Genomic DNA, 486,179 nt, shown 5'->3' with positions numbered 1-486,179 from the left:
TTCCAGGATTTCCCCTTACCCATTTGAAATTTGTTCTCATTTTTTAAAACCCAGTGTTGTATGATAGATTTTATTATAAGAATATAATAAAAATCTTCTATTGGGTGCTTACTATATACTTGGCACCTATATAAGAACTTGGCTTACATTATCTTATCATATTTAAACCTAGGTATATGAGGTAGATTTTATTGTCACCATTTTATATATAAGAAAACTGAGGCTAAAAGAGGCTAAGAAACTTGCCCAAGATTATATAAAATACAAGTGTCAGAGCCAAGTTTCAAATTCAGGTTGAATGCCCAAAACCTGTGCGCTTAATCAGTATTTTATCTTGTCTTTAGTTTTATTGTTGTTGATGTTGTTGACTACTCAAAAATTTTCATTGCATTGGATTTTATTTTTTAAATTGCCTTATTCTTGATAAGTTCTAAATTTTAGTTTTTCTAAATTAAGAAATTATGATTAAACTAACACCATAAATCTTTATATATTCTATTATATTCATTTTAAAGTTTAATGAATTTTTAAGTATCCAATATGTTGCACTTTTGAATTCCTTTTAAAATGTGAATCTAATGTAATAAATTAATTTCTTTTCTCAGCCTGATTTTATTTTCTTTATTTTAAAGTATATGTTTGTGTGTGTGTGTGTGTCTATGTTACCCAATAAAATGCTAATGTATTTGAACTCTATTCCTTGTATTTTGAGGATCTCAAAGAGATTTAAAATCCTTACCTTTCTATCCTCTCTTCCTTTTTTCCCTGATCATAAGTCATGACTGTCCAATCAGTCATGAGTACAACAAAACATTCCTTCCTGTGTGAAAATAATTTTAGAATACAAACCATACGCAGGTCACTAATTACAGGTGTAGTGACTAGGCCTCGAATCCATTTCTGTCCATCATTTTTAGTTAGAATATCTAAAGTACAGGAGGCATTCAATAAATAGTTTTAAACAAATAAAACTTTCTTGAACTGGAAAAAAAATAAAATTCTTACCTCAGCTATTAGAACGTGGTCTTTGGAGGTTAATTTCACCAGCCTCTTGTGATATAAAAAAAGTGAGCAATCAAATATTAAGGCTGCTAAAGATTTGCCGACGTTAATAGTAGGCACTCAGTGTGACAGGCAACCAGTCCCTCAAGTCTGATATCATTTATTGAAAGCTTGCACTGCACCAAGGAACTGTGCATGCTTTACATGTATTATGAATTCTTGCAAGACTGCAGTATAGCTATCAATCTGATTTTCAAAGATGAGAAACTAAGGAAGATCAAAGTGTCTTTAGCTGAAAATATCAAAGAGCACCATCAAACTGGCTGAAATTCTTTAGAATTCTTTGCCCACAGATCTAGAAGTCCAGAGATAAGGTAAGTAAGAACTTTAGTTCTGCCTCTATATCCCTGAGAAAGTCTTAATCCAGTTTACCTCTGTGTGTTGATTTCATGCTAAGACTGAGAGTACAAAAGCAGTACATTCAGGCCTCATTTATATACGCCTGTACATATTCAAAGAAGAGGAGAAAGTAACTTCTTGACAATATCTCAGAAGGATGAAGAACTTTCCCCTATGCCTCAGCAAACTTTTCCTTGTTTCTCTCTGTGACTGGTCCCCCAGTGGAGTCATTGGGGTGGGTCCCCACAGAAGCCAGGTGTAACCATTATGGTGAGGGCAAAAATATTCAAATTGGTCACATGTACATTCCTGAACTAATCATTGGTAAAGGGAATAAAAGGAATATGGAGTTAACCTTTAAAATTAGTCCTGGATGTCAGAGGAATGGTGGTATGAGAGATCCCCTTGGTCTCTCCCCTCTGAAATGTCAACAAGTTCACCAACTATAATTCAACAAAGAATTCCCTGCTCAATACAGAGGCATGTCTGAGAGACCTGCTAATTGAAACATCTTAAGGTGGGCAACTTGGAATAAATGTGGAGACAAGAAGAGAGGAGAGCACAGTCAGCCTGCAGATGCAGTCCTGCAGCTGGGAGCTTGTGGCCTAGAGAGGGGGAGCAGGCACTTCCTTTAGCCGGGAGGAGCAGAGAGCTGTGGGGCTCAGTCCAGCAGGGTGATGTAAGCAAACAGTGTCTGAGCCAGTAGACACCTGAGAGAGCACGCGGTTCTGCCCTATGGCTCTCTACTGTTCAGCGGGGGGTGGTGTTTTAGACAAAGAAAGGCAACCACAGAGCCCCACCACCTCTTGAACTCCCAAAACTAGCCTCCTGTTGCCCTTGGAGTCAGGTGGAGGACCTATTATCAGTAAACCAATAGTTATTGTAGTAGAACTGCTGTTTCTCTCTGTGACGGATCCACAGGTGGAGTGCTTGGGGTGGGACCCCACAGAAGTCAGGAATAACCATCATGGTGAGGACAAAAAATATTAAATCATGATCAAGGGGCATAAGGATGGTTCAATATACCCAAATCAATCAATGTGAGATACCACATTAACAAAAGAAAGGATAACAACCATATGATCTTATCAGTAGATGCAGAAAAAGCATTTGAGAAGATACAACATCTATTTATGATTAAAACTCAATAAAATAGGAATAGAAGAAAAGTATCTCAACATAATAAAGGCCATATATGATAAACCTTCAGCTAATATACTCAATGGTGAAAAACTAAAAGCCTTCCTCTAAGATCAGGAACAAGACAAGGATGTCCACTCTCACACCTCTTATTCAACAAAGTGCTGAAAACCCTAGCCAGAGCACTAAGGCAAGAGAAAGAAATAAAGGCATCCAAATAGGGAAGAAAGAAGTAAAACTGTCACTTTTTTGTGGATGACATGATTCTGTATACAGAAAACCCTTAACCTAAACATTCCACCAAAAACTATTAGAAAGGATAAACAAATACAGTTAAGTTGCAGGATACAAAAATCAATGTGCAAAAATGCATTGCCTTCCTATATATTGACAACAAAACTTCAGAAAAATAAATTTAAAAAAACAATTTTTTTTGCAATTGAAACCAAAAGAATAAAATACCTACAAATGAACTTAACAAAGAACATGAAAGACCTATATACTGAAAATTACAAAACATTATTAAAAGAGATTGAAAAAGACACAACAAAATGGAAAAAATATCCCTTGTTCATGGATTGGAAGAACCAACATACTTAAAATGGCCATATTACCCAAAGCAATATACAGATTTAATGTAATCCCCATCAAAATCCCAATATCATTTTTTAAAGAAATAGAACAAGAAATCATCAGATTCGTATGGAACCACACACACATACAAAACCTCGAATAGCCAAAGCAATCCTGAGTAAAAAATAAAGAAGCTGGCGGTATCACATTACCTGACTTCAAATTATACTATGGAGCTACAATGATCAAAACAGCATGGTATTGGCAGAGAAACAGACACATACTAGTAGATCATTGGAACAGAATAGAGAGCCCAGCTATAAAACCACATGTATATGGCAGATAATTTTCAACAAAGGAGCCAGAAACACACAGTGGAGTAAAGATATTCTCTTCAATAAACGGTGCTAGGAAAACTGGAAAGCCACATGCAAAAGAAGGCAATTGGAGTATAGTTTGTCCCCATGTACAAAAATTAATTCAAAATAGATCAAAGACCTAAATATAAGACCTGAAACAATAAGTTACATAGAAGAAAATATAGGTACCAAACTTATGGACCTTGGTCGTAGAGAACATTTTATGAACTTGACCCAAAGGCAAAGGAAGTAAAGGCAAAAATAAATGAATGGAACTATATCAAACTGAAGAGCTTCTGCACAGCAAAAGAAACTGACAACAAAACAAGAAGGCAGCTAACCAGATGGGAGATGATATTTGCAAACAGTAATGCTGACAAAGGTTTAATTTCCAAAGTATGTAAAGAACTCATAAGCTCAACACCATAAAATGTCAAAAAGTCGGCAGAAGATCTGCAAATACACTTCTCCCCAGAAGACATACAAATAGCCAATAGATATATGAAAAGATGTTCAACCTCACTGGTAATTAGGTAAATGCAAATCAAATCTACAAGGAGATACCACCTCACACCTGTTAGAGTGGCCATTATCAACAAGACAAGCAACAACAAGTGATGGAGAGGTTGTGGAAGAAAGGGAACCCTCATTCACTGCTGGTGGAAATGTAGACTGGTACAACCCCTATGGAAAGCAGTCTGATGATTCCTCAAAAAAATTAAAAATAGAGCTACCATAAAACCTAACAATCCCTCTCTTGGGTATATACCTGAAAAAGTCAAAAATATACCTCTATGTTCATTGCAGCATTATTCACAGTGGCCAAGACATGGAAATAACCAAAGTGTCCTGCGATAGAGAACTGGATAATGATGTGGTACATATACACAATGGAGTACTACATGGCCATAAGAAAGAATGAAATAGCACCATTAGCAGCAACATGGATGGGCCTTGAGAACATTATGCTGAATGACTTAAGTCAGTCAGAAAAAACTAAGAACCATATGATTTCACTCATGTGTGGAATATAAAACTGAAACTTGTGAACACAAAACAGCAGTGTGGTGGTTGCCAGAGGAAAGAGGTTGGGGCAAAAGGAGTCCTAATATGTGGAGATGGGAGAAAATTTGACTTTGGGTGGTGGGTACATGGTGCAATATAGAGATCTTGCAACATAGAAACCAACCTGAAACCTATATGGCCATATTAACCAATGTTACCCCAATAAATTTAATACAAAAAAGGAAACTAACTAACTATAATAAATAAATAAATAAATAAATAAATAAATAGCATAAACTTGAAAAAAAAAATTAGTCCTGTTCCTGCGGGGAAGGCCTGGGGAGGGGAAGAGAATGGGGTGAAGGGGTCAATTGGGTGTAAAATGGGGACATGTAATACTTTCAACAATAATGATAAATAAAAATAAAGAAATACATAAATAAATAAAATTAATCCTAGTCTGGGATACATGGGCATCAAGGGGAACAGTGTGTACCTGAACAAATTTAGAGCTCTGTTGATGTTACACAGGCATCTAACTATACTTGCTACAACCAGTTTTACCTGTGTCACTCATCTACTAAGTGACTGAACTAGAGTTTGAGCCCAAGTAGTCCTGACTCCAAATTCCATGGTCTTTTAAGCCCTGAAGCTTCTTAGTATGCCATCCTGATCATGGAGAAAATGTGCTATGTGACATTTACACTTTTTCCTTGAAATTAATTACTATACATTAAATGCATTCACTCCAGAAGCAATTCTTACATGAATGATACCCTTTGAATTTTCAATTTGGGCACTGATCTCTCTTCTGTGTTAATCGAAATGTAATATGTGGGACCCAGTACTCTTATTTGTTTTACTTGTAAGACAGTGCCTTGGTTAATTTCCATCAAATATGTGGAATGAAATGTTTGCTCAGGTGCAAAGTCTTAGCAATAGCTATTAAGACTTTACCATAGAGTACGCTTTCTGGGTTTACTTGTCTTTGGGTAAATACAGTGATATTTTAACAACTTTGTATAAAGAAACCAATGCTGATGGCTTTCCAAATGGCAGCCTTCTCATTGGATATTTACCCAAGTTGCTCTTCTATGAATCATGCAGATTCCTATATATTAGCAGCACTAGAGTACGTAGATCTATTCATAGATGAATTGTTGATCCTTTAGTGTACTGTGAAGAGAATGCATCCTTCCATACTGCATCATTAAAGTAATAGTTTATTGAAAAACAAAAAAAGGAAAAATAAAGTAATAGTTCATTAAAAGTTGATTATCCTATATAATAAAGAGGTGATATGCAAATTGACCATCTTGTGTGACTCCAACACACAAGATGGTACCCTCATGTGGACACAAGATGGCCACCACAAGATGGCTGGCAAGGGAGGGCAGTTGGGGGTGATCGGGCCAGCAGGGGAGCAGTTAGGCATCGATCAGGCTGACAGGGGAGTGGTTAGGTGGTGATCAGGCTGGCAGGCAGGCAAGATGTTGGGAACCAGCAGTCCTGGATTGAGAGGGATGTCCCAGATTTGAGAGGGTGCAGGCTGGGCTGAGGGAACCCCCCACACTCCCCCCGCCCACGTGTATGAGCGTGCACCAGGCCTCTAGTTAATAATAATATGTCCTGGTTATTCTAGTCTAGTTTATCCTCTTTCATTCTCAGAAGTGCTCAGTTTTAATGGTAACATATGTGGTCACCAGGTTATTTGAAATTAGAATTTCATAAACACAATTTAGTGGGGCTGTGTCACATAATTTCATCAAAAGTTTGAAGTTATGGTTTTAAAAACTCTTAGCCAGAGATATAATATTTCCACCACTCTGAGATTCAAGAGAACAGTGGTACCTGGTTTCACTGGAGTGTAAAGTTCATGAGAATTCTTTGGATTTTGAATGTTTTTTGTCTCCAGAGTGAATGGACTTTGTTTTCTGAATGTGCAGCTCTCTAGAAAAAGTACATAGTTAGAGGGCTATGTGGTCTGTTCCAGGACTTTTCAGGCCATTCTAATACCAGCTTTCTTTGAAGGCTGTAAATATACTTAATGTCCTTTCTTTCCTATGCTAAGAAATGTGGATAGATGTACCTGTCCACAGAATATCTTCATAGGCTAATATGTTCAGTGTTTTAAAGGCTGGGAAACCTATCATTTTCATTGTTTTAACATTTAAGTACTATCAGTTTGTCAAAATATTTATAAGTAGATTTAAAGTTAGACTGAAGTTGCTAGAGTAGTTATAGCTCTCATGAGGATGCAAAAAGCAATCCACTGTGTGAAAAATAGCATCTGATTTTATTCTAACACTGGTATTGCTTACCCAAGAGGAGGTGTTGATACTTATTTTCTTTGTAGATAAAATATTTCTCCCACCACCATGACAGTGATAACAGTAAATGGCTTCATTGTCTATAAATGCCAAAGAATTAACATTTTTACTGCATCTAGAAAAACTTAAGGAAACATTAATTTGCTTCCTGTTTTTTTGTCTGTCTTCTCTGTGTGTTTTTTTTTAACTACTAAAAATTCCAGAGTTCCTACATACATTTTAACGTCTCATGAATTCCCAATGCATTCAGTTTTATTTAATAAACTAGAGGCCTGGTGCATGAAATTCGTGCATGGGGGCGGCGTCCCTCAGCCCAGCCTGCACTCTCTCCAATCTGGGACCCCTAAATTGGGTTCGGGCCTAAACTAGGATGGGGCCTAAATAGACAGTCGGACATCCCTCTCACAATCCAGGACTGCTGGCTCCCAACTGCTCGCCTGCCTGCCTGCCTGATTGCCCCTAAACCACCACCCTGCCAGCCTTATTGATACCTAACTGCCTTCCCCTGCTGGTCCAGTCATTCCTAACTCCCCTCCCCTGCCAGCCATCTTGTGGCGGCCATCTTGTGTCCACATGGGGGTGGCCATCTTGTGCGTTGGGGTGATGGTCAATTTGCATATTACTCTTTTATTAGATAGGATATCTTTGGATGAATATACACTTCAATAATACCCTGCTATATAATGTTTGCATTTACAAAAATTGAATATCATTGAGCACTAAGAGTCATTTAATAAAGATGATACCAGCATATTTTGTTATCATAGTGTATCTCATGTAGGTACTAAGCTACTTCTAATTGGTCAAAACTGAAATGTGTAATTAAGCATCAGTAGAAAATAATTTTAAAGATTTATGGTAAACTATCACCAACTTTTCTGAGTTATTATTTCACTGAATTTTCTGAGATTGTTACCAGTGTTATTCTCATTTAATAGATGAGAATATTGGGGTTTCAAAACACAAGTACCTTGAACTAGATTATATAGCTGATAAGTGGAAGATTGGAGAACCTATATTCTTAAACTTTTTTCTTTTTAAATATGTAAACTTACAGAAAATTAGCAAGATTAGTATAATAAATACTTCATATACTCCTGTGCATAGAATCAACTATTTATTTGAAGGTAAAGTGAGGATATCATGATCCTTTATTCTAAATCAGCATGTATGTTCTAATAAAAGGTCATTCTCTTACATAAGCACAGTATAATTAGTAATGGATTTCAGAGAGCAAATTTCCTTCCTAACCAATATTATGATTGTCTCCCCACTTTAGATGAGGAACGTTATTGTTACTTATGTATATGACCTTTGAGTCAGTGCATTGATTTGCTTCCTGAGAATAATGTTTTCTAGTTTTCGCTGTACTTTGACATATTTGTAGTTAAGCAGTGAGTTTTATTTTCATTAGTCAGTAACTTCAGTCTGAAACTGTTCACAAAATTCTTCTTATTATAACTGATTATTAGCCAGCTTTTAAATACCCTATATAACCTCTGGTTGCAAATTAGGAAACTGAGTAAGAGATGAGAGTCAGCAGGTTTCCTCTTCCACAATATTATTCAATCAAGTTACTGTAGCGAATCAAACAAAACAGAACCCTTGGGTCTTCAAAAGTCTCTGACTTCTGTTCCAATGCCCTAAGAAAACGGTAAAGTTGGTCATCTTGTCATGGGCTTCCTGAGGGTTATGACTAAAGACTGGGAGGTTTTGTGGTTCCCCCATCTTTCACTCCTCTACCAGCGGAACAGTGAGCCTGCTTTGAGTATTTCCTTGAGCAGGGAACTCTGAAGGTCCTATGGCATGCATCCTAAGGATGTTTTCCTTTCCTCTCCATTCCATGTGTTGGAACCAATGAATTCTGAACCTCATTTCCATTTTCTGTGTTGAGCCAGCACTTTGTGATCTCTCAGCATTGGCACTGTGGCCAGGCCAGGCACAAAGCTCAACCCAGCCCCCACATTATTCCATCACAAATGATGAATGTTATTTTTAAGTCAAGCTTCTCAGTAGATATACACTAAAATTAGACACATGGAGGTATGACTTGTCACTTCCTGAGATAAATGGGATTGCAAAGCACCTTTGTTTAATAATGAGCAGTGTGCAGTGGCATTGCTGACACCAAACGTAACATCTGTCTTGCCTCAGACACTTCAGATAAGGTAGATTTCTGAGGAGACAGTGATATTCCAACTTTATTTTCCGTATATCCAAGGCCTCATAGCGTAAATCTGTCATATTCTGTTTCCAATGTTTTCACCCTGTATCAGATCCACTGAATTTATGAGCATGACTCCGTCCCTCTGCATAACAGTCTGTCAGGTCCCAACAAAGGTCCCCAGATGCATGTTCTTAGAGGCTTCCTTGTCCTCATCTCTAAAGCTTTTTACTTTATTAAAAAGAAATCAACAAACCAGTGGAGAGTGTTTTGTTCAGGATTGAAAACAAACAAACATGCGAAAAAAAAGAGGACATTTTTGAAGCAAAATAGCACTTCAAATAATTTTAGATACAGCTAATTATTTCTTCAAGTGGCCTTAAAAACTTTGGAAGTGGATAGCTCTGAACTATAAATATTTTTTTCAACATTAAATAATTTAAGAGCTCAGATTAATTCAAATTTCATGAACTATTGGAACTATAATAAGAAATCACATATTGTTACTGCTAAATTTGTCTTAATATGAAATATATGATATTGATTTTTGCCAAATAACCATACATAGTTCAACTCATTGGATTTCACAATAAGGAAATTCTTTTAGAAAGCTGCCTTTGATTGTTATAACATTTTTCTTTATTTCTTTCCAGCTTGACTTCTGAATTGTGTTGAGGCTTTGGTTCTCAAATGTGATTGATAGAAAACCAATGTTAATATCTAGCATTCTGTTTTATATGAAAACTAATGCCCCTTTCATTAAATCTCCTAAAATGAATATAATGTCTATTATGTGGTTCCTAGGGAGACAAATATGGGACAGTCTGCCTTTAAGGAACCAAGAGTCTAAGAAGAAGACGAGCATGTTAAAAAAATATAATATAATGCAGTGATCTAATCAGATATAAATGCCTGCAAAGCTATAGGAATACAGAAGAGGTGCCCTAACTATGCCTGGTTGCAGGTTGGTAGATAAAGATTTTACCATCCATTTAAAGGAAGATTCTGAGTACTAGTCAGGGATTCTAGACTCTTGCCAAACTTAATTTCATTACTTTAATACCTATTAGCTGCATGAGTATTACTGATCTTTTCAAAATGAATTAGTTTAAAGCCTACTCCTCAAGCAAAGAGAGCCTCTGCTATAGGTTTTACTTTTTAAAAAATTTTTGTCCTTTCCCTTTATGACTCTCTGTTTCCTCATCTTTAATATGGGATTAATAAAAGTCAGTACTGCCATATGTGGCTTTGGAATCTGTGCACTCACAGCTCCAAGAGGCACCATTTACATACATTATTACATGAGTGGCACCCCCTGGAGTTGTGCAGTCATTAACAGTACCTACCCATAAGGCTTTGGGGAAGATTAAATGATTCATGTAAAATGGTAAACACAGTGTTCAGTATATAAGGATTCAATACATACAGCCATTGCTATCATAATCATCATTATCATCATCATCAACATCTCACATACATTCCTTTTGTATTTTCTTAAATGTGCATTACAGATGCGTCAATGAGAAAAATCCTAAAAGTGAATGATATGCAAATGTAACTTCTAACTAAATAAAGTCAATATGATATATTTAAAGAGACTTCTCTGCAATTATATTTATATTTCAATTAATCAAGACAATATACTGTAAAGTGTCTTATACCTTTTTTTTTCTTGTGGTAAATAAATTATTGTCTTTTATTTTTTATTTTTGAGTGGAGGAATTTTAGTAAGTACCTTGCATTTCTCCTACATTATTTTTGTTGCAGTGTAATTGACCCTATCATAGCAACTTCTTATAGGTTTCAGAAACCTAAACTTGAATTGTTATTTTTTCAAAATAAGTCAATAGTAACTGGCTTCTAAGATATGTTAAAGTGGAGTTTTAAAATATTAATTAATATTTGAAAGTGGCAAAATTAATGCATTTGTGTTTGCTTTTAAAGTATAAATCTAGTGTTATTTCAGTGGTTTTGCTTGGTGCTTAAATCCTTGAAGAGCTATAAAAATCCATTTGGTTCATTATTGGCCATTTCTTTAGAACTCAATATCTATTATTGATACTCTAGTATTTATGTTTCATAATAATAATAATAATAATATAGTTTTGTGCCTTCACTCATGTAAATTCTAAAAGAGTATTTGTCTAATAGATTTCTTCAGATATTTAATTTCATGGACTATTGCTAAGTAGAATATGCATACTCTCTTATTATTTGCATTTCAAGAAATTTTTGACATGCAGCACAATCACTTTGATCAGCAAATTATACCAAACATTTAAATGAATTAAAAATATTAGGCATGTGATGTAGGGTAAGGCAAGCAAGCATAACCAACAAACCTCAAGATATGCAATGTTTCAAACAATATTGATGTTCATTTCTAATTTTTGTAAAGTAAATAATAGATAAGCAACTCAGTACCAAGTAGAAATGATAAGACTCTGACTCTTTGCTTTTTGTGTTCTGCCATCTTCAACACATGATTTCTAAATTTTGCCATCCACATCTACCCACTAGACGGGAACAAACATGGAGTGCAGGTTTGAGTGCTCTTTAGAGACCAGATCTGAATATGGTGCCCAACACTTCTATTCACATGTCACTGGCAGAGTCACACGGCCACACATACTACACAGAAAGGTAAGAAAAGTCATCTATTTGTGTAGGAAGGAGAAAGAACAGGTTTGGGTGAGCAGCTGGAAATATCTTGAAATTAGACATCTTTTTTGCACACTTTTCCTCCACATATACAATACACACACTCTCTCCCCAAAGGCGGACAACCCAAAATACCATCCAGGTCCTGAATCAACCTCAAAGACCAGAGTCTCTGGTTAATGAGCGATCTTCTCCATCAGGCCTAGCTACATGCGGCTCTTGTCATTTTGAAGATCTACGAATTAACCCTTTGAGTGCCAACCAATATCCTAGGAACTATGCTAAAATTGCCAAAGCATTTTTGCTGATTTTATAGCAGTTTAGGAAAAGAATTATGAATCGTAAGTAAATGAAGTTACATATTCAAAAACTTAAGGAAACCTTTACTACATTGACATATTTAGCAATGTCATCATCACTAATAAAAGCAGACTTAGAACTGGACGCCATTTAGAAGCTTTGATAGAGCTCCCGGCACTTTTGGCGAAAGGGGTTAAAGGGCCAGTTATCTGCACCTCTTGCCCTCATGGTCAGGAAAACCACAGTAAATAATCTGTAAGAGAAAAGAGAAGCATGAGACACATAGGACAGTCACTATTCCAACACAATGATGAGATCCTATGGGGACTGGGCAGGCAGAGTGAGGTCCTTTTCTTTGAAAGACATGAATTTTATGTTAGTCTCTGATGCATCTTGTTGGAGAATTCCCCTGTTAATGACTCTAGCATGGCCTTCTCGGAGGTTTTTCCTCATCCAATTTCCTTCCACAATTATATACGCGTGTCTGTGTGTGTGTGTGTGTGTGTGTGTGTGTGTCCCTCTTCGGAGGGTATATAGTCTACTTCCTAGTTGTGTAAATTTGGGAGACTAAGGAATGTTTTAAGGAGTGAACAGTCAAAGGCATTTCTCTTATTCTAGGTTCATGACTTCTCTGGTAATGTGATTCCTTCAAAATCTTAAGAAGACTCTGAAATTTTTTTATTTCTAGTTGATTTTTTATGCTACTATCAAAGTCCATGTTTTTTCCTCAATATAGTCAACAAGACTAATTTTTTGGCTTCCTCTCTTGCCTCTTTCTCTTCACTTATTTTTTGGTTGCCTCACAGCCAGGCGAAGCAGGTACAGCAGCCTAGAAGGCTGGAAAGTCTTGGTAGTCTGAACCAAACAGTTGGCCAAGCTGACACTGTAACTACTTAGAGAGCAGACCAAGTGCTACTGAAACTCTAGCTCTGAGGCAAAAACTTGGAACACAGAATATTAGGAATGTTAATTAGTTGTTATCATATTTAGCGAAGTATCGCAAGGAAGAGATGGCTGGTTTGAGGCAGAGATGATTGAAGAGAATAGATGGAGACAATGAATCTGGTGACTGGAAAGATGGGAAAGGCCTTGCTTTGGAACCCTTGTGATGAAATAAGAGCAATTTTTTTTCTAAGGTTGCCACTGGCCAAACATTATGATTTTATAGTATTAAGTGCTGCTGCGAACCACTTAGTTTTAGTTGAAACTTTAGTATTCATAAATATTACTTGTAATTATCAGCTTATTTACTGATTGCATAAATGGAATAAGCATGTAATGAAATCTAATGTAATCTTCATTAGATGCTATTCAATTGTCCTTATTATAATAGTTATCTGACTTCAATAAGTGATGAAAATGTATTATCTTCATCTATAAATACACATGCGCAAGCACACACACACACACACACACACACACGCATTTACACATTCACAAGCAGCCACTCGCATAGACACACACATGCACCCAAATAAGAGTCTTGTGACCCATTAACAATGCTACTGAGAAAGACATTACAGAAACTTCATGTCTGCGTTACTAAAAAAAGCATGTTAGCATAAATTATAACAATTGTGTTTTCTGCCAATTTACTGTTTTTCTCTATTAACTGAACATACTTTAAATCTCTAATTTTTGTCTTTATTGCAAGTGTATTCCCATTTTATTCTGAGAAAAGTGACATAATAATAATAGTCACCATTTATTGAATGCAACTGAGCTAACATTTTACTTGTATCGTTTAACTTTCTTAATTTCTCTCATATACATACTATTATTTCTCTAGTAGTCATGGTTATTTTGATTTCTATCAACAGGAAATACACTTTAAACTATCTAAAAACAAACAAAAGAGGAGATTGACTAAAGTTTACTATCTTGCTAAAGAGCAATTTGGTCTCTTGTGTGGTTTATGCCAAGAAATGGAAAGTCATTGGGAACCACGACAGCCACTTCAGTCATTGCTCCCATTTTCTGAACCAGCTTGATTTTTATCTCTACATCTGACTCTTAGTTTCCTTTCACTTTGCTGTCTTGCTCTGCCTCTCCTTGCACAGGGAACCTCTACTATTCTCCGGTTCCAGCCCCAGGCAGACACTCAGTGACAGCTATTCCATTTCAATGATAATTTCTGGAGAGGAAGCCTGAGGGTCCTAGTGTGGGTCAAGTGTCCATTTCGGGTAAAAGTCACACAGCCCAACACATGGCCACTGACGCCCCAGTGAGAGGAGGGGCCCTGAGGGACCTTCCTCAGAGAATAGGTGCTGTATGTGTATCCTGAGCTAAGCAGACACCTTAAAAATATATGTACTACAACCACCATTCTAAAAATATGGGAACTGAGACATTGTGAAGATAAGTAATTTAGCTAAAGTTGCTAATAAGAAGAGAACCAGCAGGATTTTAACTGGTCTGTATGAATCCAAAGCTCCTATTGTTGAATTTTTACTCTGCTCACTGTGTAGAGTATTAATCGGCAGCCCTTTGACTCACTATCTTCTGCTTTCACTGTCTGGGTTCAGGTGTGTATAAATCCTAAATGAATAGATAGGCCGTTATGGTCATAACAACTCTTTTTAGAAATTTTAATAAATTTTCAAAGAACTAGTCTTCTCCCTTAAGATTTTTCCAACATTATTCTATGCTGAAAAAATAAAAATAAGAAAAAAAAGACTTAAAAGGCTTTCTGTTAACTTATTTTCTCTCTAAATCCATTTGCATTTCCCCAAAAATTAAATATCAAAAGTGTTTAGCCTGGCCACCTTGGCTCAGTGGTTGAGCATCGACTTATGAATCAGGAGGTCACAGTCTGATATCTGGTCAGAGCACATGCCCAGGTTGCAGGCTCGATCCCCAGTAGGGGACGTGCAGAAGGTAGCTGATCAACGATTCTCTCTCATCATTGATGTTTATATATTTCTCTCCCTCTCCCTTTCTCTATGAAATCAATAAAGGTATTTTTTAAAATGTTTAATTCATCAATAGGCAGAAATGTGAGACCCATTGAGTAGATATGGTTCCCTCCCCATGAAGTGACACTTTTTAATTCTGGAGGCTGGTTATTGGCTGTTGAAGCCTTATAATTCTCCTTCATAACCAAAATGAAGGAATGCATGTTAAACCAGCTGGCTTCCTACTTATGGTACTTCTGAGCTGTCCCATCAAATCAGTACAAATTCACACATACAGTGGCTTTCTGATATGGATTTACTATCCTGTAGGGCCCTAGAGACTGCACCACAATCTCCAAAGCTCATTTTAATCAGACCCAAGAACGAGAGGTGAAATGATAATGTTTCAGGTCACGTAAGTCTTTAGCTCAATCTTGCCGTCAAGAGATTTTCTTCAATGTGTTATTTGACTTCATTCACTGAGTGCAAAACAAATATGGGATGGAGGAAGGGAATAGTCATATTTTCTTAAAGGATTATTATTATTATTATTATTATCATTATTATTAGCTAAGAGTAGCTGTCAGGGGACAGAAGTCTCATAATCACCACTATCTCCTAATAACTTGCACTGTGGCAAAATCAGATTTCTGTTCCTACTGAAATGAGAGATTAGTGGAATTGCAGGTGCTGAAATGTCAATTTGATGTAAGCTTCTATTTTCTGCAGTTTAAGAGAGGCAAGAGTAGTTGGTGCTGAATGGAACACAAAGGTGTATAGTAGAATGCAAAATGCTGACAGCCATTGGAAATGGATTTGCTCTAATAGATGATTTTCTCTTGTGTATACGCAGAATGATAACTCTGGATAGTCAAAAATTGGCACTGCTACTTCTTAGATCACCACAATGGGACTCATTAAGAATTAAACCAAGCTCTCCAGATTTTCAATAGTGATAGGAATCTGCAGTGTCTGACTTTCAAAGTTTCTAAGGATACTTTGGCTTACTCAGTGCTCAACACTTCTTTTTGTTTCATGGGGAAATAAAATTCTCACCTCCTGGATGTGGGGACAATTTTACACCCTCGAATAAAAGTGCAATACAGGAATTCTTCAATTCACTTGCTCTGGCTTTGGCTTGTAAAGCCTACAGCACTCATAAATTTCAATTCATGGGATCTCTCTTGTAGGCAATTTGAAAAATTCTAGCCTGGATTTATTAGATAAAGTGAATCTTCTGTTTTATAAATGATTTAGTGGGAATGAAAAAATATTTATTGATTCATATATTTATAATATAGTGCAAGTGACTGGTGGAAATGAAATAATAAGTATTACTTTTTAAATAAAATCCAACTCAATAAAAAGCTAGTTCTCCTTCCCAACTTTCTCAAACTAGAATAGCTATCCTGTCATTCTGAAATACATTAGTTCAAAGGAAATGTTTCTTGCTTTTTATGTATATACTAGAGGCCTGGTGCACGAAATTCATGCATGGGGTGGGGGAGGGTCCCCTCATCCCAACCTGCACTCTCTCCAATCCAGAACCCCTCGGGGGATGTCCGACTGTAGTCAGACATCCTTCTCACAATCCTGAACCGATGGTTCCTAACTGCTCACTGCCTGTCTTCCTGCCTGATGGCCCCTAACTACTCCCCCTGCCAGCCTGATCACCCCTTACCGCCTCTGCCTGCCAGCCTGGTCACCTCTCACTGCCCACCCCCATCAGCCTGGTTGTCCCTAACTGCCCCCCTGCTGGCCTGATCACGCCTAACAGCCTCTTCCTGCTAGACTGATAGCCCCCAACTGCCTGCCCCCCCCCCCCCCCCCGTCCCCTGCAGGCCTGGTTGCCCCCACCTGCTCCCCCTGCTGGCCTGGTTGCCCCATGCAGCCTGCTGTTCGGTTGTTTGGTGGCCCCTCGTGGCTCCCCCTACCAGCCTGGTCGCTTCATGCAGCCTGCTGCTCGGTCATTTGGTCGCCCCTCACTAACACCCCTGCTGGCCTGGTCATAGGCAGCCATCTTACGAGGGCGAGAGGGTTGTTTTTTAAAGGATTACTGAGAAGGCAGATCATTTAGACTTGTCCTAGTATACATAGCAGCAGTCTTTGCCTATTTGACTTATGCACCTACCATAAGTAGAAGGAAGAGTTGAATTAGGTTTATTCAAACTAGAAATATTTACTGAATGCCTTCTATAGTCTGTGCCAACTATTCACCTAACCTGAAATCTTACCAGGCATATGGTTAAATTTTAATAAATGTCTGAAATTAATGTTATACTTGCATAATGTCAGATAGAATGTTTCTCTGAGTGGGTTGGGAAATGTGTTCGATGAAGTACAGAGTCCTACATATTATTGGACTCGCCTAACTTCCTGCCACTATCAAAGAAGAAACAATATTTAGGAAGCAGGTGAAATGTAACTCCCTCATAAATAAGAGCTCACTGTCAGGACATTCAACTATTGTACAGTACTCAGAAGGTGAAGGTGCTAAGGACAATCAACTAAATAATTGCACAAGTTGAGGACATGCTTCACACATGAGGCATTATTTATTGGGGAGAGATCATTACTGCAGAAAGAAATTACTGATGATATGTTTTCTGTCATGACTTTCCAGGTCCCTTCAACTCTGTCACAACTTAGCACCTTTCCAAGAATAAATGAGATATGGATCTTTTATGCTCAAGAAGCTTACAAGCTAGTTAGGAATTAGGAAAGACTGCACAGATAAGGGGCCATTTGAGCTGGGCCTCCCTCTGAGGTGGATAAGAGTAATGATAAAACAAAGTCTTGGCACATTTAAAAATAAGTATGAAATGGTTTAAATAATAAATGCCAAATAATTCTGGCCAAGATGGCAGCGTAATTAAACATGATACTTGCTTCCTCCCACAACCACATCAAAATTACAACTAAGTTACAGAACAACCATCATTTGGAACTGCCTGAAATCAACTTGAATGGAAGTCCTACAACCAGGAAATTAAAGAAGAAGCCACATCAAGACTGGCCAAAGGAGCAGTGGAATGGGCTTCTCCCACACTCACATGTGGAAGATAAAAATTGGGAGATATCTCAGCTGGTCCCAGCCCCACACCAGGACCCCCAGCCCAGGGTCCCAGTGCCAGGAAGAGAAGTCCCCATAAATTCAGGCTGTAAAAATCAGCCGGGATTGTGGCTGAAGGAAGCTGAGGCTGTTGGAGTCCAATGCAGCTCCCCTTTAAAGATCCTGCACATGGACTTACTCTGACTCACTCACTCTGAGGTATAGCACAGGGGTAGCAGCTTGAAAGGCATCAGAGACATATGAGGAGCAACTGAATTGTTTGGCATCAGGGCGAGAGCTGGAGGGGCAGCTTTCTCCCAGACACAAGTGCTGGCAAAAGCCATGGTTCCTTTGATGAGCCCTTCCCCCACAGAGCTGAAAGGTGGGCGCTACATCTTGGACTCTATCAAGCTGGCTATCACTGTTGACCCTGCCCTGTGATTCCCTGAGGCCCTGCCTCACCCAACTTGTAGGCCCACTCAAGCTGTATTCAGTGGTTTTTCCATACAAATAGCCTATCTTGGCTCAAGCTTCAGATTTTCTTAAAATCTCTCAAGCAAGAAGCATCTGGCTTCAGCAAGCCCCATACCTCTTGCTAAGTGGCCGCAGGCCTGCACAGGCAGCAGCTAGCCTTGGTTCACAGCATGGCCTTGCCTGGGAAATGCCAAACCCAGCACAAGAAGCAGCCATCTGCAGATCACTCTGTAGCTTATGCTGGGGGGCCCTGGGCAGAACACATGTGGTGGATGACCTTGGCCTGCACCTACTGGGAGGCCCCAGAGCCAGTGTACCCAGTGGATAGTTTCAAGCCACATTGAAGCACTGCTAGCCACTCACCTCCACAAGCAACACCACCACCCACCCACCTCCATAAGTCCTACCTCAAAGGAGGGACTCAGCAGGTACCAGATCCCTGCTGAAGTAAGTCTGGCTCTGTGCTGTGGGCCTCTGCACAGCTGATCCTCCAAGTGGTCGGAGGTTGGTGGTCACAGCCAGTCCTTGCATCTGATTGGCCTGAGTAAATCCCTCCCACTAATGTGCCAACAGTAATCATGGCTCAACTACAAGAGGAGGGTGTGCATAGCCAACATGTGGGGTGCACTTCAAGTACCCAACTTAGGTGATTGGGGAGGTTATGTCATTGGACCTTACAGGACACCTACTACATTAGGCCACTCTACAAGCCTGGGAGTCATAGCAGCTCTACCTAATACATAGAAACAAACATAGGGAGGTTGCCAAAATGAAGAGACAAAGAAACTTGGCCTTAATGAAAAAACAGAACAAAACTCCAGAAAAAGAACTAAATAAAATGGAGATAAGCAATCTATTAGAAGCAGAGTTTAAAACACTGATTATAAGAAGGCTCAGGCTGTAACCGGTTTGGCTCAGTGGATAGAGCGTCAGCCTGCGGACCGAAAGGTCCCAGGTTCGATTCTGGTCAAGGGCATGTACCTTGGTTGCGGGTATATCCCCAATAGGGGGTGTGCAGGAAGCAGCTGATCGATGTTTCTAACTATCCCTCTCCCTTCCTCTCTATAAAAAATCAATAAAATATATTTATTTTAAAAAAATAAGGCTCATGAACTTAGTGAGGATTTCAACAAATGAAACAGAACCAGTCAGAAGTGAATGATACACTAATTGAAATAAAGAATAATTTACAGAGAATCAATGGTAGAGTAGATGAAGCAGAGAATCAAGTCAGTGATTTGGAGTATAAGGAAGCAAAAAACATTTAATCAGAACAACAAGAATAAAGAATCCAAAAAAATGAGGATAGTATAAGAAGCCTCTGGGACAACTTCAAGCATACCAACATTTGTATCATGGGGATGCTGGAAGGAGAAGAGAGAGAGAAAGCAATATGTTTGCTGATACATCTCCCAGGGCAAGGAAAACTAAGGGGAAAATAAACAAATGAAATACATCAAAATAAAAAGCTTCTACAAGCAAAAGAAACCATTAACAAAATGAAAAGTGAGCCCACTGCGTGGGAGAACATATTTGTCAATGATACATTTGATAAAGGGTTAATTTCCAAAATATATGAGAAACCTGTACAGCTTCATACAACAAAGGGGACATCTGTAATACTTTCAATAATAAAGATAAATTTTTACAAAAAGTGATGAGAAGCAAGGTCCTACAAACAAGATTGCAGTACTCTACCCTGTAGAGCTATATTTAGATAAAAAAACAGATAAAGAACTTCCCAGACAAGGAAAAGCTAAAGGAGTTCATCACTACCAAACCAATATTATATGAAATGTTAAAGGGTCATCTTCATAAGAAGAAAAAAAGATCAAAATTAAAATGGCAATAAATACATATCTATCAGCACCTGAATCTAATAACAAAATGAGCAAGCAGAACAGAAACAGATTCATAGATACAGAGAACATTTTGACAGATGGAAGTGGGGTTGGGAAGATGGGTAAAAAAGGTGATGGGATTAAGGAAGTACAAACTGGTTGTTACAGAATAGTCATGGTGTACAGCATAGGGAATATAGTCAATAATACTCTAATAACTATGTGTGGTGCCAGAAGGGTGTGAGATTTATTGGGGTGATTATTTAAGCTATGTAATGTCTAATCACAAGCCACAGTCAGACATCCTTAGCTTTGCCGTGGAGGCAGGCCATTGCACTCCCAGCTGTTAGCCCGTCTTGTGACTGAGCGGTGTTCCCCTGTGAGAGTGCACTGACCACCAGGGGACTGCTCCTACATTGAGTGTCTGCCCCCTAGTGGTCAGTGCATGTCATAGCGACCAGTTGTTCTGCTGTTTGGTTGATTTGCATATTAGCCTTTTATTATATAGGACATGTCTACTATAATTGAAGATAAAAAATGATTAAAAATAAAATTAAAAGAAGAATGCTAATATCACTCATTAAGATGGGTATAGTGCTACACTATTTCTTTTAACACCAATCATAGCAAAATTCAACAGTGAGATTCCATGAGGTCTCTTTCCACCAGGTATTCTAGAATATAGTTTACATTAGTCTCTTTTCTTCTCCTTTTCCTATTCGAATAGATAAAGAAACTACAAAGTTGCAAAGTTATATGTATCACTAAGGGCATCCAAGTGACAAGTGGAAAAAAATGTTCCTTTGGTGATCTGAGCCTGTGAAACACTCAGCTGCCAGACGGGAATTTATGTCTTCATGAAGATAACCCATTAGTGTCTAGTACAGCGATTTTCAATTGGTGTGCTGCAAGAATTTTTAAAACATGCAGTACCTGACTACTTAGTCAGGGGCATTGACCTCTTTTCCCTTAGATTGATAAATTTTAAAAAATAGAGTTGCATCTTATTGGTTACTTCGCATTATAAGGTTGAATCTGACTGATTAATTCTTTGTACCAGAAATCTTTATATACAAACATAGGTACCTGATTTATTTATTTATTTATTATTTTTAAAAGTCTTTATTGTTGAAAGTTTTACATATGCCTTCCTTTTTTCCCATTGACCCCTTCTAGCCCACCCCCATAAGCACCTGATTTTTTAAAAAGTCACTTCAAGGCAAAAAAGTAGGTAATTATTATTATTTTACATCAATCAAAATTATACCTATTTTTTATCAGATATGCAAAAATTGTAATATGCATTTTGGTGGGCTGAAGAATTTTAGTAACTAGTTTATGTGTGCCATGAGAATAAAAAGGTTGAAAAGTGCTAGTCTAGAACATCACTCTACATTATTTTCCTAAAACATTTACTTACTTGCTCAAAAGGCTTCAGTGGCTTTCCATTCCTTAGAGAAGGTCCAGGGAATATTAGGGTCTCAAAGTGCTCCTCATTTCCCCAAAAGACACGGGTTAGGGAGTTCAATGGTTAAATAAGGTCAAGAAACATTTGTACCACATCCTATTCTGAGGGACCGACCATGCACATCAGCACATGGGAGGCTCTAAAGATCCAAAGTAAAAATTACTTCACTTCATTTACTTCAGTATTTCCTAAACTTACTTGATGACAGAGTTCTTAATTCAGGTACAACTAATAAATATCTCAGAGCACTCATATTTTTTTGAGAAATTTTGGCTTAGAGAAGAAAATAAAATATATATATGTAATATGCTAGTGTTCCAATCAGTGTCACAGTCAGACGGCTAAGGAGGAGGCTGCCTGTGCGTGCACAGCAGGGTGTTGCTCCCGGAGATGGGGTGGAAGTGGGGAGGCGCCCAGAGGAGGCCCATGCCTGGGAGGGCAGGGGTGAGAGACCGTAGCGCCCCCCCTCACCAGTCCTTTGCCACCCACCGCTGGCACTCAGAACACCTTGCCACTCACATGCCTGGGGAAGGAGCACAGCGCAGCAGGCAGGAGGTTTCCATGCTCTCCTCCAGCGCCATGAGGGGGCAGAGCCACCACGTTGCTCCGGAGACAGGGCAGAAGTGGGGAGGCCAGGAGAAGGCTGGACCAGCCAGAGGTAACTCAAGGGACTGAGGGCGGGGCTTGAAGCAGCCAGAACAGGCCAGAGGTGTCAGAGAGCTGGGCCAGGCACGCTGGAGCTCTGCATGGAGAGGTTCGGGTGTCAAGGCAGGGCTGCGGGTGGGTGGGCAGGCCACACAATTTCACATGCTGGGCTCCTAACCACTCACCTGCCTGCCTGATCACCTCTAACTGCCTCTGCCTGCCTGCCTGATTGCCCCTTACCCCTCTGCCTGATCACCCCTAACCTCTCTGCCTGCCTGATCTTGCCCCCAACTGCCCTCCCCTGCCATCCTGATTGGCCCTAACTGCCTCTGCCTTGGCCCCCACCACCATGGCTTTGTCCGGAAGGAAGTTGGATGTCCAGAAGATGGCTGGTCGACCTGGTCTAATTAGCATATTACCCTTTTATTAGTATAGATAGAGTATATAGGATAGGATTGCTTAAATGGGGGAGGGGAGCCTTTTTCAGCAGTAGGAGATGCTCTTGGCAGACAAAAATACTTAATCTCTATATCTGGACTGATAGCCAGCCCTATGCACTGTACAGCCAAACTGGTCATTAAAAAATTGAACCACTTTCTTACACCTTACACCAAACAGCTGTTGCCCTTAAAACCCCTCCTCAGCCCCCACCTTAGGTTCTGCCTGCGCAGTTCACCCAGATTAGGTTTTGTTTGGTCGGTTTCTATGCCAGTCAGTGTCAAAAGCTCCGCCTACGAGGCAGTCATTGGCTCCTCACAGTTCACTCAGATTTGGTTCTGATTGGTCGGTACCTATGCCAGTCAGCGTCTCTGGGCCTATCTCTGGGCCTGATCAAAGAGACAGGGCTGATCAGCAGCCCCCATGGAGGCCCAGAGAGAAAGAGAGGTGCGGCTGCTGGTCAGGCCCAGAGAGAGGGAGAGAGACAAGAGCTGATCAACAGCTGCCACAGAGGCTACAGATCGAAACCTGATTCTCTCTCCAGGCCTGATCTGCAGCCCCCTCAGCAGTCAATGCTGGGTCACCACGGCAACCCAGCACTGACTGCAGGACTGACTTCTAGTCGGTTGAGATTTCCATTGTTTTGGATGTTACAGAACCTAGGTTTTTATATATTAGGATATGCATTAAATCATCTCCTGCCATTCATCACCCCACACCATTAAGGTCTGGAGACCTTCCTTTCATATATCTCTTTATAATCACACATATAGAGAATTATACAGAAATATCAATATCATGCATATTATTTAATCATGGGTACCTCTCTATTCCTCTCTGTCTGTCCTGTCCAAATACTGGCATTGCTCTCATCTCTCCACACCACCAGCAGGGTAACAAGTGTTATAAGCTGCTGAGTAATCTTCTATACCTTTCTCATACTTTTGCATAAACACAAATATACTTAAAAATTTTTTTTACTAAGATGAAGATTCATATAATGTACACTTATATTTCTGAGTTGGTTGTTTTTATTGATTTATTTATTATCTTAATTTATTGATGAGAGAGAGAGAGAGAGAGAGAGAGAGAGAGAGAGAGAAACTTGTTGTTCCACTTATTCATTCATTGGTTGATTCTTTATGTGCCCTGACAAGGGATTAAGCCTGTAACCTTGGCATATTGGGATGACACTCTAACAAAATGAGCTCCCTGTCCAGGGTCTGGGTTGGTTGTTTTTAAATGGCTGCAAAACTGTAGATGATATGAAGGTATCAATATTTCTTTAACCAAAATCCTATTGATGTGCATTTACATTTTTTTAAAAAAAAAACAACCTCTACAATGTTGCTTTAAAATCATCATGAATGCCCTAGCTGGTTTGGCTCAGTGGATAGAGCATCAGCCTGCAGACTGAAGGATCCCAGGTTTAATTCCAGTCCAGGCACATGCCTAGGTTGCAGACTCAATCCCCAGTGGGGGGTGTTCAGGAGGCAGCCAATCAATGATTCTCTCTCATCATTAATGTATCTCTCTCCCTCTCCCTTCCTATCTGAAATCAATTTTATATATATATATATACACACACATACATATATTAGAGGCCCGGTGCACAAAAATTTGTGCCCTTAGCCCGGCCTGTGCCCTCTCACAGTCTGGGACACCTCGGGGGATGACCATCTACTGGCTGAGGCCTGCTCCCCAGGGGATTGGGCCTAAGCTGGCAATCAGACATTCCTCTGGCAGCCTGGCAGCCCTTGGGGGATGTCCACTTGCCAGCGGGGAGCAGACCTAAGCTGCAGTCGGACATCCTTAGCGCTGCTGAGGAGGCAGGAGAGGCTCCCACCACCACCGCTGTACTGGCAGCCATCAGCCTGGCTTGTGGCTGAGCAGAGCTCCTCCATGTGGGAGCTCACTGACAACCAGAAGGCAGCTCCTGTATTGAGTGTCTGCTCCCTGGTGGTCAGTATGTGTCATAGTGACCAGTCATTCCCAGTCTTTCTGCTGTTAGGGTCAGTTTGCATATTACCCTTTTACTATATAGGATAGAGGCCTGGTGCACAGGTGGGGGCCAGCTGGTTTGCCCTGAATGGTGTCCCAGATCAGGGTGGGGGTCCCCACTGGGGTGCCTGGCCAGCCTGGATGAGGGGCTGATGGCTGTTTTCAGACTGCCCGCACCCCCTTCAGGGCTGGGGTCTCACTGGGGTGCCTGGCCAGCCTGGATGAGGGGCTGGGGGCTGTTTTCAGGTGGGCCAAGCCTGCAACTGAAGCTCTCAGTCTCTCCTTTTTTTCTTTTTTCTTTTTATTCTGGGATTTATTTACCTTCTGTAATTGAAGCTTTGTTTCAGCTCCAGATCTGATGTCAGGCTGTCTGAAAGCAGGTCTCTGGGGTTTGTTTCACTTCTATAATTGAAACATAGTTGCATTTCGGAGCTGTTGCTTTCAGGCTCAGAGCCGGGGCGCAGCAGGCGGGGAACCTTGGCTTCCTCCATTGCTGAGGCAACCAAGCCTCATGTTCTCTTCAGTTGCGTGGCTTCCGGCAGCCATCTTGGTTGACAGTTAATTTGCATATCACCCTGATTAGCCAATGAGAAGCATAGCGGAGGTATGGTTAATTACCATGTTTGTCTATTATTAGATAGGATAGCATCATGAATGACCAGCTGGTGTGGCTCAGTGGTTGAGCATTGACCTATGTACTAGGAGGTCATGGCTTGATCCCAAGTCAGGGCACATGCCCGGGTTGCAGGCTTGCTCCCCACTGTGGGACTTGCAATAGGTAGCCGATCGATGGTTCTCTCTCATAATTGATGTTTCTATCGCTCTCCCTCTCCCTTCCTCTCTGAAATCAATAAAAATCTATTTAAAAAATATTTTTTATTGATTTCAGAGAGGAAGGGAGAGGGAGAGCGATAGAAACATCAATTATGAGAGAGAATCATCGATCGGCTATCTCCTGCATGCCCCCTACTGGGGTTGAGCCCACAACCCGGGCATGTGCCCTTGGCCAGAATCGAACCCGGGACCCTTCAGTCCACAGGCCAACACGCTATCCACTGTGCCAAACTGGTCAGGGCAAAAAATATATTTAAAAAAAAATCATCATGAATATGTATTCCTATAGATTTTTATACTTATTTCTAAAAGATGGATTCCAGAATTGGGAGTGTGTGTGTGTGTGTGCTACCTTTGTAGTACAGTGGGGCCTTGACTTACGAGTGTCCCGACTAACGAGTTTTTCGAGATACGAGCCGTCTCTCGGCTGATTTTTTGCTTTGAGTTGCGAGCTAAAATTCGGGTTATGAGCCAGCTTCAGATACCCCACCACTAGTTGGCGCAGTGAAAGTCACAGTTTACGCCACAACATCAGCCCAGCATCATGTGTCTCATACAAGTAATTTGAGTAATTTGAGTTATGAGCTCTGTCACGGAACGAATTAAACTCGTAAGTTAAGGCCCCACTGTACTCTGAATTTTAATAGATCTTACTACTTTTTGAAATATTTTGACAATTTATATTTTTATCACCAAGTATACAGTAAGAGAACTGTTTTCCCTGTGGACCACCAGTGATCAGTTATTCCATTTTGTAATTTCCAATAATATGGGTTAAATCATATTTGTTATTTTAATTTGAATTTTCTATCTACCAGCAATTGAAGTTATATTTGTGTTTAATAGTTGTAGCAGCCTCGACAGTGTGGCTCAATAGTCGAGCATCAATCCATGCAACAAGAGGTCACCGGGTTGATTCCAGGTCAGGGCACATGTCCAGGGTTTCAGGTTCAATCCCCTGGTGCAGGCGGGTGGGGGGGGGGGGGGGGCGGTGAGCAGAAGGCAGCCAATAGATGTTGACTCTCACCCATCGATGTTTCTACTCGCTCTCCCTCTCTCTCTCAAAATCAATTTAAAAATATTTTAAAAATTAGTTGTAACAGATAATATTACTATCCTGCCACATCTCCTCACTTTTAACCTTTTCTGTAATGTCAGCTGGACTTCCAGATTCCAGCACCTGTATTTCTTTTGGAGAGGGTTTTGTTTTGCTGCTGGGATCCACTTTGCCCATACACATGACAAGCCCAGATGCTGGGGAGTTAATACCGGGAGCATCCTCCACGGGTGAGTGATGGGAGCTCTCTCACCTTGTGAGTGGGATAACGCAACCCCTCTGAAGTACGTGTCTGCACTGTCTCCCAGAGTTTCCACCCACATCCAGCTCCAGTTCCTAACAATGTGATTTACTTAAGGATACACCTTTTACTGGCTCCTTAACTTCCTGTCTTACTTTCCCACTCCCAAATACACTTGAATCCTTGTCTCTGAGTCTGTGTCTTGGGGAATCTAGCCCAAAAGAATAGTCATTTTATTGTTTTCTAGGAATTGTCTACTGATGTGTTTTCTTGATTGAAGCTGGATTCCCCAGAAGACCTGACGTATAGGAGCTGAAGCTTCCTAAGATGAAAGCTCCTCGGGTAGAGATGCCACCCGAGGCAGAGGAACACCTTGTCTTTTCCTTTCCTCCTGCTATCCAGATATCCTCTGTAACCTACTACTGACTGAACCCAGACAGACCATTTGTCAAGGGAGACAGGAGAGTGCAGCCTGCAGGGCTCAGCTCCCCTTACTCAAAGGCCAGTGGCAGAAGGACAATGAATGAATCTGAGACCAAACAGACCCAGACAGACACAGTTATGTCAGCACCATTTATCTACACTAATAAAAGAGAAACATGGTAATTGGCGTACGACCGCTACCCTTCCCATTGGCTAATCAGCGTATCCTTATGCAAATTAACTGTCAGCCAAGATGGCGGCCGGCAGCCATGCACTGAAGTGAGCAGGGAGGCTTGCTTCCTCCAGGAACTGCAGACTCCAACGTTCCCCGCCTCACTTGCCGGACTCTCAACTGCAACTCTAAGCAACTATTACTATGTTGCAAATAAGAAGCTAAACAAAACGGCTTTCAGTCAGCCCCGGACCGCAACATTGTGTCCATGTTTTCAGCAGCGAGGCCTCAGCGCTAAAGCTGGCCCAGAATAAAAAAAAAAAAGAAAGAAAACAAGGAGCGGTTGGGAGCTTTTAGTCAACTGCCAGCGGGAAAACAGCCCTCAGCCCCTCAGCCAGCCTGGCCAGGCACCCCAGTGGGGACCCCCACCCTGATCCAGGACACCCTTCAGGGCAAACCAGCCGGCCCCCACCCATGCACCAGGCCTCTATCCTATATAGTAAAAGGGTAATATGCCTCCCGGCACCGGGATCAGCGGAGCAGCGAGGCTCCTGGCACCGGGATCAGCATGACAGGGGGCAGCGCCCAAACCCCCTGATCACCCCTGCTCTGTGCCTGATAGGGGGGGAGCTCCCCAACCCCCTGATCGGCCCTGCTCTGTGTGTGACAGGGTAGAACCATAACCTCTCCATCGGCCCTGCCCTGAGTGTGACAGTGGCGGCGCCCCAACCCCCTGATCGGCCCTGTTCTGTGGGTGATAGAGGGTGGCGCCCCAACCCCCCTCCACGGGCCTTGCTCTGTGTGTGACAGGGTAGAGCCATAACCTCCCCATTGGCCCTGCCCTGAGTGTGACAGGGTGCAGCGCCCCAACCCCCTGATCCGCCCTGCTCTGTGTGTGACAGGGGGCGGTGCCCCAACTCCCCTATTGGCCCTACTCTGTGAGTGACAGGGAGGAGCTCCTCAACCCCCTGATGGGCCCTGCTCTGTGAGTGACAGGGGGCAGTGCCCCAACCCCCCTGATGGACCCTGCTCTGTTAGTGACAGGGGGCAGCGCCCCAACCCCCTGATTGGCCCTGCTCTGTGAGTGACAGGGGGCAGCGCCCCAACCCCCTGATTGGCCCTGCTCTGTGCATGACGGGGCGGCGCCTCAACTCCCCAATCGGCCCTGCTCTGAGCCTGACCAGGGGCTGCACCTAGGGATTGGGCCTGCCCTTTGCCACCCTGGAGCAGGCCTAAGCCAGCAGGTCGTTATCTCCTGAGGGGTCCCAGACTGGGAGAGGGCACAGGCCGGGCTGGGGGACCCCCTCCCCCCCCCGCCCCAGTGCACAAATTTTTGTGCACCGGGCCTCTAGTTAAATATAATTATCTTTTCCCTCCAGTGAATTGAATGTTATCTTACATAATGAGATATATGTCCTACGTAATGAGATATATATCTAGGAAAACCTACTTCCCAGATATATTTTCCATTCAAATGCAAGTAACATACTATTTTGATTACAATGACTTTAAAATACTTGGTAAGTCAAGTTTCCTTTCATTATTTGTTTTTATAATTTTTTGACTAATCTCAAACACTTGTTCTTTCATATAAACTGGATTATTTATCTAAATTAAATATAGAAAAAAGTATATTCATATGAGAATTGCATTTATAAATTGTTTGAGATATTATAACTTTATGTCTTCCCATAGTATATCATTTACTTTGTTCTGTTTACCTTTATGTCCTTCCTTAAAACTTTATAGTTATTATTATAGGTCCTTTGCTACAATAATTCTATTCTGTATATTTTCAATTTTTGATACAATTGAAAATGCAACTTTTCCTACCTCAATTTCTAGCTGGTTATTATGATAGGGAGACAATTATTACTGCATGAATTTTGTATATTTTTCTTGTATCTATACACCATAAATAATTTCTGTATTAAGGTAATAGTTTTTTGTTTTAACTTAGGGCTTTGGGGTTTTCTAGGTAGACAATATTATATGTAGCAAAAACTTTTCCCTACTATGATGAGGTTAAAAAAAAAAAAAAAAGAAGGAGTTCTTACCATTTGCAACAGCATGGATGGAACTGGAGAGCATTATGCTAAGCGAAATAAGCTAGTCAGAGAAAGATAAATATCACATGATCACACTCATTTGTGAAATATAATGAACAACATAAACTGATGAACAAAAACAGATCCAGAGACAGGGAAACATCGATCAGACCATCAAATTTCAGAGGGAAGGTAGGGGAGAGTGGGGGTAAGGGGGAGAGATCAACCAAAGGATTTATATGCAAGCATATAGGCCTAACCAATGGACACAAACAACAGGGGGGTGAGGGCTTGAGTGGGGGGGATGGGGGCTAAATGTGGGGATAAGGACACATATGTAATAATTTAATCAATAAAGAAATTTTAAAAAACAAAACAAAACTTTATCCTCTTCAAATACATCACCATTCCCCTTGCCCCATGTTATTCTACCCTATTTTCTAAAGCAGTATTGCACCTTAATGTGAATAAACGGTATCCTTGCCTTATTTCGGGTTTTAGTGAAAGTGGCTTGTGTTATACAATTTAGAATGATGTTTGATATTGCTTTTTATAAGCAGAATTTATCTTACTTATGTACCTCTCTTCTATTCTTATTACTTAGAATTTTATTAGACCAAGCTGTTTAGTTTTATCAACTGACTTTCACCATCCATTGTCATGCTTTTACTCTTTCAGTTGTTAATATAATGAATTAATTGATCATAATGTATTATTCCTTTGATATATTGCTGGATTCTACTTGGTAATAGAATGTTATGCATTTATATTTATGTGAAATTGGTCTGTTTCTTTTTCCTTTTATTTCTCTTTTATCCATTTTAAAAAGAAGTTATGATGATTTCATAAGATGAATTCGGAAGCTTTTAATATTTTTTAGAGTCCAGAATTGTATAAATGACACCAAAATTAGACTTTTTGTTGTTAGAACTCAGCTGTTCTTGATCTGGGATCAATTTTGGAAGTTCATATTTTGCTCAAAAAATATACATTTCCTCTAGGTTTTGAACTTTATTGCTATGAATTATATCTAAGATTTTCTTAAAATGATTTTTGTTGTTGTTAATCCTCACCTAGGATATTTTTCCATTGATTTTTAGAGAGAGTAGAAGGTGTTGGGGAGCACAGGAGACTTGGTTGGAAAGTTTGTAAGGAGGACATTCTGAGAGAAGGGAAGTGTGTGGAAGGCCACCTGCCTTGTTTATGGGAATTCTGACTTAGGGGAGTGTCGAGGGCGGTGCCCCAAATAATTCCTTGATCTTTCCAACCTAGCTATGCACGTGCAGACCCTCGGGTGTTTACTGGAACCCTTATACTTAATTTTTGGGTGTCCTTGCTTAAAAGACACTACAAACACATGTGTCCTCCCAAGATTACTTACCCTGCTGATTATATCTAAAAGATAAACTTTATCTCAAACTGCTGGTACAATAAAAGCCTAATAAGACAGACAATCGAGGCTGCTTAGTCTCTTGAGCCAGGCAACGCCTTAGCCCTCTCTTTCCCATTGAAACTGTGTCATAATAATCTGTTCATCCATCATTCAGGGGCTGCTGGTCAGCCCTGGCAGAAAGGGAGAGAGAGAGAGAGAGAGAGAGAGAGAGAAACATCGTGGTGAGAGAGACATGAGACTGGTTGCCTCCACACACCTGTGTATCCTGACCAGGGCCAGGGATTGAGCCTACAACCCAGGAATGTGCCCTTGACCAGAATCCAACCTGGGACCCTTCAGTTGATTAGCTGATGTTCTAGCCACTGAGCCAAACAGGCTAGGGCTTAAAATGATTTTAATGTCTTATCTGTTTTTTATGTTTTCTTTCTCAGTCCTAATCTATATATTTTTGTTCTCTTTATTTTTGGAAGCTCTTTGTTTTATTTTTAAGAGCTTTATAATGGTGTAATTGATATACAAAAAGCCACATGTATTTAATGTGCACATTTGATGAGTTTCAACATAAACTATACCTGGGAAACCACCACCAGAGTCAAAGTAATAAACATATTCATTACCTTCAAAAATTTCCTTCTATCCCACCCTTTTTGTGATAAAACACTTAACTTTAGACCCATCTTATCAAACTCATCAGTGTACAAAATACAGTGTTGTTAACTGCAGGCATTATGTTGTACTGCAGATCTCTAAAACTTATTCATCTTATATAACCGAAACTTTATATCCATTGAACAACTATCCATTTCCCCCTCACCTCCAGGCCCTGGTAACCACCAATCTACTCTGTTTCTATGAGTTTGACTATTTACATACCTCATAGAAACAGGCTTCTACAGTATTTGTCTTTCCATAATTGTCTTATTTCATTTAGCATAATGTCTAAGTTTATCCATGTTGTTGCATTTGGCAGGATTCCCTTCTTTTTTTTTTAGATTGAATAATATTCTATTTTAAGTACATATCACATTTTCTTTATTCATTCATCCCTCAAGGGTTATATCTTGGCTATTCTACATAATAAAAGAGTAATATGCAAATTGATCAAATGGCAGAACGACTGGTCACTATGATGTACACTGATCACCAGGGGGAAGACGCTCAATGCAGGAGCTGCCCCCTGGTGGTCAGTGCACTCCCACAGGGGGAGTGCTGCTCAGCCAGAAGCTGGGCTCATGGCTGGTGAGTGCAGTGGGCCCTGGCAGGAGCCTCTCCCGCCTCCGCGGCAGGGCTAAGGATGTCCGATTGGGAGCAGACCTAAGCCAGTAGTTGGACATCCCCCAAGGGCTCCTAGACTGCGAGAGGGCACAGGCCAGGCTAAGGGCCCTCCCCGCCAAATGCATGAATTTTGTGCATCAGGCCTCTAGTTGTGAATAATGCTACAATGAACATGAAGATGTTAATGTCTCTTCATTATAATAATGATTTCAATTCTTTTGGATAAATACCCACAAATGAGATTGCTGGATCATATAGTTTTTCACTGTTGAGTATGATATTAGCTGTGGACTTTTTACATATGACCTTTATTGTGTTTAGATATATTCCTTCTATGCCTAGTTTGTTGATAGTTTTTATCATGAAAGAATGTTGAATTTTGTCAAATGTTTTTTTCTGTTTCTGATTATGCGATCATCTGATTTTTATCTTTCAATTTGTTAATGTAGTCTATCACACTGATTGATTTGCATATGTTGATTCATCCTTGCATCTCAGGGATAAATCCCACTTGCTCATGGTGAATGATCCTTTTAATGTGCTATTGAATTCAGTTAGATTTTATTGAGGATTTTTGCATTTATGTTCACTATCAGGGACATTGATCTGTAGTTTTCTTTTGTTGTAGTGTCTGGCTCTGGTGTCTTGCTGGCTTTATCAAATGTGTTTGGAAGTATTTCTTCTTCTTCAATTCTTTTGAAAGAGCTTAAAAAGGATTGAAGTTAATCCTTCTTTACATGTTTCATAGAATTCACCAGTGAAGCCACCTGGTCCTGGGCTTTTTCTTTGTTGGAAGACTTTGATTACTGATCTAATCTTATTATTGATTACTAGCGGCCCAGTGCAGGAATTTGTGTGTGGATGGGGTCTGGCTGGCCTGGCCCCAATTGGGGTGGATCGGGGCTGGGCCTGTCAGGAGGAGGAGATGTCAAGAGGTTGGCTGGCCAGCCTGCCCCTATCAGGGCCGATCAGGGCCCAGGCTGGCTGGAGGGAGGGGCTGCAGGTGATTGGCCAGCAGGCCCCACCCCCGATTGGGGTGGGGGGCCAATCGGGGTGGATCTGGCTGGGGGGAGGGGCTGCAGGCAATCGGCCAGCCGGTCCTGCCTCTGATTGGGGTTGGGGGGCTGATCTGGGGTGTGGCCGGGTAGGGGGAAGGGCTGCAGGAGGTTGGCTGGCTGGCCCTGCCCCCTATTGGGGTAGGGGGGTGATCAGGGACGGGGCCATCTGGGGGGAGGGGCTTTGGGCCGATCTGGGTGGGAGAGGCCTATCAGGGGTGGGGTGGCTGGGGGGAGGGGCCATAGGAGGTTGTCCAGCCGGCCCCACCCCCAGATCATAGCGACCGGTTGTTCTGGTTGTTATAGCATTCCAGTTGCTGGCTATATATATATATATATATATATATATATATATATATATATGCCTGTTCAATTTTTATATTTCTTCATGATTCAACCTGGGCAGGTTTTATGTTTCTAGGAATTCATTTTTTTCTGTTATCCATTTTTTTTGGCATATACTTGTTTATAATAGTCTCTTAGAATCCTTTTTATTTCTGTGGCATCAATTATAATCTCTGTTTTCTTTCTTTCTTGATTAAGCTCATGAGAGTTTGTCTATTTTATTGGTCTTTTGGAATAACTGGCTTTGGGATACATTCAACCTATTATGTTTTTTTAAATTTCTTTTTGTTATCTTAATTCCCTTTTCTGCTATTTTATTTTTAGTTTTGTTTATAATTTCTTAAATCTATTATTACAATTCCTTAACTATTTGTTTTATAACCATGAAGGTATTTGTGTGGGAAAGTGCTAACAAAGCAGGTCTGGCTGCTCAAGCTTTGCACATTTCCTAGAAAGATCTGTCTTCAGGAATGGCCCTTGCCTCGCTCCTGGGAGATGAGCTCTGAGCCCTTAGAATATTCTACTTGACCGGAGTCTTTTTGCATGCCTGAGGCCGTGGGCCACGTGGTATCAGTTTCATCAGAGTGTATGTGATTCTTTGCGAATGTCTATTTCTTGCTTTTGAGGCGCTGGAGTCTGAATAGCTGAAGCTGGTCACCCAGACACTGTGTGGCTATGTTTCTGACCTGCAGGAAAAACCCCTGGACACCAAAGCTCAGGTGAGCTTCCCTGGTTGGCAACACGTTGCTGGGAGAATGACGTGCATCTGTGTTTCTCCACTGGGAGAAGTTATGTGAAAGCTCGCACCTGGGTTTCCGTGGACATCATCCCATGTCCGTTTTCCCTTTGCTGGATCTAATCCATATCTTTTCTTGCAATAAACTGTAACTATGAATATAATAGCTTTTCTGAGTCCAGTGAGTCCTTCTGGTGCATCATCCAGCCCGAGGGTGGTCTTGAGGACCCCAGGCACAGCATTCACGTTACAATTTTCCACTGAGTATAGTTTTCACTGTGTTCCAGAGGCTTGGGAGTGCATTGGTCTTCCTTTCATTACTTTTCCTACAGTTCATCATTTCATTTTGACTATTCTCTTCTACCCAAGATATATTTAAAGGTGAATTCCTTATTTTCTGAGTAATAGAGGCATATTTTTATTTTGTATCTAATTTTATTTAGATAGTGATGGGAGAACATGGTCTTTAAAATTCCAGTTTTTGAAAATGTGTTCATTGTTTTCTCTTTGTGAACAAGTACATTCATAATCAAATATCATTATTTTACTATTATGTGAAAACAAGATATTATTTCTTTACACTTAGATATTCTGTTTCTCCACTGCTTCTCCCCCTGCACCAGAGAGAAGATATATTTAGAATGCTTTTCATTTGACTTTACCCTCTCCCATTCCCTTACCTCCTAAGGTTGCTGAGTTTATACTTTTTAGTACCAGATTATTAACATTTCAAGCACAGTGTGTGGAAGAAAGAAACTTTGGGCTGTATATGGATGAGGTTTGTGTATGAAAATCTTCTGTAGCTGTTGGGAAGAGACAAAAATAAATGAGAGCTTTTTGAAAAACAGAAGGTTCAGTGTAGCAGACTCATTATCACAAGGCCAGAAAGTTCACATTCTGAGTGGTGGGTTATTTATCACAAGTCTGATGAGTTAATTTACAGCTGAAGTGAACAAAATCAATTTTCTACAACAATGTTTTCAAGCTTTGTGGTTAAACCATCATATTTACAAGCCTGATTGTCAAGTATTTATATTTCTCAAGAAGTCTTATTTTTTTTCTCGTAACTCTCAGTAAGTTTAAGAATAGCATCCCTGAGTAAATTTAATCTGATGGACTCTCTGTGTAGTTTCCAGCACTGCTTGTTTGTTTGTTCATTTTGTGTGTGTTTAGAGTGCTCTAGTAGTCACCAGGATATAAACATATTTCATCATCCTCTTTCTTGTCTTGCTAAAAAAAAAAGCAATGTCAACACAAAACTTGAAGATGTATATCATCAAGACTAGTTTCTTCTCAAGGTTTCCCATCAATTGAAATTGCAAATTAGAATTCTATAACTAAGGTCAAAAAGTTAAGTCTCTAATTTCTAATCTTCATATTCTTACTTTTTCAACCTTGTACCTGACATTCTTTAACCCAATATCTTCACTTTATCTCTGGATTTTATTTCTCTAGTAAAACTGAGAAAGGTTTTTGTGTTATTTGTTTGAATGTTAATGTTCAATTAGGTTATAAAGGTAAAGGTTGCGGGCAAAAAAGAAAGAGAGAGAGAAAAAGAGTTAGGCCTGAAAAACAGACAAAGCCACAGTCAGGAATTGCTTTTGTTGTGTGAGGTGAAACTAGTATAACTACAGGTCAGGGAGATTTTGACATTCCCTGAAGTCTAGGGGCTCAAAGGTCCTCTACCTAAGGTAAGTGGACATGTTAGTGGGAATAATTAACATGACCCAGAGTACACCCAAGATGAAGGTAAAGAACAAAACTGACTGCATGGAGCTAAAGTCAAGCCTGAAACTTCTGCTGGGGAATTTAAAAGCAACAGATCGAATGAAGCATTCTAGCACACCATTTAGAATTTGGAATTTGCTTGTTAATTAGAAGTCTTGCTGTCTCTGGCAATAATTACTGCTGACTGGAAAATTTATAAATGCAGTAGTTACTCTTTTTAATGGAGGAAGTGCACTCCTACTTAATGAGGAAAATGCATTTCTCTATCAAAAATATGTATTACAATGGGCAGAATAAGAGAAGGCATAGGAATGTGTTTCAAGATATCAGGCTGAAGGGAAACAGCAGCTTAAGAAATGCAAGTAAAATAACATCAGGAAAGCATAAAATACAACTGGGGAGGTCTTGTTTGGAGGGGAGAGGGTGGTGTATTGAATAAAAGGAGAGAAGATCACCAGAGATGGCTCAAGGCTAGATGAGCTGGGAGAGGCCCTGTCTGAGCCTGAGAAGAGGGAGAAAGCTGGTTGGAGGGGAGTCAGCAAACTGTGGCCCATGGGTCTAATCCAGCTTGCTTGCTGTTGTAAAGAAAGTTTTATTGAAACACAGCTCATTCATTCACTTAAGAATCATTTATGGGCTACAGTGACAGAATTTAATAGTTGCCACAAACTCTGTATGGCCCACAAAATTGAAAATATCTATGATCTGGCCCTTTACAAAGGAAGTTTGCTGGCCCCTTGGTTATAGGAAGGTCTCTGGTGGTAGCTCTCAATAGAAATAGCAGGATGAGCTGTGAGGTACATGCTGAATACGTTGTAACTAGTAAGAGTTAAATTGCCCATGTTTGTAAAGGATTAACTTAACAATAATAAAATGTAATGAATTCAAGGTTATCTCTATGAACAGCTCTGGCGTGCTTTCTTTGGGAAAGAAAGATAGTTACAGCTACTGAGCAAGGTTGCGTGTTTCCTGGGTAGCTCAGAGTGAGTCGCATGGTAGACTAGACTCACATCTTTCACGAATACCAATTGAGACAAAATTGAAAACTGCTCACCTAGAGAAGCCTGTGGTAAGGGTTTTGGGGATTTAAAAAATGTTTTAACGATGTCATTGATGAGAACAACCTGGAAGTACAACTGAAATACAGAAAGACTTTCTGAATAATCAATGGTAAACTCACAGGAAAGAACCCTAATATCCAAGAACCGAAGGTGGAGACCGCATAGAAACTGGTAGGAGGGGTGGAGGCACGAAAGAGCTAGCCGGGCACCCACGATGGCAACTGAAGTCCCTGAGAGATATCTCAGCTATGGCGGGCGGGAGGGGGGGGGGGGGGGGCGGCGGGGGGGGGGGTGCCACTGAGAACTCTGGTATCTAATCCTAAAGCTGGGCTCCCCAGCAGAGAGCACCAAATCTGAGGAGGGTACCCACATAACATCTAGCTGTGAAAAGCAGTGGGGTGCTGTCTGCCAGGGAGTGGCAGCTGAAAGTTCGGGCACCCTCTTAAAGGGCCAATGCACAAAACTCCCTGTGAAGCCACCCACCTTGTGCTCTGGCAGAGGGAGGGTGAAGTGGACTGGAACTGTGAAAGCAGAACACAGCACTAGGGACTCGGGGGATAGAACTCAGAAGGCAGACACCCCATTTCCTGGGCTGAGTCATTCTCTCACACAGCAGAGGACATCTTTCCCACATAGACATCTGCCTTGTCTGGGGGAAGACAGTTGACACACCCTATTGGAAAACACCTTGCCCTGAGGCCACTTAAGAGATTAAAAGTAACAATTAGCCTCCAGGCAGAAGCAACTGCCCCAGGCTGTTGAAAAAACTCTTGCCATACCTGAGGACGATTGCCCGGGGGGCAATTCAAGTCAGAATCCTATTAGTCTGTAGACAGAGGCGATCTCTGGAGGCTTTGAGTCTTTGCCTGATCCAATTAGTCAGAAACAGCCTTTAATACTGTCCTGCACTAGAGATTGAGAGGTATAGAGGATCTACCTAAAACATAGTCACAAACCCAAACAGACAACCAAAATGAGGAAACAAGGAAACAACACCCAAATGAAAGAACTAGAGAATTCTCCAGAAGAAGAGATAAATGAAGCAGAGATAAGAAATTTATCTGAAACAGAGTTCAGAATAATGATGTGAAAAATGCTCAACAGTATGAAAAAAAGATATAGTAACTGTGAAAAAAGAACATTCTGAGATAAAGAATGACATGACACAAATAAATAACACATTGGAAGGAATACAGAGCAAATTAGGGGAAGCTGAGGATCGAATCAGTGAATTAGAAGACAGAGTTAAAAATATCACTCAATTAGAGAACCAAAAAGAAAAAACAATTAAAAAACAGGAGGACAACTTAAGGGAGTTGTGGGACAAAGTGAAACATAACAATATTAGAATAGTTAGTGTGCCAGAAGAGGCAGAAAGGGAGAAAGGAATAGAGGAGGTGTTTGAAGAAATAATAGTAGAAAACTTTCCTAACCTGGTAAAGAAAAAAGTCACACAAGTTCAGGAGGCACAGAAAACCCCAAACAAGAAGAACTCAAACAGACCCAGGCCCAGACACATCATAATTAAAATGCCAAAAATTAAAGACAAAGAGAGAATCTTAAAGGCAGCAAAAGAAAAGAAAACTGTTACCTACAAAGGAGTTTCCATAAGGCTGACACCTGATTTCTCATCAGAAACTCTACAGGCCAGAAGGAAATGGCATGGAGTATTCAAAGTAATGGAAAGCAAGGATCTGAGGCCAAGATTACTATATCCAGCAAGGCTATCATTCAAAATAGTCAAATAAAGAGCTTCCCAGACAAAAAAAAAAAGGCTAAAGGAGTTTATCACCACCAAGCCAGCGTTACAAGAAATGCTAAAGGGATTGCTGTAAGGGATTGCTGAGAAGAAGAAACACAGAGAGAAACCTAGCCAAACAGAATTAAAATGGCTATAAATAAGTGCATCTCAATAATAACCCTAATTGTAAATAGATTAAATGCTCCAATCAAAACGTGTAAGGTAGCTGAATGGATACAAAAACATGACCCAACTATATGTTGTCTACAAGAGACCCACCTTAAAACAAAAGACACACATAGGATGAAAGTAAAGGGATGGTAAACATTTTTCCATGCAAATGGAAAAGAAAAAAAAAGCTGGAGTAGCAATACTCATATGCAACAAAATAGACTTCAAAATGAAGACCATCACAAGAGACAACAAAGGCCACTACATAATACTAAAGGGATTGATCCAACAAGAAGATATAATCCTGGTAAACATATATGCACCCAATATAGGAACACCTACACACACACAAATATATATATATATATATATATATATATATATATATATATATATACATATATATACACACTAATAAAAGAGAAACATGGTAATTAGCGTACGACCGCTACCCTTTTCATTGGCTAATCAGCATATCCTTATGCAAATTAACTGTCAGCCAAGATGGTGGCTGGCAGCCAGGCAGCTGGAAGCGAACATGAGGCTTGCTTGCTCCAGTGACTGCAGACCCCAACGTTCCCCGCCTGACTTGCCAGCCTCTGAGTTGCAACTCTAAGAAACTTTGTAACAAATATACAAGCTAAACAAAAACCCAGAAACCGGCTTTCAGCCTGCCGGGATCTCAGAGCTGAAGTTATACATTGTTTCGATTATAGAACGGCAAACAAACCAGATACAAAGCCTCAGAGCTAGAGCCAGAGCTAAAGCTGGCCCAGAATAAAATTTAAAAAAGAGAAAAAAAAAGGAGCAGTTGGGAGCTTCAGTCAACAACCGCCAGCCTGAAAGCAGCCCTCAGCCCCTCACCCAGAGTGGCCAGGCACCCCAGTGGGGACCCCCACCCTGAAGGGTGTGTGACCAGCTGCAAACAGCCATCATCCCCTCATCCAGGCTGGCCAGGCACCCCAGTGGGGACCCCCACCCTGATCCAGGACACCCTTCAGGGCAAACCAGCCAGCCCCCAGGACTCTATCCTATATAGTAAAAGGGTAATATGCCTCCCAGCACCAGGATCAGTGGAGCCACGAGGCCTCTTGGCACCAGATCAGCGTGACAGGGGGCAGCGCCCAAACCCCCTGATCGCCCTGCAGCTCTGTGTGTGACAGGGGGCGGGGCCACAACCTCCCTATCCGCCCTGCTCTGTTCGTGACAGGGGAAGGTGCCCCAACCCCCTGATGGGCCCTGCTCTGTGTGTGACAGGGTGCGGCGCCCCAACCTCTCCTCCCCCGCCACGGGCCCTGCTCTGTGTGTGACGGGGTAGAGCCATAACCTCTCCATCGGCCCTGCCCTGAGTGTGACAGTGGCGGCACCCAACCCCCTGATCGGCCCTGCTCTGTGCATGACAGGGGGTGGCGCCGCAACCTCCCCATCGACCCTGCCTTGAGTGTGACAGGGGGCGGTGCCCCAACCCCCCAATTGGCCCCACCCTGAGCGTGACTGAGGGTGGCATCGCAACCTCCCAATCCGCCCTGCTCTGTGCATGACAGGGGGTGCCGCCCCAACTCCCCAATCAGCCCTGCGCTGAGCCCGACCGGGGCTGCACCTAGGGATTGGGCCTGCCCTCTGCCACCCAGGAGGTCGTTATCTCCTGAGGGGTCCCAGACTGCAAGAGAGCACAGGCCGGGCTGAGGCCCCCCCCCCCTCCCCTCCCCCCCCCCCGCAGTGCACAAATTTTTGTGCACCGGGCCTCTAGTATATATATATAACTTCTAGAGTACTTTAACAGAGAGATCAACAATACAGTAATAGTAACACCCCTCTGACTTCCCTGGACAGATTTCCTGACAAAAACTTAACAAGGAAACAGAGATTCTAAAGGAGACACTGAATCAGATGGATTTATTAGACCTTTATAGAACATTTCACCCCAATGCAGCAGAATGTACATTCTTCTTAAGTGCACACAAAAGAATGGAGTTTCCTCAAAAAATTAAAAATGGAACTCCTATTTGACCCAATAATCCCACTTCTAGGAATATATCCCAAGAAATCAGAAACTTGTACGACAAAGGATATATGCACCCCTAAGTTCATAGCAGCACAATTTACCATAGCTAAGATTTGGAAACAGCCTAAGTGCCCATCAGCAGATAAATGGATTAGAAAACTGTGGTACATCTACACAATGGAAAACTATGCTGCAGTAAAAAAGAAGGAACTCTTCCAATTTTCAAAAGCATGGATAGACCTGGAGAGCATTATGCTAAGTGAAATAAGCCAGTCAGAGAAAGATAAATATCGCATGATCTCACTCATTTGTGGAATATAATGAACAACATAAACTGATGAACAAAAATAAAGCCAGAGCAGGGAAAAATATACTGGAATATAATAGAAGTAATCCTATTATTTGCAGATTTTTAATATTTCCTACAACTTTTGTGATATACTATGTCAGTACAGTTTTGGTAATATTATTATACTTAAAATACTTCTATTCTTGAAATATTAATGTTTATTACATGTAATATTATATGTAAGATCATTTTTCTTGAATAATTGGTGTTTATTGCATGTAACATTATCATATTTAAAATTGTTTTTCTTGAGATATTAAAAAAAAAGAACCAAGTGATCTCACATGTTCAACAGAGAGATTGATCTAGAAAACACATTATCTAGAATGTTCTAATTTTTATAGGGAGGATAAAGTAAAATAATATAATTCTTTGCAGAAATTCTGGGAAGAAGTAAAGGAGATAATTATTTGCCTTTTTGTGTTCCTGAGATGAGTTGTATTCTGCAGGTACAATAATCATATTTATACACACTTTTATAAACAGGTTTTCTTTTAATATTTTTAATTGATATTTAGAGAGAGAAGAAGGGAGAGGGAGAGAGAAACATCAACATCCATTGGCTGTCTCCCACATGTACCCACTGACAATCTAACTGGAAATCCAGGCATGTGCCCTGACTGAGAATCAGTTGGTGACTTCTTGGTCCATGGGTTAATGCTCAGCCACTGAATAATACGGCTGGGCTAGGTTTGTTTATTTTTAAAGACAGTTCTAATAGAAGATTAGCTTAAGGAATGGGCAGGTTGGTGGAAAGATTTGAAGAAGGGAGATATATTTTAACAATTGTTATTGATTTTAGAGAGAGGAAGAAAGAGAAACATTGATTTGAGAGAGGAACAGCAATCGGTTGCCTGCCACATGAGCCCTGACAGTGTGTGTGTGTGTGTGTGTGTGTGTGTGTGTGTCGGGGAGTATCAAGCCCACAACAGGGAATCAAACTTGCCACATTTTCGTATATGTGACAACATTCCAACCAAATAAGCCACACCGGCCAAGGCGAAAGATGGAGATATTATAATTGGCAATTTCTCCACTTATAAAATTAAATGTTTAGTGAATTCAATTTCTATTTGGGAAAGAATTTTAATTTCCAAGGAAAAACTTCTATATTATTTTTAAAAACACAACACAAACCTTAGAGTCTTGAAATAAAAAAATTATGCTATTTAAAAATGTCCAGGAACATTTGAGATCTTGCTCCCTGGCATATGGCATCAGTTTGGCTCAAATAAACTTACAAAAATCCCACCCCCACCCCCAAAAAAATTTGTCAGTGGTGAGGAGACCTAGCATCTTTCTCATTTAGCAATGCAACCTGGAATAAGACTCTCCCAACACCTCCTGCCTCCTTCAGCCAAGATGGGAGCACATCCCATGATTGCCTGTTTGACTTCCCTTCGCCGTGTAATCCACTGGACCAGTTGAAAAGGTCTAATATGATCTCAGGGGTCCCCTGGATCCTGAAAATGTTCAAACCTTTTTGTGGGAAGTTTTGGGTAACCCTCGTTACCCAAAACTTGTAGCGAGATGCAGGGTGTAGAAGAGCATAAGATGAGGCGTTTAAAGAAAATGCAATGTCATCTTGAACAAACATTTTAGAATGAATTGATTTTTGTCAGACTGTCTTGGAACCTTCCCAATTTGGTAATAGAGAGGGAACAAAAGGAATAGCAGTATACTGGATGCCCAAAAGGAGCATATCATGAAGTTTTCCTATGGCAGAAATGGGAAGATGCTGAAGGCATAGATGGGGTCCAAGGATGGGAATTTTTAGACAATAATTTTATGAACTGCTGGCCTATTTACCTTCAACTGCACCAGGGCAAAGAGAAACTTTAAGTCAAAATATGTTATTCATCTACAAAGCAGATCCTCTGCTTTACATGGCTTAGGAAGATATTTTATCAACTTTATCTTACATGTTTGTTTTTCAAATATGTAAATTCCAGCTGCCTGAAAGGCTAGGTATTCTATCCTATCTCACCTTAACTGTATCTGTCCTAGTGCCTGACCGCATCTTTCATATGGCACTCAATAAATTAGTTAATTGCCATTAATCACAAGAGTTTCACAAATGATCATTTACCCTGTGAGTCATCTGGTCCAGATGGTTAATACAGAGAAAAGATTTCATTTCTGGAGAAGGTGGGGGCGGAGGGGTTAACGCTTCCTTTATGAGGTATATATTTTGTGTTCACCTCCGTGAATGTATTGCTTCAAATTTTCCCTTAAGCTTATAGTCTAAGAAAAGAAAAAGAATCCAATATATCTTTCTCAGTTCATGTTAGCAATATTTGAAGTGACCCCAGAGGGCAGGGTTTCTGTTCACTGTGTATTTCCTGGAACAGAGTAGGGACTGAGTATTTTTTGAATTATACCCATGGATTTTTTTCTTGTGATTTTCTTGCTATAGCTTTAACATTTTGAGTCATATATTTTGATATTTCAAATGTCTTCCTGCAACCACAAAGAATTCCTTACTAGATATTAACATGTATATCAAATTTCAGATGCTAATAAAAACAAAAATGGAGGAGACTCTATATATTTGATTTCTTATAAAGCTTTCATTTATTTCCTGGCTTTATTATGTTTCATCTTATTTTTATTCATTTTGCTTTATCAATTCAGAGTCGTCATTTCCAGTGTTTATTTTCACAGGAAAGCCCATGAGGTTTGCAGGGTTATTGCTTATTTAGGGAAAAGCAAGCAACAACCACCACAACATATTACATATTCCTTAATTTACAGGCCAGGAATCTGGTTTGTAAAGAGAGTATGTAAAATACCTGAGGACACTGATATAAGTCGTGGGGATGAGGTCCTAAAAAGTAATTTTCTCAGGCTTCCAAGGAATCTTTTCTCTGCCTCAATCATTTTCTCCTCTTTCATAGGAAATAAATATATAAAAGTAGAAGCTATAATGAGGCTAGTATTTTAGGAGTATTATGACCCCATCTGTTTGGTAAGAGAGAAATAGGACAAGCTTTCACATTTTTAAAGTTTTTTGAAAATATTTGAAATAAGTGCAAAAATGTAAATGGACTTCATAATTTTGATCTATGGCAGTAATAGGTAATTTAGAGTTCTATAGGAGGATTGATATATACCACGGCTAAGCCGACAGAAGCAAAATTCTTTCATAGTCATTTATAGTGTTAGCTTACCTCCAAATTTGAGACACCTACGAACCTGAGATTTTAATATTTACAGTTCAAGATAGAAGGAAAAGACACAAATCAACAAAAACATGGAGGTAAATATGGGGTAACTGACTTATGTTTAGACCAATGGATGAGTATGATCTCAGATTTTAAAATAAACAAAAAGAGTGATAATGTGGTGTTACCATTAAATTGGAGACCGGGTTGAATTTTAAGGAACACAATACAAATTTTCATTTTCTTTAATAAAACAAGTTGTAAATGCTTACATTTCTAAATAAATGAGGGTGATGTTGTATTTACTTGGAGTTTTGTTTGTTTGTTTGTTTGATCAACTCCAACTCAACTCCTTTTAGGGTATCAAAATAAAGTGGGAATTAAAGTCTTATCACGATACTGGGTTTTCTCCATCTCCAAAGTTTGAAAGAACTGTAAAGGAATCTCATTCAAACTTTGAAATTCATTTCATATAAACTTAAAAAATATCATTGTAAATCGAATGGAGCTCAAGGTTAAGAAAACAATTAGAGGGTTTGGAGGACAGGCCAGGAAATAGCTATTTTGACTGAGCCAATTTCTTTCTGAATAATGCCATAATTTGGATTTAATCTTCTGGCAATGTGGTTTATTATGCAGTATGCTTTAAGGCTTCCTCAAAATATTGAATATTTTTATGGAGTTCTTGATTTGCTAACTATAGATTATATCATGGTATAATGGTTTTTATTTCTCAGGTTAAAATGAAACTCTTTTTATTCTTGAAGGAAGAAAAATTTATCATACTGATCCTTCTTTACTCATCCATAAACCTTGCACCATCATATATAACATGCTTGCTTTATTCTTTTATATTGGGAGAGTTTTGATAGAAAAATGCCTTTAATTATGCAGCTGCAGTATGTTCTTATGGGAAATGAGGCTGCCCATCTTGTCATGTGCATTTGATAGGATATAATCACCCTCCCTGCACATCACCTCAGCTAAATGATTTTAGCTTATTTCTGGGACACTTTATGTACCCTGATCACATGAACTTGAAAGGGACATAAAAGTTGGCCTGTGCTGGCAAATCTCTTCATCCTTAATTATTTAAATCTCTATTCCTCATTAATTTCCTTTTGCAAGTTTTCACTCTTCTGTGGATCGTAAATGAGAGTTTTTTCACCCCCCAATTCACCGGTCATCAATAATAATGAGACACTGATAGGTGGGCGGAACATTGTTGTATTCATAGTGATTTTACATATATCACCGCCTCATACAGCCCATCAGGATGCTCGTCTCCATTTTGTAAAGGGAAGCTGCAGCTCAGTGAGGTTGGGTGACCCCCACATCAATCCTAGAGCTGATGGATGGCAAAGCCAGGGCCAGTGTGGAACTTCTGGCCTGGAGGCCCAGAGAACTGTCCATTCCGTGCACTGAGTTTTTAAGATGCCCACTGTATAAAAGCCAGCAATGATACTCAATGGTCATCCTTATGAATGTTGGGCTGAAGCTTCACCTTCCTAGACGCATTTCCTGTGAAGGACTGTGGCATCATGCAATAGGGTTCTAGTTCATCTTTCAGTGTCATCCAAGAGCTAGACGTCTTCATCTTAGAGGTTCTCCAGAAGATCCTAAATTCTTTAAACCACAGAAAAGCTGTCCTCAGGAGAGCCAACTCACCACTGGAGAGATTGATTTGATGGAGAAGGAAAAGCGCACAATTTGCTGACTTTCCAAGTGTCACATTAGCAAGCCAGGTGTTCGGTTAATGAGGGCTCCACTGTCATGCTGTAAATTGGAGACTGAGGCTCTACCAGTTGTCTGATTGCCATTCGCCTGCTTCAAGAGTGTATTCCTCTTAGTACAGGTTGGACCATTTCCTCTCTGGGAACACTGCTGACTGCTTCCCGCTGACCCTCATTCTGTGTCCCTTTGTACTTAATAGTCCCATGAAAGGGACTGCCTGTCTCCAGCCACTAAACTCTCTCTTCTAAGGGATATATAATGCCTAGATTGTTGTGACGCATGCACATTTTTTGAAAAGATGTATTGCCATTGTAAAGATTCCCGCCTTACTCAGTTGTTCTTCACAGATAGTGTGTGTAATACATGGGGGCGGATGGAGAGGCAGTTATTTGAGATTTTGAAGCTGCTTGTAGCAAGCACCAATTTATGAAAAGTTGCAGAGATTTAGAGGGACCACCCTGAAATCAATTCTGCAGTCTACGAAAATGAGGTCAAGAGAAGCAGGTGCAAACTGCTTGCTTCTTCTGAGAGAATTATGTTTCCTTCCCCGTGAGCGTTCTTACTGCGGGGCCTGCACCCATGAGAGATGGCTCTCCTCAACGGTTCCCACTTGTGACAGCACACCTCCCAGCATTCATACCTGACATTAATTCCTGGGAAATGTCAGCTCTGAGCCTGGCTATACCCCAGACGCCACAGAGCCAAACAAAAGGAAAAACGAAGGAGACAATTGAGGAAAGAGTCCCTTGAATGATCCACATCATAAACCATCATGCAAAAAATCCAACGGAACTTCTCCGAGGCCTGAACGCTCTGAAGCTGACCTCTAGACAATTAGACATGTATTCCCTAGAGTCCTAAATTAAAGCAGAACAGATGCAAAAGAAATCAGACGAAGAAATGTTTGCCAGAGATAGAAAACCAATATATTTTTATTTTATTATCCTTTCTGGAAATCATGAGAAGTTCTATTTATTTATTTATTTTCAAAATGATTATTCCCTTCTGACAAAATTCATTTACGGAAACCATAGCACAAGATATAGCAAGTTCATGAAATCCAGAGATGAACTTTTTTTTAACCCTCAGATTACATTGGTAGAGTTTACTTTGTCTATTAAGTGAAAGAAGAAAGGAAGGTAATCTTATTTTTAAGCCCTCACTGGAGTGCTTTTTTTTTCTTTTTCATCTTACCAGAGAGAAACATCAATGTGAGAGGAAAACATCTATCCCCTAAATGGGCCTGACTAGGGAACGAACACACAACCTTTTAGTGCATGGGACTACATTCCAACTAACCGAGCCACCCAGCCAGGGCATGTGCTGGCTGCTTTCGTATGCATTTGTCTTTAAAATGAAGTAGGAATCTTAGAGGGGGAGAGCACAAGGAGATATAACTTGGAATACCCAGCATGCAAACTGCCTACTTGAGTTTACAGCTTTATTGCAAGTTAGAGGGCATAATCTTAAACTAGAGAACAATCTTTCGTATTCTTCCCCTCTCTAAAATATCATTTCTATTTAGACAACTAATGATCCTTAAAATGTCTCATCAAAAAAGCTACAGAACACGTTTAAATGTAGAGTTGTTTTTCCTTTTTTGTTGTAGGTAATAAACACTTGACATTTAGGAAATGAAGTTCTAAATTTACGAAGCACATAGCGCTTTCCAGCTATGCTCACAGTATTGTACGGTACCAGTCTTGTACATAAATACATCTGATCATGAAGATTTTCATTTATTAGTATGGTGGCACATTTTTAGAAAGGGACATGAATGCCTGATTCTCAGAAAATGAAGTGACATTCAAATTAAAAATTTTTAAAGGAGGATAACCACTTTTAAATTCCTTCCTCTGCCTTTGCTGGCGCCTCGTGTACATTGCACAGTTATAAACTACGGTTTGAATTGTGTTGGCTCAGCTCATTACAAGAACGTTGGCAGTAGCTTTAGCAAAGAAAATGCAAAGCAGATGCATGTGCAGTTCGTCAGGGTCTTAGTGGCAAGCAACAGAGTCCAGCTGTGGCCCTCTTAAACATAAAGGGAATTTATTGGAATGATAGGAGAGCTGGGGGATCAGGCATGGAAAACAGCCAAGAAACATGGAAGCATGGGAACACTAGACAGCAGGAACTGTGCCGGAAGGCACGCTGGAGTCTAGCCACAGTCATCACGAGAGGCCGTGACTATGAACTTGCCATCCCTCTGCTATCCTAACACTCACCGAGGAGCTGAGGTCCAAGGAGAGCCGTGGCTCCCTGACGCTTTGTGGTGCAGAGACAGGAGGTCTGTCACATAGAAAGATGGCCACAGAAATAGATTTCCTAAAGCGGAGAACAGGGTGCTAACACAGGGGTAATTTGAATGTTGGACAACCCCTTGAATGGCAACCCCACTCTTTCTACCCTATGACCTTGTTGTACACAATAACTGTGATAATGCATAAAGCACTTTCTATACTTTAAAAACCACATGCATGTAAAAATACTTTATAATATAATTTAACTGGTTTCAATAATGATAATTTTTTAAAACCTGACTCATACAGTAATGCTGTGACCAAAACTTCCTGTCTCCATTTGGCAGTTTACTAGTCCAAGGATATTAACTGACTTACCTAAAGTGTCATGTGTCCAGGTTGAAAAGTCAGAAGAATGAGGAGCTTTAGAACACGTCTCCTGACTCACAGTATAATGGTTTTCCCATTGATACTATCAGCTACTGATTGTGAGGGCTTAGGATCCATTAGGAGCTCAACTGACACTTCTAATCCCCACACGATCCAAGTAGGTCATACTTTCCCTGTCGTGCTGATGGACCCTGAGGCCCAGAGATTTATATCATTTTGCCTGTTGGTGGACATTGGATTTAAAGCTACCGTCTTGCTTCCTCCAAAACCTTGTTCTGGATGTCCACAACCTGCTCTAACATGTGCTACCCAATTGCAGCACTGTATTTAAGAAAGAAGGAAAACAGCAGCTCTGCTATATCATCATGAAAACAATAATAATGCTACCATCTATTGAGCAAGCTATGTGCTAGCTAGAGTCTTATCTGTATTATCTTGTTTAACTTGCATAATATTCTCTGAGAAATCTAAGACCTTGACAAGTTAAAAAAGAACCACAACTTGCCCAAGACCTTGCAGATGGTGGGTGGCAAAGCCAGGGTGCAAACTGGCTTGTGCCTCCAAACTCCAGGATCTTCACTGCTCACCGTGCGGGAGGCTACAGAAAGCCTAGCGTTGAAATTAACTGCTGTGCTTACACCCTCTTCTGGGGGCAGTTTTGATTCAGAACCGAAACTCCTCGTGTCTCTCATGAGAAGTGGAATCCATAAAACTTTCTAGGGCTGAGGATGATGTTTTCAATTTTTCTACATCCTCCAAATTCTTCTTCTCCCAGAGCTTTCTTATGACTCTTCATCCATGAATTAGAATGAGGGAAGTGTTAAGAACTGTTTACATTCATTTGAAACTTTTCAACCCTCCTGAGCACCTGAGGGCGTGGGAGGCTCCCCAGGGCTGCCCCTCCAGCCAAGGCGGCACCAGGGAGCTCCGTGGAGAGTTGGCCTCTAGGTACCTGAGTCAGAATCATCATTTTAATCAGGTTCCCTGGTGGTTTGTGTGCCAATCAAAGTTTGAGAAGCACTCTCCTCAGTCCCAGCTTGGTCAGTCAAGAACCAAATGGTCCCAGGATGGTTCCTGTCCTTTAAATAGAACAACACCATTATTGAGTATTTAATGTGAATATTTATTTTTATTTTTTTTTCTTTATTGATTAAAGTATTACATTTGTGTCCTTATCCCCCCATTGCCCCCCACACACACCCCCATTCATGCCTTCACCCTCCTGGTGTCTGTGTCCATTGGTTAGGCTTATATGCATAATGTGAGTATTCTTAATCCTCCTTTTCAACTGGGAATATTGGGAAATTAACTAAACTGGCAGAAATGACATAGCCAAGTGGAGGTCCCTGGATTTGAACAAAGGTCCATCTTCTGACTAAGCACCATCACGTCCCATTGTTCTTGCTGCTTTTAGAAGCACTGATTTTGAAGATGTATGTGTTGAGATCATAAAAAGTTAGTAGGGAATTTGGTTCATTTTACTCTTGCCTTGACCGTGAGTCTTGCTGGCTAACTATTTGGGGTGTAGGGATTTAGTCAATGATTATCTGTCTCGTAGATAAAACAAGTATAATAAATAATAGAAATAGTCAATATTAATAATAAGTTCATTTTTTTTTTCTTAGAATAGTTCTGGATTTTGTCTGTTGGATTTTAATCCCTCTAATTCCAAACAGCTGAAGGGGACCCTTGGGAGAGGCCTGTGCCTTCCAGACCCACCAGCAGATGTCAGTATTTCTTTGCGCACCACAAAGACCGCTTGGTGTTTGCCCTGCCATTCTGCCTGTTGTTAACTGTGAAGAATGGGCAGTGGTTTCTTCTACATTTTCATTTTGTTGGCACAATCTTCTGAGATAAATATCTTCAAAGGTGTTAACGATCCAAAAGCAACTTCTCTCTCTCTCTCTCTCTCTCTCTCTCTCTCTCTCCCTCTCTCTCTCTCTCTCTTTCACACACACACACACACACACACACACACACATTTATGGGAAAGATCTAAATAAAGGATCTTCTCCCAAGAAGATCTTTCTGTGCAGAGGTTGGGAAAAAAAACATTTGAGGATATTAAAGGCAGTTTTCATCAAGCCCTCTGGCTGGTCAATGAAGCCCACCTCACTCTCCAGGAATTAGGCAACTACCAGGATGGTCAAGGCCCATCCAGAAAGAATTGTCCTTTGAGGAAAGTGACTGGGGAATGAATCATCAGGATGGAGAGCTTGCTTTGAATATTTTTGTCGGTTAGCTTGGATAAGACTGTAGCCTTCTACCAAAGCTTTGTTTAATTCTCAAATTATATTTTATATGCAAATACTTTCTGGGACCTGTTTCAGAGAGTTATTAAATGTGTAAGAAGGCTGAATAATTTATCAGCTTAACAGAAGACTAGAATGTAAGTTGACGTGCATTTGATTTTAGATGCTGGTGTATGATTTGTGTGCCTTTTTCGTGCTCCTGGCAGTAGTGGGTGTGTAATAACAACACTTCCCAGCTGAGTGCTTTATCTTGTTTGCTTTCCAGAATGATTCTGCTACTTCTTTAAAAAAAAACACCTTTGCTTTAGATTAATCACATAAAATCATTTGACAGGTATCTGAAGAGACTAACTTCCCTGACAAGGGAGGTTATTAGTAGCTTCTTGGTGAGGGAAAAATTTTGAGAGGGATTAAATAAGAGGAACACTTTCCGAGTCATTAGCTGCTAGACAGGTTAAAATACCAGAAAAATACACTGTAACATTCAATCTGGCACTAGGTAATGACTTAATGGTTCTCTAGATCTCATATATTTTGTATGGAACATTTAAGCTCTTCGGAGGCCTGAATAGCAAACAATTTTACTTACTTTGCAGAAGAGGATGTAATCGGTTGTTAGCAAGAAAATTTAGAAGTGCTTTAGGGTTACTCGCAATGCCTGTTTTGTAATTTAGCAATTATGTCGATTGATGGTGAGATTCATTCTGTTCAAGAAGTTTGGAAATGGAGTGAGTGTTTCTTGGAACTCATCTATTTGCAAGCGAGGTTTGGGGGGTTGTTGCTGTTGGTATCCTATAATGCTTGAGAGCACACACTTTGGATTTGATGTCAAATCACAGCTTCCTAATTTGCTAGCTGGATGACTTTGTGAATATTACCTGTTTCTTATCTATAAAATGGGGACATTTTGCTTGATTTGTAGGATTATTATGAGTTATAACATAACCAGGAGAACATCTTTTCTCTATTGCATTTCCTAACCCATGGACTGGTTTTAGATATGTGTGGGAGAGGCTGGCCTGGTAAGTTGTTTTTTTTTAAGTCCTCACTGAGTATGCAATTATATTTTTTAGAAAAAGGAAGGTAGACACACACACACACACACACAGAAAGAGAGAGAGAGAGAGAGAGAGAGATCTATTGGTTGGCTCCTGTACATTCCCCGACCGAGGATCAAACCCACAACCTAGGTATGTGCTCTCACAGGGAATTAAACCCACAGCCTTTTGGGACACTCGATAAATGCTCTAACCAACTGAGCCACCCAGCCAAGGCTGGCCTGGTAGGATTTGATGTATATATTCAGTAATCATATACAGACTGTCCTCGGCTTACATCAGACTCGACATACGTCGTTTCGTGGTTATGTCACCATCTCCCATTTATTTATAAAAAAAAAAAAGTTCCGTCATTTCGACGTATGTACACATGTACTTTATTTTTTTATTATTTACTTACCACAAATAAAGGTCAGGAATTGTTATCTTTCTTTTAAGTTTTTTTTACTGTTTCACTTCATTACTGCTGTGTATGTGCTCCATGTGAGAGACGTAGGTGCTTATGTAGGTGGGTTCCGACTTACGGCGAAAATCGGGCCGTAGGATTGGATCTCCGACATAACCCGAGGACCTACTGTATTAAGTACATACTGTGTCAAGCGTGTGTGTGTGCTGAATTCTGAAGATATGGCCGTGAACGAGACAAAGGAGGTTCCTGCTTTTGTGGAAGTTACACAGAAAAGTGATCAGGTAAACAAAAACCCATATATGTAATAACATGATTGACAATAATAAGTGTATTGGGGAAAAATAGAGTAAGGGAATAGAAAGTGAAGAAGAAAGTCAAGGAAAATGTCTTTGAGATGATACGATGATATTAAAGAAAAATGACCATTTCAAAACTTTAGCAGGGCCTTCATGTAGCTAAGGGGAGGCCATCAAAAGATAAATGGGTAAGTTAATGGATTTCTTTCTTCAAACACAGAGCCAGACATAGTCTAATAAAATGGAGAATTAAAAAGCAGCAGACACTGCTCTAATAATGTAATATTTTTTTCCTCATCGCAGGCTCAGAGGACTCTTTGCAGATTATGCTCCAGATTTTCTTCTTTAGCAAGAATTATCGTGTGGTCCTGGGAAAGGTGACCATGGAGCTTCAGAACTCCCTTCACGAGAACTGACTGGAGCGTAGCTGATGGAAGCCTCAAGCTGTGACACTCCAGGATGCACCTCCGCGTCCACTCTCAGCCAATGCTACCGCCAGGCCACTCCCAGCCGATGACTGAGCGTGGTGTGTGTGCTGCGACAGGACGATTTGACAGAGGCAAGCTACCTCTAATGGACAACTTTGGTCCAAGACTTCCCACTGGCCTAGCCAAGATGTTTTTTTAGAGCAGCACTGTCATCTGCAGCTCCTCTTAACCCATTCTCCCTTCCCTCGGTCCTTTCACAGATCTTGGACCAGCACTGTAGACTGAAGGTTCTTCCTTTCTACTTCTTCTCCAGCCCTTTTTATCCTTCACAGGGATTTCATCCAATAAATCTTTTGTTCATTTAATCCTGTCTTGACTTTTACTTCTTGGAAGACCTGACCAGACACAGTTAGGGCCGGGAGTGGTCAGGAAAACAGTGGTTAAGATAAGGTCTTCGGGCCAGGGCTGATGGTAGGTGACACAGACATGGAGCAGGGCTTATGCTCAGACCTGAGGATAAAGCCATGAGGTGTCCCTTAACTATCAGAAGCCAGGGAGCCACAATTTCCATGATGACTGGCAAGGCTGGAAGAGACGCCAAAGAGGCTTGAGCCACAGGAAGTTGTGGAATGATTAATAGACCCTGGCTTTCTTAGGAGCAAAATAGCCAGCCAGCCAACAAGGATGCTTCTTCAATTCTACAAAGTGGAGAAGGCAGGAATGGAGGAGCAGAGGGCTAATGGCATCACCCAATACAACTTTGATTCCTTGCTCAGATCTCAGACCTGAGCCAATTTTCAGAGCTAGAACACATTGACTGAAGAGGTGGCTGGGGCCCGAGGAGAAAGAACCCTGAAATGCTGCAGCAATAATTCCTGTAATTATTGTAAGTCCTTCCTCCAAAGGGACCTGCAGTTACTTACCTGAGTGACTATAAAGAAGAATACCCAGACCTCTTGAGGACTTTTGGACACAGGGCCTGAATTGACAATGGTACCCAGAGATGAAAGCATTGTCATGGCCCCCGCTGGAGGAGAGATTTATGGGGCCAGGAAATAAACAGAATTCTGAACCAGGTCCGGTTCACAGGGGGTCCACAGACTCACCACTGGTCATTTCCCCAGACCCTGAGGATATAATTTAAATGGATATGTTGACTGTTGGAGCCTGTGGCCTACAGACTAAGAGTTGGGGGAGACCAAGTGGAAGTCTGTGAAATACCCTAACCCAGTGGTCGGCAAACTCATTAGTCAGCAGAGCCAAATATCTACAGTATGATTAAATTTCTTTTGAGAGCCAAATTTTTTAAACTTAAACTATATAGGTAGGTACATTGTTATTAACTTAATTAGGGTACTCTTAAGCTGGTCTTTGCTAAAAACGTCCTCAATCTGACTGAGGTATGTTCGCTGAGGTCAACCCTTTCCAACTCTCCCATCCACACTCATCTTTGTATACTTATTTCGTCTATCTTTTGTCACCCGCATGCGATTTGCGGATGCGACTAGCACTAACCACTGCACAATGAGACTGCGGACTGACTGGCTTACTCAACTGGTGCATGAATCGCGTGCGCCTCCCCTGCGCTGAGTATCCCGTGGCCTGCCTGCGCCTCGTCTCCCGTCGCCCAACCGACACACACCCCCCGTTTCTTCTAACGCCACTTCTTCAAAATAGACTCGCCCAGGCCGAAAACCAACTTCTGCGCATGGGCGACTAAGTTTCAATCGCACTGTACGTGTGCGCCCGCACGTGGTATTTTGTGGAAGAGCCACACTCAAGGGGCCAAAGAGTCGCATGTGGCTCGCAAGCTGCGGTTTGCCAACCACTGCCCTAACCCTTCTGCACCCTCCCATTCAAGAGAGTAAATCACAAACAATATCTCATCCCAGGGGCATGGCAAAGATCAATGCCACCATTAAAAGCCAAGGAATGCAAGGGTGATGTTCTCTATCATATCTTTGTTTAATTCTCTAGTCTGAGCCTTGCAGAAACCAACTGCATCCAGGAAATGGCTGTGACTGACTTGCACTCTCAGACAAGTATTAACCCCAATTTCAGCTGCTGTGCTGGCTGGGGCATTATTGCTAAAGCAGGTTAACAATGCCTTGGGATCAGGGGTCCTCAAACTTTTTAAACAGGGGGCCAGTTCACTGTCCCTCAGACCATTGGAGGGCCGGACTATAGTTTAAAAAAAAACTATAAACAAATTCCTAGGCACACTGCACATATCTTATTTTGAAGTAAAAAAAACAAAACGGGAACAAATACAATATTTGTATTTGCATGTGGCCCGCGGGCCGTAGTTTGAGGACCCCTGCCTTGGGTAAATGATGTGCAGCCATTGATTTGGCAAGTGTGGGGCAGGGGGTGTTTTTCCAGTCTGATCAGAAATAGTTTGCATTCACATGGAATCTGGACAGGAACATTCATTTACAGCAGCGATTTTCAACTGGTATGCTGCAAGAATTTTTAAAACATGCAACACCTGATTATTTCGTCAGGGGTGCTGACCTTAGGCTGTCAAATAAAAAAATAAATAAATAAAATGACAACAGCCAGCATAACAATAGCCATCCATTTTGAATGAATCAAAATCATACCTATTTTTTTTTTTGTCAGATCAGCAAAAAATATATTTTTGGTGTGCTGCAGAATTTTAGTAATTATTTTATTTGTGCCATGTGATGAAAAAGGTTGAAAATCGCTGGTTTGCAGTTTTGCTCCAGGCTTCTGTTAACTCTCCCACCATCCAAAGAGATCTGGCTATCCCACAGGCCATCCCATGGACCCCCACACCATTGCTGCCATGCTGTGGGACTGAGGGAAGAGGTGGCTGGTACCCTGGAGGCCTTGATAAAGAACACACACTCCAGAGGGTGGAACAGAACTCCTGTGAGAGTCACTTCAGCAAAGTTTTGGGGCCCAGGGGACAGGAGCGTGCCTAGATATTCCCTCCAATGTGAAAAACAATTACTGCAGCTCATATCCTTTTCTCTAATAAAGAGAATACAATCAATACCTGCTAGATTCCTTTGGGCTGTGGAAGCCGCTGTGATCCAAATGCCAGGTAACACAGAAGGCTGCCTGCTTTGTGCAGCCCAGAGCAGGAAGAGGCCCTGCAGGAAGAGGCCCTGCAGGAAAAGGCCGGCCCAGGCTGTTGTACAAGAGCCCTGATGCTGTGGCCATGCAATCCTGCTGACTCCACAGTGTTGGAGGGGTCCGTGGTGAGCGAAGATACGGCGTGTATGTAGTTCATGGAACACCCTGGTGGGAGAAATGCCCTGGGTTCTAACAGAAGGTTCTATCATCTGCAGTGGAGAACTATTTGTCTTTTGAGGAACGGTTCCCATTATGAGCCCCAGTAAAGATGGAAATGGTACATCCGAAATTGCATCTGAGCAGGACTAGAGAGCACAGGTAAGCTGCTGGAGAAAGTAGCTCAGACACCCATGTCACTGTGTGTGGTGGTATTAGCATTCCTTCCCAGGCTCACACCTGTTGCCATGTGGGGGCGAAGTGTCATACAACCAGCCAGAACTTGCACTTGGTTTACAGAGGGATTGGCTCAGTTTGTGGGTATAAAAAGCTGGAATGCCTAGTGGGTCTACTGCAGCCACTTTCAGAGGTGGCCTTGAAAGATATTGAGGAAAAAAAATCTATGTGTAAAGAGTAGGAATGCAAGTGGAGAAATAGCCTGAGGTGAAGCTATATAGAGTCTTGGCCTGAGGCCAATAGAATGGCTGGCTGGCCAAGGGTCTATAAAGAAAGAGACTGGGTTGCTAGACACAGGAGGGCTGGAGTAGAGGCATATGGGAGATGCACAAAGTATGAAGATTTTTATATCACATATTAATGCTCATTAGAAGGCATCCTGCCACAGAAGGGACACCAAAAAGCGAAGTTTAGACAAAATGACTCGGCCAATTGACGTTAGGCAGCCACTGTTATGGTCACACTGGAACTGGAACAATGGACATGTGAGTGGAGTGGCCTCAGTGGCAGGGTCAGAGGCTACACAGGGGCCTGATGGCATGGACACTCACTTCCCAAGGCAATCTAGCTACTGCCAACTCTGATTAGTATGTTTGAGAAAGCCTGCCCACTGCGGGTCTATGTTACAGTTTTGGGGGGGGGTCTCTTGACCTTAAAATGCATGCCTCTCTCTCTTCCGGGCAGCTGGTTGGATGTTATACTACATCTTCTCAAGCTCTGGCCTGAAGACAGTAGTCCATCCTTGGCAGGAACATGTTTACAACATATTTTTAGAACATACACACGAATAAAACTGTATTTGAAATTTAAATTTATGTCATTCTGATGGCCTCAACTTTTATGAACTCAAATTTTATGTACAGAAACCTATTTTTAAAAAGGTCCATTAGATAAATTATGTAAAGGCAGAGTTGCTGTGGAATGGGTTACCTGGTAGTATTTCTGATCAAACATTTTAGAAGGTTGTTCTCATCATAAACTCTCACTTGTTGATTTTAGATGAACCATAAAAACTCAACACAGTATTGCCAAGAGAACTTTATGATCAAGCCAGGAAATGTCATTGCTCCATGGTACTGAAAGCCAGGCCTGGGTCTGAATCTGTCAAACTCTTGAATAGAACAGATTGGAACTGCATGGATGCCATTCTGCTTCAGCTTTGCCCTGTCAGTGTGAAGTAAAATCTCAAACGGTAGCTCATGGGCTTGCAAGGCGACTACTCAGAACAGCCAGAATGATTTGCTGAAGCACATGGCAATTGGAACAAAATGGTCTGTTTCCATCAAACCCTATAGGGAGAAACATTTTAAATGTATTCCTCCTGGAGCTGATTGTACTATTTCATAGGCAGTTCATCCTATCTACCACCTGAGACAGCTTCCGTTTTTCCTTCTTGCAGTAAACCAATTTATGATCAGTGAATCACAGAGGGGAAGAGTTTACCTGGAGGTGGTGAGGATATCATTTGATTAGTTGACTATTCCCACAACCCCACACATACCAAACTATATACAAAGATAGTTTATATTATCCATATTTAAATGGAATTGGAAGATGGAATATATTGTGGTGCTTTTGAAATAGGTAATTCATGGGAAGAGGAAAGTTTTGTGATTAATGAACAGGGTGCAGGCTTCCTAGAGTTAATGTTAGACTATCTACACTAATAAAAGAGAAACATGGTAATTAGCATACGACCGCTACCCTTCCCATTGGCTAATCAGCATATCCTTATGCAAATTAACTGTCAGCCAAGATGGCGGCCAGGAGCCATGCACTGAAGCGAGCAGGGAGGCTTGCTTGCTTCAGTGACTGCGGACTCCAACATTCCCCGCCTAACTTGCCGGCCTCTCAGCTGCAACTCTAAGCAACTATATACTATGTTGCAAATAAGAAGCTAAACAAAACCCCAGAAACCAGCCGTACTGAAAGCCAGCCAGACGGCAACATTGTATCGATGTTTTCAGCAGCGAGGCCTCAGAGCTAAAGCTGGCCCAGAATAAAAAAAAGAAAAGAAAACAAGGAGAGGTTGGGAGCTTCAGTCACTCGCCAGCCAGAAAACAGCCCTCAGCCCCTCAGCCAGACTGGCCAGGCACCCCAGTGGGGACCCCCACCCTGATCCACGACACCCTTCAGGGCAAACCAGCCGGCCCCTACCCATGCACCAGGCCTCTATTCTATATAGTAAAAGGGTAATATGCCTCCCAGCACCGGGATCCGCAGAACAGCGAGGCTCCCAGCACCAGGATCAGCATGATGGGGCAGTGCCCAAACCCCCTGATCGCCCTGCAGCTTTGTGTGTGACAGGGGGCGGGGCCACAACCTCCCTATCTGCCCTGCTCTGTTCGTGACAGGGGAAGGCGCCCCAACCCCCTGATCAGCCCTGCTCTGTTCATGACAGGGGAAGGCACCCCAACCCCCTGATCAGCCCTGCTCTGTGCCTGATAGGGTGGAGCTCCCCAATCCCCTGATTGCCCTGCGGCTCTGTGTTTGACAGGGTGCGGCACACCAACCCCCTGATCGGCCCTGCTCTGTGTGTGACAGGGTGCGGCGCCCCAAACCTCCCCCCCCCCACGGGCCCTGCTCTGTGTGTGACAGGGTAGAGCCATAACCTCCCCATTGGCCCTGCCCTGAGTGTGACAGGGTGCAGCGCCCCAACCTCCTGATCCGCCCTGCTCTGTGTGTGACAGGGGGTGGTGCCCCAGCTCCCCTATTGGCCCTACTCTGTGCGTGACGGGGGGAGCTCCCCAACCCCCTGATGGGCCCTGCTCTGTGAGTGACAGGGGAGAGCTCCCTAACCCCCTGATGGGCCCTGCTCTGTGCATGACAGCAGGTGGCGCCGCAACCTCCCCATGGACTCTGCCTTGAGTGTGACAGGGGGCAGTGCCCCAACCCCCAATCGGCCCTGCTCTGAGCCTGACCAGGGGCTGCACCTAGGGATTGGGCCTGCCCTCTGCCACCTGAGAGCAGGCCTAAGCCAGCAGGTCATTATCTCCTGAGGCGTCCCAGACTGTGTGAGGGCACAGGCCGGATTGGGGCCCCCCCCCCCCCGCCTCCCGAGTGCACAAAATTTTGTGCACTGGGCCTCTAGTCCTATATAATAAAAACCTAATATGCAAATCAACCGAACAGCAGTATGACTGGTGGAATGACTAGTCGCTATGATGTGCACTGACCACCAGGGAGCAGATGCTCAATGCAGGAGCTGCCGCTAGCCCACAGGCCCCACAGATCAGCCCTGATCACTCACCAGGCCTAGGGACCCTACCCGTGCATGAATTTCATGCAATGGGCCTCTAGTCTTTATAATAAAGAGCCAGGGTCTTAATGACAGATTACTGATTACTACTAAAGGCTCAACCACACTGGGTTGCCTTGGTGACCCAGCACTGACTGGGACCACTGCCTGCACCCCAAACCAGTACTGACTGCCTAGGGGGCTGTGGATCAGGCCCGGAGAGAGGCCTGCAGAGAGAGAGGCAGGATCTGATCCGTAGCCTCTGTGGCAGCTGTTGATCAGAACTTGCCTCTCTTTCTCTCCCAGCCTGGCTAACAGCCGCCTGTCCATTTCCTCCAGGCCTCCACCAGGGCTGCTGATCAGCCCTGCCTTTCTGATCAGGCTCCGTTTATAGGCCCAGAGACACTGACTGGCATAGAAACTGACCAATCAGAACCAAATTGGCCACAGAGGAGGGCCTTTGGGGGCAACCAGGCTGGCAGGGAAGGGCAGTTAGGGGCTATCAGTCAGGCAGAGGCACTTAGAGGCAATCAGGCAGGCAGGCAGAGGGGTTAGGGGCAATCAGGCAGGCAGGCAGGTGAGTGGTTAGGAGCCAGCAGTCCCAGGTTGTGAGAGGGGTGTCCCAGTCGAATATCCCCAAGGGGTCCCTGATTGGAGTGGGTGCAGGTTGGGCTGAGGGAACCCCCCTCCGTGCATCATGCCTCTAGTATATTTATATAAATTTAGCCTTGTTCATAGATGGTGAACAATTAGGCATGAAATTTGTATGTTCTCAAAGAAATCTTTGTCAACTCTTAAAGGGACCTTAAAACCATTCAGTCATCATCTCTTTTCCTCAAGGAGGCACATATGTCTTCAAGTGCAAGAAGAAAGTGGCCAGAAGGAGAATATTGGGCCCATATTATAGAAAGCCTCCTGAAAAAGGTTTAAGGGTCCTTTTCAAAATGATTTTTCAATTAATATTAGAACAATGCTCACACTATCATAAAGCATGTTTTCATGTACATGGTGTTATGCACTGAATATGTGTGCCCCCTCAAAATTTATATGTTGAAAGGCCTAACCCCCAATGTGATGGTATTTGGAGAGGATTTTGGTATTGTGGGACCTTTGAGGTAATTAGAGCTAGATGAAGTGATGAGAGTGGGTCCTCATGATGGAATTAGTACCTTTATAAGAGACCAGAGAGCAACCTCTTGCTCTTTCTCTCCCCCATGTGAGGACAGAGCAAAAAGATGGCTGTCTGAAAACCAAAAAGTAGGCTGTCATAAGACACCAAATCTGCCAGGACCTTGATCTTGGACTATTACTCTCCAGAACTGTGAGAAATAAATGTTTGTTGGTTAAGCAACCCAGTCTGTGGTATATTGTTATAACAGCCCAAACTAACTAAGATACTCGAGTTTATTTTGAGAGTACTCCATCATATTCTCTTGATGTCTCTCTCTGCACCCATCCTATATAATAAAAGCCTAATATGCTGTGTTCAACCAGTCTCTATGACGCACACTGACCACCAGGGAGCAGACGCTCCAACTGGTAGGTTAGCTTGCTGCTGGGGTATGGCCAATTGGAACTGGGGGACATGGGCCAGACTTGCTCTGGAGCCCTCCCACAGTCCCTTCCCGATCATGCACTGGTGGGGTCCCTCAGCTTGGCCTGCGCCCTCTTGCAATCCAGGATGTTGGGCTGCTGGTTTCGACCCTTAGGCCAGCTAGTGTGGCTCAGTGGATAGAGTGTCAGTCTATGGAATGAAGGGTCCTAGGTTTGATTCTGGTCAAGGGCACATACCTTGGTTGCAGGCTCCTCCCTGGCCCAGGCCCTGGTGAGGGCTCATGCAGGAGGCAACCAATCAATGTGTTTCTCTCACATCAATGTTTCTCTCTGTCTTTCCCTCTGTCTTCCACTCTCTCTAAAAAAACCAATGGAAAAATATCCTCGAATGAGGATTAAGAAAAAAAAAAAAGAAAGAAAGGTCACTTATATTCTTATTTTTCTAAAAGTTTTTATAATGATAAAATGCTGACTTTTATGGAATGTTTTTTCTATATCAAGCAGATCATGTGGTTTTCTCCTTTAAAATGTTAAAATGTTAAACTATGTTAATTAACTATAATAAAAAAATAATCATGTATCCCTGAGCCATGCCCAAGATTTATTATTTTTATATACTTACTAGAGGCCTGGTGCACAAAATTCATGCGGGGGGGGGGGGGGGGGGCGGGGGGGGCTTAGCCTGGCCTGGACTCTCTTGGAATTCGGGACCCCTCAGGGGATATCCGACTCACAATCTGGGACCACTGGCTCCTAACCATTTGCCTGCTTGCTTGCCTGATTGCCCCTAACTGCCTCTGCCTGCCTGATCTCCCCTAACCACTCTGCCTGCCTGCCTGCCTGATTGCCTCTAACCACCTCTGCCTTGGCTCCCGCCACTGCAGCTTTGTCTGGAAGGACATCTGGAATGATGTCTGGAAGGTCATTCGACTGTCTGGTCTAATTAGCATATTGTGCTTTTATTAGTATAGATAATTCATATTTATGTTTTCAAACCTTTCACTAGATTTGTGTAGCAGCAAGGAAAATACATCACTTGCATCTCCTGTTTCAAGGAACATAATTGACCGACAGCCCCAACTGATGGAGGAATACCTATGGGGCTTTGCAATAGATTTCATCTCACTCACAGCACTTCAATTTTGAGTGCACAGATCACTTCCTAGTTGGCCACTGACTTGTTTCAGCCCAGAGGTACATACTCAGAGGGTGCTCCAGCCTCCCAGATCTAGCTCGGTGGTCTTCAGAGTACATTGCTGTAAGTTCTTTGTCAAGGACCCAAGACCCTGTCCAAGGACACAGGTCCACAGGAGCTACCTCAACAAGTATGAAGTGCCTCTGCCACTTTAATAAAAGCTCTCTGTGGTAGTGGGGAGCCAGCCTGTCCCTGGACTTTGTACATATTTTCAGGTTGTAATGATGTAAAGCATATATACATTTTATTTCCTCTGCCAATCCAATGTCAGAGAGAGCCCTCTGTACTAGACAAAGTCAATGGAACCAAAACTGATCTGCAACATCGAGTCCTCAGTTCTATACCTTCTCCATGTTAAACACTCTTTCTCGTTTTCTCCCTTTAAATGAACAGCAGAAAGTTCCTTAATCTGACCACTGCTCCAGCATGCAATAGCCAAAACCACATTGCTATGACAATCCCCTGTGCTCCTTTATCTCTCCATCTTGATTTCTTATTCCTACTGATCCGCAGGCCACCCGCTTTCACGCCCTCCTGACAGTCACTTCCCTGGTAATCTATGCCTTACCCAGCCAGGTTCTCCTCAGTATTTCCAGTCACTCCAGCCTACATCCCTGTTCACGGAGCAGCACAGGCAGCTTCTATATTTTATTTCTGACCCCGTGAGAAGGAAGTAGAGGGAGCTGTATAGTGATGTCTTGAACCTTCACATTCACTCACATTCAGACTCATCCAGAGCAAGTTCCATTCCTGGTAAGTGCCCTTACAGGTGTACCACTTTATGTCATATTGTTACTGTACCTTCCCTATGTTTGATATGTTCAGATAAAAAATACTCTTGTGGTCCTAACCAGTTTGGCTCAGTGGATAGAGCGCCGGCCTGGGGACTGAAGGGTCCCAGGTTCGATTCCGGTCAAGGGCATGTACCTTAGTTGCGGGCACATCCCCAGTAGGGGGTGTGCAGGAGGCAGCTGATTGATGTTTCTAACTCTCTATCCCTCTCCCTTCCTCTGTAAAAAATCAATAAAATATATTTTAAAAAATACTCTTGTGTTACAATTGCCTACAGCATTCAGTACAGTAACATGATGTACAGGTTTGTAGCCTGGGAGAAATAGGCTGTAACATGTGGCCTAGGTGTGGTAGGCTATGCCATCTAGGTTTACATAAGTTACTCTACGATGTTCACAAAATGACAAAACAGCCTAAGGACACATATCTCAGAATGAATCCCCATCACTGAGTGACGTATGACTGTAGCTGGTTTCCTCATAAGAAGAGATTAGCTAAGGAAAGAAACCTCACAAGAAACCGTCCCTGCTAGACTCATTGATCTTGGACTTCTAGCCTCCAGAACTGTGAGAAAAATGAATGTTTGTTTGCGCTACCCAGTTTGTAGCATTTTGTTATGGCTGCCCAAGAGGAAGAAGGCAGACACCTTAACTGAAGTCCAGCGGGTTGGGGAGAGGGAGAACCTTCTTGCAGGCATAGTGTCTGCTCTATCCTTGCTTGCAAGAAGGAGTAAAAGCTGGTGTCCTCCCAGCTCCCCTCCCTCTCCTCACCCATCCCCCTTCACTGAACACATTTCCTCCCTCAGTCTCACAACCTCAGAAAAGAGATTTAGTTTCCTGGTGCCTTTGTCAGAGGCTGGTCATGGGAAGGTGGATCTTAAGTAAGCATGTTATAACTAAAACAGACACTTGTCTCACTCACCAGCCACCTCTTCCAGCTGTCACTACTGTGAGAAAACATAGCAAGACTCAATTTTCACATTATTTCCATGGACTTCATGGTCCCCTTGGTAACTTCTTTCAGACTTGTACTTTATCTCATCATTTCCTTCTCCTCACCCCCTACTTTATTTTATCTCCTTTAATCTTAGCTAATGTTTTACATAAAAGAACCGAGCATCAATCTTTGCTTCACCATAGGTGGTGAGAACATAATTTCTTTTTATTTGTTTTTCTAAACAGAAGATAAGGAAAATGCTAATAGTATAATTAAAGATAAAAATAGAAAAAGACTTAAATAGATTTGAATTCCTTTGAGCTGGGCCACTTTGAGGCTCCTCATTAAGGGCTAATTTCTGAGAGTCACAGATAAGGGAGGCCAGCTCATCGTTTCCATTTCAGGGAGGCCGATTTAGAAAGAGCTGCAAGATTTTTTTTAAGGGTCGGGAGCCCACTCAAAATATATAGGAAGAACTGGTCGTCCTGGTTCATTTGCCCTGAGAAAAACACACCAAAAAACAAAACCCTATAGCTTCAATTGAAAATAATAATAATAAAAGGTCATGTGCTTGAAGAAAACCAACACAGGCTGGTGTCTTCCCTGGATGAGCCTCCTAAGCCAAAGGCAGGTAGAAATGGAAGAAGAGATGGGGTAAGTGAGGTTAGGAGACGGAGGGGACTATGGTGAGAATAGCTAGAGAACAGAAAACAAAACCAAATAGAAAAAGTACCGTAAGGGCCCAAAGACCTGGATATTTGCTCTAGCGATGCTGCTCATGCCTTTCAACATGTCAGCTGTTCACAGATGGAGGGTGAGGGGCTGGGGGGACACACTAAGGATTGCCAGGATGACTCTCCTTCCCTGCAAGGGTAGGATGACCGGAGAGCTATTGACCAAGCTGGTACACGTGTGAGTCTGAAAGGGACACTGTTACTAAGCAAGCATAGACCCTGTCCACCCTAAGGGAACTAGGATGGGAAGTCACCCACCAGGGGTCACTACCAGGCCCATCCTTTCTTTACTCACCCAGTGTCTGCAGTAACAAAAACCATGAAACACGCAGCTAACATCACCGAGCACAATGCCTGGCACATAGGTGGGCTTTGCGCGAACTATTTTCACTATTTCCCTCATTGACTCCGGAGAAAGATAGACATAAACACCTAAAAACTACAAGTGCCGACCACATCATTCCTGGAGGAGGGGGCATAATGTAATATAGTAAATTGGGACTTGGAGAATCCAGAAAATTTCCCGAAGGAGTTTCCCTTCAGAAAAACACAATCTGCCTTTACAACTTCGTTGCTCTCAGGTAATACCCTCCCCTCTTCTTTTTTATTTTTATTTTTTTAATTTTTTTTATTTATTTTTTTTACAGAGAGGAAGGGAGAGGGATAGAGAGTTAGAAACATCGATGAGAGAGAAACATTGATCAGCTGCCTCCTGCACACCCCCTACTGGGGATGTGCCCGCAACCAAGGTACAAGCCCTTGAGCGGAATCGAACCTGGGACCCTTGAGTCCACAGGTTGACACTCTATCCATTGAGCCAAACCGGTTAGGGCTCTTCTTTTTTAATTTTTATTTAAATGTATTGATTTTTTTAGAGAGAGGAATGGAAAGAGAGAGAGGGAGGAGAGAGACATCAATTTGTTGTTCCACTCATTGATGCATGCCTTGGTTGATTCTTGTATGTGCCCTGACTGGAGATTGGACCTGAGACAATGCTCTCACCAACTGTGCTACCTGGCCAGGGGCCCCCTAAACTGTACCCGTTCCTATAGCCTGCTCACGTTGCATGGTCTAGCCACAGATTGTCATGACCGTACTTCATTGTCCTTGCTTCAAGGGGTGAAAGTTTATTACACTTACAGTTAGCATCATTTCACCATCTGACTCACATGGATTAGTCTCATCTCCCAGATGAAAAGGTAAGGATTTTCCCTTATTTTGTGTCAGCATTGCTCCCCACCTGCAAAGGTCTTTAAGAATATCCACCTATAGGTAAATATAGATTTAGGTATCCTTTATATAGATGCACACACAGAAAAGCTGGGCAGTTTCATGTGGAAAATTGAACTTGTCCCCTTTCTTTGCATCTTGCTAATGGAAGATGAAGCCCCAGTATCCTGCCTATTGTCCTATGCTTTAACTCCTGCAAGTGGAATTTGTGTTACTCATTTGCTACATATACCAAAAAAAGATTTTCATTTTAGTCAAAGTTCTCAATTTTAGGAAGTCTATTTGTTAGAACTGAAATTACGCAAGGGTATGGACCCAGCTGGAATCATACTATGAAAAGAGCTGTTGTAAATTTTGTACGTTATTTTATTACTAGAGGCCTGGTGCACAAAATTCGTGCATGGGGGAGGGGGGGTCCCTCAGCCCAGCCTGCACTCTCTCCAATCTGGGACCCCTTGGGCGATGTCTGACTGCTGGCTCCTAACCACTTGCCTGCCTGACTGACTACTACTAACTACTCTGCCTGCCAGCCTGATAGCGCCCTAACTGCTCCCCTGCCAGCCTGATTGATGCCTAACTGCTCCCCTGCCAGCATGATTGATGCCAACTGCTCCCCTGCCGGCATGATTGTCCCCAACTGGCCCTCCCCTACTGGCCCAATTGCCTCCAACTGCCCTCCCCTGCCAGCTTGATTGCCCCCAACTGCCTTTCCCTTGTGGGGCTGAGGGGACTGGGCAACTCCGGGTGGATGAGGCAGGGCTGAGGGGACTGGGTGCCGCCATCTTGTGGCTGTGGGCACCACCATCTTGTGAGGGTGTGGCAGTTAATTAGCATATTCCCTTTATTAGATAGGATGTATCATCTATAATAATAAAAGGGTAATATGCTAAGTAGACTGGATGTCTTCCGGATGAGGGCCAGAGAGAAGCCGGTGCCAGCAGCTAGGGGAAGGAAGGCCTACTCTTGCACAAATTTCCATGCATCAGGCCTCTAGTCTATATATATAAAAGCCTAATATGCTAAGTGTTCGACCATTTGACCAGTCACTATGATGCACACTGACCACCAGGGGACAGATGCTCCAACTGGTAGGTTAGCTTGCTGCTGGGGTCCGGCCGATCAGGACTGGGACTAAGCAGGCAAAATGAGCCAGACATGCCTGGAGCCCTCCCTCGGTTCCTACCCCACCCCAATCAACCTGGCACCAGTGGGGTCCCTTAGCCTGGCTGCCCTCTCGTAATCCTAGACCCCTCGGGGGATATTGGAAGCCTGATCCCCTCAGGCCAGGCCTCTAGTTTATTTAGAAAAAAAAAAATGAAGTGAAGTCTACCTAAATAACCAATTAAGGGCTACATCACAAGCATAAATAAGTTGAATTTATTGAGTTAACCTAAACTTGATTTTTGTGTCAAATTAACCAATAGGACCAAATATTTTTTTAACTAAAACATAGTCTCATAAAATTGAGAGAAGCTATTATTAAATAAGACACCAAAAGAGTTTTTCAAAGATTTATTGAAGCAGAAACAGATTGGTCAGATAACTTGTTGGAAAAAAGCAGTTTTAATGGTATTCAAAAATACTTCTTAAAAAGTATTCTAGCACAAGCCTTCTTCATAAACTAGGTTATGTTGTAAACTTTTTTCTAATTCTCTTAGAAGTGTTGGTTCTTAAGAACTAGAGCTTATTCTTATTCCAAATCTATCTTGCGCTCCTGAAAAACTGCAGAAAGGCACTTGAAAGCTGTTTCTTTAAGATATGGATTTCCTTTTTATTCTTGCTGGTAATATGTTGCAGCACCGAGTGCATGCAATATTCACTCCAGATCATCGTGATGCTGAGTTTCATTGATGACCTGTTAAAAAAATAAAATTCAAATAAAATATAATACTACATGCCAAAGATTAAATTACTCCATTAAGCATGACAAAGAAAAACCCTACTAATCATACGCAATTTATTGGGGAAGCTGGAAGGTTATGTTGGTTCTGCATGACCAGGGTTACAACTGGGGGTGGAGGGTGCAGGGGGACAGATACTATGTAAACCGCTCTTCACCCATAAGCAAACTAAGTAGCCAATGGAATATCAAGACTGAAAAACAACATTTTAAAAAGGCCTGTTTTTATGAGGAAGGATGCTGTAATAATTCTATGCAGCAAAGTTTAAAAACAATTATAAGATATTTTAAGTTTGTGTGCAAGGGAAGATTGTATGAGGATTACAATCACTTTGGACCATTTCTTTCCAGGCACAGAGCTGACATGAAAAGGACTTGATCACAGGGCATGTCCTTGTGTTGTATAAGAGGTTCAGGGAAGGCGGTGTGTCCAGGATCACGACATGGTAATCTAATGCAACAGTTCATAAAGTTAGTCTAGGAAGCGACTTAAGGAAGCTGCACTCCCATTTTAAATGAAGGACCATAGAAAAATCACTAATTGGAAGACTGTTATCTGCCTTTCACATCCAGGAGCCAAATACTTAGTTGGCTGTATATAGTGCTGGAAGAAGGGGCCAATTCTCTTTCTAGTTGGCACCAGTGAAACAGAAACCTCCCAAATCAGCGGGCTGTATCTGAGCTAGACTTATTGATTTAAAAGAAGATCAGCGCCTGAGATTACTCCAATTTTGATTTGAAGATACCAACCTGTCCATCTCTAGTTTCAACTGTCTTAATCAGAAGTGTCCTTTTTGAGTGGGTGTCCACCAGAGGGAGTGAATCCAGATTGGTTTCTGAATAAGAAAAATTGGCCCAACATGAGTAAAAATTAAATTTTAGACAAGTAACCATTTTCCCCAAAGAATTATCGTTTTTGTTCACAACTGTTTAAAGCACTACTCCCAAAACAATTCTAAAGACCATCACCTATTTTAAAACCCAGGCTGACAGCACTGGAGCGTCAGGATGAGATAAACTACTGCAGTGTATGCGCCAGCAGGGGCAAGTCAGCCGAGTTTGCACAGAAGGTAAGACAGTAGTTGGGTTTGAAAATGGGATGTTTTCTAGGACTTTCTCTGGTATGGCATTTTTCAAGTGTCATTTTTAAAACAAGTGTTTTATAAAGAGCATGGTTACAAGTTACTGAAATTACTCATAAATAGCAATCAAATGCTTACCTCTCAGGTTCAGGGAAGCAAAAGTGGGAAGAGGCAGAGAAATCCTGTGAAAGATAAAGAAAAACAGTGAAATGTTTGAAAAATAACTCAAACGACAAGGAATAAATTTATACACTTGTAGTTTTCATCAAATAAGAAAATGTACTCATGTGTTTCATAAGTGAGGGATTTGCTTCAGATGCATTTACCCCTGATTAATCTCAGTACATTTAAATGCTTTACCCCAAGCATTTTCTGCACAGGGGCATGATCTGGAGGCCTTACAGAGTGGGAAAAGCATTGGCTTTCAGAGAATCATAGCTTCAAATCCCAGCTCTGCTACTGATTCACTGACTAGGGCGAGTTGCTCAATCTCTTTGAACCTAAGGTTCTTTATTTATAAAAAGTGGTAGGTAAACAGCCACCTTGAAGAAATGCTCTAAAGAGGATATGAGATACAATATGTAAAGCGAGTGGCATACGACCAAGCAAATGGCAGCTGCTAATTCACACGCACTCGACCTTGGTCCATACCTGCTCTCCTCGCCTTCCAGCAGCTTCCTGTAGGTGGCAATCTCAATGTCCAGAGCCATCTTAACATTCAGCAGGTCTTGGTATTCACGAAGGTGACGAGCCATTTCTTCCTTCATGTTCTGGATCTCATCCTGCAGGCGGCCGATAGTGTCTTGATAGTTAGCAGCTTCAACAGCAAAGTTCTCTTCCATCTCGCGCATCTGGCGTTCCAGAGACTCGTTCTGCAGGAGGTGAGAAAGGCTTCCACTGTTACTTTCCAGAAAAACTCTGCTGTTCCCAAAACCATTTGCAGACCACTTGCAACCATTTCCCTTAGTGGCAAATGGCGAACACTTCGATGTTAGGTAAAGAATACAATTACCAAGTCCCTCCTTAATAGCAGTCATAACGTAAGCTAAAACTTACAGATCTCAAGTGCTTTTTGGATCTGTCTTAACAACTCATTTTCTTTGGATGAAAATATATATTTTTTTTCGTTGGGAGTTTTGTTCAGATGTCACTATGAGCTTGGTCAATTGAATGGGTCCAAATGGGCCATTTCCCCTCTTTTATTGTGTGTGATACTCACAGTTCCTTTAAGGGCATCCACTTCGCAGGTGAGGGACTGCACCTGTCTCCGGTACTCATTTGACTCCTGCTTTGCCTGGCGCAGGGCATCATTGTTCCGGTTAGCAGCCTCGGAGAGGTCAGCAAACTGTCAGGAAGGAAAGAGAAATGCAGATCACCCAGGTGACTCGATTCTAAGATTCCACCTTACCTGAGCAAATGAGAAAGCTTAAAGATTGCAAACAAACAAAGGCATAACACAAACCGATTTCTCTATTTTAAGTTCAAATCTCAGTGTCTGCCAAAATATGTCTACATTTCTGTTTTGGACCATCCATTTTGTTCATTAGATTCCACAAATAAGTGAGACCATGTGAGAATGACATACCTTGATGTGGGGTTGGGAGGAGAGGGGAAGGGGGGGGGATGGGAGATATCTATAATACTGTCAACAATAAAAAATATATTTAAAAATGAAAAGAATAATTACGTCTTGGAAACCAGAGAAAAAGTAATGGAATGCTGACGTCGATAGTTTCAAGTAGAAATTCATGCTATTACCCTCATTTTAAAAGTGTGGAGGTCAAGGGCGTGGTGTAGGGTTTACTCAGAATTAGAATCAGAGAAGAGTAAAGGGAAGGGAGTCTGCTGTGGGCGGAGAGGCTGGAGCAACAAATACTCCTTGGCCTTGAAGTTAGGGCCTGCTTTCTGACTGGAGCTACAGGGCGTGAACACAGTGCGTTTCTTCTGTTCCATACCTTGGACTTGTACCATTCCTCAGCCTCCTGAAGGTTCTTGGCAGCTACGCTTTCATACTGCTGCCTGACGTCGCGCAGGGCAGCGGTGAGGTCAGGCTTGGCGACATCCACATCGATCTGGACATGCTGCTCCTGAATCTGGGCCTGAAGCTCATGGATCTCCTAAGGAAAAGCAAAAAGAACAGACAGCAGGTCAGCCATGTGGAGGATGGGAACAGCTTCCCTCATGTTCATTCATGGAAAGCGACTCCACTTACCTCATCGTGGAGTTTCTTCAAAAAGGCAATCTCTTCTTGCAAGGATTCCACTTTACGCTCAAGGTCAAGACGTGCCAAAGAAGCATTGTCCACATCCTATTTCACAGAGGAAAGATGGGACATGAAGCATGATAAAGTCTATGGCTTATCTAATTTATTCATTCTTATTAATCACATGAGCTTATTGTCTTTATCATAAAAATGGCATTGACAAACTTATGACCTTCGAATAACTTTATAAATCACCCAGTGCCAATATACTATATTTTCTTCTCATTAACAAATTTGAACTGGGACCCACTATGTTATATCAAGGTAGCTAATAGACAGTTTAAAAATAAATAAATGTATGCCAACATGGTAAACTGTATTCCATGAATTGTTACTGAATCTACGTTATACCAGTGAAGTGTTTTTTTTAAATCTAGACAGAGCAATGCCATCGTATTAATATTATGGAATAACATCAAGACAAGTGTTCACCAGGTCTCATACTTTAATACATGAGTCCATACAGAACAGAAATTCCTGCTTCAAAAGTTTTAGTGTATACCTGAGCTCTTTTTTCCTCCACTCAAATCACCTAAAACATCATTATGATCCAAAGCAAATGTGTAGTCATTTGGCATTCAGGTTACAAGGCTAGATTTATACTCCAATTTAGATGGGCAATTGCAGAGATGCAGGATAGGCAAATCAGGAAAGAAATGTAACTCTGAACTATATTTGCTTTGCTTTCTCTGCTGGACCTTCTTTTCCTGAAACTCCCCCGTCTCCTCCTATAAGGGTGTGTCCATCCTTTTCACTTAGCACCGTGCCTGTCAATTCAGTTGCTTAGCTTGTTTCAGAATGACTAGTCAAAACGCTTACCTATAACGAAACTACTGTCTTTGTAGAATTCTTGCTGCTCTGGCTCTCCACCTGACTTTTCACCATTTGTTAACTGCTACATTCCAAATCAGAATATATAATTTTGCAACTCAGATTTTATTTCCCCTCAAGGGAATGTCATGAGGATTTTTTATACCTCTTGTCTTATAAGCAATTCTATTTGCAGTACAGTTTATAGCCTTACATTCTTAAAATGTTGAGACACTTCTATCACCTTCATGAAAAGTGAATGAGGAATAGGTGATGATAAAAAAAAAAATATGGCTGGGGCAAAAAATTCTTTTTTGCTTGTTGTTAAACTCTAAAAGATGATATAAAAGATAATTTTACTAGCCTCTATAAAAAAGTGCAACGTGACACTTCATTAAAGAGAATATGGGAAATGTTACCTGATCCCTAAATAGACTTTTTATACTAATATTGTTTTATATTAACTCGCTTCTCTGCAGAAAACTTTAACAGATGTAATGATCACACACTGATGTGTTTAAGTTAATTTGGCAAATGTATTTCTGCTTCAAATGTTATTTTAGACTTTGCATGTGAGAGCGCTGTTATACCCAATCCCAATAAGTGTTCAGAGGGGAATAAAACTGTGCTGGCAACTCTTTCTGCTTTTGGATTTCAATTTTAAGTTAAAAAATTCTTTAAGTCCATCTTAATTTGGAGGAAAAAAATCACCCTTTAATTAAACTTCCATTCTTCAGCTTTAGGGTTAATTTTTATTTATGAAGAGAATACTAAGGACCCAATAATAAAAGGACTCAATGAAAAAAAGGCCTTTCCAAACGTGAGGCATGACTGTAGCTTTAAGAACTTTTCACATCACATACTTCACAAGTCTGGGCCAGATATTAGATAACGGATGTTAGCAAATACTTGTGTCCAATTAGAACTGTGCTTACATCATTACATATTCAATAAGAATGTAGCCTGTTGCAAAGCTTCTCTTAGGAACACAAAGACTCCTATTATTTCTCTTCAGAACCACCACACTAGCCAGAAGGTCTCTTTCTACATTCCATAGGGCAGCCCAGAGAAACCATTAATACCTTTCAGCCAGGGCACAGATGGCTCCTTTCCACCCTTATTAGATCACAAAATAGTTGTGCATGGCGATACTTCCATCTAACTTTACTGCCACAATAGAACCTAAAACTTGTTGGCTTAATGCCAGTTTAACTAAAGTTTCTTATGCTCCAACACGGTTACATTTTTAACTACAGGGCAGAATTGCGATTTTTGTGGCCTTGTAAAGTTAGCTAACTTAGCAAACAGCAATCTAACTCAACTTGTAACTGTTCGAAATCAGAATATCTATGTGTTCCAAAATTGAAACGGCAAAAAAAAAATTTTTTGTAAGAGATTTGGAAACAAAGTAAAAATTTAAAGATTTATTTATGTTCTAAGGGACAGTTGAAATCCTCCAAGCGTTTTTATCTGGAGAGGCACCAATCTGGCCTTTCTGCCACTAGGGGGCCTTGCGCACAGACGTGTTAAGTTTTGCATTATTTAGACTTGGGGTAATTAAGTTTTAGAATTGCCCGTGGCCGTGGGTTCGTGGGGGTGGGGGGGGGGGGGGTCCGGTAGTTGCGAGTGGGAGAGGATTTACAAACCTGTCGGAAAGACTGGAGGGTGCCCTCGGCTTCCTCTCTCTGAAGCATCTCCTCCTGCAACCTGAAACAGTTGCACATTAACCAAAGGGGAACTGGGAAACCGCGAGGGGCGGGGCGGCCACACCCAACCACCGCGTCGCGGCTCCGCCAGACAAAAGTTGGTGCGCCACCTCTGCGGGCTGCCAGCGAGCGACTGCGGTGTGAGAACTGCCGTTCTCCGCAAGTTTAGCGGGACTTGGACCGCGGCGCGGCAAAGCAATCACGGTCGCCGCACGGACCTGCCAGTAGAATGCCGCCCCTCCACCCCCCGAGAAGCCTGGGCAGCCCTTTGTTTCTCTTGCTGCACAGCCATCCCTTCCTCCCACCTCCGCCCAGGGCTGGCAGCCCGCCAGAAGGGGCCAGGGAACTCCAAAAGTTTGCAGATGTCACGCTCACAGTTTGCAAGGGCCATCCACGCTAAAGTGGTAGTTTCATGAAATCTGTAACTTGAAAAGGGCGCTCTTAGGCAATGAGGGGGAGGGGGAGAGGGGAAACGCTAGTTGCAACTGCTGGGCTCTGGGTGGGGCTGCGCCACCGCAAGCACAGCTCCGTTCCCGGCCACCCCTCACCCCCCACCCCCACCTTCCTCAGCCGCTGCGGACTACATCCCCCAGGGTGTGGCAGCCCCTGCGGGTAGAAGGAGCGTTCCCATCTCCCTCCCTCCCTCCCTCGGCCCCCGCGTGGGCGCAGCCTTACTTTTCCCGGAGCCGCATTAGGTCCTCGGCCAGGTTGTCGCGCTCCACCTCGACGCGGGCCTTGTCGTTGGTGACCTGGTCCACCTGCCGGCGCAGCTCCCGCATCTCTTCCTCGTAGAGGTCGCCCAGGCGCGACTTGCCCTGCCCCTTGAGCTGCTCGAGCTCGGCCAGCAGGATCTTGTTCTGCTGCTCCAGGAAGCGCACCTTGTCGATGTAGTTGGCGAAGCGGTCATTCAGCTCCTGCAGCTCCACCTTCTCGTTGGTGCGGGTATTCTTGAACTCGGTATTGATGGCGTCGGCCAACGAGAAGTCTATGGAGTCCTGCAGCAGCCTCATACTGGGGCCACTGCTCCGCAGGCGCGTGGCCGAGGAGCGCGTGGCGTACACGCCGCCCGGGGACGAGGAGTAGACGCTGCGGCTGGTGCTGGGGCGCAGCGAGCTGCCCAGGCTGTAGGCGCGAGTGGACGAGGTCACAAAGCTCCGGCTGGAGCTCGGCCGAATGCCGGTGCCGGGGCCGCCGAACATCCTGCGGTAGGAGGACGAGGACATGGATCTGCTGGACATGACTGCGGAGGGTACGGTGAGCTGGGCGGCGCGGACGGCTCCGGGCGGAGAGGCGAGCGAGGGCGCGGTGGATGTGGGCGGTGGGAGCGCTGCTGCGTCTCTGGCGCGGGGACCTCGGAGCGAGAGTAGCAGAGGGTCGGACCCCGCCCAGGGCGCAGTTTTTATAACCTGTTACCTTCCCTCCCACTACCGTCCCAGCCAATGGGGACCTGGCAAGTAGCGGGAAGGGTGGGCAGGGGGTTGGGGCGGGGGTTCCCTGGAGCCTTCCCCCTCTTGTTAGCTCTGCTCCTCGGAACTAAGCACAGTCCCGTTACTTCTTGGCTGGATTAGGACTTTTGGGGGCTTTCCTAATGATGGCCCGCTCACCCCTGGGTCCTGAAAAAGGCGGCGGCGTCCAGTGGTGGGGGAACGCACCCAGAACCGGATCAAAGGGGTCCTGAGCACCGCGCCAAATAGGCGTGGGAGGAGGCGCGCGGGTGGGAGGGGCACGCGGCCAGCGGGCAGCGGTCGAGGACTGGGAGCGGGCGAGTGGGTGGGGAGACCCCGAGCAAAGGAGCAGGAAGAGGGGAGGAAGGTTCCAGCGTATAGGAAGGCGCTGAGAAGAAACAAAGAGCGCCTGAGATTGGAGCGCGAGGTGGTGGGCGCACGCCCAGGACGCACTCAGAGCTCGGCCCCGCGCAGCCCTGTGCACCGTGCGATTCGAAAGGGGTATAGCTTGGGCCCGCATCTTTTTCACCCTCTGGTTTTGGGGTTGCTGTTCAGAGACCTAGCAGGCGAGGTTCGGCTTTGGACCTCTGGAGCTGCTGGGCGGCGGCCGAAGACAGCTCAGGGGCATGGGGTGGGGTCGCTGAGTCACTGGCTGTGAGTCACCGCGCCCTTTGCCCGCCGAGATTGCGGGCTCCTAGCGGTTTTTGTGAACCGTTAGACGGGACTGACTCAGAGCTCCCCGGGGCCCGCGCGCAGTTTGTCCCAAAGTTTTACCCAACTTTAAGCTGGGCCTCAGATTTCTTGTGTGCGTTTCGCCTGTAGGGGAGACTAGAGCGCCTCGAAGTTCTCAAGAACTCGCCAAAGCCCGTTTTTACTCCAACGTGCGGATTTCTCCTTAGCAAGAAATTTCTGCAGACCTTCCATAGGCGTCCCTAAAGGGTTTTTCTTGCCAAGTTCCCTCCCATCCTTCCTTCCGGCCTCTTTTCATCCTCCCCTCACCCCCGCCCCCCCCCCCCCCCCCCCCCCGCACACACACACCCAGTGGAACCACACCCGACTTTGAACACCATCTGAAAGTTCTGGGTGAAAGAGGAAACTCAAAATCCAGTTTCAAAATCAAATTAAGTGATCACTGTTTTGTGTTCGTGCGTGTGTGTGTGTGTGTGTGTGTGTGTGCACGCACACTCCAGTGGGAGTCATTAAAGGTATAACCTGCGCCAATTATGGAGATAATTAAGTGTTGCTTTAAAACTCCAATTTGATTCATAAATGGCAATTATAAAGCTCAAATGCCAGAATGTTTTCTGGTAATAGATTTATGTGTTCATTGCAGTTCAGCAATGCACACTGCAGGATTCCGGTGACTCCACTGGAAAATACCACAGGTCATTCTGGCCTGTTTTTCAGAATTCATGCAGATAAAACTGCAAAGCAACAAACTTTTGGTCCAGGGCACCAAGGCAGTGTTCAGATTCCATCGACCCGCCACCAATACCTTCCTAGGTGAGTCGCTCAACGGCTGTTATTGCGGTGTTAGTAACATGGAGAACCGAATGCTTACCTTTAAAGGGAGATGAAAACAGGAAAGGCAAGCCAGACTTTGTTATTTAAGTAGTAATTAAAAAATCACACGGTGTTTTTTTAATAATGTTTAGAGGACTTGAGGAGTACCGAAGGGATGAACTCCAAAACCTCTGTGGAGATGGAAACATCTTGATACTATAGTGAACAGATGGGGTGGGGGAGTAAAATTCTTTCCTCCGTTTTTTTGGAGGGGGGGGTACTGAAGGTTACCTGGCATTTAAGAAAAGTAGTTTAGAATCAAAAGGAGGGTTTATTCTAGCTTCTTTGTACAAACCTCTTTGAGGCAATATTTTGTTTACCTCATTTCAGTTAGTTCTGGCTGATGGCACATCAAGGTCGAGCTGCAGGACCCTTTGCTGCACAGCTCTCCTGCTGTGGGTTTGTTTTTTTTTTAATTCTCTCAGTCACTGGAGGCTGTGGGTCCCTCCCAAGGAGCATTCCTTGGGCTCTGTGCCCTGGCAAACTAGCTGTGCTCCCTGTTATCATCTTGCTCTCTGAGAGCCCTTTATTCAAGCCCAGCAAATGTCACCATTGTGAAGTGCCTGGAACCCTCAGGATGAGAAAAGCCATCTCAATCTGGGGGAAGACCTTCCTCCCACCTAAAATGCCGATCCCAGGGCAATGCTATCGGGACGCTTGCTGACTGACTCACTATGGAAAATGAGGGCAAGGCTGTGGTGCGGTGTGGCAGTGTGCTCTGCTGGTGACCACAGCAAATTCCTCAGGGCTGTGGTGACTTCCTCGGGGATGACTCCGGCCCGCCTCATCATCCCAGGGATTCCTTCTCTTTTCGAAACTGTGCCCACTCTGTGTCCTCAGGACTGTGCTATGCTCACTTGCTGTTGTAGCTCAGGCTGCTGTAACAAAATACCACAGACTGGGTGACTTAAACAACAGACACTTATTTTTCACAGTTCTGGAGGCAGGAAGTTCAAGATCAAGGTGCAAGGCAGCTTTGCTGTCTGATGAGGACCTGCTTCCTGGTTGGCAGGCGGCCGCCTTCACATGGAAGAGAGAGCAAGCTCTGTTTTCTCCCTTTTCTTATAAGGACATTTATCCCATCAGGGGGGCTCTACCATCCACATCTAAACCTATGTACCTCCCAAAGGCCCCACCTCCAAATACCATCACACTGGAGATTAGGTCTCCAACCTATGAATTTGGAAGGAGAAGAGGGACACAAACATTCATTCCCTAGCACTTGCCATATAGCACATACGTGTGCATGCAGACACACACAGATATGCAATGTTCCATGTGCCTTTGCTATTAGACATTGCCATAGCTTGGGGTCGACTGTAGAGCATAGAAGAACGAAGGTTACAAAAGCTCTTTTACTCATTTATGTAGAATGTATGAGTCTTTTGAAAAAATTTAATTCCCTCCCAAGGTAAATTATACAGTGCCTAGCACAGTGCCGGAGCCAATGGGTGATAGTCACCACTGAGGGAAATCACTCTCTCTGAACTAACATCCTTGAGTATCATAACTAATCCTGCTGTATCTGCAACACAGGTTCTTACTTACCTTTTGGGAGTAAACAGTATGTAGGTACAGCTTTCTCGGTGTATTTAGTTTTTGATTTGCTGTGAAAAGCTATCTCAGGAGTGTTCTTAAATTCTGGACTGGGAAGCTGCTTCAAACACTGCGCGATGCAAGTTGTATATAAATAAGGACAGTGATACCGTTTGTAAGCCAGGTGTAAACATGACCAAATCTAAAGCACTAACAGTGATTTTGGAATTTGCAAGCTCGGGTGATGTCGGTTGAATTGGGTGATTTGAGCTGACGGACCAGCCACCCATGTGGAGAGGAGCTTAGTGGCGGCTTTAGGAGAGCTGGCTGGCCGGTGGCCACCCCAAAAGGACAGCTTCCGGCAGGACCGCCTGGATGGAATGTAACGAAAGAGAAGATGGGTTCAATGAGGAGGTGAAAGGCAGGGCAAAACCTAAAAGGCCCTGGTAATAAACATAATAATCAGTACTATGGTAAATGCTTTGATTCTTGTGCCTACTGGAACTTAACTTAATTGCTCTCATAGCATACTGCAAGATAGATTTGATCATTCATTTTGCAGGTGAGAAGTCTGAGATGCAGGCTATCAATTTGCTCATGGTCGTATAACTAGTAGGAGAGGGAAGGAAGAGGCAAGAATTTGTATTGAGGCCTTTCTGACTCCAAACATACTTGTCTCTTTGGCCCAATGATAACATTTTACTTACTGTCAACCAACTCAGTTCATAAATATTATTCAGGGCCCTACCGTGTTCCAGGAACTGAAAAGACAGGAGAACTCGCAGATTCTGTTGTAAAGGAGCAGATTCCTAGAGGAGCTCAGCAGGTCCTTAGAATACCATGTGTACGTTATTCAGATGATGTAACAGTGATAAGAAGGGAGTTTGGTTTTCACCTGCACCCTAAATCCTTACTTTGAGAGTTAAACATTCTCACTGAGATTCCTTTCCCTTTCTTCAGAGGCAGCGTATCCAAAATTGGCTGTAGCTCATCCCACACCCTAAAACCCACCAACCACAGCTATTTCCCCTCCCAACTTCCCTGTCTATTCAGGGCAGCACAGCAAACTAACAAGATTGGAAACTTTCACCATCATTGCCACTTCCTTACTTGGGGATCTTAGACCAATGAGTGTCCTACCCCATTGCTTCCTGTTGTGTTGCTGTCACTTATCCAAGCCTTTACACCTCATTCTGCAACACTGTAACTGGCTTCCCCTCCTCTATGCTCTCCTTACCCCTACCAGTGTGTCTGTCTTCAAGCCACAACCCCCTTTTCTTAAAAAAAAAAAAAAAAGATATATTTATTGATTTCGGAGAGGAAGGGAGAGGGAGAGAGAGTTAGAAGCATCAATGGTGAGAGAGAATCATTGATTGACTGCCTCCTGCACGTCCCTACTGGGGACCAAGCCCGAAACCCGGGCACCAGAATCAAACCCGGGACCCTTCAGTTCACAGGCTGACACTCTATCCACTGAGCCAAACCGCAATCCCCTTTTCTTAATAATTGCATTCGTAAGATCCCCTGAAGATCCAAAGTGAACCAGTCATTCCCTCATTAACCTCCACGAGGGCAGGGTTTTTTCTCTCTTTTGTTCACTATCCTATTTTCAGTGCCTAGGGAGAAACCTGATACATTGTTTTTAATATATGGACTGATGCAGGAGTAGTCAGAGAGGAAGGGAGGGAGGGAAGAAAAGAGGGAAGGAAGGAGGGAGGCAACTAATATTTTCTAGTGCTTATTATGTTCAAGCGTTGTGCTAGTTACTTTGCATGTGACTTCATTTCATCTTTACAGGCTATTATGATCCACAAATCTTATTAACTTACTCAAAACACATTTATTGAATATTGACACATGCCAGACACTCTGCTAGACACTGGGAAAGGTCAACAAGGCAGGCTTAATGCGTGCACTCTCGGAATGTGTGCGCATGTGTGGCTCAGAGAGACAATACTCAAGTAAAAGAACAAAGTAGCTACAATTTGTAATAAAGATGATGAAGGAACCAGAGACTTTGCTGCAGCTGGAGGCTGAAGAGCACAGCTCAACTGTGGCCTTTGAAAGCCGTGCTAGGTATCACGTCCATCCTTATTGCCACTGCTGCCCACCAGACAGCAATTTCAGGGGGGGCCCTACGCTTCTCTGCTCCACGAATACACCACATTTTCCCCGCCTCAGGTCCTTCCTCACATTCCATTCAACAGGTAGGTGTTTCCCATTTTCTGCACTACCTGCCATGCTTCTCTGTATATACACTTTGCATGCCTCTGGGGAGCTCCTACGCTTGTGAAAGGATTAGGAACCACCGGCAGTGCTGTCATACCCAGCAGGACATGGTGAGTGAGAGACCTGATGGAGACATGAGGGAAATATGGGAGGGTTTTGATGGAGACATGATCGTGTCCATTTGAGGGAGATTAGAAAATACAGTTTGAAGAGGTGGTATTTGGGGGCATGGGTATGATTTTTACAGCTTACCATGGTAGAGAAAGGATGTTTAAGACAGGTGAGGCAGTATACACAAAGATTGCATAGATGATGACAGAGTTCCGGGCACATTCCGGCAGTAGCAAGAATCCCAGGGTGGCTGGACGATGGAGCAGCGGTAGGGGAGAGAGGGCATTGAACGCTAACATGGGACCATGCATTGGAGGACAAAATGCCAGAGAGAGGAGTGTATAATTCATGTGGTGGGCAGTGGGAATTCACTGCCTTTGTGACCAGGAGAAAGGCATGCTTGTAGCTGCGTTTGAGGACGATGGTGCTGGCATGCTGGAGGAGGAGCGGGGGAGGCCAATTAGATGGCTGTTGGCAGTAGATCAGGTGAATGGTAAAAAGGAGGTGACCTTGGGGGATACAATGATGATGAAGGCTGTGAGGTTAGAGAGGACAGGCAAGTCACAGGGCTCTGAGCGAATGGACGCATTAGACACAAAAAATAATGTCGGTGGGAAATTAATTTGAAGTGAAAGATAATTCATTGACATCCCTTTACCTGGAAGTGTTTTCCCTTCTCTAGTCTATATAAAGTCTAACTTTATGGGAAAGATGGGTAAAAGCTGAATAATGCAGTTTTACCCTTTACAGCAGTTCTAGTCTGTTGACATAAATGAATGTCGATTGCCTTATATTGTTCCTTACCTGGTGTGAGTGTGTTGGTCTGGTCTCCACAGGTAATGATAAATCAGGAACGTCCATTTCCTCTAAAACAGTTTTTTATTTTTTTATTTATTTTTATTTTATTTTATTTTATTTTTATTTTTAATTTATTTTTATTTTTATTTTTTTTTATTAAATCTTTATTGTTCAGATTACATTTGTTCCTCTTTTTTCCCCCCCATAACTCCCCTCCTCCCAGTTCCCGTCCCATCCTCCGCCCTCACTCCCCACCCACTGTGTTCATCCATAGGTGCACGATTTTTGTCCAGTCTCTTCCCGCATCTCCCACACCCCTTTCCCCCCCAAGAATAGTCAGTCCATTCCCTTTCTATGTCCCTGATTCTATTATAATCACCAGTTCATTCTGTACATCAGATTATTTATTCACTTGATTCTTAGATTCATTTGTTGATAGATGCATATTTGTTGTTCATAATTTGTATCTTTACCTTTTTCTTCTTCTTCCTCTTCTTAAAGGATACCTTTCAGCATTTCATATAATACTGGTTTGGTGGTGATGAACTCCTTTAGCTTTTCCTTATCTGTGAAGCTCTTTATCTGACCTTCAATTCTGAATGATAGCTTTGCTGGATAAAGTAATCTTGGTTGTAGGTTCTTGGCATTCATCACTTTGAATATTTCTTGCCACTCCCTTCTGGCCTGCAAAGTTTCTGTTGAGAAATCAGCTGACAGTCGTATGGGTACTCCCTTGTAGGTAACTGACTGTTTTTCTCTTGCTGCTTTTAAGATTCTCTCTTTGTCTTTTGCTCTTGGCATTTTAATTATGATGTGTCTTGGTGTGGTCCTCTTTGGATTCCTTTTGTTTGGGGTTCTCTGCGCTTCCTGGACTTGGAAGTCTATTTCTTTCACCAGGTGGGGGAAGTTTTCTGTCATTATTTCTTCAAATAGGTTTTCAATATCTTGCTCTCTCTCATCTTCTGGTACCCCTATAATTCTGATGTTGGTACGTTTGAAGCTGTCCCAGAGGCTCCTTACACTATCTTCGTATTTTTGGGTTCTTTTTTCATTTTGCTTTTCCGGTTGGGTGTTTCTCGCTTCTTCGCATTTCAAATCTTTGACTTGATTCTTGCGCTCCTCTGGTTTGCTGTTGGGAGTCTGTATAATATTCTTTATTTCAGTCAGTGTATGCTTAATTTCTAGTTGGTCCTTTATCACACCATCGAGGGTCTCATTAGATTTCCTGTACATGTCATCAAGTTTATCGACAGACTCTAGAAGCCTCTTGAGAGACCTCAAAAGTGTGGTTCTGAACTCAATATCCTCCCTTGATAGTTTTGTCCTGTTTCTTTGTCTCCGCATTTCTTACGCTTTCTTGGTACACCCCCTAGTGGTCTTTGTGCGTAGTCTTGTTGTAGTTAAGCCTTGATTGTTATAGTTAATACTAGAGGGATTTGACCTCCAGGCCGACTGGCTGTGCTAATCTAGCCTTTGCCTGAGGCTATCCGGCAAATGGCTCTGTGCAGGGCTTGGGCGGGGTGGGTCCCACGGGATCAACAGGGTGGAGGAGGGAGCAGTTATGGCTGCTCTCAGTCCGTCCCCTGTCTGCCTCTCTGTCCCAGCAACAGCTGCAAACCTCGGAGGGACCGTAGCCAGACAGTCCTGCTTCTCCCGTTTGAGTCTGGGTCCCTAGAGACTCGCCCGGATCTGGAGCTCTGAGTCTGAGGCTCCCTCCGGATTGAAACAGACAACCGCGCCCTCAGCCACCAGCCCTCACCGCGCGCACTCCGCACCTTAGTATTTTACTTCAGCACTGTGCCTCCTCTGATTCTCGGTTCCTCCTAGTTGTAGAACTTCCATTCAGCCAGCCTTCCTGTGGTTCTGGATGATGTCCGTTCCGTCTTTTAGTTGTATTTTTGAAGTGGTTGTTCGAGGCAGCAAACGCGCCCTCAGCCACCAGCCCTCACCGCGCGCACTCCGCACCTTAGTATTTTACTTCAGCACTGTGCCTCCTCTGATTCTCGGTTCCTCCTAGTTGTAGAACTTCCATTCAGCCAGCCTTCCTGTGGTTCTGGATGATGTCCGTTCCGTCTTTTAGTTGTATTTTTGAAGTGGTTGTTCGAGGCAGCAAACTCCCGCGTTAACCTATGCCGCCATCTTGGTTTCTCCTAAAACAGTTTTTTAAAGTTCAGAGAAAAAGAAGCTTAAAGACAAACTCCTAGAAATCTCTTTGAATCTTTTTCTTGGGAAAAAAGATTAGAATTTCCCATTGAACTATGTGTAGTTTATAATTTCTTCAAAGTCTAATGCACAGTTTATGATTAAGGAAAAAGAAGGTAGAAAGTATGTAGAAGGAACAAAAGATGTTAATTAACATATAGAGGGGAAACCTAGTGCCAAAAAAAAAAAATTCAAGTCAATTTTAGCCCAAGACATGAAGCTCCATTTTCAATGTTGGTTCACCTGAACCAAACAAACACAAACCAGTTATAAAAACTGGACCTTATTTGAAAGAGACCTAACCAATACCATCACAGTTTAGTGAGACTACCACAGAAAAGCATGCAGGTACCTGACCCTTGACCTTTAATGTTTTTGCCATTTTTTAGGATAAAGAGGAAGGTCCTGTTACTGGAGACATTTTGCCCAGTGCTTCGGCATCCTGGAAATTTGCTCTGCCTATTTGATGTCATCATCTGGTTCCCAAGAGGTGGCAGTTTTCTTCAGGAGATATTTGGGTAATGGGTCTAGTGATAATAACGGTTTAATAGCACAGGTTTCTTTTAAAGAACTGAGCAAATTAAAAAAAATAATTTCTGGTTTGTATTTATGACAACCTGTGAAGTTAGAAAGGAAATATCGTTATCTGTATAGCCCAAATCTCTTTCCTGTGTATTTGGGAAAAATGAAAGAAGTCTGTCTCACTTATCTAAAAGATGAGTAATGAATGGGCCGATCTTCCCAACACTTTGGGGGCGCTTTAGTTCTGGTATACCACATTCATTTAGCCAGTGAAATGACATTCATTAGAATCTTGAATATTTAATTTACTTTTAAATATGTTCGATAAATTCGCAGTTTAAAATATACCCCATCAAACTTCGGTCTCCATGTATGCTGACAGAGATCACTGAAGAGGTTAGAAGTGAAAATCCAAAGACCAAGTATGAGAAAAACAATAAACACATAAATCAGAGTGACACTACGTGATGTCGTGTGGAGGACAGAAAACCTGTGCTAATTGCAGAGAAGAGCTTTAAATGTGCGTGAGTGGCTTTTTAGATATGGATAGTTAATCTCTTCCTTGTAGGAAGCTTTTTTTTTTTTTTTTTTTAAAGCAACTGATATATCACTTGGGACTAATTTATGTTATGGCTTTGGGAGCTAAAATGTGTTTTCAAATGATGTTCACATAAGGTTTTAAAAAAAGTGTTAGCTTTTATCAGTTGTAAGCTAATCCTGGATTCCCGCCTGTATTCACGTATACTAGACTTGAGACAAGTTAAATAAAATATATTATGTATTGTGTTTAAATTATCTTTGCTTTTGCATTGCAGGCATAACTTTTTAAATGTGAAAATTCAGACACAGACATATGTGTACAGAGCAATGCAACTCTGAGCTCATGCCTAAAACATCCCCGATGGCCTTGGGATAGTTCTGGAGGTGGGTGCCTAAGTAAGATGTGAATATGGACTTGGAATGTCATGTAAGTCTCCTGTATTGGTGTGCTTGTCCTTGTGGATCCCAGGTACTATTGTGACAATTATATAAGATGGCATAATGGTGAAACTATGCAAGGCAAAATATAATCAAGATGTATTAAAATCAGAAGAAATACGTAACGAAACACCATTCTGAGTAAACTGCAGCAGAATAAAGGGATTGACAGCCCTCTTCATAATTCTATTGCAGTGGTGTCTAAACTATTGTGTGAGGTTTTGTATTTCTAATTAGCTAAGTACTGAAATATGCTCTCTAAAGTGATGCATGGAAATGTGGAATAACTGCAAAAAATATCAGGGAACTTGAATTTAATGTAGACTCAATACATTTTTTTCATAGCATAAATTATGAAACATTATTCTGATACAATATTGTAATTTATCTCTCTGCCATGGCTAGAACTTTAGTAGTTAAGGCATGTGTGAGGACGATCCAGTGCAGAGATCCTTGCATGTCTAGGTCAGGGTTTTTCTTTTGCTAACACTGCGTTAGTTTCATGTCCATGATAACTAGGCATGCTGTGATGTCATTACTAGAATCGGAGTCTGGCCCAGGTAGGAAAGCTAATGGTAATCATAATGATCGCTGGCATATACTGAGCCCCTGCTGTATGCCACGTGTTAACTTATTTAGCATGCACTAACTTATTTAATCCTCACAACAGCCCTATTAGACATATGAAGAAAGTAAGTAACAGTATGTTATTTCAGAGAAAGTAAGTAACTCACTTAGGCTCACACAGCCAGGAAGTGGCAGACCTGTGATTTGAACCCAGGACTTTTGGTTCTAGACTCTACACTCTAACTTCACTGTGCTGTGGCACCTCACATGCCATGGTGTTGTACCGCTGTTGGTGACATCCTCAGGTCTCTTTGGCATTCTTATCAGAGTGTCAGTTTCACTCTTTGGACTTGTTTTTCTCCTGTTCTGTTGCAATAGGACTCCTTTGAATTCAGAGAATATGATGTCCTTAATGAATCATCAAGACATTTCTGGACAGTTTTAGGGGTTTTCTATGGAGATCTCATTTCTTAATTCTGACTCAACCACCAGAATGATTTGATATATATGACATATGACTCCTGCATACAATTAAGTGAATAAAAACCCTTAACCACATTTGCTAGTGGAAAAGAAATAAACTGCCCACATGTTTGGAACACATAACCCTAACTCTACCTCTACCTCATACTTAATCTCCATTAGTTTGAATTTTAGGGAGATTTATTAACATGCGGGGTACTAATATTGTACCGTTCAAGAATAATGAGAGAGTTGTGTGAAATGAGAAGTCCAGTGAATTACTGGAAAACCAAGATTCTCAAGGCAAAGCTAAAGGAACATTACTGATAACACATATGAGCTTGCTATCCAGCTTTTAAAATTTCTTTCACCATACTAATCTTATTGTCAATACATTTAAGATTATTTCTAAGTAATGCTCATCAACACCAATTCTATTTAAAATACTTTAAAGTACTTCACATGTGCCCAAGCCAATGTGGCTCAGTTGGAGTGTCATCCTGCAGGTTCGATTCCTGGTGAGGGCACATATGCAGGTTGTGGGTTCCATCCCCGGTCAGGGTGCCTACAGAAGGCAGCTAGTCGATCTCTCTCTCTCTCTCTCTCTCTCTCTCTCTCCTCTCTCTTCTCTCTGTCTTAAATCAATAGGAACACATCTTTGGTAAGGATTAAAGGGGGGGGAGTACTTCACATGTGTATAAGGGCAAGAGTAACAAATATGACAGTTCTTTGTAGATTCAAGGATAAAAGAATGCATGAAAGTGTTAAACAGCCTGATGAAATCCTAACTGGGTAGCGGCACAATTACTTAACAGATTGGATTATTCTGCAGAGAATTAGTGACCCCCCTTCAGTCAATGTATTTGGAGTCCTAGTGTGTGCCTGGTTCTCTGCTGGGTGCTAATGAATCCAGCACCTTCCTTTGGCTCAGAGGGCATCTGGCCTACTTCTCCCTTCTCTGTTAAATCATTTTGTCTCCAAGCCTTACATAATCATTCTACCGCAGGGAGACCTAGTGTGAGTAACATAATTATCCCCCCTTAAAGTTAGAATGAAATAACACCGACTTTTACTCTGAAATCCATGGAAATGTAGAATTTCCTGTTCTGTTGTCCTTGATAAAATATCACATAACAACTAGTTGCTGGGTTACTACATAAAACACAGGCCCCAAGCTGCAGTGGGGAAGAGCAGTTAGCAATTAAGTAACGGAAATGACTAGTGGTTTGAAACCCAGCAGACTGCCCAGGCATCTAGGTTACTTAGGCAACTTTTATCACTAAGGAAGTAGTTCTGGTGACTCATGCTCCTACAGAGTGGCTTCCTTCCTTCAAAAACTGGTGCATTCAGGGACCTTACCATTATGCATCTCTCTTCTTTTTCTTTGGACGAGGGCAGAAAAAGTGCATTGGATGGTATGGGTTTATTACTTAGTAGCATATTATTCACTGGCTGGCCCATATCTTGAAATTTAATGGACTCATGGTGATCAGAATAAAAGGTCAGTAGTTTCTGCAAAATATTGCTAAATTAAATACAGGTAGAGTTAGTAGCTTATTTTCTAAGCAGAAATGCTGTGTCTTATAATAATATTTCTTGTCAGTTTCATTTTGTTATTTAATCTGTGTTATTTAAAATACTAGTCACACTTCTGATAAACTAGACTACTGAAGTACTTTGTGCCACTACATTAAAATGACTTACTTGTTTCAAAGAGATGAAAAATGGGATTCAAGTCTCCTTTGAGAGTTGTCTAGAGGCGATGGTTATAAAAATAAAGGAGCTGGAAGGAAACTCCTTTGCCAGCGTGCCTCTCCAGATTTTCTCTCTACCTGCCTGATGCTCCAACGGTATTTGCTTATTGGCTTAAAAAAATAGTAGAGAAGTTGCGGAAGAAGTTAGTTCATCCAAAGCGTTTTAGGTCGATGTGTGTTTGGAGAAGTCAGTGGAAGAACGTACTGTCGACAGTTAAAGAAAACTGGGAGCCAAGCATCCGACTGGCTCCTGGGGTCGCTTCCTGTGAGGCCTGTGGTGCCAGCTCCTAGTGCGCTCCGCGTAGGGGCGCCTGAATCATCCTGCTATCTCTTGTCCTGACTCCAGAAGTCACGCTGTAAGGCTCACCATGTAGACAGTGTCGCTGTGGCTGTTTCCATGTTGCTTTCACTGCAGCCCTTTTCTGTTTTTAATTTTGTGGCTGGCAAAGCTTGAAAAGACCGTGAGTCAGGCCAACCATTCTTTCCCCTCCAGATAGAAGCCTTAGTGTGCGGCCAAGGCACTGAGCACGGGTTGTGCTCATGAACCTTAGCTGCTGGAAGCTTTTCTGTGGGGCCAGGGAACATGTGGGGGAAGTACTTAGTCCCGTGGTTCCCAAAGTGTGGTCCCCAGACCAGCTCGGCAGCAGCATCCCCTGGACATTTGTTAGAAATGCCAGCTATCCTTCCCCACTCCAGACGGACTGAATCAGAAAAACAGGGCGGGGGGGGGGGGGGGGGGGGGGGGAGATAGCAATCTGCGTTTTAACAAGACGATTCCAGATGATTCTGAGGAATGCTAAAGTCTGAGAACCATTGTGCTAATGAACTGTTAGTGCTTGTGGCCAGGGAGGGTATGAAAAATACAGAGGTTGGAGAGTGGGCATGCTGATGAGTTTTTGCTTATAAGGAAAAGAAGAATAGAGAGAAAAAATATTTTACATCTTAGAATTCCAAAAAAGAACAAAGAGAAATCCTGGAACATCATCAGCAGAACTAATTGCTTGCATGAACCTTTGCTTTCTCAGAGAAGGGCAATCCAGATGACGAGGTTACGGAAAATCTGTTTGCACAGCTCTGAAATTCTAGAATAATCTCTCTCGTGAGAAAAGACATGTCTTTTCATATTAAAGAATAAATTCAACTCAGGTTTTTAAAACTCTATAAGATTATTGTATTGCATTGACTAGGAGAACTTGTTGGCCCCTTGAAACTGCAGTCTCTACATCTGAAAACCACGTGTGTTGTTACTCTCCGTGAATTATCTCATTGGGATGAAGTGAGGGCTTCAATATATGTTAGAGGATTTGCGCGGCACTTTGAGCATGGAAAAATGCGAAGCATGAGGGTCAAGCATGGTTAATATAAATATTGATGGTGAAGAGAGGTTTAGAAGTTGATGCAAAAATGGGTTAATTTTTCAACTTCCCTTTGACATCTGCCCCTTTTAGTTCTGGCTCTGTCATGTATTAGTTTGTGATGTTAAGTAAAACACAGGTTTTTAAAGCTTTTAATCTTAGTTTCCTCATAAAAAACACAGCACGAATGATGCACACCCAGAGGATCCCTGTGAGAATAAAATTGGATTAAAATATGAAAATGCAGTGTCTAAAGGTCAAACATTACAAATTTTAGATGTTGCTGTTGTTTTATGTCTGGATTGGAGAGGCTTTGTGATTGTTGACACAGTGACATCACCCAGGAGTTTAGAAAACGTGTGTCAGCAGCTTGTATGATTACAAAAAAATAGTTGTGTTGACTTTTCTATTAATTCTCCATCAATGGAATGTTTCCACTTTCTCATGAAATAAGGGAGACCCACATATGTTTAATTAAAGAAAGTAAGCCTGACATTTTTTATCCTTTGAACTAAAAGACTACACTTCACTCATCCTTTGGTGGAAGGATGACTGTGGAGTCAAGTTAAGTGGGTAAATTCCCAGATCCTCTGCTTCCTATGGTGCAGCCATGGAGAAGGCTCAGTGTCCTCATATCTGAAATGGGGTGGTCATATTTCAGGGCTGCATGAAGATGAAGAGAAATGTGCATGAAATACATAGGCGAGTGCCTAGCACAGAGAAAGTACTCAATGATGTGGGTGTTTGTTATTAAACTCTAGCACGAAGAGGAGGACAGAAGCCTGGAAGTCAAGGGCAAGGAAGAATAAAAGAAGAGGGCAGCTGGTAAAAGGATCTGATCATTTTGAAAATGAAAATTCAAGGAGTTCCCATGACTTTTCTGGTCATTAAAGTCAATTCTCTGATCACTTCTAATTGAGAACATTAATCACGTGATTTATAATCTGCAAGTCATGTAATAATCAAAATTTCAATCTTGTGTTAAAGTTACATGTCTTCTCTCTCCTAGCTTGAGTGCTGGAGGCAAGGAGCCACAGAAAATGGGAATACTGGATTTCCCCCTCCCCTCCCCTCCCCAACCCTCCCCTCCCCTCTCTTCCCCTTCTCTCCCCTCCCCTCCCCTTCCCTCCCCTCCCCTCTCTCCCTCTCTCCATCCTCCTTCCTCATCTTGCTAACTACAGGTTAGAGCTCATCAACAGAAGAGGTGGGGGAGAAAAAGTTCTTTCTGGGCAGGTGCTATTGATGATTGAGTGTTGGTTTACACCTCTGGTTTCAGCTTGCATTTAAAACTGGCCCGTTTTCTAGCAGGTGCTTCTTGAGAGACTTCTCATTCTTGGGATTTCTCTTCCAACGCTCCCTTGACACACAGAAGTGCATTTTTATTTTGGCTTCCACAGAAGGTAGGAGTTTTTCAGAAGTACACTCCTTGCTTCTGTGTGCTCTGATATCTTCTTTCCAGTGGTGATTCTTGAACAGAGCCCAAGACAGCTAGCTCTCTCTTGTGTAGCTTAGATCTGGTCCAAGGGATGTACTTTACATTATAAAACTCAGAGGGTACCCTCTAGAGAGGGTATTATGTTAGTGAAATAAGCCAGACAGAGAAAAGACAAATACCATATGATTTCACTTGTATGTGGAATCTTAAGAACAACGTAAATGAACCAAAAACACAGACTCATAGATACAAAGAACAACATGAGGGTTGCCAGGTGAAAGGAGTTTTGGGGGGCTGGATAAAAAAGGGAGTAAGAAGTACAAATGGGTAGTCTCAAAAGAGTGATGGAGATGTAAAGTACAGCATAGGGAATACAGTCAATAATATTGTAATAACTATTATGGTGTCAGGTGGGTACTAGGATTATCATGGGGGTGTCACTTCAAAAATTATATAATTGTCTAACAACCATGCTATACACCTGAAACTAATATAAAATAGTGTTGAAAGTCAACTGTAGTCCTAACCAGTTTGGCTCAGTGCATAGAGTGTCAGCCTGTGGACTGAAAGGTCCCGGGTTGGATTCCCGTCAAGGACATGTACAGGTTGCGGGCACATCCCCAGTAGGGGGTGTGCAGGAGGCAGCTGATCGATGTTTCTCTCTCATCGATGTTTCTAACTCTCTATCCCTTTCCCTTCCTCTCTGTAAAAAATCAATAAAATAGATTAAAAAAAGGAAGAAAGAAAGTCAACTGTAATTGAAAAATAAAAAAACAAAAACCTCAGAGGGTAATGAGGAAACAAACTTCCTGGGTGGTTCTTTGAAGCACTTAACCTGTGCTTGAGGCGAGTGGCAAAGGGCCCCATAGATCTTCTGAGGAGAGGCATGCTGGCAACTTTCTCCAAAAACCTTCATCTTTTTACCTTCCACTGGGTAAACGGTTATAAATGTTATAGAACTCTTTCTGGAATCTTCCTTTGGAAACATTGCATTATACTGTTGTATTTTACTTTGGTATTGGCGTCTGATGTTTGGTACTTTTAGTCAAAAATTGCACAGTCAACTCCTACTGAGGTAAAAGGGGAGCGATCACTTTGGGAATGCTCTGCCTTCACAGACCATCGCCCAGAGTCGCTGGTGCTGGGACTCCTGGTGCTGGGACTCCGGAGTGCTCATGCTGATCACAGAGGAAAGCTTTAAATGAGAGTGAGTGTTTTTTAAGGTGCTGATATTTAGTCTTTTCCTCATAGGCAGCTTTTTAAAAAGAGACTGACATCACTTGAAAGTAAGTTATGTTACTGTTTTAGGAACTAAAATATTTTTTAAAATCATGTTCAAAAATAGATCCAGAGACAAAGAAGTGTGGAACAGACTGTGGAATCTCAGAGGGAAGCAGGGTGGGTGGGTGGGAAGAGATGAACCAAAGAACGTGCATGCATATATGCATAACCCTTGGACACAGACAATAGGGTGGTGGAGGCCTGGGGTGGAGGGTGGGGACAGGTTGCAGGGGTGGGCAAACTTTTTGACTCGAGGGCCACAATGGGTTCTTAAACTGGACCGGAGGGCCAGAACAAAAGCATGGATGGAGTGTTTGTGTGAACTAATATAAATTCAAAGTAAACATCATTACATAAAAGGGTACGGTCTTTTTTTTTTTTTTTTTTTAGTTTTATTCATTTCAAACGGGTCGGATCCAGCCCACGGGCCGTAGTTTGCCCACGGCTGGGTTAGAGGGTGTCAATGGAGAAAAAAAAAAGGGGACATCTGTAATACTTTCAACAATAAAGATCAATTAAAAGAAAAAAATCATGATCACATGAAGTTAAAAAACTATTAACTTTTATCACTTTTAAGATGACCCTCCATTCTTGCATGTATTCAAATAAACTAGTCTTGAGACAATTTAAACAAAATGTATTTTGTACTGTGCTTAAATTATGTTTTATTTTGCATTGCAGGCATATATATTTTTAATGTTAAAATCCAGACACAGACATATGTGTACAGATATGTGCAACTCTGAGCTCATGCCAAAAATGTCCCTGATGGCCTTGTGATAATTCTGTAGACGGGTACCTAAGTAAAATATAAACCTGGACTTGGAATGTCATGTAAGTCTCCTGCCTGCCTGATGCCCCTAACTACTCGCCTGCCTGTCTGATTGCCCCTAACCACTCGCCTGCCTGCTTGATCACCCCTAACTGCCTCTGCCTGCCTGATCGCCCCTAACCACTCTGCCTGCCTGCCTGACTGCCCCTAACCACTTACCTGTCTGCCTGCCTGATTGCCCCTAACCACTTGCCTGCTTGCAGATTGCCCCTAACACCTCTGCCTGCCTGCCTGATTACCCCTACCCACTCACCTGCCTGCCTGATCACCACTAACCCCTCTGCCTGATTGCCTGAATGCCCCTAACCACCTCTGCCTCAGCCCCGCCACCACAGCTTCATCAGGAATGACGTCCGGAAGGTCATTCGGCTGTTTGGTCTTATTACACTTTTATTATTATAGATAATTTGTTTTACCCATCAAAGTTAGCATGTATTATTTCTAAAATTCAGAAAAAAATCAAGATAATAAAATCTGTATACCTCTTTGATATATTGAATGAAATTCAGAACTGGTAATCATAAAATGTTAGGTGAAGAAAGTCAGGATATAAAATATATATGCAAGAAGATTATGATTTTGGTAAAATATAATTAGTGCAAAGACCAGAAACATCATAATGTTAGCCACAGTTCTCTCTTGTGGTTTTTAAATTTTATTTTTTATACATTTCTTAATTTCCCTTATATTGCTAAAAAAGAGAAAGAATGTGTAGAGGAGAGGCTCTTAGAATTGGGTTTGGCTTTCAATATGCTAGGCATTTCTGATGTGTGTTTATTGAGTCTCTTTCTATTTTGGTAATAATAAAAATCTGTTTTTCAAAAATAACGTTGGTTTGTTTTTATCTTATAGCACAAGTCATATAATGAAACTACCATCTGAAGCTTTTGGATTTTAAAACTGTGAATTCTACAAGGACATACAAATAATGCTCTTGCATTCTTTTCCCACCCTATTTGAGGATTTAGTCCTAAAATGAAATGAATAAAAAAAGATATGACATGCAGATTCCTGACATTCTTTCCTAACCAGAATGATTTTTAGCTCCTAATGTGGTTTCCCCCCAAAATATATATTGCCTCTCTTCTTTCATTTATTATTTGATGCCTTCCAGTTATTAAGAAAAAAAAAAACACCTGAATGCTTTCTTTCAATTTCTCTTTTTAAAAATGTGATTCTGTGACCTATAAATAAATCTGTTAATGAATGAATGAATAATAAATGTTAATAAATCAATGACTAGTGATTGACTTAGGTGATATTGAGCAGATCACATGAAGGTTTTTCTCTTTTTTTTAAAAAAAATATTTTATTGTTGAGAGTATTATAAATGTCCTCCATTTTACCCCCTTTGCCCTCTCCACACAGCTCCTACCTGACACCAGACCTTCACCTGTCTATTGTCTGTGTTCATGGGTTATGCATATATACATATAAATTCTCTGATTATCTCTGCCCACCCTCCTCCCCGCCTTCCTTCTGAGATTGTCAGTCTGTTTCATGCTTCCATGTCTGTGGTCCTATTTTTCTTGTCAGTTTCTTTTGTTCCTTAGATTCCATATATAAGTGAGATCATGTGATATTCGTCTTTCTCTGACATCCTTATTTCCCTATTCTTTGTGAAAAAAAAAAACACAGAGTAATAAGGAAGAAAAGCTGATCAGCCTGAAATAAATTAATAAGCATTTTAAACATTCATGAAGTTCTTTGAAACTTGAAGGCCTATGTTATCATTTATTATTGATATTATCTTATTATTCAAACATACTTTTGCCATCTTCTGAAATATAGTTAATTTTAGTCATTATGAATTCCCTAAATGACTAAACATAGAACAAATTCCTTTGGGACTTGTACTATATTTTCACTCCGCAGTCATTACCTTAGATGGAAATGCAACGCTGATAGTCTTGATTTGCAGAATTAAGTTAACTCTGTAATATAAGGGGTGTTGGCCTCTGGTGCATTCCAGCTGCGAAGTTGTGCTTGTGTAGTATAATGTTTACATAAGTGACTTTGAAAACTGATAAGGTAAATTTTAGCAATTTTAAGTAAATAACAAAGTTGGTTTGTTTTTATCTTACATGGTGAATCAATACAGTAATGGGAGTACAATGGAACTGTTGTGTAATTACATGTCAGTTATTTTTATCACTATTGGATCAAATGAGAATGATGCTAACTGATGCCATTGTGTATCTAAGCTAGTACCTAACTAGCAAGGATGAAGTGAAAAACCTTACAGATGATTTTCCTCTGGATTTTGGTTTGTCAGTACTGACAACTATAGCAATGAAAAATAAAGACTATGAAGAAGAATAAGGGCTTTTGTGGAGTTTGAGTGTGTGTGTATGTGTCTGGTGTGTGTGTGTGTGCATGTGTGTGCGCGCACGTGTGTGTGTGTGTGTGTGTGTGTGTGTGTGTGTGTGTGTGTGTGTGATTTCCTTTCCCTGGTCTTGCTGGATCTGGTTTGTGGGATTTAGAACTCAAACAGTTCTCCATGTTCAGATAAATTACTAGAGAAAGGAGCAAAGTAATAACAGCTCTCGAAACCATTACATTTTTATCTCCTCTATTCCCATTGTGGGCCTTGCTTTTCCACCTGAAATAATGCAGGCTTCACAGAAAACAGTAAGGAAATACATCTTGTTAGATAACGTGCCAATTAGTCTCTTGGCAGTACATTCTTTTTGAAAACATACTAGAAAAACAATTTCTCTATATAATTGTTAGAAAAAAAATAGTTGTATTTTATGCTATGACAAAGTTGTTAAGAAAGTGGGAAGAAGTCAGTATTTATTGTTCTAATGTATGTATATATGTATATATATATAATTAATAATTGAATACAGACAACTACCTTCTTAACAAATTTTATTCCTGTTTCATAGATGAAGAAAGTATTAGAAGCAGGATTCATATTAATCTATCTGTTCTCAGGACCATGTTTCTTGCACTGTATCAAGTTGTCTTTGCAGGAGTGACTGGGCAGAGAATCTACACTAATAAAAGAGAAACATGGTAATTGGCGTACGACCGCTACCCTTCCCATTGGCTAATCAGCGTATCCTTACGCAAATTAACTGTCAGCCAAGATGGCGGCCGGCAGCCAGGCAGCTGGAAGCGAACATGAGGCTTGCTTGCTCCAGGGACTGCAGACTCCAACGTTCCCCGCCTCACTTGCTGGCCTCTGAGCTGGCAGTTTGAAACATTCTAACAAATATAGGCCGGGATCTCAGAGCTGAAGTTATACATTGTTTCGGTTATATAACCGAAACAAACCAGATACCTGCTCTCAGAGCTAGAGCCAGAGCTAAAGCTGGCCAAGAATAAAATAAAAAAAAGGAGTGGTTGGGAGCTTCAATCAACAACTGCCAGCCTGAAAGCAGCCCTCAGCCCCTCACCCAGGCTGGCCAGGCACCCCAGTGGGGACCCCCACCCTTATCCAGAACACCCTTCAGGGCAAACCAGCTGGCCCCCAGGCCTCTATCCTATATAGTAAAAGGGTAATATGCCTCCCGGCATAGGGATCAGCGGAGCTGCGAGGCCTCCTGGCACCAGATCAGCATGACAGGGGGCAGCGCCCAAACCCCCTGATCGCCCTGTGGCTCTGTGGGTGATAGAGGGTGGCGCCCCAACCCCCCCTCCCCCACGGGCCCTGCTCTGTGTGTGACGGGGTAGAGCCATAACCTCCCCATAGGCCCTGCTCTGTGCGTGACAGGGGGGAGCTCCCCAACCCCCTGATTGGCCCTGTTCTGTGTGTGACAGGGTACGGAGCCCCAACCCCCCTGATTGGCCCTGCTCTGTGCGTCACAGGGGGTGGCGCCGCAACCTCCCCATAGACCCTGCCTTGAGTGTGATAGGGGGCGGTGCCCCAACCCCCCAATCAGCCATACCCTGAGCGTGACTGAGGGTGGCATCGCAACCTCCCAATCCGCCCTGCTCTGAGCCTGACCAGGGGCTGCACCTAGGGATTGGGCTTGCCCTCTGCCACCCAGGAGCAGGCCTAAGCCAGTAGGTCATTATCTCCTGAGGGGTCCCAGACTGCGAGAGGGCACAGGCCGGGCTGAGGGCCCCCCTTCCCCCCCGAGTGCACAAATTTTTGTGCACTGGGCCTCTAGTCTATAATAATAAAAGCATAATATGCTAGACTGGACGACCTTCAGACAACCTTCGGGACGAAGCCACGGCTGCTTTGGGCCTCTAGTCTGTTATAAATGTTAGTAATTAGCCTTTGAGATGGTTCCTTTTTTGTGAAGCAGAATTAACCCGTTTGTCTGACCATTATAACATGCCTTGCCCTGTCACTTCAGGTTTCCTTCACTGAGCTCACAGTTGCCTTCATTTCTCAGGCCGACCTGTCTGTTCTCAGGAAGCAATGCGTTCTACTGACTAGGGCTGCTTTGGTTTGGCCCCTCGGCTACATCTCAGGGTATTCTGGGAAGACCTCTGGGAGAAACCTGAGTTGGAATTCCCTGCTCTCCACCTAGCCGTGGGCTGGGACAAGTTATCTAAACCTCTGGACCTCTGTGTCTCTGTGTCTCCATCTCTAAAAATGAGGCTGGGAGAAACCAGTGGCTTACAATCATGTCCTACAGGTTCACTTAAAGGCAGCTATGGGGGTTAGTGGGGGTGGAAGATCTGGGCCTCCTATCACCGAGCTTCAGCAACACAACAGCTGTGTGTGCACGCACGTGTGTGCTCACTCTCCCTCTCCCTCTCCCTCTCCCTCTCCCTCTATGCTCTGATTCTAGATGACATTTTGTTTGAACAAAGAGTGCTATATTTAAAAATAGTTGAAAAAAAACACAAAATAAAACACTGGAAAGCAGGCCTTCTAGCTGGGCCTAAGGAAATAGGTTCCTTCTAGTTCTAACTTTCCATGAGCTTATGAAAGCAGTTTTAAAGACAGAGAATTTCACTACCTTTGACTAAAATGTAATGTTTAACATTTGCTGAAAATCATTTTTATTTCATTTATCTTTTAACCATTTTTAAGTTACATTTTTCAGAAATAACCTCAAAGAGAAAAATCAATGTCAAAATCTGTGAGTGCTTTGAAATGGCAAGCTACAAGACAAGCTTCATGGTGGCCATGCTTTTCATCAGAAAGTCTATAATGATACTCCTTTTGATTGCAATTAAAAATTATTCTTTTTCTTCTTTAGAGGTAAGTGTAAAGCATATTCACAACCCAAAGTCACTAGACTTCACCTCACAACAGAAAAGTTCCACTCCTTCAAGAGGTTCGTCCTCTTCCATCTGCTCTTTTTCTCCTGGAAGTGTATCGTGTCATCGAGAGAACACACCCACTGTCTCCTCTCTCTTTTCCCCTGTGACAGTCTGTGAATAAGATGGCTGGACACCAGAGAAAAAAGACGAATGTTTGGCTACAAGGTCTGCTTTTATGTGGGTCCCTTTCACTCCGTGTTTGTGGGGCACTTGCTTTAAATCAGGTCCAATGTGCAATAATTAAGCAATTGCTGCTCATGGGATGATGGGCTGCCCAGGAGGGTCATAACGTGCAGAGACTGCCCCTCTCCAGCACCTCTGTCCAGCAGGGCTTTCTGTGGTGATGGGAACGTCCTCTCTCCTTTCGGAGCAGCACCGTCGCCAACAGCCATGGCGGCCATCCGACACTTGAAAGGTGCCTAGTGTGGCTGCTGAGCTAAATTTTGCAAGTTAATTAAACTCAGATCACCAAATGTGACCAGAGGCTACCCAATGGGCAATGGAGCTCTAGAGAATCAATGAAATTTTTATTTATTTTTGAAATTTTAAAAATAGTGCTATGCTTTGGAACTAGAAGGTATTAAATTGTTTTTATTATTATTACTATTATTATTATTATCATTGTTGGCTCCTTTATGGTCAGAAATAGAGTGTAGAGTTGTACACTTTTAAAGTTGTTTTGATTAAAAGTTTCTTCTGTGCCCAGCACAAGAAAAAAAATCAATAAATGATTGGATGATACTGATAGGTTCGCCCTCACCTCTACCCCAGGTCTCCCAGCTCATACATCCTTCTTTTAAGGTCACTTGGACAGTTTTGCCTTAAGACTGCCAGGCCTGTACACCCACCTTTCACAGCTCCTCTGGCCTTTCTGGGAGTTAAGAGCTAGGCGTTTGTCCCTCTCGCTGTGTGCTGCTGCCTTCTGACTTGCTATGCGTCTACACTCAGGACCCCTTCAGTCGTGCCTATGACTTCCAGACTTCCAGCCTTTCCTTCACTCTGCTCTGGGCAGGCTCCTCCTCCCACCAGCTCGCTAGGGCCTTCGATGCCTGTGCCATCTGGACCACTCTGTAGCCTGATGATCTGACCTTGTTTAGGGCCCAGTGTTCAGTTACGGCTCCTAAAATGGGCATCACCAAACTACAGTGTGATTGACTCCAGGGATCAGTCATGCCACATGACACAGCTGAAGGGACTGAGAGCGCATCACTCAGAGAATGTTATTACATAGATACTATTTATAAAACATGCATGTATATTATGCTAGGCATTGGGCTAATTGCTTTTAATTTTCACGTAATCCTTATAGCAACCGCATGTCCTATTTCTACACATTGCAGATGTTGCTAGTGTCAGAGAGGTTGGGTGACTTTCCCCAAGTCACCAAGTTAGGAAGCAGCAGATTTATGATTCCTGTTTACACTCTGTGACTCTGAAGCTTGCAGTTTTAACCACAACATAATTCCTTATAGAACACAGAGAGTTCTTTACAATCAGTACAGAGGGCAAATCTCAAAGGAACTGGATTTTAGGTCATTTTAAAGAAGAGTTTTTAGTAATTCAAGCCCTTCACCACCACCCCACCTCTGTGAAGTACTCTGGGTCTCTCATTAGCAGCTCACCAGCCAAGGACTGGTGCTGGCTGAGCAGAAACACCGTAAAAGGCATTTAGAATAAGTGGAACTCACAAGTGGCAGATGAGCACTTCGGGCCTTTCCAATTCAAGTTTCTTCTGAATGTAATTTCCTCTCTGGAGGACATTTTTGCCAATTTACTCCCATATGACTACTTTTAAAATTTTTTCCATGTAATTCATAAAGACCACTTTTCCCCATGTAAAACCAGGATGCAATTTATTCATTATTTCAATTGGCATAAGCAGGGTATACTCTACCTGTGGGTGAGCCTGTATAGGAATCCACCTCATGTTTCACAGAGGAATAAAAATTGCCTGGATCATGGAACCTCAAAAATGATTTCAAAAAGTATTTTAAGCATTTGACAGACTTTAATTTAGTTAGATATTAATGATCAGAGAAACACAGGAGAGGAAGAATAGAATATTATTAGATTTCAAGTTAATAATTATCCCTTAAATAATTGAGTATGCTATTATCATTTTGATATAATCCTTAGAATTATATTGTAACCTTTAATTATTTCCAATATACTTCACATGTGCCAGGTGATAAATAGCATTTTTAAAAATCCTCATCTGAGGACATGTTTTTATTTGTGATTATATATATATATATATATATAGAGAGAGAGAGAGAGAGAGAGAGAGAGAGAGAAACATTGATCAGTTACCTCTTATACCCACCCCCATGAGGGATCGAACCTGAAACCTAGGTATGTGCCCTACCTGAGAATCAAACCTGCATGGGCCAATGCTCCAACCGAGCCACCTAGCCAGTGCATGAGAAGCATTTTTTTTACAAGTGTGTTTTCTCTTTGTTTGTGTATTTTAAAAATATATTTTTTATTTATTTCAGAGAGGAAGGGAGAGGGAGAGAGAGGTAGAAACACCAATGATGAGAGAGACATTGATTGGCAGCCTCCTGCACTCCCCACACTGGGGATTGAGACTGCAACCTGGGCATGTGCCCTGACTGGGAATCAAATCAATGACCTCCTGGTTCATAGGTTGATGCTCAACCACTGAGCTATACTGGCCAGGCATGTTTCTCTGTTTTGAAGGAAAATGCACTGACTATCCTGAAGTCAACGTTTTGATATTTGTATTTTCAAAAAGGATGCTGAGTTTCAATATATATCTTCTTTTTAACATTTATCTGCCCATCCTATATTCCTCCTCAACTACTCCTGATTGGGGCATTCCTCCCACCCCCAACTCACAAAACTTGTGCAAGTGGTTGGAAGAGAACACCCACATAATCCAAGGGGCCTAACATCTACAACTAACTTCTATGGAGATAGTTGTAAATTATGATTGTGGAGAAGTTCATATTCTTGAAATGATTAGCACACACAATAGTCTTTAGAGAAGAAATACTGTGTAAAGAAATTATGTGGCGTACACTAGTAGGAAGTCAAAACTGGGCTAAAGAGAACTGAAAGGAGTTAGTGATAGGAGCAGGTGGAATCTGTATTTCAGAGAACTGGATGGGGTGGAATAAGGAACTGAAACAAGCGGGGGTGCCTAGCCTGGGGATCTGGAAGGAAGGTTCCACTTGAAGTGTGGGTCTTGAAGAATTCTAGGCAAGTAAAGAATGTAAGTAGGAAATGGTGCTTGGGGAATGCTGAGCCGTCTGATTTACAGTGGAGTTGGAGTTCAAGAAGGGTGAAAGCAAAGTTAACAAATAAAGGTAAGTCTGGGGTTCTATTGTGAAGACTCTTCACAATATCAGAGTGAACCGTCTGTAACCAGCCTGTGTGGGGATGAGATTCTACCTCCTGTTCTCCCAGGAGGTTGGAATTTTTCATGAACTCTTCCACATATTTCTGTCCTGTCTCTCCCCTCCAGGGTCAGAACCTTGGTCATATTTATTTTGATTTATAGTGTTAATGCTGAACAGATTCTAGATTTATTTAATGTGTTGATTATTGACTGTATATGGCATGATATCTATTTATGGCACTAATATTATGTAATACATATTAGAAGTTTGCTTCATGCATCACATATGATGTTAGTGTGTGCATGATTTCTGTGAGTTGGTTTAAGAGTACATTTGCTTAAAGCAGATTTTTAAAATGTCTCCTTTCTAGATCATTTCAATTTGAGCGGATAATTAACATGTGGCCCAATCAGGACCTCCTTTGCAAGTACTGAGTCAGTCACAGGACCTTCCTTGAAGCTGCATGGCCCTCAGCAATCATTTCCCTTTCTTCCTTCCCCTTCATGATACAGATGAAGAAACCAGGCTCGGTGCAGAGTCACACACAACCAGTTATTGGCAATGCCAGGGCTAACCTCAGGTCTCTGCTATCTTTCTACCACACAACCCTTCTTATCTGAAATAAGTGACCAATAAATGCAAAACATTTGAAGTATAATACACATTTACAATTTAAACATTCATAGGACACATCAATGTGGATCAGACAGTTCTGTAATTCAGATAACAGTAGTTATACTGTTAGTTGTTATGTTAGCACATGTGCAAAGTTTCTGAGAAATCAGTTAACTTAGTACAAGTGGTCCTCCCTAATTTTTTCTTACAAGACCCGAGGCGGTAATGGGAACAACACAGGGACACTTCATAATGAGAACATTGCCTCTCCGACATATAGCCTTTTTTTCTTTCTTGGTCTGTAATCTAATTTATAATAATTTGGTCACTGGACCATCCGGGAGAAGCAAGGCCCTAGCACTTGGAGGACCATAAATAGTCCTATATTGCACTGACCGCATATCCTATGGAGGGTGTTTTCCAAGCTAAAATATAAGTAGCGCCGCTAACAATGATAGCAGGCACCAGGGCTCTGCTGCACAGGTGCTACTTCCCTACGTGTAACTCTGGGACCTTCTCTGGGGAAGAGGCCGGTAAGACTTATCGCCATGACCCAAGCACGTGTTAGGTGCTCCAGGCTGATGGGAAAAGGTTGGAACAATTCAGGCGTTCGAGGGATTTCTGGAGAAGCGACATGCCTGAAAAGTGAGTTTTCTGGATTCCAACGATTTTGAGGCAAAGGCAAATTTTGCCCCTCCACTGAGCTCCAGATTTCTTCCTTCCCAAGGCCCTGGAAAACACTTAGAAGGGTGACGAAGCGCACATGAGGCCACAGAGCGGCTGCTATTCACTGGTGAGACCTCACTGTTACATGCCCTGTGTCCCCGGTCGGCCCCTGCCAGTCCCAGGCCCCAGCTGCCAGGTGAAGCCCTGAGCCTGAGCTGCAGGAAGGGGCGGAACTGAAAAGCCGCGGAACCCGAGGCCAGGGCGCAGCGCCGGCGGAGGGAGGAGAAGTTGGGGGACCAGCAGGCCTAGTTCCGGGGTGGCGGTGGCGGCGCGGGGATGGAACCCCTGCGGGTGCTGGAGCTGTACAGCGGCGTGGGGGGCATGCACCAGGCGCTGAGAGGTGAGAGTGCACCGAGCGCCTCCATTCCCGCCAGGCGCTGCTCGGAGCTCTGGCTCCAGCGAGGGGAGGAGCGGCGAGACGCCGGGGGCGGAGACGCTGGAGGGGGTGGTGGTGGTGGAGGCTCGGTTGTCCTGGAAACAGCGCCTGCGGGCCGCCGCCTCCCGCTGCTCTGTGGTGGAGACTCTTCTTCCTGCCCTGAACCTTAGAGAGCTCAGTTCCTGGGTCCTGATCCTCCAGGCTGGGCTCTGAGTCATCCTACAGGGGACCCCCGGGGCGGAGGGGCGAGCCGACACCCAGGCCCAGGGCGGTAGCGCCGAGCGGCGGGGGAAGAGGGTCCCGCCCCCGGAAGTCCCCGCGGGGAGGGGCGTCGCTGGTCTGGTCGGGTCTCCGGGTGACCCCGGGCTCTAGGGGATCACTGCGGTTCCCGGTAGAAACAGTGAACCCCGAGAGCGGGTCTCTTCCCATCACTGAGAAGCCACACCCTTCGTGGTGCATGCAGTCTAGGTGCGTTTAGGCGCGAGAGGGGTCGAGTTCGAACTCAGTTGCTCTGTCACCTTCTTTACCATTTTTGAACCTGTTCCCTGGCTTTAAAATGTGCAAAGTAATTCTTTGAGAGAAGGATTAATGTGAGGAGTGAAAGAGGGAGCATACAGTTTAATAATGCCTGGTAGATTGTAGCCGCTCACAATATTATCAATTACTATTAGCACTATAGCTTTTATGGACCTCTTCCAGTTTGACGTTTTAAAATTTTCGGTGCTAAGTTGGGACTGAAAAGGTTGTGTGGGTTTTTTTGGTGATTTTCACTCCAAAAAGATGGATTGAGCAAGTCCCAGTTCTGTGCCAGGTCCTGTGCCGGGCACTGGAGACACAGAGAGACAAATAGACTTTGTGCATGTTTATACTTAAATTACCAAGACAACCACAAAACTGAAACGTCCCTGCTTCCTTTTTTAGTACCAAGGGTAACAAGAGACTGAATAGTGTAAGATACAGACAATGTGGAATGAGTTGAGCATGTAAGTTTTCTGAAAATATGCATTGTTTTGATTTTAGACTATTGTTAAATTTTTATTACCAATTATTTGCTAGCTCTCCCCTGTTCAGTTGTCTTATCAAAACTTACCAGCATGAAAACAAAACTCCAGTACAATTTACTTCCTTAGTTAATTTTCCCTCAGATCTTGAAACTCGATTTTAAATGTTGCTCAGCACTTCACCATACACTGTCGTTCAGCCACTCCGTAAGTGTTGGGTATTGCAAGGATAAATGTGCTCGTTATATCCTGGAGCATAAATCCTGATTTTCTCGATAAGCATGTTTTCTAAAAGTCGAGTTAATTCATTCAACAATAAAAGACTGATTTTGTGCCAGTTACTAAGTCGAAAATTATGAGAATATTTTTAAGGCTTTTGATAATAATAACTATTTGCTTTTCAGAGGTTTATGAACTACATAGTCTTCAGAATTGGTATTATCCAGTTTTAACTTTTGCTAATTTGACAGGGGCAATTGCATAATTTTAATTTTTTTTTTTGTTAATGAAACACGTATTTTCTCTCCTGTCAGCCAATGAAACCTGAATTTGTACACATATTTATTTCTATTATCACTGCCACCATTGTGAACCTAAGCTGTACTTTCTCTTAATTAAAACTAGAGGCCTGTTGCATGAAGAGATTTGTGCAATAGGCCTTCCTTCCCCTGGCTGCTGGCACCGGTTTTCCTCCGGCACCCGAGACCCAGGCCTTCGCTCTGGCCGGGCCGATTAGGGTCGCTGGGCTGAGGGGAGCGATGTAGCCTCCGTCCGCGCCGCCGCTCGGACCCGGCCCGACCCTGATCCTGAACCTGCCCGGGCTCGAGCCGGCCTGGCAGTCGAGGGGCGAGTCCGGAGCAGGCGAGGGGCCATGGCCGACCGCGGGTGCCTGCTGCAGCCGCTGCCGCTGCCCGCTGAGGTGAGGGAGAGCCTGGCTGAACTGGAGCTGGAGCTGTGGGAACGTGAGTGGCCCTGCCACGGGGCTCCGCCTGGCTCTCACCTCCTACCCAGGCCCCCACCATGCTTCTCACTCCCGGACACCCTGCCCCACCTCTCACCCCCCACCCCTGACCTGGGACCCCCGCCATGCTTCGCCAGACTTTTGCTGCTCCGCTGGCCCAGGGGCCGTGAGGCTTTGCTCCACCGCTTGGAGCCTACATATGCAAATTAACCGCCATCTTTGTTAGGTTAATTTGCATGCTCCCCTGATTGGCTGGTTAGTGTAGCGAAGGTATGGTCAATTTACATGTTTGTCTATTATTAGGTAAGATATTAAAGTAATTTCCTCACTGCTCTCCTGCTTTCACTCTGCTTTCTCACTCCATCCTTTCTCCACATAGTAACAGAATGATCTTTTTGCAAAGTAAACTGGATCATGTCACTTCCTTGCTTAACTGGCTTCCATTTGAGGTTACTAGTAGAATCACAGTCCCATATTCTTACTAGGCCTGTGACATCTGGCTTCTGTCTGCCTCTGGTTCTCTTTTTCAGGCACACTGGTCTTCTTTGTCTATATTCTCAAACCCTCATGTTCCTGCCACACTCTGGCCTTTGCTATAGTCTCTACCCACAGAGCTTTAACCCCAGACTTTTCCAAAGCAGATGCATTTCATTTTCCATGTCTTGGTTCGTAGGTGGCCTCTTCAGAGTAGCTTTCCTTGGCTGACCCTGTGATCCACAGAGCCTTCCTGCTGCCTCTGTGCTAAATTAATGTTACATAATATGACATTACTTGAATATTTCAGCTATATTCTTTCATCATTTATAATGAAAATGTTCATAAATCTAATTTTGGATTTTCTCATAGGGAAAATGATGGGGGATTGACTTTTATTCTAGTTGTTTCATATTTGGACACATACATACAGCATGTGTGTGTGTGTGTGTGTGTGTATAGTTTGATCTTAGAAAAAGGTTGGGAAGGTGCACATTGTCCTATTACCAATATTAACTCCTTGAGAGTGGATTAGGGATGATGGTCTCTCTGCTACCAGTAAACATACCAAGAACATCTGAGCCATAGGGCCATTGTACTTGCTGTTCCCTCTGTCTGGAATGCTGTCTCTAGAGAGCCACATGACTAGTCCCTTGTCTTTATTTTATTTTATTACTTTATTTTTACTGTTGACATTATTACAGATGTCCCCATTTCCCTCCCCCTCTTTTACCCACCTCTAACCAGACCCTGACCCCCTTCCCTCTGTCCATCACCACACTGTTGTCTGTGTCCATGGGTTACACATATATGTTCTTTGGCTAATCCCTTCACCTTTTATCCAGTCCACCCTCCCTCTCCCCTCTGACAGCTCTCAGTCAGTTCCATATATTCATGCCTCTGTTTCTATTTAATTCATCCGTTTATTTTGTTCATTAGATCCCACATATAAGTCTTTCTCTGACTGGCTTATTTCACTTAGCATAATTATCTCCATGTCCATCACAAAGGGTAAGATTTTCTTCTTTTTTATGGCCATGGAGTATTCCATTGCTGTCTTCAATATCATCTTCTCAGACCACTATAGAAAACTGCAGTCTCTGCCCATTCTGCCTATCCCCCTTATTGTTTTATTTTCCTCTTAGCATGTATTGCTGCCTATTATACTGTGTATTTTACTTGTTAATGTTTTTAATCAACTACCTCCCCTTCTAAAATGTAAGTTCCTTGAGGGTGGAGATATTTTTGTTTGTTCTGTGTGGGATTTGCTTATTTCCCATGTTGTTCACTACTATATTCTCTGCACCTAGAATAGTGATTGTTGCATAGTGGATGCTCAATAAACATTTGTTGAATGAGTACATTAGTTATAGAGCATGGACATTTTAAAAGTTGATGATATTGTCAACTTATATTTTAAAGGGATATATCCAATAAATTGTGTTACCATAAATATGCTAATATAACATTTAAACTGACATAATTTATTAGGTGAAATTATTTTAACTTTTTAATTACTAGTGAAGTTGAATATTTAAAAATGCCATTTTACATTTATATTCTTTTTGTCTTGTATGATACATTTAGAAAGGGAACCCTGGTACACTGCTGGTGGGAATGCAGACTGGTGCAGCCATGGTGGAAAACAGTATGGAGTTTCCTCAAAAAACTAAAAATGGAACTCCCATTTGACCCAGTGATCCCACTTCTAGGAATATATCTTAAGAAACCCAAACACCAATCAGAAAGAATATATGCAGCCCTATGTTCATAGCAGCACAATTTGCAATAGCTAGGATTTGGAAACAGCCCAAGTGCCCATGGGTTACTTGGATAAAAAAAGTTGTGGTACATTTACAGCAGTAAAAAAGAAGGAATTCTTACCATTTGCAGCAGAATGGATGGACCTGGAAAGTATTATGCTAAGTGAAATAAGCCAGTCAGAGAAAGACATGTATCACATGATCTCACTCACATGTGGAATCTAGTGAACAAAATAGATCTAGAGACATAGAAACATGGAACAGACTGACGAATTTTAGAGGGAAGGCAGGGTCGGGGGTGGGATGGGGAGAGAGTAACTGGGAAACATATGCATGTATGCATAACCCATAGACACAGACAATAGTGTGGTGAAGGCCTGGGAGGGATGGGTGTGGGGTGGAGGGAGTCAATGGGAAAAACAAACAAATGAGACATCTGTAATACTTTCAACAATAAAGATAAATTAAAATACAATAAATTGGGAAATATTGAAAACATACATTTATTCATTCAGAGCGTTATTATTGAGTGGTTTCTATGTCAGTTACTGTGCTGGGGATGCAGTATTAACAGGACAACCGTTTTCTTTTCGTCCAGAGATTATGGTCTACTGGGAAATACTGATCCTATACAGGTAAAGAAGGAATGTAAAAATAAAAATCATATATGATGCTCATGTAGGAATAAGCTGTTGAGGATTTAGGTTATATCTTTTCAATATTCTACATATGCTCATGAATATTATAATAAATTATAGCTTTCTGTTTTCACTTGGAATAGCTTGAATTTTTTTCAAAGCCAGAAGTGTAACATCTTCCAGTCTTTGTCTCTGACCTCTCCATCCCTCATTACATCTACTTATCTGACTTTAATCCTTGTCCATCCTTCTTGCGATTACATTGTGCCTATCTGTGTAACCCAGCATAATCGTCTCTTTTTAGGATCCTTAATCATATCTGTAAAGTCCCTATTGTCATGTAAGTTCTGCCTACCTCACCTAAGGATATGTGCCCAAATATAGACTTCTAAGTCCAAAAAAGGTGGTACTCAAATCCTCCCACCACTGGATCAAAATTATAGCTAAACTAGAGGCCAGGTGCATGAATTTGTGCAGGGGTGGGGTCCCTAGGCCTGGCTGGCAATCTGGCGAGGGACGAGGCACTGGAGGTGGGCCACCAGCCCCAAGGAGGGAGCCGGCCCTCGATCCCCCTTGGAAAGGGGCCACATCTGCTGACACCCACCCCCAGTTCCCTGTCCCATCCTGGGGCTCGAAGGCCATGGCGGGGTTGGGAGAGGAGGCAATGGTCGCCAGACCGGGCGCAGAAGGAACGGACGCCGGACACTGATGCCAGCACCCCACCACCACGCGGTTCCCCATCTCCCTCTCCCTCCCCCTTCCCTCACCACCATGCCACCACCATGTGAGGTGGGCAGCGGGCTGTTAGTGGCCTGCCAGCCTGGAGGGAGGGATGGGAAGAGGGACTGCGGGCAGTTGGCTGGCCCTGGGAGGTTGGCTGTGGGAGCGCACTGACCACCAGGGGCAGCTCCTGCATTAAGCATCTGCCCCCTGGTGGTCAGTGCGTGTCATAGCGACTGGTCTACCTGTTGTTCTAGTCATTCTGATCATTTGATTGTAATGGTTGCTTAGGCTTTTATATAGATAGATAACATAGCAGCTATTATTTAAAACTGTCTGAATCTAGCTGAATGGAAGTTTTACAACTAAGATATAAAGAAGAAGCTATGCCCTAGCCCAGTGGTCAGCAAACTCATTAGTCAAGAGAGCCAAATATCAACAGTACAACGATTGAAATTTCTTTTGAGAGCCAAATTTTTTAAACTTAAACTATATAGGTAGGTACATTGTTATTAACTTAATTAGGGTACTCCTAAGGCTTAGGAAGAGCCACACTCAAGGGGCCAAAGAGCCGCATGTGGCTCGCGAGCTGCAGTTTGCTGACCACAGCCCTAGCCGGTTTGGCTCAGTGGATAGACCATTGGCCTTCGGACGGAAGGGTCCCAGGTTCAATTCCAGTCCAGGGTATATGCCTGGGTTGCAGGCTTGATCCCCAGTAGGGGGTGTGCAGGAGGAAGCTGATCAATGATTCTTTCTCATCATTGATGTTTCTCTCTCTCCTCTCTTCCTCTCTAAAATCAATAAAAATATTTTTTTAAAAAGAAGAAAAAGAAGCCACACTGAGACTGGTAGGAGGGGCAGAGACTTGGAATGACCTAGTCCCACATCCATGTATATTGGATAAAAATTGGGAGGGATATGTCAGCTGTAGAGGTCCTCCCTGAGAAGCAAGTGGTCCCAGCCCCACACCAGGCCCAGGATTCCAGTGCTAGGAAGACAGGTCCCCATAACTTCCAGCTGTAAAAACCAGCAGGAAGTGTGGCTGAGTTGGAGGGCAGATGGAAGCTCAGGCAGTTTCTCTTAAAGGGCCCACACATGGACCTACTCGGGTTCACTCCCTCTCAGCTCCAGCAGTAGAGCAGCAGTTCAAAAGGCATCCGGGACATACAAGCAAGAACTGAATTGTCTGGCATCAGGGTGAGAGCTGGTGGAGGAAGGCAGCTTTCTGCCAGACAGAGTGCTGGCAGAGCCCATGGTTCCTTTTTTGAGACCACCTGACCCCAAAGAGCTGGCAGATGGTCACCACATCTGAATCTCCATCAACCTGGCTATCACTGTTCATCCTGCCCTGGGGATTCCTTTAGGCCTTGCCCCACCCACCTTGTGAGCCCACCCAAACTGTTTCCATTGTCTTTTTCATATGAATGGCCTGACTGGGCTCATGTTTCAGACTTTCCTAAAATCTCTCAAACAAGCAGCATCTGGCCTTAGTATGACCTTTACCTCTGCTACATGACCCCAGTTCCGGAACTAGCAGGAGCTGGCCTTGGTTCACAGGTTGGCCTCACCTGGCCACATCCAAACTCCACACAAATAGCAGCCATATGTAGATTACTTTGTAGCACATGCCAGGTGGCTCTGGGCAAAACACAGGCTGTGGCTGACCTTGGCTTGCACATCCCAGGAGGCCCCAGAGCCAGCACACCCAGTGGAAGGCTTCAGACCATGTGGAAGCACAACCCAATCACCTACATAAGCAACACACTCAAGGGGCAGACTCTGTGGGCACCAGAGCCCCACTTAAGTAAGTCTTGCTCCATGGGGTAGGCTCCTGATCCTCCACAGTGATAGGTGGTCCCAGCTAGTCCCTGCAGCCAATAGCATGGAGGTAAATCCCTCCCAATGTTGTGCCAACAGCATTCAAGGCTCAACTACAACCGGAGGGTGTACACAGGCCACATGGTGGGGTGTGGTGTCACACCTAGAGTGCTCAGCTTTCCTGGAGTGATTGGGGAGGCTATGCCACTGGATGCTATGGAACACTTACTACATAAGGCCACTCTACCAAGCCTAGGAGATATAGCAGCTCTATCTAATACATAGAAATGAGCACAGGTAGGCTGCCAAAATGAGAAGACAAAGAAACATGGCCTAAATGAAAGAACAGAACAAAACTCCAGAAAAAAATAAACAAAATGGAAACAAGCAATCTGTTAGATGCAGAATTCAAAACACTGCTTATAAGGATGCTCATTGAATTTAGTGAGATCTTTAACAGCATAAAAAAAGACATGGAAACCATGGGGGAAAAAAGCCAGTCAGAAAAGAAAGACAGAGAATCTTAACAAATGAATGATTTATAGGGAATTAAGAGTGGAGTAGATAAAGCTGAGAATCAAATCAGCAATTTGGGATATAAGGAAGCAAAACTCATGTAATCAGAACAGCAAAAAGAAAAGAAAATTTTAAAAAGTGATACCCTGCCCAGTTAGCTCAGCTGGTTAGAGCATCATTCCAATATGCTAAGGTTTTGGGTTCAATCCCCAGTCAGGGCACATACAAGAATCAACCTATGAATGCACAAATAAGTGGAACAACAGATCAGTGCTTCTCTCTCCCTCTCCCTCTCCCTCCCACTTTCCAAAATCAAATAAATTTTTAAAAATGAGTATAGCATAAGGAACCTCTGGGACAACTTCAATCATACCAAAATTTGCATAATGGGAGTGCTGGAAGAAGAAGAGAGACAGCAAGAAATTGAAAACCTATTTGAAAAAATAATGACAGAATACTTCCCTAACCTGGTACAGAAAATGGACATACAAGTTCAGGAAGTGCAGAGTCCAAAACAAATGTGTCCAGAGGCCCACACCAGGACACATCATAAATAAAATGCAAAAGGTCAAAGACAGAGAATCTTAAAAGCTGCAAGAGAAAAGCAGTTAGTTATTTACAAGGGAACTCCCGTAAGACTCAGTTGATTTCTTAACAAAATTTTGCAGGCCTGAAGGGAGTGGCAAGAAATATTCAAAATGATGAATACTAAAGACCTACAGCCAAGATTACCCAGCAAAGCTCTCATTTAGAATTTAGGGTCAGATAAAGAGATTCACAAACAACAAAAAGCTAAAGGAGTTCATCACCAAACCAGTATTATATGAATTGCTAAAGGGTCTTCTTTAAGAAAAAAGACAAAATATATGAACAATAAAATGACAATAAATACATATCTATCAAGCATTGACTCTAAAAAACAAAATAAACTAATAAGCAGAATAGAAACAGACTCATAGATACAGAGAACATTTTGACAGTTGCCAGATGGGAGGGGGTTGGGGGGGGGTAAGAAAGGTGAAGGGACTAAGAAGTACAAATTTGTTGTTACAGAATAGTCACAAGAATGTAAAGTACAGCATGGGGAATTCATATATAAAAGCCTAAGTGACCGTTATGACTAAATGACCAGAACAACCAGTTGACCAGTCGCTATGATGCGCACTGACCACCAGGGGGCACATGCTCAATGCAGGAGCTGTCCCTTGGTGGTCAGTGTGCTCCCACAGCCAACCTCCCGTGGCTGGCAAACCTCCTCTAACCTGGTGGCTGGCCCGGCCCCAATTGGGACTGAGCAAGATAGCCTTGATAGGCCCTGATCGCTGGCCAGGCCTAGGGACCCCACCCATGCATGAATTTTGGGCACTGGGCCTCTAGTATAGTCAATCCTATATAATAAAGAGGTAATATGCAAATTAACCCTCACAAGATGGCTTCCTACAACCAGGCTGGCAGGGAGCTTAGTATGAGACGACCAAAGGACTGAACAGCAGGCTGCATGGGGTGACCAGGCCGGCAGGGGGGTTAGTGAGGGACGACCAAACAAATGAACAACAGGCTGCGTGGGGCAACCAGGCCGGCAGGGGGGTCATGAGGGGTGGCCATACTGGCAGGGGGGCAGTTGGGGGCAACCAGGCTGGCAGAAGGGGGCAGTTGGGGGCAACCAGGCCTGCAGGGGGGGCAGTAAGAGGCAACCAGGCCGACGGGGGGGCAGTTAGGGGTGATCAAGCTGGCAGGGGAGTTGCAGTTGGGGATGACCAGGCTGGCAGGGGGGGCAGTGGGGGTGATTAGGGTGGCATGGGGGGCAGTGAGGGGTGACTAGGCCGGTGGAGGGGGCAGTTAGGAGCGACCAGGCTGGCAGGGGGGCAGTTAGGGGCAATCAGGTCAGTGGGGGCAGGGGGGGGGGCAGTTAGGGGCAACCAGGCCAGCAGGGGGGGCAGTTAGGGGCGATTAGGCCAGCGGGGGGGGGGGGGCAGTTAGGGGCGACCTGGCCTGCATGCAGAGGCAGTGAGGGGCAACCAGGCAGGCAGGCAGGTGAGCGATTAAGAGCCAGTGTTCCATGAGCTCTGTCAGATAGCATAGTCTAGTGAGAGAGACAGTGTCCTGGTATAAAAGCAAAACTTTCCTCCTGAGAGCTTCCTGGAGGAGTCATGCCTGAGCTGAATGAGTCCTGAGGAACCAAAAAGAATGATCCAGTACAAGAGAGCCGGTGTTAGTGATTTGGGAAGCATAGGATAGGTCTTGTAACTATATGCAGCAACACTAGGTTTGAGAAATTATGGCCCATTTGGGGCATGATAAGTAGTTTGCTATTACCCAAGGGAAAAGTGTATGTGTATGAGTGTGGCAAGTGTGAATTGGAAGAGAATGTGAGGATGGTCAAGGGATAATGTTGAGAGAGGATGCTGTATGGGTACGCAGGGTCCAGATTATGCTAAGAACTTCAGATTTTAACAGGAAGATGTTTGGTGAAGTACTAGACTTGTAAGCAGTAAACGATTTGGCTAGAATCCAGAAAAATCCTGGAGAACCCCATAAGTGTAAATTTACTGATGTGATTCAGAAAAAGAGCATTTGAAGCTTTCATATTTTTAAAAAAATTGACCTATGTGTATTTTATAAATAAAATGTCCACATAGAACACTAATCTCCCTTTGTAAGGTCTCTAAAATAAGAAACAAAAACAACTCAAGGTTTATTTTCCCTTTAAACAAAATATAATTTTAAAATAAACAATCTCATATCACATTCTAAGTGATTTAATCTTGAAAGTTATTAAAACTTGATGTAAAGAGTGATTTCTTAATTTTAGGACAATAAATTGTTTTAAACATCAAACATCTTTTGTAAAAAGAGCTGTGGAGTAGTAATCATTCAAAGAGCTGTGAAATGAAAGTCTGAAAAATTTAAAAAATTAAGGTTTATTTTATTATTAGTAATCATTATCAACATTTAGAAAACTTACCACAATCTTACATTAAATAAACAACTCAAAGATCTAATATGAATGACATTAATAGCAATACTAATATTAATAACTATACCATGTTATACTCAAAATCTCAGAAGCAAAACTGTTGGAATTTTGCCATAATGATAATCAACCTCACATATTTTCTGTCCTCAGTAATCTCTTGCTAAATATTTTTGTATGGCCAGACTTATTTAGATTATTTTTATCATACCATTGGCTATTAGAAAGAGACAGAATAGCTATCACTAAAGAAGCTCTGTTTTCCTTTTGGAATGATGCTGCTTTGATTGTTACCTAACAATTGAAAGATAAAAAGGAAAGTTTTTCCTTTAGGTAATGCTGATCTCTTGGGATTCTATTTTAGTCTATTTTCTCTTAGTGTTTATAATAGAGACTAGAACCATCTAGTTATTGTAATTTATGAAGAAGACCCCTTCTTATGTCACTCTAAAATCTTTCAGAATATTTTTCCTGAAATTTGTCTTCCAGATAAACAGTTCAAACTTAACTTTTCTCACTGTATAATTTCTTAGCTTTAATAAAATAATAATTATTATTTTGTTTATTTATATATATATATGAAACCCTAATATGCAAATAAACCGAATGGCGGAACAACCAAACAACTGGCCCCTATGACATGCATTGACCACCATGGGGCGCTTGCGGAACATGGTGGGCATCAGCTGTGGCAGGATGGTGGAGCAGGTGAGCAGGGGCGCCAGATCAAGGTGGGGCACCAGTCACTGTCATCGGGGAGAGCCTCTAGTCGTTACTGAAAATTCTTTGCTCCTGCGTGCCATGGTCCTGCCCAGTGCTCACACCCGCTGCCAGCGCTGGAGCCGCCTCTCACACCCGATGCGGGCCCCGATCACTGGGTGCTGTCAGTGGATGCGAGCAGCAGTTGCTGGCCCCGATCACCCCTCAGGGCTTCTCCACCTCCCCCTGCTCCTGAGGGGCGATTGGGGCCAGCAGCCACCTCTTGCACCAGCTGCCAGTGATGGCCCTGCTCAGACCCACTGTTGGCGCAGGTATCAATCGCTTTGATACCAGTGGGTGATAGTGATAGGGTCGGTGCTGTCAGCGTATGGGAGTAGCGGCAGTGGGAGTGGGGCTGCCAGCAGAAAGAAGACCGGTGGCTGTGGTGGGAGGGGCTAGGTAGGGGCATGGAGGATGGGCCGAGACCCGCCCCTGTGCCCACAGCAGTCTTGCGGCCCACAGTTCCTTTCAAGGTGCACAAATTCATGCACTGGGCCCCTAGTTTAATCTATAATATTCCAGTTAGAAGTCAGGCAATGAGAAGTCAGGCAGTGAATAGGAATTTTAATAATTATTGAAAATCTATATACTAGGTGTTTTACATATTTCATTTACTTTTATAGCAGCTCTTTGTGGGAACTGCTATTACCGTATTTTTCTGTGTATAAAATGCCCCATGTATAAGATGCTCCCCACTTTTCCAACCCAAAATTAAGAAATCAATATTTTAAACATAAAACACAAAACATATTTATTTAGTAACTAGAGGCCATGCATGAAATTCGTGCAGGGGTAGGCCTTCCCCCCCCCCCTCCCCCCCGGCTGCCGGCTTCACCGCCCCAGCTGCTGGCTTTACAGCCCCACCCCTGCCCGCACCCGCCTTGGCCTGAAGCAGCCCGCGTTCGCCGCCACACACCCCTCGTTCCTCGGAGCCCCCTGATCGATCATCTGCAGAGGATGGCCTGGGCCTCCCTCTGCGGGGCGATCGTGGGGCGATGGCAGGGCCCCCCGACCAATTGCATCACACTGGCCTCGGCTGGCCTGGCGCTAGTGCATGTCATAGTATGGTCTTCCGGATGGTCGTCCTGCTGTTCGGCTGATCGGTCAATTTGAGTATTACACTTTTATTCTTATAGATTACCGCAGGTAATGTTTGCATACCAGTGCTATGATATTATGCAGCATATCACTTTATTCAGCCTCTGTTGCATCACTGCTCTCTTCTTCATCACTCTTAGTTCCAGACATATCAATTTTTTCAACTTGTATCACTGCTGTCTTCTGACTCACTGTCTATATATGTGAGATCATCCTCATAAATTGGTGGCATTTTCTGAGCTAACTTTGTTCATGTTCTCATGGCCAATCCTTCTCTCCTCATGAATTTGAAGCACCATTTTGCTTTTCCTGTAAAATCAACAATGTTCATTTCGCTTGCAAACATTCTTGCCTGAGATTGAATAATCTCAGGTTGACACACATAAGCCACTCCGGTGTTGCTCCATAATCCAAGTCTGCTCCAAGTTTGCCAGTTTTGTTGGTTTTCCTCTTAAGGCCTTTTTTGGCATCTTAAGGAGTTGTTCTTCCTGTTTTTTTTTCCACTGTCTGATCATACACTCAGTGAGAGGAGGTCCAAATTGTCTCTGCAGCTCTATTTCCATGCTCATTTACATAGCTGATTATATTCAGTTTGAATTTTGCAGAGTAAAACAATTGCTTACTGGTATTTATTTTTATTTTTTGACATCTTCATGGGCTCAGAATGCTCCAGTCCTTGTTGCATCTGCACACTCTCCACCTCCACCTCCAATTACGGCATCAGCTGACGTCAGTAACAATGAGGCTCGAGATTGGAGGGAGCCTGTTTGACAAGGTATGGGCAGCTATGCACCCGTGCTGCTCCCTCCTCGGCTGACTTCCTTGTATAAAACACCCTTTGATTTTCAGTCTAACGATTTTAGAAAAAAATAGCATCTTATACACGGAAAGATACTGTATGTCTACTTTATTATTAAGGAAATTGAGGCTTGGGGGCTACATAACTAAGTGTCAGATCCAGAATTTGAACATGAGTTCTCTGACTCCATAGGCTGTCTTGGCATGATACCCACTCTATATATAAGGCTTCCTATGCCGTTCAGAGAGAGCTGTGCTACCCAGTATGGTAGCCACAGCCATATGTAGCTATTGAGATTTAAATTAATTAAAATGAAATTAAATTAAAAAGTCAGTTCCTTAGTTGCACTAGCCACATTTTAAGCACTTAGTAATCACATGTGGCTAGTGACTACCATATTGGACAGCACAGATACAGAACATTTTCATTATTACAGTTCATCATTGATGTACTAAGCAGTTTTAGAGTTTCAAGTTAACTCTAATTTCAGCTGCCTATTAAACTTCCCTTTAGGGACCAGATTATGTCCCTGGAAAGTGAGGCTTCCTGCATGCCCACAGCTAAGGGTGATGCAGGCTGTGCAGGATTGTGTGGCCTCTACCAAACTGCTTTTTCTCTTGCTTTTCTTCTGCACAGGGAAGCTTAAGGTGTGGTCAGAAAGTGAAAGCAAGGGAGGGAAAGAGAGAAAGAGAGAAATAGGGAAAGCTGTAGCTGTATTAACTACCTCAATATGCCAACATCATTTTAAGTGGCCTTTTCTAGAGACTTACTGGAAAAATTTCTTACAGCTTAACTTGTTTTCTCAAGGTCCTCTTCAAGATTCATTTCCTCCTCTTCTCTTTATATTATCTGGCATAGCATCTTTATTTTCCTTTCAAAGTGAACTCTGTCGATGTGCCTTTTTTAAAACATTAATTTAGCACCTCACTTCCCCATGTCTGGTCTGTACACAAATCTCAAACAATTCCATGCACTTTCTGATTGAAGGGCTGTTGTATTTAGTCAGATCTGTGTAACGATGATCTAAAAGCAGGAGTTGGGCCCTAGCTGTCTTAGTTCAATGGATAGAGCGTTGGTCTGGGGACTGAAGGGTCCTGGCTTTGATTTCGGTCAAGGGCACATGCCTGGGTTGTAGGGCTAGATCCCCAGTAAGAGGTGTGTTGGAGGCAGCAAATCAATGATTCTCTCCCATTGATGTTTCTATTGCTCCCTCTCCCTTCATCTCTGAAATCAATAAAAATATATTTTAAAAAATATATTTTGGTTGGCCACAATAAAAGCAGGGGTGGGGAAAGGCCATTTGGATATTTATAACATCATTTGCGGGCCATAAAAAATTATCAACTTAAAAATTAGCTTGCTATATTTGGTCAAGCATTTAATTAACTCACCCCTAATGCCTTGGCAGGGCCAGACCAAATGATTTTGAGGCCTTATATGGCCCACGGGCCAGATGTTCCCCACCCTTGAGTATGTCTTAACCCAAAATAAATTGGTTTTGGTTGACTACTAGTTAAACTTCTAAGGATTAAAAATTATATATTTTAAGCTTACTTTTTATCTTATTTCACAGAAATAATTTGTGATTTTTGAAATGCAATAGTATTCAAAACAAAACAACAAATGTACTTTGCTAATAGCGATAAAATGTTTGGCAATGATTTTAAATTTAGAGTCCTTGCAGGTCTGGTTTTGCTTAGTACTGTTATTCTTAATGAAGCTATTACTTTAAATGAAACAGACATTGGATGTATTCAGCTGATCGTCTATTTCACAACTAGATGTCAGTGTTAACATACCTGATTAGATGTCTCAGGTGTGCTTTTAAGGAGGTAATTCAAGTAATTACTCACCTATATGAGATGTAGATCAGAAAATAAATTGTAAAGAAGGAAAAGAAGAAATGTACTTTTTCGCTACTACTAAGCAGAGTGACACTTCCACACAATCTTTCCAGAAAGAGTGATCAGAAAAAGAAGGAACATTATTGCTGTTTAAATGCTGTGTGTGTGTGTTTGTGCGTGCGTGCATGACTCTTGCTTGCTTAAATAATTGTATTAACCAACTCCAGGCACTTTCAGTTTGTTGCCTATATTGCAAATTACATCTTTTATTTAGCAAAACAATTAAATTATTCAGTGAAGTTTATTTAATTCTGAGCTTTTATGATGGTTAGTAGTAGCTTAGTTCTTGACCTGAATTATAATAGGTGATTTTGCAAAGTGATCTTTATATACTAATTTTTTTATTGTTTAAAAGCCTTTTTTATTTATGTTTCAAGATCTCTCTGATGCTTTTGACAAAGATATAGTTTATATCTTTATTTTATACTAGAGGCCCAGTGCACAAAAATTTGTGCATGGGGGGGCGTCCCTCAGCCTGGCCTGTGCCCTCTCACAGTCTGGGACCCCTCGGGGGATGTCCACCTGCTGGCTTAGGCCCACTCCCCTAAGGAGCGGCAGTCAGACATCCATCTGGCAGCCCAGGAACCCTCAGGGGATGTCCACTTGCCAGTGGGGACCAGGCCTAAGCTGCAGTTGGACATCCTTAGTGCTGCTGAGGAGGCAGGAGGGGCTCCCGCCATCACTGCTGTGCTGGCAGCCGTCAGCCTGGCTTGTGGCTGAGCAAAGCTCCCTTTGTGGGAGCGCACTGACCACCAGGAGGCAGCTCCTGCATTAAGCGTCTGCACCCTGGTGGTCAGTGTGTGTCATAGTGACCAGTCATTCCCAGTTGTTCTGCTGTTAGTGTCAATTTGCATATTACCCTTTTATTATATGACTGGTGCATGGGTGGGGGCTGGCTGGTTTGCCCTGAATGGTGTCCCGGATCAGGGTGGGAGTCCCACTGGGGTGCCTGGCCAGCCTGGGTGAGGGGCTGAGGGCTGTTTTCAGACTGGCCACACCCCCTTCAAGGTGGGGGTCCCTGCTGGAGTGCCTGGCCAGTCTGGGTGAGGGACTGAGGGCCATTTTCAGGTTGACCACACCCCCTTCAGGGAGTGGGGGTCCTGCTGGGGTGCCTGGCCAGCCTGGGTGAGGGGCTGATGACTGTTTGCAGGCTGGCCACAGCCCCTGCAGGGTCGGGGGTCCCCTGGGGTGCCTGGCCAGCCTGGGTGAGGGGCTGAGGGCTGTTTTCAGACTGGCCACACCCCCTTCAAGGTGGGGGTCCCTGCTGGAGTGCCTGGCCAGCCTGGGTGAGGGACTGAGGGCCATTTTCAGGTTGACCACACCCCCTTCAGGGAGTAGGGGTCCTGCTGGGGTGCCTGGCCAGCCTGGGTGAGGGGCTGATGACTGTTTGCAGGCTGGCCACAGCCCCTGCAGGGTGGGGGGTCCCCTGGGGTGCCTGGCCAGCCTGGGTGAGGGGCTGATGGCTGTTTTCAGGCTGGCCACAGCCCCTGCAGGTTGGGGATCCCTGCTAGGGTGCGTGGCCAGCCTGGGTGAGGGGCTGATGGCTGCTTGCAGGCTGGCTATGACCCCCAGCCACCCAAGCTCCCAGTGTAGGCTGGCTGGAAGCAGGTATCTGGGATTTATTTATCTTCTATAATTGAAACTTTGTTGCCTTTAGCAGAGGCCACAGCCGGCCAGGGCAGGCAGGAAGCTTGGCTTCCTCCATCACCGGGACAACCAAGCCTCCTGCTTGCTCCAGCTCCGTGGCTGCCAGCCACCATCTTGATTGGGTTAATTTGCATATAGTTGCTCTGATTGGCTGGTGAGCGTGGCTTGGGGCAGAGCAAAGGTACAGTTTATTTGCATGTTTCTCTTTTATTAGATTAGATTATGGCAAGTAATTAGTTATTTAATTTACACTCAACTGGAGGTAGCCACCTGTGATATTACTAACAGGAATTCAAAGTTTCCTGGGACCTGTATACAAGGCAGCAGGGTACCTAGGAGATAATTGGTCCTAACCTAGTGTTTTGAGCCCAGTATATATTTAGTACACCCTTTGTCCCATAATATTAGTAGCAAGTGAATAATTAAATGGGAATTATTGGCGAATGCAGCTGTAAGTTATGTTGTAGTTCAAAATTGTCAAGCCTTCAATCAAAATCAATGTTTCATGACATCTGTCATTTGTTTTGACACATCTTTCAATTTTTAGGTTAATCTAATTATTACGAATTATAACTATTTTTCTAATTTCATCCACTGATCGAAATCAATTGTTTTATTTCAGTTGAATATCAACCCATTGTAAAAGTAAGATGAAAAAAAGAGAGTTTTCAAGCAAAGATCGAGTTGCGATTGTCCAGTTCTTGGTGCATCAAAAGAAAAAGGAAAAGTTGCAGAAAGGTCCAATTACATTAGCTGCAAAACAATTTAAGTGCAACAGAATGACCATATCAAGAATTTGGAAACGTGCTTCTGAAAATAATTGTCAAAGAGAATCTTATACTAATGGTGATTCTTTGAAAAAACAAAACTGTGGACGTAAATGCAAAGATTATGGAGAAAAACTTGAAAAACTTAGACATATTCCTCTTGGCAGAAGAGGCACCATATTAGCCTTTGATTATATTTCTCCTGAAATACTGGATAATACGTTTCTGTCAGTTCAACAAGTTATGCTAGAAGCAATGAAGAACGATGTCTCCAATAATTTTAAGCTCACGCATATAAGGAAAGCAAAGCTTCGCAGCCAAGGGATCTTACCTATAAGTTTAAAATGCAGTAACGAAATTATTGAAAAATTCAGAAACTATCTGAACACTCAAAATAAAAATTAGGAGTACTATTTTTAATTTATTGTTTAATTTTATCTAGTTTTTTGATAATAAATGTTGTGTTCTATATTTTCTTTTGCTACTATTATTATGGGACAAATTACATTCATCAACTGCTACTATTATTATGGGACAGAGGGAGTATATATTTACTTAAGAGACATACATGCCCCTTTTTTCTCTCTGGCATCATCTCCTCTAGGCCTCAGTGTATGGTTGTGATTTCTAAATGTGTGAGCCTTCTCTGTTGCCCCATCTTGTGTTTTATGTCTAGACGAAATTCGTGCAAGAGTAGGCCTTCCTTCCCCTGGCTGCTGGCACTGGCTTCCCTCTGGCACCCGGGACCCAGGCTTCCTTCGCAGCCCCGGCTTCATCTGGAAGGTCGTCCAGTCTAATTAGCATATTATGCTTTTATTATAGATGAGAGGCCCGGTGCACAAAAATTTGTGCACTCGGGGGGGTTCCTCAGCCCATCCTGTGCCCTCTTGCAGTCTGGGACTCCTCAGGAGATAATGACCTGCTGGCTTAGGCCTGCTCCCGGGTGGCAGAGGGCAGGCCCAATCCCTAGGTGCAGCCCCTGGTTGGGCTCAGAGCAGGGCCGGTTGGGCAGTTGGGGCGCTGCCCCCTGTCATGCACAGAGCAGGGCGCATCAGGGGGTTGAGAAGCTCCCCCCTGTCACAGAGCAGGGCCCATCAGGGGGTTGAGGAGATCCCCCCTGTCACTCACAGAGTAGGGCCGATAGGGGGGTTGGGGCGCCGCCCTCTATCACCCACAGAGTAGGGCCGATCAGGGGGTTGGGGCGCCACCACTGTCACACTCAGGGCAGGGCCGATGGGGAGGTTATGGCTCTACCCCGTCACACACAGAGCAGGGCTGATAGGGGGGTTGGGGCGCCGCCCTCTATCTCCCACAGAGCAGGGCCGATCAGGGGGTTGGGGCGCTGCACCCTGTCACACACAGAGCAGGGCCGATCAGGGGGTTAGGGCGCTGCACCCTGTCACACACAGAGCCACAGGGCGATCAGGGCGCTGGGGAGCTCCCCCCTATCAGGCACAGACCAGGGCTGATCAGGGGATTGGGGAGCTCCCCCCTATCAGGCACAGAACAGGGCCGATCGGGGGGTTGGGGTGCCTTCCCCTGTCAAAAACAGAGCAGGGCGGATAGGGAGGTTGTGGCCCCGCCCCCTGTCACACACAGAGCTCCAGGGCAATCAGGGGGTTTGGGCGCTGCACCCTGTCACCCTGATCCCGGTGCCGGGAGGCATATTACCCTTTTACTATACAGGATAGAGGCCTGGTGCACGGGTGGGAGCCGGCTGGTTTGCCCTGAAGTGTGTCCTGGATCAGGGTGGGGGTCCCCACTGGGGTGCCTGGCCAGTCTGGGTGAGGGGCTGAGGGCCGTTTTCAGGCTGGCGTGTGACTGAAGCTCCCAACCTGTCCTTTTTTTCTTTTCTTTTTTTTTTTTTATTCTGGGCCAGCTTTAGCTCTGAGGCCTCGGCTGCTAAAATCCGGTTTCTGGCCTTTGTTTAACTTCTGTATTTGATACAATGTTGCGGTCCGGCTGGCTGAAGCCTGGCTGACTAAAGCTGGTTTCTGGGGTTTTGTTTAGCGTCTATATTTGCAACATAGTTGCTTAGAGTTGCAGCTGAGAGGCCGGCAAGGCAGACGGGGAACGTTGGAGTCTGCCATCACTGGAGCAAGCAAGCCTCCCTGTTCGCTTCAAGCTGCCTGGCTGCCGGCTGCCATCTTGGCTGGCAGTTAATATGCATATCTCACTGATTAGCCAATGGGAAGGGTAGCGGCCGTATGGCTAATTACCATGTTTCTCTTTTATTAGATAGGATGCCTACTTCATGAACCCTAGCTCCTCACATCCTATTTTTTTTTTTTGATACTTGGGTTATCTAAGCTATTAACAGCAAATGAGTATTAAAGAAATAGGTATTGGAAGCTACTATGTACTTTTGTAATATTTTCTCTGATGGTTTTCCTAAGAGGTCTGAAATACTTTTATTTTGAAAACTCTTCAATTTTTCCCTTGACTTGGAACAGAGTAAACACATAGTGTGTTTTGGGGAAGAAGGGCAAAGAAGATGGTAATTGCAAAATGTAACAGCAGTTACTCTTACATGCTAGTAGTTCAAATTTTGATTGCCATTTAAAGACTATGGCGGAATTTTCTGAATCTGAAAGCATTTTCAACATGCTTTTCTTTAGCAGCAAGACAGTTGAAGGTATGCCCTTGTAATTATTTTCCTTACTCTTCTTATATTCTCTCCCATTCTGTTCAGATTTTTAATATTTGGTCTGTGAACTTTTTACATTTGGATGCCAATTAATTGTTCATCTCATTTAAAAGCTTACCTAAATCTTAAATGGGTGAATTTTGTGTCATGTGAGTTATATCTCAATCAGCCTATTACTTAAAAAAAAACTTACTGAAAAGCATTATCAGTGGTATTGGGAGCAGCTTTGTATTGATGTTAGAAGGTGAGGAACAAATAATAGTTATTTATCTAAGGTTCCAAGTGATATGGCTTTTAAGAATATATTTCTGTTTCCTATTTTTGGTTTAACTTAGGAAAACCTTCTATTTAACTCATAAATATATATCTTAATGGAGGGTGGGAAGCAAAATATAAGAGATAATGACTAAAACATTTTAATCTTACTTTTAGCTTTGGAATGCTGTTAGAGAGATGAACCAGAGGTACTAAATATTCCACTTCATACCTGGGCTGGTCGTTAGTTGATAATCTGAAATTCAACTAGATCAGCAATTTTCAACCTTTTCATCTCCTGGCACACATAAACTAATTACTAGAATTCTGCAGTACACCAAAAAATATATTTTTTGCCGATCTGCCAAAAAAATAGGTATAATTTTGATTCATTCACACTGCACAGCTATTGTGTTAACTGTTTTCATTTTTTTATTTGACAACCTAAGGAAAAAGAATCAGTGCCCCTGACTAAATAGCCAGGTATTGCATGTTTTAAAAGTTTTTGTGGCACAATGGTTGAAAATCACTGAACTAGATAATTGAAGAATTGAGGAAATGTACTACAAAATTCATTATTTTGACTTCTCTATAATGAAAAAATGGATGTTAAGTACTTTACATTTTAAGATATTCCATTTCTCATTACAGAAAGCGGTATACCTGCACATGTGGTGGCTGCCATTGATGTAAACGATGTTGCTAATGAAGTATACAAGTATAATTTTCCTCAAACACAGTTACTAGCCAAGACAATTGAAGTGAGTAGCTATTATTATTACTTTAATAAGCATATAGCAAGGAGGATGTGATTGAAAAACACTGCAAGATACTATTATCTTAATTCAATGATACGTTGTCTACACTAATAAAAAGGAAACATGCAAATTGGTGTCACTCCGCTGTGCCCACCAGCCAATCGGATGAGTATGCAAATTAACCCAACAAAGATGGTGGTTAATTTGCATACGCAGGCATAGAGCGAAGACTGATGGCTGAAGAGGCTTGGCTTCTCTGCTGCAGCTGGAGCGAGTGGCTGGAGCAAAGGCCTGGGTCCCGGGTGCTGGAGGAAAACCGGTGCTGGCAGCCAGGGGAAGGGAAGGCCTATTGCACGAATCTCTTCTTGCAACGGGCCTCTAGTCCTATGTAATAAAGCCCAGTGACCAAACAGTGGAATGACCAGAATGACCATTCAACCAGATGCTCAACGCAGGAGCTGCCCCCTGGAGGTCAGTGCACGGCGCTCCCACAGCGGGCTGATTCCCGCAGGCCTACCCCCACCAGTGCACGAGTCACAGCACTAAAAGCTGGCGGTTACTAAGCACTGTTCTTGTGTCAGGTGAAGGCCGCGTACTATCTTCACTTACCTATGATTTTGTGTATGTGTCTGTGTGTGTGTGTGTGTGTGTGTGTGTGTATGGCCAGATTATTATGACCACCTCATCAATACTTCGTTGGGCCACCTTTTGCCTTCAATACTGCGGTAATTCTTCTTGGCATTGACTCCATGAGATGTTGAAAGGTGATGCGAAGAATCTGACACCATGCCTGATGGATAGCACTGTCCAGTTCTGTGAGATTTGATGGTTGTGGAACCAGCTGTCTGATTGCTCTTTTAACTTCATCCCACAAATGCTCAATTGGATTGAGATCTGGTGATTGTGGGGGCCACCTAAGCAAGGTAAAGTCTCCCTCATGTTCTTGAAACCACTCCTGCACAATATGAGCACCGTGGCATGGCACATTGTCTTGTTGGAAGAAGCCATCTCCATTGGGATACGCCATCAACATGATCAGCGACAATACTTAGGTATGTTGTGCTATTCAGACGTTTATAATGGTCTGGCCCTCTAGCAACTTCAGTGCGAAATTATAGCTAATTTGCCTACAAACGACAGGTGGTCATAATAATCTGGCCATTATATATATACACACTAATATACATATATATACTAGTATGTATTCATATCATTCTACTGGAAGACACTATTGCTATATATTCAGGGTTTTGTGTGTTTTATTTTTCATTGTGTAATTTTTCATTTCAGTTATTTTCTTTTTCATTTTTAGAAATGAAAGTTTCAGTTCTTTTTCATATTTTAAATTTGTCTCCTCATGTTTTTGTTTTCCTTTATGTCTTTGAACAAATTGATAATATTGATAATGACTGTTGTAAAATCTTGGATAATTTCATCATCTCTTTCATTGCTGGGTCTTTTTCTATTGATAGATTCCACCTCATATTTGAAAAGGGATACAAAGTTAATGGAGAACTTAGGAGTAATGAGAGGCTTTAGGGATTTTAAGTTATAGAACCACATATACTCATCATTTGAACATTTGCTTTATGAAAGGCATTCAACTTCTCAAGGGAAGTTGAATATGACTAAGATATAGTCTTTGCCTTTAAGAACTTACTATTTAGAGCAGAAGTTGGATTTGTAAACCATTTTCTTTGGGATGACTGATTGAATGTGGCATAGAAAATAGATTTCTACTCCAAAACTTTATTTATTTTCCTAATAGAAATAAGAAGAGAAAAGAGAGGATGGAAAATCATTACTAATTAAAATAGGATTTAGCCATAAGCTACAACAAAAAACCATGGAAAATAGTGTCAGTGCAGTGGAGTTGGGACAAAATTGAATGACGGTGGCAAAATTGCATGCAAACCTCTACGTAGTTTGTGCAAAATTAAAAAGGAAAGAATGGTAAGGGAGAAAACAAAATATACTCAGCGATTGTTTGTTCAAAGTCAGAAGAGAGATTTAAAAATATAGATAACTGGGCTGAAAGAGTCATTGCAGCCTCTGCAGGCTTCCTGCCTGCCCTGAATATGAGAACATGGATCAGGGCCAGAGGCACGCTCTTAGGTTAAAGGACACAGCGGGTTCTTCCTGGGGACAGTGTGGTTATTCTGAATAGAGCTGCCACAGTTTCACCTATCTTTTAGCAAAGTTCTAGATTCACGTAACCTTCATTAAAAAATGAATAATAATTAGAAAGGAACCAGTTGGAGGCTATACTAAGATAGTATGTTTTAAATAAGGGAAGGGACATATAAAAAGCAGAATATACAACAGAAAAATTATGTTAAGAAACAATAAAATTTCAAGCACATCTCCAGGAGCTTGAAGCATTAAAATAAAACGTGATATCTTCAAAACAAGAACTCAAGCATATATAACAGCTCAAAAAGCAACAAGACAATAAATAGTAGGAATTGAAAAGTATCAGGGTTTGGAAAAAACGAAACAGGGAAAAAATGAAATGATTATAGAAATGAAAGTCATGTCAAAGTTGAAAAAATAATGGATTTTGAGAAAAATAAAGCAAAATAAATGGAAAAGTATACAGATCAGAATGTTGCCGAATGAATAATTACTAAAGACAAAAGTGATGCATGATAAACGTAATTAGTACCTCTGAAGATGATAAAACAAATGGAACAAAAATATTAAATGAAATAGATGAAAAAATTCCTGAAACAAAAACCTACAGCAACTCATGAACTACAGTACCCATAGTGCTTTGAAAAAAAAAAGACTCAGTCACTTAATCTAAGCAATAGATGAATCAAAGTAGAAAACCTAGGAATGAAGCTGCCTTGTTAGGAAAGAAATTATGGTTAGAAATCAAGGTGAATATATAAACTGTTGCAGTAAAGAAATAATAATGTAATTAGAGTAGAAAAGGAAAATGAGACTCAAAAACTATGTCTATTCTTTGAAAAGTAAATGCAGCTATAGATTTTTAGGACAATATTTAATGTTATTGTAAAGAGCTCAGCTGAGCTGGGAAAGACAACTGAGCTGTCAGAGGTTTGATAGCTGATAAAAGCAACATGGCAAAATGGAAGAGTGAAGCCTTAATCACATACTGTGTTGATAAAAGCAAGTCTCTGAAAAAGCAAAGCATATGCACACACCCCCTGTTTTATTTCCCCCTATAATAGCACATTGGTAGAGTTGGTCGATCAGCACAGATATGGGGGCCAGCCCACTGTTGAGGGAGCCCTTAGTGTTGTGGAAGGTCGGGGGTGGGAGGGTCAGGCTAGGTGTGGAAAGTGCTGTTAGTCAAAGAGGGGAGAAGTATCTTCAAGGTTTCTCCCTCCTGTAAGGAGGTTTTGGCAGAAATAGATGGCGCCTGAAGAGGACCTCTGCCCAAGGCCTCAGCTAAAGACACCTAGAAATACAAATATGTGAAGAGCGTGACTGGCCAAGAGGCCCAAGACCTTGACTGCAGTCTCCCTCTGAGACTAAGATGCACTGGCCATGCACCAGTTCTGGAGTATTGGGACAGCTTACCCAGTGAAGCCTTTCCCTGCTGGGCACAGCCTTTGTAATTGCCTATATATGCGCCTAAAAAAATCACATACAAGTTTTTAACCAGGACCAGATTCCTCAGTTATAAAGATCACTAGTAATAAAACTAAAATCTGTAATTTATTTAGTCACTACTATATAAACTATATGAGAGTGGAAACCATGTTTGTATGTTCATTTTTGTATTCCCACACCTAGCACAATACCTGGCATATGCTAGATACTCTGAAATATTAGTGAATTAATTGATGAACATTGTTTAATGAACATCATATTGTACCTAAAAAGTGGACAAACACTAGGCAAGTGGCAACAAAGGACAACAGGGGTTTCAGAATTAATATTAGAAAAGATGGACTTTAAGGCAAAAAGCATTTAAGAGTCTTAGAAAGTTACTTTATAATGATGAAAATTGCAATCCTTAAGGTTTCATTCTCATGTGTATTCATGTACAAAATAACATCAGAGTTTATAGGGCAGGAAATGGTAAGAAATACCCACTCAGTGAATTTTATTGAATATCTTCTATATGCCACAAAATAGGGAAACCATTATTTTATGAATATAAACTCAGTAATTCTGAGTAAAATATAATTAAATACTTCTGAAGCACATTAAAAGAATAATAGAGCATAACCAAAATGAATTTTGTTTTGGGAATACAAAAGTAGTTTAATATAGAGAAATTCTATTAATATTAATCAACATGTTAATAATTAGAAAGAGCAAAGCTGTATGTTAGGAAACATTTGACAAAATCCAGTATCTTCCTGATCATTTTTAATCTCTCAGCAAATTAGAACAAATGAATAATACCACAAAATATATATATGACACTTACTGGTTTTATGTGTGCACATGCATGTGTCTATATTTGTTTTTAAACACATACACACAAATATATACATATCTCTAAATCCAGTACATGTTAAATGGAGAATCTTCAAAAAAGCATTCTCATTAAAATAATAAAAAAGAGAAGGATTTGAACTATTATTTAATATTGTTTTGAATATTAGCTAATGCACTCACACAAGAGAAATACCTATAAATGCTAAGGAGGATTCCAAAGAATAATTGTATATGCTTGAAAAACACAAAATGTGCTAAAAATAGCACAGGAGCTATTAGTATTCTATCTAATAAAAGAGTAATATGCAAATTAGTCATCACTCCATTGCTCCATCACAAAGATGGTGTGGCCCAGTCCCCTCAGCCCCACTGCTGAAGTGTCCAGGCCTGTTGACCAGGAAGGTGGCAGGGGAGGCAGGGGGGGGGACCGAGTGGCAGAGCTGGTGATCAAAGGGGGCAAGGGCTGAGCCAGCGGTCGTAGGGGCCTGGGCAGGGGTAGAGCCAGAGATCGCAGGGGCCTGGGCGGGGCGGAGCTGGCAAAGCATAGGTCTGGGGGTCCCTTGCCCAGGCCTGCAGCCTTGACCAGAGGCTGCAGTGGGGCAGGGGCGGAGCTGACAATCGGAAAGGTCTGGGGGTCCCCTGTCCAGGCCTGCAGCCTTGACCAGAGGCTCCATGCCTGGGCAGGTGCAGAGCCGGCGATTGCAGGGTCCTGGCAGGGGTGGAGCCGGCATTCGCAGGGGCCTAGGCAGGGGAGGAGCCGGTGATCGCAGGGGCTTGGGCAGGGTTGGAGCAGGGATCGGAGGGGCTTGGGGATCCCCTGCCCGGCAATCGTAGAGAACCTTTTCTGACCGCTCATTGGCTAATCTCCCTGTATGCCACTGGTAATATTATAGTAACTTGGGTAATAAGAATCCAAAAAGGTAATCTAGGGTTTTCCAGCACACTCCTGGAGAAAAACACAAAGGTCCGCTGCTGGAGGGCTAAGAAATGTCATATCCTGCCCTAGCTGGTTTGGTTCATTGGATAATGCCTTGGCCTGCCAACTGCAGGGTCTAGGTTCAGTTCTGACCAAGAGCACGTACCTAGGTTGCAGGCTCCTCCCTGGCCGGGGCCCAGGTCTGGGCTCATGCAGGAGGCAACCAATCAAAGTGTTCCTCTCACTTTGATGTTTCTCTCTGTCTTTCCCTTTCTCTTCCACATTCTCTAAAAATCAATGGAAACATATCCTCAGGTGAGGATTAAAAAAAAAAAAAAGAAAGAAAGAAATGTCATATCCTATGAAAGACACATCTTGAAAATGCCTAAAGAAAGTTGTCATTTTTTCATGGTGAAGGGACAAGTCTGTGTTGATGAAAACACCTTACTGGCTGCGGTGACTGGCAGTGGCTGCAGCAGCGGGGTGATGGGACTGGTGCCTTCCCCTGATCAGCCCGGTCACCTCCCACAAAGGGAGGCCAGACTGTGGCTTAGGCCCACTCCCCAAGGGGGGCAGGGAGTGGGCCTAAGCCGTCAGTAGGACATCCCCTGAGGGCTCTCAGTATGTGAGAGGGGGCAGGCTGGGCTGAAGCCCCCCCCCCCCCCCCGCCCGCCAGTGCACAAATTTCGTGCACCAGGCCCCTAGTATTTAATAGTTAACTAAAAATAGTATGAGGAACAATTGTTGCACTTAATGAGGAGGCTGAGTAGAGAAAGACAAGTGCCATATGATTTCATTTATATGTGGAATCTAATGACCAAAATAAACTAACAAACAGCATGAAAACCAGACTCATGGATATAGAGAAGAAACTGACATCTGTCATAGGGGAGGGGTTTCAGGCCTAGATGAGAAGGATGAAGGGATTAAGCAATGGGGAAATAAAAGAAAGACTCATGACACAGACAACAGTATGGTGACTGCCAGAGGGGAGCAGGGGTGTGGGGGAGGTAGAAGAAGGTAAGGGGAGATAACTGATGATGGAAGGAGACTTGAGGTGATAAACCCACAGTACAATATACAGATGGTGCATTGTAGAGTTGAATACCTGAAACGTGTATAATTTTATTAACCAATGTCACCTTAATAAATTCAATAAATAAATAGGCTTATTACGAAGATATGATAGCCAGCAACTTACTATATGTAAGCAAAGTACGTTAGAAAATATATAGAATAAAGTTTATATTTATAGTAGCAAAATAAAAGTTATAAACACCAAGAAATAAACTTTACAAGAAAACTGCATGATCCACATGGGAATAAAAGAGATTTGTAAAATGCCAACACATTGTGGTATTGAATAGGATGACAATATTGTACAAATTTTAGTTAGATTAACTATACATTCACTAAAATTGTCAAAAATTGTTTTCTAATCTACGAAGTTCTTCCTAATGTTTAAATTAAGTATAAGAATAGCCAATAAATTCTGAGTAAAGGAGGAATAAAGTAGGGGCACAAATAAAACTGTTCATCAACATGTGATAAACATTGTTACCACACTGAGTTCATCTAATGTTCTATGAAAGCAAAGATGTTTTTTATTTACTTGTATGGCCAGGTTATGAAAAAAGAATAGATTTCCATTAGCTCTAAAATGTCAAATTAGAGCCCTGGCTGGGTGGCTCAGTTGGTTGGAGTGTTGTCCCATACACCAACGGGTTACAGGTAAGATTCCTGGTCAGGGCACATACTACCTAAATTGCGCGGTTTCAATCCCTGGTCAGGGTGCATACAGGAGGCAAGTGATCAATGTTTCTCTTTCACCTCAGTGTTTCTCTTTCTCAAATCAGTAAAAACATCCTCGGGTGAAGATTTAAAAATAAAAAGTCAAATTACAGTTGGCCCCTGAACAATATGGGAGGCAGGGGCACCAACCCCTGTGCATCAGAAATCCATGTTCAACCTTTTTTTTTTTTTCCCTCCTATACTCCCCCATTCAATTTTGGCTGCCACAATCAGACAGGCAGAAAGCGCAATGACCCTTTTTTCTTGCATCTGCACTGGAACCTTAGCAGCAGAGAGTAATTGCTCCATGTCTGTCAAATAGATGCATCACATACAACTTTTGACTCTCCGAAAAATTCAGGTGTCCCTCGGAAACTGTGGGGGATTGGTTCCAGGCCTTCATTGTTTACCAAAATTGGCAGATGCTTACTAGTAAGTGCCCTTTATAAAATGATGTAGATCAGCAATTTTCAATTGGTGTGCTGGACACACGGGTGTGCTGCAAGAACTTTTAAATATGCACTACCTGACTATTTAGTCAGGGGCACTGACCTCTCTTCCCTTACATTATCAAATTAAAAAAATGACAACAGCCAACACAATAGCTGTCTGGTATGAATGAGTCAAAATTATATCTATTTTTTTGTCAGATCAGCAAAAACCATATTTTTTGGTGTGCTGCATAATTTTACTAATTAGTTTACATGTACCATGAGAAATGAAAAAGTTTGAAAATATCTGTCGTAGATCAATGCATATGGTCAGCCCTCCACATCTGTGCACTCCCAATTATAATTTGGAAATAGTACAGGTATTTATTTTTAAAAATTCATGAATAAATGGGCCCATGCAGTTCATACCCATGTTGTTCAAGGGTTAACTGTATTAAAAATAATTTTTGTATCTCCATTACTTGAATCCCAACACATTTACTGACCTAGAATGCCAGGTTAAATAAAGTTGTGAAAAGTGTGAGTGATTATTTTTTGTATAACTGCTCTATCATTTGGATTGCACTATAAAAAATCACTGGTGGCTGGGGTGGGTCAGTGGTTAGAGTATCAGCCATGAGCACCAAAAGGTCACAGGTTCAATTCCCCATCAAGTGCATATACCTGGGTTGCAGGTTTGATTCCTGGCCCCAGTCAGGGTGCATGCTGGAGGCAACCAGTCACTGTGTCTCTTTCACATCGATGTTTCTCTCCCCACCCCCCCTTTTCACTCTGTCTAAAAAATCAATGGAAAAAATATCCTCTGTTGTGGATTAATTAAAAAAAATCACTACATATTTTCAAGATTCCTTTAAAACTGTAATTTTTCATGTCTAGCTCTATTGGAGATATTAACTCTGTTTACTTCCTTTAGATTCTAGACATAGGATGTACCTGATGTAAAAGATTATTGTTTTATTTTTACTTCGGTTTTAAGAATTTAGTTTTAATCAATCCACATTTCAGTTGTGAAATCTGTAAGTTGCTTGTCACATGGCCCTGTGCTGGCGCCATTATCTTGAGTGTGACATGCTGTCTACTTGTATTGCCTTGCCTCGTGTTTTCTGACAGACTGGTCATTGTATGATTTTCAGATTTTCTCCAGCATTCGTATTTAATTTCGATTTCATTTTACATACATATCCTGAACTACTTAAAAGCCTGAGATTTAAAAATGATGTACACGTACATTTAAACTTTTAATACAATAGAGACAACTAATATGTTCCTCCGGTTAACTCAGTCTTTACAGAACTCAGAATAAAGTTTTTCCTGCTTTATTTATATACTTAAACTTATTAGAAATGTGTCATAATTAGGAATGTTGTGTTTCTAGGCTTGTTGCTTTAAATTTCTGGTTAAGAGTACACACTAAGAGGACTTCATGAGTGGCAAACCCATGCCCTTTATGCTTCTCTATATTTATCTTCTGCTATATAAAACAGGAGCAAAATAACACATTTTCTGACTATTTAGTCTAGTAGGGATTATTTTGGTTAATCTTATCTACAACCTGTTGAAGTTCTTTGCTTACATACAAGTATAAAACAATATAATATTGTGCATAATTGAAAAATGGGACCTTTTTCTATTTGGTGGTATATTAACAGAGATATACATGAAAGGTATGGCTACTGGTCAGTACATCACATTTCCTAAATTAAAAAATATTATTAGAGAGGTGTTTAAAAATTTCTTAGACCCTAAGCTGAAAATCATTAGTTATATAATTCTCCATATTTAACTCTGGAAAATACAACAGTGTTAAACTTGAGGTGCTGTGGGTCCAGGAAAGGAGTGTGACAGCTCTGCTTTGGCTGTCTATGGGACTTGGGGACAGACACTTAATTTTTCATAACTTTGGATCCATCACAAGATTCCTTTGGAAAATTGTCTAACTGAGGTTGATTTGAAAAGTATTGTGTTATATAAACTTTTAAGTATTGTAAATAAAACTATTAACGTATAATTTTTGATATATTTAGTTATAATTAGCATTTTTCTCCTTTCCTGTTCTATACCTTTTTTTTACATTCCCCCAATTGTTCTTTCCTTAGGGCATTTCATTAGAAGAGTTTGATAGATTATCTTTCAATATGATTTTAATGAGCCCCCCCTGTCAACCATTCACAAGGTATGTATAATAAATATTTCTCTGTTGAGAAAGAGTACTTTTGAAGAACTTATTAAATCAAATCATACCATAGTTTTGAGCATGGACACTTTGAAGTCTATTAGCTGTATTTTCATAGTTTTGAATTTTTTATAAATAATTCCTTTTATCTACTCATCCTATATAAGGCTAATATGCAAATTGTCCCATCGATCGGGAGTTCCACTGGGAGTTCAAGCAGGGGGCGGGACCAGCCCGCCAATCACCCGTGGCCCCTCCTCCAGGCCAACCCGGCCCAATTGACCCCGATCAGGGCGGGCTGGCCGGACCTCACCCGTGCACGAATTCGTGCACCGGGCCTCTAGTTTATTTATAATTTAGTATTAACTATGAAGGATATAGCAATTACTGCCAAATGAGCAAAGTAATTTGGTCAGTAGGTATACAGTGACTATGACAGACCTCCTCTATACCTACCTGAGAAGATATAATCATGCACCACTTTATATGGGGATGCATTCTGAGAAAAGTGTAGTTAGGCGATTTTGTCATTGTGCAAACATCACAGGGTGCATCTACACAAACTTAGACAGTATAGCCTGCTACACAACTAGGCTACATGGCATAGCCTATTGCTCCCAGGCTACAAACCTGTACAGCATGTTACAGTATATTATTGAATCCTGTAGGCAATTATAACACAATGGTAAGTATTTATATATCTAAACATAGAAAAAGTATAGTAAAAATATGGTATGAAAGATTAAAAATGTTACACCTGTATAGGGTATTAACCATGAATGGAACTTGCAAGACAGGAAGTTGCTCTGGGTGAGTCAGTAAGTAAATGTGAGTGAATGTGAAGACCTAGGACATTACTATACACTACTGTAGGCTTTATACGCACTGTACACTTAGGCTACACTGAACTTATGAAACAACATGAGATTAAATCAAACAAGACAAAATGATGCAATCAAAGACATGGCAAAAATTATCTCTCTATATAAAACCCTAATATGCAAATAGACCGAATGGAACAATTGAACAACCGAACAACTAGTCACTATGACGTGCGCTGACCACCAGGGTGCGTGCGGGGAACATGGCAGGCATTGGCAGCAGGTGGCAGAGCACAGAACATGGCAGGTATGGGCCGTGGTGGGATGGTGGAGCAGGTGAGCAGGGGTGCCAGACCAAGGCGGGGCGCCGGTCACTGTCATCAGGGTGAGCCTCTGGTGGTTACTGAAAATTCTTTGCTCCCATGTGCCGTGGTCCTGCCCAGTGCTGCTGCTGGTGCCAACCCTGCTCGCACATGCTTCCTGCACCGGAGCTGCCGCTCACACCCAGTGCTGGCCCCGATTGCTCAGCACTGTCAGTGGGTGTGAGTGGCAGCTGCCAGCCTCAATTGCCCCTCAGGGCTTCTCCACCTCCCCCTACTCCTGAGGGACGATTGGGGCCTGCAGCCGCTTCTCACACCTGCTGCTGGTGACAGAGCCACTGCTCACACCCACTGCTGGCACTGGCCCAGCTTGCACCCAAAGCTGATGCCAGAGCTGCCGTTTGTACCCACTGCCAGTGCCCGGCACCAGTCCCGATCGCTTGACACCATCAGCAGGTGTGAGCAATGGCTGCCAGTCGCAATTGCCCCTGAGGGCTTCTCCACCTCCCCCTACTCCTTAGAGGTGATCGGGGAAGGAGCTGCCGCTCACGCCCACTGATGATGCTGTCCCTGCTCGCACCCACTGCTGGCACTGGCCCCAATTGCTCTGCGCCATCAGCAGGTGCGAGTGGGGCCATTGCCATCAGTGTGTGGGAGCAGTGGCGGCGGGAGTGGGGCTGCCAGCAGAAAGGGGACCGGAGTCCGCGGCGGAAGGAGCTGGGAGGGGGCGTGGAGGATGAGCCAAGATCCGCCCCTGTGCCCACCACAGCCTTGCGGCCCACAGTTCCTTTCAAGGTGCACAAATTCGTGCACTGGGCCCCTAGTATATATAAGTCTGTTGCCAGTGTAACCTGGCATACTGTTTTACAGCAAACTTATTTTAGTAAGTAGAAAGAGTACATTCTAGAATAATGATAAAAAATATAGTAAATGATAAAAAATATAGTATAGTAAATATATAAACCATTATGTAACCAACATAGTTGGTTATTATCATTATTGAGTATTACCTACTATACATAATTATATGTGCTGTACTTTCATAGGACTGGCAGCACCGTAGGTTTGTTTATGTCAGTATCACCACAAATATGTGAGTAATGCATTGCACTGCATATGGTGTTATGAAGGCTACAGTGTTTCTAGGTCAGTGATGGCGAACCTTTTCAGCTCGGCGTGTCAGCATTTTGAAAAACCCTAACTTAACTCTGGTGCCGTGTCACATATAGAAATTTTTTGATATTTGCAACCATAGTAAAACAAAGACTTACATTTTTGATATTTATTTTATATATTTAAATGCCATTTAACAAAGAAAAATCAACCAAATAAATGAGTTCACGTGTCAGAGGTTCGCCATCACTGTTCTAGGTGATAGTCTTATGCTGCTGGCAGTAGTAACTGACTCTGTAGTACTGTCATCAGTTAGAATGCTGAAAGGAAAGGGCAGAATGAGAGGAACCAAGGTTTTGGAGTAGTCTGTTCAAGTCCACTCTAATTTCCCATGGAGCCTCAAGTTCACTGATGGTTTTGGCTCTGTTGTTAGGTATGAATGAGGAAACTGACACATGATATTAAGTTACTTATGTAAGACTATGAAGCTAGTAAGTAGCAAGTTCCTCTCTTTCTACACCTGAGGTTCAATCCAAGTCTTCCTTTCTGTTTGATCATTTAAATCTTTTTCAAAAATTTTTTTAATTACAATTGACATTCAATATTATTTTACACTAGAGGCCCAGTGCACGAAATTTGTGCATTGGGCGGGAGGGTTCCCTCAGCCCAGCCTGTGCCCTCTCACAGTCCGGGACCCCTTGGGGGATGTCCGCCTGCTGGTTTTCTTCTGACTACTTTTAAGATGTTCTTTGCCTTTGTTGTGTGTGTTGTTGTTTTTTTTGTAGTTTCCTCTAATGCACCCAGGTATTAATTTCTTTCTCCTCCCTGGGGATCGCACCTAAGCTGGCAGTCGCACATCCCTCTCACAGTCCAGGACCCCTCGCTCCTTACTGCCTGCCTGCTCACTGCTCCTTACCACGTGACTCGCTGCTCCTTAGTGCTGCCATGGAAGCGGGAGAGGCTCCCACCACCATCGTGGCGCTTGCCACCCTTGAGCCCTGCTTCTGGCTGAGCGGCGCTCCCCCTGTGGGAGCACACTGACCACCAGGGGGCAGCTCCTGCATTGAGTGTCTGCCCCCTGGTGGTCAGTGTGTATTATAGCAACCGGTGGTTCTGGTCATTCCACCGTAATGGTCACTTAGGCTTTTATTATATAGACTAGAGGCCCGGTGCACAAAAATTTGTGCACTGGGCGGGGGGGGGGGGGGGGGGGGGAGTCCCCCAGCCTGGCCTGTGCCCTCTCGCAGTGTGGGACCCCTCGGGAGATAACGACCTGCTGACTTAGGCCTGCTCCCGGGTGGCAGAGGGCAGGCCCAATCCCTAGGTGCAGCCACTGGTCAGGCTCAGTGACGCTCAGGGTAGGGCCGATTGGGGGGTTGGGGCACCACCCCCTGTCACACTCAAGGCAGGGTCGATGGGGAGGTTGCGGCGCCAACCCGTCACGCACAGAGCAGGGCCCATCAAGGGGTTGGGGCGCTGCCCCCTGTCACTCACAGAGCAGGGCCAATCAGGGCGTTGGGGCGCTGCCCCCTGTCACAGAGCAGGGCCGATCAGGGGGTTGGGGTGCTGCCCCCTGTCACTCACAGAGCAGGGCCCATCAGGGGGGTTGGGGCTCCGTACCCTGTCACACACAGAGCAGGGCCCATCAGGGGTTTGGGGAGCTCCCCCCGTCATGCACAGAGCAGGGTCAATCAGGGGTTTGGGGAGCTCCCCCCGTCATGCACAGAGCAGGGTCAATCAGGGGTTTGGGGAGCTCCCCCCTGTCACGCACAGAGCAGGGCCAATCAGGAGGTTGAGGAGCTCCCCCCTGTCACGCACAGAGCAGGGCCAATAGGGGAGTTGGGGCACCGCCCCCTGTCACACACAGAGCAGGGCTCGTGGGGGCGGGGGGGTTGGGGCACCGCACCCTGTCACACACAGAGCAGGGCCGATCAGGGGGTTGGGGCACCGCCACTGTCACACTCAGGGCAGGGCCGATGGGGAGGTTATGGCTCTACCCCGTCTCACATAGAGCAGGGACCATGGGGGGGGGTTGGGGCGCCACCCTCTATCACCCACAGAGCAGGGCCGATCAGGGGGTTGGGGCGCTGCCCCCTGTCACGCTGATCCCAGTGCCGGGAGGCCTCGTGGCTCCACTGATCCCGCCTGGCAGGGTCACAGATCCGGGTCCCAGACCACAGACAGCCTTGCCTGCTGCCGCCTGCCTTCAGTATGCAAATTAGCCGCCATCTTGTTGCTTCAGGGTGGGGGTCCCCACTGGGGTGCCTGGCCAGCCTGGGTGAGGGGCTGAGGGCCGTTTTCAGGCTGGCGGGTGACTGAAGCTCCCAACTGTTCCTTTTTTTCTTTTTGTTTTTTTATTCTGGCATTTATTTACCTTCTATGGTTCTCACTGGAGCTGAGAGCCGGCTTTCTCTCTGAGGCTCGGCTGAAAGCCTTTCTGGCCTTTGTTTTCTGTATTCAAAACAATGTTGCGACTCCAGCTCTGAGATCCCGGCTGACTGACAGGAGGTTTCTGGGGTTTTGTTTATCTTCTATAAATGTTACAGTGTTTCCAACTGAAGCTCAGAGGCCGGCAAGGCAGGCGGGGAACGTTGGAGTCCTCTGTCACTGAAGGAAGTAAGCTGTTTGCATCAGCTGCCTGGCTGCCGGCTGCCATCTTGGCTGACAGTTAATTTGCATATCTCCCTGATTAGCCAATGGGAAGGGTAGCAGTTGTATGCTAATTACCATGTTTCTCTTTTATTAGTGTAGACTAGTGGCCTGGTGCATGAAAATGTGCATGGGGGAGAGGGTGTTCCTCAGCCCGGCCTGCACCCTCTCCAATCTGGGACCCCTCGAAGGATGTCCTACTGCTGGTTTACAGGGATCGGGCCTAAACCAGCAGTCGGACATCCCTCTCGCAATCCGGGATTGCTGGCTCCTAACCGCTCACCTGCCTGCCTGATTGCCCCTAATCACTCTTCCTGCTCGCCCCAACTGCCTCCCCTGCCAGTCTGCTTACCCTCAACTGCCTCCCCTGCTGGCCTGCTCACTCCATAATGCTCCCTCCGCTGTCCTGATCACCTCCAATTGACCCCCACTGATGGCCTGCTTGCCCCCAACTGACCCCCCCTGCTGGTATGCTTACCCCCAATGACCCCGTCCCCCACCAGCCTGATCACCCACAACTTCCCTCCCCTCTTGGCCTCTAACCACCAATACCTCGGCCCCGCCACCATGGCTTTGTCCAGAAGAATGTCCGGAATGTCTCCTGGAAGGTCTCCCAGTCTAATTAGTATATTACCCTTTTATTGGTATAGCTAGAGGGCTGGTGCACGGGTAGGGGCCTGCTGGTTTTCCTGAAGGGTGTCCCGGATCAGGGTGGGGGTTCCCTTAGGGTGTGGGGTGGCCTGGGCGAGGGGCCTGTGGTGCTTTGCAAGCCAGCCACACCCCCATGGGGTGAGGGTCCCCGCTGGGGGGGTGTGGCCAGCCTGGGTGAGGGGCTGAGGGCTGTTTTCAAGTTGGCCACACCCCCTTCAGGTTGGGGGGTCCTAGTGGGGTGCCTGGCCAGCCTGGGTGAGAGGCTGATGGCTGTTTGCAGGCTGGCCAAGCCCCTCAGCAGGGACTCTTACCCCATGAGGGTATGGCCAGCCTAGGTGAGGGGCTGATGGCTGTTTTCAGGATGGCCACACTGGCAACCCAAGCTCTCAGCCCCTCCTTTTTTTCATTTTTTTTTCCAGCACCTCCTGGAGTGGAGGGAAGCAGGTATCTGGGATTTATTTATCTTCTATAATTGAAACTTTGTTGCCTTGAGCAGAGGCCAGCGCTGGCGGGAAGCTTGGCTTCCTCCACCGCCGGGGGCAACCCAAACCTCCTGCTCGCTCCAGCTCCAGCTCCGTGGCCGCTGCCATCTTAGTTGGGTTAATTTGCATACTCACTCATGATTGGCTGGTGGGCGTGGCTTGTGGGTGTAGCAGAGTGACACCAATTTGCATGTTTGTCTTTTATTAGTGAAGACTAGAGGCCTGGTGCACAAAAACTTGTGCACTCGGGTGGGAGGGGGGGTTCCCTCAGCCCGGACTGTGCCCTCTCGCAGTCTGGGACCCCTCGGGAGATAACGACCTGCTGGCTTAGGCCTGCTCCAGGGTGGCAGAGGGCAGGCCCAATCCCTAGGTGCAGCCCCTGGTCAGGCTCAGAGCAGAGCTGATTGGGGAGTTGGGGCACCGCCCCCTGTCACACTCAAGGCAGGGTCGATGGGGAGGTTGCGGCACCACCCCCTGTCACGCACAGAGCAGGGCCAATCAGGGGGTTGGGGCGATGCCCCCTGTCTTGCACACAGAGCAGGGTCGATCAGGGGGTTGGGGAGCTCCCCCCTGTCACTCACAGAGTAGGGCCGATAGGGGAGTTGGGGCACCACCCCCTGTCACACACAGAGCAGGGCGGATCAGGGGGTTGGGGCGCCACACCCTGTCACACTCAGGGCAGGGCTGATGGGGAGGTTATGGTGCTACCCTGTCACACACAGAGCAGGGCCCATTGAGGGGTCTGGGGCGCCTCCCTCTATCACCCACAGAGCAGGGCCGATCAGGGAGTTGGGGCTCCGCACCCTGTCACACACAGAGCCGCAGGGCGATCAGGGGGTTGGGGAGCTCCCCCCTATCAGGCACAGAGCAGGGCCGATCAGGTGGTTGGGGCGCCTTCCCCTGTCACGAACAGAGCAGGGTAGATAGGGAGGTTGTGGCCCCGCCCCCTGTCACACACAGAGCCGCAGGGTGATCAGGGGGTTTGGGCACTGCCCCCTGTCATGCTGATCCCGGTGCTGGGAAGCCTCGTGGCTCTGCTGATCCTGGTGCTGGGAGGCATATTACCCTTTTACTATATAGGATAGTGGCCTGGTGCACGGGTGGGGGCCGGCTGGTTTGCCCTGAAGGGTGTCTGGGATCAGGCTGGGGGTCCCGCTTGGGTGCCTAGCCAGCCTGGGTGAGGGGCTTATGGCTGTTTGCAGCTGGTCACACCCCCTTCAGGAAGGGGGTCCCCACTGGGGTGCCTGGCCAGTCTGGGTGAGGGGCTGAGGGCCTTTTTCAGGCTGGTGGGTGACTGAAGCTCCCAACCTGTCCTTTTTTTTTTTTTTTTTTTTTTATTCTGGGCCAGCTTTAGCTCTGAGGCTTGGTTCCAGCTCTGAGGCCTCGGCTGCTGAAAGCAGGTATCTGGTTTGTTTGGGTTCTATAATCGAAACACTGTTTCAACTCCAGCTCTGAGATCCGGGCTGGCTGAAAGCAGGTTTCTGGGGTTTTGTTTAGCTTCTATAATTGTAACAATGTTTCAAACTGCAAGCTCAGAGGCTGGCAGCCCCAGGCGGGGAACCTTAGCTTCCTCCGTCACTGAAGCAAGCAAGCCTCCTGTTAGCTTCAAGCTGCCTGGCTGCCAGCCGCCATCTTGGCTGGCAGTTAATTTGCATATCGCCCTGATTATCCAATGGGAAGGGTAGTGGAGGTACGGCTAATTACCATGTTTCTCTATTATTAGATAGGACTAGAGGCCCCGTGCACAAAATTTGTGCACTCCGGGGGAGATGGGGGGGTCCCTCAGCCCGGCCTGTGCCCTCTCGCAGTCTGGGACCCCTCAGGAGATAATGACCTGCTGGCTTAGGCCTACTCCTGGGTGGCAGAGGGCAGGCCCAATCCCTAGGTGCAGCCCCTGGTCGGGCTCAGAGCAGGGCCGATTGGGGAGTTGGGGCACTGCCCCATGTCATGCACAGAGCAGGGCGGATCGGGAGCTTTCGATGCCACCCATAGTCAGGCTCAGGGTAGGGCCAATTGGGGGGTTGGGGCACCGCCCCCTGTCATCTCAAGGCAGGGTCGATAGGGAAGTTGTGGCGTCACCCCCTGTCATGCACAGAGCAGGGTCAATCAGGGGGTTGGGGCGCTGCCCCCTTTCATGCACAGAGCAGGGCCCATCAGGGGGGTTGGGGCTCCATACCCTGTCACTCACAGAGCATGGCCAATCAAGGGGTTGAGGAGCTCCCCCCTGTCACGTACAGAGCAGGGCCAATCAGGGGGTTGAGGAGCTCCCCCAGGTCACTCACAGAGTAGGGCCGATAGGGGAGTTGAGGCACTGCCCCCTGTCAACACAGAGCAGGGCGGATCAGGGGGTTGGGGCGCTGCCACTGTCACACTCAGAGCAGGGCCCATCAGGGGGGTTGGGGCGCCGCCCTCTATCACCCACAGAGCAGTGCCGATCAGGGGGTTGGGGCGCCGCCACTGTCACACTAAGGGCAGGGCTGATGAGGAGGTTATGGCTCTACCTAGTCACACACAGAGCAGGTCCCATGGGTGGGGGGGGGGATTTGGGGCGCCGCACCCTGTCACACACAGAGCAGGGCTGATCAGGGGGTTGGGGCGCTGCCACTGTCACACTCAGGGCAGGGCCGATGGGGAGGTTATGGCTCTACCCCATCACATACAGAGCAGGGCCCATGGGGGGCGTTGGGGTGCCTCACCCTGTCATACACAGAGCCGCAGGGCGATCAGGCGGTTGGGGAGCTCCCCCTATCAGGCACAGAACTGGGCTGATCAGGGGGTTGGGGCGCCTTCCCCTGTCACTAACAGAGCAGGGCGGATAGGGAGGTTGTGGCCCCACCCCCTGTCACACACAGAGCTGCAGGGCGATCAGGGGGTTTGGGCACTGCCCCCTGTCACACTGCTCCCGGTGCCAGGAGGCCTTGCGGCTCCGCTGATACCGGTGCTGGGAGGCATATTACCCTTTTACTATATAGGATAGATGCCTGGTGCACGGGTGGGGGCCGGCTGGTTTGCCCTGAAGGGTGTCCTGGATCAGGGTGGGGGTCCCCACTGGGGTGCCTGGCCAGTCTGGGTGAGAGGCTGAACGCCGTTTTCAGGCTGGCGGGTTACTGAAGCTCCCAACCGCTCCTTTTTTTCTATTCTGGGCCAGCTTTAGCTCTGAGGCTCGGCTCCAGCTCTGAGGCCTCGGCTGCTGAAAGCAGGTTTCTGGCCTTTGTTTACCTTCTGTATTTGAAACAATGTTGCGGTTCTGCTGGCTGAAGCCTGGCTGACTAAAGCAGGTTTCTGGGGTTTGGTTTAGCTCCTATATTTGTTACAATGTTTCTTAGAGTTGCCGCTCAGAGGCCGGCAAGGCAGGCGGGGAAGCTTGGCTTCCTCCGTCACTGAAGCAAGCAAGCCTCCCTGTCCACCTTAGCTGCCTGGCTGCCGGCCGCCATCTTGGTTGGCAGTTAATTTGCATATCGCCCTGATTAGCCAATGGGAAGTGTAGCGGAGGTATGGGTAATTACCATGTTTCTCTTTTATTAGGTAGGATTAGTTTCAGGTGTATAGCATGATGGTCAGATAATTATATTAAATCTTATTTGTAAGAAATAACTGCTAGTCCAACTACTGCCTGTTTACATGATCTGTTTTGATCTTATTAGTGCAACCAAGTTACAACTCCTGCTTGTAGAATCAAGCCTTCAGCTTAAGTTTCTCCTTTTTACATTGGACAAGATTGTCTTAGTCTTACCTACTACTCTGATCTGCTTAGATGGTGATAAGTCATCAATGCCATCAGCTCTTTGTTGCCTTCCTACCCAACCAGCTCATTCATTAGAACTTCTGTTGTCTCGCCTGGACAGAGCAAATGGTGCCATCAGCAATTGTGTGTGTGTATCTTTCCCAATCCAAGCTTTTTTAGGAGAGTGATTGATTTTATTCTTCATTGACTTTTTTTTCTTCTTTGTATCATGTAAATTGTTTGGCATTTTGTTTTGTAGATATAAATTTTAAGTTTTTTATTAGATAGGCAAGGCTTTTTAAAAAAATAAATGAAAAGGTGCATTTTGTTCTCTGTGCAACAAAGATGATCATATTTATTGTGAAGACCAATTAATTTTAGTTCACTTGGTTGTGACTTTTTATTTTTATTTATTTTTATTTTTAAAATATATTTTATTGATTTTTTACAGAGAGGAAGGGAGAGGGATAGAGAATTAGAACATCGATGAGAGAGAAACATCGATCAGCTGCCTCCTGCACACTCCCTACTGGGGATGTGCCCGCAACCAAGGTACATGCCCTTGACCGGAATCGAACCTGGGACCCTTCAGTCCGCAGGCCAATGCTCTATCCACTGAGCCAAACCTGTTAGGGCGGTTGTGACTTTTTAAAAGACATTTGATATCTTTATATAAGATTTTTGATAAACTTACTTGTGCTTTCTCAATCCCTTTAGAATTGGTCTGCAAGGTGATGTGACTGATCCAAGGACGAATAGCTTCTTATATATTCTAGATATTCTCCCAAGGTAAAAACCTTAGATTCCTGTACAAGCTTACCTTAAATTTAAAACCTCGGATCTGGCAGAATGTGATGGACATTTTATAGAGATTAGCAGTTTATACATGCTGCCTGCAGATACTGTGAATGTCATTTATCTTCTTCTGCCATGAATAATAAGAGAACTGCAAATGTTTGCTGATTCCACAGTTGCCACTACAGTGAGTGATGGGGAATTACAGCCTAATAACTAAATTCTGTTGCCTCTGCTCATAATATTAATGCAGATAAAGCGTATGTTAGCGAATGCTGTTGTCCATGGCCTGGAAACCTGTGCTAGCCCTGTGTAAATGGCAGCCTTTGAGTTGCATCAGAGGCTCTGTGTGAACCCATGTTTCGAGATAAACTCAATGGAAATTAACATTTCAAATGTTAACTTTATCAGGTATGCCATGATTATGGGGAAAATGAATAAAATATGAGTTATCTTCATCCCTTATAAAATTCTTTTATAAAAGATGAGAGTTTAGAAAATTGCTTACCTCATATTTCCCACAAATAAGGAATTTCTTCATTTTGTTCTTCTTAACAATGAGATTTTTGGAATTCTATTGGTTTTGTTTTTGTATTGTTTTTAGGTTACAAACATTACCGAAGTATATTCTTTTAGAAAATGTTAAAGGTTTTGAAGTATCTTCTGCAAGGTAAAGCATGTATTTGTCTTGTGTTCATCTTAGCTGTTGTGAAATAAAGGTCTTAAAAATAAACATGTACATTCTGATATTTTATATGTTATATATTTTATTCATTAATATTGATTTTGAAAAGCATCACAAAGTTAAGTTAAATTGATTCTCTCCCGTTCTGATGTTTGAAATTTTCTAGAATGAGCAATTATTTTAATAAGAATGATATTTCTCAATTATAGCTGCTTATATTGGTGCTTAGTTCTTTAGAAGTAGAAATGTTTTCAGTAAGAATTGGCCCTTAAGATCCATCTATGTTGTCATAAATGGCAGTATTTTATCTTTTCTTATGGTTGAGTAGTGTTACATTGTGTATGTGTACCATATCTTCTTTATCCAATCATCTGTTGAAAAATCTTTAGAATATCATGTTAAATAAAGTAAGTCAGACATAAAAAGTTAAGAACCATATGATTTCACTCATATGTGGGATATAAAACTGAAAGTAACAATGAACAAATAAGAAAAACAGGCAAATAAGTACTCATAGACACAGACAACAGTATGGTTAGTGGTTACCAGAGGGAAGGGAGGTGTGGGGGAGTAATAAAGGGTAAAGGGGCCAAATATATGGTGACAGAAGGAGACTTGACTTTAGGTGATGGGCACATAATGCAACATACAGATCATGTATCATAGAATTGTATACTTGAAACCTATATAATTTTAATAACTCATGTCACCGCAATAAATTTAATTTAAAAAAAAAGAAAAGAATTGGTCCGGTGGACAGGCTTTTTCAGTCATACAGTAAGACAGAAAAAGCCATGTGTTGGGGCCCTTTCAGATGGTAGCCCAGCTGGAGAGAAAGCATGCACACTTTTTATTTAGCTGCTGTCTTTAGCAGTGTTCTCCCATCTGACTTACTACAGATAGTTCCATTTCCCATAGCAAATTTAGCATCAGTAGATTGGCAATTCTATCTCTCACCAGTTTGGATAAATTATCTGAGAGCTGTATTTATTTAAAGTAGAAATTATCATTGTCTTCTTTTGAGAAATGTAATTTCTCAAGTACTGCACTTAATGAAGACCTTGGGTCATTCTCCTTCTAACAACTTGAATGAAGGAACAGTTTTCAGTTAAAATGAAATTTTATGTATAATATTTTATATAAGAACCTAATTCCCAACTTTAAGGTGAAAGCGTTTCTTTTTTCTTTTCCTTTATTTTTGTCTTTTCAGAGACCTGTTAATAAAAACAATAGAAAATTGCGGCTTTCAGTACCAAGAATTTCTATTATCGCCAACCTCTGTAGGTACCGCAATTATAAACTCTGATACATTTTCTCAAAGGGAATTTGAATCAGTAAGAACAGTGGTTGGCAAACTGCGGCTCGCGAGCCACATGCGGCTCTTTGGACCCTTGAGTGTGGCTCTTCCACAAAATACCACGTGCGGGCGCGCACGTACAGTGCGATTGAAACTTTGTGGCCCATGTGCAGAAGTCGGTATTTTGTGGAAGAGCCACATTCTAGGGGCCAAAGAGCCGCATGTGGCTCGCGAGCCACAGTTTGGCGACCACTGAATAGATCTATTTGGATAATGTTATAGATAAACCTTAAAATTACTTCAGACATGGGTTTTATTTTCTAAAGAATATAGTGCAGGCTTATAGATTCACTTATACTTACTTTATGAAAAATATATAACTTGAGGCTCATAGAGAATATATTTCCCTTTCTATACAGAAAAAATAAGTGTGTTTTGAAATTATGTGCCATATGATATTTCCAAAATGGGTGTGCTATAGTTTAATAATGCTTCAGAATAATCCAAAATAGAAAAAAAATGAACATATCATAATATTTTAATTTCTTTTATTGGGACATTTCATTAATATGCAAACATTGCTTCTATTTCATGGGTAAGAATCTTATTATAAGAATTTGGTACATCTTTGATATTACAATTATCATTGTCTATTTTTATTTTGTCTTTCTGTTTGTTAGCCTATTATCATCTTTTTCTGTTTTACAGTTCTTTGCCCTGAAATGAAAAGAAAACCCATTTCAAAAATTAGATGTCCACGTTTTTGTTTTCATTTTTTTGTTGTTCTTATTGAACTTAAGTGTATTCTAAGATTACAAAGCAAGTACATTAAGAAATTCTTATCATTCACAATGACTTCTCTTTGGACCAGGTTTTATAGTCAACTACGTTATAGTCAACCCAAATAGCAAGGGGGAAAGAATAGATGCTGTAGATAGTAAGGGGATTGTAACCTCTATCCATCTTACTCCTTTTAGTCTGTTCACTTATTCAATAAATCTTTATTGAATGAACACTTACTTTGCACGTGGAACTGTTCTTCATGGACTGTATAAGCTAAGATTACACTTTAAACCTAAAAAGAAATTAACACCAATAAAAAAATTAGATGTCCCACTGTGAAAATTGGCAATGTATCTGATCTCTAATTTTAATATTTATTGCCTTTTAACTTTAAAATGTAGTTAATCCTTTTTTTTTAAAATATATTTTATTGATTTTTTCACAGAGAGGAAGAGGGAGAGATAGAGAGTTAGAAACATCGATGAGAGAGAAACACCGACCAGCTGCCTCCTGCACATCTCCTACTGGGGATGTGCCCGCAACCCAGGTACATGCCCTTGACCGGAATCGAACCTGGGACCTTTCAGTCCGCAGGCCGACGCTCTATCCACTGAGCCAAACCGGTTTCGGCGTGAATCCTTTTTTTAAATAAAATGAGGTAATAAATACCCAAGAATAACTATATTTTATAGTTACTATATTATCAATAATGAATGTAAAAATGTCTATATAACTTCTTACCTGGAAAATATAAAATTAAAGTGACTCATAGAGATATGATTTATCAGATTCAATCTTTATTTAATTCAAAATAAAGGTACAAAGCAACAGTTTAAAGGGTTTAAGGGTTTGTGCAAAGTAGTCTTCCACAACTCAGTAACAGAGTTTTTTATGGCACAGGCTAAATGTATACCTGTATGAGGCTCTTTACTAGGTGCTAACAGTTGATAGAGATCTCTTTTATTTCCAGCTTGGCATTCCAAATTCAAGACTACGGTATTTCCTTATTGCAAAGCTTCAGTCAGAGCTATTACCTTTTCAAGCCCCTGGCCAGGTATTGTTATGGTTGTTGTTATCATCATCATTATTATATATATATATAGTAAATATATTGAATCTGCTCATTTATCTCAAGAACTACATTGTAGAGGCTTCTATGTATCTTACTGAGTCTGTAATAGACCATGCATAGGTCTATCCCCTGGGCCTAGCCTGTGGTCGGCAAACTGCGGCTTGTGAGCCACTTGTGGCTCTTTGGCCCCTTGAGTGTGGCTCTTCCTAAGCCTTAGGAGTACCCTAATTAAGTTAATAGCAATGTACCTACCTATATAGTTTAAGTTTAAAAAATTTGGCTCTCAAAAGAAATTTCAGTCATTGTACTGTACTGTTGATATTTGGCTCAGTTGACTAATGAGTTTGCCGACCACTGCTAGGCCTTTTTTCTCCTGGTGCCATATTTATTGCCTTAAACCAGTGGTTCTCAACCTTCCTAATGCCACGACCCTTTAATACAGTTCCTCATGTTGTGGTGACCCCCAACCATAAAATTGTTTTCGTTGCTACTTCATAACTGTAATTTTGCTACTGTTATGAATCGTAATGTAAATATCTGATATGCAGGATGTATTTTCATTGTTCGCAACCCACAGGTTGAGAACCGCTGCGGCTTAAACAAAACAAAAATTTTCTTCCATCATTAGAAAAAAAATGAGTTAAAAGTTTAAAAAATTACCATTAGTGCAGTTACCCTCTTTTTCTCGCAACAAAATCCGTTGGTTCCGTTTTCGTTGAAGTCAATGCTATTTAGCTTTAATTGATTAAATGTAGTAATGAGTAGTACAAACTACAATAAAATGCTCAGTTGCTATAGATAGTCTATCTAATTGTGCAAGTAGTTAAACATCCTTCTCTCAGCAATTGGTCTGAGTTTCAGTGGTTCAGTGAAGCTCTCCATAACTATCACAGGTGAGAACCTAAAAGTCAGGTCCTACAGGGGGTCAATAGTGTCATTTTAATCCCCTGCAATACAGTACCAATACATCTCCCTTCCCATAGTGGGCAATTCCAAAAAGAATGTACAAAGCATTTCAACAAAGACTTCATTAAAAATTCCTGGGACTTTTTTTTTTTCTTACAAAATAGGACATTATACATGGTTACATGTTTTGCAGGAACAAGTTTTTCCTATGGGACTCAGGAGTAGAAATAACCTTTCAGAGTGAAAAGTGCTTTTCTTTTTTTAATTACTAGTTTTCCTTTAGATCTTGGGTATGTTCCAGTTTTTCTTCTTTGATGAAGGGGATGGCAAACTTGAATCCGAAGTGCATTTTCTAGAAATGTTAATGTTGCTTCTAAACTTTTTTCACAGATATGATGCTCTACATTTAGTCAACATATTTCCTGTTACTTTGTTGAATATTTTTATTAATAAATATACAAAGCAGCAACTCCATGAAATAAATAATCTGCAGTAAGATGATACTATAGCTATATGAAGAATAACTTGTAATAACTCGTACAAGTACAAATAAACCACACTTTTTATCTTTCAAATGACTTTATAAAGGCTAAAATAATTTTTGCATAATGTTGACTGGACATTATTAATTTCTTTTATTTTTAATAAAGCTTTGGACAATATGTATATTTTTGTTTAATGCCAGGTACTGATGGAATTTCCCAAAATGGAATCTGAACATCCTCAACAACATGCAATAGACGCAGTAAATAAAATTGAAGGCAAGAAAATTGAACCAAATATTTGCTTTGATAGCAGCAGACAGTGTTCAGGAAAAGAAGCCATTCTTTTTAAGCTTGAAACTGCAGAAGAAATTGAGCGGAAACATCAACAGGACAGTGACCTTTCTGTACAAATGCTAAAAGATTTTCTTGAAGATGATATTGACATGAATCAGTACTTTTTACCACCAAAGTCATTGCTGCGATATGCTCTTTTGTTAGACATTGTTAAGCCCACTTGCAGAAGATCCATGTGCTTTACAAAAGGGTAGGTTTTAAAGAGAGACTGTTCATGGTATATCCAAAATAACCAGGTTTTTTTTTTATACCTGTTGTCTCTTTTAGTTCTTCTCAGAACAATGAGCATTTTATAAAATGTTTCTGCTAAAATGTTTTTTTTTTTCCACCCTTAATTGTCTGCTTTCATGTTTCAGTAGAATACATGAGTGAAAAGTCCTTCTGGCAGAACATTATATACACAGCCCATAAAAGTGCTCATAAAAGATGATAAAGATGATGCTATTTGTTTGGTGACTTCCATGGGAGCGTAAAACATGGTTTCTATACAGGTTAAATTACTAATTTTTTAGCACCTTTCATTTTATGCCACATCAGACCTCAAAAGTTTATGTCTTCTCTCATGATCAATATATAAGAAGAAATTAAATTTTAGTATCAAAATACAAAATTGAATCATCTGGCTCATGTTAGAGTACATTTTAAATTTTATTCTGTTTTTTAAATAAGAATAAATTCTCCTAGTTCAAATTACAAAAGGCACTAAGATTTTAAGACTCCCTTCTACTCTGTCTTGGCCATTCAGTTTTCCTTACTACATGTAACCAGTGATTTCAATTTATTGTCTCATCTTCCAGAGGTATTATGTGTGAAGGTGCATTTAAATACACATCTATATTTTGCCCCCTCTTTTAAGAAGTGGTAACATATTATATCTATTTTTATGTATGTGCCCTTTTTTTCCCCCACAATATAAATTGGGTATTATTGCATATAAGTACATAAAGAACTTTTCTATTCTCGTGGTATGGGTATAACATCATTTCTTTTACTTGTTACCTTTGGGTTATTTCTTGAATGTTAATATGTTTTTCACCAATATTTTAAAACCTAGAAAGAAGGGAAAATCTAGGTCTTTCCAGAAAATGTGAAAGATCCCTGATTCAGCTTTGTTAATTCCATTCAACTTCATTTGATACGTAGTCTTCTCTTTTTACTTATTAGCTACCTATCTTGCACAAGACACTATGTTCATGATATAATCATACCAGATTCATTCTGATTTTATCATACTTTGCCCCTGTACTTCCGGGAGAACAGGTTTATTGCTTTTCATCACCTTAAAAGACTTCACTCAGCTGTTGTCTTTTTCCAAGTCTAATAGGTTCTTTTTAGGATTCTAATAAAACAAGACATCAATTTTATAATAAAAAACAGCCTTGCATTTTTTTGTAGCTATAAAGATGGTATAAAAGAAGCCTTACTATAAAAGTCTATTTTAGTGTGGATAATACAAATATACATATATAATATGTGAGAAAACAATTTGATAACAATTTTTCCCTGCTGTGACTTTCTTTAATTTATACTTTAAATTGATCTATTAGGAAAAATAATAATGATAACATGTTGAACAACCAGCTTGGCAATGGTCTTAGGGGAAGAAATATTACTAATACCTTGTAGTATTCTCATTGTTGTATGGAAAGAGGAAAAATGTACTGTGTTACAGTCAGAAGCAGATGCATATTGAGTGGGTGCATGTTTGCCATGATACTGGAGAGTGGGACCTTGTGTTCATGAGAAGAAATGATGGTCTGGCATTATAAAAAAAAAGAGCAGCAATTTATTTTTACCTGCCTAACATTTGGTTTAAAGTAGAAGGGATATAAATATGGAATAGTTTTTAGATATAAAATTGGAACAAGTTCATACTTATAAGTGATGAACATTTTAAAAATGACAATACAAAGAAATAGCAATTGATAATACATAATTCAAATAGTATTTACACAACTCAAAAAACTTCCAAATTTAGTGTCTGAGAAGCTTAAAAAAAATGACCTTCTACCCCTCACCCAGTTATTATTAAATCATTAAGCCTATTTATGTGATGATATCCAGAATATTACAGAAGGATAGAATTATGTAGATTGATTAATTTATTCAGGAAATATTTAAGAAATTTTGCATTAACAAATACATTAGATAATATTTGTGTTAATTTTTCAGTTATGGGAGGTACATAGAAGGGACAGGATCTGTGTTGCAGACTGCAGAGGATGTGCAGGTACTTTGCATGCTTTAGAACTTAATTATTTGAAAATTATTTTGAATAAAATTATTTTTAATACTTAAAATTTGAGAATGTCAAAATAATTTTACATGTTCTATTGGAAATGGATATATATTATTCATATTTATATTCACATATAGTAATTCTTTACGCTAGAAAATTTTCTTGCTGCATAAGTTTATATAAAAAGAATATTTTATGTTTTTATTCTTGCCTTCTGTATTTTTTATTCCATAAAGAGTAAGTTGACATGCAGTGTGTAACAGTTAATTTCTCTAAAATTATGTACAAATATCTTAAAATTGGGGACTTCTTTTGGAGCACATACTATGACTTTTAAGGAGAGAAGTCTATGTTTTAGCAAAGCATTTTATGAATATTTCAATTATAAACTATAGTATCATGGTTGAATATAAGCTTGATATTTTGCAAGTTTTATACTTTTGGATAAGTTTGAAATGAAATCACATTATCTTCTTTTATAATGATTTAAACTCACTATTAATAAGATCTGCCCATTTAACATCATATCAGAGGCAACTGAATGTCTGTATTTGAGAAATCATATTTATTAAATATATTTTATTATTTTAAGAAAATGTTATGAAATTGATAATAAACAGTAAATATTTTAATGATGTATCTGTTAAATATTTTAAAATTGACCTCATTGATCAAGTTTTTTTTTTTATATTTCCCTCTATTTTTGGTTATATTATCTTTTATTATTTATATTCTTATTTAATTTTTGAGGAATCAAAAATGACAGATACATTGCAAGTATCCTGATCTGTTGAACATTAAGGTTTTGTCCATTTTCAAAGTTTATATTGCCATTGAGGAGCCAATTATGTAGTTTATTGAAGAGACATTTTGCCCTGGGCTGTCATGTGTTACAGCAGACATTCCATCGTTTTTTAAGCTGTCTCACAAAAGGTATCTTATCTTAACAAATCTAATTGCCATCTACTTCATCACTTACCTTGGGGCTTTTCTTACAGATTGAGGATATCTACAAATCTCTTACCAATTTGTCACAAGAAGAAAAGATAACAAAATTGTTAATGCTTAAACTTCGATATTTCACTCCTAAAGAAATCGCAAATCTTCTTGGATTTCCTCCAGAGTTTGGTATGTGGGGTACACGGAGACCTCAGCTTTTGTTTATGAAAAATCCCGAAATGCATGAGGGAATCATATGAGTATTTTATGAAGAAATCTTTGCTTAGACAGATGGATGTAAGAAACCTCATTTCTTTCTTGATTGCGCAATTATTGACATTTTTCTTTCCTCACCTTTCACATTCATTTATACCTGCCTCAGACCAGTCCCTTCAAACTTGTGTCCCTCCTCCTTCACTCCAGTTATGGTCCTGAGTGATTTTCAGGGACAAGGGCCCAAATCAGCAATTTCCCGCCTCCTTCATGGATGGATGTTGATAATATCTTTCTCCAGCTTATTTTCTTTCTCCCAGAGGTCCTGTTTTAATAATAACCCAACATTAGATTGTGCGAAAAAATGCCTAGAATTGTCTTTTTTATGAAGAAATTAAAAGGAGGTTGAGGAACTTATTTATTATTTCTGTGTGAGGGGTTTATTCTCCTCGAAGATGCATTCTTATCACTCATGCGTTTTTGTCCTTTCCTATAAAGTTTAAGTGGAGAAAAGAGAAGGCGGAGAAGCAATCTAGAAAGGAGCTGTCCTAATGGAAAGAAAGGGTGACTCAGGACACAGGTGCCAGAACCTATGAAAATGAGGGGATCTGACTCAGGGAATCTCAGGAACAAAACTAAGACAGATATAGCTGTAGAGGAAGACAAAGTCCTAACTCTTTTCCCAGTGCAGGAATTCCAGAGGCTGTTGCTATTAAGAGATGGAGACACATTGCCTTTCCTTCTTAGAGCTGCCCTGTCTCTTCCTGGTCCCTTTTCCTGGGCACCTGTGCTCTCCCCTGTATGGATGCCATGTCTTAGGCTGGGGTGGCTGTGCTCCCAGTACCTGGCTCACGAGAAGGGGAAAGACAGACCTTCTTAACGTGCTTCCAGGGCTACACCAGGAGGGCATGTGTTTTTGATAACTCTGAAGTTTGAAGGCAGAAAAGCCAAATTGCTCAATCCAATGCTATTTTAAGAGTAATGCAGTACTGTTCTTGAAGCACATAATGGGCTAAATAGATCATGTTTTAAATTCTAAATAATGGATTTACAGATGAAGTTTTAGAGCACATCCTTTTGTGCAGATAACAAACTGCTAATACAATTTGACTACCCTCTTGGTAATTGATTCTCTGAGCATAGTCACAGCAACCAGGTTTGTTTTGTAGTCTCCCTTTTTCTTGGTGATCTCATTCAGTCACAAATATCCTGGGGAGTGTTATTTAAGAAAAACATGGACTTTTTTTGTCTAGTTTATGTCACAAAATGAGTGAGAACATCATAAAACAAACAAAGAGCTGAGAGTTAAACTCAAGAATTTAATTCCCAGTCTACTCTCCTTATTATTTTTTCTTTTTTACAATGAACAATCAAAGGTATTTTCAACAGTACTAAAGGGAGAAAAGAGATTTACTATGTAATAACAAATAATTTCTAAGTTTTATTTGAGTTCTTTTTCAAATAGTACTCATCAGTTTCATAATATTGAAACTAAGCATGTACCCCAGAGTCAGACTGACTGAGTCTGAATCCTAGGTCTACCTAACCACTCTCTGCCTTAGTTTACACATCTGTAAAATGGTAATAATTGCAGCACCGAATTCAAAGGGTTGTTGTGACAACTAAGTATATGTGAAATGTTTACACCCTGACACATAATATAAAATTGAAGTGTCAGCCTTTATTTTGTAAATCATAAACATTTATTTGTTTTTATAGCCTTTACTATAAAGATTTTTTCTCATTATTTAAAAATTTTAGATGGATAAAATTAGAGTTTTTCATAGCTCTCTGATAATATGTGTATAGTACACACAAAAAAGCCTTTTCCATTGGTTAACCGTTTTTCAAATATGTGATCTGTTTGTATGATCAGACTTGCCCTGATGCAGCACTCTGACAGAACTGTCCTTCCCATGCGCTTTTGACATTGACTCCAGTCCAAAATGGGCACTGTGTGAGCTGCCCGTCCACTGGCAATGATGAATGTTCATTGACTTTTCCATACACTTGTCCTGGTTCCCTTTGTGACTGGGGCATGCATTTGTGAGACAGCAGGCTTTGGAAGAGAGGAACACTCATCTATACTTACTAAAGGAAAGCTGCTAACTTGACCTCATTAATTCTGTTCTTTTTTTATTTGTCTATGAGGATTATTATTATTTTTAATGTATCTAAGTTTTTTTAAAAGACATCTTTTAAAAAATTATGTAATCTTTCCATAAGCTAGCTTAGATTTTAATATCTATATTTAGATACAAAATATACAGACATAGAAAATTTTTACAAATCTGACTTGTTCTCAAATTTATATTGCAAAAGATCGTCTTTACAATATTTTAAAAGTCTGCTTGTAGGTATATTTGTACCTCTGGATACTTTGAACTTACTAATTTTTCAGATGACTAATATGCTTGCCTAAGACATACTATCTTTATAATAGCAATTTTGTTGTTATGCTCAATTGCAAATATAGTTTTACTATGGCAATCACTGTTATTTTATTGTAGTAAATATAATGTCAAGTGTTGATGAAGCAACTTTCCCTAATCAGCTCTACCTTTTGGTTCTCACAAGTGTATGAAATGTTGCTATTCTTTTTTAAAAAAAGTATTTTCTATTGATTTGTTGTATAATTTTTAAAAAATTTATCTTTATTGTTGAAAATATTACAGATGTCCCCTTTGTGTTTTTTTTCTGTTTCCCATGGACCCACTCCACTCCACACTGGCACCTCCCAGGCCTTCACCATGGGCTCTGCATATATGCATATAAATTCTCTGGTTAATCTCTAACCTCTACTCCCCACCCTGCCTTCCTTCATTTTATTATCTACTTGCTTTTCTTTTGTATAATTGCTATGCCAAAGGATACTGAATGTGAATTTCTAACATTGTAACTAACATGCTCTATACTCTGAGGCATATATAATCTTTTATGTTGATACTCACAAGGCTTTGTTCCAGCAAATATAGTATCTTGTGGGCCATTTTGTTTTAAAAAAGAATGTAGCAAATAGAAGTTCACTATGAGAAAGTTAATTTGTGGAAGCACAATATTAAAAAAAACAGCTGTGAGGAACTTGTATCCAAAATATATATAAAGAACTCTTACAACTCAACTATAAAAAGAAAATTAATCAAATTTTAAAATGGGCAAAGGATTTGAATAGACATTTCTCTGAAGTATATAGACAAATGGCCAATAAGCACATGAAAAGATGTTCAACATCATTAGTTATGAGGGAAATGTAAATCAAAACTACAGTAGATACCATTTCACAAAAAAAGCCAATAACAGTGCCGGAAAAGATGTGGAGAAAGCAGATCACGTGTATATTGCTGATGGGAATATCAAATGACACAGCCGCTTTGGAAAAACAGTCTGACAGTTTCTCAGATGTTACACGTAGAGTTTTTGTTTGACCCAACAATTTATCCCTGCAGGTGTCCCAGAGAATGAAAAATAAATGTCCATGCAAAAACGTATACTTAATGTTCATAACAGGTTTATTCATAATAATTAAAAAGTAGAAAAACCCCCCAAACTTCTATCAATGAATGAATGGATAAATAAAATGTAGTATATCCATACAATAGAATATACTAGGCCATAGAAGGGGAATGAAGTATTGCTACATTCTGGAACATAAATGAACCTTGAAAACATTATGCTTAGTGAAAGAAGCCAGACACAAAAGCAGCATATTGTATGGTTCCTTTTATATGAAACTAGAAGCCCGTGCGGCCTGTGCCTTCTCGCAGTCTGGGACCCCTCGCTCCTTACCGCCCGCCTGCTTGCTGCTCCTTACTGCTTGGCTTGCTGCTCCTCAGTGCTGCCACTGAGGTGAGAGAGGCTCCTGCCACCGCCGCTGCGCTCGCCAGCCATGAGCCCCGCTTCTGGCTGATCAGCGCTCCCCCTCTGGGAGCGCACTGACCACCAGGGGCAGCTTCTGCGTTGAGCGTCTGCCCCACTGGTGGTCAGTGTGCATCATAGCGACCAGTCATTCTGGTCATTCCACTGTAACGGTCGCTTAGGCTTTTATTATATAGATGTTCAGAACTGGCAAATCCACAGAAACAGAATGTAGATTACTGGTTGAGGGGCAGGGAGGGAAAATAGTAAGTGGGTACTAGCTTTTTAAAAAATTGAGGTGTAATTGACATATAATATTATGTCAGTTTCAGGTGTACAACAGTGATTGGATATTTGTATACATTGTGAAATGGTCAGCAAAATTAGTTAACAATAAGTCTAGTTAACATCTTTCACCATACATAGTTACAATTTTTTTTGTGTGATGATGACTTTTAAGATCTACCCTCTTAGCAGCTTTCAAATATGGAATACAGTATTATTAACTACTAAAGGCCTGGTGCACGAAATTCATGCACGAGGGCGGGGGGGTTCCCTCAGCCCAGCCTTCACCCTCTCCAATCTGGGACCCCTCGGGGGATGGCCAACTGCTGATTTAGGCCTGATCCTGGACATCCCTCTCACAATCCTGGACCGCTGGCTCCTAATTGCTCACCTGCCTGCCTGGTTGCCCCGAACTGGCCCCCCCCGCCCCCCCTCCCCCCACCGGCCTGATCACCCCTCACTGCCTCTGCGTGCTGGCCTGATCACCCCTAACTGCCCTCCCCTGCCAGCCTAGTCACCCCTTATTGCCCTCCCTGCTGGCCTGGTCACCCCCAACGGCCCCCCCCCCTCCGCTGGCCTAGTCACCCCTCACTTCCCCCCCCCCCCGCCAGCCTAATCACCCCCAACTGACCCCCTGCTGGCCTGGTCACCCCCAACTGCCCTCCCCCTGCTGGCCTGGTCGCCCCTCACGGCCCCCCCGCCAGCCTGGTCACCCCACGCAGCCTGCTTGTTCAGTCATTTGGTCATCCCTCACTAACCCCCCTGCTGGCCTGGTTGCCCCACACAGCCTGCTTGTTTAGTCGTTTGGTCGTCTCTCACTAACCCCCTACTGGCCTGGTCATAGGCAGTCATCTTGTGAGGGCATGAGGGTTAATTTGCATATTACCTCATTATTATATAGGATAGTCGTCATGCTGTATATTACATCCTCATAACTTAATTATTTTATAGCTGGAATTTTGTACCTTTTGATCCTCTTCACTCATTTTGCCCCCCTCCATCACCACCTATCTGTTCTCGGTATCTATGAGCTTTTTTGTTGGTTTTCTTGCTTGGTTTACTTTTTAGATTCCACATATGAGTAAGATCATATGATCTTTCTCTCTCTGACCTCACTTAGCATAATGCCCTCTCCATCCATGTTGTCGCAAATGGTGAGATATCATTTTTTTTTTTTATGGCTCATAGTATTCTGTTGTATATACGACATTTTCTTTTCTATTCATTTATTGATGGGCACTTAGGTTATTTCCATACCTTGGTTACAGTAAATAATGACGTAGTGGGTACGTAAGTGTATATATCTTTTCTAATTAGTGTTTTTGTTTTTATTGGGTAAATACCCAGAAGTGAAATTACTGAATCATATGGTAGTTCTATTTTTTAATTTTTTGAGAAGCTTCCATATATTTTCCACAGTGGCTTAACCAGTTTGTAGTCCCATCAACAGTGTATATCCTCGCCAACACTTTATAATACTTGTCTTTTTGATGATAGCCATTCTAACAGGTGTGAAGTAATATCTCATTGTAGTGTTGATTTTTATTTCCCTGATGCTTAGTGATGTTAGGCTTGCTTTTATGAGACTGTTGGCTGTCTGTATGTCTTCTTTGGAAAAATGTCTATTCCTCTGCCAATTTTTAATTTTATTTCTTGTTTTTTTATTTTGTTTTGTTTTTTGCTATTGAGTTATATGAGTTCTTTATATATTTTGGATATTAACCCTTTATCAGATATCTAATTTACAAGTATTTAATATTTTCTCCCATTCTGTAGGTTGGTTTTTTTGTGTGTTTTTTTTAATCAACACCCAAGGATATTTTTCCATTGATTTTTAGAGAGAGTGGAAGAGAGAGAAGAGGGAGGAAGGGAAAAAGGGAAAAAGGGAGGGCGGGAGTGGAAGAGAGAGAGAGAGAGAGAGAGATCCATGTGAGAGAGACACATTAACTGGTTGCCTCCTGCACACACCCCAACTGGGGTCCAGGGATCAAGCCAGCAACTGAGGTCTACAGGCCAATGCTCTAACCACTGCACAACCAGCCAGAGCTGGCTTTTTGTTTTGTTGATGATTATTTATTTATTTTTTTGCTGTGTAGAAGCTTTTTAGTTTTAGTCTTACTTGTTTATTTTTGCCTTTGCTTTTGGAGTTATATACAAAAATATCATCTACAAGACCTTACCACCTATGTTTTCTTCTAGGAGTTTGATGGTTTCAAGTCTATGTTCAAGATTAAAGACTTAATTTTGAGTTAATTTTTGTGTACAATGTAAGATAGTCTATTTTCATTCTTTTGCATGTGACTATCCAAATTTTCTAACACTGGTAATTGAAAAAACTATCCTTTCCCCATTTTATATTCTTGCCTCCTTTGTCGTAAATTAATTGACCATATATCCATGGGTTTATTTCTGGGTGCTCTATTCTGTTCCATTGATCAATAACTCTGTTTTTATACCAATACCATACTGTTTTGATTACTTTATGTTTCTAATATAGTTTGAAATAAGGGAGTGTGATGCTTCCAGCTTCGTTCTTCTTTCTCAAGAAGAACAATAGCAAAATTGTTTTTGCTATTTGTGTCTTTTGTGATTCCAAATAAATTTTAGGATTGTATGTTCTATTTCTGTGAAAATAGTCATGGGGATTATATTAGGTATTGCATTGAATCTGTAGATTGCTTTAAGTAATATGGACATTTTAATAATATTAGTTCTTCTAATCCATGAGTACATGATATATTTACATTTATTTCTGTCTTCTTCAATTTCTTTCATCAGTGTGTCATAGTTTTTAGCATACAGCTCTTTCACCTCCTCGGTTGAATTTCTTCCTAAGTATTATATTCTTTTTGATGCAGTTACTAGTATAAATTGGATTGTTTTCTTAATTTCTCCTTCTGATAGTTCATTATTAGTGTATAGCAACACAACAGATTTTTGTAAGTTAATTTTGTATCTGCAACTTTACTGAATTTGTTTATTCTAACCGTTTTTGGTTGCGTAGTTAGGGTTTCTGTATACAATGTCACATCATCTACAAATAATGATTGTGTTACTTCTTCCTTTCCAATTTGGATGCCTTTTATTTCTTTTTCTTGTATAACAGTTCTGACGAGAATACTATGCAATACTATGTAGACTAAAGTGGTGAGAATGGACATTCTTGTCTTGTTCTTGATCTTAGAAGAAAATTTTCAGCTTTTCACCATTTAGTATAATGTTAGCTATGGGTTGGCTTTCTTTTTCAGATGATTAAAATGTTCTGGAATTGCCTTGACCAGTGTTCTCAGTGGTTAGAGCATCTGCCCATGCATGGAAAGGTCAAGGGTTCATTTCCAGTCAAGGGCATGCACCTAGGTTGCAGGTTCAACCCCTAGCCTTGGCTGAGGCTCAGGTGGGAGGAAACTAATCTATGTGTCTCTCTCACATCAATGTTTTTCTCTCCCCTCCCCCATATTTTTCTCTCTCTCCCCCTCCCTGCTTTCCACTCTCTCTAAAAATCAATGGAAAAAATATCCTCAGGTGAAGATTAACAACAACAAAATGCTCTAGAATTATAATGGAGATGTATGCAAAATTTGTGACTATACTAAAAACCACTGAATTGTACATTTTAAAAGGGTGACTTTTATAGAATGTGAATTGTATCTTCAAAAACCTGTTATTAAATAAAACACTGTGAAATAATGGTAGTCACTGATTTTTCTAAAGTACACTAATATACAAATATCTAGGAGTACTGTGGATGTTATATGTATATGTGTGTGTGCACAGCGCATAGTATGATATGTAATGTGATAGGACAACGTCACATTGTGTACACAAGGTACTCTTTTTTTTTTTTTTTTTTTTTAGCATATTGGACTTTTATTATATAGGACTAGAGGCCCATTTCATGAAGAGATTTGTGCAATAGGCCTTCCTTCCCCTGACTGCCAGCACTGGTTTTCCTCCAGCTCCCGGGACCCAGGCCTTTGCTCTGGCTGTAGCGGAGAAGCCAAGCCTCTTCAGTCTTCAGTCATCTTCAGTCTTTAGTCTTCACTGGGGCCAGAGCCTTCAGTCTTCACTCTGTGCCAGCATATGCAAATTAACTGCCATATTTGTTGGGTTAATTTGCATACTCATCCTGATTGGCTGGTGGGCATTGTGGAGGGACACTAATTTGCATGTTTCTCTTTTATTAGTGTAGATAGGCAGAACCTACCTCTGTGTTTTTTTTTTTTGTTTTTTTTTTGTTTTTTCGCTTAAAGTATTACAAAGGGTATTACATAAGTATCCTTCCCCCCCCCCCCCCCCCTTGACAAACCCCTACCCTCCCTTACCCCCCAGTGTCTTATGTCCATTAGTTATGCTTATATGCATGCATACAAGTCCTTCGGTTGATCTCTTACTCCCCTCCCTCCTGCCCCCCAACTCTCTCTGGCCTTCCCACTGCAGTTTGACAATCAGTTTGAGGCAGCTCTGCCTCTGTATCTATTATTGTTCAAAAGTTTGTAATGGTCTTTATTATCCATGAATGAGTGAGATCATGTGGTATTTTTCCTTCATTGACTGGCTTGTTTCACTTAGCATAATGCTCTCCAGTTCCATCCATGATGTTGCAAATGGTAGGAGTTCCTTCTTTTTAACAGCAGCATAGTATTCCATCGTGTAGATGTACCACAGTTTTCTAATCCATTCATCTACTGATGGGCACTTAGGCTGTTTCCAGATCTTAGCTATGGTGAATTGTGCTGCTATGAACATCTGGGTGCATATATCCTTTCTGATTGGTGTTTCTGGTTTCTTGGGATATATTCCTAGGAGTGGGATCACAGGGTCAAATGGGAGTTCCATTTCCAATTTTTTGAGGAACCTCCATACTGCCTTCCATAGTGGCTGCACCAGTCTGCATTCCCACCAGCAGTGCACAAGTGTTCCTTTTTCTCCACATCCTCTCCAGCACTTGTCGTTTGTTGATTTGTTGATGATGGCCATTCTGACAGGTGTGAGATGGTACCTCATTGTTGTTTTGATTTGCATCTCTCGGATGATTAGTGACTTTGAGCATGTTTTCATATGTCTCTTGGCTTTCTGAATGTCCTCTTTTGAAAGGTGTCTATTTAGATCCTTTGCCCATTTTTTGATTGGATTGTTTATCTTCTTTTTGTTAAGTTGTATGAGTTCCCTATAAATTTTGGAGATTAAGCCCTTATCAGATATGACGTTGGCAAATATGTTTTCCCACGAGGTGGGTTTTCTTGTTGTTTTGTTGATGGTTTCTTTTGCTGTGCAGAAGCTTTTTATTTTGATGGAGTCCCATTTGTTCAGTTTCTCTTTAGTTTCAACTGCCCTAGGAGCTGTATCAGTGAAGAAATTGTTTTGGCATATGTCTGAGATTTTGTTGCCTTTGTATTCTTCTAGAATTTTTATGGTTTCCTGTCGTACATTTAAGTCCTTTATCCATTTTGAGTTTATTCTACACAAGGTACTCTTACATACTGTTTTTAGCTCTAAATCTCTAAATTCTCAATTTGTTAATTGAACTTCTTAGAGACCTTAGGGACTTATGTAAATGACCACTGCGCTCTTACTGAAGTATATATCCTTTTATCTCTGAAGTTATTATTACAAATGATTATAATACAAATTGTTATCTCTCATTTCTAGGATTTCCTGAGAATATAACAGTGAAACAGCGTTATCGACTACTTGGAAATAGTCTCAACGTACATGTAGTAGCTAACCTAATCAAGGTACTATACGGATAATCTTAAATGACTTTGAAAGATGGTCACAGTATTCCTTCATATCCAGACGGTAATTCTGAAATTCTAGTTTAATTAATTTTGATGAAATTCAACTAAATTACCTTAATCTCTCATAACAAATTTGAATGTATCACAAAAATGCCAATTTGTTTCCTTACATTTATATTATGTCTTTTGTAAAGTGAAATTATTGTTATTCTTTAGGTGAATATATTTTCATATGAAGTCATTAAATATATATCTAATATTCTTTTTTTATAATATGGTATTAAATAACTTTAGGAACATTAGAATTTTAATGTTTTCATCAATATTTTATACAGAGACATAATAGGCATATTGTAATGAATCTGAGAAGTTGTATTTTTTTGTGTTAATTAAAGAAGTTGCTTTATGAATCTTGTCATTTTACTTTTTTGTTAGATTATTGTTTTTAATTCTAAAATAATGATTCTAATTCTAGCCTGTTTCAAATATTGACTATTTTACTTAATTTCAATTCCTTAAACATTTGTTTTACTTAAATGCTTATAATATTTTAAATCAAATTATCATCATTCATTTTATACAACAGTCTGAAGAAAGTGTCAGAAAAAATAATCCTAAATTCTTGATTACCTTTTATTCAGGAAGCCACAGAATATGGAGGTGCACATTACCTTTAATCCTATCTCCATCTGAAAGGTTAAACTCCTTCCTTGTTCATTTGTGCGTATTTCCCTTCAGTTTGCTGTTAGCAGAGCTTGCTTTTGTCTTTGTTCTCAGCTTCTTGTTGTAAGTTGATTTTGTCATCACATTCTAAGGAATGTAGTGTGACATTAAGATTTTAGTTGAGTGTTGACCTATGAACCAGGAGGTCATGGTTTGACTCCCTTTCAGGGTACATGCCCAGGTTGTGGGCTCAATCTCCAGTGTGAGGTGTGCAGGAGGCAACCAATCAATGATCCTCTCTCATCATTTATGTTTTTCTCTTCTTCTCCTTTCCTCTCTGAAATCAATAAGAATATATTTTTAAAAAACAATTTTAGGGAGGAAACTCTGCCTTTTGACCCCATTCCTTATAACTAGTCTGTGAATTAACTTTAATAAATTTTAATGTTCTCTGTTTCTACCTTTGCAGTAGACTTCTTGGAATTAAAGTTTCTAATCAGTCCAAGTCTTGCATCAGAAATCCTGTGGTTTTTATTTCAGTGGTAAAATCAAGTGAAAAATGGATGAAAAAATGAAAAGAAATATGAACAGAAATTTTATAAAATTTTAATTTATATTATTATCCTTAAAAAAAACACAATAGTTTGATGTGGAGAAATTAGAACCCTGTATGCTGCTGGTGAGAATGTAAAATGGTACAGCCACTGTAGAAAATAGATGATGATTTCTTAAAAATATATAAACAGAATTATCATATGATCTAGCAATTCCACTTCTGAGTATTACCCAAAAAGATCCAAAGTGGGGACTTTGATATTTGTACACCCATGTTCATAGCAGCATTATTCCCAATAGCTAAAAAGTGGAAACAGTCAGAGTGCCCATCAGCAAATGAATGGAGAAACAAAATACGGTGTATACCTACAACGGAATATTATTCAGACCTAAAAAGGAAATTCTGATACAACATGGATGAACCCTGAAGACATTACGCTCAGTGAAATAAATCAGACACAAAAGGGGACATTTTGTATGATTCCACTTACATGAAGTATGTGAAAGAATCCAGTTCTTAGTGATAGAAAGTAGGCTAGACGTCGCCAGGGCTTGGCACTTCGGGAAGGGGAGTGGTGTTCCAAGGCTGCAGAGTTTTGTTTGCTGTGGGAAAAGCTCTGGAGATGGGTGATGGTGATAGTTGCACAACAATATGAATGTAATTAATGCCACTAAACTGTATACTTAAAAATCATTAAAATGACAAATTTTATGTCATGTACTAAATTTTACCACAAAAAACCCAACAGTCATTCCCCCTCACCACTTTTTTTTTTTCCAGAAGAACTCATAAACATGGATATAGGCCAATGCATTTGCAGGTATGGGCAAAAGTAAGTTTATAGTTGTGAGACATATAAAATTACAGATAATGTGTCCTTATCCTCCCATTGCCCCCCTTCCACCCTACTCATGCCCTCACCCCCCTGTTGTCTGAGTCCATTGGTTGGGCTTATATGCATGCATACAAGTACTTTGGTTGATCTCTCCCCATTACCCCTGCCCTCCCCTACCTTCCCTCTGAGGTTTGATGGTCTGATCAATGCTTCTCTATCGCTGGATCTGTTTTTGTTTATAAGTTTATGTTTTTCATTATATTCCACAAATGAGTGAGATCATGTGACATTCATCTTTCTCTGACTGGCTTATTTTGCTTCGCATAATGCTCTCCAGTTCCATCCATGCTGTCGCAAATGGTAAGAATTCCTTCTTTTTTACCGCAGCATAGTATTCCATTGTGTAGCTGTACCATGGTTTTTTAATCCACTCATCTGCTGATGGGCACTTAGGCTGTTTCCAAATCTTAGCTGTGGTGAATTGTGCCGCTATGAACATATGGGTGCATATATCCTTTCTGATTGGTGTTTCTAGTTTCTTAGGATATATTCCTAGAAGTGGGATCACTGGGTCAAATGGCAGTTCCATTTTTAGTTTTTTTTTTGAGGAAACTCCATACTGTTCTCCACAGTGGCTGCACCAGCCTGCATTCCCACCAGCAGTGCACGAGGGTTCCTTTTTCTCTGCATCCTCACCAGCACTTGTCATTTGTTGATTTGTTGATGATAGCCATTCTGACAGGTGTGAGATGGTACCACATTGTCGGTTTGATTTGCATCTCTCGGATGATTAGTGACTTGGAGCGTGTTTTCATATGTCTCTTGGCCTTCCTTATATCCTCTTTTGAAAAGTTTCTATTTAGGTCCATTGCCCATTTTTTTGACTGGGTTGTTTATCTTTCTTTTGTTAAGTTGACATATAGGTTTTTATTAATTTGTTTGGTGTCAATATACTTTCACCTTCTCAGGAAACTTCATTATTGTTTCTTTTCCCTCATAAATATTCAAACTCACCACCTCAATCATTCCTAGCATTTACTGTATTCAAGTCTCTTCTGTATTAAAAACAATGACAGCAGGTAGAACCCTCCCTAGATTCTTGTCTTCTTTCATTGCTTTCCTTTCATAGTCAAACCTCTTAGAAAGGTAATCTGTAACTTATCTCCACTTCTTAATCTCTCCTCAAACTCCTCCACTGCTCCAATGTAGCTTTGGCCTTGGTCAAACTGCCAAAAGAGCATTTACTATCATGATCAAGGATCTATGTGTGCCTGAGGTTTTCAGTCCTCATCTTCCCTGACTTAACAACAGTCTAAACTCTCTTTCGTGATACAGTTTCTCCCTTTGTCTAACATGGCATTGCATTCTTTTTTAAAAAATTAAAGTATAGTTGACATTCAATATTATATTAGTTTTAAGTGTACAACATAGTGATTCAACATTTATACATCCTAATCCTTAGTGGTAGGAGGTCGAGCCAAACGACAGATGGGAAGATGTGTTACTCTGAGGGATCACCCTGAGGGACCCCCTTCAGATCACCCTGAACATTGTGTTCTGGCTAACAAGTCAGATCTGCACAGTGGGCACTGCCCTATGCCTTAAAGAGTGAGAAAATATCTCTACCAACCAACTTGCTCTTTCTCACAAGATAGAGCCTTTTGAAAAGTCAAAAACAGTAGTTGAAATTGTGAAAGTTGAGGAACTACCCAGAACTTTAAAAAATAATCAGAGTAGTGGGTAGGATTCCTTCACAAAAATCACAATCTGTCTTTTGCTCCAATTTCAACCTAGTTCAGGTCAGACGTTACTAAATCGAAGGCTTCTGAGGATAGAGAAATGAAGCTGAGAACAAATTAAAGTGGTTCAATTCTAGCTATCGCAGTACAGAATAAAGAAGAGAATAGAATGACTGACAGCTGTCAGAGGGAGGGGACTTGGGGGGCTGGGTAAAAAAGGTGAAGGAATAGCAAAAAGAGAAAAAGAAAAACAGGGAACAGTGTGGTGGTTACCAGAGGGAAAGGGGAGAGGGGAAGGTAGTAGTAAAGATAAAATAGGGATAAATGGTGAAGGAAGGAGACTTTGACTTTGGCTGGTGAACACACCATACAATACACAGACGATATAGAATTGTACACCTGAAACCTAAATAATTCTATCAACGAATGTCACCCCAATAAGTTCAATAAAAATAATTTTTTAAAAAATAGCTACTATGTCAGCCAACTGTAAGCACATACTAAAGGGTATAGTCTGCAGGCCAGCTGTTGTATCGGCACCCAAAGTAAAATACTTCTGGTTGTTCTTTTTGTTTTGATAACTTCATTATTAAAACCAAAATTTAGAATCAAGGGGTTCCCAAATAAGCCAAGATAACACAATAAGGATCTAATTTTAAACCCATATAGACAAAGTAGTTAAAAATGTATTTTCCTGCCCTTGCCGGTTTGGCTCGGTGGATAGCGCGTCAGCCTGGGGACTGAAGGGTCCCAGGTTCGATACCAGTCAAGGGCATATGCCCAGGTTGCGGCCTCAATCCCCAGTGAGGGGTGTGCAGGAGGCAGCCAATCAATGATTCTCTCTCATCATTGATGTTTCTATCTATCCCTCTTCCTTCCTCTCTGAAATCAATAAAAATATTTTTTAAATGTATTTTCCTGAGTTGATTATGTTATTGAAAAGGTTAACTTTTCATAATTTAGTCTTCAGCTTGGAACTATAACTAGTTTAGGCTACCAGTTATAAACTCACTAATAACTTTGGACTTTGAAATTGAGTGAGGGTCAGATGGTCTCAGCAGGTTTTTTTTGTAGACTGTGATTGAACTCATTATGTAATTTTTCAAGATAGCCTTTGAACCTTCCTGTACTTAGAACTCTCTTCCTCTCAACTTCTAATGTCAAAGTGTGCTGCATACAACTACCAGATCAACTTCTTAACATGCATTTTTTGATCCACCTCCAATCTAGCCTCTTCTTTCTTCATTCATCATACTCACCGAGATATCTAGTTATGCCCATGATATTTCACTTTATTAAGAAGGCAGTAAGAATTCTAAACATTTTCTTCAAATTCAGTCTGTACCAGTGAACCTGTCTGCACCCTTTTCTTTCTCCTGTCATTCCTTCACTTTGCTACTAAAATTTTTAAACCTCAGGTTTTAAAAATTTATTTCCCTAGCCACTCTGTTTCTCTCTGTAGGACTTCTAAGAACATCTTGCACTAAAATACTTGTACTCTTCAAAAATTTTATGAAACCATGACCCAAAAACTACATTACTATTTTTGTCTTCTTACTCCCCAATTCTCAAATAAATTATTTTATACTTGCCATAGGTAAATATGGGTTCTGAGTCTTATTTCCAGTTATTTCCAACACAACTCTCCCTCAAATACACCATATTTGACTCCTAAAGCTTTCAAAATCTTATTTAACAAAATATATAAATCTAGATAGAAATTTTCACAAAAACTAAAACATAGGAAGTTAATTTTCCCAAAGAACTCTTCTTTATAGCCTGAGGTAGTCCTCATTTCTCTGCGTGAACATACTACGGTTTCACTGTTTACTTCAAGCATTTGCCCAGTATTTTGTTTGCATCTTTATATCTATTCATATCAGAGAAGATTTAAATTATAAGGCTGTAAATAGGGAGCATGTTTATTTAGCCAAGTCAGCTCTATAATCAGATGAGATCACAACCTAAAGAGTCTAAAGACACAAAGAGAGAGAGAGATTGCAGAGGTTGGAGCTGAACTCTTAACTCTTGCTAACGATTCAGTTGTCAGAATTCTACCCTTCATGTCCAGGCCATTTTTCTCAGAGATCTCACTTTTTCCTACAACATCTACCATTTTGCTCAGGACACCCAGATGACTCCAGATCTGATATTTTTCCTAAGCCCTATTCTAAAATTTTCTGCAAGAAGACTTTTAACTTGAATATCTTCCTGTCACATCAAATTTAGTATATTTGAAAACAGATCAATTGTTCTCCATTATAAAATCAGTTCCACTCATGACTAACTTTAATATTTCTCTTTATGGTACTGCTTCTCTCCCAGTCTCCTAAGTTCAAACCTCTCCAGCCAAGATCATCTTCACCTTCTTTCTCCTCTATTTCTTTCCATTTATAAACTTCTGTTAATAAAGTAGCCTTTCCAAGAAGGCCTTTCCTGAACCATAATTTATTTTAGGAAAACAGCAACCAGATTTGTATGCTTGGCTAACCAAGTGGACATTTAACAGATTTCAGTCCTCTGAATTTAATCTATCATGGATATAATTTTTACTAAATAGTTATTTTGCTCACGTAGCTAATTCCTTACACAAATACAGTTACATTTTTATACACACACAAATGATTGAAAATACCTAGTGGAATGTGGTATTTCTTGTGCAGTATACATAAGCTGAGTGGGCTATGTGAGAGCCCATCCTATGATGAATAGACAATAAGCTGGATAGTTGTTATGATTTGAATTGACTTTAAATAAAAATGCTCCATGTTTTAGAGGATGCAAACCTCCTGAAGGGCAGAGATTTGTTATTTTTCAGTGCTGCCTTTTCAGTGATTACAATACTTGGCTCATAGTCACAATAAATATTTGTTAAATGAGTGAATATAGTTACCATATGGATTGATATAAAAGCTGCATAAAGTCATGACACCGTGAGGTTTAAACTGTCTTTAAGTCATTCTCCTGAAAACTATTTAATTTGTGTTATTGCCACTTTGTCCGCACACAGAGGAAGAGCCAAATTTACTCATGTTTGAAACATATGCTTTAAACAATAATTCTAGGATGGTACTTGCACCTTGGCTTTAGGAAAAGTTGTGGCAGATAGAAAATTTTTTAAATGTTTTATTCTGACTTCTTGTCTGGACAAGAGCACAGACTCATTTCTTCTTGTTCATCCCGGATAAGAATAACTGTGGTAGGTAGTTAGATCAGAGCAGAGTAGGGACCATAGACCACATGCAGAGGGTCACCAGGGTGGAGAGCCCCTGGTGCCTAGCAATGGACAAAACTACAAACTCTTGACCACCACTCCCTTAAGCATTAATCCCTGAAGATGACTCTAGGCTTCAGGTGTGTTTCAGCTCCAGACCCAGAGAAGCAGCAAAATCAGATGGAGCAGCGCTGTGGCCGCATCAGGACCAGCTGCAATGACTAATGACACCTGCCCTGGCGCTGGCCAATTAGTGGAGACCAGGACCCTGAGGGGCTCACCTGGAAAACTGATGAATATTCTATTGAGATCCTTCCCTGGGACCTCCAGATAAAAGCCTTTAAGACGGGGACCCCAGGCAAATGCACTCTCTCTTTTTCCAGAGCATGCCCACACCTTTCCTCCCTCTTTCATCTCTCAAGGCAAGCTTCCCCCCCCCCCCCCCCCCCCCGCCTTAACTAATTTCCTAAACACATTCCTTCTATGGCTCACTTTGTTCCACCTCTGTGACTTTCTAAATAAACTTATTTTTATAATTTGAGTCTTGACTCTAAATTCTTTCTTAGCCAGAACTGAAGTACCAAGGGTGTTGAACCGAGCTCTAACATCTGGTGCTATTTCACTGCCAACGTCGCGATCATTTCTGGATAAGTACAATGATAAGTTAATGCAAGAGGCATCAGAAAGAGAACCCTGAGAGATGGGATGAGGAAAAGAATCTAGCTAAGTACTCCGAAGACTGGAGGGGGAACATAGTTGCAGGATGGATATCTACGACCGCTCACCCAACAAATTAGGTAACCCAGGCTTGGTGTTCTCCACCCTCAATCTAGCAACATAAAGGAGCCCAGAATGGCTCATTTCTACCCCCGATGGAACTGGAGTCCTATTGATAAAACCAGGTGAGTCTGATACCACCAGCAAGGGCAGTATATAGGAATCCACACTGACAAGTATCTAGGGAAGCATTCTACTTCCCTGCCAGGCCTGAGACTTCTCTCTTGCTGAGAGGTTTGGGCAGCCAGAGGCACCAGCAAGGAGGATCCCGTCACAAAAGTGCCTGATCCAGGAAGCCTTTTCATCCCATGGGCAGGAGGCTCCCTCCCCCAACCTAGAGGCACAGGTGACCTGGCCTAGAGTAGCATCATCAAGGACCATTGGGAGCCCTAGCAGCACCAGAAAACTGAGCGGACCAAAATAACATTGCACAGGCGCTGACAACTGTTACTGGAATCACACACCAAAATGTAGGCCTGAAGCTGCATGCTAAACATAAACATACTGACTGCCTGCTAAAATAAGATTAATATAGGATGCAGAGACTCCTAATGTAATAGACAAAATATCCAGGATACAATTCTAAAATCACTCGTTATACCAAGAACCAAAAAAATCACAACTTGAGCCTTAGCTGGATTGTCTCAGTGGATAGAGCGTTGGCCTGTGGACTAAAGGGTCCCAGGTTCGATTCCAGTTAAGGGCACATGCCTGGGTTGTGGGCTTGATTCCCAGTGTGGGGTGTGCAGGAGGCGGCTGATCAATGATTCTCTGCCATCATTGATGTTTCTCTCTCTCTCTCTCTCTCTCTCTCTTTCTCTCTCTCTCTTCCTCCCTCTCTCCCTCACCCTCTCTCTTCCTCTCTGCAATTAATAAAAATATTTTAAAAAATCACAACTTGAGTAAGAGAAAGCAGTCTACTGATGACACTACAAAGATGAATCAGATGGCACTACAAAGATGAATCAGATGTTGGAATTATCTGACAAGGATTTAAAAGCAGCCATCATAAAAATGTCTTAACAAGCAATTACAAAATCTCTTGAAACAAACACAAATAGAAAGGCTCAGCAAGAAATAGTTAACAAAATTTTTTTAAAGTGAAAAAGATTACTATGGTATGTACATTTTATCCCATTAAAAAGAAATAATGGGTATAACTGAAAAACAAGTAACCAAATTTTTAAAACTCATTGCATAGATCCAATAGTAGAGTAGAAATGACAGAATCAGTGAACATAAAAATAAATCAATAGAATTAATCCAATCTGAATAAGAGAGAGAAGAAAGACTGGGAGGAAGATGAACCTCAGGAATGTGTGGGGCAATAGCATAGGTGCCAACACTCATACTTGGAGTCTCATAAGGAGAGGAGAAAATAAAGAGCTGGAAGACCATACAAAGAAATAATGGATAAACATTTCAAAATTAGCAAAAGACAGAAATACAGGTTCAAGAAGGTGAGTGAATTCCAAATAAGGTAAACAGAAAGAAATCTATGCCAAGAAATATTATAATTAAACATGTGAAAACAGAAAAAAATATCAAAAGCAGCAGAGAGAAGTGACGCATTACTATAGGGAAATACACTTTGAATGACAGAGATTTCTCATCAGAAACCATGAGGGCCAGAAGCAGGTACAAAATTTTTCAAATGCTTAAAGAAGAGAACTGTTAACTGCAAATTCTGTATTAGTCCAAACTATTCTTCAGGAATAAAGGGGAAATAATGATGTTCTCAAATGAAGCAAAACTAGAAGCATTTGTTGTTAGCAATCCTATCCACAAAGAATGGCTAATGGAAGTTCTTAAAAAAATAAAATGATAAAATAAGACATCTTGGAGTATCAGGAAGGAAGACAGAATAATGAAAAGAGCAGAAATATGGATACATACAATAAACTATGCTTCTCAGGAATTTTATAAATCACATTTGATGATTGAAACAAGAATTATAGCATCAGATGCTCAAGACAATAATATTTAAATGTGGGGAAGGTAAGGGGACCTGAGTAGAAGTGAGATTTCATTTCACTCCAAGTGTTAAAATGCTGAGACCAGTGAACTGAGAAATCATGTATGTATATTGTAATGCTCAGAGCAACCACTGAAAAAAATATACGAAGAAGTCCAGGCAAAACCACTATAAATAAATCAGGATGGAATATTAAAAGTGTTCACATAACCCGTAGGAAGGCTAGAAAAGGGAAACAGAAGAGCAAGAAGCAGAAAACAAATGATTAAATGTCACACAAGCTCTACCATATCAACAATTATCTTAAATATAATATAATTGGTCAAAATACACTAATTAGAATACAGAGATTAGCAGAGTGGGTTAAAAACATGATTTAATTATGTGTCATTTATAAGAAACTTCAAATAAAATGATGTAGGTAGGTTGAAAGTAAAAGGCTGGTAAAAATAAGACCCACAAAGGGAATCTGCCTTAATGATATGTCAAAATGACAAAAAGTTATAGGAATGAAGATAAAAACTGGGAGCAGATTAAACGTTCTACAATTAGACAATGGTGAAGCCAATTAATAAAACATTATGCAATGATGCAGCCACTTTGAAAAACTGGCAGTTCTTCAAAAAGTTGAGTCACCATATGACCCAGCAATTCTACTGATGGGTATATGCTGAAGACAACTGAAAACGTATGTCTACACACAAACTTGTACACCCATGTTCATAGCAGCATTACCCATAATAGCCAAAAAGTGGAAAAGGCTATTATGTTTATCAGTTGATGAATGCATAAACAAAATGTGTGCATCCATACAATGGATTCGTCATATAAAGAATGAAGTAGTGATACTTGCTATAATGGGTGAATCTCGAAAGCATTACATTAAGTGAAAGAAGCCAGATACAAAAGAACACGTACAATTTCATTTTATGTGAAATGTCCAGCATAGGCAAGGTAGATTAGTGATTTCCAGGGAAGGGGAAAGAGGGGAATTCAGAAAAGTACAGGATTTCTTTTTGGGATGATGAAAATGTTATGGAACTAGATTGTGGTGATGGTGATACAACTCTGAATATACTACAAAAGCATATAATTGTACACTTAAATAGGGTGAACTTTATGGTGTATGAATTGTATCTATCTGTCTCTGTCTCTCTGGGTGTATCTCCATGTGTCTGCGTGCATATAAGACCTTGCACAACTTTTTACAGTTCTTGTTAAGGAGACCAGGTAGTGACATTGAATTAGGCTCAGGTGAAATAAAACAAAGAAGAGAGGAAGGGACATGGTTTTATCCATGTATATTCTGTGATTATAACTCTGAAATTATTCATCTGAAAATAGATTGGAATAAAATAATAGGTAGGAATTATGTTAGAGTAATTGAATTCTAAATCTCCCTGTTTATGTTTTGCAAATTGGATGTAGTATAGTTACATTACTTTTATAATTAAAAACATTCTTTCATTCAAAGTCAATACTCTATTTCAAGTCTCTACCATAGAGTCTGATCATTATAAACTAGCTTTCAAGTCACTAGTTCATTTGCATTCTGATGCCTTGTAATGCAGTCTCCTCCCCAGACTCTTTTCCTCCAGGACAGATTGTATCTTACCCAGTTCTGTCTCTTCAGCGCCTGCCTCAGATGATGACAAATTGTGGGTATCTAGTATATAATTGTCCAGTTAACCTGACTTAAATATATGTATGCTGAGTACTATAACAGAATCATTATGGTCTTTCATGACTCGTTGGAATAATTCTATTAGTGAACCTAAACAAGAATTGTACATTACTAGTAGATGTTAAAGGAAAAGTATTTAATACTTGAATTGTGTATCACTCCTCGGGGATTGTTTATGTCTACTCTAAACATAGTCTAGGAATTGTTGACAAAGCCTGATTTAGCAGTACTTCCGTAATAAATATAGCCCAAGCCACTGTGAAAGAAAACTTACAAAAGGACAAAGGTTTTGGTTTTTTATAGATCTTAGAATAATGGCACTGAAAAGCTGAGAGGTGAGGTCATCTCATCCTTCTTCCTGCCCTTGATGGCAACACCTTATATCTTCCCACAGATCTGTGTGGCACTTCAATGGACAAGTCCCCTGGGAGTGATGGCCCTTTGTAAAGCATCAGCCTCATTAAAACACTCCTCCCATCATAAATCACATCAATGGAGCAAAGCCTCCCATCACCAAATAAAGATGCCTCTGTACTGCTTCCATTTGTGTCTTTCCAATTAAAAACGCAGGAGGCAGCTTTCTACAAGGCCACCTATCCCCAGACTCTTCCTTCTCCCTTCCCCTCAGTGGTGACACACCTACCTCACTGGCTCTCTTCCTCTCATCAAACACAAAACACATTGTGACAAAAATTCATTTCCTCCTTTTCAAAAGATCCGATTCAATATGGGTTGCAATTGTTTACCACCTACAAGTCTACAATCAATCACATTGAAGTGTTAGTGCCATTTTGCATTGCCTTTCATCCTAGTATGAATGATGTCTAAATCTCTCACTTTATTGCCTTGTTCAGGGAATTGTAGGAGTCACCAAGCAGAAAACTTATTTTGTTCTTTTTAGGCTACCTTGGAAAGGGATGCCAGGAACCTGGAACATTTACCCATGGTAAACCCACACTTGGATTAATGCAGTGGAAGTGCTGAAATTTTGGTGACCAGAGCTGTGGGAGGTAGAGCAAGCCATGCTTGTTTTCACGCTGGCTTTTGGAGCCATTGATCCTAGCAATTTCTATTTCCTCCGCTCTGTGCCCTATCCCTAGCCAGTCCCTCTCTCACAAGACCTCCCAGTACGTATTTTATGTTTTCTACAACTTGAGTAGATACATTATGCATGTGTGTGTGTGTGTGTGTGTGTGTGTGTGTGTGTGTAACATGTGCCATTAGCACACCCATGGTCCTTACCTAAAGACCTATTTCCCTATTATAGTTCTTCCCCTGGATATGAATTTTCTGATTATATTCTCTTGTTTATTTTTGTACTTTAGAAAAATATCTGGGGGGGGGGGGGGGAAGCAGGAAAGTCCTCCAAACCCTCAATAATGTGTAACAGTCTACCTTCTCAGGAAAATCTCTGCCAAACCTGAATTATTCAAATGGTAATGACTAACTCATCATTCCTTTTCATTATACTCAAGGATAATTGCAATCAGTGCAGTAATGAGCATGGAGAACAAATGCCCGGATTATGTTCCCTGAGTCAAGACCACACTGCATTCAAAGAGATCAGTTCATCGTAGTAGTGGATTTGGTAATTTCCTAGAAGGTAATGCATTTCAGATGAAATCAGAAAATGAGGAGTTTTAAACTTACATGAATTTCCATAATTATTTTATGCAATGCTTCATGGAAAATAAATAGAAAATTGGAGCAATATTATATTGCCCAGAAATTTTATAGAAAATCACAAAACTGGCATATATAAATACACTATTTAAACAATGTTATGTCCCTGAAATAGAGAATGAATTATCACAAGGTTAAAGGAGAATATTATATTCACAAATGCTTTTATTAATACTAAAAGCACAGATTAATTCTACAGTGTTTTGTTTTAAACTGATATGAAAATGAAGAGACTAAAGAAAGCACCAAAGCCAGACTGAAACTGTGCAATGAGACAGGAGCTGGAACATAGGGTATGAGAATCTTGCCATTCTTCCTCCCAAACATCTCTCCCCATTTCAACCCTCTCTCCTCATTCTCATAACTGCCATGCTGATCCAGCCCTCCAGGTAAATTCAGCAGGCTTACCAGAAATAACACTAAGGATCATTTCACTTGAGATATATGAGCAGTACCCTATTTTCAACCTGCCACTTAAGGCCCATAATCAATTAAAACAGGAATTTCTAGGGGTGAAAAAGACAGGCTTAGGAAATTTTAGAAATTGTAGAAACTAAGGGGACCATGGAAGAAGCACAGGGCTGCAGAGGGGAAGTGAATAGGGGAAGTGAATAGGGGCGCTGAAAAGCTACAACAGGTACATTTCCATAGAATGAGGGAGCTGGGAACAGCAAAAGGTCTATATTTACAAAATAAAGGGAAGGAAGCCCCTCATCCAGAAGGAGAAGAAGAAAGCCCAAAGGGAATAGGAAAACAATAAGGAAGGAGGGGAGGAAAACCTCACATGTGAAGTGAGGTTTGGACCTTTGAGCTCAGAAGTTACTATAGTAACCTGTCCAAGGAAATAGTGACCAATCAGTGTGGATATCAAGGCACCAAGATCTGCAGCCTTTATAAGCCATAGGGGGAAAAAACGAACTCAGTGGGACTCTTTCCCGCTCCCCACGTGGGGATCTGTGCTGTGAGATTCTTCCCCGTTCCCCACATGGGAGTCTGTACTTGTTCTTCAATAAAATTTCCACGTTTGCTATACCACCTTCCATCCGTGGAGTCATTCTTCGATTCCATCAGACAAAGAATCCGGGGAACCATCCTGCCCAGGTGAACACTGTGTCTTCCAGTCCAAAAAATCCCACTTCATGATCACTTTTCTCCAAAATGACCTCCTGGACTTACAGAACCACTGTGTCAGTAGTCTGCCTAAACTGGGTTTAGGATCTCATTTACAGTTTGATACATGCTGTTTTCCTAACAGTGTATTGGTATATATTTTGTCCAATGTTGTCACACCCATTTTGATAATGTTGCTTTATACTGCTTTCTAGATTTATACAGATGCCTTTATTGCAAACCAGAGAAGGTCATGACCTTTATTTCTTTTGAATTTATCTCGTTGTGGGTGTCATATGTCTGCAATAAATGCTTATTAAGACTATGAAACAATGGAATTTGGATGAATCTAGTAAATATTAAAAACAAACTTTGGTATATGTAATAGTTACAGAAATTATATTGTTACAGAAAACCAGAGAAGAACCAAGCAACACTTAGAGAGATGGAGTTACATTTATTATTATTATTATTACGCGCGGGCCCAGAGAAAAATGTCTCTAGAATTCTGGGCGAAGTCACGCAGGAAGTTTCCTGTATTTATACTTTTTTACCCTCTTTGTCTCCCAAATATGGGGTTCTGTTCCGGTCCCCTTTGCAAGTTCTTAAAGAGCCCCTAGGTGGTGGGGCTTTGAGATCTTGACCAAAGGCTTGGCCTGGTGCCAGCACTGATAACTTCGTCTGGGGAAGGTTTAATGGCCTCTCTGAAATGGGAGTAGTCTTATTTTCCTTATTATTTAAGCCAGCAAGCATTTACAGAAGCCAAAATGCAGGGTTAAAATTTCAAACAGCAGTTTTTATATAAGATGGATGCTTCAATATTAATGTAGCAATGGAATACTCTCTAAGAATTTGGAGAAAAGATAAAAAACAAAGGGCGAAATAAAGTCTTCACATTTAGCAATAAAATTTCTAGGAAACTTTCCTCAGCCAGGTAGAAAACTGAAGGATTTTTTTTATCTGAACAAAATGAATATGCCCAGGGGGAGAAAATACCTTTAAAAATGACATTTGGGGTTCCCCAATGAAATTGCCTCATTGACAGTCAATCACCCTATGATAAAGCCTACTAGTTATGAACATCAGCCATGCACAGAGCTTATCATCCACTTTTTAGTGTCTTATTCTTAAATTTAAATGCACGCATAGGATCCACAGGAAGTGATGGAGCTGACTTTGAACCCAGATGAACTCCAGAGCCCATGTTCTTAATCCTTCAACCATATGGTCTTTCCTAGACATGACTTTAGCTGGAAAAATCTGTAATGTATTCCACTTTGCATTCCTGTCATTTTGCAGCATGTGTAATACGTAAAGGGCACATACAGAACATTTGTGGAATGCATTCTGGGAATAGGAAAACCCAGTAAAAGAGGAAGTTCTTATGGAGATCATGCTGAAAACCTTTTCTATTTCACTAAAAGATTTGCTAGGTGCAGTGATCTTTAAAAAATATAATCCTGACCATAGCTATGTTCTGAGCTGAGAGAGTTAGAATTGTCCTGTGTTGGGAGATTCTAACCTATTCTGTTTTATCCTAAAATTGACAGATAGTTCATAATGTCAAGCTTTTCTCCCACCCCTAACCAAAGTTGTTAAGCTTAAACAAACCTTGGACTGATATAACTTTAAAGAAATGTATTCAACTTGAAATGCCATTTATTGTTGTTACACTCATTTCTTAAAACAACAAAATGATAAAAAAAACTCATCACTTGACCCCAGTATCACCTCGCATAAACAACAACTTGCCAGCTATTTTTGTTGTTGAGGCTGAATAGAACAGGTGTAAAACAGTGTTACATTTCTCTGTAATATTAAATTGCACCACGTTATTTAAGGGGGCAATTTTATGTAGATTCTATCTAAAATTTACACAGACTATTTTCAAAAATTTTAAAATCAATGTGTCTTCATACAAAAGCACTCTTTTATTTCTTAAGAAAGTTTGTATAGTAACCAATTCCTATCCCATCTTCTTAATTCTGGTTTCAAGTTTTAAAAAGTTATAAAATATACATAACAAAATTTCCATTTTAATAATTTTTAAAATTTAGTGGCATCACACACATTCACATTGTTGTGCAACCATTATAATTATTCATCTTTAGAACTTATTTTCATTTTTCCAAAGTGAAATTCTATACCCATTAAACAATAACTCCCATTGTCCTTCCCCCAGCCATTTTACTTTCTGTCTCAATGATTTTGACTACTTTAGGTTCTTTTATAAGTGGAATCATAGAGTATTTGTCTTTTTGTGTCTGGCTTATTTTACTTAGCTTAGTATCATCCATGTTGTAGCATGTTTCAGAATTTCCTTCCTTTGTAAAGCTGAATAATATTTCATTGTATGTATGTAACACATTTTGTTTTTCCATTTATGTCTTCCAATGGTCACTTGGGTTGTTTCTACCTTTTAGCTACTGTGAATAATGCTGCTATGAACATGATTGTACAAATACATTTTTGAGTCCCTGTTTTCAATTCTATTGGCTATATGCCCAGGCAATGCTAGACTATATGGTTATTCTGTATTTAATTTTTTGAGGAACCACCATACTGTTTTATAGTGGTTGTAACATTTTACCAACAGTGCACAAAGTTTTAATTTCTATACATCCTACCAACAACTTGTTGTGTTTTGTTTGTTTGTTTGTTGACAGTGGCCATCCATCCTAATGGGTGTGAAGTGATATCTCATTGCGGTTTTGATTTGCATTTCCCTAATGATTAATGATGTTGAGCATCTTTTCATGTGCTTTTTGGCATTTGTATATCTTCATTGGATTTACAAATTCCTTTGCCAATTTCTCAACTGGATTGTTTGTTTTTTGTTGTCCAATTATGAATTCTCCATATATTCTGAATATTAACCTCTTATCATATATATGATTTGTAAATATCCTTTACCAGAATGTGAGTTGCCTTTACACTCTGTTGATGGTGTCCTTTGATACACACATTTTTCACTTTGAAGTAGTCCAACTTATTTATTTTTTGTTGCCTGCTTTTTTGGTGTCATATCCAAGAAATCATTGCCAAATCCACTGTCATGAAGCTTTCCCCCTATGTTTTCTTCTAAGAATGTTATAGTTTCAGCTCCTATATTTAGGTATTTGATTCATTTTGAGCTCATCTTTGTGTACGCTGAAGGGTAAGGGTCCTGCCTGTGGATAACGTGCAAACATTTTCCCAGCACCAGTTGTTAAAAGGCAGCTACTTTATATATATATATGTTGATTTCAGAGAGGAAGGGAGAGGGAGAGCTCGAGAGAGAAATATCAATGATGAGAGAGAACCATTGATTGGCTGCCTCCTGCATGCCCCCCACCGGGGATGGACCGCACAACCTGGGCATGTGCCCTTGACTGGAATCAAACCCAGGACCCTTCAGTACACAGGCTGACACTCTATCCACTGAACCAAACCGGCTGGGGCAAAAGGCAGCTACTTCTTAAGCAAGGATTGTTTCAGTGGGTGTTTCCAAAGCAGTGTGTTGCCATTTCAAAGGTCAAATAGATAATGATTAAGTTGCACATCACTTAAAGGTTGAAGAGTACAGAAGAGCTAAGATCATTTACATCCCTGGAGGGGGGGGGGGTGGTGGGTGGGGACGGGAGGGAGACCAACTTAGCCTTCTAGGGCAAAGAAGAAAGAATTAAAAACTTGCAGGATATTCCAGAGGTCAAAGTACACACCTGCCTGGTCTGTTTTCTCCAGACTCCCACACTCGGTTGGAGTGGCCTCCCTCTTACCCGACAACCTAGGAGGGTTGGTGAGGAACATGTCCTCATCTTTCCGTTGGAGTGTGGTTATTTTATTGACATTTGCAAAATCAGATGGTGAAACTGGACGACTTGAGTTGCAGAGCCAAACAAGGATTACTGACCTCCAACAGTGAGTAGATCCATGCATATTTTTTCTGCTGATGGACTAGAGTTGTTCCTCATCCATTTTCCCAAATAGCCAGATAAGCAAAGGAGTAATTTTTCTTGAGAAAAATAATGATATTAAAAACATATAGGAAAAAATATGTGGCATTATCTTCTACACAAATCATTTATTTATCATTTTGCAAATAAAGCAAGTATGCAAAATGGAGATATCTCTTGGAAATTTGCAGAGAAATGAATGGCATATGAACTGGGAGAATTTACTTGAGTTGCCCCAAAGTGAAGTTATATGCAGTCTATAAATATTCAGTGAGAAAATCCATTTTTTGGATTTAAAAATTATATGTTCTGCCCGGCCGGCATAACTCAGTGGTTGAGCGTTGACCTATGAATCAGGAAGTTACTGTTCAATTCTTGGTCAGGGCACATGTCTGGGTTGCAAGCTCAATCTCCAGTGTGAGGTGTGTAGGAGGCACTGATCAATGATTCTGTCTCATCATTGATTTTTCTGTCTCTCCTTGCCTCTCTGAAATCAATAAAAATATATTTTAAAAAATTATATCCTAATTAATGATGCATTCTCTGGTTTGTATTATATAGGCCTCGAATGGCTACAGAGAGAGGAAATTTAGTGTTTCTTACTGGGTCTGCTCAAAACATTGAATTTAAAACTGGATCCCTGGGGAAAATTAAATTAAATGATGAAGACCTTGGCGAATGTTTACAACAGGTAATACATTGGAAATATATTGAAGTAATTTTGTATATCCATGTATGGTCACTTAATTGACCAGTTACTTATTAATCTGTACCTGGAATCTTTAGCACAGGGCACATAATTGGAGGGGGCGCAAGTCCGTGTAAAGAGCCATGCCCTCGGGTTAACGATGGGCAGAGGGTGTGCTGCTAGTGCTGTGCAGGCTTACACACACTAGTCCAGAGGTAATACTGGGAAATCCTCCACACGGGGACCAAGGAAGGAGGGGCACCAGAGAAAGGAGAAGTGACCAGTTCACTTTTACCACAGAACAAAATTGGCCAATGATTTCCCTTCTTCTTGAGTGTTTCCAGTGCTCCTTCTTAGCTGCATCATGCTGTTGGGTCAGCCGCAGTGTAGCAGCTGGCATTATTTACAGCTCGCTGTGGGCTGCGCACTGTGCTCTGCACTTTATGTGCATTACCTCATCTAACCCGCACAGCTGCCCAGGAAGCTGGCTGATGATGACCCCGTTTATAGGGGGCAAAGGGACCCTGCAGCAGTTCTGTCACTTGCACAAGGGCACACACAGAATGGCTGAGTCAGGATTTGAAACCCGAACAGTCTGATTCCAAGCCAGGCCTTTTAACAAACACTCTAAACTGTTATTATGGGGGAATACTGCAAATGGAAAATACTTTGAGAGATTGTCGTTGAAAATGGTAAATGGAATGATGCCATGGCTATTTTAGTCTGAAGTTTATTATACATGGCAGTGTTTTGGTTTTTATAATAATGGCCAAGATTTTAGTGCTTAAAATAAAATAATGCTCAAATTTTAAAATTTTGTTCCTGTAACACATACGCACATTTTTCACTCGCATTTATTTGCTTCTTCCCCCTCTTTCCATCCTTATCCTCCTCATTCTTTTTCTCCTTCATCTTCTTTTTAAAATTAGATCCAGAAAAACAAAGACGATATTGCAGATTTAAAAAGGAGTGCAGGTGGTCTGCCTCAAAATATTTCTAGTCAAATACATCAGCTTAATTCTAAGGTAAGTCTGACATCTATACCATTAAAGCAAGTGGGGTCTCCTCAATGCACCTTCATAAGCAACCATTTGGCAGGAAACATACCAACTTTGTGTCTTCTGTAGAAATTTAACATTGCAATCATGGACGTTTTGGTTAAATGACACAGCTCTCATAGAGGATGTGGATGTGGTGATGGGCAGAAGGTTGGAAATACTGTAGCAGGAACTTGTTGCATAAGTAGCCTTGCTCATGTTCTGATAACAACCTTCTTATTGGAGAAGTGGATGAATACCTGTGATTGACAAAAATTCCCAGAGTCATTGTGTGCAGAGAAGCAATGAATCAATTCATCAGTGGGTTGTAGTTCTTTCTTAAAAGGTCTATGTGATGAAAGTAGAAAGAAAAGGAAGCTTGGAGGGGAGAGGAATGATGAAGGGTCTGGCACTAAAAGAAGAAACAAACAGATAAAGTGAGTCCCCAAAAGAGGGCATTAGAAAAGCATGTCAAGGGGATAACAGTTTATGTAAAATGCCTTTGAACAGGTAACTTATGCTCTTTCCTCCCCACTTCTAGTTTGTGGATCTTGAGAGAAAAGTTCAAAGCTTACAGCAGGTAAGTCCCATAAGTACTACATATCTAACATCATTAATGAATCTAGTATTCTTATCTTAAGATGGATGGATGATTCATATCAAGGACTTTGATTTTTGCTATAGTTTAATTATCATCATACTTTATGCTTCCCAGGAGAGAGATGAGGAACTTGAGTCTCAGAGAGATGAAGTGACAAGCCCAAGGTCACTGAGCATGTGAGCACTGTGGCCTCTGACTCGCTCAGCACTCCACGTGCTCTTCCTCTTAATGCCGTCACCCTTCAGTGGTAGTATGGTGGGCTTAAGTGTGCTCTCTCTGCTCAGCTACTGACCACCCAGCTTGCTGATTCTGGCATCAAGGACTAAGTTTTGAAGATCATTTGTCCTCTCTAACATTAAATTAAGAAGTCTGAGGTGTATCACAAAATATTCCAAACTTCTTTAAAAGTAGGCTTGCTGCCCTCACCTGTTTGGCTCAGTGGATAGAGCTTTGGCCTGTGGACTGAAGGGTCCCAGGTTCGATTCCAGTCAAGGACATGTACCTTGGTTGCGGGCACTTCCCCAGTGGGGATGTGAAGGAGGCAGCTGGTCGATGTTTCTCTCTCATCGATGTGTCTAGCTCTCTGTCCCTCTCCCTTCCTCTCTGTAAAAAAATCAATAAAATATATTTAAAAAAAATAAAAGTAGGCTTGCTGGTAAATTTGAACAATCTCTTAGGGCAAGCATGTCAAACTCTCGGCCCGCAGGCTGCATGCCTCTTTTCTTTTGCCCGTGTTAGCCTTTGAGTTTGACATGCTTGTCTTAGGGTATACCTTTCATTGTTGTACTACAGGCTTATAAACTAGTCCTTGTCAGGGTTTTTTTTTTTTTTTTTAATCCCTTTTGTAATAGGCTGGTGTTTTTGAGAGTTTCATGGAAGTCATAACCTTCTACCCAAAGAAATGCACAGAGTGTCCCATATTTAAGTATTTAAATAAAAGGCAGGGGATTCCAGGTTAACAATCTCTGCCCTAATGTTCTTTTTTTAAAAAATATATTTCTTTATTAATTTTAGATAGGAAGGGAGAAGAAGAGAGAGAGAAACATCAATGAGAGAGAATCATTGATCGGCTGCCTCCTGCATGCCCCCAAATGGGGATCGAGCCCGCAACCCAGGCATGTGCCCTTGGCCAGAATTGAACCTGGGACCCTTCAGTCCGCAGGTTAATGCTCTATCCATTGAGCCAAGCCAGCTAGGGCTCTGCCCTAATGTTCTTGATCTGATTTGAGTATGCTTCAAATGATGTCTTCTGCTTTGGTGTTTCATATTTGGCAAACAAGTTAATTTATTCCTCTTCCCGACTTAGATAATAAATCATATGCTTAGCCTTGATCTTTTAAAGGAGTAACTAAGTGCATGAAAGTGAACAATGAATCACACCTGTGGATCAAGACCCAGCACTAGCATTTTCAGTCTCATGGAAATGCTTCACTATTTCTACCAGACTTCTAGAGCTGGGTGCCGTGATCAAATTAGCTCAGACTGTCCTTGTTATCCCCCAGAAAGAATTTGTAATGATGTTGAATGTAAGTGCCTTTATGCCTTCAGATAGCGCCGGTGCTCTCTGGGCAGGACAGTCTCCATGTTCCCTATTGTCTTCCGCCTGAGTGCTCAGCGATTCCATTTCCTGTCGGGTCCCCATAGGCTTATTCGTTTCTGTTCCCAGACAAAGTTGCTTTTGTACACCAGAAAAACGTTTAAAGAGAATGTGGTTAACTTTCTCAATAGTGTCCTTTGATGGACAGGGCTAATTGTGGTATTGGCACAAAGAGAGACAAATAGAACAATGGAAGAAAACGTAGTCCAGAAAGAGACCTTCACGTGTATGGTCACCTGACTTATGACAAAGATGAAGCGAGAATGGGCTTTGCAGTAAATGGTGCCGAGACATCTGGTTGGCTGTCCTCTGGCCCCCAGTTCCTCTGTAGAATGACAGCAACAGGCCTGATTTTCTTTGTGAGTTGCTGAATATTAACAGGAATATAGTGAACACTTTACTCCTATTTTCATTTTTAAAACATAGAATTAGACTATGATTAGGTGAAATTAATAGCATACTTTTCCTTACCTAATCACTTGTCCTCTCTAAAGAAGTTTTCTCTGCCCCCTCCTCCTCTGAACCATTACAAATCTTACAAGATTGGAACTGGTAACTGACGTATTCCCCAGGTTGTGTAGACAAAGGCGGTCTGTTTGTGAATCGAGTTTGAAAGTAGTCATGTGAGCATGAGAGTGGAGGGTGTATCTAAGGGGGTCACATTGCTAACAAAGGGGCCTGGATGAAAAGAGTTCAGTCATCTTGACTCTTGGAGGAGGGGTGACAGCAAAAGACGATCCTATTTCAAATGCTTATCTGGAGGGACTAAAGATAACGGCAACAGCAAAAGAACCGGCATTTCCATTTTATTTTCTTAGCACAATAAGAATGTCCATTATTATTCCCACACCTGAACTCTTTACACTTGTCTACCAACATATATTTCTCTGGTGAAAAATGCTTTCCCAAAGAATAGAGTGAGAATTGTCTCACCTCATGCTTCATCCCATCCATGGTTAAATCCATGCAAATAGTGAAGGAACATGAATAGGACCTATGTGAAACACTTATTTTTTTCACAAGAGCATTGATTTGAAGAAGAATTAAGTAACTGATTTAACATCTGGAGGAAGACCCTCAGGGACTGGGGTAACATGTAGCTGTACATACACATCTGCACCGAGACAGGCCTTTTATTGCCGCCAGCGGCAAGTACCACTCCCTCTCTGACCGTCCTGTCTTTGTTTCAGACAGTTGACAAAAAGGTTTGCAGCAGCAATCCCTGCCAAAACGGTGGAACCTGCCTCAACCTTCATGATTCCTTTTTTTGTATCTGTCCTTCACAGTGGAAGGTGAGTCACTGGGTCTTTGGTTAAAAATGGTGGTGAGTCAGCATCTGTGGTTTCCTTGGAGTCATTCAGACATATTTAATTTTCCATCTAAAGTTTCTAGGATTCTGTGGTCTTCTGAATCAGAATGAATTATACTATGTATGCCAAAATCCAAACAATGGCAAGCAGGCATATATAACCCACTAAATGCTAAGCCATCGTAAAGAGGGGTTCACTGGAGTGGATAACTACATGGAAGCGTATACTATTTCGGCTAACATCCATTTAAATCGTTTAGCATCAAATGTACTAAAGAAATCTGACACAGCCATGTGCATTTTCTTGTTCTTTCCTATTCATGGTGTCAATGTACCTGACATGCTTATTAGAATACAATTGGCGAGCGTTCCCAGGCACAGCGCCCTAGTGAAATGAGAAGTAGTTTGCATAGGATCCTTCTTGTGTGACTGGTGTTTTCCTATGAGTTGAAATCTGAGTTCCAGAGGAAGGATAACCAGAGATTAATATTAGTACTGCTGTTATTGGATTTGGCTCGACTGTCTTTACTGTCTGTGTGTAAATCCTTAAACATCTCATTGGCACGTGGGCCCTAGATGCCTCTGTAACCTGGGGCACCTGACTTTGTTCTTTACACAAACACAGGGTCCTCTGTGCTCAGCGGATGTTAATGAATGTGAGATCTACGCAGGAACACCCTTCGGCTGCCAGAATGGAGCCACGTGTATTAATACAGTAGGGAGCTACAGGTAACTGTTTCTTTTTCCTTTAAACAGCAAGCTTTTACTTTTCCTGCTCCTGGGTCTGTAGATTGGCCATGGTGGCTCTGCTTCAGCTTAGGTTTGGTCTGCATGTCTTGTTATTGGCCTGGGGCCTGAGGAGCAGCAGCTACCTGAGGAATGCCCTTCTTATGGCTGAGGTCAAAAGCCCCCAGAGGGATGAGCAGAAACATGTAAAGTCTCTTAAAGCTTTGGGTAAAAACTATCACTTTTGCATATTTAAAAATATATATTGCCCTGGCCGGTGTGGCCCAGGTGGTTGGGCATTATCCCATGCACCAGGAGGTTGACAGGTCAATTTCAGTCAAGGGCACTTGCCTGGGTTTCTGGCTCAATCCCCAGTGGGGGGTGTGCAGGAGGCAGCTGGTCTGTGTTTCTCTCTTCCTCTACCCTTCTCTCTAATATATCACATTATATATATTAAGGTGTGTTTTTGAAGGATTAAAACATCCCATAGTTAAAAGCATCCAAGATTAACTATCTGTATTGGCAGCAAAATTAGGTGCTCCATGGGGGAATATGTGGCTCTATTTAAACTTTACACACAACTATTTACCTAGAGCAAGAAAAGCTGTGCGTCCTCAACTCTCACCCCACAAGGAATTCCTCTTTCTAGAGGCCCTGAGGAACTGGAAGAAGGCCACTGTGGCCGGCATAGGGAGTACGGAGGGCATGATGCAAGATGAGGCTGAGGGTTAGTAACACTTGGAGATCAAAGGAGCGGCCATCTAAGAGCTTTAAATAGACGCAGGTGTAAGGGATGCCCAGGAAAGTAGCCTCTCAGGGTGGTCTGATCATGAATTCCTGAGTGGGCAGGTCACGGTGGGTAGTCAGGCACATAACTTCTTCAGTAAAAGGCTTATCGTTGCTTTAAGCAAGCCCTGTTTATTGTTTCTGTGCATCTAGGTCAACACACCTTTGAAATGTCCCTTTAGAACCCTCCTTCTAAAACTTGGCCACCTTGGAAACAGTACATACCTTTAACTATTCTGTAATCCAATTCTTGCCTTCCTTTCTCCCACCTTCATGCCATCTTCCTTAGGTTCTCTCCTTAATCTCAAATGCAAACAAGAAACTGAAAACTGTTATTCTTATGGGCATTTTTTCTCAGCCTGCTGAGATCTTGCTTCCAGGAATATCCTGATTTGAGTCAAATAAATTGTTATGAAAATTCTCCACAGGTTTTGGATATTCTTACATCATCAAGGGCTACCCCACCATAGCAATAGATTTAGTGAGGATGCCTTTATTCAAGTCCTATGCAACATGTTAACCATAATAAGAATCAGGGATTGAACTGCGGTTTTTTCAAATAGTTAACTCTCACTGACTTTCTTCAATTAGTTACAAGGCCCCTCACGACAATCATCATGCAGCCCCTATCTTCTGACTGACCCTGTCCAGTGGCTTGTCTACAGCATTTTCCTGCTCAGTTCAGGCACCGCCCTCTCCAGGGAAACTTCCCTTTCCTTGCTAAGAGTTAAGCCTCACTCCACCTCCAGGTTCCCATCAAACTCTAGGAAGACTGGCTGCCTCATTATCTTTATGAATAATCAAGTCCAAAAATTTATGGCAGATCAACCTCAAACTTATTTCTGTATGGTTTCTTACAATCACTTTCTAAAATACATTATCATTCTCCATATATTGGTTGGTAGCTTGCACTCTGTGATTATTAAAAGAGAAAGGAATTGGTTTTGTCGTGCATGAATACACTGGAGTGTAATCTGACCAGAGTGAAGAGCAATTATTTGCTCTCTTACTATCGTCTCTACTATCTTGTCCTTCAATTCCCTCACAACGATATTCATTCTGTTCTTTCCAGCAAAAATAAGTACAGTAATTTTGTTTTTTCTTTCCTGGTCATCTGTAAACACACTATATTGTTTCAAAAAGCAGTCACAACCCTTCTCTTTTTCATTTAATTTATTCTTTTGTTGTTTTTAAAAATTTTTTTTCTTTATTGATTAAGGCAGTGGTCGGCAAACCGCGGCTCGCGAGCCATATGTGTCTCTTTGGTCCCTTGAGTGTGGCTCTTCCACAAAATACCACGTGCGGGCGCACATGTACAGTGCAATTGAAACTTCATGGCCCATGCGCAGAAGTTGGTTTTCAGCCTGGGAGAACCTATTTTGAAGAAGTGGCCTTAGAAGAAGTGGGGGGAGTCGGTCGGTCAGGCGACAGGAGATGCGGTGCAGGCGGGCAGGGGGATACGCAGCGCACAAGTTGAGGATGGGAGAGTTGGAAGGGGTCGACCTCAATCAGATTGAGGACGCTTTTAACAAAGGCCAGCTTAGGAGTACCCTAATTAAGTTAATAACAATGTACCTACCTATATAGTTTAAGTTTAAAAAATTTGGCTCTCAAAAGAAATTTCAGTCGTTGTACTGTTGATATTTGGCTCTGTTGACTAATGAGTTTGCCGACTACTGGATTAAGGTATTACATATGTGTCCTTATCCCCCCCCCCCCCCCCACCTCCCCCATTGTATTTTGTTCTTTTGATCTGATCTTAACTTTTTTTTTTCTCATTCTAAGTTACAAGTTTTGACTCATTGAAACTCCTGATAGATACATCAATGAGTTAATAATTGGTTCAAAACTAAAATTAACCACCTCTAACTTAAATATTGTGTTATTAAAGAGCTTTTGCTATCAGTATTTTGTTTCTCACTTAAATGACCCTCCCCTGTTGCTGCTTTTATAAACATTCAAGCTTGGGCTAGATCCAGAATGTGGGTCTAATCTTTCATTCTCTTGAAAGCATTATCTCCTGATATATGTTTATGGGCATTTATCAAGGAGAACTGCTGCTTACAGACATTAGGTGGCAAATGCCCCAGCTTCTATCTAGCACTAATACTTTATTGCCTTCCTGCTATCTAGGAATGTTCTGGAAATTAGATCTCACTCTGATTTTCCTTTATCATCACTGTCTTCTAGGGTCTTACAAGGCAACTGAATATCAAAGTGTGCAAGTGGGGTGAGATCCATAAACCAAGGCAAAATTATTTTTCTCCTAGCACCACTCTCCCCCCTCCCCCCGCAAATAGAAAAGAAAAACTTTGACACAACTATTTGCTGCATGCCAGGGGTGAAAATTCTTTGTCCAGATACAAATGGGGGGCAGGGGAAATGTTAGAGATTTCTTTCAGTTGAGAGCTACCTAGACAGCAGACTCAAACTTTGCTGAATCCTTTCTTGCACCCATTATAAAAGAAAGCCCAAGACTCATTGTGCTGAATCTGGTTTCTAGTCTCTGCCCTTTAGGGATCTGCTGAAGGCTGAGAGCAGAACATTTAAATCTAGGTTCTTCTTGATATGGGGATAGTTTATGAAGTCTCAGGAATCCCACTTCATTTTCTACAACATAAACACTCTAATTCAGGCATATAATAGAGACTTAAAAAAAACCCATATTTTTATTGATTTCAGAGAGGAAAGAAGTGGGAGAGAGAGATAGAAACATCAATGATGAGAGAGGATCATTGGTCAGCTGCTGCCTCCTGCACGCCCCACACTGGGGATGGAGCCTGCAACCTGGGCATGTGCCCTGACGGGGATTCAAACCATAACCTCCTGGTGCATAGTCGACACTCAACCACTGAGCCACACTGGCTGGACATGAGAGAGATTTTTGAAGGAATAAAAGTTCATAGGAAATGTGCATGAGTGTAAGATTAAATTCTTGCTCTGTGGAGTCTATGTAAGGAAACAGCAATCACTTGGAGGCTTCCTTGAGTTCTATTAGTTAAGTGAGGTTAAATCCTTGTTAATTAGTAGCTTCTCTGAGGCAAGTAACCCCCTCGGGAAACTTCAAACATTTGCTAAAGTTAAACTTGAGAGGCTGTTGGATAATCTGGAGCTGTGGCAGTAGGGTGGGCAGTTTGCTCTGGTTTGGGGACCTCCTTCAGCCTCTAACTCTGGGAGTCCAGTGGTTTGGGGAGACAAAGGAGTCTTTATTTAAAGGGATTATAATTCCTACTTTGAAAGATAAATCATTATGCAAATGCTAATTAATCAAAAGCCCTATTTTACAAGGAAGTTTCTGGTTAAAATTATTTTTTAGAGTTACTGAAAGCAGAGCAAGGAATACCATTCATTGTCTGTTTCTGCCTAGGAGTTCTTGTGACTCCAGGGCTTGCCCTCAACTGCTTCAGGCAGCTAACAGCTAATATTTTGACACAATGCTGCTATTGCATCTTTGTTCTGAAGAATTGATTCTTATTATTCTCCTGTTTACTTTGGATTAAGACAGCCCTATGGGTCCAAATTTTACTTCAGGCTCTGTTTGAGAAGGTTTCTAGGAAAAAAGGTTGAGTTTGTTTGTTTTCCTTTCTTTAGGAACACAAGAATGTTTACCAGGTTTTATTTTATTTATGTCCATTCTTATCACTGGTGGATTTTAAAACGTGGAGGAGAGCTTAAACAATGAAGATTGTCTGGTTTTAACTTAAATATTAGTTAGGTATTAAGCTCATTACCTCTTTCAGTTAGTCAGTTACATCAGCATTGAACCATGGACTCTAAAGCAAGTTAAACTATGACTATGAAAGTGCACTTGACCTCTTCCAATTGCCAAGAGCACTTGCTGTGTTTTTGAAGACTGAAAAACCTAGTCATTACAAAAGTGACTTCTGCAGGGAGGTTTATAATTCATTACTCTTTTTCTTTAAAGGCCATATTCAGATACTTTGAGAATACGTTTTACATACAAACACTGTTTATTAAAAAGACATAAAAAGGGAAAGTCTTCAACGAACTTTAGCTTTTGGATATGGGGATGTGATCTAGAAAAACAATGGTGCATCCTAGTTGATGTGGCTCAGTGGTTGAGCATCATCTGTGCACTGAAAGGTTGCCTGTTCCATTCCCGGTGAGGGGCATGCAGGCTTCATGTTGATATTTCTCTCGCTCCCTCTCCCCTCCTCTCTCTCTAAAAATAAATTTTAAAAATCTTAAAAAAAAAAGAAAGAAAAACAATCATGCAGATGTAACACAGATATAAGTTTCCTTGGGCAATGTGAGCCTCGCCTGTAAAATGGGATTAATAATACTTGTCTTGAGGATCACAGCAAGGGAGTTCATAGTCTACTGGCTTCTTCCTCCCCACTTCTTTCTTATCATATCATGAAAAAAGTGTACTTTGTAGCTGTGTAGACGAGAGTGTAGGATTAAATGAATTCATCTCCAAGTGATAAGAGCAAGAAGGAGAGAGATAAAATGGGAGGATTCAACTGAAAGTCCATGAACCAGAATCTCCTCTCAAATCTTAAGCCACTGTCCAATAGTAGAGCTCTTAGTGATGAGATAAACACAATTTCCTGAGCACATCCTACAGGAAAATGCCTTTAGGTCCCAAGATGAAAATAGTGTTTATAGATTAGCACTATCCTATATAATAAAAGAGAAACATGTAAATTGACCGTCCCTCTGCTACACTCACCAGCCAATCGGAGTGAATATGCAAATCAACTCAACAAAGATGGCAGGTTAATTTACATACACAGGCACTGGGCAGAGAGCAGAGCGGGAGAGCAGGCGAAGAGTGGAGCGGCAGAGCAGGCGGAGAGTGGAGCGGCTTGGGGAAATTGGCTCCCAAAGCCACCAGACGGAGAGCAGAGAGAGAGAGAGCTGGCAGCTTGGAGGACTTGGTAGAGTGGGAGGCCATGGGATGGAGACAGAGCAGGAAGGAAAAACCAAGAGTGCAGGGAGCACCAGGAATTCTGGGAATAGTAGTTTTGGTGACAGACAGATCTCCTAGACAATAGAGCAAAGTGAGCCTAAAGCAAGTTACTGTTGTGGTAGGGGGTGGAGGGAAAGCAAAGGTGAGAGACATAAGTAAAATTAGAGTGTCTAGGAAAAATTAAAGGGAAGATATCCTAAAACTTCCAGAAAATCTCCACCAATGAAGCAGCAAAAAAAAAAAAAAAAAGCCTTTATTTTTCTGTGAGCAACAAACCAAACCGAGTTGGGGTCTCAGACAACTCGCTCATATGATTGCAAAGACAGACAGAAACTCCCTGATTGGAGAGGGCTCCTCTGAGGGCTCCCAGATTAGAGAGGGTGCAGGTCAGGCTAAGGGGCCCCCACACCCCCCAGTGCACAAATGTCATGCACCGGGCCCTAGTTATTTTATAAGAAACAGAAACAGCAAGTTATTACATTGTCTGAGATGAACAGTTAATAGGTATGGTCAGTCATGTCCCGTGAGGTTCAGGACACTCAGATATTTCATCTATGATAGATTCAGAAAGCCTATTAAAAATTAAAAAAAAAACTTTTGACAAGTGGTGATGGTGATAAAATAAACTTTTAACAAGGGAGCCATTTGAATCAAATGCTCAAATATGTATATGAGCCAGGCCAACCTGGCTCAGTGGTTGAGAGTCAACCTATGAACCAAGAGGTCATGGTTTGATTCCTGGTCAGGGCACATGCCCGGGTTGCAGGCTCGAATCCCCAGTGTGGGCACACAGGAGGAAGCCAAGCAATGATTCTCTTTCATCATTGATGTTTCTATCTCTCTCTTCCTCTTCCTTTTTCTCTGAAACCAATAAAAATATATTTAAAAAAAGAAAAAAGAAAAAAAATATGTACATGAACTTCAGACTATAGATTATAGAACTTCAGATTATAATCTCTCTAAGAATCTAATTAAATTATCTTCAAAAACTAGAGGCCCAGTGCATGAAATTCCTGCACAGGGCTGGGGGTGCAGGAGGGTCCCTTAGCTGGGCCTGCACCCTCTTGCAATCTGGGACCCCTCCGGGAATGTTTGACTACCAGTTTAGGCCCGATCCCACAGGTTTCCCTGTGGGATCGGGCCTAAGCTGGCAGTCGGACATCCCTCTCACAATCTGGGACCACTGGCTTTTAACTGCTCACCTGCCTGCCTGCCTAATCACCCCTAACCCCTCTGCCTGCCTGCCTCATCACCCCTAACCACTTTTCTGCCTGCCTAATCACCTCTAACCACTCTGCCTGCCTGCCTGATTGCCCCTAATCACTCATCTGCCTGACTGATAGCCCCTAACTGCTCATCCACCTGCCTGATTGCCCCTAACCGCCTCTGCCTTGGCCCCTGCCACTGTGGCTTCGTCTGGAAGGATGAACAGAATGATGTCAGGAAGGTCATTTAGCTGTCTGGTTTAATTAGCATATTATGTTTTTATTATTATAGTCTTTGTAAAGATGGGAGAAAGAAGAGGAAAGGGAAGAGAATATGAGAGGGAGAGTTGTAGAGAGAAAAGGAAGTTAAATAACTTTTGGTAGGGAATGAATAATTGAATTTCTATTTAGGTTTAGTCATCTATTGCTACTAATCTATGACAATGTTAATGATAAAGGCAACCTTGGAATGCTCAGAAATATGGTTTCTTGTTGGAACAACTTTTATACAATTATATATGTGTATATATTGATATTGCAAATTGCACAGGATGTATGTGTACCAAAAAAATGTATTCACTCATTTGAAATTCTGATTTAATTGAGCATCCTGTAACTTTATGTGCTAGGTCTGTCGACGCTTCATGTGAGGGCCTGAGTGGTACTCACCCTATACTTACTCTCCATTTCTGGCCATGTTCATTGATATTCACTCAAAGGTGCCACCCCAGCAGTTAGTTCTGTGCTGTTCCATGGGGACACCAAGTTCTGTGCCTGAGTGTGACCCTTGTTGCTTCTCAAACAGCAAACTCTCCTTTCCCACAATCAGTCACAGGTTTGTCTTTATCCATAGACATCAGCTGAACTTGAACTTCAATGTGTGTTTTTAAAACATCTTCTTTATCTGGTAGAGTGCCCCCTTTTCCAGGACCCTCAGAAACAAGTTCATGGTCTATGGTTATGCAGCTTCTCTTGGTTCCTCGCCTCTGACTCCTAGCCCCAGTGGTCAGTTCCTCCATGAGGTCCAACGCTGTTCAAGTCAGGCACACAGTGAACTCTGAGCCTGGCTTTCCACTCCATCCACTATGCTCAGATACGTGTAAATAAGACTGGGTTCGGTGTCTCCTCCACCCCTTCCAGCTCCCCCAGGGCCATTCTCATACCTTCCACATTCCTTTTGAAGACGCACTGCAGATATTAAGCTAACTCAGCGATTTTAAGACTTATACAAAGCTTAAAGAAAATTTAAAACAACTTTGCTTATTTGGTTCTGGTTGAACTGAAATGTTCGCCAGCTTAGGTGTTATGTAATAATTCCTTCTTGTGAGTTAAAATGCGGCTACGAAAGAAATGTGACTATATTAAGTGCATCTCATGGGTAGAAGAAGTATTGCCCTTTGTAATAGAATAAGAATTATCATAGATGTGGATATCATGTTGCTTGTGGGGTTATGCAGTCCTGGAGAACATTCAGGAACGTGTCTGCTCTGTGGGTCACCTGGCTTTACCAGTGGGTCCAGTTGGACAAACAAATAGATTTGTGGATCTCTCCCTGGACCATCTTGAACAAACTCTTAGAGATGTCTGTCCTCTGAAAGGTTTGATGACATGATAGCAGAAAAATGCACAGTGGCAGTCGTGCCCAGGTAGTAAGTCATGCCCTCTCCCACTAGTTGAGACGAAGACGCATTTGCTGATTGCACTGCTTGAAGCAGAGCAGAGCGGTTTTCTCCCAAGGCCTCACCCAGCAAATCTAGTTTGCAGGTTTATGCTTCAACATAAACATCATTGACCTGCAATTGGAATTATTTTTTTAAAGGATGCTAAGAAACAGGCACTCACCCTGATACAAGCCCTGACGTTGTGCTCTGTGTAACCAACAGTTGTCACTGCTCACCTGAGACACATGGTCCCCAGTGTGCCTCCAAATATGACGACTGTGAAGCGGGCTCCAAGGCACTCTGTGTCCATGGCATCTGTGAGGATCAAGTCCGCATACAGGCTGGACAGGTGGGTCCTTTCAGACCGTGACTCTTGGAGGGAGTCAGGGTCCTTAGTCTGTCATCCTGCGTGACTGTGTACAGGCATGGCCCTGTGAGGCTGCAGAGGGGAAGCCACTTCCTGCCCTTAAGCAGGGCACAGGCGAGGAAGGGGATGAGAGGTGTCCATAAATAAGCAGAAAACTCGGCCCAGAAGTTAAGATTTCATTATATAAATGACTAACATTTTTATTATTCCTTCATGAATCTTCCTGTGAGATATGACTTCCTTTTGGCCGTGTGAGTTCTAACAGTGACAAGACATGGAAACACAAAAGGCCCCGTCTTGCCAGCAACATGCAGTTTTTTAAAAAAATATATATTTCTTATTAATTTCAGAGAGAAAGGGAGAGAGAGAGACAGAGAGAGAGAGAGAGAGAAATATCAATGATGACAATCATTGACCAGCTATCGCCTGCATGAACCCTACTGGGGATTGAGCCTGCAACCCTGGCATGTGCCCTTGACTGGAATCAAACCCAGGACCCTTCAGTCCTCAGGCCGACGCTCTATCCACTGAGCCAAACCGGCTAGGGCACAACATGCAGTTTTCAGGAGGCTGGGTTTCTCTGGCCCCTGTGACTGCTGCAGACGCTGAGCCCATGTCCCTGCTGCCTTTGCTCTGGGTCCTGACAACCTTGGCTCCTGGCCCACAGGGTTGCCCAGTGCCTGCTGCCTGGCCTTGCAGGAGACCTTCAGGTCTTTATTTTTAGTTCTGTTTTTTCCTACTTACGTGATGGAAAATGGTTCCCTTCCAAAGATGGTGGATGGGAAGGAAGGAGAGACTTGCAAAAGGGAAACAAACAGAATTGATTTTCCGAGGTCTGTGCCTACATGGGTGTTTTTCCCTCTAAAAACATAGCAGGCTGAGTTGATTGACTTTAATTATATTGACTTACAGTTCTTGATTGTTGTTGCTCTTTCCCTGGCATCTTTGGGGGCAAATTATAGGTTTCCCTTACTCTGAAATAAAGATGTTTCTCTTTATGCGTGGTCTGGTCTAAATGCTTAATCATTGGGAGGAAAAAGAGAAGCCACTCAATTACCTTATGGAAATGAACATTAGGGGATAAACAGTTGGGGGCTTGGTGAGATTTTCAAAGGTTTTCTTGCTCATTTTGATTTTCTTTATTCACGCTCCTGTCCTCCTGCCAGCCCAAGTACAGCTGCATCTGTGATGCTGGTTGGACGTCCCCACAGAATAGCTCGGCCTGCACACTGGACAGAGACGAGTGCAACCTCTGGCCTGCGCCTTGTTCAGAACTCGTGCAGTGTTTCAACACTCCGGGCTCGTTCTATTGTGGGGCCTGTCCCACAGGTATGTGGGCATGTCTACGCCAGTCAGAGGCACCGTGCTGGATTCTGCCTGCCAGCCAAGCATGGTACCCGAACCAATTTCCTTCTGCTGCCCAAGGATAAGAAGCACATTCTTAGGAGGTGTTCCAATCCCATTTCATGTCTTATTTTACTAACTCCTACTCCCGACCATCTTCCTGCTGTGACAGTTGAACAACAGAAATGGGAGGTTTGTCCCAAGCTGTGCTCGAGTCAAATACTGGGGGCAGGGTGAGCCATAGTGTGTGAGGTCAAACATTTTATGTTGCCACCAACTAACTAGACTTGAGACCAAAGGACATGTGGTCTAGTTCTGCCTTACCTACTAGCCAGATGTTTGTAAACTTGGGAAAATTATTAATGTCTTCTCTTGAGTCCAGTCGTTCTCATCTGGGTGTGGCATTAGAAGGTCCGATGGCCTTACTGTGAATAGGGATGTCCAGCTCCATCACGGACATACAGGGTCCAAATCTCCAGGGGAGGTCAAATGAGGTAATTAGAAATGTGGGAGAGCGCCTGGGTTTGAGTCCAGCTTCATCCCTTATTATATGGGGTCATCATCATCCATATAATGATGATGTATGTCCACTTACTATGAACAAAGCACTGTGCTGGGTGCACTGGGAAGAATGCACCAGATCTCAGAGAGTTTACGAGGCTGGCTGCACTCCATGGATGTTCTTAGAAAGTGGAGCACAAAGACAACATAATAATAGCAGCTATTCTTGTCGTGGAGGCACTGTGCTAGGCAATTTTTAATTCTTGCAACTACAACAAAAACAAGAAATGCCAGCAATAAGTATTATTCCCATTTTAAAATAGAAGGCCTTGAGGCTTAGAGCAGGCAAGTAACATACCCAAGATCACACCGCTTATAAGCACCAGCTTCACACTGGGGCCTGCCTGGCTCTGGATCTGAGCTGTGCGCTGAAGACTGTCCTTCTGAGTCACCAAAGACCCCACCCCCCATTGCCTTGTTTAGTGACTTTTGGTTTAGTGAATTCATTTGAGACATTCTTATAGTTTTGATCATTTGAATTCTGGGTAATAAAGCTCATAACAATTGACTAAAATAGAAATGTTTAAAGTAAAATAACATTCCTTTTCTGTCACCTCAGTCTCCTTCTAATGAGACAATTGTTACAATTTGTTCTTGCTCCTCTTCTACCTTTTCTTTTACTCTTTTTTTTTTTAAACTGAAGATTTTTTTTTTAAAATATATTTTATTGATTTTTTTACAGAGAGGAAGGGAGAGAGATAGAGAGCCAGAAACATCGATGAGAAAGAAACATCGATCAGTTGCCTTCTGCACATCTCCCACTGGGGATGTGCCCGCAACCCAGGCACACGCCCTTGACCGGAATCGAACCTGGGACCCTTCAGTCCGCAGGCCGACGCTCTATCCACTGAGCCAAACCGGTTTCGGCTTCTTTTACTCTTACAAACACATAGATACATATGAAGATTAAAAAAATATTTCCCCACATTGGGATCACATTCTACATATTATCCTAAAATTTTGCATTTTCATTCATTCCTTTCTATATGTGTGTGCATGTTACTAAAAATAATTTGTAGAGAGACCAACCAAAGGACTTGTATGCATGCATATAAGCATAACCAATGGACACAGACACCAGGGCGGGGGTGAGGGCATGAGCGGAGGAGGGGGACAATGGGGGGGGGGGGGTAAGGACACATGTAATACCAGTACCTAATCAATAAAGAAAAAAATTAAAAAAATAGTTTGTAGAATTCAATGGGACAGATAAGTCCCTATGCCCCTATTGACCACAGAGAGTCTTTTTTAAAAAGATATATTTTATTGATTTTTTACAGAGAGGAAGGGAGAGGGATAGAGAGTCAGAAACATTGCTCAGCTGCCTCCTGCATGTCCCCTACTGGGGATGTGCCGGCAACTAAGGTACATGCCCTTGACTGGAATCGAACCTGGGACCCTTTAGTTCACAGGTCAACGCTCTATCCACTGAGCCAAACCAGTTAAGGTGAACACAGAGAGTCTTTTCCCCATTTAACGATGCTGCAATAGACATGTGCTTGCCTATTTCTTCCTTTATTCTATTCTTGCCTATTTCTCTATATACTGCCAGTTTTATCACTGTAGAATACATTTTAAGAAGTGGAATTGGTAGTCAAAAGGTATGTATTGTAAGAAATGTAACGAATACTGCTAGATCTCTTTCCAAATAGGTTTTATTAATTTAACTTCTGACTAGCAGCACATAAGTGTACTCTTATTGCCCACCTCTTTGCCGAATTTGATTCTAAAAATTTAAAACAATTTTTGTCAACCTGATAGGTAGAGTATATCTCATTTAAATGCACAGTTCCTTATAGCTAAGCAAGTTTTTATATGTTTGTGACTATTTGCTTTTCTTCTTTGTTGACTCATCTGTAGAGCTAACTTTTCAAATCTTATTTTTCTAGGCTGGCAAGGAAATGGATATTATTGCCAAGATATCAATGAATGTGAGACAAATAATGGCGGTTGTTCTGTGGCTCCACCTGTTGAGTGTGTGAATACACCTGGGTCTTTCCACTGTCAGGCCTGTCCACCAGGTACTACACTAATTTTCTGATTCCATTACAGGCAAACCATACATTTAAAAATGGGATTTTTTCCTCCATTTTAAATATGACTTCTGTCCAAGGAGTTAAACTGAACAGTCTGGAAAGTTTTACTTAACTTATGGATTCAGGGCACATTAGTACTAGCTGTATTATAAGAAAGAAGGGAAAAAAATTTGAATATCAAAGGACAACAAGCTTTTATTAAAAACTGAAATAGCTTACTGAGGTAATGCAGAATTTGAAAAAATGTCTCCATGAATCCCAGACCTATAGCTCCATTGTTCCCACAAATAATTTATTTCTATAATGTACACATGAGGTGTTTTACATATAAAGTTTACTGAATAACAGGCCTGAAGGTAGGTAGGTAATACATGTTAGTTTTCTTTCTCTTCCAGAAAGGAGTCATTACTACTATTCTCTAATCTAAATTGAGTTACTATCCAGGAAGTTCAATGAGTTCTAAGGGATTAACTGCAACACTATGTTTCATTAACACAAAACAACAGTACTTTGGACTTCTATAATAATTTAGCTCTAAGATCATCAAGTCATTGAAATGAAAAAGTGTCAACTTTTTTAGTGTCAGCACTAAGTGTATCAGTAGTTTCATATACCTTTTTAAATTTTTTTATTTTGTAATTAGAAACAACCACGAACATTGTTTATGAAATCAGATTCTTAATTCTTGTCCTTTTACTTAATTATGAAATTTTGTTTATGACACTTTACATTTTCTGTTTGATGATAGAGGATCTCTGGTTGGTCTGTTCATGATGTTTGATTCTCAGATTGGGAATCTTCTTCTTGAATAGTCTTAACGTTGTTTGTCATGCCCCTGCTCTTGCTGTGGTCAGGGTACCAGGGAGATGGAAGAGTGTGCACACTCATAGACGTCTGCTCAGTCAATAATGGAGGCTGCCACCCACAGGCGTCATGCTCCCCAGGCCCAGGTAATGACTCACTCTTCCTCTGCTTTGGGGTATTTTAATATAATGTTATAAAACAAATAAACTTTTTAAAATAAATTTTGTTTTATCTTCAAACAAAAAAATTAATCCATGTCACAAAACTGTACATTGGGATTTTAAAAAATGCAATAGACTGTGTTCTTTTATGGTGGGTTCTAACTTAGCAATTATTTTTCAAGATAATTAACTCAGCTACTTAACTCATAATTGTATTTCAGCAATCAGGAAGGAGAAAAGGAGGAAGGAGGACAAGTCTACTTCTTTTAAGGATATTTTTATTTCTATGCTGTTGGCCAGGGCTGAGCCTGGTGGCTAACCCTGGCTGCAAGGGAGGCTGAGATATGTAGTTTTTATTTCAGGTGCTCATACCCTCAATTAAAATAAAAAATAAGGAAGGGAAAAATGGAGCTAGGGAAAATACCAATAGAGTCTGCAATGCTGTTTAAAAGAAACTTCAGCTCCTATAATTTTTGAAATATATATTGCTAAACTTGCAGAAATGTTGAATCAATTTATATACTCACCAACAGTGTATGAAAATATACATTTACCCCACTCTTAATAACAATGAATACTATTGTTATTTCTCATTTTAGTCAATTTTATAGCCAAATTTTGCCTTCCGGTTATTTCAATTTTGATTAAATAAAAATTAAGGTTTTGATTACTAATAATTAATAATTAATGCTTTTCACATAGTACTGGCCATTGTTTCTATTTGTCCATGTCCTTTGTTCATCACTTTCTTATTGATTTGTAAAATTTCATCGTGTATTAAGGATATTACCTCGTTGTCTGTCTCATATTTTACATGTATTTTTCTTGTCATGTTGTTTTTATTTTTTCATTTTGTGATGGAATTTTCTATTTAGAAGTTTAAAAGTTTTATGTAGTCAAAATGGTAAAATCTTTTCTTTTAAAATTCCCCCCCTCTAGAATTTGTCCTTTCCTACCAAACAAACCTTTTTAAAATATTCAAGTACATGTTCTTTTATATTTTTATTTATTTAAACATTAAGATCTTTGATCTTTTTAGGATTTATTCTTATCTATAGCATCAAATAGAGATCTACCTTGATATTTTTGTTCAAATGGGTGGCTGGCCCCAACTCCATTTATTGAATAATTTTATCATATCTTTTGCTATTTCAAAATACCACTTTTATTTTTATTAACATGTCATATATATGCACATATATCAAAGAATATGTATGTGATATATATACTCGCTTGTGATTATTAAAGTGTTTATTGATTAACAGCATATTAAAGTGGTTAAGAGCATGAGTTCTAGAAAAAGACTACTGGGATTTTGATTTTCCCTTGACTCCACCATATTCTAGTTTTGTCTTCATCTATAAGTGGGATAATAATAATAATACCCACTTGAGAGTATTAAGTGAGTCAATATATGTACAATGCGTGCAATAGATACGATCATTATAAGATTACTCGTTTACTTGATTACTCGTTTCTGCTGTCAACCATGATGAGAAATTCCCCTTTTCCTTAGCGTACCTCACCCTTGCGCAAGACCATGACATATAGGTCAGTGTCATCGTATATAAAGTATTGAAGACAAGTAATTCCTTCCTTATTTTTAAGGTAAAATAGAAAAATAAAGATTCCAGTGTATTCTCCTTACACCTTGTCTTGCCTGCCCCTAGAGATCTGCACACTTGAGTTGGATGATTTCTTGTCTAGACAATAGAGCCTGAGTTTTGTTACTGGGTCTGAGTTGAACAGACCTGTATTTACACTTTCACTTTTATTTCTGAACAGGTGCCTTACCTTTCTGTACTTGTCTCCCGGGATATACTGGAAATGGTTTTGGCCCAAATGGATGTGTGCAACTCAGTAATATGTGCCTGAGTCGCCCGTGTTTAAATGGACAATGCATCGTGAGTTCTTTATTCCTGAGGAGATTGTACTTGAGAATAATTTTAGTTTCATATCTATGCAATATGTTTTCTATGATTTATTATTTTTAAGGTAATGATAAAACTTAAGATAAGGAACTGTCAATAACTCTGAGATGAAAGGTAACGATTAATTTTAGTTCCCAGGAAAAACCAATGAGTTAATTAGTGATTTACAAAGAACTAAAACAATGCCTACAGTTTGATCCTGGTAGATATAACTTATACTTAGCAATCACCATTTAAATGAATGAATGCAAGTTAGACCACTGGAAGCTGCTTGTGAATCAACACCTGTTGCATACATCATGTTTCACTTTTCTTTATTATTTGGGTTGATTTGAGCTTATTGTCTATCCATTTGTTCTATGGCATTATGTTGTTTCTTTCCTTAGGACACAGTGTCTGGTTATCTTTGTAAGTGTGAATCGGGTTGGGCTGGTATCAACTGCACAGAAAACATCAATGAGTGTCTGAGCAACCCCTGTTTGAATGGGGGAACCTGTGTTGATGGCATTAATGCCTTCAGTTGTGAATGCACACGTTTCTGGACTGGATTTCTCTGCCAAATTCCCCAGCAAGGTATGCTCAGCATTTCTTATACCACAGATGCTCACAGCTTAAATTTATCATCGTTTAATGAGTCCTACTGCAGTTTCTTGCCTAATTGCTCCAATGCTTAGAACTAAGTGTTTCCTTGCAGAAATTGTATAGAATTGACAAGGTGAATTTATATCTCAATAAGCCAGAAGTGCCTTTTCCTCAAAGGAAAATTTTTCTCTTTGCATTATGTCCATTCTGAAAACAAAATATGTTCAGGTATTATAGTTTTCTAATAGTGGGTTTTCCCTAAAGCAGTTATTTAATTTCCCTAGAATATTCTATTTAATCATGTCACTCTTCTGCTCTAGAATATACTGGGTTCCCCATTGCCTGTTAAATAAATAGTGGGACTGCCTTTCAATTCTCCTCTATAACCAGGCCTCTTCCTATACCTCTACTTTTCATTAGTTCTCTAAAAGGACTCCTTTCAAGACAGACATCTTTCCTCACCTGACCTCATGCGCTGCCATGAATATTTCTGCCTTGTTTCTTTATTCTAGATAGTTCTCCCTCAAATCTTTCCAAATTCTTTCTTTGCTTCCCATCAAAATGTATGTCATATTCAGCCTCCACCAGAAAACCTCTTGTAACGTCTCCACCCCTCCCTTATTACTCCTTATTCTGAATCAGCATGTCTACCAAGGCTTTTCAGTGTGTTCAGGATGTGGTAGACCCCATGAAGAAATAAAAAAGCATAAAATACTCTCTCCACATATAATCTGCTTATCTTCCAGTTGAGGAGACAAGACTAATACAAAATTGGCAGGGAATAAACAAGAACTAAAGATAAGAACTAAATTGTGTGTGGTCAAGTCAAATGTCACAAAGGTAGAACGGAGGCAGTGAGCATACAAAGGACAGGGAAATTCATGGTGGAGATGAGGAGACGTGAACTAGACTTTCAACAAGAAGTGAGATTTGGGTGGATGCCCAAGAAAAAGGGGACAGGGGAGAAAAGGCAGGACTTTTGTCTCTAATGTGAATAACTCAGACTTTCCTGAATGTCTCATCAGCAGGGTTAGAGTTGCCTAGCCTCTTCCTCTATGGAGTCTCTGAAAAGCACAGTTCACCTTCTTTTCCTTTGCAGTCTGTGGAGGGTCCCTCTCAGGGGTGAACGGGAGCTTCAGCTATAAGAGCCCTGATGTTGGCTATGTTCATGACGTTAACTGCTTCTGGGTTGTCCGAACCGAAGAGAGAAAGGTAACTGTAGTGTCTCCTGTCTAATGTAGATTTCATTTATATATAGGCATATGTATTACATAAAATACATATAGTGATAATTTAGCAATCATATATTGAGCATTTACTAAATGTCAGGCTTTGGGCTAGGCCAGTGGTCGGCAAACTGCGGCTTGCGAGCCACATACGGCTCTTTGGCCCCTTGAGTGTGGCTCTTCCACAAAATACGGACTTCTGCCCATGGGCCACGAAGTTTCAATCGCACTGTACGTGTGCGCCCGCACATGGTATTTTGTGGATGATGCCCACCATGGATGATGCTCTATGGATGATGCTCTATATGGGTTGGCTGACAGCAAGTCAGTGATTTGTAAAGGCATGTCCTTACTGATACAGTCATGTTTGAAGGTCATCACTCAATAATGTTGATTATATACAAAAAATGGGAACTTCTATTAAGATTATTTTCTTTCCTGACCAATATGGCCCAGTGGTTGAGCATCGACCTATGAACCAGGAGTCACAGTTCCATTCCTGGTCAGGGCACATGCCTGGGCTGCAGGCTTGATCCCCAGTGAGGGACATGCATGAGGCAGCTGATCGATGATTCTCTCTCATCATGGATGTTTCTATCTCTCTCTTCCTCTCCCTTCCTCTCTGAAATATATAAAAAATACATATATTATTTAAAAAGATGATTTTCTTATTAGTGTCTTCTCTGGGCCACTGCATGTGTCAGTGTTCAATGCTAATTGTTCCACAGATTATATCATTAACTCTCATAACCCAAACGAATTACATATATATCCTCATTTTACATATCAGGAAATGGAGCCTAGAACAGCTGAGAAATTTGTCCAGGGGCATGTGGTTTTAAATGGCATGCAGTCACTTGAACCCAGGCCATTCAACATCAATAACTCTGAACCCAAACCGCTGCAAAAATAATCTTCAAATTAAAATCTGAGCCTGAGGTTTTTAGTGCTTTTGTCTCCAGTATTTATTATTCAACTTTTCCAAATACTTATTTTTCAACCAGGTTGTAGGCTCACTGAAATAAAGTTATACTTCTGAATAGAGAATGTTTTCCTTAAATCCCATTAACTTTTCAGCAATATTATAGAGGTCATTGTATAAAGTCAGAAAACATTTTCCACCCCCTCTAAAAGAGGACCTATTAACTCATAATAGAATAAACTCCAAAATCAATTTTTCAGTGAATATTTGATAGGAATTTCCTTCTTTCCATTTAGTTTTCATGAATTATACTTCGTGACATTGAAAACAAATTTTTTTCAAAAAAATTATTTTGTGAAAAATTTTGACATTTTTATTTTCAATCTGTAAGAAAATTTATGCTGTTTTCTTGATGGTTGTGATTCTATATCTTTTTATCCCCAACATAATTTACATAAAGGAGTAGAAAATTATGTATAAATCATGGACATTTATTTTATTTTTATTGAAATTGCTTCAAGGGAAAACATGATGTAATGTTAGGTAACAGATCTTAAAAATATCCTAGTATAGAATTTCAAAAATATCTTGATTTCCTTTTTCTTTTCTTTTTTTTAAAATATATTTTATTGATTTTTTACAGAGAGGAAGGGAGAGAGATAGAGAGTTAGAAACATCGATGAGAGAGAAACATCAATCAGCTGCCTCCTGCACATCCCCTACTGGGAATATGCCCACAACCAAGGTACATGCCCTTGACTGGAATCGAACCTGGGACCTCTCAGTCCGCAGGCTGACGCTCTATCCACTGAGCCAAACCGGTTTCAGCTTGATTTCCTTTTTCACTAGTTGAATACTGTTGTGGTTTTAGATTATAAAAGAAATTAAATTCAACAGCCTTCTTTTGGTTGTTTGACTGTTTTAAGTGAGGTTGTCAATAAAAAATATTTTATATATAATAAAAGGCAAATATGCAAACCGACTGAATGACAGAATGATTGGTCGCTGTGACACACACTGACCACCATTGGACAGATGCTCAATGCAGGAGCTGCCCCCTGGTGGTCAGTGTGCTCCCACAGGGGAAGTGCCACTCAGCTAGAAGCAGGGCTCATGGCTGGCGAGCACAGCTGCAGTGGCAGGAACCTCTCCTGCCTCCATGGCAGCGCTAAGGATGTCTGGCTGATGGCTCAGAGCAGAGTGGGCCTAAGCCATCAGTTGGACATCCCTCAAGGGCTCCTGGACTGCGAGATGGTGCAGGCCAGACTGAGGGGACTCCCCCAGCCCCCGAGTGCACGAATTTTGTGCACCAGGCCTCTAGTTTTATATATAATTAACTATATTACTATGCTTTTCTGTATATTCCAACATCTTAACTTGGAGACACACTTTGTGTTTATTCTCTCCTACTTGTATGTGCAGAACTCTTCATATTCCCTTTGCCCATTCTCTGCTCTTATTACTCAGCTCTTATGATGTGCAACCATGAAGACTTGCAGACTTTATACTTGCCGATACCATACCTACTTAGTCTATACCTGAGGTTCTCAGTGTGGGTTGGGCATCAGTATCTGGTTGAAAGTTTCAGAAATTCCTAAGAACATCTGTGAGTGAGCTACAGGCTATTCAGGGGATCAAGATATAAATTCTTGTGAATGGTAATATTAATCAGTTAAATTTAATTTAAGGTAGATTTTTCAAATGTCTAATGTATTTTACTAATGTGGAAGCATTTGTTTAATTGACCTAACAGTTTAATGAAACCTAGGTAAATATATTTCATTAATCCATTGAATAACAACTCAAGGAATATAAAGTTTTAGTTATGCTAGATAAATATGTTCTAGAGATATGCTGTACAGCATAGTGCCTATAGTTAACAATACAGTATTTTGCAGTTCAAAATTTTTTAAGAGAATAGATTATGTTTTTACCATAAAAATTTTTGAGAGAGAGAGAGAGAGAGAGAGAGAGAGAGAGAGAGAGAGAAAGCTTTGGGAGGTGTTGGATATGTCTATTGATTGTTGTGATGATATCGCAGGTGTTTGTATATATCCAAACTCATGAAATTTTACACTAAATATGTGTAGTTCTTTGTATATCACTTATACCTCAATAAAGCTGTGAAATGTATGTAATTAACATTAAGATTTCGGCATAGTTATTTATATATGTGAGGGGGAAAAAAGATGGAATTTTACCTCACACCAAAAAAAAAAAGATTTTTGATATATGTTGATATTAGTTGAAGTGTAAGCAATTTTTAACACAAGTCATTTAACAAATAGATTTTTCATATGTATTTGTGGATAATTGGGACATTTTAGATATGTCTCTTAAAAGTGACTCACTGTAAATGCTTCCTAATTAGTGGGAGACAGACTCTAGACTTCACATGAGTATGAAGAATAATATCTTGTAACCTTTATATTTTTAGGTGCTGCGTATCACTTTCACTTTTTTCCAATTAGAATCAGTGAGCAACTGTCCACATGAGTTTCTTCAGATTCACGATGGAGATTCCTCTGCAGCATTTCAGCTTGGAAGGTTCTGTGGCTCCAGCACCCCACATGAACTCCTCAGCAGTGACAATGCTCTCTACTTTCATTTCTATTCTGAACATTTAAGAAATGAGAGAGGCTTTACAATAAGATGGGAAACACAACAACCAGGTAAGTGTAAATATGGAACACAATAAAGCCAAGTCTTGAGGTTATTAATTTTTTAATCAATATTAATCTTCTTTGATACATTGAATATTTGGAGACCTGGTATTATATAATACTAGAGGCCCGATGCACGAATGCACCCCCTGGCAATCCGAGGGGGATGTTGGAGTGCCGGTTTTGGCCCGATCTCCGCAGGCCAGGCCCAGGACCCCACCAGTGCACGAATCCATGTACTAGGCCTCTAGTATGCATATAAGATCTTTGATTAATCTCTTCCTGCTTTCCCCCTCCCCCTTCCCTCTGAGATTCATCAGTCTGTTCCATGTTTCCATGCCTGTGCATTGAGCGTCTGTCCCCTGACTGTCATTGTGTGTCATAGCTACCAGTTGAATGGTCACTTAGGCATATATATATATATATATATAAAAATTATTTTTATATCAAATAAATCTACATGAATTTGTATTTGATTTTGTTTTCAGAAATAATAAAATGTGGATGAAATGGAAGAGTTTAAAAAACATTAGTCTTAATGAGTCCCTTCTGAAATTACTGAATAGAATTTTTATAAGCTCAACTAGTAAATTACTGCAGGGATGTTAATGAGGACACTGACCTCTCCTTCACTGAGTATTCCTTGTCTTAATGACTATTTGATCATTTATTTTTGTTGTATTTTTGTTTTGGTGGTTTATTTAAAAAATTTACTATGCGATTTTTTAAACATAAAAAATAGAAAAAACATTATACCAAAACTCCAATTCATTTACCAATAAATCTGTGGAACTATTTCTGGAATTTCTCATTTTCTGTTGTTCTATTTATCTATCTTTGTGCCACATTGGCTGAGTTACTGAAGCTTGAAGTCCAGTTGTGTAAATCCTCTAAGTTTGTTCTTTTAAAATATGCTAAGTTCTTTAAATTTCCATATAAATGTTAGCATCAATTTCCCCCAACAGTCTGTTGGGATTTCGTTGGCATTGCATGGAATCTATAATCATTTGGGAAAGTAATGACTTCTTAAAAATTCAGATCCTATCAATTCATGAATGCGGACTCTATATTTGTTTAGTTTCTTTTAATTTGTCTTAGTAGTGGTTTATGATTTCAGTGTTTACTTATTTCACATCTTTTCTTATTTCTTCCTAGATATTTGATATTTTATTATGTTAAATGACATTATTTTTCTAAGATTTCATTTTCCATTTGTTAGTATATTTGTATTTTCCTTATTATGAATGAGGTTGAATGTCTTTTCATATATATTTTAAAGGGTATTTGAATTTTTTCAGTGAGCTCTGTTTACATCACAATTTTTAGAGCTCTTCAGATATTAGGAATATTAATTCCTTATATTACATATTGCATTTTCCTAGTTTGCCATTAACATTTCACTCTGCTTAGGATGTTTTATTTTTTTTTACCCATATGATAATGTTTTAAGTATTAAGTTTTGAAAAAGTCTTTTCCTCTGAGCAACTGTGATGTTTTCTCATTAGAAACAATGAAAATCATGTAACTTATTTGTTTCTCTTTTTGCCTCGGAAGCAAATTTTTTGTCTGAATAACCTGCATAACTATGTAAATCTCATATCTTGCATATCTAAAATGTCATCTTCTTTTGTTTTTTCTAATTTGTATTTATGTCGAGATTTTTATTTAGTGTTTTGGGGTTTTTTTTTGTTTTTTATTTCACAATAGCACTTTTCATAAGCCACCATAGGTTTTCTTTTAAATAAATGTGGGTATTAATAAAGAAAAGATTCTTCCCGTCATTGATAAACAACTTTATAGGGCTGATGGGGTTTAGTGCAGATGGTGAAGTGGGTGTCAGAAAGCCTGGCCCAGTCTTTTATTGGCTCCATCCCTGGGCAATTGGCTCAACCACTATAGATATTTGAATTTCTTTCTTTTTTTAAAAATATATATATTTTTTTATTTCAGAGAGGAAGGGAGAGGGAGAGAGAGGTAGAAACATCTATGATGAGAGAGAATCAATGACTGGCTGCCTCCTGCATGCCCCCTACAGGGTGGAGCCACAATCCGAGCATGTGCCCTTATAGAATTCGGAACCCTTCAGTCCACAGGCCGACGCCAATATTTGATTTTCTTCACTTATAAAATGAATATTTAAATAAACTATATCATAATGCTAGGAAATCTCATATGAAAATTATGTAGTGCTTAACTATTCTAACATATAAAATGATCTGGTTTGTAGAAAGACATAGGAACTGACAGAATTTCCAGAATTTGAAGAGTTAATGTGCAGAGTGAATCTCTCTCAAAGTGAATGGATCAGCCTGTTATTTGTCCCTCAGACAGGTTAGCACCATGTTTTAAACCACATAACACCACATGATGGTTAAGTGTAAAGCTCAATACATGGGTGATTCATTTATTTATAAATTGGTACTTCTAGGTTTATAACTTTATCAAACTGTAAAACCGAAAGTCTTGTTTAATTTAAGGGAGTGTCTGAAACTACACATAGTTATTTAAATGAAGCTTGGCTTCCCACAGCAAGGACTATGGTAAATCTACCTGAATTATAACTTGTACACAAATGTAAAGTTATTTTTTCTCCTTGTTTTAGAATGTGGAGGTATACTGACTGGTACTTACGGTTCTATTAAGTCTCCGGGATATCCTGGAAACTATCCCCCAGGAAGAGATTGTGTCTGGAGAGTTATAACCAGTCCTGGCCTTGTGATAACATTTGCTTTTGGGACCTTAAGTCTGGAGCACCATGATGATTGCAGCAAAGATTATCTTGAGGTAAACAATTGTATTTAGATAGAAATTACTATGATATAATTAGGACACAAGAAACTATAGTTTGGTGATGTCTGTGGATGGCCACAATTTATTAGCAGTAGTTGGATGTGTTGTTCAATAGGCAGCCAATGTCGAAGTCTTGCTAAGTCCTTATTCTTAATAGAGCCAGATTGTTACTTCTGAGTCCCACTTGAATCTGGGAAAGAGACTGCCTTGCTTGCCCCTGTTATTACCTAGAAGCCCAGTGCCCATGGGGATAGTAGAATTAATGAAATAATCACTAAGTAACGGGTTTCTTCTCCAATGCAGATTCCTATCTTGTGGTAAACTGTTGAGGTATTTCACAAATTGACCATAGTGTTCCATGAAGAAATTTAATAGCCATTGTGTTGAAATGCATTGATAGAGGATGAGCCTTGCTGGGATATAATAATAGTCATTGGGAGGAACAGAGTCAGCCTGTGTGCCTCCTGTTTACTGTTAGTAAAAGATTAATATATAGAAAAAGAAAAGGCTGTTATAGTCCAATGCAATATGCATATAGGTACATAAACATATGTGCTCTCCATCGTAGACTGAAATATCACTGAGAAGATTCTGTTCTTATGTTGTCCCTATCTTATCACCATAAGTCTCAGTACCTCTTGCAGTAGTGATAAAAGATAATGTGCTTTCCAAGTCCATTAGAGGAGAAGGTGACGCTATGGAATTGTTCATAAAGGACAGAAGGGTGTGGATGTCAAACAGGGATCTCCACAAGTTAAAGCTATTAATAATTGAGCTGTTGTAATGGATTTGAAACCTTGGGAATGACTGGAAGATCTACCCACCTCTCCCTGGAAAATTTCATCAAGACAATCTTTTGAATATTGACATTAAAGAGAACTTTCTTGAAATTAGTTTTCAATAAATTCCATCAAATTAATATTAGAAGCATTTTCTCACTTCTACATATTAATTTAGATATAAAGTTAATAGAAATTATCAATCACTGACAATATTTGAATGTCTCTCATTTCTCAACAAGCAATATTTAGGAATGAATTAAATATAGGAATAAAGTCATGCTGCCCTATAACTTTGCTGACAATAGTAAAAGTAATTTGAAAGGACAAAATTACATTGTGCCTAAATGAGAATTCTCCTTTGCTACCTTGGTGTTCTATGTAGTATAGAATTTGCAATTGCAATACATGATATTTAATAGATTAAAAACCAATAATTAAAATGACTTGATTTCTAAGCCCACATAGTCATTGTTATGCTACTTCATCACTATTAAAGTTGCACTTTTTAAATTTCATTAATCCATCTTTCTGTTGTGTCTAATCTGACTTTACTTCCTTTCCCCTTCTGATTCTCCCAGATACCTAGACCAAGCTGTAAGTTAACTGACACTGCTCGTATTCTTTCTCCTATTTTCTATGCATATATTCATTTCCTTCTTCTAGATTACTAGGGGCTCATACTTTCCAAACAAATAGCTAGGGAGAAAACCTAGGAAAGAAAACATTGAGATTAGTAACATCATGAGAAAAAGTCAAAGTAGAAGTCCAGCCTCTGAATGGAAATTGAGACAGAAGATAAGGCACCAGGGATAATGGGAGAAAGAAACTACCCTTTACTGATCCCCAAGCTTGTGTTAGCTATATATGTGAATGGAGAGGGTTATGCTAAGCGAAATAAGCCAGTCAGAGAAAGACAACTATCACACGATCTCACTCATATGTGGAATCTAATGAACAAAATAGATCCAAAGACATAGAAGCTTGGAAGAGACTGACGAATCTCAGAGGGAAGGCAGAGGTAAGGGGGAGAGATTAACCAAAGAATTTGTATGCATATATGCATAACCCATGGACACAGAAAATAATGTGGAGAAGGCCTGGGTGGGGGGGGGGGGGGGCAGTGGTGGAGTCAATGGGGGAAAAAAAGGGGAAAGCTGTAATACTTTCAACAACAAATATAAATTAAAAATAAAATGCAAAAGGTTAAAACAAACAAAAATAAACAAAAACACCTCCCAGAGCATTACTTTTAAATGACGGATTTTCTGAAATTAATGTCCAAAATGATTTGGTTTGTTAGAATCTGACCATTAGAACTTAATGATTAGTTTTGTTATTTTAGATCCGAGATGGCCCTTTGAGTCAGGATCCTGTTCTTGGGAAATTCTGCACCACTCTGTCTGTCCCTCCACTCCAGACGACAGGGCCCTTCGCCAGAGTTCACTTTCATTCTGACGACCAGATTAATGACCAAGGCTTCTACATCACCTACTTAACATCACCTTGTAAGTAACCGGATGATTGGGAGCTTAATATGAGTCTGAAGGACATGTTATACTTATAGCTGTTTTTTTAGTGTGATACTGCAGATGACTTACTTTCTTAGACTAATAAAATGTGTTTATAAACATTTCTGTCATGGTTCCAGATTTTTCTTTATCTTCCTAACGTTCTATTATTAGCTACAATACCCCTCTGTTCCTAAATTATGGGATCCATATCATGGTAACTATGTGTGAGGCACCTAAAATTAAATAATTTACACTTGGGTTCCCTGGCTATTACTCAGTTTTGTTGATAGATGTTGTTCATGAAATCCAGTCTATCTTGAATTAATTTGCATTGATACCTTAACACAAAGCAACAAGCCAACAACAAATAAATGATTAAATGCTCTATGATTTTTATTTTAGGATTGTAGAGGATTTTGTTCTTTTTAAATTATTATTTATTTCAGAGAGAGGAAAGGAAAGGGACAGAGGGATAGAAACATCAATGATGAGCTCACAACCCGGGCATGCGCCCTGACCAAGAATCGAACCATGACCTCCTGGTTCATGGGTAGATTCGCAACCACTGAGCCACACTAGCTGAACAAGGATTTTGTTCTTAACATACATCATTGTGTCTTGATGAGAATTCACATCAAGGCACAATGTTTAGGTCTCAATATCAGGAAACTAACAATGAACATCTTTTTACTGGTCCCCTTTCTCCATTTACTTTGACTTCAGGCAGGATGTGCAGCCGTCCTTCTGTAATTTCTGTGGTCCATACCTGCTTTCTATGCCTATCAACCTTCCCCCGACCACATCTTGCTATTCTGTATTCATTATTCCTTTAATCTGATTCATTTTTTTAGTTACATATTTGTTACATGTATTTTATAAACTGCCTCAGATTTTTTTGCAATGGAGGAGATTATAAATGTATTTAAAAAGCAAATTGTAGACGAGGATGTTAGATTGGAATTCAGATCACACATCTCTACATCTATTTTCTTAGGCATTACATGGTTGTCTTACAAACACATGTCAATTGGAAATCTCACAATCAGATGAGGTATATAAATATAGTAGAAGCCTAATGCGCAAAATTCGTGCAAGAGTAGGCCTTCCTTCCCCTGGCTGCTAGCACTGGCTTCCCTCTGGCATCTGGGACCCGGGCTTTCCTTGCAGCCCTGGCTTCGTCCAGAAGGTTGTCCAGAAGGATTTCCAGTCTAATTAGCATATTACGCTTTTATTATTATAAATAAACCTGTACAGGGTGAATAAAGTTGATATGTGACTGCATGTGTATGTGTAAGTTTTTGAAAATTGTATTTAATGCCTGGGAGCCAGAGGAATGCCCATCCACATGACCTTTTCCTTCTTCTCCCTTCTCTTCAGCGGATCCACCTTGTGGAGGAAACTACACAGACCCAGAGGGTGTTCTCTCCCTTGACTTGAATGGGCCTTTCACTCAGAACAAACATTGCATCTATGTCATACAGCAGCCCCTGGGAGAGCAAATACAGGTCAACTTCACCCACGTGGAGCTGGAAGGCCAGAGTGGCTGTTCTCCGAGTTACATTGAGGTAACTTTTACTACTTTGGCCTTAGGTTATGTTTTTCAATGTTTTTCTGTTCTGTAGAGCTGTGGTCTTCAAATGGTTGTTGTGTAACCGGATAATCAAGAGGTCTGGGCTGCCTGTCACTACTTCAGCCAATTAAGCAGAGACACGGTTGAATCATATATGAGGTTTATTCCAATAATGCCGGCAGTATGGGAGAGCAGCAGGTCATCTGCAAAAATCTGCCCTGCACCCCACCATAAACCAACACCTTATATTGGGTAGAAGGACAAGATTATGTGGGGAAGTAGGAAATGCAGATATGGGAAAGTGGGCATGGGATAATCATTACAGGTTACAGGTCATGCGGGCTGGGTGGCAGGGGAGTCACAGAGAGCGGGTGGCCTGGGACCAGATTACAGGTAATAGGGGCTGGGGGTTGTAAAGAGCAGGAGCTTCCAGGACTAGGTGCCACGAGGTTATAAATCTTTCCATAATGATAGGCAGTTCCATGAAGGAGGACAGACTGCTTTCCGATGTTAGTTCCCATGTCTCAATGCATACAACTCTCAGCGAGGTTAAAGAGTGCTTTCTCTAATCAGAAAGGAACAGTCATGTTTATAGAGCACGATTAATCCTATACAATAAAAAGCTAATATGCTAATTAGACTGGACTGCAGAACAACCTGCCAGAACAACCTGCTGGAATGACCTTCCAGAATGACCAGTGGGCAGGGGGCAGGGCCGCAGCTGAGGTGGCTGGGGCTGCAAGGGCCTACCCTTGCACAAATTTTGTGCCTTGGGCCTCTAGTATTTTTATAATTATAGTTAATTTTGAATATTCTATTTCTGCCCCTAACAGTTGGGCCAGCGGTATCCAGATCACCCAGGTGAGAAGCAATTCGATACCCTAATTCAGGTGGCCTGAGTCAGAACCTCCAGGGTAGGCCAGCCATCTGCCTTTTAACAGACCTTCTAGGTAATTCTGATGCAGGCTAGAGTCTGAGAACAGCTGCTTTAGAGAGTTTGGAAGAATTTTCAAAAAAATAGACCTATGGATGGCAAAACAGGAAATTGGTGATGGAATAGCAAAGGACAAAAATGAAAGCTGAAACTAGAAACTCATAAAAATGCTAAATTACAAGCTATTAAATTGAGCTCTAGTAACTAAGGTGACTTCAAATAGTAGGAATGATAGGATTCACTAATGGGATACAGATTTCAGAGATTCTCCAGGACAATATTCTATGTGAGGGGACTCGACCCAGAGAAGTAAAAGGATTTGCCCAGGTGAGCCAGCTGGTCAGTGGCAGAGAGTAAAATTAAAGCATTGAAAACTCTTGTTACAAAGTTTAGATTTTTTTTCTCATTAGTTCTGCTTACTCTCCTTCAGAAAACCTTAATTATGGTTTAAGTGTGTGTAATAATTGTAAGAAGAATATTTGAAACAAAAAGGCAGTTTTTGTTTTCCTGGCCTGGTATTTCTTTTGCTTAATTATTGGTCTAGCCGCAAATTAAAGTGCTGAGCAAATGAAACAAATCACTTTTTGTTGAGCACAATCATTTTATGTAAACTCAGAGAGGCATTGACAATTTTGTTTGCTCATGTGTGTTAGACTAATTCAGTGTTCTAGGAAAAACCTGTATAACCTCTGCTCTCTTTCCTCCTTGACATGTAGAGAAAGGAAACGTAGGATTTAGCAGCTAGATTTAGTACAGCTTTGTAGCTTGCTGGAAGCCAATCCACCCTGGCTGCTTGAGGCAGTCACTGCAGGGATGTTTCAAGGGACCTGGCGTATATGGTATACTGTTCTTAATATGTTTGCTCCCCCTCTTAATGCTTCCCGAGAAAGGTTGTTCCCCCAGGTGAGGAGTTTTATCAGTAAACCCTTTAACTGAGAGTCAGAGGGGTGGTTGGTCGCTTTGATCTTTGCTTGGAGTGACCTCCTTCAGTTACTTCCTTGTAGCTTAGTGGAACAATAGAGTAAACTTTGAATGGAATTGGGAAGCCCCCTGGCCTTTTGTATAGAATGGATAGAACTGGGACCAAATAGTATATATACAGATGTTAGATGACAATAAAAAGAGGAACCTGGCTATGAGGATCACCTGAACATTGCCTCCGTGTCATTCCTTCTCCGCCGACTCCGTCCACACCTTTGGGAACCCCTGGACCCGCTGGGGCTGGACCCCAGCAGTAGCTGGAGATAAAGAACTTAGCTTTGCAAAATGAAAAGAAAAACAATCAGAATGTGCTTGGTTCAATGCCTTGCACACCAGTGATTGGCTACTAAATGGTAACAGATGATGATGATGATGATGATGATGATGACGACTATGATGAAGATGACAATGACAGGGAGGAGAAGGTGACATATTGAGTTTGCAATCATCTAAGAACATACTTCTAAGTAAAACTAGACAAGTATTCCTACTTATAGAAAAAAGGATTTTTAAAACAACAGATAAAAGATAAGTTTATTGACAGATATATTAAAAGGGGCACTGTTTCATGAGGCATAAAAAGCTTTAAAATTTTAACTATGAAATCGTGAAACATAATAATGAATAACAAAAGATAATAACCTAAGAAAATGTTCTTTGGTCCCTGTGTAGCTTCTCTCATCTCTTATCCCTCACCATCTATTCTCTCATTTCAAGTGGGACCATATCCCCTTTCCTGTGCACCCAGACTAACCCACAGATGGTCTCCAGGATCATCTTTATTTTATACTAAAGGCCCAGTGCATGAAATTCGTGCATAGGTAGGGTCCTTAGGCCTGGCTGGCGATCAGGGCCTATCAGGTTTCTGCCTCCCCGCCTCCCTGCCTCCTCCTTCCCTCATTCCCTCAATGCCCCGCCACCGCTGCTGGTCACCTGCCATATTCTGTGCCACCCCCTGGTGGTCAGCATACGTCATAGCAAGTAATCAAACTCCCAGTCTCCCAGTTGAACTCCTGAGGGAACACTTTGCATATTAGCCTTTCATATATATAGACTAGAAGCCTGGTGCATGAAATTTGTGCATGGGTAGGGTCCCTAGGCCTGGCCAGGGATCAGGGCCATCTTCCCTGGCTTCTGGAAGCCAGCCTTACCCCCTGCTGCCGGTCGCCCTCTGTGTCTGGGGCAATTGGCAGGGTGATTGCACCTCAGCACTGCTCGCGTCAGCTACCACTCACCCCCGGTTTCTAGTTCCCCATCGGGCAATTGGAGCCTGCCAGCTGGGGGGAGGAACTGAGAGGTTGGCTGTTCCTGCCTGCTCGCTGCCCCCCCCCCCCCCCCCCCCCGCCACTGGTCACCCTCTATGTGAGGGGTGACCAGTAGGGTGATCAGGGCCCCAGTGCCACCTGTGTCCACCTCCACCCATCCCCGGTTCCCCATTCCCCATTGGGCAATCAGGGCCTGTGGGCTGGGGGCAGCTCCTGCATTGAGCATCTGCCCCCTGGTGGTCAGTGCACATCATAGCCAACTGGTTGTTCCTCTGTCCAGTCGATTTACATATTACACTTTTATATATATAGATAAGGGGCATTTCAATCTGAAGCTCACACCACAAGAAGCCACATGTCAAACACTGCTGCGTGGTAGGATTCTATTTTCAGCTCTTGGTTGAGTCAAGCCCAATACCAGCATATTTGTCTTGTTTTGAATAAAATTTAATGCTAAATTAGATTTTTAAAATTGTTATATAAGAACAAATCTGGATACATAGCAGATAAAAATAAATGAACACATGCATTAAGATGTGGCTGTGGGACCTGATCCACTGCAGATGTTAAAGCTTATTACTGGCAGGGCACTGGATTTCACTTTTAACATTTCAGAGAAACTGTGTTTTTTGGCCTGTTTAATTTTAGCTCTTACCATAGGCTAAATATCGTGGGTCACATGTTGTTATTGGGTCTCTGGGCCTGCAACAATCAGTGTATGCTGGATGAATAAGGCAATCAATGAGAAATCTGTGTCTGGTCCTCAGAGCACTAGAACATTGAATTGGTCCTTGTCATTTCTTTGCATATGTGATGCGGCATAAAGACTGGATTTGGTGTGACACTGCAAGTGACTGTGGCACGACTTCACCTGACTTCTTAAGAAAAACTCTTCATTAATACAAACCATGTTCAAACAGGAGTCATCTTTCTCCAGACGGTGCTATAATAACCAATAGTCAGTAAAAATAAATCAAAAACACTAACAAACAAAAAATTCCTGTGGCTTACAACAATGTTCATTTATTTGTTCTTTGCTCATGTTAACATGTTGGTGTGGGGTCAATAGCAGCTCTTCTGATCTGTTCCCTGTCCCAGCAGCCCCTGGGACCCAGGCTCTTGGTCTTGTGAGCGGGCAAGTAAGAGACTGTCGAGTAACGCAATGACTCCCAAAGCTTCTACTCAGAAATCGTACACCACTTCTGCTCACATTCTGCTCACATTCTGCTCACATTCTGCTAGCCCTATGGCCAAGCCCACAGCCAGTGGGAAGGATATGTCTTTATTCTTTATGGGGAAGCATTGCAAATCACATGGCAGTGAGCGCAGGGAAATAATACGGTCTATTCCAGCGCACAAGCACAAAGCAGAGAGGGCTTTGCGGGGAATGGGGCGTTGAAAACTCATAAGTCCTAGAATACTGAATGCAAGATGTGCTACAAAAGCATTTGGGGTCACTTTAGATCGTTTAATGGATTTTATTTGAATGTCATTTTCAAAGAGGTTGTGGTTGAGATATTGCTATGTCTGGGATCCAGGGAGAATACAGGCTTTCAGAATTAATGAGGTTTCATTTTCACACAGAGAGAAACACAGCTAAAATCAATTGTGCCTCTAGGTCTAGGGCCCTCGAGCACGATAAGTTCCTCTGCAAACATTTGGACTGCAGCTGCCTTTCTCCTTCCTAATGCCCTTGAATTTCATTAGCGAGGCCCAGGGGAAAGGCCCACTTTAGCTGGCTCTGAAGCTATGCGGCTGTTTTTCTTCCTTCTTGTCATCTTCTAATGGGCACAATAGAGAAGAGAGACTACAGTCTTAGCAGAAGCAAATGGAACCCTGGAGAATGAGAAAGCAGGAAGATATCTTACCCTGTGTTCGTGCTTTCTGGTTTCTAAGAACTGCCCTATGTCTGCATCTCTAACAGATTTCTAATTCAGTGTGTATGATAACTGGGCAAAAATGTTTTGTGTTTAAGATGTCAGATAGAGTTCAATTTTACACTTAGTAATGAACTGTCTTGTCCTGTCTTAAAATGAATGAATCCACAAGCATTTGTTAAATACCCATTTACAAAGTTCTGTGTTTAGGTGCTAAAGGGGATACAGAATTTTTCTTCTTTCAGAGAATTGCTATTTGATTAGAGAGGTATGTAGCATAACTTAATGACAGTTTGCAAAAAAATGTGTATTACAGCTCATAGAAAGGAACTGGTTTGGTGTGAATCAGTGGAGAGGTGTGTGCTTTTTTAATCTGTGAGACTGTCATATGGCTGTGCCATAATTTACTTAATCACCCTCCTATTCTGAGACTTTTGGAATACTTTCAGTTTTTGTTATTATAGAATATTCTTTGATGTGGATCCTTGTGTGTCTTTGCCTGTATCTCGAATGATTTCCTTATGGTGGTGTGTTAGAGTGGAGTCGCAGGGTCCCAAACTAGGACTATTTTGAAGACTCCTGGGACATACTGTCAAATTATTTTCCAGAAGTTTATACTTTCACAGTTACAGATGAGAGTAGCTGTGTTACCATATCCCCTCCAGCTTTGAGTATCATACTTTCAAAATCTTCCCTCTACTGCCTGCTCCCCTCAGCCTGGGTAATCCTTTAAATCTCATTTCCACTGAGTATTCCCTAATCCCCTGTATGAGTTCAGAGTGTTTGGTTAAATCCAGGATTCTCTACACTTTAAGACCTTTTCATATCACCTTTTCACTATTCTGAAATGAAATCCATGGATGATAGAACTTCAATATACACATTTATATGAAACATTTTTGTTCAAAGTATAATATTTAGGAGAAATAAACTTAAAAAAGCCTGGTCAAGATGCACTTGAAGGCAAAGTGAAAGCAGTTAAGTTGCTAGCTCCGAGTTGCTGTGAATGCTGGCATGGTTGGGAGGTTAGCGACCAATTTTCTGAAATGGTGACTGACTCTTGGCAGATTTCCAGGAGAAAAAAGAAAGAACTTCTTTCGATTTACACTCTACTTGTCATCCTGGAAAATTCAGTGTGATTTTAACTGAGCAAAAATATGTTGTGTTTAGTATGTCAGCTAGAGCTCAATTTTACACTTAGTAGCGAACTGTCACTTACATGAATGTCGCAGGGCACAGGAGAATTCTTGTTGTGTGTGACTGTCTCTCACATTTCAGGATAGTTAGTATCTATGGTCCCCAGCCATTATGTGCCAATAGTGCTTCTCCACCATTGTGTTAATAATGGAAACAAAAACAAAAAATGCCTTCACAGATGTCCAACTGTGAGACCTACTGAGAACCATTGTGAAGTAATGATATAGTACCCTTCACTTTTCAGACATGATGTTCCTGTTTTTTTTTGTGTGTTTTTTTTTAATGGGCTTGCTTGTTGTAAGTTCCTTGTGAACAGTGTCTCTCTCGTAGTGCTGTCCCCAGCAACAGGCACTGGCATGTATTGATGCCTTGATAATGCTCATGGAGAGGATGAGCTAATATTTAGATAGCTAGGTCATCCAAAAGAATTCTATATAAGGAGTAGCATGTATATCCATGGAAGAATTTCCGATTTTGATGAGGAAGCTCTAGTGTCAAGTATAACAATAGTCCATATTTTCTATTAGTAGGCATTTTGCTATGGAATTCACACTATTGTTTTATCTACTTGCTTCAACAACACCTTGAGCTAAGCTTAGACTTAGTAAGTTGTTCGAGCTTTTAGTTGAGGAGATCTGTGACAGATTTGAACCTAGGTCTATATGACTCCATAGATGGTACTCATGGCCATTACACTAAAGGATATTGACTATTGATTAAACCAATTGATCTTTATTATATGAAAAACTTTTTATTTTACTCCTAACTTTCTAAGAGTTTTATTTCTAATAAATAGAAATGCTAACAAACTTTCTGACATCTATGGAAATATATGATTTATCTTATTGAACCTATTGATAGGCTTAATTTATAATTTCTCATTTCAGATAATCCTTGCATAACATTTATTCTTATATTTAATTTGGTATATAAAACTTAATGATGGAGTGAATTTATTTTTCTAGGATGGTGTTTAGAATTTTTGTATTGATGTTAATAGGAGAGATCAACCCATAGTTTTCCTTTGTATTAATGTTAGGCTTTGATAAGATAGTTCTGAGAAAAGTTAGTTGGGAATTGTTCTATGTTTGAGGGTGTCTTAGAATAAATTATATATGGGAATTATCTGTTCCTTAAAAGTTTAAAATAACTTACCAAGCAGAACATCTTCTGTGATAATGTTTTCAATTTTATCTGTGCTTTGTTTATTCAAATCTTATTTTTCTTTCTTGATATAATTTTAGCAATTTATATTTTTTTCTGGAAATAACCATTTCAAAAATTCAACAATATTAACATAGAGTAATACATGGAATTATCATATTAAACAAATTCCTCAGTATCTGTGCATTTATATCATCTTTGTCATTTTTTTAAATCCTTACCTAAGAATATGTTATTGTTTTTAGAGTGACAGGAAGGGAGAAGAAGAGAGAGAGGAAAACATTGATGTGAGGGAGAAACATTGATCAGTTGCCCCCCATACAGGCCCAGACTAGGGGTTGAACCTGCAACCTTCTTTGTGTACAAGATGACGCTCCAACTGCATCACCTGGCAGGGGCTCATCTTTGACATTTTTAATTTTGTGTATTTGTACTTATTTTTTTTATTTCCTTTTCTTTACTTTCTTTTATCTTTATTGCCAAATATATGTCTTTTATATTCCCACACCCTAACTTTCCTTGATAAACAGTTCATGAATATATTCATGAATCCCTTTTTTGTATTTTATTTATTAGATTTCTATTTTATTTTTCCTTTCTTATTTCTCATTTTAATATTTTCTAATTTTTAAGTTAACTCCTCAGAATCTCTCTCTTTTTAAAAGTACTTTTCTGTTGTTGTTGTTTTTTTCAATAACAAAAGCAGTTTAGTCTATGAGTTCCTCTAATTACAGATGTGGCTAAATATGCTGTCTTATCACATTTTGTTGTTTTTTAAATAGTCCAAAATTGTACTTTTATTTTCTCTTTGACATTGTGGCAATTATTAGAGGAACTTTTCTTTCTTTCTTTTTTTTTTTTTTTTTTTGCTTATGGATCTTATTCTTTTGGATCCTTTTGGCTTAAGATTTTGTTAGTGCTATCTGATTGTGCTAATAATGACCCACCCTACTACTTTCAAGTGTAATATAAGAATGTAACCCAAATGAGATTAAAACTCATTTTGAATGTGCCATCTTCTCATATCCAAAGAATACTACCCTACCAAGATAATTTTGTCGATTAGAATTACAGATCTATTTTATTTTTCTGTTTAGGTTCGAGATGATGATACCTTACTTGGAAAAGTTTGTGGCAATGAAACCCTCTCTCACATTAAATCTATTACTAATAGTATCTGGATCAGGTTTATAATCGATGCTTCTGTTGAAAAAGCTGGTTTCAGCGCTGTTTATCAAGTGGGTAAGAAAACCTATGCCTCAATTTTTAAATGTATAATTTCCCTGATTATAACATTTTAGTTTCTTGAAATAATTTTGTCATTTTATGTCCTTAAGCAGCAAGGAAAAAAAAAAATCTAATAGTAATGTCACATTCAATTATATCCTTGCACATAATTAGAATTTACAATAAAATTGAGGGCAAAGATCATTTCTCTCTGCACAAATACTACTCTCATTTTCATACTTACAGCTTGTGGAGGTGAATTAACTGGAGAAGGGGTCATTCGCTCACCCTTTTATCCTAATGTGTACCCGGGAGAAAGGATCTGCAGGTGGGCTATCCACCAACCCCAAAGTCAAGTAGTTCTTCTCAACTTCACTGGCTTTGAAATTGGAAGCTCTGCCCACTGCGATACAGATTATATTGAGGTAAGAGTAAAACACCTTTGAGTATTTATATTTGGTTGGATATTATTAAAATATTATGTTATATTATCTTCAAATCAGTTACATGAAACAAAACTAGTTTGCACAGACCAATATTTCATATGAATATAGATGTAAAAATCCTCAACAAAACACTAGCTAACTGAATGCCTCAGGATATAAAAATGATTATATATAATAGCCAAGTGGGACTTATCTCAGGAATGCAAGCTTGGTATGCATCCCCAAATCACTTAATGTAAAAGGAAATAAAGGAAAAAGCCACATGATTACCTCAATAGATGTCGAAAGGCACTTGTCAAAGTCCAATACCTTTTCATGATAAAAACACTCAACTAATTAAGAATAGAAGGATACTTCCTTAATCTGGTAAAGGGCATCTGTAAAACACACACACACCCCACAACTAACACCACATTTAATGATGAAACACTAAATGCTTTGCCCTATGGTCAATAAAAACATAAAGATGTCTATTCTCACTTCAACATTGTACTGGAAATTCTAGGTAGGGCAATTAAACAAGGAAAGGAAATAAAATGCGCTCAAATGTAAAGGAAGGATTTAAACTATCTCTATTCACAGATAATGTGATCTTGTATATAAAAAAATCATGCACACACATGAACTATTAGAACTAATAAATTCAGAACTAATAAATGTGAAAGTCATTTCTTTTTCTATACATTAGCAATGAAAATAAAATCAAGGAAACAATTCTATTTATAATAGCATAAAAATAATATTGATGAGTACATATTGAAAAAGATGTGTAATACATGCACTCTAAAAACTACAAACCATTGTTGAAGGATATTAAAGTCCTAAATAAATGGAAAGACAGCTCCTGGTCATGGATTATAAGACATAAAGTTGTTAAGATGGCAATACCTCCCAAATTTATCTGAAGATTTAATTCAATCCCTATCAAAATCCCAGCTGGCACTTTTGCAAAAATTTACAAGCTAATTGTATAATTCATATGGAAATGCAAAGGAATCAGAATAACCAAAGCATTCTTGAGAAAGAACAAAGTTGGAGGACTCACACTTATTGATTTTAAAATTTAGAGCAAAGGTGTGGTAATCAAGTGTGTTATTTGATAAGGATAAAAATATGAAACAATGGAACAAAATGTGAACATCTAGAAATAAATCTATATCTTTGTGGCTAATTGATTTTTAAAAACAGTGCCAAGCCATTTCAATGAGAAAAAAAAATAGTTTTTCAACAAATAGTGTGGAATAGCTACATGCAAAATTATGAAACTGGACCCCTTCCTATGCCATTCACAAAAATTAACTCAAAATGAATCATAGAACTAAATGTGGGAGCTAAAACTCTTTACTTCTAGAAGAAAACATAGAAGTAAGTATTTGTGACCTTGGATTAGACAAAGCCTTTTTAGATAGGACACAAAAAGACAAACAACAAAAGAAAAACTAGGAAAATTAGACTTCATCAAAATTAAAAAGAACCTAATTTTTTAAATATGCAAAAATATGAATATATATTTCTTCAAAGAAGATATACAAATGGCCAATAAGTACATGAAAAGATGCTCAACATCACTAATTATCAGGGAAATACAAGTCAAACCACAATGAGGTAGTGCTTCATACCGACTAGGATGGCTATAAACAAGAGATCAGATAATAACAAGTGTTGGCAAGGATTTGGAGAAATGGAAACCCTTTTACACTTGTACACTGCTGGTAAGCATTTAAAATGGCATCCCTGCTTTGGAAAAGAGTTGGCAGTTCCTCAAAAAGTTAAATCTAGAGTTATCATTTGATCCAGCAATTCCACTCTTACGTATATACCCAAGGAAAATAAAATGTGTCTACACAATGATGTGTACATGAGTGACTACAATGATTAGTTATAATAGCAAAGTAGTATAACAATCTATGTGTTCATCAACTAATGAGTGAATTAATGTAATGTACTTTATTCACACATGGAATATTATATGGCATTAAAAAGGAATGAAATAATGACACATAACCTTGAAAACATTATGCTAAGTGAAAGAAGCTAGTCACAAAAGCCACATATTATATGATTCCATTTATTTGAAATGCAGACTAGACTATGGAAATAAAAAGTAAATTAGTGGCTGCCTGGAGCTGGGGTTTGAGGAGAATGGGGAATGACAACTAACAGGCATGGAGTCTCTTTTGGGATGACAAAAATATTCTAAAATTGAATTTTACTATATTAATAAAAAACATTTCAGAAGTAATTATTCTTAAAGCAGTTTTTCATAATAAGTATTTAATAATAAATTTGAATATATCTTTTTAACCTTAGATCGGTAGCAGTTCTATTTTGGGTTCTACTGAAAATAAAAAATATTGTGGCACAGACATACCTTCGCTTATAACATCTGTGTACAATTTTCTTTATGTAATATTTGTGAAAAGTTCTTCTGCTGAAAATCATGGTTTCATGGCTAAGTTCAGTACTAAAGATTTGGGTAAGTGATTGACACTTTCTTCTGCATTGTTTCTCAGGCTTATATCAGAATAAGTAAACAATGGAAATGAACTATTACAAAAAATCTATCCGTACTGTAGATATATACTTATCTACACTGTAAGTTTTTAAGTACACTCTAAAGAAAAATGTAGATTTCATAATCAGCACATAGCAAGAGTTAATTGATGTCTATTAATAAGATTAAAACCAAGTTATCTGAAGTAGCATATAAGGAAACTTTTTCTTTTTGAACTTTTAAGAAGTTATGATCAGATTATTTTATCTTGATTTCAGGTAGCTTGTTGGTTACTCATTCTAACAATTATTATTTTTACTTCAATAGCATGTGGAAAAACTCTCACAGAGCCAACAGGAATTATTCAAAGTCCTGGTCATCCAAATATCTACCCCCATGGTATCAACTGTACCTGGTATATATCAGTCCAACCTGGCTTCCTGATAAATTTGATATTCAGGAGATTTCATCTGGAGTTTCATTACAATTGCACAAGTGACTATCTGGAAGTTTATGACACTGGTTCTGGGACATCTCTTGGGAGGTGAGATTATTTTGGTTTAGTTTTTTTTCACACAAAAATGTTCTTGTGTCATTGAAGGATGTTAAAGTCCACCATGTTGTGTTATAAAAACCAGGTGAGATTATCATGCTTCTCAATGGCCACTCCTGCATTACTACTCTGTAGCCTTGGCACTTTATATATTTAAGTTTTGACATATGTGTATACCCATGAAGGCATCACTAAAATCAAAATAATGCACACGTCCATTATCCTCAAATCCTTCTTTCTGCCCATGATAATTTCTCACTCTGCCTCCATTCCTAGGAAACCACTGCCCTGCTTTTTCTCACTGTAAATTGGCTTGCATATTCTGGAAGTGGAGTCATACTGTACATACTATTTTTTTTTAACTGGCTTTCCTGATCAGCATAATGTATTGGTTGACTTCTTGGATCTGAGAGCTTATAATTTATATCAAATTTGAAACATTTTTGGCCGTTAGTTCTTGAAATAACTTTGAGGACTCGACTCTGATTACTTGTATCTTAGGTCATTTTAATATTGTCCCAGGACTCACTGGTACTCCGTTCATTTGATTTTGAGTCTTTGCTCTCTGTGTTTTTCATTTTGGAAAATTTGTATTGTTATGTATTCAAGTGCCCTAATCTGATTTTCTGCAATGCCTGTTCTGCTGTTAACCCTACCATGTGTAGTTTTCATCTCAAACATTATAGTTTTCACTTTTAGAAGTTTGATTTGGGCCATCTTTTTTATCTTCCATGTTTCTACTTTGCACATTAATGTTTTCCTCTAGCTTCCTAAATCTGTGAGATTCAGTTATAACTATTTTAATGTCTTTGACTGTGAATTCAGTCATCTGTGGCATTTCTTGCTATGTTTTGGTGGGTCAGTCTTTCTTCTCATTATGGTTTATATATACTTTCCTCTCATGTCTGGTAATATTTGATAGGGTGCCAGACATTTTTAATTTTGTGTTTTTGTGCACTGGACATTATTGTATTCCTATAAGTATTCTTGAGGTTTGTTTTGGGATGCAATGAAGTTATTTGGGAACAGTTTGATCATGTCCAGTTTTGCTTTTCAAGTCACTTGTTTACCTTTGCTGCTTGATATTCAGTGTCTTGAAAGCCATTGTTTTATGTATTTTAGTATTTTTAGATTCAAGGTTATATCCAGCTCCTCTTTTTTGCAAAATGGAAATTTCCTAATGTTTTTGAAATTTCTTGCATTTCATTTTTTCATCTACTTTTTAGATGTTCTTCCTTTACCCATTATTTTCTTAAACTTATTTCTCACCTGCTTTTAATCTCCCTTTTCATTTTTTGCTCTTATTTGTCTTAATCTTTAATTTTAAAAACTTTTTATTTTTAATGGTACTTGACTCATAATCACTGAAAAACATGTATTTTTTGCTGAATGGCATAAACTACCATAATGTTCTTGTCCAGTTTGGCAGAAATGGGCCCTTACAGAGTCATTTAAAATATTAATGAATTCAAAAAATAAAATAAAATATTAATAAATTCATCTAATTTTATTTTTATCAAGATATCAAATCTATTTTAACATTGAAATAGTATTACACACCATTTTTTTCTTTTTCTCCTTCAGAAATTAATCAATCTAGTTTCCATGTATTTCGTTTCTATTTTTTCCCTTTGTCATTGCATTTGGTTAATCTCACCAAGTGTGCATTGATTTGAGATTTCTATTTCATAGTCACTCCTTTTTTAAAATTCTTTTTTTTTTTTATTAAATTTTTATTGTTCGGATTACATTTGTTCCTCTCCCCCCCCCCCCCATAACTCCCCTCCTTCCAGTTCCCCGCCCCACCCTCCGCCCTCACTCCCCACCCACTGTCCTCATCCATAGGTGCACGATTTTTGTCCAGTCTCTTCCCGAATCTCCCATTCCCCTTTCCCCCCCAAGAATAGTCAGTCCATTCCCTTTCTATGTCCCTGGTTCATTATAAGCACCAGTTCATTCTGTACATCAGATTATTTATTCACTTGATTCTTAGATTCACTTGTTGATAGATGCATATTTGTTGTTGTCAATTTGTATCTTTACCTTTTTCTTCTTCCTCTTCTTAAAGGATACCTTTCAGTATTTCGTGTAATACTGGTTTAGTGGTGATGAACTCCTTTAGCTTTTCCTTATCTGTGAAGCTCTTTATCTGACCTTCAATTCTGAATGATAGCTTTGCTGGATAAAGTAATCTTGGTTGTAGGTTCTTGGTATTCAGCACTTTGAATATTTCTTGCCATTCCCTTCTGGCCTGCAAAGTTTCTGTTGAGAAATCAGCTGACAGTCGTATGGGTATTCCCTTGTAGGTAATTGAGTCTCTTTCTCTTGCTGCTTTTAAGATTCTCTCTTTGTCTTTTGCTCTTGGCATTTTAATGATGATGTGTCTTGGTGTGGTCCTCTTTGGATTCCTTTTGTTTGGGGTTCTCTGCGCTTCTTGGACCTGTAAGTCCATTTCTTTCACCAGGTGGGGGAAGTTTTCTGCCATTATTTCTTCAAATAGGTTTTCAATATCTTGCTGTCTCTCATCTTCTGGCACCCCAATTATTCTGATATTAGTCCGCTTGAAACTGTCCCAGAGGCTCCTTACACTATCTTCACACTTTCGGATTCTTTTTTCATTTTGCTTTTCCAGTTGGGTGTTTTTTGTCAAATCTTTGGTTTGATTCTTGTGCTCCTCTGGTCTGCTATTGGGTATAATATTCTTTATTTCAGTCCTTGTATGCTTACTTTCTAATTTCTTTATCGTAGCATCGAGGGTCTCATTAGTTTTTGTGAGGCTCTGCTTAAGTTTATAGCAAGCCCTCAAAATTGCGATTTTTAGCTCCATATCCTCCATTTCTGTCATGTTTTTTTGTCTCCGCATCTTTTATGCTTTCTTGGTGCACCCCCTTGTGGTCTTTGTGCGCAGTCTTGTTCTAGCCAAGCCTTAATTGTTGTAGTTAACACTAGAGGGATTTGACCACCAGGCCGACTGGCTGTAGGAATCAGCTGTGTGGAAAACTTCAGTCCTCTAGGGAGGCGCTAATCCAGCCTTTGCCTGAGGCGATCGGCAAATGGTTCTGCACAGGGCTTGGGCGGGGCGGGCTCAACAGGGCGGGGGGAGGGAGCAGCTATGGCTGCTCTCAGTCCATCCCCAGGGACTCTGCCTCTCTGTCCCCGCAACCGCTGCAAACCTCGGAGGGACCGTAGCCAGACAGTCCCGCTTCTCCCGTTTGAGTCTGTGTCCCTAGAGACTCGCCCGGATCTGTAGCCCAGAGTCTGAGACTCCCTCCTGATTGAAAACGACAACCGCGCCCTCAGCCACCAGCCCGCTTTGCGCGCGCACCGCCGCACCACCATACCTTTAAATTTTCCACACTGCGCCTCCTCTGGGCCTCGTAATGCTGTTGTTTTTCCTTCTAGTTGAAGAGTCTCTCCTCAGCCAGCCTTCCTGTGGTTTTGGTTGATGTCCGTTCTGTCTTTTAGTTGTATTTTTGAAGTGGTTGTTTACGGCGGCATAGCCGGTGTTTACCTATGCCGCCATCTTCGATTCTCTTAAAATTCTTTATTGATTAAAGTATTACATAAGTCTCCTTTTCCCCCCATTGATCTCTCTCTGGCCACTCGCTTCCCACAGCACATGCCCTCACCCCCCTAGTATCTGAGTCCATTGGTTATACTTATATGCATGCATACAAGTCCTTTGGCTGATCTCTTACTCCACCCCTCCCCCTCCCCCTCCCCTGCCTTCCCTCTGAGGTTTGATGGTCTGTTCAATGCTTCTTTGTCTCTGGATCTATTTTTGTTCATCAGTTGATGTTGTTCATTATATTGCATAAATGAGTGAGTTCGCATGGTATTTATCTTTCCCTGACTGACTTATTTTGCTTAGCATAATGCTCTCCATGTCTATCCATGCTGTTGTGAATGGTAAGATTTCCTTCTTTTTTACAGCAGCATAGTATTCCACTGTGTAGATATACCACAGTTTCAACAGCACAATTTACAATAGCTAAGATTTGGAAACAGCCTAAGTGCCCATCATCAGATGAGTGGATTAAAAAGTGTGGTATATCTAGTCACTCCTTCTTACAGTGTTTCTCTAGAAAACTGCTCCTGGCATGTTTTTGATCACAACTCTACTTTTAGCATGACTAGAATAGTTTTTCTGAATAAAGCTGTTTTTATTCAGCCAAAATTTGACATGGCTTAGTAATCAAACTCTTATCTCTGCATAGGCCAGCTGTCAAAGGAGAATATATTTTACCTATATAGGGTTTGTTATCCTAAGCACTATTTTAGGTTCTTTATATACAGTATATTAACTCATGAAATTTTCAAAACAACCCTATGAAGTAGTTACTATTATCATTCTCAGTTTAGAGATGGAGAAACTGAGGCATAGAGGTTGAGTGACCTGCTCAAAGTCACAATGGCTGTAAATGATAGAACTGACTCAAGTCTGTGCTTTATGCGTTTATGTCATGGGGTTTCCTTTTGTTGTGAAAAGTTTATTACATTTCTGTTAATAAGTTCAATAATATGCTATATGGTGACCTAGCATAGCTTGTGATTTCTAATTTCATTAAACTTATACGACAAGTCATGTAGCCAGGTACGCACATAAAACTTTTAGGGAAGTAATCATGAATAGGGAGATACTTGCAATTTTGTAAAGGTTTGTGCCTAAAGGTAATAGGGGATATTATTATTATTTTTACATGTCCTAATTTTGGTGCATTATTTAAAGTGTACTAAAAGATTTTTAAACCTGTGTTCTTTTTTGTTTTTGTTCCAAATAGATATTGTGGAAAATCAGTCCCACCCTCTCTTATCAGCAGTAACAGTTCATTAACGGTTGTGTTTGTGGCTGACTCTGACCTTGCTTATGAAGGCTTTTTAATAGAATATGAATCAACTAATGCATCAGCAGGTAACAAAACAGCATTTGTATACTTGGGTTCCTTTACTCCATTATTAAATGGTACTATGAAAATACTTCATCCCCAAATGAAAGCTATATTTAGAACAACATGTAGTGAGTTCAGTATCTTTCCTATTAAAAATAGAGGAATGATTAAATGAGTATTGTTTCAATGATAAAAATTTTCTAATTTTCAAAATTGGAAGGAGGTTTTGTAAGAGGATGTTTTTGTTCTTAGGAACTATACACTTATGTTTTCAGGGCTAAAGATATGTAGTGTTTTCAGATTACTCTTAAGTGGTTCAGAGAATAAAGGAGTGAGCAAGTCAGAGAGGGAGAAAGGGTGGGGGAGGGAAAGCAATGGGGGCAACATGCAAATATGCAGTAAATCTGACTAAAAGGAACTCAGGAGCTATTTATTGCAATTTTTCTATGAGTTTAAAATTCTACCAAAATAAAGTTCAATTTCTTCTACCAAAGAAATCAAATATGCATTTTAAGAAATTAAAAAAGAACAACAACAGATAAAATAAGAGGCTACTTAAACAAAATTTTATGGCAGGAAATAAAAGATTTCTTGACAAAATAGACATTTCTAAATTTGACTTAATAAAATTGAACCTTTTCAGCATTTGTAACTTTTATTGTATTTTTCTTATTAATTAATTTTCATCATTATTTTGCTCTTTGTAAATGCAGTGTAGGAGCAATTACCTTTTGCAAGGAGGGTCTTTGATGTAATACAAGCATGTCAAACTCATGGCCCACCACCCATGAGTTTGACATGCTTGATGTAATATGTAAACCAGAGATGCCCCAAACCCAAAACTTTTGGGGTTTAGGAGTATTATGTTTGTTTATGTTTATGTTCCCACCTGGGATGTGTACCGGTTTAGAGAGTCTGGGTTTTCGTTTTTCATCATATTTAGAAAGAAATTTAATGGTCCGAAATACTATCCAGTGTAAGTCTATAGTGGACAGATGCTGAGCTTCCCAAGCATATCCTAACCTTTGGATTCCCCAGAAACATGGTATGACTCCCTGATGCCCCTTCAGAAAGCACAGGTGCCAGGACATGCTCCCTCTAACAGCGTCATGTGCCCAGAGATCCCAGGTGCTCATTTTTAAAGCTCCCACTCCCATAAATAAAAAAATACACAAATAATATAAAAGCCTAATATGCAAATTGTCCCTGGGGGAATTGGACCGGGAGACTGATCGCTTTCTATGATGTGTGCTGATCACCAGGGGGTGGTGCAGAATGAAGGGAGGTTCCAGCCAGCAGCCGGGGAAGGGAGGCCCTGGCCAGCAGCCCGAAGGCCCTGATCGGCCCTGGTCACCAGCCAGGCCTAGGGACCTTACCTGTGCATGAATTTCATGTACCGGGCCTCTAGTAAATAAATAAATAAATAAATAAATACATACATACATATATACATACATAAATACATAAATAAATAAATAAAAAATTTTAAAAACCTCCCACTCAGAATCCCTACCCAATTTTTCATTTATTTCTCTTCAGAGTGGCTAGACACTACCATTCATTTCAGGCAAAACTGCTGTTCTGTGCAGTAATTGAAGTTCTATGTCTTGGTAGCATTAGAGCTCTTCAGAATCCCGACTGTCAGGGAATCATAGACCTTTCTCTCCTGCGGGACCCTCTCTAGGGGGGTCCATTTTCCAACCTAAGCTCACGGGAAATTGAATCCTCAGTGATTAAAACAGGTTATGTTATATGATTGACTTATTCACTGGACTTTTTTCAGTTGTTTAACATCCAATGACTAAAATTGACTTCAAGAAATTCCAGTGTGCACACAATTTTCCATCCTTCTGTAGTTTCTTCTGCCTCATATATTTGGCCAGAACCACCCTGAATATTAGATTAGGTTTTGGATAAAATCACTTGAATTCTCTGGGCCACAGTTTTCTCATCTGTAAAATTAAGGGATTAAATCTGATGACCTTTGAGATGTCTTCTAGCTTTAATCAACTACATGAACACAGTTTAATTTGCTGCATGAATAAGCTAGCTGTATCTTAGATAACATATGATGCAGGCAGGGCCTCCTGGAAATGTTATGGGAATTTTTGTCATAATATGAAAAGTAAGACATATCTCTGTGATGACTAAAACAGCTCTGCTAATACCACACTAGCTTGTAAGACAGTCAATATCTAGTGCGATAAGAACCCAGAGCAAGCAAAATAATCTGGCAGGGAGGGTGTTAAAGTTACATTCTAATTACATATTTTTTTCAGAAAGATAAGATACGGGTAAAATAAAAGTAAGTTGAGAAAAAGGAAGGGTGCAAGCTGGACAGAAAGGGAAACTGATGAAGAAAGAGGACACGAGAAAAGACAAGTGATGAAAGAGAAGACCCTGAGGTGGCAAACTGGGAAGGCTCACCGTCCGCCTCCCTGGGTGCTGACCACTACTTTGGCCTCTGGTCCAGGCAGGGCTGAAATCACAGACCAGGGAGTGTTCCCTTTCCACCCTTTGGCTAAGCCTGGCCGCTCCCTGGGTGTCTGCTGTTTTGCTCAGGGAAGGACTGGACTAGCTCAGGAAGGAGGCTGCTGTGGGGGTTGGGCTGGTGACAACCAGGCAGTGGGGGAGCCCGCCAGGCAGCCAGAGTCCAAGTGAGTTCCCACCTGGAAATAGGCAGGTGTTAGGACACTTTCTTTTCAGTTGTCATCTTATTTTTTTTAGACTTTCAGCCTAATAAAACCTTATCACAGAAAAGCATTAATGGACGCTCAGTCATTGGCCCTCATTCTATTTTATGGCTTTAGCAGAAGTTACTTTCAGAGCAATAATGACATTTTTGGTTCTTGATTTCTAGTTCCTGGGCACAACAGGTGTGAGTTTCTCTGCTGAAGTCTTTCCTGTCTTTATCTGATAAAGGCTGTATTTCCTGACCGGACTCCAGTTCCGTTTCCATCTGCAGTGCAGGCTATGGGCTATGATGTCAGCCTCCAAGTATGTGTGTGGGAGGAAGAGATTGGCTTCTGGTCATTGCTTTGTCTCCCTCCCTCATCGCTGTTTCTGCCTTTGTCCAGATGTGCCTGGGACGCAGAAACAACAAACCAACAAGTAGAATGTCTGAGGGTAGAAACTCTTACGATTTGCTTAGGAACTGGTCATAAGATTAGGTTTTAAATGTTTGCTTATTTAAAGTATGAAATATTGAATTCTGAGAGATACTTAACTTTACTCATTTAATTTGTAAATTAGGTCCAGTAATGCAGTGTTTCCAAATTCTACTGTTCATAAGAAATTTGGGGTGGAACTTTCTTGTTACAAATTTCCTTGATTAGTTCATCTTACTGATTTAAACTGTAATTTTATATTCTATTAGCATTTACTTCATAGACACTAATATAATATTACAGAGAGAATTTTAAAAGTATAAGAGTTGAGAAATGTACCTGATACATTTTCTACGTTAACATTAGATGAAAACCTACATAACATCTAATTTAATGTTTTTCAAACATTAAAACATTCATGCCTCATTAGTAGGCCATGAAATTAACTTAGGTTACTACCTACATTTGTTAAAAGTATGGAATAGAATAGAAAGTATCAGAGTTTATCATACTGAGTTAGGTATTATTTCATCAAACCTGTTTGCTATATCTATTGTGTGTATGTGTGATTGATGTAAATGTATTTTTATGGTGTGTCAGAAAGTTCAAAACACCAGTCTAGTTCAGTTACCTGATTTTTTAAATGAGGGAAATTGAAATCAAGAATTGAATTTATCCTCCCAAGAATACACAGCTAGTTGGTTTAGAAGCCAAAACCTAACAATCCAGTCCCAACATCCAATCTGTTTGTTTTGCCATGTCTAGGTTAGCTCTTGGAAATGCCCTACATGAACTGCCCATTGTGTGGCTGGTAACATTCAATTCACAGCTCTGGTAAAACTGTGGTAGACTTTCCTATTTTCTTGAAAGAGAAGTGCTTTCTAACCACCTAGGGAAATGACAGGAAGTATCAGAACCACATCAACATAGGGTTAAAAGTGTGCCCTGGTGGGATTTCTCAGTCTCCTTATTCCCAATTAGGAGTGCCTGTCCCCATCCTCCCCACCGCCCCCTGCCCCAGTGTGTGTTTAGTGCTGTTTCTCATCAGTCATCTTGGAATGTCCCTAGAGGTGCCTAAGAGTTAGAGGTCAGAAATGTTATTCAGCCCTGGCCGGTGTGATTTAGTTGGTTAGGCGTCCTCCTATCACTGAAAGGTTGCTGGTTGGATTCCTGGTCAGGGCACATCTCTCAGCTGTGTGCTAGATCCCAGGTAGGGGGTGTGCTGGAGACAGCCAATGGTTCTCTCTCACATCAGTGTTTCTCCCTCTCTCCCCCTCTCCCTTCCTCTCTCTCTAAAAATATATTTTTAAAAAGGAAATGATAACCAGAAGGGCAAAAGAATATTTCTTTAGAAGAAATGAATAGAGTTCTGTTTCTATTTTATGTTACTACTAGTGCCCTGGTGCATGGATTCGTGAACATTGAAAGGAAATTAATTAGAAGGTGGCAGGCCAGGTGGGACTGGGCAAGAAGGGCCAGACACACCCTGGAGCCAACCTCCCATAGTCCCTCCCCAGCCAGCTGCACCTGGGGTGGAACCGCGGCTTGAAGGTCGTCTGTGGCGTGAGTGGGGTCCCTCCTGCAGGTGGGTCCCTTGGCCTGGCTTGTGGGATCAGGCTGAAACCAGCTCTCTGACATCCCCTGAGGGGGATTGCGAGAGGGCCGTTCTTGGGTCCCCGATTGCCAGAGGGCCATTCTTGGGTGACACAACCTGGAATCGGGTTCGTTCCTCTCTGGTTCTGGGTGCGTCACCTGAGAACCGCATCTGCCAAGTCATCGCAGCTTGGCAGCTCCTGCATTGAGTGACTGCTCCCTAGTGGTCAGTGCACACCATAGCTACCAATAGGAGCATCTGCTCCCTGGTGGTCATTGCCCATCATAGGTACCGGTCAGATGGTCGAACAGTCAGATGGTCGCTTAGGCATATATATATATATATGTATGTATATATATGTATATGTATATGTATATGTATATGTATATGTATATAGTATATGTATATGTATAATTTTTTTTAAATCCTCACCAGAGGAAATGTTTATTGATTTTAGAGAGAGGAAAGGGGGGGAGAGAAACAACAATAGGTTGATTCTGTATGCACCCCTACCTCCACTGGGAATTAAACCTGAAACTTAGGTATGTGCCCTGACCAGTGAATAGGGCAATGCTCTATCCAACTGAGCCACACCAGTCAAGGCCTGATTCTATTTTAAAAGTTAAATCCAATAGGGCAGTTTTCCCAAACTCTATTGTTCATAAAAAACTTAGGGTGGGATTTTCTTATTACACATTCAGGTATTAAGGTTCCCCCCAGAAATTCTAATTCAAATAGGTCTAGAGTGGGTTTTCACCAAGCAATTCAAGTTATTGTAATGAAACTTTACAGTTCCCCAGAGACTCTGAAAGTCAAATCTAAACACATAAATTGCAGAATATAATTACAACTGGGATGTAATTGTGGACAGGATTGTAACTGCTCACGGTGGAAAGTACTTTCCATGACAGGGTCAAAGAAGGCTGAAGACAAGTCAGAAGTCTTGGTTCTTATCTTGGCTTCTATACTAAAATGCTTTGGGCAAATCAGAATCCTCTCTGCTTCTTGAATTCTGTGTTTTCTGCTGTGAGATATTCAGATATTTTTCCCTCTGGAACAGTATTAGTAAGTCTATTGATCTTTTAAAGATTTACTTCCTTATTAGTCAGTATTTTCTCATACTTTTGTGTATATGGGTGTCCTGGCACTTCCCAGCTCAGGCATATTTATTATTTAATTTCTTAGTCCTTAGAATGGAAATGCTAAAGAAAACATCTAATTGTGCCCTGCCGCTGCTCCGTGGGTTTGCACTTGGGCCCAATGAAGGCGGTGGGGAGGTGGCAGGCTGTTTGGCCTCCTTCCAACACCCTGGGTATAGGGCCAGGTCTCAGCCTTCCTTGGGGCTCCTTCTCTGCCCTCATGGCAGACGTGGGAGGGCAGGGGCTGGAGAGGGTGGCCGTGTACTCCCCATCTCCATCTCCTTTGCTGGGCTGCAGCAATTCCTCCACGAACCTGTTGTCTCCCCTTCACCATTAGAGCTTCCTGTTTGACAACAATGGTGATGGTGACTGGGAGAATGAAGAATATGTGGACGAAGATGCCCAAGTCTCAGTGGCCAAGGGGGGAGCCTGGGAGGAATGGGGTGACAGGGGTGTGCCAGTGTGGTTTAATCCAAAGATAACCAAGAAGAGCAGAAACGGGTGCGCTTATCAGCGAGCAGCCTGATGCCAGGGGAAGTGTGGTTTGTTGGCAAAGAAAAAGAAGAACGTGACTGTCTGCAACAGGAAGCTCTAGAGCAGTGGTTCTCAACCTTCTGGCCCTTTAAATACAGTTCCTCATGTTGTGACCCAACCATAAAATTATTTTCGTTGCTACTTCATAACTGTAATGTTGCTACTGTTATGAATCGTAATGTAAATATCTGATACGCAGGATGGTCTTAGGCGACCCCTGTGAAAAGGTCGTTTGATCGCCAAAGGGGTCGCGACCCACAGGTTGAGAACCACTGCTCTAGAGGAATTAAATCAGAAAAAAAGAAAATAAAAGGCAGAATGTGAATAAAGAAAGATAATTGCTGAAGAAAAGCACAAAGACTGGGTTGAGAAAAAGAATAAACAAAAAAGAAAGTGAACAAAAATTAATGAAATGGAGGAAAAAGCAGCAAAGGGACTGGAGAAAGATCATTTGCAAGAAAAAGCAAAAGAAAAAGATAAAGAATGGTTAAGGGAAAATGCTGAAGAATGTGAGTAGAAGAAAGAAAAGGAAAAAGAGAAATGTCAAGCTGAATTACAGGAAAAAAACAAATTGCAGAAAAAAAGTTTAAGGAATGGTTGGAAAATGCAAAAAATGAACCTCCTCCAGCTACAAAGAGCTATGGTCATGCCAATGGAAAACTTACAGGTTTTTACAGTGGAAATTCTTATCCGAAACCAGCCCTTTATAATCTAATTCCTGGAAATCTACTCATAAGCCTCCTCCCAAAGACTAAGGATCTACTAGGAAAAAACACTAAAGACCTGTGCTAAGTCAGCCACATAGGTCTTCATCTCTGGTAATTCAGAAAGCCAGAACCTATACTTGCTTTGGGACTTTGTGCAGAATACAAAAGTAGTAGACATGGGAAATTTCATACTTTTGCCTGTAGATACTTAATTTTAAAATCAGAAATTGTGTTTTTTACTCTCAGTCAGTAGCTCAACATTTGATATGATTATTGACAAGTACAAATTTTTGCATTTATATATGGAGTCCTTAGAACTTTTTAAAGAAGATATTTTTAACGTATTTTTATTGATTTCAGAAAGGAAGGGAGAGGGAGAGATAAAAACATCCATCATGAGAGAATCATTCATCAGCTGCCTCCTGCACGCCCCCTACTGGGGACTGAACCCACAACCTGGGCACTTGCCCTGACTGGGAATCAAACTGTGACCTCGTGGTTCATAGGTTGACTATCAATCACTGGGCCATGCCAGCTGGGCAAGGAAGATATTTTATACAATCCATCTTTAAAGGATAGATGATTGATTAACAATTGTGTTTGTATTTAGCTTGTACTAAAACCACTGTGATATCAATAAAATCAACGATTTTTCTTGTGGGGGAGAAAAAAGAAAACATCTAATAGTAATATTCCTAATCTTCTACTCATTCTCATTTCTGAATTGGCATTTCCTGTACAGAGAAACCAGGGATTATTAAATAGTACAGGATTTAGAAAGGGAGGACTTGGCTTTGAATTTTTATCTTTGGTTTGTCGAAACTAAGTGATTTTAAAACTTAACCTCTGGGAGTCTCAGAAGCCCCCTTATCCATACCTCTCTAAAAAGTGGAGGTTATAATAACTGGCTCTCTCATATAGTTGGGGACAATAAAAGGAGACATTCTATGGGAAAATTACACAGTAGCTGTGAAACACGACAACTGTGCCAGGTGTAAAATAGAATGACTGATGTCCAAGTGCAGTTTTTTTACACTAGTGGCTGTAGTGAGTTAGCTTAAATTCATATCCATCTGAATTGGTCACCTGTGAGGAAGAATCAAAAGCGAATTCTGTGACTGCCAAACAGCGAATTGTAGAGCAAAATGTTAGATTTTGATTAGGGAGGCTTCTTCTTTCCTAGAGGGAGCAATTGAACTTGTAATTTTATCTTCCTTCAAGGCTTTACTTTGAAGAATGTTAAGCCAAAGATGCCAATAGAAGCTGCTGATGGTTCCTGGTTTGACTATTATTTAACACATATCTAGAAAATCTGAGGTCAAATGGATTCATGCAGACACAAACGTCTCATAAGTGATTTCAGAAAGCACCATTTTGTCCTAGCCGGTTTGGCTCAGTGCATAGAGCGTCCGCCTGTGGGCTGAAGGGTCCTGGGTTTGATTCCAGTCAAGGCACATGCCCAGGTTGCAGGCTCAATCCCGAGTAGGGCATGTGCAGGAGGCAGCCAATCAGCGATTCTCTCTCATCACTGATGTTTCTATCTCTCTTTCTCCCTTCCTCTCTGAAATAAATTAAAATATTAGAAAAAAAAAGAAAGCGCCACTTATAGATTGATCCCTAATGTAATCCAATAATCACCTGATTGCATAAGGCGAGGAAGGGAGATGGTGGAACAGTTACCCATAATCTAGGATAGTGGTTCTCAACCTTCTGGCCCTTTAAATACAGTTCCTCATGTTGTGACCCAACCATAAAATTATTTTCATTGGTACTTCATAACTGTAATGTTGCTACTATTATGAATCATAATGTAAATATCTGATATGCAGGATGGTCTTAGGCAACCCCTGTGAAAGGGTCGTTCGACCACCAAAGGGGTCGCGACCCACAGGTTGAGAACCGCTGATCTAGGGTCTCTCTAAGAGATTCATTCTCAGATCCCTTTATTCTATTCCTGTCCCCCAAATTGTATGGGGCTGATATCATCACTGCTTTGTGGTTTGAAGGGATTATCCATGTTTTGGATTTTCCTCTTTCATAATGAGTTGAATGCTGTTACTAAAACTCTTCGAAAATGCTTAGTGGAGGCAAAGATACATCATGATTTTTAGAAAGATACAGCTTTGTGTTTTGTAATGGTCCACCAGGGAAATTTGTATATATTTTCTTTTCTTTCTTGACATTTTTTTTTTTTTTGAGGTTGGTCAGAAAGAAAGATCTGTGAGGCCTGCCAATAGTTGTCTTTGATCTTCAGAGATATCCTTTTCCATTGCAGCTCAGTTGAATATACTAGTAGTGAATGGGAGAAATATACTTTTCTTTTTCATCTCTTTGTAAATGTTATTAGACTATCACAAAAGGTGAAGAGCCATTGGAAATGAGTCTTCCTTTGCCAACATAAGTTATAAACAAGAGGCACTTTTATGTTTGCATTTTGTATTGATGTAGTAAGAATTATGCGAACAGATGATTGTGGGAATACATACAATTTTACTTATTTGTGCTTATTACAAAGCATAAGATGAAACAAAGCCTAGCATTAATATTTCTCTGTATTAATATTATTCTAAAAAGAGTCATTTATTCTGTCAAGGGAAGAAAACATGAACATTGTATACAGACTTCAGTGTTAGATAAGAGGAGTTACTAGCCTTTCAAGAAGTAGACACAGTAAGTTTAGAGAGCTATTGTTCTTTTCCCTGTAAAGTTGGGTATGTGAAACTCATAAAACTACAATCAGATTTTAATATTAAACATTCTTGTTAATATTTATAGCAAATCAATAACCAATAATTAATTTGATTGATTATTTATTTGATATCTGAATTATTTATTGGATTTTCTTTAGAGAACCAACTTGTTTTTGCACAGAACTTTTAAACTTTTAACATAACATAGATTTTTTTTAAATCCTCACCCCAGGATATGTTTTTATTGATTTTAGAGAGAGAGGAAGGGAGAGAGAGAAAAATAATCGATCGGTTGTCTCTTGTACACGCCCTCTACTGGAGATCAAACCCGCAACCAGGGTATGTCCCTGACCAGCCTTTTGGTGTAAGAGACAAACTTCCCACCAACTGAGCCACCTGGCCAGGGCCTTAACATAGATTTTTAAAAATTATATATTTTATTGATTTTTGACAGAGAGGAAGGGAGAGGGATAGAGAGTTAGAAACATCGACGAGAGGGAAACATTGATCAGCTGCCTCCTGCACACCCCCTACTGGGGATGTGCCTGCAACCAAGGTACATGCCTTGACCGGAATCGAACCTGGGACCTTTCAGTCTGCAGGCCGACGCTCTATCCACTGAGCCAAACTGCTTACGGCTTATTTTGCAATTATTGTTAGTAATTTAGTAAGTAAAACTCATCTGGAGTTTTAAAAATGTGTATATCCATGTAATCACTACTCCATTCAAAATATATAGCACTTTTATCACCCAAGAAAATATTCTAGTGTTTCTTTGATCAATCCCTCCACAGGTTCTATCTCAACAACTGAAGACCTGATTATTATCACTATTGATTAGTTCTGCCTGTTCAAAAGGCAGGTATGAGTGCGAACACACAGTATGCACCCTTTTATCTTTGGCTTCTTCATTAAGCATAATGCTCCTATAATTTGTTAATGTGGTTGTATTTATAACTAGTTTTTTTCTTTTTCTTTATTTTTTAAAAATATATTTTATTGATTTCAGAGAGGAAGGGAAAGGGAAAAAGAGCTAGAAACATCAATGATGAGAATCATTGATTGGCTGCCTCCTGCATGCCCCCTACTGGGGATTGAGCCTACAACCTGGGCATGTGTCCTTGAGCAGAAGTGAATCCCGGACCCTTCAGTCCTCAAGCCAACGCTTTATTAACTGAGCCAAATCAGCTAGGGCTTTCTTTTTATTAATGAATAAGCCTTTGTATGGATATATCATAACTTGATTATTTGGACAGTGGGGTTATTTTCAGTTTTTAGCTACTATGAAATAGGCTGCTGTGAACATTGATATACAAGTTATTTTATGGACTTTTGTTATCCTTTCTATTGGGGCAATACCTAAGAGTAGAATTTCTGGGTCATATGGTAATATTATGTTTAACTAGAGGACCGATGCACGAAATTCATGCAAGGGGCTTGGCCCTTGCAGCCCTATGCCTCGTGGCCCTGCCCTCCACCCACTGGTCATTCTGGAAGATCGTTCAGGAAGGTTGTCTCGGAAGGTTGTTCTGCCGTCTGGTCTAATTAGCATATTAGCTTTTTATTATATAGGATTTTATGAGGAACTGCTAGACATTTTTAATAAAGTGGTTATATCATTTTATATTCCCACCTACAATGAATGAGAATTCCACTTTCTCCTCATCTTTGCCAGCTCTTGGTATTGTCAGTCTTTTCATTTTTAGCCTCTAGTAGTTGTGTAGTGGTGCCTCAGTGTTGTTTTAATTTGCATGTCTCTGGTGATTAATAGCGCTGAGTACCTTTTCATATATTTATTCACAATTTATATATCTTGTTTTGTGAGGTGTACAATTAAAATCATTTTGTTCATTTATATTTGTATTATTTGTCTTATTGTATGGTATATATTCTGGATACAAGTATGTCCTTTGTCAGATAAATGTATTGCAAATATTTTCTCCTAGTATGTACAGCTAGCATTTTACTTTTCTTAATGGTATCGTTTGAAGAGCAGAAGTCTAATATGTCCTTTTCTTCTATTATGGTTAGTGTTTTTGTATTTTGGCTAAGAAATGTGTACCTATTAAAGTTGTGAAGATTTTCCTCTGTGCATTCTTCTACAAATTTTGTGGTTTGATTTTGTACATTTATGTTTATAATCCACTTAGAGTTAATTTTTCCATATCATGTGAGTTTTGTATCCAAGTTTGCTTGCTTAGCAAATGGTGTTTAGTTGTTCAAGCTTTATTTTTTTTAAAAGATTCTTATCTTGTATTCTGTTTCTTGTTAAACTCATTTGTTAGTTCTAGTAAATTTTTTCTAGATGCCTTAGTATATTCTTACAGTTGATCATATCTGTGAATAAGGACAGTTTTATTTTTTCCTTTTCAATATCTCTCTGTCTGTCTGTCTCTTTTGCCTTACTGCAGTGACTAGTGCCTTCTATACAATGCTGGCTAGGAAGGATGAGATTGGACATATTGGCCTTGTTCATACTCTTGTGAGGAAAGCATTTAGTCCTTTACTACAGAAGAGTGATGTAGATTTGTGTTTCACAGATGTCCTTCATCTTCTGTTGCTTACTTTCATTTTTGGAATTCCATTCTTTTTTCCTCATTGGCTTTTCAATGATACCTAATTTTTTGGTGTATTTTCTCAAAGGCTAACAATATTCGTCCTTAACTAATCAGTAAGTCTGCTTAGAGTTAATATGCTACAACTTCACACTTCACACCTTCTACTTCATACCTGACACTTTTATATTTCACACACTCCTCTATCCATTTCACAAATATCTGGGAAATAAAGAGAAAAAGGACACCTTGTACACAGGGAAACCATGATATAAATGACAGCTGGTTTCTAATTAAAAAAATGGAGCTAAAAAGAAAATGGAATGCAATATTAAAAGTTGTGAGAGGAAAACATTTAAATATGCAGGAAAAATGTTTTCAAAATTAGAGTGCAAAAAGGATATCTTTAGACAAACAGAAGCTGAGAGAACTTACCACTAGAATACCTATACTACATGAAATATTAACAAGTCCATCATGTCAAAGGGAAGTTATACCAAAGAGAAATATATATTTACAAGAAGGAATGAAGAATGCCAGAAATGATAAATAACTGGATAAATATGCCGATTGCTTTTTACTCTCATTATTTCTTTAAAAGACAACTAATGATTGAAAGCAAAAATAATAGTAAGTTAGAGTTTATAATACAAATATAATTAAATGATAGAACTAAAATGCATAAAGAAGAGGGCAGGTAGATAGAATTGCACTATTATTGTTGCTATGGAGAGGGACTAGTTTAGTACCAGTTACTCATCAGGGCTGGAAGCAAACAATTTCTGTAATTTAGAATTAATAGACATTATAAAATGTTAAAGAATATCATCTTACTCAGGAGAGAGGATAGGAAGGAGAGGAAAAGTGAGATGAGAGAGTGGAGGGGGTACTATGGTGGGAGATTAGTTCTCTTACCCTTCTTAGTTTTCAATATATTATGTAATACTAGAGGCCCAGTGCAGTGATTTATGCACTGGTGGGGTCCTTTGTCCTGTCCTGTGGATATCCCTTGAGGGGTCCCTGATTGTGAGAGGGTGCAGGCCAGGCCAAGGGACCTCACCGGTGCATGATCGGGGCTGGGGAGGGACCGCAGGAGGGCTCCAGGGAATGTCCTGCCCATCTCATCCAGTCCCAATCAGCTGGACCCCAGCAGCAAACTACCCTACCGATTGGGGCATCTTTCCCCTGGTGGTCAGTGTGCATCATAGCGACTGGTCAAATGGTCAGACACTTAGCATATTAGGCTTTTATTCCATAGGGTAATTTGTTTTTAAAATATATTTTATTGATTTTTTACAGAGAGGAAGGGAGAGAGATAGAAAGTTAGAAACATCGATGAGAGAGAAACATCGACCAGCTGCCTCCTGCACATCTCCCACCGGGGATGTGCCTGCAACCCAGGTACATGCCCTTGACCGGAATCGAACCCGGGACCTTTCAGTCCGCAGGCCGACGCTCTATCCACTGAGCCAAACCAGTTTCGGCTATATAGGGTAATTTTAATAAATATTTACTATATGTGATCTTGGCCAGTAGTATGATAAGTGAAAATTAATAATGGTTAATAAATTCCTATTCATATTTGAAGGCCTAGTAGAGGAAATATGTTCACATAAAAATAGTCACGATAAAATATGTTTAGGACTCAAATTACCATTTGCATAAAGTTTTATTGAGCAAAAGGAAATTAATTCTACTTGATTAGGAAAGGCTTCACAGAGGAAGTGATATTTGAATTTGACCTTAAATGATAAGTAAGAATTTATTGGTTAAAGGGTATGTTTGGGGAGAGGGAGAAGTTGTTAGATAAAACATTTTAGACAAAGTGAAGTGTAAAGATCATTTGAATACATCAGGGACTGTGTTTACCTTTGTGCCAGTAACATAAAATAAGATTAATATCTACATCAAAATTTCAGCAGGGATTAACAAACAACCACCATTAAGTAGCAATAATGACTTGCATCTGGACAAAGTACAGGAAAATTACTCATCATCACTTCTCAAAATTTCATTAAATTAAGTTTCTTTACGTGGGAACCTGATTACACATACCTTTCTCCTTCAGAATAATTGCAAGTTACATTAGAAATAGTCAATGGGATTGTATTTCCATTCTAGGAGTAGAGTGGGTAAGCAAGGAACATTATCTCTTTAAATACAAATGACATGAACAGATAATTTGCTCTAGATATTTGATTTACTGGCTGAAGCTACCTGAATGTCGGGGTGGTCAATGAGTCTCAGTTCTGCCAGCTCAGAGTCATAGCCTTTACTTAATGTCCATGGGATCCATGAATTTTTATCTTAGTAATACTTATTACTGGGTCTGAAATACTTAATCTACCACCTCTCTCCCACTTCTCTCTCCCTGATCCCTCTCCCTCCCTCGCCTGCCTTCTCCCTGTCTTTTTCCTCCCTCCCTTTCTTCCTCTTTTTCCTCCTTCAAGTAATATCCTAGCAGATGATACAAATATATAGAAAAGTATATGACATTCATCTTTGAAGCTAAATATCACTGTTGATTCCTTCAATACAGTAAAGCCTTGATTGCTTGCTGCTTCAAGCCAAGTAAACCAGAGATTTGGTGAATGCCTGGTGCTCTGAGGGCTATACGGAGGTAGTAGAGCCTATATTTGCTATATGTCTCTGTGCTCTCAATATCAGTGGTTTCTCTGTTACTCTGAGTATGATTACACAACAGTGACCAGGGAAATAGCATACCTAAACATCCTCATTTTCTTTTTTTACTCAGGATTAAGTAGAATACTGCATTCTCCCCCAAAACATTTCAGTAGATCTGTGTCTACTCCTGGACCCTGGATTTATGTTATTACTGGGTTTAATTGAATATACATTAAAATGCACTGAAACCAGATTTTCTTTGGAAAATATCTCATATTTGGAGAGCATAAGAGGTTGAGTGGGTTGGTTAATAAATATGGAGTCTGAAGGACTGAAAAGGTAAAGTTAAAACTCTTTTTAAAATATATTTTAATGATTTTTTACAGAGAGGAAGAGAGAGGGGTAGAGAGTTAGAAACATCAATCAGCTGCCTCCTGCACACCCCCTATTGGGGATGTGCCAGCAACCAAGGTACATGCCCTTGACAGGAAGTGAACCTGGGACCCTTCAGTCCACAGGCTGACGCTCTATCCACTGAGCCAAACTGGTTAGGGCTAAAGTTAAAACTCTTAAAGTAGAACAGTTAATATTTGTTTAGGACATAAAATTGTCCAAGTATTATCTAAACGTTTTGTGTGATCTAATTTATTCCCCATAATTTGTGCTCTGTTTTTCTTATACCTTTCTGGTCTATTTTGAAACCTAATAATGATTACTACCATTTATTGAACACATGCCATGTGCCAAGGCCTTTAATTGCATTGTCTCTAAGCCTGAGATGTGTACTCAAAGATAGTTACCATCTCCATTTTAGAGATGAGGCTCAGAGAGGTGAAGTAACTTGCCCAAGGTTGCATAGCTTATCAGCATTTGAGCTGAGCATTGATTCATGGTCACTCTGATCTGAGTCTCATCTCCTAGTCTTCACTCTTATGACTGAGGTACCTGCTTTGTCATTTCTCATAAGTGCATGCTTCGGTTAAAACCATTTGAAATGAAGCTTGTGAAAAAGAGAACAGAACTAAATTATTTCTAAGCCCCCTTTATGATTTCTGTAGTTGAGTCCAATTTATAATGTTCATAGTAATTTGCCTGAATTAGAAACATTACAACACTTGCAAGAACATAAACATTTGTTTACTTTTGAAATATATAACAAATTTACACTACTTAGCTTAGGTTTACTACTAAAAATTGTTTTGCCATTGAATTCAAAACTTCATTTTGAAATGAAATTACTCTTTGAACTTTCCAAAACAGCCTATTAAAAATCAAGTACATTGGCACAAATTAATCAAGTGTGTATTACTGAATGTCTTGTGAATGAAATGTAGCATAATATTTTTTATTTTCTCTCTTGTGGTCTATTTCTTTTCACAGTATGCTTGAAAGACTATACAGAAGAATCTGGTACATTTACTTCTCCAAACTTCCCCAATAATTACCCCAACAACTGGCAGTGCATTTATAGGATCACAGTGGGAACCAGCCAACAGATTGCATTGCATTTCACAAACTTCTCCTTGGAGGAGGAATTTGGTGGAAAATGTCTAGGAGATTTTGTGGAAATTAAGTAAGCACCTTTGTTTTATCATAATGCTTTTCATTATTTCCATTCACAATCTTTCCTGGAAAGGTTAAGGAAAATATATAGATTTTCTCTATAAAACTCCTTGCAGTTCTCTTTCTTATAAGCCATAATGTTTTTCATTTGGAGCCTGACTTACCAGAAGAAAAACAGAGAATTGCATAAGATTCCAATTATTTTGAAGTGATTCTTTTATTGCAAGTATTTGAAAATAAACTCCAGATTTTATTTGGGCAGAGTAAACAAATATACTTTCACTCTGAAATTAGATACTAGTTATTGTTGCATATCTACTTTATATAAAATTAGTTTACATTTTAGTCTGTTCAGTGTCCATTTAGTCTAATTAGATCACAAAATGATGCTAAGACAGCAACCTTATCTTAAGGTTTTCACAAAGTTTTTTGTGTTAAGTAATAAGTCTAGGCTTGTCAATTTCAGTGCATGACATTTTTTCTTTAATTCTTTGAAAGAATGTGTTTAAAAAGTTATATTTATAGTAAAGGTAAGTTAGCTTAATTGAGTTAAATTTGGCATGCATCAGTTTTAAATATTTTATTGGCATTTCAAAAGCCTAAAATCTTATACTATTTTATGGTAAATTTTATGCTATGATATAAAGTAAGGTACTAAAAAAGTCATACTTGTACTATATCATGCTAAAATAACATAATTGTCTTAATTTATAACAGTTAACCATTGAACTTTTATATTGAGTGAATCATATTTTTAAAAAAATCATCTTTATTGTGGAAAGTATTACAGATGTTCCCTTTGTTGTTGTTTTCTGATTGACTCCCGCCACCCCACACCCACACCTCCTAGGCCTTTACCACACTATGATCTGTGTCCAAGGACTATGCATATATGCATATAACTGCTCCGGTTAATCTCTCCCCACCCCACCCACTCTCACACCTGCCTTCCCTCTGAAATTCATCAGTCTGTTCCATGCTTCTATGTCTCTGGATCTATTTTGTTCAAGTTTATTTTGTTCATTAAATTCCACATATGAATGAGATCATGTGATACTTCTCTTTCCCTAACTGGCTTATTTCGCTTAGGATTATACTCTCCAGGTCCAAAAGAGCTACAGCCCCAGCTGGTTTGGCTCAGTGGATGGAGCATTGCCAAGGACTGAAGGACCCTGAGTTTGATTCTGGTCAAGGGCACCTACTTCGGTTGCAAACTCAATCCCTGGCCCTGGTCGGAGCGCCTGAGGGAGGCAACCAATCAATGTGTCTCTCTCTCTGTCTCTCCCCCTCCCTTCAACTTTCTCTAAAAATCAATGGAAAAATATCCTCTGGTGAAGATTAACAAGGGGGAAAAAAAACAAAAACACCACTACAGATTATAAACTAGAGTTAAGAACCCAAAAGTTATTGAGGAAAGAATTATTTTTAAAAATTTGCTAGTTAGTTCTGTTGTTCATTAGATTGCACATATGAGTGAAATCATATGGTACAAAAAGAAAAAAAGGAAAATAACTCATTGACATGGACAACAGTGTGATGATTGCGGGGGAGCAGTGAGGGGTGGGTGGAGGTGGAAGAGGGTACAGGGGGGTAAATGGTGATGGGAAAAATAAAATTTAATTAAAACATGTTGCTATATAAGTCAAATATGATATAGTAAAATTTGAAAATCTTCATAAAAGAAACATTATTTAGAAGAAAAACATTTAAGGCTTCTCTGTAAAATTAAGCAACATTTGTTTATACTTTTAATAATTATGAGTTTTCTGTCTGGTGCTCTCTGGCGTTTGCCAGACACTTTATTTGAGAAGAAGACTAAACACTTTTTTTCAGTTGGCCATTGATTATATAAAATGTTATGCCAACCATAACTGATGGTTATTCTTTATTAAATTATTCAAGTACTATTTGATAAATTGAAAACTTAAAATGATGTTTTTAGAGTATTTTTGAGAAATATTGATTGACACAAATTAATGTGTTTGCAATCTGAAAGTTCAAATATGTTAAATGTTTATTCAGTAATATTATCAATAACCTGGTGAATGTTTACATCTGCATTTTGTCACAGAGATGGAGGCTATGAAACATCACCACTCCTGGGAAAATACTGTGGCTCAACTACACCTCCAAGAATCATCTCTCACAGCAATAAATTATGGTTGCAATTTAAGAGTGACATCGTTGTCTCAAGTTCTGGATTCTCAGCTTACTGGGATGGATCATTAACAGGTAAAGATCAAAGAACCATCTTTTATTGGTGAGTCCAATTGGGTTGGTTTCTTGGTTCTTGTATTGCCATACTCTTATCCATATTTTTCCATCTGTGTCTTGTGATTACTACCTATAAACAGTGGTTCTCAACCTTTTGGCCCTTTAAATACAGTTCCTCATATTGTGACCCAACCATAAAATTATTTTCATTGCTACTTCATAACTGTAATGTTGCTACTGTTATGAATCGTAATGTAAATATCTGATATGCAGGATGGTGTTAGGCGACCCCTGTGAAAGGGTCGTTCGACTGCCAAAGGGGTCGCGACCCACAGGTTGAGAACCACTGATCTATAATAATAAAAGCGTAATATGCTAATTAGACCGGACAGCCAAATGACCTTCCAGACATCCTTCTGGATGAAGCTGCAGTGGTGGGGGCTGAGGCAGAGTCAGTTAGAGGTGATCAGGCAGGCAGGTGAGCAGTTAGGGGCAATCAGGCAGACAGGTGAGCAGTTAGGGGCAATCAGGCAGGCAGGAAGAGTGGTTGGGGCAATCAGGCAGGCAGGCAGAGTGATTAGGGGTGATCAGGCAGGCAGGTGAGTGGTTATGGGTGATGAAGCAGGCAGGCAGAGTGGTTAGGGGTGATCAGGCAGGCAGGCAGGTGAGCAGTTAGGAGCCAGCGGTCCTGGATTGCAAGAGGGATGTCCGACTGCCAGTTTAGGCCCGATCCCTGTGGGATCCCTGCAGGATTGAGCCTAAACCAGCAGTTGGACATCCCCTGAGGGGTCCCAGATTGTGAGAGGGTGCAGGCCAGGCTGAGGGCCTCCCCCCGCCCCCCCCCCGCCACCCCCCCCCTCCACATCCCTGCTCCTGTGCATGAATTTTGTGCACTGGGCCTCTAGTTTGTAATAAACTTCAACATTGTAAGTACTTCTGAATTCACAGCAGCCTTTTGTTTTTGAAATACAAAGTAAGGAAAGATGGTTTGATTCCCTGGTATATTTAATCAAACTGGTCATCTTGGTTAGGAAAAGAAAAGTACACAGATTGACATGAATTAAGATTCTAGGCTAGCTACTCTTTGGTGATGTAGTTGTTTTGTTTTGGCTTAAAGGGGAGTAATAGTAGCACCAGTTTGATATAGACAAGAAGGTTCACTGTGACCAGAAAGAAAGTTATGCATCATTCCATCTCTTTCTCCTGTAGGTTGTGGGGGCAATCTCACCACTCCCACTGGCACCTTCACATCTCCCAACTACCCGATGCCCTATTACCACAGCTCCGAATGCTACTGGTGGCTGAAAGCCAGCCAGGGCAGCCCGTTTGAACTGGAATTTGAAGAGTTTCACTTGGAGCATCATCCTAACTGCACTCTAGATTATTTGGCCGTATGTATACAGTTTCGGTTGTATCATTCACTGCTTCCTCCTTGCCCAACACACATAAATGCATTTATTTTTATTTTTGAGATTTGAGAAAGGAGAACATTTAAACAAAACATCCACATAAACATTTTAAGCAAAATAAAAAATTAAAAGAAAATTTTATGAAAATGATTTGTCTTCTAAGTATAGCATGTATTACTCAATGACTTGATATTTATATATTTAAGTATTAAAATACATTAAATATGAGATATATATGCTAAGATATTAAAATATATGAAATATGGACTATTAGGATATAAGACTACTAAAAGGGGTTATGAGATTTATCATAATTATTATCAATGTACTTTCTATATATGTAGTGCAAAATAACAATATAGAGGATTTTATTGGTGAATTAGAGAGGATAATTGAAGTCCTCCAGGTACAACTTTTTGTAGAACCAGCTATTCAGGTTTTTCCATTAAAAACAATCTACATTTTAAAATTTATTAAAGTGTTATAAATTATAAAGTATAAAATTAAAAAAGCAAGGAAGACTACTGATAACAGTTATGGTCTCAAAATATGTATTAATCTTTTATTTTTCAATCTTCAGATTTCAACCTGGGTTCACACACAACTATATACTGCCATGGCGAAATGGCCAGAGTTCATGGCCCAAGTTTATAGATAATTAGCTATAATTTTAAAGATATTTTGATTCAGGGTTATTCTTTTGTTATGTCATATGTATATTCTTTTTCCAGTTCTTGAGATTTACAGAGGCCTTTATATAATGTGTATAGCCATAATCATTTGACATTTAAAATGTTTTATTAAAGGTATATGATGGTCCAGGTACCAGCTCTCACCTGCTAACTCAGCTTTGTGGGGATGAGAAACCGCCTCTAATTCGTTCTAGTGGAGACAGCATGTTTTTAAAACTGAGGACGGATGAAGGCCAACAAGGAGGTGGCTTCCTGGCCAAATACCACCAGAGTAAGTATGTATACTGGCTGCTTGTTGCCCGTAGGAGTCTTCAATATATATATTTTTAAATCCCCATCCAAGGATATGTTCAGAGAGAGGAAAGAGAGAGAGAGAGAGAGAGAGAGAGAGAGAGAGAGAGAGAAACATCTATATGAGAGAAAAATATCAATCAACTGCTTCCTGTACTCATCCCAGCCAGGGACCCAGGCGAAGCGGCAACCTTTTGGTGTATGGGAGAACACTCCAACCAACTAAACAACCTGGCCAGGGCAGGTCTCAATCTTTTGATGAATGAAACCAACGGAAATAAGTATAAGCCATTGGTTTGAACCATTAAAATAAATCTTATCTCCTTATTGAGAAAAATGTAACTCTATTAGGGAAGAAATGCTTATGCATTAAATTTATCATCTGACTAAAGCATGTGGTAAGCTATAGAAACTTAGAGGAGTATTTAATATGCTGAAACAGTTGCAATTCAGCTAAAGATCAGTGTAACAGGTTAACAGCTAATCGGTTTTTATTTGTATCAAACATTAAGATCCTCTCATTAGACATTATTCCATTGTACAGAGTGTTTCTAACACATTTTTTTTGGTCATGCATTTCAAAAGGTATTAATTTTATTAAGGAAAACTATGGTCCTTGTGAGTCACACGTAGAGTAGACACATTCTTTATTGGAGAAAAATCTGGTCTTTGTAGAGATGCCATTTTAAAATATATTTTATTGGTGTTTTACAGAGAGGAAGGAAGAGAGATAGAGAGTTAGAAACATCGATCAGCTGCCTCCTGCACATCTCCCACTGGGGATGTGCCCAAAACCCAGGTACATGCCCCTGACCGGAATTGAACCTGGGACCCTTCAGTCCGCAGGCCAACGCTCTATCCACTGAGCCAAACCGGTTTCGGCGAGATGCCATTTTAAAACCTGCTTTCCCATGAGGCAATCTGGTGGGATTAAACGAGTATTGAACAGAAGTCCAGGGGCTCAGGGGTTTGTCCTGCCTGGGAAGGTCACTTTTCTTCTCTGGGTTCCATGATTTTTTTCTCTTAAAGAAAGGAGATTAAATTCAGTGATTGTGAAAGCTCCCTTCTAGCTCTAGAATTAAATACTTTCTAAAGTTAGCTTTAAAATGAACATTCAACAAACAAGGTTTTCTTGAATTTATGTTATCTAATAAACACTTTACTTGTATGTTTTTATATTTTCTTAATCCTCACCTGAGGATATTTTTTTTCATTGATTTTTAGAGAAAGTAGAAGGGATGGAAAGAGGGAGGGAGGGAGGGATAGAGGGAAGAAAGGGGGGAAGAGAGAGAGAGAGAAGGAGAGAGTGTGAGAGAGGCATATCAATTGTGCCTCTCTCACACTCACCCCAACTGGGGCTGGGGATCAAACCTGCAACCCAGGTACATGTACGTGCCCTTGACCTGGTCGCAACTGCGACCCTTTGTGTGTGGGCTGACACTAACCATTGTGACACCGGCCAGGGCTACTTGTGTTTTGAAAATACAGTTCCTTGCCCCCATTAAATCTATGTTTACCCATAATTTTGACACAATTACCTAAAAATAGAACCGAAAGTCACAAAATCATAATCAGTATACAATATCCCTTCCAATTAGTTGAGAGGATTAATGTTTAACTTTGATTCTGTGTGAATTTGAGGATTCACACTCACTTATATATGGGGTTAGAGTGAGCTCTAGTTTTGAATACTAAGGTTTAATGATATAAAGCTTTGTTCCTCAGAAATTCATCATTAGTGCATAAAAGGCCTCCCAGATTCCAGCAGGGATATATCTGTTTGGTTGAGCATAAAATCGTATTTCCAGTTTTGTTATTGCTATCTTAATTTGTTTCTCAGCTACCTTTTATTTCTATGATATTTTATCCTCTCCCATCATTTCAGAACACTAAATAAGTAATTTAGTGCACTTACATCCTTAAAAGTAAAAATCAGAGGAACCAGTGAGTTTTTCCATATAATTTGCCATTTGAAATTAGAGGCTGGCACATAGTATAATTTTTGAGCACCGAGAACAGCCCACGTGGTTAATGAATACATTTTCCTCTGCCCTGTTTTGTTGTCAGTGAGGCACATGATACCTGTCTGCCTAATAGGTGTCATTTTTTGCAGGCATCTGAAATCACAAAATCATTCTTTGGAAATCCTGTGTGGACAAAAGTGTTACCTAAAAATATTCAAAGACAAATAGTTTGAATACCCCTGCTTTAGCAAGAGAAGGTTTTTTGAAGAGCCACAAGTGTATCATTTTCAAACCAAAGTTTATAAATGGTGTTCCAGCCACCTGCCAGGAAGCTGTATTGTGGTAGGAATGCATATATGAACCACAGTCTTCAGAGACAACCTTTTCAATATAACATTTGTTTTGCCATTCTCTTGTATTCCATTTCATACAGATAATATAAGAAAGGCTTGAGAAAAGGCATGCATATGCCTTCAGTCATTAGGTTTGGCTGAATTTGGCCCTGGCAGGACAAGCCATACCTAGTCTAGAGGTACCTAGTGTAGTCTTGTTGAAAATTAAGCTGAAGAAAATGCCACCATTGGATTGAAGACTGCTTTAAACATTTAAGATTTTCATTTTTCTTCAAATCCTGTGCATTCCCTCTAGGCCTTTGGTACTTCCTGATGACTAACTACAGGCATAACGGAGCCTTTGTTATGAATTACATGCTGACTTTTGAATTCAACAAAGCCATGTTGTTATTTATGTTTAGCATTCACATAGAACTTTGTGTTTTTAAACTGTTGGATTTAAAGGTCAAGATTTCTGTCCCTTCCAAATGTTAAAGTTAGAAAAACAGAAGCATAGAATGTTTAACACACTTCTCTAAACAAACAGATCTCTGAGTAGTGCTGAGCTATTCAGCTTCCCATGGATTCACAGGAATTGGATGTCCATTCTAACATGGGCAGTTTTCATGACAGTTTCAAGTTGCTGAATTCACTTACGCAACATTTTACCTTGTTCTAAATGGAAACCTTTTCACTATAAATATGCCACACCAAATATACTGGGTGTCCAAAAAAAATGTATACACACTTTAACAGCTGATAGCTCTACTGATATTTCTTTCTTTTCAGATTTAAGCCATTGGAATTAATATTTATTCAAAGCATATATATATATATATATATATATATATTTTAAAACTAGAGTTTTTAAAGGCAATATCACACACATCTTGGAGTAATTTTGACATATTTGATGGTGGTTATTAACAATCATGATTATTTTTTCTAGCCTGTGAGAACGTGATGATTGTGAATCGAACCTATGGCATCCTAGAGAGTATACATTATCCAAATCCCTATTCTGACAATCAGCGTTGCAACTGGACCATCCAAGCAACAACTGGCAACACTGTGAATTACACATTTTTGGAATTTGAATTGGAAAATCACCTAAACTGCTCCCATGACTATTTAGAGGTATGTATTCTGAAGTTGAGTATATTACTGTATTTTCAAATAAAGTTAGGCAAGCCAAACTAGAAGGCATCATGCCTTGAAGAACCGAATCCCTAACCCTGACTTACACATCTTTAATACACCACTAGCCATGGTGTTTGAGCAGGAATATTTCATGCCATTTTTGCTGCATCATTGTAATATTAAAGATATTTAAGTTTTTAAATTATATGCACAAAGAACTATCTATGTTTTTAGCTTCGTTGTAAATTTCAGACTGACCGACCTCATGTTAATTAAATAATGCAGAAGGGGAAGAATAACTTCTATTTTTGGTTTGTTGTTTTTATGTTTGTTCTCTATAAACAAGAGATCAGAAATATGTTGGGTGTCACAGCCTTATTTAATACTTAATTTGCCTGAAATTAAGAATCATGATTTAGATTTTTGTTTTTATTTAAATTTATACTCACTTAGTTGGCTTTTCTTTTTGTAAAACAGAAATTTCTATTTGTTGTAATAATGACCACCAGTGACACTTATTCAACTCTCCATATATGGTACAATACTATACAATAAAAATTGCTTGAAAATTAGGGAACCCAAAATATGAGGTAATCTGCTATTTTTATGATATTTTATTTACAAAATTGTTATATATTTTATATGCAACATTTTTAGGGCTACAGATTGTAAAGTTAGGCAGCTACTTATTAATGTAATTATGCATTCATATATAAAATTATGAGATAATATGTTAATTTAGAAATATTGATTTCTACTCTCACACTTCATAAAGCAATTTTACTCAAACAATTTACATATATTTTGACATCTAGTTTTTTAATGAAATCACTTTTGAGTCATCTAATACATCAACTTTATATCCATTTACATTGTTAATATATAATACTTTTGAATCCACAGTATGATGTTTTCACTAGGAATCTTTCCTGAAGTGAAGTACCAACTCTGATAACATTAGGGCATTCCCCTATACCACCTGACCACAAGGCGATGAGGTAGTGTTTATTTTTTAAGGTGATCAATGATTTTTAGAAGCCTTGCTTGTAAAGACTTCCAACATCCAGCATTTGTAATGTTGAGGACATATTCTCAGGAAAAAATACTTTATCCTTGTAAAAAAAAGTTTAACTCTCTTTTTACCAATTCTTTAAAAAAGTATCTTTGATTGAGGTTGTTTCAGGTTAACATATCTTTTCCAAATAGCACATTTCTTTTTCAAAACATATAAGAGAAACTGCCTGTACTCTGAGAGGCTTTCTGAGGTTCTATAATAAGGATTACCTTGTTTCTGAGGGATAATTTTATAGGTTAAAGAAAACCTTGCTTTATATTTAGAAAACAATATTATAGAAATACTAACCATTGTGGTATTCAAAATGTGACACAACATAAAACAAACTTATAAGCACAAACTTGACAATGGTTTTAAAGTCCCCTTTCCTTGATCTAGTGATTAGTCTTTACACACTTGATAATGGTGTGCTTGTCTCATTCCATTTATCAGGAGTAGCCTCTTTTTTTTTTCTTCATGTAGCAAGATCTTGATCATTCTTTAAAAATTAAATGAAAAGTTGATGTTAAAGACCTTTATCGTACCACAAGCACAGTAGTTTATCGTATTATATTTTTCTGGTTGTGACTGTGTCCACATGCCCCTGGAACTCTGAGTTTTGTAAAGGTAGGAGCCATCTTCTACTCACTTTGTGACCCAGGCAGTGATTAGAGAGTTGGGAATCTTAAAGGATCTCAGTAAGTTAAGGTTAAATCGAGTATCACAGACATATTTTAGGATCAGCCTAATGACAGCTATTAATTAGTGAGAAATAACTGAATTCCAAACTGGCCTTTTGGTATAAGCCCTACATAGTCAAAGCAATCCTATCACCTTGGGCACAAACCAGAATAGAACTGATGGCCTTGCAGAGCGCTGTGTGTGCTGCAGTATTCTAGGCGCCATGCTGTGGTGTGAGAAAGCACAATGGGGAAAGCTGCAGAAAGGAGGAAGCTCAGAACTGGACTTTGAAGGAGGCTTAGGCAGAAAGAGTGGGGAGGAAATGAGAGGAAACCTCTCCAGGGACTGGACTCCATCTCACTGGACTTACTTGAGGATGGCATGGTAACAAGGTCCATCAGATAATTTTTGGAGGCATTTGAAAACCGTCAAATAAAAATTATTTGTTCCAGTAACTGCAGAGCAGCTTATGAGAGGCCCTTCATAGAAGGTGTTACAGGCATGCCATCTATCTTGTGCAACATGGATGGTGAAAGCAGCAAAAATACAGAACGAGAACCAGTTCAGCAAAGGCTTCCAAAGAATGATGCTGTTGCCAGAGGGAGGTGACTTTTTTCCATTTCTTTAAGCCAAGGGGCTTAAAGAAAGAGTGATCTCTGCAGTGGCTGGTCCAGGAGGGAAATATAAAAGCACAAATAACCATTTAAGGAGAGCAGAACCACAAACACAAAATCTATTTTCATTATTTTAATAACTTGTAGTTATTATTTCAAGTGACTTAGCCAAGTCTAAATTGAGCGACCATTACTACAGCCAGCATTGCTTAATGTTGAATTAATAAAACTGAAACTCTGAAAGGACTTGATTAGGTGCTGGTAGGACATTGTGCCCAACTTTACTGAGGGGTATGGGCGCCTAAGGAGCCTACTGGGAATCTAATCCATCCTTCAATATTTTGTCTTCTGGGCAAAACAAAATGATTGAGCTTTGGAAGTAAAATACTCAGTGGGAGGAAGGGTCATTTGTTTAAAGGAGTAACACCATATTGCTTATACAGTTATGGAAAGCTAACTTTAAGAATTATTCCTATATTTTACAACTTGATTTCACTTTGTCATTTTTGCTTTGAGTCTGAGTCTCCATGTGGAAGAGGAGATTTGTTACAGGTGACTGACTATACAAACAGAAGTGATGGATTTGGGAGAAATCATCACAGAGATGTACAGGGAGGCCAGAGCACGTGTTATAGATCAACAGGAAGGAAAGGAAAGAAGAAAACTAGGAGGTTATCATGCTATGGAAGCTGAAGGAAGAGAGTATAATAGAATGTGACAGGGATCAATAAGGTGAGATTCTCCCAAGGGGTCAAGAAAGGTCAGGGTTGAGCAGAGTCCCTTGGAGACCAGCATGACTGTGGGCAGAGCCCAGTTTGAGGGATGGTGGGAGCAGGAACAAGGCTGTAGTGTGAAGGGGCGTGAAGGGGAGAGAGTAAATGTAGAAGTCTAAGTCCAAGAATTCAATGTCTGAGTTCTGTCTAGAAAATCATTAAGTCTTGGCCTCTTTTCTCCAATCCTTATCCTTTATTTCCCTAACTGGTCCTCAAGTGACAAATTCTCATGGGACACCTTCCTTTGCCTGTTCTCTTGTATGTCAGTGTCTCTCAAAATGTGGCCCAGGATTGGATGCAACACTCCAACTAACCTATTCAGGACCAGGTATGCTGGGACTATGTCATCTGGTTCACATACGTCTGGTGTTGTAGGCTGAGGTTAAATGAGTTTATTGTCAGTCAGGTCATAATGTTGGACTATAGTAAGACCTATAATCTCCAGGTCACTTTTACATGAATTGTAATGGCTTTATAGCCATCTCCAGGATATTACTCCTCGTAAGTTACATTTGACTGTTTTGCTTGAGAATTCCATCACTTCATGACTCCTCTAAATCCTGATACTCTGGTCTGTAGAGCATTATTCATTTGCACATAGACTCATTGGCCATTGGATGATGCTTATTTCAAATACTCCAAAATGATAGGTTTCTTTGGTTAAGAGTATCTACTATTGAACACTTTTACAATAGCACCATTTAAACAACTTGGTAATAATAGCAGCTGATCTTTATTGAGCAGTTATTATTTGCTAGGTAATTAGACACCAGCCCTCTAATGTTGGAAACATACCCATCTGACAGGTGAGACAATTGAGGTAAATGCAGGTTATCCACCATCACAAAGATTATAAGGGGCAAAGCTAGTCTTTCCAACAGGTTCTGTGGCTCCAGGCGGATGCGTTTAGCTGTAATACTACACACCTCTATCTTTACACTCTTTCCTAATTTTCTTTCCCCTTCAAAGGTGATGTGAAGGAGTGGCCATGAAGCCCTTAGTCTACCACTCTAGTGACACCCTCACAAAGAGAAATGTGTTATTTTAGCATGGCTTCTCCACAGATAAGCATGGCCATTTATTATAATCGCCCCTTTCTCCGCTAATTGCTGATAAATTATTTTTAGCGTCTAATTTAGAATTTTTCAAAAAAAAATTACTGTCAATCTTACTCATCTTTGAAGTTCCAGAATAAATGTTTCCCACATTTTGGAACTTGACTACTTTTTCCTTCAGACCTCTGGCAGTCCTGTGTTTCATTGTTCTGTTTTATATTATTTGTTGCAGGTACACACTCAGACTAAACCATGTAGAAAAGATTAGTGTTTGTGAAAGGACTGTTACTCTGAGGAAAGTAAGAAACCTCCTGGCACACAGAGTAAATGAAAAAGCTAGGAGAGGGCAGGAACAGAGGCAGCGTAGTGGATTCTCTTCTCTGTCTTGCTGCTTTGTGGCTTCTCCCTGCATTGCATACACCATTCCCATCTCTCTCCCTCCAAACTTCCTCTGAGTTTTTGCAACCTCACAATTTCAGTTTCAACATCGCCTCCCCAGCCATGGCTCTACATATATTTTAAATCCTCATCTGAGGATATGCTTTTTGATTTCAGAAAGAGAGAGAAGAAAGAGAGAGAGAGAGATGAGAGATGAGAGAGAAACATCATTGGTTGCCTCCCACACTCATCCGACCAGGGATCGATCGAACCTGCAGCTTTTTGGTGCACAGGACTACAACCGACTAATCCACATCATGACTGTTTACCTCAAGAACTTACAAGCAACTAGTCTTTCCCTTATCAATAAATTACTGCACAGGTGGCTCATCTTGTTGAGCCTGATAGCAAAGGCATGGATGTAACCTGTTTAGGGACGGGTGCCCCTCCAGGCAGCATGAGCAGATCACAGATCTCTCTGGTCACTGATCACATGTGTGGGCAGAGGCAGACTCTGTGAGCAGGGCATGGATTCTGCTGTCACCCTAAGACATTTGTTACACACATCCAGCAAGATTACAAAATTAGTTCTGTAGTGATTGTACCTTTCAGTACTAGAGGATGTAATTCATTTCAACCTGAAAAATTTCATTTAAAGGATTGACTGTCAGATAAATTGGACTTCATTGTCTTTCTTCCAGTTTCAAAATCATACCAGGCAAGTTTCCACTTCCTCTTCATCATGGTATGCTATCTTCTGCAGGTGTCAGCTCAATCTACATTTGTATCTTCCTTTTGCCCTAATGATAGCTTTAAAAAATAGACATTCTTTCCTCTAACTGAGCTGTTTCCCACAGTTTAGCTAATTTGTATGTGTGCTCAGAAAATGATCAGGAAGCTCCTGTGTAGCCTCTTAATTGATTTTTTTCAGAGGTTTCCCCTTTTATTGTTGTAAAAGTTATCCCTGATTTTGTGGACAGAATTTAATTTTTTTAGAATTTGTCATTAAAAAAATTCTTTCCCTTTTTCATTGATTCTCTTTTCTTTCATTGTTAATGTTTGGAGTTCATGGACTCCTGTCTCCTTTTGAAGTCTGGCTCCTTAAAACCTGAGGCTGGTGATGATGTGTGCATCATTCAGGCTCTGAGGAAATCGACCTACTCTTCTCTTTTGGTCTCTTCTTCTGCATTAGCCACCATTTCGTTGCTGGTTTATATTATTTGTTGCAGGTACACACTCAGACTAAACCCAGAATTAGTCCAGGGTAGCACTTTTCTTCACTATTGACTTTCTGGAGAGGAGAGCATAAAAAGAACTTATCAGGTGCCATGCTTTTTTCCAGAAAAAGACATCTGAGAGATGTCTAGATGGTTGAAATGATCTCCCATGGTCACCCCTGTTTATCTCTTTTTGTTCCACTTTTTTCTCTATAAAAATCTGTAGTCTCTACTGAGGAAGAAGCTGATACTAGAAGATCAAGTCCCTACAACTAGCTGCTAAATCTGGCTGCATTCCAGAATCACCTGGGGATCTTGTTAGAAAAACATATTCCTAGACCTCACCCCAGACCTACTTAATCAAAATCTCTGGGGGCCCCCACAAGGCCCTGGTACAGCACTTGAGGCCACTCTCTATAGCCCACTTCTTCCAGGACAGCTCTCTTAAACCAAAGGACTTATATGCACGCATATTAGCATAACCAATGGACACAGACACTGGGGTGGTGGGGGCTTGCCGGGGCTGGGAAGGGATGGGGGAGGGGGTCAATTGGGGGAAAAGGAGACATATGTAAAACTTTAGACAATAAAAAATAAATAAATAAAATCAGCATAAATAAATAAATAAATAAATAACTCTCTCCTGGACAGAGATAAATATTTTAATAGTATCCTCTTAACATATTACCTTTGAATACCACTAAAGTTTTTTTTTCAACAGGTCTTATTTTTTCATTGGTAGAGCAGAATTATATGCTTTGTCTCATCAAGGCCTGGTGATACTGTTATTATATTTACCTCATTATGGGAAAATGTCAGATTACTTTAATTTTTTGAGATTTTGATTCTAAACGCTCTCCTACCTTTCCTTGTTTGGCACTATTGTCTTCCTTTACACCCTTTCATGCCTTTCTGTGCCTTTTCCCTTTTCACTTATGTCATTTTCTAGTCCTCTTGATTATGTCAGTGACTTCTGTCAAATGCATTTCCCACTAGTCTTTATAAGATTCAAATCCTCTTGCTGATATCATCATGTTCACCAGATGTTTATATCATTGTTTGTTACACTCCCATGTCCTCCTTTCAATGACAAAAGAATGCATTTTAAATGAAAGAATCGATGGAAATATCAATATCCCTGAACCTTTCAACCTTACATCCATGTTTTCTAAGTCTGAGCAGCAGTTTCCAACTGCGACTATAAAACATCAGGGCCCCTGTGATATGTAGTTAGTGAAGGTAATACTAGCTGTTGCGGAGGGCTCCTGAATTCTCAGATGCTTGATACAAGTTTATTTCTCAATGACATCAGAGTTCAGTGTGGGTGTTCCTTGCTTTCCACATGGTGATTCAAGAACCCAGAGAAAGAGGAAATCCCAAGGAGCTATGCGGAAACCCCATAGCTCTTTCTTTGACAAATGTTGATAGATGTTTCACAAATAAAGAGACCGAAATTCTAATAAATCTGGAAAAGCTGGATAAAACACAAATAGGGTTTGTTTTTCTGTTCAGTTTTTGCTGTGGTACTGCGTCCAACTGTTACTATCATAACTATGCATTGCTCATTCATTTAACCATTCATCCATTCATTCAGTTATTTAAATATATGTCAAATTTTAGACACATAGGCCATGATTTGACTATTTCAGCATCAGTTTTTCTTGTTTTCATGGAGGAGACAGGTATTAATCAATTTATCACACCATACAAATTTAATTACAAGCTGTGTTAACTGCTATTAGGGAATATTATTGGGTGCTCTGAAGACATGAAACGGGAGAACCCAGCTCATCTGTGGGTCGGGGAAGTTGCCCTGAGGAATAATAACTGAACAAGATGTGAAAGAAAGTTAGGGAAGTTGAGTTTGAAGAACTGTTGAGGATAAAGCCAGACACTAGTTTCAGTGGTAAGGACAGATTTTAATAAGAAATATACTGCTGCAATAGGGAAGGGAGTCCAATATGAACTAAACTCTTAGAGGGAGAATGAGGGAGACTGGAGGGCAACAGCAGGGGTTCCAGCAGAGTCAGGGAAGTGAAAAATTCCAAAGGCTTGTGCAGTGTCAGTGTGATTAGGCTGAGTCTGCTGCAAGTTAGGCAATGATGGAAGATAGGAGTCTTCCTCCCACAGAGACTGGGAGACAGGACCTTGTTCTTTCTGATGATGACATTTCAAAGGAATGGTTTTCAGATCCTTGAGAAAGACACTTCTGAATGTAGGAGATGCATGTACCTCTCAAAGGGAGAGAGGAAGGATGCACAGTTCTAAGTCCTTTTCAGTAGATGCTCTAAGAAAGGTGGTCAAGGCCTGTCCTCTGGGGTTGGCTGGTGGTGGCAGTCTTGAGCTTCCTCAGGCAGGCACTTTAAAGGGGATAGGGCATCCCAGGGATGCTGCCTAGAGCTGTTAGCAACTATATTAGCTGTTTAAGTCTTTAATGTGGGGGAATGAGGGGATGGAATAATTTGCACTGAGAGTTTGTAGTTTTTATAGGCCAGGCTTGAGGCCTAGTAGAGATGGCTGCCTGACTAGAGTTGGGTCAAGGAGAGAATCTTTGTCAGACCTTAAAGAAGACCAGTGGGCTAAGGTCCAGTGAGCTTCCAGGTGGGCGGGACCTGCAAGCGTAGAGTGTGGGCATGTGTAGAGTTTCAGTGACCCCCTGAAGAACAACAAGAGATCCTTCAAGTGTGACCAGAGAAATTGATTGCTCAGAGTAACACTTTTAAAAACTCCAGTTTCCATAATAAATTGAAGGGAGGTAAGGGTAACTCTGGAGATCCAGTGAGGGGTTGCTGCAGTCCAGGAAAGAGAGGTGATAGCAGTTCTTCTCCTTGTATGGGGAAGACCATAATAGACAGACTCAAGAGCACCTAGGAACTAAAATCCATAGAATTGGATAAATGTTTGGATGGGAGGTAGGTAATACAGTGAAAAAAACAAGGATGTTAGGATAAAGCCTTCTAGAACTGCGTACAGGGGTAACAAGCAGGGGAGAGAGTGGGGCTGCCCCTGGGGGGACACCAAAGGCAGCATCACACAGATTGGTGTTTGCCCAGAATTCTGACTCACTAACATCTATTGGACATTAGTATTCCACAGAACATTCTTAGGAAAGCATTATTCTAGGGATATTTTCTAAAATTTTCTCATTTTTATTCTCAAACAAATAAGTGAAACTTTTAAGTTCATGAGATACTAGAAAGTTCTCCTTCACATCTAAGATGTTTATTTTGAGAATGACAATAATGAATGTCCACTATGTACTAGACACCATTATAGACTCTTTGATAAATATTATTGCTTATCCTCATGTTATGTGGATAGTTCAGCAATTGGATATTTTTACACTCATTTAATAGACAAGAGAACTGGGACTGAGATAAGTAAGAATACTTAAGACTACATTGTCTAGGGCCATGGTCGGCAAACTGCGGCTCGTGAGCCACATGCGGCTCTTTGGTCCCTTGAGTGTGGCTCTTCCTAAGCCTTAGGAGTACCCTAATTAAGTTAATAACAATGTACCTACCTATATAGTTTAAGTTTAAAAAATTTGGCTCTCAAAAGAAATTTCAATTGTTGTACTGTTGATATTTGGCTCTGTTGACCAATAAGTTTGCCAACCACTGGTCTAGGGGATATGAAGCTCCATTCAGACTCAGGTCCTTCTAGCTGGAGTGAGGGCTCTAAAGCCATCTAGGCTCAAAGCTTGGATTCGCCACATTAGCTGTGACCTTCGGCATGGAGTTTAACATCTTGCTGCCTCAGTTTACTCATGTGTAAAATAAAGGGAACAAGTACACCTACTCACAAAATTGTTATAAGATAATCTACACACCTGGCACATATTCAGTACTCAAGAAATGTTTCTTATTATTCTCCCACACTTCTCTGGAGGGAGCACAATTCCCTTGTGGTCATTCATATTCTGCCTTCAAACATTCACTTGGGCAGTGTAAGTGTGATTAGGCTGAGTATGTTGTAAGTTAGGCAACATCTATTGTTTCTTATCCTTATAACAGCCTCTCTCTCTTGCAAACGCCATCTCCATCCCCCGTGACCTGTCACTTATGAATGGCCGCTCTTCCCTTGTGAGGTCTGACCTCCTCTCTCAGGCAGAGCCTTGGTCTGGTCTGTTTAGAAGCTCTGATCATTCTGAATTTGTTCTCTTTCTCTTCCAAGTTCTCTCCCTCCATATATGCAGTGCTTGATAGGACTTTGATTTCTTTTATCTTTTAAAGACTTTGCATCCTGTCTAATAAGTGAAATGTAAATAGTTTGTGTTTGCAGCACACATCACTGTTGGTTACATGATTCTCTAGAGATCTCAGACACAATGACCTCAGTTTCCAAATATGTTGGTTTAAAGATAAACCAAAATTGGAAACAACTCCAGACGCTACTCTTTCTGTTGTGACTCTTCCTGTCTTTTTCTGGAGGATTCTCTAGAATTAGAACTGCTTAAACCAGCTCTCTTATATCTGCTCACTACTATGGGAGGCTAATAAGCAAAGATTTAGTAACTCATCTATTGCTCACTCAAATGAGAATGTCTTATAGGTGCTCAAGCTATACAATAGAATGTACAACCTTGTTCAGTAGTCTCTGTACTTGTTCAGTCTAACCTAGTGCTTAAGATTGAAGACTGGAACCAGATAGACTGGGTTTAAACCAGACCTCATCACTCAATAGCCAGGTAACCTTTAGCAAGTCACTTAGTTTCCAGGTGCCTTACTTTCCCCATCTATAAAATGGGATAATCATTGTAAATGAGTATATATCTATATCTATATCTATATCTACCTATATATATTGTGCTCAAATGAGGGTGGGCAAAAGAAGGTTTACAGTTGTTGGTATGGAAAGAAACATGCAGATTATGATTATCACAATAAATTTAACTCTATTTTGCATACTCACAACTACAAACATACTTTGCCAACCCCTGTATAGATTGATCTATCTATCTATCTATCTATATTTAGTCAGAATAAAGCTTGGCACATAGTAAACACATAAATATTCACTGCCATTATTTGCAATAATTCTAATGTAAAAGAAGAACGTCAGATATAGAGAAATTTGCAAATAAAGAGCCTTTACTTTTTTAGGTTGAGATACGATTAATAGTTTATTTCTTAAGACACTTAATTTCCCTCTTGCTTTCTGTCTGAAGCCTACTTCATTAATGTATTTTGACACTTCTCACATTTTAGTCCACTCATTGTACTAAATGCTCTGTTGAGAAATATAATGAAAAATATGTTGATTCCTTTGACTTACAGGACTTCTTGCTATTATCACTGTAACTTAAAATAGTTTTCATTATTCTCTATTATTACAGAGAATAAGGACTTCAATATATACTTGACTTTAAAAATTCTTATTTAAAAATAAATAATTACCAATGAAGGAAACAAGAAAATATTCTCAAAGAGTTTATGCCTTTTAAAATGTTGAATTACTAAACTTTTACATACCTCAGTTTCCAGAACTTTATAATAGGGATAATAATACCACTGCATTATAGAACCATGAGAAATTTTAAATTAGGTAATACATATAAAGGGATTATGGAGTTCCAAAATGGTGGCACAGTAAGTGGAAGCTACAATGACACTCTTCCAGGACAAAACTGGGATTACAACAAAAATATGGACAAACAATCCTGAATCACAAATGAAGACTAGCTGGAGAGAACCCTGATAACCAAGGATGGAAAATGGAGACTGCATAGAGACTGGCAGCCAAAATGAGGAGACAAAAAGAAAAGGAAAAAAAAAAGCCAAATGAAAGAACAAGAGAATTCTCTAGAAGAACAGCTAAATGAAATGGAGATAAGAAATTTATCAGATATAGAGTTCAGAATAATGATTACAAGAGTACTCAACAGCATGAGAGAAGATATAGAAACTATGAAAAAGACTAGTCAGAAATGAAGAATGACATAGCACTAATAAAGAACAGATTGGAAGGAATACACAGCAGATTAGGGGGAGTTCAGGATTGGATCAGTGACTTAGAAGACAGGGTAGAAAAAAATCACTCGATTAGAGAACCAAAAGAAAAAGCAATTAAAAAACAGGAGAAGAGCTTAAGGGAGCTGTGGGTCAACATGAAATGTAACAATATTTGCATTATAGGAGTTCCATAAGGTGAACAAAGTGAGCAAGGGATAGAGAACATGTTTGAAGAAATAATGGCAGAAAACATCCCTAACCTGGTAAAGGAAATGTCACACAAGTTCAGGAGACACAGAGAGTTCCAAGAAAGAAGAGCCCAAACAAGCTCACACCTAGACACATCATAATAAAAATGCCAAAAATTAAAGACAAAGAGAAAATCTTAAAGGCAGCAAGAGAAAAGCAATCTGTTACTTACAAAGGAGCACCCATAAGGCTGTCAACTGATCTTTCATCAGAAACTCTACAAGCCAGAAGGGAATGGCATGAAGTATTCAAGGTAATAAAAAGCAAGGATCTGAAACCAAGAGTACTATATCCAGCAATATTTTAGAAAGATCATACACCATGACCAAGTGGGATTTACTCCAGGGATGCAAGACTGGTCCAATATTCACAAATTAATAAATGTGATACATCACATAAACAAATTGAAAGATAAAAATCACATGATCCTATCAATAGGTTCAGAAAAGGCACTTAACAAAATCCAGCACCCCTTTTTGATAAAAACTCTCAGCAAAGTGGGAATAGAGGAATCAGACCTCAACATAATAGAGGCCATATATGACAAACCTACAGCCAACATCATACTTGATGGGCATAAACTAAAACTATTTCCCTTAAGAATAGGAACAAGACAGGGATGTCCCCTTTTACCACTCTTACTCAACAAAGAGGCCCAGTGCACAAATTTGTGCACCAGTGAGGTCCCTCGGTCTGGCTTGTGGGATCAGGCCGAAACCGGCTCTTGACATCCTGAATTGCCAGAGGGTGAAGGCCAGGCTGAGGGACCCCACTGGTCCACGATCGGGGCTGGGGATGGACGTGGGAGGTTAGCCAGCCAGGGAGGTTTCCAGAGCACGTCTGGCCCATCTCACTCAGTCTCAATCGGCCAGACCTCAGCAGCAAGCTAACCTACCAATCAGAGCATCTGCCCCCTGGTGGTCAATGCATGTTATAGCGACTGGTCAACCGTCTGCCCCCTGGTGGTCAGTGTGCATCATAGCGAGCGGTTGAGCAGCCTTAGCATATCATTAGCATATTACACTTTGATTGGCTGAATGGCTGACTGGACAACCAGACACTTAGCATATTAGGCCTTTATTATATAGAATAGTATTGCAACTCTTAGCCTCAGCGAGCAGAAAAGAAGAAAAGATAAAAGGAATCCAAATTGTAAAGGAGGAAGTAAAACTGTTTTTATTTGCAGATAATATGATATTTTACTTGCAAAATCCTAAAGACTCCACCAATAAATTACTCGATTTAATAAATGAATTTGGCAATGTAGCAGTATACAAAATTCACACCCAGAAATCAATAGAATTTTTATACACCAATAATGAATTCCCAGAAAGAGAAACTAGATAAATAATACCATTTACCATTGCAACAAAAATAAATTAAGATACTTAGGAATAAACTTAACCAAGGAAGTAAAAGATTTGTACTTGGGAAATTATAGGATGTTGAAAAAGGAAATAGAGGAAGATATAAATAAGTGGAAGAATATATTGTGTTTATGGATTAGTAGAATTAACATAATTAAAATGTCCATACTACCCAAAGCAATCTATAAATTCAATGCAATCCCTATTAAAATGCCATTGGCATATTTCATAGACCTAGAACAAATACTTTAAACATTTACATAGAACCATAAAAGACCCCAAATAGGAATAGCTGCAGCAATCTTGAAAAAGAAGAACAAAGTTGGGGGGAATCATAATATCAGATATCAAGCTGTATTACAAAGCCACTGTGCTCAAAACAGCCTGTCACTGGCACAAGAACAAGCATATGGATCAATGGAACAGAACAGACAACCCAAAAATTATCCCAAGCCATTGCACTCAATTAATATTTGACAAAGGAGGCAAAAGCATACAATGGAGTCAAGAGAATCTCTTCAATAAATGGTGATGGGAAAATTGGAGGGATGCATGTAAAAAAATGAAACTAGACCACCAACTTACACCATACACAAAAATAAACTCAAATGGGTAAAAGACTTAAATGTAAGTCATAAAACCATAAAAATCCTAGAAGAAACCACAGGCAGAAAATCTCAGGTATAGTGCTCATAGCAATATGTTTGGGGATACAGCTCCTTGGGCAAGGGAAAGGAGAAAATAAACAAATGGGACTACATAAAAAAATCTTTACAGCAAAAGAAACCATCTACAAATTGTAAAGGGAGCCCACTGGATGGAAGAACATATTTTCCAATGATATACTTGATAAAGGGTTAGTATCCAAAATATATAAGGAACTCATAAAACTTACCAAAAGGAAGACAAACAATACAATTAAAAAATGGGCAAAGGCCCTAAAAATACACTTCTCCAAAGTGGACATACAGATTACCAAGAGACATATGAAAAAATACTCTAAGTCACTGATCATCAGAGTGATGAAAATTAAAATGACAGTGAGCTATCACCTCACACCTGTCAGAATGGTTACCATCAACAGATCAACAGGTGACAAGTGGTGGCGAGGTTGTGGAGAAAAGGGAACTGCTGGTGGGAATGCAGCCACTATGCCACTATGGGAAACAGTATGGAGTTTCCTCAAAAAATTAAATATGGAACTGCCGTTTGACCCAGTGATCCCATTTCTATGAATATATTCTAAGAAACCCAACACCAGTCAGAAAGAATGTATGCACCCCTATGTTCATAACACCACAATTAGTAATAGCTAAGATCTGGAAATAGCCCAAGTGCCCATCAGTAGATGAGTAGATAAAAAAGCTGTGGTACATTTACACCATGGAATACTCTGCAGCAGTAACAGAGAAGGATCTCTGACCCTTTGAGGCAACATGGAAAGACCTGGAGAGTATTATGCTAAGCGAAATAAGCCAGTCAGAGAAAGACAAGTATCACATGTTCTCACTCATATGTGGAATCTAATGAACAAAATAAACTGATGAACAAAACCAATCTAGAGACATAGAAGCATGAAACAGATTGTTGACTCTCAGAGGGACAGCAGGGGTGGGTTTGTGGGTGGGAAGACATATAACAAAAAACTTGTATGCATATACGCATAACCCATGGACAGGGACAATAGGGTGGTGAGGGCCTGGGGTGGGGAGCTGTGGAGGGGGGCCTAGAAGGGATTAATGGGGGCAAAAAGGGACATGTGTAATACTTTTAACAATAAAAATTAGAAAAAAAACAAATGAAGGGCTTATAACAATACTCAGCTAATACATATTTATTAAATAAATATTGCTTATCATTACTTCAACATAAACACAATTTCATGGGTTAATTTCGGCCATCTAAAACATTCTGCATAAATGAAGAGCTATTTCCCAAACAGCTTCCCAATTGTGATGAGCACAGATTGGCCTCATGTGCTGAAAGCAGGGCTTCTGTCCTTTCAGTCTTACTACAGAAGCCTCAGGATTCTCTGTCTGAACCTAAGAAGTGTGCTGTAGTCCTCTTTGCCAGTTGGAGAAAGGCAGAGAAGCAGCTGAGATTTATGGGTCTGTGCTGACTTTCATCATCATGGCACCTCCGCAGACACTTCCTGACAGATGAGTCATGCTTCCTGGAACTGTCTTTCACAGAAAGTTCTCTTCTAGGAGGCCTGGCATTTGGCTTAGAATTCAGAGATAAGTTATTTCAATTCTGTGTCTAACTGCTATTCAAACACATGCATAAAAGTGACAACAGTATTCCAAACAACTCAGTGTATGTCTCTCTACCAGATGAGCCTAGCATTGCACAAAGCGTGATCTGGATTCAAAAGGAGTTTAGGATGAAGTGTATCTATTGGTTAATTAAGCCAAATATGTTGTAGTGTCGATAAGTGTAACCAGAAGCATTTTATAAGAAATTAAAGATGCTAAAGTTGCCCAAGTAAAAGGTTATTTAATTATAAAAAGTTAAAATGAGTGATATATCAGTGGGATTACGCTCCCTTTTCTCAAAAGGAAATGCTGATCTTTCCTAACCATCCCTCACAATAAAGGATCTTCATGCCGTTGCTTTACTTTGCTGCAGTTAATGAGGCAAACCCACCAGCTTTCCATAGAGAGCCTTTGCTCTCAGATTCCAAAGAAAGTCTGTGTGTTCCCCCCTCACTATTCTCTCAAACATGAATACAGAATCCGGATGAGTAATAATGAGATCTAACAATACTTTCCACACTATCCGGAAGCCACTAACATTACACTAGATGCTCAGAGCTCAAATTGCTCTCTCTCTACCTTCCTTTCCTAGCCTCGGTCTGCTCAGCAAGGCCACCGGAGGCAAGTAGTGGAGGCCTCTTCCACCATCTAACAGGCGCACAGCGATCAGACTTCCAAATTTTAAACTTAGGAATCCTTGTTTTAGTTAATTATAGACATTTTCTATGTTTTAAAATAGGAAAGATTTTCTCTTGTAATATCTCAGAAGTTTGTTTTTTTAGTGTCAACTCTACTCCTCAGTTCTTACATTTACTGTTTAATGGGCTTTCTTTCCCACTGTCCAGAGTGGGCACGAGTCTGCATGGCAGGGCGTTAGGGTCTCTGGCTCCGGGATCTGTGATTTCACCTTGTTCTGTGAACAGGGAATATTCCTCCCTGTTTCTGAGTCCATCTGTAGCAGATGCTGAGGCTTTTAGGAGGCAGAATAATTCTTTTAAATGTTTAGTACTTCACTGTAGCGATCCAGTTGGCAGAGGGAAGGCTGCGGTTCATGGAATTAAATGTTCACGTACACACGGGAGAGTGTGCCAGGCTTTCAAAGCATTTCCCTCACCACAAGGGAGGGAATTAGGCATCTAGTGCTCCATCAGTGACTATCACAACTTATGTTTGTAAGGAGTCTTTAGTCCGTGAACATCTCAAGCAGTGTTTTTAAATAAAGAATTAGTCTAATTAATAATAAAAACTTAGTGACTATAAAAAAGGAAGCACTAGGAACAAAATATGGTTTTAAATTAATGTTGGGGGAGATTACCTTATATAATAACATTTTAATGGGCTCATTTTCATGCATAATCTTGCGATACACATAAAATACTATGGATATAGACAGAATAATATTTTTACTAGACCAGCTGGGTATTGAGAACCTAAAAAGGTATGAAATTTTGAGCCTGGAAAAACATTACCAGTGCATATCTACATTGCTATGTTAATTGGTCCCCAAAGATAATGCTTCAAAAATAGGCTTATCTGATCACACCAGAATCCACATATTGTCATTGCAGGAAATTTGGAAAATATAGAAAAGGCTAGATAAAATAAAAATAACCTAAATTACATCACTATTGATAATATTTGGCTGTATTTCTTTCCTGCAGCTTCTCCCTATGTGTTTATTTTAATATTCTAAGGGGATCAGTCTCTACATACTCATCCCCCCATAACTTTTTTCCCAAGAAACAAGAGCTTGTGAATGTTTCTCCATGCCACTTATTATACCACATCATTTACAACAGTGCATCTTCCAGCATCATAGGACAGCCAACAATTCTTGTCATAGAGCATTTGAAGTCTTTTCAAATACCTACTGTTATAAACAATGCTGCCATAAACATCTTTGTAGTTAAATCTCTGCACACCATCATGATTAGACAATGATTAAAAAAAAAAAGAAGAATCAAATCAGCCTCGGTGGCTTCCAAAATGAGTAATAGAAAGAAAGCAGAAATAAAAATGCCAATGCACCATTAAGAGCAGACAGCAGCCAACCACTGCCTGGAAAGGAGACTATCTGGTCTCTATTTGTGACAGGCCTCTCATGCTGAGTGACACAGAGTAATGTGGTCTCCGATGGGTTTCATGTTGTCATGCGATGCCCAGCACTGTGAGTCATTCTTTAATTTTAGACCGGTGTTTCACATTTCCTGCCCCACCCTGTCAGCACATGGCTGCATGGCTTTTCCTGTGCCTCGGGGAAGATGTGTGCCTGTATCAGAGTGCTCTGTGTGGGACCACGTGTCTAATTGTTGGTGGTGAAATGGCACCGGGTGTTCCCAGCGATTAGGCCTTGGTTCAGCAACCTTGGTTCCTGAGTTCAGCTACCAGTAAGAGAAGAATTCAGGGCCAAGCAACTCAAATCATAGTAAACGTTTATTTAGAACGTCCCAGGGGTAGGAAAAGTGAACCAGCTGGGTGGGGGCTCAGGAAACAAGTTACAGAGACAAAAGAAGGGCCCTTGGAACTTAGGAGAAAGAAAGGAAAGCACACCGGCGAGCTCTAGAGAGCAAGAGTGCCCTGGGTTCTTTGTCTTCCTGGTAGGGACTTAGGGGAGGTCTCAGGGGGAGGATCTCTATAGAATATTCTTTAGCTTTCTAGGTGTGTCTCCTCAGGGTCTGGGTCTCCACTGATGGATTGGTACCAAGGCAGGGTCATTAGTCATCACAGCTGGTCCTGATATCAGCCATGGTATCCCTCTGTTTGGTTTTGCTGCTTTTCTGGGCCTGGAGCTGAAACACAACTGAGGCCTCAATATTATCTCTAGTTTGACCAAAACTCTGTCTCTGTGGGCAACAGACTGAAGGCTCTGCTTCCAAAATCATTTGATGCGGGTCAGAACCTCATTGTCCGAGGGTTTAGTGCTTAAGGGACTGGTTGTGCAAGGGATTGCATGGGACCTGTACGAAGCTATTCTCTGGGCCCCTTGCTCCTCCTCTAAATGGACCTACTGTGTGACCAGCGACATGCCAGGGGAGGGGCTGAACCGCATGGCCAGCGATATGAAAGGTCAGGAGGTCTAACGTGCATGACCAGCCATGTGCTAGGGGAGGAAAGGTCACCCTGGGGGTGAGGTCCTTGTTTTCTCAGTTTTTCTGTTGCTAGGCACCCGGGCTTTCTGCCGCAGGCTTGTCATCTTGCTCTGCTCATGCCTAAGTGCTCACCACATCACGGAGGAGACTTCGCCCCCCGGGGCCATCCCAGAGCCACCTAGAGTCCGCCATGCTCCGTGTATCCGCTCTCCTCTCAATGTCCGTGTAATTTATGCTCCACAATTTGATTAGTTTCCATCCCTGGGCTTTTCTCACCCACCGTGGGAGCCTTTACTCCACTCTGTGATGCTTGTTGGACATTTCCTACTGTTGTTACAGGGCCAGTGCAAAGCCCTTCACATTTAACGTTAACTCCGTAAGTTCCAAGTTTATCCAGGAGATTTGTGAATAAACTTTGGCAGCAACATTCTTAACAAGTACTCTAAGAAGGCAGTTCCCATGGATCCGTTACAGTTGTTTTTCAGGGTGGGGAAATCTGCAGAGATGTTCCAACAATTCACCAACCTCCACCCCTTTGGAGCTCCAGTGACTAAGCAGGGAGAACTGTGGGCTGGCCCGACAGAAAGGGCAGAGGAGGCTGCAACAGGAAAAAACACATGTAGAGCCATTTTCCTTACCAGGTTTCTCTCCCCTCTCCACCTCACCAGGGCAGCGCTGACAGACTTCCTAAGGTTCCCTTTACTACCACCTCCTGCCATGATCCCCCATCTGCCGCCTCCCTGACACCAACACCACGTTTTCATTTCCCTCCACAGTATGATTTGTGTAGGGCCGTGCACCCTGCACATCAGGAGAGGGTTCAGTCTCCACACACCACTAGGTTGTCTTAGCAACACGTGGTAAGTCATGGCCGTCCACCTCCTCAAAGTGATTCATTGATTTGTTGCTTCCCTGTCTGGTCGGTCAGGGGTGATTTCTGTGAACTGTTGTACATAAGTCAGCTCAAGTTCTCTCTAGCCACCATCTTTTTTTTTTTTTTTTTCTCTCTCTCTCTCAAAGCTATTTCTGGAATAGTTACTTTGGAAAAAAATGTTGGTTCCCTTTGCCTCTGACCGAGAGTTAGAATAACATTTTGAGCATATTACAAATGCCAGGCCTCACACTTAAACTAGTACATGATTTGTCTCACTTGCTATTTAAAACAACCTTATGAGATTAGAACAATTATGAGGCCAAATTTATAAAAATACTTTTAATTAAAGAGGTTAAGTAATTTTTGGAATATGATATTCTCAGCATATTTTAGAGCTGGGCTGAACTGTGAACCTAGACAGACCCTGACCACATTGAATATACCCTACTGTGTTCCTACAATGCAATTTCTTTCCTGCTTCCAAATGAATTCTAATCTTCTATTAGTGACATTGACTTAAAAAACACACCACTGTATGAACTCATTATGTATAGTCCTCAGAAATTTAACTATCTTTCTTTATACTGACTAGAATTTTTGTTCTCTACAATTATTAGGGGATTCTCCATTACACCTAGAACTCTCCCAGATAAGTTATTTTAATTACATATTAAACTCTGAAGGATAAAGTTTTTGGAATTTTTAAAGATTTATAATAGAAAATGGACCAAAAATTTTTTTTCCAGAAGTGTCTCCATATTTTAATGACATTACCCCAAAGAAACTTTTGGTTTAATTTAACTACATTTACTATATTTATTTAGTTCTTAAAATTAGTACTCTACTATAAAAAAAGAATGTCCTTCCAGAAAATTTTCAAGTAAATAAGAAAGACAATAGTTTTTAAAAGTATAAATTAGATTCCAATCTAAAATAGAAAGCCCTGAGTTTTAGTTGTTATTATGTTTCTAAAATGTGTTTAGAAGTTAGTCTATATACATCCCAATCTCATACATATGAGATAATTTTATTCTTTCCAGTTACACACACACACCAATAATTAAGCAGCAAGAGACACTTTGAAAGTACACTCTGTTCTGAGAGTCCTTACAGTTCATGAACTTGATTCCCACTGAGGGAGCAGGCTGAGGTGCACATTAGCTGACTGGGTTCCTCCAGACTTGAGTTCCAATGATTCCTAAAGTACCTATAAAACACTTAATCTTATAGAAATTGTAAGATATGTTTTCTGTCAGTGATGCGTTTTTGGTTTCATATTTTCCAACTTAATATTTAGTAGGAATCCACAAATCATTTTATATTGCAACTGGATTCTGAAGTCATAAATGGTCTGATAGCCTATGCATGTATCAAATTATCAAAGGAAGTAGATAGAAATCGGTAAATGTGGCTAGGCAAGAGATTTCCTTCCTCTTTGAATGTCCTAAGAGTGGTTGAGATATTTCATAGTGGGGGAAGGATCCAAACCACAAAAATCCTAAATGAATAGTCTCCTTAAGGGAATAACTGAAAACATTCTACAAAAGAGGTTTTGTGTAGACACATATCCACATTTGAAGATACATTTAATGGCTAACTTGAAAATATAAGCATCATTTCAGGTATTAAAAAAAAAACCTATAAACACAGTTACACAAATGAGAAGTGCATATTCAAAGTGAGACTCTCACTCTTTCTCTTCTTAATTTCTATTGGTTGCCTTTATATGGCTTTAATTCCAACCTCACATATTTGTTCAGACCTAGTTGATGTTTAGGCTTTCCAAAAGAGGGGAAATCATACTCTTAGCAGGACCAATGCTTGCCAGTAGTTGCAATGACTCAGAGCTGGAATGTCCTGTGGTTAACGTTTTGCTCTGAAAACAGAATCAGAGGGCTCCAAGGGGTTGCCATGGTAACCAGTATTTGTATACTTTGAAAAATGACTGTTCCTGTTTTGTGTGGTAAATTTACCAGGGAATGGATTGCAGAGGTGACGTTAGCCATCTGTGTGAATACAAACAAAAAACCTGATTTAATTAAGTGTAAACTTTAGAAGGACATAAAATTGGGGATATGAGATTACTTTTTGTATAGAGGTATTATTATTTTGTACTAATTAATTTATTAATTAATTTGAAATTATATTTAAGCACTTTCATCAATGTCTATTTGATATTTATTTTAATGTACCATTCTCTCCCTCCCAAAGGCAAAAAGAAACTAATTATCCTTGATCAGTGTTCCCCCAAACCCCACTTCCTTTACCCCTGTCCCCATCCCATTCACAAGGTATTATTTAAAAATGACTGGGATTCAGGGATTCTCTTTCAATGAAGTAATCCTATCTGGAAAGAAGAAAAAAAAAATCCCGTCAAAATCATTTGAAAATGTCAGGTTTCTTAACCTTGCTGAGCTGGGAGACAAAATTACTATACTACTTAGAATCCTGAATAGAATCTGAAATATGGTTCCTCTGAATGTCACTGGCTAATATTTCAAAGATCCATCAAGCTTAAAGCAATATGGTTATAGAGAAATCTTACCTTATGTCTTATTGGATAAAATGAAATAATTAAAGGTTTGGTCATTGGACTACAAAGTTAAGAATGAGCCTTTTGGAGTGGAAAACAGTAGAGTGTTTTCTTGCTTATTATGTTTCTGCTTGGGAACAGTATGTTTATTTCTGAATTAATTCGCTTGGGATTCATACACTGAACTTAAAAAGAGTGGAGCTGAGCTAAATACTTTTCACTACAGTGAAACAGCACTTAGCAGTAAACAGATTGCAACACGGACCTCCTGCCCCACCTCCACCTCCTGCATTGGAGTGGGGCCTGAGGGCAGAGGCCAGGGGCTTTGGTTGTGGTTACCTGTTCTTTTTATGTTGCTTTATTCTTTTTCTTATTTTTGCTTCTTCATTATGGCTTCCATCAAATATCTAGAATATTAGACAGTTGATAATAAATGTACACATTTGAAGCAGCAATATTTAAAAAAAGGAAACTGAATTGATAAGCCTGAAAAATAAATTTCAAATGTAGATTTACAGTGAGTGATACAATGGACTTCTGAGCTTCTTTTTAAATCTCTGCTGACCTCCCTCCAAATCTCACAAGCATGTATGTCTATTGAACAGCCAATTTTGAGAACTCAGAATGAGACAAGCCAAGATTTATGAACCTGAGATTCACATGACCTTGAACAGATCCAGACCCTTTGCTGCCTAAATGGAGCATGCTAGAATTTAGGACTGTCAAACCCTAATCTGTATCTAACTCTGCAGATAGTTTTATATCATAACATTTTAGTAAATAAAAATAATTTGGTCAATTTGGAATTTGTTGAATCCAGATTTTACATTTCCCTTCCAGACACATGCAAACACATATGCTCTCACATATTCTTACATACGTGTAATCTCCAAGAGAATAATCAAGGAAGTCCATGATCAGTACCTTCCATTTTGTTGCCATCCCAAGGATAACTGGAACCAAGTGCTAAAGTGAACAGTCAGTGGTCAAAAGAAAATATAATGGCCTTTACTTTTTCCATCTCACAAACCATAAGGAAGCCAGTGCTTTTGGATTATTTTTCCTGATTGGAGAAATATGGCAGAGAGGTTTATTTTTTTAGTTTAAAGGTATACCTGATGAAATTATTAGATGAGGCAGATAAAGGGTGCACAATAGGATATATAAATACCTCAGTGGGAAAATGGGCCTTAGCAAAAAAGTTCCAAGAGAAGAATTACAAATGGGCAATAAACATGAAAAAAAAATCCAATCTCAAAATAACACAAATTAAGACAATTATAAAAAACACACACAAATTTTCACTGTCAGCACCAGCTTTAAAAGTAATAGCCACAGTTGCCAAAGTTCTACCGCACAAAGCATTTCTGTAAACTGCTGGTGGGAGGGGACATTGGGATAAACTTTCTGGTAAGGAATTAAATAATATACATGAAGAGCCAAGAAAGATTATACTCTTTGATTCATTTCCCTTATAGGAATCTTTCCTGGGGAGAACTTTAAATATTAAGGAAATATTTATTTTGGCAAAAATATTGGAAATATCCTAACTGAACAACAGAATTGTAATGTAAATAATATCTTATGCTACCATTATAAAAGTTTACATGGATGATATAATGACATGCTTAGTATAAAACAGGGAACACAATGACATGGTAGCCCAAATTATACATACATATACACTTACACATGCATGTATATACACACATACAAATGAAAAAAAATATTGGCAAGCCAAACTTCTGGTTTAAACAACATATCAACAGTGATTATCTTCAATGTGATTAATTTTTTATTTTCCTTTTTCAAAACTTTCTAAAATGTCTGATTTTTATAGTTAGTATTTATTTAAAAATTTACATCTTACAATTACAGTACATTTATTGAGCTTCTCTTATGTGTCAGTATGTGAACACATCTCATTCAGCCTACTATTTCCTCATTCTGTGTCTGAATTATACTTTGGAGGGAATTTGCTAGGCTGACATAACACCAAACAATATTTGGATTTCCAAATTATTTGGCTTAGAAATCATCCCCGTGACTCTCTCTCTCTAGTTTTCTATTTTGCATTCTTATGTTAAGCATCTGGTACTCGACCCACCTAAGCAGATTTAACCTTAACTTTTGAACCAAGGAACAGATTTTGCTAAATGAATAGACTTTACTTTTTCCATCTGACAAACCATGTGAAGCTTTTTTACATTGGGAGGTTTCCCTTTGATTTCAGCTCTATGACGGCTCACGGAGGATAGGACGCTATTGTGGAGAAGATATGCCACCTTCAGGGAGCACCACGGGCTCGGTTCTTCAAGTGCTGTTCCACACCGATGGGGTTGGTAATAAGGAGAAAGGATTCCAGATGCAGTGGTTCGTTCACGGTAAGCCCAAGGCCGACCTCAGTCATAATTCGTAGTTGCTATTTGACAAAAACTGGTCCCGTTCCAAGTCTATTTGTAAACTATACCATCAACACCAATTAAACTGAGTAGTAGTCTTGTGCTGGGCCTTAGAAAATGTTACTCAGTCATTGTTGGCTCTTGGAGAGTTAAAGCCAGTTAAGGCTAAGAGAGGAAGTGATGTCAAAGCGGACGGGATTTGGATAACTGCTTAGGTAGGTGCCGTCGTACATTGCTTAAGAGAAAGAAAGGAGCAGAATGAAGTTTCTAAGAGTGAAGACCTGTAGGTGGGTGTGGCAAGGAAATTGCAAGGTAGGATGGGGGCCTCCTAGGGAGAGTGGAATAGAATGAGATGTAAGGCTTACTCTGACATAAGGAGAGAAGGAACGGTGGGTTAGAAGGAAAAAGGAGTCAATCAGAGAGAGAAAGGGAGGAGCAAGGATTGCACTAGCAGGGAAGCAGGAGGAGAACTAGTGATGACCCGAGCCAGGAATGTGTGTTGTGCCTGCCACATAGGTAGGGGCACGTCAGAGCCCATCAACGAACTGGTGGTTCAGGAAGCAGGTAGAGTCGCTCAGATGGTTAGAGCATTGTCACAATATGCCAAGGTTTGGGTTTGATCCAGTCAGGGACACATACAAGAATCAACCAAGGAATGCATAAATAATTGGAACAATAAATCGATGTTTCCCTCCCCCTTTCTCCCTAAAAAAAAAAAAAAAAAAATTTAAAAAAAGACTTTTCATTTTTCTGAAGATGAAAATTCATTTAAAAATATTTATTTATTAAATTGATTAGGGTGACATTGGTCAACATGAACATATAGGTTTCAGGTGTGAGTTTCTATGTTACAAGACCTGTATATTGCACCATGTGTCCACCACCTGAAAATTCATTTTTAACAGTAGTCCTGAAACTTCTAGACTGACCTCATGTGGCCCAGTCTAAAGGGAGTGATTCTCTAAACCTACTCCCAAAAGCAGCAGCAGAGTCACCTGGAACTTGTTAGAAATGCAAATTCTCAGGCCCCATCCCAGACTTTCAAAATCACAAACAGGAGGCCCAATAATCTCTCTTAACTGGTCTCCCTGGTGATTAATGTTTGAGAACCACTCTCCTAGCATGATCCAGACTTGAAAATTACAGTCCTTGTGAAAATTATAGTAGCATTTCTCAACCACCGTTCAGGACTCACTGGTCTGTTTCAATCAATTTGAAAGAGAAGAGGAGTTGCAGTGTTATACCAGGAACCACATACAGACGTCCAAGCTATGGCCACACTGTCAAAACCAAGGGTGAGCCCACGGCAAGGGCCTGAATGTGTGTCATGGTTGACTCTTGAGGGTTGTTAACATCATAGTGCATTTATTATATGAATCTCATGCTATATATAACTGAATAGCCCTGTTATATATTTAAGAGTGTTAGACATTCTGAGACTATAAACTGGAGACTGAGTATATTTCTGTTAAAAAATAAGAATGGGATTTTCAGTGTTTAAAACTATTCAGTGGTTATCCACAGAGCCACTTATAGCTTGAAATAAACTATAATGAATTCCCAAAGTAAATGAACTATAATGATTAAGCTTGTAGAAGTTCTTGACCGTCCTCTTCACCAAGCAGGTAAATTTAACGTTGGAATGCCAGTTTGTGGATCTGTTAAATGAAGGGGCTGGATTGATTCATCTCTATAATGCAGTTTGTCTCTACTATTCTGTGACTTAGAAATGGTGTGATTCTAAGGAAACTGGAGACAGTGTGAAAAGACCTAGAAGAAACGAAAATCTTGGGAAATGATCCAGATCTTCAAGGACAGGTGTTATTTTCCAGACAGCGATTCTCAGGCTTTTATATACACATGAATCACTTGTTCAAATGCAGATTCTGGTGCAGGGCTGGGGTGGGGGTGGCGCTGACGTAAGGCCCATAAACCCTCATTTATAGAAAGGTCCCAGGTAATGCCTGTGGCACTGCTCTGTAGACCACACTTTGAGAAGCAGGTAAGAGCAGATGTTAAGGCTGGAGAAATTAAATGATAGAAAGACAGCATCCATTGAGTCTAGAGAAAACTTCGGGGTGCTCCCTGGACTCCTTGTACTAGCAGCAGAATAATATCTTCAATTTTTCTATGTCAATAGGATAAGAGTGGGCTCTCCTGTAAGAAAAAGAACCTTAGTTTCTAAAGAGTTGGTGCCTGGGTTCCAGTTTCCAGAGAGAGGATTCAATTGTTCTGCAGTGGGACCTTGACTATTGCTGGCTTAAAAAAACAACTCCCTAAGTAATTCCGGAAGGAGAGTCTTCGGAGCAGTGACTTTGCTGGTCACGTGTTTCTCCTCTGTGGGCTGCTTCCCCTCCCGTCCAGGCTGTTCTATCCATGCTAGCCCAAGGCCACCTGAGGGCCATGATTTAATGGTCATTATTAACTGTACCAGTTACTGTGTCACTGGGTTCTTCCCACCAACATGCTAGAGGTGGCTGTCTCCTCTGCTGACAGCGTTTCTGTTGGGGAATTTTTTTCTATCAGCTCCATTTGAAATCTGTCTTCCTAGGAGGAGTCAGAGACACCCTCTGTCTATTGTCTTTTCCTGTTTACTATTTCAAAACTTTCTCCCAATTGCTGAAAACTTGCGAAGCTTGGATCTAGAGTTATGCAACAAAATTTTTGCCAGCTGGGACCAGAACTGAAAAAAAAAAATTTAACTCTGTGTTGCCCACTGTTTGTAAATTATGCATGGGAAAAACCTTCTGGAAGGGGATGGTTAGTGGTCTAGATCAGTGAAGAATTAATGAAATCATCGTGTATGATGGTTATGCAATGGCACAAGTACCCCGAGTCCATACTCAGCATCTGAACCAGGTCTGCAGCCTGAGATGGTAGCCTGAGAAGAGGGGCCAACAGAATAGCTCGGGAGCAGGAAAAAGGTTTCAATGGGACACATTCCCCTGCTTCCTACCCACTGGAGGTAAACTGAAGACATAAATCTGATTTCTCAGTTATCCGTGTCTTCATTCCACAGATGTTAAGGAACAGTGGGGGCCATGTGCTGTGTAAGAGCTGGGGACAGGGTGTGGCTGCGACCAGCAGGCCTGCTCCCACTCCCCTAGAGCTTACAGTGATTGGGAGAAGTAGCCATCAAGCAAGAAGCACACAAATACATATAAACGCTAAGTGCCAGGGAGCCCACAAAAGAGGATTTGACATCGACAGGAGGTCAGAGAAGACTTGCATGAAAATGGGCCCTTTGAACTAAAATCTAAGAGTAAGCAGGTGTCAACTAGACAAATAGAAGGAAAAGATTCCAAGTAGAAGGAAGACCCCATGAATGGAGTGTGAAGAGTGTGTGTGAGGGGCCCCGAAGTCCAGAGTGGCTGGAGTCAGAGTCAAGGGGAGCAGTTCTGAGCTAAGTGGCGGCCAGAGCATTAGGGTCACCCATGGCAGGCAGAGGGGCCCCATGGTCTCTTTTATGTAAGTCTGTCAGATTTCGAATAATCAAGTTTTGAGTGGGATCTTGAAGGACTGAAGTAACATGGCATGTTGTGGGACTCAGAATCTTACCTAATAATAGACAAACATGTAAATTGACCATACCTTCACTATGCTAACCAGCCAATCAGGAGAGTATGCAAATTAACCTAACAAAGATGGCGGTTAATTTGCATATGTAGGCTCCAAGCAGTGGAGCCAAGCCTGACGGCCCGGGGGCCGGCGGAGCAGCAAAAGCCTCATGGCCCCAGGGCCAGTGGAGCAGCGAAAGCCTCATGGCCCCGGGGCCGGCTCCGGCCGGAGCCCGGCCAGAGTGAAGGCCTGGATGCCGGGTGCTGGAGTAAAACCAGTGCCAGCAGCCAGGGGAAAGGAAGGCCTATTGCAGGAATCTCTTCGTGCAACAGGCCTCTAGTATGAAATAAAATACAAAACAAACAAATGCAAAATAACTGTAAAAATTAGTCTCGATTTTCAAGTGTAATAGTAACACCTTTTTAAAACTAGAGAATGAAATTACCGCTACAGATTTGAAGTGACTGAACTTTTATAATAAGTCTATGTTACTTTTATAATCAGAAAATGAGATTTCAATTTAAGAACGGTGACAGTAGTGCCCTTGAGTGTGTGTGTGTGTGTGTGTGTGTGTGTGTGTAATGAAAGCAATCCTTTCTGCATCACCTCTCTAAGTCTCACTCTCAGAATCAGGTTCCCATGCCGGCGCCCAGGACACCCAGCCTGACACGTCATTTCTGAGCACTGCTGCTGAGGAGGGAGCCCCACATGCTTCATGGCGCCAATTAATAAATAACCCCGTTTGCAAAATGTGCTTCTTTGTTGACTGCACAAACCTATTTGCTTTGAGAAAATGGATCTACAATCGGGCTTTATTTGTGGGCTCATTTCTAAAGTAGCGCTGTAGACCCGAGATGAAAGCACACTGCCTTGCCTTTATTCAAGCCCTCAAAGGGAGTCCCACCCTGCAAAGAAAGAAATGGCCACAGTGCCCTGCCTGGCTCAACTGCTGACAGCATTGTCCAGCGGTTGAATTCAGCCGGGGGTCTGAAGGCAATCTAGAGCTTTCTGCGAGCTGTGTGAATAGGGGCCTCCCGCCAGCTGTGCACACCCTCTCTCCTCTGCTCCTTTCTCCCAGAGGCCTGCTGCTTTCACTTGGCAATGGAATCCCACATGCAAACAAGGTCAAGGAGCTTTGTGAGAGAAAGAGTGACATTTGCAAAGGAAGAGAGCCCCTCAGCTGGGAATAGCAGGGGGAGGGGGAAGTGGCTTGTGATCAGGAGGTGATGTCACCCTGGACTCACAAAGGAAAGTGTAGCCTTTTCTTTGGGGAGATGGATGACATCAGCCCCTCGAATGGGGGCTGGTTTCATTTTATCTTCTTTTCAGCTATTAATGAGATTTCTCAAGCCTTGAGGGTTTTCAAAAATTGGCCCCGGGGAAAACATTTTAAAAACTTTGTCAAGATCCTCCGTGGCTGGCTTGGTTTGAGCCTGAGCCAGCCCTTTCCTGACTACCTGGGGACATGCAGCACTGTATCAAAGGGCTTTACAAAAATATAGAGAGAGCGAGCCCTGGCAAAGCACCTCCATGAGGTCAGCAATGTTTCTCTTAAACCTTCCCTCCAGTTCTCTTTCCCTCACTCAGACTTTTCAACAGTCCTTGTTTATTGCTGGTCTTTTAGGGGAAATCCTTCTAACTTGTAACGTTTATTACTTTTGGGACTTAGAGTATGTGTGTGGGATGGGAGGGGTGGAGGACGGGGGGAGGGGTAGAGGGGGGGTTCCGGGAGTTTGACCCTTTGAGGACAAAAGTTTAGTAATTTCATTATCCATTTGCCTTCAATGTGAACGCTGGGTAGTCACCCGGAGGGTGTGAGGGTGAATAGATTGGGCTCCATAAGGAGATCTGCAAAGGACAGACAGTTCGCCATTGTTAATACTGTTATAGTGATTACATGTACCCTCTGTAAGCAGGTATTTATTGAGAACGTTTTTCATTCAGTCATTTGTTCAGCCAACCAACCAACACATATTGATTCACTACCAGGTTCTGGGCGTGGTATTTATAGCATAGGGAGTGTATTAGTTAGCTCAGGAGACGGTAACAAAAGACATCAGGTTGGGTAGATAAACAGCAGAAATTTACTAGTATTTCTCACCCCTCTGGAGGCTAGAAGTCCAAGATTAAGGCGTTGGTGGGACAAGTTTCCCCGGAGATCTCTCTGGTTGGCTTGCAGATGGCCCTCTCGCTGTATCCTTCCGTGACTGCTCTGTGAGTGTATATCCTGTGTCTCTTCCTGTGTCCAGATTTTCTCTTCATATCAGGGCACCAAGCAGATTAGATCAGGATTCACCCGAGGGACCTTATTTAGACTTAATCACCTCTATAAATAGCCCTATGTCCAAACACAATGACATTCTGAGGTACATGAATTTTGGGGGATGCAATTTAGTCCAGCAGAGAAGAAGCTAGCACCCTTGACCTCAGGAGTTAGTCATGTAGTAAGGGAAACAGACAAGTAAACAAGTGTAGAAATGAGTCCATAATCCATGACGCTGTGGGACACAGAGGAAATCCAGGAGAGCCTGAGGGAGTTCAGGAGGCCCTGCAGGCAGCTTTTGTACAGGGATCATCCCTCAGACAAAGGTCCCAGAGAGGAAGACGTTTCTAAGACTTAGGATGACACCAAAGTTTTGCCACCGGCAAGTGTTTCAGCTAGAGCACATATTCTCAACATCAACCCCAAGGGGGTGAAAACTGGTTCTTGGAAGGATGAAAAAAAATCATATGCTTTATGTATAAAGTACAGATATCTGCAACACATAACAGATATATAGTATATCTGTGGTATTAAACTTTTATGAGGGTGAATTTAGGAAAAACGAAATTTCAGAAAGCTCCTTAGAAGGGCAATAGTGAACCAACAATGGTTGAAAAATACTGAGCTAGAGGGAGTGATAGAAGTTGAGGCAGGGCAGGTGTCAGAGACCAGTTGATAAGACCCATGCAAGAACTTGGATTTTATGTCTCGTCTGCCTTGAGCCTTGCTTCTGCACAGTGCAAGCATTCACAATCTGGAGGTATGATGTTTGCAGTGAAAGTGAATTTATGAATTGTGCTTTGCAAAGATTCCGGGGGGGTGGGGTGGGTTGTGAATCACACCGTCTGGTTCTAATCTCAGGCAGACCTTTCTCTCTGCTGGTGACGAATCGCTTTCATAGTGTCACTTCCTGCTGGGTGGCTGATATGTAATGTCACAGAGAGAGAAGTGATAAAACACCTGTCCCGATCTGCCTCTAAAGTTACCTTATATATGATTATTTTAAAAAAAGCACCCTTTGTTCAGTAGTCTGTAAGCAATCTCTTGGTTTAGACAGACCCCTGGGCTTCTTTTATTATATGGTGTGATAGAAGAGAAACAAATCCTGTTCAGTTTGAGTAGAAATTTAAATCTATTTCTGTTTAAATTAAAACTTACTTCCCTAAATGCCGACTAGACTTTCTTTCACATTCATAGATGCTATGTCCTTCCTGCTTATTCTAGCCACTTCAGCCTATTGGATACCTTGATCTTTTGTCTTTGTGATACTCTTAGGAAAATTTTAAGCATGGAGACTGCAAATGAATGCAGTCCTAGCATAGAACCAAAGCAAAGGTTTCTGCATTATGGTACTGTGTCTGATTTTTATTTTTGGCAAATTCTCACATATCTTTTTTTGCAAAAAAGTTCTTAATGGATGATGCCAATTAAAAAAAAATCTGTTTACAAAGTAATTCACATTTGTAAAATTGAGATAATAATTTACAAAACAACTCTTGCAGCTCTTTTTGCCTTGGCTCCGGGACTTTTCCAGCAAGGTCAGGGGTGGCAATAAGCAAATGCAGACATTTCAGAATGAGTGGAAAAGCTAAATCCTGACATTATTTGCCTCCTTGACAACAGCCAGGGATACACATACACACAGTTGACCTTCATTTAATGTTGGCTCTGAGTCTTGTAACCAGTGGGGGCCTTTTAGGAGTCCTGCCTCTCAATTCCCATGACACTACTTTTGAAAAAGTTGGAGGTCAATTTCCATTGCTACTTTCTGAAACAGTTATAAAAAGAAAAAAATCCCCCTCAAACAACCATGACCTTCCCAAATCACGTACTGCACAATTTGTAATCGTCCTTGAGATTTGGGCCAAAGGAAGGGCTTTTGGAATCTTCTGTTTGTGTTCGGGTTCCCTAGCAACAACATCTCTGAGAGAGATTGTGCATACTTTCTAGGGGATTCCACAGTTTTTTGTACATTGAAAAAGAAACTACATTTTTTTTCACAGTTTCAAATTGTGCAGCAACCAAAAATGACTAAACCTAGACTGAACAAACATGAGGTTCAACATAGAACATTCATTTTTTTGTCCTCAGAGGTTTCTTTTTTTGAACATTTACTTAAATATTGCTATATTTGTCTCTGCCATCCTGTTACCAAGGCCTCGTTTTACGAGTATGTCGCTATGTGCTCAGAGGAACTGATGCCAGCCTTCAGTGGCAGTGACTCCCAAAACAAAGAAGGAACCTCTGGTATAGGAGAGTAATTCCATTCCAGAAAACTTAGTAGAATTTTATACTCTCTATATAAGTAATGGCATTCGTCCCTGATTTTTCCTCCTTCTAGTTATACTTACAGACTACTTACAGGCTAAATAATATTGATTTGACCACCGAAATATAGTTTAAAATTTATTTTAAGATATTAGTTATAATAAAAACAAACCATGTTGCCCTAGATGGGGTGAATGAAAATATTATTACTGGACCAAGCAATTATTTTTAAGATGTTGATATTATCATTTAAAACTGATGTTGTCACTTTACGATGTTGAGAATCATTTTTAAAATAACACTTGATATTCTCATTTTAAAAGATAATCCCATGTGCTGGGCCCTTTGGTTAGCGTTTTAAAAATATTACATGTTTCCTCCCAAAAACTCTCTGAAATAAGCATCATTAACCCCATCTTATGGATAAGAGAACTGAGGAAAGAGTTGTAAAGAAGTTAATTCACTTCCCCAAACTCACAAATCGAGTAAGTGACAAAACCAGGACCCAGAACCAAGTGTGTGTGTCCCACCCCACGGCTTGTGCTTTAGTAGCTGCACTCTGCCCGGAAGCAAGTAGTTTTCCCCACAACTCTCCATTGCCAAGGTTAAATGGTACCATAATGCAGAGCATGTCCGCGCTTGGAGTCGGTTATTTTGTAACTAAATTCCCACGAAGGAAAATGAATGTTTTTAAATGAACCTCTGCTGTCTTTTCCAAGTAAAAAATGTCCTGGTCTCAAGCTCTTCCCATAAAAATGCACAATTCACTCTTTCTTCAAGTTTAAGTAGTAATAATGCCAGGAAGCACATTACTTAGCAAATGACAAGGTCAAAATAGCAGATGTTTGTTTGTCTGTTCTTCACCACAACATCTGCTTCATTAGGCATGCAAAAGTACTCTTCGTTTAGAGCTGCTATGTATGGCCGATGGAAGCATACACTTCTGAGCTGATATAGACCCCAGAGATTGTTCATTACCACAGTTTAGTTACACAAACTAGTTTACCAGGTCAGTTATAAGAAAATGAGAAGTGAATGGAGAGCTGCCCCCAAGACAGATCGGTTTGACTAGAGGTAAACAATGCGGATGGAGTGGCGCACTTGAGGATTTGGTTCATTTAGGAGCCCAGCCAGAGCTACACCTTGTAAGCTAAAGAGCTTGGCTGGCTGGCTGCCTGCAGCATGTGCCCTGCGAGGGACCCTCATCCCTGGCATTACTATCACAGCAAACACTCTCCTGGCTCAGGCTTGGGCAGGGGCAGAGCATGGGTCAGAGAACATCACAACCACTGGCATGGTGCTGCCCGCATCTATCTCTTCATTTGTCATGTGGAGCAACCTCCCTGTGGAAAAATGGCTGGGAGGTGGGGAAAGGTGAGAAGAGGAATTGGGGGTGGGGGGTGGGGGGGGGGGGGAGAAGGGGCGGTCAGTGATGCAGAGCCCTCGGTGGGGGGTGCTGGTGAGCTTTTCCCCACAAGAGCACTATGTATCAAAATAATTAAACTGAGAGAAAGCAGGATAGAATGAATAGTTTTAAGTAGAAGCATGAAAGTTGAACATGGAAATCACAGAAAGAGAACGTATGTCCTCTGTCTTTGCCGGTTTGGGGATTTCATAAAGTAGCCTATTTACACTGACTAGGGGAAATTAGTCCAGTTGCCTTGGTCTCATTTCATTTCCTTGGAAGATCATATATATATATATATATATGTATGTGTGTGTATATATATATATATATATATATATATATATATATAATCGTTCAGAAATCTTTAATAATTTAAAAAATGTTTTAAGAAAGACTAATTGATTTGATTTCTCCTGAATTGTAAGCAAAGAATTTCTGCTGGGAAAGCATTTTTTAATTTGGTTGGAATGAGCAGGTTAGAAGAAAAAATATATAGTTAATCAAAATGAAAAGATGACGAGATTGGCTATAATTTTCTGAGTGAAAATGAAAGATTTTTTATATATTTATATATAGGAAATTAAAATTTATATTTTATGAAAAGTCCTAAAATACGGTTCATTGTGTTCATTTCTCTTTAATGGTGTACTAAGGTGGAACATTTCAATATTAAGACTTAGGACATTTTAGAATGTCAGAAAGCTACGATAATCTTAACTTTGAATATCCATATGACATCTTATGTAGTAATTTAAAAGTCACTTTATAACTATGAACAGAAATAATGTTTAAACTTCTTGTGTCTATTTTACAAGTCATTAACTATGGCCTATTCTTTCACTCTTCTTAAAAAAATGTATTTGTCCCTGCCATTGAAAACAGATAACGTTACTCCAAGCATGTCAAACTCAAAGGCTAACACTGGCCAAATAAACAAGGTTTAAGTTTATGTGGGCTGCAAAAAAACAAAAGCTTCAATCTTCATAGAAACGTAGGTTTGTTTTGATGAAGACATGCCGAATACAAAGGGCTGAAATAAATGAGTAACCATTAACATAAAATAATAGAAAATTTTAATAAAAATTAATATTTTTTCTTGAACATTAACTTACTAGACATTGAGAAACTGCACAAATTAATAAGCGTAATGCAAATAAACCTATTTTTCTTGTGCTCTGAAAGCAAAATATTTCCTGTTGTGCACACCAAACAGGTCAGTACAAGATTAATGACGTGGTAATTGGCTGCTAAAATATTTGCTGCTAGTATTAGTGGAGAGAAATGGTGCGCCTGCGTGTAAGGCAGGTAAGGGAAATGAATGCAACACGATTATGGCAATCAGTCATTAGCAAACGTTGTAGTTCATTATTAATAACTAGTGACCCAGTGCATGGATTGATGCACATTGAAAAGAAATTAATTAGAAGGTGGCCAGTGGGGCGGGGCTGGGCGAGACAGGCCAGACATGCTCTGGAGCCAACCTCCTGGGGTCCCTCAGAAAATTAATTTTCAAATCCCTAAGATCATCCGAATTCTGGGGCATCACCCTTGACTACGTCTTCAAAGAGCACCAGTAATCTGATTTTAGCCTTCTTTCTTCAGAGAGTAGATACTTATCATTTGCCTTTCTCAGGAAAGGGACATACACTTTTATACTATTGGGGAATTAACTGGAATTGCTGACTTTTTATGGCTCTTATACATGCCACAGTTATCTTCAGACAACTTTGGTCATTTTAAGAAGCTCACATTCTTCTTCACCTACACACCCCACCCCCAACCTGAAAGTTTCTGTTCAAAATCACCTTAATCACATTATTTGCATACTAGAGGCCTGGTGCACGAAGTTCTTGCACTGGGGTGGGGGTTGGGGGAGGGTAGCTCAGCCTGGCCTGCACCCTCTCGCAGTCCGGAAGCCTTCGGGGATGTCCAACTGATAGCCCACAGGGAGCGGGCCTAAGCTGGCAGTTGGACATCCTTAGCGCTGCCACGGAGGCGGGAGAGGCTTCCGCCACCACCATTGTGCTCACCAGCCGTGAGCCTGGCTTCTGGCTGAGCGGTGCTCTCCCTGTGGGAGCGCACTGACCACCAGGGGGCAGCTCCTGCATTAAGTGTCTGCTCCCTGGTGGTCAGTGCGCATCATAGCGACTGGTCGTTCCGCTGTTTAGTTGATTTGCATATTAGCCTTTTATTATATAGGATATCACTGTATCAGAAGTGAGGCCTGTTTATTCTAGAAAATAGTTTAATTTTGCCTTGGTTTGGATCTTCCTCAAATTCTGAGCTTTTAGTTGCCATTTCACATCATACCTGTCCCACTAGGAGAGTCCTTATTGGCAACTTCTCCCTGTGACTCTACACCCTCCCCATGCTTCCTTTGTACCTTTCAGAGGGAAAGCGGACTAACCAGTGAGGACTCTCTTAAGGTATTGAAGAAGAGAAAGATTTTGTTTTTAAATTATAGAAAAACTACTAAAATATAAATCAGTCATTTTAATGAAGCATGTGAGCATCATAATGTAGTGTTTAAATTTTATGCTTTTGCTATACATAGGCTTTTCAACATTGACCACTAACCTTTCAGGCATTTTCCTCAAAAATTAGATGACGAGGATGTGAAAATGTCTCTTGGGGGGCCATTCTCTATTCCTTTTCTTCTAGCCGAGGTGGGCCATGTCAGTTCCAAGCTGGCAGTCCTCTGGGTGCTATTGGTTTATGGAACATAGTTTGAGGAAAATGCCAGTGTAAAGAGGTGACTGCATTTGAGCAGTTATAGGGAAATAGGGAATGTAACCTTTGAAACTCTGTGCCCCTGATTCTGCTTAGCAGTTTCATTGCCAGTTTGCTTTTTCTTGTTAAATTTATCTTTATTGTTGAAAGTATTACAGATGTCCCCTTTGTTTGTTTGCATTTTTTTTTCCCATTGACCCCCTCCACCCCACACCCACCCCTCCCAGGCCTTCACCACTCTATTGTCTGTGTCCATGGGTGGTTTGCGTTTATTAAAGCTTTTTCATTTAAAAACAACCACCCCAAACTTTGAAGATAGGACATAAATAGACTATGCTTAATTAAAAAACAACTTATGACTCATTGCTTGCTTTAGACCAAAAAGAAAAAAGAAAGTGTTAGCAAAGTCCTTTTAAGAAAAAGATTTAAATTTTCTTCACTAGTAAACAGGTTTAGAACAGCTTTTAACTCTTCTTTGGTATGAGTGCAGTACATCAGCATGCTTCCTGCTGATAAGGGAAGTGCTTCCTCTGATCTCCTGACTGGGAGTTTGGAGGAAACTAGGATCAAATAGATTATCAGTCACCAGTACTGTAAGTTTTACAAAGATTAACTAATTAAAACTGAAACACATATGATACTCTTTGGGACATTATTTTATTCCAGTTCAGCTGATATCTAATGATGCCTCAAATTAAATGAACAATATCTTTGCTGTATTTGTTTTTTCAGGTTGCTATGGTGATGATTTCCTCGGTAGATGGACCAAACAGTAATAAGGGCAGTCAGTGTTCAGTGCTGCCATTCCAGTGCCCAATAAGGCATAGTGAGAGAACACAGAACTGGGAGTGGGGTGTTGAGGGTAGAGTGAGAAAGGATGGGGGCACTGGCCCTAAATCTGTCCTTCACTCTGGGAGCTTCAAATCCAGTGGCATTCCTGAATCTCACTTTGCTCATCTCTAAAATGGGCCCACATCATAGAGTGGTTATGAATTTTCAATAAAATAATATGCTTGTTAAAAGCCCTTTGAAAAACTGAATTACCATGCAAATATGAACTACCTTTATTGTAGCTTAATGAATGATTGATTTTTTACATCTCAGCTATTTATGATGGCTCTTTAGCTGGTATGGTAATTTCTCTTCTAGCTCCAAGTATTTTTCTAATATCATCCCATATCTGGATAAACTTCTGTTAAATTACAACACATATAGAGAATCATCATATGCAAGACACTTAGCTCAAAACCTTACTTTGGTTATTTCATTTAATCTATATAACAAACCAATGAGGTTAAATACTAATTTATTACAAATAAAGAAGTTGAGAAATTTTTTTAATATTTTACTAGAGGCCCAGTGTGCAAATTCGTGCACCAGTGGGGTCCCTCAACCTGGCCTGTGGGAACGTGGGCCGAAACTGGCCCTCTGACATCCCCCAAGGGTTCCTGGATTGCGAGAGGGTGCAGGCCAGGCCAAGGGACCCCACCGGTGCATGATCAGGGCTGGGGAGGGACACGGGAGGTTGGCCAGTCAGAGAGGGACCACAGGAGGGCTCCAGGGCATGTTCGGCCCACCTTGCTCAGTCCCGGTCGGCCGGACCCCAGCAGCAAGCTAACATACTGGTCAGAGAGTCTGCCCCCTAGTGATCAGTGCACATGATAGCGAGTGGTTGAGCAGCCTTAGCACATTATGCTTTGATTGGCTGAACGGACGACCGTACACTTAGCATATTAGGCTTTTATTATATAGCATGATGAGGAAGAGGATATTGGGAGTCTAAACATCTCCTGTTTTATTTCCTGATACCTATTGGTTGATATAACTTCTTTCATCTACAGCTTTGTCTCTCCTCCGTCTCTCTTTCCTACCCTTCTGACCCCCCAGTCATCCACCCGAAATCACAGACGTGACTGACAGCGTCATGATTTTTAAAAATTACAGCATACTTGCTAACCTGTGTTTTCTCAGGAGTTTCACTTGTTTTAATATTTGCAAATATGTTTGTACTATTATTTTTTCCTCTAAATGAAATGCAGATACCTGAGATTTTTCCAGAAGCCTTATTGCTTCCATCCCCAAAATGGGCAGATGGACTTAGAAACAGATTTTCTTCTGTGACTCATGCAGGAGAAAGTGCATTTAACAAAAGGTTTCCCTTTGAGGGGTACACTGAGGGAAATAGTGCAGTGAACAAAACACTTCCCCCCCTTCTAGGCCCCAAATAAATTTAAATTTAATAGGAAAGTAAATTAGGATACTTGTTTATGCAGAAAGTTTTTAGTATTAGACATTAGCAACCCTGATAACAACTACATAGGTAAAACAGCTTACCAAATAAGTTTTTTTAATTCCACAATCTTTATTAAAAAAACAAAAACAAATCTTGTTTTTACCACAGGTAATAGAGAAAGAGTAAATCAAATTAAATGAACAGCTTTGCTACCCATTCTGAACAAGAAATTGTTTATGAGGCAGAATTAATCATTTAGCTTTGGGAGTCTTGATTCATTTCAGCATTTAGAACACATTTCTCTTCTTCAGAATTACACACAATAGGTTTTTTGGATTATTTCAGTATTTCTTTTGCTGACAATGGGATAGTACGTGTTGATACAGGTTCTAAATCACATTTTCTATATTGTAATTGACTCCCTTTTCTGCAGCTAATGAAATGGAAAAAAATGCACTAATACAATTCAAAAGACTCACATTATACATTAAAAACTCTACTATCTATTGTGAATTGTAATTGTTAATTGCTTTTATTTATAATTAAAAAGTTCAATTTTTGTGAATTTATGATTTTTTAATTTTTATCCATAATTATACAATTCCAAATTCATGTTCTAATGTTTTACGTTAGCCTAATGATAGCTTGAGCTTATGAAACCAAGTATCAAATAATTTATTACGTATTTAATTTTTTTATTAACAAACATTTTCTTAATTTTGTTGTGAATATGTATTCCCTTGTCACTAAAAAAGAAGCATAGGAAAAACAGACGTTGTTCTTTTTTTTTCAGTTTTTAAAATATATACTTTTGTCGTATTTTCTTTTGCCTGAGGCCAAGTACACAATGTCAAAGTGTCCCAAAATCTAGGAAAAAGTGATGATACTCAGGAGAATGAGCCATAACTGGCTGAATGCTGTTCAAAAATCTCTCACCTATGGACTAGAAATTAGTATCAAAGAGAATCCTGCTAACTTGTACTACCAAAACTAACAAATTTAAAAATATCTGTTAGCACCTCAATATGATGATTTTTAAATTCTTATTTGTAGCTTATCACCAATTAACATGTGAAGAATAAAGTATAATTCACTGATTGCTTTTTTAAAATAAATACTTATTGAAATTACTCTTTGAAAACTGAAGAAAAAGCAAAAAGAGTTTAATGACTTGCAGGAGGGCATGTGGCAATAGCAGTTTTTATGTCTATAACTGCATTTTTAAAAATAGACATTAAGTACACCTGGCTTCCACAGCAGAACTGTTCTATGGCATATGCTCAATAAATATTTATTGAATGGATGCACGAATGGGAATTAGAAATTTTTGGTTATCTCTTTCAAGATTTAAAAATTCAAAGACAGAGTTTCTACCATAATTATCAGAATTAACTCTATTTTCCAGTACTTTATAGTTTTTACAATATAGAATCACTAAATTAATTTATACTATTTTGCATTCAATGTGGACTTTTGAATCCAAGTTGTTACCTTTTGATGTGTTAAACCTCAGAGGTAGTGAGAGCAGGAAGTAAAAGTAGAAAGCTTCAAAGAGTTTTCAAACTCCAAGTATTTTTCTCTTCTTCTCACAACCACACAATATTTTTCACCAATAGGGTATCCTTTTAATAGTATTGGAATTTCTCTTTAGAAGACACACGTAAGCACTAGTAATGAGAAGAGAACATGAGAGACCTAAAAGTAATATTTTCTTATGTTTTTATAAACCTTGTTTATATTTGTTTAAATCTTAGGAAAAGTACATGGTGGTTCTTAAGAGCTGTCAGTGGGTAAATAAAATAAGTACTATAATTTTTCAGAGCATTAATGAATGCCAAGAATCTGATATTATCATTCCAGTGACTAATAAAAGGGTATTGGCATCCTGTTATTTGCAAAGGAATTTACAAGGAAACCTAAAACAATTGGAAAAGACAATGGAAAATGTTGTACAGATTTTTAGACAAATCAACTAAATAAAAAAAATTGAATTAGATTGTCTGGTGAACTGAAGCTAATAAAAACGCAGAGATGAGATATCCAAGCTTTCATTTCCCTGTTCTCTTTTATAGTATGTAGTTACAGAGTTATTTTTCTCCAAAGATTTTTCCATTGAATTATTTAATATGGTATAACTGATATGAAGAACTAGAGGAGCTGAAATGTACATTAAAAAATATTGGGGTAACAGAATGGCATTGCTTACCTATAATGTAATTTAGTAAAAGGCATTTCATGTTAAGATGATTTATATGGGCCACAGCATTGGAAAACTTTAGAGAGTATCCTTTGATGAAATATTCTGTGACTGGTGCCCCCTAGACTTGTGCAGTGGTACTGACCATATATACAATCTGCTGATTTTGGCTTCAGGAATACTTTCCATGGGTTGTCATAATAGGAAAAATATTTTCTAATCTTTCATGGCATTTTTTTTTTTTTAACATTCATGGTAGTATATAAATAATGTCCACATATCTAATTTTAAACAGCTTTTTTACAGGATTTTAACCCAAAATAAAGTAGGATGTTTATAGGCCATAGAAAAGATAGTGCTCTGTGCAAAAAATTTAAAGTCTGAAAAAAGGAGGTTTTCAAATGGAAACAGGAGAGTAGCAACTCAAGATGGTAACATGTTGAGCTGGAATCAGATTTCTTTACTGGATCAAGAGTCTTCTTAGAATTCTCAGTTCTTTTTAGTTAAGTGGAGATTCTATGTAGAGAATATATATTTTAGAACTTTTTAAAAACTTCTTTTTTAACTCACCATACAGGATGAATTGGCATAGGGTGATTGTAGACCTGACCTTAGCTTTAGTGTCTTACATTTTCAGTCACAACAGTTAAGTTTCATCCATGTGAAAATGCACACATATTCTTAATGGAATGAGGAAGCACTATTATTATTATTTAAAAAAATCTTTATTGCTGAAAGTAGTACATAATGCCCTCTTCCCCCCCCCCCCCCGCCCCCCATTGACCTCTTCTAGCCCACCAAAGGAGGCATTATTATTTTAAACATGAAAAAGCCTTGATGAAGAGTAAGAGAAGGTATTTGGAAGAATTTACCAATCAATAAAGAATAGATTTTTGGGCGGGGGGGGAAAAAAAGGACACTTATGTAATACCCTTCGTAATACTTTTAGCGAAAAAAAAAAAAAAAAAAAGAATAGATTTTTGAAAAAAACAGAAAAGGAGTCCCAGACACGTTAGCAAAGCAAACAATATTTTTTAATCACTAAAACTTGCTATTAGAAAACAAGATAATCTCTCCTTTTTTTCTAATTTTCTCTTTAAAATTTGAGCCTTCCTTAAATTGCATTTCTGCCATAAGTTTTCTCTCCCTCTCCGTTCTGAAAGTTCTGTCTGAATCCCACACACTGAGTCTGTAGAATGTAGGAATTAAGCGCTCTGACAGAACCAAATCACCTGCGTCGTGTCCTGGCCCCACCACCTACAAGTCTGATGACCTCGGGCAAGCCACTTGACCTCTGTTTGCATTGATTTGCTCATTTGAGAAAAGCAGATACTAATAGTACCTGCTTCATATGGTTATTATGAGAATTAAAATGGAAAACACTTGTAAAATACATCTAAGCACTCAATAAGTGCTGACAAGTTTTTATTGTGTACCAAATTAATTATTTGTTGTAATGATTTGCCTTAATCACTTTTTACTGAATGATATATAAACACTCATAAAACATAGGCTGCAGTCTTCTTCTGTGCTTGTGTTTTATATATTGGTTTTTGTTTGTTCTTTGGTTTTTAGATATAAATTGCCTGGGTCAGGGCCTGTATAATTTTTTAATAGAATTAATTTTTTAGAAGAGTTTTAGGTTCATTGCAAAATTGAGTGGAAGGTAAAGCTCCCATATACCCCCGTTCCCATACATGCACAGCCTCCGCCATGATCAACATTCCCCACCAGGGTGGGCCATTTGTTACAGTTGATGACCCCACATTAACATCCTCATCCCCGGAGTCCACAGGGTTCACTCTATGGGTTGTACATTCTATGGGTTTTGTCATATATTTGGAATCATACCTTTTTAGATTGGTTTCTTTCTCTTATTAATATGCATTTACAATTCTAGATCTTAGGTCTGAAAAGCACTTAGAAATAATGTATTAAATACAGGAAACTAAAGACTCAGAGACAGTGTTCACTGTCCATTATACTTTTTTAAACAATTTTTATTTTTTAAAGTATTACATATAGTAGTAGATATGTCTCCTTTTTCTCCCATTGACCTCTCCCCGGCCACTCCCCACTCCCCCACACATGCCCATACCCCCTAGCATCTGTGTCCATTGGTTATGCTTATATGCACGCATACAAGTCCTTTGGTTGATCTCTTATCCCCCTCTCCCTCCCCTGTCTTTCCTCTGAACTTTGACGGTCTGTTCCATGCTTCTCAGTCTCTGGATCTGTTTTTGTTCATCAGTTGATGTTGCTCATTATATTCCACAAATGAGTGAGATCATGTGATATTTATCTTTCTCCAACTGGGTTATTTCACTTAACATAATGCTCTCCAGTTCCATCCATGCTGTTGCGAATGGTAAGAGTTCTTTTTTTGTTACAGCAGCGTAGTATTCCATTGTGTAGCTGTACCACGTTTTTCTAATCCACTCATCTGCTGATGAGCACTTAGGCTGTTTCCAAATCTTAGCTATTGTAAATTGTGCTGCTATGAATATAGAGGTGCATATGTCCTTTCTCATTGGTGTTTCTGATTTTGGGGGATATATTTTTAGAAGTGGGATTACTGGGTCAAATGGGAGTTCCATTTTTAATTTTTTGAGGAAACTCCATACTGTTTTCCACAGTGGCTGCACCAGTCTGCATTCCCACCAGCAGTGCATGAGGGTTCCTTTTTCCCCCTGCATCCTCGCTAGCACTTATCATTAGTTGATTTGTTGATGATAGCCATTCTGACAGTGTGAGATGGCATCTCATTGTCATTTTTATTTGCATCTCTCAGATGATTAGTGACTTTGAGCATGTTTTCATGTCTCTTGGCCTTATGTATGTCCTCTTTCGAAAAGTGTCTATTTAGGTCCTTTGCCCATTTTTTTGTTGGATTGTTTATCTTCCTTTTGTTAAGATGTATGAGTTCCTTGTAAATTTTGGAGAATAGGCTCTTATTGGATATAACATTGGCAAATATGTTCTACCATGCAGTGGTCTTTCTTGTTGTTTTGTTGATGGTTTCTTTTGCTTCCATTGTACTTCCTACTTTGAAATTCTTACCTACATATAATGAAAAAAAAAATCTAAAAATTAGAATGACATTTTGAAAATATTACCAAAGGTTTAATGTGGTGAGAATAAGGACTGAAAATTATTGCACAGATAATATAATCATGTTTTTAAAAAAGAATAAATGTAATTACCTGTAGCCATGATTTTTTCCTCATTGTTTTATAGCTGCTTAATTATAGCTTTATTGTAACTTTATGATTTTTCTCTTCAAATAGTTATCTGCATTTTCAATTACCTTTTGATTAGTTGGATTGTTAAATTCTTCCCAATGGCCAGAGCTCACTTGGAACTGACTGAGCCTTGCTGTTTTAACAGGTTGTGGTGCGGAGTTGTCTGGGGCCATGGGCTCCTTCAGCAGCCCCGGATACCCGAACACGTACCCCCCCAGCAAGGAGTGCATATGGTACATTCACACTGCTCCTGGGAGTAGCATTCAGCTCACCATCCATGACTTTGATGTGGAGTATCATGAAAGCTGCGGGTTTGACGTCCTGGAGGTAGGAATTTACATTGTTTTTCAGCACATTCCAAAATCTGGGGTAGAATTGGAAATCACTGCAAAAATCCCTACATTCTTTCCAGTATTCCGATCAGTGTTCTATTAGAAATTTTGATGACATTTGCAGACACATGGGATTAACATCTCAGTTTGGCTTTCTCTAAAAGAAGTGCCCGAAGGACGTGGTGGCCGGCAGCTTCCAGGAGGCGATGCCAGGAAGCAGGCGTGAAGGGAGCATGTGAGGGAGGGTGCAGGGCGAAGAGCCAGTGAAGGGAGGCTCTGTGAGCAACCTAGGATTCATCCTGCTGGGACCCTCTGAGCTCTAGTGAGGACTACTCTTCAGAATCACCCCTCTCAGGACACCAGGCTGAAGCATTGGTCCTGCAGTCCCACCCCCACTGATGGAGGAAGTACTTGGCATTGTTAGTGTCCCACACTTGCAGCCTGGGAAAGGCACTGGGGAGGCAGAGTGCGTGAAGGGAAGGCCGTGGGCTGCGGGCACTGGGGTGGGGCAGGGCAGTAAGCAGAGGAGTTGTCCACCATACCTGCAGCTGCAACCTGAGGGGGTTCACGTGGGGCCAGGTGCGAAGCACATCTGCTGCAGAGGCTTTTAACAAAATGGTCACTTAGACAGTTTGAGGCATTTTCCAACATTACTGCAAAGGGTTTATCTTGGATAATTACAATGGCCTTTGAGAATCTATTACAATCAGCTTTTATTGCAGTAATCTAGTCATTAGGGGATTATACATAGGGTAGACATCCTGAACTTTGACCTACCTGCAAAATTTAAGGCTTCTAAGTATGCACAGAACTATCACCATAGAAAAAGCGATGCTATTGCACGGGACAGTCACGACAAGTGTTTCTCTCTATGTATCTGGTAGAACTTACACGCCATAAGGGCTGGGTATTGGGTCTGCTTTTGTTTTGTTTTACTGCTATTTCCCTAGGGCCACAGATTGCTTGTCAAATAGCAAACACTCTATATGTATTTAATGAATGAAAACACAAATGTGTCTATGATTGACACACCGTAATAGCACACATTTATGGTGGTTTACAAAGGGATTTTGACATTCATTTTCCCCATTAAATGTTCAGTACTCCTTTGACTTAAGGGGGGGATTTTGACCCCATTTTACCATTGTCAAACAGAGGCTCAGAAAGGTTGATGGGTTGTCCCATGACTACAAGGATGGTGAGTGGAGGAGCTATTGTTATCAGAGGATTACACAGTTAAAATTCCTTCGTTGCTACTGAGATTGGGGTATCCCTTTTCCCACTTGGAGTTTGGGGTCTGCTTCTTTCGATATCTTAAGTAAAAGAATTTTCTAAGATTCCAACAGGAGAATGAGATGGGGTAGAAAGGTTTATTCATGTGAAATTATGTCCTTTGGGTAGCAAAGTCCCATATCCCTTAAATCAGTCCTGGAAAATGTGTAGCCAGGGCTTCCGCAGAGCTAGAAGCAGAGTCAGTGTCCAGAATTTCTCTTTCATGGTGGAATTGAGTCTGGTACAACATCAGGCTAGTCCCAGTCCATCAGTCCATTGTGTGGGTCCACATGGCTCAGAGCCATGTAGGCAGATGCAGGGGAGTGTGCCCCATGTCACAGGAGAGCCAGGAGCTCAAAAGGACCAAGAGCACCAAGAAGGAGGACTTACTTTGTTCAGGAGTTTAATTATCAAATCTTCCTGTGCTTGCAGTGCCCATGCCTACATGCCTATTCTGGGCAACGCCCTATTCCTAGGTATGAGTGACAGGCAAGCACCTTCCCACATCACCCAGACCCTACTGGGCATGCGGCCATTGTCCAGTCCCTTTCCCCAGCAATATGCAGGAATCAGACCTGGAGAGTGTTAAACTGCAGCTTCCTGGCAAAGCTGTACAAATGTCATGCCTCTATCTGGCCTTCCCTTTACTCCTTTCCTGTTATTAATTAATAGCCAGGTTATTAGAACAGTATTACTATGAACTGAATGCATCCACCACTCAGCACTTCATGTAAACGGGTATGAAAAGATAGAGGTGGGCAGTATGCCAGATATTGAAATGAGTGGCAGGTATTTCAAGGAATCTTTAACACTTAAAAACTTTAATTACAAAACAGATTCTTTCCTTGAAAAGAAATGGGGTTCTCGAGTCATGCCGTCACTGAGTGGTTGCAGTCACTAGGAACTGCATTTAGCAGCTCAAGTATCTCTAAAGGAGGATATGCTGCAGGGAATGAAATCAGAGACAGAGCTGGTAAGTCCTTGGGCGAACCCATCCCCTCATCATCATGTAAGTTCTGTTGCCAAGTCATGACTCCATCTCAGAAGACCTGACCTTTGGGAGGAGAGAACAAGGTGGCAACTGAAATTCACACTCACAGTACGAAGTGCTACTAACACTCAAATGTGGAATCTTCAGATGGTCCCTCTTGCTAGCAAGGCTATTTCTCAGTTGCATAAAACCCTGGACACTTACAAAGGGCTGGCAGCAGACTTTTTCACAATGTGAAATGTTCCAAAACCTTCATGTTCATATCCACAGCATAGTTGGCAAATGTAAATAGGTTCATTGTGCTTTGGGCTTTGTCACACCCATTACGTGAGAAAGCAAAGACTGGGGCTGCTCCCTGCAAGCTGCCTGGGGACAGAAGGACAAAGCAGGGTCTGCAGGCGGCAGCACTCAAGCCGGGTACTTACTGTGACTGCACAGGAAGGGCTGTGAGAAGTGGCTGCAGTCTGCTTAGGGCTTATGTTTTTAGGACAAGGTAGTCTCCCAATGTTCCATCCAAATCAGGGTTTGGAGGGATATTTTGAGGCCCTTAAATATTTTGTGAGTTTTTTCTTAAGGCTAAAATAAGTATCTTCCTTTCTTAAAAAAAAAATTGATTTCAGAGAGGAGGGGAGAGGGAGAGAGAGATAGAAACATCAATGATGAGAGAGAATCATTGATCGGCTGCCTCTGCACACTCCCAACAGGGAATGGAGCCCACAACCTGGGCATGTGCTCTTGACTGAAATTGAACCTGGGACCCTTCAGTAAGCAGGCCAATGCTCTATCCACTGAGCCAAACTAGCTAGGGCTCTCCCTTACTTTTTGTTAAAAAATCTTATTTGACCTCTCTGCAAATATTCAAGTCAGGTGGAAAATGCTGTAATAAATTGCACTAATAATGATTCTATATAATAAAAGGCTAATATGCAAATCAACTGAATGGCAGAATGACTGGTCACTATGATGCACACTGATTACCGGGGGCAGATGCTCAATGGAGGAGCTGCCCTCTGGTGGTCAGTGCACTCCCACAGGGGGAGTGCCACTTAGCCAGAAGTCAGGGTCATAGGTGAGTGCAGTGGTGGCGGTGACAGGAGCCTCTCCTGCCTCTGTGGCAGCACTAAGGATGCCCAACTGCCAGCTTAGGCCTGCTTCCTGTGTGGAGCGGGTCTAAACCATCAGTCAGACATTGCCCGAGGGTTCTAGGAATGCGAGAGGATGCAGGCCAGGCTGAGGGACACCCCCCCCCCCCCCAAGTGCATGAATTTTGTGCTCAGGCCTCTAGTTGTTGATATAAGAAACATCCAAACCTGTAGAGAATTTTTATGAGTTTATTTGAGCCAAACTGACAATTGCTGAAAGCAAAAATCTCAACAAATACTCTGGAGAATGGCAGTTTTTCAGCTTATCCTATCTAATAAAAGACAAAAGGGTAATTGACTATACCTTCGCTACGCTTCCCATTGGCTAATCAGGGTGATATGCAAATTAACCACCAACCAGGATGGCGGCCAGCAGCCATGCAGCTGAAGCGAGCAGGAGGCTTGCTTGCTCCAGTGATGGAGGAAGCCAAGGTTTCCCGCCTGCCGTGGCCCGGCTCTGAGCTTCGAAAGCAACAAAGTTTCAATTATAGAAGCCAAACAAACCCAAGATACCTGCTTTCAGCCGGCCGTGGCCACGGAGCCTGCTTTAGCTCCAGTGACAGCAACGAAGTTTCAATTATAGGAGGTAAATAAATCCCAGAATAAAAAAAAAAAAAAAAGAAAAAAAGGAGAGGCTGGGAGCTTCAGTCGCCGGCCAACCTGAAAACGGCCCTCAGCCCCTCACCCAGGCTGACCAGGCACCCCAGTGGGGACCCCCACCCTAAAGGGGGTGTGGCAAGCCTGAAAACAGCCATCAGCCCCTCATCCAGGTTTGCCAGGCACCCCAGTGGGGACTCCCACCCTGAAGGGGGTGTGACCAGCTGCAAACAGCCATCAGCCCCTCACCCAGGCTGGCCAGGCACCCAAGTGGGACCCCCACCCTGATCCGGGACACCCTTCAGGGAAAACCAGCCGGCCCCCACCCATGCACCAGGCCTCTATCCTGTATAGTAAAAAGGTAATATGCAAACTGACCCTAACAGCAGAAAGACTGGGAATGACTGGTCACTATGACACACACTGACCACCAGGGGGCAGACGCTCAATGCAGGAGCTGCCCTCTGGTGGTCAGTGAGCTCCCACATGGGGGAGCTCTACTCAGCCACAAGCCAGGCTGATGGCTGCCAGTACAGCGGTAGTGGTAGGAGCCTCTCCTGCCTCCTCAGCAGCGCTAAGGATGTCTGACTGCAGCTTAGGTCTGCTCCCTGCTGGCAAGTGGACATCCCCGGAGGGCTGCCGGGCTGCCAGAGGGATGTCTGATTGCCATCTTAGGCCCAATCCCCCAGGGAGCAGGCCTAAGCCAGCAGGTGGTCATCCCCCGAGGGGACCCAGACTGCGAGAGGGCACAGGCCAGGCTGAGGGACTCGCCCCCCCCCCCCCCCCCGCACAAATTTTTGTGCACTGGGCCTCTAGTTTTATATATTAGAGTCAAAGGAAGGGGCAGGGTGTAAGGAGGGTTACATGAAATCCATTGGTGGTAGATTAGGGAGGTGGGAGCAAGCAAAGCAGGGAAATCACTAGGATTAGATAAAGAGTAAAACAAGAGAGATGCATACTTCTTTTACATTGGTGGGTTCAGGATAGTCAATAATTAACATTCAGAGCACCATAGAAATGGTTTTGGGGGAACAAGATAACCATGAGCAGTTCTGTGGTCTCTTGCTCTGAGGGGTCTGTAAAAGGAGATAACTCTGACATTATCAAGGTTTGTTTTCTTAGATGCAAAATGACAATAGACAGGCTCAGTTAAGGTAAAGACTGACCTTTGATAGAGAAGCTACAGGCCTAGGATGTGACTACCCATCATGACCTGCTTTTTAGTTAGGAAGTTTTATGTTCAAACCATCCTATTTGGTTAGTTTTGGTATCTGAGTTTTATGGCCTTCCATGCTGGCCTCCCCGGAGCTTGTCAGCTTTAGTATGTGGCCCCTTCTTTTGTCTACATGATAAAATGATTTTTTCCATTCCTCAGACCACAGGTACTGATAAGGTGTTAGCAAGTGGTTTCACAATTTGTTACCCTTGGTGGGTGTGTGGCCTAGAGGCACTGCGGGCTATTTTGACCCATCTGTTCTCAGCTTGCATATTATCCTTTCCTGTTGTGCTGAGAGAGCCAAGTAGGACCTCACTGTGTTGGGCTTACTTGGTTTTCACCAAACTTAAGCAGGAGTCAATGTTTTTCTCCCTCAAAAATCCGTGTCCAGATACTGGCCATTGCATTTTTCAAAAGCCATTTGGTTACTCATAACCCTGGAATGCTGACTTGATTATAACAGTAAATGGAACTAACAGAGCAGAAAGAAATGTTCAAAACAGATTAAAACCATAGGCTTTGAAATGTTCCATATCCCAAGAATTTGCTAAAAGCACATTTTTAAAATCTCTGATCACCAGACCAGTTCTCTTTCCCCTAAAGTTTAGTCATATGCTGTAATCGAATGAACCACACCCTGAAATTCTTTCCAACTTTCCCTCTTTTGAAGAGTCATATGTTAACCGTTGGTGTTATTTGTGAAAGCCTAAAGTGCCTTTCTGTTGTTTGGGTCGTGGAAACACTGGCTGGTTTTTCTTCAGTCTCTGAGAAAGGAGCCCGAACTGGCATAAAGCAGAAAAGGAAATCCACTCCTTGGTGCAATAAACCTAGACAATTGCTTGATGTGGGCAGTTAGTTCCCTCTGGTCCCTGTGATGGTCTTTTGTGAGCCCAGCCCAGGAAGAAGGAAAGCAGAAGTGGTAGTGTTTATTCTTATGGAGGCTTCTAGGCCTAGCCAACTCACATCCGTTTTGTTTGTATTCTCAAGGGGACCCATGGGCAGGGAAAACAAAGAATATTTTGCCAATGTGCAAGTTTTCTTTGTTAGAACTAAACCCTGGTACCCGATGTTCTCTCCAAATACGTGCTGCCTATTGGGCTTGGATGATTAGGAGCACATGCTGTCAGCTTCATGCTCTGAGAACTGCGCCTAGGGCGAGGGGGCAGGGAAATCTTCAGAAACAAGAAGCAGTGTTGCTCCTTGCATTTGCATATGTGGACGTGGAAAGGGCCACACAGGGCTCTTCCTGAAGACCTGCTTTGGATGGGACGGAGCGGGCCACACAAACACAGCTCCTCCTCATGAAAATAAGCATGAAGCTGTCAGTGCTTCATTCCTTTGCGATTACAGTCCTTGCGCTCAGGCCTCTGTGCAACAGCAGTTTCATTCATTTTGGTCTTCCCCGCATGACTGAGGGAATTAATTGGACAAAGAAATCATTATAGATTCAAATCACATACTCCCCCAAAGTAGGCTTGTTGTTCTTACTCTCTCTCCCCAGAGAACACTTGAGAGTTTTCCCTATCAGTCAACAGCTTCCATGAGGGTGGGCAAGGGCACTGGGCCCCAGGGATGGGGGAGAGTAACTGGAGGTGGAAAGCAGCACAGATCACAGAGGTGGGAGGGCGCAGCACACAAATCTTACTGAGCACTGCTTTCCTGGTTCCCATCCCGAGCATAGGATTATGAGCATACATGTGGGGAGAGGGAAGGACCCAAACACTAATATGCTTGAAAACTGTTGTCCAAAATTGTCTTTCTCCCACAAATTTAAGTTTCTCAAGACCTGATGGTAGGGGATTAATATCTTCTTCTTTTAAAAAAAAATTATTTATTTTAAAGTTGAAAATGCTACCACTTATTCCTTTAGCCCAATATATCAATGTACAAACATGGTAAATATAAAAAAGAGAATCATATGATAAACTCAGAAACAGCCTCTGATTGTAAATTCTGTCAGTTTTCTTATAAGATGTCATCTTATCTCTCTGAAATTAAGGGAAACTGTCTCATTTTCTTTTTTGTTACTCAAAATCCAGAGCATCCTGTTCAGTGATGTTTTATCCAGTTTCATAAATCTTCAATATTTTATTCTCGGCAGTCATTTTCTTTTTTTATAGATATGTATTTATTGCCATTTTGTTATTCATATTTTTGACATCCCCTCGCCCCCTTCTTCTTAAAGAAGACCCTTGATCATTTCATGTAATATTGAATTGGTGGTGATGAACTCCTTTAGCTTTTTCTTATCTGAGAAGCTCTTTATCTGTTCTTCGATTCTAAATGACAGCTTTGCTAGGTAGAGTAATCTTGGGTGAAGACCTTGCTTTTCATTACTTTGAATATTTCTTACCACTCCCTCTGGCCTGTAAAGTTTCAGCTGACAGTCTTATGGGTAAGACTGCACAGGTAACTAACTCCTTTTCACTTGCTGCTTTTAAGATTTTCTGTGCATTTAACCTTTTGCATTTTAATTATGATGTGCCTTGGTGCAGGCCTCTTTGGGTTCACTTTGTTTTGAGAGTTTCTGCACTTCCCAGACTTGTACTTCTATTTCCTTCACCAAGTTAGGGAACTTTTCTGTCATTATATTTGCAAATAGTTTTTGAATTTCTTGCTCTTTCTCTTCTGCTATTGGCACTCCCATGATGTGAATGTGGGTATGTTTAAAGTTATCGCAGAAGCTCCTCACACTATCCTCATTTTTTTTGCTGTTCTGAGTGGGTGTTTTTTGCTTCCTTATGTTCCAAATTGCTGATTTGATTCTCAGCTTTATCTTCTCTACTGCTGATTCCCTGTAAATTTTCTTCATTTCAGTTAGTGTATTCTTCATGTCTGACTGTTTCTTTTTCATGGTTTCCATGTCCTTTTTATACTGTTGAAGCTCTCACTAAGTACCTTCAGCATCCTTATAAACATTGTTTTGAACTCTGTATCAATTAGTTTGCTTGTTTCCATTTCATTTATTTCCTTATCTTATTCTTTTACTTGGGAGCTATTTCTTTGTTTCCTCATTTGGGTTGCTTCCCTGTGTTTGTTTCTATGTATGTGGTAGAGCTACTACATCTCCCAGGTTTGGCAGAGCCTAATGTAGTAGGTGTCCTATAGGGTCCAATGGTACAGCTTCTCATTCAACTGAGCTGGGCACTCCAGGTGCATGTCCCTCCTCCCCTGTTCCTCCGAGGTCCCCCCCCCCCCCCCGCTCCCCTCCCCTGTGTGGACTGTGTGGTTGTAGTTGAGCCTTGATTGCTGTTGGCAGCTAAATGGGAGGGATTTACCCTCAGGTAGAGTGGATGCAAGGACTGGGTGGGACCACTGTGAAGGATCAGCTGTACAGGTCCCCGGCCCCGCGCAGAGCAGGACTTACTTCAGCAGAGCTCTAGTGCCCACTGAGCCTGCCCCTTGAGTGTGTCACTAGTGGAGGTGGTTGGGTGTTGCTTCAATGGGGTCTGAAGCTATCTACCAGGTGCACTGGTTCTGCGGCCTCCTGGGAGGTGCAGGTCAAGGTCAGCCATCACCTGTGTTCTGCCCAGGGCCTCCTGCCATGAGCTACAAAGTGATCTGCAGATGACTGCTATTGTGCTGGACTTGTGGGTGCCCAGGAGAGGCCAAGCTACAAACCATGGCCAGCTGCTGCTAGTGCTGGGCCTGGGGCTACTTAGCAAGTATTAAGGGGCACACCGAAGACAGATACTGTTGTTTGAGAGATTTTAGGAAAATGTGAAGCATGAGCCATGACAGGCCATATGTATAGAAAGCCAGTGAAAACAGCTTGGGTAGACCTGAAAGTTGGTGGGCTGGGGGTTTCAGGGAATTACCAGGGTGGAGCAAACAGTATGGGCAGGTTGATGGAGTCTCAGGTGCAGAACAAACTGGTCCCACACCCATGTGTCTCAGATAAAAATAGGGAGAGAGCCTGGCTGGTGTGGCTCAATGGATTGAGCATTGACCAGCTCTGTCAGGGGAAGGCTAATGAAAGGAACAATGGCCTTTGCCAGCACTTCTGCCTGGGAGGAAGCTGTCCCTCCAGTTCTCATTCTGATGCCAGACAATTCAGTTCCTCTTCATATGTCCCTGGTGCCTTTTGAGCTGCTGCCCCAGTGCTGGAGCTCAGAGCAAATGAGTCCAAGTGCGAACCCTTTAACAGGAACACCTGGGACTCTAGAAGCCCTTCATCCCACTCAGCCCAATCCCTGTTACAGCCAGAGGTTATGGTCTTCTCTTCCTGGCACTGAAACCCTGGGCTGGAGGCCTGGAACCCTTTGCTCCTTAGTAGCTGATATATCCCTCCCTGTTTTTAAATGTTTTTTTTAAAATTGATTTTTTAGAGATAGAAAGGGAGAGAGAGAGAGAGAGAGAGAGAGAAACACTGATGTGAGAGAAACATCCATCAGCTGCCTCCTGCATGCCCCTACTGAGGATCGAGCCCCCAACCCAGGCATGAGCCCTGACTGGGAATTGAACTGGTGACCTCTTGGTGCATGGGTCAATGCTCAATCCATTGAGCCACATTGGCCAGGCTCGCTCTCCCTTTTTTATCTGACACATGTCGGTGTGGGACCAGTTTATTCCACATCTCCACCCCTCCTACCAGTCTCGATGTCGCTGCTTCTTTATATGCTTAGTTGCAAGATTCTGTTCAGTTAGATTTCAGATGATTCTGATAGATGGTCGTTCTGTAGGTTAGTTGTAGTTTTGACGTGGTTATGAAAGAATATCAGTACTGCATTTACCTATGCCACCATCTTGACTGGAAGCCTAATTTTATTTTACTTAAAAAAATGTTTTTTATCCTCAACTAAGGATATGTTATTGATTTTACAGAGAGGAAGTGGGGAGGGAGAGAGAGAGAGAGAGACATCAATGTGAGAGGGAAATGTTGATTGGTTACCTCCTGTACGTGCCCAGATTGGGTATGGAATCACAACCTAAGTATGTGCCCTGACCAAAAATCAAACCTGCAAGATTTTGGTGTACAGGACGATGCTCCAACTGACTGAACCACCTGGCTAGGGCCTTAATTTTATTTTTTAATATCTCTGTTTGATTATCTTCCCCACCCGCCTCCATGCAACACATACACTGGATAAGCAGGATCCACTGGTGTGTGAGGTGTCCTGGAGGCCCAGCCTGGGCTGGACTAGACTTGCTTGCGAGATGCTGGATGTGAGACCAAAGGGTTACTTGCTGGGAGGAATGCATCAGTGGGATGTTAGAGCCCAGTCAGATAGACAGTTGCAAATTGGAGGAGCCTAGGTCTGAAGACAACTGAGATAAATCTAGGGGAAACCATCCAGAGACTGAGGCCGAGCACAGGGCAGTTCCTGAGCAAAGTTGGATGCTCTCGGTCATATTCCTGAGCGTGGGCATGCTGGAAAGGGGAAGGATTCCTTTCCTGAGGATACCATAGAACACACTATACAGGTTATATTCTCACTCCTTCTGATGAGATCGGCATGTCAGGGTGGTATGGCCGTAGACTCACTCCTTCTGAAGAAGCAGAAATATTAATTAAATGCCTAATCTTATAAAATACTCAGGTTACAAAGTGGAAAATCCTAAAAATATAACTGGGAGATCAATAGCCTTCAATGAACTTGATTTTCACGATCAAGATGGCTTTAAAGTACGTAGAAGAGTGAGAAAATCAGACTTGATTCTGCATTACCAGCAATGCCTCTGCCAAAGAAAGCAGGAAATCCTTTGAAGACATGAAAAAGAGGAAGAGGGGAGGTAGGGGACACCCTGGAATCATCGATGCAGTTCAGCTCTGCAATTCCGACTGATAAAATAAGCAAGCATTTCGTGGGTGGTGCAACTTGTGAGTTCCCAGGGCAGAGGGAGTGCCTTTGAAAATCCAGCTCAAGTTTACAGTTCATCCCCACCCAGGGAGGCCAAGACTGCAATTTCTAGTGATAATAAAGTTCAAGAGCTGGTGGCAAAGTGAGTCATGGAGGGCTGTATTTGCTCAAATATCTCTCCTCATTTAAGTCCTTTTTTTCCTGTATCCTATCCTAGATCTATGGAGGCCCCGATTTCCACTCTCCCAGAATAGCCCAGCTGTGTACCCGGAGGTCACCTGAGAATCCCATGCAGGTCTCCAGCACAGGACATGAGCTGGCCATCCGATTTAAGACTGACAGCATGATCAGTGGGAGAGGCTTCAATGTCTCATGGCAAGCTGTCCCTGGAGGTGAGTGAACCAAAGAGAAATCTCAAAGTACTGAAGCCTAGCCCTTGTGAACTTTGATGAAATGATTGGAGAGAGGTATGAAGGCTCCACCCTGACAACTCTGTGACTTCCCTAGTGGTGAATACTGCTTTGGCATATACTCTTCCCTAAAAAAATGGGATAGAGTTTAACTTCTGAAGAGTCACGGTGCATGTGAAAACAAGGAACATATGTGAATCAATGGTGAGAGTGGGAGTGGGTGACTGGTTAGATTCACTTCCTCTCTAAGGACTTGTGCCTGTTCACCAGCCTTAAGCTGGGAAGCAGCAAAGTGGTAAATTTCTTTATGCCACAGTTTAGGCCAGCCATGGGCAAACTACAGCCCACGGGCCAGATCCGGCCCGTTTGAAATGAATAAAACTAAAAAAAAAAAAAAAAAAAAAAAAAAAAAGGCCGTACCCTTTTATGTAATGATGTTTACTTTGAATTTATATTAGTTCACACAAACACTCCATCCATGCTTTTGTTCCGGCCCTCCGGTCCAGTTTAAGAACCCATTGTGGCCCTTGAGTCAAAAAGTTTGCCCACCCCTGGTTTAGACCCTTGCATTCTTTGCAAATGTCAAAACTGTAAATGTTAAATTTGTGAATTCCAAGGAATTACCAGGTGTTAGATAGTGACATTTTGCCCAAAAACTTAGGCAGTCTGAATAAGTTAGCTGTTGCAGATTTTTTAACTAAAAACTTAATGCACAAAATATTTTAGCAGATGTTAACTTGTACAACTACTCATATTATCTGAATTTATTGAATGTTTACCATGTGCCAGGAACTTTACTATTCTATAAGACTCATCTCATTTCCACCCTGGGAGGGTAGTTCATTTCTTACACTCATCATAGTAAAGAGGAAATCAAAGCATAGAGAAGTTAGTGACTTCTAGAAAGTGCCAAAGCAAAAATGTAACCTCAAGCTACCTTATGGCCCCACTTTTGTAACTCTTAAGGTAATATAACAAGTATATTGCATGTTTCCTGAAGTCAATAATGTATGAATCCTATATAATAAAAGCCTAGGTGGTGTCACATGCAATATCATCACAAGATGGCGCCACAAGATGGCTGGCAGGGGAGGGCAGTTGTGGGTGATCAGGTTGGCAGGGGAGGACAGTTGGGGGTGAACAGGCCAGGAGGAGAGGGCAGTTGGAGGCAAGTAGGCCTGCAGGGGTAGTTGGGTGTGACCAGGCCTGCAGGGGAGAATAGTTAGGGGCGACCAGGCCAGTAGGAGAGGGCAGTTGGGGCAACCAGGCTGGTAGGGGAGGGCAATTAGGGGCAACAAGGTCGACAGGGGAGGGCAGTTGGGGGCGATCAGGCCATCAGGGATTGGGCCTAAAACAGCAGTCGGACATCCCCCAAGGGGTCCCAGATTGAAGAGGGTGCGCTGGGTTGAGGGACACCTTCCCCATGCACAAATTTCATGCACTGGGCTTCTAGTTTAATTATAATTATAAATATATATTATTTAGATTACCCCAAAATGATTTGCAGTTATTAGAAAACTAGAAGCCCTTTGGCCTGGCCTGTGGGGATCAAGTCGAAACCAGTTCTCTGACATCCCCCGAGGGGTCCCAGATTGCGAGAGGGTGGTTCTCTGGTGATACACTCCAGAAACTGGCTCCCTCCTCTCTGGTTCCTGGTGAGTCACCTGAGAACCCCAGCTGCCAAGCCACCGCAGCTCGGCAGCTCCTGCATTGAGCATCTGTCCCCTGGTGGCCAGTGTGCATCATAGCTATCGGTCAAAGCATCTGCCCCCTGGTGGTCATTGCACGTCATAGCTACCAGTCAGACAGTTGCTTAGGCTTTTATATATATATAGATAATACTGAATTTTTCCATTATTGGTTTGTATCATTATCAATCCAAGAAATAATGGGTCATAGAGGTGGACATTGATGGGTATTTGATAATAACATAAGAATAAAAAACTCAATAAATGTACCAGGTCCAGAATACTAATTTTGTTTCTTGTTTACACTATTACAGATGTTTCTCATTTTCACCCCCTTTGCCCACCTCCGCCCCCGCCTGCCCCCAGCCCCTCTCCCCTGGCTTTCACCACACGTGAAAATGGTGTTTTTTGTGTTCATGGGCTATGCACATGTAATTTAAAAGGCAGATATTAAATTATTTATAAAAGCATACATTACTGAAGTAATCAAATTTCTTGGAAGGAGATGTGTTATTCTTACAGTTTGCTATATTTTTAGAGAACCATGACAAGGCATTTTATAGCTTTATGAAAACATGATTTCATTTGCACATACTTTTCAGTATTTTTTTTAAAAAGTGTTTTTAGTGATTTTTAGAGAGAGAGGAAGGGAGAGGGGTAGAAAGATAGAAACATCCATAAGAGAGAAACATCATGGATCGGCTGCCTCCTGCACGGCGCCCCCTGGGGATAGAGCCACAACTTGGGCATGTGCCCTGACCAGAAATGGAACTGGCGACCTATTAGTACCTGGGTTGATGCTCAACTGCTTAGCCACACCGGCCAGGCAACTTTTCAGTATTTTTAAAATAACTTTTGGCATTAGTATAAAATATTTGAAGTATTTTCTTAGTTGTTCTTATTTGTTTTGTTTGGATGAATGAATTAATAGTGGATATTCATGTCTAAAATGTTTAGCATAGACTACATAAAAGTGGTAGTCAAAGTATCTCCTTGTTATGGGGTCAAGTTTTATGTATCCGGGTTTCTTCTCATTAATGAATTGGGTTTTCTATTTGCAGGTTGTGGTGGGATTTTCCAGGCTCCCAGTGGAGAGATTCATTCTCCAAATTACCCCAGTCCTTATAGAAGTAACACTGACTGTTCCTGGGTCATTCGAGCGGAAAGAAATCACCGTGTTCTCTTGAACTTCACTGACTTTGATCTTGAACCTCAGGACTCTTGTATTATAGTAAGTGACACAAATTTCAAGACTTGTCTAGGGTCAAACCTGGGTCAAAACATTGCCATATGAGCATATCTTACAAATATATTAGTTATGAGTGTTTTGGACATCAAATCATAGGAAACCTACCAATTAGCAACTTAAAATATGAAGTCAGTTATTTTTTACCTACATACAAATCAGGAGGTAGATAATCTCAGGGTTGTTTAGAACTTCAATTTCTGCTCTACCATTCTTAGTGTGTTGGCTTTTTGTTTTGTTACCTCATGGAGCAGACCGTCCAACTTTGGGAAAAGGCAGGGAGGGGGAGTTAGTGATCAACCAAAGGACTTGTATGCATGCATTTTAGCATGACCAATGGACACAGACACTGGGGCAGTGGGAGCTTGCCCTTGGGGATGGGAGTGGCCCGGTGTGTGTGTGGGAGGCAGGGAGTTAATTGGGGGAAAAAGGAGACATGTAATACTATAAACAATTTAAAAAAATGACTGCAGCAATTCCAAACATTTTTTAATGAGTTCAAATCTGAGAAAAGGGAGAAGAAATAGTGTTAGTTGTTTCCATTTTGTATTTTTTTCATCAAAAAGGAAAATTTTTCATAGAAGTTGTTTTACATATCATTGTCCAAAATTGGCTGCAATAAAGGTTAGGAAAGTATAGTGGAATGGAAGGATGAATTTATCATAACTACTTTAAATCAATTATTTTTAAGCCTCTGGGTGGGGGGGTTCTCACAGGGTTCTACTTTTCTTGAGATCGGGATATTTGAACAAATGTGGCTGATAGGAAAGAATATATTGGGAGAAGGGAGTGGGAGGGAAGGGATATGGCCATTAGTTGTTTAGATGACAGATAGGTTCTGTTTCTGCCAACAGCTGTACCTAATGCTATATGCTTAATGTGTGAGTAAGTGAGGTTGAATTTTGAGATTTTCTTTTTGGTTTTAATTTAATTATTTTTAACAAAAGGTTTTCCACCTCTTATTTTGTATTTTGTAACACTTAATCAAATATCAACCAGATTCTCCTAGCTAATGGATATTTCTATTTTAGTTTCTTGACAGATTCTTATACAAAATCCAACCGGCTACCTTTCAAATTTAACTTAAGAAAAATCAAAATTGTTTTAGATTTTTCAAAGTAGTCCAGTCTAATGGTATAATTGTAAGTATTATTTTATAAGATTAAATCACTAATGAACTTAAAAGTTCAGTTGAATTATGATTACATATTAACCTTCTAAATGAGTCTTCAGAATCTAAATTAGCAAAGCATTATACAGACTTAAGGTTTAGGATATCTACTTTCTGTAATGGTAACTTACACCAACTCTCCTGAAAAAGACAATTTAAAAACTTTGGATGATATTTAAAAACATCTTCCTAAGTGCAAGAAAGATCTCCCAAGTAGCGTGAAATTTCTGAGTTAATGTCAGAGAGAGACCTGAGCCTAGTACTGGGACTGCTTTTGCCTATAGGGCATTTGCTGACCCAGAATGAGGTAGCAGCACTACTGAGAGCCTCTCAGCTCAAAGAGGAGCGAAGTTCCAGTTCAGACCCTGAATAGGTTGGAGGCCCTGGTAAACCATCCTAAATCCTAGGTAAAATGAGAGTAAAACAGCCTTCATAGAGGCTGCTTCTTAGCTTCAAGTCACCTGAGTGACCATGGAATAATGATGGGAACCCTGTACTGCTAATGCATTTAAGCATTGGACATCCAGTAATTTAAGGGAGATAAATATCATCCTACATCTCATTTCTACCCATAATTTTTCATATACAATAGCCAGTATACCATCATATATATGAGATGGTAATATAACATAAATGCGATACAACATTAATAACAGACAGTGGAAACAATACACTGATATGCCAGATACTAAAATTACCAGACACAAGTTGGTAAACAACTATAGTTACTAAGCTTAGGGAAGTAAAGGTAAAACTTAAAACTTTTAGCAAGGGCTGCAAACAATAAAAAGTAGCATTGAAAGAAAGAAAAGGAATTAACTGAACATTTATAAGTGGATAAATACAGTAGCTGAAATAAAATTCTCAGTGGAAGGTTTTTTTTTGCATATTAGATAAATTTTTTGCATATTAGACAGAGATGAAGATAGAAATAGTGAACTGAAAGGTAAATCAGAAAAACCTATCTGGCAAAAAGTATGGATAAGCAAAAGGATAAAAAATGCAGAGGAGAGGTAAAGACACACAGAGGGTAGAGTTAAGAAAATATAACATACATTTAATTGTAATTCCAGAAGGAAAAGAGAGAAAAATGGAGCAGAATCAATATTTGAAGAGCTAATGACTAAGACTTTTCTAAAACTGATGAAAGACATCAATAAGACAAAAACAAGAATTCCAAGGAACCCAAACAGCCAAGCAGACTAAATAGAAATACATACTTATTAACAAACAAACAAAAAAACAAAAACACTTAAAGATAAAGAAAAAAATGTTACATTCAGCCTGGGGAGTGGGTGGGTGGGAGAACAGATTACCTTTTAGGAAGGGGCAGACTCAGTGTTGACTTTGCAGTTGGGATAATTAGAAGCAAAAATGACAATGGATGGTATTTTCAGTTTGAGGAAAGAAAATAATTACAAACCAGGAACTTTGCATTCTCTGAAACAGCCTGTAAAGATGACGGCAAAATCAAGCATTGAAGCAGAAGAGGGGCCTTCAAAAGAAGTGTGAATGGGCCAGAGACACACTGTCTACCTCGTAGTTTTGCCTGCTGTGGGCATTTCTCCATCACCGTTCCCTCCCTTTGTATGGTGCCAAGTACAGTTTCTTAAAGTCCATAAACCATAGAATTCAACGTACAATGGTGTGGGACTAAAACAAGACCTAGGTCAAAGGCACACCCAGCATGGATGCATCATTTCCCTCCCGTGGTCATGAGTAGGCTTTTCCCCCTACCTGAGATATAAATACACAGCCTGGCTTTTCTATTAGCATGCCTTATCTCAGCATGCAGCTGGGCTTGACTTAAACTGAAGTAAGAGGGAACAGATTGGAGAAAGTGAAACCTCAAATATGATCTGGTCATAGGCATGGAGATTGGAAAATAAGCCCAAAGACAGGTGCTGGGAAGAGTCCAGTCTGGCAGATAAGGTAAAAACTAAAATGTATTAGTCCGAACAAGTTGTTGGAATCAGAACGTTCTGTTTGAAGTAGTTGGAGTGTCCCCGCCAGTGGGCAGATAGGGCATTCAGAAGCTAATGCCACTAAGCACTTGGGTAACACACTGATATACCAAGTGAATTACCCCAGCAGTCCCGTGGTGAGGAAATCTAGCTCTGTGGTGGAGGGGACCTGAACTGAGTCTGGGTTTTGCCACTTTCTAGCTGGGAGAAAGCTAATCATTCCACTTCAGTTTCCTTAACTAGGAAATGGGGGTAGTAATAAGGTCTGTGTCGATTTGTTGTTGGGGTATTTGAAATTACGCACGTGACCTGCCTGTCACATAGAAAGTTCTACTCCCATAATCACAATGACGCTGATGATGAGTGCCCTCAGAGGCATGTTCAAGCAGCACCGAGAAGGGGAAGATGTCCTGAGCTCCCAGAAGGGGCAGTGGCCTTAGGAGCCAGGACCTCCCACCTGTGATCCTGGGCCTCAAGGTATTCAGTAAAAGAAGAAACTGTTTATGAATCTTTGTCACAGCACAGTGCCGAGCATTTAGTGTACCTGGGACTCAATAAATTATAATAATAGTCAGGAGAAAACAAGAGTGACTCATTTAGGCCTGGAAGCCAGAGAAAGTTTCACACTGAAGATGCATTCCCTGGGAGAAATGTGGTAGCGGGGCCAGGAGAGGAAACTGTAGGGAGAAAATGAGCGCAGTTGTGCACAGAGGTGTGAACACGCACAGAGGTTTGGGAATAGGAAAGGAGAGCGCTGTACTTGGAGTGAGCTATGTGTTGGAGAACATGTAGAGACCACGGGTCTATAGAAGACGCCAAATTGGACAAACTCTTATATGCTCTGTGAAGAATGTGAAATGAAAGCTTTCTGTAAAACAGAGGAGTAATACACTCAAAACCATATTTTACAACGATAACAGACAGTTGTTACAACACCGTTGGCAGAGAAAGACGGTATAAAGGCTGTTTCAGAAGCTATGAAACCGTGGACAGTCGCCTTGGGGATGGAGAAAAAAAGCCATATTGAATAACTCTTAGAATGAAATTAGAGGCTAATTCCATGGTGGAGGGTGGGCTGGGAGATAAGAGGTAGAAGAGTTTAGACCAGTGATGGCGAACCTTTTGAGCTCGGCGTGTCAGCATTTTGAAAAACCCTAACTTAACTCTGGTGCCATGTCACATATAGAAATTTTTTTATATTTGCAACCATAGTAAAACAAAGACTTATATTTTTGATATTTATTTTATATATTTAAATGCCATTTAACAAAGAAAAATCAACCAAAAAAATGAGTTCATGTGTCACCTCTGACACGCGTGTCATAGGTTCACCATCACTGGTGTAGACTATTCTCTTGAAGAATAGGTAATGGTGATGCCATTAACTGAGTAAAAGGGCAGACTACTGAGTTTGGAACCCTTACAGAGTTCAACACATGAATTCAGTGCTCCGGATGGGGTGTGAGCTGGACATATCTATTTGAGGATAAGTTCTGTATAGTTGGATGGTTATTAACACCACAGAGGTAGGTGTGTCCACTTATAGGATAATTTTTTAAAAATATATATTTATTGATTTTTTTACAGAGAGGAGGGGAGAGGGATAGAGAGTTAGAAACATCGATCAGCTGCCTCTTGCATGCCCCCTACTGGGGATGTGCCCGAAACCAAGGTACATGCCCTTGACTGGAATCGAACCTGGGACCCTTGAGTCCGCAGGCTGAAGCTCTATCCACTGAGCCAAACCAGTTAGGGCTTATAGGAGAATTTTGTAAAGACAAAAGGGCCAAGTAAACTCTGGGAAACAGTTAGGGGCAGATGAAGGAACAGAGGAGAAGGAGACCGAGGAAGGGCACTCAGAGAGCGTGGGTAGCATAGGTTGAAACGAAACCATTGGATTTGGTCTTTGATGACCTTGTAAGGACCAAGATGGTGTGTGTGGTAGTGGAAGACTCCAGACCTTCACTCTTTCCCAGAATGATGGAAGTGAATGATTTAGAGGGAAGGAAAGATCAATGGAAAGTTATCTTTTTAAATATGGAGAAGCGTAAGCATATCAAAAGAGCAAGATGCTGGTGGAAAAAGAGCAGCTGAATGTAAGAAGTAAATGGAATAACTGATGAAGGCATGTTATCAGGACAGAGACCTAGAGAAGAGACAGATTGATCCTATTGATTTCATGCTTTTAGAATGAGAAACGGGAACACACACCAACCATAAGCTATTTTTTTACTTGCAAATGTATTTATTGAAAATTATATAAATCATATGCAAACTAAATCATTTTTGTTTTTATAATTTATAAATCACCCTTATGAAAATATAAAGAAATGTGAAAAAGGACTGTTCAGGTAAATTGGGGCAGAGACCTGTATGGTTGCCAAGTGGACTCAATTATGGAGATGGGAGGTGGGTGGAGGTTTGGAACCAGGCAGGCAATGTCCTGGCGAGGCTGGAGGCTTGGCTCCAACTTACAGTTAGTTGTCCAGGGCTTCATGAAGGCAGGCATTGAGGCAGCAGCCATCTATCCTTTACAGCTCGATGGACACTGGATGTGAAACTTAACTTACTGTCCAATATCTTACACAATATCTCTGCAGTTTCAGTTCATACCAAGCCAATCATTCATTCTGGAGACATGCAAGTTAATTTCATGGTCCTGTCGCTTATACAGAGTCACTGGCAAAGAGAAAAATATCCAGCTACCAATGATGTTCCCAGATAATGTTTGTGTTCATGGAATTTTTAATAGACCTCAAGTGTACTGTTTAATATTGAGGCGAATTGTGCTTGGATGAGACCAGCCATCATGTGTGTTTTTTCCCCCACACTCCCATAACAATTTGGATTTTCAGAAGCAGAAATATTAATTTTAACAGTCGTTATTGTTAATAATCATAAACACATAGATACATAGAATGTTAAAGTTGGAAAATGAGAGATTAGAAATAATTTACTGTCATCTCCTTATTTTTAAAAAAAGAAAACTGATGTTCAGATGGGTCAGCATCAATACAAGGTAGAAATTAATAGTAGGATCAGCACTAAAATGCAAGCAAGTCTAAAGTAAGAATAAGTATTTTGGTAAAATATAAAAATTATAGCCTATACAGGGAACTGAATGGCAGAATAAAAGACAAGTAGGAAAATAGGGAGAGAAAATAAAATTAGGGTTACTTTAGAACATTGTGAATGCTCTTACAGATAAGCCCAACATGAGGAAAAGTATTAGGATTTAACTATGAAGTGGACAGTATCTCTGCTCTGAAGTGGGGTGGTCTGTGTCCCATCTGTCCATTCCGTCTTCTGTGTCAACTAAGTGCTGGGCACCAGGCACTAGTGTCTGGGGTTGTCCCCACCACTCACTCTCTCATGGCCTGGGGACCTTAGAGTGTTCGCTCACTTACAAAATCGAGTGCCTGGGGAACCCAAGCAGAAAGAGAGAAGCTAGGGAAGAGGATCCTGTTTAAGAGTCGTATTTATGTGTAGAAAGAGGAGAACATGGTGGGAATTTGACGGAATGGACACTAAGGGCCAGGCGATGTCAGCAGTGGGCTCATTTCTGAAGTCACAGCCAGACCCGCCCACACTAAACTTCTGGTCACCCCCTGGGGCGCACGGCCACCAGGCGTTGGTTAGAAGAGCAATTCCACCCGCTGTATGGAGGAGAGCTCCTCCTGTGGTTGGCCTGGTCCCCAGTGGTGCCAAGCGGAGGCAGGGTAACCCCACAGGCAGCCCCAAGCTATCACTCCTGGTTTCGTGGAACTAAAGGCAAGACTCAGCAAGTGGAAGAAATGAATGAAAAAATTTAAACGGAGCAGTAAAATACACAACTTCCATCCCCTCTATATAACCCGTAGCAGCAGACTTTGTATTCCAAAGGCGCCGATCTTTTGATGGATGGCTGAATTAAGGAAAAGTGGCATTTTTGCTGTCTCCACTCTGTGATGAGCAGTGGGAAATTGCAGGTGACACATTTGGGAATGTGCTGTGTAGAGTTCACTTCCTGGCACAATTATTGATAGACATTCTCACTATTTTGAGCCACATGAGAGCTTAGATAACATCGCAGACGTGTGTTTTCTAGAATTACAGGTTGCCATAGTGAAAAAAGAGAGACACTGAATCTTCTGACTTCTATTGAAATGGCAATGGCATCATGGGGTCCTGAGGACAAAGCTGGACTTGCACTCAAGTTTCAACGAATTTGGTGATAATGTTTGCTCCATCCCTTTACAGTGGCCAGTTTCATTAACCCCGGGCTCCTGAATGACACACATTGTGAGCAGTTCTTGCTGAGGCAGCAGTGGGAGCACTGGCGAGGCAGGGCTCTGTGGTCAACGTGAAAATGGCTCCATTATGTTCCCTTTCAGGAAGGCTGTTTTAAAGTGACCTCCGACTGACAGTTTAATTGCTTAATTAGAGTCTCTCTTCTGAGCCTCAAATTCACATGGCTCTGCAAGAGCTTATTGATCCTGGGACACGCTGCCTGTAGTTCCCTGTGAGAGCAGGGAGAGAAGTCAGTTCAGCAGCACCAGTGGCCCAGGAGTCTCCAACCTCTGATTTCAGCATCCGCTTTGCTCAGCACAATGGAATGTCTGCCTGGTGAGAACCAGTGAGGAAGAGATAAAAGCAAGCAGACCACAGTCCAGAGCCAGGCTCTCATTTGGAGAAAACACACACTCACTAGGGCTGACCGAGCCTAGAACAAAGAAAGGGCCCAGGATGAGTAGCCGGTTTCTGTTCCGCAGCTTTTTGTGCTGATCTAGGAGGAGGAAAGCAAAGGATCTGGTTAGAACTGAAGAAAACCAGATGCCCCCCACCCCCACCCCAGAGCTGCAGGGTCTGTTTTTACGAACATTGTTTGACGATAAGGTGCAGGGTGGAACAGGGCAAACACAGCCTGCAATTTCCACATTTTGTTTTATTTTTTTAAGACACTACCCAAGACGTGTTTCCTTTTAAAACATTGATCATTTTCAAAACAGATCAAATAGACACAGGAATAATAGAACTCTGGGCTTCAAAGAGACAGCGGAAACAACTCTTCCTTAAATATTTATTGTTTTACAAATAATCCAAGACAGAAATCAGTCTCCTCCTCCTCGCCACCACCACCCCTTATTTCTTCCCTCTCTCCTTCACTCCTCACCACAGAAAATTTACTTTCCATTTGAAAGTCGAGTATGGTTTCTGACGATCTCTTTAAAACGTTTGTGACTTACTTTTGATAACCTGCTTAGTCCTTTTGCACTCCAGCTCCAAAGCAGGCACCAGAGGCTGCGCCAGTACTTTACATCCCAAAGCAAAGAACAATGGAAGGGAGGCCCCAGCTCTCAGTCTGTGGACCCCGGCTTTGTTTTGTTTTGCTTACAAGTCAGCTCAGAATCTCCTTACAGGCTTGTTTCTTTCGAGAATAAAATGAATTTCTTGGATTTCTTTTTGTATTAACATTGGAGCCACTGCTTAGAACAGTTGCAAATTCTTAGACTTGGTAGTCTCCTGTAAAATTTGAAGACTGAGAGTGATAATGTAGAACAAAGGACCACGAGTGACAATGCCCATGAGGTGAGTGACTACACATTTCACTTGGTACTAATTTCAGGGCAGGGTAGCTGGAAAGTACCACTGACAGGAAACTGATGCTTCCTACTCCCCACCCAAAAGAGAAGCTGCTAGAATGAGTAATATTTTCCTCTCTGTCCTCGCATTTATGACTCTAACAGCTTGGATAATTTCCTGAGGGATTCCCTTCCCTATCACTTGATATTTCCTCTATCATAGAGCAGTTCTCATTCCAAAAATAGAAATTCCATCAGCAGCTATACTACCAAATGTAATGTGTGAAAACATTTCATGGAGTCTCACCCTCAAAAAGGACTTTGTACCCTCATGGGCATGATCTATTCTGTAGCCTAAATATTTTATTCTTCAGCACATTTTTACCCTGATAAGTTTTAAGGCAATCTAAAGCAGTAGACATGTGTTGCAAGGAGATCAACTTGAAGTAAAGAGTAAATATCAGAGTGAAAGCCAAGTTACAGCAGTGGCAAGGTGAGGAAAGAGGCTATGCTGGACCAGAAAGTTAGGCTGTGGTTAGAAAAGGACAGGTGTGGATGTATATCTGAATTCAAGAATAGCACTGAGTGTAGGAATCAGGGATATAAGTTTCAGTTTATTATTGGTCCCAGGCACTGCACACTTTGTTACATAGTCTGCTAAACTAGCCATGCTGGGAATCCCATGCTTGTTCAGTGGGAGGGAATGCGTGACAGGTGCCAAGCACTCTGAAGTCCACAGGGGCCCCAAAGAAGAATTTCTCAAATGCCACTAAGGATGCTTTATTGTAGGCCTGGATAAGTGAGAGGAGACTTCCATTCTACTTCTAGAGCTCCCATAATTATCTTTCTAGGAGGCCACGGACATCTCACTCAGCTTCGTAGACTCATACTCTCAATATTCTATCCTCAATGGATGATACTTGATTTTGTCTTTTCAGTTGGTTTAATGATAACTGATCAGATGTCAGAAGGATGGGATCAGATGGATACTGTTTCTACACTACTCAGTGTGTGACTGTGAGCAAGTTAATTACATGTTTTCTGAGCCTCAGACTTACCAACTGAAAAATAAAATTATAAGAAGGATTGAATTAAAAAAAATATTTTTATTGATTTCAGAGGGGAAGAAAGAGGGAGAGAGAGATAGAAACATCAATGATGAAAGAGAATCATTGATTGACTGCCTCCTGCACGTCCCCCAGTAGGGATCGAGCCTGCAACCTGGGCATGTGCCCTTGACTGGAATCGAACCTGGGACCTTTCAGTCCAAAGGCTGACGCTCTATCCACTGAGCCAAACCAGCTAAGGCAGGATTGAAATTTTGAAATGTATTTAAAGCATTTATCACAGTGTCTGGAACAGATAAGTGCTGGCTGCTACTCCTGATATTTCTGTTACTGCTACTACTACTTCTATTACCACTCATACTATTTTAAAGGTCTTAATTTATCTTTTAAAATTTGTGAAACTTAAGGCACACAGAACTACAGAACTGGGTTCATAATCCTCAGTTCATTGCTAATTATCACCATTAGTTTTTAAATAGCTTAATTTTGTTTTATCTTAAAGTATTTTTATATCTTAATTTATATATACTAGAGGCCTGGTGCACAAAATTTTTGCATGGGAGAGGTGGGGAGGTCCCCTCAGCCCGGCCTGCACCCTCTTGCAATCCGGGAGCCCTCAGGGGATGTCCTCAGGGATCAGGCCTAAACCAGCAGTCAGAGGACATCCTCTCCCAATCCGGGACCCCTGGCTCCTAACTGTTTGCCTGCCTGCCTGCCTGATTGCCCCTAACCACTCTGCCTGCTTGCCTCATTGCCCCTAACCACTCTCCTGCCTGCCTCATTGCCCCTAACTGCTTTCCTGCCTGTCTGATCGCCCCTAACTGCTCACTTGCCTGCCTGCCTGATTGCCCCTAACAGCTCGCCTGCCTGCCTGATCACCCCTAACTGCCTCTGCATGCCTGCCTGATCACCCCTAACCACCTCTGCCTGTTTGATCACCCTTAACCACTCTGCCTGCCTGCCTGATTACCCTTAACCACTCTGCCTGCCTGCCTGATCACCCCTCACCACTCTGCCTGCCTGCCTCATCGCCCCTAACCACTCTACAAGCCTGCCTGATAATCCCTAACTGCTCGCCTGCCTGCCTGATCACCCCTAACCACCTCTGCCTCAGCCCTGCAGCCACGGCTTCATCCGGAAGGACATCTGGAAGGTCGTTCAGCTGTACAGTCTAATTAGCATATTGCACTTGTATTATTATAGATAATTTTATTCACATATACTTCAAAATCATTTCAGTGAATTTCATCATTTCATAAGTGTGTTATTTTGATACTTTCTAGAATATCCACAAATGAGTTAAGAAGAAAAAAAGTAATAGTGCAAAAAATGAAAATAGAAGCATATTCATATATATTTATAGTTTATTTGCATGAAAAGCTCAATGTTGAAGCATTGTCATACCTTGGGAATTATAAAATATGCTGTGTGTTTTGCTTGTGAATTAAAATAGTTTTTGCTTACTTCATATTTTAATAATTTTAGCCTACACATTTAGTTGGTTTATTTTCTGCATGAGCAAGATGAAAGTTAATAAAACAAGAAGATAGGGGATTTAGTAGATATATACCCCCTCCCCCCATTTATTCTCCAATAAGCTGAGTGAATATATTCCAGTTCCTAGAAGTGAAAATACAAACATTACTGAGGGAGCTATGTTCATTTCCCCCCCCTCAGTCATGTGTTTTGGACAGTAAGTAATGACTGTTTCAGTAAGGTGATCACAAGTCACTCTGATAGCCTCGGTTTGATCCTAGAGGAGGGCCTGTGGGCTGAAGTGCTATATGCACTGCATCCCTATCAGTCCTTGTTCTTTAGTTCTCAAGCAGAGCACCAGTGATTATTTGTCTTTATTTAGTACATTTTTTAAAGTATTGGATGCTCAGCTTTTGTATTGCATTTTACACTTTTCCAAAGAAAACACTGCACAGTGGCTATTGTTTGAATGGAAGGGGGCACATGAAGCAGGGAGAATTTCTGGCTGCTGTGGTGATTGAGACCAGATGTGATGAGGTCCCACACCAGGACAGCAAGAGGAGGCCCTGCAGGGGAGGTGGTGAGAAGGCATCCAAGAGATATACCAGAGAGAGAATGCACAGAGCACAGGATCCACTGGGCGGGGGGGTGGGGGGGGGGGGTATATCTAAAATGGCTTTTACGGAGGCAAAAACAAAAGGAAAGGAGGAATTAGGGGAAGAGGGAGATGACCTCAGTTTGCGATGTTTACTTTCAAAGCTTATGGGACCATACAAGCCATGAGATCTGGAATGCCATTGGATATATGAGCCTGGAGCTTGGAGAGGGGTCTATTTCCATTGCAGATATTGGTCAACTAACAAATACCTTGGAGATCTTAAAACAGAAGCATATCCGTTTGACTTGATACATTCCTGACAGGCAACAAAAGGCAGATTAAGTGCCATTAATACCCATCTGGCTCAGATACTGCAGTATTGTTATGTGAATAGCATTTTGTTATGTCTCTGTATGTGATCATTTACATGTGTGGCTGGCTAAACACTAAACACTTAAGCATTTCAAATATATATGTTATTTTAAAAGTTTACATGCTCCTCATATTACATTTTTAAGATACAGAAAAGAAGAAATAAGAAATTGGTGCCATCCATATATTTCAACACAGAGACAAACTATTAAAAGTTTGGCTTATTTCCTACACAAACATATACATACAAACACACACATGCAGACTTACATACACGTAAACATAGATAGTTGAGGAAATACTGCACATCATTTTGTATCCTGCCTTTATCACTTAGCATTGCTTAATACATTTATTCTTAAAAATATTATCTTTGACTATATAATCCATCATATGGACATACCAGATTCAGTTAGCCATTAGCTCACTATTTTCCACTTTGATAACATTGGGCTTCTTCTTATTATTATAAAAATACTATGAAGAGTGTATTTATATGTGAATCTTAGTCTACATTTCCTATTATTTCTTTTATATAAATTCTCTTTTCTTTTTTAAAAATTTACCTTTATTGTTGAAAGTATTACAGATGCTCCCTTTTCCCCCCATTGACCCCTTCACCCTACTCCCGCTGCCTGCTCCAGACCTGTACTGCACTAGTGTCCATGTACATGAGTTATGCATATATGCCCATAAGTTCTTTGGTTAATCTCTTTCTGCACGCCACCCCCCATTCTTTTTTCTTTAGAATTAATAATATGAAATTATGAAATATTTTAGGTATATGGTAAAGTACAGTCTACATAATGCATGTAAAACAAAAACATCCCACTGTCCAGACTTGCCAAATATTAATATTTTTCCGTATTTGTTTCAAATCCTTTTTTTCTCCAAAAGAAACAAATTGCTAAAAAGACAGTTAAGTCCCATGTGCAGCCCACACTGATACCATTTCCTGCCCTCAGTCCTAGAGGAAACCACTTAAGAGAATTTGGGTTTATGATTCTCATGGCTATTTTTTTTTTATTAAACTATAGTTTACATACAACATTATATGAGTTTCAGGTATAAAGCATAGTTATTCTTACATCTTATACCTTATAATATGATTACCACAATAAGCCTGGTAACTATCTTTCACCGCACAAATTTGTTATATTATTGACCATGTTCCCTGTGCTATGCATTATATCCTCAAGACTTATTTATTTCATAACTGAAGGTTGTACCTCTTATTTCTCCTTCCATTTTTTCACCCATTCCTCCACTCTCCTTTCCTCTGGCAACCATCAGTTTGTTTTCTGTATCTATGACTCTGTTTCTGTTTTGTTTTGTTTGTTTGTGTGTGTTTTTCAGATTCCATATTTAAGTGAAATAATACAGTATTTGTCTTTTTCTGTCTGACTTATTTCACTTAGCACAATATCTGCTAGGGCCATACAGGTTGTCACAAATGGTAAGATTTTATTCTTTTTTATTGTTCAATATATCTATTTTCTTTATCCATCTATCAATGGACACCTAGGTTGCTTCCATATCTTGCTTATCCTTTTACTAGAGGCCTGATGCACGACATTTGTGCAACAGTAGGCCTTCCTTGCCCCAGCTGCTGGTACTGGCTTCTCTCTGGCACCCAGGACCCAGGCTTCCTTCCAGCCATCGGCAGCATCCAAGACCCAGGTTTCCTTCTGGCCACTGCAGGCACCTGGGACCCGGGCTTCCTTCTGGCCTCCAGCAGGCACCTTGGACCCAGGCTTCCCTTGCAGCCCCAACTTCGCCCGGAAGGTCACTGGGAAGGACGTCTGGAAGGACATTTGGTCTAATTAGAATATTATACTTTTATTATTATCTACTAGAGGCTCAGTGCATGATATTCATGCATGGAGGTGGGGAGGTCCTTCAGCCTGGCCTTCACCCTCTCACAATCCAGACCCCTCAAGGGATGTCTGACTGACAGTTTGGGCCCGTGGTGGGATAGGGCCTAAACCAGCAGTCAGACATCCTTCTTGCAATTCGGGACTGCTGACTCCTAAATGCTGGCCTTCCTTCCTGCCTGATCACCTCTAACCACTTGCCTGCCTGCCTGATCGCCCCTAACCACTTGCCTGCCTGCCTGATTACCCCTAATGGCCTCTGCCTCAGCACCCACCTCTGTGGTTTCATCCAGAAGGACATCTGGAATGATGTCTGGAAGGTCGTTCGGTTTCCTGGCCTAATTAGCATATTATGCTTTTATTATTATAGATATATAAAAAGCCAGTGACTGGAATGCCATTTGGGCCTCTCTACAGGGTGTGTCATAACACAGAGCTAGCTTCATCAGAGCAAGCAATATAGAATGGAAAAGAGAGCGGCAACAGGAGGGAGAGTGCTGGCAGGATGGAAGTGTCCATCTTCCATCACCTAATCATGGAAGTGGCATCCTATTACTTTTGCTTGTCATCTACTTATTAGAAACAAGTCACTAGGACCACTCCCCATGCCAGGGGAGGAGATTGCACAAGAGCGCGGATGTGTGGAGCCAGGTCATCAGAAGTTGCAGGACCCATAGTCCCAACTGAGTAATTTCCATGGATTATGTCTCCTACTCAGGCTCCTGCTGCAGCAACATGGCTGGACAAACCTCCGTCCTTGGGACTTTTTGTTTTTGCCTCCATAGAGCTCCAGTTTCCTCCCGCTAAGCCTTATTCATTTCTTAAATAGCAATGTAGCTCTCCCCCATCTCACTTTAGTAGTAGAGGCTGATATTAAGTACTTAAAACGTACCAGGAACTATCCTAAGTACTTTATATCTTTTAACTCATTTCATTCTGATGAACAATATGAGCTGTGTGTTCATGTCCATTTCATTTTATAGATTGGGAAGCTGGAGGATAGAGAGGTGAGAAACTTGTCTAAAATAATATTTAAAAAAGCACACAACGTATCTCACAGCCATTCTCTGAGAGCCTGTGATGGTGTTTTGCTATATAAAGAGTTTTTCTCTCTAAAAGAAATTCTGGCACCGGCTTCTAAATAATACATCCTGTAAAATAATGCATATTTCTCTGAGCATTAAGTGCATGGCAACGGAAAGGGTTCCTTTTTGCTTAGCTCCTTTATTTTCTCAAATTACCAGTCCTTAGGACTCCGACCATAGGCCTCTATAAAGATCATCAGAAAGGGATGCTAGTCTCTGCCTCAGTTTACCTCCCCACATCACTTTATGCTGGAGATGACATGTGTGAACTTGGAAAAGGGGCTGGTGTTTACCCAGATCTCCTTAAGATTTTTAAGCATCAGTGTTAAAATTCATAAACGATTGGCTTGGTTTTAACTCTGGATAGAATTTAAGGCAGAGATTTTTCAACCTTTCTCATCTCACTGGACACGTAAACTTAATTACTAAAATTCTGTGGCACATCAAAAAATATGTTTTTTGCTGATCTGACAGAAAAAAAGTGTAATTTTTATTCATTCACACCAGACAACTATTGCTGTGTTGCCTATTGTCATTTCTTACTTGACAATCTAAGGGAAAAGGTCAGTGCTTGTGACTAAATAGTCAAGTATTGCATGTTTTAAAATTTCTTGTGGTGCACCAGTTGAAAATCGCTGGCTTAGGGTATGGATGGTTCCTGACAGTACTGCCTACTCGGCCTTGGGGATTGGTCTGATGTCCTCCGCCCACCTTGCGCTTTCCATGTCCTCTCACAGCTGGCGAAAGGCTGGTACAGTCAGTGAGAAGGCATCTGGGAGCAGTGTGTGTGGCCTGTGCCCTGAAATTGGACCTTCCTCCATTGCCCTTTGGGACCAGAATGTAGAAAGCCTGCCCAGAAAGCAGCCCCAACTGACCTCTAACCCACTGTGAATAGCCTCCTTTACCCACAGCCATGTCTGCTATGCATTACACACTCTAATCCAAGAGAGGGGACAGTTTTTTCTTAACTCTGGGTTTTTCTCAATCTTATCCTATTTTTGGGGGGCCATAGACTCCTGTATGCGTTTATTTATTCGAACTCCAAACGTTTGTAGCCTGTGACATGCACGTTCTTTTCCTTTAAAAAGTCTCCTATTTATACAATAAAATTAAGGTTTGGTATTATGAATATGTATTCTGGTATCTGGAAATTTTACAGAACTCTGGATACTTTCTAAAGAGACCAACTTTTCTGTTAAAATTAGATTACCACTTGACTAGATCTGCCTGTTTTCAGAGCCCCTGTAGTGTTAACTCCAAGGAATACTAGCTACTTTTTCTTTGGTGGATTCAACTTTAAAATTTTATTTTACTAACATCAGATCAGAAAAATTAATTCCCAGGTCTAGAAAACTCTCAGCAGTAGACTTCAATAAAAATTCTACATCTATAAGTTATATGACTACGTGTGTAGCTAATAGCAGTATAATTTGCTTGCTTTTTCTGGGGCACTAATTGGAAGTAAGGAAAATGCATATTGATAATTTTCATGACCTTAGAATTTTAAATAAATAGGAAAAAGTTTCCTATATATTCTTCCTTGCATTTTTTCTTACAATTTTAAAATTAAAAGTTAAGCTGATTTGATATTACAAGTGTAACAACACTCTTACATAAAAGAATTGCTATTCAAAACTACTTAAAAAATCAACTGTCTCCTTGATAACCTGAGGTATTATACTTTTATATAATAACAATTAGGTACATATAACTTAATAATTCTAAAAAGCATTTATTATTATTATTTTAAATCCTCACCCAAGGATATTTTTCCATTGAATTTTAGAGAGTGGAAGAGAGACGGAAAGACAGAGAGAAATATTGATGTGAGAGAAATGCATCAATTGGTTGCCTCCTGTACACACCCAACCAGGGCCCAGGCTGGGGAGGAGCCTGCAACAGAGGTACGAGCCCTTGATTGGAATCAAACTTGGGACCTTCAGTCCGCAGGCCAACACTCTATCTACTGAGCCAAACCAGCTAGGGCCTAAAAAGCATTTAAAGAGGAGTAACATGATATAATGTAGAAATTGGAGAAAGAATTAAGTTCCTGACTCTTGGATCACTAGCTCCCATTGTCACAAGCTCCCATTGTCACTAGCTCCCATTGTCATAAGCTCCCATTGTCACTAGCCTCCATTGCACCAGCTCCCATTGTCACTAGCTCCCATTGTCATAAGCTCCCGTTGTCACTAGCTCCCATTGTCACTAGCTCCCATTATCACTAGCTCCCATTGTCACTAGCTCCCATTGTCACTAGCCTCCATTGCACCAGCTCTCATTGTCACAAGCTCCCATTGTCATAAGCTCCCAGTGTCACTAGCTCCCATTGTCATAAGCTCCCATTGTCACTAGCTCCCATTGTCACTAGCTCCCATTGTCACTAGCCTCCATTGCACCAGCTCCCATTGTCACAAGCTCCCATTGTCATAAGCTCCCAGTGTCACTAGCTCCCATTGTCACTAGCTCCCATTGTCACTAGCTTCCATTGCACCAGCTCCCGTTGTCACGAGCTCCCATTGTCACTAGTTCCCATTGTCACAAGCTCCCATTGTCATAAGCTCCCATTGTCACTAGCTCCCATTGTCACTAGCCTCCATTGCACCAGCTCCCATTGTCACGAGCTCCCATTGTCATGAGCTTCCATTGTCACTAGTTCCCATTGTCACAAGCTCCCATTGTCACAAGTTCCCATTGTCACGAGCTTCCATTGTCACTAGTTCCATTGGATAAGACAGTACTTAATAGCTAGCACACTTGTTAAGTCTCACTTTAATCATTTTTTTAAAATCACATGGTGTTGAGGACTAAGTTAGAATGTGAAAGTTCTACAGTGTGAATCATGTTTAGGATGCCATTGGAACATACTTTTGATTTGGGGAAATTTGGGATCTTTCTACTTTGGATCCATTCCTTATGAAGCAATGCTTCAGCCATATGAATTTCAGCAGAGGTCTTGCAAATCCAAGGTCTCTGAGGTTGGGGTGGGGGGCTGGAAAATGTGGAGACCCCCTGGAAGATGTGCCTTCTCAAAGGATTGCAGGCACTGCCTCCTTCATGTGACTTCCTGAAGATTCCAGCTTTAACTTTCTACGTTACTCTTTTTTTTTTTCCTTAGGAGGATTGCAATCATTCCGAGAAAAAAAGAGAGTTTAGGAACAATATCCATTCACTCACTAGAGCTCTGACTTTAGGGAGGAATAAAGGAGACTAGAAGAATCTTGCTTTTTAAGTCCATAGATTTGTAAAAATACCCTGAATGATGTGTTGCTGTTACTTGGGGATGTCTATAAACTTCATAGAACCTTAATGTTCCACTAGAATTTAAGAAATGTTGTTCTATATGAACAAACAAACAAATCACCTTAGAGAAGCAAGTAGTCTTGACCAAGAATCAATTGGTATTCTTTCCCAGACCCTGTAACCCTGGACATTCTAGAAGGTAGTCTCTAGAGCAAGTATTAATATAACATTACTGAAACCCTAGGTTGTTATAGTTATTACCTTAGGAAAGTAGAAAACCAAGTATAGAAATAATAAAGTCTTTAATTAAACCAATGATGATAATATTAGAAAGTAGGGTTAAGTGTAAACGTCCTAAGAGGTTCTGTAATATGGTTTATATGTTATTTTGACTATTTTTTAAGGTGTCCAAAATTTAAAAAAAATAAAATAAAAAAGCAATCAGACTAGATTAGAAAGTATATTTTGAATTGGTTAAGAAAATGTAAACTCAGCTGGTGTGGCTCAGTGATTGAGCATTGACCTATGAACCAGGTGGTCATGGTTTGATTTCAGGTCAGGGCACATACCTGGGTTGAGGGCTCAACCCCCAGTAGGGGGCATACAAGAGGCAGCCGATCAATGATTCGCTCTCATCATTGATGTATCTCTCTCTCTCTCCCTCTCCCTTCTCTCTGATATCAATAAAAATATATTTTAAAAAAGAAAAGAAAATGTAATCTAGAGTTTAATCTATCTTTAAATGAATAAAAATCAGTTTTAATGTTTATTTGTGGGATATATAAATTTAAAATTTGACCATTAATTTTAAAAAAGAAAATAATTGCTGCAACAGAATCACATTTATTTAAAATTCATTATTGTAAAATCTTTAGCACCCCCCCTTGTGAGAAAGTTACAAACTCTATAAATCTTTGATTCACATACTTGTATAAATTCAACTGAGACTAGCCTCCCAATTATATTCATGCTCTAAAAAGAACATTGATTTTAATCATGACTAGATATTTAGTCATTGATGTATCCCTTTCTTGTATTAAATCCATGAACTTTAAAATTTTCCCTAAGATTTTCTTATTATATATAAGTGACATTTTTTGAGTGAAACTACAGAACTTTAATTTCATATTTTAATCCCACTCTGATAGTTGGCCAGTTGATGCATCTATTCCACTCAATTGGTATCTTGCATTTGATAAAATGAGAGTTTCAGTTCTGTGCTCTAAAATCTAGCTGTCCGTTTCCACATGACCTGCTCCCTCGCAGGAACATGTGACTTGGCCACATTATTTGGGCTCTTTGTGCATCAGATGGAGGGATTCTTGGGAGGAGAAAATGGGATAAATGTACGTGAAGGGCTGAGTCCAGTTCCTGGCACATACTAAGCACTTACTGAATAGTTGCTATTATTATTGTCACTCAAAGAAAAAGAACTCATTTACCACTGGTTTACACATAAGAACATTAAAAATTTCACACAGAGTTCCAAGGAAATGAGCCAACTTCAATTTCACACACCAATACAGCAATTTTGAGTGCATGTAATGAAAACTCTATTCCATTGGTAAGTATGGGAGGTCACCTAGTTCCAGCATAGTACTGAGTGGACACAGAACCCAATATATTTTCTTAATTTTTGAGGTAATTTTCTAAATTAAACTCACATCACTATATCATTTGGATGAACTCTGTCATTTCTCTTCCTTCTTAACCATGACCGTCTGAAGAACAAAAAGTGCCAGCAAATGTTGGGTTTCTGAAAAGTAATGGTGACTCATCATTGTTTTTCATCGATTGCTCCTGAATTCATTCTTGCATCAAACATTTTCAGTACATGTTGTGGGGATGGCCTATGATGTGACTGCCTTGGAGTTAGAGGAGGAAGGAGGGCTGTGAGAGCGATGGTGCTTATGAAGACATCTGGGGATCTAATAGTGCTGCTGGCAGAGACTCTCCTACTGAAATCACTAGCATGTCCCTAGAAATGGCCGAAGACTCAGACATTCCCATGAAACTGTGTCACATGACAACAGAGTAAAGCATTTGATCTGGCAAATGTTTTGTTTTCTACCATCTCACCAATGTGCAGATAGTCCATGGAACATAGGCCTTTTAGATGAAAGTATGAAGTTCTGAACCATTATTTTCCCATTGTCTTTCTTTGTAGGCATATGATGGTTTAAGCTCCGCAACTACCCGCCTTGCCCGTGCTTGTGGAAGACAGCAGCTGACTAACCCCATCACCTCTTCAGGAAATAGCCTCTTTGTGAGATTTCAGTCTGGCCCTTCTAGACAGAGCAGGGGCTTCCAAGCTCACTTCAGGCAAGGTAGGTACAGGGTGGGTTTCTCCGAGGCACCTGCCATCTCTCCTTAAGTGCCTCTCTTGGTGCTACAATAAAATGAGACCAATTCTTAGAAATTGGTCCTGGCTTTCTACTTCATATGCAACAACTTAAATAGAACTAAGGAACTATGATTTGCAATTATTCCATTTATTGATCCTTTCAATTTACCATTGTCTAGCTTGGTGCCATCTTCCTTTGGATCTCTGGAACTCTCCGACAAGTTTTCAGAATAATACCTACAAACAGCTTTAATACTAGAGATATGATGTCTAAGTGTCTATCCAAATTCTTTTGTCCATAGATAAATTACCTAACATTTATCCAAGGTTGTATATCCAAAGGAGATAAACCACTATAAATTATCTATACTAATAAAAGCCTAGGTGGTCCTCCTGCCCTTGCATATGACATTATCACAAGATGGCCACCACAAGATGGCCACATGCACAGCGGAGGCAGGGCCTGGTGGCCACTCTGCGCAGTGAGGCCTGGGGGTTCCACGGCTCTGTGCAGCACAGAGGAGGCCGGTCCCGATGTCTCCATTGCCTCGCGCAGAGGAGGTGGGTCCTGGCGAAGGAGGCAGGTTGCGGCAGGGGAGGGCAGTTGGGGGCGATCAGGCTGGCAGGCGAGTGGTTAGGAGCCAGCGGTCTGGATTGTGAGAGGGTGCAGGCAGGGCTGAGGGACACATTCTCCCTCCCTCCCCCCTGCCCCCCCCCCCCCCCCCCATGAATTGCATACACCGGGCCCCTAGTAAACTATAAACTTGCTTGTAATGTAGAGTCAGATTTTAACCCTTGAATCTTGCCACTGTCCACCTGCCAGTGTTGTTTTCCATTGTTTTTGTTCTTAAATCACCACTTTCCAGTTCTTCTGACCTTTCTATTCATTGCCTTTGATCTGGTAATTCTTAGAGATCAATCCTTTACCCTACCCTCAGAGAGGGAACCCAGAACAAGAAGGGGTGTGAGTTGGCTTCTGTAGGCCTCTGATTTTATTCAGATGACCTTTGTCATTTCAAATAAGTTTAGTCTGCTTGGCCACTTGTCTGTTTCAGTGCGCTTGCTTGCATTCTAAAATAGAGAGCCCTGGCTAGGGAGAGTTTTTGGATCGAGATCTCCCAAAGACACACTGTACACTTTGGAGCAAGACAGACTGAATAAATCAACCATTCTCTGTGCTTCCAAAGAAAGAACAATTTCTAAATACATTTTTCCCCATTTAATTAATCACTTTGCTTTGCTTCGGAGTGAAAAAAAAAAGTCCCCAGTGGATCTTCTCTTGGACTATTAGAACAGCCTCCTCAATCTCACCATCCTTTCTCCATCTTCCTTCAAAGTGAACTCGCAAAAGCCTCGTTCTGATCATGCCCTTGAAAATGACAATTCTGTCTGGCTGCACTGCCTAGGCCCTAGGGAATGGAGCCCGAGCTCCTTCAGACGGTACCCAAGAGCCCAGGAACCTGCTCTGATCTTTTATTCAGTGCCACTTCCAACTCCCCCCAGGGCGCCACACTTCAGCCAAGTCTGTGTAGATGCCGTCCTTACTGTCCTCTGTGTTTCTGCTCAGGCTGCCCTCCCCCAGAACTACCCTTTCTCACATCCAATTCCTCCTCCGGCCACTATCTCCCCTGTGACACTCCTCTCACACTCTCACTGGCAACAGCCTCTCCCTCTCCTCATTCCCATAGAGTTTTGCACTTCTCTGATAATCCACAGCCATTCAGTGAAGTCTTGTTCAATTGCATATTGATTTTCCTAGAAAAAAAGGTGTCCATAAAAAGATTATTTCTATACGTATAATTATGAGTAGGCAAAATAAGTGAATCAATGCCAGAGTTTTGTTTGAGTGATTCATTCAATTCATAGCCATTTAATCTGCTGTTCTGTGTAGCTCCCCACTTCCTGTAATTGAAGGAAATGGTTATAAATGTACAGTGAAAAGCCATTTTCTCATGGCTTATGTGCAGCTTCCTCGGCAGATTACTTCCTTGGCCTGAATTTCGGAAATGAGGGAAAATCAATTATGTTTTCATTCATCACATAATTGTTGTGCATAGCCAGTGGACATCCAGAGTACATGACTGTGTGTGTGTTTGTGTGTCCTCAGTCTGTGGAGGCTACATCCTCACCGACTCCTTTGATACAATATCCTCTCCATTGTTCCCTGCCAAGTATCCAGACAATCAGAACTGCAGCTGGATAATTCAAGCTCAACCCCCATGTAAGTAACAAAAACAAAGAAGGAAAGGAATGCAGGGTGGATGGTGTCTGTGGGAAAGTCCGTCCATGACTAATGTTCTTATCTCTTCCGAGATAACAATTGATGGCCTTCCTCTTTTTTTTGAAGTCCCAATTCCTGCTCTGCACAAGAACAAACATTTCCTAATTTGATAGAAAAGTTATTTTACATTTTATTCTTAATTTAAAATTTGTTTTTAAGTTTCAGAGCCTAGCAAAGAAAAAGAAAAACCCTAACCTTACTGTATTGACAGGCATGTGAGATTGGGGGTAAGCAAAGCTAATTGATAAATAAGTAAATAGTTTTTGACACTTATGCCTTAAGTGTAGCAGATGCACAAAAACAGTTGCCAAATGGATAAATAAATAAGAACCATAGACTGGAAAATTAATAATTCATAGTTTGGAAATATAATGCCATGAGCATATTGCTCTTTAATCAAAGTGGAAGATAATTATAAAACCTGGTCTCTCCTGCAGTGCTTGTATTAAAAAAAAAATAAAAAAAATTCCAGCATAGGCCTGGAAGAAACACTTAATGAGTACTTACATTATTTCATTTTTGGAATCCTGAAGTCTTATTTTCTGACCTGGTAATAATCTGGTGGTAAAACCTTACCACATTTTACAGACAAAGAGAATGAGGAGACCCTTCAGGACTCAAGCAGTGACCTGAGAGCGGGTGACCCTGGGGCCGTTATGAATCATGTTTTAGATGAGTTCTACCATTCCTTGAGGTTTTCAGGAAAAATTTATGACTTCAGTCATAATGCGAGAAAGGTATTAAGCTCTCGACTCCACTCTACAATGAATGACCTGGGTGATAACAAGGAAGTCACTTAAGCTAATGAGGCCCCATTAGCTAATCTAAAAAAATGAAGAGTTTGGCTTAACTATTCTCTAACACATTTCCCGGCATGTCAAGAGTTAACAAATGGATATCTTTACTGACATGCATAGGCTTTGGTGGCTGGTGATGTAATCCTTAGCCACTTGCTGCCTGGAGCCTGGAGCCCCAAAGCAAGTTGCCAGCCCTCCGGAAACTGAGTCGTAGGTGAAGAGGCCCCCTGCCTTGAGCCAGCAGTTCTGCGCCTCAGGATACTTTATGATGAGTTGTAATGCATTTAGATGAGATCTCACTGGTTCAAAGCCAGCATCCGGGGAAGATCCTATTCCGAAGACAGGGGCCCTGGAAGAATGACAAAAGGAAAACATACCCGGGCACTTGCTGTTCTGCAAGTAATTCAAAGCTTTCTTTTTAAATGACTGAACCACAGGGCCCTGGCCTTACAGTGAAGCTGACAGCGCTAGGTAGGATATGCTGCCAGGAAGAAGAATGTGTCTTATTTACAATCGCACGTAAAGAACCAGGACTTAAGGACCAATTCTACTGAGAAAAGTACTTAGGAGAAGAACATAGCTAGGGCTGATATAAAAATGTGTAAAGACGACATTTTCCAACAAGCTGTTCCCCATGGTGCATGGAGGACACCTACCCCAGGAGTCCTCTTCCTTACTGGCATTTCAGATTCTCTAGGTGTTTTCAACAACATGGATTGATGCTCTTCAAAGGAAACCTGTCAGCAGAGAACTTGTCACTTTCCCTCTTCATCCCCTCAACCCCTGGGCAGATCTGCCCATTTCAGTGCTTCCCGCTGGAGAACCCACGCATGAATCCTCAGAGGTAAAATTTCCCGCCCTGTCTGTTTTGTTCGCCAGTACGCTATTAAATAGACTTCGCTTTTTCTTACAGTCAATCATATCACCCTCTCCTTTACTCACTTTGGACTTGAAAGCAGCACAACATGCACACAAGACTTTTTAGAAATTTTGGATGGCAACTATGATGACGCGCCCCTCCGAGGTACCGTGCCTGGAGTGCTCTCATTTCTGTCTGTGGCCTTGGCTGGGTTTTATTTATATTCTGGCATATCTGTGTGCTGTCATTCAAGGTCAGAATGTTTCCAATAAGCACGAAGAGCAGTATAAGCCAAGTAAAGATAATTAGGGAATAAGAAACTGGAATTCAGTGTGGAGTTCAAGAAACTCAGCTTGTCATATTCAAGGACATGAATAGTTTATGCATTTTTTAAATTTAAAAGTTGCAAACACTTAGATAGTAGTGAAATGCATTCTACCCCAGCATTAAATAGCATTCTGTGAGAAATTTCTTAATATTTAACCACAGTTCTTATATTCAAATTAAGCATTTTTTTTCTGGTTTTGTCCTCAGTGGAAGCAAAAAAATAATTATAAGTAAATAAGTAATCTGGATTGGGTTTGTAAGACAACCCAGTAAGACTAAATATTGCAGCTATCTAGGTTCTAAAATGTCCTAAAAAAATAATCTCAAGTTATTTAAACGTTTTCTATGAGTTACTTATACTTGAGCATCTCCTGATAAAGTAGAAGATGAGCGCCCTCAGAAACGGATTTTGTTGGGCTAAATTCCCAGTGCCCAGAACAGTGCCTGAGACAATAGCAGGCAATCAGTGAATACGCTCTGCTCTGCGCCCACTTCTGATTGTAATGCTTTTTATCTCGAAGCACTTGACCAAGAATGAGGGTATATTATTTAACAAACACATCTAGAACTCACCTTGTGCTGAGCACTATTTTGAGAACTTAGTAAAGAGTACCTCAATTAATCCTCATACCTTTATGATAGAGGTTTCATTATTTATTGATATTCTCTTTGCTCAAGTGGGGAAACCGAGGCACAGAGAACTTAAGTAACTTGCCCAGGTCACGTGACTAGTAAATGGTAGAGCTCAGAGTTCAATCCAGCTATTCTGGTTCTAGCATTCACACTTTTCTTGGCTATAATATTTTGCTTTTAAGCACTGGTGCATTTATTTGTGCATTTATTACTGTGCTGGAGATCTTAACATTAGTTACATTTGGAGCCAGGCTATCTACATTGTTCTCATCTTCCCCTAATGTTCTTTATCATGTTTATAAATCATCTCTCCTATGTTTCTATTTGTAGTTTATTTTTTATTCTCAGGCATTGTTCCAAACACTGACCTGACTTAAATGGTTCTCCTAATAGTGATTGCCTCTGTTTGCTTTGGTTTCTTGTAATTCCAGTAAATCTGTGTTTACTAGAAATAATGGCCTTTGCCCTGTTATCATTCATTCTCCCTGTCATTATTTAGGCCGATACTGTGGCACCTCCATGCCCCATCCCATCACTTCCTTCAGCAATGCTCTGACACTGAGGTTCATCTCTGACTCTAGCGTGAGTTTTGGTGGTTTCCATGCTACATATGCTGCATCATCATCAGGTAAGACACATCCACAAGTGGCACCACTAGGTTAACAAGGAGGTGGTTGAATTCCTAGGTTTGTTAGGTGGGACTCTTTTACCTTTACAGTTGGAAGCTAGTTTCCTGTGTCTAACCTTACATCTTCCAAATTCGGTTAGCACGCTTGTCAATTCTGGCAGCAGTGAACTCTGTTCCACAACTTTATCCATTCACCCACCTGTCGACGCGTAGGGTGTGTGCACACCTTGGCTATTGTGACTAATGCTTTTAGAAAGGGAACTCTGGGAGTGAGGAGAATTGGCTGGAATGATCTTGGATGGCTTGTTTGTCAGTGTGTTGGCGCTCTCCTCCATGACAAGTTGGTTAAGGCAGCCTGTAATTCACAGTGTCTGAGGGCATCTCTTAAGAACGGACAGCCGCTGTTCTCCTGTCTCCCTGGCCTCGAGGTTGGGCTCAGGCAGGGTCTGCGTGCTGTCACTGCTGGCTTGATGGTTGGTGGCACATGGGAATGAGAGGAAGGCAGAGCCACTAGTCCTGGGCCCCTTAGTGCTGTTTGTCAGCTGCCAGCGCCTTGTTATCGGCATTTAAAAGCCTTCCACCCTCAGGAGATTTGTGTGTGGCTCAGTCTTCGCTGGAGGGGGAAAGGGCGGAGCACTGCCCCCACTGTAGGCCAGGGTTGAAAATCATCCTGGTCAGAAATACTGCGTGGTTGTAGGATTAAAACAAGTCTTTTTTTGCACAAAGTTATAGTACACAGGGAGAGAAGGCTTTGAGCAAAGGATGTAACCCCCTTGGCTTTTAGTTTTCAGAATTTTTTTCTTATTTTATATGAACAGGATTTTTTGTGTGTGAAATAGATGCTGTTAACAGCTCCCCTGGTGCTCCTCCTCCTTTATCTAGTGTGCCTTGCATTTGATCTTTGCCTGGGCACTCACTGTTTTCTCCTTTCTTCCAGCTTGTGGTGGGGACTTCCACATGGCTGAAGGCACCTTCGACAGCCCTGGCTACCCTGAAGTTTATCCCTCGAATGTGGAATGTGTCTGGAACATTGTCAGTTCCCCTGGCAACCGGCTCCAGCTGTCTTTCATGTAAATCCTTTTTTATGGAGTATTGTTTCAGTGGATCTGCAGGAAGGAAGCGCTGTTACTAAAAGGGAGGACAGCTAATAGCACATGTGTCCAAGCAACTGTTTGAGAACACGGTGGGAACTTGAGGAACTCTGTTTCCAAAGTTCCTTTGGTTTAGTCACAGTTCGGGTTATAAATAGTATTACAGTTCTCTTGAGAATGGTCCTAGCGTCCTGCCTAATATCACCAGAAATACATGCCTGAGCATTAATTTGTGGAGTCTTCATTTTTAGAGAACAGTAATTTCATTTTTTTTTTTAAATTAGGAACATTTATATTCTGCCAGAGAATCACTAACATTCTTTCTTCCAGCAGAAATCCTATCTCAGTTAAGCCTTCTTACCCACACACCTTATGACCCCCCTACCCCACCCTAATCCACCTTTCCTTCCGCTCCTACAAAGAATATTTGGGACGTTTTTTGGAACTAGTGGTTTATTTGTAAAATCACTCTCCTGTTCCTCAGTGAACTGCAAGACTTATGAATATAGGGTCCCACAATGATCTGAGTGGTCTTAAATTAAATGAAACAACAGTTGAAATTTAATTTAATTTTTCTAGAAGTAGATAGTGAAAAACACATGCTAAGTGAAGTGGGACTTTTGAATCATCCATAGAAAGGAGCCTGTGACCTGCCACACTCATAATGCAAGCTGAACAAATATTGAATGATAAGACTAGTATTTAAATTCATGTTTTTAATTAAAAATTATTTATAATACTATATTGTATATTGTTAAACTTTGGTTGGGTGGCTAATTCTGTTTTTGAAGAGAATATAATAAGTTAGTGCTGAGGAAAGAGGATTGTTTTGCTTGGCCTGTTTATTAAAAAACAAAAATCTTGCTGCTTCTCCTAGACATGCCATTCTGTGGATTAAGAATGGATTAAAAAAATGAGAGAACAATCTTATTTGTGGACCATGTTCAAACATCTCAAGTTGCTTTCTTTCAGCCCATCAATCAGACAGGCCTCTTCAGGGACAAGTGGCATTGTGTTAAAACAAAGACACCCTCCCGAGCGCCTGAGAGTCAAAGAAAGTTTAAGTTGCCACAAGGGAAAGAGGTTTTTGCTTGCTTTTGTCTTTACTAAAAGCAAAGTTCTGTATGGGAAGATATGTATGTATCTGATATATATATATATGTATTTCTTTATTCAATATTTATTAAGCCCCTACTATATGCTAGGCACATATTGGGCAGATGTTACTCCTATGCTGGATGCTAGTAATAGCAAATAAAACATGATCATTATCCTTATGATGAAGTCCAAAGTCCTTCACATGGCTTATTAGGCCTCATAATTGCCAAATAAAAGGGATTTTTTTTTCATCTTTTTCCTCTCTGTCAATACCACATTTACATTGTTGACCAATCTGACATTTGATAGTGCCAGGAACCGGGCCAGGCACTGGGACTGTTTAAAATCAATAAGATTCCCTTTCTTGGTAAATTACTAATAAGTTAATGTCAAGAAGCTATTTATTTAAAGCCTAAAGAGATGCATTTCATCTATAGCAGATAATCATATAGGGGCACTGTTGAGATGAAAGGTCTCGAGTTTAAAATGTATAGCGCAAGGCTGATGCATCCCAGATGTTCAATGAACATTAAATTCTCTCACGTTGTCATTTCTAAAGTATCTTGGGTGGTAGTTCACAGTTAAATTCAATTGGACAACACTTGACTCTCCTAGAAGGTGGGAGATAGACACAAAAAGCGAATTGCATCTATTTTACTGCTTAAGGGACACTAAAGTTCTAATTTTTATATAGACAAATTTTAATGGCCCAGCTTTTTCCTTTCTCATGCATAAGACGTTAATTTTTATTGTTTCCTGTTACTCGCTTGAGTTTTATTTTTTAAATAAATTCTGTAGAATGCAAGATGTTCCCCTTTATGTGGATGATACTGAGGAAGGCCTGCAAGTTATTTCTGCCGTGGTCTAAACTACATCCAGATGGGTGGTTGGAAGTGTTCCTCTGGGGAGTGAGAGGAGCATATGAGAAGCATATGCCATACATCAAGTTCTAAACCATGGGGTTTGGATTGTGGACACTGCGGTGAAACTGAGTAGGGAGAAAAATTGAAGAAATTATGGTTGCTCTGCAACAGAAAGGACGAGAGTGAAATAAAAACTAAAAAGGAGGTTTTTGTAAAGGGATTAACAAAAAAATATATTTTATGCTTCAGAGTGCTTTTAGAAAGAAAGTGATTGATCTTGGTTCAAGAATCAAAATGAGATAATGAGAAACAGTGATTGTACTATTTTTGTTACACACCAGTTTTACTCACAGATCTTAGCCAAAGTGTTTGGAAAGAAGGGAGATTTGCTTTTAAAATGTACTGACCTAAGCTTAATTTGATCCTTGTAAGTATTATCTTACCATCACTTCTAATAAAAATGTGTGGTACTAAAACAGAAAACCTGCACTTAATAATCTTCTGGACCTGTGGACCAAACTTTAATATGCATCCTGACCTTGCTGAAACCCACAGCCCGATGCACTTGGTTGATGGACTCTGATTTTTCATTTCACACAGGCTCTCGGGTGAGGCTGAGGCGGTTGGAGCACGTACCGCACTTTGAGTAGAAAGGTTTCATGTAAATCACCTGCTGAAGAAAATGATCTCCCTTTAGCCTTTTTTTTATGAGAAGCAAAAGAAAATAGTTTTAGCATATTTTACAGTGTTGATATTATTATGGAATATAAAGCCAAGCACCAAACTTGGCCACATCCTAAAGATGGATTCAGAAAGTAAAGTTTGCCTAGCCTGATATGGGTATTTCTGGTTTCTTTTGCTCCTCAGCTGTCAGTCGTAGCTGGCTGTTAGAACCGTGTCCGAAACACAGGTCCAGAAGATTTATCCTGTAGTAACCCACCTTGATGGGATTGTGAGAGCCACAGGCTCCCTATTCCTCTGGCTAGAGACCTACGGATGCTGGTATCTGGCTTGAGAAACTGGTGGTAGAACAGAGCTCACCAGTCAGTCTGCCTTAGTGCTCTGGTTGGCAGTGAATGCTCAGAGGTGTCCCGGATACATTGATCCATCCCATGGTGGGGCTTGCGGTGACCAGAGCCTCCAGGCCGTTGTCTCTGCCTTAAGAGCATCCGAATCCAGGAGCTGCGATAGAGCCCCAGGAGAGCACTGTGCTTACGACCCTGTGAAATCTTGCAGTGTTGGGTAGTGACTGAAAGACACACACAGTAGAGAAGTACTTTGCTATTACCGAGACGATTTTTTCTTCTCAACAGTTTCTTTTCTATAGTCTTACTAGACGTCTTTCTTCTCTTTATCTGTGCTTCCTCTTCTCAGCAAAAACTCCCTCCAATGACTCCTGAAAAAAGGATAGTTCCCACTCACTTACTTTACTTTTTCTTTAACCATTAAATTACATTTTTCTTTAAAAATTAATTTTAAATAAATAAAATGTAATAGGGCAGGAAAGTCCCCCATCTACATTCCTTTACTTTCTCATTACATAGGTAACCCATACAGTATTTTGAATTTTATGTGTCACTTCCATGTTTATTTTATAATTTTAATATATATGTATATATGTGTGTGTGTGTGTGTATATATATATATGTTAAACTGCACACACTGCATAGTGTATTTTTCTTTTTTCTATTTTGCATAAATAAAATAATTTATTTTACTGGAATTTTCATTTAAAAAATATAATTTATTGATTTTTTACAGAGAGAAAGGGAGAGGACTAGAGAGTTAAAAACATGGATCAGCTGCCTTCTGCACACCCCATACTGGGGATGTGCCTACAACCAAGGTACATGCCCTTGATTGGAATTGAACCTGGGACCCTTCAGTCCACAGGCCGACACTCTATCCACTGAGCCAAACCAGTTAGGGCTGGAATTTTAATTTTTAGATTAATTTTGGGAGAATCTTTATTGACTCTTCATATTCTTTTAAAAAAATTATCTTTATTGTTGAAAGTATTACAAATACTTGTACCCATTCCCCCCCCATTGACTCCCCTCCACCCAACACCTGCACCCCCCAAGGCCTACTATACTATTGTTTGTGTCCATGGGTTATGCATATATGCATATAAGTTCTTTGATTAATCTCTCCCCACTCATCCCCACCTCCTTCTCTCTGAGATTCCTCAGTCTGTTCCATGCTCCCATGTCTCTAGATCTATTTTGTGCATTAGTTTATTTTGTGCATTAGGTTCCACATATGAGTGAGATAATGTGATATTTGTCTTTCTCTGACTGGCTTATCCTGCTTAGCTTAATATTCTCCAGGTCCTTCCATGCTGTCTCAAAGGATAAGAGATTCTTCTTCTTTACAACTGCATAGTATTTCATGGTATAAATGTACCACAGCTTTTTTATCCACTTGTCTACTGATAGGCACTTGGGCTGTTTCAAAATCTGAACTATTGTAAATAATGCTGCTATGAACATAGGGGTACATATTTTTTTTTCTGATTGGTGTTTTGGTATTCTTGGGATATATTCCACAAAGTGGGATCACTGGGTCAAATGGCAGTTCCATATTTAATTTTTTGAGGAAACTCCATACTGTTTTCCACAGTGGCTGCTCTAGTCTGCATTACCACCAGCAGTGTACGAGGGTTCCCTTTTTTCCACATCCTTGCCAGCAGTTGTCATTTGTTGATTTGTTTATGGTAGCCATTCTGGTGGGTGTGAGGTGATTGATTCTTCATATTCTTAGGCTTGAAATATGTATACATTTATTTCAGTCTTCTGTCCACTAAAAATTCATATTTTTTCCACAAAAGTCTTACTGGTATTTTGTTATGCTTATTCCTAGATACCTTATATTGTTGTTGCTATTGAAAATGACACCCATTTAAGAACTACAGGTGTAACCCATCTACCTTACCTAAAACAACCCCTCCTTAATTACTTTATTTTTTTCACCTAGAAGTTATCACTATCTCACTAAATATCTATTTATTTTCTTATTATCTTTCTCTCCTTTTAGAGTATAATGTCCCCTAAGGGAGGAACATTGTCTATTTTCTTCATTGTTCTCTTCTTAATCCCCATGACAGTGTCTAGCAATATAGGAGAGTCAAATATTTGGTGAATGAATGTTGACTATGTTACAGTTTCTAAATTTTTGTTTGCTGGTATAAGGAAACCCAGTTAATTTTTGTATATTATGTTATCCAGCAATCATTCTATTCTTTTTTAAAAATATATTTTTATTGATTTCAGAGAGGAAGGCAGGAGAGAGAGAAAGGAACATCAATAATGAGAGAGAATCATCGATCAGCTGCCTCCTGCATGCCCCCAACAGGGGATTGAGCCCACAATCCGGGCATGTGCTCTTGACCGGAATCCAACCTGAGACCCTTCAGTGCACAGGCCAATGCTCAATTCACTGAGCCAAATGAGCTAGGGCAATCATTCTATTCTTTATAATAACAAAATTTTTGTCTGCCTTATGTACTGCTGTATCTTCAGTGCCCAGAAAAGGATCTGACATATTAGGTACTCAATACATATTTAGGAATGAATGAGCTTTCTTGAATATCTATTTATAGCTTTTCTTTTCCAGTTCTTACAACCTTTACCCCCCTTTCCTTGTCTTATTGCCCTGGGAAATTCTTCAGTAGAATGTGGAACAAAATAATGAGAAGAGGCGTCCTTATATTGTTTCTGATTTAAAGGAAATGTTTTAAAATTTTTACCTCTAAATATATATTGCTGTAGGTTTTGGTAGGCATTTCTCATCCAATTAAGAAAAATTTCTTTTTATTCCTAATTTTCTAAGAGTTTTTATGATGAATAGATGTTTAGTTATATCACATGTCTTTTTGCTGTTTACACTGATTCTGCTTAATCATTTTTGCATCTATTTTTCTCTTTTAATCTTGTGTGTGTGTGTGATGAATTGTTCTTTTTGTTTCTAACTTTAAACCATTGTGAATTCAACTTGGTTAAGATTGACATGTGTTACAAATTGATGGATTCATTTTGCTAATATTTATGTAAGATTTTTTATTTATATTGTTGAGTGAGATTGATCCCTTGATTGGTTTTGCTATCGAGGTTATACTAACCTCATTTAAAAAGTCAGAGACTGTCCCCTTTTCTGTTTTTTATTACAGTTTGCATAAGATTGGGATTGAGGTATTGATTTATTGAGGCTTTGGTAGAGTTTCCTATAAAATAATCTGGATTCAGATATTTGTTTTGTTTTGTCTGTGGGCAAGTTTTAATACAGACTTTTATTGATTAACTCATCTTCTTCAGTTTTTCTTTTTTCCCTTCAACTAATTATATTGTGTTTTTAAAAATCTAATAATTAAAATGTTTGGCATAAGGCTGTTAACAGATTGCATTATAACCTTAAGAATTTCTAGTGTCTGCAATTGTGTCCTTTTGTTATTAGTAATATTTCTCATTTAAGCTTTCTTTTATTCTTTTTTAAAATATGTTTTTATTGATTTCAGAGGAAGGGAGAGATAGATAGGAACATCAATGATGAGAGAGAGTCATTGATTGGCTGCCTTATGCACACCCCCTACTGGGGATCAAGCCTGCAACCTGGGCATGTGCCCTGACTGGAATTGAACCTGGGACCCTTCAGTCCACAGGCTGACACTCTATCCACTGAGCTAAACTGGTTAGGGCTAAGCTTTTCTTTATTCTTCATCAGTGTTACTAAAAGTTCATACTGTATTAGCCTTTGCAAAATAGCTTTTTATTTTTTGTCTTTTCCAATATTTTCTACATTTCTATATCATTAATGCTCAAGGTCATCTTGTTTGTTCTACTTCGTGTGTGTGTGTGTGTGTGTGTGTGTGTGTGTGTGTGTGTATGTGTTTTTCTGCCTTGTTTTTACTAACTTCTGGGATTAGACACCTAGTTCATTTTGCTTGGTATTTGATCTTTTTTACTATAAGCACTTAAGGCAACATTTTTCTCTAAATATTGCTTTGACTACACCCCATAAATTTTAATACCTAATTTTTCACTCTCATTCAGTTCTAAATATATTCTAATTTTCATTATGATTTCTTGCTTAACACATGGTTTATACAGAAAGATGTTTTATGTTACCAAATTATAGAATATTATTGTTATGTCTTTGTTCATGTGTTCTAATTTTATTCTGTAGTGATCAGAGAACATGGTTTTTAATAGTTTTAATATTTTCTGAGACTTAATTTGTGGTCAATTATATTGGTACATTTTTATACATGTTAATGGGCATATGAAAAGAATAATCATAGAGAATGTGTGAATTCTATTGTTAGATGTTATAGAAATCTTATTATTGTTTTGTTGCTGCTTTTATTGTAATTTACCATCTTGTGGAAATCACCAATTTACTCCTTAGTATGTTTGAAAAATAATTCTATAGTTGACTCTCTGAAACTGCTTCTTTAAAAGTTACTGATTTATTTTGAGGAACCAAATCTATGGCCTGTTCATAAGTCCTGGATCTGTGCATCATTTGACATTCTTCATAACTCTTCATCGAATTTTCTCTTGGCTTCTGTGATAGATGTTGGATATGTTTTTATCCTACTTCTCAGACCACTCCTGTGTCTGTTGTTTTCTCCTCTTTTCACTGTACTCACAATATGGGTACTTTCTAAGCTGCTGCTCTCATCCCTCGTCTCTCTCTACTTATTATTCCCAACCTTTCATTTCTATACCCCCAATCTGGCCATACTTCCAACTATTACCACATACATATAGGTGATTTCCAAGTACAGCCCCAAAGTCTCCTCTGAATTCCAAACCTGCATATTGGCTCCACTTGCGTGCTATACCATTCTATTAGATTCAATATAGCAAAGATAAAAAATATATTTTTTCTGCTGCTCACCGTCATTATTATTATTATATTACTGCAAGATAATATTCTCAAGCAGAACTCTGATTATCTAGTTTTACCACTCAGAATTCAATATTTTTTAATGTTGTAAAATATACATAACATAAAGATCAGCATTTTACCCATTTCTATGTGCATATTTCAATGGCATTACATGTGCCCACAATTTTCTGTAACTATCTACTACCCATTTCTAGTAGCTTTTCTTTTTTTGTAAGAGAACGTTTATTGGGTAAATTAGAGAGATACATAAAGTAATTCCTTGAGCTTAGGAAATAAGTTATGGAGATAAAGGAAGGGCCCTTGGAGCTTGGGAGTGAGGAAGCTAATGGTAAGGTGACTGGGGTGGGAGAGAGGGGAAGGGGGAAGGGAAAGGGAAAGGCAGGGGTGAGCTCCCAAGAGGGAGAGGGCCCTGGGTCCTCCATCCTAAGGTTTTAAGGGTGGAGATTTTAGAGGAGGTCCCAGGAGAAGATCTCAATAGAATACTCAGTAGCTTTCCAGTGTGTCCTTTCAGGGTGTGGTCTCCACTGATTGATTGGCGGGCACCAGGGCAGGGGGTCATTATTTAGTGTAGCTGGTCCTGAGGTCAGGTGGCTGGTTTTGCTGCTTCTCTGGGCCTGGAGCTGAAACACACTGAGGCCTAGATGTTATCTCTAGGGAGGAAAGGTCTGGGGGGTCCAAACTGCAGGACCAGAGGTAAGCTAGGAGAGGACAAGTCACCCTGGGGGCAAGGCCCCACCTTACAATTGATTGTCCATGGCCAGGCACCTGGTCCTTGTTCTTCTCATGTCTGTCTAACTGCCTACAACAAGCATGTCAAACTCAAAGGCTAACACGGGCCAAATAAACAAGGTTTACGTTTATGTGGGCCACCAAAAAACAAAAGCTTCAATTTTCATAGAAACGTAGGTTTATTTTGATAGAGACATGCTGAATACAAAGGGCTGAAATAAATGAGTAATCATTAACCTAAAATAATAGAACACTTTAATAAAAATTAATATTTTTTCTTCAACATTAACTTACCAGACACTGAATAACTGCACAAATTAATAAGCGTAACACAAATAAGCCTATTTTTCTTGTTCTCCAAAAGCAAAATATTTTCTGTTGCGCACACCAAACAAGTTAGTCCAATGACGTGGCAATCGGCTGCTGAAACATCCGCTGCTAGTATTAGTGGGGAGAAATTGTGCGCCTGCGCATAAGGTGCGTAAGGGAAATGAATGCAACACAATTACAGTAATCGGTCATTAGCAAACATTGTAGTTTGTTATTAATAATTACGTATAACAGGATATTGTAAAATTCAGTTATGAAATTTTTATTAAAACGTTCCTTACATTCCGTTATATTGGCTGGGCCGCAAAAATATTCGTTGTCAGCCACTAGTGGCCCGTGGGATGCTAGTTTAACATGCTTGGCCTACAATATTCCCCCTCAAGGATCTTGGCTCTAAAATCTTTCTGAGAAAAGGGGTGCAGGGTCTCTTCTGCAGCTGCTTCCTGCTGAAAGAGGGTGATATTTTTCTTCAGAGCCAAGGGATCCTTGCTGTACTTTTTCATCATACTAAACAGAAACTCTGCACCCATTAAATAGTAACTCCCCATTTCCTCTGCTCTAAGCCCCTCATATAAGTAGAATCATACAATATGTGTCCTTTTGTGTCTAGCTTATTTCATTTACATAACGTTTTCAAGGTTCATATATCTATGCTGTAGCATATATCAGAATTTCAATCTTTTTTAAGGCTGAATATTATTCTAGAGTGTGTGTGTATATATAAAATGTGGTAATATATATATATAGTTTTGTTTATCTATATTGTATATAGGTATATAGAGTTTTACTTGCTTATTATATATATGTGTGTGTGTATATATATGTATATATATATATATATATATATATATATATATATATATATATTACAGCCCAATGCACAAATTTATGCACCAGTGGGGTCCCTCCGCCTGGCCTGCAGGAATCAGGCAGAAACCAGCTCTCCAACCTCTGAGGAGTCCCAGATTGCGAGAGGGTGCAGGCCAGGCTGAGGGACCTCCACCGGTGCATGATTGGGGCCAGGAATGGACGCCGGAAGTTGGCCAGCCAGGGAGGGACTTCGGGAGGGCTCGAGGGCGCGTCTAGCCCATCTCGCTCAGTCCTGATCTGCCGGACCCCAGCAGCAGGCTAACCTACCAGTTGGAGCGTCTGCACCCTGGTGGTCAGTGCATGTCATAGTGACTTGTCGTCCAGTCAACTGTCTGCCCCCTGGTGATTCAGTGCACATCATAGCGAGTGATTGAGTGGCCTTAGCATATCATTAGCATATTAGGTTGATTGGTTGAACAGATGACTGGATGACCAGACACTTGGCATATTAGGCTTTTATTATATAGGATTTACATATCTTTATATATTTTAAAATATATTCTTTGGGTATACACCTAGAATTTGAATTACTGGACCTTATGATAATTCTATGTTTAAGTTTTTGAGGAACCACCTAATTGACTTCCACAGTGGCAACACCATTTTATATTTTCACCAGCAATGCAGAAGAGTTCCAATTTCTGCACATCTTCATCAATGCTTGTTAATGTCCATTTTTTCAATAAAAGCCATCCTAATGGATAGAAAGTACTATCTCACTGTGGTTTTGATTGCCATTTCCATAATAACTAAGGATGATGAGTATTTTTTTCATTTTTTTATTGTCCAGTCACATATCTTCTTTGGAGAAATGTTTATTCAGTCCCTTGCCATTTTTAAATAAAGTTATTTGTCTTTTTATTTTGTAAAATATTTTTAAAAAATATGTTCTTATTGATATTAGTGAGAGGACAGGAGAAAGACAAAGGGATAGAAATATCAAGGATGAGAATCATTGATTGGTTGCCTCCCACACACCCCCTACTGGGGTTTGAGCCCACAACCTGGACATGTGCCCTGACTGGGAATTGAATCAGGACCTCCTGATTCATGGTTGACACTCAACCACTGAGCCACACTGGCCAGGCTGTCTTGTTACTTTTGAGCTGCAAGAGTTCCATTATACTCATGATATTAGCATGGTCATCTGTTTTTATTTCTTTTGGATAAAAATCTAGGACTAAACTTTCTGGAAATTAATTTTATAAGAAACTGCCAAGTAATTATTCCAAGTGCTTATATTAATACTAGAGGCTCGATGCACGAAGATTTGTGCAAGAATAGGCCTTCCTTCCCCTGGCTGCTGGCACCAGCTTCCCTCCAGCACCCGGGACCCGAGCTGCTTCGCTCCTGCCAGTGCCAGGCACCGGGGACCTGGGCTGGTTTGCTCCAGCTGCCGGGAAGCATCTGAGACCAGGGCTGCTTCGCTTCAGCTGCCACCGCCACCCACCGCGGGTGTGCTCCGAGCTGCTCACGGCTACTGGGAGCACTTCCCCACCCCTGGTGTGTGTCTGCTGGGGTGGGGGCAGCATGCAGTCCCCTCCCACCCATCTGCGCATACAGCCTCCTCCTGAGTTGGTCATGACAGTTATGGCGTCCCGGCCTGATTTGCATATTGCCCATATATATATATATATATATATATATACACACATATACTTTTCTACAAGAAATTTATGAGACTTCTAGTTGCTCTACATACTTAAAAACCTTTGATCTTGTCAATCTTTATAATTTTAGCCATTTGATAAGTGTGAAATGGTATCTTATTGTGATATATAATTTATGTTGCTCTGATGACTAATGATGTAATGTACTTTTCACAATTTCATTGACCATTCACTCATCATCTTTTATGAAGTGTATGTTCAAGTTTTTTGTTCATTTCTAATTTGGCTATTTGTTTTTTTCATTTTTTTTTTGTAGGAATTCCTTTTCTATTCCAGATCTGAGTCTTTTGTTAGATATATGTTTTGCAATGATCTCTCCTTTCCTCTTCCCCAAACTCTGTGACTTGCCTATTTATTTTTTAATTCATGCATTCTATAAGGATACATTTTTATTTTTATGAAGTCAAATTTATTAAATTTTTAATTTTATATTTAGTGCCTTTTCATTCTAAGAAATATTTGCCTATCCTGAAGTTATAAAGATAGTCTATATTTTCTTCTAGGAGTTTTATGGTTTTAGGTTTATATCTATGAGAAATATTAAATTAATTTGTGTATGGAGAGAGGCAGGGGTTGATGTTCTTTTTCTTCTCCTCCATAAGGATATCCAGTTAATGCAGCACCACTTGTTAAAACAACCCCCCATTGGCTTATCTTGACACTGTGAATTGAATTATATTGGCTCTATATTTGTGGATTTTTCTCTGGACTTTCTCTTCTATGTCACTCATTTATCTACCCTTACACCATTTCCACACTATCTTGATTATATCCAGGTTTTTAAAGCATTACAGTTTTGAAAGCATCCATTTAGTACCTATTTCAGACTCAATATATGTTACTAATGACCATCATATAAAGTAGACATTACTTCCTACCCTCTAGTCCCTCATATCATCATAATTAGAATATAATACAAGTTGAATAGGACATGCTTGAACAAGTCTATGTTATTATGAATGCCATATTTTTTCTACTTTTCTAGAAATTAAGTGCATGTGCCTTTGATCGACATTTAAGCTCTGTCAAAATTAGCCCCTCATACTGCTCTAGCTATGTCTTGCAACTTTTCTTAAAAGTACTGAAAGTTCTAAGCAAACTAGACCTCTCACAGATTTCTAAATATACTCTACCCTTTTTTGCATGCGCTATTGCTGGCATGCATTCTCTGTCCACCATTTCTGCACCTGAATTCAGCTAATATTTACATTTCCATCTCTAAAACTCTCTCCATCAAGCTGTTACTGAGCCTAACAAACAAATGTGATACCTTCACCTCAGAGTTCTTACACCGTGTTGTAGCTCTGATGGCACTCAGGATACCCTGCCTTATATTTTTTTCTGTATTCTTGACCAATTTTATCCCTAGAGAAAAAACCTCTTCTAGAAGGCAGTGTATTAATTACCTTTGTATCTCTTGACCAGACATTTCAACAAATTTTAGTGAAAGAAATTTGTGATTAAAATTAAAGAACATTTTAAAAAGTGACCAGGTTAACCCAGCATGGGGTTCAGGATAATCCCCAAATTTATTCTGTTAATTTAATCCCCTATTTTATTTTATTTTCAAATCAGAACGTTCCAATTGGAGGATTCCCAGGACTGTAGCAGAGATTTTGTAGAGATCCGGGAAGAAAATGCCACCGGTCACCTGGTGGGGCGATACTGTGGAAACACCCTCCCCCTCAATTACTCATCCATTGTTGCGTACAGCCTGTGGATCAGATTTGTATCCGATGGCTCAGGCAGTGGCACAGGCTTCCAGGCCACGTTTGCTAACAGTAAGTTGGTTCTGTTTTAGTGATGGCTTCCAGAATGAATCCTACAAACTGGAAAGGCTAACACTACTTTCAGGAATGTGCTGGGAATAGTCCTGAACTCTACACAGTTCTCCTATATGTGTTGTCCTTGTGGGATTACTTCATTATGTAATATATTAGAAAAACTACATTACGTATGAATGGCTCATTAAGAGCCAGTAAGAATGCTCAAGGGTTCTAATATTTTTCTTAAGCTTAGTTCTACCTAATTGTTAAATTGAATTTTTCTTGATAGTGTGTTATTCTTTGAAGGTATTATAGTTCAGGGTTGGTATATTTAGAATCAAATGTGTTTGATCCCATAAAATTTATATTCTTCAAATTAAAAACATTTAATAATACTTTGGAATTGACTAAGTTGCTCAATTATAACAACAGGGTAGTCTTCTAAAAGCATAAATGTTAAATTTTTTTTCTAACTCAACTTTTCCATAATTAGCTAATGTGTGTGTGAGTGTGTGTGTGTGTGTTTCCCAAATGTCAGATCCTCTTATCTTATATAATTTTATAAACATGTTTTAGTCTCTTATAAGACAAAGTAAAGTAGGTAAACCAAAATGAGAAAATGGGGCTGGTAACCCCTTTCCCATGTTCCCAAGTCCCCTTGGGTTTGGGAATCCCTTTCAAATCAGAAGTTATCCTTTGTTTTCACACCAGCAACCTTCTAAGGAGATGGAATTCCATTCACAAAATTACCCTTCTCCAGCATTTAATAGATAGCACAGAAACCAAAAGGGAAGCAGTATTTCTTTCAGTGGTCAGAAAAGAAATCACAGGCAATTAAAAGTGCATCCTTTTCAACACCCCTTGCCTTTTTCTTTCATCTGACTAAAGAGCTGTTCTAAGTAGGTCTGACTTATTACTTTGTTTTTCCTCCTAGTATTTGGCAATGACAATATTGTGGGAACTCATGGGAAAGTTGCCTCTCCCTTATGGCCTGGAAATTACCCCCACAACTCTGATTACCAATGGATAGTAAATGTGAATGCCTCTCAAGTTGTCCATGGTAGGATCTTGGAGATGGACATTGAATCGACACACAACTGCTATTATGATAAATTAAGGGTGAGTTTCCAAGTGCAACTGATGCTTATAACAGGTGAATTGCTATTGGTAAAAACAAATCCAAGTTAGTGTTTATTCAGCATTTGCAAATTGTATGGAATGGTCTATCTCCCTTAAATCATGATTACCCCCTATTACCTGTACCAAGGGTAATTCTGGTATTATAGTTATTTGTTTTTATCATTATTGTAAAAATGCCTCTTGAACTTTGTCTAAGTATACATATGTATTTCTTAATTATTCTATCTTATATCCCATTTCCTGCTTATTCTTATGTTAGAGTATTAAAATTTAAAGAATCCTTTTAAAATAAATAAATATATATATATTAAAATTGTGATGATCATTGTATCTATTTCAGACACACCATCAAATTTTATCTCCAGCTTTATTGAAGTATATTTGAGAAACAAATATTGTACATATTAAAGATGTACAACTTGATGTTTTGATATATGTGAAATATATGTTTGCCTATTTTACTATCAGATTCTTGAAGTCCATGATTCCAAGGTCTTCATCTAGGGTTCACAATGACTAACATAGAATTCAGTACCTGATAAATGCTCAGTACATGAGAATATAACTATTACATACAGTAGCTTCAGTAGAAAAATTTATGATAATAATTATTTAGGAGAAGGTGGAGGGAAAGATAGGAAATGTGGCTGGACAGCATCCATCACATGTGCAATAAAGAGAAAGTGTGCTCCATGCTGCGTGTTTGGGAGCTAGCATAAAATGTGTCTCTAAATAGGTACTCAATATTTTTAAACCAAATGAAAAAGATTTATTGAGTGCTTTGAAGGTGTGCTGAGCAGTTCAAGCTACAGTTTTTTTGTTGTTATTAATTCTGCATCTTTACTTCTGTGGAGATAGGAATTCCTTTAGGATACCTCTTCACTTTCTCTCATTAAACCTTTCCTCTTTCTTGTTTTTTTATTTCCTTTCTTCCTAATTTCCTTTGAGGCCCCAAAGCACATTCAATAACTGCTAGTTTTGCACACCTCTCTTGGTTTCTACTCTCCACCACCAAATTTTACTGTGTCATACAAGGAGCTATATCACATAGAATATGTTTATTAATATAATTCAGCAGCAAAGATATAAATAATTTTAAAACATTAAATTATTGCAATTATGGTACATATTTAATGGCATTTTTTAATTTTAAAACAGATATGTTTACTTGCTTATTTTTCCATTATGATAAATTATAATAACATAATACACCCTTTTAATTTTTTTAATGAAGAAAAATAGAGGTAATTGCCTTAATTCATTGTCCTATTATCTGTGTTTTACCTGCAGATTTATGATGGTGCTGGCATTCATTCTCGCCCCATTGGAACGTACTGTGGTGCTCAGACTGACTCTTTTAGCTCCACAGGAAGTTCTTTGACATTTCAGTTTTCTTCTGACTCTTCAGTCTCAGGGAAAGGATTCCTTCTAGAGTGGTTTGCAGTGAATGCTGCTGTTGGACCCTTACCTACCATTGCTACAGGTGTGTTTGGTAACAAATGAAATTCTTTTTAGGGGATGGTAGGTGTAGGCCAATATTTCAAAGGGTTCTAACATAATAGGGCCAAATATGCAAATGAGTAAGAATAAATACAATCCCCAAACCTCCCTCCATATCTCCAGGTGTTCTTTTAATTTCATAGACATGTAAAAATTGTATGTTCACCCTGGTGGGTGTGGCTCGGTGGGTTAGGTGTCATCTCATGCTCAAAAGGTTGCTGATTCAATTCCCAGTCAGGGCACATGCCCGGGTTGTAGGTTAGATCCCCGTTGGAGGCGTGCAAGAGGCAGCTGATCAATGTTCTGCTCTCACATTATGTTTCTATTTCTCTCTCCATCTCCTTTCCCCTCTCGCTAAAATTCAATAAAAAATATTTAATAACAATAAGCCCTGCTGGTGTGTCTTAGTGGTTGAGCATCAACCTAAAAACCAGGAGGTCACGGTTCAATTATAGGTCAAGGCACATGCCGGGGTTGAGGGTTCGGTCCCCAGTAAGGGACATGCAGGAAGCAGACGATCAGTGATTCTCATCATTGATGTTTCTATCTCTCTCTCCTTCTCCCTTCCTCTCTGAAATCAATAAAAATATATTTAAAAAATTGTATGCTTGTTTCTAAAAATGCTAGTTTCCCATATATTTTTCATATTAATTAATGGTTTAATATCCATAAGATATTCTACTTACAATATCTAGAGATCTCTGAAAATTTTATTTTCAAATACAACTCACACACACATGCACACACACACACATACACACACACACACACACCAGTTAAGGATCCACTAATAAAAAGAACTGCTTTCCCTCTGTTTAAAATTCATTTTAAATTTGCCTTCAGAAATGCTTCACTTTCCCCTTTGCTGGTTGTAAACCTTCATGTTTCAAGGTAAAATTTGCCTATTTTTTTTTTTTAAAGAGAGAATGGAAAGGAGGGAAAGAAAACATTGATGTAAGAGAGACACATCAACTGGTTGCCTCCTGCATGCGTCCCGACTGGGGCTAGGTATCAAGCCTACAACCAAAATATGAGCCCTTGACTGGAATCAAACCCAAAAACCTTCAGTCTTAGGGCCAACACTTTTACCACTGAGTCAAACCAGCTAGGGCTAAGAATGGAATTTGTCTTTTCTTTTTTCCTTTTTTTTATTTATTTCAGAGAGGAAGGGAGAGGGAGAGAGAGAGAGAGAAACATCAATGATGAGAAAGAATCATTGATCGGCTGCCTCCTGCATGTCCCCCTACTAGGAACTGAGCAGCCAACCCAGGCATGTGCCCTGACCTGGAATTGAACTGTGGCCTGCTGGTTCATAGGTCAACACTCAGCCACTGAGCCACACCGGCTGGGCTGGCATACATTTTAAGCTTTTAATTTACTGTTTTTAAGACATTCTCAGTTCCCTCACTGAGCAGAGTTTTAGGAGACTGTGCTTTTTCCTTAAAAATTTGTTTAAGCAACTTTGAATAGCTTTTATAGATTTGAGGATTGACATAGCAGAAATCCAACATATACTTCTTGGAGGATAGTTTTAGTTCTTGAACTATTTGATTGGGACACATTATCATAGGATTTCATTGACGAATATTCAAACTGTGAACTTATTGTAGGAATAAAGGGACCTTAAACGATTAGAACCTACTTGCTTCTGACTTCTTGAGAGTTTGTATTAACATAGATTACTGAAGGTATAACTCATACTTATTTTTATTTAGTGACTCTTAGTATTTTCTTCTGAGATGTTATTTTCACCTCCTTCATAACATTGAATATGAATCTCTTCCTTAACATATTAATCTATCCTAGAGCAAAGAGCCATTGGCAAGATTGCCAAATGTAATTTAGAGCTATTCATTTAAGTCTGGATAGCTCTTGTAAGTACACTTGAGTTAAGCTTTTTCATATCCATAAGTATTAAGTTAGAGAAGGAATTACTAACTCATGAAAAGCATTGTATCAGCAAATACAATTTAGTACTCACAAAAAATGTTTTCCTCTTACACATGTATTTTATAATCATATAATTTTAGTGGATGAGTAAATACAATATAATAAATCTTATTTTTCTTAATCAAGAACCAGGGAAGGAGAAAGTAAGAGGGTGAATTTTATAACTTACTAGTTATCTAAATAGTATAAATGATTATCTCCTAATGAGATCACACTGAGATTTTCATTAAGATGACAAAGAGCTTAACATTTTAAAATGTATTAATATATTGAACATTGACTCATCAGAATTTCTTATGCATACATACAATACATATTCAATACATATTTATTGAGGATTTATTATAGATACACTGACTAAGAAATGAAACCAAGATATATTCATTCTCTACCTTCTAGAAGCTTAACAGTATTTGGAAAAAATAAAACATTAATTATTTCAGGTAAATAACAATACAGTAATTAAATGACAAATCAGGTGGTGTAAACAGAAAAAAAAGCAATAGAAAGTAAAGAAGCCTAATGTGGACTAAGGTCACCTGAAGGACATAAACATGTCAGGTAGGGACCCTATGCATTGCTGGTGGGAATGTGAAATGATAGAGCCACTTTGGAAAACAGTTTAGCAGTTCCTCAAAAAATGAAATACAGCCAAACTGGTTTGGCTCAGTGGATAGAGCTTCGGCCTGCGGACTGAAAGGTCCCAGGTTCGATTCCAGTCGAGGCCATGTACCTTGGTTGGGGGCACATCCCCAGTAGGAGATGTGCAGGAGGCAGCTGATCGATGTTTGTCTCTCATCGATGTTTCTCTCTCTCTCTCTCTCTTCTTCTCTGTAAAAAATCAATAAAATATATTTTAAAAAAAGAAATACAGTGTTACCACCAATTAATCCAGCAATTTCATTCCTAGTTATATACTTAAGAAATTGAAAATGTACATCTACACAAAAATGTATACATGGATATTTACAGAAACATTATTCATAATAGTGTAAAGAGGGAAATGACCCCAATGTCCAACAAGTGATGAATGGGAAAGCTAAATGGGGTATAGTCTTACAGTGTGATACTATCTGGCCTTAAAATGAAGGCAGTACTGATACAGGCTAGAATATTGGTGAAGTTTAAGTGTTATGTTAAGTAAATGAAGCCAGTTACAAAAGGCCACATATTGTATGGTTATATTTATTTTTTGTTTGTTTTTGTTAATCCTCACCTGAGGATATTTTTCCATTGATTTTTAGAGAGAATGGAAGAGAAAGGGAAAGACAGAGAAATATCGATGTGAGAAAAACACATCGATTGGTTGCCTCCTGCAAGAACCCTGACCAGGGCCCAAGCCGGGGAGGAGCCTACAACCAAGATATGTGCCCTTGGCTGGAACTGAATCCAGGACCCTTTGGTCCGAAGGCTGATGCTCCATCCACTGAGTCAAACCAGCTAGGGCTGTATGGTTATATTTACATGAAATGCCCCGAATAGGCAAACCCATGGAGACAGAAAATAGATTGGAGATTTCCGTGGGCTGGCGGAGTGGAGAATAGAGACTCAATGGTAATGGGTATGGCGTTTCTTTTCAGAGTGGTAAAAATGTTCTAAAATTAGACACCAGTGATGGTTGCAGAACTTGTGAGTGTACTAAAAACCTCTGAACTGTATGTTTTAAAAGGCTAAATTTTATGTGTGAATAAAAGCTTAATAAAGGCGTTATTTAAAAAAAAAACGGAATAAAAATAATGAAGGCTATTCTTGTTATAAACTCATTTGCTTTTTTAATAAGTATTTCAGTTTACTAAATTGAAAATTGTTTCAAAATTGCCTAGATAAAATTGCATGATGAATAGCTATACTAAAAAGGTAAAGATTAAAATACATAGGAATCAGAGTTCTACTTAAATAATAAGAAAAAGAATAAAAATAAAATAAGAATAAGAATAATAGGGTCTTCCATGTGGACTTGCTTCATGCTTAATAAACAATTAATGAAAGGGTTGTATGGCAAAATTACAGTGAAAAAGTATAATACAATGTGGTTTTACTAGTATTCACACACAAAATATTTAAAAAAAATAAATATTTTAACCACAGCTATCTGAATCAGTGAGTTTAATAAATATTTATGGGTTTTGAGAAAATTGTTTTAATCGGCCGTTTCATGTCAGCACAGGACTGATACCTTACAGTGAAAGTACTAGTGTCTGTCATCAGAGCCGTTTCCTTTTCACTCCGCAGGTGCCTGCGGTGGGTTCCTGAGGACAGGAGAGGCGCCAGCCTTTCTTTTCTCCCCAGGCTGGCCCCAAAACTATGGGAACCGGGCTGACTGTGTGTGGCTTATCCAGGCTCCTGACTCCACAGTGGAACTCAACATCCTCTCCCTGGACATCGAATCTCATGGAACATGCAACTATGATAAACTTGTGATACGAGATGGTGAGAAACCTTTAAAACACAAAATAAAACAAAAAGCTACTACATTTCTACCGTACCGCATATTGAATTACATTCCATTATAATCAGACTTGTTTACTACCTTCATCTGTTTGCATGGAATTTCACAGGTATTAAGGTCAATGAAGGTATCAAATACTAGAATCGGCTACCGTTTCTCAAGAACATAAGGAAACTATGAAATTGTCTCTAATAAAATCATCCACATACTATGTCAGGGACAGCGCTACATTCTGAAGAAGAAACACTACCTTTGGTTTAAGTAGGAGCTAATAGTCTGAGTTTCCAGGTAGCGCTGCTGTCTTGTTGAAAGGCTTTGGGAATAAATCTTGATATTTTATACCTATGACTTTAAGATCCAACTGTGAAAAGTATTTGTAACTACAATATATTTCATCCTCTTTGTCTACTGAATCTCTGGGTGGAATGGGTAGCATTAAGGGCTACTATTTTTCATCTTTTCCTCTATACACAGGGGTGGAATTGCTATGCATTGGTTGAGGGATATGAGGGATATGAACATGCACCTGTACACACAGTGCTTCACCATTTGCAGGGCACCAAGAAGATTAAGAAGGCCATAACCCTGTAGCCAGTGTTTCCCACAGTGTGGTCCCCAGCCCAGTAACATCCACATCACCTGGGAATTTGTTAGAAATGCAAATTCTAAGGAGGTTGTTGTGAGGATCAGGGAAAGTAATGATTGCATAATCCTCTAGCAAAATCCCTGGCCTTTGGTATATGGAGAATTTGAATAGTTTGATTTAGATTTCAATTTATTTTGAGATATTTCTAAAAGAGTTTTTGTCATATTCCTTTTATAGAATGAAGGTGTTCTGAGACATAGAGCTGCTTTAAAGAACTCCATTAATTGAAAGATATGCCAAAACATTGACAATATTTTTAATTGGTTGTGTGAGTTATCCATATAGATTCCTTTTTGTTCACCAACAGTGTGAGTAGATGCCAAATAAGTTAATTCTTTCTGTATCTGTTTATTTTTATTTTTATTTTTTTTTATAGAATTTTTTTTTTTTTTATTTATTGATTTTTTACAGAGAGGAAGGGAGAGAGATAGAGAGTTAGAAACATCGATGATAGAGAAACATCGATCAGCTGCCTCCTACACATCTCCTACTGGGGATGTGCCCGCAACCAAGGTACATGCCCTTGACCGGAATCGAACCTGGGACCTTTCAGTCCGCAGGCCGACGCTCTATCCACTGAGCCAAACCGGTCTCGGCATGTATCTGTTTATTTATTCATTCACAAAATAGTTATTGAATGCCTACACATCCCAGACCTACTAAACTAGAAAGTCTCTGGATGGGTCCCAGATCTGTGATTTGAAAAGCTCGGCAGGCAGGGCCAAGATTAGGGTCAGGAGAGTAAGGCAGGACCTGACAGACTGCATAGTCAGGTCCTGCCTTTATTTAAAATTTTAGTGTTTTGTTCATTTTACATTAAAGTCAATTTTTAAATACTGCACTAAAATATTATTTATCTTTTAAGATCTTTAGCACCTCCTTACATTTTGCCCTTGATTTGAAGTGGTTCACTTGCCTGTTCCACCCCCCACCCCCGTCCCTGCCCCCAGTGATTCTGATGGCCTCTAAAGTTTGAGAACCACTTCTCTACATGGTAGATGTTGCAAATTCAAATGCCTACCTAGACAACAGGTAGCATAACCAATGAAGTGTTAAATTAGAGAACAGAATTGAAGGGGCAGCTATTAGGAATGCAGGCTCAATGTTTTGGATCTTATTTTTTAGGAGATGTGAGAAATATAGAATTTTCTTTGAATTTCCCAAATGTTAAATTAATGAAAAATGCTTCAGGGTATTTGGGGTTTGGGGGGGGCAAATAAACATGTGCTTGCTTTTGGCTCGCAGGTTGCTAGTGTGCAAGCTCTTGGTTTAAACAGTGAGAAAAATTAATGGCAAAGGTGCTTTATTTTCCTTCTGTAGAGGTTGGATCCTAAGTGAAGACTCAAATTAATCATACAAACAGGATGACATAATAAATCATAACTTTCCCCTCTTTTCCTATCAATAATCAGCTATCAGGACATTCCTCATATCAAGGCATTCTCGTGGATATTATAAGTTTAAATTTTTCATGCAATAACGTGTATGCATCCTCACACACATATTTCAAATATTCAGAACCCAGTGGAAATTTTAAAAATATCTTCAGTAGGTAACTGTGTCAATGGGTGAAATATGGTTATTTTAAAAAATCACTTTTATTGATTTTGTCCCACCAATAACTTTTCTACTGGATGACCTTGCACACATTACTAAATGGCTCCAAGATTGTTCTATTGCAGTCGTGGGCAAACTACGGCCCGCGGGCCGGATCCTGCCCATTTGAAATGAATAAAACTTAAAAAAAAAAAAAAAAAGACCGTACCTTTTTATGTAATGATGTTTACTTTGAATTTATATTAGTTCACACAAACACTCCATCCATGCTTTTGTTCCGGCCCTCCGGTCCAGTTTAAGAACCCATTGTGGCCCTCGAGTCAAAAAGTTTGTCCACCCCTCTATTGTCTGTGAAAGAGACTAACATCTAACTCAGGAGGTTGTTTTGAGGATCAGGGAAAGTAATGATTGCATAATCCTCTAGCAAAAACCCTGGCCTTTGGTATATGGAGAATTTGAATAGTTTGATTTAGATTTCAATTTATTTTGAGATATTTCTAAAAGAGTTTTTGTCATATTCCTTTTATAGAATGAAGGTGTTCTTACTGAGACATAGAGCTGCTTTAAAGAACTCCATTAATTGAAAGATATGCCAAAACATTGACAATACTTTTAATTGGTTGTGTGAGTTATCCATATAGATTCCTTTTTGTTCACCAACAGTGTGAGTAGATGCCTAATAAGTTAATTCTTTCTGTATCTGTTTATTTATTCATTCACGAAGTAGTTATTGAATGCCTACTATGTGTTAATTGCTGGTTGTTTTTTTTTTCATATGCACAGTGGTAATATATTTTAGAATTAAATTTTAAGTCCCACTTCAATTGTTTGTTCTTTGTTCAACCATATTTTTACTTCTGAGTAGCAAGGTCATAGAACATTTTGAAGCAAATATCTAGAGGCCATTGGTCAGTCATCATAGCCTCAGGGCCCTCTGATGGCTTTCCTGGGAGAGCTGAGTCACTCTCCCACCTGCTTACTCACTTTGTCATGCTTCAAAATTGAATCAGCCTTTTCCAGACCATGCCCCAACAATTCTGCATACCAAAGATTTCCATAAACTGAGGCTCCATGACACTACATTAAACCTAAAAAAAGTAAAGAAAAGAAGGAAGGAAGAGAGGAAGGAGAAAGAAAGAGGGAAAAGAAAAAAATGTACCAAAAATCAGTAATCCTTTTATTCCTAGATCTTTCTTTATGCTCTTAGATAAATCATTTAATGTCATAGTTTGGGCATCTGGAGTTAATTGGCTAAGGTTTCAAAACCTTGTTGACTTTTATGCTCAATGCCCTTTGACAAATTATATATCTCCTCTAAGACTGTTTCCTGTCTACAAAATGAGGATAATAGTGACAACTACCGAATAGTGTTACTGTGGGGATAAAACCAAGCATTACCCATGAAGCACTCAAAGTGGTAATAGTAATTGCTCAACAAAGGTCAGCTGCTAATACTCTTGGGGCCTTAGCTTCCACGTCTCTAAAATGATGATGCTGGGCTGGAGAGTGAATCCCCAAATGACCTTCTAGTCCTATTCCTTTACTGTTCTTTGACTTGTCCGTCTCTTCTAAAGATCAGTTTCATTCCTTCTGCAATCCATATACTGAGCTTGTGGGAAGCTCTAGAAATACTGCAGTGTTTATTATGGAGACTTGGGGAGGACAAACCATCTTGTGGTTACTGGGTTATCTACTAAGTCTTCAGTTCACCAATAAGTAGTTATTTACAGACAAGCATTGCTTCAGCAGTCTTGGTGAAGTTTAGAAAAGAAATCCCCAGTCTCCCTGAGAGGTAAAATATACACATATTAAATAAATACTAATGTATAATAACTTCAAAATTTGGCAACACACATGATTACAGAATAAGCTAACAAAAGCAATTTTGTGTGAAATGTGTAGCAAAATAGCATAGTGAAGATAAATGCAAAAAAAGTTAGAGATAAAATTTTAAACAACAAAAAGTACAAAAGTTTCTAGAAGTCAGAAACCCTCCAAAGAATGCCTTTTCAAGCATCTTGGATTTATAGGTATGCCATTACATTTGTAATTACAGAGAATGACTTGTTTACTGAAGTAGTTAATAATGAGTTTTAGGTAGTGGGTCAGTGTTCAAAAGGACTCTTTTTGCTGGTTATGTGAAAGGGCAACTCTCCTCATGTCTCATATCCTATTTTTGTTTTTATAAGCTTGACATTCATTAATTCTCTGCCTTTGGGAAAAAATACAATGTGTTTTCCCAGCCAAGGAATCCAAGTCTGTTATAATTTCCTCTGCTCCATTCCAGCTTGGACTGGCACAGTTGTTTTGACTGACACTTATCCAAGAGAAGCCGAAGGAAAAGGGGCAGGAGGTGACCCAGCCTCCTTCGAGTCTCTGGAGGAGCACACTTGCGGAACCTATTTTTTCTCATCCTCCACACATGGACACACATGTCCTTTTGTCAGCAAAACAAACAACAACTAACAAATGAAGAGTAAAACAAGAAAAACTAAAAACACCTCTGGAGCTGAAGGCACACATCTCGGCAAATGACCCTATAACATTAGTATAGGATCTGAGGCTGAAGAACCAACCTTTTTCCTGTTTGAGATACTTGACCTTCAGCAATAGGAGTCATTTAGATCGGTGTCTAACGCACACATCAGCACTGGTCCACAGTCACTCCCAATCCTGTGCTCTGATTCTGAGTTTCAGTGTCAGCAAGAACTGTCAGTCAGTTTAGAAAGACAGTGGGAACTTTCTGAGAAGTGCTTATCAAAAAGAGTAAAGAAAAAGGCAGGTGGTACCATTATAAACTGGAGCCAGAATGATGTAGTCCCTGGGCTGCCCTTTGAGAATCACATTATGTGCTGGGGATGCAGATGTTCTGAGAAAAATTGTGAGCTGCTTTGGTTGGGTTGCAAATGATGGTGGAGGAGAGTCCGTAGGCATATATTTATGCCAGTGTTTCCTTTCCTTGATTCCAGGAGACAATAACATGGCCCAGCAGCTGGCGGTTCTCTGTGGCAGAGAGATCCCAGGACCCATCCGGTCCACTGGAGAGTACATGTGGCTCCGGTTCACCTCGGACTTCAGTGTGACCAGGGCGGGCTTCAATGCCTCCTTTCACAAGAGTAATGGGACCTAATGTATTAGTCTTATCTCCTTCATTTCGCCTATCTCTTGCTCTTTCTCTAATCTACTCTGCTCATTTTTCCATGCTAGGACACAGGTTTGTTGTAAATCAGAGCACACGGTCTCTGACCAGCCTCTGGATGGCTATCCTTATGTCAGGTACTGAGTCCTGATCCAAGAAACTGGCCAAGTTATACAAAACGGTGGGGTATCTGGGTGGGGTATCTTCCCTCCACAGTAGGCACAAGAGTAAGATCTTTAAAACAAAATTTCAGCTCAGCTGCGGCTGGAACTAGGAGACTGCACAAAGTCATAACACATCAAAGGAGCAGTAAGTAAGAGTTATCATCAGTTCCGGAAATAACCGGTCAAAGCAATACAGAAGATATCTTCATAAATCCCTTGGTCGAAATCATTCATTTGGAGGGTGACAGGAAGAGTTTGCTGGTCTTAAAATAGGGATTTGATGAGTTAGAGAATGTGCACAGTATATGGCAGGCTATCAAGTGTAGTGTGATTGAGACTTTCAGATCTTGACAAAATGTGAAGTCCAATAATAATTTTCAATTCAAGCTAGATTAAAGTTCAAGAAGTATTTCATGGAATATGAAATATCAGAAGGCTCTCATGCTTTTAACTGAAAAACATAATTTTAAAGTAGATTATCAATCTAGACCTTAAAAATTAACGTTCTCTCACTATTTATGTCTTTTATAGAGTAGAGAGCGATCGAAGATATATTGTCTTTCTCAAGGGAGGCAGGCTGCATAGTGGTTTAACAGAATGGGCTTTGGAATCAGACAGACCTAAGATAAATTCCCACCTCTGCGATTTAGCTAGTTGTGTGAACTCGCAGCTCTCACTCACTGATGAGCTGTTCAGTGCCTGACAACTGGCAAATTACTGCCTGCTCCGACCATTCTCTTTCCTGAACTCCCAGCCTCTCACTCTCATGTATCTCATATGTATGACAGCTCATGATAAATAAAGTTGCTATGTGGAAAACTGAACTCTTGACCCCCCCTATTTTCCACCACCCCTCCCAAATTTTCTCATGCTACATTCTTCTCAATTTTATTTTAAGTATATTTTTTTCTAGCTATTGAAACCAAAAAGCTTGGCATCATTCTTGATTCATCTTTTCTCACTCTATAAATCCTAATCATCAGCAAATCAGAATGGTTCTACTCTCACAATATGTCTAGATTCTCACCACTTCCCACCATTTCTACCTCCAGTCTAGGCATCTATCATCTCTCCTTAGACTCAAGAAATCACCCCTTTAGTGGGCACTCTGCTGCTGCTTTTCTCTACCCTCTCACAGCTTAAATATTGCAGAAAGAGTGATTCTTCTAAAAGTTAAGTCAGAGCATGCCCTGCAGATGCTCAAAACTCTTCAATGTCTTCCTTTTCTGATTAAAAATCAGTCTTTTTAGTTTCCTGCATGACCTACCCTGCTACCTTTTGGATCTCTCACTCAGCTGCATGCATTCTGACTTTCATGACATAACTACCATTAACATGTCAAGCCTTTCCACCAAATGTTTTCTGGACTGGAATGCTTTTCTCTCACAAAGCCTATGGCCCAGTCTCTCATTTCATTCAGGTCCTGCTCAGATGTTACCCCAACAACATGGCCTTCTCTAACTTCCACAGACAATACAGTACCGCTAGCCCTCTCCCTGTTCATTTTTCTTTGTAGAACTTAACACCATCTCACATATTATATGTGTTTATTGTGTGTCTTACTCACCTGGAAAGTAAACTTCATAAAAGCAATTTGTTTCTGTTGCTTACTTCCCTTTCTTAATATTGGCAACAACAACAAAACAAGTACCCAATAGTGTGCACCCAAAAAATACTTGTTGTGCTATTCATTTTCTACACTTTGGCCTCAGTTATTTTCAAACCACAGTTCTGCCTAAGTTTGAAAATCCTCAAGAAAAATACAAAAGCCTAATGTTATTTAAAGGGTTTCTTTAACTTTTCAATTTAAAAATTAATTTTCTTTGTTTCTTCTTGGGAAGGTTGTGGTGGATATTTGCATGCAAACAGGGGAATTATCACATCACCCAACTATCCGGAAACCTACCCTCCCAACCTCAACTGCTCTTGGCACGTCCTGGTTCAGAGTGGCCTGACCATCGCTGTCCATTTTGAGCAGCCCTTCGAGATTCCAAATAGGGACTCTTCTTGTAACGAGGGGGACTACCTGGGGGTAGGTCTTGTTTGCTACTCTTTCTGATTATTTCTCTGCAGACTTCATTCAGAAAACAAAATGATGATTTTTCTCTCCTGGAACATAAGTCAATAAACTTTTGTACTTCATCCTTATTGATATGAAGAAATGTACAGAATTTTAATTTGTATTTCCAGCTAAAAAATGGACCTGACATCTCTTCTCCACCCATGGGGCCTCATGGAGGAAATGGTCATTTTTGTGGCAGTCGCCCTTCATCCACTCTGTTCACCTCAGATAATCAAATGTTCGTTCAGTTCATTTCTGATAATAGCAATGGAGGGCAAGGATTTAAGATCAAATATGAGGCAAAGAGTTTAGGTAAGTACTTTCACTGAGAATAATGTCTGTAATTTTCCTGTGATTGTTTGGTCTTCCTTGTTTAAATAGACTTGAGAAAAAATATGTGAAGCTTTCTTTTCTGAAATAAGAGTAATGAGAATAGCTACCTATTATCAAGCATTTACTTTATGCTTGATACATTCAATATGTCATCATGACTACTTTTAAAGGAAGATATCATTGTTCCCATTCTACAGATAAGTAAAAGAAGGCTTAGATTTCCGCGCCCCACCCCCACCCCAAGGCCACATAACAAGAGAATAAAAAAAGTAAAATTCTCCATGAGCATAAATTGAATTGATCTTAATGATCCATGAAATTTCTTAGACTTCTCCATTATAAAATACCTAACTATAAGTTACATTCACTTACAGAAACATTGTAAAGAATGATAATTACATTGTTTTTTAATCATTTTTATGTTTCTTTTTAAATGAATACATAATCCTCTGATTCTGTTACCCATTTAATTATATATTACAGTACTAATCTTTACTTAATTATATTTGCTTAATTATACTTGATTATAATTGAATTTAATTCTACTGTAACAATTTAATTTTTGTGACATTTATTTTTGCATAATGTTTAATTGAATAAATAAGTAAAAAAGCATAACTTCAAATAAGGTCGAATTATCAGTAGAGAGTATGTCTTTGCTTCAAGCTTAGGTAATAGGATTTTAGAATAATTCTATGATCTCAGTCTCAGATTCTTGAATATATTTCAAATACATATTAATCTATGACATTATAGGCTTTATTACACATTCTCCAAAATATTAGAATTAATGTCAGCATAATTTTTTCATTTTGGGAAAGAAAAATAAGTCTCCACCAACAGATACAGAAAATCATCTAATAGCTCAAGTAGGTTCCGCCACTTCCCAGCACAGTGGCTCTGGCACTTGAAAGGATCCTTTGAAGACACAGCTCTGTGACAATAGCACCATCACACTGTAGGTCAGGAGTCTTCCTCCCTCCTGTCTCCATGCTGAGCTTTGCTGCTGAGTCACGGCTGGGCAGGATTTCACCAGGTCCTGAGACTTGGTAGAGTAATAGTGCGTGTGTCTAGAGAGGAGACTTCAGCCCACACCACAGAATTCTGCCTCTCCATCTATACCCATGCTACACTTAGTTTTGAATTATATTTCTTAAATCAACATTTAGTGGGAATTTGGATAAACTAAAGGTCTATTTGCAAACACTGTGACTCTTTTATTATTCCTTTGTGTACCCTCTATTCATGTAAGAATGGTATGGCTATTACTGTCTCCCCATCTTTCTGACCTTAATATTAGACTTAGCTGTCTTTTTATTTCTATTGCTGGGCAACCCCAACATGTTGATCACTCGTTTCTCCCAACTTTCTAATTCAGCCATTTCCCCTAGTTACACAGTCAGCCTTTTACTTCCCCCATCTATCTTTCCACCACACTTAACTTCTACGCTACTACCATTTCTCAGCCTTCGACACCAAATTCTCCTATTTCTAAACCATCTTTCCCCAGAGACAGCTGATTGAGATTTCCATGTTCCTGTGCTCAATACTCTTTATTTTCATCAATTAATTGACCTATTAATTAATTAAGCAAACATTTACCAAGTGCTTTACACCTTGCAAACTACCAAGGAGTTCATAGTGCAGCGGAAGAGACAGACAAGCAAAGAAAGGTACAATTATAACATGGCATGGTGAGTGCTAGAGAGAGGAATGCATCAGGAGCTATGCAAACATGTAAGAGAAACACCTCGCCAAGCCTGGAGGATTAGAGAAGGCTGCAGGGGAAGGAGATGAATAGATATGTGCCAATCGGTGAGGAAAAGTTGGGACAACATATAAATTCTCAATGTCATGCAACAAGGCATATCCATGGATTTGAAATAATTCAAAACTGAGTCAAAAGGAGTTAAAAATAATGGTGAAGCAGGCAGGAATCATAATGCTAAGGGCCATAGCTGCCACCATAAGGAGTTGTGATCTCAACTGAAAGGCAATGGGGAGCCCTTGGATGATCTTAATCCAAAGCATGAGTGGCATGATCAGGTTAGAAACATCAGTGTGGCCGAAACTGGTTTGGCTCAGTGGATAGAGCGTCGGCCTGCAGACTGAAAGGTCCCAGGTTCGATTCTGGTCGGGGGCATGTACCTGGGTTGCGGGCACATCCCCAGTGGGAGATGTGCAGGAGGCAGCTGATCGATGTTTCTAACTCTATCTCTCTCCCTTCCTCTCTGTAAAAAAATCAATAAAATATATTTAAAAAAAAAAAAAAAAAAAAGAAACATCAGTGTGGCTGCAGCACTGAAAACACATTGAAAGGAGGAAGACTAAGGTAAAGAGACCAGATAAAAGAGTAATTCAGCAAAACAGTATTAAGCCCTAAACTAAGGCAATGTCAGCAAGAATGTAGAGGACAGGGCATATTGAGAGACATTATAAATATAGACTTGAGTGGATTTGGGGGTCAGCTGGATGTGGGGGCGAAAGGAAAGGATGGGAAGCACCGTAGATGGCCCATAGGTTTCTGGCTGGGTGGATACTTTTATTTCACAAACATAAAGAACTTGCCATGTGACAGACACTATACTAGGTCCTGAAGATATAGCAATAAATAAAATGTATGTCTTCAGGAGCTTAATTTTAGTGTTAAAATACATATAACAAAATATACAGTATGTCATATGGTAAAAAGTATTAAGGAAAAAAATAAGGTAAGGAAGATGGACTTAATTAGAAGGGAAGATGATGCTGTCATTTACTTATATGGACCTCTAGAATAGATGGTGAGTAGATAATAAGGTCCATTTAGGACATGTTCAGTGTGAAATCTCTGAAACACATTCATTGGAGATGTCCAATAGGCTGTTGGAACAGGGGTGTAAAGGTGGGAACAGGGATCTGGATTGAATTTAGAAATACCTGAACCATTAGCAGGCTGGTTGTAGTTTAAGTCATGAGGATGAATGACAATCAGAAAAGTATTTAGATTGAGAAGATGAAGGGCCTACAGAGGGATTCATGGGGATCTCCAGCAATGCCAGGAAAGGCCTAGTAAAAGGCACTCAAGGAGGAATGGTGAGAGGGATAAAACAAGAAGAGAAGAGCTTAGTGTCCAGGAAGCTAAGAGACAAAAATATAAAAAGGGAAGATGTGGCCAAACATGTTAAATACTGTGGATACAGAATGAAGACTTAAAAAGACCTTTGGGTACACAACTGTGAGGCCAGTGTGGACTCGGACAAAAGTGCTTTTCATATGGTTGAAAAGTGAAGGGAGGGTGAAGAAGATAAAAAATAAGGTGGTGAGGAAGTAAAGTGACTGTCAATTACTTGAGCTTGTGATATATAGAAAGATAAAAGGAGCACAGAGGAGAGAGACAGATTAAAAGCATAAGTGGAGGGATTGAATAGGGGAATGGGAGCCCGACCCAGATATACAGGAAGGCAGTGTGCAAGGGGAAGTAAAGGTGGGTGGAGAAATGAATGGATTTATTAAGGATGGTAACAAACGAAAGGATTGCAAATGGAGAGCCGTCTCATCTGACTTCTGCTTTCTGGCTGAAGGAGACCTCCCAGTCAGGGGCTGAGACTAGAAAGGAAATGGCGAGAATGAAGGGATAGGCCATACAGTCAAGCTTTAAATAACTGTTGTAATTTACATAAAACATGGGAGGACTGCTTCGCAGTGTTGAGATTGGAGAACATGCAATTGTAGTGGCAGCAATTTCGATGAATGATTTAAATAGAATACAACCATAAAATTGAGATTTTGTAAGAATTCTGAAAGAAACACCAGAAGCAAGGGAGTTTAAGACAAAGAAATTTACATCTTCAGAGATGAAGGAGTTCTGTGTAATGACAAAATTCAGGAAACAACCAGGTGTGGCTTAATGAGAATGGAAATAAATATCAGTAGAATTTAGTAGATCTGGTATCTGTGAGGCTAAGGGATTGGACAGGTTCATTTCATTTGTATGGTTAGTACCCAGGTTAGCCAGTTTATTGCTTGGTTTGTTTGCTAAGAGTGCCCAACATATTTGTTGATAAAATGAAAGTATTTTTTACATAATACTTTGGTCTTCTAGAAAAGTTTAAAAGCTCGTTTTTCTTCTTGCAAAAATGCATCTAAAACCTGAAGAACATCATGAGTGATTGCCTGCAGAGTTGTGTAAATATACTAGTATACCTGCTAAGTCTTTTAAACACATTAAGACCACGGCACTGCATCATTCTACTGAACTGAACAGCCAGTGGGCAGTTATTAGCACTAGTGCATTCACATGCTTATTAAATGGTGGTCTATGATAGTGCTCCCATGCTGTCCTGCTGCTTGCCCTGTGCGCCATATCATTGTGTTGACTTTAAGGAAAAATGCAACTTCCAGAGAGAATAAATGGTTTGGAAAATTAAAAAGTGGCATACTTGTTAGCTTCCTTGATAGCAAATTCAGAATTTATTTGCTTAAAAAGTAAATAAGAATAATTTCAGATGAAAGAAAATTGAGATTGGAAATACAAATAAAGAGGTTTTTTTTTTAAATGATCGTGGCAGTTGATTCCATGCTCTTTCTCCAGACTGTAGATTGATTTAACTGTGTTTCCTGACAGCCTGTGGGGGTAATATCTACATCCATGATGTGGATTCTGTTGGCTACGTGACCTCGCCCAACCACCCGGACAATTATCCCCAGCACGCTGATTGCATTTGGCTCATAGCTGCTCCTCCTGGAAAGCTCATAAGGCTACAATTTGAAGATCAATTCAATATTGAAGTAACACCCAAGTAGGTCACCTACGTTTAATTTTTCTCCTCGCCAGAGCTGTTTGTTTTGTTTTGTTTTGTTTTGTTAGCTGTTATGTCTCAGTACAATTTTCTTCTTCATTTCTTAGCAACATGTACTGCACAGATAATCTAGGGATGCAGAAGGGAGATGCTTAAGGCCTCCAGGCTGAAAACGTTGCCTGCCAGACACTCTCCCGTCAGCTGAGCAGATCGTTCACAGATATTGTCCCTCCTGACCCCATGCACATCCTCCAAGAGACACTGAGGATGGCCGTTTGAGATTTATGTGATCTGCTCTTCCTCTCACAGGAAAAGTGTAGTGTCTCTGCTAGATGAGGATTTATTTGCCCAGCCTCACACTGAGTGTCATAAATGATAAAATATCTGTTTAACAAATGGAAATTTATATTATGTGACATCAGAGGTCACCAGCTTCAGAAACAGGACTAAAGCAAGTACAGTACAATTTCTAATTTCTATTTAATAAGAATTCTGGAAGAAAACACACCACACCAGAAAGTAAGTCTTACTATGTGGAATACAAAGGGAATAGGCAAAAAGAAAAAAAAAATCTGTATTTTTTCTCATTTAACAAAAGTGTGCATACATTTGCATGAATATGTGTCTGGTACAAATCTTAGTTACAAGAGCTCTTGTTTACCATGTATGGGCACCTTATCAAGGCCACTCTCCCACTCAGTGAGCATTAATTGGCTGATTGACTCAAGAAAAACTGGGTAAATACTTGATCCCTTTTATGGACATAGAAAATTCCAGCTCAGACTGTCCATTAGCCCGGTCACAGAGCTGTCAAGAGAGAGTTCATCTTTGTCATATGAAATGCGTTGAATCATCATGTGAAATAAAATACTTGAGTGTTTTTTAAATTCCTAGGGGGTAATTTGACAATGACTTTTAAACTTATAAAACTAATGCAGAATATGGGAGGAAAATAAATATTCTTCAGTGTGGTACATGTAAACCCCCACCCCCTTTTTTACCTTCTACCTAAACTGTGTGTCATGGTTAGGAAGAATATTATAGAGTATTCTGAAGTGAAATGACACTTAAATGGACTCTGTTGCAGTGTCTTCTGCTCCAGAAAAGCTAACTTAATAATGCCCTTGGAAAAAGTAAGGGAAATCTTTTTCTAGCAAAATATGTCAAAGCAATTGTCTTCATATATTAAACAGAATTTTCTTTCACTTTAGCTGTACATCCAATTATCTTGAGTTGCGAGATGGAGCTGATTCAAATGCACCAATAATTTCCAAGTTGTGTGGTACCTCTTTGCCCAGAAGTCAGTTGTCCTCAGGAGAGGTGATATATTTGAGATTCCGGTCTGACAACAACTCCACTCATGTGGGATTCAAGGCCAAGTATTCTATAGGTAACACTTTTTATATTCAGTAAGAAAGTAGGGATAGAATAAATACATTAAAACAAAACACACACACAATTATAAAAGAAGTCTTTCCATCTGCCTAATTTTAATGATAGAAATAAGTAAGGAATATAAATGTTTAAAACTGCAAGTCATTAATTTTTACTTTGATTTCCATTTTGAAACACTTTTATAAATTTGAATATTTTGTATTTTGTCCTAACTTGTTTGTGAAAAACACATTAGTCAAATCAAATTCTTGTTTCTTCCTATTATTATGAAATATTTATTATTTTAAATAGCAAAACTCTTTAGTAAATGTTAACTATATTTAAAATAGTGATTTTGAACTCCTCATCATTAACAGATCATTGAGTCGATTTCCCCCCTAAGCCTCTAGTGCCAAATCAGTCAGTAGACAAAAAGCAAAGAGTTCTTCAGTGTTTTGATTTCCTTACCTAAAAAATTCACTATAATATGTCCTGGACATTAACCAAACATATTTGATGCATACAACACTTGGAAAGCCCAGTTGTAATAACATTTAACCTATACCATAGGTTGTTTCATAGCTGATGCAAATTATGTATAACTCAATCTATCACACCTGACTAATGAAAAATAATCGAATAGTAATTTTCAGGCCTTGAGCTACAAGTTACTGGAGTAAAACGTGTATTTGATAGTTAAACTAGAAATGGTCAGCATCACAAAGGAACCACAGCACCCTTCCCAGCTGAAGTTGGACTCAGTCTTCAGAATCCAACACAGGATACTGGGCAGGCCCTATCAATCTATCAGTTGGTTCGTGAAATGAAATGTTATTGCAACTGATAGATTTTACATGGCACCTCAAGAATTAAAGAGATATTACAGAATATGTCCTTCAAATCTTTCAGTCTTTCATTTCCCATTATTGGATTGAACTTGTGCTTTCATTTCTCTGTACATCAATAGTAGATTTCCAATAGTAAGAGAGCACTAACCAAGCATTTTCAGAAGTTTTGAAACTTCAGTTCATGTTCACTTGGCACATAAAAGTTTTCAAATGTGCTGGTGAAATTGTAAAAAATCTATAATAGAATATTGCTCTTTTTTTTGCAGCCCGGTGTGGGGGAACATTGACAGGGCAAAGTGGTGTCATCCAAAGCATCGGATATCCAACACTTGCATATTCAGACGATTTATTATGTGAGTGGCATCTCAGGGGTCCCTCGGGACACTATCTCACCATCCATTTTGAAGACTTTAACCTTCAGAATTCCTCTGGCTGTGAAAAAGACTTTGTTGAGATCTGGGAAAACCATACCTCTGGTCAGTAAAATACGCCTGCTATCTTTGGGGGTGTTTATTTTCACATGTACTCACTCAGCCTCTAAAGATTCCTCACTTCCAAGAAAGGCAAAACTATGTCTGTTCTTGGCAAAGAAGTGCAGCTCAATCAGATGTGGGGAGTGCCAGCCTTTCTCTCCCTCCACACCCATAAACAATGGGTGTCCTGAGCCGCACGTGTCAACCTATAGCTCACCCTGGAGACCACGGAGAGAGCATATTCTTCCAGGGCCATATGTAGTTATTTGAGGGACATTATGTGGAGTAAGGAGAAGAAAGGGTAATGTAGCCTGAAAATAATATGAGATGAACACATGTCACTCTATTTATTCCGACCATTTCTTTAAACAAATGAGCTAGCCTTCCTCATTGTGCTGAGATGCAGTTGCCATGACTAGTTGCCCTTTATCTTACACATCATATATTTGAATATATTTATTTTTATTCATATTTGTCCTGCTTATCTTGACAGAGGTTATCATTTCTTCATCGACAGGGTCTTATCTTTTATTATTTTCTTCGTATGTGCAGAACACCTCCAGTAGAGTTTAAATAAAATCAATTACCTGGACATAGACATACTTACTTATTTGACTCTCACAGGAAATTTACTGGGCAGATACTGTGGAAACATCATTCCTGACAGCGTGGACACGTCTAGCAATGTTGCTTTGGTACGGTTTGTCACAGATGACTCTCTTACTGCCCCAGGATTCAGACTACGGTTTGAATCCAGTCTGGAAGGTAAGTTCATGGATTTATGTAAATATATATATTATTGAGCACCTACACTGGATCGACATTATGCTAAGCACAGATGTTATAGCAATTGGACAAAACACCCCACAAAAAACAAAACTAAAATACCTGACTCCTGTCTTTTTGGACCTTACAGCTTAGTAGAGAGGCAGATGTCAATCAAACAGTCACACTGATAATTGAAAACCACACCTGTGGTCAATGTTATAAAAGAAGGGAACAGAACTAGGAGAGATATAAGGGGACAGGAGTTGTACTACATTCATTTTAAGGAAGTCAGCCCATTAGTCCTACTCAGAATTTGCATTCCAAATTCCCTGACAAACTCAAGTAAAATAAAGATCTTGTCTGGAAAGAAAACAAAGAGGTTAAGTACTTTAGCCTGCTGATTTACCTGACTCTAAGATTACTACATTTATTGGTCTTATATTTCTTGGGCCATGATGATAAAATGCTGTGAACTATCATCCCTGGAAACAAAGGTTAAATATTAATAGGAAATGAATACAAATGTTTTGTCTAAGTCCTTGCATACATATAGTTATGTCATTGGTGGTCATCGGTGCCAATTTAATGCCAGCAGGAATCCTCAATTTGGGTGCAGTGAAGAGGAAACTTTACTGAGTGCAAAACAGCTCAATTGTGATACAGCACAGTGTGAAAACAGCATGGCTGTGAGGCAGCTCTGGATTAGGCAGCCCTGGGGCCAGGCCCCTCTCCAGGGAGACAGCTCTGCTCTGCTCCTGGCTGGACTTCTCCACCCTGTGCTGGTCTGCTCCATTCTGCACTGGTGCGACATCTTTGGTGTTTCAGCTCCAGTCAGGGAAACTCACTCTTAAATAAAAAGGGAAGCTATGGTGCTAGAGGGGAGAGAAGCTGATTTAAATAGACAGAAGTCCCCACTCCTGGTCCCTGATTGGCCCATCCTCATGCAAATGAGGACTCCAAATCTTCACAGTTTGATTGGTCAGAATGGAGCTGCTCTGATTGGTTGGTGAAGAAGCTGATGGAGATAGAACTGGGCAGCTATGATTGGATGGGGAAAGCCTCAGTCCTATTGGTTGAAATAGGATTCTAGGAACTCCCTTATAAGGGCTGGCTCAGATGGCGGGAACACAGTGCAGGTACAGTTCAGTGCGAGCTTCTCCCTGAAGTGCAGTTTTCATAAGAGTTCCCCGTGTAGAAGTGGCTGCTAGGCTTTGTTCTTTATATTTGAGCCAAGTTAGCCACCACGAGCTCTTCTTAGTAGGTATCTTCTTCCTCAGAATCCACATAAATAGGGCAATAATTTTGTCAAATATGAGAATGGGAAGAGAAACCACTTTAATTTTGAGGACATTCTTTATAGAAAGGGTCATTTGGTTTCATTGGAAATCCTTTTTTCTTCCTCCTTCAGAATGTGGTGGAGATCTACAGGGCCCTACTGGAACATTTACTTCTCCCAACTACCCTAACCCAAATCCTCATGGCCGGATCTGTGAGTGGAGAATCACTGTGCAGGAAGGAAGGCAGGTCACACTAACTTTTAACAACCTGAGGCTGGAAGCTCATCCGTCCTGCAGCAGCGAGCGTGTGACAGTAAGTGTCCCGTGCAGTCAGGGATATTATATTCCGTTAGTTAAGGAGTTCATTGTCTCATAAATCATAGTCGGGAAACTAGGTCAGGAATATTCCCGTTGTACAACTGTATCTCAGACAAACTCTCAGTATTTTAGACAGGACAAAATCTCAATAAACTGCCACAATATTTGTAAAAGCTGTTTTAAGAGGCTATTAGTTATCACAACATACATCAGGGCCATTGGTAGGATAAAATTTAAGAGCAAATGGGCAAAATGGAGTAAACAGAGAAATTAAGCCTATAGGTAACACATGGCTGAATGGGACTAGTCACAGAACAACCCACCACCTCAAGTTTTAAGCAGATGAGTATTTCTTTTTTTTTTTTTAAATATATTTTATTGATTTTTTACAGAGAGGAAAGGAGAGAGATAGAGAGTTAGAAACATCGATGAGAGAGAAACATCGATCAGCTGCCTCCTGCACATCTCCTACTGGGGATGTGCCCGCAACCCAGGTACATGCCCTTGACCGGAATCGAACCTGGGACCTTTCAGTCCGCAGGCCGACGCTCTATCCACTGAGCCAAACCGGTTTTGGCATGATGAGTATTTCTGTATAACACCGTTCTATGCCAGAGGTACTGAGTGACCCCTTTGAGAGGCCATGGCTGCTTGTCCTCCATGTAGCTCAAATGCTTTGAAATATAGCCTCAATTTTTTTTTTACCTTCCCTTAGCAAAAAACAAAAGTAAGATCCATGAGTGTGAAAGGAGATTATTAATTGTGAAATGACAGATCTATATGCATAGAATGTATGGATTGTAGATTAATATAAGTATATTTTCCTACCCAACTTGTCCTTTCTTTAGGCTTTGTTATCTCAGTAAATAATAATTCCAAACTTCTGATTGCTCAGGTCAAAAACCTTGATGTCTGTTTTGGATACCTTTCTCTCACACCTTATGTTACATCCATAAGCAAGTACCATTGGCTGTATGTTTTTAAAAGATCCAGAATCTAACTACTTTTCATCATATCCATTATTATTACTATCACCACTCACTTAGATTTATTTTAATAACTTCCACCCTGTCTCCCTGCATTCTCAACACAGCAGCCAGGGTGATAGCTTTAAATGCAAATCATATCATGTTGCTTTCATTGAAAATCTTCTAATGGAAAATCCCAAATCCTTATAATAGACCACTGGCCCTACATTACTTTTGCCCCTTTGCCCCTTCCTTTCCTACCTCTGCACCTTATCTCACACTCCCTCCCCCTTTTGCTCACTGGCCTCTTTTAAGTTCATTGAATATGCTAAGAATCCCCTCCTGGATCCCCCCCCCCCCCCCCCCCCCCGCCCACACACACACACTCTCCCAACTCACTTTGCATGCACTACTGCCTTTGTCTAGATGGCTGCCCAGTCCATTCTTTCACTTCACTGAGGTCTCTGCTCAAATGATTTGATCCATGAGGCCTACACCAAGCACCCCATATTCAATAAACCTCATCGTGGCCTCTTCGTTTCCCTCTATTATTGCTTTCACAGCACTTCAGACCACCTGATATTCCACATTTATTTGCTTCCTGCTAATTGTCTGCTCCCCCAACCAGGATGCGAGCTCCATTAGGACACGCACTTGGCCTCCTTCAATGCCCAATGCACAGTGCCTGGCACATAAGAAGGACAAAAGTTGTTGAATGAATAAATAGAAGTACTACCATTAAAAACAAGCCACTTTTTGTTTTCCATTTAATTGTCTCCTGTTGGATAGTGAGTTTCAAAAATATGAAACATCTTTGTATGTATCTATCACTTTTTGTTACTCCAAAATGATTACATTCAAGCTTAAAATTTTGCCAAGTTCTGCTATCTGAAAAAAAGTACCATATTTCATAAATTCATTTGTATACTAATTTTAATCTATTTTTTCTGATTACAAATACAATGGATGCTTATTGACCAAAATTAGGAGAGTTCAGAAAAATAAAAAATATAAAATACTTGGAATTCTATACACTCATTAAAATTTTGACGTGTATGCTGGGGTTTTTTTCCTTTGAAATGGTTTTCATAGTTGAGATCAAATTGAATATAATGATTATTAAGAATCTTACCAACAGAATATCTACATGCCCTGCAGGAAAGATAATATGAATAATTCTAGTTTTAGAACTCAAATAATTACAATAAAAGTCACAGTGATAGCCACAAATTCTGAATTATGCTTTGTCATTTCCCCATCTCTGAATCATATATGCCAAAGGCATCCACTCTCAACTCTGTTGTCTACTTCTTGAGGAATTTCTGTCATTATTTAAAAATAATATTCCTATTCTGCTACTTCTTTATTTTGAAGTCTTATACATTATCTCTTTACCCCCAGCTATGGATGATGAGATTTAGCTCTCTTCACAAACCAGCCCCTACCACCACCACAAATGCACACAGTGGTGTGCACATTTCACATACTCCCCCAACTTCCTCCAAAAATACTTAGATCACAGATTTTGTTTGAATTGTTATTTAATGTTTACATTATTATGATTATGTAAATGCCATTAGCAATGAAGCCAGGTAGTGTACTATGATAGCGTTTGCTTTTGTTATTTGTAATAATACTAGTAGTGCCCTTTGTTTATTTCTTGGTTTTCTATGTATCTATCACTAATTCTTCCACACATTTTCCACTCCAGACATATGTCCCCACCTTATACAATAAAGTAAGCAATATCCTAGCAATAGCCCTCCTTGAGCCTTGTTCTACAAGCCTGATGCCAGCTGTCATGTTGGGATTTTCCTTCACCAAATGTCCTAGTCCCTTCCTTTCTCTCCTGGGCTGGAGGCCTGGCTGAATGACATGTGCATTTCCCTTTTTTGGTTAAGTTTCTCCGTTTAGTGAGGCATATGCTCTTGCAGCTTCTTAAGGAAGTGGAGATGAGTGACAAAGGTTTAAGAATGTGTATACCTAGAATTGTGCTTACTTTATCTTTAGTCTTTGAATATATTACATATTTGAATATATTACATATTTTAAAATATCATGTGTTCAATATATTAGTATTAATATATGAATATATTAATCATAATTTTGAAGTATTTTTCTCTTTTTGTGGTCAATTTCTTTTAAGTTCCTGTTTCCTATTTACATATATTAGTCTCTGCTTCTGCCATGTTTCCCTAAATGTCTGGTAACCTTGGCTGTTCATTTCTATCTAATAATGAAGTACCAAACGCCTAATGGGAAGCTCTGTGTGCATGACTGGGGTTGTATATTTGTGTGCTTCATGGGAGGTGACAAGTGGGGAGATGGCTATTTAATTAGAGGAAACTACAGCTGTCATATCTATAGGTCATTTCTCCTGGGGAGGTTAAAACTCCAACAAAGAAACACCTTCGGAATTAATTTCTAAATTTTTAATCTGATGTCCACATTCCTTTCCTTTGCAATATATTTTTATAGATTCGAGGTTTGTTTTGTTTGCTCTTCACTCTACTCCAAACAAGGGGATGTGGCTTCCCTTTGCTCACCCTTTATTTATTTGAGAACTTCTCAAAGAGAAAAGAAAAAAAAAAAAAAGAAGAAAGAAGCGGGGAGGGAGAGAGGGGCTCGGGAGAGAGGAAGAAAAGAAAGGAGCTAAATTTAATAATCAATTATAGTAAATAAAAAAGCTTATATTTTTGTGATGGAGTACATTCTCTTTTTCCATAGCTATTAGTGTCATTTTCTGGCACATTATTTCTAATTGTGAACCATTCAAATCCTTTCTAAAAAAAAGAAAAAAGGAATGTCAAACAATCACTCATTCAATTATTGTGTAGTTACTTCTGGATTGTCCTTGAACTGTAAAAACCAGGAATGCCAAATCATACTTTGCCAATTATTATAAATACTAGAGGGCCGGTGCACAAAAATTTGTGCACTCGGCTGGGGCGGGGGGGTCCCTCAGCCTGGCTTGTGCCCTCTCGCAGTCTGGGACCCCTCGGGAGATAATGACCTGCTGGCTTAGGCCTGCTCCCGGGTGGCAGAGGGCAGGCCCAATCCCTAGGTGCAGCCCCTGGTCGGGCTCAGAGCAGGGCTGATTGGGGAGTTGGGGCACCACCCCCTGTCATGCACAGAGCAGGGCGGATTAGGAGGTTGCGATGCCACCCTCAGTCACGCACAGGGTAGGGCCGATTGGGGGGTTGGGGCACTGCCCCCTGTCACACTCAAGGCAGGGTCAATGGGGAGGTTGCGGCGCCACCCCCTGTCATGCACAGAGCAGGGCCGATCAGGGGGTTGAGGAGCTCCCCCCTGTCACTCACAGAGTAGGGCCGATAGGGGAGTTGGGGCACCGCCCCCTGTCACACACAGAGCAGGGCGGATCAGGGGGTTGGGGCGCCGCCACTGTCACACTCAGGGCAGGGCCGATGGGGAGGTTATGGCTCTACCCTGTCACACACAGAACAGGGCCTGTCGGGGGGGGGAGGGTGGGGGCGCCGCACCCTGTTACACACAGAGCAGGGCTGATCAGAGGGTTGGGGCGCCGCACCCTGTCACACACAGAGCCGCAGGGCAATCAGGGGGTTGGGGAGCTCCCCCCTATCAGGCACAGAGCAGGGCCGATCAGGGGGTTGGGGCGCCTTCCCCTGTCATGAACAGAGCAGGGCGGATAGGGAGGTTGTGGCCCCGCCTCCTGTCACACACAGAGCCACAGGGCGATCAGGGGGTTTGGGTGCTGCCCCCTGTCACGCTGATCCCGGTGCCGGGAGGCCTCGCAGCTCCACTGATTCCGGTGCTGGGAGGTATATTACCCTTTTACTATATAGGATAGAGGCCTGATGCACGAGTGGGGGCCAGCTGGTTTTCCCTGAAGGGTGTCCTGGATCAGGGTGGGGGTCCCCACTGGGGTGCCTGGCCAGCCTGGATGAGGGGATGATAGCTGTTTTCAGGCTGGCGGGTGACTGAAGCTCCCAACCGCTCCTTTTTTTCTTTTTTTTTTTTTTATTCTGGGCCAGCTTTTTAGCTCTGAGGCTTGGCTCCAGCTCTGAGGCCTCGGCTGCTTAAAGCAGGTATCTGGTTTGTTTGGGTTATATAATCAAAACACTGTTTCAACTCCAGCTCTGAGATCCCGGCTGGCTGAAAGCAGGTTTCTGGGGTTTTGTTTAGCTTCTATATTTGTAACAATGTTTCAAACTGCAAGCTCAGAGGCAGGCAGCAGGCGGGGAACATTGGAGTCCTCCGTCACTGAAGCAAGCAAGCCTCATGTTCGCTTCAAGCTGCCTGGCTGCTGGCCGCCATCTTGGCTGGCAGTTAATTTGCATATCACCCTGATTAGCCAATGGGAAGGGTAGCCAAGTGACACCAATTTGCATGTTTCTCTTTTATTAGTGTAGATGTGCATAACTAGAGTTATTGTTTAATATGTTGGAGTCACCGATATGCTAATCAACTTTTTAAAATTCGAATTAGTAAGAGAATGGAAGCTTGAATCTATTAGTAATTAGGAAAGAAAAACTGATAATGAGATTGACTTTTTAAATTACTTTTCAAGGCATTTAAAATATTTGATTTCATTCTTTACATCATCAGAGACAAACATTTCAGCCTTCATCCTAAATATCAAAGGTCCTGGTGCATTGTTATGAAAAACTGCCCAGCAGTGAACTCTATGAACTGAGATGTAAGCATGTTGGCATATCTACTTTACATTTAGAGCACAGTTTCCTGTTGCAAAGAGTATAGCAGTTTTTCATTTGTCACCACATGGCAGGAGGGCATTGCAGCCGTATTTTCATTTAGTGAAATGACCCTGAGGCCACAAAATGTGCTCTGGGTGACATAGTGGTTTGTGGCAGTGGGCTAGGAGCCGGAATTGTTCATTCATTTTATCACAGAGTTTCCTTAGAAGGAATTGTGTCTGGGCTGGAAATATAACCTCCTAAAAAGTACTCAGTAAGATGGACTGTGTGTCTAAAGGTTAAACTGTTTTTCTAACAGGTGTTCAATGGCATTAGAAGTAACTCACCCGTGCTCGGGAAGCTATGTAGCAGTGTGAATATAAGTGATGAGATCAAATCTTCAGGAAATACAATGAAAGTCATTTATTTCACCGATGGGTCCAGGCCATATGGAGGCTTCAGTGCTTCCTACACATCCAGTGAAGATGCAGGTAATACAGGGTGTTCTAAATACATATGCTTGCAGATGTCCCCGCAACTACTGCCCACAGCAGCAGAGCCATCTACTTCAACTTCAGTGATTAAAGTTACAGCAAGGATCTTCTACATAGACAGACATGCATAACCAGATAGAAAACCCATGATGGATAAGAATTTAAAAAATAAAAATTCCGTTGGTTTTGGAAAGAAGACTGCCATTGTGAATTAAAACTTTAAAAAATGCTGTTAGAAGAGGTGCTAGCTCAATTCCATGATTATAGCTGGTTTTCAGTCCCACAGTCCTCTGTCATTCTTTTGTGCTAGGAGACCATCTTCCTTTTGGATAGAAGGTAATTCCCTTCCAGAAAGTATCTACATTAATTTAAGACAGAGATAGTTTACTGTTTCTTAGTAATCCATCCTTATACACATTTCCAGCGTTAATGAATGGGGAGTTCACATTTGACGTAGAGTACAGTGGGGCCTTGACTTACGAGTTTAATTCGTTCCGTGATGGAGCTCGTAACTCAAATTACTCGTATGTCAAATCTTAAAGTGAACGAGTGAGACACGTGATGCTGGGCTGATGTTGTGGCGTTCACTGTGACGTTCGCTGCGCCAACTAGCGGTGGGGTATCTGAAGCTTTCTCGTAACCCAAATTTTAGCTCGCAATTCAAAGCAAAATATCGGCCTAGAGACGGCTCATATCTCAAAGAACTCGTCAGTCGGGACACTCATAAGTCAAAGCCCCACTGTATTTGCAAATTAAGCAGGGTATGGCCTTTCTAGTCTAAATATCCTCCTACTCTCTGGATTTATGTTATTATTTAAGAGGTTTTAAATTTAGAAAAATTTGAACTACATATTAAAAGACTTTAAGTTTTTGATATATGAAGTCTTTATTTCCTATTTAAAGGGTCAATTTATTGGCACTATAATGTTATATGATCTGTTTGATCCAATTAAATTATTGGATCAAGTGGAGAATTGCTAATTAGAAGCCATTGGGACCACCGTTATATTTCAGTATTCCTCTAAATTAAATATTAATGAGCAGTAGGCCCCAAATGAGGAGATATTGATGCAGAGCCAAACCCTACCCACTTATTCTTCACCTACAGGAAAATAAAGAAACTGCTAATTTTTGCAAATATTTTGTTCTAAACCCACAGAAAGTTCTTCCATAGTTTGCATGCAAGAGCCAGCTGTTTACCCACAGACTTGACTTCACCTAGAAAAGAAAAATAAAAGTAAAAATGTTGCTGCTGTTATGTTACTGATTGTTCCTATATTGTTTGTGTCTTCTGTTATGGCATGAGTTTTACTATTTTCTCTGTTGCCTTTTGTGTCTTTAGTGTGTGGTGGGGCCCTTACCAATTCCCCGGAAGGAAACTTTACTTCTCCTGGCTATAATGGAGTCAGCAATTATTCAAGAAACCTAAACTGTGAATGGACTCTCAGCAATCCAAATCAGGGAAATTCATCCATTTACATTCATTTTGAGAATTTTTACCTAGAAAGTCACCAAGACTGTCAGTTTGATGTCCTAGAGTTCCGAGTGGGTGAGTCCAATTGGATCATGTTCTTCTATTTATCCACAGTATTCTTCTTATGCCTGGAGACCACCCAGGATGAGAGGAACCGGATGGCTGTAATATATGCACATAGGGTCCAAAAGAGTGTTGGTCAGCAGAGCCATAATTCAGTGTGCGCCCAGCTGAGGAACACGTGCCCTATGAGCAATGAGAGAGATGAATCTGTGTTCATAACCAGACCATGTGGTTCAACTGATGAGAGATTCTGGTTTGTCTTTGCTCTCTTAATGCGTTCAGGTGGCCCCTTCACTGTAACCCAGGACTCCAGACTCCTTTCCTCAGAGACTGGAACATAAAATTGTCAGTATCAGTGGTGTACTGAACTTACAAGAGTGATAAAAGCAGCTGTGGAAGTCTACTTAGGCCTTAGAGGTCAAAAGAAGTTTCGAAATACACCAGATGGAGAAGCACCTGGAAGTCATTTGAGGAATCATCCCCAGAGTGGTCAAGTTTGTCTTTGATTTCAGGATAGAAAAGGGTTGAGGTGTACTTGGTAAACCACAATTCTCTTACGGATGTTTAAATATCTTCATCCATGAAAGATGAATGCATGTTAGTTCTTTCCCATAGTCAAGGCATACATTATCCATTGATATTCTTTTCTGGGTTAAAAAAACAAACAACAAATAAAGAAGGAAAGGAACATTGTAGACCATCTATTTTGTCCAAGGTTCACCAAGTTCCATGTTATTGCAAAATGTAAAGAAAAATAGGCTGAAAGCAGCAAGAACTAATGTAGTTTGCTGGTGGCAATGTTCTGGGGCAACTTGAGGAATCAATGGTGGGTTTGAGAACATGGAAGATAGCATTTTCTAGAAGGAGAATTAGATAAAATCTATGGTCATAGACCAACTACCTCAGCAGGAGAACCATCTGGGCTTCCCAAGATAGACAAATCTAGAGGAGGCTTATGAGAGAAATGGATGTTGTAGTTTGAGAATGTTCTCCATGTAATTCTGGTAAACCCTCACCACTGCCACCTGGCTCAAAGCCACTGGCTCATAGAATCACAAAAAAGCAGTTAAATGCAATCTCTCTACTCCCCCAGTTTACAGACAGTGAAAATACTATCTTTTGTTGACTTATAAGATCAGTGATTTTTTTGACTCAAAAAACAGAGAGCAGATCAGTGTGAGTGCTATAGGTGCACTATAAATGTTAATTACATTTCTGTGAAAAGTAATCTTCATAAAATATTCAGCTCCAGTGTGATAGTTCTTGGTCTGAGTACTAATACCTTTTGTTTTAGTTTATTAAATTCAGTGAAGAAATCATTGAAATATTAGGCACTTACCTTATTTATTTATTTATTTTAAGAATATAGGAGACTTTAGTAACACTATCAAGCAACATGACCTAATTGACATTTTACGGAATGCTTCACCAAATCACAACCAAATACACATTCTTCTCAAGGGCACATGAAACATTTACCACATTGATTTCTAGATTTAGTATAATCCCAATCAAAATCTCAGGCAATTTGGGATATCTACAAACTAATTCAAATACAACTAGAATAGCCAAAACAACTTTTAAAAAGCACAAAATTAGAGAACATATACTAATTTATTTCAAAACTTACTGTAAATCTATAGGAATAAAAACAGTAAAGCTATATTGTGAAAACAATATAGTATTGGAAAAAGTCTAGATATACAGTTCAATGTAACAGAACAGCACAGATTCGCCTACAAAAATAAGGACATTTGAATTTGGACAAAAGCACAAAGGCAATTCAATGGGGGAAAATCCCCTTTTCAAATAATGTGCTAGAGCAAATAGACCTCTATATGCAGAAAGAGAGCGAGAACTTCAACCCATTCCTCACATTATATACAACACTTAAGATGTATGATAAATTTAAATTTAAATCTAAAACTACAAAACTTCCAGAAGAAAAATTCTTTGTAATCTTGGTTAGGCAATGTGTTCTTAATTACAACACTAAAATCATTTTTAAAAATGGTAAATTGGACTTCATCAAAACCAAAACTTTTGCTCTGTGAATTACACTAAGAGAATGAAAGGATAAGGAGAAGATATTTGCTAATTATATCGAACTCAATAAGAAAACAAATAAAACACTGGGTGAAATAATTAAATTGATATTTTTATCAAAGAAGAAATACAAACAGCAAAGGGAAAAAAGCTCAACCTCATTAGTCATTAGATAAATTCTAATTAACATCACAATAAGACATTAGAAAGTTAAAATTTAAAAACACACACATACTAACAATACCAAATGCTAGTGAGAACACAGAGCAACCTGAATATTCATACATTGCCGATAATAACGAAATGGTGCATCCACTTTAGAAAACATTTCCTACAAAAATTAAAAATGCATTACTATATAAGACAGTGATCACACTTCTAGGTATTTAGCCAAGAGAAATTTAAACTGTGTTCACATCCAAACTTTATACAAAAGCTTATAGCAAATGTAAAAACTTCATATTTTCCTGATGCCTCAACATCCTCACAAACAGGCTGTGAGCAACCCGCCCAGGTGACCAGGTGAACCAGAGTGATAAGGCCGTCCCTGCCACAAGCTCCCCTTCTCGCCCTCCCCTGACCGTGGCCTGGTGACATTCAAATGCACCAGGGAAATCCCTCACACCTTTGGTTGCATTCTCCACCTTGACCCCCAATAAAGTCACTTGCTCACAGGTCTTCACTCTCTCTGGGCTCCCCACTTGCCTGTTGAGCCAGCTCCCTGGGCACTTCTCTCAAAAGATCCCTTGCCCGCCTCTTCTAGGACCGTCTCTACGCAGTCTCCACTTTCTGTCCTTGGTTGTCAGGTTCTCTCTAGCCAGTCTTCAGGTGACTATTCAGGATGGTTTTTCTGTATTTTAGTTGTAATTCCAGTTTGGTCCTGGGAGAGTGTCAGTGTAGCTTCCATTTAACCAGCCGCCATTTTGGAACTCTTATCACTTTTATCTTAATCACGTATTTTGTCCCTGTTGTTTTATATTTCTTATTCCCTAAAAAAAGAGGAATCCTTGACTTCACCTAGAAAAAAATGAAACCAGTAAAACATTCCATCTAGTTTCATCTCTGTTTAGATATGCTAAAATAATTATGAAAATATAAATTAGAATAAAATGGCATCTATATTAGAGAAAGAGGTCTCTACCAAAAATATATATATATACATTTTTTATTTTTACCCTGCTGGAGGGACTCTTTCTTTTGCAGTTGACAAAGATGGGAAGGAAATTTTTGAAATGTCTGCTATTAAATAATTTAAACATGTGTCATGAATACCTTGAAATGTTGTTATTATTGATTCTTACTGAATTCAGTTAAAATCTATATAAGTAATGGCACTTGGTGTGATATTTTGTTCAGGTAATGCTGATGGGCCTCTGATATGGAGACTTTGTGGACCTATAGCATCTACAGTGCCATTGGTTATACCTTATTCTCAGATATGGATACACTTTGTCACCAATGAACGTGTTGAACATACTGGATTCCATGCAGAGTATTTCTTTACAGGTAAGACTTCTGATTAAGCTCTCAAACTCTGGCAATAAAATAATAGATAAAAATTTTCATAATAGTTTCTGTAAAGATCACATATATATTTTGTTAGATTTATTTCTAGGTTGCTATTGGTTTTGTTGCCAATGTCAATAAGACATTCTAAATTACATTTTCTGTTTGGTTTTTGCTGATATCTAGGAATTTTAAATTTTTTTACATTGATATTTAGCACAGAGATCTTGCTATACTTTCATTAGTTTTAGTATTTTGTCTATAATTTTCTTTGTTTTTTTTTCTGTGTAAACCATCATATCTTCTGCAACTAATAGTGCTTTATTTTCAGCCCCAATATTTTATTTCTTTTTCTTATATTTCATTAGCTAAGCCATTATCATAATTTTGAATGGAAGAGATGATAACATCTCTTTTTTTACCCTAATGTCAGTGCCTATGATATTTCATTGTTAAATATATTGGTTGTTCTTGGGTTTTCAATAAATACTCCTTGTCAGAATAAAGTAAGTTTTTTAAATTCTTAATATATGAAAAGTTGTTTGCTCTTTTCTTTTTTTCTGTGAATGGGTATATAAGATTTTATCAAATAATTCTGCATCTATTGAGGTGGTTCTATTTTTCCCCTTTAATATGTTAATGTAATAAATTATATTGAAAGATTTTTTTCTCTTGTTAAACCGTTCTTTGATTTCCAGGATAAACCCAATCCAGAAATAAATCTAACATGGTCATGGTGTATGTTTTAAACATATTACTGGATATTATTTGCTAATGTTTTGTGTTGGATTTGTATCTGTGACATTCATTTTAATGCCTGAAAATTTCACCCAATACAGGCAGGACTCCTGTTGTTTCTTTGGACCATTAAAGTTTTTCTAGCTCCTTTTCACCAACATGGCAGTTCTTTTAGATTCCCAACTCTCAACTCCATTCCTTGGTTTTGTGGAGGTGCAAGGCCATGTATTCTCTTGCTGTCTGGTCATCAAAACCTTAGACCCCAATCCCTGAGGCCATATCTTGGTCCTGTATTCTCTCAGACTAATGCAACTTCAGTTTGAGATTACCCCTCAGAATTTGAGTACACTTATTGTTTGCAGATTTGGGAGATCCCCTTTCTTTCCATTATGTTTGGATATTAATCAAAAGGTTTTGGTTATGGTTTTATCTAACATCTTTTTTGTTACAATCAAATGGTTGATTGGGAGGAGTGAGATTGATTACTCAATCAACCATCTTGTCAGTTTATTTTTCTTTATTAAATTAAAATAAAGAAGTCAGACTTCAGGAAGCAGTATTATTTGTATAAAACATCATACCATGCTATGCTTATTAAGTGTATCTGTTCTTCAAATTGCTATACTAATGTGTACTGTGAAAGCTTACTATAAACATATATGTTTATTAACAGGTGACAAAGTCTTTAATTATAGCACTAATCATATTTTTTTCACTGGCCTAGTTTTTTCAAGAAAGGCAATGTTATTTACTTTGTCTCTAGTACATTTACTCTCAGTTAGACACACACCTAATTATTCTCCATTTATGGTAGAGCCTGTTTTCACTGTGTGATTCTGTATATGGCATTCTGTGTATTTCTAATCTTTAACCCAGTTTTACTTTGCTTTTACCCAATTTCACATATTTATTCATTTATTGTATTTTTAAATCATAAAATATGACAGTTTTAAGTATTACTTTGCCTTGGATTTGCAGGTATTTTTTTCCTATCTTATTTAGAATGTCACAAATCTAATTTCAGACTGCGGTGGAATACAAACAGGTGAGAGTGGAGTGATCGCAAGCCCCAACTATCCAGCTTCGTATGACAGCTTGACCCACTGTGCTTGGTTGTTGGAAGTCCCACAAGGTGACACCATCACTGTGAGTTCAGATGCCTGAGTAAATTACTCCTGAGACCATTAGAACTACAATAGCATGTCCTGTGTGGGAACAGAGTTCCTTTAATAAGTAAATATTAGGCTTTGATCTTGCAATCAGATCATTTTCTCCCTAAAATTCTCTCATTTGAGTATATACATTGACATCTATAAGTTTACAAGTAATGAAAGATGAACTCTCATTTTCCAGCATTGCAGAAGTCTACATAGGAGATAATTCTGCACCTGGAGAGCCGTGTGTTCATGTTCTTGATCTGCTTGCCATCCTGGCCCAGGGCACTGAGGAGGTCCTTAGTGCTCCAGTTTGGAGAGAACTATCCCTTCTCACAATTTCCAAGAGAAACTTCAATAGGAAAAAGAGAGGAGGGCAGGGGACAATTAAATAAGAGACAGAAATATTAAATTGTATAAATTAAGACAAAATAAAATGATTTGGGGGTCCTTACCCCACTCTAGGTAGATAAACTCACAACTGGCTTATAAAATAATAAGAGTGCCTCATTATTGCTTCTCTCTTCTGCAGCTTACGTTTAGTGACTTTGACATTGAAGGCCATAGCACCTGTGCTTGGGACTCTGTCACTGTCAGGAATGGTGGTTCTCCTGGATCACCCATCATAGGACACTACTGTGGAACGTCAAGCCCCAGTCCAATCCAGTCTGGCTCTAACCAGCTGGTGGTGATTTTCAATTCAGACCATTCGGTGCAAAATGGTGGATTTTATGCTACATGGAGCATGCATACTTTAGGTAAAAGAAACATTCTCTGCACTTACTGTCATTTTTCATTGAGTTATTTAAAAAAATTTAATAACGAATTCAACAAGTATATATTTTGTAACTACTCTCTGTAAGACTAAATTCTAAACGTGTCATCTCATGAAGCAGCCCTGCAAGGAAGACACAATACCAATACATATTTTTTTCTCTTTTGCACAGGCGGAAATCTAGGATACATGGGTTAAGCATTTGCCTAGGTCATATAGTGAATAATCACTGGAGTCAGGATTTGAATAAAGACAGTGGAGCCCAGAAACTTTGATCTTAACACTTCACCATTCTACCTCCATAGCCACAGAATCACATGTAATTTAATATATTTGGAGCCTGGAGGAGGACTGATGAGTGGTGAGCTGATGGCAGGAAGAGAAGAGTCTACCTCATGAAGAGCCTGGGCTTCCATATTACCCCTTAAACAGGGGGCGGGTGGGGGGGGGGGGCTATTGAAGAGTGCTGAGCAACAAAGTCACAAGATAAGATTCGTGATTTAAGAATGAATGCTCTGCCTGTAGTACATGGCAAATAATCATACATATGATTTCAAAGGATGTAACTTTTGTGTATATACTAGTAAGATATGAAGTTCCCAGAAAATATAAGAACTTGCATTGGAGACTTTAATCCGGATTTCTTTAAAGCCTGCAATGTCACACACACACAGGGCAATTCTTTCCAGGAGAGTCAGTTATCATGAAGATCTTTATGAAATGAGTCACATTTTCCCTCATTAAACCACTGGTTACTGTTGAAATCAGAGGGGAGTTTTAGATGAACCACTGATTTTCCAAGGGTTTAAAAGCAGAAGATTCAGGGAATGTTCTTTAATTTGACTTCATTTTGTCTTGAGTCCCTACTTTTTTCTTTTGTCATGTCTTACCAGTGAGTATGTATTTCAATAGTATAAAATAATTCTAGATTTTCCTTTATGTCAATCTATGTAATTAATTTTCATCTATCAGTGCTTTAATATAATGAATCATGGTGCTTAATGGAATAATTTTCCCATCCTCAAAATCATTTGCTCCAGTCCTGTGTGTTAGAGTTAAATTACAAATGACTATAGACTTGTATTCTCATGTGTTAGTGGTAATAAAATACAGAATTTGGAATTGCTGGGCCACAATGGTTATATAGCCTCACAGGAGTAAAGCATATTGATATCATTTGAAGACAGAATAGAAGTCCATCCTCTTTATGACAAGGATTAGAGTTCTCAGTTGAGTTCATAGGGGTATAACAAAACAGCAACAGCTGACGCTTCCTGTGGATTCAATGCACCTTACATTCATTGAGTGTTCTCGTATACCTGCCCCAAAGGCCAGTGACTCATAAAAAAGGAAAAATGAGCTGAATCTCATATTTAGAAATGTGTTTTATCTGAAAGTCTTGGTTTATCAAAATTGTTATTTTCCTCACAAATTAATGACTTTTTTCCATGACACTTTTTAAGGCTGTGGTGGAATACTTCACTCAGACAACGGTACAATCAGATCCCCTCACTGGCCTCAGAATTTTCCTGAGAACAGCAGATGTTCCTGGACAGTCATTACTCACGAAAGTAATCACTTGGAAATCAGCTTTGACAATAACTTCCTAATCCCCAGTGGTGATGGACAGTGTCATTACAGCTTTGTGAAGGTCAGTGGGCTTGTTTATTTAATTGAAGCAGAACTGGTTTTGTGAATATAAACATTTAGAATAGAAATGACTCATTGCCTCTTAAAGCAAGGAAAGGACAATTTTGCTCCTTGGATTTCTTGAATTAAAAAGTAAGAAATCTCATCCTGGCTGGATGGCTCAGTTGGTTAGAGTGTCGTCCTATACACCAAAAGATTGGGGATTTGATCCCAGGTCAGGGCACATAGGGGAGGCAGTTGATTGATGTTTCTCTCACACATCAATGTTTTTCTCTATTTCCCTTCTTCTCTCTCTAAAAATCAATGAAAACAGGGGAGATTTTTTAAAAAGTGAGAAATCTCAACTATTAGGAGTTAAACTTTGAACCACAACTCATGTTGCCATGTGACTTTTCATTTGCTAATACATAAGCAAAGTAACTTAAAGAGATTCTTTTCTGGACTTTTTAAATTCTCATAAACATGAATGGTTCTTCCTTCCTATAGAATTTAAAAAGAGAGGCCAGATTTTGTTTGTTTCTTTCTTTCTTTCAAAAAATATTTTTATTGATTTCAGCGAGGAAGAAAGAGGGAGTGATAGAAACATCAATGATGAGAGAGAATCATTGATCAGCTGCCTCCTGCACCCCCCTCCCTTACTCAGAATGGAGCCCACAACCTGGGCATGTGTCTTTGACCAGAATTGAACCTGGAACCCTTCAGTCCACAGGCCGACACTCAATCCACCGAGCCAAACCTGCTGGGGCTGTTTGTTTCTTAGTGTCTCTCTCTCTTTCCTCCCTCCCCCCGCCTCCGGGACAAAGTGAATGTAAGGCTCCATTGTAGACAGCATTTAAAGTATGCCATAAAAATCACATAACCTAGAGAGGTGGCTAGTGCAACCTTCACTTTGACCTTAAGAGACCACAAGCTGAAAAGACCATGAGACAGGCCCATGTAAAATCATGACAGTGTGGCAGCCAATAAGGCTGTCTTACACATACTGCTCATGTGGCACTGACCTCACTTTTCATTGACTATGATGACTGTATTATAAATTCATTCCATCTGTGCTCTTTTGCATCTTATATGTTTTATCTCTAATAGGCAGGCTAGGCCTTTTAGTGGAAAGAACAGCAGCCTTAAGTTCACATTAGCCTTGACTCTACTCATATCTCTTGCATTTACCACCTGCATGTTGCTCTGTGAATTAATTAAATGTTTGAACTTTAAATTACTCAACCATAAAATAAAGAGCACAAGTCCTACTTTAGTAGGATTGTTTAAGCATTAGAGGCAATATGATATAATAACCTAGTGTTCAGTACTTGGAATATAATACCACCTAATACATAAAAGTGACTTGTATTGTTAATCTTATTATTACATTGTCTCTCAAATTATGTTTTATATCTAATTAATCTATGCTTACTGTTTAAATAAGAATCCCATACTTATATAAAACATATACATAATCAAATGCATTTAATATACACTTTTCCTAACTGCTTTTTTCATGAAACAAATGAACTCTTTCCCTCATGGACTGAGTCACCATCTAATGCATAGATGTAAGACTGGAAAGTTCTTTAATTATAAAAATGGATCTCAAAAATTGCCGAGGCCCATTTTTCCTCTGGACAGACTGGGAGTCCCTGTGACAGCAGACCAGGCCAGCACCACCAGGGGCAGGGGCAGGGGCAAGTCAGAACCCTGCCCAACTGAGTGGCCTGGGGGAGCACTCCTACTCCTGCCGCCCTGAGACTCTTGTTTCTGACAATGGATACACAGATTGGTAGGCAGAACCAGCAAGAATAACCCACCTTTAGCAAGCAAACTTAAACCTCACACCGTATACAAAAATTTACTCAAAATAGACCATAGACTGTAAAATATATAGCTATAAACTTTCAGGGAAAAAATAGCAGATCTTCAGGATCTAGAGGTAGGTGAAAAGCTCCTAGACTAAATATAAACAGAATGATTCATAAAAAGGTAATTAATGAATTTTATCTCATCAAAAGTAAAAATGTGTTGCTTGTGAATGCCTCTGTGCAGAGGATGAAAAGACAGGCTACAGACTGGGAGAAAAGATTCGCAAGCCGTGTGTCTGGCAACCGACTACTATTTAGAAAATACACACAACTCTCAAACCCAACAATAAGAATGGAAAATTTCAACTAGCATATGAGGAAAAGATATGAACAGATATTTCACCAAAGACAATATATACATGATAAATAAACACATAGAAAGATATTCAACATCACTAGCTGCTAGGGAAAATGCCAATTAAAGCCACAATGAGATATTGCTATTCACCTCTCAAAATGGCTAAAATTAAAAACAGTGACAAACACCAAATCCTGCAAAGGAGTGGAAAGCTGTGTCACTTATCCATTGCTGGTGGGACAGCCACTCTGAAAAATAGTTTGGCAGTTTCTTATGCAACGAAACCTACACTTACCGTAAGATCTAGCAATTTCACTTTGGGCATTTATCCCAGAGTAATGCAAACTGTATTTACACAAAAACCTGTATATCAATGTTCATAGAAGCTTTATTTGTAATAGCCCCAAACTAGAATCAGTGCAAATGTCCTTCAACAGTTGAATGGTTAAATGAACTTTAGTACATACACACCATGGAATACAATCCTCCATAAAAAAAGACTATTGACAGACTAACAATTTAAACAAATCACCAGGGAGTTTTGCTAAGTGAAAAAAAAAACACCAATCTCAAAAGGTTACATAATCTATTGTTCCATTTATATAATGTTTTGGAAATGGCAATATTTTGAGAATGGAGGACAGAGAACCAGAGGTCAGAGAGGAGGGGTGTAGATGTCAATTGTGTGGTTTTACTGGTAAAAGGGCAACTGTAGGGATCCTCATGGTGTTGGAGCTGTTGAAAGTGGTGGCACAGACCTTATCTATATATATAAAAGGCTAATATGCTAAGTATCCTTCCATCTGTCTGACTGGTTGCTATGATGTGCACTGACCACCAGGGGGCAGATGCTCAACGCAGGAGCTGTGCAGTTGCAATGACTTGGCAGTGGCGGTTCTCGGGTGACGCACCCCAAAACCAGAGAGGAGGGAGCCCAATTCCTCACAGGCCGCACGATTCCAACTTCGGCCGTGGGTTATGTTGTTCCTGGGGCACTGTCAGCCCCAAATCTCGTTTACTGCACACTTGGGTTTGCGTTCCACACCCTGTACAATAGCAATTTTTCAGAGTGCCATCTCGCACTCCGGGACCTCTCAGGGGATGTCGGAGAGCAGGTTTCAGCCGATCCCCACAGGCCAAGGGACACCACTTGCTGGAGAGACCCCACTCACTCTGCAGATGCCTTTCGAGCCATGGAGCTACCCCAGGTGCAGCCAGCCAGGGAGGGACTTCAGGAGGTTGGCTCCAGGACATGTCAGGCCCATCTCACCCAGTCCCACCCCACCAGCCACCTTCTAATTAATTTCCTTTCAATATGCACGAATCTGTGCACTGGGCCATTAGTATATAACTAAATATATACACACAAGCATAAATACAAGTAAAACTGGGAAACTGAGCAAGATTGCTGGATTTTATTGATGTAAATATTTTTATACTATAGTTTTTTGGGATATCAAAATTAGGGGAAACTGGAAACTATGTACAGGGACTTCTATATTATATATCTTACAACCAGATGTGAATCTGGAGTAATCTCAATAAACATTAATTTTTTTAAAAAAGTTACTTGAATGATAAGATATCACTTAGAACCAGGATGAGTTATAGAAAAACTTAAGTCAAAAAGTTTTTGACCTGATGACAAAATCATAGCATTTTGTAGATCCAATATAGGTTGATGAGTCCTGGGTCATTTAGCCAATGACATGAATTCTTGACTGAAAAGGCAGAAATGAATACTTAATAACTCTTTACCATTATTAGCATTACAATATTTATGGTCATGGACCAAAAGGTGCACCTGTCAGATCCATAATTAATGACTTCAGAAAGGTATCAGCACATGAGTATTCTTGAAGTTCTTCATTAAAGAACTTCCTTATTAAAAGTTAGTTCCTATCACTTTGCCTTTTAATAATGTTTGTAAAAGTAGTATATGTATTAGTAAATCATGTTTATAATTTTACAAAATATAGAGAGAAAACTTCTGTAGACTGTTTCCCTGGATAATTAAAGGGGAAAATTAAAAAATATTAAAAGGGATATTAGGGGAAAAGTTAGTGTGCATTTCTTTCTTGACACATTTTTAAAATTTTTAAAATATAATTTACATTTAATATTACTTTGTGTTATTTGTGTACAGTGTAGTAGTTAGACAATCATATACTTTACAAAGTGTTCTGGTATTTCCAGTACCCACCTGACACCATACGTAGTTATTATAATATTACTAGAGGCCCGGTGCACAAAAATTTGTGCACTCCGGGGGGGAGAGGGGGTCCCTCAGCCCATCCTCTCCCCTCTCGCAGTCTGGGACCCCTCAGGAGATAATGACCTGCTGGCTTAGGCCTGCTCCCAAGTGGCAGAGGGCAGGCCCAATCCCTAGGTGCAGCCCCTGGTCGGGCTCAGAGCAGGGCCGATTGGGGAGTTGAGGTGCTGCCCCCTGTCATGCACAGAGCAGGGAAGATCGGGAGGTTGCGATGCCACCCCTAGTCATGCTCAGGGTACAGCCGATTGGGGGATTGGGGCACCGCCCCCTGTCACACTCAAGGCAGGGTCGATAGGGAAGTTGCGGCGCCACACCCTGTCACGCACAGAGCAGGGCCCATCAGGGGAGTTGGGGCTCCGGACCCTGTCACACACAGAGCAGGGCCGATCAGGGGGTTGATGAGCTCCCCCCTGTCACTCACAGAGTAGGGCCAATAGAGGAGTTGGGGCGCTGCCCCCTGTCACACACAGAGCAGGGCCCATCAGGGGGTTGGGGAGCTCCCCCCGTCACACACAGAGCAGGGCCCATCAGGGGTTTGAGGAGCTCCCCCCTGTCACACACAGAGCAGGGCCCATCAGGGGGTTGAGGAGCTCCCCCCTGTCACTCACAGAGTAGAGCCGATAGGAGAGTTGGGGCACCGCCCTCCATCACCCACAAAGCAGGGCCGATCAGGGGGTTGGGGTGCCGCCACTGTCACACTCAAGGCAGGGCCGATGGGGAGGTTATGGCTTTACCCTGTTACACACAGAGCAGGGCCCGTGGAGGGGGGGTTGAGGCGCCGCCCTCTATCACCCACAGAGCAGGGCCGATCAGGGGGATAGGGCGCTACACCCTGTCACACACAGAACTGCAGGGAGATCAGAGGGTTGGGGAGCTCCCCGCTATCAGGCACGGAGCAGGGCCGATCAGGGGGTTGGGGCGCCTTCCCCTGTCATGAACAGAGGAGGGCGGATAGGGAGGTTGTGGCCCCACCCCCATCACACACAGAGCCGCAGGGCGATCAGGGGGTTTGGGCACTGCCCCATCACGCTGATCCCGGTGCCGGGAGGCATATTACCCTTTTACTATATAGAATAGAGGCCTGGTGCACGGTGGGGGCCAGCTGGTTTGCCCTTAAAGGTGTCCTAGATCAGGGTGGGGGTCCCCACTGGGGTGCCTGGCCAGTCTGGCTGAGGGGCTGAGGGCCGTTTTCAGGCTGGCGGGTGACTGAAGCGCCCAACTGTTCCTTTTTTTCTTTTTGTTTCTTTTTATTCTGGGCTAGCTTTAGCTCTGAGGCCTTGGTTGCTGAAAGGACGTTCCTGGCCTTTGTTTACCTTCTGTTTGATACAATGTTGCGGTCCGGCTGGCTGAAGCCTAGCTGACTAACGCAGGTTTCTGGGGTTTTGTTTAGCTTCTATATTTGCAACATAGTTGCTTAGAGTTGCAGCTGAGAGGCCGGCAAGTCAGGTGGGGAACTTTGGAGTCCACCGTCACTGGAGCCAGCAAGCCTCCCTGTTCGCTTCAGTGCATGGCTGCCGGCCGCCATCTTGGCTGGCAGTTAATTTGCATATTGCCCTGATTAGCCAATGGGAAGGGTAGCGGATGTATGGCTAATTACCATGTTTCTCTTCTATTAGATAGGATTGAGTATATTCCCTATGTTGTATTTTCACCCCCATGACTATTTTGTAACTACCAGTTTGTACTTCTAAATCCCTTCACATTTTTTACCTAGTCCCCAATCCCTCTGGCAACTATCAGTCTGTTCTCTATATTTATCAGTCTGTTTCAATTTTGTTTGTTCATTTTTTAAATTGATTTTTAGAGAGAGAGAGAGGAAGGAAGAAGGAGAGAAACAGAAACATCGATGTGAGAGCAGAACATCGATCTGCTGCCTCCTGCATCCCTCTACTTGGGATTGAGCCTACCACATGGGCATATACCCAAGTAATACTCTATTATATATATACTAGAGGCCCGGTGCATAAAATTCGTGCATGGGTAGGGTCCTGAGGCCTGGCTGGTGATAAGAGCTGATATATGGGGCAACCAGGGAGCAATTGGGCCCCCGCTTCCACCTGCCTTGGCCTGGCACCGCCCACTCACCTGCTCCACCATCCCACCACGGTCCCACTCTTGTCAGGACCCATTGGGGCCAGCAGCACCTTCACTGCTGCCTGCTGCCAGCACCATGTGGCCAACACCCACCACATTCCATGCCGCCCCCTGGTGGTCAGTGCACGTCTAACTACTGGTCGGTCAAACTCTCGCCTGTGGGGACAATTTGCATATTAGCCTTTTATATCCACTCGTTTATTGACATAGTAGTGCACATTACTGTTCTCCCTCTCTCTCTCTCTCTCTCTCTCTCTCTCTCTCTCTCTCTCTCTCTCCCTCTCTCTCTCTCTCTCTCCCTAGCTCAGCTACCTAGATCAGGTCAACTAGAAGAAGGCAAGAAGAAACTGAGTAGTGATTGAGTTTTTAAAAATTACTATCTAGCTACTCTTGAAAGAGTAAAAAATCAGATATGCTATTAAAATGCAGCTTAAAATATTGCTCTCAAAATCAAATATTTCAGATTTGCATGCAGTTTATTTGCTATAGTATTATGTTTAGGTCGATATATACCTTAGAGCCATTGTTTTCCAGCATAGGCACATTAAGATATTGACAGGAAAACCTTGAGCATTAAGTTGTGTTTGTGTCTTTGCTAGGTGTGGGCAGGAACTGAGGAGATGGACAAAGCCCTGTTAGCCACGAGCTGTGGGAATGTGGCTCCCGGTGCCATCATCACTCCAAGAAATGCATTCACGGCTGTGTTCCAGTCTCAGGAGGCCCCAGCCCCGGGCTTCTCTGCCTCCTTTGTAAGCCGTAAGTAACACCAAACACCAAACTGAGAGGTCCTCGAAAGGGTGTGGCTGCCACAGGCAGGCCTGGGGAAGAGTGGGAGACTGCGCCGGGGTTGGCTGGAACTGGGGGTCCCTGGGGGGCAGTGTGGCTTGGTCACCTAATCCTGAAAGTTCCTCCATCCTTCAAAAACCAGTGAGAATGGAACTGAACTCAATGGTAGGTCCATCGAGAAATGCTGTAAAAGGCCTGAGAGTCATTAACACATCCAAAAAGAAGCCTAACATCTGGAGTGCACGAGAATTTGGCAGGAGCTCAGGAGGTTGATAATTAGTAGATGACCAGGTCCCTGACATGTGGCACATTGACTGCCTGCATTTGAAGTCACCTGGGCCTTTCAAAATGAACTGATTCTCAGGTCTCACCCGATCCCTCTGAATTCAGAATTTCCATGGGTGGGGACTGGTATGTTTTAACTCTCACCCAGGTGATTCTCATGGTCAGTAACCTTGAGAGCCACCTTCTTCAGAATTTTTTTCTTCCTCCTCTTATTACTACTTACAAATTAGGTTACTGGGAAATGGAGCAGTTTTTAAGCCCGGGAACCAATGGTGTGTACCTGTTGGCAGAAGCAAATTGAGTAGATACTAGCTGCAAACTACTGTTTAGGGGAAAATCTGATGAAAGGAATTAGAGGAAATAATGCAGAAAAAGGATGGTTTAGACACAAATAAAAGAATGAGGGTGGTGTAAAGGAAGTAATAAAAGACAACAACAGACCTAACCTTAGGTCTACACCTGGTTCCTCATCTGTGTGTATGTGCATAACTGTGTGATTTAATATCAGTTTAAGGGATACTGATATTTTTTTATATGATAGATTAGCAAGTGATGTGGATTAACTAGCTAGTGGCTATATGGAAACATGTTATTTTACTGATAAAAGGTAGTTCTATTTCTGACACCAGGGATGCATGTGAGAATTTTATTAGTTGGGATTAGTACATTCAACTTAAAAAAAAAAAGCAGAAAAGCAGGTATTTTTATGGAAAGATACAATGGTAATGCAATAATATAGTTTTATAGTAATATAATAAGATATTTCTGTACCAATCATGTACAAATCACTTTTTATCAGTCTTATTTCTTTATCTACATGAAGCATATTAAATCTTTTCTAAGTTATTCTTCACTGTCTTAAAATTAAATGATTTTCAATAGATTTGTGGTCAAATTTCTACTACTTAGCCCAAAACCCTGCAGTATTTTCTAAAAATATGTAATGTTCTCATTTATTTATTTTTAAATGAGAACTCCATTTTCTTAGTTATTGTTTCTTGCACTTGGAGTACCTCAGGGAATATGTCTCTATACAATTTAGGAAATTTGAATTTTTTCTTCACTGATAAAAAAATACTGTATATTCTGATAATGCCTTTTTTTTTCTACATAGGATGTGGAAGCAATTTCACTAAACCTTCAGGCTACATTATTTCTCCAAACTACCCGAAGCAATATGACAACAACATGAATTGCACTTATTTCATCGAGGCTAATCCTCTGTCTGTGGTCTCTTTGACTTTTGTGTCTTTCCATTTGGAAGGTAAGTTTATTCTTATGTGAATTACAATTGATATCTTTAATATTTATTGTTGAGAATATTACAGATGTCCCCCATTTTCCCAGCTTTGCCCCCTTCACCTGGCCCCTTCCTATTCCAGGCCTTCACTGCACTATTGTCTGTATTCTAGTGTTATGCATATATGTATGTAAATTCTTTGGTTAATTTCTTCCCTTTTCCCCTTCCCCCTTCCCTCTGAGATTCATCAGTCTGTCATGCTTACAATGGAATATACAATTGATTCTTAATAAAAATGAAGGATAGTAGCAGGAGATATAGTCTAAAATCACCACTTGAAGAAAAATATTTAAAATGCCACAGAGTACATTTGATGTAAACTTGATTAAAATTCCACCCAATGTTTTAAAAACACATGTACCATGCTGTATATTCTATCCAGAAGTGAAAAAATAACACAAAAGCTTTAAGAACACAAGCATCAGAGAAATAGCTTAAGGAAAATAAATCTTAAATATATTATATTTTAATAATAGTTTTTAATTTATTCCTTTGCATTTATACTCTACATGCATATATACTATATATATATATATCTCTACGATCATGCACATACTATAAACATACTAGCAAGAGAAACAATTTATCAAAGCAAAATTAATAAATATCTGAACTTTACTTTTATTAAGTATTACTGTGGGATACCTTTTCATCTCCTCTCTCTTTTATCTTCATCACTCCCATAGTTTTGTGAAATCCCTAACCACAACTGCCTCTTTGGGTTCACTACAGATTTTTTAGAAATTAATTTTCATTTCTAAATTGTAACTAATCAGTAAATGTAACAAGCTACTTCTGCATAATCAAAACTTCTTTCTCTTTAGGTAGTCCACCATGACAGTGAAAAGTTACATTTAGCAAAATGTTTTACAGTGTTCAGTATCTGGGAAATTTATGCTGCATGAAAATAAAAATGACATGTCAGTCCTCATATTAATAAATTATACAAAGCCTCTCCCTCACTTGATCCTTTTTCTATGACCTCTTTTTTCTATATCTCTACAAGCTGTGGCTTTGGGCAAATGTATTTGCTAGAAAATACTGAGTACAAATAGATGTATGTCACTGTAAAAATGGAATATGAAGTTAAATATACTCTTTTCAGCATTTTCTAGCACCAAATACCTATAATATAAAAAGATGTCCATGATATATATAGTATTAGGAAAAATAAAATAGTTTGTGTAAGATGACTCAGTTTTTTCTTTAAAATAACATACATGTGATTAAAATCTGTAAGGCGCTTAAGCCATAGTTGAAGAGTTATTACCACTGCGCCATAGCTTGTGATCTTTATTTTCTTCTTTATACCTTTCCTATCTACACTAATAAAAGAGAAACATGGTAATTGGCGTACAACCACTACCCTTCCCATTGGCTAATCAGCATATCCTTATGCAAATTAACTGTCAGCCAAGATGGCGGCCAGCAGCCATGCACTGAAGCGAGCAGGGAGACTTGCTTCCTCCAGGAACTGCAGACTCCAACGTTCCCCGCCTCACTTGCCGGCCTCTCAACTGCAACTCTAAGCAACTATTACTATGTTGCAAATAAGAAGCTAAACAAAACGGCTTTCAGTCAGCCCCGGACTGCAACATTGTATCCATGTTTTCAGCAGCGAAGCCTCAGAGCTAAAGCTGGCCCAGAATAAAAAAAAAAAAAAAAAAAAGAAAACAAGGAGCAGTTGGGAGCTTTTAGTTACCTGCCAGCCGGAAAACAGCCCTCAGCCCCTCACCCAGCCTGGCCAGGCACCCCAGTGGGGACCCCCACCCTGATCCAGGACACCCTTCAGGGCAAACCAGCCGGCTCCCACCCGTGCACCAGGCCTCTATTCTATAAAGTAAAAGGGTAATATGCCTCCCAGCACCGGGATCAGCGTGACAGGGGGCAGCGCCCAAACCCCCTGATCAGCCCTGCTCTGTGCCTGATAGGGGGGAGCTCCCCAACCCCGATTGCCCTGCGGCTCTGTGTTTGACAGGGTGCGGCACACCAACCCCCTGATCCGCCCTGCTCTGTGAGTGACAGGGGGCAGTGCCCCAACCCCCTGATCGGCCCTGCTCTGTGAGTGACGGGGGCAGCGCCCCAACCCCCTGATCCGCCCTGCTCTGTGAGTGACAGGGGGCAGTGCCCCAACCCCCTGATTGACCCTGCTCTGTGAGTGACAGGGGGCAGCGCCCCAACCCCCTGATCCGCCCTGCTCTGTGAGTGACAGGGGGCAGTGCCCCAACCCCCTGATTGACCCTGCTCTGTGAGTGACAGGGGGCAGCGCCCCAACCCCCTGATAGGCCCTGCTCTGTGAGTGACAGGGGGCAGCGCCCCAACCCCCTGATCGGCCCTGCTCTGTGCGTGACAGGGGGTGGCGCCGCAACCCCCCAATCAGTCTACCCTGAAAGTGACTGAGGGTGGCATTGCAACCTCCCGATCCGCCCTGCTCTGTGCATGACGGGGTGGCGCCCCAACTCCCCAATCGGCCCTGCTCTGAGCCTGACCAGGGGCTGCACCTAGAGATTGGGCCTGCCCTCTGCCACCCGGGAGCAGGCCTAAGCCAGCAGGTCGTTACCTCCCGAGGGGTCCCAGACTGTGAGAGGGCACAGGCCGGTCTAGGGGACCCCCCCCCCCCAGTGCACAAATTTTTGTGCACCGGGCCTCTAGTTATTTTTATAATCAGAGGAAAGTTGTTTCAGCAACAGGGGAAAACATTTGGCATTGGTATGGGCATCTGTTCTCATTAAATTACACAAATGGATGAATGTCATATGCCAATATCATTTAGAGTGAAAAAGGAGACACCAATATTTATGCTATGAAATGTTGCCACAAAAAGCACTACTGATGTTAATGGGATATGTATTATTTACAAGGGAACCTACACTTATCCTAAACAGTCATGAGCTGAGTTTCGCTAGGTAGGTGGGATAAGTACTCTGACACCTGACGTGGGGTGTGGTTGGGAAAGTACAGCATTTCAGGATGGGTCCCAATGCCAGGTGGACCACTTAACTAGTCACCTACTGTGTGCAAATTACTTGATCTTTTTGATAATCACATTAATTTTTACAAATATAAATAGTAGTTATGAAAGTCATATAATGCCTATAGAAACATATTTTGTGAACTATAATTCATCTGAGTGGCCATTGTATCATTATTATTGCTGCTGCCAGTCAAATCTCCAGATGCACCCCTACACAGTGGCCTCAGAGCACATATTTGGTTTTTCAGATTAAGTGACTTTGACTTCTAGTCATCACCCAGTTGAAAAGACTGATTTTTAAAAATAGATAAAATCTTTATGATAATGCCTTGTGACATTTCCAGTGTTATAAGTACACAGTATTTTCAAACTCCTAAGTGAGTAATTTCTAGCTATGGATTAATTAAATTATAATGATATCCCAGAAAGGGCAACATTAATCACATTTATAATTAGATTCTTATCACTAACCATATCCATGCTGATGTTCATTAAACAACACTAAGAAGCCAGAGATTCATTAGCTACAGTAAAAATAACCTCCTACCCCTTCTAAAGTGAGCCCAAGGAATTCAAGAGCTCTATGTTGTGATAAAAACAGGATTGCTCTCAAGAAAAATCACTTTTTTTTCAGTGTTTTCAAGCTGCTGTAGATCATAGGAACTGTTTCTGAGGCACTATATCCAAATGACTAAGCATTTCTGAGCCTACCATCCCAGCAGAGCCATCATCCACCTCGGTTGAGATGAAGGTTCTAGACCTGACCTTTTAGTGGCCTTTCCCAGGCTATAAAATCCTGCAAACACATTTGTCCATGCGTGTGTTTACTAAACACTGAGGTTTGCTCTTTAGGTTCGTATACTGATCATTCAACTGTATGCTGGTTCTTCCCATACAGGGAGGTTACAAAGGTTTAGTGAACTACTTTCTTTCCTTTTTAAAATTTTTAAAACTACTTTCCACTAAAGTTGCTCTAAAAGCATGTTATCATATTTTATGTTGCTCTAAATTTCTCTTCTCATTATTACATCTTCAATACTAGTCCTTCTAGAAACTACTTCTATATAATCACTGCTCTAGTATAAAAAATCCAGTGAAATCAGTTAACAGTCATAGGAGAAATTTTTATTTGAACATTTATTTATATACTAGGAACCCAGCGCACAATTCGAAATTGCTCAGTGCTGCCCACCAGCAAGTCGCCAGTCCGGCCCTGCTTCTCTCCCTCGGCCCCGCAGCAGCCGAGGCCTCTGCTGGTCCGGCCCTACCTCCCTTTCCGGCTCTTGAAGCAGCTATGGCCACAGCCACTGCTGATCAGGCCCTCCCCCAGCACAGGCACATGGAGGGCCCTGCCGCCCCGCCCCCAACACTGCGCATGCAACCTCCTCCTTTCCAGTCAACCCATAACGGCGTCCTGGTTAATTAGCATATTCTCTATCCTATCTAGTAATAGACAAAGATGGTAATTGACTGTACCTTTGTTATGCCTCCCATTGGCTAATCAGCAAGATATGCAAATTAACCCAACCAAGATGGCGGCCAGCAGCCATGCAGCTGAAGCGAGCAGGAGGCTTGCTTGCTCCAGTGATGGAGGAAGCCAAGGTTCCCCGCCTGCCGCGGCCCAGCTCTGAGCTCTGAAAGCAACAAAGTTTCAATTATAGAAGCTAAACAAACCCCAGATACCTGCTTTCAGCCAGCCGTGGCCACAGAGCTGGAGCGAGCAGGAGCCCGGCTCTTAGCTCCAGTGATGGCAACAAAGTTTCAATTATAGAAGGTAAATAAATCCCAGAATAAAAAATAAAAAAAAGGAGAAGCTGGGAGCTTCAGTCGCCAGCCAGCCTGAAAACGGCCTTAAGTCCCTCACCCAGGCTGGCCAGGCACCCCAGTGGGGACCCCCACCCTGAAGGGGGTGTGACCAGCTGCATATAGCCAACAGCCCCTCACCCAGGCTGGCCAGGCACCCCAGAAGGACCCCCACCCTGATCCAGGACACCCTTCAGGGCAAACCAGCCGGCCCCCACCCATGCACCAGGCCTCTATCCTGTATAGTAAAAGGGTAATATGCAAACTGACCCTAACAGCACAAGGACTGGGAATGACTGCTCACTATGACACACACTGACCACCAGGGGGCAGACGCTCAATGCAGGAGCTGCCCCCTGGTGGTCAGTGCACTCCCACAGGGGGAGCTCTGCTCAGCCATAAGCCAGGCTGATGGCTGCCAGTACAGCGGTGATGGTGAGAGCCTCTCCTGCCTCCTCAGCAGTGCTAAGGATGTCCGATTGCAGCTTAGGTATGCTCCCTGCTGGCAAGTGGACGTCCCCTGAGGGCTGCCGGGCTGCCAGAGGGATGTCTGATTGCCAGCTTAGGCCCAATCCCCCAGGGAGCAGGCCTAAGCCAGCAGGTGGTCATCCCCCAAGGGGTCCCAGACTGCGAGAGGGCACAGGCTGGGCCTCTAGTTATATATATTCTAGTGGCCCGGTGCATGAAATTCGTACACATTGAAACGGAATTCATTAGAGGAACGTAATTTGGACTCACCATCTAATATCAATAATATGTGAGTGTGAGACAGTCCACATTTCTGAAATTCAATGACATGAATTTTAGCTATTACTTTGCCAAATAAATGGACTTTACATATATCATTTAAAAGAGCATTCAGCTTAATATTAAAAACTCTGGCTACCAAGTCAGGTCTGCTTTCAACTTTTTTGCCAGCGTTGTAAATTGTTTGCAATATCTGCTCATTTGGGGTTGCATGTCATGGTTATGAATAAATCGGGCTTGCCATACTTTGTTACAATTGCCATAGCATCCTGATATCGCTGCTGCATATTTCTGGGACTACCCTCAAAAGATGATGGAAGTATTATCATTTTACCAATCGGCGCATTGTCACTTTCAGATCTAGATTTGAGATAATCCATCAAACCACTGTATTTTTCAACTCTCAACTTAGATTGGTTTGCTTTGATGAAATTTATTCGATTGGCCTCCGTTTTTGAATATGAATCCACAATAAACTGTTGAGTTAATTTTCCTGCATTTAAAATAGGATTGAACGTGTCCCGAACAGAGAGATGAAATCCATAATACTGCATTTGTCTGACTTGTGTCCTTACATTTTGTCTAGTATTATTGTCGATTACACTGTTGTCTCTGAGTCTTAATGCAATATCTGTCCCCCAGCCTTTTTCACCATGTGGAAAAAGAATAGGATATGTCATTGCATCTAATGTAGGAAACAGGATATTGATTTGTTTCATTTCAGTGGCATTTGGATTATTGGGATCTGGTTTACAATGAATGAGCAAGTCCCTTTCAAAAGGAGGTTCTCCATCTTCGTTTCTGAATATGACTGCAACCTCGGTTACACGGGGAGAATTATATCTACCTGGGTCACTGTTACAATTGTATTTAATTGCCATTGTTACTTCTGTGGGAGCAATACCTTTTGCTGCTGCTTCAGATTGGGCTTTCTTTTCTACCTCATGTAGCATCTTGCACGATTTTGTTAATTCATTTATTTCATGCCTGAGGTTGTTGATGTTGATCATGAGTCTTTCTGAGCAGCCCTGGTTTTCTGGCATTGCTAATCTTTTACTTGTTGCTTCAGCCATATCCAAAATATAGAGTTGAGCAAACTTCCGAGAAACACCATCTGAAGGATGTAAAGTTATAGTATGGTGGTAAACTTGTCCATGTATTCTAAAACAGTATGGCCCATATCCTGATGGAGATGCAATATTTGCACCCATGGAAGCAAAAGCAAAAGAACTATTTATGAATCGAATATTTTCCATGAAATTTTTACTGTCAGAATCTTCATTTGTCATTCATCTCTTTAAATATGCCGGGTAATCTGGAAAATGTATATCATTTGGACAGAGTTTCCCTTTGCTACAACATCGAGTAAATTTCTCACCAGATGGTTTTTCATCCGAGAAATTTAGTGATAGGCAAAATTCACATCTAACAGTCATTCCACCACAACTATGTTTGAGAATTGCATCCTCATGTACTGCATTTTCGCTGAGAAGGCAGTTCCTTCCAGTATAGGTAGTACTTGTTGATGACTGTTCTCTAGACATATTCTGTAGTCACCACCACCTTCTTTCAACTTCAAAGGCACACTGGTCTTAAGACATTTTCTGTCGATGACGCCGGTGTTTTTCGGCATCAGGGCGATGTGTTTCCAATAGCTGGTCTTCAGATACATTCTGTCACAGGCACCGCCGCCTTTTAAAATCAGACGCATGTTGCTCTTCAGACATTTTCTGTCGATAACGCCGGCATCTTTCGGCTGCAGAGCTATGTTGTATCAACAGTTGTTCTTTAGACATAGTCTCACCTCTTTACTGTCACGGTCTGAGATGCAGGTGAATGACAATCCTGGCTGTCAGGTCGCTGAGAGCTGTCTGACCAACAGCTGATTCTGTGGGGGTGAGATTTCCTCCTCCCTGCTGTCAGTTTCCACAGCTGTGATGAGGAAGCTGGGGTGACAGAGGGAGCCACGCCCTCCAAGCCGCCCTCTCTCTCGCTCTGCTCTATGTCCAGCAGCCTCCTGCTCTGCCAAGTCTTCCAAACCTCCCACTCTCCGCCCACTCTCCCACTCTGCTCTCCACTGGCGAAGGTCCCGGGAGGCCACGGGCGTGGCTACGGCCTTGCCTCCCGGGGCCAGCGAAGGTCCCAGGAGCCTGCGGCTGGTGTTGCCTCCTGGGGCGCTTGACACCTGCATATGCAAATTAACCCACCATCTTTGGCAGGTTAATTTGCATACTCACTCCTCATTGGCTCATGAGTGTAGCAGAGGGATGGTCAATTTACATGTTTCTCTTTTATTATATAGGATAGATTTTTTTAAAAAAAATATATTTTATTGATTTTTTACAGAGAGGAAGGGAGAGGGACAGAGAGTTAGAAACATCGCTGAGAGAGAAACATCGACCAGCTGCCTCCTGCACATCTCCCACTGGGGATGTGCCCACAACATATAGGATAGATTTTAAGACAACTTTTTTTTTCTGAATGTAAACTCAAGACTAAAATGGTTCTTGGTATTCTGAATAGTATCTTCAAAAGTTGTAAAACAAAATTGGGAATTAACAAATAAAAAATTTTCTTTTGGTCAAAAATACAACCAGAAACAGACAAATACTAACAGTGAATGATGAGAGAAACCTCTAATGTTTGTTCTTATTTTGCAGTCAGATGTCATTAAATGCTTATTTCACTTTCCTAAATATTGAGTCTAAAAGTATATTTTTGTGTTTTTACTGTTCATGTGGCCAAGTAGATGCCTCCAAGTTTATAGGCTTTTTTTTTAAACTTCATAAATAAAGCAGTTTGTGAATATAGTAACCTAAGGCAAGTGAATGCCTTCTATGCCTTGATTTTTCTGTCATTAAGTAGTAACATTGATTCACCTTGATGATAATGAGGGGTTTAGAAATTCTTAACTGAAAAATTCCTGTATGGAGGCAAATTTTAAACTCAGTTTTTCTCAGATCTAGAGTATTTCTTGATAAGATTTGGAGAGAAGAGGAGCACTGGAGCAGAGAAAATGAAGAGAACCAGAAAGGCTGATGCTTTTACTCACTGTCCTCTAGGATGGCCTCAAAAGCCCCCAAGAGGAATGGGGCTAAGTTTCTAGGGCAGCCAGATAGGAAGTCCTATAAAATATTTGCTTGAATTCTTTTTATTAACTTAGAAGTCCTGGTTTACAGGCTATACCCCAATATATAGCTAAAAGGAAAGAAAATTTGATTTCAGATTTTTCCTTTTGCCCCCTTTTTTACTAAGAAGCACAAAAATTGACTTTTGTCAGTTGTCTTAGTTCACATCCCCCTCCCCCCATTTAGTCTAAGTTGTTTTTTTTTTTAAGTGGCATGATCCATTTACCATTTGCCATGCATTTACTATTTCTTCTCTTTGCTTTCTCAATCATTTTTGAAGAAATCAGAATGTAGGCACATTTCATAATTCATTACCTTAGAAAGCATTGTGCAATGGTTCTTTTGAAATAGTTCCTATTGATAGGTTATTCAAATTGGTTGAGCACTAGAGAAGACACTTAGTTATGTGAGATTCTTCACTTGCCTGTGTTTAAAACTTTGGCCTGCACACTCTAAGGAGCATAGTTTTATACTAGTACTCACTTCTCCCTCTCGCTGAATCATGCTCTCCATTGAGATTTCCAGCAACTTAAAGCAAAGTTAATTAGACAGACAATAGACCTCATTCATTGTTGCCCCTAATTCACCTGCCTCTCCCCAGAACTCTTTTCAACTTTACTGAAAAACACTTTATCTTATCTACAACATTAAAATATTTCAGCCAAAAGGATTTCCCCCTATCTCTACTCCTCTTAGGCCTCTCTGCCTCTCTATGACTCTTAGGGAAAAAATTGCAGTCAGTCTGAAACTAAATTCCACAAGTTTATGCAATTTGCTGAATTACTCATTCTTGACTTTCTTTCAATTCTCTCCAAATTCTTGGAATCATAATGGAATTTAGAATTGAGCATTGCTCTATAATAAAGCCCAATATGTTAAAAATTATATTTCAATATGTTGAGTAGAGCCCTACTCATTTTAAATAATAAATGTATTTTGAAGGTTTTTAGAAAAATGGAGACTAGATCAAAGCAAATTATGGAGGGTCATCTTACATTTCAGAGATTTCAGTAGTAAATATACATCAAATTGTTTACTGAAGATAGAATTAAGAATAAATGTAGCTCCTTGTCCCATGACAGAGGCTCTAGTTCAAGGAAAAAGTACTGTTCAATTTCTCTTCTCTTCCTGACATGTTCTCAGATGCTTGATTGAATGCTATCTCTTGGTCATAAACTCAACTTTAATATTCATTTTGCTCCTTGGAGAATTTTTTCCAGACCTTGACTAAGTTCCTTTCTCTCCCTAAAAGACAATCATCCTGGTTGCATTTAACTATACCTATTCTACTTGAGAGTTTTGTGTATGCTTTGGTTATATATTCAATTGGTTCTCCCTATGATTATGGAAAAGTATTTAATATCATTATTTTCTGATGCCTGTCACCAAGTGTCTTCTCATGGAAGACTCAGGCTGATATCTCTGATCTAATGCAGTGATGTAGAGCTTGAGAAAAAGATGTATGTTGGTGAATTACTTTATGCCTAATGGCATTTTTATATCTCATTTTCTTGCATATTATCTTTATAATAATCCTTGATATGTTTTTAGACTTTAGGTAACTTTATAAGATCTTATATTATGTAATATTTAATTTCTTGTGGGAAAAAATTGGAAGGACACCCTACCTTAAAGAAATGACTACTGAAAGGGATACAAGAATGTTTAATCCATCAAGCAACTTGCCAAATATCATAACTTTTGCAATTTATTGAGCCAGGCTTTGAGAATGAGTAGATTATGTTTAATGGTTTGTTTAGTTATTTGCTATTCTGTTGCTATCTATAAAATATTAAAATCCCCTCTCAATTTCCTCTGCTTCCCAACTTCCTTATTGTTGAATAGAGATCTTTTATAAATAGTTAATGAGTTTTGATTATGTCTTAACAGAGATATACCACTTCTATTTCATGGTGACCTTTTTATAATTGAACTAGTTATTTTAATTAATTATTTGAAAGAGATAATCGGGCATACGCTAAACTTTACCCTATTTTTCACAGTCCTTTCATAATTTTCTAAGACAACTGTCACTGTGATAATCTATATCAGTAGGCCAACAACTTAAAAACTAATACTCAGAGGACACCTGCATAGCAGGCTATTTGATCAATGTGAGGCCAAGATTTTAATCTAGCATCAGCAATATTTCTTTTCATTCCATGGTCTTGGTTTTATAACTCTCTGTGTGGTTTTTTTTTTCAGGCTAAATATATTTCTATAAATAATGCATAACATTTTTTCCCTCAAACTCACCTACTCTAAATTTTAAAAATTCCAGTGGAGCTATTGGTGTCTTCAAGAAAAAGTCTGAGGTTATAATTAAGGTACATAATCTGGTAGCATTCAAATCTGAGTTTAATCTATTTTTTTATTTGTTCTATTTTTCTAACATCATGTTGCTTCTAATTACATGATAAGGTCATTGAAATTAAGTATTTCACATTTTGTAACTTGTAGGTTTATGCCCAATTAGAAGCATTTCTGTTCCAGGATTTTCAAAATGAAGGAATTATTTGAGGTTAATTTAATAAATATACCTGGAATTGATACCTCAAGATTTCTTCAAGCTAGATAGAAACTTAACTGAGGAGCCAAATACATTCTTAAAATGACTTAAGATTTATATTGCATAGATATTTTCTGGAAAAAAAAATCAATTTTATCTAAGTTAACACTCAGATCTAAAAAGGGGAGGGAATGTTTTAATGTACAGATATGTAAAATATGCATTCACCAAGCGTCTTTCAGTTTAAAGTGGTAGATTACCTTTAAATTAACTTAGATATCAATTAGAGTTTGTAAGTTATCTCATCGCCTCAAAGGAAGGTTTAAAAATAAGAAGGGCAGGAATGGCTTCCAGAACATGTGGAAGCCAGAACAATAACCTCAGCATGCTCTCTCTTTCCCCCTCGCGTGTTGTTGCTTTCTGCATGACAACTCCATTTCCCCTGACTGCAGCCTGGCTTCCGTCATGTGTCAGGAGATGGCTGCTGATGTTTTCCAAGTTGAACATCTTTGGCTTTTATTGTTGACTAGAGGCCCAGTATATGAAATTTGTGCAAGGGGCCGGGGGAGGAGGTGCCAGGGAAGTTGTCCCTCAGCCCACCCTGTATCTTCTCACAATCCAGGACCCCTCGGGTAGGGTCCCTCGGCCTGGCCAGCGATCAGGGCCTATGGGGCTTTCCTTACCTTGGTTGCTGGCAGCTGGCCCCACCCCGCCGCTGCCACTGCTTGCCATCTGTGCAACGCTGCCCCCCTCCCCTGCCGTTGGTCGCCTCCCTCTGCAAGCAACAGGCATGGGGTGAGATCACTTGGCTGGCCTGGGCCTGGCTATAGGGTAGCTGCCCTCACAGTGAGGATTGTTTACTCCTCAGGCACATCTAGGAGGGCAGCCAACCAGTGGCATGTGGAGTTGGCTTATACCATCTTGCAATAGTCAGTCATGCTCCTCTATTCCAAATTCTGCATTTAGTGATCTCATGTTGGTAGATTAAAATTGGCTATGGGAGAATATTGATACCATGGAAATTGGCAAATGCTAGAAATCAGAGCATTTTTTTTTCTTTCAGAGAACTGGTTGTTATATTTACCAGTACACTACTGTCTACTTCAAGTTTCAAACAAGGGTCTTGAAACTTATTCTAAATGAGTTGGCTTAGGTCACATGCCCCCCAACCTTCCTTGAAGCAAAATCTATGGCCAGGGGACTTGAAATTACAATATAAATGTATATAATAATTTCTTTAATTTATAAGAGTGTTCTGATAGCAAACAGGCAGTCTGGTTTCAGAGTCCACCATGTCATAGCATGCAATCATATAAAATATTAAAATTTAGTTTCTCAAAGCCTGACTCAATAAATTGAGAAAATTATAATATTTGGTCAAGTAGGACATGAAAGACTCTAAGCCTAATTAGTCACAAGGAAATGCAAATCAAAACCACAGTGAACTACCACTTCAAACCCACAAGGATGGCTATAATAAAAAAGACAGACAATCATAGTGTTGGTAATTATGTGGGAAATTGGAACCCTCATGCATTTCTAGTGGTGTAGTAATGGTGCAACCTCTTTGGAAAACAACCTGATAGGTCCTCAAAAAATTAAACACAGAGTTGCCATACAAGTCAGCAATTCTACTCCTATTATATACTCAAAATAATTGAAAACATATCCACACAAAACCTTGTACATGAATGTTCATAACCATATTATTCATAATAGCCAAAAGCACAAACAAATCAAACGTCCATCAGCTGCTGAATGGATAAACAAAATGTGGTCTGTATATGCTGTGGAATACCATCCAGCCTCGGAGATAATGCAGTATTGACCCTATGCTACAACATGAATGAACTTCAAAAACATTATGTTAAGTAAAAGCAGCCAGTTGCAAAAGGCCACATATTGTATGATTCTGTTTATTCAAAATGTTCAGAACAGACAAATCCATACAGACTGAAAGTAAGTTAGTACGGAGTTGGCTGTCTAGGGGTGGGGAGCAGTACATAGGGAGGGGTAAGTGGGGAGCTATTTTGAACAGGTACAAGGTTTCTCTATGGGGGATGAAAATGTAGTTTGAGGGAGACGTCAGCTATCTAAAGAGACTCGACTTCTAAAAATATATTCTAATGAAATAATGAGAAACTTCCACAAATATTTATGTACAGAATGTTTGTTTCAACAGCATTTTTTATCACAAACAGTGGGAAAAATAGAATTATCAATCCTAGGGATTAATTGAACACAGAATGGTGCATCTATGTGTCAGAATTTGCTATATCTACTAAATTTAATGTTTTAGAAAAATATTTAATCACATAAAACTGCATGTGTTATGTTATTTTTGGTTAATAAAAATTGAGTTATGCAAGAGCATGTTCAATATGACCCCAATTAATGCTTTAACCGTATAATTAACATATAAAGATGACTGCATAAGTTGTGGTAATAAAAGGCTTTATAATTTTTTGTTTATTCTGGGGTTTTTTTTATTTCTCTTTAGGGTGGGTTGAAACTTATAATTAGAAAACAAAATGATGATATATATTTTACAATCACTGAACTCAAGCTAATATTGATTGTATGAACATTTATAACCATTGTTCAAAAAATATTAAGGAATTTCTAACTATCTCTCTGTGGTGGGAGTTCTTTATCTGTACATAGCTCAAGTGAAAGCCGGGTTTTTCAGGAGCAGCCCTGTGGGCATTTGGGGCCAGGCCACCTTTGCTGTGGCTTCAGGAGAGGGGCATGGGGCTGCCCAGAGCATTGCAGCATCCTCAGCAGCATCCCTGGCTCTACCCACTCCGTGCCAGTGTGTACCCCCGCGCACAGCAAAAAGTATCTTCAGCTACTATTGAAGGTCCCTGGGAGGCAAAATTGTTCCCAGTTTATAATCACTGAATTAAGGAACCATTTGATAAAGGAAGAAAATTCTGGGTTATTTCAAAGTGGATTTATCTGTTGTGAAGTTCTACCAGTACCTGTGTCCTCACGCCTGTGCTGGTTTTGTCACTAGGGTAAACCTCAGGAAACCAATTAAATAGGGACTTACCATTTCTATGTAAGTTGCATGAATCTTCATTACAGTTTTGTTTGGTGTTTACCGCATTGATTGTTTATGTTGCTTCTGATTAAAATGCTGGTTGTTCCATGCTTCCTACAGCTCGTTCAGCCGTAACGGGAAGCTGTGACAATGACGGCCTGCACATTATCAGGGGCCACAGCGTAGCCTCCACACCTTTTGCTACCGTGTGTGGTGATGAGGTCCTGTCTCCTGTTACCATCTCTGGTCCAGTGCTGCTTAACTTCTACTCTAATTCGCACACCACCGACTTCGGATTTAAGCTTTCCTACCAGATAACCTGTGAGTAGCCATAATGATGTGTGAAATATATTTCTTGACTAATGTCCTCAGGAGTTTTCATTGTGATTCATATATCACCAATTTGAAATTCAAAAACTTTAAGGGTAAAAATGATCAATTAGGTTCATGATCCAAAAATACTTAGACATTTTTACTTTTTAAGAAATGGGAAGGCTCTTTTTCATGAATTTTGGCTAGAGCTACTCTTTGAAAATCAAACGGAAGGTTGAGATTTATTTTGATAATTTAAGTTAAAATGAACATTCCTGCTATCTTTAGCTGTTTGGACATTACTTTGAAGTGACTTTTTTGGCCTGGACTATCCAGATGCCCATTTCATTTCTTCAGTTTGCTAATGTGAAAAGCAATATTGGCCCTGGCCAGCTGGCTCAGTTAGACCATCAGCCTGTACACACACACACACACACACACACACTCACACACACACACACACACACAAACACACACACAAGATTGAGTGTTCGATTCCTGGTCAGGGCACATATATACCTCAGTTGCAGTTCGAACCCTGGTCGGGGCTCATTTGGGAGGCATCCTATTGATGTTTCTCTCTCTCTCTCTCTCTCTCCTTCCCCTTCCTCTCTCTCTAAAAATCTATAAAGATGTATCCTCAGGTGAGGATTATTAACAAAAAGAAAAGCAATTTGTATAAGTTTAAGAAAAAACTAAAAGAATATCTTTATGGTCTTCTGGTAGGATTTTTTTCAACAACATACAAAAAGCACAGGCCTTAAAGCAATGGTTCTCAACCTTCCTAATGCCGCCACCCTTTAATAGAGTTCTTCATGTTGTGGTGAGCCCCACTCATAAAATTATTTTCGTTGCTACTTCATAACTGTAATTTTGCTACCGTTATGAATCATAATGTAAATATCTGATATGCAGGATGTATTTTCATTGTTACAAATTGAACATAATTAAAGCATAGTGATTAATCACAAAAACAATATGTAATTATACATGTGTTTTCCGATGGTCTTTGGCGACCCCTGTGAAAGGGACGTTTGACCCCCAAAGGGGTTGCGACCCACAGGTTGAGAACCGCTGCCTTAAAGGAAAAGGAAACATTGATAATTTGCAGCTTCTCATGTCAAAGTCAAAGTGAGAAGACAAGTAATCACTGGGCAAAGGCCTCTGTGGCTACCAGGATCTTTTAATTCTTTAAAGACAATTCAACCTGCTTATTTGAAAATCATGAAACTATATTTCCCTATTTTGAGTAGCTCTTTCTTCTCTTGCAATAAACTTGGTTGGTTAGTTTCCTGACAGTGTTTTTTCCCATTTCATTCATATGAGACTCTACTGGTGGCTGTGTGGAAGTTTGCACACAGTGTTTTAGAAAAATGAGGGATTAAAGGCTAAAAGAATATAAAGCAATGATGTAACTTTCCCAAACACCAGTTGTACCAAAAGAATAAAACAAATAATCTATTTCTTTATCAATAAGACAACTGGGGGGATGCCCATTGCTCAGTTCTATTCTGGTTGTGCCAACAGACCTACAAAGCCACAGACAATAACACTTTACAAATGGGGTCAGGACTCAGGTAGCAGCTCACATGAATGAACTGTGAAGGCCCTTTATCATGAGTAAGTAAATATTCCAGTCTTCTCTGTGGATGGGAAGAGTAATTTATTTGAAAGATAATTATTTAACTTCCTACTTTTAGCAATGGGTTTGGCCAAGTAAAGACAAAACACAAAACAATATACTTTTGCAAGATCTCTGTTCCCCTTTCACTAATGTTGGATGAATAGAGAGTTTTGTTGATAAGATTTCAAATCCTGACATGTACAAATTTGGGGGTTATTTGGGCTTTGATAAGTGTTCAGAGGCCACATAATTGTGTACAAGATGAAACGGAGTAATGGCCACACAAATCTCACATTTAATTCACTCCATACGCCCACAGGGGTCTGAGCACATGCATACATATGGAGAGTAGCTTTCCCTGCAAAGTGGGCTCAGCTGAGGTGAAATACATCAATAAGCAAACAGCCTTACATTGCAGCCACCATTTGTTTCTCATTTCTAAGAGATACAAGTAGAAAATGTCCATTGATAGTCTATAAACCATAGAGATAGCATCAAAATATACTAACCCCATTCTAATTTTAGAATCACATAATAAAATAAACATAAACCTTTCTCACTGTAATGATGGGAGGGCATTTTCCATCATTAAGTGACACAACCTGATCCTCCTTATATGTAAGTCCAAGCAAAAATAATAATTTTATATTAAAAACAATAGGTTTATTATAATATTATGACTGTTGGTTTATTGACTAATTGGAGTAACTAAGGGCTCTGGGCAGTTGAGTGCTGGGGTCCGGCTAGGGAGTGGGCCTGGCCTCCTCATGCTGCTGAGCGCCAGTAACACAAATGTGGGCAAGTAGAATCCTTACCAGTCTCACACTAAATAGAAATGCATAGGACCCAGGAGCTATAAATTTGGGCCCACAGAGGGAACTACGCTCACATGTTCCAAAAATGATTTAAAGTACTTCACTTTCTAATAGCCTGTCTTTGACAGAGGAAACTCGAATCGATATTGAAGATTTCTAGTGGGCAGACCTTTCTGGGTTCATACGCCCACAATGTGCCTTGGATTCTGTTTGCCTTTTCTACATTTCCAGTTATCACTGTCATCCCTCTGAGCCTATGAATTAAATATAGAGAAGGGACAGTTACACCCAACACGTGAAATGTTTCTCCTCATTGTTTTCACTCTGGCCATTAATTTAACTCAGACGTATTCCATCCAAGATGTGCCTTAAATATTCTTCCCTGCTCCTCACCATACTGTTTCCTCCTTCTGCCTTGGTAGAAAAATCAGAATTAATTGTAAGCACACTGAAGGGAGCTTTAAGTTGCTTTAAGAAAAAAGTAATAGTTATCTCTCAGGAGAAAAAGGTACAGTAGTAAAGGTTATTTCAAAACTATTTTTCCATGGTGCGAGTACTAATTGTTCTCTGCATATTCCCGTCTTTCATTGCAGCCTGTGGTGGTGTGTTCAACTTCTCCACTGGAATCATCAAAAGCCCTGCCTATTCATACTCAGACTACCCTAACAACATGTACTGCTTGTATAACATCACTGTGAGAGACAACAAAGTGATTCTGCTCAAGTATGTAAGACAAATTCACCTTCTTAAGAAAACCATTTTAGCTTGATTTACAGCTAGGCTTTCCTTAATAATGGAGAGCATTGATTCTCATCAGAACATAGAAGGGAGGAAGGGAGATTGAGGTCCTTGTGGAAACCTGGGAAACAGGCCTCCTACCCTCCACACAGGCCAATAGCGCATGGTTACCAGGTAAGGAAGAAAAACAGGCACTCCGCCCATTAAAATGACAGCTCTAATTTTCTAACAGTTTCAAAGGAGCTTATAATGGGTGTAAAGTTATAAGACAATCTTGAAATCCAAGGGTAAGAGAAAGAGTTCCAGTTGTTGGGCACTTGTACACACAGAAAAACCTTTAACACTTTCCACAATTCTGTTATTCATTTCTTAAAACAGGCATCCAAGGTATATATTATTAATCTTATTGTATTGATAAGAAAACTGAGGCTCCAGAAAGGTTTAATAACTTTCCCAAAGTGGTGCACTACTAAATGAAGGGTCAATATCTGAATCCATGTCAGGTTTCCTCCCAATACCATGTCTCTGGTATATTCCTGTGCTATCTCTGAAAGGGTAAAATTTCTTCTAACTACTTAAGAAATGTATTTCTGTGTATCAGAACACCTCTAAGTTGGTGCTATTCAAGATATCTCACATCAGTGGAATTTTCCCTAATCCTACTTTCTCCCAAGTCTGATGAAGGGAATGTAGCCTCCAGTTTTCCAGTGATAAAGTCCCACATTGCTTTCATCTAAATGGGTATTCAGGAATATACAGTTTGTGGTAGGAAAATCTGAGGGGTGACAGAGTTCTCAGCAATATAGAACTTTTATAGGAGCTTGATGGGCTAGGACCACTCCTACCCACCTCCCCCTAAAAATCATAAAGTCTCTGCAATTCACCTCCAGAGACCTCGTGTACCAGATGGGTCCATGGACTGTAAGACAGGTCTCATCAAGCTTGATTTGGTTCCTGTGTCAGACAGCGAGTGGTCTATAGGCAGGGCCTTGAAGGAAACTGCAGATCTCACCTGGGACGATTGGTAAGGAAGCTGTGCCCCAGAGACAAAAAGTCCTTTAAATCCTAGGAACAAAAAAACAAACAAACCAAAAAAAGAAAAAAAAAACATTGCCAAATGACCAGCGCAGGAGGCCTGTGAAGGGATGGCCTGCCCAGAATGGAAGCATAAGGAATGGTTCTTGTCATTTGCCGTTATAGCCCAACACTTGTTTCCTACATGTATAGGATTATGGTTAGTGGTGTGTGTGTGTGTGTGTGTGTGTGTGTGTGTGTCTGTGTGTGTGCATGTGTGTGTTTTTCTTTCTGTTTCCTGCCTGGGCTCTGGGCCTCACGCTATATCAAAGTTTATATCACCATGCTTGAAAAATTAATTATTGTAATATTTCTGAGACTACTGTCTATGAAACAGATATTATTCTAGTATTCTAGGTGCTGCAGAAGTTGTAGACATTAGTAAAACATACTTCCTTGTAGGAAGGCTCTCAAAATATGCCATGGGATATTCCATGGGATTTCTGCCCATGGGATTTTTCCAGGAAGCTTCTCTGCTCTTTTGGGAAAATGGTGCAAAATAAAACGCCAAAATAGCTTTGAGTGCTCCTAGACACTCAAATTGTTCTTTTTCTTTGTAAATTTATGTTGTAGAAAATAAATATGTTGCCTATTGAGAATAAAAGTGGAAATTATCTAGCTATTGTTCTGCCTTCATCTTCCTTTACTTGAACATTTAATGTTAAGTGTGGTTAAATAATTTTTTCATCTGGATCTTCATCATCAGTTTGAAAAAAATCAACCAACGGAACCTTTTTGAAAAAATAAAAATTGATTCTTTTTTTCTTAAAGCTCTTCCAAGTATTTTATTGTTAAATATTATCAAATTACTCTGTGCTATGTGTTATTTATTACAGTTACTAGCAAAAGAAAATGAAGAAAGCAGAAGAGTGTAAAAATAAGGTCAGGAGAGCAAATAACTTTTATTTTATTTTTTTCCAAATAATAAATAATTTAAACAAAATTTTAAAAAGTAAGCCATTAGTAAACAAGTCATAAAATCCTGAAGAAAAAAAATATGTCAGAAGGCCTTGCTTATTTGGGAACTCTGTGACTAGTTACTTGAAATGACAGAGCATAAGGCCTAGACTAAAATACCATATTAGGCCATAAGAAAATACCATATTAGGCCATAAGAAAAATTAGAGCCCTAACCGGTTTGGTTCAGTGGATAGAGTGTCAGCCTGCGGACTGAAGGGTCCCAGGTTCGATTCCGGTCAAGAGCATGTACCTTGGTTGTGGGCACATCCCCAGTAGGAGGTGCGCAGGAGGCAGCTGATCGATGTTCTTCTCTCATCGATGTTTCTAACTCTCTATCTCTCTCCCTTCCTCTCTGTAAAAAATCAATAAAATATATTTTTAAAAAAAGAAAAGAAAAGTTAGGGATGTATCTGTCATGATAGGTTCTAAATGATAACAAACAACCCAAAGGCACAGTAGCTTAACTCAGTGAGTTTATTTCTCACTCGAATGAGAATGTCCAATGTGGCTGCCCAGAGGCCTGGCTCCCTGTGGTCACTCAGGGGCTCAGGCTGATGGAAACTTCATTTCTGCATTTGCTTCCAGGATCATTACTGCCGTGGGCAGGCAACGTGGCAAACTGAGTGGTGGTTTCATAAAATTCTTCCAAAAGGTAGAACCTATCACACCTAAAACTTGCTTTGGCCATGGAGATGTGAGTTTTAGGGCCATGTCAAAGCTCAGAGTGTACACAGAAAGGCAGTCCTAAGCAAATATCAGAAGGCAGAGAGCCAAGATATGTGGTGAAGTTCCTGGGACCACCACAGTAATCTTAAATGTGAATTTCTGGCTATGGCAATCAAATAAGATTCAAGAGAATTTAGTTCATTCTCCCCTCCATCGATTTTTCAATTTTTCAATTTATTTTATGAGAAATAACTTATTTCATATTCCTCATTTTCAAAATGATAATAATGATCACTTGTTTTTTAAGAACATCTGTTATATGCCTGACACCACGGTTTGGTTTTTGCCTATTGTTTCAGTTAACTTTACTCTAAACTCCATTTTCAAAGAAGGAAACAATGATTGTGGGAATAAGAATGGAGCTCTGATTCTAAAACCAGTATTTCCTCCACTCTGTTAGCATCTTCCCATAAGTAAAGAACAGGATGATAGTACCACTTGATGGCCCCAAAATAACAAGAGAATAGAGTAAGTGCCATACTTTCAATGAGACTGTAATACTAAAGTGTTGCTGAAATGATAGATAGCAGTTAAACTTGTCAAAACTTAATCTCAGGAGAATTAATATGTCCTTGATTATAAACTCTTAGAAGTTCAGGGCCATATCTAATTTATTTTTATATCCCAAGTGCTTATCATGATTTTTGACATATTGAATTACTCAAAAAAAAATTTGGCTAAACTTTTTAACTGATTAGTATACTGTTTCTAATATTTCCTATTAAATAAAACTTGGACATTCACTTTTAGCCTTTGTCTTTTTTTTTTTAAAGACAAAAACTCAAGGTACTATTTCATGGAAATCCAAATGAAGAACATCAGTATTAATAAGATTCATTTTACAGGTTTACTGATTTTGATGTGGCTCTCTCCACCTCCTGCTCCCAAGACTACCTGGCAATTTATGATGGTTACAACATCACTGATCCTCTTCTTGGCAAATTCTGTGGTTCCAAGCTTCCACCAAATGTTAAGAGCAGTAATAACAGTATGCTCCTGGTGTTCAAGACAGATGCATTTCAAACAGCAAGAGGTTGGGTGATAACTTTCCGGCAGACACTGGGTAAGAATTTTGGACATGTAAATCTATTTTTCATGACTGTTATTTTTTGCTTTATTTTATTTCACCTGACTAAAGTTGCTTTTCATTTGTTTAGAGGAATGTCACATAAAGTTTTGGTTTTTAAAATTACTAATAATGTATTCTGATTTTTTAAAAAATAACTCAACAAGTGTACTTCTATAGTATACTAAGGTAAAGTCTGTCTACACAACCATCTGAAATAAGACCCAAACCTTATTAATCATCCATGAAAATGGTGAAAGTTGAGCCTAAAGGCAGTCTAGGCACAGATCAAGACAGAGGACCCATAGCCTATGTTGACTTTATGCTTAAAATGGTTAAGATCCTTGGAGAATGTTAAGTAAAGACTGAATGGTCAGATGATTTCTGGAAAGATCATAGTGGTACTAGGCTGCAGAAAAGCACAGAGGACCCTCTGGCCTGAGAAGGAAGAAGCTTATCATAGAATTTCAGATGGGAAATGTTGGAGGTTCAAATTAACACAACAGGAATAGAAATAGAAGAAAGGGTAGAGATCCCAGAGGTGTTCAGAAGTTAGAATACATTGGAAATACAGCATTTGAACTTGATATATTACACGAGGACATAAGTTGTTGATGACTTCTTATGAGTAACTTGTTGGATAGGGTGCCTTAGGAGACTATGATTCCGGGAAGAAATATTATATTTAGTTTGGAGCATTTGGAGTTGGAGGGCCTATGAGATAACTAAATGAAGAATACAGGAGGAAGTTGAAGCTTAAGAAACAATCTGGACTGGAAATAATGATCTAGAGGTAAAGGGAAAAGCTAAATGTGTGGATCAATAAAAAATAGAACCCTGGTTTATTACCACTCCATGTGAGAAATAATTATCTATATAAAATCAACACAGAACTTTAAATCATATAAGGTAGTTAATCAATCCTCTGTTTATCTATAGTCACAGCATCAGTGGCACAATCTAGGTCATTTATATTTGACTCTGGAAAATGTGTTGATTTTTCCATTTGATCAGTGTTCTGGAAATGAACAGGTCACCAAACAAATCACATCTTCTGTGAACTCTCATCTCAGAGAAACCTGGGAAACTTCCACAATAAGAATCCTGACTTATTGTTCAAACTCTTTCTTTCTCTTTAGCCCATCCTGTGGATAACCTTCATGCCTCCGATTCAAAGCAGAGCTTACCTTAAACTTCTTTGCATTTGGCATGAGTTTTTTGTGTGTGTGCATTTCTTGAGGGAAGCAATTAGATAGTGTTTTAAAGGCTTCACAGTAAGCCATGGACAGCATGACAAATTGCATCAGAAAATCACTTTGCCACCTACCCTACTTAGTGATATCACCAATAACTTGAAAGCAAGTCTCAGGGGCAGAACACAGGAGGCTGAAAGAAAAATTAATTTTCCCTTGGAGATTGTTTTTGTGCAAAAGAACTCACAAACTCTTGCGTTTAGCACAGACTTTAGAGTCAAATGGCATATATTTGCATAGCTCTTGTTACCTGCTTTCAGGTTTTTCTTTTTCCTAATGCTTTCTCACATGGCCATTGAAATAGTCTCAAAGCATTCTACAAGCCTTCATCTGTGTGAGACCTGCCAGCTAGCTAGTGTTCCCCAGCCTCATTAAATTACTATGTTTTTCTGGGCTACAAAGAAGACACTTTTGGATTTATTGTGATTTTTACTGCACTGAAATGGCACAGAAGGAAAAATCTTACACTGTCAGAGGTACCGTTCATCCCTGAGCATCGAACACTTTCAGTTTATTAGAATTTCCCTGGTCACAGTTAGAGAAAGGGTTGATGTGTAGAGAGCAGAAATGGAGCTCATGGCTGCATGTCATGATGGTGACTTCTACCTCTTCTTCATCTTCAAACATCATCAATCACTTGGAAATATTTAGGTAATTTTCAGTGGTAATTTTTTACTGAAAACCCAAGTGTCATAATTTTGAATTGTATGGTGTCACAAAGCTTTCAAGACCTTACATCTGAATTAACCTTTCATCTGCAGAATTTTAATCTTGTTTTGTTTTTTTGTTGTTGTTGTTTGTGGTAAGGAATAGGGGAGGAAGAATAAGAATAGATTGAATTCTGGAGTTTATGAAATCTTTTATTTTTTTGTATGTCCATTTATATGAAACTAGAGGCTCAGTGCATGAAAACTCATGCACTGGAGAGGGGGTCCCTCAGCCCGGCCTGCCCCCTCTCACAGTCTGGGAGCCCTCAGGGGCAGGAGGTGACCCGGCAATCAGGGGAAGGCGATGCCCCCATCACACCTCTGCTGCTGCCACTGCCAGCAGCACAAGCTTCAGCCAGCCCTGGTTACCTGAGCCTCGGGCGGCCCTGGGGGGCTAAAGGGACTGGGGGACTCCAGAGGCAGGCACATGGCTGAGGGGACTGGGTGCTGCCATCTTGTGGCTGTGGACACCGCCATCTTTGAGAGTGTGGCAATAATTAGCATATTCCCTCCTTATTGGCTGTGGGTGCCACCATCTTTGTGACAGAGTTGGGGTAAATTAGCATATTCCCTCTTTATTAGATAGGATGTCCAGGATAGGCAAATCCATAGGGACAAGGTAAAATACAAAAGTAGGTTTATAGCTGTGATTATGTGAAACACTGAGTTTATTCTTTTTTGGGGGGATGTACATTTTTTTATTTCCCCTTTTTAATTAAATTTATTGGGGTGACATTGGTTAATATGGTCATATAGGTTTCAGGCTGGGTTTCTATGTTACAAGATCTGTATATTGCACGTGTGTCCACCACCCAAAGTCAAATCTCCCGTCACCATGTTTTTGGATCCACTTCTCCCCCAACCCCTTCCCTCTGGCAACCACCACACTGCTGTTTGTGTTCAGGAGTTTCAGTTTTATATCCCACATATGAGTGAGATCATATGGGTCTTAGCTTTTTCTAACTGACTTATTTCATTCAGCATCATATGAGCTATTTTAGTTACATATCGATGCACCCTTCACATCCATCCCGTCCATGTAAAGCCACCCTGTGTCCCCCATAAAGAGGAGAAGCAACTTTGTGGGCCACACAGCGGCTTCTTGTTTCCAGCGCAGTCACTTCAGCCCGGAAAACAGTCTCTTCACAGAGTAAACAGTTGATGTGAAGAGGAAACCGTTTTAGTCTGCAGCATCTCAGTTCAGTTTATCTTAAAACACTAGAGATTTGCAATTTTACTATTTAGATGACGCACTTGGCGATACTTTTTAAACATCTGTTTTAATTTCTCAGAAATTAGTAAAGAGCCAGCTCACATAATTATGTGATTATCAGGTAAACTCTCCTCGTGCATGTGTTATATTTGCATTGCTAACGGGCCTGAACACATTTTGGGGAAATATCCCCTGGTTTGCTGTTAATTACTAAATGTGGAGTGAAACCGGGCCTGCTCTTCTGTGGAGCTGCGCTGTGAAGGGCCACATGATGGGACACAGGGCGGGAAGGCAGAGCAGAGCTGACCTCCAGCTGCAGTGGAGTCTGCCTTCCTCTTGCTCCCTGCACTACAACACGACATGAATAATTGATCCCGAATGACTGACGACCAGGAAAATGACCATACTGGGCCCTGGGGATCTGCGAAACCCTGGAAATATCTGCAAATTGGAGCATTTTTCTCCAGAAAATATGTAGCTTTTATCTCATTGTCAACGGTGTCGCTGACCTCATAAAGTTCAAAAGCCACGGGTCCTGTGGATTTGGCTGAGGTGGGCACGCTCCACGGTACAGAATCTACACTTACTAGTATCCTTTTATTCTATTAACTTCTGCTGGTTGAGATTCTGTCCCTCCTTTACCACAGGATCTGCTTTGGCCATGACCTTGCTCACCTGTCTCACTCATGAAGCACTTAAGACTTGCAAATGTGTTTTTAAACCAGCAAAGCCCCACATCTGTTTACTGTACTGGTGTCATAACACAGTGCTGCTCAGTCAGCCTATTCGTGATGTGCTCATCACATTAGACACCAAACTGGTGGATATAGGTTAGATCAAGGATCTACAGTACATGTATTTACTGTGGAGTACCACAGTCATTTAGTTTGTTTCTAAAGCAATGTATTGTGTAACACTTAGGCAAAATGTCAGACTCAGAAACTGAACTTGGCCCAATAAGGTATGAAGTTCACAGGCATTTGGATATATGAGTTGCCAAGGAGAGTGTGAGGCATGACCCCTTCAGGATAACATCCTAGACCTAGAAGGACAAGGCGTTGCCCTGGAGACGATGGCAATATTAGGGACCAGGGGACATCAGTGACCAGAGGTTCATGTCCTGGACACATGACTAACACTCCTGGATCCTTGTAGCTCAGAGCCCACGTGCTGAGGATAAAGGCCACTATCCATCTTCCTTCATCTGGAGTATTTGTCATATGGAGAATGAGTCAGTTGACATTAAATCAGACTCACACACCTTTGCTATGAAAGAAAAGCAATAATACCAAAGTGCATGTTTAACAAGGACAAAGTCAATCACGGTCTACTAGGTGGATCGCCCCAAATTGAAAGCGCTGCCGACCAGAAAGTAGGTAGCCAGGACCCAATTGCTTCATTACGTCATTGCCTGGTGAGATGCTTTAGAAAAGTCCTATAAAATTCTGAGCTCAACTTTATCCACTAAAAAGAGTCAGTTTGAAGTATGACCACTTTCTATCTTTTCAGAATGTGATGGGGATGGAGTAGACAGTTCTGTAAAGTGCCGTACGTGTCAAAGAGAAAGTCTGTGTTAGAAAGTAATACTGAAGTCCTGGCTTTCTGCAGGGCTCCAGGCCCACCCACCTCATCTCTAAACTGGGGGAGGGGTGAGGGGTCATTACTATCAACAGGACCACTTCGTGGCACAGTGGTTTCTGGTTCTTACTCATTTTGCAATGAAAACTTACCATCAAGCCTTAAAGTATATTTCATAACTTAAATCTGAAGTCAAAAGCTAATTCTGATTAATTCTAAGGCCTTGCAGAGGCTTAACACATAATCGTCACTCCAACAATATTGGCTGTATGGACAAATTAAAGAGTACGTGAATAAATCATGCCCACTCTATAATTACATTATGTTATACATAATATACACTGAGTGGCTAGATTATTATGACCGGCCAGATTATTATGACCACCCCATCAGTACAATGAAGTGAATTAGTTATGCAAATAATAATAATAATAATAATAAAACCTTGAGAGTATTTGCTTAGGAAGTTTTCAATATTCAGTATTTTCGGAAGTGTCAATGAAGTACTGATGGGGTGGTCATAATAATCTGGCCCGTCATAATAATCTGGCCACTCAGTGTATACAGCATTTTATACATTATTTTATACCTAGATATGCTTCACTCTCAAAATGCAATTGTGGTTCATGTAGTTCAGCTACTACTTGGGATAGTCAATTGGATCACTTTCACTCTTACAGATTTAGGAATATAAGATCAGACTCAACATTTGGGTCATGTGTGTCTGGCCTCTAGGTTTTTACCTGCTACCTTAACATCTGGAAATTCCTCTCAAAGGTGCTAAAGGAAAACAGGGCCGAGGCGGGATGATGTTGAGGGAGTCGAACAAAGGTTCACTAGTGAGAGGGAACAGGGAAGATGGAAAGCGAGACCGAGAAAGCTGATGAGACTGGGCCCCAGTGATGGGAAATCTGATCACAAGAAATAGAGAAAAATATAAAGACATGACAACTTCCTTTTGACTTCTAGTTATTTTTAAGTTTCACAGTTTTGATGTTAAGTTTGGACCTTGAGAGGCATTCTAAAATTCTGTAGCAAAACAATACAAGAATAAACTTAAAAATATTCAATGACAATAAACATCAATGTGTGTACGTTGCTATTTACTTCTTAGCAGCCTGATATAAGCTTCAAAACCACATTTCTTATAGAAGTACAAGTGCAATAAAATAGTTGAATTATAGCTTGAATAATTTTATAAGTCACTGTCAAATAGCTCGGGGTTTAGCAATAATGGGGGTATTACTAGAAAGCATGTTGTTTGTCTATTCTCTTAATGTCATTTGTTCTCTCTGCTAAAGTCTGAGAATGAGATGAGCTGGAATTGTAAACCCACTGCAGAAAACTGGACTAAACTTATTTCTGCCCTTTGTAAGTCTCTCACTAGTGATTGGACTTCTCTTGGGAGCTGATGCCAAAGACAAGGTTATCTGCAGTTTGTCCTTTGTGGGTTTTACTGAAAAGGGTTTTTTGCTGGGCTGAGAATGCGGAAAGAGGATAAAGAAACTAACAAATGCTTAGTTCATCCAAACCTTACAAAAGCAAATAGACAGGAGTAAAATTCCAGATCAGCAAAAATAAAGGAAAGGTTTTTATTAAAATATATTCCAGTATCAGAGTTCATGCCCGCCCACTTCCCACGTGACCAGATGCTATTGTGGAGACCAAGCTAAGAGACAAAAGTGAATTACTGGTAAATTATAAGGTAACATTTTGAAAAATATTCAGGTAAACAAGAGCTTGGAAACAGTTATTATTTATAACTTAAGCCATGCCAGACCTGCCCAAAATGTAACCCAGTTTTCTCAGATAATTGGACCTTTTGGGTTAAATTTTTTGTGACCATAAATTCTCTATAATCATTATCGTTACTCAGATCAGCCTGCCTTGGTGTAGTGTCCCCAGGAGCATGCAAGTTATATCTGGTTAGCAGTAAACATTTTTAAAAATTCTTTGGCTGTAAATCAGTTTTTTAGAAACAAAACATTATTATGTTTACAGGACTGTATTCTTCATTTTTTTTAAAAATAAATTTTATTGGTTTTTTACAGAGAGGAAGGGCGAGGGATAGAGAGATAGAAACATCGATGAGAGAGAAACATCAATTAGCTGCCTCCTGCACACATCCTACTGGGGATGTGCCCGCAACCAAGATACAGGCCCTTGACCGGAATCGAACCTGGGACCTTTCAGTCCGCAGGCCAATGCTCTATCCACTGAGCCAAACCGGTTAGGGCATGTATTCTTCATATTGATATATTAAAAAATCTATTAACTTTATGTGTTAGGTTTATATTCTGCTCACTCCCAAGTGAAGACTTGTCACAAAAATCCCTGGGCTCAATGATAATGGGCCCCTGTCACTGAGCACCTACACACATTATTTTATCTAATCCTCACAGCTACCCCAAAGTCAGGCACTATCCCAGTTTACGAAGGAGGAAGTAGGAAGTAAAGAGATTAGGTAATTTGTCTGCAGTCCCAGGGTTCCTAAAAGGTAAAGCCAAGTTTGAACCAGGTAGCACTGTCTCCAAATTCATAGGTTTCTTAATCAGCCCAAATCACTTCTGGCCATTGATAACCCAGAGACCAGGGGAGGTTCTGGGGGAATTTTCTGAGAGGCAAGTCATTTCTTTTAGTACTCTTTTAGGTAGAAACAGCTACTTTTCTCCACTTTTACCTCCTCATTTGACACTGCCTGCTTTCTAGTGGCAACATTCTAATTTGTACTTAGTCCCAAATAGTGCATTTGGTAATATCCTGTTGTATCTAAATATTGCACATAACTGTAGCAATCACTCTCTCCTCCTTTCCACAAAGAAAGATATAATATATATTTCAATAAAATACACTGTTTGTAAATAGTATAATACAGTGTAATTATATTCACAACATTTATATTATATAACTTTTTATTATAAATACTTATATATTATATAATGTTTATATTATTAGATATAATAATTTATTTATTAAATATTTTAAACCTTATATAATATATATTTTATAATATAAAAGATATTTAAATATTTATTGTATTTATATTATAAATATTTATATTTACAAATAGTACTATATTTACTATTATAGTACTATATTTATTATTATAGTATATGAAATATCTATGCATATATTTTATACATATATATGTACAATATATGTATTTTATAATACAATCTATATATATAAAAGCCTAAGTGACTAAACAACCGGATGACCAAACGACCAGTTGACCAGTCACTATGATGTGCACTGACCACCAGGGGGCAGACGCTCAATGCAGGAGCTGCCCCCTGATGGTCAGTGTGCTCCCACAGGGGGAGTGCCACTCAGCCTGAAGCCGGGCTCTTGGCTAGCGAGTACAGCAGCAGTGTCGGGAGCCTCTCCCACCTCCTCTGTAGGCAGGTGGTAAGGACCGAAGGGTCCTGGACTGCGAGAGCCCCGGACTGTGAGAGGGATGTCTGACTGCTGGCAGGTGGACATCCCCTGAGGGGTCCTAAACTATGAGAGGGCACAGGCTGGGCTGAGGGACCCCCCTGAGTGCAGAATTTCATGCACTGGGCCTCTAGTCTACACTAATAAAAGAGAAATATGCAAATTGACCATACCTTCATGACGCCCACAAGTCAATCAGGAGTGAGTATGCAAATTAACCCAACAAAGGTGGCGGGTTAATTTGCATATGCAGGTGCCGAGTGGCCGGGGGCGAGGCAGAATGCTTGCATCATTGCCATGGTGACGACGTAAGCATTCCACACCGCTCCAGCCGCTCAGGGCCTCTGGGCAGCATGGGAAGGCGGAAAGGTGGCTCCAGGCCAGAATGAAGGCAGAAAGGCTGCGCTAGGCTGAGGCGAAGGTGGAAAGGCAGTTCTGGCTGGAGCGATAGCGGTGCCAGCAGCCAGGGGAAGGAAGGCCCATTCTTGCACTCATCTTCGTTCATCAGGCCTCTAGTATATTATATAAGCAGTAAAAGCCAATTACCTGTCTGCTGTTGACAAATGTCACATGTTTTATTGGCTTTGCATGGCATGATGATAAAGAATTAACACAGTTATGTAAAGTACTAGAGGCCTGATGCATGAAATTTGTGCAAGGGGCTCGGCCCTCGCAGTCCTGGCTGCCTTGGCCCTAGCAGCCCTGGTTGCCTCGGCCCTCGCTGCCCTGGCTTCTTCCAGAAGGTCATCCAGATGGTTGTTCTGCTGTTTGGTCTAATTAGCATATTAGCTCTTTATTATATAGGATAATTGAATTGGAATATAAGAATAATAAATCTCTATAACCAAAGAACTCTAGTCCCATATTATGGCCTCCAATTTAGAAAAATTCCTTACCACAACAGTCTAACAAAATGAAGAAATTCAGACATTTGTTTTTATGATGTAACCCTGAGTGGTATTCTTAGCATATAATTTAATTTATAAATTGGGGAACTAAGCCCATGTTCCTTAGCAAGTTTAGAGCAGAATTAAAAAAATAATCCCTGTGTCAATGAAATAATATTGCCACCAGACTAGTAAAAGTTGAAATACACATAGCACCATGCACAACCTAATATAGCCACAAGAACAATAAACAATTCCTTGTTTTAATTACTATTAAAAAGCTATTCAATGCTTGGCCTGATTTTATAAATCTCACATCTTTTTATTGTAACCTATATATGAGTACTAAGTAGCACATTGCTATTGATCCTGACCCCTCTAAACAGAACATTTTCAACTTTTGATTAAGTTTTGATTTTGTAATTGCCAATGTTGAGTAGTTTTACTTTTTTAAAATAGTATTGCTGTACACTAATGTGTCCTGAATTTTACAAATTTATGAATTTTGCTCTGTCTGCTAAAATCTAAGATTAAATTTTCTTAAGTAACAGACCTAAGGTCATTTGTCATTGCAAGTTTTTAGCTAGAGAAGCATTTTTTTTTTTTTTTAAATTAAATCTTTATTGTTCAGATTATTACATTTGTTCCTCTTTTTTCCCCCCATAACTCCCCTCCTTCCAGCTCCCACCCCACCCTCCACCCTCACTCCCCACCCACTGTGTTCATCCATAGGTGCATGATTTTTGTCCAGTCACTTCCCGCATCTCCCACACCCCTTTTTCCCCCAAGAATAGTCAGTCTATTCCCTTTCTATGTCCCTGATTCTATTATAATCACCAGTTCATTCTGTACATCAGGTTATTTATTCACTTGATTCTTAGATTCATTTGTTGATAGATGCATGTTTGTTGTTCATAATTTGTATCTTTACCTTTTTCTTCTTCTTCCTCTTCTTAAAGGATACCTTTCAGCATTTCATATAATACTGGTTTGGCGGTGATGAACTCCTTTAGCTTTTCCTTATCTGTGAAGCTCTTTATCTGACCTTCAATTCTGAATGATAGCTTTGCTGGATAAAGTAATCTTGGTTGTAGGTTCTTGGTATTCAGCACTTTGAATATTTCTTGCCATTCCCTTCTGGCCTGCAAAGTTTCTGTTGAGAAATCAGCTGACAGTCGTATGGGTATTCCCTTGTAGGTAATTGAGCCTCTTTCTCTTGCTGCTTTTAAGATTTTCTCTTTGTCTTTTGCTCTTGGCATTTTAATGATGATGTGTCTTGGTGTGGTCCTCTTTGGATTCCTTTTGTTTGGGGTTCTCTGCGCTTGTTGGACCTGTAAGTCCATTTCTTTCACCAGGTGGGGGAAGTTTTCTGCCATTATTTCTTGAAATAGGTTTTCAATATCTTGCTGTCTCTCATCTTCTGGCACTCCAATGACTCTGATATTAGACCGCTTAAAGCTGTCCCAGAGGCTCCTTACACTATCTTCACACTTTCGGATTCTTTTTTCATTTTGCTTTTCCAATTGGGTGTTTTTTGTCGAATCTTTGGTTTGATTATTGTACTCTTCTGGTCTGCTATTGGGTATAATATTCTTTATTTCAGTCCGTGTATGCTTACTTTCTAATTTCTTTATCGTAGCATCGAGGGTCTCATTAGTTTTCGTGAGGCTCTGCACAAATTTATGGCAAGCCCTCAAAATTGCGATTCTTAGCTCCATATCCTCCATTTCTGTCATGTTTTTTTGTCTCCGCATCTTTTATGCTTTCTTGGTGCACCCCCTTGTGGTCTCTGTGCGCAGTCTTGTTCTAGCCAAGCCTTAATTGTTGTAGTTAACACTAGAGGGATTTGACCCCCAGGCCGACTGGCTATAGGAATCAGCTGTATGGAAAACGTCTGCCTTCTGGGGAGGCGCTAATCCAGCCTTTGCCTGAGGCGATCCGGCAAATGGCTGTGCGCAGGGCCTGGGCGGGGCAGGATCAACAGGGCGAGCAGAGGGAGCAGTTATGGCCACGCTCAGTCCCGTTCCCAGAGGCTCTGCTTCTCAGAACCCCGGCAGCCGCTGCAAACCTCGGAGAGAAAGCTGCCCTCAGGTTCCAACTGATGCCGGATAATCCCGCTTCTCCCGTTTGAGTCTGGGTCCCTAGAGACTCGCCCGGATCTGGAGCCCAGAGTCTGAGACTCACTCCCGACAGAAAACGACAACCGCGCCCTCAGCCACCAGCCCGCTTTGCGCGCGCACCTCGGTACTTTTGTATTTTCCACTCTGCGCCGCCTCTGAGCCTCGATTTGCTGTTCTCTTTCCTTCTAGTTGTAGAGTCTCTCTTCAGCCAGCCTTCCTGTGGTTCTGGGTGATGTCCATTCAGTCTTTTAGTTGTATTTTTGAAATGGTTGTTTGCGGCAGTGGTCTCCGGTGTTTACCTACGCCGCCATCTTGGTCTCCTAGAGAAGCATTTTTCTACTAAAAACCTACCCCTTAGGAAGCATTTAAAACCTTTTAGTTATATATGTTAATCCTTACCCAAGGATATTTTCCCACTGATTTTTAGAGAGAATGGAAGGGAGAGGGAGAGACATAGAGAAAGAAACATCACTGTGAGAGAAGCACATGATTGGTTGCCTCCCAGAGCCAGGAATGAACCTGCAACTGAGGTACATGCCCTTGACTGGAATCAAACCTGGGACCCTTTAGTCAGCAGACCAATGCTGTATGCACTGAGCCAAACTGGCTAGGGCCGTTTAGTGATATTTTTATTGTTGTCCTGCTAATTGTGTTTTCACAATCAAATATGTCACAAAAGTCAACTAAATTTGCTTTTAAAACAGGTTTATAAAGAACCAAAAAGTCATTTGTTTAAAAATATTATATAATAGTGGCCCAGTGCACGAATTCATGCACATTGAAAGGAAATTAATTAGAAGAAATATTTTAATATCGCTATTCGCCCTTTCTTTATAATAGAAGTGTCAACCAAATTCACGATTGACAATGACAGATGGGAACACATACACGTGCAATTGGCACCAGGGAGAGCTTTTTATGTATTGCACATGCGCAAGTCAACTTAGCCTTTTATATATATAGAATGAACTTGCTTAATTAGACCTGCTTTCTGATGTAGCTACACTTTTTCTAGCCCAGTGAAGCAACACAACTTCTCTTTCAGATAATTGTCAGCAACACAGCAGTAAATATCAACATGAAGCAGATTATTATTGTAGGTCACTCAGGGAGAACAAAGGGTAAAATATTTAACTGCAGCAGTGTTTGACTATCTTTTGTGCAGTGAGAAAACCTTAAGTCATTTTCAAGGTCCAGCATTTCTTACTTCTTTTCAGTTGGGTCAACTTTCTAAGTTTTCTAAATCTCCATTTTCTGGCTAATGAAAAGAAAATAGGATTCCTCTGAGTCTGCTATCTACCTACTTCAGGACTTCTGTGAGGATCAAATGAGATGAGGCACGGAAAAACGCTTCACAGACATTTAGTTACAGTGTAAAGTGTTTCCACCTGGTTATAAAGCAAGTCGTGTTCCTGGGCTGAAGAAACTATAAGGAGGCTAGTTGTCACTAGGGAGAGAAAGCTGGGCGTTGCTACATGACGTCATTACCCAGTGCCTACAGCGACCATTTCCGGGCTGGGCTATGGGCTGCATTTTGCTCCATGGGGTCTTAGCCCACGGGGTCTCGGCAGCATTGGCTATGATTTGGTGGTCTGTCGCTATGAGATGGTGGCAGGGCTTATGTCCCACATGGGGGAAGCCAAGTGTTGCTTTGTAGGTGCCAGGTTGGAGGTGTCATTTCTCTGTGCATCATGGCAGCTCCTGCATTGAGTGTCTGCCCCCTGGTGGTCAGTGCGTGTCATAGTGACCCATTGGACAGAGGGAAGGACACTTAGCATATTAGCCTTTTATATATATATAGACTAGAGGCTTGGTGCACGAAATTTGTGCATGGGAGGGGGGTATCCCTCAGCCCGACCTGCACCCTCTCCAATCTGGGACCTCTTGGGGGATAACTGACTTCCGGTTTAGGCCCGATCTCTGTGGGATTAGGCCTAAACCGGCAGTCGGACATCCCTCTCACAATCCAGGACCACTGGCTCCTAACCACTTGCCTGCCTGCCTGATCACCCTCAATTGCCCTCCCCTGCCGGCCTGATCACCCCTAACTGCCTCTACCTCGGCCCTTGCCACCGTGGCTTTGGAAGGAATTCGGACGTCCAGAAGATGTCCAGTCGATCCGGTTTAATTAGCATATTACCCTTTTATTAGTATAGATGGCCTGGCCAGTGTGGCTGAGCGGTTGAACATCAACCCAGGAATCGGGAGGTCACTGGTTCAACTCCCTATCAGAGCACATGCCTGGGTTGTGGTCTTGATCCCCAGTAGGGGGCATGCAGGAGGCAGCCAATCAATTATCTTTCTCTCCCATCGATGTTTCTATCTATCCTCTCTCTTCCTCTTGCTCTAAAAATCAATAAAAACATAAAAGAATTATATATATACACATACATTCATACATAGATAATGTTTATAATATAGTAACAACTTTATAAATCAAGAAATTTATTTAATTTAAAGAATCCCCCTTATAAATTTAGGCTAGAAAGCAAAAATCCACCTCCAATAACTATATTTTCTATTCACTTCTTCATTGCTTGTTCAATAATATTCACCAGCTACTTATTATGCAGGCAATGAGCTTTTCCCTATTCTTGGGAAGTTTACAAGGTAAAAGAATCAGTAAATAATTGTAAATTCAGTATGGTAAATGCTTTTTGACATAAATATCTGCAAAGGACAGTGGAGGCAGAGAAGAAAGGATCTGTGATACTTTGGTATATAGTAAAGAGGACACAAGACTATTAGAGAGAGCAGCTTAGGGAATATGAACCCTGAATTATAGTGTAATTGTTATGAACATAATCTCTGGAGCTAGACTTCCTAAATTCAAACCCAATTCTTATACATCCCAAGTTCAACCTTGAACAAATGACCTGTGCTTTGTCTTAATTTTCTCCTCTATATAATGGACACACTAATAGTAACTACCTCTTAGGGCTGGCTCTTATTTGGCATGCGATAAATGTTAGCTATATATAGTATTAACTTAGAAGGGTGAGAAGACACTCACTGGGAAACAGACATTCTATGAGGAAAATGAAGCATGTACAAAGTTACAGACACATAGCATTTCAGAGGCTATAGAGACTGACCTGCACATTGAATGGTAATGCTTTGGGGCAAAAGCTGAGACAGGAGAGATAAGCAGGGACTAGATGCCCAGGGCTTTGTCTCATGTGCAAAGGGAAACAGTCGATTGTTTTGATATAAGATAGATACCAGATATAAGAATTAGAAGCTCGGTTGAAAGGTCTGGGCTAGAGTTTCATCCTCTTTCACATGGCGGGTATACATTTAAAATTATTGTATCATCCCAGTGAATTGACTCGTATCATTCTGCAATATACTTTATATATATATATATATATATATATATATATATATATATATATATATTTTATTGATTAAGATATTACATATGTGTCCTTATACCCATGTTACCCCCTACCCCCCCCCCTCCGCTCATGCCCTCACCCCCCCGTTGTCCGTGTCCATTGGTTAGACCTATATGCTTGCATGTAAGTCCTTTGGTTGATCTTTCCCCCTTACCCCCACCCTCCCCTACCTTCCCTCCAAGGCCCGACAGTACAATCAATGCCTCTTCGTCTCTGGATCAGTCTTTGTTCATCAGTTTATGATGTTCATTATATTCCACAAATGAGTGAGATCATGTGGTATTTATCCTTCTCTGACTGGCTTATTTCACTCAGCATAATGCTCTCTAGTTCCATCCATGGTGTGGCAAATGGTAAGAGTTCCTTTTTCTTCTTCCTCTTCTTAAAGAATACATTTCAGCATTTCATATAATGCTGGCTTGGTGGTGATGAACTCCTTTAGCTTTTTCTTATCTGTGAAGCTCTTTATCTGACCTTCAATTCTGAATGATAGTTTTGCTGGATAAAGTAATCTTTCTTGGTTGTAGGTTCTTGCTATTCATCACTTTGAATATTTCTTGCCACTCTCTTCTGGCCTGCATGGTTTCTGTTGAGAAATCAGCTGACAGTCGTATGGGTACTCCCTTATAGGTAACTGACTTTTTTTCTCTTGCTGCTTTTAAGATTCTCTCTTTGTCTTTTGCTCTTGGCATTTTAATTATGATGTGTCTTGGTGTGGTCCTCTTTGGATTCCTTTTGTTTGGGGTTCTCTGTGCTTCTTGGACCTGGAAGTCTATTTCTTTCACCAGGTAGGGGAAGTTTTCTGTCATTATTTCTTCAAATAGGTTTTCAATATCTTGCCCTCTCTCTTCTTCTGGTACCCCTATAATTCTGATGTTGGTACGCTTGAAGTTGTCCCAGAGGCTCCTTACACTATCTTCGTATTTTTGGATTCTTTTTTCATTTTGCTTTTCCAGTTGGGTGTTTTTTGCTTCTTCGTATTTCAAATCTTTGACTTGATTCTTGCGCTCCTCTGGTCTGCTGTTGGGAGTCTGTATAATATTCTTTATTTCAGTCAGTGTATGCTTAATTTCTAGTTGGTCCTTTATCACATCGAGGGTCTCACTGGATTTCTTGAGGATCTCACTACATTTATCGGCGGTTTCCATAAAATTCTTGAAAAATCTTAGAACCGTGGTTTTGAACTCTATGTCCAGTCGTTTGCTGTCCTCCATTTCTGTCATTTGTGACCTGTTTCTTTGTCTTCGCATTTTGTCTGCTTCCCTGTGTTGGTAGAGTGGTTTTGTGTGCTAGGTGTCCTACAGGGCCCAGTGGCTCAGCCTCCCCAGTTACCTGAGGTGGACACTCTTGGTGCACCCCCTTGTGGGCTTTGTGCACAGTCTTGTTGTAGTTATGCCTTGATTGTTTTAGGTGTCACTGGGAGTAATTGACCTCCAGGCCAATTGGCAGTGAGAATCAGCTGTGTCTGCAGTGGGAGAACTTCTGTACTGAAGACACCCTTCTGGGGCAAGACTTGCTTCAGTGGGGCTTTGGTGCTCACTGAGTCTGCCCCCTGAGTGTGTTCCTTATGAATCTGAGGAGTTGTAATCTGGATGGTCCCACTCTGACCACTGGGTACACTGGCTCTTGGATCTAAGGAGGTGCTAATTAAGCCTCTTCCTGAGGTTACCCAGCAGGAGCTACGAAGAGATATGCAGATTCCCCTTCCTTTTTTGGGGGTTTGGGGGTGCCCAGATGAGGCCCAGCTGAGAAGCAATGCAAGCTGCTGTGGGGCCTTGGGCCTTCTCTTGGAAGTTCTGAGTCTGTCTGGCCCAGCTGCAATTTGTTAGGTAATTATCAGGTTGCAAAGGACCCGGGCATTCATATGCAAAAGGCTTTGCAGCAGCCTGGAAGGTGCAGGGTCTTGGAATCAACAGGGTGGAGGAGCAAGCAGCTATGGCTGATTCTCAGCCCTGCCCTAAGGGGCCGTGCATCTCAGTGTCCAGGTAACTGCCGCCAGCACCTCTGAGGGAAAGCCGCCCTCAAGTTCCGAGTTCTGCCTGCTGCCAGACCGTCCAGTTTCTCCCCGTATGAGCCGGGGGACCCCAGAGATTTCCCGGAACCGGAGTTCAGAGCAGTCGGGAGCTTGTGACTCCCTCCAGATTCAAAAAGACAGCCGAGTCCTCAGGTGCCCGCGCCTTTCCGCGCGCACCGGAGCCTCCATACCTCTGCACTTTACTTTCGTAGCTCCTCTGAGTCTGTGTGCTCTTCTCTTTCCTTCTAGTTGTAGAATTTCCACTCAGCCAGCCTTCCTGTGGTTCTGGATGATGACTGTTCTCTCTTTTAGTTGTATTTTTGAAGTTGTTGTCGGAGGCAGCAATTTCCGGTGTTTTCCTATGCCGCCATGTTGGGTTTTTTTCCTGCAATATACTTTTTAAATGCTTCTTGCTTTACTGTCTACTTTCTCTGATGTAGTATAGCTTCCTTAGCTTTCTTTCAATTCATGTTTGCATGCTATATTGTACAGCCTCTTCACTTTCAACCTTTTGCTATCTCAAAGAATATATTGGGATTTTGTTTTGCTTTATATTTCAGTTGGAGGATTTAGTGTCTTTACATAGAATAAAATTACAAACATTATTGGATTTAAACAAACCATTGTTTTACTTGGATCCTGTTGGTCCCACCTGTTCTTACGTTTTTGAATTATTCTTTCTTGTCTTTTTAAATTGATCAGTTTTATTACTCTTTTAATGTGTAATTTTTAGAACATAAACCCTATATATGTCTCTTTGTGTATATCTTTTAAACATATATTACTTGTACATTTTTTTGTTCTTCTTTTGGTGGTTATGTTAGAGATTACAATATTCTTGACTCATTCGAATCTAACTTAAAACTAGTCATTTTAGTACTTCATGATAAGTCAAGGACCTTAAAACCTTTTAAATTCATTTAGCCACTTACTGTCTTTTTGCTATTAATGTTAATTATATTAATTCTATATCTATTTTAAGCGATAAAACATTTTCATTGTTTTATGCAATGAGTAATACTTCCCATTGTTTTTTTTCTTCCTGCATTTCTGTGCTTCCATATGGGATCAATTTCTTTCTTTTAGAAGAGCTTCATTTAGTGGTTTTTTTATTTATTGCAAAACTTCTGGTAAAAACTTGTCTTGGTTTTTCTGAGAAAGGCTTTATTTTGTCTTAAATTTTGTTGGATAATTTTTTCTGAATATGGAATTATAATTTTCCATTTATTTTATTCAGCACTTTAAGATGCCATCTGGATTCTATTATTTTGGTTAGGAAACACTGAAGAGTACCTTTTGTGCTGTCCATACTTTGGGACCCCCAACCCCATCAACATCCCATTGTAGAGTGCTGTGTTCTACAATGATCTATCTGTGTGTGGGGGGGGATGGGGGGGAGGGGGGAAGGGAGGGAGAGAGGAAGCGAGGGAGAGAGAGAGAGGCAGAGGGAGAGAGAGGCATAGAGAGAGAGAGGCAGAGTGACTAGACGCAGTGATGGTGAACCTTTTGAGCTCAGCATGTCAGCATTTTGAAAAACCCTAACTTAACTCTGGTGCCGTGTCACATATAGAAATTTTTTGATATTTACAACCATAGTAAAACAAAGATGTATATTTTTTATATTTATTTTATATATTTAAATGCCATTTAACAAAGAAAAATCAACCAAAAAAATGAGTTCACATGTCATCTCTGACATGCGTGTCATAGGTTCGCCATCACTGGACTAGAGACTATTATTTTGGCCAGGATTATCAGATGATATGTGGTGGTTTTAATTGGCATTTCCCTTTGGTGAACAATTTTCATGTGCTTTTTTTGTCATATGTAAATCATCTTTGCTGAAATATCTTTTCCTATCTTTTGCCTGTTTTCTAATTGGATTATTTGTTTTTTCACTATTGGGTTTTGAAAATTTTTATATATTCTGAAAAAGTAGTCCTATGTGGTTTACAAAGATTTTCTCCCAATCCATAGCTTATCTTTTCATCCTCTTAAAGGCCTTTCTTAGCACAGAAGTTTTTAATTTTACTAAAGCCCGGTTTATCATTTTTTCTTTTATGTATCATGCTTTTGGTGTCAATGCTAAAGACTCTGCCTATCCTGAGGTATGAAAGAGTTTCTGTTCTGAATTTATATAAAAGTTTCATGGTTTACGTTTTTCATTTTATGTCTGTGGTTGTTTTGAAGTAATTTTTGTTTAATGTCTGAGGTTTAGGTCGAAGTTAATTTTTGCCTCTGATGTCCAATTGCTCTGGCACTATATGTTGAAAAGACTGTCTCTCCTTCATTAAATTGCTTTTGCACCTTTGGAAAAAAAGCAGTCAGGCATATTTGTGGGGGATCTATTTCTGGGTTTTCTATTCTGTTCCATTGATCTAGGTGTCTAAACCTCCACCAATATTGCACTGTCTTGATTACTGTTGCTTTATAGTAAGACTTAGTTTGAGATAGACTGATTCTTCCTACTTTATTCTTCTTTCTCAAGATTGTTTTAGCTATTTGAAGGCCTGTGCCTCTCCATGTAAACTTTATATAAACATTTTTATGTTGATGGAAAAATCTTGCTGGAGTTTTGCTAGGAGTTGCATTATACCTATGCATCAGTTTGGGAATAATTGTTATCTTTACTATGTTGAGATCTTTGATTGCTTTTATCATTTGTAACTTTTAGCACATAGATCCTATATATGTCTCATTGTGTATACCTAAGAGTAGCATTTTCTTTGGAGCAATTGGGTTTTTAATTTTGGTTTCCACATGTTTATTGTTAGTATATATAAATGTGATTGATTTTTTGTGCATTGTTTTTAGATCCAGAGTTTTTGCTGAACTCACAATAAGTTCTAGGAATTTTTGTTCAGATTCCTTGGGATTCTTAGATACACAAATAATAGCAATTTCATTTTTTCCATTCCAGTGTGCATATTGTTTTTCTTGCCTATTCCACTGGCACGAATTTTCAATGCTATGCTAAATAAGATGAGAAAAAATATTCTTGCCTTGTTTCTAATCTTGGAAGAAGAGCATTTAGTTTTTCACCATTAAGTGTCATGTTAACTGTGGAATTTTTATAGATATTCTTTATCAAGTTGAGAAAATCGCCTTTAATTCCTTGTTGCTGAAGTGTTCTTATCATGAATGTGTGTTGGATCTTGTCAAATTCATTTTCTGCATCAATTGGTATGGTCATATCATATTGCTTAGTAAATCATTTTTGAAATTTCAAAGTTGGCAAGAATGATTCACATGAAATGCCCTGGGACTAATGATACACACTTATGATGTTTTAAATAATTCAACATAAATTAAAAAGATAATACAATTATCATTATCCTAAATTCTTTATACATTGCATTGATCTTTTCCTAGTGACTTTAGCTACTGATTAGGTGCTAAATGACTTTTCTTTTAGTAAATTACCTTTCTTTCAGTGTTTTAGTTTTATGCTTCCCAATATTACCAGACTAAATACATATTCTAAGTTAAAGTAGGCTGAGTTTCAAATTAGGATATCTAAAATGAGTCAAATCAAGTGATGCTAGTAAAAACAAATCAATAGAAATTTAAAAGAAAACCAGACAACTCATGTTACAAAACCATTAAGATTTTATTTTGCATAACATAAATATAACACCTAAAAGGTTATACATACTTGAGATTAATGAGTAGAATAATAAATACAATTTACTTTTAGATAAAAAGACAAATGGGTTCATGTGGAATTTAGTTGAATTTAGAAAACGAATTCACTGCTTTAGGGCAGTTGTATGCCAGGCTTTGAAAATCACAAGCTCTCTGTGGTTCACCCCCATTTCCCCAAGGCAACAGCTTACAATGCTTTTATGTCCTGCTTCCTGTGCATCACTGGGTTTCCTCCAGCTACTACCTAGGGCTGCAGCTGGCTCCTGGGAACAGGAAAATGCCTGAACTCAGGCCAATCTTTGTCCTAAGTATGCCAGCCATCTACCCTTTGTCCAAGTGGTGGCTGCCCAGCGATGGATAGAGATGCTATCCAAAAGGCCTCAATAAAATATCAGCCACAAAAATGTCAATTCTCAAAATAACTATTCAGAAATGGATATGACTCCACAAAGCCTTCGAGATGAGTTGCTTAGATAATATAGCCCTTTCTTACATTATCAGATTTATCCTGGCTTGAGCTTCACTCTGAAGTTTAATAATTAGAGAGGAGTAATTTAGGATTCAGTTACTGATTTTTAATTAATTAGATCTTGACCCAGATCTCACTGCATATTCTGGGTTCACATTTCCAATATTTTTGTAGCCAACCATTTTCTTTCTCTGAAGAAGTAGTTCTTTTGCGGAAGTGTTTCCAACTTAGGGAAGAAGGTTAGAGTGACATTACAGAGTGTTTCTGACACAACTTGATGGATGGAGGAGCCGTTGATGGATGGTAGTTCACTAGTTGGTAGAAAACGTGTAGTAACAAGGAAGATGATGGATTTATGGTGCTAAACCACATGTTGAGGTTAAGATCTTATACTAGTGTTTTAAAAAGGAATTTTAAAATATCAGTACAGCACATAAATATTATTTTCTTATGTATGAAACTATTTCATAGTCAGAGTTCTCCTATTCTACTCAGCTATTGTTGAAATATAGAAATAGTAATGTGACAAAAATACTTTTTGGTGAATAACCCTTCTTTTGTTAATATTCATCTTTATATTTCCCAAAGACACATGTTTATATTTACATTTTGCCATAGGAGGAGCAAGAGCACAGAGCATTTGTACTATGTTTAAATATAAAAATAGGGGAATATCCTATATAATAAAAGACTAATATGCAAATTGTCCCCTCTACTGGGAGTTCCACCGGGAGTTCGATCAAGGGGCGGGGCTGGCCAGCCAACTGCCCACGGCCCCTCCCCCTGGCCGGCCTCACCCCCCATCAGTTCCCCTCCTCTCCTTCCCCTCCCCCCCCCACCAGCGCAGGCTGGACAGACCCCACCTGTACACAAATTCATGCATCAGGCCTCCAGTACAGAATAATATTGAATGAAATTGAAAAAAACGTTTTTTTAAAGAGTGGGGTAATTAGAGCAATTATAACAGTTTCCTGTATCATACAAACACCAAAAAGTGTTTACTCATGTGACTTATTACTCACACATTTACTTCAATAATTTGACTATTCACCCATATAGTACTATATTTACTCATATTTATATATAATGTGAATTACATAATTCACTCATATAATGTTTTATTTACTTAATTATTTGACTACTTTGGAAAGAATTATCTGTGATAATGTAAGCTTTTCACTTTCATTATTTTCTGTGTATATTTTAAGAATTAAGCAATATGCGTTATTACAGTTTGATTACTCAAACAAGCTACTTATTGTCAGTTATTGCCAAAATAGGGGTACATAACAAACTATCCAAATTTCAGTGGTTTATACCTAGACCATTTATTTTTATCAGTCACTGGTTTGACTGCCTCTGCTCCCAGCTGCAGGTTAACTGTGGTTGGTTCCAGACTTCAGGCTGGGCTCAGGTCTGCTCTCCATCCACTTTCTCTTTCACCAGCAGTCACCCGGGGCATGAGCTCTGGGTGAATCACAGGAGGACAAAAGGCCAAGCAAAAATCGCAAGCCCATTTAAGGCCTCTTTCCACTTCATGACCACAAAGATTCCAATGTCTAAAGCAAGTCATATGACCAAGCCTAACATCAAGTGGACAGAAAAATATCCTCCGCCATTCTAGTGCACTTCAAAGAGAGAAACCGATGACAGAGGGATTGAAGGATTAAGAATCATTCAATCTACCACTCAATCTATGCCAATATATGCCAATGATTTATGGATTTTTGCTCTGGGGTTCCTTGGAGGAAGAAGGGTGTTTCTGTCTTATGACAGCAGTAGTAGTGGTGGTAGTAGTAATAGTATCTATACTTATAATAGGGTAATATGAAAATTAACCAGGACACCGCCATGTATCGACCGAACAGCAGGAGGGCTGGGCAGCGAGCTACAAGAGGCGGAGAGCTACAGGAGGGTGGGGCAGTGAGAGCTATGAGCGGCGGTGGGCAGGGCGGCCAGCTGAGGCAAGCAGCAGTGAGCTACTTGCGCACAGATTCACGCGCAGGGCCACTAGTTGTATGGTAAGTGTGTTTAATGGCACTTACTGTGCCCAAAAACAGTTATCATTCTGCCCTTAGTAACTTATTAGTAACAATAAACAAGTAGTGATAATATATATAACTTGAATTTTTAAAAACAGCATTTAGTTTTTTGGAGCTGATGTAGTAATAGAATTAAGCCAAGCAGCATCATTTTCCTGTATGAAAACCTCCAAGTCTTTATTGCCCCTTGCTACCTCCAGCCCTGACTAGGCGATGTCCTCTTACCTAGTATCACCTCCTCCAGGCCTGTTCCCCTACATGTAAACACGACTACCAGATACAATTTTAGATCAGACTTGACTAGAGAGTACATTCTGACCCTACCACTCCTCTGATGAAAGACTTTCAAGTGGACCCCATTGTCCACAGAAAAAAAGTCTAAATGTCAAATTCTGTACTTTGACATTTGAGGCCTCTATAGAACAGCCCATCCTGTTTTATAACCTTCTCATTATTCTCTTTCATGTACTCTGTTGTTTTCACAAACAGAATTTTGCTCTTCTAAGCATATAATATAAATTCTTGTCCACTAACCTTTGGTTATGAGGTGCTGTCAGCCTGGAATTGCCAGCACCAAGCCCGTCTCTACCTGATCTTGTCCTATTTATCCTTCAAGACCCAGATCAGATGCCACCTCCTCCTTGAGCATTCTAGATCCTCACAGCCTGAGGTAATTTCCCCTTCTTGCTAAACTCAGGACTTTCCTGCCTCCTTTATGGCACCTATCAGTTTCTAAATTGGACTCTCATTATTTATCTATTCATAGCATTGCTCCTGGACTACTATTCATCTTTTTCCCACTTCAATACTAAATATATTTCCTTCACTATTAAAACAATAGTTATTGAATTAATAAATAAATGTGTCAATTCATTAATACCTAAAGTAATTGTTCTCCCCTGCTATGCATGTCAATAAGCTTAAGTGGTTTCCTTAAGTAACAATACCAAAATAAAAGCTGTGCAAACTCCAATTCTTTTTTTAGTTTGCAGGCCTATTTAATATGAAAAGAATTATTAGAATTATACCATGAAGAATTGCACATTGCTTTGGTTTCAAAATAATTTTGTCCTAGTTACCACCATATGGGAAAATATCAGAAACTGGGCCTTTGGAAGAATTTCAGCTCAGAAAACATCTGACAGTGCCTATAATCTATAGTTTGACCTGAGTTAGGAGCGGTGGACAAGGCAGTCTGACCTACTAAATCAGGGGTTCTCAACCTTGGCTGCACATTAGAATCACCTGGGAATCTTTTTAAAATCCTGATTTCTGGGCCTCACAGCCAAGGTTGAGAACCACTGCACTAAATAATGCCTCTGTCCTGAACAACACCATAGGTTGATAGCCTTTGCCTCTGAGGAGGGCTGCCGTTGTGCGCAGTTCCTGCCAAGCGCCAAGTCCAAAATCTTAGCGCCCCCTAATGTTGAAAGCAACCCTTTCACTATTAACAGCAAAATAAATGGAATAAGAGTAACAAATGAAGACCAAAGTCGGTGAAATTTAACTTTGAAAGTAGTAATGATCTATGTTTGTGTAGAATGCAAAATTTATGAACATTAGTTCTAGTATTTAATCCCTAGTCCTCTTACAACTATTTTGAGCTTAATTCATCCTCACTATTTCTGTTGAAATTGTCCATAGTTTTTCTTCTTAAATATTTTCTGAGGCATTGACTTAGGCTGTGGAGTGGATGGAACTGAATCCAATGTTCTGAGGATTTTCCATATTTTTTCATAGTAAATCATTTAGTCATCTCATGGGTACTTTTTTATCCCTCTCTTTTTAGTCTAAATTTCAAAATTTTTATTTCAAAGTAGACTATTTTCTTCACTAGTGGTCTTCTTCTTTAGCTCTTCTTTTTTTCTGGAAAAGGGAAAATTAAATTTAGAATGTTGTTTAATATAAACTGGAAGTGCTAAATGCCTCTCAGTCTCTTTCTGACAGATTATTTAAATAAAAGGTTTGTTGGGAGCCAATTTTCTTGGCATGTTGGGTAAATTCTTCATAAATTCAGTTTTCAATTGGGTAGTGTTCATAAAAGCAAAACATAAAAATAAAACATGTTCACAGTTTCCACCAGTTTTATTATGCAAAACACTATTTTCTATAAAATTGGATTTTTCAAGGCTAGAAAAAGCTTTAATAAATCACATCAGCAGGCCTAAAAATGCACAAAGAACCAACTCTGATTCTCCACTTTTCTAAGCAACTCTGTGTGAATGAGAAGAAAGGGATTGAGGGGTGGTGAGAGGAGTGGAGAGGAACTAGGTAATGAAGAATTTAAGGCCAGTAGCAACAGCACCTGCACAAGCCCACTGAAGCTCAGGGAACAGTCTGACAATAGTTATAAACATGTGAGAGAAAGTAGAAACAATATGATTTTTAAAAGCCTCCATGTGGAAACTAAGACCTGTTCCTCTCAGTTTGCTTAATGATGTCTTTATTTTGACACAGGGCCTCAACAAGGATGTGGTGGCTATCTGACAGGCTCCAATAGCACCTTTGCCTCTCCTGATTCTGATGCAAATGGAAGATATGACAAGAATTTAAACTGCATATGGTTCATAATTGCCCCTGTAAACAGACTCATTAAACTCACCTTCAATACATTTGCTCTGGAGTCAGCATCTGCTTTGCAAAGATGCATTTATGACTATGTAAAGGTAAGGCTATTATATTTCTTAACAGAAGTATTCTAATCCAGACTTTCATATGGTATATTCCACTTTATGCCATACAGGAGGTTTTGAAAATTGTGTGTACTGCTAATTTTTAAAATGTCCTATACTTCAATGATATAATGTACTAGAGGCCCAGGTGCATGAAATTCATGCATGGAGGGGGGTTGGGGGGGTTCCTCAGCCAGGCCTTCACTCTCTTGCAGTACGGGAGCCCTTGGGGGATGTCCAACTGATGGCTTAGGCCTGCTCCCTGACATCTTTAGCACTGCCTTGGAGGCAGGAGAAGCTTCCACCACCACAGCTGCACTCACCAGCCATGAGCCTGGCTTGTAGCTGAGCGGCACTCCACCTGTGGGAGTGCACTGACCACCAGGGGGCAGCTCCTGTGTTGAGTGTCTGCCCCCTGGTGGTCAGTGCACGTCATAGTGACCAGTCATTCCGCCGTTCGGTTGATTTGCATATTAGCCTTTTATTATATAGGATAATATAAAAGATGCTCTATCTCTATATCAAATTAATCTTTAATATGGAAGACTCAAAAACTTTGGGTGGCTTCTAACATTAGCTTTAAGATTCACTGTTTAACCGTGTCTCATAAGGAGATGATCTGTGGAATAAGCTTGTATAGAAAGAGATACTCAAAGGACCTTTGGTAAACCCTGCATATAAAAAACAACCCCTTAATTTATCTATTTTATATCTAAAGTATATAGATTTACTTTTCATATTACCTTTAGATATGGAAAATATCTTAGTTCCAAAATCTCATTAAAATCCAAATTGAACAGAATTTTAAAAGTCTAATCTGGAATCAGGATTCCAGGTAAATTGTCACAGGGGGTGTCTGGAGTTAGGGCCCCAAGGTGAGATTACCTTTATGTCAGGAGGGTATAGAGATGGTAGAGATGACAAGTCTGGTGCAAGAGAAACTTTTAAGTTCAAAATCACATTAAACTTTAAAAAAATTGTGTGTGTGTGTGTGTGTGTGTGAGTGTGTGTGGTTTTAAACAGAGAAGGAAAAGTCATAGGTGGAGTACACACTTGTGCCCTTAATTATATACTGTCTCATATTTCACTGTGATAAGCCCCAAGAGTCAGAGAGCAGAATGTCAGTGCTATTAGGAAGAGAACATGCTTTTTGTGAAGGATCGTGCCATGTTGGGTCATAGCAGGGCAGACAAATGGCATTGCCTGTGGGCAGAGGATGGAACAGAGCTCCAGCAAGAGAACAGAGCAGAGGGGAGAGAGCAGAAGAGCCCTTCTGAAATCAGGGGAAATGGTGCTTTCATTTAGGAGGACAGCCTGGAGCTAGACAGCCAGGGTCCCACTCAACTCCATGAAAGGTTCACAGTGAGGCAACTGGAGAACAAAAGACAAGAAACATGAGTCATGGAAAACAACAACAACCAGGAATGCATAGTATCAGCGAAGTCAAGGAGAGAGCCTTTACCAAGGATGGGTGGTCAATGCGTTTAAATGGTAAATTAGAGGCCAGGAAAGGTTAAGATGAAGGAAAAACTCATTAGACTGGGTGACAACTTTAAATAAAGTATTGACATAGGAGCAAGATCAGAGGGAGTTCTTGAAAACCTAGAGCTAACAAGAAATGTCAGTTCAGATTGAATTGTTCCTTTCTGAAATGAGACCAAAATGGCTGGGAACAGCAGAACAGCTGATGTTCAAGAATGTTCAAGAGTTACCTTGATTTTACAGAAAGTTACCTTGATTTTACAGAAAGGTAGTAAGTGATAGAGACAAATAACATACACTCAAACCTAATTTTGCCACCCTACAAATTTTGTCTTCTTGATTCTTATCACTGCATCTACTAAAAAACAAACAAAAAATCACATAATCATACCTATCTTGCAAAGCTATTTTGAGGTTAAAGATAATGTATGCTAGACTGTTCAGCACTATGCCTGACATATAATTTGTAAACAAATTTATTTCTTTATTTTCCCCTTTGTGAAATTACAGAAGGCATGAGGCTGTACAATCTCCTTTTCTTAAAATATTAAAAATAATTGGTTTGCATTTACATCATTTTAAGTATAAATTCATAAAGGGTGTTTGGGCTTGGTTCTGCTGGGAAGGTTGATAGGATTTATTCTCAAGGTCCATTTCCATATAGGAGATTGTGATTTGATAATGTCATTAAAACAATAGTAACTTTAAGACAGAAATAGCAATATTGAAAACAAAGAGTTACTTTCTAGCTTTTAAATATAATAAAAAAACAATCTGTTCAGATCTACCCTTATTTTACTTCTTGGGAAAGCAATTTTCCTCACTTGGTAATTTTTTCAGCTTATACGAAATGGGCAGATAAAAGAGCACCCCTTGGAATGGGAAGCCTGGAGGGGTCTTTATGACAGAGATTCTCTGTGATAAATGGGACTTTAGATTCCTTTTAGATTGTTTCTTGGATATTATAATCAAATCACTTTTGAGAAAAGCTAACAATTCAATTCTGTAGGTAGATATACAAGTGAAAACTTGCCAATTCTATTATTCATCTGTAATTATATAACTATTTTTTAAAGGGTTGATTTGGAAGGTTATTCAAATATGCAGTGAACTGTGTATGTCACTGAGTGGATGTGCTGACGTTAACATCACATCCATTCCATAAAGAGTCACATGGCATCATTATGTGCTGGGCATTATCCCCTGCACTCAAGATGTGGAAATGTAAAAATACAGTTCCTCAAGGAGCTGAAGAGTGAGGAGACAGGCATAAATCAGACAACATGACAAAATGACAAATATGGGCCACATAGGAAAGCAGAACAGAAGCGAGAATGGTTGATGTCATTTTGGGGTCAGGAAAGGCTTCCTACATGGGATGGCTGAGCTGGGCTTTGGAAGAACATCACAAAAGCAAGCTTCCTGTGTGAGGCTGGCTGCGAGGAGAAGGCAAGACAGAGGGGCTGCGAGCTATGCAGAGCAGGCCCAGCTTCTGGACACCAGCTTGCCAATTGACTAAGACTCCTCTGTGGTGAGCAGTGAGTGAAATGGCAGAGAGGGCTCAGAACTGGTACCCTGGCTGACGCGTCTCTCTCAGGAAATATGGAACTAGCAGAAAGGAGATGGCTTCTTCCTAACATTCCCACCAATACTTTGTAATTCTTCCTTGACCATTAAAGACAGTCATCTATGCTATAGCCTCCCCATATACATCCTATATAATAAAAAGGTGATATGCAAATTGACCCTAACTGCTGAACAACTGGTCACTATGATGCGCACTGACCACCAGGGGGCAGGCGCTCAATGCAGGAGCTGCCCCTTGGTGGTCAGTACACTCCCACAGGGGGAGCGCTGCTCAGCCACAAGCCTGGCTGATGGCTGCCAGTACAGCGGTGGTGGTGGGAGCCTCTCCTGATTCCTCAGCAGTTGGACATCCCCTGAGGGGTCCTGGACTGCGAGAGGGCGCAGGTCAGGCTGAGGGAACCCCCTGAGTGCACGAATTTTCATGCACCAGGCCTCTAGTAGTTTCATAAATCAATATAATATACTAACTGCAATGAAAAGGAGAAATAAAAGGAAAGTATATAAAATAGTGCAGATTTCAATGTTATCAATTCTCTGATACAGCTACACCAGGTCAGGTGATAACGTAGTCAGATTCTTCTATAGTATGTGGAATCGTGGCAGATATAAAAGTTTAAGTTTAAACTAATATGGGTGGGCTGCACTTGTAACATAAATGCAGTAGCAGTATCACCATCTGCAACATGAATTTCTAAATAATAGTAAAACTAAAATAAAACAGTTCTAAAGAAAACAAAAACTACCCTTCAACTTACACAGCAACTGCATTTTTGGGAATTTGGTGAATATTAAAGCTGTGCAAAAAAATATTTTTATGTTTGAATATTGAATGGGTTTAGGTTCTCGGATCAAATAATTAGAAACAGTTTTTTATACACAAATGTCTGGCAGGACATTCAATAATGTTGGACATAGAGTAAACCTTCACTTTGCAGAACTCTTCTGTGAATTATAAGATGGGATCCTGCCATGTGACTGCTGAGTGAGTGGTAAATGCCAGTTAGAGTGCCAGGTTATTGTGATGACCACAAAACACCACACGTTCTTCTCAAAGCACTCCCTAGGGAATAGTTCTGCCCCATTGAGAACATCTATCTTAACCCACTGGGCTTCCCCGTTCAGTCTGTGGTCAGCCACTGGAGAGGGGGTTGTTCACCTCTGGGAAGATCAGCAATCTATCCAGGCATCAGGTTCCTATCCTTATGAGGCAGTACCTACTACTGTTCATTCATTCACTCACCCATTCATGGGATAAATATTTATTTGAGCACCCATTATGTTCCAGACACTATTCTGAGTACTGGAAAAGAACATCAAGATAAAATACCATACTACTACTGGTAGTTATTCTAAAAATTGTGTTGTAAAAATTCCTGCATCTATAGAGCTGATTCTAATTGCTTCTTGTGGCTCTTCCTGAGACCACTGGGACCAGGATGACATTTTCCCCAGAAGGTTCTGAAATGATCAGAGTTCAGCCCTAAACTTGAAAAGTCACTGTGCTCTCATTCCCATCCCAAATTTTGCCCTGTCATGTTGGCCCGTGGATTCTAACAGAGGCTTCTCAATGAAATTAAGGAATTTGTGAAGTTAAGAAATTTGTAAGAGGCAATGAAGAGATGCTCCAAATAAGAATATAAAAATCTTCCTGTTATCAAATTCCCAGGAAAATATTAAAAGATAAAGTCCTAAGAAAATTAGTGTCTGAAATGAAATTAAATGCGAAAGAAAGTCCACTATCAAAGTCTCTTGCCCTTTAGCATTAAGTTCACAGAAATTAACATTCAAACACTTCCTTCCCCACTTTCTTCTGGGCTCAAATTAATGGCTGGGTAAAGTGCAGGGTCTTTCAGTCATTGTAGGTAGAGGCTGTCTTCCCCTAAATTATTTGTGCAATTCCTTCAGGATCTTAAGTAGATTCTTTTTTAAAAAAAATATATTTTATTGATTTTTTACAGAGAGGAAGGGAGAGAGATAGAGAGTGAGAAACATCGATCAGCCGCCTCCTGCACATCTCCCACTGGGGATGTGCCCGCAACCCAGGTACATGCCCTTGACCGGAATCGAACCTGGGACCTTTCAGTCCGCAGGTCGACGCTCTATCCACTGAGCCAAACCGGTTTCAGCTTAAGTAGATTCTAATGTGCTCCACTATCAAAGAGTTTTAAAAGCTGAGAAAACACAAAGTTCTTCTTGGAACTAGTCTACATCCACAAGACTTAGAACATAACTTAAGCTCTGAGTCTGAAGCCCTGGTGCCAGGCCAAATATGCAATCAGCAGCAGCAATGATTGTGCAGGTCCCAAGGGCACCATCCCTGTCCTGGTCCGAATGTCCCCATCTCCAGCACTGTTCAGTAAGCCTCCTGTCACACACTCTGGAGCCCCCTGAAGAAGTCCACAGTGGAGATTAAGCATTATCAGCGAATGGGATGGCAGACGAAAAAATTTTGGCTTCGGCTACAAAGAGTCCAGGAGCCCATGTCAGTTGTCCAGAGGCCACAACCTGTCTATTTCTACTCAATTAAGAGAAATCTTATTGTGGCAGTGAATGAACAAACGCAAACATCAGCTCAAAGCCAGGCATTATGCAATTACCTCCCATCACTTTTACCAGCTATTTATTCAAAACCCAAATCAGATCTTATAACTTCCACAGGAGAAGATGCAAACTCCTTAGCATGAAGCACATAGTACTTCAGTCTTGTCCCAATGTGTTTCCCAATCCCAACTCTCTCACCCTAATCTGCAGGCACATCAAAAGGTGGCGAGCTGTTAGACATGCCATGCCTTCCGTACTCCTGAGGCTTTCTGCATCGCCTTCCATCTGCTTCCTCTTCCGTAGGACTGGAAGGGCCCCACCTACTGTGTGTGTGTGTGTGTGTGTGTGTGTGTGTGTGTGTGTGTTTATTGTTGACAGTATTACAAATGAACATCCTGCCTGGTTTTCCCCCCTTTGCCCCTCTTCCCAGCCCCTGCCCCACCCCAGGCCTTCACCACACTATTGTCTGTGTCCATGGCTGTGCATATACGTATACAAGTTCTTAATTTTAAGTAATAGTTCAAACAAATATCTGTGGGAGGTCTTTCCTGACTCCATCATCTGGGTTCCCCTATTACATTATTTCATTGTAGCACTTATTTTCTTTATTTTATATATAATTCACACAGATATATATATATATATATACATATATATATATATATATATATATTTAATTTATGGATCTCTTTGTACCACTAATTTGTGAATGTAAAATTAGTGTCTTGAATGTATGGAAAGTGTATTATAATCGTTGTATACATAGGACTAGCACAGAGGCCAGGCACACAGTACATAGAATAAAAGCGCTGCTAATATGAATGTGCTGATAAAGGCAGCAATGTTTCTAATGGAAGTTTAACTTGCTTACCTGAAAAAGTACATTAGCTAAGATTGACCAAACTACTCTTTTATAAAGTGAGGTGGGATACTAGGCTTAACTCTTCTGGCTCTAAATTTACTAAATCTTGTTCAAGCAGGTGAGACAGTGCCATCTAGTGGTCTGTCCTTTCTTCTGTTCACTGTTAAATTTCTCTATCCATTTCTATTTTATATATTCCTAACATTTTAAACTAAGTCAGTGGTCATGTCTATTCTCAGGCTTATAGCACACGACAGTTCTTTTAGAAATTAAATATTTACATCTACACACATACTTATTTTAGAAGTACCATGATTACTGAGCTGGAGAAAACAGTTTTCTAGTAATTGACAGAAATCCAAGTACCCACTATTTCAACAGGAGTTTGTCGACTTATTCTGGGTACTGGTGATACCACGTGAATAATTAGCCTTCCCACGCATGTCATTTACAATCTTGTTGGGAGAAAGACCAGAAAAAATAAATAAGCAACAAATAAGATAGGTTTTTATTATAATAAGAAGATAAAAGAGGGGAGGGCCACATTAGATAGGCTTGGCCTCTCTCAAAAAGAGACATTTGAGCTGAGATCCCCTGAGTGTGGTCCGTCCAAGAGCTTGAGGACCGTCCAAGAGCTGGGTAGGAACTCATCCTGGGATGGAGGAACTACAGGGAGCCGGGAAGTGGGAGGGAGGCTGAGGCAGGCCCAGGCCAGACCAGGTAGGGGCTTGCAAGCCTCATAGAGTTTGGTTTTACATTAAATGCAGTGGGAATCTTCTGGAGCATTTTAGGCCAAGCAGGAGCATGATCTGATTTGAGAACACTCAGGCAGCTCAGTGGAGAATACTCTGGCTGCTCTGGCTAAACACGTCTGTCAGGAAGGTGTTACAAGAACAAAGGTGAAGGAGATGCTGGTGACAGTGGAGACGGAGCCCTCTGGGATCGATTTTGAAGGCCAGTGGAATAGAAGCTGGGTAGAGGAGAGAGGCAGGAACCAAGGATAACTCAAGTTGTAGCCTAGAGCCCTTCATTGATATAAAGAAGTCAGGGAGAGAACAGGGTTGCAGGGGTGGGTATTGGGAGAGAGGACTTATTTATTAGCTCTTTATTGAGTTCCTCTCCTGTGCCAGACACTCTTCTAAAAACGGGACTTGCAGTGACAGAATAAACAGCAGCCTGTGCTTTCATAGACCTTTCACTTCCTTCAGAACAGAAGATAGCAACATAACTAACATGTACCGTGTGTAGAGGAACTGCATGCGCTAAGGAAAACAGAACGCAAGAAAGAAGGAAGAGAATGATGGGAAGGATGCCATTTAAAAGAGTGGTCAGGCGAGGGAACAACGCATGCGGCAGACAGGAAGCAGCTGCGGGCCTCTTTGCTCAGGGAGCAGAGGAAACAAAGCGGAGACAGAAGGATATAGAGTGAAAAGGTCAGGGGTGGAGTGGAGAGCAGATTCTGTTAGGCCTTCGAGGCCACTTTCATGGCGTGGCCTTTGTATTGAGTGGATGGGAAGCAGTGAGGAGGGTTCTTGGCAGAATATATATGGCCCGACTTGCATTTTAACTGTTTCCTCTGGCTGACATGTTGAGGACCCAGGCAAGGGTGGGACCCGCACCGTAGTGAGTGGATGTGAGGGTAGTGGTGGGTTTGCTGACTGTAATGACACATTATTTTTAAAATCATATATTGCTTTCACAATCAGAAAAAACTTTTTAGACATTGTATCAGGTTTTTACTGAAACTCATTTTATATTATATTCAATTTAATAACTATTCTGTTCCTAAATTAAAACTAGCTCTAAGAACATCAATGTAAGATTCTTAATCATGACTTATTGGGACTTCACATCCATTTTAGTATAAAGTTTTCAACTTCTTGGTGAATAATGGAGAACTAATGAACTATTTTCCTTTCAGTTATATGACGGGGAGAGTGAAAATGCCAAGCTGGCCGGAACATTCTGTGGTTCCACTGTACCCGCTCCCTTTGTCTCTTCTGGGAACTTCCTGACAGTTCAATTTGTCAGTGACATAAGTTTAGAAAGGGAAGGATTTAATGCCACATATACCTTCATCAACAGTGAGTAAATGGAGACATTTTTATATATTATGAAACACGTGTATTTATGCACTAAAAATAATGTCACACTTATATTTAAACTCAGTGTTAATTATCATCTAAGTTCAATGTCAATTACTAAACACCATGTTACTTACTCTATGTTTAATTCAGGGTATAAATCTGGTACAATTCTTAGCCAAGAATATATATTCTAAATTCTTCATGGAGGGATTGATGTAAATATAATTCCTTTGGGCTGGAGGGGTAGAGAAGGCAGAATTTTAAATATTGCAAGTGTGATAAGACATGAGTAAAATTTGTCTTGAAAGTTGTTCTTTTTTCCCATCTCAGTGACTTGTGGTGGAACATATAATGCAACTTGGACCCCACAAAATATTTCCTCACCCAATGCATCAAACCCAGATGTCCCACTTTCCACCTGCACGTGGGTCTTCGAAGCTCCTCCGCATCAGCAGGTCGAGATAACCGTGTGGGCATTCCAGATGCAGTCTCGGGACTGCCACCAGAATTACTTGGAGTTTCAGGACACACCGGAGGTAATCATTACAGTGTGAATGGCATTCACATCTAGTGACCTTTTTACCAGTACTTGCAAAACATTTGAAGTATGAATAATGAAATACATTGTCAAAATTTCTCCTAGCTTAATATGTTTTTTAGCTATACACAAACCCTCTATTTAGGTGTTGAGAAATTTGAACTTGGTCCTTAGGTCAGGAACTCTCAAACTTTCATGAGCATAAGGAACATCTGGGTATCTTGATACAGGTGCATACCCCTGGGCCTCTCTCTCAGAGAAGGATTCTCCCACAGAGCACCCATTACTGTGAATTTCTTTTAGGTTTATGTATTTTTTTTTTTTTACTTATTGTCTAAAGTTTTACATATGTAAAACTTTTTCCCCGATTGACCCCCCCCACCCCACGCCATTCCCACCCTGGGCAAGCCTTCATCTTGGTTATGCCAATATGCATGCATACAAGTCGTTTGGTTGCTCTCTAACCCCCCCCCCGCCCCCACCTCCTCGTCCCCTGCCATTTGTCTCTGGATCTATTCTTGTTCATCAAATTATGTTGATCATTATATCCTACATATGAGTGAGATCATGTGATATTTATCTTTCTCCAACTGGCTTATTTTGCTTAGCATAATGCTCTCCGGTTCCATCCATGCTGTTGCAAATGGTAAAAGTTCCTTCTTTTTTATAGCAGCATAGTATTTCATTGTGTAGATGTACCACGTTTTTTAATCCACTCATCTGCTGATGGGCACTTAGGCTGTTTCCAAATCTTAGCTATTGTAAATTGTGCTGCTATGAACATAGGGGTGCATATATCCTTTCTGATTGGTGTTTCTGGTTTCTTGGGATTTAGTCCTAGAAGTGGGATCACTGGGTCAAATGGGAGTTCCATTTTTAACTTTTTGAGGAAACTCCATACTGTCTTCCACAGTGGCTGCACCAGTCTGCATTCCCACCAGCAGTGCAGGAGGATTCCTTTTTCTCCACATCCTCACCAGCACTTGTCATTTGTTGGCTTGTTGATGATAGCCATTCTGACAGGTGTGAGGTGGCATCTCATTGTCATTTTGATTTGCATCTCTCAGATGATTAATGACTTTAAGCATGTTTTCATATGTCTCTTGGCCTTCTGTATGTCCTCTTTCAAAAAGTGTCTATTTACGTCCTATGCCCATTTTTTGATTGGATCATTTATCTTCCTTTTGTTAAGTTGTATGAGTTCCCTGTAAACTTTGAAGATTAAACCCTTATCTGAAATATCATTAACAAATATGTTCTCCCATGCAGTGGGCTTTCTTGTTGTTTTGTTGATGGTTTCTTTTGCTGTGCAGAAGCTTTTTATTTTGAGGTAGTCCCATTTGTTTATTTTCTCCTTAGTCTCCATTGCCCTAGGAGCTGTGTTGGTAAAGATATTGCTATGACATATGTCTGCTATTTTGCTGCCTATGGAGTCTTATAGGATTTTTATGGTTTCCCGTCTTACATTTAAGTCCTTTATCCATTTTGAGTTTGTTTTAGTGTATGGTGTAAGTTGGTGATGTAGTTTTACTTTTTTGCATATATCTGACCAAATTTCCCAACACTTTTATTGAAGAGACTATCTTGACTCCATTGTATGCTCTTGCCTCCTTTGTCAAATATTAATTGAGCATAATGACTTGGGTTGATTTCTGGGTTCTCTGTTCTGTTCCATTGGTCTATATGTCTGTCCATGTGCCAGTACCAGGCAGTTTTGAGAACAGTGGCTTGGTAATATAGCCGATATCTGGTATTGTGATCCCTCCAACTTTGTTCTTCTTTCTCAGGATTGCTGTGGCTATTTGTTTTGTTTTTGTTTTGTTTTTGGGTTTGTTTTTTTTTATTCCAGATGAATTTTTGGAGAGTTTGTTCTAGATCTTTGAAGTATGCCGTTTATATTTTAATGGGGATTGCATTGAATCTGTAGATTGCTTTGGGTAGTATGGACATTTTAATGATGTTGAAACTACCAATCCATGAACATGATATGTTCTTCCATTTGTTTATGTCTTCCTCTATCTTTTTTCAATGTCCTGTAGTTTTCCGAGTACAGGTCTTTTACCTCCTTAGTTAAGTTTATTCCTAGGTATCTTAATTTTCCCATTACTGTGAATTTTTGATGAGCATCTCTGGTGTTCTGATTCTGGTGTTCCATGGGCCATGCTTGGAGAAACACTTCTGTAATTAGTGGAATCTAAGTATAGGGTGAGATGAAGGGTTCAATGCATACACAGGGAAATCAATGAAGAGGCCATTTAGCCTGGCTGGCATGGCTCAGTGGTTGAGTGTTGATGAACTGGGAGGTCATAATTCGATTCCCGGTCAGGGCACATACTCAGGTTTCGGGCTCGACCCCCAGGGTGGGGTGTGCAAGAGGCGGCCGATCAGTGATTCTCTCTCATTAGTAATGTTTCTATCTCTCCCTTCCTCTCTCTGAAATCACTAAAAAAATAGTTTTTTAAAAAGAGCCCATTTAGTCCCATTCTATTGGGACTATATTTATGGTAATGTAAGAGAGAAAAAGTGGGGAGGAGTTGTTTTGGTTTAAAAAAAAAAAGAGTCCAAATTGCCGATGAGATAAGATACTGAGGAGACAGTTGGACATAAAAGTGTGATAGTGAGAGAAGGCTTGAAGATTTGGTTGTCATCATCATATGAGTCAGTTAAACAATGAGAGTAATGAGATTATCCAGGGAACTGTAAAGTGAGGAGTTGGGAACTGAGGACAGATGCCTGGGGACACTTGGGAATGCCTGCAGTGTGAGGAGATTAGTTAATCTACCCATGTTAATTTTAGGAGGGTCATGTCCAAACCCCCATGTGCTGGCTGGCAATAGAAGAGGATCCAATCTATCACTTCTGAGTTTTCAAGTCCTCCTCATTCTATATCCGGGTCCCCTGTATTGCACATGTATCTTGGTGGAGGCTGACTCCAATTGGAGAGAGGTTTGAGAGCTGCTGGCTGCTGAGCAGACACCAGATTTGCTGAATTATTACAAAGCACAGACACCGAGGTATATCCTATTATCCCATGGTGGTCAAGATGCTAGGTTATCTTCATTCCATTGGTTATCAGAACACTATTTGTATATCCCAGTGGTACCCTTCCTGAAAGGACTTAGGGCCAAACAAAACCCTTTAGTTAAAGCTCTTTCTATTTCCCATTGCTTCGTAAATCCAAATTTCCCACTGGGTGCAGACATGCTACTCACAGGGCACCAGACAGTTCTGTATGATAATGGCAGCTAGATTAGCCTCAAATAAGACCCTATATGTGTCATGAATAAATAGTTCAGCTGAATGAATAAAGGAAATAACAAACGGTTTCAGCATGAGTAGGGAGGGAGAAAAGTTAATAAATCAACTGATAACAGAAAAACTGAAACTCTCAGGGTGTCCAAAAGTAGAAAGAGAGGATACAGTTAGAAGATCATGAAAGAATCATGTGGTGGAGGCATTGCAGATAATAAAAAGATCTGACTGGATAGCTGGCTTCGGAGTTGGCAACCACAGAGAGTAGAGATGAAAGTCAGTGGTATTAAGGAATGCAAATTAGGATATTTAATGGGTTCTCTGTAAGAACACTGAAACCTCTAAGGGTTCATAAAATGACTCTGAGCTAAAATACCACAAGTCTTTAATTAAGGAAGTAACCAGGAAGAAAGTGAGAATAATGAAAAGTGTCAGAGAGTATCTTTGGCCAGATGTGGAGACTCTCAAAGGAGAACTAGCTTTGATGCAAGGACATAGGCTGCAGAGAGCAGCCTGGGGATCCCTGCTCATCCTCCCACCCCTCATTCTTACTCAGTAAACTGTGGGCTGTGGGAAAGAATGGCCTCTACCAGGAGACTGATGGAGACCCAGGTGTCACTCAAGGCTAAGGATGTGTACAGGAATGGTTAACAGTGCAATCAAAGTTCAAGTATAGAACAGGGGAGTTTAGGAAAGAACCAACAGCAGGAGACATTGTGGGGTAGAAGCACAGATCAGTACTAGGAGTCTGCAGCAGGAGTGGGAGTGAGCCTTTCAGTAGATGCCTAAGAACTACAGGTATTAGAGGCATATCTGTGTGAGAGGCAGCAGATGCCCTGACTTTGATACAAGTAGACGAACTGTAGTTAGCTTGGACAGCACTGTGCTCAGAGCACGGGCACAGGCCTTGGCTATGAAGAGAGGAGAATTGTCTCATTTTCAGGAGGCAACTTATCTGTCTGGTGATTTCAACATAAACTTGACCTCCCCTACTTCCTCTCCCTTAGAGAATGTGAGACAGTTGTGGATTCCAAGGCTAATGCCAGTCTTATTGCCAAGTGTCAAACAATATAACTAGTTTCCATGGCTGAATATTGAAGCACACTTTCATATGCATTTCATTTCTGCTATGGCCTATATCTTCTTTTGAAGCAAAATATAATGTGATTTGGCTTTCATTTCTTTTCAGAGTAGTGGAAATGCAAGAATTCACCTCTGTGGCAGAAATGCAACAGCTGTACCGACGTTTTATTCTTCTATGAGCACTGCCATTGTCATTTTCAAGTCCGAAGTTTTTAATGACAACTCTAGAGTGAGTTTTACCTATCAGATTGCAGGTGAGCCCTGGAACTTTATCTTTTGTACCGAACATCTTCCATCAGTACAATTATTGCTGGGATGGACTCCTGAGGGTAAATTAGGGCTTGTTAACTTGAGCCACACCCACATGAGATGAGACTCTTCACTAGAAACCAGGCCCAATTTAGCAAGTTACTAAAGCTGGTTTCTGAACAGGTCAAGCTAATATAATACTAATTCAAATGTTTAGAATGTCAGCATACTCTTCAAAGTTCACATAGTTAAAAATTTAAAATTATATGTTATTTTATTAGTTATCCACTTGAACATTTATAGAAATCACTGTAGCTTAGAACATTTTTTGTCAAAACCAGGAAGCTTTGAAAGGCTATTTGATTACTAAAACTGAGAAGTTTATTTTCAGAGAATATTTTCTTTCATGTTCATTCCAAGCTTGATTAAAACTAACACTGCCTTTGATTAAAACAAACAAATAAAAATGCTATGGTGTTTTCACCAAAAATGGTTAAGAACAACAATTTGCCAGTTCAATCAAAACAAATAATCCATTAAAGGGAAATCCTCATACAAGACTCTGTCTTGGAGGTAGAGACTTTATTCGTGAAAGAGTCTAAATGTCAGCCAACCACCTCAGTGTGATCAGAAAAAAAGCACAGAAAATTCTAGAATATTCATCTTTAAAGGTGAGTGCTCCTATTTCACATTTCACCTGGGGGTGTTTCTTGTCGCCAAGACCCTGTGTAGCGTTTGCTCCCTGTGCCCTTCACCTCCCCTCAGGGATCCCAGTGACCTCAAAGGTAGATGCAGAGGCTGGGTTAGTTTTTTTCTAAAGTGTTTAAATTTAATCATTTCTTGAATTATTTCTGTCAGGTTGAAAGAACACTAACTATTGGGATACATACATTAATTGCGAATATTTTTTTTATCTAAGGTTGTAACAGAAACTATAAAAAGGCGTTTGGCAATCTGAAGAGCCCTGGATGGCCCGCTAATTATAACAATGACATGGATTGCACTGTTACTCTCACAGCCCCACAGAACCACTCTATTTCCCTCTTCTTCCACTCCTTTGGCATCGAGGACTCAAGTGAATGCAGACATGACTTCTTGGAGGTAACATACATTTGGATCGCATGCAAATGAATTATTTAAAAGATGATGGATCACTTCAAGTTTTTCACCTTTTTCTCTGCTGCTTGTATAAATACATCCCTTACTCATTTCATTAATTTATTCCTTATTATTTCAGTCCATAAGTCTCCTATGGCCAGGCACCAGAAAGGCAATAGGGCTCCCAGGAGGCGCATGGTCCAGTGGGAAGGCCAGGAAGGAATAGTCAACTCCCACACAATGTGGGAAGGACGAACAGAGTCACGTGGGGGACAGAGAACGCTTCTTGAAGCTTCGCGTCCTCCTTCCACCCTCCACTCCTCCTCAAACACAAGAGAGCAGCCTCCTGGGCCTGGAGCAAGCCGAGGCATGCTCCTCCAGCTCTTGACCCTCTGTGATTCCCGTGATTCCCGGGGCACCAGCAGAGCGCCCTCTGCGTCCTTTCTGCCCCACATCACCCGCGTTGTGGAAGTGAGAAGGACTGCGGCGTTGTTATTCATGGGAAGGTGTTCTGAATGAGGCCATAACTGGTGCAGGCTGTGTATGGAGCCCAGTGCCTCTATTTTGCCATGAAAGTCCCAGAGCTCCCCTGAGTGTCCTTTACAAGCTCTGTGGAAAATGAATTCATTCTGAGGAAATAAAGTGGTCAGCAAAGAGGATGCTGAATTCTCTGCTCTCTTTGAGTCTGCAGTAAGGTTTCCATAAGGTTTGTTCACTCCTTTACACCTGTTATGGAGTTTAATTTTCCTGGAAAGCTCTCCTCTACAGAATTCATCTAAGTCAGTGGTTCTCAACCTTCTGGCCCTTTAAGTACAGTACCTCATGTTGTGACCCAACCATAAAATTATTTTCATTGCTACTTCATATCTGTAATGTTGCTACTGTTATGAATTGTAATGTAAATATCTGATATGCAAGATGGTCTTAGGCGACCCCTGTGAAAGGGTGGTTCGACCACCAAAGGGGTCACGACCCACAGGTTGAGAACTGCTGATCTAAGTCCTTTGTTGATGAATATTCTTAACCTATAATGTGACAAGTAGTGGGAGGAAGCTCCTGCCTTTTCCATGGGGAATACTTGCCCTGGTAGAAAACTGGAGGAGAGGGATGTAGCAGGGAGGAGTTGAGGAGAGAAATACAATACTGTTTGTGACAATCAGGGTCTTAAACTCAGACCTATGTACCTCACGCACCACGGAATCTAAACATTTGTATGAAGCTCAAAGCAGAAAGGAGGGGAGGAGTGGGATACCGGGAAGGACAGACTATCCGGTCATTTTGGAATCCCACTGAAGCTACATCCTGCTCACCTCAAGCCTGAGTTGATCATCACTGACTGGAGTTAGTGCTTGTTCTTTGCCTTTGTCCAATGGGAGTGAAGGCCAGCTCTCGGGCACTGACGGATGAGGACTTCTCCTCCCAGCTGTCCTTCCTTATCCCATAGAAATGGGTCTGAAACTTCTTGTCCTACGAACAAAAACAGGAAACTGCTACTTAGGCCTGTGAAGTGCAGCTGCATCTGGTTGTTGGTGGGAAGTCGTGGCATGGTTCATATGGCAGCCATCCCAGCAAACCTCGGCATTCCGTCTGTTAGCTACGGCAGGAACAGAAATTTCTGAGGCTCCCAACTGTATTAATCAACTTAAAGGCTAAGCCCTAGATCACATTTGGAATTTGCATTTGTCTTCAGAACTTTCAGACCCTCTCTTCTCAGGGTCCTCTAATGTCCCGGAGATGTCTACCACTCTCATGGTTCCTGCGAAGAGAAAAATGTATAGAATAAGTCATTAGCATGTTCCCTGGGAATCAATTTCTTGCTCATCTCTCAGAGCACTAGCTTTCTTAAAGATAATCAACAGGAAAAAGGCCCAAAGACAAGAGTATTGTGATGGCACATCTGGTCCTCCAGCATCCTTGGATTGGCACCCATCTCTGTCTCCTGGTAGATAACTGGCTACTCTGTCCATGGCAAGGCACTCCAAAAAGCACCAGAGAGGCATTATTCCCTCGATTAGCTACTACATAGACTTAAAAGGAAACTCTGCAGGTTAACACAACCCAGCAAGATGAGCCCCTGGGCCGCTGAAGACACTCTATGACTTAGAACAATCAGCAGTGGACCAAATGTTAAATTACAAAATTATAAAGGAGGAATTTCCAAGATTCTGAGTATCTATATTAATAAAACCATCACCTCTGCTTTGGCTGGAGTCCTCCTCAAATGCACAGGAGGAGCCAGGCCTGAGGACAGAATGAGGCTAAGTTCACAGTGTGTATGTGGTTATACACATGTTGACTCGCTTCCTGGTTTTCTGTGTCTACTCCATGCAGTGAATTAAAAACAAAAAATCTAGTCAGCTGCAAAATGTATTTTTAAAATATATCTTAACAGTAAGAAATTTTGTCAATTGAGTTGTCTCCTTATATGCTTTACTAGAGGCCATGTACACAAAATTCGTGCATGGGGAGGGGGTCCCTCAGCCTGGCCTGCACCATCTCACAATCTGGGATCCCTCTCACAATCTGGGACTGCTGGCTCCGAACCTCTCGCCTCCCTGCCTGCCTGATCATCCCTAACCCCTCTGCCTGCCTGCCTGATCACCCCTAACCACTCAGCCTGCCAGCCTGATCACCCCTAACTGCTCACCTGGCTGCCTGATCATCCCTAACCCCTCTGCCTACCTGCCTGCCTGATCACCCCTAACCACTCTGCCTGCCTGCCTGATCACCCCTAACCACTCAGCCTGCCTGTCTGATCGCCCCTAACTGCTCGCCTGCCTGCCTGATCGCCCCTAACTGCTCACCTGGCTGCCTTATCACCCCTAACCACTCTGCCTGCCTGCCTGATCACCCCTAACCATTCTGCCTGTCTGATTGCCCCTTACCACTTGCCTGCCTGCCTGATTGCCCCTAACCACTCTGCCTGCCTACCTCATCGCCCTTAACCACCTCTGCCTGCCTGCTTGATCGCCCCTAACCACCTCTGCCTCAGCCCCTGCAGATGCGGCTTCATCCGGAAGGATGTCCAGAATGACATCCGACTGTCTGGTCTAATTAGCATATTACGCTTTTATTATTATAGACTAGAGGCCCGGTGCACAAAAATTTGTGCACTCGGCGGGGGGTGGGGGGGGGGGTGGGGGGGGAGGGTCCCTCAGCCCAGCCTGTGCCCTCTCGCAGTCTGGGACCCCTCAGGAGATAACGACCTGCTGGCTTAGGTCTGCTCCTGGGTGGCAGAGGGCAGGCCCAATCCCTAGGTACAGCCCCTAGTTGGGCTCAGAGCAGGGCTGATTGGGGAGTTTGGGTGCCGCCCCCTGTCATGCACAGAGCAGGGCGGATTGGGAGGTTGTGATGCCACCCTCAGTCACGCTCAGGGTAGGGCCGATTGGGGGGTTGGGGCACCTTCCCCTGTCACACTCAAGGCAGGGTCGATGGGGAGGTTGCGGTGCCACCCCCTGTCACGCACAGAGCAGGGCCAATCAGGGGGTTGGGGCGCCGCCCCCTGTCACGCACAGAGCAGGGCCCATCAGGGGGTTGGGCACCGCCCCCTGTCACGCACAGAGCAGGGCCGATGGGGAGGTTATGGCTCTACCCTGTCACACACAGAGCAGGGCCGACCAGGGGGTTGGGACGCCACACCCTGTCACACACAGAGCTGCAGGGCAATCAGGGGGTTTGGGCACTGCCCCCTGTCATGCTGATCCGGTGCCAGGGGGCCTCGCGGCTCCGCTGATCCCAGTGCTGGGAGGCATATTACCCTTTTACTATATAGGATAGAGGCCTGGTGCACGGGTGGGGGCCGGCTGGTTTGCCCTGAAGGGTGTCCTGGATCAGGGTGGGGGTCCCCACTGGGGTGCCTGGCCAGCCTGGATGAGGGGATGATGGCTGTTTGCAGCTGGTCATACCCCCTTCATGCTGGGGGTCCCCACTGGGGTGCCTGGCCAGCCTGGATGAGGGGATGATGGCTGTTTGCGGCTGGTCACACACCCTTCAGGGTGGGGGTCCCCACTGGGGTGCCTGGCCAGTTTGGGTGAGGGGCTGAGGGCTGCTTTCAGGCTGGCGGTTGTTGACTGAAGCTCCTAACCGCTCTTTTTCTTTTTTTATTCTGGGCCAGCTTTAGCTCTGGCTCTAGCTCTGAGGCTTCCGCTGCTGATTGCGTTCTATAATCGAAACAATGTATAACTCCAGCTCTGAGATCCCGGCTGGCTGAAAGCTGGTTTCTGGGGTTTTGTTTAGCTTCTATATTTGTTACAAAGTTTCTTAGAGTTGCAGCTCAGAGGCCGGCAAGTCAGGCGGGGAACGTTGGAGTCTGCAGTCACTGGAGCAAGCAAGCCTCATGTTCGCTTCCAGCTGCCTGGCTGCCAGCCGCCATCTTGGCTGACAGTTAATTTGCATAAGGATATGCTGATTAGCCAATGGGAAGGGTAGCGGTCGTACGCTAATTACCATGTATCTCTTTTATTAGTGTAGTTTATATGCTAATGTGTAGCAATGATAAATCAAAGAAGTATAACATACTCAAGGATAATAATTCATGACTCTTTTTTAAAGGTAAGAAATGGAAGTGATAGCAGTTCGCCATTACTAGGCACATATTGCGGAACTCTGTTGCCAAATCCTATCTTCTCTCAAAATAATGAACTGTACCTGCGATTTAAGAGTGATAGTGCAACTTCCAGTCGTGGATATGAAATTATCTGGACCTCATCCCCCTCTGGTAAGACATTTGCACTTTGTGTGGTAAAACAATGTAGGTGAGAAAAACATAATGTGCCTAATAGAAAAAGGCCATTAAAAGTGACCTGTTTTTAGCCATCTGTATACTTGATTATTTTCTGATAAAAGTAGAGATTTTTAACAATGAACGTACAAAGATTCTATTTAATTCTACTTTTACTCATTTCTGTAGATTATTATATGTTAAAGAATATACATTTACATATAAAGCCCAGAAAGTATAAAGATTTTAAAAATTCCTTTATAAATTCTGATTTTGTCATAATTTTTACTTTTGAGTTAATCATCAAGGTAGTTCTCTGAGAATTAAAAGAAAAAGTTGTTTTTTTTAAAGCACATTACAACCCCATCCTTGTGCGTCCATAAACAGCTGTGCTCTGGGCAGCTCCTGTCATTTCTGGGCAGTCCTGGAGGTTAATTGCTTTTTCAGGGCAATAAATACCTTTCTGCATCTTTGATTGGTTGTTCATTAAATAATAAAGGAAATTTAAGTCATGTCAGTATCTTTAAACTCAAAAGAGAAAGAATACTTTGTGACATGTCCTCAAAATACCTAAAAACTTTCAAAATAAGAATGATAAAAATGACATTTTAAATACACTGAGGAACAAGAAAAGGGTTCTATCAAGACAATCATAGGTAATGGAATCTTGGCGCCTAAAGATACTTAAAGGTGAGCTTCAATGCCCTAATTTCACAGATGAGGACATACAACACCGAACTAACGAGTTGCCCAACATGCAGAGCTACCAGTAGATTGTGGCGGAGGCAGGACCAGACACCAGTGGTCAGAACCCAGCCCATTTGTTTGTTTTGTCATGCCATGTATCTTCCTCCTGTGCCGCACCATATCTGGATACCCAAGGCTATCTGGTCTGAATAATGATAGTATACAAATAAAAAAATTAACACCAACACTTACATTTTTTGGCTTTAAGTATGTCAGTGACAAGCCCATTCAATTCACTTTTATAATAATTACTGCCCAAACATCCAGTAACATGTTTTCTGTTAAGCCCTGAAATTTCACTTTTATTTCACCCACATCATTATAAGAACTCACTGCTTATGGAGAACTCTACCATAAAAAGTACACAACAACTTCAATTACCCTCCCCTACAGTTACCTAATCTAGCTCTCGGTTTTCCCATTGTGTTTACAGCCCACCATTTTCAAAGAACTGACCTGGAGGAAGCTGCCCCTAAGTCATGATAGAGGGAAAGAAAGGTGTGGTGCAGAAAGGGGTGGGGGAGCCCTGGGGGGCAGCCTGGTGGTGAGGGAGTGGGAGGGACTTGGCTCAAAGGAGAAACAGGAAAAGGGTCTCCGCCTTGCCTCCACTGTTCTTGCAGAGGGTCTCAGCACCTTAAGGAAACAACAGCCCCATCTTATTGCCTTACAAGTGCATTAAAGGACTCCAGCTGTTTTCTTCTTTGTTGAATCAAATTTCCTGCAATTCTTTCTTGCAGGCTGTGGTGGAACTCTTTATGGCGACCATGGCTCCTTCACCAGCCCTGGCTATCCGGGCACTTACCCAAACCACACTCACTGTGAATGGGCCATCACCGCTCCTGCTGGAAGACTTGTCACCGTCAACTTTTACTTCATCAGCATTGACGATCCTGGAGACTGTGTCCAGAACTATCTTATACTCTATGATGGACCAGATGTTAATTCTCCATCCTCTGGACCATATTGTGGCACAGTGAGTAGAGCAAGATTTTCAAATTCCCATTTATTATGTTTAAATAATGAAAGTAACTCAGCATACACGTTTAAAGGCAGACACTTGCGAAGTACAAAGCACAATGTACTGTTACATATTCCGTACAATTTTCAGATTTTTCTTTCTATTTGGGGGAGAATGAGTGCCACCTAGTGGCCATTGCATTAAATTAATAGTAATATAGTTTCCAAACCCAACTGTGCATCGGAATTACATGCAGTTATACAGTTTTTACATAGGAATCACCTATGCTGTTACAGTTACAGTTATTACATGGCAGACTTCCAGTACACACGCCTACCGAATCAGAATGTCTGGTGGAGGAGGTGTGGCACATTGTTTTTTAAAGGTTCCATTTCAATGCACCACTAAAGGTTGAATACCCGCACTTGTTTCTGCATGATTAGGACTTCAGAAAATTTAGGTGCCTGGCTCCATTTCATATACTTCTTGTTGAAAATTGTGCGGATTCTTTGAAGAAAGACACAGATATTAAAGATTGGTCTGGTGACTAGGAGTTTGATAGTTTTTGCAAAGTTCTGATGGACTGATAGATTTCTGACATTGACTCAACACTGTCTGCACGTGCCTGCACTGCCCTCTCGTTTTACTGAAAGTAGATACTAACAGAGCTTTCAAGTAAGCAAATGTGATTGCTGATGGGAGGGTATCTACTTCTCACTGTTCTACTTTTCAGCCACTTGGGCTTTCTAACCAAACCTGACTGAGAATTATGTCATCTGGAAATCTACATAGTTTTTTCAAAATATATTTTTATTGATTTCAGAAAGGGAGAGGGAGATAGAAACATCAACGATGAGAGAGAATCATTGATCAGCTGCCCTCTGCATGTCCTACACTGGGAATTGAGCCCACAACCCAGGCATGTGCCCTGATCGGGAATCGAACCATGACCTCCTGTTTCATAGGTTCATGCTCAACCACTGAGCCATGCCAGTTGGGCAATCTAGATAGTGTTTTTAAAAAATATAACATGATTTGTAAAATTAACAAATGTTTATTTTCAGAATTATCAGAAAATAAATGATTTTCCAAAGCCCTGGGAATTCTCCTATGCATTCTTTAAAAACACCTTTTGAGTATATTTGCAGATGCACAATATATTTTATACTGTTTTGTCGTATGGATTTTTCACTTACCAAAATATCATTACCATCTTATCATACCAATAAAAACACTGGGGTATCATATTTAATCATTAGATGGGTATTCTATTGCATAGGTACCACCTAATTTATTTGATGAATCCTCTCTGGTTTATAGACAATACTGTGAAAAACTCTCTTTAGCTGTATCCTTATGTACAGAGTTAATCACCTGGGAGCAGTCTTAGTCACTTGGCCGGTAGATACTGAATCCCTGTTATTCTCAGGGGATTCACAGGAAAGAGAAGCCAGTCAATGTGTCACATTTCAAATTTAGAGACTGACTAGGTCTTAGAATTTATTTGAAATTCAGAAACATTTCAAAAGGGAGAAAAAGAGGTCACCTTTAACAACACCATTATTTTGTATCTGCTTGGCTTTGTTTTGTTTTCAGTGACTTTCAAACATACAACCCCATTTGCTCCCCACAGAGATAATTCAGTGATGTGGGAAGAACAAGGATAACCAGGACTTTGCATATAAAAGAAAACTGAGGGTAGAACTTAACTGTTATTTAAATTAATGGCACACTAAGTCAAAGTCTATAATTAGATATGTCAGTTTTTTAAAAAAATTGTGGGTATTTATAATATTTCACCAGTTTTACATTTTCTTTGATAAATGAGGACATCATTTTAAGTATAATTGTTTTCTTTTTAAAATTACAGATACAACTGTTTTCTTTAGCATTTCAAGTTCAATAAAATCAGTTTACTTCCAGAGTGATAAAAGCCACTCCTTAGATTGTTAACCTAAGAAACAAAATCTAAACATGAAAGAATAACAGGAAAAATTCGGAGAATCAAAGTAGAGTTAAAACTTTGGTTAACTATTCACACTAGTTTGTTAAAGTAAAATAATAATTGAAAAATTTGGGAGATTAAAGTGGAAAGAAAAAATTGCATGCATGCGGAAATATGCAATATTGAATATACCTTGATATATATCTTCTCGGGAAAATATTCTCTGTGCTGTACTCACTTGAATAATTCACTGTCTTGGAAATGTCTGCCTTTGATGAGTCTTTGGGAGAACTGATGCAGTGAGGCCCAGCAGAATGGGGGCCAGATTCCAAACTGCAAATAATCTCAACCTACTGTATAGTTTACTGACATATTTGGCTCACAGTTCACCTACTCCCATTTAGAATGTAGCTCATGAGAACAAGACCCTTTGTCTGTCTGGCTCATTTTTTTATAACTCCAGTGCTAAAAAAAAAAAGTGCCTGCAACATGGAAGTCTCTTGACTTGATACCAGGTAAATATTTGTTAAATGATTAGGAAATGGGAGAAAGCTGAGACCCCACCCCCAAACACACATTGTTCCACAGAAAGGGAAATGAAAATAAATCCCCAAAGAAAACTACAGATATTAAGGGGAGAGAGTTGCATACTTTACTTATATGACTGTTTCGGTTGCAAATATAAGTATGTGCTTTCATTAGAAAAATTAAAATTTTAGTAAGAACTTGAATTGGAAATTCAATTTTTTGTGTTGTTAATCCTCACCCAAGGATATTTTTCCCCATTGATTTTTAGACAGAATAAAAGGGAGAAGGAGAGACTGAGAGAGAGAAACATTGACATGATATACATCAATTGGTTGCCTCCTGCCTTGGGGATCGAGCCTGCAACCAAGGTATGTGCCCTTGACTGGAATTGAACCTGAGACCTTTCAGTCCATGGGCTGACGCTGTAACTACTGAGCCAAACCAGCTAGGATGGAAATTCAATTTTTAATGACAATTATTCTGAGATATAATTCACATACCATACAATTCATCTACTTATATAATTCAATAGTTTTAGTAGACTGAAAGTTGTGTAGCTATCATCACTACAACCAATTTTAAACATTTTCATTACCCCCAACAACTCCAGTAAACTATATTCATAATACCCCATTTCCCTTCAACCCCTAACACCAGTAATATTCTTTTATAAAGTATGTATATTAATTCCTAGCAAGATTACTTCTAGACATATTTAACGATTTGCTGTAATTTTGTTGCTTTTTGTAGTACCTTTTACTATGCTAACATTTTTTGAAAAAGGTTCAGATTTGTGAAAAATATAACTTGTTACTTTTTTTTTCAATTTTAGGACACTAACATAGCTCCCTTTGTGGCCTCCTCACATCGGGTCTTCGTAGAATTTCATGCAGAATATGCAGTGCGCCCGTCAGCAATACAGTTAACCTGGGACAGCTGAGGGCGCCACACTGATTCAGCACCGTGGCTCATCTGCAGGAGCCTCAGACATCGCCCTGGACAGAGTTCTGCCATCCTGAGCCGTGACCCTGCCTACGTCACTGAGAGTAACTTTAACACTTGTTTTTCACCAAAGAATGTGTGGAATCAATATTTGTACATTTTTAAAAATGTAGAACATAGCTTCTTTAATTTTGGCTGTGCTCGTCATCCTTAATTCTAATATTTGAGCTGAAATTTTCTAAAATTCCCTAAAGAGTTGGAAATTATTATGGTTTATGTGCTGTAAATTTTCAAACGTAAATGATAAAACAGAGGTGTGGTTTTTACTGTGAATGTCAAATTATGTGTAATAAACTTGAATTGTACACAAATATACTGCATTCATTTTTAACTTTTCATTTTTTATTTTTTTATTGTTTAAGGTATCACAAATAGTAGTACATATGTCTCTCTCTCTTTCTTTTCCCCTATTGACCTCCCCTCGGGCTCCCCTACCCCCGGCACTTGCCCTCACCCCCGCCCCCCCACCAGTGTCTTATGTCTGTTGGTTGTGCTTATATGCATGCATACAACTCCTTTGGCTGATCTCTTACCCCTCCAAGCCTCCCCTACCTTCCCGCTGTAGTTTGACAGTCTGTTCAATGCTTCTTTGCCTCTATTTTTGTTCATTCACTATAAGATGTAGGTATATATACATTTTCAAGTTGAATTTTTACATTTTAGTATGAATCCTTCAGGGAAAGAACACTGGAGCCAAGCTGCTGCATTCGGATTTAGTTCTACCAGTTAAGAAGTGTTTACTTAATTCTCTCTGTTTCAGTTTCCATAAGTACCACCAGTTTAAAAATATAATACGTGGATTTATAAATAGTTGAACAACACTTTTACAAACTTTTCTGCAGCCTTTAACAAAACAAGAGACTTTATGTTAAATATGCAAAGTTAGGTCCTATTAAGAACATGGGACCAAGAGAATTAAAGAAGCTTTGGGAATGTTTTACTTTATTGTACTCTTATATTCAAACTAGTGGCCCAGTGCACCAAATTCATCCACATTAAAAGGGAATTAATTAGTGGAAATATTTTAATATTGCTACTTGCCCTTTCTCTATAATAGAAGTGTGAGGGATGAAAGGAAATTAGTAAAATGTATATGAAAATAATATATAAATTTATTAATAAATAAACAGTAACAAAAGGATATAACAACAGAGGCATGATATAAAAATAACAAAAACATGATATGAAAACAACAAAAACATGATATATTTTTATTATCTATAGATATAGTATTTCCAAAGGTAGCTTCAATAATAGATCCATTACAAATCATTTCACAGGGGATTTCAATAATATCCATTACTAAATGAAAACTGTTATCAAGTTTGCCATCTCTAAGTTTTACTAACCATCCACTATAAGAGAATCCTCTGATCTCATATTTTTTGTAAGAGACAACTTTCTGAAACATCCCCAAACATTACAGTACTTTAAACTCGTTTGTACTATGGCCGATCGCATAGCATGCGGTACAATACTGAGACATTGTCGAAAATCCCCTCCAAGAAGGAGAACTTTCCCACCAACTACAACATTCAAATTCATAATTTCTCTTAGTAATCTGTCTATGGTGTTTATAGCATGACTGGATGCCATGGAGCATTCATCAATAATGAGAAGTTGGGCCTTTTTATAGTTTTAGCAACTTCACTGTTTATATTGAGTCTAGAAATTAAAGTTTCATTCAATGGAATCGGTAATTTATATTGGGAATGAAAGGTGCTTCCACCGAGAAGTAAATTTGCAGCAATTCCTGTAGTCACTGTGGGTAAAACAGTACCACCACGACCCCTAACTTAATGTATTAAAACTTTATACAGATATGCAGGTGAATAGGATTCCTAGCTGGCAGGCCCCTGACAGCAAGCTGGCCACCTATCAATTCCGTGAGGAATGGGGCTCCCTCCTCCCTCCTGTCAGGGTCCAGGGTGCAGGTGAATGGGGTTACTGGTTGGCATACCACTGACAGCAAGCTATCCAACAGCAGATTCTGTGAGGAATGGGGCTCCCTTCTCCCTACTGTCAGGGTCTGGTTTGAAGGCTGGCTACGCCCCATGTTGGGCCAGACCCAGAGTTCTACCCACAGCAGCAACCCAGGACTGACTGCCACTGGGCGCTCCTGGCGCTCCGGGGGGGGGGGGGGGGTTCTTCCTTCAGGCCTCGAGGGAAACAGCTCGGGGAGTGCGCAGCCCTTGGCAAGGCAACCCAGGACTCAGTGCATCCACGCTCTGAGGGCAGGTTCCTGCCTGAAACCTTGCCCTCGCGGGAAACAGCTTGGGAGTGCACAGCCCTTGGCAAGGTGACCCAGGACTCAGTGCATCCACTCTCCAAGGGCAGGTTCCTGCCTGAAACCTTGCCCTCATGGGAAACAGCTCGAGGAGGATGCAGCTGTTGCCAAGACAACCCTTGCAGGACTGACTCTCTTCCAGTTGGTCAAGCCTTGGATGTGACGTGTTACTCCCAGGGTTTTTATATAAATAGATGCCACAGAAATGTTTTTCTGCACAGAGTAGAGAGCCCCATAAATAATATATTTTTACCTTAAAAAGTCCTGCTTCCTTTCACTCTGTATTATGGATAGATGCATCAACTTTATGGATGACATGCTATTGGAAAGAACTGTGAACGCAATGAAGAGTACCATCAAATCAAAAGGAACAATGCACTACAACTATCAAGATGAAATTTGATAGGGATTGATATAAGATCAAGCACTTTTATCTAAAAATGAATCACCAAGCTACAGAATGTGGATAAAGTTTAACAATAACCTATGAAATGACGTAGGAGTTTTATCTGAAAGCAAGATTAACATAGGCAGCTGTCAAACAATAAAAAATAATTTGATCTTAGATTATATCATTAGAGTAATGGGATCTACAAGAATCATTTTCCATCAGAGAAACATGCTTCCCTAGAAGGCATATTACAATATTTAGGAGGTGAGGAATGCATTGTCAAATGCAAAATTGAAAACTTAAAACAGGAAAAAAGAATATTTTGTCCCCTTCTATAGGTTGTCTTTTCAATTCATTGGTGGTTTCCTTTGCAGTGTGGAAGCTCTTTAGCTTAATTTAGTCCCACTTGTTTTAATTTTTGTTGCCTGTGCTTTTGGTTACTTATGTGAGAATTCATTGCCAAGACTGTTATCAAGGATTTTTTTTTCTGTTTTCTTCTAGGAGTTTTATGGTTTCATGTCTTACATTTAAATCTTTGATCTATTTTGAGCTAATTTTTGCAAGTGGAATAAGGGGCCCAGTTTCTTTCTTTTGCATGTGGTTGTCCAGTTTTCCCACCATCATTTATTGAAGAAATTGTCCTTTCTCCATTTTATGCTCTTGGCTTCCTTGCAAAAAATTACTTGACCGTACATGTGGGGGACTATGTCTGGGCTCCCTATTCTGTTTCACTGATCTATGGGCCTGTTTTTAATACCAGTATCATGCTGTTTGATTACTATAGCATTGTAATGTAGCTTGAAATCAGTGTGATGCCTCTAGCTTTGTTGTTCTTTTACTTTTAAATTACAATTTACATTCAATATTATTTTGTATCAGTTTCAGGTGTACAGCATAGTGGATAGACAGCATATATTTTACATAGTTATTACAATATTATTGACTATATTCCCCTATGCTGTACTTTACATCCCTGAAATTATGTTGTAACTACCAATTTGTACTCAGTCCCTTCACTTTTTTCACCCAGTTCTCTAACCCACCTCCCCTCTGACTACCATTGGTTTGTTCTCACTATCAATGAGTCTGTTCCAATTTTGTTTATTCTATGTTAGATTCCACATATAAGTGAAATCACAAGATATTTGCTTTTCTCTAACTTCACTTAGCATAATACCCTCTAGATCAGCCGTGGGCAAACTATGGCCCGTTTGAAATGAATAAAACTAAAAAAAAAAAAAAAAAAAAAAGACCGTACCCTTTTATATAATGATGTTTACTTTGAATTTATATTAGTTCACACAAACACTCCATCCATGCTTTTGTTCCGGCCCTCCGGTCCAGTTTAAGAACCCATTGTGGCCCTCGAGTCAAAAAGTTTACCCACTCCTGGTCTAGATCCATCCATGCTGTCGCAATGGTAAAATTTCATTTTTTTTTTTTCATGGCTAACTGGGCCATGCTCTGATGTGATCTGATGCCTGCCTCTGGGCATGTTAGTTCTGGAGCCTCATGGGAGGAACTCCAGTATAGATCAATGTCAGGCACTGCCTGTGACCCATCCTGGGCTATCCATTTGGAGCTACAAAGTGATCCACAGTGTGTGGCTTCCTCTGCTGGGGCTGGGTGCATGTGGAAGGGAACAAGCTGTAGACCAAGCACAGCTTCCACCATCACTGAGCCTAAAGGCAGATCAGCAAAAGGCCCAAGGCCCTCCAAGATCTGCCTCCACCTGCCAGCTGTTCCACCACCCCTTGAATCTTCCTGGACTCCATGGAGGGCTTTCTAAGAAAGTCTGCACAGTGGGCCCAAAATGGCTTCAGCCAGCAGTCTCCTCTGCATGGTAGAGTTTGCAGGAAGGGACCACTGAGAGCTGGGAGGATGTGGCTAGTGGATTTCCTATGTTGGGGGTGACTCTGGTCAGGCACACAGCTCAGTCTCTCCACATGCCCATCGCCAATATGCCGAGTCTGCCCAAACCTTCTTAAGAGCTGTCCCAGGAAGTCTGCATTGCAGGCCCAGACTGGCTGCAGCCAGTAGACTCCTTCACAGGGTGTAAACTCAGCAGGGTGTGGCCACCTTGAGTGGGGAGAGTGGGTGTACTGGATCTCCTGTGTGGGGGTGATCTAGTCAGGCCCACAAGTGTGTGTGTGTTGGGGGGAATGGCCCTCACCCCAGAGTCACACAATTTAGTCTCTCCCTGTGCCTATCTCGGACACTTCCTAAGACTGCCCAGTCCTCCTCAAGAGCCCTCCAAGGAAGCCTGCATCATGTGCTCAGCCTGGCCATAGCCAACAGACTCCTCCACAGAGCTCAAGCTCAGCAGGGCGGAGCCACAGGGAGTCAGGAGGATGGGGATAGTGCATCCCCCAGGCTGGTGCCCCATGGAGGGGAGTACTTGACCCAGGAAAGATAGTGTAAAGATGGTGTCTGTGGGCAGTGGAAGTGAGACTCAGCACAGGGACCTAGGTGGCTGTCCCTCTAACCCTCTCAACGGGAACACACAACCCAGTCTTACTCTGTGACTCCAGTCCTCTCAGAGCTGCCTTTTTTCCGCTGGAGCCCTGGGCGAATAGCTGAGAATGAAATGATGTGTATGGGTCCTTTAAGTGGGCATCTGGGTTTCTAACCAACTCCCATCTCATCCTGCTGGGCAGAATCCACACTGATTTTCAGACAGGTGTTATGTGGGCTCCTCTTCTTGGCTCTGATGCTCCGGGTTGTGTAACCTGGCGTGAGGCTGAAATCCCACACTCCTCAGGGGGGAACCTTTGCAGCTGAGACATCCTTCCAGCTTCTCACCCTCCCCATCTCTGCCCTTCCTACTAGTCTCTACGTGGTTTCTGTAAATCCTTGCTTATAAGACTTCTGTTCAGCTGGTCTTCAGTTGGTTATTCAGGTTGGTTTTTCTATAATTTAGCTGTAATTCTGATTTGGTCCTGGGAAGAGATGAGTGTAACGTCCACCTACTCTGCTGCTATCTTCGGAAGAATCTAGCTTTGTTCTTACTCAGGATTTCTTTGGCTCTGTGGGGTCTTTTGTGGCTCTATACAAATTTGGGGCTTGCTTTTTCTATTTCTGTAGGGGAAAAAAAAATGCCACTAGAATTTTCATTCGGATTGCATTGACTCTGTAGATTGCTTTGGGTGACATGAACATTTTTCACAATATGAATTATTCCAATCTAAGACCAGGGTATCTTTCTGTTTGTGTCTTCTTTAATCTGGCATCAGTGTCTTGTAGTTTTCAGTAAACAGGTCTTCCACCTCCTTGGTTAAATTTATTCCTAAGCATTTTATTGTTTTTGATGCAATTGTAAATGGAATTGCTTTCTTGACTTTTCTTTCAGATATTTTGTTGTTAGTGCATAGAAATGTAACTGATTTTTACATAATGACTTTGCATCCTGCTACTTTACTGAGCTCATTTATTAATTCTAACAGTTTTTTAGTAGAGTCTTTAAGGTATTTTTGTATATAAACTTATGTCATCTCTCATTAGTAAGACCAATTTCATTTCTTCTTCTGGTTCTGCTTTACACTTAACTCACTCATTTATAAATGTTTATTGAGCATTTACTATGCGACATGTATTAGGCACAATGAGGATAAAGTGGTGAACAAAATTGCCATGTAACTCCATAAACTCTCCCTACTTCAAAAAGCCTACTTCTCAGCTCCCTTCTTGCCTGGTTTCCTGAGCCAGTCCTGAGGCAAATCCTCAATTTTCTTATCTGGTGAAATTTTACAGTAAGTCAGCTTCCCAGATCTAGTGGCTAAGTGATAACTTTCCTGCTCCCAAAATGCATCACCACGAAACTCCATTGTTAGGTATGGGAGCCCTGGAGAGAGCTAACAAGTAGTTCACATCTGTATAAGCATTCTGGTCGTTAAAATACTGGGATACACAAAAATGCTGCTTTCAGGCTATACTGGAATCCAGAAAAGTGAGGTCATTAGTTGGACTTTAATGGAAAATGATATTCTTGCCTGAGTCTGAAGGGAACAAAACAAGCACAAATTTAATGAGAAAGAAGTCTCTACTCTCTGCAACTGATCATACACTAAACTAAGAAAGTCTTACGGTCACCTTCTAACCACATCCCGCTCCAGGTGAGAATAGGAACTTTAGACACCCTGTTTGAGAAGGCACAGGGCAGGTGGCAATAGCCACACCCTGCCAACACCTCCTCCTCCAGCCTCCCCATGATCCAGCAACTAAAGGACTAATGCCAACATAGGAGGGGGCTTTAGGATCCTGTCCCAGCATTACCTGGGGCCATTCTGGTTCAATTCTCCTGGTAATACCCAACCCTACATACTCATAGTCTGAGAACACAGAACTGGGCATGTATGTGTGGTGTGGGTAAGCCAGCCTACCATCTGATCTCTCCTGGCGTTGATTTCCGGTCTCCTGAAACAACTGGACCTAAGCATGAAGAAAAGAGATGATGCCTTTTGGTCTTCAAGGAATGAAACAGAAAGACGTTGCAGCCCAAATAACTTCTAGAGAAATGCAGGGGAATTGGGAATCAATTTCCCAGGTGCTACTTGGATGTGGGGTTGGTAGGGGCAGTTTGAAAAGGTGAGACCGGAAGTAATAAGTCTAGCCATCACTGGTCCACGTTGTCCTTGTCTGGCCTTCAGGGACTGGCTTGGCTAGCTCAGCAAGAGGCCACCACAAGCTCTCTGTGGACACAGTGGCATGTCCTGGCACTTTAGGTACCTTGTGAAGAATGACCCAGGGGACGGATAGGACTGATGACAGTTTGGGGCTTGGAGATGCCTACGATATGGGTTCTACTTGTCACAATTTCCTCTTAAATTTCAACTCCACTTAATGGAAGGACTTGATACACAGCTCCTAATCATTCACCAAAGGAGCACTAACACCATTAATTTTATTAAGAAAGATGAGAACTAATATCTATATATTTACTCTATGCCAGGCATCATTCTCATATATCATTTGCTGAAATATAATACTAAGAAACATGACCCCCATTTTACAGATGAAAAAAATGAGGTATAAAAAAGTTATGTAAAACTTGAGTAACAGAACTATAATTCTAATCTTGGCAACTGCCCAAGAAA

At 40.6% G+C, this 486,179-nt stretch overlaps 3 protein-coding genes, 2 long non-coding RNA genes and 1 pseudogene across 6 annotated transcripts; 5 read left to right on the top strand and 1 right to left on the bottom strand.

Moving 5' to 3' along the window:
• Positions 1–68,022: 68,022 nt before the first annotated feature.
• Positions 68,023–75,658, bottom strand: VIM (vimentin). The gene is made up of 9 exons (XM_070432376.1): positions 74,962–75,658; positions 74,227–74,287; positions 71,720–71,815; positions 71,463–71,624; positions 70,727–70,852; positions 70,159–70,379; positions 69,646–69,689; positions 69,176–69,261; positions 68,023–68,380 (listed from the first exon to the last, which is right to left on the bottom strand). Exons 1-9 carry the CDS (start codon positions 75,522–75,524, stop codon positions 68,342–68,344), a joined length of 1,398 nt encoding a protein of 465 aa, XP_070288477.1. The 5' UTR covers positions 75,525–75,658; the 3' UTR covers positions 68,023–68,341.
• An 8,904-nt stretch (positions 75,659–84,562) lies between these two features.
• Positions 84,563–85,613, top strand: LOC139021766 (uncharacterized). The gene is made up of 3 exons (XR_011473548.1): positions 84,563–84,688; positions 85,029–85,212; positions 85,508–85,613. It is a non-coding gene; the product is annotated as an uncharacterized lncRNA (long non-coding RNA).
• Positions 85,614–90,942: 5,329 nt separating this feature from the next.
• On the top strand, positions 90,943–94,919 carry LOC139021760 (uncharacterized). Its single transcript, XR_011473545.1, has 3 exons — positions 90,943–92,450; positions 93,206–93,358; positions 94,209–94,919. It is a non-coding gene; the product is annotated as an uncharacterized lncRNA (long non-coding RNA).
• An 8,629-nt stretch (positions 94,920–103,548) lies between these two features.
• TRDMT1 (tRNA aspartic acid methyltransferase 1) lies at positions 103,549–164,632 on the top strand. Of its 2 annotated transcripts, XM_070408032.1 has the most exons (11): positions 103,549–103,631; positions 125,060–125,169; positions 134,841–134,917; positions 145,395–145,466; positions 146,077–146,142; positions 147,368–147,437; positions 149,208–149,291; positions 150,901–151,244; positions 153,227–153,284; positions 154,292–154,421; positions 164,235–164,632. In XM_070408032.1, exons 1-11 carry the CDS (start codon positions 103,568–103,570, stop codon positions 164,333–164,335), a joined length of 1,176 nt encoding a protein of 391 aa, XP_070264133.1. In that variant the 5' UTR covers positions 103,549–103,567; the 3' UTR covers positions 164,336–164,632. The 2 variants fall into 2 exon arrangements, with proteins under 2 accessions (XP_070264133.1, XP_070264141.1); XM_070408040.1 differs by lacking the exons at positions 103,549–103,631; positions 125,060–125,169 and adding an exon at positions 125,490–125,637.
• Positions 164,633–182,343: 17,711 nt separating this feature from the next.
• CUBN (cubilin) lies at positions 182,344–478,669 on the top strand. The gene is made up of 67 exons (XM_070408021.1): positions 182,344–182,459; positions 183,056–183,185; positions 184,112–184,207; positions 184,761–184,799; positions 187,608–187,709; positions 188,352–188,455; positions 197,260–197,386; positions 198,571–198,733; positions 201,199–201,330; positions 202,200–202,295; positions 204,096–204,214; positions 204,628–204,814; positions 205,923–206,035; positions 209,409–209,643; positions 212,237–212,418; positions 214,549–214,711; positions 216,095–216,282; positions 224,803–224,947; positions 225,179–225,357; positions 227,689–227,854; positions 228,200–228,416; positions 233,207–233,337; positions 249,646–249,838; positions 251,900–252,060; positions 253,252–253,433; positions 254,258–254,414; positions 257,680–257,867; positions 282,197–282,347; positions 302,410–302,591; positions 313,833–314,007; positions 316,775–316,944; positions 337,538–337,697; positions 339,822–339,935; positions 341,706–341,816; positions 343,111–343,239; positions 344,177–344,309; positions 357,376–357,581; positions 358,501–358,685; positions 359,997–360,189; positions 364,389–364,586; positions 369,778–369,924; positions 371,953–372,143; positions 372,302–372,485; positions 377,113–377,287; positions 378,499–378,677; positions 379,776–379,985; positions 380,607–380,747; positions 382,159–382,340; positions 388,309–388,480; positions 389,826–390,032; positions 393,423–393,572; positions 395,335–395,456; positions 395,997–396,222; positions 397,703–397,890; positions 405,006–405,162; positions 406,592–406,741; positions 421,102–421,302; positions 424,326–424,455; positions 428,076–428,293; positions 453,515–453,723; positions 462,123–462,285; positions 462,619–462,824; positions 467,268–467,415; positions 468,330–468,511; positions 473,060–473,225; positions 474,713–474,948; positions 478,239–478,669. The coding sequence occupies exons 1-67, from the start codon at positions 182,347–182,349 to the stop codon at positions 478,344–478,346; spliced, it is 10,863 nt and encodes a 3,620-aa protein (XP_070264122.1). The 5' UTR covers positions 182,344–182,346; the 3' UTR covers positions 478,347–478,669.
• Positions 239,375–240,566, top strand: LOC138998863 (coiled-coil domain-containing protein 34 pseudogene; annotated as a pseudogene).
• Positions 478,670–486,179: the final 7,510 nt, after the last annotated feature.

Source organism: Myotis yumanensis, unplaced genomic scaffold (genome assembly GCF_028538775.1).
Source record: "Myotis yumanensis isolate MYYU_CA2020_CCGP unplaced genomic scaffold, mMyoYum1.0.hap1 SCAF_1, whole genome shotgun sequence".
Lineage (NCBI taxonomy): Eukaryota > Metazoa > Chordata > Mammalia > Chiroptera > Vespertilionidae > Myotis > Myotis yumanensis.
The sequence above is the reverse complement of the archived record's forward strand: the minus strand, read 5'-3'. Positions and strand labels throughout refer to the sequence as shown.

Coding starts and splice junctions, on each gene's coding strand:
- VIM (XM_070432376.1), bottom strand. CDS start 75,524: ATGTCCAGCAGATCCATGTCCTCGTCCTCCTACCGCAGGATGTTCGGC. Junction 70,380..70,726: donor TGGATGCCCTTAAAGGAACT/GTGAGTATCACA, acceptor CACCTCCTGCAG/AACGAGTCTCTGGAACGCCA. Junction 68,381..69,175: donor TTGAAACTAGAGATGGACAG/GTTGGTATCTTC, acceptor TTTTTTTAACAG/GTCATCAATGAAACTCAGCA.
- TRDMT1 (XM_070408032.1), top strand. CDS start 103,568: ATGGAACCCCTGCGGGTGCTGGAGCTGTACAGCGGCGTGGGGGGCATG. Junction 146,143..147,367: donor TTTGAAGTATCTTCTGCAAG/GTAAAGCATGTA, acceptor TTGTCTTTTCAG/AGACCTGTTAATAAAAACAA. Junction 153,285..154,291: donor AGACTGCAGAGGATGTGCAG/GTACTTTGCATG, acceptor CTTTTCTTACAG/ATTGAGGATATCTACAAATC.
- CUBN (XM_070408021.1), top strand. CDS start 182,347: ATGTCCTCATCTTTCCGTTGGAGTGTGGTTATTTTATTGACATTTGCA. Junction 254,415..257,679: donor CCTGGCCAAATACCACCAGA/GTAAGTATGTAT, acceptor TATTTTTTCTAG/CCTGTGAGAACGTGATGATT. Junction 428,294..453,514: donor AACTTTCCGGCAGACACTGG/GTAAGAATTTTG, acceptor ATTTTGACACAG/GGCCTCAACAAGGATGTGGT.